We start from the raw sequence: 576,716 nt of genomic DNA on the forward strand, positions 1-576,716 counted from the left end.
AAGATGTGTCCAATCCAATTGGCCTCTCTACGAAGGATGGTGGCTAGAAGTGTCCTCTTTTCTTCTATCCGTTTTAAAGCATCTTCGTTTGGGTGTTAATTTATTATGTAGCCAAAATCCACTGGTGAACTCCTTACACCTAAACAATAAAAACGTCCATGTAAACATAGGGCGAAAATCACATTGTTTCAAAGTTATGAGATGCCGAAATCGAGAGAATTGTAACTTCGAGGCTGCGTAGCTCGAAAACTATGAGAGATATCAAAGGCGGTTAAAGAAATATTACAGTAACTAGTACACTCTCTATCTAAATACCTGTGATTCAAAGTTACAATTTTCTCGACTTTGTCATCTCATAACTTTGAAACAAAGCGTTTTTCGTCCTATTTCATAGGAACTTTTTTTTTTTTTTAGGTGTGAGGATTTCACCAATGGATTTTGGCTACATAATAAGTGAACATCCTGTATATATATTTATGTCTCTGCTTGGAGGCACCTCGACAACTTTTCTGTCGCCGTCGCTGCAGTGAGCGGACTCCCATAAGACTCATTGTATTTAGCCAGGGCGACAAGATAGTTGCCCGACAGAAAGTTGCCAGTGAGTGGTAGGCCTTACGATTGGGGGAGGAACAACGGTAACACAAGTGAAGTAAATGAGGGGAAATAGAGGAAATGAGATAAGGGAATGCTATGAACAACTGTAGGCAGTAAACGAATATCATACATCCAAGAGTTACCTATCTGCAAAAGCATAGACGTTCTTGTTCAGTGATCACCATTGGCTTTTATCAACACCAACTTTTCTGGTTTACTCCTTTTTCTCTCTGTGTAATTTGATGAGAATTGATGCAGTAGAGGGTGAAGTCGCAAAGTATTTAGTTGGAAATTACTAGTCTATACGAAAATAATTCCTTCTACGATCGACATGGTTATAAAAGCATTATGTAATAATAATTAATATGAAATTATATTAGCAAGTTAATGAACCTCAATATTTAAAATATTTATTCTTACCTGACGAATCAGATAATGTATTCACACATTCTTATTTTTAGTACCTCTTTGTCATGCTGCATTTATTTGTTATAGCCGCAACAGATGAAATGTGTTTTACAACTATACGCAACAAGTCTTTAAAAGGAAAAAAAAATTAAATCCTTCTTCGCAAATACTCTCGTGCTTGTTACATGACATTACTTGGAAAGTCACAAACAACACCTGTGAGTATGAAGTCACGTGATCACAAGTAGGAGCTGCTTGTCTCAACGAACTAGAGGAAGAATTGGTTATCCCAGCATCAGGATTGAATCAACAAATCTTATTATTAGCATTTCTAGTCGTAAGTATACATTTGATACTGTATTTTATGTAGTACTGTTTGACGTTGTTGTAAACTTCTGAGTAAGCAATTTAAGAGCCTTTTTCAGTATCAGTGATAGGCCTATATCATAATGAAACCACAGTTCATCGTGAAAGAGTTGCCAACTTTGGCAAATAAAATTACCGGTATCTTTCTCAAAATTCCCTATGATATAGGCAGGCGTCTAAGTGTGAAGTACCTCTTTTTGGACCCATCCATGGGAAGGAAATGTACTATCGTGAACAAAAGTGCATTAGCAACTGTATCGGAGTATCTACTGTACGTCTCATAGGTAGAGATTTGTGCGAATGCGAGTGCATCTATGGATATCTGCACCAATCAGGAGCAAAACTAGATGCTCGTATGCCCCTAGCAAACTTAGGCTGCTTCACCTCTTCTGTTTTCTACACGGGAGCTGCATGAATAACTACCAGTACATTTGAATTAAATTTGAATTTTTTTAAAATTCCTTTCAGGCTTCTGTGGCGTGAATGAGAAATATTGTTTTGCTTGGTGAACCTTTTTCCTTCAATCTTCAGAAAATCAACTTACATTATTATTATTATTATTATTATTATTATTATTATTATTATTATTATTATTATTATTATTATTATTATTATTATTATTATTATTATTATTATTATTATTATTATTATTATTATTATTATCCAAACTTTACTTTCTTTTAAGCCCCAAACGGAAATCTGACGGCAGAAAGTTTTAGACGGTATTGCTATTTTCACTGCTAGCTTCTCATTTTAAATAGTGTATATTCACAACGAAAGGAGACCCTGGTGCACCCCCTTAAATCCGGTCATATATATGGATTTATTAAAGGTATTTAGCGTCTACTCTCCTGCAACAGACCTCCTGTATATATACAGTGGTCGAAGTGAGGCGGTATGCGGTGATATGGCATACCGCCTCTGGTTTTTCAGTGATGAAGGCATACTGCCTCTGTTTTTTTAATGATCAAGACATACAGTTACAGGAGAGTAGATGGTAAATACCTTTAATAAATCCATTTTTATACACAGTAGTTGACGAATAGTTTTGCACGTAAAAGGATTTTATTTCTTATGTAGAAATAATTTCTAAGTTGACAACACCAACATTTTTGTTATCTTTTTCCTATCGTTTGGTTTTAAAATAAGGTGTCTTCAAAGAAGTTCATCTAGTTTGTATTTTGATGTGCCATATTGAATTGTTTCTTTTATATGTATGTGTGTGTGTGTTTTCTTGTCTTAATTCATATAAATGTCGTGTTTCGAGCGTGAGTGGATTTAGAGGTTGTATGCTGTGGGTGCGGAGTTTGGAATACCCCTCAGCCAAGTGGGGAGTCCGGGAGCTTTCCCACAGGAAATTGTTAATATAAAAACTCGTTTCTTTAGCATTTTCGTGTAATAATTCTCTATAATACAACATAAGAGGATACTTTTTTTTTTCAGAAAGTTGTTGGCGAGGGATCAAAGTCTCTCCATGCCCCCCTGTAACTAAAGAGAAGGTCTCCAGCAGGGGCGGACCCAGGGGGCGATCGGAGCAATCGCCTCTCTCTCCAGAAGAGGAAATTTTCTGATTTTATATATAAATAAAGCCCATCGCAGAGTTTAGAGCTCTTAAAAGTAGCTGTAAGTAGCAGTATTACAACCCCCACCAGAAGTCCATCCTGGATCCGCCCTTGCTCTGCAGTGGTTTTCAGTTATTATGTAAATAGAAATGCAATCTTTTAGAGAACATACCTTCACTGTATTTCAACATTTAGATAGCCGGTATGCCGAGTTAAAATCGTAATTAAACATACCGCTTCTGCTTTCTTTCCACTTCGAATACTTTATATGTATTCGAAGCAGCAATTAGATTGGGCAACAAGTAGCGAATTAGGCAATTTTTGAAGTGGGATCGATACTAAACTTTCAAATAGAGCGACACGCTACGTTTTGGGCTACTTTTAATTATCTGCAAGCTATAACTCTTAAGAATTTGCTACTTATTTATTTCATTATAACTATAAAATCACAAACTATTAATTTTATATAACTCAATAAAAGTCTTGTTTGTTGAGTATTCTTTTCACAACTTTTTAAAAAACAAAAATTGATGATTGACTTAATCCTATAATACCCCGCGTTACATATTTGTAACATTGGGATTTTACTTCTTTATATTGAATACAATGGTGTTTTGCTGCTAATGCCCACTGTGACACATCTGTAACAGTACGCTCAACACCACCTACTGGATTATTGCTGAACTTCTTGTCGTTTTGTCCTCCCAGAAGTACTTGAAAGCATATTTTTTTGATTCTATGATATCACACTCTGGGTATTATAGGGTTAAGGTTCATGATAAATTAAATAAAGATATGAGTATTGTCATTACGGAAGTTAGAGAAGAAATATTTAGACAGCTTCGAAATGTGGTATTGGAGGAAGATTGAAAAGATAAAGTAGACAGAAAGAACTACAAACAAAGATGTTATAAAACGGATAGGAGAGAAGAGGACACTTCTAGTCAGCATCTTTCGTAGGAAGGCCAATTGGACTGGACACATCTTGCGAAGAAATTGTCTTCTTCATACCGCCATAGAAGGAAAGATAGAAGAAAAGCGAGAAATAGGAAGAAGAAGAACACAATTGATAGATGATCTGAGAAACAGAAGAAAATGTTGGGAGTTAAAAGAGGAAGCAGAAGATCGAAAAACGTGGAAGAAACATTTCCAGACCTAAATCTAAATTAAAAAAAAAAAACTAGTCCAGGACCTGCCTAAAGGCACAATACTTAATAATAATAATATTTGCCGACGCACACAATCATAGTCATACGTCTTGCAAATAAAATCCGAAAAATAAACACACTGCTGAACAAGACTGCACTTCTTTAATATTATTATTATTAATTTGTTTTATTTTAAATTATTTTAAATTATTTGAATTATTTTAAAATGTGTTTTTTTTATATTAAATAAGTGCAGTCTTGTTCAGCAGTGTGTTTATTTTGCCGACGCAGTACACTGTAAGAAATCGTTGTGTTATTTCAACGACATGCCTATGTGTTAACACGATTATGTTAAAATATAACACAAACAAGTGCTTAGAACAACTCACTCTCCATTTGGAGTTGTGTGTCAAATGCCGGTACTTGAAATGACACACAACCTGTGTGTTAAATTAACACAAGTGTAGAATCTTCGGTGTTGTTTTCTGCGTGATTGCCAAATATGTTGGGGATCTAATTATAAAGGCTTATGAATTGAAGCTACAAACAAACACAGTAGAAAGAAATACTTAAACAAATCCAGGTATACCCAAAATTCCATCTCCCACATTTGATGCATGTATTGCTTCTTTTTCTAAGCGATTGCGTACTAGAAGCAACAAACACATCAACTTTTTTAGATGGCAACTGTGCCGATCATTTGAAAGTGAATATGGAAGAACTATAAAATAAAGTAAATACACAGTCGTCATTTTGTTATAAAATTACATGGCGAGCAGATTTTATCTTATCCCGAACGGTTATCGTCGAATATACGCGGCTTAAAGGAACACTCTGATTAGCCAAATTCAAAAGACCTCAACAATTTATCCCTCTACAAGCGACGTTTTCTTCATCGCCTCCGTGGCCAAGTCGGAAGAGCACGCGGCTAGTAATCGAAAAGTTGGTGGTTCGTGTCCTCCCCCGCCACTGCAGTATTTTCTTTACTCGTTTAAAGCGTTTTTTTTTTTTAGACAGCATAATGTAAACACATTACGCATATAAGGGATTTACCATATTTTGAGTGAGTAATTTGTGGTTCATTAGTAACGCTTATGGCACGGGTCAACATCGGTTGTGTGTTAAAGACATAATACACTCCCTGTGTTAAACGCCAACTCCGCGAGGTATGTGTTGAACTAACACCGCATAGTGGTAGTCACGCTAAAACCACTGCCTTGTGTTAAAATTGAGTTGAATTAACACAACCATTTTTACTGTGTAGGCTATCATAAGGCCTAACTATTATACTTGTGTCCTACTTTTTATTCATCAGAATCTGGTCATTCTAATTTTGTTCATAGGAAGTTTGGAGTATGATAAAGTGAAAAAAAAAGAAAAAGAAAAAAGGAAAGTAGCTGTTTTAAAACCAAAACTGTTAGTTTTTATTAGATATATGTAGGGCTATATATTTGTTTAGGATTGCCCCGAGGGTTGAAGTAATCCCAAATACGTTGTATGTTACATATATAGAAGATATACTCTGGCCCGTAGCTAGCCTGATTTATTAGGGGGTAGAAATGAAGACTGAGGAGACAATGACAAAGGCACCAAAGAACACAATAAAATTGTACATTTATGTAGTACTAGCAGCGTTCACCCCGCTTCGCTGCGGTCACCCCGGAACGCAATAAACGTTGTTACTTAGATAATTTTTACTTTTTCGCTTTCAAGTGATATGATAAAAACCATAGAAGATTGCAGTAAATGTTAACATTATATCGCCTGTCATTTATGTTAACCCGCCCCGCTTCGCTGCGGTCACCCCGGAACGCAATAAACTTTGTTACTTAGATAATTTTTACTTTTTCGCTTTCAAGTGATATGATAAAAACCATAGTAGATTGCAGTAAATGTTAACATTATATCGCCTGTCATTTATGTTAACCCGCCGAGTGACACGGTCATGCGGGTTGCATATAAATACGTTTATTTTTACCTATGATGAACTAACAAAGGATTTGTACGTTATGGACACTTGAATGGTCAATTATCTCAAGACACTGGTAATTAAAAATTAAAGTGATATGATAAAAACCATCTAGGGTCCAAATCCTAATAACCCCCCAAAAATGAAAGAAATTGGTTCAGCCGTATTAGCGTGATGAGGGAACAAAGGATTTGTGCGTTCTCTTTTATATATATAGATTTACAGAATCTGTATTTATTTTTGAATTATCGAAACCATAATTTTTTGTTTACTTAATACAATCTCATTGGGAGGTACTTTGTTTCATATTCATAATAATTAAATTGAAATATTTATTTTTTAAACATTAGAACAAACTTATATTACAACGATTTTAGATTATATCAATACAAAATAGAAGTATATGTTATATTCAAAATTTGCACTCAATTTTCTACCTTCCAAGATAAACCAGACAGTACAGTTAATTTATATTCACAACCAACCTTGTTAACTACGATCCTGTTGTTTGGAAGTGCACTTGGTATCCGTAGATGCTTGTCATGGTTGCAGTAATAGGGTACGATTTGAAATCCTTGAAATGGGTAAAGGCAATGGAACAAGTTTGGGGGATCTAGCAAGAAACATAATTTTACACAGAAGTGAGTGCAATTCGCAAAGTTGAATTTAATTTGCTAAATATAATTGCAAGAATTTCATTGATTTTGAGTCAGTTTGAAAATTCTCTTTAGAGTCATTTTTAGAGGGAGCAAAAATAATTTAGGGGCAGTGTCCCTTCTAGTCCCTTCCTGGCTACGGGCCTGGATATATTGTAATTTAAATATTTATGTATTTAATAAATATTATTTATCTAGGTTTATATATAATATAAACTCTGGTAAAGGCAGTAAAGAGGATCACGTGACGTAATTCCATGAATTACGTTTGGATAGAAAGCACTAGTCATTGTTATCTGTTAACATGTTAACGGAATAACTCTTTTAACGAAGATTACGGAGATAATCGCTCTATCTACCTTTGCAAAATAATAATAATAATAATAATAATAATAATAATAATAATAATAATAATAATAATAATAATAATAATAATCATAATCATAATCATCATCATCATCATCATCATCAAAAATTAGCTTAGAAGCGTGCAGGCACGTAGCCAAGGGGGTCCGATCCCCCCTCCCCCCTTTGAGGCCAGAAATGAGAAAGATTAAGGAATGATGAAACAAAATGAAATGAGTAAAAGAAGGATCAGCGTTAAAAATAAACTACAGGAAGCTTTTGGTTACTCTTTCTTATGAGGAGATTTGTATTACTTGTAGGGATGCGCACGAGTCGAGTCGAGTCGAGATTTAAGCCTGTCTCGACTCGACTCGAGAAAATGTTGTCTCGACTCGAAAATATGTTTCTGTCTCGACTCGTGTCTCGACTCGACAGTCTCTGTCTCGACTCGACTCGAATTCGAGTCGAGACAAAATGTAAGAGTTAAAATATACGAACATATCAGCCAGACCATTATGACTACCTACCTAATTGTCAGTATGTCGACTTTTGGCATGGATAAAAACGGCGACACGTCTTGGCATACACGCAATGATCCTTGATAGGTCGCTGGAGAGAGCTGACACCACATGTGCACACTCAGGTCACCTAATTCCCGTAAATTCCGGGAAGGGGGGCGATGCGTTCTGACGTCAAGTTCAATCACATCCCACAATAGACATCACTCAAATGTCCGGCTCCAATTTCAATAAAACTTTTTTTGCTGATAGAATGCATGTATGCATTACTTGTGATGACAAATTTTTGCCATGGTGCATGTTTTCTATTTTTTTTTTTTTTTTAATAACTTAAGAGTTGTGATGTGGTTATTAGATTACTACAGAAGTCCCTTACTACCCTTTGTAAACGGAGCGTTAATGAAGAAAAGTGAAGAACAACCATGTGGATACATATAATTCCTGGGGGGAAGTCGTATGGTAGGTATGACCTTGACGGCACCCATATTGAAATCCGCCATTTTGAATTAAGGTCAAGTTTTCAAAATGGGAATAGGGTAATATGATACATAATTTCGGGCTAGAATTAAATTAGGAAAACAATGGTGAGGTTAGTTTTAAGTTACACCCATTTGGGGGAAAGTTACAGGCATATTAATTGTTTTTACTTACTATGTGCGTAAGTCCCTTCTTACTTTCGTCTCAAGACCTGCAAATCGATCGCAACGGCAGAGCCCGGTTTCGCACTAATGTTTAGAAATCTTTAAACTCACTTGAGGCAATATTTGTGGATTATTGTATTGTATTTTGCCTTTAATTAAATTGAAATCCACTTCGTGATCTTGTGTAAAGTATCACTAAAAGAGAATTTCTGTTTTTATGGAGAACGTAAGCATAGCAATTATAAAAGGTGAGTAAGGTGCGTATGTATTTATAAGAAAGTTTACTTTACCAGTCTTTTGTGGTTCCGCCAACTTATTCTTTAGTTTTTTTTTTTCAAAATACTCATATCTCATAAATAAAAGAGCTATTATAAAATCTCTTACCACTATTCTTTAATACTTATAAACTTTTATTTATTATAAAAGCACTGGCGAGATATTTCTTATCGCCCACTAAAATTATGGTGGAGCTCCATCGTGGCTAACGGTTAGCATACTTGCCTTTGGTGTGGGAAACATGGGCTTGATTCCTGTTCATGTGGAGTTCATGTGGTTCGGATTCCACGGTAATCAGTAGGTCCACGTCTCACATAGCCTCGCTGCTGAACGGGACGTTAAACTCAGAATCAATTCAACTCAAAATTATGGTTTTGACTTTATTATGATGTCATTAGTTTAAACGCCCAACTACCCAGTAATTATAAACATTGACTACATTATAAAATTGTAATTTGTGACGACTAAAATATCAGAAATTAAAGATTATTCTTTGGGTTTGGAAAATTTTGAAAAACGTGAAAAACTGGTACTGCACCGATACAACACACCTTTTGGATTTGTCATTGTGTAAAGTGATACAAACTAAAGAAGAATTACAACTTTATGAAATTGTATTAGGACTTATTATTTAGAAATAAACACCAAATAAGTGTAATTGAATTGTTTACAAAACTAATCATGATGAGAAAACTCCTGAATACTATTATACAAACAATTATTATCTTTTGTTTAACACTGTAATGTAAAGATTAAATAGTCAGAGAAATAAATATAATAATAATTGTGTTTGAACATAATTCACGGTCGTTTTCTACAATCCTAAAACACGATGTCTAGTCTGTTCAGCATTGTTTATTAAAAGAAAACTTAAGAGTCTGACCTTAAATGTCTGTCCGACCAAATCTTCAAGCCTGATTATGGCCATTGGTGTCAATATGTTTTCCATACTAAAAGAATAAGCCTTCAATTTAATTATGATTTTATTGGTTTTTTAAAAAATGAAATGAAATCATTGAGTTTAACGTCCCAGGATTATGCCTGTTAAGCTAAGGGAGATAATGCTTAAAGTAAGTGAACGATGATGGAAGAATTGTTGGAATGAAATTGTGGGAGAAAACGGGAGTACCCCGAGAAAACCCACGAGAACGATGTTGTCCACTACAAAACTACTTTGCCGGGAATCGAACCACAGCCCCACGCACCAGAGGTAAGCGCTCTACCACTGAGCCATAGTGCTCCATCTAATTTGTTTAGATGATAAACTAAGTAGTAACAAAGACTATTTCAAAACCACTGGTTATTTACTAAGTAGTATTTTCTGTTCGCAAATATGATGTACGCAAATGTTACCACCAGGTCTGAAAGGGTTAAACATGCATTTCGCGGTCTGCAACCCGATTTGCAATAGTGATTCTGGACAAACATTCATCTACCAAGAGATAGAAACACGCAATGAACCCAGGAACATTGTCGAACTTGATCGTTTTGGTGTACAGGTGTTCTTGTGTGTGCGATTAAAAAAAGAAAGAAAGAAAAGAAATTGAGTTCATGGCTTCTATTGCTACTAGTGTCGCATTTAAAATAACATATAGTAAATAACTATTAGTCTTGTAATCTTTTCTTTAACTGTAAAAATTTGAACTACCCGGTAAGTTTGTCTAGGGCAATTAACAAGCACAGAGTAGGCCTAGTACATACCACATGCTTAGGAAAACTTTGATAAATAAAGCATTTCCACAGTCCATACAGGATATTTTGGTGCTTAAGAATGGTGCTCTGATTTGAGAAGCATTTCCTTTATTTAACTGTCATGAAATAAAAGACCAACTTTTCAGTCCGGAGAAGAAGTCGCCTACTTAAGCCTCCATAGAACTATAACTTCAAATCGATTTTCTTTAACGCAGCTAAGCTGTGCTTTAATCATGAGAGAGCAGAGCATGTGTTTTCTTACATCATACTCCCTCACATCTAAAAGACAATTTCAATAATCAGAAAGCTGTCTGGCCTAAAGTCCTAAACATGGAATGGTCTATAAACAGACTCTCCATCAAAAAGGCTAATTCTGTTACTTATAGGATTGAGTTGGTTGAATATAAGAAAATTCCTCTCACCAGAGAAGTGAATCGCCTTCAGCAGAATCTTCGTTTGAGGTTGGGTTCGCATCGACAACTAGTCCAGTATTCTTTAAGTTCACACTCAGTTAAATACAGTCAGACTGTGGTTTAAAAACAGTCTTTGAACCTCGTAAACAACCATCCTTCTTGCTCACAATTCAAATAAGGCTCTCACTCTAGAATACCTATGACTTGCTCCGTTACTATGGAAACCAGGTATTGCTAGCAATCTTAAATATACGTGGAAATGTCAATATCCATAAAAAGACACTGTCTCCCGTGAAAATGTTAGATGTTCCCTACTAAGAAATAACATAACAGTAATCTATTTCTCTATCCGGGGATTGACTTACATTGCCTTAACTAGAAACAAGTCGAACTGACTCAAAATAGTTCTGAATTCCACTCATATACTCAGAAATAACTTATTTCAACAGATATGCTGCCTGCTTCAAAGCTTGTTATAGAGAATACTGCTCCAACTCGAGTTGTGTATCTGATATACCCCAGGGAATCCATTTTTCTCGAAGCGAAACCCTTAAGTCAGGGTTGCCACTCTTGAGACAATCGATGATGCCAAACAGGGGCCTGAATTACCATATATTTTTCTAAATTATGCCAGATTCTTTACTAATCTTTCCACACTAGTTTTAAAGACCAACCACCACTTATTTTCATTAAGAGGAGCTAACTGTATTCATGTACTTGTCTTAAAAAAATAACATGACTTTCACAAACGATATATATATATATATATATATATATATATATATATATATATATATATATATATATATATTAAATTTTTGTTTAAAGGTATTTAAATGACTTAAATTTATATTTGTACGTTTTTAGTTCATATCCGTATCAAATACCAAGTTTATGATGAATCAACTACACAAAGTAGGATCCAAAAACGCCCATTGCAATTTGTTCCATCCTAAAGTCGTACCAGGAGCTGAAACATAAAGAGTGACATTTTCTTTTTAAAGATACTTTGTCCAGCTAAGTATTGTGAAGGTTTATGTCAGTAGAAGGAATTGCATTCCATTATACAAGCGCAATTTCACAACTTTATGTACACTTTACTAAATATTGAACACCCTTGTCCATATGATTAGCTTACGCGTCTTTGGTGCGGGAGACCTAGGTTCGATTTCCGATGGGAATTCTTGTGGTTTTGAACCCACGTTAATTTGTAAGTTCACGTCTCATATAGCCTTGATGTTGAAAGGGACACTAAACTCTAATCTAATACTAAATAGAAGTATTTAAAGAAAAATGATGATGCACCAAGATGACATGAATTTGGCTATCAAATCCATTTTGTGTTTTCAGTTATTTTCTAGTAGTATTTTTTCTAGGCATCCTTTCAAAAGACAGTGATGCAAATTTCGTAACTGCGAATTCCTGTTAGAAGCCATGAAACTATCCGATTAGATGCAAAATTTCCCGTCCACTAAAATAGATACCGTAAATTTAAAATATCTAACAATAAATAATTTTGAAAAATATCGCTTTCGAGGGAAAAAATGAAGTGAAATCTTTGAGTTTTACGTCCCACTGTTATGCCGGTTAGGCTAAAGGAGAGGGTTGATGATGAGAAATTAGTGAAATCGTGGAATGAAGAAAGTGGGAGGCACGGAAGAACCCCGAGGAAACCCACGCACACGGTGTTTGTCCACCACAAAGTTCACTTGGTGCGAGCTGGGATCGAAGCAGTGTCCCGAAGCACCAGAGGTGAACGATCTACCACTGAGCCACCGCGGCCTAGCTTTAGAGGGGCCATGACGTATAGTTGAACTCATTCTCGTAGTATGAAAGGCATTATTTATAATTATGCATGATAGGATCACAAACAAAATTTAAAAATATTATGTGCACTTTCTTTTAACAAATATTATATTGTCTTTTATGGTGTGGAAGGGAATGTTAGGTTAAAAAAACAGTCCTTGACACGATTCTTGTTGCTGCGCACTGCATGTTCCTTGCCACAGAAAAGATGCAGCGATAGGTAGGCTATTTTTCAATTGCTTTACATTAGCTTGATGTTTCAAATCTTTTGTGTGTTTCTGAAGTTCACTTTTACAACAAAAGAGCTCAATATTAACATGTGTTACATAGCTTTGGTTCGATTCTCAACACGGACTGTAACTACCCGTTAAATTGTGCATCCTAAAGGCACTCTTTGTTAAACCTCGCTTATCACCGCTCATCTTAATAATATATATAACTTCACCGCGAAGCAAATGTTGCATTTCTCACTTTCATCCTAACACAAAACAAAACTAACCACAGCTGTGACACGAAGGAGCTATTTCGAAAAGAAACAAGCTATGCTTCATAGAGATGTGTACCAAATGATAGAAGTATAAAGTATTGTTTTCTTTCCTGTTTATTGATATCAGTTGGTGTTCTTAATGAGTTTATTCATTAGTTCAGAAAGAGTATATATGGAATTTGGACATATGTTGTACGTATTTTCTTGAGAAATTGATGAGACCAGAAAAATTATAAGGACAGATGGAATAGGTTTAAGCTCATCTACGTGATTTTATCAAATATTCATTCTCCATAATGGTACCACACGGAAAACTTGGTATACTATAATCTTTGTCTCCCTCTGTTAGCTGTTTCGTATCATATATATCGGATGGTTTTGATATTTCTTCTGATCATTAAAATATAGCAATGGTACCTGTGTGGTGCAGACACGCAAAAGCACAAGATAACTTCCTATTTGTTTTGGAAACAACAAACCCATTTCACGTGTGCGAGAGAAATTGAGCACAGCAAGATCGGGTGTTTACTCACGGTCAGTTCGCAGCAGGAGTCCATGGTAAAAGATCTGGCTACTATCTCTTCATATTGATGTGAAAACACTCGCAAAACGCTACAAATACAAAAGACTGCGCTTCAAAGAAAGTTTAGACACAGATGTTTCAATTTTCTCTTAGCATCTTTCTTCAGCAAAAGAGTCGGTTCATTATATTCGAAAAAGGGAAGGGAGAAAGGGTGAATTTATATTTTATGGGGGGTAACATTGTAAGTAGTATAAACAATACATACCGCTTCCGACTCTGTACTGAAGCACTTCCTTTAGCGGATAATCACTAGATCTATCCTGACCCTCATCCCACCTCAAGTTGTAAAGTAGAAAGGGACAGAAGTATTCAACATGACTGCGCACTTGAGTTTCAGTTCACAATACTAAAACCAGTGAGCAAGTAAACAGTCTTTTGTAGGATCGTGTTTTACTTCTTGAATTTATTTTTGAACATTTCTGTGAATTCAACAACAGAACGCAGTAGAAATACGGACTAGTTTTTACTCCAACCATTACCTTCGCTCCAAACCAGGGATGTCACATTTATGATTTCGTACTAGATTTAGTGATTTTACTATTGAACTATTGATCTAGTACGTACTTTGGGTAAATAGGCACATTCTAGTGATTTTTTTTGCATTTTTTTCTGATGCAAACAAATGACAAGGAAATGGTTCTTAAAATAAAAGGAAGAAGTATATTGCAGTTCAAAACAAATGTAGAAACTTTAAATTATTTTTTCTTTTCCCTCTGACTGAATGAAACCCCTGCTGTGTAACGACCTGAGGTAAACAACGGCTATCTTTGGTCCTCTACCTCCTTTTGTTAGCCGACATGAGATGGATTACTTTTTTTTTTAAGAAAGTGAAGAAATAATTATCCAGTACATTTACGTTTTGTCAGGCACACAGGCGCAGTCTGTACTTGTTTCCTAACGAATTTTAGCAACATAACATAAATGAAACATATGTACTAGAAAATAGAGGTAGTACAAACGGACATTTTCATCTGTGACACATTTGATGAGAAATATAGTTAGATGTCACGTGCAAGCACTCTAAACATGTCCTATCCTTTAATTCTATTCGTATATTTATGTAGGTGAGACTGAGAAATCAAGAAACAATAATAACTGATTTTCTTCCAGGGGAAAAATCTAAATGTGAAGGGGTGTTACACTGGGACTTTAATTGCGTCCTTTGTAGAAGATTAACAAGTAATCGCAATTTTTTAATTTATCTTAGTTCTTAGGGAGAGGAAGATGGAAGCGAACCCTCGTAAGAACCTCTGCAAGAAAACATGAATACTATCCGCCACTGTTTGTTACATTACACAAAATAGTTATAAAATATTAAGTTTTAGTCAGGGTTTTTATTCTGCAGGAGAGGGGGGGATAGTAATACAAGGCGAACATTTTCTATTCTCAGAGTGTTGCAAATGATAGCATTTCCTCCATTATAACTTGGCCAAGCTAGTTGCATTATATATAAGGATTAAGTTAGCATAAAAAGCTTAAATTTCTATGGCAGTTTTACTCTGTAGCCATGTTTCTCATTTTCAGTCTACGGGACTCTGTGTCCGGAAATTTTCGATGGCTTCCAAGTCGAAAAATAAGTGTATCAAAGGCATATATATTATATGTATGGTTATATGAGGCACGGATCTACAGTTTAAAGTGGGATACCGGTAACAACCTCATGAGCTTCCACCGTAAATCGAACCAGAGTCTCGCGCGATCAAGGCGTATGTGTTAACCATACAGTCACGAGGAAATTCACATAAGCACACACACATATATATTGTTGAGTTGATTTTGACTTTACCGTCTCTTTCAGCAGCGAGGATATATGAAATGTAGATCTACTGATTAACGTGGAATCCGAACTACATGAGCTCGCACCGGGAAATGAACCCGAGTCTTCCACGACAAAGACGCGTACACTAGCCACGGAGTTCACACACACACACACACAGAGACAGAATCAGAGCCCTCACACACCAAGGGTGAAAGCTGTGCCACTGAGTCACAGCGGCCACGCGGCTAGGTCGAGTCCACTCTACGTTCATAGTTTCTTAGTACATAAATGTTACGATTATAAAATAGATTTTCCTTAATGAGCTGCATAAAAACAAAAGCTTTCGAAATGCATTAAACAATTAGCTCGATTTGAGTGTGAACTTAAAGTTATATCAGAGTGTAAATACGGATACGCACCAAAGCTCGAAAACTTAATACACTTTTTCTCCTATATAGTCAGCATGTATCAAGCAATCGTTCAGCTTTCATTTGAGAGGATGGAAATCGAAGGCTCCTGAACAACTATGTTACTAATGTGCGGAATTCATTTATCTTACAGTGAACTGCTTTGATGCCAAGTGGCCTAACTCCAAAATTGAAATTTTCCAGGAGTGAAAGTTAAAGTTCAATATCTCATGAACAATCCATATTTCTTTTATGTTGGGAACCAAAACCATAACTACTTTATGTAGTTCATTGTTTTATAATTTAGTGTTTACAAAAATCCTTTTAAAAAATACCTATTCACAGAAGTGAAAGGTACTTATCTGTACTAGTTCTTGGCATCCAAGCAGTTCATTTATTGTAATACTAGCTTAATATAGCCATTCTTCGCATGGGGGCTGTATTTGGAAGTCAACACCTGTGAACCCAGACAACACGTACCTGTACGGCACATGTGCACTTTCCATGCATAAGCCGTACATGTGCACATGTTCATTTGTGTGGATAATGCATACATACATAACCCGTGCTTAAGCCGTACATGTGAATTTGCGTGGATGAAGCACACATACAGAACCCGGCAAGCGCTCATGTACATTTGCGTGGATGAAGCACACGCACAAAACCCGTGATTAAGTCGTCCATGTGCACAAGTGCACTTGCATGGATGAAACACACATTTATATAACCCGTGCTTAAGCCGTTATGTGCACATGTGCATTTGCGTAGATGAAACACACGCACATAACCCGTGACTAAGAAGTGCAAGTGCACATGTGCATTTCCATGGATGAAACACACATTTATATAATCCGTGTATAAGCCGCTATATGCACATGTGCATTTGTGTGGATGCTGCACACGTACATAACCAGTGATTAAGAAGTGCATATAGACATGTGCACTTGCATGGATGAAGCACACATTCATATAACCCGTGCTTAAGCCGTTATGTGCACATGTGCATTTGCGTTGATGAAACACACGCACATAACCCGTGATTAGGAAGTGCACATGCACATGTGCATTTGCATGGATGAAACACACATTTATATAACCCGTGCATAAGCCGTGATATCCACATGTGCATTTGCGTGGATGAAGCACACGCACATAACCCATGATTAAGTCATGCATGTGCACATGTGCACTTGCATGGATGAAGCACACATTTATATAGCCCGTGCTTAAGCAGTTTCGTGCATATGTGCATTTGCGTAGAATAGGCACACGTACATAACCAGTGATTAGGAAGTGCCTGTGCACATGTGCATTAGCATGGATGAAGCACAGATTTATATAACCCGTACCTAAGCCGTTATGTGCACATGTGCATTTGCGTAGATGAAACACACGCACATAACCCGAGATTAAGAAGTGCACGGGCACATGTGCATTAGCATGGATGAAGCACACATTTATAGAACCCGTACCTAAGCCGTGATATCCACATGTGCATTTCTGTGGATGCTGCACACACACATAACCCGTGATTAAGAAGTACACGTGCACATGTGCATTTCCATGGATGAAAAACGCATTTATATAACACGTGCTTAAGCCGTTATATGCGCTTGTGCATTTGCATAGAGTAGGCACACGTACATAACCAATGATTAAGAAGTGCATGTACACATGTACACTTGCATGGATGAAGCACACATTTATATAACCCGTGCTTAAGCCGTTATGTGCACATGTGCATTTGCGTAGATGAAACACACGGATATAACCCGTGATTTAGAAGTGCACGTGCACATATACATTTGCATGGAAGAAAAACGCATTAATTCAACGTGTGCTTAAGCCGTTATGTGCACGTGCGCATTTGCGTAGATGAAACACACGCACATAACCCGTGATTTAGAAGTGCACACATGTGTATTTGCATGGATGAAACACACATTTATATAATCCGTGTATAAGCCGTTATATGCACATGTGCATTTGTGTGGATGCTGCACACGTACATAACCAGTGATTAAGAAGTGCATATAGACATGTGCACTTGCATGGATGAAGCACACATTCATATAACCCGTGCTTAAGCCGTTATGTGCACATGTGCATTTGCGTTGATGAAACACACGCACATAACCCGTGATTAGGAAGTGCACGTGCACATATACATTTGCATGGATGAAAAACGCATTAATTCAACGTGTGCTTAAGCCGTTATGTGTACGTGCGTATTTGCGTAGATGAAACACACGCACATAACCCGTGATTTAGAAGTGCACGTGCACATATACATTTGCATGGATGAAACACACATTTATATAACCCGTGCATAAGCCGTGATATGCACATGTGCATTTGCGTGAATGAAGCACATGCACATAACCCGTGATTAAGAAGTGCATATGCACATGTGCATTGTCAGGGATGAAGCACACATTTGTATAATTCGTGGTTAAGCCGTTATGTGCACATGTAGATTTGCTTAAATGAAGCACACGCACATAACCCGTGATTAAGAAGTGCACGTGCACATGTGCATTTGCATGGATGAAAAATGCATTAATATAACACGTACTTAAGCCGTTATGTGCATATGTGCATTTGCGTGGATGATGCACACGCACATAACCCGTGATTAAGAAGTGCACGTGCACATGTGCATTTGCATGGATGAAAAATGCATTAATATAACACGTACTTAAGCCGTTATGTGCATATGTGCATTTGCGTGGATGATGCACACGCACATAACCCGTGATTAAGAAGTGTATATGCACATGTGCATGAGCATGGATGAAGCACACATTTATATAACCTGTGCTTAAGCCGTTATGTACACATGTGCATTTGCGTGGATGAAGCACACATTTAAATAACCCGTTCTTAAGCCGTTGTGTGCACATGTGCATTTGCACAGCTACTGCACATGTGTATGACACATTCACAATACCGTGCAAGTGTATTTAGTTTCATTCTCTTAATATTTACAACATTAAATATGGCTATAATAGTATTTTTAATTGAAAGTTCAATTTTTAAAAAGTTATTATATTACTCATTCTAAATAAACAATATAATGTAACCTGCATTTTTCGAAAGCTTAAGTACATTCGAATAAATATTCAATCAGAAAAGTGTAAACACTATTAAAAGGCTCTCTCAGTAGCATAAAGAATTTGCAGTGTTCGCTTTGATGAAATAAATGACGTGAGAACCGGATAGACATGTGTCTGATTATATACATACAAAAAGATATGTAAATATAATAATCTTAATAAGATTATTATTGTTTGCATGTAAAATATTATTTTTCTCTATTCGTTATCAAATTAATTTTTATTTCGAATCGCGCATACGCACTGGTTGGAGCTGTGTTGTGTATTAGCCATGCGCGCTCATTTGTTTGTGTGGTCGGGTACGAGCTGTGGTGTGGTGGTGTTTGTTCCATGTTGTTGAAGGCGAAGAATTCAACATTGTATTATAATCAGGTGAGTGATGAAATTAATTTTAGTGTGAATTTGTAAAATTTAATAAAGCACCAGTTTAAACAATAAAACAAGCGTTAATGTTGCCGTATACACGCATCCTGTTTTTCACAAGCAGTATTTATTAGTTGACATTTTATGTTTTTGGAGGGGACAGATGAATAGAATAGAATATTTTTATTGTCGTTAAACAACATTTGTTGCAATAGACAACGTTAAGAGAGTATACAAAATATATACATTGAATATATAGGTATATAACTAGTCACTTTTTATTTTTTAATTCTTTCTCAAATTCTAAAACGCTATACACAGCTGTTTCAATGAGCCAAGATTTACAGTGTTTCTCAGTTTCTATTACACATACCACGAATTTCTGTAGGTAGAAGATTATACATCTTCATCGCAGTGTATTTATAACTCGTTTGTGTTTTACTTAACCTGAAATATGGTGTATCGAGGTCATCTCCGTATCTTGTGTTATAGCAATGAATTTTATTTCGGGTACTTGATATTTTCCAAGTTTTCTTTAATATACATGAGACAGCTATGGATATACATTGAAGGCACTGTCATGATTTGCATCTCTTTAAAGAAAGGTCTGCAAGAGTCATTATAACGTAGTCCCTTTAATATGCAATAAATTATGCATACATAACCCTACATTTATGAGGGTGAGGTGAGGTGATTTTGAGTTTAACGTCCCGTTCAGCAGCGAGGCTATATGAGACGTGGACCTACTGATTAACGTGGAATCCGAACCACATGAGCTCCCGCCGGGACTCGAACCCGGGTCTCCCACGCCAACCCTACATTTGAAAAGAGGTAGTGTTCCAAGGGCAGAACCTCCGTGATAATTTACAATCACAAGCAAGGTATGCTAGTATCATTACTAAATCCAGAATGGGAATTAGGGGTAATGGTTAAAATAGAACCTGATAGTATGCATGTATTTTTCTTAAGCCATCTTTTAAGAAAGGTATAAAGGCATTACTCGAGCAAACGGGTCTACCAAATTTACACGCATTTATTGCATTTTCCGGTTTCTTTTTGCAGAAAATGCACTAAATGAGGAGCTAGTGCATAAACCACGAACCAACTTGTCTAGGTGGCCACTAAAAAGCGCGAATGCTATCTAACCGAAACAGGGCAGGAGCGCAGCAGGAGGCCCGAGCGGAGCAAAGGGGTGCGTCCGTAGGGAGCAGGCGGGTCAGCAACAAGGGCATACGCATAAAAGGGGTTGGTGAAAACATACATAAAATATCTGCAATAATTTTTACCTTCAAAAACACTTATATAATAGTAGTAATTCTTAACTTCAAAATGGTTTCACTGCTTTCCCGCGTACAAATAGTCTGCTGCGAGGAGAAATTCTCGTCTGCTCTGAATTTTTACTTTTCTACATTTCGCACTGTTGATTGTAGGTTTCAACGTACCATGACGCTTAAAAAACTATAATACGACGCTCTTTATCACACAATTCTTCGTATTAAAATCGTATGCTTACATTACATCTATCGCAGTCGTCCATTGCTAACACGAACGGAACATTCCCGCCGTTTATTTTCACCTTCTTTGCATTCTTGTATTCTTCCGCTTCAGTAAATAGTTACATGTAAAATACGTTCACTACCATTGAAAATGTATTTCAATATGATACCCACTGACAGAAATTACTTATATTTACTCTCTGCTTCTTTTACGAAAAGTATTTCACCTCGTATTTTGCCTATAAATTTCGTTTTCGGTAGAACCGTCTGGTCGAGTGAGCCCATACAAGCATTTGAAGACCTTACTGCAACATGCAATATTTAAAAAGAATATCTGAATATAGCTCGAATTGATACAGGATATGGCTTAAGGGCAACTCTTTACTGTAAGTCACACATGTAACATCTCCACTGTGACTTACTTCACAAAATATAACTCTGCGAGGGAAGGGGGTTAGAAGACTTATGGTAACTCTTTACTTTGGGTCGCTAGTAGTAGGGCGGGTCAGAAGCCCCGCAGGGCTTGTTATGTTCTGTTCTCAAAATTAGTTGAAGAAATAGTAGTAGTAATAGTAGGGCGGGTTAGACGCGACTGAAGTCACTCTCACTAGCTTGGCTCAAACAATGGAGCACAATGATAAAAAAAAAAAAAGTTTGTTTAATATGAAATGTCTTACAAATTAGAAAGTATGTCTTCGTATATATTTTATTACGCTCTTGTAACTTTTAAAACAATAGACACGAAGCACTAAAATTTTGCACCCTTAAAATATCGGCAAGGAACAGAATTTGACATTCTAGCTAATACCACCGGACTAACAGTGTTACCAACGCAACATAAAGTTACATTTTTGATGTGGCACTACATCAGCTTATTATAAATTTCAAATCTACATACAAAATGAAAACATTCAATTCTGCATTTTTTTGTTCAGTGTTGCAAACTAAAGATGCTACGATGTCACAATAAATCCGAAAACATCCCAATTTTGGTGGTCTGTAGAACCGTAACAATGGAAGTGAAATGGGTGGGGCAGTGCACATCGGAAGTTCGTTACTGTAGAATTCTATGATCAGGATATGACGTCTTTCTAATAAACAAAAACAATTAAAAGGAATTAAAAATTTGACCATTTTCTAAGGGCTTTATTTCGAAAAAGTGTTGAGATAAGTATCGTTGATTATTTTATGCCGTTTGCAGCAATTTGATATATTAAACCGTTCCGGAGATATAATGATTGTTGTTAAATTTGACAATACATCTTAAAATGACGTAGTTGCAAGAGTTTTAAAATGAGCGTTGCTTGTCTTAGTTTCTTTGACACTTAACCAATAGTTTTTGGCAGCCGTTACTAACACAGGTTCTTGCGATTTCATGATTTTTAGCAGTATTGCCAACTTTAACATTATTTATGATATTTCCCGAACGATTAGAAATATACAATTGCTGTAAACGGCATTATGATCTTCAGATACTTTTGGAAAGAATCTACGTAATTAGATGTGATACTTATCTCAGCACTTTTTCGAAATAAAGCCCTTTGAAAGAAGTCAAATATTTAATTCCCTGTAACTTTGTTTCTGTTCATTAGAAATGTGCCATATCCTGATCGCAGTATTCTGCAGTAACGTACTTCCGACATGCATTGCCCCATCCGTTTCACTTGCGTTGTTACTATTGTGGGGGTTTCCATGGTGTTTTTTTTGTGACACTGTAGCGTCCTTAGTTTGCAACACTGAACAATAAGTACGGTATTGTGTGTTTTTATTTTGTATATGGGTTTGAAAATTGTAATTACCTGAGGTAGTGCTATTTGAAAAAAAAACTTTATGTTGGGTTGGTAACACTGTTAGACTGGTGGTATTAGCTAGTATGTCAAATTGTCACCCTGCCAGTATTTTAAGGGTGAAAAATTTCAGCGTTTCTTGTCTATTAGTTTAAAAGTTACAAGAGCTTAACAAGAAATGAACCACCCTATATCTACCTATCTACCAGGGAGTACAAATTAGTTCAGTTACAAAAGATGTCTCTGGCTGTTTCATAGTGACAGTTTCTTTCGGTGGTTTCAGAGAGGTTAGACATCTGTCAATACTTTTCAGTTTATAATGCTTTGTGTTTCATGCAAAATCCCGGTTTGTCACTGTGTTGAATATGGGAACTTCTGTGTTAACTGAGCAGCATTTGCGGGAGGTGTTAAGTTTTCTGCTTTAATTGAAAGAAAAGTGCAGCTGAAGCGCATCGAATGCTTGTAGAACTTTATGGTAACAATGGTCCAACTGATAAATCATGTAGGGATTGGTTTCGACGTTTCAAGAATGGTGATCTCAACGTTGAAGACAAGCCTCACTCTGGACAGCCATGACAAGTCGAATACAAATAATTAGAGGGATTACTCGATGAAGATCCGAGTCAAACGCAAGAGGAACTTGCAGAATCATTAGGAGTTACGCAACAAGTAGTTTCCGTATAACTGAAATCCATGGGAATGATTCAAAAGCAAGGCAGTTGAGTGCCTTATGAACTGAAACCGAGAGCCGTTGAAAGGCGATTTTTCAATTGTGATTCAAAGACAACAAAAAAAGGGTTCTTACATCGGATTGTTACTGGGGATTTTATATCGCATGTCAATCGCTGCCGTTGACCTCAACATCAATGCCAAAGCCAAATATTCATGGTTTCTAAGGTAATGCTGTCTATTTGGTGGGACCAAAAGGGTGTTGTCTACTATGAGCTGCTACAACCTGCGATTTCATTACGGATGATTGGTATAGGCTACAATTGATTCGTTTGAGCCACGCATTACGAGAAAAACGGCCGGAATACGAGCAATGACATGGACAAGTTATTCTTCTGCATGAGAATGCTAGGCCTCATGTCGCAAAAGTTGAGAAAACTTACTTAGAAACCTTCAAGTGGGATATTTTACCGCACCCGCCGTATTCCCCGGACATTACTCCTTCTGGTTACTGGTTGTTCCGACGGATGCAGCACGATTTGGCAGGTCACCGGTTTACTTCTTTCGCAGGAATCGAAAATTGGCTCCTAACTTCGATCCCTTAAAGGACGAGATTTTTTTTTTTTTTTTTTTTTTTTACATGGAAGGCGAGAATTGCCTGAGAGGTGGGAAAGGGTAGTAGCCAACGGTGGACAATACTTTGATTAATATGTTTACTCATTTTGTTTTGAAATAAATGCATTTTTGCCCCCCCCCCCAAAAAAAGGAAAAAAAGACCGAACTAATTTGTACTCCCAATATATAAAATATATTGGGAAAATGTATAGTATATTCTTTGGTGATTGTTAGATACATTGTTTTTTTCGTTCCCTAAATTTTATGTTCTGGTGAAATCATTAAATTTTGATGTTCAAACATTAAAAGGTATGGAATACCGTTAAATGTTCATGTATTGAACATGCACTTTTCAATATGACAGGGTATGAAAAATTGTTGAATGTCATCTTCCACGTATTGAACATGCCTTTGTCGTAACAATTTTGTATATCTAATACATTATTCTGTATTCTTCAGGATGTTGCAAGTTGACAAATTCTGTTGTTCAGCTGTTGGAAATGGTATCTGATCTCAATGAGAAGATAACAAGAATAGAAACAAAAGTATACTTCGTTCTTGGAGGAAAGTCTTCATCAGATGAAAACTGTGATGAAGGATTTGCAGTACTATCGGGTCTCCCACTTACAACAGATCCTAGTTTTAAAGAGTTCGATGCAAACATTGGGGACAATTCTAAATTTCAACGGAAATGTGTAAGTGTCTTTTAAAATTGTTTAAACTTATTATTTTAAAAAAAAAAATGTTTGTGCATAGTTACAACATTTAGATCTTCTGCTAGCTGTATCTAACCCATCCAAATATAAGAAATTGTTTCATGGCATATTCGTCACGGGATGTACACAAACCTGGACCCATAAAGTGGAGGTGATCTATATATCTGCGGAAAGCTTAGGTCAAGGTTTGATTAAAACCAATCACCAAAAATGGGGTAGTCTCACGCATTTCGTTAGGGGTCGCTACATAACTAATTTCGGTAAAAACCTATAATTGACATTTTGAAATGTTTCGCAGTATCTCTGGATGTCTACTTAAATAATGTTTTGATTGCTTATTATAGGTCGCCATTTCAAGGAATTTCGTGGATTTTTACCATTCTGTCCTGTCTAGAAGGATATGGAGCTTCTAGTAACTCAGAATTTCGATTGTCTTTCATTGACTTTCAGTGGAAATTCTGAAAGTTCCAGAAATTCTAGATAAGTTTTCAAATGTTATCAAATGGGTTTCTTTTTCTCACTTTTGATGTTCATATTTTAGGATTTAAGTTTACTAATGAATGTATAATTTCATATATATCAACATAGTCATATGTACATTTTTTCTAGCATCTGGAAAGAAATTATATCCTGAGTGTTCGGAGGAGCAAATCAGGGAAGCGATAAGCGATTGGCTGCACCACGCCAAAACAAGGAGGTCATGAAGGTACGTATCACCTCTGTTGGTTGGTTTTCATGTATTCCTAAGCCTTTATTTTAACATTTACATACAATTTTGCAGCAGTATTCAAAATAAGAACGGTTAACAAGTGGTCTCCAAGCTTTACATTCTCGCTATGATCTACATCAGAAGTCGGCAGCAGGGCGGACATTTTTGCATACTTCGGAGCTAGCGGGCAAGGAGGTGCGGAACTGTGCTTTTACCTTGAAGTATGTGCGAGTAGCTAATGGAGTGTAAAATGTGTTTGCTCTCGTAGGTAATTTATAAGCAGTAAAAAAAAAAAAAAAAAAAAAAATCTGACGCAGTCATTTTTTTAACTTTATTCTCTATAATTTATACGCACCTATTCTCAACGTGTATATTAACGCTCTCCAGTGGCGTTCTCATTTCCAAAGGCGACACTAGAACAAAACTGGGCGATTCGGGGGTGTTTGAGATTTCATGATCTTTAAAACTTTTTCCTTATTGTGGGAAAATGATTATGTATTTTACAAACTATTAGAAGTTTATAGACTTTTTAGTAAGTTATATATGACACAAACAAACTTTTTTCTTTTTTTTAAAGGTTAATATCGACGGAAAAGAGAGGAACATTTCATTTTTTTTTTTCGTCTTGTACAGTGTTCAACATAAATATCGGAACTCGACTACAGTCTTAAGATTTTATTTTATGCAACACATTTGAAATCAATGTTCTGCAGGTTGCTACATAATCAATCTAGCCTTAAACTAACGCCTGATAGGCAGGTAACCAGCGAAATATTGATTTCAAATGCATAAAATAAAGTATTGTACTATTATAGAGTTGCGATATTTATGTGGAACACTGTACCACCTGATGATAAAAAGAAATTGACTCATTGATAGTAAAAGAAATGTTTAAGTATCTTACTAGTATTGTTTAAATTCAAAATTTACATTATATTAGTTAAAAAAAAAACTTTACGTTAGGATTGCAACGCTGAGTTAGGAAGGAGGATAATCCGATTCCCCGTCATTGCACTATGCGATTGCAGGCACCCAGACAGAGAATATGGATTTTGCCGATCGCTTATCTAGGATATAGAATGTTTCTTTTTCTTACACAAATTTGCCACGTTGTTTTTGCATGTTTTTAAGCAGTACCTAGTCTTCCAGTGTCTCAGTATCTAGTAACATGACTTGAAATATGAATATCTAAATAAATTTATTAATAATGCTGTTGTACTTGATAGCATTAAGATTTATAAACTTGTTTCACTGTGAGTCATATAAGTCATGGGCAACTGACGGGAAGTCCGTCGGATCTGAACCCCCATAACTTTTAATTTGTATGAAAATGAATATAATTTCAAGAGCAGATACGTAACTTATTTGCATTTCATACTCTAAACCATCCTCGGACGCTCCCAGAGAGGAATACAGAGTGCACTACTGTATATACTTCTATCTTGCATAACGTGGTAGAGATCAGCCAGTTATATACAATTGATAATATGGAAAAGGCAACGTTTTTCATTGGTTGTTCATGCCACAGAAATAAATCTTTTTCAGCTTGCTTGCTTCTCAGAATATTGTTTCTTACTTTCAACCCACTTCCTCTAGCTTAGGTAACAGTAAAACTTCCATTTGTGCTAGATCGTTATGCGTTGCCTCACAGCTTTCGTCTTCATTTTGAACTTTTCAGAAGGCATTCGAAGTGTAGGATTCGATCATCCGTGAACATTCACCTCAATTTCTCTACCAAATTCACTTCTCATAGTTCTTACTGCATCCAGTCTTCAGTTTACTCTCATCCTTCACTGTCCGTACGAATGAGCACGGGTGAACAAGCGTGCTCATACATTTACTCCTGTTGTAGAAACTCAGTTTTACGTGTACTTAAACCCACACTTGTCAATGTCATTCAAGGTCAGTGCATTTAGTATCATTTACTCATGAGATATTCTACCCGTGTTTTCAACACACGTTTGCACAGGATTGCCACCTGTCGATAAAAAGTCAGCCTCGTTTTCAAATTGCTAATTTAAATACTCTTACTGGAATTGATTCAATACCCTAAGAAATCTTATTTCAGAGATGCTGATGGTGGTGATTTATTGAGCTTAAATGATAGTCTTTAGCTTTGTTTCTGGAGAAAATGGTATGGCATGTACAGGTATAATTTGGATGCAGCATATTTAAATACTTAATCTCAAACTATGCTAAGAATATTACTGTGATTTAGTTTAAATAGATTGATTTAGTATCTGCACTTACTGTATTACTTTTAAACCTTCTCTTTACAGGATGCAGAGGACTGAGGCCAAGGAATTATCGGAGAAAGTAAATTAAAAGAAAAAAACTACAACCATCTTGTAGATTACTTTTTATATTTAATAATAAATAAATGTATAGATATATATATATAATCAGTTGTTATCAATGTTGTAATACCTACTATTTCCATAAAATTACAGCGGAGTTGCACCAAGTTACGGTTAATAGAATATATAAACATTTTTGCACATGGATTTTTTTAAAATCTAATTTAACTTATGATTGAGTTTAGGCCACTTTGCTTTATCATGCATATATTTTAAATCTGAAATAGCTCCATGATGGCTTTTGATAAAATCATATTATGTAAAAGCTATGTTTACAAACCAAGCATTGTATTAAAAGAAAAAAATATATGCAAACTACAACTGTTTATAAGTTCAGAACCTAATTATTCAGGCAAGTATGAGTTTTTTCTTTCTTAATATTTTCAGTATCATATATAGGGCTCGGAAGTTAAAGACAGTTTTTCCCAAGTGCCCGAAGGTAAGGAACATCATAATATATGTTCATTTTGGGTCATTTTAGGCCAGGAAATGCTTAGTTTTAAGTCATATTTAGCTTATTGGTCCCCATTACCCTTCAAGTCTTAACAGCTGGTTTTGGTACTTGACCTTTTCTCAACTAGTTTTGCTGCCCACTCTCAATTAGAAACTCTTAAACATAGTTTTCTGTAGTAATCTAAATAAATTTCATTCATCTCTGACAATAGGAACCTTTAAATGACTGAAGCAGGTATAGTAGGTATGACCAGACAGTAGATGCTTGCCAAGATTGCCCTCCAAAGTAGTTCAAAATGAACAACAGCAGAAACAGGGCGATGAAAATGCAAATTAAAAGTTTTTTTTTTTTTTGTTTAGGCTTTTTAAATATATTTTTAGGTAAGGTCTTCAACTTCCAGGCGCTAATGGTACGATACTCAATATGCTGCATAGCAAAATGAAAAGTCTACAATAATATATGTGTAGGAACAAAGAAAAATATTGTCTAAATGCTCGTGACAGTGGTTTGTCAATATATACGCTACTGATAAACAGTTTCGACAGAGTACCATATTGTCTCGTCTTCAGGTGACGAGAATATGCTATAGCTGCTGTTTGAGGGGGGAGGGGATTGGAATCTAGAACTTTGAGATTACTGGCCTGGAACGTTAATAATGCAGTAGAGTAGTGCACGAGTCAGTAATTTTGGGTAAGTATATAATTGCTTTTTCGTTACATGTAACTCTAAGTTACTTTTCAAGAAGACGTTTACAATGTTGTATTTGAACTGCGTAAGGCACCAAATATATAAACTCCTTTTTTTGTTGCATCTCTAATATGCTTTTACATCATCTCTACACTACGAGGAAATCACCTGTGTCCTACATGAAAATCATCTGGGTACTGAATATAAATCATTTCTGTCCTACATGAAAATCCTTTGGGTACTGCGTGTAAATCACCTCCGTCCTACATGTAAATCACCTGCAATACCTGCATGCAATCTACATGTATATCTAATACGTGCTACGTGTAAATCAACTGTGCGGAAGGTGTAAATCACTTGTACAGAACGTGTGCATGGCACAGGTACTGCGCACGTGAAGATGTTGAATAGGACCTGTGACGCTTATGTGCATCACATGTACACGCGTGCATTTATACAGGTGATGCACATGTTGCATTCATACAATTGTGCATGTACTACGACGAATTCACCTGGCTACTGCGTGTAAATCAACTGTGTGGAAGGTGTAAATCACTTGTGCAGGACGTGTGCATGGCACAGGTATTGCGCACGTGCAGATGTTGAAATGGACCTGTGACGCTTATGTGCATCACATGTACACGCGTGCATTTATACAGGTGATGCACATGTTGCATTCATACAATTGTGCATGTACTACGACGAATTCACCTGGCTACTGCTTGTAAATCAAATGTGCGGAAGGTGTAAATCACTTGTGCAGAACGTGTGCATGGCACAGGTATTGCGCACGTGAAGATGTTGAACAGGACCTGTGACGCTTATGTGCATCACATGTACAGGCGTGCATTTATACAGATCATGCACATGTTGCATTGGTGCAATTGTACATTTACTACGTGTAAATCACCTCTGTCCTACATGTAAATCACATATGCACTACATGTATATCTAATACGTGCTACGTGTAAATCAACTGTGCGGAAGGTGTAAATCACTTGTACAGGACGTGTGCATGGCACAGGTACTGCGCACGTGAAGATGTTGAATAGGACCTGTGACGCTTGTGTGCCTCAAGTGTACAGGCGTGCATTTATACAGGTGATGCACGTGTTGCATTCGTACAATTGTTCATGTAATACGACGAAATCACCTGTGTACTACGTGTAAATCAACTGTGCGGAAAGTGTAAATCACATGTGCAGGACGTGTGCATGTTACAGGTATTGCGCACGTGAAGATGTTGAATAGGACCTGTGACGCTTATGTGCATCACATGTACAGGCGTGAATTTATACAGATGATGCACATGTTGCATCCGTGCAATTGTACATGTACTACGTGCAAATCACCTCTGTCCTACATGTAAATCACATGTGCACTACATGTATATCTAATACGTGCTACGTGTAAATCAACTGTGCGGAAGGTGTAAATCACTTGTGCAGGACGTATGCATGGCACAGGTACTGAGCACGTGAAGATGTTGAATAGGATCTGTGACGCTTGTGTGCCTCACATGTACAGGTGTGCATTTATACAGATTATGCACATGTTGCATTCGTGCAATTGTACATTTACTACATGTACATCACCTGTGTGCTACGTGTAAATCACCTCTGTTCTACATGTAAATCGAATACGAATACGTGCTACGTGTAAATCAACTGTGTGGAAGGTGTAAATCACTTCTGCAGGACGTGTGCACTGTACATGTACTGTGCACGTGAAGATGTTGAATAGGACCTGTGACGCTTATGTGCATCACATGTACAAACGTGCATTTATACAGGTGATGCACATATTGCATCCGTGCAATTGTACATGTACTACGTGTAAATCACCTGTGTGCTACGTGTAAATCACCTCTGTCCTACATGTAAATCACCTATGTGTTACGTGTAAATCCCGTCTTTCCTACATATAAATCATCTGGGTACTATGTGTAAATCACCTGTGTGCTACGTGTAAATCACCGCTGTCCTACATGTAAATCACCTGTGCACTACATGTAAAGCGAGTACGTGCTACTTGTAAATCACCTGCGCGGTAGGTGTATATCACTTGTGCAGGACGTGTACGTGTGCATTGCACATCTGCTGTGCACGTGAAGATGTTGAATAGGACTTGTGATGTATATGTGCATCACATGTACAGGCGTGCATTTATACAGATGATGCACATGTTGCATCCGTGCAATTGTACATGTACTATACGGATACTGTACGTGCACTGTGCTGTCTGGGAAAGTATCACCATCCATTTCAGCGACCGCGAAAACTATGGATTTGACACTAGTATCAATCAATATGGGCTATTTATACATGTCTCGGTATTCCTCACCTGCTGACACCCGGCCCGCATACAGTGGTAGCTGAATTTGCAAGTCATCGCTGATGGAAGTGTCACCATTGATCTCAACGACCGTGAAAACTATGGATTTGACACTAATGTCGATCAATTTGGATTACTTTTACTACATGTCTCGGTAAACGCCCCCCTGAAACCCCCCTGGTTCCAATTTTGACAAAAACGCTTCGTCTTAGACTGGGACCTGGACCAAGGTATCCGTGACCAAAATTTGGTAACTCTCGGTCAACTTGTCTGATCCCCAGGTCGGTCCCAGTAAACGTCCCCTCCGAGACCCCCCTAGTTCGAAATTTAAAAAAAAAACGCTTCGTCTTGATCTGGGGCCTGAACCAAGGTACCCGTAACCAAATTTTGGGAACTCCCGGTCCACTCGTCTGGTCCCCAGGTCGCACACGAACAGACAAACACACAAACAAACTCTTTATTTTATTTATATTAGATAAGATATACTATGTAAAATAGTCTCGTATCATAATATGTGATGTACAACAAATGTTACATTATATATTATCCGTAGCTCGTGATATGCTGCAACATATTAAGGGGGTGTCTACCCATCATTAGAGGCTTCAGAATCTCCATAAGGTAACATGTAAAATTTAATTCGTAAATATCTTACAAAATACTGCACCTAGAAACTTGCAATTTTCTATACGAATGCCAAAGAGCAATACAAAGGTGATGGTTATCTCAATTTTAAACTTAATGACTTAGATTAATTGTAATAATTACTTCCGTAATGACGAAATCACTATTTTAGGTAAAGATTCAAAGACCACTTTCATACTTCATAAATTACTACGGGTGACATTCTTTGAAGAACACATGCTGGGGAAGGATGCATTGTGGCAATTTGAACAGCGAAACTCATGTCTATCCCTACATTTTCATAATCATTTAGGCCTTGAGCAGTTTCCCTTACCACTCCCCGCCCCAGACGGCAACTACCGAATTTGCCTTTTCAGTGGAAACTGGAGTGACTCAAGTGTCAACAAAATACTTGGTAGAACAAAGATAATGATCTTTGAAACCTCAGTATCGAACATATGTTTCCAATTGCTTTTCTACATCTTTTTTTTTTTTTTTTTTTTTTTTTTCTTGAAACGGATGGATTCTTCTTCCAAGCAGTAGCTTTCACCTCTCTGCCACTCAAAACTATACAACGAAGAAAAGTCTAAATGTTTCTTATTTACCTATCTTTTGTTTTCTGGAAGGATAGGTTTCATTTCATTTTATATTATTTATCATAGAAAACAGACAGGGCGACGCTTCTGTGGTTAGAATGGATTAATTGTATGCAGGGGTGGCAAAAACCAAGTTTTCCTTGTTTGGTTTTTGAATAACTAGAATTTGGTTTACCTACTCCTTTATACATTTACCATACCCGTGTGTGCACGTGTGTAAAAAAAAGAAAGAAAAAGTAAAAGAAAAAACTAAAGAACTGCTTGATGGATCATCACCAAATTTGGTCAAAATATAGTCAAGAGTAAGGAATTTTATTTGTCATTAAAACCACCTACCCAAACCGGAAGTGATTTAAATAAACCATTTCTGGTTTGACCTTTGATCACCATAGATTGAAAACGGCAATATGTAGTGAGATCCGGTTTTCTGCTTCGTAAGAATATATTTAATCTCTATTATTAACTCTACTACAACCTACAATGGTTCAAATCAACTATAATTTCTGCTTTCAATAAATATTGATCTATATATAGCAAAAACGGTAAAAAATAGATGAAAACGGTTTCTTCCAATCGAGCAGCTCTCAAGCGTCTCAGGTGTACCTTTCATCTCCTCTTGTGGTCTTCAATTGAAACCTCGGTTTCAATAGTGATCTCCATAGAACAGGAATGAAGCGGGTTTTTGCTTTCTATTCAGCTTTCTAAAAATAACTACTATATTCTGTCTTCCAAAAGATGTGGAAATCAACTACTTCCGATTTTAACTTTAATGGCTATAGAATAAAAACTGTAATAGATAAGAAGCGGTTTTCTGCAATTAATTAGGCGTTCCAAGAATATACTTCGTCTCTTGTCTAATCTCTCTACTAAAACCGGAAGTGGTAGAAATCTACTACAATTTCCAGTTTCAATATTAATTGTGAAAATATCGTACCACAGACACCAAACTCCTTTGCGTGTTATACACTTGGCACTGCTACTTGTTTTTGAAGCATTTTCTTTATCTTTGGATAATCGTGGCCTCTATTTTTTAAACAGTAAAATAAATCAAACTCGAGGTCATATGTAAACTAGTTTTACAAATGATTTATCAGTAGAGCACAAATTATTTACTAGTCTGACCATTCATTACTGTTCAAGATTGAATAAGCCAAATCGAGTAGCATGTCTGAACAAAGGAGTGAGTTAGGGAAACTAATACATAAGATTATTTGCATGAATAAAACCTACTTTAGATTTGTAATAAGGGATAAGAAATCTTAAACATCTGAGAGGTTATTTGGTTCACACAGTTACAGTTAAGAAATTGATAAGAGAATAAGATAGATTGGGCTAGAACCTAAGTTGGGATAAAGCGGGAAGTATAAAACACATTTTTGTAATGAAAGTCTTGATTCTGAGCGAAAAGTTAGTTGACCTTTGACCTCGAGTTAGACCGGTTTGCGGTCACTTCTTAAGATTGAGACCGAGATCAGTCGAATTAGCACCCTCAAGTTGCAGTTATTCATTTTTTTTTAAAGAAGGGGCCATGGCTACAAAACTTTTAATTTATTTAGATTACATGTGGATAGACATAAGTTTTTTCTAGCCCGTTCTTATGTAACAGGGGGGTTATGGAGGACGGGACCTACAGTTTAAAGTGGGTTACAAACCATTACTCGGTTTGAATCGGAGAGAAATTGTCCTTTAGCTGGGCTCAAACCTGGGACCCCTGCCTGATTACAAAAGTGACAGTTCTACAGACTCATCCACTGAGAACACCTGATAAAGATATATTGTACTGATCTTGCATGTACTGTACTTGTGAATATTTTAAGAATCGCTTTACAAGAAGAGAAGTACAAAGTACAGAAGATATACTTTACTCCTCCAAGTTAGTTCACAGAGTCAAAAATTTAGCGACCTAATTTAATTTGCATATAAATATAAGAAGTGAATAAAGATATGAATCAATTCAGTTCACTCTGGTTCTGAACCATTTATATTATTTTATTGGTTTAAATCAATTGTTTGTTTAACATACACATACAAATTCTATGAACTTCAATAGGAAAATAATTTTGGATCTTTGGATAATTTTGGATAATTTTAGCACCAGTCGAGCTAAAACTCGACTCGACTCGAAAGTCGAGTCAAATTTAGAGTCGAGTCAAAGGTAATTTTCTCGAGTGGAGTTCCGAGCCGAGTCACTGTTTTTGACGTCGAGTTTCGAGTGAGTCGAGTTTGATAAATGGCTCGCTTGTTCAGCTCGTTTTAACTCGTTTTGAAATCATGGTCTGATTAGACTGGAAAGCGAAAGCCATGAGAAATGTAAGCAGTAGTGTGGAATACTTTTAGTGTTGCTCACGACAAGGAACATTACTCGTATCTCGTCGAGCCGTCGGTTGAGACGAGCCGTCGACTGGCACAATTGAGCTTTTGGCCCGAGCTTGCTCGGTTGAGATGAGCTATCGACTCGGCTCAGACGAGTCACCAACTCAGCTGAGATGAGCCATCGGTTCGAGCCAGCTCCGTTGAAACGAGTTCATCGCCTCGGTTCGACTCGGCTCAACTGAGCCGATTGCTCGAGTTGGCTCGGTTGGGTGAGCTGTTGGCTTGGCTCACTTCTCGGTTCGGCTCGATAGTGAATGAGCTATGAACCAAGCCGCTCGAGCCACTGACAACCCTAGACCCGAGCCGAGCAGTTTTGAACATGTTTGACCGGCGCCCTATAACTTTTAACAATTTTTGGCTCGAGCCTGAATACTTGCTTCTCCGGAACTCAAACCCAGATCCTCGTGAACAATGGCCTTGCCTCCTGAAGACTTCTCGGCGACCGAGATCGGAAGTCAACTAGTTTTTAGTATACAGGTACACCCCGCCTACTTTCTTGGTTATACATGATGTTATAATACTAATAATAATAATAATAATAATAATAATAATAATAATAATAATAATAATAATAATAATAATAATAATAATAATAATAATAATAAGTAGTAGTAGTAGTAGTATCATTGACCTATTATCTATGTTGGATACTTAAAAATAGTAATTGAAACTACACACGACTCGACTCGACTCGAAACTCGACCTGAATTCGAGTCGAGTTGGAGGAATTTTTTCGAGCCAAGAACTCGAGCCGAGCTAAAAAATGTCTGCTTCGAGTCGAGTCGAGTTTCAAAGAAAACTCACTCGTATCCATCCCTACAGTGGAATAGATATGAAGTTCGTGACCTGAGGTCTCGCTATGTATGTTCCCAGGGTGTTCGAAAACATCAAATTACTTAAGGAAATTAATCCTTACACGAGAACATAAAATGAAAGTTACGGGTCACCGTACTAAAAACATTCTCGCTTAAATTTCTTAGGTTAAATCATATTATGTTGCTGTCAAATACAACAAAACTTTAGGGCGTTTTCGGAAAACTCCAAAATATTGCTCGAGTTGTTGCTTTCTTGTACCGTTACGACCAATTTTCTGTGGACAATATATCTGAAATAACGCAACAGTGCACCATGGTTGGTCTATAGGCTTTTTCATGTTTTCGTCCGAGGATTCACATCCCGAAGTTATTTCCTGACACCATGTGTATATATTATATTTGCTTATTTTCGAGTAACAAGATCTAGAAATGTTCGAGGCCCTAGTTCCACTTATATTTATTACCATAATGAAAACTTTAAAAAATCGTTCACGTAGTCTAAATTATAGTGACATTACTATGTCCGTTCTTCATTAGCTTGGTTGGTTTGGTGGGTTTAGAGTTTAGTGCCCCTTTCTGTACCGATGTTATAAGAGATGTGAGCCTTCAGTGGAATCCGAGTCCTTAGTGGTCTGTTGATATTTCAAGGCTCTTCCGCCGGGTATCGAACCCGAGATCTGTGATCCAAAGGTGCGCGAGCTAGCCACTAGACAGACGAACGGGAAGGGTTATTGTATTTTTTAGAATGTTACCTATGTATGTTTATCCCTTTCCGGTACCCGGCTTTTTGGGCTATTTTTTAGGTTTTCAGTCAAGCAGCTACTGCATCGTCACTATTTATCCTAGGATCATGGTTCATACCTCATTCTCTTCAGAATGGAGATGGCTTTCAAATGGTACCACTTGCATGCTCATACCATATACCAGGAGCGGGAAAAATGATGTCAAAGGAAAAATATCGGAGGGAAATTTTTTCTCGCACTTTGGGCCCCTCTGGAGCGGCCCTGTGTGAACGTCGCCATCTAAAAAGAAATCTGGTAAATAGTACTTGGTATACTGAATGTGTGCGCCAAATTTCAAGTTTCTATCTTGAATACTAAGGGCGGGAGAAATTTTATCAGGAATTCCCACCATGCCCAAAATTACCGTAAAACGCCAAGATCTCAGGTAAAAAAATTTCCTGAGACATCCCTAATTACCCTAGGGTCATGTTTCGCCCATCATTCTCTTCAGCTTAGAACTGCCTTTCAGGCGGTATGACTCACGTGTCTCCATCATGTATCTAAGGCGGGAAAATTCCGAAAAAGGGATTTTTTGGGTCTAAATATCCTTTTTTCAACTTTTAGCTCCTCTGGACCCCCCTGTTTTAACGCAGAGATCTGAAAAAATCTGATAAATACTACTAGGTGGGCTGAATGTTTATGCACAATTCCAATTTTCCAGGTGCAAAAGTAAGCCCGCCAAAAAAATGTATACCGACAATGTCTCATATTCCCGCATACAGAGGGAAATTTTTAAACATTCCCTGAGACATCCCTAATTACCCTAGGATCATGGTTTGCACATCATTCTCTTTAGAATAGAACTGCCTTTCAGGCGGTACCATTCACTTGTCTCCATCATGTATCTAAGGCGGGAAAATCCCGTGAAAGGGATTTTTTTGGTAAAATTTCTCTTTTTCAAAGTTTAGCCCCTCTGTACCCCCCTGTTTTAACACAGAAGTACGAAAAAAATCTGGTAAATACTCCTCGGTGGACTGAATGTACGTGCACAGTTTCAATCTTCTACGTGCAAAAATAAGCCCGCAAAAAATAATACCGAAAATGTCCAAAATTCCCCTATACAGAAGTATATTTTGATAAAAATTTCCTGAGCCTTCCCTAATTACCCTAGGGTTATGTGTCGCACATCATTTTCTTCAGAATAAAACTGCCTTTCAGGCGGTACCATTCACTTGTCTCCATCGTGTATCTAAGACGGGAAAATCGTGAGGAAATGGATTTGTTGGTAAAAATATCTCTTTTTTCAACTTTTTGCCCCTCTGGATCCCCCCCCTGTTTTAACGCAGAAATCTGAAAAAAATCTGATAAATACTACTCGGTGAACTGAATGTTTGTGCAAAATTTCAATCTTCTACGTGGAAAAATAAGCCCGCCAAAAAATAATGAACATAGACCAGCCCCGCAATATTAAAAGAAAATATATATATTTTAGAATTATGACGTCATCACCTCCTATGTCTCGACGCAAGAAGGTGTGAAACCATACGTAAGGTCTTCTACAATGCCTCTGGACTTGAAAAACAAACAAAAAACAAAAACATACAAACAAAAAAAAAAAAAACGGACGAAAAAGCTCAAATAGGAGAGTTATAACGCAATGTACCATGAAACACCCCGTATGGTACAAATTGTACCATGGGATCCCCAAAGGGTTATTCCGGGAAAGTTGGTTCATCGGGTTCAATCCATCGTTTCAATCTGTTGAATTTAGCTTGAAGTAAAGTTGATTTTTTTTTATTACATCCAGAAAAATATGTGTTGAATAGCTAATGTTGCCAAAAAGTAGAAGTAACTACCTGTCACGAATTTAAAATCCCAGTTACTAGAGGGAATTCTGTAGTTTGTATCCATGCAAACGTCTCATACAAACTTAGTGCTGCAAAGGAAAGCTAAATTTCAACCATGATCTGTATCAAATTGTTGATTCTCCTCTTCAAAGTATATACTCTACCCTATTTTCTACTGTTGAGGCAGTGTTATTACAAAGAGTTGGAACGTACTAATATGAAATTAGTGGTTAGCAATAATTATCTAACTAGAGTTACTAGTAATGAAGAAATTGGCGTTCTCTACCTGATCTTTGCTTTCGCAGTATACATCATACAGCATGAAATCGCAAGAAGCAAATATTTCAAATTGTCTTGGGAGCAAATATTCTTTCTTTGTAACATTTACAGAAAATCTATCCGCTCTGCAGAAACGGAGGAAAGAAATGGGATGAGGGTGGCACCCCGCGGCGTTCTACCACACCCATTGGAAAAGGACTTAAGAGGGGGAGGGAAATACCTGCCTGTCAGCAGGACATCTGTTCGCGAAGATCACATTGGAACACACAACCTTCAATGTATAGTCCATTACAATGTTACTTTAAAAAGTTTATTACTCTTGATCTACGTCATTAAGCGTGAAATTGAAACAATCATTTCATTTCTATTGCTTTTCTGTATACATATGAAAAATTTTAAGTTGTTACGTACCATATTTCGTTAGATATTTATGAAGTAAAGTTTACATGTTATCTTATGGGGACTGAGAAACCAGTGGCAAAAGGTATAACATCGCCTTAAAGCCTCAAAATAGTTGGGCAAGCGAATAATCCAGAAGTTACGTAACCCTATTGCGTTCATGGGAACGAAATCACAATAATTATAACTATGCTAAATTACTATAGATTACCAACTGCTCATTCAGAGAATTTATGAAGTTCACTTTATCGCAATAGTTTTATACAAACTAGATTTAGACTACAGATAATAGTTTTATACAAACTAGATAATCAGTTATTATTATTATCATTATGTTTGCAGTACAACCTAATACAACGACATTAACTATTTGTTCTAATTAACTGAATTGAGCTGAAAATTAAATCTTGATCTTTAAAGATTAACTATTAATTTTATGCGTTCTGTACCTTTCTGAAGAAATAAAAGCTGGAATTGGTTTTAAGGCTGTTTCTGAGTGAATACTTTCTTCAAAATAATATTAAAAATTATAGAAAGATTTTCGAGACATTCGAGTCGAGTCGAGATTTTTAAGAGCCGTCTCGATTCGACTCGTGTCTCGACTCGAAAATTCGAGTCGAGAAATACGTTTGTCTCGACTCGTCTCGAATTTTACAAAGTGTGTCTCGACTCGAATCTCGACTCGAATTCGAGTCGAGTGAGTCGAGATTCGAGACATGTCTCGACTCGAGCGCATCCCTAATTACTTGAAATACATGGTGGCGAGGTGAGCGAGATATCCTTGAAGAGTCAGAGAATTTGAAATTTCTAGAAAAGTTAAGGAATTCTCAGTATTTCTGCTGCTAGTCAGGGAGATTTGAAGCTTCCGGAAGTATAGTACCGTTGTGTAACAGCGTGGACATTTGTATCATAATTTTTCGTCATCGCATGATTGCATTATCAAACATGTTATTTCAAAAACAATTTTCTACTGCTCCTTTAACCTGTCATTTGGAACAATAGAAACATTGTAATAGTTGGCAGAATAATAGAAACAAAAATTTATGTGGAAAGAAAATTCTGTTAACATTTGATTCAACAGAGAAAGGAACACAGACATGGGCGCCCGAAGAAAAATTTCTAGGGAGGGTTCAAATCCCTGGTTCCTATATTACGTTTGGTATTTTTATTTGTATTAAGAGTCTTCATCCCGGCGAAATTAAAATACCGCTAATTTTACAGTAATTATGTGATATCTTCAAATAGATAAAAGATAATCGAAATGTAGAACAAGAGCGCCCTAGACAATATTATTTTACATGAGATATCGTTATCACGACTTACTTATCTGCTTTCGATTTCGAGCCATTTTGAAAATCGGCATTTATTTTCGCGTTTCTAAACAGCTGAAAACTGAAAGCCACTAGGTGACTTGGGATAACGGTACGTCACGCAAAATAATATTGTCTAGGGCGCTCTTGTTCCATATTTCAATTATCTTTTATCTATTTCAAGATATCACATAATTACTGTAAAATTAGCGGTATTTTAATTTCGCCGGGATGAAGACTCTTAAGAAAATGTTAAGAAGTTTAATACATTTTTATGAACCAAGAGGGGGAGCTCAGGCCCCACCCTGCCCTCCCCTTCGGGTGCCCATGAACGCAGATATTCTAAAATATTTTACAATACATTATTGAGCATGTACTAGTGAATAAGCCCCTAGGTACTTTTTATAATAGTTGAGGTCATAATGAAAGAAAAATTGTTATATTTGAATGAACAGAGGAAGGACGTAAATATTGTAAAATGTTTTTCAACACGCTTTTTTTTATTATTTTACTCGAGATTTCTTCATAGTTTGTTATTAAAATACTTACTAACATGTACTCATTTTATTGTCCTAATAAACCAATATATGTTGATAGTAAAGAAGTTTAGATTGATCGAGCTCCTGGGCATTCAGAATTTAATGTCACGCCCCACCCACCCCCATCCCCGTTACGAAATCCTGGCTAAATGAACCAATATATGTTCCAGTAAAATAGTTTAGAATGATCGAGCCCCTGTGTGATGACCACAGTACTTCATGTCACGGACCCCCCCCCCTCACGAAATCCTGGATACGTACCTGCAAATATGGGATGTACACAAAGAAAAATCCGTTCTCCGGACAGTGGTATATTGTACAAATATACGGTATCCCCATGCTTACTATAGAAATCAGTGCAGAGCATACATTATCCGTATGCTACATAGGCACTGCCTTTAGATGTTATATCATGCCTTTGCAGGATGTCTGACATCTAACAGTTTTCCGTATATCACATGCATATACTTATGATACCTTCGTCAGATATATGTTATATACGTCCATTTGTATGTGAGATCCTGACCGCCTACATTGTTTCATACGGAAAGTACGTATATTTCGAACACTTATACAGAAAGTATTATAAAACATGCGTTTTCAGTTATACGTCTGCTGTACGTTGTCTTATTCTAATTCTATTCTAATTTTAATTTTTTATCTATTATTCTAATTTTTTAACAACCGGTTCACACACACACACACATATATATATATACGTATATGTATGTGTATGGGGAGAGAGAGAGAGAGAGAGAGTAGATGAATAAATATAGCTCTCTTAGTAAACAAACCATACAAGATACACAAAAGTAATTTTTATTGGATACCACAAGCGACAAGTAGGGACCTACACAGCACCCTAATACGAAGTGGTGTGACGAAATTAGGTAGCACTGTGAAAATCTTCAATAAGAATTATAATTATCCAAGATAGATTGTTGTCAAAAAGTATTAGAAAGGCCTTAATCTAGCAATGAACTGACAACTGTTGATATGCGTTTAAATATAAATAACCCTCACCAGTACACTCATGTGATCCCAGTTCTCATTCTTGATATCTGAGCTGATACTTTGTTCTGAGAGATCATATGTTTAACCCTGTAGCTGTAAGAATTTCAAAAAACAAAGGTAGTTAAATTTATTGCTCCTAGGTATAACTGGGTAAGATTTACTGTTACGTCTGGGTATAACAAACGGTTCTGCGAACTCGAATAATTTTAACACCCGGTTCTAGCGAGTCGGCTGAATAGCACCACTGGATATATGCTATAGATAACAACTACTAAAATGAAATGAAATCTTTGAGTTTTACGTCCCATGGTTATGCCGGTTAGGCTAAAGGAGACAGTGATGATGAGTAATGAATGAAATGGTGGAATGAAGAAAGTGGGATGAAACGGGAGAACCCCGAGAAAACCCACGCACACGGTGTTTGTCCATCACAAAGTTCACTTGGCGGGGGCTAGGATCGAACCTGGGACCCCAAGCACCAGAGGTGAACACTCTACCACTAAGCCACCGCGGCCCAAACAACTACTAAAGTCTCCGTTGTCCGGTGATACGTTAACGAGCTTACTCCATTAACGGACACGGTCGAGATAATTGCTCTAGTTATGTGTTGCATAAGACAATTCAAAATTCACTTAGATGTTCAAAATTTGGGATATATAGCGACCGTTAAAATCGCGATTATCCGTTAACGGATTTACTTTATTAACGAATTCAGTCGCGATAATCGCTCTAGCTCTCTGTTGCAAAAAATAAAATTCAAAATTCGCTTACATGTATGGATATGAGGCAGGGCCTAAAATTCAACGAAATCACAGCTCCACACTGGTAAAAATTTTATATAGTATAGAAAAGCTAGTTTAGTCAGCATTTGTTTAGACATATAATCAGTGTTCTGTCCAGTACATCATGTTTACCTGCGAAAAAAAAAAAAATTAGGAAAATTTTGGCATCCAGAGCAAACAAAATTAAAGGCACATTAGGATACATATTCAATTGTATTGTATTAAACCATAAAATACAGGAAACAAACCGTTAAGAAAAATAGTCACACTGGAAGAAAAAAGTAACTTTTTCTTACATAAGAATTTCACCGTCATTTTTCCGTGATCATCACACTGTCTCAGTCTGTTTTCTGCCGAGGTAAATACATCGTTATACCAGGGCTGTTCCTTTGACTTCCTACCAACTTCAAAACGCCTTTCCTTTCTGGCCAGCCATTTCATAACAGCAGGGGTTGGGCTAAAATCTTGCAACGGACTCATATTTATATTAAGGTGAAGGTAATTTTTCACAGTAGTGGGAGCTAAAGACAGTCTGTTATCTGTTTTCAATATGTTGTAGTCACAAGTCTTTCAACATCGGAAGAAGATAGTTTCGAAGTAACAGCTCGGGCTAGACTTGTTGACAGAGCATGAAATGACTGATTTCCACAGATTTTCATGAGAAGGCTTTTAGCGTCCAAACCTTTCAACATACTGCACGATGATGCCTCTCTATATTGCATTGCGAACTGCAAAAGATCTGTATCAAGACAAATAACTTTGTGGCATTCTCTTAGGGCATCATCAGTTACATCCTATTTCAAAACACGCAAAGGCTCCAAAGCAACAATACTGTCTTCATACAGCAAACGCTGACTAACAAAGTTAATTATGGAATCCAGGACTTCGTAGCGTACTACAGTAAAATCTCTTTTCTCACTGGGGGCGCGGTGGCTCAGTGGTAGAGCGTTCACCTCTGGTGCTTGGGGTCCCGGGTTCGATCCCAGCCCCCGCCAAGTGGACTTTGTGGTGGACAAACACCGTGCTCGTGGGTTTTCTCGGGGTTCTCCCGTTTCCTCCCACTTTCTTCACTCCACCGTTTCACTCATCATCACCGTCTCCTTTAGCCTAACCGTCATAACTGTGGGACGTAAAACTTAAAGATTTCATTTTCATTTTTTTCTTTTCTCACTGACATATTTGTTATGGGATTTATTGCGACGTGTGTTACGATGAAGTTGAATACCATATAATGAGTATTGTATTTCTCCGTTGACGTTCTCTTGCACACGTTCGTTTAAAAATGTTTTTCCCACCGAAACAGAGGTTTCTCTTTCATGCTCTCCAATTGTGCTATAGTTCTATTTTTATTTGTTATTATGTCCAAAAGAAACATTTCATCACTCTCAAACTTCTGCTGGCAGTTAATGAAAACATGTAGAGCGTCTGTCACAAGACACAGAAGATGAAGGCGATCTACTTCTATCCATTTACGCAGATGACCATTGGCTTCATTACATACATGGCTTTCCGTTTACAAGTGAAGACAGCTTGGATACCAATTTTTTAGGAGAGTAGTGAGCATACTGAATGAAAATTTTGTCCACCTGACGTCAAAATATTCTGGGTTGTGCAAAACTTCTGAGTTATTTTCTGAAGCTACCATCGTTAAACTTTCGTTCGCTGCCCTGAAGAGTGATAGAAAGCACACAGTCCAGATGCCGCTTATATGAGAGAGGAAACTTCTTGGACATTCTTGGTGACATCTTTCCATGCTAAATTAATGCAATGGGCAGCACACCAAATTTTCAACACAGGCAACGTTTCACCTGAAGCAACTCTTTCATCAGTTAACAATTTCCACATTCCTTTGTGTTCTCCTGTATTTATGTTTTCACTATCAGTAACTATCGAAGTCACTCTGGGAAACATTACTCTTTCTACTGATTTTCGTAACGCTGTGCTTCGGCTAAATTTTTGGCGTTATTGATGTATGTTATCTCTGGTAGTACATATTTCTATAACGGGTTCAAAGGATAGTGTAATTTTTATCTACAAAACAACACATTTATTATATCGGAAAAGTGTAATGTCCTATTGAAACAACAGATAAACGTGCAGTTAGTTGCATATTTTAAAACTATATGAATGCAACCGAAAACGTTTGAAAACTAAATATAGTTAAAACGTTCCTTCATCTCAAAATTGGCAATGGTTTTCTCTGCCATCTAGGAGACACCTATACGTATTAACTCTGGCTTAATGTCATATACTGGCAGTTATATGGAATTGAGTAGTATATGGAATTGCATAATGAATGTATTGAATCAGTAAGACTTAGTTTGACACACTAAACGCTTTTAAATGCATAATCCGAGAAAAGTAAGGTACTCACATTAATACCACTCCACACTTTAAGAATTATAGTTCCACACTCCTTTCCTACAGTTCCACAAAGTGTGGAGTAATCCACTCAATTTTAGGCCCTGATATGAGGTACAGAGGTTGTTCAGGCTACATTTGGCCAATTTCGACTTGCCTAAAAATTCAGAAGAATCCATGGCGTGAGGTCCGTAAGTGTTCGATGTATTCCCCTAGGTTCCTAACAATAGCCCGACAGCGCAATTTCCACTGTAATAGGGTTCTCTGAAGAACTGGGAGGGGAATTTTGTCCCATTCCCTTTGTACAGCTTTCCAAAGTCCTTCCACAGTTGTCACACGCCGTTTTCAAAAGACCACCTCAGTAATACAAATCCACAATAGTCCATAGGACTTGCATCTGGAGATTTAACAGGTACCTCATTGAAAGGTATCATCTGTATAACACTTGCCTCCTCCATCTACCTGTGGAATGCGAGGGACGATCGTGAGGTATGTGATGAGGCCTTGTCCATATGAATGCGCACCAGATTGGCGTCATTTCCGTACATTGTTGGAATCTCATGCTCGTAGATGGGCCGCACGATCTGCTCCTGAAAATTCTGCGAATTTATTTTGCAGTTCTTCGCCATCCTACGAATCTTCAGTTTACCTCGGTAACAGTAGCCAGTAACGACCATGAACCTTTTTGGGAAGGATTCTTTACAGACACGGACCCACCTTCTGAAGTTCTTGGCGCCTTTCTCTCGGTACATGATGGCTCTCGGTTTACCGTAGTCGGAAAGGTAAATCCATACTTCATCGAGCGTTACGACGTACATCCACCTTTGTTTTGCCAGATGCCGTTCGTACAGCCTCCGAGCGTTACACTTTCGTTCCTTTTGGTGGACATCCGTGAGAAGATGTCCGCAAGCTTGAATGACTTTTTCCAGCTTGATTTGATGGTGTAACGTCCGGCTCACAGTCCCCAAAGACACGTCAAGACGATTAGTCATACACCTTTGCGTTGGCGGATTTTCTTGCATTGCCATTTTGCGAAGTTTCCTCTGCATGGCGATGGTGGTCTTGGTGCATTCCCGCTTCCTAGGCAACTTCGTTGGTGATCCAAATGGTGGAGCTTCGTTGCCCTTGTACTTTTTAATAACATTTTTAATTCCACTTAAACTAATGTTGCAACCATTCTTCTTGCACTGTTTTCTAATGACAGAAACACTAAAGTGGACGTCATAAAGAGCCGCAACATAGCCTTCCCAAAACCGGTTTAGTTTGGGTGGCATTTTGGTCACAGAGCGGAAACCCACACATTTGGAAACAAATTTAACACAACACTCACAATAATGGTCCTGTTTTGTGCGTTATTGTCATCCGCACGGAAAAAGAACTCCGTTCCCAGGAAGCCACTGCACAACACTGCAGGACGCCACGAACCATGTCGGGTGAATCCATTCTGCCTGGGAGGGGGAAGAAACGAAATCGGCCAAACGTAGGCTGAACAACCTCTGTATAAATGGTCACCGTTAATGTCACTGTTATCCGTTAATCTGTAAACGAGTTTATGGCATTAACGAACTCAGCCTGAGATAATCGCTCTAGCTATCTTTCGCTAAATACTAAATTAAAAATGTTGCATCCGTTCAAGAGTTATCGTGCAGAGTAACGGACGGACGTACTAAGAACTAAATAACATAGATTTATTTGTGTGATTCTAATAAAGTATATATATATATATATATATATATATATATATATATATATATATATATATATATACACTTTATTAGAATATATATATATATATATATATATATATATATATATATATATATATATATATATATATATATATATATATATATATATATATATATATATATGATTCCATGTCAGAAGGGCCCGGACAAAAGGGCGAAGACAGAAAATCCCGAGTCAAAACGACCCGACGTCAAAAGGGCTAGATAGAAGTGGTCCCACGGCCAGATAGCCTGTAATCAAAGCAGTAGTGGAAATGAGGGATGCACGAGGAGATAGGGCCTAGGTCCTCTTAGTTAGTTGAAGGTTTTGTCCAACAGAAGGAAGAATATCAATGGTTATTAGTAACAAAAATAAAATTTGAATGGTAATCTTTATTTTGTTTGGTTGCTGTTTGTTCTGCAACAATCGCTATCGCTTAAGTCGGTTCACCATGAAAGTTTGCTTTCACCCGTGTCTCTCTGTGCTTGTATTCTCGAGACATGGCCCAATCAGACTTTATCTATTAGTTCTAAAATTCCCTTAGTTCCCTTAGTTCTAAAATTTCATTTCTGAGCCTGGATCAAAGTATAAAAGCACATATTAGTATGAAAAATATTCTGTTGAAAAGAAAAAGTATATGATGGTTTGGGTAATATAATATGTTCATTAGACGTTGGAGAGTTAGTGTGTGTTTTTAGATTCTGATAAAATATATATATCTTAACGTTCTTAAGACACATCTTCAACCAAGTACAAAAAATTGAGAATGAGGAGGGCTTCTAATTTTACCAAGATATTGATCCCAAGCAAAGTGTATGTTGTAAGGAAATGATTGTTTTAAAACTGCCCAAAAGTGCGTGAAACCCTACCCCACAGTAACGACTTTAACCCCATTGAGAATCTTTGGAACGAATTGCAACGTAAGGTTAATATGTACGAGTTACGGTGATACAAGGTTTGAGGGAAGCATTACGTACAGCGTGAAACAATATTTTCCCATACTATACCAGGAAAGTTGTAACAACCATGTCGAAATACTTAAAGGAAGTTATAAATCGTATGTTTGCTGTTAAATACTAACTGTATTAACTTGGAGGGATAATATAACTTTTTCATCTCAGAGACCCCAAAAAATGTGGATTCAGAACTAATATCGGTCATTTTTTATCATTTTTAAATATTTCTTTCTCCCCTTCCCCCACGTTGCGGGGATGAATTTGAATTTAAACAGGATCGAAAGTATCACCGTTCATCTAAGCGACTCAGAAAACTATAAATTCGACATTGATAGTGGCTATTTTCGATCATTTTTATATATATTTCTCACCCTCCCCCAAGTTGCGGGTCTGATTTTGGATTTAAACCGGATCGAAAATGTCTAATCCCGGAAACTATGGATTAGATACTAATATTAGTCATTTTTCGATCATTATTATATATAGCTCCCCCTCGCTCTCCTGCTGCATCCGAATTGTTACTATTTATCTCAGCTACTCCAAAAACTATGAATTCGACACTAATATTAGTTATTTTCGATCATTTTTAAATGTTTATCCCCCTCCTCTACGTTGTACCCTCGCCCTCCCTATCAGGGCTGAACTTGGATTGAAACAGCATCAGAAGTGTCACTGTTGCTCTCATCGACCCCGAAAACTATGGATTCAACACTAATATCGATCATTTTTGATTATTTTTAAATGTCTCTGCCCCTCCCCTAATAGCCTAAAGTAAAAGTGAATAGCCTAAAGTAATCGCTGCCCCTAAACTCATGTATGTTGAAAATTTGATTGAGATCGTTATAATGGTTCAAGAGTGATGAAGTCACAAAGGCAGTGATTTTTATTTTATTTTTTCCATATATCTTCCCCTCCTCTCTCCTACGTTAGCTTGTCAAAGTGAAACGAATAAAAACACCCAAGGCCCGATCCTCATATGTTTAAAAATTTGATTGAGATCGGTCGAATAGTTCGAGGGTTATTAAATTACAAAAATAGTCACTTTCAGTCTTATATAAATTGATTTTTACATATCTCCCCCTCTTCCTTCTCTCCTACGTTGCTCCGTCAAATTTAAAACATAAAAACGATTCCAGGCCTGAACCTCATCTATGCTGAAAATTTGATCAAGATCGGTCGAGTGGTTCAGGAGTTACTAACTTTTATTTATTTTGCCCTCTCCCCCATCCCTCCGTTCTACCATCAAGTGAATAGCCTAAAACCAGCCCAGCCTCGAATCTCATCCATGTTACAAATTTGATCGAGATCGATGGGGCAGTTCAGGAGATTTAGAGTCACAAACATTGTGATTTCCAATTTTTTATACTTATATATAGATGTGTGTGTGTGTCATTAGATTTTCACATAGAAACAAGTAGCCTATGTGCAGCAAAATTTGTATACAGATAGATAGAGATGCAAGGGCTCGGAAAAAACGGCTTTTTTGAAAAAAAAAACAGTTTTTTCTGCTTCGCTTTTTTGCTTGGGAAATTTTGGGCTTTTTTTCAAAATGATGCTTTAAATTGATAAAGCAAATTTTGTTTCGCTTCTCTATAATACAAATGTCATTTAATTAGTGGTTGGTGCTGATAATAATATAAAACCTCGAAAATATATTTCGAACAATTTTACTTCAACATATTTACATTATGAATTCCAGAGGATTAACCAATGTATATAATAAGAAGTTTTTAACTTCCTATATACAAAAGTAAGCAGAGTTGGCAAGAACCATGGTTGTTTTTGAAAATGCCAAAAACCCGTTTTGGGGGGATGATTAAACCAGGCTTTTTTGGTTTAAAGCAGGCTTTTTAGATTTAAACCAGGTTTTTTGATTTAGATATTTTGCTTTATGTGTTTATACTACATATTCACAGAAATAAGTTTGTTTCGCCTTGATGTTATTATGCAACAGAGGGGTTATGCTGGAAGAAGTCCCATAAGCTTAAAGAAGTCCGGTCAGTAAATGTCTTAAATTGAGAAGCTCCCGCCCTAGCCATCGGGAAAATCCCGTCATTACTTGAAATGTAAAACAATAACGGGAAAATCCTGTTATTGCTTTGCATGTAAAATTTAAAGGTCAACGTATCATACATAATCAGTACGCTAAAACTGAGGTATTAAATTACAAATTTAGTACGTAGATATCATTGAAAGTCCAATCCAAGCTAATGTTGGAAGCTACGTAGGCAATCGATAAATTTTGCCAATTTCTATCAATATATTTAAGCAATCTTGGCTTCTTTATAAAACAACAGGCATTTAGGCATGCAGAAATATACAATTTGGTTTCGTTTCGTATGTTTAGGCTTAACATCCTTACGTAATACCGAGGCTATCAAGGAGAAGACTTTCGCTTAAAGTGACATCCAAACCGCTACTTGGTTTACGCATGAAAGAAGGGTTGTGATTCGACCGAGAATTGAACATGGGACACCTTGATTAAAAGGTGAAAGGGAAATAAAACTAATGCAGGTGGTTTGATATGTGGAAACGTCACCATGAAGTTCACACGATTCGCATTTTTCGTTCTTTTTATTTTTTTGGTTTAAACCAGTTATTAAAAAAAAAGTTGGTGTAAACCAGCCAACCCTAAAAGTTAACACTTCTTTTAAAAAATACATAAATAACTAGCAAAATTGTATGTAGTATTTTTACTTCAAAATATTCCATACCCTCTTTTTGAAACAAAATAAAATTAAAATAAAACATAAGAGAAATATTAGGCTGCACATCTAGAGCGTTTGGTTCTGTATATTCTTGAAATTCTACAGTTAAGTTTTATATAACCACCATCACGGTTTACCCAATCCTCAAGTTTTCTTAATTTTTAACAAGAGGGATTCAACATATCATTACAGAACTCCCCCCGCCCCCCAAAAAGGACTACGGAATATATTTAAGTTAAGCTAAATACAACTGCACAACAAACATGACTGAGTGGTTAGCTTTTGCGCTTCTATCGGGAAGTCCGGGATTCAACCCAGCATTCGACCATTCTGACAAAGCTTTTCTTCATTCCATCTGTGAATGTAGAAATAGTGCGTGTACTGTGAGTTGGCCGACTTCCTTTCTTATTATTTTTAAATCGTTATTATTACTAATTACCAGCAGTGACGGTTTTGCGAAGGTTAGGGGGGCGGTCTTTTGGACTGAAGCCTGTTCTCCAAAGTTACCGAATGTTTGCAACAAACGAAATATTTATTATTTATGCCTTTACTCATAAACTTTAAGCTCCCTCCAAATAAAAATTACGAAAGTTTAGAAAAACTAAACATTAGTAAGAAAAACCCTTTCCAAAATAATTTTCTAAATCCGCTACTGATTATTTGTATAAATTGGTATTCAAGGTTGTGTCTGGAAAATTATTGCTAAATCACTGCACATCTACATAATAACAGAAATGTGGAAGTACGGTTTGACGGATATATTGAAAACGTCGCTTTGACGAATATATAGAAAAACGTAAGTTTAACTTTTGCGCTAGAAGCTAGAGTACTAAGCACTTAGAAATGAAACACGGATGACAAATTGAAATGATCTAGAGAAGAAAAAAAAAATGTCGATAGCTCAAAAGTTAAAATAAAGTTAAATAGTCTCTAAAATTGCCCTCAAATACTACATTCTTCATGTTAGCTTTAATTCGTATAACATGTGCTCCATCCATCTTGATGGTGAATTTCAGAGCGAAATATCGCATTTAGGTCACGGAATTCTTATCTAACTATAGAATATACTATAAGAAAGCTATTTAGATAGAAAAATCATGAAAAAGAAAAAAGCCAAAATTTCCAAAGTTCTCGTTTTTTTTCCCAAAAAGCCGGCTTTTTATGTGAAAAAAAACCATCGATTCAAAAAAGCCGGCTTTTTTGCATCTCTACAAATAGATGAGTACCAGATCTAATTTAGAACGAAACCCTTTTTTCTATTTTCGGTTTGAGGGGAATTGGATTTGGGGGTAAAAATGTATGCCAAAACGTATCTACTAGAGATGCAAAAAAGCCGGCTTTTTTGAATCGATGTTTTTTTTTACATAAAAAGCCGACTTTTTTGGGAAAAAACGAGAATTTTGGAAATTTTGGCTTTTTTCTTTTTCATGATTTTTCTATCTAAATAGCTTTCTTATAGTATATTCTATAGTTAGATAAGAATTCCGTGACCTAAATGCGATATTTCGCTCTGAAATTTACCATCAAGATGGATGGAGCACATGTTTTACGAATTAAAGCTAACATGAAGAATGTAGTATTTGAGGGCAATTTTAGAGACTATTTAACTTTATTTTAACTTTTGAGCTATCGACATTTTTTTTCTTCTCTAGATCATTTCAATTTGTCATCCGTGTTCCATTTCTAAGAGCTTAGTACTCTAGCTTCTAGCGCAAAAGTTAAACTTACATTTTTCTATATATTCGTCAAAGCGTACGTTTTCAATATATCCGTCAAACCGTACTTCCACATTTCTGTTATCATGTAGCTGTGCAGTGATTTAGCAATAATTTTCCAGACACAACTTTGAATACCAATTTATACAAATAATTAGTAGCGGATTTAGAAAAGTACTTTAGGAGGGGTTTCTCTGATTGTTTCGTTTTCTAAAAAGTCCTAATTTTATTTGGGAGGTGCTTGAAGTTTATGAGTACAGGCATAACTAATATTTCGTTTCATTTATATGTTTAGCAAAAATCTTCCGGATCATTTTATACTGAGAATCAGTGGCGGATTTAGAAAAGTATTTTGGGAGGGCTTTTTCTTACTAATTTTTAGTTTTTCTAAACATTCGTAATTTTTATTTGACGGGAGCTTAAAGTTTATGAGTAAAGGCATAAATAATAAATATTTCGTTTGTTGCAGACATTCCGTAACTTTGGAGAACAGGCTTCGGTCCAAAAGACCGCCCCCCTAACCTTCGCAAAACCGTCACTGCTGGTAATTAGTAATAATAACGATTTAAAAACAATAAGAAAGGAAGTCGGCCAACTCACAGTACACGCACTATTTCTACATTCACAGATGGAATGAAGAAAAGCTTTGTCAGAATGGTCGAATGCTGGGTTGAATCCCGGACTTCCCGATAGAAGCGCAAAAGCTAACCACTCAGTCATGTTTGTTGTGCAGTTGTATTTAGCTTAACTTAAATATATTCCGTAGTCCTTTTTGGGGGGCGGGGGGAGTTCTGTAATGATATGTTGAATCCCTCTTGTTAAAAATTAAGAAAACTTGAGGATTGGGTAAACCGTGATGGTGGTTATATAAAACTTAACTGTAGAATTTCAAGAATATACAGAACCAAACGCTCTAGATGTGCAGCCTAATATTTCTCTTATGTTTTATTTTAATTTTATTTTGTTTCAAAAAGAGGGTATGGAATATTTTGAAGTAAAAATACTACATACAATTTTGCTAGTTATTTATGTATTTTTTAAAAGAAGTGTTAACTTTTAGGGTTGGCTGGTTTACACCAACTTTTTTTTTTAATAACTGGTTTAAACCAAAAAAATAAAAAGAACGAAAAATGCGAATCGTGTGAACTTCATGGTGACGTTTCCACATATCAAACCACCTGCATTAGTTTTATTTCCCTTTCACCTTTTAATCAAGGTGTCCCATGTTCAATTCTCGGTCGAACCACAACCCTTCTTTCATGCGTAAACCAAGTAGCGGTCCGGATGTCACTTTAAGCGAAAGTCTTCTCCTTGATAGCCTCGGTATTACGTAAGGATGTTAAGCCTAAACATACGAAACGAAACCAAATTGTATATTTCTGCATGCCTAAATGCCTGTTGTTTTATAAAGAAGCCAAGATTGCTTAAATATATTGATAGAAATTGGCAAAATTTATCGATTGCCTACGTAGCTTCCAACATTAGCTTGGATTGGACTTTCAATGATATCTACGTACTAAATTTATAATTTAATACCTCAGCTTTAGCGTACTGATTATGTATGATACGTTGACCTTTAAATTTTACATGCAAAGCAATAACAGGATTTTCCCGTCATTGTTTTACATTTCAAGTAATGACGGGATTTTCCCGATGGCTAGGGCGGGAGCTTCTCAATTTAAGACATTTACTGACCGGACTTCTTTAAGCTTATGGGACTTCTTCCAGCATAACCCCGCTGTTGCATAATAACATCAAGGCGAAACAAACTTATTTCTGTGAATATGTAGTATAAACACATAAAGCAAAATATCTAAATCAAAAAACCTGGTTTAAATCTAAAAAGCCTGCTTTAAACCAAAAAAGCCTGGTTTAAACATCCCCCCAAAAACGGGTTTTTGGCATTTTCAAAAACAACCATGGTTCTTGCCAACTCTGCTTACTTTTGTATATAGGAAGTTAAAAACTTCTTATTATATACATTGGTTAATCCTCTGGAATTCATAATGTAAATATGTTGAAGTAAAATTTTCGAAATTCATGGTTTATTTTCGAGGTTTTATATTATTATCATCACCAACCACTAATTAAATGACTTTTTGTATTATAGAGAAGCGGAACAAAGTCTGCTTTATCAATTTAAAGCAGTATTTTGAAAAAAGCCCAAAATTTCCCAAGCAAAAAAGCGAAGCAGAAAAAAACGAGTTTTTTTTTTCAAAAAAGCCGGTTTTTTCCGAGCCCTTGCATCTCTAGTATCTACGTTTATAGCGGTTTCTAGCAACGCCTCCCATATATGCAACCCCCATTATCCAAATATTTTGCGGGCTTGCATAACAGAGAAGGCTAAATCCCGAGAATGGGGTAAAAGTTAGGGATGGCCAATTCCGGAATTTTTACTTTCCGGAATACGGAAAGTAAAATCGGAAAATTCCGGAATTCGGAAAAATTCCGGAATTCATAAAAATTCCGGATTTCGGAAATTTATTTTTTTTTCTTTTTGTAATCCTAAGAATTTTGTTCAAATGCAAACGAACAAATTTCCTTTTTGTAATCCTAAAAATGTATGATGCAAGTTAAGCTGAAACTTACATCCTAAAGTATACACTACTCAATCTTCCCATGGTTAATGAGATGTAGTCCAAAAGTACGATGTACTCCTAATATTTAATTTTTGTTTTACTGTGATATTGTCCAGAGGTAAGACATATATCACACTGAGATAAACAACTTGACATAATGAAGATATTATCATACGTAGTTTTCCAGAAAATCGTGAGAAACGAATTTTTATGAAGTTGAAATATGCGTCGCTTGTTGCCAGTGTGATGCAGTTGATAACTTTTTTGCTGGAATAGTATTATTATTATTATTATTAGTATTATTATTTTTATTATTATTATTATTATTATTATTATTATTATTATTATTATTATTATTATTATTATTATTATTATTATTATTAATCGTTTATGTACTGTAAAAGAAAAATATGAACCGTTAAGTGGTATATTTTATCTGTTGTTTTTTGATATCTTCTAACACTAATAACAAACTGGTTGTAAATACGCAATGATTATCAAGGACAATGGCATATTAATGTAAGGGCTACTCTGCAGACTAACAAAAAACAATAACAGATAAACAATAGTTGCAAAAAAAAAAGTAACTAACTTGGGCACGTCAGAATGTTCGCGAGAATATAGGGACGCATTGGGACTCTAGCAAAGAGCGTGGTGTTATTATTACTCAAAGGGCCGTACGATGGAGGCATTAACGTTAATGTTAATGGCACTAATGAGCACTTACTTGCTCTAACGGTTAACATCATTTTTGAGATGATTCTTAGAAGTAAACGTGTTGGCATGCAGTTAGAAGACTTATATCCATTATTTAAAAAGTACACGTTATCTGTGGAGTACTAACGATTTGCGTCACTATCGAACACTAACATAGCACTAGCGACTTTAAAGTCGAAATTGGAGTCTGACATAAGTGGCTTGTCAACTTCACGGAATTATATTTTCATTGAATGCGAGAATTTTGCGCCCGGGAATTTTGCGCCCTACCACAAAAATAGGAAAAAATGCGCTCGCAATATATTTGCACTGGGATGTTTGCGCCCTACCACAAAAATAGGAAAAAATGCGCTCGCAATATATTTGCACTGAGATGTTTGCGCCCTACCCCAAAAAGAGGGGAAAACGCGCCGGCTATATATTTGCACTGGGATGTTAGCGCCCTACAATTCAACTTATTTTTGTATTGTGTAAAGTAACTTCCATTCACACTTGAACTAGGCTTGCCTCTCATCGTCTCAGTGAGTTACTCCATCCGTTATAATATTCCGAACAAATGAAAAAAAATACAATTTTAGTTCACTAAAGGGCAATCCATACAAATACAATTTTTCATTATACTACAAAATTTACAATAAAAGTATAAATTACTGATATATAATTATTTATTCATATAATCAAAGAGTATAATTTAATCTACAAAAGGCTGTTTGCCTCTACCCAGATATCTCTGTTCACAATCCTTGCGAGTTGTTTGGCTTTTCAGGACACAAATATAGAAAAAAAGTGAATGTAAAATCAGTTCAGTAATATTATCAAGAAAACTATGTACAGTGTGTTTACTTGCTGGAATTACACTTCGAACACACAATTGCGTTCAGTCGTTCTTTCAGAAAAAATGTTCCGGGGGGGCACACTTAGTATTCCGGAGGGGGGTCACTGCTGGTACTATTATATTTATTATTATATTATAGACGTATTATTTTGGTCTCCTCCGAGGGGGCACTCTGAAAGCTCTGGGGAGGCCAGTGTTCCCCCAAAATCATCTCTGGAAGAAGCAGTGATTGCGTTGATCCTTTGTGTTCTTTTGGCTTATATTGAAGTTTATTCTCCCCTTATATAGCCACAATAAAAATAAATCACAAATGGCATGGTTGTGGGGGGAGGATTGTTTATGCTGTAATGTCAGCCCCTCCGAGCAAATGCGTAAGCTCGAATAGGTTCTTTTATTTCGCAGGGCTCAAACTTCCCGGTGGAGGTACATCGCAGGTGCAATTTTCCCTGTTCTTGAGGTGGGGCGCAAATTTCCCAGACGCAAAATTCTCGACACCGTTCGAATGACCTCGGAAGACTATATCTTTATCAATACTTTCTTATTTTTTTTTACTCGAGATTTCTTCATAGCTTCTTATTAAAATACTTACTAATATATCCTCATTTTATTGTCCTAACCGATCAATATGGGTATGTTGTCAGTAAAATATTTAGATTGATCGAGCCTCTGGTGTGTAACCACAGTATTTCATATCATCCCCCCATTAGAAATCTTGGCTAAACGAACCAATATATGTTGCCAATAAAATAGTTTAGAATGATTGAGCCCCTAGTAAATAACCACAGTATTTCGTGACAGACTCATATTCTAGCTATGTGCCTGACTCAGCTAATTCTCTACATTCTTTACCAAGCACACATTTTCTAAAGCGGAAAATGCTCTCTAAATACCTAAGCTCATTATTTTCAGCAGATGCACAAATTGGGTAACATTCTATCTACATGAATGTTATATATGTCGATTACTGGAAACCGCTTTTCGCTATCTATTACCATATTTACTATATAATGATTAACGTTAAAACCGGAAATGGTTGATTTGTACCGCTTCCGGTTTGAATATTACATTCATCAGGGAACTCGATTCTTAACTATTGACTCTGTACATCATGGCCAAAATTGATGGTAATCCATCAGATAGTTCTTGAGACTGTTTGTTTCACTGACGGACAGAATTAATATATGGCTATAGAGTTTTGATAAACTAAATTCGTTAATGAGTGATGATGGAACAAATATAAGAAAGGTAGGCCTTCCACCGGGAAACTTTTCGAACACAAAATTAGCCATCGAAAACCCACATGTCCTGGGTTAGAATACCATAGATGAAAACTCTACCACTGAGTCATCAATCACCCGCTTATTAGTTTTATTAATTATTATATTAATATAAATTAATGAATGTCTGCTTATGTTAATTATTGAACAATTACATTGTATACTTCGTAAAGTCAAAAATTATAAATTTGTATTTACTGTACATACAGTGAGCGCAGAAAGTGTTCGTACACTTATGCTATTGAAACGAGAATGAAACGAAAACGAAACAGAAAATTTAAGAAGTGTAATAATGAAGACTAAGCTTTATGAATATATCAATAAAGAACCACAAAGACAAGTTTAATGGTCAGAAAGTAAATAAATTCCGTAGAAAGTGTATATAGTAGACGCAAAAAGAGATCATACACCTGACGTACGAATACAAAACAAAGATACCACAACTAGGGTTTACTAGTATTCACCTGAGTATACACCTCTGTATAGCATGACGAATAACATAATGAGTTTAGTTGTGAATAGGAGTGAAAAAACTGCACGGTGGGCTGTTAAAATGGGAAGCAACCGAACAGAAACAAATGAGGAGACAAGAAAAGTAATTATTAAATTGCATAAGAAAGGTAAGTCTTTGAAAAATATGAGCTCCTCCGTGGCTAAGCGGTTAGCGTACGCGCCTTTGGCGTGGGAGACCCGGGTTCGATTCCCGGCGGGAGCTCATGTGGTTCGGATTCCACGTTAATCAGTAGGTCCACGTCTCATATAGCCTCGCTACTGAAAGGGACGCTAAACTAAAATCAACTCAACTCAACTCTTTGAAAAAGATAGCAAACCTTGCAGACAGGCCTCGTTCAACAGTACAAACAATAATTGCGATGTATAATGTTTCTATCACTGTGCGAAAAAAAAAGAAAAGAAAAAAGAACTGGAAGACCAAGAGTGTTGAGTGAACAAGATAAACGTTACATTATTAGGGAAAGAAAAAAGGTTCCGAAAAGTGGTGCTGTGCAATTGGCAACGGATCTGGAAACACGCGGTGTTAAAGTATCAGCCAGTACAGTGCGGAGTATTTGCAGGGTATCATGGTCGGATAGCCAGGAAAATGTTCTGGGTGAACAAGACAAATCGTATAAAGAGACTAAAGTTTGAAAAAGAGTATAAAGATAAGGGATCAGGCTTCTTTCTGGAATAGGGTCATATTTTCGGACGAAAGTAAATTTAGTCTTATCGAGTCCAATGGGAGGCGTATGGTATGGCGCAAGGTGAATACAGAGATGAATCCTCAAAATCTCGTCCCTAAAGTAAGACACGGAGGAGAGTCCGTGCTCGTCTGGGGTTGTATGAGTGCCTCAGGAGTGGGTCGTTCCACTTTATCGATGGAGTGATGATCCACAAAGTGTATATTAACATATTAAAGGAAAATCTCCATACTAGTGCGCAGAAAACAATTTATTGTTCAGCAAGACAACGACTCCGAACATACAGCGGAAAATACTCGATTGTGTCTACTCTATAATACCTTGAAACAGCTTCGCACTCCTCCCCAATCCCCAGACATGAACCCCATAGAACATCTATGGTCTGTTCTGGAGACAAGAATCAGAAGGCACAGCTTCTCTACTAAAGAAGGCCTGAAAAAAGCTATTCAAGAAGAATGGGACATAATCAGTCCCGAAGCTACAGAACTACGAACTACTACAGGTGAAATCAATGCCACGAAGACTACAGACAATCATTAACGCACAGGGTAATCTCACAAAATATTAAATAACGTAATATACTTTATAAGCATTAATTCAAGCATAAGTGTACGGTGACTTTTTGCGTTTACAAAAAAGGAATTTTCTCTTTTCTTCTGAACAAAACAGTTATTGTGTTTGTTTGGCCTTTCTCTTGTATATAGAAATAAAATGTATGAATGTGTAGTCTTAATTCTGGTTATATATATATTTTCCACCTCCCGTTCTCATGCTAGCTGTTTTCAATATAAAGTATGCACGGTGTACGAACACTTTCTGCGCTCACTGTAGGTATGTTGACAATAAGCGAATGTTATTAGAATATTTGTTGAGATTTCTTTTCCTTCACTGCCTTTCGCCTGGTTAAAAAGTAGTTTGCAGTGCTTTGGAGCAGCTGCAGGTGGGAACGCGATAATGTTTGAGACATGCCGGCGACTTTTTGGTGTGTGAAAATAAGACCTTCCTCATAAAGCAGTAAATAACTGCAGTAGCAATTGCCTACGTAAGTAATAAAGACATATCCAACTACAAGAAACTAATACAGTATATATATTCATTATTGTGTTTCTCTTTTAACAGCTACTAGCTAGGGATGGCCAATTCCAGAATTTTTACTTTCCGGAATTCGGAAAGTAAAATCGGAAAAATTCCGGACTTTTTTCCGAATGTCGGAATTTATCTTAATTCCGGAATTTTTCCGAAATCCGGATTTTTTCCGAATTCCGGATTTTTTCTGAATTCCGGAATTTTTCCGAAATCCGGAATTTTTCTGAATTCCGGATTTTTTCCGAATTCCGGATTTTTTCTGAATTCCGGAAAGTAAATTTTCCGATTCCGGAAAGTAAATTTTCCGATTCCGGAAAACAAAATTTCCGGAATCCGGATTCCGGAAAATTTTGGCCATCCCTAGGTAAAAGTATACTTTTCCTCTTTTAATGGATGTTCATAAAGACCCAACGACAGGTGTTTACAGTACAACTAGTATTTTATAAAACTTTAATAATGAGAAACATGAACAGACACATCTAATCTTTTTATTTATTTTAAAGGAAAGCTGATCATAGGCTAAGCTACTCTGATTTAGGGAATATAGAAATATGAATTTAAGTAAGATGTCATAAAAATGAAAACATAGCATTAGATCTAAGTCCAGAAGTCAAAATGTATTCATTAGCGTTTCATTTCCAAGAACTATAATCTTTTGAGTCCAATTCTTACCTGCCCTATTCGATTCCAGCATAATGATGAACTTTCTTCTGTCCGGCGTTGCCCAATAAGACGCTATTTTACTGTAGAGGTTTGAACTACTTTTTGAGTGCATTGCTGCTAGTGGCATTGCAGAGAATTAATGTTGAAATAGGGCATAAATAATATAGCCTGCTGTGTAATAATGTAGCATACAGAAGTAAACTTATCTTGGCCAAAATGTAGACCCAAAATTATAAATCAATCGGGCATATTCCAACGATCCATATTGTGTTCCTTCGTGGGCCGCCTGTCACCGTAATTTTGGAGTATTGTCGTCTTTGCCATTATCCGTCTGGAAAGTTAATTTTCCCACGCTTTCCAGGATGTCTATTTCCTTAACACACCTTTTTCAAGTTTTACATAATCAACTTTGTTGCTTTCATCCAGATATGGGTAGATTATTTTCGGAACAGCTATGACTTTTGGCGCAAAGCTAATGAGCGAGCCGGAACAAGGAAGGGGAGTGATGAGTTTCGCACAATAAAAACACTGTGGTCAATATGTGTGAGCTGTTAGCCAATCGCTTTCGCGCTGCTGTAGAAACGTCATGCTATGCGACTGGATTCAGAGGTGCACGTATGACTGATCACAGCTGTTCTGAAAATAATCTACCTATATGTAGGCTATGAAGGGATTTATTTCGGAAAATATCCTGTTTTTGTGGGGAGGTTCAAATTCAATATGAAGATAAATTATATTAAAATTTGTGGAATCATCACTAAAATTGGATTATATTTAAAGAAAAGCTGAGATTCTGGAAGAGACGGAAATTCGGATAGGTACACTCGCCTTGGTACACTCCTGCTGTCACGTGTCATCACTTCCCATACGTTGTCTGCAATAATTTGTCCACTATGGAGAAGGAGGGAGAAGGCGTGGATGGTGTGAGTGAGTGCTAGAATGTTCACTTCTACTGCAAGGACCTCTACTTTCGGTCCCAGTTGAAGTGGGTATGTGGTGGGAGAATACAATGTCCATGTTTTTTTGTCGGGGCATATTCCCATTTTCTCACATATCGTCATTGCGCTAATTCTTTCAAAATCATAAAATATGATAAATATGGCTCCTTTAACCCACAGGGTATGATCGTGAGACTGAAAATTGTATTTAATTTCATTTTCTCCACTACAATCATTCCCTTCTGAGGTTATTCAACCACGCACAACACACCAAATAATCTTTCGCCATCTTGTTCTGATCAAGATATCGATGTTGTTCTATAAATGAATTTTTGTTTCTTGCTGAGATTCCATACGTTATAAATAGGATCCATCTATCGTAACGGAATATTCGGGATCCCTCACTTCCTGTGCCGCCACTAGAAGATACTGAAGCATGCATTTTTGGATAGAGCAGATCACAAGTTTAAGACGATAACATATGCCGCCTCAGCTCAACGGTTAGTATTTTGGAGATATTTACCTTCAAAATTCATTTTAGCAGGCTTTAGCAGCCTGTAACGCTGAAACTAAGCGAGTCAGGGGAAATGTTTAGTTGCACTTTTTTTTCTGTGAGTAGATTCATCCCCCCAGCGTTGTCAACCGTGCACATTACCACCCTGTATATAGGGTGAACTTTTTATCTTGATACGCTCTAATTGATAAAAACGCTGAAATTTCCTACGAAGCAAAAATCCACAAGGTCACATTGTTTCATGTACTCTTCAATATCACCAGATCAACAATATTGCCAACCCAACATAGAGTTGTGTTTTTCAAATGGCACTACATCAGAATATTGCATATATCAAATCTACATAAAAAACTAAAACTTACAATACACATATGTTATGCAGTATTGAAAACTAAATATGCTTCAGTATCACAAACATAAAAGCAGGGATGAATTCAGGGGCTAGCCCGGGGAATCTTCCCCCGAAGAAAATTCATTCTCACCGGAGAAACTCTCAAAATCTCAATCGCAAAACCTAAAATTACTTCACCCAATTATTTGTTTTTCTTTCCGTGCACGTGCAGACGAAATCCTATCTCTCAATATACATATAGATAACGCAGACCCATTCAGTGGCGGCGATACTGGCTTCGGGGCCCCCCCGCAAAAACTCAACAAAAGGCCATGTGTTCCTCGAACTTCATTTACAATTTCTATATGCGTACTATTGTACCATTTTACATTGTTAACAGTATTACCACTATGATTACAACTACTATGAATATAATAATAATAATAATAATAATAATAATAATAATAATAATAATAATAATAATAATAATAATAATAATAATAATAATAATAATAATACAGTATAACCAGGGTTAACCGAAATAAAGTAGAGGGCTTATTTCGGATATATTTATTTGTTTGTTTGTTAAGTTATGGACATCTATTAACGGGCCTGTACTACAGTATTTTTTATTTATCTGAAATGTTTTGAAGATCAAATAACTTGAAAGCTCTTTTTGTAGGCTACACTTACGTTGTTTATCAAATTTAAGGAGCTCAATAGTCTAGTGGTTGGAGCGTTGAATTCATATCCCCGTAATCCAGGGTTTGATCCTCCGCTGGAGTACTCCAAATTTTTGGCATCTGCCAAGTGTCGTGAGGAAAACTGGGGAGTGATACGCCTGTTGGGAAAGGGTGACGTAATGGGCTGACCACCTGTTCGTCACTCAGGTGGTCGTAGGTCCACCAGTCGTTGACGCCGGCTCCGGACTTAAGGTCTGTTACGCCAGTGGTTCAGGTTTTAGTTTTTGTAAGTTAAATGAACATTTTTAGGACTACAGTACATCTATATGTAGTTAGTACTGTAATAGTTTATCTTTATAGCATATGGATTAGGCATAGTCTAGCGCGCCCTCGTCCTCTAGATTATTCCCGTGCAGTACAGTACATGTTTTTTTCGATTTACAATTTTGGATAATTCGGGTTTCGGTTATCCGGGATTATATTTTAACTACATTCCACACAGAGGAAAAATTAATATAGAATATTTTTTGTGTATCAGCGTAAAATATACTACTTTCATTGCCTAGAATAAAACGGAATGGAAACTTTTCTTCTTATCGTCACAGCGGAACACGCAACACACAAACACACACAATAAAACTAAGGAGGGGCATCACTATCACTATATTTTACTTGGAATGGAATAGAACACTACATTTTTAAGAACTGTTTACACGATAACCTTCGGTTCTTCAAAAGTAAGAATTTGTATATAATTTTATTCGTTTTTTTCCATGTTCGATTCTCAGAATGGCAAGCGCACGCAATCTACATTCTGTTACGGTGCTCCATAAATAATTCTTGATAATTTTTAATTTTGTAAAACTTCTGTCTGCTGCAGCGCAGTTGTGACAGGAAGTGTGAGGTACATCTGTAAGTCAGTAGTCAAATCCGGCAAACTACTCAAGAAGCAACTGTCTTCTTCAATCAACAAGTTGCAATGTCTCGAATTGTTTTCTTGGTAGATATTTCCAGCGAACACAATAATTTATTGAAATACGCGACAATTTATTGTAATACACGGTAATTGTAGTCTAAGATACACGATAACGAAAATATGGCATAATAGACTAATATAAATAATATTGTAAGGATTCCCACATTATAACAAAAGCACATGTATAACGACATGTGCCATTATTTACAAAAGCAGACGATACACTAAAGAGGAAGACACGAAGGAAACCGAAAGGAGATGGACCATACGAAAGGATCCCAAGGAGGACGAACCACCCGAAGAGGACAAATAAAAGAGGAACCACAGAGTAACCCGGCATCAGTTTGACCACTGACCGACTAACCATTACCTGCTCTGAGGTCGCACAGAACTAGGGGTACACCTTTCCTAAACCTTATGTCGCAGTGGATTATGGATCCTAACTACAACTAAAAACATCACGAGGCTGCCATGAGTTGAGGGGGTTTCCCATAAATCTTACCTATAACCTAGCAAGTGTTCTGAACGCTGCCATGAGATGAAGGGGCACCCGCAAAACACCAATCTCCTTCATCTGGTCAATTAGGAGAAAATACACTACTCTTTGAAAATTAAAGACACTGTATTTGGAAATTTTATAATAAAATTGGTGAAAGGGAAAAGACACGCCTGGACCGCTATTTCTCTCTACCTATTATACAAAACATTTAAATACAGAAATGTTACATGGAAAATGAGAAAATCGTAAAGATAACCTGACATTCATGTTCACACTCATTATTATTTACCTTATTATTTAATTTTAATGATTACTTCATTATTTAATTTAGTGAAACTGTTAGAATTAGTTACAGGCTGTGGAGAAACACTTTCAAAATGCATTAAAATTATAGGATAAATGACGTGTAAAAGGTGCCTTGGTGAGCATACTTTCTAGGGGCCCCCTGAGGTCCGGGGCCCACCCGCGCCGCGGGGTCTGCGGGGCCCTTATCGCCGCCACTGGACCCATTCTATATAAATATTAAACATGTAACATCTAAGATAGAATACCAAATAGTCAATAGAACCTGTGTTTCTTAACACTATGAACGAGTTTGACACAAGATAAAATTGTCAACTGTTGATGAAAGTTCTGTAATTTAGTAGGTACTATACTCTCGCCCTATATTATATATTAGTAGGTAGCACTAGCACAAATAGAGATAGGAAAGGAAAGATAGGGAAGATCCTTCGATCGCTCCATGTCAGCAGACTTCAGTTCTTGTAAATGAACAGTTCTTGCATTATTGAAATAGAACGTCCTAAATCCCATTTTCCGCATTGGAAGTAACAGACGTAAATGTGTTTTATGATTGTTAACGTAAACACACCATAAAATGGGGGGAACATTAGCACCCAGGGGTAACATTGGCATAGAGCAGGGTAAATTTGGCAACGCTGTTCTACAGCAAAATCATCTCTCTCTTTTTGGCTAGTTTTTCTTTAATCTGGTTTTCATGAATTCAACATTGAGCAATAATTAGACTAACATAGTACGTTCAAGCTGTTGCGAACAGCTCCTCAAATGAAAACCAATGTCACGCTTGTTCATGTCTCTGGAGTAAACATTCAGGCCCGGATTGGGTTTACTGTGTGAACTGTTTAAATTGGAGTGTGGCAATTGTATTCAGAACACTAAAGATCATGGGCGCTCGAAGGGGGATCCCGGATCCTCTGGCTCACGAAAGTGTATACATAATATAGCAAACCATGTATATTAAATACCAGAAATACCAGACGTAATATAGCAACCATGGAGATGCCCCCCTAGAAAATTTTCTTCGATCGCCACTGTTACAGATCCTTATTGTAAATGCCCAATGTACAATAGCGGTATCCCTAATTGAGAACTTCAAATTCTGTTATAATAATTCAACTCACTGTTTTTGAAATTTACTTCACTCAATTTTTGTAATCTAGTGATGTCTGTTTTCCTATACATAAATTGTACGATTAATGGTTAGAATAAATTAAAAATATAGTAAAATATTTTAAGAACGTTTTTAGGTGCCAATGCAGCCTCTGTTGAGTACAAATTTTCTAAAAACAAGCCTTATAAATGACTTGCCAAAGTTGTCCGTATACGGGGTAAAATTGGCACCAAAAATGAATATTTTTTTATGCAGGTACAAATTCGAATTCTGAAAAAGATGTTACAGATATTATAAGAAGGAGGTACAAATGTCATAGTGACTTTTTAAAATTAATCTTCAATAGTTTCTGAAATACCTGAAAAAAAAAAAAAAAACTTGCCAATGTTCCCCTATTTTACGGCACTTTTCTTTACGTAAATTGAAGTCAGTTAGAGGGCGAGATTCAGAGGGCGTCATTTAGAGAGATCAGGGAGGAACAGTTGTCCTCCCGGGGTTTGAGATTTATATAGATTTTATCAATAGAATAGTAGTATATCAGTAAAAGACTGCTATTGAAGGTGACGAAGATCCTACTGAAGATTTCGTAAACGAAGTTATTGATGTATATACAGCGAAGAAGCCAAGGCGAATATGCTTGGTTTAGAATCAAAAGTATGAGAAAGAACAAGAACTTTTTGTTAAAATATTTCTATGTGTGTTTGCGTACGACAATTAAAATATTTGAGTTATTTTAAATCTTCTTTTACAAAACTTCTACATTAATAACAAACAATAACTACTGTAAATAGGAAATAACAAAAGTAACTATTGTAAATAGCAATTAAAGTTTAGTCTAAAATACTTTTGCCAGGCTTTATAATTATTTGTTGTTTCAGATAAAATATTGTTTTTAATTACAATCTTACATTGAATAATTATCCACAATTAGTTTCAATATTAGGTAAGTTGTGCGTGTTTATTTATTTGCTTCTATTCTGAGGCTTGCATCGTAGTAGAAACTGCTTTGTAACGTTTGTGTACCTCCCACCTGTGTTTATATTACTAATATTCATTAGATAACATCAACAATGCTGCTTCCTTGCAAAAATACAGAAAATACCCCTCTCCCGAAGAGTTCACATCCCCCCTCCCGAGTGGAAATGTCTGAATTCAACACTGCATAAAAGACTTAGCAGGCTTCAACAGTAGTAATAACACAAGTAAAACGAACGGGGCAATGTACATTCATAGTATCTTAGTGTTAAATACTATGGTTAATACATAATATAGCATATTTCAATTAAGCAGGACCAAAGTTACAAAGAGTTGACAATTTGACTTTCTTCAAGGAAATTTATTTCGAAAACATACTTAAATAAGTAATAATATCAAATAGGCATAAAATCATAATGCCGTTTACAGCAATTTGATATCTCAAACCGTTCCTGAAATATGCAAAAAAAAAAAAAAAAAAAGTCAAAATTGCCATATTGCTTAAAGGCGTATTCGTGAAATTTTTTTAAAAATTATTGTTGCTATTCTTTGCTTCTATAACATCCCAACAATAGCTTTTGACAGAGGTCGAGGTGGTCCAGTGGTACCTCTGGTGCATGGGATCCCTGGTTCGATCCCACCTCGGGCCAAGTGGACTTTGTGGTGAAGAAACAAAGTGCGTGTGGATTTTCTCGGGGTTCTTCCGTTTCCTCCCACTTTCTTCATTCCACGATTAAATTCATTTCTCATCATCGTCGTTTCCTTTAGCCTAGCTGGCATATGCGTGGGACGTAAAACAAAGATTTCATTTCATTTCAATAGTTTTTGGCAGGTGTAATTACAAGTTCTCGGAATTATATATTTTGAGAATTGTTGTAAACTTTGTCAGTGTTTATCATATTTTGAGAATGGCTTGAGATATCAAATTGCTCTAATCGGTATTATGATCTGTACATCTATTGAAACCGTTTCTGTTATTCCATATGAGATATTTATGTAAGATTTTTTAAAAAATAAGGGCTGTTGAAAAACATCAAATTTTCAAACATGTAACTTATCCCTATTCATTCGATATCCATCATATGATCATAGTATTAGACACTAAAGTATTTAGATGTGTATGGACCCTCCCGTCTTACTTGCGTTATTGCTGCTGTAGAGATGTTGGGTTGGCAACACTGTTAATATGGTGGTATCGCAGAGTATATCAAACAATGTCCTCCTGTCGGTATTTACAGGTGCAAAACCTCAACTTTTTTCTGGTAATTTAAAAGTTACAAACGTGTATCACATTAAATGGTCCACCCTGTATATATAATTTTATTGCATTTTATAAGAGCATTACTTTTAGATTTTTTAAATGGTTATCTTTCTATTACGTTTAATATTCCAATATCGAATAGAATACTATAAGAAATATTTTTAAATGTGATGGTAAATGCTCTCATTGGAATATAAATCAATTTATCTTTCCACTTTCATGAAAGGGAAAGTAATAAAATGATGTTACGGATGCAATGATTTAAAATTTATGTGATCCTTTGTGCAATGTCTCTTTGAATAATAGTTAAACATTTTTATTAAGATAAACGAAAATAAAATTGTACAGAACACAACAGTTAACAAGTAATCATAATTCGTATAGAATATTTTATGACACTCTTCTCATGTGTATTTTTCTGCATATATTACAGTTAATTTATACGCAGCATATGTTTCTTACGTGAAGTAATATTTTAGACTGTGGAAAGAAGTAACGCATGCGTGTCAAGAACCTTGATAAGAAAACAAGTTATTTTCCTCTATCCTTGTATTTAAATTGACAATGCATTTCAGTTTCGTTGATTTATGTTGTAAACAACTCATTTTCAACTGAAAGTGGCTTCAATTCTAATGTCTTTGTTTGTTTAAATTCAGAGCATCAGAAGCAGTAGAAGTGAAAAGACGCGATGATGTGGACTGTGTTGTTTGTTACCTTATCCACAGTCGTTATCTGTACGTGTGGATTTATAGTTTGTCCCGAGAACGCATGTGAAGGTGTGAAGTGTGATCAAGGCATTACGAGAGAATCATGCAATGGAGAGTTTGATCCAAAAGGAGGATTTTGTGGCTGTTGTCCAACATGTGTCCGTTTCCTGGGTACGTATATTATCGAGATTAATGACCTTTACAGTTTGTACGATTATCGGTTAATATTCTACATATTCTACAACACATTCAGCAAGTACCATATGTATTTTCAAATGAAAAGAAGTAAATATTTGAATTAGTTGAGAAATTGGACCACGGTGGGAACTCAGCTCTTACAGTATTAAAAGCATGATATAATTTCCCGACTAAACTTTTGATTTATCACAGTCTATCGTTGAATTTAATTTATAAAAAGTCATACCCACAAAATTAGATCATATACAGTTATTCATGTTTTTATAAGCATTAATATAATCTTGAATTTATTACTATCTTCTATCTCTCTCTCACACACACACAATAATCATAAAACTTTTTTATTTAAAATGAACTGTGAGAAAAATTGTACGGCGAAACTCCAATTATCCGGAATAATGAGTCCTGACGAAATCCATAATTGGGCCAATTACCCACACTTGCTTATCTGATTACAATATTCAACACAACCTGCTTCTCACTTAAAAGTCCAGTTACAAATTCTAAAATAAAAGTGAATCCTTCAGATTTTCTTAGAATAAAGAACAGAGAAGTACAGTATCTCTAAACTTGGTGAAATACCGATTTAGAATTGTCCAAATATATATACTTATATTAAAATGTTACAATAGCGATTGAAAGCGACTGAGCTCCAACCTATAACTCTGGCTTTCAAATCTTTCATTTCCGGTTATGTGTGATTTCATGTTTAACAAAAACAAACATAACATTTTGAGTATGTGTATTTTAATGAAATTAGTTACTTGTAAATACATAATTTTCATAAAGTTTATGTTTTAAAATTATTGTTCAAAGCCTTTGTATTTTAATAAGCCTTCTCTAAAATCAACGCATGTGAATTATGCTTCCATCTTCCGAGTTCTTTTAAACTATATGTTGTGGACGTCTATGTTTGTGGTCAATAATTTCGACAATGAGATCTCGGAAACTACAGGCTCTAGAAAGATGACGTTTTCACTGATCGATTGCAAATTTCATGTAGATTGTCCGTCCAGTTCTAATTGAATATTTAAAAAACATAGCCACTATCTATTTATTACATTTTTACGGGTGCATTGGAAGTGTTGAAATTTAAAAAAAAAAAACATCACATCCTACGCATTATACATTCCAACACAACATTGTTGTATATAGGCGTTGTATATGTCTCAGGCGTTTGTTTCATGGCCAAATAATAATGGAAAAGGAAGCATAACCATTTCTCCAGTGTAAGATGAACCTTTATTTTTGGAGTGTTTTGCCCAATGAACTCCTATCACCACGGCATGGCGCGTCCTCAGGTTGTGGATCGAGGGGAAGGCCTCTAGATATAGAGGTTAGCTGCGAATATACTGAATAAGCAGTCGCGGACAGCCGACTAGGAGTGGTCCCCCAGCCTGGGGGTTTGGGTAAGACTAACAACCTCATCCTGTAATAAAAAAAAAAAAAAGCACTTCTTCAGAAATATTCACAAAAGCCTCGGACAAGAACTGATAACTTGGCACGACCTCAGCAAAAGAAAATGGACATGAGATTTGGAACAAGGAATATTAGAAGTCTTTATAGGGCAGGCGCGTTAAAATCCGTAACGTGTGAGTTAGAGAAATACAGGTACAGGATGCACCTAGTAGGAGTTCAGGAAGTTCGGTGAGATGGAAATGTATCTGTGAATTCCGGAAATTCTACGTTCTTTTACGGGGAAGGAAATAAAAATCACCAGTTAGGAACGGGGTTTTTAGTTCACAAACGAATATTACCAGCAATTAAACGGGTTGAATTTGTTACTGACAGACTTTCTTTTATTACTCTTAAGGGACGGTGGTGTGGTATTATTGTTTTAAATGTACATGCCCCAACTGAAAGTAAGGATGACGATATAAAAGACAATTTTTACGAAGAAGTGGAACGGATATTTGACCAACTCCCGCGATACCATATGAAAATTCTATTACGAGATTTCAATGCGAAGGTAGGACGAGAAGATATTTTCAAACCGATTATAGGGAACGAAAGTCTGCATAAGGAAAGTAATGACAACGGTGTTAGACTCGTGAACTTTCCAACATCCAAAAACCTAATCGTGAAGAGTACAAAATTCCCACATCGCGACGTTCATAAATACACTTGGACATCACCAGACGGAAAAACTAGCTCTGGAGTTTAGTTGGTAGCTAGCATGTGTGATTTCTGTTCACAAATCCTGGAATCGATTGAGTTGGGATGCCTACTTCGGATACAACCCAAGTAATTGCTCGGAGCCTCCCGTAAAAGATAGATCCCACGTTATATAGCCTCGATGCTGAAGAGAGGTGTTAAACTATAATTAATCAATCAAATCACAGAATCTTAATACAAGATTCCATTATACATAGAAAAACAGGAAAATTTTAATTGATGTAAAATGCACTAATCAACACAGGGAAGAATACATTTAATGATTCAGACCATATTAATTCGGTGCAATTAGGCCAAAAAAGGACATTCAAAAAAAAAAAAAAAACTGAAACCTTTTCTAAAATGATCATGATACTCTGATACTCTATTCAGCAATCAGAGAAAATCCCAAAAAATCCCGCTTTGGGTTTGGTCACTATGGCCACCATATTGGATAGCTCATTTCCAACGCTGAAAGTTTCCTTGGAAAGCATAGCGTTTACTTTCACTGGCTATAATACAGGTTGTAAACACAGATGAGATATAACTGTACCTCATTGAAGATATTTAATTAGTTGTTCTTACTCTGTGAAAATTAAGGAAATATACATTTTCCCGAAAGGAAAAAAAGGGGAATGCAACAAAATTTCTCAGAACAGAAGAGAAAAATTGCGTTTTCAGATGTTTATTACAACATTGTAGGGAGAAGAAACATAAAATAGGTGCAAAATTATTAGCTACACCAAAACATTAAAAATGCATAATATTAACATGTTGTGAAGCTGGGATTTTTAAAATTAGATTCATTTAATGCATTAAATTCCCTCTTGACCCATATTGTAAGATTTTCACCTCTGCATCCACAATTTTTGAATGAAGTTATTAGTGGATAGATATTTGCAGAGGCTTCAATATTCTCTACAAATTCCTGGATTTTGGCTTCTTTGGAGAAAGGAAGAACGGGAAATTTCCCATAATTTGAGGGAAATTTTAACATATATATATATATATATATATATATATATATATATATATATATATATATATATATATATATATATGTGTGTGTGTGTGTGTGTGTGTGTGTGTGTGGTGTACTCTTTGCATGTAGAGAGTGTGGTGTGCCATTAACAATGACATTAGCTATGTCACTTTATTTCTTGACATCGGAAAGATGTGTCCCATCTCAGCAAACACACTATGATGTGAGTATGTTTTGGAAATTCACTGGAGTGCTCAGCTTATTAAGTCTTGAGGAACGCCAGTAAATCCTTGTTTAACCTTCAGTTTCAGTTCAAGGATGTTTACTGGACGTATACCGTAGTCTTTGCTTTCGAGATGTACCCATAGATTCACTACACAGAGAAATCGCATATACTGAGTTGATTCTTGGAGGTCATATAATGTCATCGTTCTTATCAAATGCTTTCACAGCGAATACACGATCCACACATCTTCAATGCTTCATTATTACTAAATTATAAAGTCTTCTCAATGTTGTCTTATCAGCATCAAATAAATACCTGCCATAGCCTACAATGTTGTTAATCCTAGATTCAAAATTTCCCGTTTCTCTGCTAAAATCATTGGATGTATTCCAAAATCACGAATGTTAGTAACAATATTCTCATAAAGTCATTTCTACTTTTATCCACCATTCCTATCACTCAAATATTTTTACCTAAATTTTCCTAATTATTAACTAATTTCTGACTTTTCGACACCCTACACCTTTACATGTTGTTGCAAGTTATTTTTGTGAGAAAGTTGCTCATGTTCTTATATGTGATCTAAAATACAGTACATATTATAAAATAATGTGCTTTACGATAGGCTTAACTTGAATTGTTAGTTTCTGTAGGTACAATAGTATTTCTTACTCACTGAAGGATAATACTCAATGGTTTCAGAAGGAAGTGTTTTTCGTACTGATTCTTGAGGCTTCTTATCACATTGTAAAGCTACCAATTAAGGAGCGATACTGTTCTGTGTGGTGTGATTAGAAATATACACATATTCGCTTCAAGGATTTTAAAGCTTCATCTGATATATAACTATATCTATTTTTTCGAGATAGCTAGTTTTTCTATTATGGCATGAACTTTTGTACTGTATGTATAAGTTTATTATTTAAAAAAAGTTCAAGATAAGTCTTTAGAAAATATTAATTTCTTCGTATTTTCAGGTGAAGGCGATCCATGCTTTCTTCTAATGGGTTCACCTATAACCTCTAAATGCGGCGAAGGATTATCGTGTGAGAACAGCAAATGTGTTTATAAGTCTGACAATTCGAGTCTCCAGTGATTCTGATATTCTACCAGTGATCCAAAGTATTTAATTACAGTGTACCTTTCAAACATTCGATAGCTCGTACAAGATTAATAACCTTGTGCCTGTTATATCCATTATTTCTCGTTCTTGAGAGAATAATTGTGTTTATTTAGAGGTGCATTTCACCAGAGAAAGTTGAAAAGAGTAAGAGCTAGTGTGTTAAAACGTGAAAGTAATGAATATAGGTGAATATAGAAAGACATTCTTGCTTAGCTTATGTAAACTGTAAATTTATAATTACAAGATATCCCCACTTCAATCAATAACATGTTAAAAGCATTTCATCGAATTTAATTCAAACACCCTGGCAGCTCAGTTGTTTCCTCCAAATTCAGAATAAGTCGAATAGAGATTTTCTTTTGTTAAGTAGGTAGCGTTCTGGTTTATCGTGGGGGAGAACTGGATCCAATCACGGGTAAGAATGGAAGTAGTCCCCAGCTCAGCTTTGATGTACAATTTCGTGTCTGATATACCATAGATTTTGAAAACAAACTCGAACTACAAAGAAACCAAGTCTAAGGCTAATTTGGATGCTAGTTGTAATACTTCGTCAATGATGGCATTTTCCCCTCTCACTTCCGCATTGACGTTGTTCCGTGCACTTGAATTTATAATTAGAAGTTGTTCAATGCTTACCATCACATAGACAACAAACAGCCCAAAGGCAAAATTACTGTGCTTTGTGTGCGAGTAACATGTCCTGACTGTAATTTATATCACAATTAAAAACACAGTAAATAATATATATCACAATTAATAACACAGTAAATAATATTATACAACATATAAAACAGCAAATGTTAAACTTCTATCATGCTGCTAAGATATTTATTTTCGACTCTGTAAACTTAATAAAAATTAATAACCTTAATAATTTGAGACGCTCGATAATGTGTCGCAACTTTCATCTGGATTTCGCAAAGTAATTACAATATGTATGGAAATTGTTGACAAATACAGTAAGTTTAGTTGTAATTGAGTGCAGTTTCAGCAGGAAGAATCTTCAATGACTGCAGTGCGAAGTATCACTTCCTTTTCCTTTGCAAGTATCAGATAATTTACTACATATAACGTTCTTTAAATAAAAGTATGTATAAAAACAAATATTGTATATTCTTTATCTATATAGTTTTTCACTTAACATCCCTTCTCAACACCGAGATCATTCGAGTGTGTTTTTAAACATCAAATAAGTTCGTAGCTACACGAGATGATAGGCTTCCACAGACAACTTTGAAGTGTTCACTCACCTGTCAGGGTTCATCTTTTCAACACTGGCTGTGTTCTACCTTCTATATAACGATAAGCACTGCTGACAATCCCCGTCAGTGCAGCTTCCACTGGAGAAGACTTACGTAGTTTACGAGAAGAAAGGCGGTGTCTCAAAAGTCCAAAATACACAATAGTCCATTGAACTGTTATCGGAACTCCTCACTAGAATGTCGACGAAGGGAATAGACGAATGCCGATTCCAGCTTCCATCCGTCTGTAGAGTACCAGTCGTGATTTGGCAGTGTGGCTTACATCTTTTCTTGGTGCAATTTCACCCAGTTTCTGTTCGCCGAATACCGTATGGAGATTTCGTTCTTTTTAAATATTTGTATAAACGGTTCTTGATAATATACAATATTGATTTTTCACATTGGCAACGCGGCATAGTTTTAATTTTCTTGGTAACAAAATCGATACTTCTGTACATAATTGCTCGAACCTTTTCATAACCGGTCAGAAATATACACGCCTTAAGTACAGTTACTACAAATTTTCATCTACCTCCTGCCAGGTATATATTGTATAGCTTCCTGCAGTTAGTTTTCCTTAGCATGACACGGCTGCTTTCAAACGTGTGAATATTGCCTTACGGACTATCTTGAGACAATTTGCGAATAGCATGATGGATAGTTTGTTCGGATACATGGAGCTATGGCATGGATTCTCTGGCGTCGTCAATGTCTTAATTCCGCACAACACCGATGGTGCTAGCTTCACTGAAGTCCATTTCTGATGTGGCTTAGTCAGTGATACATAATCACCAGCCTGTCAAACTCTGCCATTCACTGAAGCGTTGAACAGCAAATCCGTGTTCGTGGCACCGTTTAGCACGTTCAAACAATTGAAATGTGCGTTAGAAAGTGCTTTAATGTAGCCTCCCAGAATCAATTAAATATCGGTGCCATTGGACTTGATACAGCACGACTACTTTGTTAGCAGATATATTACATCTACGGTCTCAATGGTGCAACTTCCATGTATCCGCACTTTGCCCTTTCTACTCTATCATATAGAAGTCCATTAGCCTCTGTATGGGAAAGGAATCTTGTCTAGTCCGACTTTCACAATAGCTTTACCATAGTATATGTATTTCTGTGATATCTTGGGAGCTATAGGGAAATGAAGAGGTTCCCGGATGCGGAATCTCCCAATCATAATGTCGAAGATAAATATACAAAATACAAATACGAAAACCAAATTTTAAATATTTTTTAGTTACATGAATTTTTGACATATATCCATAATCCAAATTGCTATGATGGACGATGCGCCTCAGTTTCAACGCTTTATAAGACTGCTGTAACATATTTCTAGTGAAGTACGTACCCAGTGCAAATTTTGCCAAGCACAAGCACAAAATTAATTGAAATAAAAATATTCATTAACATAAATGTGAGGTATTGTTAACCTAAATTTAAATATTGCTCTTCAAAATATCTCTAAATTTAATATGAATTCGTTGCTACCAGTGTTCACAGTTTAAGGGAAATCTCTCTAACGTAGGGAAATTTCATAGGTAAATTTAGCAATAAGGAAAAAAGGGAATTTTTCGATAAAACTTGAAAATCCAGAGATATTCTCCCACTGACTGACTGACCAATATAAATGCTTAGCTTAAAAAATTTTAAAAAAGCAAATCAATAAAACAATTGACATTTCCTTTTAATATAGCTAAATTAATCTTATCATATAACATCTGTCATAGTAGTTGGATACTCAACAAACTAGGGAAAATTTGGTAAGGGAAAATTTTGTCATTCAAGGGAAATTTTCTTAAGGAAATCTACGAACACTGGTTGCTGCGGAAGAAAGCAGTTGCATCATCTTGCGCTTGTGCCTCCATCAAACGAGTAAGCTTAAAGAGGAAGTAATACCATATTCATACGCTTCGTACTCTTCGAATTTATACATGTCACTTCGGAAATTGTGTAAATTACATGAAAATAACAGTGTCAATTTGATCTGAAACTCTGGCTACAAATGTGTTCAACATATGACTTCATGTATAATGTGAAATTTCAAAGTATATTACAAAATTGTAACAGAAAAAATATGAGAAAGAGAAATATTTATTAAACTTAGCTAAATTATTCAATATAAAAAGAGAACAACATACATTTGTTTCTGATTTAATTTAGAGTTGTTTGTAACAATTTAAGAAGAGATGTAATGTTAATTATAATTATTTTAAGTAAATTACACTAGTTAACAAAGGTTTTGTTACATAAAAGGAAATACCTCTTCTTAAAGGAACTTTTTGCGCTGAATTCGAATATGCACTCGGTTTTTCTCCATCACGTACGATTTTCCCGTAACAGAGGGATTTTCGGGAAAATCCCTAAAAAATCCCCTTTCGTTTATTTTACACCCCAAGATCTTGTCCCCTTGCATATACTAACATAGAAATTATACCTAAGTATACTTTGATTCATATTTAACAAACCCTCCAAGTTTAGTAATAATCGCTTTATTCTTTCTAGAGAAATAAATATGTTTGTATGTATACTGTGTGTACTGTTTATTGCACCTTATAGTAATGCTTTCAGATCTCTTAAGTTGAGGTAAAACGTTTTGCTTTATTACCACAAACACATATATAAAATATAATTTACAAGTGTGACAATTTACAATAAACAATAATACAAATGTACCAAAAGGTCATGAAAAGACAATCAAAACTATCACAATATATGAAACTTCCATTGGGTTACAAAAACGTACACTACTTCCTTCTTTTGTAAGAAATGTTGCATTCTCTAACAAGACCCCAACAATAGTCCCCCATCATTGAAGGATCCCATCGTCCCTGGTACCTTTTCTCCATTGCCATTATATCTTGGTGGAATCTTTCCCCCTGTTCGTCGCTGAGAGCACCTAGGTTAGCAGGAAAGAAGCTGAGGTGGGAGTGCAAAAAGTGGATTTTTAAAGACATCCTACAACCCAACTCTTTGTATTTCTGTATCATGTCCTGTACGATTTCTGTGTAACTCTCAGCTTTGTTATTGCCCAGAAAGTTGCGCACAACACACTTAAATGCTGTCCAGGCAGCTAGCTCAGCACTGTTTAACTTGCTGTCAAAGCTATCATCAAGCATTAATTTCCTAATTTGGGGACCAATAAACACTCCCGCTGAAATCTTAGCATCACTCAGGTTAGGGAACTTATCTCGCAGATACTTGAAACCTTCACCAGATGTGTCCATGGCTTTGACAAAGTTTTTCATAAGTCCTAACTTGATATGAAGTGGCGGTAGTAATATCTTATTAGGATCTACCAAAGGAGCGTATTTGACGTTGCATTCTCCAGGTACGTAATTCACTCTAGGTTCCCATTCCTTCACTTCATAATGTTTGTCATCAGCTCGGCTATCCCATAAACATAAAAAACATTGATACTTCGTGTAACCGCACTGCAGTCCTAATAAAATACCAACTACCTTGAGATCACAACATATTTGCCAACAATGGTCCTTGTAATTTATAAGATTTAGCAAAGTTGACATGGTGTCATAGGATTCCTTAATCTTCACTGAGTGCGCAAGTGGTATAGAAGGTTTTTTATTTCCATTATTTAAAAGGACAGCTTTAAGGCTGACCTTTGACGCGTCGATAAATAACCTCCATTCTTCTGGAACGTAAGGAATTCCTAGCTCCGCCATCAACCCATTTATATCCGTACATACGCACACATTATCTTGCATTGAGGAATAGCTTGAAAATTGAACATGCCTTTTCCTGTACACTGATATGTTCGTTTCTGCATCCAATAAGTTCCACTGCTGGAGATTTGATCCCAGAAGTTCCGCCTCTTGTTTTGTCAGGTGCAAATCACGGACTAGGTCATTAAGTTCACATTGCCGGATGAAATGTGGCTCGCGAACACAGTCAGGGATGAACGTTGGATCCTTGGATGTACATGTTGATGTCGATGGTTCATCAAGGTCATGATCATCATCAGAGTCTTTTGGCCATATCTCTTCCCAGTTGGTAGGGGGCTCGGGAAGTGGAAGTTCTTTTGCATTCTGTTACATTTGATAACAAATATTGATAACCATTTCATGAACAAAACGAAAAAACTTGGAGAATTGTATATATATGTATTAAGATATACATATATTGTACGTTTAAAAGAAATATACGTTGGAAGTACATTCTATTTTTATACACGTTTCTAATTTACAGAGAGCAATACAAGTGTGTTGTTGACTATTGTAAATATTCATTTTTATGTCTGTGTTTGTAGTAATAAAGCAAATCGTTTTTACCCCAACTCAGGAGATCTGAAAGCATTACTATCAGGTGCAATAAACAGTGCACACAGTATACATACAAATATATTTATTTCTCTAGAAAGAACAACGCGATTTTTACGAAACTTTTAGGGTTTATTAAATATAAATCAAGGTATACTTAGGTATAATTTCTATGTTACTATATGTAAGGGGACAGGAGCTAGGGGAATAAAATATCTGAAAAAGGGAAATTTTTGAGGGAATTTCCCGAAAATCCCTCTGTTACGGGAAAACTGTACGTGATGGAGAGAAACCGAGTGCATATTCGAATTCAGCGCAAAAAGTTCCTTTAAGATCAGGTGATTTTTCTCATGTAACAAACAAAAAGTTTAAATTTGTTAACTAGTGTTATTGATGTAAACATGATCTTCAACGTGGATAAAGTCACTGCTTTCGTAAATTTCTCTTCAGAAACTTCGTATTATCTTAGTTGTGGCATAATAGTATGTATCATGCTATTTGTTGAGGTAAACAACGCATTTTCTAATTAGAAGTTAATGCTTCCACATGTTCTAGTCTGATGTGGCGTGTTTAGGTTTGTTATTAGAAGAAAAGAAACCAAGAATTTTTGTCATGAAGAAAGAAAGATAATTGCTTGGAAAGTCCATTTAGCTAACTGATAAGATTTAATCTGTGAATAGACCATGAACAATACTAATGCATCAGATATGATTACAAAAACACCGTTTGTTTTGTGAATAGGAAATGTACTTTTTCTAATAAACTCTAAATTGCAACTAATACTAACAAAAAAAATACTAAATTGCATACTCCTATCAAATGTGTCATAGAATGCAGCAATTTGTTAATTCTGTAAGTGTACTTTTCCAATAAATCAGTTGTGTCTCCTAATCTGTGGTCCACGGACACCCAGGGAACCGCGTCTTTTTTTTTTTTTTTTTTTTCAAAAAGGAAAATATTTAATTATATTTGTATATGCGAACAGTAACTTGTTTCTTTACGAAAATAAAATTAATAGCACCTACAGTAATAAAATATGATTCAATAAATAATTCAATAAAATCTTACTCTGATCTTTAATATACTCCCTCACATTCATTCATTCAATGAGGTATTTCGTCTGTGGTTTAATTGGTGTCAGAAAAGACGCTTAAAACTAGGCTCTTATAAAGTGACCAGAATTTTAAATTTCAAAATAGTGACGCATATGAATCGAGGTGTCTGTCAACCTCTGATTCTCAGATTGCATTGGGTGCCAGCAATCGTTTAAGTTATAAAATATACAAGTAACACATTATAAAAGTTTAAAGCAGTGAAGAGCATTTAGAAGTTCTAGGCATGAACTAAAATGAAATGAAATGAACTGTTGTATTTTAATGTCCCATAGTTTTGCCCTTTAGGCTAGATGAGACGCATGATTAATGAAAGTGAATGTAAAATTAACTTTTGTGTTGTCTTCTTGGAATCGACCCCGAGACCACGTGCACCAAACTCACATCTGATAATCACTAGACCAGTGGGAAGGGCTGCATGTCCTTAACATTCCCAATGAGTATTATGAAAGATAACTTTGTATATCCAGTCATTTTAACGAGGGAATGTAGAATTGCTCTCATCATTTACATTTCACGTAACACTTGCAGGACACTATGCTCATTACTGCTTAAAACGGAACATTTAAGTGTCCCATTTGAGATTTAGATTCTTGCAACAGCAAGCAATAAGGTTATTTTCAAAGATTGGAGGAAAATATATACCAAGTTCCATTTAGACCGAATAACTTTTACAGCAATTATGGTGAAACAGGTAGACGGACGAACAGAGACAGAAATTCTGGTTGAATAAATTGGAAGCCACTTGCTATTTTCGTTTCAATTATATGTGTTATATTTAGTTTCGAATGTAAACTCCTTTCTATATTTTATTAATACAAAAAATCTAGAACACTCTAGCTTTTGATATAAAATCATACTTGTAGCCTTATATTATTACCTTAAAATACAATAAGAAAAATCTAACAGAATAAAACCAAATCAAAAACTGTAATACTACACTAAATAACTGTTCCTTCGACGAAAAGAAAAAAAGACAAAGTGTATTGAATAAAGATTCGAACACAGATCAGCTGAGTGGTAGGTAAGAATGTTATCCCCTACGCCATATACTGATGTTGCATTCCACTATAAACATTAAACATGCAAGTCATTTGTTTTTATCTTTCTGTTCTGTGAAACTTACCATATAACAGTTTTTTTTTTTTTTTTGTTTTCCCTGCTTATTACACTATTTGTGGTATGTATTGCGTAAACTGTATGTTTTGTTATCACTATGTTTTGTTACCAGAATCCACAGCTTTAAATGTTTTAATAAGACCAATTACATTATTAAGCGAGTTGATTTTCTCATATGTTCTACTCCAAAGATTTTTTCATATGTTCCATTGCTTTATGAAACTAAAAAATTATTATTATTATTATTATTATTATTATTATTATTATTATTATTATTATTAAGTATTCTGTCTTTCGGCAGGTAATGGGACTAAGGATTTTTTTTTCACTTTTAGATTTTGACCTGGAAATGTTTCTTCCACTTTTGTCGATCTTCAGCTTCCTCTTTTAACTCCCAATATTTTCTCCTATCTTTCAAATCATCGATCAGCTGTGTTCTTCTTCTTCCTATTCCTCGCTTCCCTTCCATCTTTCCTTCTATGGCGCTGTGAAGAAAACAATTTCTTCGCAAGATGTGTCCAATCCAATTGACCTTTCTACGAAGGATGGTGGCTAGAAGTGTTTTCTTCTCTCCTATCTGTTTTAAAACATCTTCGTTTGTTGCTCTCTCTGTCCATTCTATCTTCTCCATCTTCCTCCAACATCACATTTAGAAGCTCTTCAAATATTTCTTCTCTAACTTCCGTAATGTCCAAGTCTCTGAACCATACAATCCAATGCTCCATATATAGCACTTGACCAACTTCTTAAGTCCAATATTGAGACTGCTGGTTAAGAGTGATCTTTTCTTGTTGAATGCTTCTTTAGCTATGGCAATTCTTGACCTGATCTCTTTGGTGCAGTAAACGTCTCTCGACAAAATACTACCCAGATACTTGAATTTATCGACCTCTTCAAGTTCTCTTTGTTCTACTCTGATCCGTAAGGGCGTGTTTCCACGTGATATTCTCATGACTTTCGACTTTTCGATGTTAATTTCCATTCCATACAGTTTTCCAGTGTTAACTATTTTGTCATCATCTCCTGTAATCTTCTTCGGTTCTAGCTATAACAACCGTATCATCTGCATACCTAATCTTGTTAATGATCTGCTCTCCAATCTTGAAATCTCCAATTCAGATTAATGCTTCCTTCATTGAACATTCACTGTAAATGTTGAATAATTGGGGCGACAAACTACATTCTTGTCTGACTCCTCTTCCAATCTCCACACTATTAGTTTCTCCTTCATTCAAGCGCAACTTCACTCGTTGTCCTGTGTACAGGTTTTGAATGAGTCGTCGATTTCTCCAGTTGAATCCGATTTCTTTAAGTATTTTCAGAAGTTCCGTCCAATTGACTCTGTCGAAAGCTTTTCGCCAGTCGATGAAGCACAAACAAAACTCTTCCTTTACATCAAGAATTCTTTCTGATATAATTCTCATCAATCCAATAGCATCTTTAGTGCCTTTTCCTTTCCGGAATCCAAATTGATCTTCTTCTAACCTCTCGTCTATCTTTCTTTCCAGCCGCCTATTCAGTATGCGTGCAATGATCTTTCCAGTATGGGAAATCAGGGCAATGGTTCTGTGATCGCTGCACTTCTTTGCTTGCTTTTTCTTGGGCAATGCAATCATTGTAACATCAAGAAAATCCTTTGGCCATTCTCCACTCAGGTAGATCTTGTTAATAAGTGAAGTCAGTACTTTCATTGCGTTGTCTGCTAATCCCTTGAGCAAATCTACTGATATGTCGTCTTCTCCAGTGGCCTTTCTCCTTCGCATGTCTTTGATTGCTTGTACTACTTCACTTTTCAATATACTGAGTCCTTTTTCATCATCATCCACCTCTTCCTCTGCTTCGATCGCAATATCGTTGGGGCGGTTCTTCTGATCATACAGATCTTTTATGTATTCCTCCCAAATTCTAGGGAGTCTTTGATGGTCAGTGGGTTAAAAATATATCCAGCGAAAAATATGAACTTTCTTTTGTGAGAGATATTGCATGGGTAGTTTAGTTAGTACATAATATAATTATGTACGAGGGACGTTCCGAAAGAAAGTTTTGCCATTTTTCACATGGAAACTGTATTGCCAAACACGAATACACGATGGCATCATGAACTATATACCTTGCACTATTTTTTCGATATAATCGCCACCGACATTGAGATATTTGTCGTAGCATGCAATGAGTTTCAAGAAACCACTCGTGTAAAACTCCGGGCCCTACGATGCAAGGCATTGTCTCACAGCCTGCCCCACCTCAGCATTGTTTTGGAAGTGACGTCCCGAGAGTGCGGCTTTTAATGCGAAAAAAAGAAAGAAAAAAGAAAAGTGAAAGTACGATGGGGTCAAGATCGGGGCTATAGGCAGAGTGATTCAATCTCTCCCATCCTAAGCGACGAATCTGATCTTGTGTGAGCCTTTCCTGTGTGTGGTTTTGCATTGTCGTCCAAGAGCACAACACCTTCACTCAAAAGCCCTGGTCTCTTTCGTCGAATGGCGTGCCTGAATTTGGTAATGGTTTACAGTAGCATGTCACATTGATAGTCTCTTCATGGAGTAAATCAAGGAGAATCACACTCTCGCGTTCCAAAACACTGTGGCCATAACCTTTCCTGCTGAGGGTGACACTTTAGATTTTTTTGTCACTGGTTCTGGGAGATGCTTTCACGTCATTGAGGTGGTCTTGGTTTGTGGGCTAAAGTGGTGCACCTATGTCTCATCGACTGTGATGATTCTGAACAGGAACGCATTTCTCCCTCACGCGCAGGGGCGGATTAACGCTTTTGGGGCCCTAGAGCCGACTGCTTCAAATGGGCAATATGTTACGAATAATTCCAGCGTTATTAATAATACGATCTTAAGGCCATTATTGATTGAAAATAAGAATGCTGATGCTGTATTAGATTCTGCTTTGCAGATGTCAATAATTGGAAAGGATTTAGTTTCACCTAAGACTAAGATATTGAATATCGACACACGAATAAAAGGAATTAGTCAGAATTCTCTTTTGATAAACAAGACGGCAATTGTACGTTTCAAAATTAATGGGAGAACTTTTCTTCATGCTTTTCGCAATTTTAATTAAGTAAGTAATTTTTTCCAAGATATGTTGTTAGGGAATGACTTTTTAGTATCTGAGAGAGCACAGATTGATTTGAATAGGAACGTTTTATTGTTAAGGAGATTTGGAAAACCTCCTAGATTTGCTCTCAGTAATGACAGAGATTTCAAAGGAATTGTGACCACAAGCTAATAATTTGGTTTGCAATAGAGGCATGCGACTATGTGGGTGCTCCGGGGCTCCAGCACCCACACAAATGATCATGTGGGTGCGCCGCACCCACAAGATTTTGTTTGGACCCGGGTTTGAACCCGTTTCTCTTGAGTTTAAGTCAGCCGTGTTACCGACTGGACTAGGTCAGCCCCAACTTATCCTTATAGTAGCGGTACATTTTACTTTATCACGCAACAGGCCTTTATGACAGTGTTCATAAAAGATTTTAAGTAAAAATAATCAAACATCAAGACTTCCCTGAAAACATACAGATTAACACATCCCACCATTGATATGCACCCATATAAATTTTGGAAAGTCGGAGCTGTTGAATAGAAGCCCAAAATAGCTCACTCCTTCACAAAATAAGTATCGTGAAGACGCTGGTGGAGGAAGACTTAATTCTAGCGATACCGCGAGCGGGAAAAAATTAGCATGAGTCTGAAACCTATAATATAGTAAGTTGGTTCCTATATTTTAGTATTAAAGAGAGGGATCTTTGAAGGCTCCCGGAGCCTGGGCTCCATTGGCTCCGCTCTTAATCCGTTCCTGCTCACGCGTATCGCATCAAGTGATGGAGACTGATTCCCATTCTTGCACTCTTGCACAGTAATCCGGAGTCAAGTTTCCCGGAACACTTCTTGCAGATACTTTTCAGTAATCCAACACATCATGGAGATGGGCCTGAGCATGACCAATACGCAGTATGGACAACACATCTCACATCGTTATGCGCTTGTCCGCTAACACCTTGTCCTGTACTCTAGCAATGTTGGTTTTATTCATGGATGTGGTGGGACGCCCACTTCGACTTTCATCCTCCACTGAACATGCAACACCAGCAACCAACCATTTAATGAGACATGACCTCTTTACTCTACCATGGTCTATAGGCGTTCATGGATGACGGATGCACTAGTCCCACGTGCCCATTCATACCGAATAACAGCACACACTTCCAGGCGACCAGGTTGTCAGCACATGTCTGTCTGCCAACGTGATTTGTACTCGAATAACCTCGGGCATGCCGATCTGCTGCTACTCTCTCTTCTTCGGCGCTTTGCGAATGCCTCATTCCGTCTCCGCTCACGCTGCTTTCGTCGTTGAACGAGCAACGGGTGTTTTTTTTTTTTTTTTTATGGCGATTGTTTATTTCACCTGGTGTACCATCTTCTCATTCAAAACAAATGACGAAAATTACTTTCGGAACGTTCCTCGTACGAATAAAAAACAATAAATTCTACTGAAACCGGAGATTTCTCCCTCCTCTCCGAAGCGAAGGCTGTAATGACGTTGCTGCGCTCTACTGGGATACGATACGAAGCATATTAGGTATTTTCGTATTCACTTGCTAATTCGAAAAGATTACGTTGTAGATGAGTCTGAAACCTATAATATAGTAAGTTGGTTCCTATATTTTAGTATTAAAGAGAGGGATCTTTGAAGGCTCCCGGAGCCTGGGCTCCATTGGCTCCGCTCTTAATCCGTTCCTGCTCACGCGTATCGCATCAAGTGATGGAGACTGATTCCCATTCTTGCACTCTTGCACAGTAATCCGGAGTCAAGTTTCCCGGAACACGAATGCCTATGTATGTTTTATGGTACTTGTTACTAAAGGTTAGTTTTATGGTAATGATTATTAGGGTAGATTACAACATAGTCATATCACGTAGAAAATAGAGTCACTTGTGGAATATTTCTTTTCTTAAGCTCTTTGAAAATGAATATATTTTCTGAAGAATATACATATTTTGCACTTCTACTGGTTAATATTTCGTAGTCTATTACTTCAGACTGTTTCAATTTACTACTCCGATTACTGTGGTTTGCGTGAGTACTTCACGTATAGAGGGGTCGCGGTGGCTCAGTGGTAGAACGTTCACCTCTGGTGCATGGAGTTTTTGGTTCGATCCCAACTCGCGCCAAGTGAGCTTTGTAGTGGACAAACACCGTATGCGTGGATTTTCTCGAGGTTCTCCCGTTTCCTCCAATTTTCTGCATTTCACAATTGCCTTCATTTATCATCATCACCGTTTCCTTTAGCCTAGCCGGCATAACCGTGGGAAATAAAACTTATAGATTTCATTTCATTTCATTTTAGGTATACAAATCACATATAATCAGAGCAGTGAATCGGAACATTTAATCGTGTGTGGCATCAACTATAATTGTTGCACTTGTCGAAATCCTTTCGTCTTTAGCAATCAGTATTAAGGAACGTGAACAACATATTAACACAACGAGTTGCTTATAGCTGTAACTACACTTTGAATAAACTACAAAAATAATATTTATATGATAAGATTAACTTTGTCTCTTATGTAAGTTTATTGCAAATATTTACTACACTTTTTGTTATTGTTAAACAGAAAAATGTATCGGTGTCACGATAGCCGATTGTGGGAAAATTGTGTCTCCATTATAAACAGTATGTAGAATGCCAAATGAAATGAAATGAAATCTTTGAGTTTTACGTCCCACGGTTATGCCGGTTAGGCTAAAGAAGACGGTGATGATGAGTAATGAATGAAATGGTGGAATGAAGAAAGTGGGAGGAAACGGGAGAACCCCGAGAAAACCCATGCACACGGTGTTTGTCCACCAGAAAGTTCACTTGGCGGGGGCTGGGATCGAACCCGGAACCTCAAGCACCACTGAGCCACCGCGGCCCCCTAAATGTAATTAATTATATATTTACTTCACTGTGTATGTTATTCGAAAAACTTCAAACTATTTAGAAGTCTTAAACATACTTATTTCTTCTTATAGGTAAACTTATCTGTTGTTCGACTTTTCCCAATAACATCAAAACTACTGTTTTCTGAAATCTTTATTGCAAAAGGATTGCAGCGATCTTCTATTACACACTGTGAACTAATAACATCTTCTAAACATTGTACATCTTTCAAATGGTCAATATCACTGTCCGATATTGCATACAAAATTCATAGCTATATAGATTAATGTTATCCCTTGTCCAAGCTTTGCTTTTTAGTATATATACAGTAAATTTGATTTCAAATACTCACTGAGCAAAAAAAAAAAAAAAAAAAAAAAAAAGTTTATTATTTAAAAAAACATATTGATGAAGCCAAAGTGGATAGTTCGCGAAACTGTTACACGTTAGTAATTTTTACAATAAACGTTGTTCTGCTCACGTGCGTGTCCTGGGTTCAAACCCTGCTCCCGCCAAGTGAACTTTGTGGTGGACAAACACCGTGTGCGTGGGGTTTCTCGGGGTTCTCCCGTTTCCTCCCACTTTCTTCATTCCACCATTTCATTCATTTCTCATCAAAACCGTCTCCTTTAGCCTAACCGGCATAATCGTGGGACGTAAAACTCAAAGATTTCAGGTCGCGGTGGCTCAGTGGTAGAGCGTTCACCTCTGGTGCTTGGGGTCCCGGGTTCGATCCCAGCCCCCGCCAAGTGAACTTTGTGGTGGACAAACACCGTGTGCGTGGGTTTTCTCGGGGTTCTCCCGTTTCCTCCCACTTTATTCATTCCACCATTTCATTCATTACTCATCATCACCGTCTCCTTTAGCCTAACCGGCATAACCGTGGGACGTAAAACTCAAAGATTTCATTTCATTTCAAAGATTTCATTTCATTTTATTTTTGTTTTGCTCAGCGAGTAGTTTAAATCAATATTAATCAACATTAACGAGGTTAAACCCCAAAAATCGGCCGTTCAAAGTTAAACCTAGTTTATCCACCATTTGATCGAGACTTGACGTTGAATGTTTTCGCGCAACATTTTCACTGAACTTGGTTATGAACTTCGTTCAACAGTTGAACTTCGTTGATGCACACGGCCGATATTTAAGATGTAGAATGAACTTCAATTTAGTCGTATTTTTGGTTGCTAATAAACCAAATTTCCACACATAAGATAAACCTCAGCCCTAAAACTAAGTTTCAATGATTGATTTTAAACATTTGCTAGTATATAAATAACAATTGTTTGTGAAGATTTGAGACTTTTCAAGTGTGGCCCTTTTGAGAGGTTGAACATAGCTGATTTTCGAAAGATTGCAACATTTGAAGACCTATAACAAAATAATATAATGTAACTCTCAGGTATCAATTTTCCTTAGGGAGCAGTCTATATTATGAAACCTATATGTAGAAAGGAAATTAACTGAGAGTTTTATCTTTTTCTTTAAAATTTTTAATATAAAAAATGGCAATTTGCGTTTTGTAAATTTTTGTAATGTAGTAAGCTTAGAGTGCACTGGACACAAAATGTTGTACATTTATTTATTTATTTATTTATTTGAAATCAATATTTCCAAAAATAACGGAACTACTGCGTTCGCTGCAAACCTTTGTAAAGTGTGAAATAGCCATACGCACCTCTACAAAATGGCCCCTGACAAAAGAACTGAGCACCAGAAAGTGAATGAATGGCTGTTTTCGACTCTCTAAATGCAGTGCAACTTTGTATACAGAAATTATAAAATAATGCATTTTGTCAACAATTATCATTGGTGGATTTCATATGGATTTACCCAATCGCGAGTTCTAGTCCAATTTGTATTCTTTTTAAGTTATTATATTTTTTTATATTTCATGAATATGGAAATAATGGGTAAAAACGTTCAACTTTTGTCAATGCTGCAACATTAAAGTTTATTGTATTATTTTCCAAATCCATTAACAAACTTTCAAATGTTGTATCCTGACTTGGGAAGCTGGGCAACCAGAATTTTGTGGCATCACAACTTTTGAACAATAAGTGCCAGTGTAGTGAAACTGCTTCCCAGAAAAGACCCATCTGTGTAGATGTTTTAAGTATAAACCATAAGGAAGGAGTTTGACATTTGTCCTCACGAGGTTGGAAATATAAGAAAGTGATTTTTTATTCTATTTATTTATTTTTACGAAACATGAAAAATCCTGACTGAGTGGGAATATATTATTTTGAAACAAGAACGACATTGATACCAAGTGCAGACATCCCACGGTCTTATAATGGTATGCCATTAAAAACACATGTTTTTCCGACCTTATGGAATAATATGGTAACACTGACGACACCAGACGGTGTCAATATATATAATACTACCTAGCTATCCTACGGACAGATTGTTACAAACAAACAAGACACTTGCCAACAAGTGGGGAAATCACTGCCAAGGCAGCTAGACTATTATGTTTCCGTTGGTGTCAAGTGTTGTTCTCGTTTCAGAACGATACATTCCTTCCAAGTATACCCATTAACATTCCCATTTCTAAACAAACTATGTCACACTTGACTATAATTCGTGACTTTTCACGTTTCGTAAATTATTATTATTATTATTATTATTATTATTATTATTATTATTATTATTATTATTATTAATAGTAAACTTCACATGTTTCTGGTATTTTTGAGGACGAATAACGAACCCCCTCCCAATGGTTTGTATCTCAAAAATATCTACATTGACGGGGCTATCCTGAGTGCAGATTCATTTAATTCACACTCATTTTTCTAAAGTTCTGATGCTCCAAACTTTGGGTTGTGCGACTTTCTGGATACCCTGTACTATTATACAACTTGCCTTATTCATCTGACTTAACTGAAGAATGTTGCTTAATTCTATGACGTTGTGTGCTTTTTTTTTTTTTTTTTTTTGCAACGTAAAAAAAGAAATGTTAGTACAGTTCCTGTTTCCCTGTTAACTCCTCTCGCATTAAAATCACCTAATATTATGCAATTACGTCAAGTTATTATAAATATTATTTTGTTTTTTACAAATAAGAGACAATAATTTATTAAATTCTGTAATGGTGGGGTATTAAGATACTAATAGGATGTATTGTCAGGGTTTAAATATTCATTATTATCACACCTAGCCTATCGTGAAGGACATTTATCATCTTTCACAAGTATTTGCTTTTTTATTATAATAACGTACTCGCCTTCCTTAGTATTCTTCAAACTAATAACTTTCTAATAGTCATAATAATAATAATAGTAATAATATTAATAGTAATAAACAATAGTTTTCAATTGCAATACATTTTAGAATGTAGTGATATCCGATCAAAATCACAAATGTGAACAAATATGGCCAAATGGTTGTTTAACTAACAGTTTGTTCAACCAAAAAAATTCAATAGAAACCTAATTCACTTGAAAGTTACAGATATCAATTTGAAGATATTTGTTTCTTTTCTTCTCAATTTATTTCTAAGTTTTTTATCTTTCATATTCGTTCCTTAGGTCGTTATACTTTTAAAATAACAAAGTTTAATTTCGGGAGACTTACATTTATCGATCTATCCTAACGAACTATTCCTATAGAGTAACGAACATGATCGTTCATCATCATACAAATATCTCTTTCTTACAGTGGTCCCCAACCTTGTTTCCCATTCGTAACTTCTGCATCCTTCACGACCTTCGTAAATTCTTCCCGCTCAGTAGGTCATACTTGCTGTTTGTCTGACCCATTCTACGATTTCGGAAGCAGCATTGAATTCGCAAAATTTCAAATAATAATAATAATAATAATAATAATAATAATAATAATAATAATAATAATAATAATAATAATAATAATAATAATAATAATAATAATATTTGCTTTTTCTTCATAAGTTTCCGAAGTCCGTGTTGTACATTGGAATAGCATTTTGTACTCATTTCTAAAAAAAATTATTAAAAAATTAATTTGTATAATTATTTAGTTTTCAGCAACACTGAAATCTTGAATAGCAATACTACGACAGAAAAATTTCAACCATGCCCCGTCCATTTCTCGTTTGTTATTATTGCTGTAGAGGCGTCCAAAATTTGGATTTTTCTGATACTGTTGCATCCTTAGTTTGCAACATTGAATAATAAATTTGAAATTTCCGGTTAACAGGAAAATTTGAAATTTCTAATAACGTGACGTAATGTGATTTTAAAAAAATATTATTTTGTATTTAGTCGGCAACTCAAACAATGACCCTCTTTCGATGTCTATATCATGCATTTTCTACCTATTAATTTAAAAGTTATAATGGGGTATCAAGAAAAATGTTCCGCATATATATATATATGGCGAAAAGTATAGACCAACTTGGGTGCACAAATGCTTCCTTTCGGAATTATAAGCGGCCGAGAAACCTGAAAAAGGTGATCTTCAAAGGTCCTCAGCTTCAAAATTATGGGATCTATCGTAGTCGGGTCAAAACTTCACTTAGGAACTAATATGTGTCCTATCCAACACGTTTCAGAATCCTGCGGTACTTCCGCAATAGTTTTTATACAGGGAGTTGGTAAGTACTTCAGATTATATGCCCGTACACAAACTCCCTCTATAAAAATTGTTGCGTGAATACCTTAGGATTCTTAAGCATGGATATTTGGATAGCGCACATACCAGTTCCTAAGTGAAATCTTGACCCGACTTCGGTAGGTTCCGTAGTTTTGGAGCTGTGGACCTACGCTTTGATACTGAGGCCGAACTGCATGCCAGTGGTTGAAATCGCAGATGGCAGATTTCTACCGCGACGTTATTGAAAAACTTGTGCCACGGTATGATAAATGTCTTAATTTGCATGGCGATTATGTGTATAAATAGATTAAAAGTGTACCTTTCAAACGTAGCCTATATAATATGTTCATTCTGATCCATTTTTATTTCAAAACGTCTGTTACTTTCTGGACAGCCCTCGTAGTTTTGCTAAAGTTTTCTTTGTCCCTGTCAATAGTTTCCACGTATTAATATATGACGTAGCCTAAGAATAGATTATAGCAGACATACTCCTCACGTAAATTTATGGTCTACGGCACATCCTCGATCAAAACCATTGAATATATTGAAACAGTGAAACTAATCCATAAAATAAATTATTTCCAACAATAATTAATATAATAGAAACAACAATGAACAGATATTGTTTTAGGTATCAAAATCACCAAGCAACAGATGAGCGCAGGGAGTTTTTAATAGTGAACGTGTTTTTAAAAGGCGGAAACTAAATATGACTTCAAGCACATCTATTAATCTACGTAATTTAGAGATCCGACCTTCTGACACCTTGTTGGTCCGTCCTACGTCAGCACTTACGTCTTTGCATTCGAGTCTCACATGTGTCTGCATTCTGAAAAATCTATGACTCACATGGAAAATCTCAACAGATCAAGGAATGAATATGGAGTGCGGAATTCTTGTCGTCAACGTTGGTTTTCTAGTTGTACTCAGTGGCTACGACTGAGATTCCAAAGGGTCTTTCCTAGAGAAGGAGCAAGAAACACAAATGAAACAGCTTTGACAAAAGCAAATGATGATGCCCACATGCATTTGAAAGCTAATGCAGTGATGCCAGACCAGCTACAGTGTGATTTCTCACCAAATGACCTCCTGATGGCCAAATAACAAAGACAAATATGGAAGAAGATAATAACATTAATGAAATGGTCATTTATACATCAAGGTTTGTGCTCTACCTATCACTTGATGAGCATTAATGGAGAAATCATGTTGAAAAGAACGGGAAAGCTTTCCGTCTTACCATTCTTCTCGCTAGAACACTTTGATGGGCAAGGGATGACACCATATGTATTTTGTAATCATTTCCAAGTTTATCATGACTTTGCTTCAAACAGTATCGCCATATATGGAAAAGATTGGCGTGGTCAGCAGCATTTCTCACTGCTCTGTACTTTGGACTGGTGGTTAGGTGTGCAATAGTTGATTACGGACCAGTCGAGCTGTTTGCCTTTGTTGATTGGACAGTGATTGAACATCTTTTGGGTCCATCAACCCCATTACAAGAGAGAATTACGACATCTGCCATTATGCAGCTTTAATTCTTATTGTTGATTTGACTTCTTGAATGCTGTTTAGCTAAGAAGGAAAAGTGTTCAGGAACTGGAGACACATGCTTTATTATAAAGATTCAGTACACAAATTTGAGGAAAGGAGTTTTGAATTTCCAAGCGCTCCAGTAACTCAGCAGCAAAGGCAGTTGATTCCACGTTGTAGAAAATGGATTCGTAAGAGACGTACAAGACTGTTTGCTTTCTGGATTAGACGTAACAGAACACACAACCGATCAAAGAAAAAGGATGAATGAAACCTGGCATTGGATTCTTCAGAGCTGTTTATGAAGAAAAGAAAAAAAAAGAGGCTACTTCGAAGCATATTAGAATACATGATGTAGGCCTATATATCCTTAACATCATGTATTCTAATATGCTCCGAAGTAGCCTCCTTTTTTCCTCGAAGTAGCCATCTTCTTGGGTTTAAAAACGACAGAGAGAGACGCAGCAGGCATAAGGTTAGAAACCTAAGAGGAGGCCTACGGTATTTCAAAGTAAAGAAAAGGGAAAAAAAATGAAGTGTAATATGAAACAAGAAATATTACTTCGTATGTTTTCAGAGCTTAAATGTAGGGATGAAGAAATACAAATTCTGAGAGACAAGTTACGGAACTAGAACAAAAGTTGATGAGTCTAGAGAAGAAAAAGAAGAAAAGTAAGCACACTTAAGAAATGTATTGGGTTAGGCTAGTTGTTAGCTTTTGGTAGTTTTATCTTTTTTTCTTTCTTTTTTTCTTTTTTTTCTTTTTCTTTTTTTTTTTGGCAAACCCCTGGAGGATTTTAAGGTTTGTAAAGCAGTTTGATAATTATCGGACAAAGTGTTAGTTTTTAAAAGAGACAATTGAAGATCGTAATTATGTTTTGGATATTATGATAAAAAGGCCTTGTGTCCATTTTAAACACAAACTAAACCCAACTTTCTTACAAGGCTGTCTATAATCTTGATTATAAATTAACTAGAAATGTTGGGAGTAGTAGTCTGAAGAAGGAAGTGATATACTTCCGAAACTGTAACATTTCTAGTTAATTCATAATCAAGATTATAGACAGCCTTGTAAGAAGGTTGGGTTTAGTTTGTGTTTAATTATGTTTATGTATAATAGATTTGCGGTTGTAATGGAAGTTCGGTCGTATTGAGGAATTGAGTCTACGTGATTGAAATAATGGTTATAGTTGTTGTAAGAGTACATATAGTTGGAAACTAATATTAAAGATTGTGGTATTGTGATGAAGCATACCCATCACAATCTTTTCCATATATGGCGATACTGTTTGAAGCAAAGTCATGATAAACTTGGAAATGATTACAAAATACATATGGTGTCATCCCTTGCCCATCAAAGTGTTCTAGCGAGAAGAATAGTAAGACGGAAAGCTTTCCCGTTCTTTTCAACATGATTTCTCCATTAATGCTCATCAAGTGATAGGTAGAGCACAAACCTTGATGTATAAATGACCATTTCATTAATGTTATTATCTTCTTCCATATTTGTCTTTGTTATTTGGCCATCAGGAGGTCATTTGGTGAGAAATCACACTGTAGCTGGTCTGGCATCACTGCATTAGCTTTCAAATGCATGTGGGCATCATCATTTGCTTTTGTCAAAGCTGTTTCATTTGTGTTTCTTGCTCCTTCTCTAGGAAAGACCCTTTGGAATCTCAGTCGTAGCCACTGAGTACAACTAGAAAACCAACGTTGACGACAAGAATTCCGCACTCCATATTCATTCCTTGATCTGTTGAGATTTTCCATGTGAGTCATAGATTTTTCAGAATGCAGACACATGTGAGACTCGAATGCAAAGACGTAAGTGCTGACGTAGGACGGACCAACAAGGTGTCAGAAGGTCGGATCTCTAAATTACGTAGATTAATAGATGTGCTTGAAGTCATATTTAGTTTCCGCCTTTTAAAAACACGTTCACTATTAAAAACTCCCTGCGCTCATCTGTTGCTTGGTGATTTTGATACCTAAAACAATATCTGTTCATTGTTGTTTCTATTATATTAATTATTGTTGGAAATAATTTATTTTATGGATTAGTTTCACTGTTTCAATATATTCAATGGTTTTGATCGAGGATGTGCCGTAGACCATAAATTTACGTGAGGAGTATGTCTGCTATAATCTATTCTTAGGCTACGTCATATATTAATACGTGGAAACTATTGACAGGGACAAAGAAAACTTTAGCAAAACTACGAGGGCTGTCCAGAAAGTAACAGACGTTTTGAAATAAAAATGGATCAGAATGAACATATTATATAGGCTACGTTTGAAAGGTACACTTTTAATCTATTTATACACATAATCGCCATGCAAATTAAGACATTTATCATACCGTGGCACAAGTTTTTCAATAACGTCGCGGTAGAAATCTGCCATCTGCGATTTCAACCACTGGCATGCAGTTCGGCCTCAGTATCAAAGCGTAGGTCCACAGCTCCAAAACTACGGAACCTACCGAAGTCGGGTCAAGATTTCACTTAGGAACTGGTATGTGCGCTATCCAAATATCCATGCTTAAGAATCCTAAGGTATTCACGCAACAATTTTTATAGAGGGAGTTTGTGTACGGGCATATAATCTGAAGTACTTACCAACTCCCTGTATAAAAACTATTGCGGAAGTACCGCAGGATTCTGAAACGTGTTGGATAGGACACATATTAGTTCCTAAGTGAAGTTTTGACCCGACTACGATAGATCCCATAATTTTGAAGCTGAGGACCTTTGAAGATCACCTTTTTCAGGTTTCTCGGCCGCTTATAATTCCGAAAGGAAGCATTTGTGCACCCAAGTTGGTCTATACTTTTCGCCATATATATATATATGCGGAACATTTTTCTTGATACCCCATTATAACTTTTAAATTAATAGGTAGAAAATGCATGATATAGACATCGAAAGAGGGTCATTGTTTGAGTTGCCGACTAAATACAAAATAATATTTTTTTAAAATCACATTACGTCACGTTATTAGAAATTTCAAATTTTCCTGTTAACCGGAAATTTCAAATTTATTATTCAATGTTGCAAACTAAGGATGCAACAGTATCAGAAAAATCCAAATTTTGGACGCCTCTATAGCAATAATAACAAACGAGAAATGGACGGGGCATGGTTGAAATTTTTCTGTCGTAGTATTGCTATTCAAGATTTCAGTGTTGCTGAAAACTAAATAATTATACAAATTAATTTTTTAATAATTTTTTTTAGAAATGAGTACAAAATGCTATTCCAATGTACAACACGGACTTCGGAAACTTATGAAGAAAAAGCAAATATTATTATTATTATTATTATTATTATTATTATTATTATTATTATTATTTGAAATTTTGCGAATTCAATGCTGCTTCCGAAATCGTAGAATGGGTCAGACAAACAGCAAGTATGACCTACTGAGCGGGAAGAATTTACGAAGGTCGTGAAGGATGCAGAAGTTACGAATGGGAAACAAGGTTGGGGACCACTGTAAGAAAGAGATATTTGTATGATGATGAACGATCATGTTCGTTACTCTATAGGAATAGTTCGTTAGGATAGATCGATAAATGTAAGTCTCCCGAAATTAAACTTTGTTATTTTAAAAGTATAACGACCTAAGGAACGAATATGAAAGATAAAAAACTTAGAAATAAATTGAGAAGAAAAGAAACAAATATCTTCAAATTGATATCTCTGTAACTTTCAAGTGAATTAGATTTCTATTGAATTTTTTTGGTTGAACAAACTGTTAGTTAAACAACCATTTGGCCATATTTGTTCACATTTGTGATTTTGATCGGATATCACTACATTCTAAAATGTATTGCAATTGAAAACTATTGTTTATTACTATTAATATTATTACTATTATTATTATTATGACTATTAGAAAGTTATTAGTTTGAAGAATACTAAGGAAGGCGAGTACGTTATTATAATAAAAAAGCAAATACTTGTGAAAGATGATAAATGTCCTTCACGATAGGCTAGGTGTGATAATAATGAATATTTAAACCCTGACAATACATCCTATTAGTATCTTAATACCCCACCATTACAGAATTTAATAAATTATTGTCTCTTATTTGTAAAAAACAAAATAATATTTATAATAACTTGACGTAATTGCATAATATTAGGTGATTTTAATGCGAGAGGAGTTAACAGGGAAACAGGAACTGTACTAACATTTCTTTTTTTACGTTGCAAAAAAAAAAAAAAAAAGCACACAACGTCATAGAATTAAGCAACATTCTTCAGTTAAGTCAGATGAATAAGGCAAGTTGTATAATAGTACAGGGTATCCAGAAAGTCGCACAACCCAAAGTTTGGAGCATCAGAACTTTAGAAAAATGAGTGTGAATTAAATGAATCTGCACTCAGGATAGCCCCGTCAATGTAGATATTTTTGAGATACAAACCATTGGGAGGGGGTTCGTTATTCGTCCTCAAAAATACCAGAAACATGTGAAGTTTACTATTAATAATAATAATAATAATAATAATAATAATAATAATAATAATTACGAAACGTGAAAAGTCACGAATTATAGTCAAGTGTGACATAGTTTGTTTAGAAATGGGAATGTTAATGGGTATACTTGGAAGGAATGTATCGTTCTGAAACGAGAACAACACTTGACACCAACGGAAACATAATAGTCTAGCTGCCTTGGCAGTGATTTCCCCACTTGTTGGCAAGTGTCTTGTTTGTTTGTAACAATCTGTCCGTAGGATAGCTAGGTAGTATTATATATATTGACACCGTCTGGTGTCGTCAGTGTTACCATATTATTCCATAAGGTCGGAAAAACATGTGTTTTTAATGGCATACCATTATAAGACCGTGGGATGTCTGCACTTGGTATCAATGTCGTTCTTGTTTCAAAATAATATATTCCCACTCAGTCAGGATTTTTCATGTTTCGTAAAAATAAATAAATAGAATAAAAAATCACTTTCTTATATTTCCAACCTCGTGAGGACAAATGTCAAACTCCTTCCTTATGGTTTATACTTAAAACATCTACACAGATGGGTCTTTTCTGGGAAGCAGTTTCACTACACTGGCACTTATTGTTCAAAAGTTGTGATGCCACAAAATTCTGGTTGCCCAGCTTCCCAAGTCAGGATACAACATTTGAAAGTTTGTTAATGGATTTGGAAAATAATACAATAAACTTTAATGTTGCAGCATTGACAAAAGTTGAACGTTTTTACCCATTATTTCCATATTCATGAAATATAAAAAAATATAATAACTTAAAAAGAATACAAATTGGACTAGAACTCGCGATTGGGTAAATTCATATGAAATCCACCAATGATAATTGTTGACAAAATGCATTATTTTATAATTTCTGTATACAAAGTTGCACTGCATTTAGAGAGTCGAAAACAGCCATTCATTCACTTTCTGGTGCTCAGTTCTTTTGTCAGGGGCCATTTTGTAGAGGTGCGTATGGCTATTTCACACTTTACAAAGGTTTGCAGCGAACGCAGTAGTTCCGTTATTTTTGGAAATATTGATTTCAAATAAATAAATAAATAAATAAATGTACAACATTTTGTGTCCAGTGCACTCTAAGCTTACTACATTACAAAAATTTACAAAACGCAAATTGCCATTTTTTATATTAAAAATTTTAAAGAAAAAGATAAAACTCTCAGTTAATTTCCTTTCTACATATAGGTTTCATAATATAGACTGCTCCCTAAGGAAAATTGATACCTGAGAGTTACATTATATTATTTTGTTATAGGTCTTCAAATGTTGCAATCTTTCGAAAATCAGCTATGTTCAACCTCTCAAAAGGGCCACACTTGAAAAGTCTCAAATCTTCACAAACAATTGTTATTTATATACTAGCAAATGTTTAAAATCAATCATTGAAACTTAGTTTTAGGGCTGAGGTTTATCTTATGTGTGGAAATTTGGTTTATTAGCAACCAAAAATACGACTAAATTGAAGTTCATTCTACATCTTAAATATCGGCCGTGTGCATCAACGAAGTTCAACTGTTGAACGAAGTTCATAACCAAGTTCAGTGAAAATGTTGCGCGAAAACATTCAACGTCAAGTCTCGATCAAATGGTGGATAAACTAGGTTTAACTTTGAACGGCCGATTTTTGGGGTTTAACCTCGTTAATGTTGATTAATATTGATTTAAACTACTCGCTGAGCAAAACAAAAATAAAATGAAATGAAATCTTTGAAATGAAATGAAATCTTTGAGTTTTACGTCCCACGGTTATGCCGGTTAGGCTAAAGGAGACGGTGATGATGAGTAATGAATGAAATGGTGGAATGAATAAAGTGGGAGGAAACGGGAGAACCCCGAGAAAACCCACGCACACGGTGTTTGTCCACCACAAAGTTCACTTGGCGGGGGCTGGGATCGAACCCGGGACCCCAAGCTTCAGTAAGTGATCGAAAGAGAAGTTGAGTTCAGTTATGATGGAGAAAAGGTACTGTTTATAAATGAAGAAGCTAAGATTATCGTCCTAACTTGTGCGAGTAACATTAGGTATGAACAATGATAGCATTTACTGTGCATAGTCGTAGAGTATGTAATAAAACTAGCAGGTAGCTACATCATACTGTTTCTAATTATATATTCTAACTAGATTTAGGAAGGTTATTTAAGACATATATTGACAGGTTCCATATTATTAATAAGTGAATCGTGTAATTTTGCAAGGATGATATTGGAATGCAGTGTAATTAGTGTAAGGAAGTAGTTTACTCACATCGTTGTATTATACTAATAATATTGTAATTTAAGTTTATTGTATCGCACATATTATTGTAACAAGTATCCTACTATATGACCAGACGTTAACGACAGACCTCAATAAATTTACCAAAGCAAAACTTTACGACAATGGAGAAAATTATTCACTTTTTCAATTTTCAATTTTTCCCTAAAACTTGGCTAGTAGTGGGAAGTATGTATACTATATTATTATTATTATTATTATTATTATTATTATTATTATTATTAACATTAAGAATGTCATCATAAATGTTTGCTTTGTTTTATTTAGGTTCCCACCTAGAATATGGGCTTCAGAACCCTCAGTAGTTCCTCGAACGAAAATAGGGCGGACACAAACATTACAATTAATAATTTTATTCATTTGGTCCAGATATTTATCAGGTGATCTCTTCTTTGTTGAAGATACAATCAGAAACAAAATTGAAATTAAGATCAATTGCGAAAGGATACACACAAAAAGGAAGATTTAAAGAAACATAACACTATATTGAAGCAGTATGAAATGCTTAACCCTTATAGATTCCGGTTTTTAAGGTAAATTAGAGACTTTCAGTCAAGCGGCAAGTGACCTGCCAATAAAGGCAGAATACCTATGATGATGATGATGAAGTCAAGCGGCTACAGCATCATCCCTGTTTATCATAGGATCATGGTTCATACCTCGTTTTCTTTTTACAATAGAGCAACCTTTCAAACGGTACCATTCACATCTCCTTATCATGTCCCTGAGGCGGGAAATTTTTAGAGAAATCGGGATTTTTCTTTGAAAATATTTCTTTTTATTAAAAAAAATTGAGCCCCTCTGGACCCCAACTGTGTTAATGCAGAGACCTAAAACTCAACTGGAAAACACTAAGGGGTGTACTAAATGCCTGTACAAAATTTCAAGCTTTTATCTTGAACAGTCAGGGCGGGAAAACTATCAATAATCCCCACAATGCCCCAGATTACTGTAAAATACCTTGATCTCAGGCAGAACATTTCCTGAGACATCCCTATTTATCCTAGAATTACAGTCGCCCTTTATTATCTTCAGAATAAAACTGCCTTTCAAACGGACCTTTCACATGTCTCCATCATGTATCCGAGACGGGAAAATCGCGATTTTTTTTAAAACCACAAAATCCCTTTTATTTACCTTTTTGCCCCTCTGGATCCACCTTGTGCTAACGCAGAGATTCGGAAAAATCTAATAAATAGTACTCGGTGGACTGAATGTTTGTACAAAATTTCAATCTTCTAGGTGCGAAAGTAAGCCCGCCAAAAAATAATGAAAATAAGCCTAACAAAAATATTTTTTTAAAGTTATGACGCCATCACCTCCTATGTCTCGACGCAGGAAGGCGTGAAACCATACGTAACGTGTTCTACAGTGCCTCTCGACTTGAAAAAAAGTAAAAAGCTTTATTGGTTCTTTTTTAATCGAATAATGAAGACGATACTTTAGTACCTAAAAATAGGTTCTAGAACTCCAAAGAAATTCAGATTATGAGACAAGAAAATTTTAACATTTGGATTGTAAATTTGGAGGTATCATGACTTCTTGTATCTACTGACCAAATTATATTTAGTTAATTCACAATATAATATGAATTGTATTTCTAATTGCTGTTTCTATCCTAGTCTAAAGGAAAACCTTCTTTGCGCACAGATATTAAATCTACCATTGTGGCAACGTTGGGCAAAAATCTGTGTTTAGAAAGACCAAGAGATTTGTGCGCAATTCGGGATCTATAGTGTGCGCAATCCTGTTGCTCCCCGGAATAATAATATCATTATCATTATTATCTGCTGGAAAATTTCACGAATTTCCTTAAATTCATATCCCTCAATTTCTCCTGCTGCTTATTTAGAAGTTAATTATAATTGATTTTGTTCGTATTTGTGGACAATTATGGATGATTAGATTCCTCTCTGAAGGTTTAGTAACAGCGCACTGCGAGCTTATTGGCTGATGCCACACAACAATTCGGGTGACGCGGACTATAGCAATGAAGGCAAATATGCGAAAATACCCGCTTCTCTTAAATTATGAATTGGACTTTAATCCTTTACTACAGGATGGAGGAGAATGGACTATTTTCATATCCATTAGTAAAAACCTTATTAAATAGTGTAATTAATATATACTAATGAAAAAAGGAAACAACCGCTTTTTACAAACCAGATCCTCTATAGGTGCGAAGTCCATAACACACAAAAGTAAAAAAGTGACTGACTCGACCAGACCTCGAGCCCGGGACCTCCGGCATACCTTGCCGACGCGTTAATCACTACGCCACCCAATCCGCTTCAAAGAACAGCCACTCACACTCTCACTTTCGAGGTTGGAGGTCTTATTAACAAGTGCTGTTTCCTTCTTTCATTAATATATATAAAATCACAACCGTCCGGTCCAGTTAGTCTCTTTTTCAGTCTTTATGTGTTATAGTGTAATTAAATTGAGACTTACAGCCTTTTGTTTTTAAAAAATACATATATTTTTTTTTTCAGATTTTGTACAAAATTACTGAATATCACAGCACACCATGAATTATCAGTCTGAACCGCAAAACATTGTAATGAGAACCAAACAAAAACACATTTAATAAGAAACAAACGAAAACGGCATTTTGATCAAAAATACAGTTTCTGAGAACTTAAAACCATCTTTCTATTTCGGGATCTTGACAAATATCGTACGGTCGTTTCCAAAAAAGATTGAGGATCAATATGTCTTTCAAAAGTTGTACGGCTTTATTGGTAATTACTAGGGACACGAGTTTTTCGTACTAAGAATTTGAAAATTTCGCGTTTCGTTTTTCATATTTCGCGCTTTGTCGCATTTCCCAAATAAAGTTTCGCATTCTGCAACTCTTTTGGAGAAAAGATATTCCTTGACATTTTACAATTGTTCGTTTTATTAATAAATCACTACAGAAATAAACCCCTAATTACCTAAACACAAAATACATAAAATATTTCACTTAACATTTTCCTACTCATAGTAAGTTACTGATTTTCCTTCAATTTGATTTTAAAAAATGTAGTATTACTGAGATTTACAGTTTTGCTGACTTTTGAAAACACATAGGCACAAGTTACATTTAAGCATTAAACATAAGTATGTTACATGTTTCCATATTTTCCTCCTTCATTGATGTACGTTTGTCACTTATCACCAGTTCATGCCATAGGCTAGCTAATTAAAACGGTCCCTCCTCATCCAGCTGCAATATTGATAGCTAACGCGCAACATGTTCTCTATAGCCGTGCCCGAGTCACCCAAAATGTACCGTTCATGCCACGTTCTACTGTCCCGTCAGCGGAAAACTGGCGTTTTTAAATTAATGAAAACTTACTTTCAAGATTTCGCGTATTGTTAGAAATTTTGCGCAAACCTGCCCATTTCGCGTTTTATCGTGTAACGGAAACCAATGAAAATAGACATAAAATTTCATAAAAACATCAAGAAACCGAGAATTACTTAATTCTGACGCATTTCGTTTTATAGCGCATTGCGAAAATTTCGTGCTCCTACTAATTACTGTTGCAGAAAATCTAGACATAGGAGTGAATTCCTTGTCTCTTAAAGCTTTCCTTACAAAGCTATTTATCAACAAGTGCGAGCAAAATGGGTGTTCATGGTTTCTGGGTATGACAGCACCACTTAACGTTAGTTTGTTTCCTGACACTCTGTCTTCAGTTTAATGTGAAGTCGCCAGTAACGGCATGTGACAATAAAATGCTACGGATTTTTTTTTTAAGTTCCCATAATGTATGGTCTTGTTCAAGAAATATTGGCCACCCACATTGCTTCAGAAGGCCATATTCTAGCAACTGTACGTAGAAAATTAAAATACTTTGACTTTAAGTAAAAATCTCAACTGGCCAAGGACAAGCAATATCTGTCTGATTTGGCTTTCAAGGCGAGGTGAGTGACCAAGATATTTTGAACAAGAATGTACATACATACACAGAAAAAAACTGATTTGTTTAAGAAGTTGAACAATGACATTTTATTTCACATTGATCGAAAACAGTTCACATTCAAATGAATAATGTGAAAGATAGCAAAACACTTGAAACTAAAATAAATCTGCAGACACAAAATAATGAGAATAGACAGCTTTGTTATTAATATAACCACTCGCACATGACTATTGTAATGCACACAGGTCGGATAAAAAGTAGTGGCAACTGTTTTCACATCAGAGGGCAGCACTGCAGGAGTTCCGTAGCTGATAAGCGAATGCGGGGGCGATGAATTGTGGTTAGTCGTAACGACTGTGTATTGTTGTCAAAAGCAGCAGCGCCATAAAGCAAAAGAGAAAACTGAAGCACAATAAAAATATGTTTCGGAAAGACGAACAATGTGCGTGGATCAAGATTGAAGTGGCTCGTGGGCGCAGTCCACAACATGCTTTTAGAGACTTCGTGACGACTTTTCGCCAAAATGAAGAAACAGCTTCACGGGAAGCACTACGACAGAAGAGAAGTAATCATCCGTACCATACTGCGATCCCTGCTCGACATGGACAAAGATAGACACACTGACGATGTACGACGCCTTCCACACGCAAAATGAAATTAAAATGAAATCTTTCAGTTTATGTTTCATGGTTATGCTGACTAGGCTAAAGAAGATGGTGATGATGGGAAATGAAGGGAAAGTAGAATGAAGAAAGTGGGAGGAAACGGGAGAACCCCGAGAAAACCCACGCACATGGTGTTTGTCCACCACAAAGTTCACTTAGCGCGTGCTGGGATCGAACCAAGAATCCTATGAATCAGACATGAACTTTCTATCACTAAGCCAACGTGCTCCCTTCCTTCCACACGTGTAGTACAGGGACAGAGATGGAAGACGATTACATTGGAGGAATGTAACAGATGTTGTTCCATACAGCTAGCTACGAACTATAACAATGTTGCCATGACTTTTTATACTACCCTTGTAAAATGTATTGCAGTTTTGTAATTTTGAACCAAAATACCATAGGAAATGCGCCTCGCAGTATTATTGGAACTGATTTCACTTTTTTTTTTTTTTTTTTTTTAAATTTTTGAACTATTTAATAACATTTCAAATACTAACATAACCAAATTAACTTTGAATTCCTTATATCCACCTAATGGAAGAACTCTATTCAGATTACATATATTGAACAATTCACGTTATAACCCTGTTACAGCAACTGAGAAATTATGTCACATTTGCTTTAATTCGACTTCCGAAAGAAACTTGTGTCGTTCAGATTCCACGTTAAACTGTAGGTCCACGTGTCATATAGCCTTGCCACTGAGGGGGACCTTAAATTATAACAAAATGAAGAAAAAAGTATTAAAAACTAATGGCTTGAAACAAAAACAAAAACAAAACAAACAAAACAACTGCAGTCTAAAGGAAATAAAGGAGGTCTTCCAGCTGCGGATTGGGCTTCACGTGCAAAGACTGGCCAACTAAAAATGCAAGTTTGTGCGCATATTGGCAAGGTGCAGGAACACGTACGGTACCCTGCAAAGAAAGACATATATTAACAATCGCTGAAACAGATTTTATCACTGCATTTATTGAGATGTTTCAGATATTTTATTTAAAAATATAAATAAATGGTGTGATTTTAGAAATATTTTTATTCCAAATTTTCGAAATAATACTCTACTCTTCTCTAACTACCCAAGAAGTTCTGCAAATATATTTTTTAAATATCCAAGTGAGAGAACGCGGTGAGAGTCTGCCAGTTCGGAGGTCAGAGTTTTCTTTATTACATCATGTGTGAGATCTGTTTTTTGCTCATAAGTATTTTGCATAGAAGTTTATTACGTTACACAAGATATATATGAGTGAAAAAAAAACTTATTTCTAGTAAACCCCAATTCCTCCAAAAATGGGCCGGCTTCAGAAGATTGCGTCTTGTTTCTAGCCAGGGATGTATAGGTATCAAAGGAGTTTAAGGGATCTTTGGATGGGCAATATAGAAGTGTGCAAATAGGTCTTTCGGAGCTGCTTTGGAAGACCTATTTACACACACACTTCAAAAACTTTTATCATTTCAGTTTTCACAAACGTGTATACCGTTTCCTTGATTTTCCTTCCTGCTAAAATTGTATTTCGTGAAAAATGAAAGAATGGGTGTATTAGTGGACACTCGTGATAAGCCACAAGCGGTAGAAAATCTATTGAATCCGGCGCGTTATTCACAAATAGAAGATAGGCTCTGCTTATAATCTCAAGGTGAGGGCCACAGCGGTTCAGTGGTAGTGCTCATCTTTGGAGTACGGGGTTTCGGATTTGATCTCAGCTCTCACAAAGTAGGTTTTGTGGTGGACAAACACCATGTGCGTAGGTTTTTCTCGGAGTTCTCCCGTTTTCTCCCACTTTCTTGAGTTCTTCATTATCATCCGTTTCATTATAACCGTCTTCTTAACCTCGGACCATAATCGTGGGACGATAAACTAAAAACTAATAATCTCAAGGTGACAAGCATCTAGTATATACGCATCATTCAGGAAAGTTCCAGAGGTTCTGTGAAAGTTCAGATTAAGAATGCAACCCCTGTTATAGATTAATATTCATGTATTTGTATATATTTTTTATTACTAGAAGAAACGTCTTCCTCTTGATACTTTAACATCATAAGGAAGGATGTCATATGATGAGTTTGCTGCAGATGCTTTAACAACACGCTACTGAGGAACATTCCCATTGAAAATTTCAGCAATTACTTAATTCATATAACAAGATTTGTCAAAGTGAATACTGCGTATCCTATTTCATTTTTTAATGGACTATGGGATTTTTGTACATGAAAGGCGCTAATAAAGTTACAGAAAAACTTCATTATTAGAAGCCGTTCCAGAAGAGACTTACAAGTTAATCCAAAGAGTTGACTATAAACTTATTTAACTATCTTAAAATAAAAGCTGACCAAAGGAAACACTACTGTTTTAGTATTAATCTGCGTTACAATTTCGGCAACGTATTATTTCCTTCATCAAACACAGTATCAGATGAAACATTTAGCAACTAAAAATGTGTATTTAAAAGTAAATATTGATACAACGCAGTCTAATCAAGGCCGAATCGCGAGAGAAGGTAGTATTAAAGGGCAAAATTATTGAGTAAATTTAAATGTAGATATTACTTGTTTTCGGAGCGGAGACGTATCAGAAAAATTTGGGAAAGACATCGCGTCATCACTCCTACTTAATATACAATGTCTCAGATACTTACTGTGTCTGATGAAAGTAATAATATATTGACAAAATTGTAACAAAGAATTAATACAAGGGCTATTTTCTTATTTCAACAAGGAAGAACCACGTGAAATGACGAAGCAGAGACAAAACAAAATTATTTATTGGATGTTACCCACACCGAGAGACAGGCTCTGCGAAGTAGTGAGCCTTAAACTATATAATAGAGTCACTAAAATAACCATTAGATACACAATCGGCGCCAGTATCTATGTGATTCCATCTACTAGTGCGTTGCCGATTGAATAGATTTGTTTTCCACTTCTATGGCAAAAAGCAGTCGTTTGCTATTCGTTTCAATGTGTAAATGATGTTATCAAATAAAAATCAGAACAAGATTTCTAACTAGAGCTCCCTTAAAACATATCAACTATTTAAAAACTTAATATTATAACTAATGGGTTAAAAGAGCATCGTATTTACGGAACGTGAAATAATGCAATGTTTTTATAAATTCTCTCGGACAGGTATCTGAAAATGGAGTAAGAAAAGTTATGCACGTAAACACAAAGTACAAATGATCGACTTGATGTCTGGATATTGCATGTTCCCTACGCTTATAACGTGAATGTTTCACTCTAATCAACCTTGTCCATCGCATTTACCTGTTTAAGCTATTTACTCACTACACGTATCTGTTTAATCCGTTTATCATTGCATGTTCCCATTCATCTGTACATTGCCTGTATACTGCATGTAGGTGGGTTTACACTTTGCATGTTACAGGCAATGTGTCCAATTCTATTCCAATGTACTATACATGTGTCAGGACCTTGCATATGTGCATGACAAACTGGAGATTTGGTGCCTGAATATTACATGTTTCCTACAGCTGTAACATTAATGATTCACGCCAACCAACCTTGTTCACTGCATGCACCTGTTTAACCCATTTATTGGCAATCATGATCATTGCATTTTCCGTTTACCTGCACATTGTCTGTACATTGCATATAGGTGGGTTCACACTTCGCATATACACGGAGATAATACAGGCAATGTATTCAGTTGTAATCCCATGTATTACACATGTGTCAGGACCTTGCATAGCGAATGTCGAATTGGAGACTTGTGCCTGAATATTGCATGTCTCCTATGCCTATAACAGCGTTTCCCAACCCTTTTCTACTTGCGGCACACTACGGGTGCAACTTAAATTCTCGCGGCACACTCATAGATATTATTATTATTATGGTAATTTTTTTTTCTGTTATTACTTATCTTCTCACAGAGAAGAAAGCTCGAACACTGGTTTCTCCCCGTGGTAAATAATTATGCTTATTTTTCATTCTAATTTTATAATAGAAAACAATTGCAATGAAATATAAGACCCAGATTTTTAAAAATACTCTTTCTTTTTCGAAAACTGTATCCAACCTTTCACTAAGAACGAAGATCACTAAATAACGAAAGAACAAGCAAATCTTTTGTACTTTTAACTTTGCTTTTTTAACCACAAACCCGATCCATATCATTGCAATCACACAGGATGCAATGCGTCGAAGTCAAACCACAGCTTTTGAACAAGGTGTTGTTCTGTCATTCACGTGCGAGTGAGTGTTCTACGTACGTTCACTTGACGCGTACCGTACAAATGCTTCCATTTCTCGGTGTTAGTATGAACTTAACAGCTAACCATGAAAATGTGTACGAGCCGAAATACTGTCTGCTACACAGTAATGTATGTACGATAATATATTATAATTACAGTATTTTTTTCCACGGTAGAAATTAATAGTAATGTAAAATACAAATATATATATTTTTTCCTGTCTTGCAATTTGGTTGCTATAGAATTAATAATTTTGTTTCGATTTCCTCGGTTGGGAAACGTTGGCCTATAACGTGAATGTTTAGCTCCAATCCACCTTGTTCACCACACGTATCTGTTTAATCCATTTATTGACAATCATGATCATTGCATGTTCCCGTTCACCTGTACATTGCCTGTACACACTCGAAAATGATAAATGTAAAATAACATATTCTTCATTATGCGTTTTCCATGCTATACGCTAATACATGGTATTTACATGTAATGCGAATGTCACACATGTATATTACATGTTGATAAACAGGCACCTTCCTTGTACTTTTCATTCTTACTGTATTGCGAATGTTATTAGCAATCCATTCAAGGTACTTTACATGCACATATTCCCTCCATTTACTTGCATGTGAGTGACTAAATGTATATTGCATGTTTTTAGTTTAATGTATAGGCTCTGTACAACGTGTGTTTCCGTGCAAAATTTCCAACAGAAGTTTTAATACTTTTTCGACATGCATACCACCTGAAGACAATATGCCTGTAATATTTTCTTTACATGTGTTTTCGCCGAAACAGGCACCTGTATAATGTCTGTCAATATCTGACAGGTTTTACAGACAGTTCCATGTACAAAACATTGCATGTTACCTCAAAAATTTTCATAATAGTAACAATAGACTGAAAGCAGATTATTAGTATAATATATTGACACAAAAATATTACGTCCCGTTGAAATAACACAAAAATATTCACATTTTCCCTTAAGAGAAGTGCACAACCCGTGGTGGATCCGTCGCTGAGTTAACATTTCTTCATTTATGCGCAAAAGGATGGAAAGGGCGCAAAATATTACCCACTATAACATTTCGAGATATAAGCTAGTTTGTACTAACAATAGATTGAGAGCAGATTATTTGTCTATTGACACAAAAATACTTTAGATATCTCATACCGTTGAAATAACACAAAAATAGTTATCCCTTAAGGGGCTCTGCGATCCCTTCTAGATCCGCCACTGGAGTACGGAATCTTTACATCTCTTCATTCTTGCGCAAATGGATTCAAGGTTCACAGGGGTGCAAAATATTACATGCTGTAATAATTGAAGATATTAGCTTCTTTGTACTAGCAACAGAATGAAAGCAGATTAAATGATAAATATCTTCGCTTCAGAGGGATGCCCTCTTTTGCATTTGCCATTGCCCTTGGCTGCCCTCGTTGTGTACCAATTAGTTAAGACCTTCTTTCCCCTCTCTGCAGTAGTGCACACAGCCATCCTTATAAAGTTCCTGTCATAATTCTTATTCAATCAACGATGAATTGCAGCTGTGTTATGCCCTTCCACCTGAAGCAATCGAATTACATTATTAGTTCATACTTGGTAACGACATCGATTGCAGACGATACGTTTTCAAGGTGAAGATTGGGCCGGCTGCATTGAACATGATATTATATATTCATTGAAATATTATTATTATTTCGAAAAATACAACATATATTAAGTGTCACAATTTGTTGACAGTGATGCAAGAACAAGTTGCTGTCTGAAGTGATCACAGGCAATAAAATATTGAGTCCTGAAGGCAAGTTTAATCGATATCCAGGGTACATAAAGTTCCAGATCACGAAAAGTCCGACGTTTACGATATGTTGGGAAGATTGTTGCTGTTTTCCTCAGGACCATGTCTGGTGAAAATGGTTCTACTGTAGCAGAAAGAAGAATCATAGCAGTTTGGCACACAATAGTTTCCCCATTCCCAAGTTTCAAGGAATTGCGCAGACAATGACCAAAGGCAGAGATTCATGGAATCCTGCTTCACGATAACGCAAGCTAACAGGACTGAAAGGATTGGTTCAAAAGTTTTACTTTTAAGACTGGAGAAGTGTTTGCTGTAGGTGGTACTACGTTGAAAGATTGTAAAGTTTCGTAAGATTCCGACAATTACAAAATATAATCTAATGGCAAGATTTTGTTTCTATGCAGTGATCTTTGAGTTTTTAGGTCACAGAAAAACAGGGAAAACATATTGTAACGTTATATCGCACTGCTCGTACGAAATGAGATAAATCGAATTCGCAAACGTCGATATGATTCAAATTTCATTCAGAATTTGCAATTAAAAGAAAGAGTTGCAGCTGGTATTTCGTTCTGTATCCCACAATAGATCTAAGTTAAGAATCACAACTTTACAGGAGAGAAAAGATAACTATTTTATTTCATAGTTTTGAAAGATATAACTCAATGCTTCAATTAGCCGGATACACACGATATTTTACCAAATAATGAAACAATTGATACCAGATCACCTTCTCGTGTTAACCAAAAACACCCCAATTTTAGCATACAACGTATTGAGGGACACAGAACTATTTATTTCTGGTAGAATATATTTTTCTATAATCGTAGCGTATGACTTAGAGCGCTTATACGCAGTGATAAATTATATGCCATATTGATTCAGAATCTATCATGACCCGGTTTTCACCAAAATCTGACTTACTCCTACAGCATATGCAGTGATGATAAATCTAGCCTGCTATATGAAGCTTCCAACGGTAACCAAAAAACACATTTGCCAACATAACTACAGAATTTCAAATTCTCCTTGATAAAATGTAACTTATTTCATTCTACATATGTGTACCATGAAGATTCCACTTACACTCCAGTTGTAATACAGATGGGTCATTTTGTATGTCAATCTCTGCACCTTATCCGGATCCAAGCCGATGTTGTCACTCAATACATTATAAGATGTTGGGCTAACTGTACCTTGACGCACAGACTGCGATACCAAGAAGAAGTCGTATCTATAGATAAAGAAAACTAAACTGTAAACGTATTTACTGATTGAAACTTGTATACTAAATACGATAGAACGACGAAGTACAAAGATAGGCCTATTGTATTTAATCCGTAAATAAATATTTTTAATAATTTCTATCTAAATGAGAATAATAAATATTCCCTTGTGATATATCTTAGGTTAATTGACCATTGACTTAGTTATCCCCTCACCTGAATAATTTCAGGTCGCGACGCTAGATCAATGGCCACTAACAAACAAGTAATTCTCGATACAAATAGTGATTCGTTTTCTTTTTATAATCAAGTTGCTACGGTATATAATTAGTATGAGCAGGTTCCACCAACCAGATGAAAAGAAAATAGTACTGTGACTTTATATATTAAATAGAATGTTTCACAATAAATACTTTCAGATGGGGACAAATAGCCTTTGTGATGACGTCCCCATTACACACCTAAATCAATCAAATAATTGTAATTTTAATCGATTAATTCTGAATTAAGTTTTAATTTTACTTCTTTTCTTGTAAATATTATTAATTATAATGAACGTTTTTTTCCATCATCCTAATTTTAATTTTAATCCTTTAAATTAACTTTTCCAACTATGCAATACATATATTTCTTCAGTAATAATATTTGTAACGTATTATACTTATTTTTCTCTTCACTATTATTTTCATTAGTTTTTTCACAAAAATAATGTAACTTTCATTTTGTATTACCTCTCAGTACTATCATTCCTCTTATCACTTTTAATTTATATTGTTAATTTTCCTGCTTTTCATATACGAGGGGGTGCTGGTACGTTCTTAGCTTTGCCCCTTCCCCCTTCCGATATTTATAATGTTTGTTTTTATTTGAAAGCTACATGTGTCTATATGTTTGTGACGAAATATTAAAACATTGGTACTAAGGAAAGTTATTTTTTTTAGGTGAGTGCTTGAGATGGCAGGGCAGCCCAAAAGTTCAACGATGTTGAGAGTCGAGCGGTGATGAAGTTCCTCTTCCTCCAGGGGAAATCTGCAAAAACGATCCATGGTGAGATGCAACAAACATTGGGGGCCCATGCACCTTGTTATGCTACAGTGAAGAACTGGGTTGTGAAATTTAAGACAGGCCATTTTGGCACTGAAGATGACCCCCGCCCTGGGAGACCATCCATAGTGATTGTGCCAGAAATCATTGAACAGGTTCATGAAATGATTCTCGCAGACACACGAATTTCTGCTAAAAGTATAGCAGAGGACCTAGGTATATCCCATGAACGCGTTGGTGTCATTTGCACATGAACAAATTTTCTGCCAAATGGGTGCCGAAATGTTTGCAAGCCGATCAAAAGCGTGCAAGAGTGCTTGCTTCCAAAGAGGTTTTGAGCCATTTTGAGCAGGAAGGGATTAATTTTGTGGAACGTTTGGTCACGGAGGATAAAACATGGATATATTTATATGATCCAGAGACAAAGGAACAATCAAAAGAGTGGCGTCACAGTGGTTCACCGAGGCCAAAAAAGTTTCGTGTGCAAAAATCAAGTTCAAAGGTTCTTGCCAGTGATTTTTCGGATAAGGATGGGGTAATCTTTGTTGATTATCTAGAACAAGGTAACACCATAACCGGAACTTACTATGCATCATTACTGGAAAGGCTTCACTCAGAGCTGAAGCAAAAACGCCGTGGAAAGTTGCCCCGAAAAGTTGTCTACCTTCAAGACAACGCATCTCCTCATAAGAGCAATGTTGCGATGCAAAAATTGGCTAGCTTAGGATTTGAAAACTTGCACCATATTCACCTGACCTGGCCCCATCAGACTATCACCTATTCCCAAATTTAAAAAAACACTTGAAGGGGCGAAAATTCGCCACCATTTCTGAAGCAATTACAGCAGTAAACTCATGGTTTGACACCCAACCAAAAGAGTTTTATTTAGAGGGCCTAAATAAATTGCAGGCTCGAAGCAAAAAATTCATCTAATTGAAGGGAGAGTATGTTGAATAAATTCATTAAAAAAATTTAATTTTGTCTTATTTTTCTTAGTAAAGCTAAGAACTTATCAGTAACCCCTCGTATTATGTTTATATAAACTTCTTTTTAGTTATTATCTCTCTTCTTGTATTCTTAACGACTAACTTCTTCCATTATTTTTTCCCCACTAAACTCTTTCCACTTTTAACTTATTTAATGGTATCACGTAATTATGTGTTCTAATGTGGCGCCCAACTGGACGCTTCTCGGCCACTTGTTCGTCCTTAATATTCTTGTTCTTTCTACTATTCCGCCCTACCTGATGAAATACTTAGCGGAAGTATTTTCGATTAGCCTTCTTCAGCAGTGTGCGATAACGTTACTAGTTTTACGTTTTACTTATTTATATAGGGTGTTTTTCTTTTTTCAATGGGTGGATTTCATTCGGTCATAATATCTGTAAAAATTGTCTAATTTTAGTGCACTTTGTTGCAAATGACGCAGAAAGATGGAAAATTTTACGCCCCATTCGCTGTAGTAATGTCCGGTGTATGTGAGCAATGTGGTAACTGGAAAACCGCCACAATGGCGCATGGCGTATTTTTTCGATTTTTTTAACATGTGTATTTCATTTGGTTATAACATCTGTGAAAACTGTCCAATTTTAATGCATTTTGTTGCAAATGACGCACAAGGATGAAAATAATATGCAGGAAGGATGGTAATCACATATTTTTACAGCAGATGTTGAAAATTACCTCCATCTTCTCTTAGGCACAGTCGAATCCGTCGTTCCATGTTCACTGCAGTAGCCCGCAATGTATCTTGGATGATGTTTGCAACTTTTTTTATAATGTTAGCTAGCAAGTGCTCCAGTGTTCATAGGTTATCACGGTACACACGACCCTTCAGATAACCTCATAAGAAGTAATGTGGGGATTAAGATCAGGAGACTTAGAAATGATCCGATCATGAAAGCAACTATTGATCAGGGCCATACTTTCATGAGATGTGTGGCATGTGACTCCATCGTGCTGATAATAACCTTCTGTTAATTCAGTGTCATCCAGCTGTTGGACAAATTCATTGAAAATGTCCATAGAAAGTAGTATTCACTGTCCACTCGAAAAAAAAAAAAAAAAAAAAAAAAAAATCGGTTTCACTATTTGCGTTGCGGACACAGCACACTACACTCCAATTTTTAGGGCAAGGACTGCAATTCCTGAACAGCAGTTACTTTGTAAAGTTGTAATCGTGCTGTATACTGGGATAAACGCCAGTAGACTTTCTTGGTGACATCATAAGACAAGCCGCGATCAGCAGTACCTTCACATCGCTTACCTCTTTCATTAAGAAACGACCTAGTTGTTTCTAGCTTCTTTACCAGAGTTAATGTCGTGTCCCGTTAAGGTGCGCGTGCATCATATTCCCGCTGATATGCTCGTTGCGTGGCAATGATGGAATAAATTTTCCAGTATGTTTTCACTAAAAACACACGCTCTTCCGAAGTGTATGACATGGTGAACAATTCAGATCATAACACACAACAATACGGACGTTATATTTCAGTAAGAAAGTGGTCTAAACTGCTTATCGCGTCAGCCATAGCCAACGCGTTTCGTGATGACGTGTCTTGAATGTGAAAATGTTTGTCATTTACCGATGTTGCCAGGTGCTTTAACGTTTTAGGTCAGTCAGGACTTCCATCCTTTTCACTTTAAAGCGTTGAAATATTTTGGCGGTTTTCCGGTTATTACATTGCTTGCATACACCGAACACTAACACAACGAATGGTGCACAAAATTTAACCCTTCCTGCGTCATTTGCATTAAAATTGGACAATTTTTCAAATGTTATGACCGAATGAAATCCACCATACTTTAAATTTAAAAAAATGTATATCTATACAATATGACTATATAACAAATTTAACGGTAGTACTTTAAACTGCAGAAACACGAGAGGAATTCTTTTTTTTTTTTTTTTTTTTTTTAATTAACGATTTTAATTCAGATTCCCAATGTAATCTGAACATTTAATTAATATTTCTTAAACGAGTTATGTTTAAATATGTATTTTCTAAAATGCTTCGGGACGAATATTCGGACCCAAGAGGAACGGGAATGGGGAATGACGGAAACTTCATAATTTATACCATTGTTAGGGTCATCAAGTATACCGGGCTCAGGTGGACACGTCATGTAGTAGAATGGAAGAAAGGAGGGACGTTTTCAAAGTTTTGAGTAGAAATCTCATCGGAAGACGACCACTAGGAAGACCTAAAGGCAGATGGGAGAATAATACTACGATGGATCTCGTAGAAATGGGAATACAAAGTAGAAACTGACCCAGTTGGCTAAGAACAGAAGCCAAAGGAGAGATTTTTGAACGGCATTGAACCTCCGGATTCAATAGGCTATAGAGTGAGTGAAGTAGCTAAAATACTTTCTTTGCCCTTAGAAATGACACTGCCAATGTAATGAAAAGATCAATTTAATATATGGTACACAGTCAATTTAGTAGCGGTTCTTGAAGAAAATCACTCGCTAAAGATTCAAATTTTATCACTACAAGCTCATCAGGTAAGAACCTAATGTACTTTGGTAAGTTACTTTTAAAAATAAATAAAGTCATGCCCTTTAGACTGAGAGAGACGGATGATTAATGAAAGAATTATTGTAAAATTAACTTTTGTGCTCTCCCACTGGGAATCGAACCCTGGACCACATGCATCAAAGGCACATGCACTGGGCACTAGACCAGTGTGCAGGGCTGTCATTTTTTGTGAATAAGAATTAGTACATATTTAAGCTTCTTTTCTTTAGCTTGTAGCAATAATAGCTCAATTTTTACTAATAAGGTTTCCCTAAAAGGGGAAGGAAGAAAGCTGTCTGAGACCATTATGTGAGGTACCCTCTTGTCATTTGCCTGGTGTGAATGAGGAAACTCAGGAAAACCTCACTTAGGATGGCTAGCCTGAAAAAGTTTTTACACTTTTTCAATCGACTGTCCCCACTGGGAATCGAACTCGAGACTGCTCGCACCAAAGACGAAAGCATTAGCGACTGCGTTACATAGAGCCACAATTGAGAATCGAAATGTAGCAAGAAAATAGGAAACTTATTTCAAAGACTTTTTTCGAAATAGTCCCATGTACACCGACAACTTCTTTATATCAATGAATTATGTACAGTTTTATTTCAAGAGGAAAAGAAACACTCTAAGGAGGAACATACTTGAAACCAGAGTTTATTTTCCTGTGTGATCTCGGATCTGGATAAAAGTTTATACAACTTCATTTTATAAATTCGCCGTCCGGTCCGAACAGAACTGGAAGGCACTTACAGTTATTTTGAGACTAACATTCGCAAGATAAAAAAGAAACATACATGGCAAAATCATGTTACATTAAGCAGACTAATTATAATGATCTTCTGTTTCTGGAATATCCAAATAGGGAGAGATAAACCAACATACTGTCTACTAAGTAATAAAGCGAAATAATTCTTTATTTCCATATTTGTTGGAAACATTCTCTGAAAGAAAAAATCAGAGTAAAGTACAGATTTAGATAACTTAAATAAGAATTGAAAAACAAATACATAACAATTTTTCTTTCAATTAATTTAAGAATCAAAAGAAATTACTCTGAATCGCAAAGGAAGAATATTTGTAAAACAGGTAAAAGTAAATGAAATTAGAAGAAAATACTGACGTTAACGCTTTGAACTAGTAAATCTAATTTTGTTACCTGTTACTAATTTTGTTACTTTTTACTGGTATACCGAAAAAGCTAATTAGACTAATTAAAATATATTGAAATGAATCCCAAAGTAAAGTCCGGGCAGCAAAATTTTTGTCCACGAGCTTTCACGTTGAGAATGGCCTGAAACAAGGAGATGCGTTGTCGCCATTATTATTTAACTTTGTCCTGGAATATGCTATAAGGAAAATCAAAGATAGCAACCAGGTCCTAGCGTTAAATGATATTCCCCAGGTTATGGCGTAGCTGATGATGTAAATTTAATAGGGGATGATAGGAGAATAAATAGAAAGAAATGCAGAGGTCTTATTAAACGCTTGCATGGGCATGGGTTTAGAAGTAAATGCAGAGAAAACTAAATACATAGAAGTTCGTTGGGATTGTAATGCGGCAAGTATGGATGTGTTAAAATATTAAATAATACTTTTGATCAAGTGGATACTTTCACATATCTAGGATCAATATTAACAAACGAAAACCATATTCAGGAAGAAATTAAATGTCGACTAAAAGCAGGGAATTAGTGTTATTATTCAGTTCAAAATCTCTTTTCGTCGCGATTCTGTCGAGGAATTTGAAGCTTAAAATATATCAAACGATAATCATGACTGTTATTCTGTATGGTTGCGAAACATGGTCGCTTACTCTAAGGAAAGAACGTAGACTGAAAGTATTTGAAAACAAGATCCTGAGACTAATGGCGGTAACTTCATAACCAGGAACTACATAATTTATACAGTTTACGAAACACTGTTAGGGTCATCAAGTCTAGGAGGCTCAAGTGGACAGGTCATGTAGCAAGGATGGAAGAAAGTAGGAATGCTTTCAAAGACTTAACTGGAAGACCAATCGGGAAACGATTATTAGGAAGACATAAGCGCAGATGGGAAGACAATATTAAGATGGATGTCGCAGAAATAGGAATACAAAGTAAAAACTGGATCCAGCTGGCTAAGGATAGAAGTCAGTGGAAAGCTTTTGTGAATGCGGCATTGAACCTCCGTGTTCCATAGGCCATAGAGTTAGTTAGTTACTAGATTTTCAAATATTTTTTACTTTATTACATATTTTGTTGATGTTTTAAAACGTTGCTTAAGTTCTCGAAGATCTTTTTCATACATGATATGGCTGGAACATCCTTTTATAGTTCAAGAACTCCCTGCAGCAGGCACACTTTTAAGTTAATGTTGTGTGCAAAATTTGAAAAATGAAATGAAATCTTTGAGTTGTACGTCCCACGGTTATGCCGGTTAGGCTAAAGGAGACGGTGATGATGAGTAATGAATGAAATGGTGGAATGAAGAAAGTGGGAGGAAACGGGAGAACCCCGAGAAAACCCACGCACACGGTGTTTGTCCACCACAAAGTTCACTTGGCGGGGGCTGGGATCGAACCCGAGACCCCAAGCACCAGAGGTGAGCGCTCTACCACTGAGCCACCGCGGCCCCCCTGTGCAAAATTTGAATGGTAGCTTTTAGATTTCTGAAGTACTTAAACGATTTCCTCTTCAGTAAGTTGAATCTTTAAAAATATAATACGTGCTTCTTAATAAAATTTCGATATTGCAGACTACAGAATTACAAGCATCCTTCAAAGGGATGTATGCTGTATGAAGATTGTAGCTACTTCCATTACCACACCACTTCCGTAATCTTCAATTTTTCTTGCAACTTTTCAAAAAAAATTCAATTACAATTACAATCTTTAGATAACTTGCGTAGCTTAGAAAAAAAATGTCTTCAGAACTTCATGCAGAAAAGTAACTATGACGTCTACTGTTGAATATTACATACACACTAAAGTATATTATGTTACTCACTATTTTGGAATTTGAATCGAATACTTACACGAATAATCAATTGATTTCTTTGCCTTAAAGCTTAAAACGAAAAATAAATACAGCATTCAAAAATCAGTATAAAAATTACTACTGATTTCCCGAAGATATGGAATTCATTTCCAATTTCGCTGACATATCCAATTTATAACACTTTCAAATACTTACCAACTTCAGCAGTACTATAAAATAAATTCCAGTTATGCCAAAAATAATTCCGATCCACAACATACTTTTAGGGTGATGAAAGAACCCACAGACATTATATAATGAATGAACAGTCATGTCACATAATAGAAAACTAGTCGAATAGCTGTTATTTCTATAACATACAGTAGTCTCGAATCTCCAGTAGCTCTTCTCGCGACTCAGATTTCTCAAGCAATAGTCCGTTCTATAATATTTTCTTCAAGATTCAGTTCTTCTTGTAATATCCTTGTAAGGTTCTCAACGTCTACTCTAAAATTACAAGGATAAGACGCTTACTGTCTTTAATGGAAATTTTCCATCACAAACATTGATGCCACCAATTGTGATTTAAGAAAAAATAAAATAAACGTACGTAATTTTAATTGACTCTTCTTTATTTAAATTCGATTGAGACCTTGTTTTCAATACTTACTTCCCAGATCTTTTGATTTTTTCTAAATTTTATTTTATTTATTTTCTTTAAATGTAGAGGATGGCATTTATGGAGAGCAAGATTCAGAAGACTACGTCTCTAAATGCAGTTTCCAAGTTTTTTTATTAAGGGTGTCTGGAACACGCTCTCCCCAATTTAGAATCATCCATTAAATGGGTTAAACAGGACAGAGAAAGTGTTATCAAAGTGTAGTGAACAAACAGCTGCATATCTGAAGGACAAACTGCTGCCTCATCCAGATCCTTAACCTATGTAATTCCATACGGTGAAAGATTTGAAAGAAAGAGACCATAGTCACTCTCACACTTTATGCTCTTCGCTATTTCCTGAGTATTTATGTATTAAAGTTTAAAAAAAAAAAAAAAAAAAAAAAAAAAAAAAAAAAAAAGTAGATTTTAATTTTAATCAGCTCTTTTTGTACATGGTTTTAAAATTTTGTCTCAATAGTTGGAGAAATACAATGGCTCTTCAAGAAACACAGAGACTGAAGTATTTTCCCAACTGTTTATTGCTTAGTCTTTCTTGGGTACCCCTTGCATATAACAGGGAACCCAAATATATTGTCTTCTCTACCAATTGGTGAGCCACCCCAGTCGGACGACTTCCACACCGCTTTAAGAAGGCAATCACGAAGCAATCAGAAAACGCAGTTTCAAGACTTCTGTCATGAAGAAACAAATAGACCGATATATTTGACAGTGAACAGAAGGATTTCTTCAACACACACAATATTTGATGTTTAATTACAAGAGTTTTTACTTTACGTTGCTTGAAAATAGCCAAATCACCTAAAACTTTTCTTTACATGAAGCAAATTTTCTCTAGTAGTATAAGACAATGATAACGTATTATTTATTTAGAAACGAGGGAGCTATTTTCCATAGAACTGTCAATTTAAGGAAGAAAGTCTTTCATTTTCCCCTTTCTGATTCAGGGTTATAGACTTAAAAATGGAAAGTAAAGCTACCATTTGTACTCCATTGAAGTATGTCTGTCGTCTAGGAATCTTCGGCTGATTCGATAGATAAGGATCTTTAAGTTTGATAACATTGCTGCGACTGATAGCTATTCCTCGCAGGTTGTTGATGAGGAATAGTAAAAAGAGAATAACACATCTCGTTCTTAGATGTATAGATGGCTTGTCAATTAGGATTGTCAAATGACCGTTAAGTTACTGACAGGGAGTGAAATAATGTTATTATTCTGAATATGGCAGGTGGCCGGTACAGGCTTCTAACAGGTGGTACGTATGGCCTGTATTTTATTTTAATTTGATACTGTCAAAAAAAATTAAAATACTGATAGTAAGAATTTCAAGAAATTTATTACAGTACAAGAAAAATTCTATTTGTAAAAACATTGTTGACAATTTCGATTACTCGCACGTTTGTACAGTGATGAGTTCTGCATTCCACAGCGTCTATTATTTCTTTTCCGCTCTCGCTCATTTTTAACAGGTGTTTGATAGGGGAATATTTTCCTTCTTGGAAAACAGCCCTATCTCCCTCATCTATAGACCGGACCGAAAGATCACGTGTCATCCTATAGGCCTATTTCGCTCCTTTCAAACATATCCATCGTCTGCGAGAAAATTATCAAAGATAGACTTCTCAAATTTATCTCTCCCTATATTAAGACAGCCAAACACGGTTTCGTTTTCAAGAGCTCTTGTCTTACTAACCTAAGTAACATGCTTAATCATGCCATAAATAGTATCTCTAGCAATGCATAACTTGACACCATCTATTTTGATTTATCTAAAGCCTTCGATTCCATTAACCATCCTTATCTAATTTAGAAATCTCCAATAAATTCGGTATTCATGGGCCACTCTTATCCTTATTGACTAGCTACCTACAAGGTCATATCCAGAGAGTCATATTGGCGGGATCAATTTCTAACCCGCTGTCTGTAACATCCGGAGTAACACAAGGAAGTGTACCTGGTCCACTCTTATTTGTATTGTATATGGATGACCTGGCTAATGGCTTCAATTCAACCTCCAGCAGAATCTTGTTATTTGCAGACGACTGTAAAATCTTCAGAAAAGTGAACAGTACAGAATATTCCGAAAACGACATAGATAATTTTTCCTCTTGGTGTAAAATATGGCTCTTAAAAGTAAATCCCGATAAGAGTAGATCCATAACATTTTCCTTCAAGAAAAATATTGTACACACTTCATATAACATAAATGGTTCACCCATCACAAAGGTCATAAAAATCTTAAGAATTATTTTTGACACAAAACTAACTTTTACAAAACATATAAGCGCTATCACTAAACAATCGATGCGTCTTCTAGGACTTTTGTACAGATTGACAGAGATACAGAACCTCTCTTCCCTAGCAACTTTCTACAAGGCAATAATTTCTCCTAAGTTGAAATATTGTTTACCTATCTGGACAATGGCAGCTCCTACAAACCTATCCCGGCTAAACTCAGTTTTAAACTCCTTCTTAGCAATAGTACGTTTCAGAGTACCTCGCACACATGCGATGATAAAGCACAAACTGTTACGAGCACTAAATATTCAACTACCTGACACTCGTCATAAAATTAGTGATCCCAAATATCTCTACAAACTCACACATGGCCAGTTCAGATCCGAAACGTTACTCGCTGAATTGTATTTCCGAATTCTCATCAGACAAACACGTAACACACATCTTTTTCATATAGTACGACCTAGACTGTCAATAGTTCAACGCTCTCTGTTCTACAGGCTTCCTACAATATGAAATGAAATCTTTGAGTTTTACGTCCCACGATTATGCCGGTGAGGCTAAAGGAGACGGTGACGATGAGTAATGAATGAAATGGTGGCATGAAGAAACTGGGAGGAAACGGGAGAACCCCGAGGAAACCCATGCACACGGTGTTTGTCCACCACAAAGTTCACTTGGCGGGGGCTGGGATCGAACCCGGGACCCCAAGTACCAGAGGTGAACGCTCTACCATTGAGCCACCGCGGCCCCTACAGGCTTCCTAAGTTATTGAAACTGCATGTAGCTCTGTACTACGACGTCATTTTAATGGATAAATTCTAGTCAGCTATTGTCATCCTTTCTTGTTATTACTCGATATTGTTATTTATTATTATTATTATTATTATTATTATTATTATTATTATTATTATTATTATTATTATTATTATTATCTGAAGTTATCATCTCTTAGATTTGTTAGATATTCCAGTGTAAACTGGCGTTCAGCTGTATCTGGAATTATGTTTGTAAATAAATGAAATTATACGGTAATTACGTTATTCATACTTGTACGGTGTATGCTCAAAACATCTGCCGTACGAGAAAATATGACAGATTTAATACATAATTTACGTATATTTTACATTTAAAACGATTTTTTTAGGTAATAAAAGTGCGCTCTTAAGTTCCGAACTGACGACGAAATTTGTGACTGGGTCCGGTGATTTTATTTTTCCGACTTCGAAACAATCATCAGTACAGAATTTGGATAGCTTCGAAGGAAAAGATATCTTCAGAGCTTTATCTAAAAAAATAAGTATAATATCTGCTGTTGAATGTTTTATACATACTAAAATCTCGTTCGTTGCACTCGGTCATATTAGAATTCTTATACCAAAGCTGAATACCCAACTGCTTTGTTTGGAATCTTAAGGCTTACGCAGAAGGTAAGCACAAAAACAGTGAAAACTCAATATAAAATCAGTGTTGATATTTCAAAGATATGTGTAATGCACTCCTTCCACAGTACTACACAGTGTTGTTGACATTTAAATGAAGTTACTGTATGAACCTTTTAAGAACCGATAATGTTGCTGTCACCTTTATACGTCGACATAATAAGATGGTACATGGGATCCATTTTTCTCTGGCAGTACAACAAGTCGTTACAGTTCTTAGGTTAAGTTATTTCAATTGTGGGCTCGGTTTCTGCAACAGGACATTTCCTAACAGGAACTGAGCCAAAGTTTGGCACGGCATCAACGGAGTCGCCACCCTCACACATAACGGTTCGGGAAATCAATCAGAAGAAAACAGACTCTAGGCGACATGTGAAGCAACATCCTGGGAACTTATCCGATATATACATCATATGGAAAAAGAATATAGACTTGATATATATATTATAACTAAGTTTGCAATACTACCATCGACTGAAATTTCCTTTAACCTTTTGGAATTTAAGAACATTTAATGCATAAGTATAGAATATTACAACAACCAGAGGTAAGTATTTTTATTACATTGAATCTTTTGATAATAGATTTCTAGTAGTATATATGTTTCTTTGTTAGAGTTATTAGGTTAACTTCTTAGCTGAATACTTAGGTTAGGTTTCGTATAAAATATTTTATATGTAGATGTTTCTATGTATACATATACATATACACATACATATACATATACATATATATTCACTGTTCTCTTTCCTCTTTTCAGTTTCAGCGCAAGTACATTTACGTCGCTCGTTTAGGAAACAACATTATAACAGCGGGGTAAGTATTTATTTTTCAACTTTTCTACTCAATATATAATATATTTACATATTTTCTTATATTTCATTCATATCTTTTTTATATCATGTATAATTAACTTCTCTTTTATCTACTTTTTTCTTCTTACTACACTAACGTATAATATATTCTTTATTTATTCTTACAGATACGTTGAACCTCCGCTACAACCACTGATGTCAGTTTCCATACCACGACAAGCGCAGTTATTTCCAGAGAATCATTCATTTTATATTTTAAGCATTAAAAAACTTGGTTTGTCAGAATTCCATATTCCAAAAACGATATTTTAAATTGTTTTACGAAACCGCAATCTCAACTATCCATCTACCATGTGGTTAAGTTTTATATTATATAGTGAATTCATATTTTCTGAATATTCAAAACATAGGCAATGTAGCAAATATTGAAGTTTACTATGAAACATAAAATTCTGACTATTTTAATCATATTTTACTTTAAATCATCCTAAAATAACGGCAGATTGTAATAATAAGGGGAGAGAGAAGTGAAATCTCTCCTGAACAAACGTACAACTAACTATTCATAATTCTTTTCTCACCTTTAATAACTTCCGACATTTTTTTATCTTATCTCATTTATATTCAAATTATATTTTTCGTTTCGAAAAAATCATTTACTTTTTCTAAATTTATATCATATAGTGCGGACTTGAATCCTTGTCACCACTTTCTAAATATGTAATGCGCTGTGGTGTAGATTCGGAATAGTGGCGCATTACATATGAAATTCATTTCTATTTCTAATGCCTTGACGATTCTGTCAAGAATAAAATGTCATTACATTTACTAAGTATTCTTACCTCTCTGGTAATGTAATGCAGTCATCTACCACTGTGCCTGCTGGTGGGTTTTGTCTGTCATGGAAAAGCCTTGTGTTAATTCTCTTTGTTACAACAATAAAAGCCATTTTTACTAGGTCTGGACCGCCGTACATTTGGTTTAGACTTTGCTATTAAATTAAGAAAGGAAAAATGAGAATTTGGAATAACCAAAACAATCATTTTGTACATTTTATGATGAAATTTCAAATGTCTACACTGCAGAATTTCTCGAGTACTTTTAGTACATCAAATAACTTGTTCTAAAATATATTTATATTTTCCTGAGTTTAATGCTGTAACTTAAAGTGTGAAAGAAGCTTTTTATGCAAGTTTTAAAGTCAACTCAGGTACATATTACAAAGCATAATACCTATCATTTTTATAAATAGAAGTGAATAAAGAATATGTTTAAAGAAAAATTTCATTTTTTAGTACTTACATTCTATGGTACTCCCTTGAAAAGCATGTAACAAAAACATTTACACTATAATTTACAATTAGTCCCTCATTACAAACTTCCAATGCGCCGAATTACAGGCAAAGGATGCTATTTATCACACGGAGAAATTTAGAATACTTGTAGAAATACCTAATCACGGATATCTACGCGAAGTATCTAAGAAACCTACATATGTTACGTAGGGTCGACAGAAGTAGTTCTTTCTCAAATAATCCACCGTCCTTTGTTAAGAATTACATTAATATTACAATGATATTCAAGCATAGGATAGCTATACGTGCACTGCATGGTAATTGATGTATCCAAAATGTTATAGCTAATGCTGAAAGTATCACTTACAGTTAGTTTTCTAACAAATTAAAAATATCAAATATAAAACAGCATACTATAGAGGCGTCCTACATGCAGCTGCCAGGAGTACAGACTATAAAAGGACTCATCACACTTCAGAAAGCTATATCTTTTACATACATGTGCATAAAACCTTGGAGTAAACTTTAAACTACGTTTAAAAATACGAAGCTTTCATTTATCTTTCACGAATATTTAGTATGACCTTCACTGGTCTTAAATCTGCTTGTAGAGTACGTTTGTTTTATCTTGGCACACTTCCCGCCAGTGCACTAGGTTGGCTTTTAAAGTATTTTCTGCTAGCACTTACGTTAACGTTTTAATCCAATAAACGTCTTATTGATTTTGTCGTGTAGGTGACGTTAGTTGTCAGCTAGCTCATCAAATGAGGCCATTGCTATTTGACGGTTATTTGATGTTATTAGTTGGCATACGCGAACAAGTGTGTTACAGTGATTTGTGAGTGGTGTGGCATTATGCTGTGTTTCCTAGCGTATTATAACTATCAACTGAAATGTGGGGTGTCAACAATGCGTTGCAGAAAGTGTGCCAAGAAAGAACAAATGTACTCTACCAACATCGAATGCACTAGCTGTAGGAGGTGCAGTGCCATGCAGTCTACGAAAATCACGCTGCACAGTTATAACAACTGTTGAAACAGAAAAGGCAAACCCTTTCTGTTGTTTTGTTGTCACCATCTAGACTAGATGCATACTACGCACTCAACGAGTGAGATAGCTAGCTGCACCAGGAAGACTCCTACTGGTAACCTCGTGAACTGGCAATTTGCAATTGGAGCTAAGAAACGTTTCATTTCTAACTATATTTTAATATTTGCCATGGGGTTCTATTTTCACTCATGTAAACAATATAATCTTGTGATTTCGAATGATTCTTTCAGGAACACCAAACACAATCTACATCTTACCATATAAATGTTATTTTCTCAGTATTTTCGGAACAAGCAAACCAATCTGAAAGGGACTTCTGTTAAAATTACGTTCTCTATACGTCAGTGAAGACTATTTAGGTTAGTTTACTTATTTTGGAGTTATTAAAAGGAGATGAATCAATAAGACCCGATGGTGCAATGGATCAGACTCTTAGCACCAAGGGGTTAACTCAAATACTATCCAAAACATCAGTTTATCACATACATGGAACTGATCTCACTCTACAACTACCAACAGAATGCTTTACACCAATACTGGTTAGAACCTCGTAGGAATGAGAAATATCTATTTTAGTACTCAGATACATTGTTCTTGAAAATTTTACGTCAGTAATAATTTTAAATTCATCTTATATGTGATATGTAATGCCAAAGTTTACTGAATCAATCTAAGAAAAATCACAATAATTTAAAACTTAAAAATTTTACTCGCAAATATTAACCTACCATGCTTAAAATAAGGAAAACTACAAATATTCAAAAATATCTACGCAAATTTCAAGACTAAGCGAACTTCTTAGATATAAAACGGTAGGAGAGTCACAAAAAGATGATAACACACGATATTCCTACCCTGACCTAAGGAAACAAAGGTTCCTAACCTAGTCTGTTAATCTTGAGGTAAACCTAAGGTCGAAGAACACTACCAGGTTTCTTCAATTTTATTGTAACGCACAATACACTTATAACACTTTTTTTCAAAAAACACTGAACGAATTTAGAAACTTAAAACTAAATTTATCTGATTACATAATCCATAACATAATTGAAGATAAACCTTACGATTAAAACTTATATTTAATGGGATGAAATGGTACTATACTTTATCTTTATACACACGTTCTGCTTAATATTAATATAGGTGAAAGTATGCGTTATTTAAAAATGCAGATGAAGGACCACCAGAAAACTTTTTTTTTCTTCAAGTAATAACCTTGTTCCCATTATCGTTCTTTGTGTAAGAAATTCGAGCTTTCCTTTTCTTCAAAATTTCAATTGTATGGCAACAACAGCTAAATCTTCTCTTCCTCACGATAACACGAAAGAATATCTAATAATTTTATTGTGGAATAAAAAGAAAAATATTTTAAAGGATTACATAAAATGGACCGGAAAAAAGAAGAAAATGCACGATTCTTCAGTTTCACGAATGATTTGCTGAATTGCTAGAGTAATGTTTAACGAAAAACTCTTTTGGTTGAAAGATTAATAGTACCAGTGTAACTACAGCGGAAATATGGTTTTAAAAAGCCTTTTAAAAGTAGCCTTCTGTTCTACATATCTACTTTAAATCTTGTACAACCGTATTTACGATTCTTTTAGTTACCATGTTTCCCTTAATATTAGTTGGGTTGGGAACGGTTTCACTGTTCACTTAAGTATTATTGTTCACTTAAGTATTATTGTTCACTTAAAGGATAATATGATACGCTGCATACTAACCTTGAGAATTTCTACTTCATGTTGGAACACATATGGAATCTGCCCTTCTCCCACGCCATCACGATAAATTATTATTTTCTGTGGCAGCGTATTGTTTACTTCTCTGTACTTACGCACAGCCTCTGAAAACAAAACTCAGTATGAACTTAAATTACGCTTTCCATTAAAATGAAATGAAATAAAATATTAAGTTTTACGTAACACGGTTATGCCGGTTAGGCTAAAGGAGACGGTGATGATGAGAAATGAATGAAACGAATGAAGAAAGTGGGAGGAAACGGAAGAACCTCGAGAAAACCCACGAGCACGGTGTTTGTCCACCATTAAGTCCACACGGCGAGAGCTGGGATCGAACCAGAGACCCCAAGCACCGGACTAAAACAGGTCCGTGAACTTGGCCCCCCCCACTTTGAGCACTAACGATAAAATTAGTGTCAATCGTTAGTGCTTCTTAGTGCACCAAGCCCTAACGTTAGTGCTTAATTAGTGTAAGAGCTACAAGCAAAAAACCTTTGGGGGGCCAAGTTCACGCTGCCCCCCCACTTCAAGCACTAACGAAATAACTAGTGCCATTCGTTAGTGCATCGTTAGTGCTTCCTAGTGCACCAACCCGTGACGTTAGTGCTTCATTAGTGTAGGCTCTAGAGCCAAAACAATGGTACACGCTGCCCCCCCCACTTCAAGCAATAAGGAAAGGAATAGTGCCGTTCGTTAGTGCATCGTTAGTGCTTCAAGAAAATACTAAAAGTTTCGTTAGTGCTTCACTATTAGTGTAGATATAGCCAATGATAAGTCACGAAACTCCTATAAGAAATGCATGGGGAATTTTTCATTGCGTCAAATTACCGCCAAATTCCAAAGCACTATTGACCTCTTCTAGTGCAAACGTTAGTGCATCGTTAGCGCTTCTTACTGCAAAAACCGCTAACGTTAGTGCTTCATTAGTGTAGGAGTTATAAAGAAAAACATTTGGGGGGGCCAAGTTCACGCTGCCCCCCACTTCAAGCATTAACGATAAAATTAGTACCATTCGTTAGTGCATCTTTAGTGGTTCTAGAAAACACTTATAGTTTCGTTAGTGCTTAAATATTAGTGTGGTTATGACTTATTACATGTCACGAAACTCCCATAAGAAATGCATGGGGAATTTTTCATTGCGTCGAATTACCGCCGAATACAAAAGCACTAACGAATTCTTGTAGTGTAATCCTTAGTGCATCGTTAGTGCTTCTTAGTGCACCAACCCTAACATTAGTGCTTCATTAGTACAGGAACTACAAGTGAAAAACCCTTTGGGCCTAGCGTGAACTTGCCCCCCCCACTTTGAGCACTAACGAAAAGATTAGTGCCATTCGTTAGTATATCGTTAGTGCTTCCAGAAAATACTAATAGTTTCGTTAGTGCTTCATTATTAGTGTAGATATAGCCAATTGTAAGTCACGAAACTCCCATAAGAAATGCATGGGGAATTTTTCATTGCGTTAAATTACCGCCAAATTCAAAAGCACTAATGATCTGTTTTTGTGCAATCCTTAGTGCATCGTTAGTGCTTTTTAGTCCACCAACCCTAACGTTAGTGCTTCATTAGTGTAGGAACTACAAGTAAAAAAACCTTTGAGCCTAACATGAACTTGGCCCCCAGTTTGAGCACTAACGAAAAGGTTATTACCATTCGATAGTGCATCGTTAGTGCTTGTAGAAAATACTAATAGTTTCGTTAGTGCTTCACTATTAGTGTAGATATAGCCAATTATAAGTCACGAAGCTCCCATAAGAAATACATGGGGTATTTTTCATTGTGTTAAATTCCCGAACGTAATAGTAATCATTACACTAATATATTGTTATTAGTGCTTTTAAATTTGGTGAAAGAATTTTAGAGAGTGGAAAATGCTACGTGTCTAAATTTAGCCCCGCTCGCATCTCAAATATTAAAGAAACGTTTGACATGTTTAGTGCATCGTTAGTACCCATTAGTACACTAAACTCTAACGTTAGTGCTTTGATTCAACTCTATATTAGTGAACATTATTTGCAAGACTAAATTGAAATTTTTCTAATTCTACAATTATTGTCCTACAAAGGTGAGATAGACGTCAAAAGTTAGTGCATCCTTATTGCTTCCCGAAACACGAAGCATTAGTGTTAGAGCGATTATAGTTTAAGAGTTATAAGTGAATAACTCACTCTGTGCTAAATTTAATTTTAGCAAATTTTACAATAATTGCCTCACAAAGGTTGAATAAACGTCAAAGATGAGTACATCATTAGTGCTCCGAAAGACACTAAGCATTAATGTTACTGCTATCTTAGATTAGGGGTTAAAAATGAATAACTCGGGGGGTGGAGGGCTACTTTAGATCTTTAAATTTTGTACAATTTTACGCTAATTGTCTGACAAAAATGGACCAAACCAGCGTTTAGTCCTCCGCTGAATAAGCACTAATGCTAGTGTTATCATAATTTAAGTGTTATTAACGAATAACACGCACGAGCCTAAATTCAAATTTGTCGAATTTTACAATAATTGTCAATCCAAAGGTAGGATAATCGCTAAAGGATCGTGCTTTTTTAGTGCTTCAAACATACTAAGCACTGACGATAGTGCTATCACAGTTTAGGAGTTATCAGTGAATCACTCGGACGGAACTCAATTAAAATTTATCGAATTTTACAATAATTGTGTAAAAATTGAAAAACCTGTAGTTAGCCCCGCTCGAGTTATTTGGTAAAACTCCTAAACTGTGACGGCACTGCCGTTAAGTGATTAGTCTTTTATGAAGCACTAACAGTCACTAACCTTCGGCGGTTATCTTACCTTTGTGGGACAATTAGTGTGAAGTTCGAAAATTTAAATTCAATCCTATCCGGACTATTCATGAAAGCACTAACGAGAATTCTTAATGTTTTATAGCTCTAGCAATGCAGTAAGCGCTTGTGTTTGTCCTACTTTTTTGTTACAATTAGTGTAAAACTGTTTAAGTTGAAAAACCTAAAGTTAGACCGGGTTGAGTTTTCATTAATAAGTCCAAAAATATGATAGCACTAACGTTAGTACTTATTATTTTTTGAAGCGTTAAAGATGCTATCCTTTAAAGTTTGTCCTACCTTTGTGAGAAAATTAGTGTTTTTCGATACTTTTAAACTCAGTCTCGTCCGAGTTATTCATTAATAATTCCCAAACTACAATTTCACTAACGTTAGAGATTTTTGGAGTATTAACGCTGTACTAACCTTTGACGATTATTCCACCTTTGTGAGACAATTATTGTAAACTTCGATAAATTTAAATTTAGCCCGGAATGTGTTATTCACTTATAACTCCTAAACTATGACAGCAATCAGTGTTTAATAGGGCTCTATTAATGCACTACCCACTGGTGTTAGTCCCACTTTTGTGGCACAATTACTAAAAAAAATGTGTAAAAGTTGAAAAATCTAAAGTTAGCTCCGAACGAGTTATTCATTAATAACTACTAAAGTATGATAGTGCTATCGTTACAGTTTAGTGCACTAATGTGAAACTACTTAGCACTAACCATGTAAATAGTTTTGCTAGCACTTGAGAATCGTGCGGGGCTAAATTTAGACACAGCATTTTTCATTTTGTAAATTTCCCACATATTTAAAAGCACTAATAACCACATATAGTGTAATGGTTATAGTATAGTGTAGTGTTAGTACCTCTTATTGCAGAACTCCAAACATTAGTGCATCAACAGTATGGACGGTAGAAAATAAAACTTAAGGGGAGATAACTATACGCTAGCCAATAAAAGCATTCACGATGAGAAGCATTAATGTTCGGTCTTGGTGCACTAATGTTACACTGACTAATGGTGCACAGAGATCACTAGCAAGCGATAACGAAACACTAACGATGCCACTAGAAGAGACAACTACTGCATTTGAATTTCGTGAGAATTTGACCTAATGAAAAAATCCCCATGTTCTTCTTATGAGAGTTTCGTGACTTATAATTGCCTATATCTAACTAATAGTGAAGCACTAACGAAACAGTTAGTATTTTCCATAAGCATTAACAATGTAATAACGAATAGCACTAATATTTTCGTTAGTGCTCAAGCTGAGGGCCAAGCTCACGCTAGGCTCACAGGGTTTTTACTTGAAGTTCCTACACTAATGAAGCACTAATGTTATTGTTGGTGCACTAATAAGCACTAACGATTGCACTACAAGAAGTCATTAGTGCTTTCGAATTTGGCGGTAATTTAACGCAATGAAAAATTCCCCATGCATTTCCTCTGGGACTTTCGTGACTTACAATTGGCTATGTCTACACTAATAGTGAAGCACTAACGAAACTATTAGTATTTTCTGGAAGCACTAACGATATACTAACTAATGGCACTAATCTTTTCGTTAGTGCTCAAAGTGGGGGGGCCAAGTTCACGCTAGGCCCAAAGGATTTTTCACTTGTAGTTCCTACACTAATGAAGCACTAACGTTAGGGCTGGTGCACTAAGAAGTACTAACGATGCACTAAAAGAGATCATTAGTGCTTTTGAATTTGGCGGTAATTTAACGCAATGAAAAATTCCCCATGCATTTCTTATGGGAGTTTCGTGACTTACAATTGGCTATATCTACACTAATAATGAAGCACTAACGAAACTATTAGTATTTTCTGGAAGAACTAACGATATACTAACGAATCTTTTCGTTAGAGCTCAAAGTGGGGGGGGGGCCAAGTTCACGCTAGGCCCAAAGGGTTTTTCACTTGTAGTTCCTACACTAATGAAGCACTAACGTTAGGGTTGGTGCACTAAGAAGTACTAACGATGCACTAACGATTGCGCTAAAAGAGATCATTAGTGCTCTTGAATTTGGCGGTAATTTAACGCAATGAAAAATTCCCCATGCATTTCTTATGGGAGTTTCGTGACTTACAATTGGCTATATCTACACTAATAATGAAGCACTAACGAAACTATTAGTATTTTCTGGAAGCACTAACGATATACTAACGAATGGCACTAATCTTTTCGTTAGTGCTCAAAGTGGGGGGCCAAGTTCACGCTAGGCCCAAAGGGTTTTTCACTTGTAGTTCCTACACTAATGAAGCACTAACGTTAGGGTTGGTGCACTAAGAAGTACTAACGATGCACTAACGATTGCGCTAAAAGAGATCATTAGTGCTCTTGAATTTGGCGGTAATTTAACGCAATGAAAAATTCCCCATGCATTTCTTATGGGAGTTTCGTGACTTACAATTGGCTATATCTACATTAATAATGAAGCACTAACGAAACTATTAGTATTTTCTGGAAGCACTAACGATATACTAACGAATGGCACTAATCTTTTCGTTAGTGCTCCAAGTGGGGGGGGCAAGTTCACGCTAGGCCCAAAGTGTTTTTTACTTGTAGTTCCTGTACTAATGTTAGGGTTGGTGCACTAAGAAGCACTAACGATGCACTAAGGATTACACTACAAGAATTCATTAGTGCTTTTGTATTCGGCGGTAATTCGACGCTATGAAAAATTCCCCATGCATTTCTTATGGGAGTTTCGTGACTTATAATTGGCTATATCTACACTAATAGTGAAGCACTAACGAAACTTTTAGTATTTTCTTGAAGCACTAAAGATGCACTAACGAACGGCACTATTCCTTTCCTTATTGCTTGAAGTGGGGGGGGGGCAGCGTGTACCATTGTTTTGGCTCTAGAGCCTACACTAATGAAGCACTAACGATGCACTAACGAATGACACTAGTTATTTCGTTAGTGCTTGAAGTGGGGGGGCAGCGTGAACTTGGCCCCCCAAAGGTTTTTTGCTTGTAGCTCATACACTAATTAAGCACTAACGTTAGGGGTTGGTACACTAAGAAGCACTAACGATGCACTAACGATTGACACTAATTTTATCGTTAGTGCTCAAAGTGGGGGGGGCCAAGTTCACGGACGTGACTAAAACGCTCTACCACTGAGCCACCGGGTCCCCATTACGCTTTTAACATTGAAAACGTTTCATCCACTAGCGCATAGAAGAATTTCTAAACACTATATTGTACTTAGCTTGTTAACATTAGAACATTTTCAAATCTTTCGTGCAATTTAGTATATAAACGTACTAAAACTACCCAGCTGAAAACTTTAGGAAGTTTATTTTTTCACTGCTTTCGACATTAATAACAGTTTTGTTCATACGATTTTAATGATGAAACATTTCGTAAAGTCACACTCATGTAGTCAAAGCTCTGAATTTTATTCAGAATGTCTCTTTCGGTACTATATTATTATTTTCTTTGTTGTCCTTTCAAGTGCCCGGAGGAATGGTGGCTCAGTGGTAAAACGCTCATTTCTGATGCCACGGGTCCATGATTCGATCCTATTACATGTGAGTTTATGGTGACAACAGTGCATTTGTCGGTTTTCTTGAGATTCTCCCGCATTCTCATTCCATCTCTGCTCTCATTATCATCCACTTTCATTAACCATCCTTCTCCTTTATCCTAATCGTGGGATGTAAAATTATTGATTACATTTCATGTTTCTTTTGTGGAGTTACTTCCGTTCGTCGCAGCACAATGTGCAATGACGCAGCACACCGTTAAAGGAATCAAACTAAATTTTAAATTTGATTTTCTACGAATTGCTCGATTAATTTTGGTTAATGGAAATTTAAGAGAGTAATTTTCTGGAAAATGGTTTTGCTCATATTTTATATTTTATACGAGAAATATGCATGTCAGATAGCAGGTATCTTCTTGAAACTGCAGGTAGATTGGTTTTCTTATGATTGAGGGAAGGCCAAATTGAAGGGAGTCTGAAAATTATTTTGTAAGAAAGTACCGTGTCTGAAAATTCTGCCGAAAGGTGGATTCTAGCCCATTTACCCTAACGTGTCTAGGTGGAGCCACTAACCTACTTACGCAGGAGTACGTGGAAAGTTACTTTTGCTGTGGTTCAAAATGGAATATGACAAACTGGTAATTACGAGTTGGAGTACAAGAACTGATTGAAAATGAGGATGTCCCATATGCAAACACTGAGAAATTATGAATTCATTACACAGGTAGTCGTTTATACACGTCAATTAATATTCTTCTGACATAAAGCACTGCGACTTCCTACAGTCTTCAGAAGGACATAGGTTTCGTTAAGGCTATAATATTGAACTTATCCAAATATTTACGTATTAAATTTAAAATAATGTTTATACTTGTCTTTTTATTACTAAACGATTTATTTTGTAATGTGTCGTATAACATGAGGCAAACACTGGTACTTTTTAAGTTAGCACTTTCAAAAACACAGTAAAGGGAAGTTAGCTCTTCATAACTTTCTCCTAAATGCACGCAAATGGGCGGACATATAATAACTTGTTCATCAGTTCCAGCAGAAGAAACTACTGAGAGCAATAAACAAATCCAGAACGAAGCGACCAAGTCGATTAAGGCTAGCCCTCGGAAAGTTTGGGAGACGAAAGCGACAGTCAAAATACGAACAATCTTGGAAGAAATACGTGTGAAAATTTTCCAGTTGTATTCAGTAACTTTTAAATGTTAACGAGAAGAAACAAAGAATTACGAAATGATGTTATTATGGATGCTATTAACATGCAAGTGAGCTACTATCATTTCTTTCTTTCATAGTTCAAACACCTATTTCTGTGCAAGCATATTCCTGTCATATCATTGTGGAATATATATATATATATAGAAAAAACAATAAAGCTAATCCGTCAAATTAATGACATTAAACATTTCCGGTAGTTTCTGAGATTTGGAAGATGATTACACACTTCATAGACGGTATCCGCCATTTTTAATAAGTATCATCTAGCGACCAGAAAGTGTTACAAATATTTTTCTTTAATCAATATCTCATACTTTACATATTGGGTTTGAAAGTTATTTTTTTCTCACAAAGCTAATTCCCTCAAAATAATACAACATGAGCTTAGATACGTTTTAATATTTTCAATCGTTTTTGAAATCAAGGAGGTAGCTACAGAATCTATTGTTACTTAAGTAACAATTCTGTTTTTTAAAAAACGAAATCTTTCAGTTTTACGTCCCACGTTTATGCCGGCTAGGCTTAAAGGAGATGGTGATGATGAGAAATGAATTGAATGAATAAAGTGGGAGGAAACGGAAGAACCCCGAGAAAACTCACGCACATGGTTTTTGTCCACCACAAGTTCACTTGGCGCGAGCTGGGATCGAATCAGGAACTCCTACCACTGAGCTACCGTGACCCCTAAAAAGAAAGTTCTATATTATATATATTCATGAAGTACATGAACATAACACAAGATCATAGTCATTCTGCGAAGAATACTTAATATTGGGGCGTAAAATGGGAATCGAACCCTTGATTATAGGTTCTTCGTCTATCTAAATCTTAAATTGATTTCTCACAGAATGTTGCGAGAGATAGAAACAAACATGGATTGAAGAGAATAGGAAACTGATAATTGAGTGATAGAGTGATTTCATTACTCGTTCTTATAATGAGTATAAAGGCTGTGCTTGAGATACGAAGCAAAGAATCTGAAACTATCAGATAAGGTAATATGAAAAGGCACTTCCATTACCTAGGTATGATCCTTATGGTAGCTGTAGTAAACCTCGAAGACTCCGCCTCCTCTGTAGCTTATGTAACTCCTAAGGCGAATGGCAATTCTAGAACTGAAGTGTAGACTTGAAGTGTTGTGTCAAGTGAACGTTGGTGGTCCTTTTATATAAAAATGCGGAATGCAATCCGCATGCCTTTCATATTTCCTTGTCTGGGATTCCACGTGTATGTCTGATAGAATAAAATAAGTTTTGGGCTTATTGCAATAAAGAGGACTAGATCCTGGAAACAACCCTGACTTAATTCATTCAATTCAGACAGTTAATATTTTGTACCCAAGCCAGCCTTGAACTGTTTACATACATTTTTACAAGAATATTTACAATAATTTCGGTTTTTTTTTATATATATATATATAATGGTATACTACAATATATAAGGTATATACATGAGATTAAACAACATTTTCTGATAGTGCTTTCGTTAGTTTCCAAAGATTATACAATACAGTTTTTGACTTATGGTATCAAAACAATATGAAGTATTAAAAGTCCAAACTTAAAATTATTTAAGTTATTGATATGAAGAATTACAGTACAACAGATTAGTATCTGAATGAAAACATGAAATTTTTGAATAAATAAGACATCAACTTTATATTTGTAAATAATACGGAAAATGTTGTGTATATGATAAAAAGAAAAAAAATACGAAATATTGACATCGACATTCATAACTTAGTTAATAAAATATATACTGAAATATTTTATTATGGTATATGCTATTAGTAGTGTAATCAAAACCGGATTTAGATTTGATGAGACCATATGCCGTTAAAGGTATTGGGGCCCTTGAATATGACCAGTTATCCATTGTCAATGACAAACTGTCTGCACTGAAGTGTGAAGCTGCATACTACATGTTTCCATGAAGAATGTAGGCACCCAATGTGCAGAAATGAACAAACTAGTAATATTTTTGGGAGCAGGCTAGGAGGAGAGGCCCCATTACTTATATCATAGAAGCTTATACGATACAAAATACTGTTGACGTATAAGGTTTATTTTAATTGTACTTTATTTTATATTTTGAAAATGTACATCTAGTTTTTCAGTAGATTTTAAGACCTTTAGAGATTTAAGGGCTCCTACGCTATAGCTTTATTAGCTTCTATTATTATATTTATTACTGAGTGCAATCCAGTAAATGTATATGCAACTTTGGGAGGGAATATTGCAATAATTATGCCCGATATGTAGACGGTATTTTGTTCAAAAATTCCTCATGCTGCTACTGTAAATAAGACAAATCATGCCATTTCTTACTTGTTAGGTTGACTGAAAGTTCATTCGAAAGTTCTTCTCCGTTTGTATGTGCTGATACTGCTGAGAAATATCTGCTGCAGGATTTATCCAACGACGCGACCAATGCACCGAACGACCGCCTCTTTTCACTCGTATCATGGCACACATCGAATCCGACAACCATTAATCCCTGGAAAAAACAAAAAATATAAAATAAGCATGCAAAATTTTGTTTTCTATAATTTGCATTAAGATTTACAGTGATCATGAGCCAGCCAAAAACAATTGTAGATTTAAAAAAAAAAAAGAAAAAAAAGAAAAAGAAAAACAAGGTCAAAGAAAGTAGTAAATAATAAAATATTTTTAAATAAACACAATTTTTCAGAATTATTTATTATGATAAAAAGGCCTTGTGTCCATCTTAAACACAAACTAAATACAACTTTTTTACAAGGCTGTCTATAATCTTTATTATAAATTAATTAGAAATGTTACAGTTTCGGAAGTATATCACTTCCTTCTTCAGACTACTATTCCGAAACTGTAACATTTCTAATTAATTTATAATAAAGATTATAGACAGCCTTGTAAGAAAGTTGTATTTAGTTTGTGAGAATTATTTAGGTATGGAATTACAGTTGCTGAGTTGTGCTGTTATTAGAGAAATTTTAAGGTATTCTGCTGTAAATTGGTATGAAAATTGAAGAAAACCTGTCAAAATGATTATCCTGAGCCGGACTCGGACCCACATTACTTTCATATTCTCTAGTTGTCAAGTTAAACTTCCTTTGTAAACATAACGACTAATTTCATTGACTTCATTTAACTCAGCCACTTTGCAAAGACAAACCAGGCCTGAACATACAATTTATTTATCTATTTCACTCTATCATCAACGGAGAAAGACCATTCCATTTCAAGAGGAATTACATTGAATTCTACACCTAAAACACTTCACTTACAATTTAAATACAATTGCCTATGGAACCCGGAGGTTCAATGCCGCGTTCACAAAAACTCTCCATTAGCTTCTGCCCTTTGCCAACTGGACCCAGTTTCTATTTTGTATTCGTATTTCTGCGAGATCCATCTTAATATTGTCTACTCATCTGCGACTTGGTCTTCCTAATGGTCGTTTTCCGATTGGGCTTCCAGTTGAAACTTTGAAAGCATTCCTACTTTCTTCCAGCCTAGCTAGCTACATGACCTGCCCACCTGACCCTAACGATGTTCGGTAAACGATATAGCAGTTCCTCACTATGAAGTTTCCGCCATTCATCATCCCCGATTCTCTTGGATCCGAATATTCGTCTCAGGATCTTGTTCTCGAACACTCTCAGTCTAAGTTCTTCCCTCAGAGTAAACGACCAGGTTTCGCAACCATATAGAACAACAGGTATGATTATCGTTTTATATATTTTAAGTTTCAAATTCCTCGACAGAATTCGCGATGACAAAAAATTTGATTTGAAATCTACACAAATTTAAAAATACATAGCATTAATACGTACCTTTAAGTATTACAAAACATTTTTATAGGCTTTCCAAGCTAGCTTAAATACAATAAGTAAACATTTATAAAACGGGAGATGGAAATTCATAACACTGCATTGACATGTAAGGTATTGTTTGTGGAACACATTCTTGTTAGGACAAATTTTTAAAATCCTTATTTTTAAACGTTGGATAAACCAGAATTTTGTGCAATTCTATTGTTCGGAATTTGTAGCCAACATAGTTCTGCCTGTTTTCTCCTCTTTGCTAATTTAGTGCATTTCTGGTCGAATCATGATTTGTTCTTCTGTATTTCCGGGTGCTCCAATTTATCTTTTGCTAAAATTTTAATACTATCCCGAATTTTAACCCAAGTATCATCAACCATATTTCCGATACCGAATCTTCTAAAACCGAGGATCTATTCGACACCTCAATCGGATATTTCGCTCTCGCCTGACCCTCTTCTAATTTGTATAAGTTAATCCTCTCCGATTTTAAATGCAGTGTATTTCCTTTTTCAAACATAGTCTCTCTCTCTCTTATACCCGTTGCCACCAGGTAGTAATCAGTGTCACAGCCAGCTTTTCTAAACGACCGAATATCAATTATGTTAGATTATCTTCGTGATAAATTTAGTTATGTGTTTCATTAGATGAGGTGAAAGTATATTTATGAATGTAGCAATGTGGGAATTTTGTATTCTTCACAGTAATGTTTTTAAATGTTCCGAAGTTCATGAGTCTAAGCCGTTATCATTAATTTCCTTATGTAGACTTTCATTTCCTATAATCAGTCTGAAAATATCCTCTCTTCCTACCATCGCATTGAAATCCCCTAATAGAATTTTCACATGGAATCGTGGGAGGGTGTGTGTGTCAAATATATGTTCTACATCTTTGTAAAAACTCTTCTTTATATCATTATCTTTTATTTTCAGTTGGGGTATGTACATCAGGGGAAATTTTAAAAGTCAGAATCTTTAACAACAATTAACTACTACTACCAGCAACACTGTTTTCATATCATGCTTATTGTTCCTCCCCTCTTTTTTCAGCAGCCTAGCAGTATAACTCAGACACACAGAAGGACAAGAAGAGCTTTCTTGAGAGAAAACAGATAATATACTACACCACGTGCGTCTTACCAAGGGCTAATTCAATACACAAATAGATAAGGCAAACATGATAAGACAAAGGTAAGACAGATATCGCTATTACATCAGCATATACTACAGTATACCAAATATTGTAACTTACTGTTAGATTTAGGTTTTCATTATGTTTAAATGTCTTTTCTTCGCTATATTTATATAGTGTTAACGAAACTGTTTTGGTTTCAGGTGCCCATCGATCAAGCATGCATATATTAAAGAAGGTAATATCTGTATTAAGGAGTTTCTTCGTGGCTACGTGGTTAGCATACGCGCCTTTGGAGCAGGAGACCCGGGTTCAATTCCTAATGGAAGCTCATCTGATACGGATTCAATGTTAAGCTGTAGATCTATGACTCACATAGCCTTGGTGCTGCAGGGAAGTTAAACTTGAATCAACCAACCAACCTGCATTAGGATTTATGAAACATGACACAAGCTACAACATTTCTAGCATGTATGATCCTATAAAAAATATTACAACTTGAGCATTATTATTCATAGCAGGAATACAAATTAAAACATTTGGATGGCTCGCGTTCGTTTCCTTTATTATTATTATTTTAGTTTGTGTCTTGCGTTCTTATGCAGCACCGAAGTTATGAAGGACTAGACTTACTATTAACATGGCTCCGTACCACCACTGGGACTTAAATCAGATGTAGCTGAAGGGTGCACAAACCATCATGTAACATAAATTCCCATTATAGGCAGTTCCCAACTACACAATTTCTCCTCCAGGAGAACTGGAGTACAAGACCATTCCACCGGCCTCGGCAACAATCCAAGTTACCAAGTTAACAAAGATGTGATATTTGGTATGTCCGTTGTATGGTAGTTTAGTTTCAAGTTAAAGACCCTCAGAAAGCGAAGATACGAGATCTACTAAGACCAACTCGGAACCAGTAGTATGAAAAGTTTGCATACCATCACATCCTCAATTAGGAATCTTTCTACTCTACAGAGGTTAAGAGTTTTTTCCGAGGTCGCTTCTGTTTCATAGTTATTTGCTCACTGATTTTGACTTCGGGCCCGCTGCAAATTACCAGTCGATGTCAGGATTCAAATTTAGTTTTAGATCAATATTCAAGTATGAGAAGCCACGGAAAATTCTGATACATTAAAGATGTCCTAAACTTGAACCATTAACTTAAGACATCCATATGTTTCTAATTTTCTATTCTACCAATTATTACTCATTATGCACTTAGGCCCATAAATCTAGTTACTCCAGAAATCAAAAGTAGGTAAGTAATGGCTTAGTCGCAGATTAATAAATCTCTAGAATAAAGAACATTTTTTTAAACAAAAAAAGTGTATCATATTCAGTTATCTCAAATCAAAAATGGGATTTCCTCGAGAGAGAAAACTAGTTACAAGAAAGCTATTAACTTAGATTTTAGATTGTCATATGTCATCGTATCAAATTGATTTTGATGTTTAAGCTGTAATACGAGATCTAGTGCAGTGTCTTGTAAATATATTGGTAGAATTTCTTTTTTCTTAGCCGGTGACCATGCCTGCATTGCTGCCATATGGTCCAATAGCATAAAAAACCTGTCCAGATCCTCGTGCACGTGTCCCGCATACTTCGTTAAATGTGCCATATTAAAGGATAAATTCGATGCACCCTCTGTCATATTTGTATTATTTTCTCCTGATCTGTACGTCCGTTTACCTGACCTACTTTCCGACATAAATCGACTCAGGAAAGGTAAGAAGGGAGAGAGAGATTATGTCAAATTTAGTTGAATTATGATACTAACCTCGTCAGTGTTTAAATAAAAAGTTAAGAAAAAGAGCGCCCCGTACAAATACCCGGCGCCTCCACCATGTAATGTTTTGGTAGGGTCAAATGATAGACCGGGTGTCTTTTCCCCTTCACCAAGTTTTATTACAAAATATAATAAATACAATGTGTCTAACTCAATGTCTCTTCCTCAATGACCAAGTGAAGGAACATTAAATGTTTTGCCGGGTGCCCCTTCCACTCATGGCAGTTTCCAGAACACTTTGGCAGGTTGTAGGTTAGACTTGGATTATAAGTTTAAGATGGATCCCTAGCCCAGTGCGACATAGGGTAAGGAAGAGGTGCTCCTAGTTCACAGCGCCATAGGAAGGTAAAGGTTAGGCGATCAGTTGGTCGACTGATGCTGGGTCCCTCGGTGGTCCTCCTTTTATTTGTCCTCCTCGGGTCTTTCCGTGAGGTCCGTCTGCTTTCGGTGTTCTTCGGGGTCTTTCGTGTCGGCCTGTTGTCTGCTAGGATGTTTGTAATCATTAGTACGTGATGCGCTGACACGTGCGTCTGTTGTGAAGTGGGGATCCTTGTAATATTCACGTATATTTGGAAAAAATGAAATATTTAAGTTTTACGACCCACGGTTATGCTGGTTATGCTAAAGGAGGTGGTGATGATTAGAAACGAATGAAATGGTGGAATGAAGAAAGTGAGAGGAAACGGGAGAACCTACGCACATGGTGTTTGTTCACCACAAAGTTCACTTGGTGCAAGCTGAGATCGAACCAAGGACCCCATGCACCACAGGTGAACGCTCTACCACTGAGTCACCGCAGACCCTTCACGCATATTTGAATTGTCCATAATTGTCTTCAAGTAATAACTTGAATGTTTTAGTATTATCACCCACACGTCGTCCTGAATTCCAGTAAAGACTTTCGTTAACGTTACTCTACAACATTCTGCAGAATACAGGGAATGATGATTTACAACACGCTCCCACCCATGGAATCGAACAAAGGATCACTCACATTAGAGATACTACTACTCTTCGACTAGGCAACTCTGTCTCCACCTTTTGATCTCGGGTTTTATGGAGCGCAGGGTCATTATCGTGAAATAATCGCTGAATAGAAAATGAAGAAATTTTAGATTCATGGCGCCCCTATTGCGTTGGGAGTTTTCATGGTTCCCCAAAAGCAGATAACAGCCAAAAGCTATTTTTTTCATCGGCTGTTATTTTTTTTATAGATTTTCTCACTGGTCTAGTGACCAGCACGTGTGCCCTTGATGCACGATGCCCCGAGTTCAATTCTTGGTGGGAGAACAGCAAACACACTACTTATTCAGATTTCAACTTAAAGAGTAAGTTTTGTCTATATAACCTTTGCTGACAAAGACCCGAAATAGGAATCAATCCATTCGTGAGTGGAATTCCCCGTGCTCTCTGAGTCAGTTTCGGCGTCTCATTTCCGGTCTACCGATTTCTAGCACTTCCAGTCTTAGTAGACTAACATAGGTGGATATAGTGTATTTTCTTGAGACGCTGAGTAGATTCCAATAAACTGGTTGTCGCTATTACAGTTTGTCCTCTATGGCGATCAACGCTAAAACAGCAAACGGTTGATTTGTACTATTTTAGTTTGAACAGAGGTTAAATGGATGAGATGAGAATAATTATTGGTACCTGAATCGATTCCAAAATCCCATTTCGCGATATTTCTTACTGCTTTTGCTCCGATACATATCGACAGACTGACATGGCCGTTCTATAAGACTTCCGATACTTACGTATAGTATATTTTGGAAGCCTAAAAACTGTAATGTTTATTCCTTTTCGTTATATATGCAACGATCCATTGTACATTAAATTGTTTGACTAATGATAAAGCAAAGGAAAATATCAATTTTTGAATGTAGTGCCAGATTTAAAATGTTCGTATGTTCTTTAGAATAATTTTTGATACACTATTTCGTGACACTATAACTACAGCAATTTCGTTAATTATGAAAAATATTCCCCGTTCTACACTTTCCCGATTTGTAGATGCTCCTAATTTTAGAAAAGCAGTAACTAAATGTTCAACTACAAATTAAGAAAATGGTTGTAATATCTGCTAGTTTAACGATGAAAATACATGCATTTTCTAATTCAATGACCTGAAGTATCATGCAGACCTATCTGTTTGTAACATTGTGTTTGCTTGTGATTCGTTCTTTGTGTGTGCATCTACAAATTTAATGTGTTGAAAACAAGGGGGACAGGAGGGACAAACAAAGTATCCGAACAGAAGGAAAGTACTGGAAATGCAGTGTTGGTAGTAGCAATTACTTTTGTTCAGTAGATGTACTTAAAAGTAAATACGTTTATTATTTCTCCCAGGTATATTTAGAGCAACAATATCGCACCACCGACCCTTAGGAACAATAAAAGGAAGTCTATCATTAATCAATTCCACACGTTTAATTGCTTATAATAGTTTGTGAACGAAAAACTCTTGTTCCTAGTTAACAGTTTTGATTTCCTTCCCCATTTAAAAAGAGACTATTAATTATAGGCTTATTTCTTTTATTAATTCAACGAATAGTATATACAAATACATTAAATTTAGAAACCATTTGGCACATTTTTGTTAACTAAATAATGACTAATCTTACAGTGCCAATTTATTCCGGGGAAAATATTATTCGAAACTCGCTGCCCCTTTTATCCTCAGTCGCGCCAGGAACGAAAAACTATGAATACACCAAACTCACATATTTACGAGTCATTAATTAACATGAAATAAAACAAATAGACTTTCAGAATATTGCAATTACTAAATAACTGAAACACAGTTTGTAGGTTATGCACTATCAAATCATTACTTCACAGAGCCCATGTAGGTTTTATCATTTTATGACCCTATATTTACTATCAACTACTCCACCATCACGCCATTGAGTATGTGTCCTCATGTCCAAAATTATTGTCGCATGTCTATAAATATGTTGTTCTAGGAATATAATTTGATTACGAATTCTCCCCGTATTTCTTACAATGTTAGTAAGTGTATAATCGGCAAAGACATGTATGTGGCAAATTTCATGTCAAAAGAACAGTAAATAAGAACAGAAAACGAAAATAAAACTTTCTTGTCCATTTTTGCAACATTTTGTTTTACTCATTCTAATTTTCATACTTATAATTCTTTTACTATGAAATTTACCACAAATATACCTTTCCCGATTATACACATAGTATCAGTATTAAAAATACCCTGCAAAATCATTTTCAAATTATATTCTTACAAGAAGACAGTTATAGATATGTGACAATTATTTTGGACATGAGTGTACATAATGTGAATTAACAATTCAAACTTGATAAACCACAATTCAAGGTTACCTTAATCCAACTTTATTGAAGGAAGGAAGTAAAATCTAAGTAAAGTAATTTTTCAATTAGGGAAAATAAACAGACGCTCTTGAAGTACTTTTCTTTAGAAAAGTAAAGTACTTTAGAATACGAGTTCTGGGCATCCATGGATGTCCAACAGTAAGATTATGAATAATCATGGTATAAAGTTGATTTCGTTGGTATAAAATTATCTGTTAGTTTCAATAAATTTGCTAAGATTTAAGGCAAGTTATCAATCCCCGATCAATACAAGAAACACACAAAGTATAAACCTAATTTCTTAGTGTATATTTATAGACTACAAAAAATATTTAGTTAAGAATGGTATACATGCGGGACTATATGAAATTATGTATCAATGTGAAAACTGATTATATATTGGTATGACCAAGAGGAATATTGACTTTAGGATCAAGGAACTGAATCTCAGAATTCTATGATTTCAGATCTTTCCAAACATCTAAGGATGTCCAATCATAATAGTACGAAGCTTAAGATTAGGAAAATATATATTGAACGGAATGTTTGAATCTTTATTATTATACCTAGGTATAAGAATGAAGAAACTCAAGTTCAATTTAGTTTAAGATAACGTTGACAAGAATTGGGATTATATTATCATTCAGAAAATTTAAGATTCATTAAGTTTGAACTAACTTACTCATTCACACGTGATAGTAGACCCGTTGGTTAGTTATTGGGTTATAAAGTGGTAAATTTGCATGGGTTTATATTCTGTAAAGTAATGGTTTAATAGTGGATAAAAACTACAAATTGTGTTTCACTTATTTAATTATTCTAATATTTTGATAGCATGTTGGCCAACATATCATAGTTTATGTTTTATTTCATGTTAATTAAGAACCCATAAATACGTGAGTTTAGTGTATTAATTGTTTATCGTATTGGAATAACTGAGGATGGAAGCAGCAGCGGCTTTCAGAAATATTTTCACCCAAAAGACTAGTCATATTATTCAGTATATGAATATACAGGGGTTAGACAAAAAAATCTAAAACGTTTACAAAAGTGTGAAAATCATACCTAATATGGTATGGGGCCTCCTTTCGCGTCCAAAACAGCTTGGAGCCGACGTGGAATGGACGTATACAGCTCCTGAATCGTAGTGTGTGGAATTTTGTAACAATGTTCCTCCAAAACATTCTCCAGTTCCGTAAGGGATGCTAGTGGAGGGTAATGAGACCGAACACGCCTTTCTAACTCAAACCACAATGGCTCAATGATGTTCAAATCTGGTGATTGTGGGGCCCAGGGGAGGTGTGATAGCTCCTGGTCATGCTCCTCAAACCATGATTTCACCGTTTTTGAAGCGTGACAGAGTGCCAAATCATCTTGGTGGATGCCATCACCATCAGGGAACAATATTTGGGCCATGGGTAGAACCTGGTCCCCCAAAATGGCCTCATACGCCTTAGCATTCATCATTCCATGAAGGGCTATGATGGGACCTGTAGAAAACCACGATATCACTGCCCATAAAGTAACAGAACCATCCCCATGCTTTACAGTTGGGAGCAGACAGTCTGTACCATAGGCCTGCGACGGCGTTCTCCATACGTAAACACGACCGGTTGTTGGAAACAAGGTGAAGGTCGATTCATCCGACCACATTACGTGTTTCCACTGCTCACGAGTACACGCCTTGTAGTCCTTCCACCACTGGATACGCCTCTTCGCATTTACTGCTGGGCGACCAGGGGTTTGGTGATAGCGACTCTGCTATGAATTTTCATTTTATGAAGTTCCCGTCGCATTGTTTTCGATGAAAGCGGGTTCTGTAGGTCGGGATTAAGTTCAGACGTAATTTTCATTGCAGTGGTCTTCTTTTTAGGTGCTACAATGCGCTTTAATGCCCTCCGGTCCCTATGTGACAGGGTTGTGTTTCGACCACTGTTGTACTTTGCAGACATCGTTTGCCCATGAATTGTGTATGCCCTCGTAACACTGGACACAGTGCCTTTCGATAACTCCACAATGTTCGCCACTGTTGCCACCGAAGCTCCAACCAGACGGGCACCAACAATCATGCCTTTTTGGAAATCTATCACGTCGCACATTTTACCGCACCATTTTCACACCACGACACTCACAGGTGAACTGGTTACTGGTTACGAAAGAGGAAGGCCCACATGACACATTGAAAGCAAAAAAACGATCGGCAACCTCAACACGTGTTGTACAGTGGAGGGCCAAACTTACGTGTCCTGTATGAAGTGTTTTTAGATTTTTTTTTGTCCAACACCTGTATATCAAATGATAAGAGTTGTTTAATAAGTTGAAAATTTACACTTCACCAAAGTGTTGGGTTTTATCACATTATATCAACGAAACTAATGAGTTGGAATTTACTCAGAAAATTCATTTCCCTTTTCCCAACTTTTTTTTTAACTTCTTATGTCAGAATAACTACTGCCATAAACCAAATCATACTTCTTACCCTGCTGAAATAACTAATTGATAAATAAGTAAATAAAAACTCTCCCCAAACATTATTATTCCTGCCTTTGGCAATACCAACTAGATACGAGTAAGCTTCCCCCTGGTTATATATTTATACACCAATGGCTTACAAAACAATAAATCAGTACCAGTTTTCATACCACTATTTGAAATAAATAATAAATAAACTCCCTTCCAACACAATCATTTTTTTAAACAAACTTTCGTCATACGATAAGCACACTTATATATTTGAAAAATCAACATAAAGAAGGCATACATGTATTCGAATGCGTTAGGTGTTTTACACAGTTTAAATACACAATACTGGAACAAAACATTAATATGAGATATCTTAAATAACAAAAGTATTTTTCTTAATTATAGAGACAATTACATAATTAAATTTATATGTTAGAGCTCAGAAGTACAACAAGATACTGGATTCAAATCCTGTCACGCTGCTGTAGACGGAATTCCCACAAATAAAAAGGAAAATCCATATATTAATTTTATTCACACATAAACTACATAATACAGAAGCCTACTCCAACAACGGAAAACACAAAATAGATGAGTCGCAGAAAAATCTTACTAGGACATGTCCGACATCATAGATCCAAAGTTGTGGGAAAACTTAAAAACTATAGAGTAATTTACAGAATACTCCTCACTTTGAGGTTTCACACAGAATTGTATCCACAACACTTTACAAAAATTAATTTATGTTGGTAACATCAATTATTTTTTTAGTGTAAACTAATTATGAAATCCAGAATACATTTAACTATATTCTACGAGGATAAGTCAAAAATTATCCACAATGTAGTTATAACCTTTCTTACATTGTTCATACTGACCTCTGCCCTTGTTTATTTTATTGTTATGCTGTTGTGGTCATGGTAAGAAAGTTTGATCCTAATTCCTCCATTTGTCTTCGTTTTGTTGCAGATAGATCATAGCCGCTTCATTAGAAGTTTGCACAAAAGAGAAATAATGAGTAGTGATTTGGTTTTTGTGGTCAAAAGATGCATCAGGGGCCACAATCCATCTGAGACTTTCGGCTCAATACGGGAACGGTTTGTACGACCATTTTTTGAAGGTTTCAATCCATTCGTAGACACTCCGTAGTACCAAGACGCAGTTCCCATATTGAGCCGAAAGAGACTTTGACGGATTGCGGCCCCTGATATACCCTTCGGCCACAAAAACCGGACCACTGCTCGTTGTTCCTCTTTGGGGCAAACTTCTAATGAAGCGGCTATGATCTACCTGCAACAAAAGGAAGACAAATGAAGGAATTAGGATCAAACTTTCATAGCATAACCACAACAGCATAACAATAGAATAAACGAGGACAGAGGTTAGTATAAACAATGTAAGAAAAGTTATAGCTACATTGTGGATAACTTTTGAGTTACCCTTTTATAATACTCTCAAGGTAAGGGCCCTTACTGAATAATGTATATCTCTGGCTTGGATCTAAAAGGGCGAATGTCACTTTTTGGCAAAAATGAGAAGTTTGTCAAATTTTAACGCCTATAAATGGATATTTTCTTGTGCAAGAAAAGCAAATGAGAGTATGAATGGTATATATTCCAAATTATTTCGTGTTGATATTTACTCTTCTGCACAAGAAAACATAGACGTTAAGACTGAAAAGTATCTCATTTTTGCCAAAAAGTGACATTGACTTTTTTTAGACCAAGCCACATATATATATATAAGCAATGTACAATGAGAGAAGAAATAGAAATTGAGTCTTTACAATCTAACAATGTAATTCTTTAACAAAAAAGAAATAAAAAATAAAAATTTAAAAACTCTAGTGTAAAATAGAAACAGAAAAGCAGAATGAAAGAAACAATGAAATAGAATAAAGAAGAGAAAACAAAAAGAAAGTTCCTCTAGTTCACCGTAAAAAAAAAAAAAAAAAAAAAAAAAAATCCTAGTGCAAGTGACGGTACTGATAAAGATTGCCTCCAACATAAAAGCTTTTCCTTTCAGGAAAAGAAGAAGCAAATAGATGTAATACAATGGACTCAGCTAAAGTCTATGACAAAATTGGTCATGAAATAATATATAATAAGCTTATAAAATTTGGGTTATCCAAAACCTAATTCTGTTTTTTGTATCTTATTTACACTAGTTGTCCCCCCAAGCCTTTAGCTCGTCTGTTAAGAATGTGTAAACATTTCGCCTAGATGCTTATGCAAACTCCTAAACGATCTGTATGTTGCATACCATTGTAGAGATTAACGTAACGAACAGACGGAAATGTTTCTGCATTCTATATAGAACAGATATCAATATATGGATTTAAAACGAGAAATTACCTTTAAATTTTTGAGTTTATTTCGTGTTTCTCAGGATTCTAGTCTTGGTCCTTTACTGAGTTTACTTTTAATTAAAAATTTACCTGAAGTGCTACGCAATTCCAACTCGTTCCTATTTACAGATGATCTAAAATTTTATAAATCAATCCGAACTATAGTTGAGTTGCTTTTGAGTGTAACATCCCGTTCAGCAGCTAGGCTGTATGGGACGTGGACCTACTGATTAACGTGGGAATCGAACTACGAGCTCTGCCGGAAGTCGAACCCGGGTCTCCCACGCCAAAGGCGCGTACGCTAACCGCTTAGCCACGAATGAGCTCAATCTGAACTATACAAGAGAGTAACAGTTTACAAGAGACCTTGAACAAAATTATTGTCTGGTACGAAAATAATAAATTACACTTAATATAAGCCAGTTTAAAAGTATGACTTTTAACAGGAAAAATAAACTGAATAATTATATGTAGAGATCAATATCGTATATTGAAGCTGACACATTGATAACGAATTCTGCTATAATTTCTGATAGTAAATTAATGTTTAGTAATCATATGGTGATATTATTAATTCAGCTAACAGAGTTTTAACTATCATTTTACGAAATATCAAATTTTTAACAACCTTCTGTCATTATTACGCTATATTTAACTTCTATCAGAAGTAAGATGAAATATGCCTCCATAATTTGAAATCCCCATTTTAAGAAAAATATACAATTCACTGAGATGGTTATATATATATATATATATATATATATATATAGAGAGAGAGAGAGAGAGAGAGAGAGAGATTCTACAAAATATTCAGTTGGTATAACAACTTATTTATCACCCTCATCCTTGCATTCGTTATTCAACCTTAGTTATGTAAGGGAAAGAAGACTTTTACGTTCTCTTCTTGTTTTAAGAAATATATTGAAAAATAAAATTGACAATTCAGTATTGAAATATAGATACATATATGTAAATAGACACCTCTATTTATAAATTTTCCCCTTTATTGAAAAATGAAATGAAATATTCAAATATTCAATATTATTCATAAATATTCAATAGGTATTCCATAAATATTCAATAGGTACTCTCTAATGCTTAAAGGTATTTCTGGGATACTTATCATTTGCCAGTGTTGGATCTAATCCAATCATATTCTTCCGGTATATAAATTATATATATGAGAAATCTGAGTATGCTACATCGTATAATTAATGACTACAAACTGGTAAAATTGGTTAAGACTTTATGCAAAGGAAATATTTAAAGCTTAGTGCGAAAAAAGGTACTTACATTTAAAGGTATTTCTACACTCCAGGGGGAACCACCGATTTTACAATTCATCTGAATTGCAACTTTTGTTGCAATTGACATGACTCCCTTTGAAGCAAGATTTTTTGCCACAATAACCTGACTTGGCACTAGAGAAAACAAGGTAGAAGATTTAATTTTAAATGCGATATATATATATATATATATATATATATATATATATATATATATATATATATATATATATATATATACATATATATATATATATATATATACAGGGTGTTTCAGATAAAACGTCCAGTGCGTATAAATCCGAAACGGCTGAGAATAAAAAGATGAAACAAAAACTGAGATAGGAAAATGTCATAGGGATGTTGTGGGACTCCCAGGGCCCTCCTTCAAGGGGTCCCAGGGGCCAACTTCTAATTTTCAAATAGGAACACGTATTGAACCATACCTCATTCAATAGTACTTGAAAAACGAAACAACTTTTGTAGGAAACAATTTTCGATTTGGGCCACCGTTTTTAAATGGCCGCAAAAAGTGGGTCCTATATCAGAGAAAACGTCCAGTGCTTATAAATCCGAAATGGTTGAGAATAAAAAGATGAAACAAAAACTGAGATTGGAAAATGTCATAGGGCACATCACATGGTGTTGTTGTGGAGACCTCCAGGGCTCTCCTTCAAGGGGGCCCAGGGGCCAACTTCAAATTTTCAAATGGGAACACGTATTGAATCATACTTCATTCAATAGTACTTGAAAAACGAAATAACTTTTGTAGGAAACAATTTTCGATTTGGGCCATCGTTTTCAAAATGGCCGCAAAAAGTGAGTTCTGTATCAGATAAAACGTCCAGTGCTTATAGGCCTAAATCAGAAACGGCTGATAATAGAGAGATGAAACAAAAACTGAGACAGAAACGATGATAAAGCATATCAAGTGGTGTTGTTGTGGTGACCCTCAGGAAACTCAGTGAAGGGGGCCTAGGTGCCAACTTCAAACTGATACAGGACTTTTTGCGGCCATTTGAAAACGGTGCCCCAAATCGAAAATTGTTTCCTACAAAAGTTGTTTCGTATTTCAAGGACTACTGAATGAGGTATGATTCAATACATGTTCCCATTTGAAAATTTGAAGTTGACCCCTGGTCCCCCTTGAAGGAGGGCCCTGGAGGTCTCCACAACAACACCATGTGATGTGCCCTATGACATTTTCCAATCTCAGTTTTTGTTTCATCTTTTTATTCTCAACCATTTCGGATTTATAAGCACTGGACGTTTTCTCTGATATAGGACCCACTTTTTGCGGCCATTTAAAAACGGTGGCCCAAATCGAAAATTGTTTCCTACTAAAGTTGTTTCGTTTTTCAAGTACTATTGAATGAGGTATGGTTCAATACGTGTTCCTATTTGAAAATTAGAAGTTGGCCCCTGGGACCCCTTGAAGGAGGGCCCTGGGAGTCACCACAACATCCCTATGACATTTTCCTATCTCAGTTTTTGTTTCATCTTTTTATTCTCAGCCGTTTCGGATTTATAAGCACTGGACGTTTTATCTGAAACACCCTGTATATATATGCACAAAGAAATGTTCTTGTAGAATATACTGTTAGAAACGTTGCCTTAATGCCACACATGAAAAAATAAATTAATAGAAGTAACTGTAATATATATATACACACTTTTTTGGAATTTTACTGAGTAGTGTGATTGAGGACGTAAGGTTAAAGGATTTTTTAGGTTAATAAAAAGATAAAGGAATCTACGTAGAAATAAACGGATAATTTCAATTCAGTAAACGCTGCAATTTAAAATGTTAATGAATAGTTGGTGCGTCATAGTTTTCAAATTATATTATTAAAATAATGAAGTAGCAACAATTCCCAATGGTGGCATAATTTTATATGGTAATTTTGTCTATAAACTATCTTACACCTATATCAGGCATTAATAGTTCAGTATAGCTAGCATAATATTAGGCCAAACTGGGACATAATTGTTGAATTTCTGAAACTTTGCATACGGAGTCTTTAAGGTAAACCTAACAACATATTAAAAGTCCCCGCCTCTCCCACGTTTGCTTCATCCAATATGGCGGACAACCAAACATGGCTGTCAACATACTGATGGGATAGCATAATGTTGTGTTTTTCTTGCTTCTTGTTGCATTTACAGCAAAAGTATGTCTCAATTTCATGTCAGCTATATTAGACTGTTTGTATATTGTAATTTGTTAGTGCATTTTCTTTGATAGTGACTAATTTATGCTCATTTCTTCTCTTTAGGCATCAACTGGACTCCTGAAATGTTATGCACTTTGTACAAAACGCTAATATTTATTTTCCTCTGTACGTAGCATTTGGCCTACATGTAAGAAGCCTACAATAAGCATTAAAAGTATTTCGAATTTCAATGTACTTGAACTGGACTCTCTTTCTATTGGAAAGGCTCTTGATGTCTTGTGAACTTACTTCTTTTAAAAACTCGCATTCGTTCCCTGGATGAAGTGGGTTCATGCAGTCTACAGAGGAAAATAAAAAGGAGTTTTTCACTTCAATTATTTTTCCGGTATCATTTATAAAAATGTCTCCATCCAATCCAAGTATTTTGTGCAGTGCACTATGCTTTGCATTCCAGTTCTATGAAAATCGTAGGGCCGCGGTGGCTCAATGGTAGAGCGTTCACCTCTGGTGCTTGGGGTCCCGGGTTCGATCCCAGCCCCCGCCAAGTGAACTTTGTGGTGGACAATCACTGTGTGCGTGGGTTTTCTCGGGGTTCTCCCGTTTCCTCCCACTTTCTTTATTCCACCATTTCATTCATCATTCATCATCACCGTCTCCTTTAGCCTAACCGACATAACCGTGGGATGTAAAACTCAAAGATTTCATTTCATTTCTATTAAAATCGTGGTCACAATTGTTTTGTAACATTTGACCAACCTCTATATTTCAAAGCTTGCGAGATTCTTGAAATTTCTAAGCAAAATGGTGAGCTCTTGAATGTAATAATTAGGCTAAGATGGTTTCACCTCCTAATGTTCTATCTGGGAACCATAGGTTATATAATGTCTGGCAGTGGTGTTGAGGAATTGTGGAATATGCAATATCATCTATTCCCAAAATGTCAGGCCATTCATATGCAAGAGATCTTCGTGCACATAAGTTAACACAAACAACAGTCTTGAAAGTAGCAGCTCATGATATCCCCATAGATAAAACTCTGTCATCATCGTTCTAAGACCTTGGAATGGAAGTATTTATAGGAAATAATTTGCTATCTTCTGCAGTATCTTCTGAGGCATTGAAACAGATAATATCGTGCGTCTATTAGGAGCTGAACGCCTTGGCAACCGGAAGTCGCACTAATAAGCTCTGGCTTTAGTATCTTCATCAGGTAGATTTATGCATCTAAATGTGAGACCAGTGACTGGAACAGGCATTTATATTGTGTACATCAAATGTTACCTCATTTCCATGCTGCAGGTCACATAATTTATGCCAAATGTGCCCATTTATACTTGCAAGAATTGCTTCAACTGAAGAATATTCATCCTTTTCTGGTGGTGATTTCACAGTTCGTCGATCAAAAAGACAGTGGTCAGGTGTGTGGATTGACATGATCATTGAGTAGGTTTTAATGGAATCAATGAAGACTTCCGGAGGTCTTACATATGGACATAGTTTCAAAGAAAGCACTGTTGCGAGATAGTCAATGTGGCCATCATTTTGCTCTCCAGTGGCTGTCGCACTTGAAGTTTTTAGTGGTGTGAACAGTGTGAAATCAGATCATGTGGAAATGAGAGAATCTCGTACAGGACATGACAAAACAGCTGTTAGAAGTTTGAATATTGGCTGCTTGAACATTATCCATTTCAGACTGCAAGCAATAAACTCTTGTAAATTTCCAGTGGAATTGTCGGAGGTGATATTATCTACTGTGGTGTGGCAGTTGAATGTTATAACAAGGCTATGTCAGTTATGATAGGAAAAAATCGTCTTCACTATTCAATTGCATCGACGAGATAAAGTGATGCCACTATCAATAGCGACACATCCGAGGAGAGAACACTCCAGTGAATCAGTTGCAGCTCTTTAACCGAATGTTATGTCTCATAAGAACAAATGAATTACGCCAGTGTTTTTCCTTCACAAACACCTCCATCGCTGTTTGATGGCGGGTGTATGCGAAAATCCAACAAGGCTAGCATAATACTAGTTCTTGAAGCTAAAGTTTCATGTGAGACATCAGTGTCTTTGTTCTGCTTATGTTTGCGACGGCGGTCACTTATTCCATAAAGTTGTACGGTCATCTGGATGTATTTATTGTGATCTGTATGGAGTGTATGTTCAGTCTATACGAACATGTTATGAGAAAAGTAACAGTGGTCTCTGGTAGACACTCTCACAGGATGACTACCAAAGGCGAAGAGCGCAAACGAAGACAGCTAGGTGAAAAGTGTACTGACATTGTATTTTATGGGAGAATGATAGTAACTACAAACCATTCACAATTTTTGGCAAATGAACGTAACAAAACTCGAATCATTTCTGCTCCTTCCGATACCTTAGTGACAAACAGCATACACGTTATACAAGCGGATGCTGATGCAGATCGCATTATCGTCGAAACAGCTATGCAATTATGTAATAAATATTACAGTGAGGAAGTGTGTAGAGACTACACAGACTTACTCATTTTGCTTCTTGCAAGAGCACATGCGAACTCTAATATCATGTTCATAAAACCAGGAAGCAGTGGGCAGTGTGAAGGGTATTTAACATAAATAATATGCAGAAAAAAAAACAGATATATAAAACCCTTTTATTCCTCCATGCTGCTCCAGGTTGCGATACCACATCAGTACTGTTTGGAAAAAGAAAAAAAGATATTCTTTGCATTTCTAGAAAAAAAAAATCTCTACGTCAATTCGTTTCAGTGTTCGCACATCCAGGAAAATCGCCTGGAGAAACAGCATCTGCTGGAGAGAAATTCCTACTGCAGCTGTACGGTGCTCGCACTGATGATACGCTGACACTTGTCGTTAGTTCATGTGTAAGAAATGTGTAGTAAGTCAACGCCTGTCTTCAATCTTCAACCTTGCCACGCTTTCACCGACCACAGATGCAAGTAATCTCTTGTGTATCTATCATCAAGTACAGGCATGTTAGGGAACAATTTAAATCCAAATGAACGGTGATGGAAGACTGTGAATGGCAACTTCTTCCAGTTTCGTGCCTTCAGACTTACTCCAGACTTTCTCCTTATATTACTTTCTTGTGCATGTAAAACCGCTGAATGAATGTGTTGTTCATGTCGACGTCCAGGTCTTTTATGTTCAAGTTTATGTACTTACTGTCGTAGTAAGAAATTCCAATACCTACAATGACTCTGAAACGGAAATTCAGTTGATGAACTCTGTGATGAAACAAATGTGTTCAGAGGAGCCCGACATTAAACGATTCAGGTTATCTGCTCAATAAATGGAACATTTTTAATAACTCCATTTATTTAATTGCTTTTAAACACAGTTTTGCAAAATATTTTTTGTTTAAGATAATATTCCAAAATAATCGAAATATCTGAGCGGTCTAAGTGACAGACTATTATTGATAAGGTAAGGGGTTCGAGTCCTGGCGGAGCATGAGGTGTTTGTGAACTTTTTAAATAAAATTGCTGCAAAAAGACCCAGTAAGTTACATATGGAATTTCTAGTAACTAGAAAGGCCCATAAATATCATTGTTAATAGTCCAATCTAATCTATGGATACATTTACATGAGAGTAAATATATGTTATTTACTTCATTTTTCTTTATTTTGAGACAACTTCTGACCAAGGTGTACTTAAATAATATATTTCACTTCATGATAATCTTTGATGTATTTGCTGAGAGACACTATCACTATGCACTGAGAGAGACTCTCAGATACAACAATAGATAGAAAAACACAAAATTATATATCCCGTAAACATGGCTGGCCGCCATGTTGGATTGTCTGATATATTGGATGAAGCAAGAGTGGGAGAGGCCCACTATTTTAATATATTGTTATAAACATATTTTGGAGGCTCCGAGTGCAAGGTTTCAGAAACTCAATAATTATGTCCGGGTAAACCTCCCAGCTATACTCGGTTTTAAGTGTAGTTGGCAGCCATGTTGGATTATCCACCATATTGGATGAAGCAAGCGTCGGAGAGGCGAGGACTTTTAGTGTGTTGTTATGCATACCTTAGGGAGTCTGTGTGAAAAGTTTCAGAAATTCAACAATTATGTCCAGGTTCAACTCCTAGCTATACTGGACTATAAAACGTGCGCTCAAGTTTGCTGGCTAATGGACACTTTTATTCAAGCGTTGGAACTCAAACAATATAACATGTTCCAAACAAGAAAGGAAAGTAATCTAGATTGTTATCTCTTCTCATCAGCAACAGGGCATTGTACCACTTGAACTTTTATTCTCTTCAGATCAAGATTCTTTAAGGGTCAATCCATCTGAAGTGGTCCAAATATGTCGAAAATGGTTGCTCGACCATCTCAGAAAATTTTAGAAATTGGAGTGTGATGAACCTTGTGTATAAAAAAGTCAATAACATAATTCACGTTGTCGTATGTACAAGTGTTCCTGAATGGCGGCCATCTTTGTTGTCGGTGGAGTGCCAATTTTTGCATTTGCAAGCGTTTACGAAAACTACAGTTGCTGAGGACGTACGAGTCAGATGAACACCAAACAAAAACGAATGTTTAGAGGAGAGACTGAGATATACGGAGAACATATACTCTTACTTCTAAATAAATATGCAGGGTTGCAAACCAATACATGAAGTCACTAGAAAAAGTACAGAAAATTACACATTTAGAGGGGCTGTAATATGGAATGGCATAAAGTGGGAAGTTCATAAGTTTTGTGCTGAATACTATTGCATGTAAAGAGTCTGCAGAAATATGCACACCCGTGATACTACTGGCACCATAGATTTATGGGAGTCCGAAAGTTGAAGTTTGTGATTTTGATGCTATGTTTGGGGCGTAATATCTCAGGAGGGCAAAGTGCTAAAAATTACTGCTTAGGCCACAAAGTAATTCTGCATGTGAACAAACTATTGCAAAAAAATCATGGCTGATATTACATGGAGAAAAAATAAAAATAAAACATGGATAACATGGTAAAAACGCGAAGAAAGCATGTGCGTGACGATAGTCTTAGCCCGGAAGAATTTAAATGTTTTGATATGTTTCACGCTAGATCTCAAAAACTACGCATGGTTTAGCAATTAGGTCCGCTTTTGTTTGTGTTCAGTTGTGCAAAAGCTTGCGAGTGGCCTTTGTTCCGTCTTTCTAGCTCCATGATCATTGCCACATCTATCTGATACGGGAGTTAGCTCCCCCTTGCACCCACGACACCCATCATCGAACTGAACCGCGTATTAAGACACTTAATATATCAGCAAAGTATCACTGAATTCCAATCCCAGTTACGGAAGTTAATGTGTTCATAAGATTGCTTTACACCTATCAATCCTATCCTGCTGAAAATGGCGTATTTGTGGAAAATATTTAAAATGATTGTTGTTTCCCTTCTCTTCAATAGCTTTTAGTAGCTGTAATATTACAAGATCTCGCAATTGCAGGATTTAAGGAGTGTTGCAAACTTCAGAAATGTTTATCATATCTCTGGAACGGTTTAAGATATCGAAGCTGTAAACGACAAAATAGTTTACTTATCCATTACTCCCATACAAGTAAGTAAATATGAGATTTATCTCAGCATTTTTCGAAATAAAGACTTTCAAAAAATAAAATTTTTAAGCCCTGGTAATTTCGTTACTATTCATTCGAAACAAGTCATACGATGACCATGGTATCCAACACTAAAGTACTTTCGATGTGTGTTAGCCTGTGCATCTCCGATATGCTGTATTTGCGTCAGAGGCTTCGAAATTTGGGTGTTTGTGATACTATAACATCCTTAGTTTGCAACACTGAATAGTAAAAGTGATATCTTAAGTTTACGTTTGACACGTTGATTTGAAATTTATAATAATCTTGCGTAGTGTCATTCGCAAAAATATAACTTTGTATTGGGTTGGCAACACTATTTGTTGGGTCTTTATGTTTTAATACATACATAGATATCAACCTCCTCATACTTGCTTCGTGCAAAGTTTTGCTTTTCTCACTGTTGGTTTGTCCGTTATAGCGGATGGTCAAGATAAATTGTCCACCCTGTAGACGTGGCAATGATCATGGAGCTAGAAAGGTGGAACAAAGGCCACTCGCAAGCTTTTGCACAACTGAACACAAGTAAAAGCGGGCCTAATTGCTGAACCATGAGATCTAGCATGAAAAATATCAAAACATTTAAATTTTTCCGGGCTACGATCATCGTCACGCATGTGCTTTCTTCGCGTTTTTACAATGTCCTCACTTTTTTCTCCATGTAATATCAGTCCTGATTTTTTTTTTTTTTTTTTTTAACAATAGTTTATTCACATGCAGAACTATTTTATGGCCTAAGCAGCAATTGTTAGCACTTTGCCCTCCTGAGATATTACGTCGCAAACATGGAATCAAAATCACGAACTTCAACTTTCGGACCCCCATAAATCTACGGTGCCAGTAGTATCATAGGTGTAAATATTTCTTCAGACTCTTTAAATGCAATAGTATTCAGCACAAAACTTATACCCCCCCCCCCCCACTTTATGCCATTCCAAATTACAGCTTCTAAAAGTGTATTTTTTGTACTTCTTCTAGTGACTTCATGTATTGGTTTGCAACCCTGCATATTTATTTAGAAGTAAGAGTATATGTTCTCCGTATATCTCAATCTCTCCTCTAAACATTCGTTTTTGTTTGGTGTTCGTCTGATTCGTACGTCCTCAGCAACTGTAATTTTCGTGAACGCTTGCAAATGCAAAAAATGGCACTCCACCGACAACAAAGATGGCCGCCATTCAGGAACACTTGTATAAGTTTCGTCACACTCAACTTTTTATAATTTTCAGAGATGGTCGAGCAACCATTTCTGGACCACTTCGTATGAATCGACCCTTAAGTGTTTCCTCGCTCTCTCTTTCTTTAGTAAAAAAAAACGAAAACAGACGGGAAGTAAAACGAAGTTTCCCTCACCTCACGGAATGAAATGTACCGTATGTTAGACCTCTTTTCCTGGTTTTTGTGAAGACAAAGGTTCGGTAGACGACGCATCTGACAAGTTTTCTGATTTTCTTAAAAGTCTTGTGAATAATTTCGTGCCAGCGAAGTAATGAACAAGTCAGCCAAATTTTCAGCTTGGTTTGATGATGATATTAAAAGTAGGTAGTTAAAAACTAACAAAGTGCGTGGAAGCTCTGAAAAGATTTTCCAAGTAAATATACTTATCACGCTTTCGCGAACATTAGAAGACATTCAAAATATACTCTAAGGCAAAAGTCCAAATATTACATCCGAAACTATACAAAATTTGCGACGCTTGTTGTTGTTGATAAACTCTAGAAGGAAAACAGAGCACGTTCCATCTGCGATTATTTACAAAAATAGAACTGCAGTTGGCGATGCCAGATTTGATCTTTAGTTGTTCATTTGCTTCCCCCATACCACCCACCCCGTTCCGTCTGTCAAACCTGTTTACTCAGATCTCCTTTTATGCATTACCACCACACCACATGAAGTTCTATTTTATCTTATTTTCTTACTTGTTGATAGGGAATCATCTCCAGACAATACAAGTATATACAACACTATCGTTGATTACCCCCTTCGCTGGGTTGAAATAAAAACTGCACTACTCCTTATCACATCTTCGAAAACTATGGATTCGACACTAACATCAGTCATTTTCGATCATTTGTACATATCTCCCCCTCCTCCAAGTTGTGGGGCTGAATTTGGATTTAAACGGCATCAGAAGTGTCACTGTCCATCTCAGCGACCCCGGAAACTATGGATTCCACACTAATATTGGCCATTTTCCACAACTTTTATATATCACCCCCACCTCAAGCTGCGGTGATGAATGTAAATTTAAAGGCATCGGAAGTGTCACTGTTCATCTCAGCGATCCAGATAACACGGACTCGACACTAATATCGATCAATTTCAAACATTTTTAAATATCTCCCTCCTCATTCTCTCCTAAGTTGCACCATCAAAGTAAAATGATAAAAACACTTCCAGGCCCAAACTTCATCTATGTTCAAAATTTGATCGAGATCAGTCGGGTGGTTCACGAGTTATTAAGTCACAAAATAATCACTTTAATTTTTAGGTGTTTTTCTATACTTCCCCCTCCCCTTAAGTTGTACCATTAAAGTGAAATAATAAAAACCATCCTAGGCCCAAACCTCACCTATGGGAAAAATTTGATCGAAATTTGTCTCGGGGTTCAAGAGAGTTATTAGGTTTTATTTATTTTCGAATATATATATATATATCTACATCTATCTATCTATCTATCTATCTATACATACATATATTATATATATATATCCCTCCCTTACATTGCACCGTCAAAGTGAAATGATAAAAACACACTCAACCGCGAACCTCATCTATGTTGAAAATTTGATCGAGATCGGTGGGAAGTTATAAATATAGTCACTTTCATTTTTATATATATATAGATTTATTCGAAACACACTTGCCTCTTTGGTGTGTCCATTATCGCAGTCACTAATTATACGTTTTTCCGAAGATTTTTCACTTACATGGAAGAAAGTGAATATAACCACTAAACATAAATGTAAAAATACTAAAAAAAAAAAAAAGTCTTTTCATACAGGCTAATATTTATATTGTCACTTCTATCAATCATATGCGAAAACAATATCAAAGACAGATTTTCAAACCACTCATCTTCAAATTAATTCAGTAAGTGCAACATGATTTTCATTTTGATAGCTCTTGCTTAAAAACTTGTCAGTTCTACTTTCTCAGCACTGATTCGTACATCAAATAATACCCAATTTGACGTAATATATCTAGACATGAACAAAGCATTTGATTCCGTAAATCATTCACTGCTTTTGCATAAATTAGCAAACAAGTTCATTACATGACACATTATTAAAGCTCATTGCAGGCTATCTTTTTGATAGACAATAACGTGCATTCATTTGTGGTGATACTTCCACTTCACTATAAATTGATGTTCCACAAGGTAGTGTCCTTGGTTCCTTACTTTACCTCTTATTCATAGATGGCCTTTCCCCATAATCTTCAAACCACATGTAGTAACATTTTCGTACTTGCTGACGATTGCAAACTCTTCAAAGAAATCTCTACACAGCAAAATTCCATTAATCTTCAAAATTCTCACTTCTTACAAATCGTAATAAATGTACTTCTCTTATTTCTCTCAAGAAGAATCGTATTAAACAAGACTACACTGTTGGCAATATAACTGTTCAAAATGTACGGACGCATAATGATCTTAGTGTTATCTTTGATGACAAGCATTCTTTCAGTGAATATATTGCTACTGTTACCAAACAATAAATAAAATAAAATAAAATAAAATAAAATAAAAATAAAAAAATTAAATAAAAAATAATGAATGTTAGGAATGTTGTATAGATTTACAGAAATTCACAATCTGACAGCACTAACTACTTAGGCCTTGATTTTTCCTGTAGTAGAATACTGTACTGTTCGTCTATTTGCTCTATGGCTTGTCCCACACATCTTTCTAAGTTAGACTCTGTTTTCAACATTATTTTAGTCATTATTCGTCATAGCTCCAACGCTACATAGGTCAAGTAATGAAAGTTTCATGAGAACATTGAAAACAGCATCATACACTATTCGTCACCAAATAGCAAAAGGAAAGTGAAACTGTCATTCTCTACTTCACACACTTAATTTCAGACGAATCTGTTCTATGTTCCAAAACCTAGACTTCAACAGTCCGAAGAATGCTCATATACAAGCTTCCTACAGATTTAAACAACTTCCACTTATCTCTGAAAGAAGATTCCGATCCACGTTGTGCACAATTAAATTATAAATATGATTATATAAATATATGTACTTTTTTCCTATTATTATTATTATTATTATTATTATTATTATTATTATTATTATTATTATTATTATTATTATTATTATTATTATTATTATTATTATTATTACTGCATTGCTGTTGTTACAATTTCTTGAATTCTTTTTTCCAGCTCGTTTCAGTGTAAAATGGAACACGTGCTATATCTAGAACTATACATATAGATAAATAAACAAATGAATATTAATATGGAAGTGTAGTAAATTGTCTTTTTAAAATAAAATCATCAACGATGAAGTACGATAAATAAATACGAGCGCAGAAAATCGACGTATTTTGATTCATTAAAAATTTTGGGTGAATATTAGTGTAATGACGGACTGAAAGAAATTACATTCATTTACATTAATTAATCTGATATCTACTGAAATATTTAATAGGAGGGTTACAATAGCTACATTACCACATTATAATATTTTAAGTGTATTGCCTATATAAACTCTAGTGAAACAGGTCACTACAAAATTACATTTACGGAAACACAAGCGTGTGAAATTTGTGTATTTTACAAAAGGCACAACGCTGCAAGTGTGTTATTGGGAACGAAAAGAAGAAAGGACGCATAAATGCCAATTCAGAGTAGGCGAAACCACAATGATGATGTAGTGTGAATACAGTGCTCCTTCGCCTGCATTCAAGTGTGAAGGTGTTTGTTAGAAGTATTTTATTGTTCCGCGTTCGTAATGCTCGCTTGACATTATCATGGTTGAAACATGGCATTTAAACCTTTCTTTGATGTGAGAGGGACTGACTGAATGGAGAAACGCCACATCAGGTGTGAATATTTGGAGCCATGAATATCCCGAACTGTTGTGTCACACTTATGGAATCAATTTCAAGAGACAGGTGATGTGTGCTAGCACCTTGGCAAGATTGTGCAAGGGCCACAAACGCTGAAGATGATAAACAATCAATCGTATTTTGCAGGCGTCACTCCAATTTATTCCCACGTCATCCGGCTTTACAGCTTGCTGTAGATATAGGGAGGAATATGTGAAGACCTACTAAGCCTCAGGGTTTTCTGTGCAGTCTGTGTCACCTAACTCCAGGAGAAAGAAGACGCCGTCTGCCATGCGCGCGGACTGTGTGGGTGCTGGAGCACCCACACAAATACGCGGCGCGTCCACAGAATTTTTAGTTTGATAGAAACAAAATAAATATTTCTCACTTGGTATTATCAAAAAATAATACGCAATTAAAACATTGAGATAGAAATTAAATTTTTTAACCTCCAAAACATAATTGTTTGTTTCAAACGTGTTTGTGCAAAGGCAACCAAGCAACACATTCTCCCTTCCTTGCCTACCTCTGGTCTAATCAAAGGCAGTCACCAACTTAGGAGCCGACTACGTGGGTGCTCCGGGGCTCAAGCACACATTGGAGGTACTGAAGACCCATTGAATTCTTGAGTTCGAATTAACTATGAAATTACACTTTCATACGGTGAATAACAACAAAAAGGAACTATAATGCGTGTAATCCCACGTTGAATTTTAGACAGGGATGCATAATAATTTATCAATACCTAATTTAGACTCTTCAGGTTTACGGCATATCGAGGATCGAACGATATAACATTACAACGATAATAATAATCCGCGAATATAATTTTGTATAATTATTTCTTTAAAGATGTTGTTTTATTGGTGTTTGATGTTGTTAATTTATATTTTTTTAAATGTAAAATGCTTTACATAAATTACAATACAGGGGAATAGTTTTCTATTTTCATTCAAATCATCCTCAAATGTTTTAAAGGTTTAATTGTAATCCGTTTTAATAATTTTCTGTTTCCTTATTTTGACCAATATTGCTAAACACGTTTGAAATTCACAAACAAAATGTTTACCAATTTTTTTCAATATAAAGGCTACAAAATCGTGATAAAATAAATTAAAATATATATATATATTAAAAAAATGCCTTTGCAATTTAAAAATAATTTCACCGTTCATTTTATTTCAGCTGGTCCTGATAGTGTTTCTCGTCTCTCAGGAAGAATTTGGAAACCATTGGTCTATTGGATCTCCTTTAAAAAAGACACTAGTGCCGAAGACAGAACACCCACTGAGAAATTTAGAACTGGGCACCTATGCTATCTGTAACGGTATTTTCAACATCGTGACTCCATCCAGGTTGTTCAGTGATCGCACAATTCTGTTTACAGTGAATATTCATCTAGCGTGAGCGAATACAAGGAAAGGTAATATAGTGGCTGTGATTGCTCATGTGGTGTGGCATCATGATCGATGCCCGCATAAATCTGCGCATTATTGACATTGGTTCTTTGACTCTTGAAGTGAATTGGGCAATTTCGTGAAGCTGCCATTAAGAAATGTGGAGGTGATTTAAGGAGATATGCAGTAGAACGTCGTCCTCAGAATCATGCGTTCCTACCTACAAGAACGTCCTTCTACAACAGTTAAAAGTGTCTTTGTGAGAAGTATGTAGTTAGTTGTTCGCAGGTCTCATGAATAACCTTAAGTAAGAATCACTGCTGTGAAACCTGTATTACAGTTCGCGGTTATCACATCCTTTATTAAGTGCAGCAATTTGCGCCATAGGTAGTAGTCCGCACAAGCCCACGTGTTGTGACTTCCCTATGGTTCGCTGTTTCACTTAACAGTGTTCGGAACGTGCGGCATGTACAGTATTTGCAACAACAAAACAAAACAAAGAAACAAAAAAAGCAAGCTTTGTATTTTTAATTTTGCCTTAAATTCTACAGGACGATCACAAGACCTACATTATAATATATTAACGCATAGTGAAAATTCGTTAAACTTATTTCCTTGAAATTTTTGTAAACATTTTAAAGGGCTTCCTAAAATTCTACATTTTACATGAAGAAGATTGCAGTACCTATATTATTACACTACTCATACTTAATAAATGACATCTTTCTTAGTCCAATGATCATACTGCGATCATTCTAATAATTCCACTAATACTCAGTTTGTATTCCTTGAAGTTGATTCCGATATTTCTGAAATCGGTTCTTAAAATTCACCAATGTTCCCTTATTTCAAACGGTATTGACAAAAATTTCTATTTCCTCAATTAGATTCCATAATGATGAATACTTATGGCAAATTAACTTCTGGAACGAATGTTCCAAATTTCACAATTGTCTGTTCACGATTTACCTTGCATCGTTTGATCGAGAATGTTTCACAACTTTGAAGGATAGGATACAGTGGGCAGATTCGCCGAGCTTTAGCTGCTGGTAAATACATTTTCAGTCTTTCCAAATGACGGGATATGACTAAACAGGATATACCAGTACCTCTGATGGGAGTTATCGAGATAATCACCTGGCTAGGTAGAGGACCATCGATTAAAAATTCCAATTTAGTCTAATCAAATTAAAAAAAAAAATAAAACTAAGATAGAGAGCACGTCACAATTGGCTTTTATTTATTTATTTTTTTTTTTAATTTTAGCGATAATTATTATTGGACATATGTATGTATACATATATGACGAAACACTTTTGCAATATACGGACTTATCCTCCGAAATAGTCTTGGTTGTGTTTTCACTACTTCCATCTAAAAATCTGTTAGTTTCGCCCGCTGTTTTTCATCCTTCATCTGAACCAAGTTCCTGACGGGAATAATTTATTTAATTTAATATTTGCAAATTCTTCCTTGACTGTATCAGTTTTTCCTACATGAAGGAAAGTAATTATTTATAGATTGCAGTTCCTTAAAAAATTTCAGTAGTGGAGGTTGACAAGGCTATTGCCTCTGATTTCACCTTCATACTTTATTTTATCTCGAAGCTTTTATTTATTTATTTATTTATTTAATATACAACACAACAGGCTTAATGCCCAATTATAGTGTTGTGTACATACAGTAAATGTTACATACATAGAATTCTTAATTATTTCTTTAGAAAATTTCATTTCACATATGATCGGAACTTATTTTCTGATGAACTAAATACATTATCAAGCTTGTTTATTATGTCATTATATAACGTACACAGCCTCCACATAGAAGATTTACCTTGCTTCTGACTTTCACACAATAAAATGTCCCTGTATTCTCTGTTCTGGTTTTGCAAGTGGGAATGCGCAGTGATATTTTCGAGACCAACTCCATACAATCAATCTTATTACTTAATAACTTGTATAAGAATAACAAGTCCAACACCCATCACCTTTTTTCTAAAGTTTGAAAATTAAAGTTGTTTACTAGATCATTGTAGGAAAAATATTGGAGATAAAAACTTTTTTTTTTTTTTTTTTTTTTTTTTTGTATGTAAGCATTTTCAAGAATTTAGTTTGAATGCTTCCTATTTCTTTAGAATATTTTTATTATTGGGGGTCCATATAGTAGAACAATATTTTAATTTTGATGTAACGTATGTAAAATAAAGTATTGCTAACTTTGTCTCACTGAAAAAGTCTTGTCCTATTCTGTACATTAAACCTAAGTTTCCATATGCACTGTTTGTTAAGGGCACAAAGTTATACAATTTTTTACAGTTTGTTGTTGATGATAAGAAATCAAAATCACAACCAGTTATTTCAGGAATATTGAAATCCCCTATGCACAGAATGTTGCTACCTATTGGGCAATTAGTCTCAATAAATTGACAAAATTATTCATATATTACTAGACTTGATTCGGGAGGAATGTACACTGCACAAATGAATAATTTAAAACCGTGAATTACAAGCTTAACTAGAACACATTCAAAATATAAGTCATACAAATTAACAAAATATATGTTATGATTATAGTGTGTTGCTATTATTACACCCCTTCCCTTGCATTGATTAAACAATTCGAGATTTCTATCCTGGCCGAAGACTTTGTATCTATTATCAAAGAATTCTCTATCGAAATGATTTTCAGTTAAAGAACTTTTAGTTATGTGATTATAATATCATAGTTATTTGAAAGTATATTTGTATAAAAGTCTTGAGCTTTGGAACGCAAACCAAAAGTATTTTCATAAAACACCGAAAACATACTCATTTGCTTCTGAGACTTAACTTTCTGAGAAGAGGGTTCACGCACTTTATTTTCACAGAAACCGGGCCTCAAATTACACTCACTATTTCTTGGAATTTCACCTGGTAGAGGAATGCTACTTAGATTGCTACAGGTGTTCAATTGTTTTGTTCTACTTATATGTTGCAGTTCCTGAAAACACAATACGCATTGATTTCTGGTCGGTTTCCGCTTCACTGACGCAGAGGAGGAGGATTGGTTTCTGGAATTCTGCTGTTTTTCATGTTTAATGATAGGTGCCTCGGGGGATTTACCAGTACGTTTGGGTATTTCTCGCAATGCAGTAGAGGTTACGATCTCATTTGGTATTTCACGTTCCACACCTTGCCTTTCTTCTTTTTCTAACATTTCTGAAAGTATGTATTTTCTCCCGTCAATGTATAAATAACGGTAACTTAAATAGGAAAGTTTTCCTTGATTGCGAGCTTGTGACATATAACATCGAAGATTTTTTCTTTTATCTCGCACTGCAAATGAATAATCTTGTTCTACATAGATATTTGTTCCACGCAGCTTTTTCTTATTTTGTAGAACTGTTTCCTTTTCTTTATCACTTAAGAACTTGCGCGACACTTGCCTGTAAGTTTAATGCCGGCACGGTGACATCTCTGAATGTCCTCATCTGATAAGTCCAGCTGGAAACGATCCCGTAATAAATTACGCACTTTATTTTCATGTTGCTCCAAATTTCACTTTTCGGATTTTGTTTCACCCCAGAAATAATTAGCAATGTTGCGAATACTAAACCATAGGCATACAGCACGTTTGAATTTGTGGTTGTAGGTAGCACTTTTATTTTTGTCCTTCTTATTGCCGCACTGGCGAGCAAACCTATTCTGCATCTCCAGAGGGTTATTGAGATACCCATTCCACACTTGAATGCACCACGGAGATAAAGGAAATCACATCTGACTGCTTCCGCTCACTCACTCACTCCGCTCATTTGCGTTGTGTTTGGCGCTTTTATATGACTGCTGATTCTAAAATGAACTTATGGTCATGCAATCTACACTGATTTGCAAAACTAAAAAGGAAATTAAGTTGCATATGCTGTCACTTTCAAGCGGCATAGATAGGTGAAATTTGAACCATAAATGGAATGTGGTGCTACGATATGATACAGGAAATGGCACTTTTATACACAGACAAGAGAATGAGACTCATACTGCCTCCTTGACATTTCAGAAGGAGTGAAATGATCCTTAGAAAGTTCTGTGATCACTACGGACAGCGATGCGATGCTATTCCCATGCTACTCAAAAGGTCGGTAGAGTTTTTGTGGTATGAAGTTCCATTTCTCTAGAGCGCTGTTGACTACTACTGCATGATCTTTGGTACAATCAGCGGCAAAAAACCCGCAACATGAGGATGTAAGTTAATTGTGAAACTACGCCTAACAGCACAGGGAATGAGCATAACGCCTAAGTGGGACGAATCACACCAGGTAAAACCTCGGCCTCCTCCCGTGCACACTTATTTTGGAGCAAAAGACTTCGTCATTTCACAATAAACTTATATGCTCATGTTGCAGGTTTTTTGCCACGGATTGTACATAGGGATGTACTGCAAAATATCTCTCCACAACATCCCATATGTGTTCTATGGAATTCAAGTCAGGAGAACGGGCAGGCAATTCTATTTGCTAAATATTCTCTCATTCCATGGACTCCACTATCTGCGCTGTTCGATGCAGTCGTGCATTATCACCTATAAAAATGAAGTTGGGGCCGACTGCACCCTTGAAAAGGCGCAAATGGGGAAGGAGTACAGTGTCACAATAATGTTGACCTGCGAGTACTGCGTTAGAAAATCCATAGGACATAGGCTCATGCAAATTATGCCTCCCAGACAAGTACAACTGGACCACTAAACCGATGATGTTCGACAATGTTCCTGGGTTCACTGCGAGGTCTCACTTCTCGCCAGATGAGCCTATGTCCAGAACCACTACCTAGACCTGAATCTGCTTTCATCTGAGAAGAGAGCGTGACCCCACTCCTCGATGCAGTTCTGATGTTTTTGGCACTACGTCGCAAAGGTGACGTCAATTTGCGAGTGTCAACGAAACACAACGTAATCGCCGTGGGATACAGAGACCATTCTATGCACTCAACATGCCACTGTGAAGCGTGAGATTAGGCGTCTTGCAATCCTGTTACTGTGTCTGGAACTGCGCCCGCTGTTCGACATCGGTCGCTTCTTGCCTGTTGCACAATGTAGCGGTCGTCCGCTGCTGTAATTGACTGTGAGTGACCATCACATTTCCTTCGCATAGTATTGCCTGTAGCTCGGAACACTCTTCATGCACGTGAAACAATTTGTGGGCAATACCAAACTTCTAGACCACACTTGTCACACTTCATCCTTTCTTCAGTTCCACGATGATTCTTCTCCATGTGAAATCCGAATATTGTCTTCGGGATATGTTATGAGTAACACCGTCACAATGCATCTTATCAGCTCTCTGACACACACTGTCTCGTTCCTTTCACTCAACTGCTTTGTGTTGGGGAATCAGACCTATTCGGCGCTACAGTCACAATGACGTCACGCCATGCAATGTCTTAGGTTCCTGTGTATGTATGAGAGACCTCTGGCACCATGCTGTCACGCTTTCATTCATTTCCAAAGAATATAAACTATATTTTATGTTATTTTTACCTATTTCATCCTTAAGTTCTGCGCGCTACAGTAAACAGTAAGACATATTACATATTTGCCACATAATACAGTATCACAAGTCATAAATATAGTAAGATATGTTGAAAGAAGCAATTTATTTGTGAGAAAAAAATACGAACTGGAAAAATATTTCGGATAAATTTATGTACCTTTTCCTTAGAATCGGGATATGTAATAATAATAATTAAAAAAAATGGAGGTTCCCATTTAATTGTTGAAAGTTTCTTCTGAGGATGGAGGCGCGGGAGGCTAATTTTAGCACGACTAAACTATTCCTCCAAAATATTCTATGATATTTATGACGTGTAATACACTATTAAGTGAAGAAACATATGACGTGTGTTACTGTTTGTAGATTGTATGGGCAAGTTTATTTTAAAATCAGCAATCATATATGGACTTCAAACAACTGCGCAAATGATGTGCGTGCGTGGAATGCTTGAAGACGCAAACATTTTTTTCACATTTTGTCTCACGCAATTTAGAGGAAAATCAATGAAAAATTATTAGAGGTGAATTGTTTTCTCAAAAGTATTAACTTTTGATTTCTACTCCAGATATTTTGCAGTCTCAAGTTAAAAAAATAAAAAATTTACATCCTCCTGAAACCTGATGGTCGATATATCTACCACTAGAATTTCCCGCTGGAAAGAACTGAGGTATATAATTACGATATGAGTGATGTAGTACAAATACCACTAGAAAGATATATCAATGTAGATGTACTATTATGTACCTCATTCATATCCCTATTATGTACCTCAGTTCTTTCAAAGGGGGAACTCTAGTGATCGATAATATCGACTATCAGGTCAGGTCTTAAGAGAATATATATGCCAGGAATTGCCAAAAAATTAATTTACTTCACAATTTACATTCATTAACTCTTAAAATTGTCTTAAATACTAAATTAAGTAATAGGACCATTTCTATCATGCAATAATACATTTATATTATGAATATACATACACGAACTAGTATTATATTCATAATTAAATATACATGAACGTCCGCTAGGAAGGGGGGAGGGGGCAAGGTGGGCGGTGATCCTTCTATGGAATTGAAGTGAATCAATAATTTGAATTAAGTTTCCGGATATAAGCAATATTTTCAAAATTTAATTGTGCAATGTTTTCTTTATTTATTTACGTTCCCAACTTTGTTATAAAATTACCTATTACATGATACTAGGTAGTCAACAAAATACCAAAGGATTTGTCCTTTACTGAAATATATCGTGATTACTGGGATGGCACAATATAAATTAGGCCCTGGGCCCTGTGTTTTTTTTCTCTTTCCTGAGCTGAGCCTATTTGCCTAAAAACAACAAATGTATTAAAAATATATATATATTAAAAAACAAACTAAAAAATTAAAGTCTACAAACTTTGCCTCCTCCTGCGAAAAGTCCTGTAGAAGCCCATGAATATATATCAAAATAACGTCACAGAAGTAATGTTTAATGAAATTGTAGCACAATTCTGTCCATTTAAATATTTCAACAGTGCTTTAAATACTTGTATTATGTAGAACCTGTTGCCCAACAGACGCATAAGCTATTATAATATATACGTACATTTCTTTGCCCGTTGTAAGTACACTTTGTATCCTTTCAATTCTCCCTTTACGCGGTTCCACTTAATGGAATATTTTGCGGAGCTTTCAGTATATAAAAATCCATTCCATCAAGATTTGATTTGTTCTTCCTGAATATAACCTTCCCCGTGTTCGTTACAACTTCACACTTAAAACAAGTAACTGCAGTTTTAAAGTAATATTTTATAAATGAAAGACAAAACTGAATTCTGACACAGAACGTAAGACGAAAAACTGAAACAAACTCAGTACATCAGTTGCTGATAGATATAGTTATAATTGCTACAAACCGGAATTGACTGCACTGGTCACTTTTCGTCTTTCATTTTACAATCTTCGATTTTGACGAAACACTTTTCATTTTATATGGAATACTAACCCTTTATCTTTTTCTCTTTCTCTCCCTACGTAGCAAGTAAGACACTGATACCCATATTCAATATGTCAAAAAGAAATAATTGTCTGCGTACCCATACGTGAAAAGAAAATAATTTTAAAATTTCAAGGGATCTACCAACTCATAACTCATTTGAAATTACTAGTTGAAGTTCACTAGTAAATTATTTTTATCAAAATATGCGACTGAAGGGAATTACTCAGAATACATAATTTTGAATTAACATTTCAATTACATCCAGATGAAAACAGCTATACTCTTCTAATTAATAAGTAGATTTCATAATTTTCTGAAACCTTTTCATCACTAAAACATAGATTTCGCCAAGAAAAACGAACAACTGAACTCACTCAAATAAAGTAGACCTCTTAAAAGTGTAAAGATGCTCAACTGAAAAGCATGCAATATTTTGATTCTAAACCTATCAAAGATTCTACTATGTGGCGTTAGTACAGATTTGTGAAATAATAGACCAGGCAATTAAATAATAATAATAATAATAATAATAATAATAATAATAATAATAATAATAATAATAATAATAATAATAATAATAATAATAAGAAGAAGAAGAAGAAGAAGAAGAAGAAGAAGAAGAAGAAGAGACAGTGCGAAACGAATCAATTAACGAAATAGAAAAGGTAACTCTTACCTGCACGATCAATACAACATTTCTTCTTGATTGCATTATACCGATCAATTCTGTTGTTGCTAACAATACAGAAAATAAGCTGTGGATTCTTCGCGTTTATCACTGTTTCCAAAGCTTCAATGTAAGACCCAGGCCTATCATCTGGTATCTCTTTGCTGAAAAAGAGAATCCACAAATTAATATCTCAATCTACAGATATCTTTAAGTTATAAATTAAGTCAATGCAGAAAATTACGAATTCTATACAGTAAAGCTATAAACTGAAATAAGGTTAAGTCATGTCGATATATTTTAAGCAAAAACTTTACCAGCTCTTCGGGCCAGAAAGGGCAAATAATACATTTAAAATGCTACTACAGCTAACAACAAAGGAACATATTAAAAGGGCGTTTAGAGGAGCTGATTGTGACACTGATCACTACCTGGTAGCAGCGATAATAAGAGAGAGATTATCGTTGAATAAAGGAAGTATTCCTTGTCTAAAAACGGAGATTTAATTTAAATAAATTAGGAGAGAGTCAGGTACAAGAGATACCAGATTGAAGTTCCGAATAGATTCTCTGTTTCAAAAGATTTGGAGTACATTAGTGCTGAGGATAACTAACTAACTCTATGGCCTATGGAACCAGGAGGTTCAATGCCGCGTTCACAAAAGCTCTCCATTGACTTATGTCCTTAGCCAACTGGATCCAGTTTCTACTTTGTATTCCTATTTTTGCGAGGTCCATCCATCGTTCTCCCATCTGCGCCTAGGTCTTCCAAATGGTCGTTTTCCGATTGGTCTTCCAGTCAAGACTTTGAAAGCGTTTCTACTTTCTTCCATCCTTGCTACATGACCTGCCCGCCTAAGTCTCCTAGACTTGATGACCCTAACAATGTTTGGTAATTTGTTTGTGAGGATATTTGATTGAAATCAGAGGCAGTATTAAAATTTCAGCAAAAGGAAAACTGAGACACGTGGAAATACGTACGAACAAACCATGGTTCGACCAGAGATGCATTAAACTAGCAGAGAAGAGAAAACAGGCAAAATTACGTTGGCTATAAAATCCGAATGAAATAACTACACAAAATTTCGTAAACATCAAGAGGGGAAACTTCCAAAACTTTTAGAACAAAAAACGCGATTTTTTGAAAGCTAAAATTAAAGAGCTTGAAGATAATAGTAAAAACAAAAAAAAAAAAAAAAAAAAATCGGGACAAGTATAAGGGAATCAACGAATTTAAGAAAGGCTATCAACAGCGTGCTTATATATTAAAAAAGCTGACGGAACAATTCTCACTGATACAGACAGCATCTTAAATAAATGAAAAGATTTCTTTCACGATTTACTTAACACGCAGCCACAAACTAATGTGCGGGAAGGAAGGGAAATGCATACCGTATATTCCAGAACCTAACTGAATAGAAGTAGAAATCGCTAAAAAGAAATTAGAGACACAAATCTCGGGGTGTAGAAAAAATTCTAGCTGACTTAATTTTAGTTGGAGGCGAAAAATTATGGAACAAGATCCTTATCTGGAATAAGGAGGAATTGCCACAAGAGTGGAAAGAATCATTGTTCCAATTCACAAGAAAAGCGACAAAAATGACTGTAATAATTATCGAGGCATTTCCTTCTGTCAACATCCTATAAAATCCTCTCAAACATTCTATTAGCAAGATCAATCCCATACGCAACGAAATTATTGGAGATTATCAGTGCGGATTTAGACGAAATCGATCAACTATCGACCAAATATTTACCATTCGAGAAATACTGGAAAAAAAATGGGAATACGATACCTCAGTACATCAGCTATTTATTGATTTTAGATAGGCTTACGACTCGTAATCGGAAGAGAAACCTTGTACAACATTCTTACAGTATTTAAAATACCAAAAGAGCTAATTACTCGTAGATTACTTAAGATATGTTCAAATTAATCCCAAAGTAAAGTACCCGGTAGGAAATTTTTTGTCTACGAGTTTTCACATCGAGAATGGCCTGAAACCAAGGAGATTCGTTATCGCCATTACAATTTCATTTTGTCCTGGAGTACGCTATAAGGAAAATCAAAGATAGCGACCAGGACCTAGAGTTGAATTGTATTCACCAGGTTATGGCGTATGTTGATAATGTAAATTTAATAGGGGATGATAGGAGAAAAACAGAAAATGTAGGGACATAGTTTTAGAAGTAAATGCAGAGAAAACTAAATACATGGAAGTTCGTCGCGATCGTAATACGGCAAATTATGGCTGCGTTAAAATATTAAATAATACTTTTGATAAAGTGGATGCTTTCATGTATCTAGGATCAATATTAACAGACGAAAACCATATTGACGAAGAAATTAAATGTCGACTAAAAGCAGGGAATTTGTGTTATTATTCAGTTCAAAATCTTTTGTCGTCGCGAATTCTGTCGAGGAATTTGAAGCGTAATATATATATATATATATATATATATATATATATATATATATATATATATATATATATATATATATATATATATATAAATAAGCATGCCTGTGGTTTTGTATGGTTGCGAAACATGGTCGCTTACTCTGAAGGAAGAACGTAGACAAAGTATTTCAGAATAAAATCCTGCGACGAATATTCGGACCCAAGAGGAACGGGAATGGAGAATGGCGGAAACTTCATAACGAGTAACTACATAATTTATACGGTTTACCAAACATTGTTAGAGTCATCAAATCTATGAGGCCTAGGTGGGCAGCTCATGTAACAAGGATGGAAGAAAATGGAAACGCTTTCAAAGTCTTAACTGGAGGATCAATCCGAAAACAACTATTAGGAAGACCTAGACGCAGATGGCAGGACAAAGATGGATCTCGCAGAAATAGGAACACAAAGTAGAAACTGGATCAAGTTGGATAAGGATAGAAGTCAGTTTAGAGCTTTTGTGAACGTGGCATTGAAACTCGGATTTCATAGGCCATAGAGTTAGTTACCAGCTTCGGTGGTTGAAATTAAAACTTTAAATGCACAACTCTCTTATATGTATCTCCCTCCTTCCCAAGTTGTGTGGCTGAATTTGGATTTAAATGGCATCGGAAGTGTCACTGTTCATCTCAGAGACCTGAAAACTATCCGCTTTCTCCACCTGTTACGCTTTCTCCGACAGCGTCGAATTGACTGCAGTAATAAAAAATTCCAAGAAAATGGAGCAAATGACCAAGAAAATACTTGGTATGAACAATTTCAATGTTGTAACCTTAAACACCAGTAGACAAATTAATCAATACGAATGATGCCTGATAGTAAAATATCTGAGTCGATATTCAGTTTTAGCTTTCTTTTTATTAAACAAAGTATGTTGCTCAAGTCCCGTCAGTGTTTCCGAGGATCTTTTCACTTCTATCACCATCATATGAATTTTGGATATATAAAGGATTTGAAAGGTATGAAGAGTCTTTAGAATCTCAAATATATATATATATATATACGAGGATCATTCAATAAGTAAAGAGACAAAGTCTATATTTTTAACAGTAATTATTATTATTATTATTATTATTATTATTATTATTATTATTATTATTATTATTATTATTATTATTATTATTTTGTTTCAGGGGTATTAGCTGGCAACCTTGGGATATGCTCCGATATGCTGTTTCGTAATTTTATGTCAACATAACTTCAAAAATATCAATTCATCATGGCAAGTCCTCTAGAAGATTGCACCTTAGAAGAACAGCGCTCAGTCATTAGGTTTTTAGTCGCAGAAGGTGTAAAACCAAGTGAAATTTTTTTCTCGAATGTTGAGACAGTACGGTAACAGTTGTATGAACCGTGCGAATGTGTACAAGTGGGTTGATCGGTTTAAAAGTGGCCGAACAAGTGTAGGTGATGAACCCCGATGTGGACGTCCAGTTTAAGTTTCTGGTTCTTCGTTGGAATCGAGGATTGACGGACTTATTCGTGATAACAGAAGAATTACTGTTGAAATGATAGCTGAGGAAGTGCAAGTAAGTATTGGAACTGTTCACAATGTCATTAGGAACATTTTAAAGTACAGAAAAACGTGTGCCAGATGGGTTCCCAGACAGCTTACTGACGCTCATAAAGAATCAAGGCTTTCCATTTGTCAAGCCTTAACGCAACGAAGTTTGATTGAAGGAGACGCTTTTTTTGAAAGAATAGTGACTTGCGACGAGGCCTGGATCCATCACTACGACCCTGAAACCAAAAGGCAGAGTATGGAGTGGAAACACACTAGCTCTCCAGTTCGCAAAAAAATTAAAGGTTCAACCTTGCGCTGGTAAAGTGCTGCTGACCATTTTTTGGGACTCACAGGGTCCAATCTATTGCGATTTCCTTGAAGGTCAGCGAACTATCAATAGCCTATACTATTCTGAGATGCTAGAACACAAAGTTAAACTAGCTATCAGGAGCAAACGCCGTGGACTCTTGTCAAAGGAGTCATTCTTCAACACGATAACGCCCGCCCTCATACAGCCCAGCTGACCCGAAATAAGCTTCAAGAATTGGGTTGGGAGGTCTTACCTCATCCTGCCTACAGCCCAGACCTCGCCCCATCTGATTTTTACCTGTTTGGACCACTCAAAGACGCTCTACATGGAAAAAGATTTGCTAACAATGAGGAAGTTAAGGCAGCGGTGCAAAGGTGGCTTCGGGGTATATCGAAAGATTTCTTCGCCAAGGGAATTAGGAAGCTGCAAGAAAGATGGGACAAATGCATAACTGTAAAGGGTGATTATATTGAAAAATAGCCTTAGTTTTGAAAGATTGAAATACATCTTTATTGAGCTATAGCAATTTGTCTCTTTACTTATTGAATGCCCCTCGTATATTTAATTTCCAGTGTTCACATTGCACTTTACCATATCGTAAATTTCACTTTGCCATTTCTACGTAACTTCGGTTGCATTTATAGAGAGCTTACTAATTCAATGTCAGGTACTGGTATCTCTCACGTTGTATTGGACAAAGCGATATAAAAAGCTACTACCGTGTATATGTCTGTTCTATCAGGCCTTGTTTCCATAATGTCAAACTAAACACAACAGACTGAGCAAGTCTATGTGTCTAAAGGAGTGGAAGTCACAGAATGTTGAAATTGTTACGTGTTAATGTTTTTATATATTTTGATCACATAGCCTTACTCAGTAGTTTTATTTAGTTATATATATATATATATATATATATATATATATATATATATATATATATATATATATATATATATATATATATATATATATATATATTATGTGTGTGTGTGTGTGTGTATGTGTGTGTATGTATGTAATTTGTACTGTTTTCGACAAATCATTACATGTTGTTGTGTTCACACCTTGTAATTCGATTTTATTGGATGGATTGAGGAAGACCAACAGAAGTCATGTTAAGACATTTTATAACTCATGTCTCCCGAGTATATCAACATTTTAAAATGGTTGCATTCGCGATATCCACGGATCACTTCGTCTGGAACATTGATTAAATTAAGGAACTTTGATTTGATTAGGTGAAAGTAATATATTCTCTTCAAAATACGGTAGCAGACAATGACGCATTTCTGAACAGAACTATGGGTTGACTACGATTGCAACGTTCTATTTTTGAGTTTTAAGAATAACTATAAATCATAATCACTGCAATATTTATCTATTTGGCCAGAATGTCTTTACCTAAATACCCTAGATTACGTGACGCGCTGACATCATGAACACAAGGAACACATTCATGAAGAGGAAAGTTGCAAGATGTCTGGGATATTTTCTTTTTCCGTTTAAGGATCAATATAGCTAATGTTCGAAATACATCGTTATGTTAATTTTAGAAAAATATCACGATAAGCCTTCCTAAATAATAATAATAATAATAATAATAATAATAATAATAATAATAAATTATTATTGTGGTGGTGGTCTGTACCTTACCAGAGCTAATTTGTAACAAAAGCATATGCAATGTAATAAATTCCACGAAAATACATAAACTTGGGCTAATCGTAATACACAAGTAACAATGAAGAATATATCCTAAAAATGTAAAGTTTTAGCGCCTCCAATGTGTTACAGTGTATTATTTATCTCTCTCTCTCTCTCTCTCTCTCTCTCTCTCTCTCTCTCTCTCTCTCATATATATATATATATATATATATATATATATATATATATATAGGTTGGTGCTTATTTTTGACTTACGATTTTTTTAATCTCACTCCCTAAAATGGTTTTATATAAGGCCAAAGTAAGTCATAAGAAGAATTAGGTCAACTGAATAATATTAAATGTTGCCCTAAGCGATCTCAAGTTTTAAATGCATTCACAATATACGGTACAATAAGAGGCAAAGGCACCTTGTAAGTTCGGAAAGACAAATGTAAGTTAATAAACAGATATGAATGTAATAACTATTAAATGATTAGAGATAAGATGGAAATAACGCCAGACGTGTGTTTGTGATTAGAAGCACCCAATATATATATTTACAATCGAAAATTTCAAAAAGATAAAAGTATTTTTGCACAGATTTCCATTAGTCATTTCATTTTTATATAAAACTGGCGTGCAGTTATGAATATCAAAAACTGAAAATTCTGTTAGATTTCTGTAACTTGGTAAAATCAGAAAGTTACACAAGATTTAAAGCAATACTGCGTCTCTCTTTTAATATTATCTGTTGTTATGTACTAGAAAGAAGGCATTAAAATAATTTGGTATCACTCAGAAATAGAAATTACATTATATGTACCATCAACTTTGATAATCTGCTCAATTGTAATGCTTTAATATTGTTTTTCCTCCGAAATACAATTACTGTACATAAATGCAATTACTGCACATCCATTACCAATCACTATCAATTAACTGTTGGATTCAGTTTCGTTCTCCTTTCGTGTTCTTGAAAGGTCTCGACAACTTTCCATCTTTGCAATAATCGCCTGTATCTCTCGTGTTCATAATGGAGGACTAACCTATTTTTCTTTTTAATATTTATATTCATGTCCTGCAATACAATAAAGCGAAACATTCCACAATTTACAAGAATCGTAGGACGTTGAAGTAAAATAAATAAATAAATGAAATGACTTCCAGAAGGAACAGAAAAAATGTGTCGACGGGTCGACGGATCTTTTGAGTATTGAAGGAACTTGTTTATCGAAGTGGCAAGTCACAACAATAGTACGTCCAAGGGTAAAGATGGGCATACGTCTGTCTTGTCTTAGTTTTATTATGGCTCTTGCAGTTCTGTATATTACTGTTTCACCATGATCTTCAAAACAGGAGACCAGAACTTACTAAGTGCATCACATTTCGTTGGAATTATTAAGGTCTTTTAGAAAGCCTAGTTGCATAGACCTCTCCGAACTCGGGTTGGAGTGCCTTGAAATATTTGAATCCATAATGGTGGTTCAGATTCCACTTTAAACGTCTCACATAGCCTCGGCGCTGAAGAGGATGATCAACTTCAATCCAACCAACCATGAAGTTGTGTAGTAGCAAAATAGTGACACGCTCCAAGGAAACATCATCATCATGATCATCACCATAGGTATTCTGTCATTATTGACAGGTCACTTGCCGCAATTGAAAAGCTTCCATGCTCCACAGTCTTCCGTTAACCACTTCGTCTCCACGCACGAATTTTCTGTTTTGATATCGTCCATGAATTGTAGCCTCCTTCGCCCCCTCTCTCTCTCTCTTTCCTGCCACCATATCCTCTAGCACGTCCCTCATGATACAGTTTCTTCTTAGCCAATGTCCTAACCAGTTTCTCTTTCTCTTCTTAATAATATTTATAACTGTTCTTTTCTTTCCCATCTTCTCTAACACCCTCTCATTCGTTTTCCACTCGACCCAACAAACTCTCCAATCTTCTCCATACTCATATTTCGAAAGCATCTAGTTCTTTCTTATCATTTTTACGTAATGTCCATGTTTCTACTCCAAACAGCACAATACTCTTCACGAAACATTTTATGAATCTTTCTCAACTCTTTATTCAAAGTCCCACAAAAGAGACTTTTCTTCCTAATAAAGGTTTCTTTCGCCGCTCCTATCCTTGTTTTTATTTCACATAATAGTAAATAATTAGAACTGGAAAACTTGAATCTAAAGTGTAGCTGCAAGTAACATACTGAGGTAACATTACGTCAATTTTCTTAATTGATTAACTCAAATTTTATGTTTACTTTCAGCAACAAGGCTACATGAGAGAGGATCTATTGTTTCTAAACTTTTTATTGCCCAATTGCTTAGAAGAAACATCGCTTTCTATTGCGTTATACGCACGAATAACTTTCAGCGTTTCAGCGATCGTTTACTTGTCATTATTGCTTTCGTACAATATTCATATACTTGATTTTGTGAAATACTTGTTTAGGTAGTTATAGTCTTCATAAACAAGGGACAGTTGAATTCAGCTGTATAAGATTTATTCTGCGAATTCCACGGAAACTTACTTTGCTAGTAATTCCTTGCGAAACCATTTCTAATTACTGCCTCTGAGAAATATTCCTCATTACAATTGACCATATCACGGGCAATGTTGTTCACTAGCAACACATGATTAGCTATTTTGGGGCAATTTTACTTGGAAATAAACATTCTATATTTTGCACTCAAAATACAAAAATACTTCAAAAATACTTTGCAAATTACCCAATTATGGTCAGAAAGACGTGTTTCAGCCGTAAAAGCAAATTAGAACATCTTTATGGGAGTTTCTCAATGCTTGCTAATTGAAGAGTTAAAGTGATATCCAACATAATGCTCCGGTTTAAGTTGGAGGCTTTTTCTCCCCACTGGAGATCGAATCCAAGACAACTGATCTCGAACAGCCTGGCACTAAGACGAAGTGGCATCTTTGAATGGCATACATGGTCTTGCAAGGTGAAGAAGAACGTCAACGAGACGCAAATTCTGGAAGGCCATCATCGCCATATATATAAAGACTGTCACGTAAGTTTAGCAATGTAAAGGAGAAAATACCGACATTGACAACGAAAATGTTAGCGACAAAGGTGGAATTCTCACACAACCTTTGTGTCATGACACCCTAATAACGGTCTCTCACACAACTTTCAGTAGTTTTGAGAACTTTAGGTGCCTGTAATTTTGAAACTAGTTCACATATGAACCTAAAATATCAAAGTTTGTCATTTTAAAATGATACCAAGAACGGTACCAAATTTTATCACCAATCTGGCAAGATAAGATAGAATTTGTTTAGAAATTGTGTTATTTGACATGGAATACTACAGTTAATAGGTTGCTGAGAAATTTCTGTGGAAAGCTGTATACTTCTCTACCTTCCAATCTAGCTTTCTGATATACTTTATATTGGAATTGTGTATTATTGCGTATTAGTACAAAATGGAAACAGGGCCTTATAGAATAGTTAAATGATTATCCTTTCTTTCCCTCTTAATTTCTTTTACATGATGAAAGGTTTCGGCAATGGATGCTTATCTTTCAATACAGAATTTAAACTATTGAGGTAATTTACTATAAGTTTTGTGAATGCGTTGCAAAATAATCTAGGTGCAGTTTAGAAAATATAATTTTACAAAATGGGTGAATTGTCAAACACTGGAAGTATACGTCCACGACTTCCAATAATGATTCATAACAATCAAACTAAGCATTGTAAAAAGTTTACACTTAACAAAGATTTCCCTGTTGCTAGCATTGTTTGAGAGAGTCGTAGTACTTTTCGAAACAGTTTCCTCTGCGGAAAGAAACCTTGCAGAATGAACAGTTACCAGATTGTAAAAATAGAAAAAAAAGAAAAAAAAAGAAATAGGCCTATATCTACATTTCGCAATGACGACAGATCAAATTTAATACTGTGATAAACATCGATAATTAATAGCAGTAATAATAAATAATTCCTATTATATATAGTGAAAATCCGGGAATTCCAAATTTTAGTTGACTAAAGTGTATTAGCAGTATAATATCCCGCGTTAAGTCTGAGCAGTGTCGGACTTGGGAAAATATTCTGGAGGAACCTTTCTTAGGAATTCACTGGTATGAAGTGTTTGAACATAGACATAAACATTGTACATCATTACAAGGTTGCATGTGATTGCATATTTTGTTTTAGAAATCCTACTATTATGGTGATTCCTTTAGTTCGAAAGTTCTCCGTAAATCTGCTATTCAACTACTGACTGTATCACTGACCTTGGGTAAATTATGCTAGCCTTGAATTTGTATATACGTCAATGGGCACGCGTGAACCGATACATAGAAACAAGTGAAAGTATTTTTGTTCATGACGCCAGGAGTCACAAACTGTATGAAAAAATGTACAAAGAAGTTTTTCATTTCATAACAGGATAGGAAGTACACAAGAGGAAGTACAGAAGAGTAGACCCTGAGGAAGAGTAGACCCTACATCTACTCTTAAAAAGGTACGTTTGGTGATCCTAAGAATGAATATCGATTTGATTATTTTTATTAATACAATAATGTTTACTGAAGGCTAGCTTAAGATTTAAAAAAAAAAACAACTAATTTTCCATCAATAAGTCGTGGATCCCTTAGTGACCTCCTGTCGACCCCCAGTAGTCCGCGGACCACCTTTTGGGAACCCTGCTCTATACTATTCTAACCTCCAGAACGTGTGTCCTCTCCTTCCAATACCCCCACCGAGTCAAAAATCGAAACAACTGCTTCATACGCTATTACATCTGATGAAGATGTATGTGTGTACAACATTTCGTGGCTCTAGGTGACTATGCCACGTGGACATTTCTATGTGGAAAGCTGATGCCAAACACATACACCCACACACACATTATATATATATATATATTCATTATCATAGGATTCTTGTATTATTAGCAGGTCACTTGCCGCAACTGAGAAGCTTCCATGCTCCACAGTCTTCAGCTAACCTCTTCGTCTTCACGCACGATTTTTCTATTTTGATATCGTCCATTAATTGTAGTCTCCTTGCTCTCTCCCTCTCTTTCCTGCCACATTACTCTCTAGCACGCCCCTCATGATACAGTTCCTCTTAACCAATAGCCCGACCAGTTCCTCTTCTTCTCAATAATATCTAAAAGTGTTCTTTTCTCTTCCATCATTTCTAACACCCTCTCATTCGTTTTCCGCTCGTAATTCTTCCACTCGCTTTCCATCCTTCTCCACACTCACATTTCAAAAGCTTCCAATCGTTTTTATCCGTTTTTAGAGTAATGTCCATGTTTCTGCCCCATACAGCACAATACTTCACACGAAGCATTTTACGAGTCTTGTTCTCAACTCTTAATTCAAAGTCCTACAAAACAGAATTTCCTTCCTCCTAAAGGCTTCTATCGCCACTCGTATCCTTGCTCTTATTTTTCGTTCACACTTCATATCGTCATTACAGGGTTCCTAGTGAGCTGGGGAATCTGTTTCTCTGACTTCTCCTTGACCTTCTCTGACCTTGGCAGGAAATTCCCTGACTTTCATGACAGGTGTCGGATGACGTTTGCATATAAATAGGGAATAAATAACGGTGAATATTTATATATGAGAACATTTATTCTACGGAAACAAATAACAATCAATAGCTCATACGTATATTCCACTTACCACTCATAAAAATCTGAGCAACATTCCATACTGTGATCATTAATGGTTGGCTAAGCTGAAATCGGTGTACAATTAATATTGAAAAAATATATTTTACAAAATTTCCCTGACTTTCTTTGATTTCCAGTCCCCTTCCCTGAGTTTCCTTGACCTGTACCATTTTCCCTGTTTTCCCTGACCAGTAGGAACCCTTCACTAACATAACCCAGGTATCCTAGTCACCTGTTCCATATTCTCCCCTTCTATTTCTATGTTTGATACCAACCGCTCCGTTCCAATCACTATGGCTTTCAAAGCTGCAACTAATTAAAAAATTTTATTTCACTAACAATATACAGCATTTGCTTTTCTACAAAATGAAATTACAAGGAAAAGAAGGAAATACTAATCAAATGAATATTGGAGGAAACGGAGACTACCTAACAAAGCGCACAGATATGTTGCGTGATCCCCCTCACCATGAAACATTGCTACCCTGTGCACTAACTGAAAATTCTACCACACAAGAAATCGTATCCAACATTATGATTTCACTATTTTATATGCATTTCATGTGGCTGGTTGTTCCGTTTTGCGATTTCCAAGCTCAATAAGGTACTCATGAGCCAACCCTTTCATTGATTGGAATCGTCAGCGTCGAGGTTATTTGTCCTAATCACAGTACACACCAATGAACCGGACATTTTCAGAAAGATTTGGTAGAAGAGATGTATTGTATGTATATGCTTTGACATATTAGCGAAAATAAGCCCAACAAAAGTGCTAATAGGAAAAAAACTTTACAGAAAATATATCAAATAGAATCATATAAACAAAAATAAAATATAGTGCTAGACTTCATACAAAAAATAAATGTGATCTGATCCTATAGTACTAAAACAAAGTAAGACATCACAGGAAATATTCTAATTTTCAGTTTTCCCCTCTAATTTAAGTCTTAAATTTTCACCTTAAATTCATCTATATATGTATCCCATGAAACAATGTATAAGAATAACTTACAAGAATGGTTGAGAAATAACGAAACGCATAGAAGCAGATACTTTGATTAAGTTACTGACGAAGTCCTGCGATTCTCTTCTTTGGCGACTTGGAGTTATCACGACCCAGTTATTCAAGTCCGTAGAAATTAACATTGGGTTATCTGAAAAGAAGAAAGCATTTGAAGATTATAATAACCTGTCATCTCTTCTATTATTAGACTTTCAAACTACGCTATCAGAAGTTTCACAGAATAGCTATGTCTGTCTGTCAACAGATATCAGAATAAAAACGGTAAGAGATATCAAGAAGCGGTTTATTGGAAGGGGTTCAGTGTAGAGATGCAAAAAAGCCGGCTTTTTTGAATCGATGGTTTTTTTCACATAAAAAGCAGGCTTTTTTGGAAAAAAAACGAGAATTTTGGAAATTTTGGCTTTTTTCATTTTCATGATTTTTCTATCCAAATAGCTTTCTTATAGTATATTCTATAGTTAGATCAGATTTCCACGACCTGAATGCCATATTTAGCTCTGTAATTCACCATCAAGATGGATGGAGCACATATTTTACGAATTAAAGCTAACATGAAGAATGTAGTATTTGAGGGCAATTTTACAGGTTATTTAACTTTATTTTAACTTTTGAGTTATTGACATTTTTTTCCTTCTCTAGATCATTTTAGTTTGTCATCCGTGTTTCATTTCTAAGAGCTTAGTACTCCAGCTTCTAGCACGAAAGTTAAACTTACGTTTTTCTATATATCCGTCAAAGCATACGTTTTTCAATATGTCCGTCAAACCGTATTTGCACATTTCTGTTATACTGTAGTTGTGCAATGATTTAGCAATAATTTTCCAGATACAACCATGAATACCAATTTATACAAATAATCAATAGCGGATTTAGAAAAGTACTTTGGGAGGGGTTTCTCTGATTGTTTCGTTTTCTAAAAAGTCCTAATTTTATTTGGGAGGTGCTTGAAGTTTATAGGCATAACTAATATTTCGTTTCGTTTATATGTTTAGCAATAATCTTCCGGATATAACCTTGAAGATCATTTTATACTGAGAATCAGTGGCGAATTTAAAAAAGTGTTTTGGGAGGGGTTTTCTTACTACTGATGTTTAGTTTTTCTAAACATTCGTAATTTTTATTTGACGGGAGCTTAAAGTTTATGAGTAAAGACATAACTAATAGATATTTCGTTCGTTTTAGACATTCCACAACTTTGGAGAACAGGCTTCAGTCCGAAAGACCGATCCTCTAACCTTCGCAAAACCGTCACTGCTGATAATTAGTAATAATAACGATTTAAAAACAATAAGAAAGGAAGTCGGCCAACTCCTACACTCCTAGTCGGCCAGTACACTCACTATTTCTACATTCTCAGATGGAATGAAGGAAGGCTTTGTCAGAATGGTCGAATGCTGGGTTGAATCCCGGACTTCCCGATAGAAGCGCAAAAGCCAACCACTCAGTCACGTTTGTTGTGCAGTTGTATTTAGCTTAACTTAAATATATTCCGTAGTCTTTTTTTTTTCTTTTTTGTTCCGTAATGATATGTTGAATCCCTCTTGTTAAAAATTCAGAAAACTTGAGGACTGGGTAAACCATGATGGTGGTCAAGGGCGCCCATGTTGTGGTTTCCAAGGAGGGGAAGTATAAGCGACGTTTCAAAAATAGTTTCAAATTTTGCTGTAACTAATGTAAAAATCCTATTGGATTTTCAATATTCTGAAGTACATTTTCCTCTAGGGGGAACAAGCGCCCCCTTAACCCCCCTGATGGGCGCCCTTGATGGTGGTTATAAAAAACTTGACTGTAGAATTTCAAGAATATACAGAACCATGTGCAGCCTTTAATTGTATCATACAAATCTAAGTATTTCTCTTATGTTTTATTTTAATTTTATTTTGTTTCAAAAAGAGGGTATGGAATATTTTGAAGTAAAAATACTACATACAATTTTGCTAGTTATTTGTGTATTTTTTGAAAGAAGTTTTTACTCTTAGGGTTGGCTCGTTTACACCAGCTGTTTTTTTTTAAATAACTGGTTTAAACTAAAAAAAATAAAAGAACAAAAATGCGAATCGTGTGAACTTCATAGTGACGTTTCACATGTCAAACCATCTACATTAGTCTTATTTCCTTTTCACCTTTTAATCAAGGTGTCCATGTTCAATTGTCGGTCGAACCACAACCCTTCTTTCATGTGTAAACCAAGTACTCTTTCGGATGTCACTTTAAGCGAAAGTCTTCTCCTTGATAACCTCGGTATTACGTAAGGATGTTAAGCCTAAACATACAAAACGAAACCAAATTATATATTTCTGCATGCCTGTTGTTTTATAAAGAAGCGAAGGTTGCTTAAATATATTGATTAAAATTGGTAAAATTAATCGATTGCCTACTTAGCTTCCAACATTAGCTTGGATTGGACTTTCAATGATACCTACATACTAAATTTGTAATTTAATACCTCAGTTTTAGAAAAATAAACACACTGCTGAACAAGACTGCACTTATTTAATATAAAAACACATTTACACGTGACGTTTCGATCTTCTATCCAATATCCTCATCAGACGTACACTCACGTCTGATGAGGATCTTGGATAGAAGATCGAAACGCCACGTGTAAATGTGTTTTTATATTAAATAAGTGCAGTCTTGTTCAGCAGTGTGTTTATTTTTCTAATTTTATTCGCAAGACGTTGACTATGATTGTGTGTCACTCAGTTTTAGCGTACTGATTATAATACGTTGACCTTTAAATTTTACATGCAAATTAAATTTTACAGGATTTTCCCGTTATTGTTTTACATTTAAAAGAATGACGGGATTTTCCCGATGGCTAGGGCGGGAGTTTCTCAATTTAAGAAATTTACTGACCGGACTTCTTTAAGCTTATGGGACCTCTTCCAGCATAACCCCGTTGTTGAATAATAACACCAAGGCAAAACAAACTTATTTCTGTGAATATGTAATACAAATACATAAAGCAAAATATCTAAATCAAAAAAACCTGGTTTAAACCCCAAAAAAGCCTGGTTTAAACTGCCCCCCCAAAACGGGTTTTTGGCATTTTCAGAAACAACCATGGTTCTTGTCAACTCTGCTTACTTTTGTATATAGGAGGTTAAAATGTGTTTATTATATACATTGGTTAATCCTTTGGAATTCATAATGTAAAAATGTTGAAGTAAAATTGTTTAAAATATCTTTTCGAAATTCATGGTTTACTTTCGAGGTTTTATATTATTATCGGCATCAACCACTAATTAAATGACTTTCTGTGTTATAGAGAAGCGAAACAAAGTCTGCTTTATCGATTTAAAGCAGAATTTTGAAAAAAGCCCAAAATTTCCCAAGCAAAAAAGCAAAGCAGAAAAAACCGAGTTTTTTTCCAAAAAAGCCGGTTTTTTTCCGAGCCCTTGCATCTCTAGTTCAGTGTCCCAAGAAATAGGTTTAATTTCCTCCGTTAACTCTTTATGCAAACCGGAAGTGGATTGCTAAGAGGAAACTGTAATATGACCAGGGCAACTAATTCTTAAAATTTTATTTATTTGTTTGTCACAATCTTTTCATTTTTTCATTTATATGTTTTTCCTTGAAATTTTCCGGACGAGCGACATCTCAGCCCATAGTGCAATTAATGTCCAGTAAGATGGACAATAGAAACTGCTTTACATTTTTATTGCGAGTACATATTCATTGGTACCACTTCGTTCAAATTTGAGTCGCTAAACTGCATGAGTACGTTGGTTTTAGTCACAGGAGAAGCGTACTTGAACACGTGTTGTCGACAGCTGTTGCGAACGGAGTCGAGTTATTTAGACGCTGATCAGATTTTGGAACTTCTTCATGAGGAATCGGATTATAATTTTGAAATTAGAGATTGATCCCGAAAAGAAGATTGAAGACGTACAAGGTATGTTTTGTTTAATTCTTTTATTAAATACTAGTTGAAAAAAAAAAAATACTGCGAACTCGTAAAAATTACAAATATGCAATTTGTTTCGCTACATTGGTAAACATGTATGAAAATATGACGTCTCTTCTTGGAAACTAAAAATTATATAAACAGAGAGTAAGTTGTTATTTCTTCACAATAACAAGTTCACCTGAATATTTCCAAATAGAAAGAAATATGCAAAAGATTTTTCTAAAATTTAGAAAGAAATGGTCTCTTAAAGATATTAAAAAATAAATTAGAGGAAATTACTTCCCTGAAATTAATTTGAGGTAATACTGGAGCAGATTCCCAAAGAAAGTTGAAAATAACCCAAGCCCCAGTCTGTATAAAATTTTCCTGCCTTTGTAAGTTTAACTCAACCTTACTTTAAAGGATAGTATGTATCCCTGCACTGTAACACGTTGTTATTATTATTATTATTATGATGATAATGATGATGATGATGATAATGATGATGATGATGATAATGATGATGATGATAATGATAATGATGATAATGATAATGATGATAATGATAATGATGATGATGATAATGATGATGATGATAATGATAATGATGATGATGATGATGATGATGATAATGATAATGATGATGATGATAATAATAATAATAATAATAATAATAATAATAATAATAATAATAATAATAATAATAATAATAATAGCAGCCCTATCCCATCCTGTACTTAAAAGCAGACATAGTTAGATAATTGGATGAATCGCATTGAACTATTTATTTAATTTGAATTATTTTTTGAATAAAAGAAAATATATTTCATGTGACTTCAATGGCACACCTACCAAAAACTACAAATTTATTATTTTGATCTATAGTATTGAAACTGTGTGTCTGAGTTTTGAAGAAAAAAAAAGTTATTGTACCTCTTTAAAAGGCATGTTTACGTGAGAAGTTATAGTTCCAATATTCTTAAGATTACTTAAAAAGCTAACATGCAAAAAAAAAAATATCTAAAGGCTTACTTCTTAATTCACGTGTCCAGTCAGTTTGGGGTCCTGCAGGATACTTGATATAGTCTCCTTTCGCCATGCCTTGAACGATTTTTTCTTGAGGAAGGATACGTCCAGGGAACTCCAATAGACTATTACACAATTTTAAGTTCCAGTCCTTGAGATCATTTTGTATCTAAAAGTATAAGAAACATTTTAGTATTATCTCCAGAAATACTGGCCAAAGGCAAATCCTAAACTAATAAACAGAATATTCCTCGTAAACTGAATTTCCGGGTTTAACCGAATTCTCATAGAAAAAAACTACTTTATATATATTAAAAAAGCAAAGTGTTAAACAGAGCTCTAGTGTTAGACTCGTTAAAACGAGTCGGTAAAAAAAACTGAATATTTTTAAAAAAGAAAAAGAAATTAGATTAAATGGGACTAGTTATAATCTCGTTTAATAGTATCGCTAAAAAGCTACTTATATTTATATATACGGTTTAATCGAAGCACTATCGGTCTCATTAAATTTGGTTAAACGGAACGGGAGTGTACATATATAAGATGAGTGTTATGCATGAAATTATTCTAACGGTTACATAGAACAACAACGCTCTCACTTAAGTCATGTATACAACACGTAGGTATCAACAGAAGATAATACGAGCCTTTGACATGCGATGTGAAAGTCTACATCGTAACATAAAGGTCACGTCAACTATACTGATAACTACAACAACCCAAAATTATAAAAGAAGTAACAACACTTGAGACACAACCGTTGCTATCCTGGATATGATTTTGCTTATGTAAAGAGGTTCGTGTAAAACTAGTTTTAAAAGCGTGTGTGTGAGTGAGTGAGTGAGAGAAAGAAAGAGAGAGAGAGAGAGAGAGAAAGAGCACACACACACACACACACAACCGATCTCGATCAAATTTTCAACATAGATGAGGTTCGGGCCTGGGATAGTTTTCATCATTTCACTTTGACGGTTAACTTCGGGGAGGGGAGGGAGAGATATAAAAAATGATCGAAAATTACCGATATTAGTGTCGAATCCATGTCTTTTAAATACAAATTCAGCCCTGTAACTTTGGGGAAGGGAAGGAGGATATATATATATATATATATATATATATATATATATATATATAATCGAAAATGACCTATATTAGTGTCGAATCCATAGTTTTCAGGGTAGCTAAGACGAACAGTTTAAATACAAATTCAGTCCTTTATGTCCAAACTGAAATATATTCTACCCGTGAGAAGAACAGGTACTTTGTATATAGTCTGTAACAAAAAAATAACTGCACCACTTAACTCAATGCAAGAAATATATTTTTTGATGAGTCACAGCAAATAATACTATTCATATTAAACATTACATCTGTCCGAGGCCTTGGTTGGAATATATGTTAACAACTTACAAACTAATTTTTCACATAATGCCATAATTTATGTCTATATGTAGGTTGCTGCTTTTGAATAAAGTAACATTATTAACATATAACAAAATATGACATTACAATCATGATTATTATGAGCAAAACAATGTATCTGTACAAATGAAAGACCTAATGAATATTAAGATAAATAAAAAAAGTTTATTTTCTTATAAATGTGTCTCAGAACATCATATGCCATCCCTTAGCCACCTTCAGTGCTGCCAACCTCTGTGACATGTTGTACACCAATACTTGGCACACATCAACCTCTATTTCTTGGTACCATACGGCAACAATGGCTTAAATGAGCTCTGACCTGGTCTTAAAGGTTTTTCCCTAAAGTCCACCGGACATAAGATGCCACAAATTCTCAATGAGGTTCATATCAGGGGACCTCGGTGGCCACCATAACCGGCTAATGCCCATCTCAGAACACCACGTATTAACTACTCGTATTTTGTGACATGGAGCTTTTCGTCTTGGAAGATGTAGTCGTCTAAATTTTTACATGAAAAGTAATCTCTAGCAGTTGGCAATAAACTTTTCGACAGTATTGTGGCGTATTGTTCGGCAGAAGCGGTTCCAGCTCAAATTTCCAGTCTGCCCACACCTCTTGAGGTGAAATAACCCTACACCATAACATTTGCACTGAACCTTTGTGTTGCCAAAACACAATCACTCTTCAGTTCATCACCCTTCTTCATCCAGAGCCTGACACCGCTATCATTCCTAGGTAGCATAAATTTCTTTTCGTTTGAAAGCATTACGTGTTTCCTTTGGTCAACACCTCAGGTACCGTAAATGTCACAAAGCTATTTTTTCGCTTTGATGTGCTTTTTCGCAAGACAAGGCTTTTCCGTGGCCAGTTTTTGAAAATTTCTTCTTCCTTCAGTGCCCTGACAATGGTCATGTGGGACACAGTGACACCAACACTATCAGAAATAGTTCGAGCAATTTTTCTTGTGATGGAAGATTGATCGTTTAATGCTACTGCCTTTGTTTTCCGCACAACACGTGGACTTATTTTCGATTTTCTCCAACAATTTCTCCTCAAAGATGACGTGGCAAGGTTACTTTGCTTCCTAAGAATTCTTCCTACTGTTGTGTGATCCACACGAACTTTTGTAGCTATCTGCTGCTGCGAAAAGCCCGCTGATTTCAAAGCAAGTATCATATCCTTTGTTTACGTGGTGACGTATCGCTTATTAATTTACCCATGAAATATACAAGTTACAGTTACTGCACAAACTCGCTACAAAAATGCACAATATAACTCAGAAAACTCTTGGAAAACTATTTAACAACTGAATAAGTCTGGAGCAATGATTTTCCACACAATTTTCACCTGTAGACAGACTATATCCAATTAATAAGCATCAGTTATTTCCACAAAAATATCACAGCCACCTATTGGGAGAAAGCAGAATTAAAGACAGCGGTGAAAATAGTACTAAAAAGCATCAAGTAGCACCAAGCAACAATTTGAGACTCGACTTGACATTGTAGGGTACATAATTATTTTGACATCAAAATATATTCCAATATTTCTGTAAATTTCTTGACTGGTGTAGTTATTTTGTTACTATATATATATATATATATGGGTCGATTTCACGAAGTGGTATAATTTCATTCCTTCACCGATATATCCATTACATGGAAAAGGAAAGAAAAAGAAAACAACGTAAATAAGTACGCTTGTTTTCTTCTATCCAACCATTTATTTAATCCTGAATAGTTATTTTATGTAAGATTCATTTTTTAATGTTAAATATCATTTTCGTCATTTCGGCCACTGTCCCCGCGTCAATATAGTCACGAAAACTGTCAAAAAATGTATAACTAATATTCTTTTTTCGTTTCTTTGAACACTTGCGTCTCAAAATATTTGATAAATGCCTTTCCTTTACACTTATAAAATCCAGATTTACTTGTTTACGCAAGTGTAATGGAAGGAATAACGCAGTCCCCAGAAACTGGATTTAGGCGCCACCTGTTTGTAAAACTCATTATCAGTGCGACAACTAATCCCGCCAACCTGCGTTTCTTTGTTAGTTGTGAGGCTCAAGCTTTGCTGTCTAGACGTGAACTGCGATTTATCAGAAAAGGTAAGACATAAAAATATTATTGCGCTATTTAATGAGGAAAAAGGAAGGTTGTGTTTACCATCATCCCGGTCACGTGGCTTACAGTGAAATAAATGTTATCTAATTCTTCATGTTTATTTAATAAATTGGATATTTGAGCTCACAACGTGTTGAATATCTGATTTTATTGTTTTCTTTAATAATTTTATATTATTTCATGCACATAAGTGAAAACATCATATCGGTCACGGTCATTTCGGTCACGTGACTTAACCAATTACTGCGTGACCGAAATAATCATATATGACAGTCACGTGTTCGGAATGATAAACAACATAATATTAGGGAAAACTGTGTAATATTTTTTAAACTTTATAAGCTCGCAGATATTGAATACATGATTTATAAGTAATAAGGTACTTGGATGTAAACTGAAACACATTGCTGGACAAAATTTAATTAAAACACTGCTAAATATGAAATCGTGAAACAATAGCTGTAAAGGCCATTGACTGCATGCAGTGTCGGATTTACGAAGGAGGTTTTCGAGTTGAAGCTCCCCCTAAATTCCAGAATTTTTTTAAAAGGCTAACTGTTAGTTGTTCCAATGGCGATAAGCTTCAGGTTCCTCCAAAATTCTCGCATTTAAAAAACGAAGTATGCCTTCGAGAATCACCTCCCAAAATAGGTGTCTAAATCCGCTGCTCATTGCAAGGGAGACTCAAACATATATACATTGTATATATGAACTAGAACAAGTTTTCAAATACGTTTGAGTCTACGACAAATATTTTGGCAATTTAATTTAAAATATTTAAATTTTATTATGATACAGTTTTCCTTATTGCTACAAGTATTTTAAAAGTTTACTCACCTACATATCTATCGAACTGTTACTATCATTTTTTTCTTAGTTGTGTTACCGGATGTTAATTTTTTTTTTAAACCTGGTATGTACGTCAGATGTCTCCTTTAAAATACATTATTTCTTTTATACATTTTTGAATCCTATTCAACTGAGGATTTAGGGGTAGCTTTCTGTCTGCTTTGGAAACGTCGAACTAGATTACGAATGGCCAGCCATCCTGACTGAGGTACTTACTGGAGTTCCTCAGTCTCACCAGGCGATTGCCAGGATGATCTGGCCATCTGTAAGGTCAGGGCCGCGGCTTTCTACGTCACTGCCCATTCCTTATCTTGGCCTCGAGTTAGTTCTCTAAACGCATCTTTTTTTCATGACTTCATCTATGTCTTTCGTAACAAATGAGGCATCAAAGGTATTATTTTCGAATTATCTGGCATAAATAATACTTCTATGTGTAATTAGCAAAACTGCTTTTATTTTTGTATAGGAAAACACTACAGGTAAATGCTTTGTCAATATTTTTACAGGTTACATTTCGTCAAATTTGAAGATGGGTAAAGTGGAAGAGAAGGAGATGGAGAGAAAATCAACCAAGTACCGTCAGCAAAAACACTTAGCAGCGGAACGCCACAGAAGAAGAAGGGCAAGAATGACGGTGGAAGAATGGGAAAATAAGAGGAAGAAAGACAGAGAATTGTATCGTAGAAGAAAACGAGAAAACAAAATAAAATCAATTGATCAGCTAACTGTGAGGGAACAAAGGAAAAAGAGAAAAGAGTAGAGAACTGCTAGTAAAAAATACAGACAGAAGCGACGACAGTTGCATAACATAATGAACATCTCACCTCCCCAGTCAGACGAAGAAGTACAGCCTGCATCACATCAATCAACGCAGTGTAAACGAGGAAGAACTGCAGTTCATCGTAATCGTCCCAAAGCATACAAATTACTAAAAAAAAGCAAGAGAAGATAATAACTAGGCTGAAGAAGAAAGTGCAAAAGTACAAGAAGCGTCTTCATCGAGAAAAACACAAAAAAGCTCCAATGTCTCCCTCACCTTCTAAAAAGATAAATCAACTTGTAAAAGGCGTTAGAGTGTCGACACCCGTTAAAAGACAGTTGCTATTGGGTTACACTCTGGAGAAACAACTTGAACAGCAAGTGAAATATTTCGTTCCTCAAAGTAACAATAGACAAATAATAAGTTCAGCTATTGGAAACGAATTAATAAGAAAATACAGCCTTCAACGCCGGGTTCAAAAGATTTTTTCATACTGGTTAAATCCCATGCTGAAAGTCAGAGGTAAAAATATTATCTTAAACTACCAGCGCAAGAAAAGGTGTCACATTTCCGAATCAGTAAGGAACACAGTAGAGAGATTCTTTGAAAATGACAGTGTTAGTCGCATGACAGCAGAAAAAAAGGAGTTTGTTAAGAAACATACAATAACAAAACAAAGAATTCTACGCGACAATGTAAAAAACTTATTTACTCAATTTCGTAGTGAAAATTCAAATATAAATATTTCATATGCGAGTTTCTGGACGCTGAAACCATTCTGGGTTACACTACCACGATCTGAAGATAGGGAACCTTGTATGTGCGTAAAACATAGTAATATTGAGTTTGTAGTAGAAGCATTAAGGAAGGAGAAGGTAATTAAAGAAACCACACTAAATGAGGTGATTAATGCAACTGTTTGTTCAGCCGTAAATGAACAGTGTATGTTCAGTAAATGTCCTCAATGTCACCACAAGCAAGTCAAATATCAATACGAAGCTGACAAAGAAATTCAATACTCAAGATGGGAATACGTTACGGAAACGAAAATTATAAAAGGAACAACAAAGAAGATTAGAAAGGTAGTGAAACAAAAGAAATCATGTGCCATAAGTGGAAAAAAAATGACATTTTAAGTTTAACATCCCACGGTTATACCGGTTAGGCTAAAGGAGACGGTGATAATGAGAAATGGTGGAATGAAGAAAGTGGGAGGAAACGGGAGAACCCCGAGAAAACGCACGAGCACGGTGTTTGTCCACCACAAAGTCCACACGGCGCGAGCTGGGATCGAACCACGGACCCCAAGCACCGGAGATGAACGCTCTACCACTGAGCCACCGCGACTCCTGTGTCATAAGTGAACTAATTAAAATATTCGAAATAGACTTGATCGGTGTTAAAAACCATTTTTTCCAAATGAATCATCAAGCTAGAGTATTCAAAGCCCGTAAAATCAAATCTAAAAAAGAACGAACTTGTTTTACACGTGGACTTTGCAGAGAACTATGTAACTAAATATTCAGAAGAAATTCAAGCAACACATTACGGAGCATCAGGAAAACAAATTTCAATGCATACTGTGATATTATATTACGTATTAGAAGAGAACATTGTTTCTTCCAAATCATTTTGCACAGTTTCAGATATACTGGATCATCAAGCTCATGGCGTATGGGCTCACTTGAAGCATGTTTTGGCAATAATAGGAGATAACTTTCCTGAAACTAGTAGAATAGATTTTTTTCAGTGACAGTTCTTTTTCACAATATCGTAACAAAAATAATATTGCGTTAATGAAAAACATTATACCGACAATATTTCCGAAAGTTCACCAAATGTCATGGAATTATTCTGAGGTAGGACATGGGAAAGGAGCTGTTGATGGGGTTGGGGGATAGGTTAAACGTACTGCTGACAGTTTTGTGTTGCATGGAAATTATGTTTGTGATGCCAGGGATTTTGTTCGTCTGTTTAAAGAGTCAAGTGCAGTTGAAATTTTATATGTTCCAGATTCAAGCTTCCATGAAACTAAAAGTCTTCTGGCTGGAACTGATGCACCAGTAATTCCGTCTATTGCAAATGCTCATCTAATAGTGTGTACTGAAAAAACTCTCAGAATGCTTTTTGTGTCCACCACATGAAATATGTACCCACTATCATCTTGTAACTGTTCATGGTGTCCCTAAAAGGGGCAAGATACCTTACACGAAAAGCCTTAATATTTCAACTAAGAAACGCCTTCACGTTCATGAAGTTTACACTTCAGAATCTGATCCTGATGACGTAATTGTGAATGTGAAAAAACAGCTTTGTATTCCTGTTAAGAGGTTCACAAATGTAAATGTAGGTAATTGTGTTATTGTAGGATTTGATGTAAAAAGACAGGAAAGCAAGACTATTTGGGTATATGTACAAGTATTCCTGAAGATAATGATGTTGAGGTTCAATTCTTAAATCAAACACGTGAAGGAAGCTCTTTGTTTACCCTGAATGAGCAAACTGTTTCTTTCTTTGTAAGCATAAATCAAATAGTGGGCACTGTTCAAGAATGTAAAATTGAAAAAAAGAGGTAAACGAAGGTTTTTTAGAGTTCCAGAAGATGTGGTGAGAAATCTGTTGTAAAGCAGCTTTATGTACTTAGTAAAGACTTTTCATTTAGGTCCTTGAAAGGCTGTCGTATTTTAACACAACAATGTTTGTGAATTTTTCCAAAATTACTTAAGAATTTTGATTTCCCTCTGTTGTTCATACTAAGGTAAACTTTGTATGAGAGTAACATTTAAGTTTTATTTTAAATATATCTCCTGAAAAATATTTATTGAAAAGTGGTACAAATCTACCAGTTTCCTATATTTGAAATATTACAAACTTTTAAGATAATTTTATCTACATGAAACTGAACTAAGATTAAAAATGATTTTGTTTTAAAGAAAAGTGCTTAGAATGTGTTTCTCAATCTTATGCTATGTAAAAATATGCGTTATCTAAAACAATAACTACTTTTTGGAAGTATATTAAAACGTTATTGGTATAATGTATTACTCTTATTATTGCTGTTATTCTTATATAATTCTACATGTATTACGAAAAATAGGTATTGCTGTAATGGTGTTCAAGTTAACGTATTGCTCTGGCTTCCGTTTGAAAAAAAAAAAAAAAAAAAAAAAAATCTAATAAAATGTTAAGTTGATACATGTTTATTTGTCTGAAGTTCCAAATATCCATTTGGTCACAACATCGTCATTTCGGTCACACTGTTCTCTCTTCGGTCACGAGTGATAAAAAGTCTGTAGATACCGTAAAAATTAATTTTTTAATGTTAAAGTCTTGTGATTGTATGGAAATAAATCTATGTTTTACTTCAATGGTATTATATAAATGAAAAGCTAAAGATTTTAAAATATATTCGAAACTATGTGTATGCCAAAATAGTAAAAATAACAAATGATGAAATGTTAATATATTATTTAGCTTACAAATTTCAATTTAATTTATCTTAATCTTATATGAAAGTTTTTAAAATAAGGAGCGTCGAGTGAGCTTGATTCTGTCTATTTGAAACATTAATTTCAGGTTTTAAAAATTCATTAAAAACGTGACCAAATGACGTACAGCAACACTTTCAATTAGTTATTTTATCATAACTAATTGTATAATACATTTAAAGTATATGTATAATAAAGCACAATTTTAAATAATTGAGTTTCGTTTCATATTTGTGAAACTACGGTAAACTTCCAAACTATGTGACTTCAATAGTGACTCTAGAAGTAGTAGGTCTTTAACTTTCGGCTGCAACAGAGGGATGATGTCAGAGATAGGACCTGTTCATCGGATGCTAAATCCATATTACAAACAGTTTCTTGCTATCTCCTACAATTATTACTATACAGAAATCAGTATTAAAAACGGAAGTTCTACTATTTCTTCCTTCTTCCTGCTTTAGTAGAATAAAACTGCGACTAAATCTATTCTTTTGGGTATTGAATCTCTATAAAAGTCCTTTGTCGCCTCCTATTACTTTTTTCTTTTATTGGAATCAATATTAAAGCCAGAAGTAATACTTGATTTCTACCATTACCGGTTGCAATAGAGTAGTAAAGTTGGAGATGAAACCTATTCTTACGCTACTGAATCCATGCTCCTCGCTGTCTATTACTATTTCTTACTATGATCATTAGCGTTGAAAAAGGAAATCGCAGGTTTCCAACTACTTCCAGCTTGAATGAGGTAAGGATAAAGGGTCCGGGGCATAAAGGTTGAGGTAAAACTTATTCCTGGAACGCTGAAACCCTATTAGTAGGCCTAGTCACTTATATTTTACTGATTTTGCTTTATGGAGATCAATATTGAAACCGATAGTAGTACAGGGTGGCGCAGGAAAACAGGAAAATTTTAATTGACGTAGAAGCACTAATCAACACAAGAGTATGTCATTAACACTGACATTAACTATCACTTACATGTCACTTTATTTCTTGAAGACGACATCGGAAAGATGTGTTCCTTCTCGGCACACCATTATTATACGAGTATGCTTTGGAAATTCGCTGGAACACCCAGTGTATTACGCCTTGAGGAACGTCAGTGGGTTCCTCTTTAACCCTCAATTTCAGTTCAATGATGTTTGCAGGACGTGTACTATTTTCTTTGCTTTCGAGATGTCCCCATAGATTCACTACAGAGAGAAATCGGAGGCTACAAAATAGCATCCCTCTTATCAAATGCTTTCACAGCGAACACACGTTACGCGTGACTTCAATGCTTCACTATCATTAAATGGCAAAGTCTTCTCAGTGCTATCTTATCGGTCCCAAACAATTACCAGACACAAAGTATTGCTAATTCTACATAGAAAATTATTCTGATTAAGAATAATTACGAATCGATTAAGAAAATGTTTGTCGATAATCTTTTACCGTTTTTGTTCTATAGCGATTAACAGGTTTCTATCACTTTTGGTTTGACTTGAGGGTTATTGAAGCAGATTGTACCTATTCTTGGGGCGCTGAATCGACTCCAATAAAATGCTTCTCGATATCTTTTACCTTTTTAAAACAGTAGTAGTAGTAGTACTAAAAGAGTAGTAGTAAATTTCTACCGGTTTTAGTGCAGTAGTACCGATGGAGATGTTATCTCTTCTTGAGACGCTGAATAGATTGCAAAGAAAACTCCTTGTCACTATATGTTACCGTTTTCGTCCTAAAGCAGGTCACTTGCTGCATACTCCACAGTCTTCCGTTAACCTCTTCGTCTTCACGTACGATTTTCCTGTTTTGATGTCGTTTATTAATTGTAGTCTACTCCGTCCCCTCCCTCTCTTTCTTGCCATCAAACCCTCTACCACGCACAGTGGTTCAATTGCCACATCTAGCTGGACAAAATTCATAACCAAAGAAAACACAGCAAAGCACGTACAAAACCATGCACAGAGCGACAAGAAGCGGTAAGCAGTCACATATTCTCACTGGAAGAACTATTGTTGTGTTCAGTAGTATGATCAGCTGAAATGTATGCTTGACACGTGGGAGGATCTTGTAACAATAGACGTATTTCTTCGGGAAGATGTTCACTGTGTTTGAGTGTGAATTTGCTAAGGCTTGTTATGCAGGGATCCGACGCGACGTGATTAACATGTGCATTAAATCTTCTATGTTGTTGTGACGAGAACTCTTCCTGGCATGATGTTCGCGGAACCTTCGACAGTCTTTATTCCGAGCTTCTTGTGCCTCTTCGGAAAGCTGTCCAATAGGAACCAGCGCAGATTCGACGATGTCCTTACCATGTATCAATAATATATGCCCAGATTCCGGTATGTAATACCAGTTATACAGATCCACATATAATCGTGCAGTTTGTAGAGAATACACACCAAATGCGTCACAGTTAATTGCATAACCACTAGCAATGATACGTAAGAGATCTGCAAATCGTTTAATCAACTCTTCATTGATGACAGTAATGGACGCTGATAATGATGGATTCAAGAAAAACTTGCGGGCAATATTACCTCATTGCTTGTTCCGTAGACTGGTTTCTGAAGTAATTTCTTTCGTTGATCAACATTTGGTTGATCCCTCTTTCTCACTTGCCAGGTTTTGATGTCCAGTCTATATGCAATGTGCAACAGACACTCAAAGCATCTTATCCAGGAGTGCAGACTTGACAGCCCGAATTCAAATGATGTTGTGTCAGGTGGTAGTGCTGTAGTTTTGTCGTTCATTTGCTTTGAAGATGCACCACAGATAATATCGTCGATATGATTGTTTTGTGATATCACTACAGACCTTCCCATCTACCATTGTCAGCATTAATCTGTGTTTCACTACTATTTGCTGATCATTATAAGTGATAGTTGTTGGTGAGAGAGCTTGTATTTGCTGCTGTATCTTTGTAACTTCTGAACGTGTTAATTCTGCTGTTTCCTTCATGAACAGTAGCTTGATTGGCCGACAATAGCGTATTGACAATGGCCGTGGATTATGTCAGAGCGTCTCTTAACCATATTGTAATTTTAGAGACACTAACGAAATAAACAAATATGTATCGTCATGTATATCTTCTTCTGTATCTGAACTATACCATTGTTTGTATGCGCTCTGACCTGACGCGCCATCACAAACCCCATTTGAAGAACATGGTCATTTCTACTCCCTGATTGATCTCTCGCAGCATAGTACTGTTGCTGGTGATCAACCGCTCGATAGTATGATCAAGTAACGCTTGCAGCTGCACTGCCGCATATACGTCTGTGATAATATCGGCTGGGTAACACGCTTTCTTTGCCTCTAACAGTTTATGGTATGACGGATAGATACTTGCATTGTGAACTTTTGCCTGGTTACGAACTAAGTGATATTGTTTCTTTGTCAATGTCACGTCAACATATAATGCTAATGCCTCATTGTTTGTAATTTTAATTGGTACTGTTGTCTCTGGGCTCTTGTACGCCTTTTTGATTCGCGATACCCTCCTGAGTGACACATCAATCTCTTTCACAATATAAGAAGCATCACGTTTTTCTTTTGCACGTAAACCCATGTACGCTGCATACACCAACTCTTCAGCCGTCGATGTTGTACTAACGACTGCAACCGTCTTCTTTTTGTTTTCTCACTTGCTTCTTCAAACAGTTTTCTTGGACGCCCTACAGGTGTTCTCGGTGTCACACCTATACTAAATGATCCTGGTCGTCGTAATGCCGCTGCATTCCATATGTTTGCAGGAAACTCCACTGTACTGTCGAGCCACTTACCATATTTGGTTACAAAGTTATTCATTGCACGATGACATTTTTGCCATTTCTCTTTGACATGTATACAAAAACTATCTGTAACCTTTCTGACGCACTCTGCTACATCCTCATCACAGTTTTGTAACCTTAATTTGTCTATTACACAGGTGTAAACACTATTGGTTCTCTTGCAGCTATTGGGTTCACCTCTCCAGGCGTCGAAGAAGACTCGTTGTGCCAGCGTACCCTCCACTTTTGAAAGTACAAGAAGCAACAATTATGCAAACATATGCACGTCATAGTTATTATGCACACATTACAATCATTACTCTACACATCTATATTCATTAGAAGCTGGAGACTGGTGGAGAATTGTTTCTACGCGTCAATTCATTATACCTATTCCTAAGTACAGTGTACGTTCTTATTCGCTAGTGTTTCCCATCACGCCATAGCTCACCCATAAACCCACGGCACTCCTCATTCATGTCACATGCACGTCATACCTTCGTCTATAGTTGCCACACTATATTCCTGGCATTGACCAACAGCTGTCTGTGTTACATGCTGCAGCCGTAAGGTCTAGCACCGAAACTTTCGATCAGCTGATTCTACATTGCATACAATTCATCTTGTTCGTCGGACCCGACATACTTCCCTATGTGTAATTGGGCACCTTACTGGTCTTTTCCCACCACTTGGGACCTTGCCCCAGGAACTCCGATCGTTTTCTCACTATTTCTCAGAACTCACTTTTTTACATTTTGTCCAGCTAGATGCGGTAATTGAACCACTGTGCCACGTCCCGAATGATACAGTTCCTACTTAGCCAATGTCTCAACTAGTTTCTCTTTCTATTCTTAATAATATTTGAAATTGTTCTTTTTCGTCTACCATTTCTAAGACCCTTTCATTCATTTTCTGTTCGACCTAACTAATTCTCTCCATTCTTCTTCACACCTACATTTCGAAAGCCTCCAACCGTTTTTCATCACTTTTGCGTAATGTCCATGTTTCTGATCCATACAGTACATTACTCTACACGAAGGATTTTATGAGTTTTTTCTCAACTCTATTCAAGGTCCCACAAAATAGTATTTTCTTCTCCCCTAAAGGCTTCTTTCGCCATTCCTATCCTTGTTTTTATTCTTATAATATATACAGACAATAGACAACGTCAAATGCAGTTATACAAGTGAATTATTTTTTTCTTAACTTATACCAATTTAACATAGGATACAGCAACTAACTAATCATACACTTTGCTTTTGCTAATCAATCATACATAGACGGAGTGACGGAAGGACACAGCCGTTCTTGTGCGTTTCCAATACTCACGCGGTTATTGTGTATTTAATTTATACATAGCATAGTTTGGAAGTCTAAATCAACACAAAGCCAATAACATACAAAATGAAGTTTTTTCTTTCTTTCTTCTGACGTGTTGGGAGATGACTTCAAGCACAGATCAAACTCAATGCCGTCTTTCCACTAGTAAAGTAATACATCTTCATTAAATGCCACCTCTCCCTCTCTTAATCGGTGATGTTTTGCTTTATGGTATATACAGGCCTCCCAGCAGGACATTGAAAAACTATAGGACAGTTCGGTTTATACAATGAAGCCTCCCTTCACCTCAATAGGCAACTGGAGACAAGATTTAGTTTAATACAGAATAAGAGTATATATAACTTTTTAAACTTACCAGACCTGCTGTATTGTTTTGAAAAAAAAAGAAAAGAAAAGAAAGAAACCGACTGAAATAAACGACTTGATTTATTGATTAAGAGAAAAATTCTTGTGGTTCGAGTTGCCTATGCCTTTCCCTCGATCTACCACTATTATACATTTTTACTTTTACATTTTAAAGGTACAATAATGAACTACCTAGGTAGTACACGTGTTACTTTTGCGACACCATTGTTGTGGCATTTTTCAAGCCTTTTGTTCCAGCCTCAATCAGTGCTTGTGCAGCTGACACGTCATCCATGAGCCGATGCTTTATTGTTTTCTGAAGCCGAATGTTTCCCCACTGAATTAAAATTTTTCAACTTTATGAACTTCAACACACGTGTTTCCTCCACTCCTTTTTTTGGCACTCACTCTTGTCTTTTCCGCTGTGATCTTATGCTCACTTTCTTGCTGTTCTAATCTCTGTCCATATCTTCACGATATTTCTTATGCGCTTCTTTGTAGTACATTAACATTTCTTTAGTGATATTAACTTCATTTACATTTTTACCCACTGTTTTTAATCATTCATAGCCCATTGATGGTTTCTTTATTCAGTCCTTGTCTCTTCAGTCCGTGTTCTTATTTGTCGAGAAATCACATTAAACAGATGCCTACCCAGTGAAGGTGTTAACACTGCTTCCACAAGTTTAGTAATTGTTGGACATCTTGGTTTCCTTGTGTTATTTTCGAGCAGCATTAATTTGTTCCAATACAATCAACAAAAAAGTCATCGCATATGCTCTGATCACTCATATAAATTCGCTACTCGTCTACGGCTTTGTCAATTTCCTGACTGGTCAACACCTAAATCACACAAGACGCTAATCGTTTCTAAGATGACAATATCTTATCTTGCTCTTCCTTTGCATGTCTAACAGCAGGGTGCAAAATCTGGCTATGTTTCAAAATCCAGTTGTTTAGCGGCAGCCTTTGTTGAAGGTAACTTGTTACTTTTATGAAGAATTTCTTTGCATTTAATGTGAATAACTGTTGTTGCACCTTATCGACTTCTTTCGATGACAACCGTGCGCCTTCATCACCGACATCAATTTTGTTATCTGGCAGTAGATTTTCTCTTCTTTCACTTTTATATTTACAAGATCAGAAGTTCTTTCATTGTACGGATCAAATACTACAACTCTTGTCATTATTCTTTGAATTCACCATGCAAAATGTAGATAAGTGGTTCCTGTTTTTACATAATCACAAGAAATTTATCTACACTCATAAGAAAATTTAAGTATGCAAATGTAACAGGAAATCTCAAGTTCTTACGGATTCTCTTGTAGCATTCTGAAATTTGATTTTGCTTGGGAAGGAAATTAAAGAAATATTCTGTCAGTGATGACATCAGAGAGACAATTTTAAAACAACCAGGATTTTCACAATTTTTTTGCTTTCTATGACTCTTCCAGGGCGTTTCTACGACACACTTTTATTTCCAGGTTTTCCAGGACGCGTGAGAACCCTGCATATTATGTACAGCAATATTGCAAGGCTGGTGAATACCAACACACCTTCATACCTAGCCAATACTGCTGCACATGCAATGCTGAAAGAAAATGCTAACACAGCTTGCGTTATAAGAAACTGGAGCATGGCAAGGTACCTCAGCTAAGCTTCATTGGGGAAGAATAAAGCAAATAGAAAACAAAGAAAGAATAAAAGAAAAAGAGTGGACATGGGAGGATAGGAAAAAGCAAATAAAAAAAATAATGAAGATTAGTTACTAAATCCCTCAGAAAAAAATACTACGACACATTTAGCAAATTACTAATATGTAGCAATTTAAATCACTGGAACTGCTTTTGGTTTGTATTTTTAATAATTCAATCACTGAAAAATATAGGAAATATAAGGCAAGACTAAAATATAGGACAAATATACACAAATTTCCAAAATATAGGAAAAATAGGAACACAAGACAGCTGGGAGCCCTGTATATAGCTGTAATTTCTAACGAACTGGTGTAACAAGATCTCTACAGTTTTGTTAGTTTCAATTTCCTTGACTTTCCTTTTTGCCATAACTCGTCTTCATGTTCTCTCTTTTCAGGTTAATTTTAATATTACAATTTAATGTTTACTTACAAAGTAAGAAACATGTAAATCTTTCTACAAATGTTTATATCATATTTTAAGTCTTGTTTCAATTTCTATTGTTTGAAATCACCTGCTTCATGGACTATAATAATGTACGTAATCCACGTATACTGGCATTATAATTACATGTTCAGATATATTAACAACTCAGCTGGTAGAAACCACTTACGCAATCATCATTTAAAATTTTAAACGCTACTTTACGGGACATGGGCTTAGAAGTAAATGCAGAAAAAACTAAATACTTGGACATTTGCCGGGATCGTAATACTGCAAATTATTTATGTATGTATTAAAATATCAAATAATACTTTCGACAAACTGGATACTTTCAAATATCTAGGATTAATATTTAAAAAAAAAAAAAAAAAAAAAAAATCCATGAAGAAATTAAATGTCGACTTGAAATCGGGGAATTCGTGTTATTGTTCAATTCAAAATCACTTGTCGTCGCGAATTCTGTTGAGAATTTGAAGCTTAAAATATATAAAACGATAATCATACCGTTGTGCTGTATGGTTGCAAAACATGGTCGCTTACTTTAAAGGAAGAACGCAGATTGAACGTATTTGAGAACAAGATCCTGCGACGAAATATCGACCCAAGAGGAACAGGAGTGGGCAATGATGGAAACTTCATAACGAAGAACTGAATATTTATACTGTTTACCAACATGTTAGGGTCATCACGTCTAGGAGGCTCAGGTAGGCAGGTCATGTAGCCAAAATAGAAGAAAGTAAAAAATGATTTTAAAATTTTAACAGAAAATCTATTCGGAAAATGACCATTAAAAAGACTACGCGCACATGCGAGGACATTATTAAGATTGATCTCAAAGAAATACGAATACAAAGTAGGAACTGGATCCAGTTAGCTAAGAACAGAAGTCAATGGAGAGCTTTCGTGAACGCGGCATTGAATATCCGGGTTCCATAAGCCATATAGTTAGTTAGTTAGACTTCTTTAATATTGATGTCTAATTCCACGGAATGTGCTAGTTGTTTTATAAAACTGAAGCACATACAAAGAAATTTTACTTATCATTAATTTTCTGTCGCACTTCTTGTTCACCTCATGATTGTCCCCAGTACTTGTTTCCCGAGGCTGAGCCAATTCCAGCATTTACGGCCTAGGTGAAAAAAGAAAACTTTCTACATCCACTGAGGAATTAATACGGATCGCTGGATTGGCTGGTAGATCTCTACTGACTGAGCTACAGATCAGCCTATCCCGATTTATCTAGTAACCTAAAAATAATATTTTTTTAAATATGTATTTTTTACCTACTAGAAGCCTACTATAGTCTATTATTTTTTTAAATATGCATTTTCTACCTACTAGAAGCCCACTATAGTCTATGTTCAGTTTCTTTAGTCTTAAGATGTATACTTGGCAAATTTCTTGACTTTTCATGGCTATTTATGTGCTTTCTGACTTTCCCTCACCAAATGTTTTTTCTCTGACTTTCTAGGTCTGAGAAACCCTGTGTAATAATTTCGTTTTGTCAGTATTTGCAGATGGAGAAAGTGACTGATGACTAGACTGTCATTCTTAATCACTCCTTTCTTATTACTGCAGTGTATATTTATATAACTTTAAATTATGTACAATATTACTTTACCATCACAAAAAATACCAACATTTAATATTGATAAGCAAAATTTGATGTCAATTTATTAATATGAAAAAGGGTTGTGCATAAATAGACAGAAAATAAAATATTGAAAACAATATTAGCGTTCCATTATTTGTCAAAACCAAATTTAAAATGAAGCACCATTTGCAAAAAATAAATAAATAAATAAATAAAATAAATAATAATAATAATAATAATAATAATAATAATAATAATAATAATAATAATAATAATAATAATAATAATAATAATAAATAAAAAACAAATAAATAAAATATAAACACAAAACATTAAGCATAATGTGGCTTGCTCTATTAATAAGTAACATTTTCTTTTATATATGCTAAGTTCGAAAAAAAGTTTACAAACTCATAGTCATTTTATTTCGCACTAGAAACATAATAACATTCTTATTAACACAAATAACTTGACAAAATTTTAGTTCAATAAAGCATCACAATCATCAAAAAAGTCGAATGGAGCCCGGAGTGTCTTTTGTCATTTGATTTATAGCATATCTCCCGCACTGACAAATACGAAGGGAACACTTATCTCCTGGACTTCGGAAGCTAAATGTAAACATTTCATATACAGTAGAGTCAGATTATCCGAGCTAATGTGGACCGAGTGTAACTCGGATAAGCAAAAACTCGATTAACACAGATGAATACATAGATAAATTATACAGTATTTATTATTGTTGTTTATTGATTATTTCTCTTTATTATTTATTATTCCTGTATTTATTATTTTTATTGGATATACAGCACAGTCCACAAAGAATTAGCCATAATACAGTAAATAAAATGCAGAATTAATTAATACTGATATGTACAAGTAAAACACAATACAAATAAGGTACTGTTTAGCATACACACATATATTTTTTTAAAAAAGTATTTCATAGTCTTCTGCTTCATTAAACTGCCTTGTTTTTTGCGCAGACGTTGCAGTATCATAATGTCAGCTGGTGCCGTGTCATCTCACTGTTCGACGTAGTGCCTTCTCGATCACGCTCAAACCATCCGTGTGACTGATTATTTCAACGTTTACCATTCCATTGTCATTTTCGTTATCCGAATTGTTATCATGTGTGACTACATTTGCAATGGCCGTAGGCAGTTCATACTATTCATTATCTTGCATCCAATCACCTACATCTTAATTTTTTTACTTTAAAGATATCTACTAATTGTACATCATTTGAAGATCCTTGAGTTTGTGCCATACTTGTGTTATTATTTGGTGAAATATGTTTCCAGCTTTTCAGGATAATAGATTATTTCACATCATCCCAAGATTGCTGAAACAAAAGCCTGCAGACTGCCTATCTTTGTAACTAGACTAGTTTTTAAAATATTTTTTTGTTTGGATCAAGCTCACGTAGCATGGAACCTCGGTTAATCGGGACTTAACTATATCTGTAGTATACAGATACAAATGTATAATGTATAGTACAAATGTATATATACAGGCTGCACACTTCTCTTGATCCGTCTTTGTAACTTTTAAACTTATAAACAAAAAACGCTGAAACTTTGTACAATGCAAATATTGATAGGGGGACATTGACATACTCTTCAATACCACCAGATTAACAGTCTTGCCAATCCAACATGGTTTCATTTTTTTAAATGGCACTGCGTCAGGTTATTACATATTTCCAATCTACATGTTCAACGGAAACATACAATATTAATTTGTTATTCAATGTTGTAAACTAAAATACAGGGGATTGAAAATTCGATTTTTTTTTGAAAGACTTTATTTCGAGAAACTGCCTTAATAAGTATGTAATCTAATTACATAGATGGCTTTCCATAGATGTGAAGATCATAATGCCGTTTACAACTTGATATCTCAAATCGTTCTGGAGATATGGTAAATAGTGGTAAAGTTTGCAACACTGTTTCAAATTATGAAATCCCGAGACTTGTTGAAATTACACCTACCATAAAGCAATGTTGTAATGTCATAGGAGCAAAGTAAATCAAAAAGTGTTTTAAAAAGTTCCTACAAATATGCCATTTTAAGCAATATATCAAATTTACCATTTCTTTTCATATCTTCTTATATGATTTGAAATACCAAATTGCCGTAAACGGCATTATGATCTTTATGTCTATTGAAAATCATCTACGTAATTGGAAGCCATACTTACTAAAAACCTTTTCGAAATCCTTTGAAAACAGCAGGCACGTAGCCAAGGGGGGGGGGTCCGGACCCCCCCCCCCTTCGAGACCAGAAATAAAAAATTAAGGAAGAATGAAACAAAATTAAATGAAAAAAATAAGGATCAGAGTTAAAAATAAACTACAGGAAGCTTTTGGTTACTCTTTCTTATGAGGAGATTTGTATTACTTGTAATACATGGTGGCAAGGTGAGCGGGATATCCTGGAAGAGTCAGGGAATTTGAAATTTCTAGAAAAGTTACCGATTTTTCAGAATTTCTAGTCAGGGAAATTTCAAGCATAGTGCCGTTCTATAACAGTGTGGACATTTTTTATCATATTTTTTTGTCATCGCATCTTTGCAGTATCAAACATGTTATTTCAAATACAATTTTCTACTGCACCTTTAACCTGTCATTTGAAACAGACAGTAGTTGACGAAATAATAAAAACAAAAATTTATGTGGAAAGAAAGTTCTGTTAACATTTGATTCAACAGAGAAAGGAACGCAGATATTGGGCGATTATCTGGCAAGTGGTCCATTGTCAGTAAATTTTCAAAATTAATTTGAAACTATGATGTTTATGTTTTTCTATTAAGAAATAGTGTAACTATTTACTGACACTTTTAAAATCTTTTTGCAAAATATATTTACTAGGTTTTGACCACATAAACTTTATCTGTTCTACACCATGTTCAATGCTGTCCACATATCCCAATTTTCAAACTAAATTCTAAATCTGTAATTATGTGAACAACAGCAAAAAATATGAAGTGGACCTCTGGCAAAAATTTGACAATTTTGTTTTAATTAATGTTTTATTCTGGTAAACAAAAATCGTAGTTTTCTCATGTCATGTTTTGCTGTCCCGTGCGTAACGAAAAACATGAATTTTTCTTCTTTCCTTTGTAATTATAGAAGATAAAGTATTGAAGTTTTTGCTCCAAAGTAGAATTATTATTAGCTTGTTAGTGGTACTTATTAAATTTGTTTATTATTCTCCTTATTTATTTCATGAGGTACATAAATGTTGTCCCGTGCGTAACGTTACGCACGGGACATTTACAGATTTATGCAAGGAGGTGAATAAAATTAAGTTATTAAGATTTTAATACGTGTTTATTGTTACTAAGATTAATCAATGAAGAATAAACTTTTATATTAACTCCAAGAAACATGAATTTGTTGAGAGAAACTAAACCAAATATAACTACTAAAAACGTCTACGTTAAGTTACAGAAACATGAGGCTTAAAAATAAATTATCATGATAAATCACAATTTTTCTTTTCATTAGAAAAGTAGGTATCTAAGTTGGTTTGACAGTCTTGTAGGGGGCGAATGGATTCGCTTCAAAACTCTTTAGTTCTGTACAAAAACGGCTATTGTTCTGGAACTTTATACTATATTCTTTCACCCTTTATCAGCAAATTAGATGCTTGAAGTATATTTAAAACTTCATCAAATGAGACATCTTTTTTTTTTTTCCATCAAAACTAAACTTTGTACAACTGTTGTTCATGTATTTCAGATTTGTTACTTACTCTAATGTCCCCATCTTCTCCTACATCACTTTCAGACACACATACATACCGATATTTAATCCTATTTCTGGAAGAACCACAATCAAATTTCACTAGGAGAAATACATCTGCTCTAATATTGTCCATTCTGAGCCCGACAGTTGGAGGGTTCGAATATCTTTATGAACATAGTCTTCAAAGTTGTATTCTGAATTAATGTCGCTCTTATCACTTGATGAATATATCATTTTGTACACTGGCACTTTTCGTTTTCCTTTAACCAATCTAACTTGAATTACCTTGTTCTTCTTCACATTTAAGTGTTTTCCTCTTCTAAATGGTCAACAACGAAACAATGCGGAATGAGTTTCGCAAAAGGAACGTGAGAGGAAAAGAGTCAATCTTTTAATTCGCCTATAACGCTGCATCCTCACTTTATTTTTCTGTCTCACCTTGTTTCTATGTTTAAGTCTAAATTTTCTAGCCCTTTCAGCGCCACTCATTGCTTTTGTTGATCGATTCAGTTAATCACTGACAATATTATTTGGTCTAGGAATTAATTCGTGCGGTTGGTACGCACACATTGAAGCTGTAGTACAAACACAAAATACATAAATACCTTAAGAAAAATATTGTCCATCGCTAGCCACCACTTTCGCCCATCTGTCAGGCAATGTACGGATTCCGTGGCGAAAGAAGTCCTCATCCTTGGAAGCGATCCAGTCAGAGACCCATGTTTCGATATCTTCTGAAGAAGTAAACCGCTGTCCAATCAAATCGTTGTTCATGCAATCGAACAAGTAGTAGTCCGAAGGAGCAACGTCTGGTGAATACGGCGGGTGGGGTAAAACTTCCCATCCGACATTTTCTAAATAGGTTTTGACCGGTTTTGCGACATGTGGGCGAGCGTTATCATGTTGAATAATAAGTTTATCATGTCTGTTCTCCCATTCTGGTCGTGTTCTGTGCCAGAGCTTGCTTCAAACGCATTAATTGTCGTCGATAACGTTCTCCATTCATAGTTTCACCCGGTTGCAGCAGCTCATAGTAAACCACACCTTTCATATCCCACCATATGCACAGCATAACCTTTGCACAGTGAATATCTCGTTTTGGTTGTGATGGACCTGGTTCACCTGGTTTCACCCAGGCCTTTTTTCGTTTAGGGTTCTCGTAATGGATCACTTCTCATCACCCATAATAATTCGATGCAGAAACCCCTTTCTGCTCTGTCGTTGAAGCAGCAATTCGCAAATGGTTTTTCGTCTTTCAACGTCTCTGTCTTTCAATTCATGTGGAACCCAATGTGACATATTTTGAATCATTCCCATGGCTTTCAAGCGTTTGGAGACTGTTGTTTGATCAACGCCTAATGCTGCTGCAAGTTGTTCCTGCGTTTGACACGAATCCTGCTCGAGCAATGCTGTCAATTCTTCGTCTTGAAATTTTTTTGGCTGTCCAGCTCGCTCTTGGTCTGCCAAGCCAAAATCACCACTTCTAAACCGTGCAAACCACTTCTGACACGTTCGCTCAGCTAGAGCATGGTCACCATACACTTCCACCAAAATACGATGACTTTCAGTCGCACTTTTCTGCATGTTAAAGTAATGCAGCAGGACATCCCGCAAAAACACTTTATCAGGCACAAATTGCGCCATGTTCACTTAACTACAAACTGGTGTTGTTGACGCTTTAATCCACTGCCCTATACTACGAACGATACGCGATGACAGGGGTTTGCAACACATGTGTGGATACACGGAACTGTGGGACGCTCCGTTCGTTGCGCCATCTCTTGTCCACCCGCACGAATTAATTCCTAGACCAAATACTTGGAACAGAGTTAACTTGCCTGTAATCCATATTACTTACTTTAAAAAAAACTCACATTAAAGTAAATCTTCACTGTGAAGTAACAATCAATAATACCAAATAACCAAAACACAACTGTTTCCCTTCAATTCACTTTCCCGCATTTCACCTGACAATAGCAGCGTTCAAAATTCTCAACGTTTAGCAGGTAGCACAGAGGATCAAGCAGCTCAACAGTTGTACAACATTATGTGGTTTGAACACCACCAATCAGCACTCAGACAAATACCCCAAAGACATGGTAATAGCACAAAGCGAGTTGCCTAGCAAAGTTCGACTTTGATACTTTGGAATGTAATTTAATTTATTTAAATTAAATTATGGATGCAATTTTTTATGCTTGTTAATGTCCAAATGTTAATGTTAAAATATCAATCTCTTTAGTAAAGATATTGGATAATAATAGTCTGAGAACAACCAAACAATTGAATGGTTACTTTTCTGTCCCGTGCGTAACGGCGAGCCAAAAAAAGAAAACATAATCTGACGCCAATTAAATTCTATTTTCCAATTTAAAACATAATGTACAGTAAGGAGAATGAATGTAGAACATAAGTGATGGCATATAAAATGAAAATACTGCTATAAATCGCAGAGAATGTCTAATGAATTTGAAGTTGTCAAATGAGCTTTTCGTGTGAGTCCCGTGCGTAACGCTTAATTTTGTCTTATAACTTAAATTTGCAATTGTTTTGAGTGTTTCATTTTATTTAATTATGCACTCATAGTTTTCTCCCTAATTTTGACATACTTTTTATTTTATTTGAAAATACATTTTTGTATAAAAAACAGTTTTTGGGTACAAATGTCCCGTGCGTAACGCTGAGAATCGCCCTATTGTAAAACATTTTACAAGACATTATTGAGTATGTACGTTTTATAATAGTGAATATGTACTTTTTATAATAGTTGAGGTCATAATGAAATGAAAATTGTTATATTTGAATAAACAGAGGAAGGACGTAAATATTGTATAATATTTTTCAATATATTTTTTTATTAATATTTTACTCGAGATTTCTTCATAGTTTGTTATTGAAATACTTACCAACATATCCTCATTTTATTGTCCTAATAAACCAATATATGTTGATAGTAAAGTAGTTTAGATTAATCGAGCTCCTGGGCATTCAGACTTTCATGTGTGTGTCCCCCCCCCCGTTACGAAATCCTGGCTAAACGAACCAATATATATTCCAGTAAAATAGTTTAGAATGACCGAGCTCCTGGTATGATAGCCACAGTATTTCATATCACGGACCCCCCTTCCTTCACGAAATCCTGGCTACGTGCCTGAAAACAGTCGAATTTTCAATTCCTTGTAACTTCGTTTCTATTTATTGGAAATACGTGATGATGATGACTATACCTAGGTAGTATTCTTCACTAAGGTACTTTGGATGGGTGATACCCTGTCCGTGATACTTGTGTAATTACTGTTATAGAACCCTTCAAAATTTGGTTGTTTTTCCATGTTCGTATTACTGAAGCGTCCTTAGTTTCTAACACTGCATAAGTGTGGAAATGTACGTTTTCAACTAACATGTAGACTTGAAATACTTAACCTGACGTAGTGCCATTTGAAGAAATAAAACTATGTTGGGTTGGCAACACTGTTAATCTGGTAGTTCAAAAGTGTGTCAAATAATGTCCCCCCTGTCGATATTTGCATAGTACGAATTTTCAGCGTTTTGTGACTATTAATTTAAAAGTTGCAAGGGCATATCGAGATAAATGGTCCACTAATTATCATTAAACACTGGAATCTCGTACCAAGCAAATATTGGCAGGAGGCATTGTTTGACATACTCTTCAATACCACCAGATTAACAGTGTTGGCAAATCAACATCATAAAGTTTTATATTTTCAAATGGCACTGCGTCAGGTTATTAAATATTTCAAATCTACATGTTAAACGAAAATTTACAATATTAAATTTGTTACTCAGTTTTTACAATCTAAGGATGCCATATTATCACAAACATCCAACTTTTGGTGGCTTCTGTAGCAATAATAACAAAAGGCAGAAAGTAGAGACAATGTACACTCATGTCCAAAATTATTGTCGCATGTCTATAAATATATTGTTGTAGGAATATAATTTCAGCTCTGCTTCAGTCATCCGATAACTCAGAAGATAACGCCAGACTCCTAGCTACATCATCTCCAGAAAAAGGCGCTTGGCTCCATGCTATCCCGTCACCTTCTTTAGGATTACATCTTCCCAATGACAGTTTTCGAATTGCCAGTGCACTGCGTTTGGGAGCAGATGTTTGCGAGCAACACAGATGTCCTGCCTGTAGAAGTGTCGTAGACAAGAAGGGCCTTCATGGACTCTCCTGTTCCAATAGTGCGGGCAGACATTCACGCCACTCCAGCGTGAACGACATTATCATGGGGGCACTAATTTCAGCAGGCGTTCCTTCTACATGTGAACCGTTGGGATGCAGTCGTGCAGACGGCAAGAGGCCAGTGGTATGACCCTAATACCGTGGAAGAAAGGAAAAGCACTTCTATGGGATTTTACTTGTTCCGACACCTTCGCCCCTTCAAATCTACATTCTTCCTCAGCACAAGCTGGCAACGTGGCTGCTCACCGGGAAACAGAAAAACGCAAGAAGTACAGCAATTTACTCGACAAATATAATTTTGTCGCTATAGCTATCGAATCGGGTGGTTCATGGGGTCCCGAAGGCCTTAACTTTATAAAAGAAGTTTGTCACCGCATTTAAATGTCGTCAGGAGACGCTAGAGCAACCTCTTTTCTACTACAACGCATCAGTATGGCAGTACAAAGAGGTAAGGTTGCATCAGTTTTGGGAACGCTACCCTCTGGTAAGGAACTGGAGGAGATCTTTTGTCTGTAATCTCGGCGAAAGTTTGAAAATGCTGTTACAAAGCTTATCACAATAACGTATATTAGTAAATTGCGTTTGCTCCTTACAAATCATGTTTAAATTTCATTGTTGTTATTGTTATAAAATATTAATATAAAATGAAGCATTAAAATGCAATTGTAGAGATAAAAAAAAATTGATAAGGAATTCGCCCGGTATTTCTTATAATGTTAGTATCTGTATAATCGGCAAAGACATGTATGTGGCAAATTTCATGTCAAAAGAGCAGTAAATAAGAACAATGAAACGAAAATAAAATTTTCTTGTCAATTTAGCAACATTTTGTTTTACTCATTCTAATTTTCGTATTTATAATTCTTTTCCTATGAAATTTACCACAAATATACCTGTAGTATCAGTATTAAAAGTACCCTTCAAAATCACTATCAAATTATATTCTTACAAGAAGACAGTTATAGATATGCGACGATCATTTTGGACGTGAGTGTACATCCAAAGTACTTCAGTGTCTAATTATAATCATGATATGATGGTTTTCGAATGAATAGGAAGCAAGGTACAAGGGATTGAGCCAATTGCATTGATGGCTTTCAATAGGTGTGAAGCTCATAATGTCGTCTATAGCAAATTGATATCTCAAATCGTTCTGGATATATGGCAAATAGTGGTAAAGTTTGCAACACTGTTTAAAATTATGAAATCCCGGTAACTTGGAATTATACTTACTAAACAGGATTGTTGTAATGTCATAGGAGCAAAGTAAATCAAAAAGTATTTTTTTACGTCATAGGAGCAAAGTAAATCAAAAAGTATTTTTTTTAGTTCCACAAGTACGCTATTCTAAGCAACATATCAATTTTTTTCCCATTTCTTCTCATATCTTCGGAAACGTTTGAAATATCAAATTGCTGTAAATAGCACTCAGGATGGCCAAAAAAAAAAAAAAAAATCGTGAAAGTATTCCCTGACTTTTCTCGGTTTTCGAAAATTTTCCTGATATATACAGTAATTAGCCATACCGACTTTCCCATGTTGATAGAAAAACGAGACAAAAAAAAAAAAAAAAAAAAAAAAAAAAAAGATGATACATAAGTAACATATTTTTCCCTAATCAACTCGAAAAATGAATAATATGAACACAATTACAACGTATCTTATTATGAAACTACAAAACACTTATCTGATTAAATTCCTGTACAAAGAAAGAAACTGAACATCTTCCTTAAATCTTGTTCTGTAACTGCAGCCTAATGACGGAAATTCCATCACATCAAAGGAAAAGTCATTAAGAACTCACCGAAAAAGGGTGGACATGTATGTACATAAAACTGCCTACGGCATAGTAACAATATATCTTTAGAGAAAAAAAATCAATATTGTTATGTACATCATTTCGTTATCCCAAACATTTATTTCCTCATCCATATTGCGTATAACTTGGACTATTTTACTCTTCTAAACTTCAGACTGAATGAATTGCTTCCTCCTTATCTTCAGCTTCGGTTTGTTTCTTTTCTTTCTCCTCCCGTCCTTGATTTGTTGCTGCTGTAAAACGTGTACGGGTGTTTCGTGCATGAATCCTGGATTTCCTTGTGTATACTTTCTTAAGGCCATCTGAAAAAGCTACTGAATCGTAAACAAGGCCGAGTTCTAGTTCAGTATGTTCTTTTGAATCATCTGCTACATATTGTGCATTGATTGAAAATCCTCTTTCTAGAGTTGGATTTTCATGAGAGAAAATCAAGAGCATTTTAACACCTTAAAAATAATTTCAAAACCTTTACTTCGAGAAACTGCTTACAAATTGCACGGCTGGTTTTCAATAGATGTGAAGACCACAATGGCGTTTATAGCAATTCGAAATCTTCAACCGTTCTGGAGATATGCCAAAAATTGTTAAAATCTGCAAGACTGCCTAAAATTATATAATTCCGAAAACTTATTGTAATTACACCTACTGGAAGTATTACTGTAATGTTATAGAAGCAAAGCAAATCAAAAATTGTTTTAAAAACTTCCCACAAATATGCCGTTTTAGGCAACGTTTCAAATTTAACATTTCTTTCATGACTCCCGAATGATTTGAGAGATCAAATCGCTGAAACCAGCATCAAGATCTCTATTATCTATTGAAAACCATATAGATAATTCGATGTGATAGTTATCTGAACACTTCGAAATAGTCCTTTTAAAACAGTCAAATTTTCAATTCCTTTTAAATTTGTTTCTATTTGTTCGAAATACGACACATTATGACCGTAGTATTCAACATTAAGGCACACTGGATGTCCATTACCCGGCCGTCTCACTTGCGTTATTACTATTGTCGAACCCTCCAAAATTTGGTTGCTTCCGATATTTGTAATACTGCAGCGTCCTTAGTTTGCACCACTGTGTGAAAAGTGTGGTATTGAAAGTGTGGTTTTCGTTTGATATGCAGATTTGAAATATGTAATAACCTGACAGAGTGTCATTTGAAAAAATACAACTTTTATATTGAGTTGCCCACATTGTTAACCTTGTGGTATCATAGAGTATACCAAAGAATGTCCCCTTGTCGCTATTTGCATGGTACGTACAAAATTTCAGGGTTTTTTGTTCATTAGTTTAAAAGTTACAAGGGAGTATCAACATCAATGAAATGAAGTCTTTACGTGTCACGTCGCACGCTTATGCCAGCTAGGCTAAAGGAGATGGTGGTGATGAGAAATGAATGAATGAAACAGTGGAATGAAGCAAGTGGGAGGAAATGACATGAGAAAATCCACGCACACGATCCACCTCAAAGCTCATTTGGCGCAATCTGGGATCGAACCAACGACCTCATGCGCCAGAGGTGAACGCTCTACCACTGAGCCATCGATGCCCCATATCAACGTAAATGGTCCACTGTATATCCAGTAACTATTCTTCAATATTTATGTTCATTTATTCTTGAAATGATCCTAACAAAATAAAGCTGTATGTATGTACTGTACATATTTCATCTTTCATTGAAACTGGAAATGTTAATATTAATTCTGCTTAAAAATGTCTTTTTTGATGTTTTTGTCTTTTTGACCAATTTTATAAAAAAAAAAAAAAAAAAAAATTACCGCGTAAGCTGAACTCAAAAAGGTAATTAATATATTATTGTAGTCCGGTTTGATACATAAAATGTAAAATCCTAAGTTTTATGTACATGTAACAAATAATAGATGCGCGCATACATACTTACATTCCTTTTAATTGGGTGTGTATATGTGCTTCTGAAACCTACCTAAATGAATAAGGGAAAGCCCGAAATCTATACCTACTACTATTCTTTAATCCTAAATTACAAAATTCGTAATCCCACACACAAGATATGGTAAGGATTATTACGGAAGGAATATATTTAGATCATACATGTATGTATATATATATGTTTTCATTTTGCAAACCATTTTTTTTATGACCTGAAGTGAACTGAGGTGTAGTTGAGTGAAGTGGAATGAAATATTTCAAATGGTAAATAACGTGTGTAAATAATTATGCCTAAGATTTTTTTTATTTTACCTGTTATTTCCAAATGAAATGAAATGGAAATTTGTAACGTTTTCCATTTATGTTCTTTAGCTAAAGAAGACAGGTGATTAATTAATAATTATCTAGGAATTGGTGGAATGAACATGTGGGAGGAAACAAGAGAACCCTGACGATGTTGACCACCCGTTTAACGACCTTGCTGTATTTATTAAGATTATAAAATTTAAATAGCATCCCATATCGTATGTGTTTCCGATTCCAAATCAGATGCTTCTTCGTTCGTTAAGATATAATTACTTCTATGTTTAATATCAGAATATTTCGAACATTTATCTTGAATTATGCTTTTAAAATATAGAACTCAATGGTTGCGATTCTTCACGGAATTTGAGGATTTTTTTTTTTCTTCATACCAATGACTCAGCGTGGAGTAGATACTTCTGTTTCATTAAGTCTAGTTTGCTTCAAACTAATATGCGCGAGTTCCATTATCACTCAATCAATAAACAATGAAGTACACGTGTGCCGAACATCGTATGCTTGTGAAGATCAAATTTTGCTGCTGTCTTCTCTGCCTACTACAATCTGCGAATAAGGATAACTCTTTTCTTTCCGTGAATCACAGTGTAAGATAAAACACAACGGCAACAGCCTAAAAACAGAGAATTCTTATTACTTTAGAATAATTGGTAAAACTTACTGTGATTGGTTTCTCGTTATAATTCTTATGTTCTCTGGCCAATGACCAACTCTAAATCGAACGACAAACAAAATCAACTCGACAACGAACAAGCAAACGAAATGTTGAAAAATTTCAACGAAACAGCTCTCACAAATGACTGATCTTTTATCTCTATTAGAAACGGAAGATTATTTGTGAAGAACAGAGTATGAAAGGTTATAAGCCTAATATCACAATTGTTTCATCCATTATTAGTGATAATTAAAACACTACTGTATGATTAGGCAATATGGCTTATCTTCCTTTTTTTTTTTTTTTTTTTTCCTAACTGCTACGGCTTCTCGTATTATTAGAAATGACTATCAGTGGACATCTGTAAGCAAGGATTATTCACTAACATATGAAAATTTAATTCACATGTTCGAGTACGAGAATTATTATCACTCGCCTATTAAATGAAGCAAATAACCATAAAGAAAATAATCTGAAACTTCTCAACATCTTTTTATTATGTGCGTGACAAATATCGAACAGTGCACATAAAAGAAAATAGTAAACGTAACGTCTCATATACAGTAATAATGGCTGAAAGTAGGTTAATTTTAATAGCAGCTATTACAAATTAACCTGCCATCTTACACAATACCTTAAAAGATTACTGCAGAAAGTCATTCCTCATCTTACTTACAGTAGGTTCCTCTTGTAAGCGCCGATTAAATCGAATTAGCTTATCAATCCGAGTACTAGGTTCCACTCTGGTATGATTTGCCAAAGCCCTCATCAAGTTCCTGTCATTTCTAGAAGAAGAAGAAACCACAAAATAGATTTGATGCTCAGTTAACATCTACAATACGGGAAATTGTGTTGCAAACTTCTATAAAGGTAATTCATGGGAGCACGATGGCTCAGTGGTAGAGCGCTCATCTCTGGTGCGAGTGGTCAATGTTTCTATCCCAGGTCTTGTGAGTTCGTGGTGGCACAACATTGTGTTCGTGGTTTTTTTCAAAATTCTACCCTTTCCTCCCAAATTCTCATTTCACTAATTCTTTCATAATCATTCGCTTTCAGTAATTATCCACCTCTATAGCATAACAGTCATCCTCATGGGACCTTAGCTAAACATTTCTTCTTGTGTTATTTTTAAATGTACTGTATTTAGTTTTCTTTAATCATGCTTAGCAAACCGTAATTCTTTTTCTCATTTTCAATATACTCGCACAATGGAAAGTGTATATAAGGCCATAATTGATCTGAAAAAATACCTAATTCTCAGAGGAAGTCGTAAAACATTTAATTATACTGACAATAGTTTCAAATCACTTCAAATTACATAACTAAAGTCTAATTATTTTGTTTAAGTTCTGAAAGTCGTAGAAAAGAGGGATTCTAAAAGAAATATTTGTTGTAAGTTCGAACTAACAATAATAGAGCGTATGGAATACTTACAAGATGAGAGAAATGTTCACCAAATTGTATTCCTAGAGGCAGCAAAGAACTACCCGATATTTCGGATACATACAGGAGTATCCTTTAACGAGGAACATAGAAGCTTAATACATGTTAAGCAGAAAGTTCTTTAATTTCTTGTACTATCAATATCAGTGAAACACTTTAAAATTTCTATAACGTATTATCAGAATAGTCATCTGTTTTAATACAGAACCTTTTATTTGGGATTATACGTAAGTACACTTGCAAAACTAATACTTATACTCAATAAATAATTTACTTTTATTTTCCATATGTATGCAAATAACCTCCTTAGTAGTAATCTTAAAGTGTCTTCAGCCTCCTACACGAAACCAGTATGGAGCCTATACGATAATCAAACCTATACGAGGTAGCCAGATCCTATTACCAAACTTAGTGATTTTGTATTCTCAAAAATGGACAAATTCAATAAAAACAAATTCGCAACTATTGACACTGTAAATAGCTAAGTAATAAAGTTACATGCACAGGGTGTCCCATAAAGAACGCAATTTTTGAAATGCCAGCCATTTCTGTTCTAGTAAGTTGGCAGCACTGAACGCTACACGATTTTCATTTGTTGCCTTTGTAGTTAGTAGTCACGAAGCGCTGAATAGAGGAGGAGTTCCATGGAGTTCGCGAACAGTCTCTACACAACATTCACCACATTAAGTTTTCACTATGACAACACGGTGTTCTGACGTGAAGCTCTCTATTCCTACCCGTTCAGAAAACAGATGACGATCATACGCTATTCGGCGATACGTGAATAACAACCACAAAGACGTCAATTGAAAATCGCGTAACATTCAGTGTTCCCAACTTACTAGAAAGAAATAGCTGGTATTTCAAAAGCTGCGTACTTTGTGGGACACCCTTATGATATTTTAATACCTACTACTAGAAGTGTCTAATTACATCAATACAAGGGTGTCCTATAAAGAACGCCATTTTTTTTAAAAGTAAGTGCCACTTCTGTTCTAGTAAGTTGGCAGCACTGAACTTGTACGATTTTCATCTGGTTAGCAGTTACGGAGCGCCGGATAGCGCACGATTGTTATCGCCAAACATTCACCAGCCTCTGCTCAACATTCACTATAACAACATGCCGTTCCGTCTTGAAGCTTTCCATTCCTACCCGAACAGAAAACAGTGAACATGAGCTATTCGGCGCTCCGTGACTAACAACCACGAAGACAACAGATAAAAATCGTGTAAAGTTCAGTGCTGCCAACTTATTAGAACAAAAATCGTGGGCATTTCAAAAGCTGCCTTCTTTATGGAACACCATCAAGACCCAAGACTAGCTAGATCAATTTTTGTTAATTAGATCGTTAATAATGGGATATAAGCTCATTCTCTATTTAAACTCCACTTGTCGCATCGAGTTTTAGACATTTTATCCGACTGTAATAAGCCTCAAAAACAATTCTTCCAATCGCTGATGTTGCACGATGGAAAACCTTTTACATAATATTCGGCTTTTTATCATCTTGTGACTTTCTTAAATGATCCTACAGCCTAGTGTTAATATTCATTTTAGTCAAACCATTTTAGAGGCGTTCAGGCATAATCCAGCAGATGGTAGTGTCACACCATCGGCCGCTCAACTAAGTGTATGAGCCAATTGTCCGAACCTGCGGTTCCTCTCGTACTGAGTAGGTTTACTATGGCAAAGATCGCGCATTAGTAGGGTACAACTAGTTTTACCTTACTGATGAGCGATCATTGCCACAGTAATCAAACCATTTTAGTCAAAGTGCCTAAACAAAAGCAAAAACCTTCGTAAATGCCGCTAGCGGAGTAGTATCCATTCCTTATCTAAATCCTCTTTTTAAGTATTGAATATTTACGATATACAATCAGCTAGCGCATAAAGTATGACAAAATATCGAGAAGTAACTTATATCTTAAATAAATCGTGGTAGTTGCCAATACTTTCTAAATATTCCAGATAGTAATATCTACCTCATTTCTTCAGTGAGTCCTGTAAGTCTGCATAATTCAGGAACCAAATAAATAAATTCTGGCATTCCGGCTCGTCGTTCACGTGCCTTAGTTCTTGACACCAGCAATGGTTGTTGCATTTCTCTAATTCTTAGGTTATATTTCTGAAAGAAAAAAGAAAGCCTATTATTACGATATATTTTCAAATATTATGTTCATATTTGCTCTCCACTCTTTCTTCTCCCAAAGTCTGGTTTGGTACTCTACGTATGAGGTGCATATTTTTAATCCCTCCATTCAAGCGGTCTTTTCGGAAGACGTGAAAAACTTTTCTTCATATACAATAGTTTAAACAAGAGATTTTCAATCACTTCATATTGTGTCATACTAATTGTAATTCAAAATTTTACTGCACATCTATAAAAATTTAACTTTCTTTTTCTTTTCTTTTTAAATATCCACTGTAAAGTTACTTTCCACTATTCGAATTGAATTTTCTTCTGAGAGAGAAGGATAAATTTCACCCATATACTGAGCCAGCCATCACTTACACACGTATATATATTAGCTGAAATCCACGTTCTCCGCACATTGCAAAATATCTTAAAAGAAATTATTGAAACAAATAAAGAATCATTTCTTTCATAATAATGATTTCATAACAATCATTTCTTTTATCATAATAATGATTGAAAAATAAATAAATAAATAATAAATAAATAAATAAATAAATAAATAAATAAATAATAGCAACACTTTTATCTTCTGTCATGTAAGCCTGCATAATATATATGTATTGTTGGTGGCATACAGGCAAGACATTCTTAAAAACAGATATCCCTAAATTTTGACCCCTGGCAACCGCCCCTTGAGCTGAAAATTTAAAAAAAAAAGAGATTTCGTACTCGATTAAATCTAGTAAAGATGTGTCTGTGTACAAAAAAAAATAATTGACTCTAGGTGACTATTTTCTATGCGAAAAGCTGGTGCCAGATATACACATTATTTTATTACGTATGTGCTTCTCCATAAAACTAGACCATTCATTTGAGTGAGTTGTGACAAGGCGTACAAAAGTGCTTTTTCAGGAATTTTAGACCTAAACATTTGACGATCTTTCATCTCCTTCTACGCTCTAACTTTCTCCTGGCAAAAGGAATGTCTTTTTTGCATGAATAGGCAAATATTTCAAGAAACGAAGTATGTAATCCTAACGATTACAAAAAATTGAGAAGCGAAATGTTTTATAAATTGTTTTCACCCACACAAAAGTTTTTCTTTTTTCTACACAAAATAAGAGTTCTCTGTTCTTCATAACCATTCGAAAAAATTCTAGAGAAAAAAATATTTATGCATTTTTGTAAGGGGACAATCTCTGGCATTCCCCTAACCTGTTAATTTCCACACTGTTACTTTATATTTTTGATCATGAAGAAACATTACCTACGGTATTGAAACTGACTATAATAACGAAAAATAGCTATTGTTTTGAAATATATGAAATAAAATTTTGTTTTTTATAAAGCTTCTAAATTTCTCCCGGCATACCAATGATTCCATCAGGGCACATTAATGTGCCGGGGCCAACAGTCTATAAAACAAACAAACAAACAAAAAAAGCTTCAATTGTCTTAATTACCAGTAAAATAGTCTTCTATTTGTTTTTAAAGACTAATTTGTTACCCTACAGGATATTTGTACGAACAGGGGTTTTCACTTTTCGAAAAATACTTGAAAGTGGAGTGTCTTTCTTCTAGCAAACGATTAGCTGCCGATCGGAATAGGCAACCTGAGTATTTTTACTTCTTGTTGTAATAGGTATTCAATTCCTGGTCAAAACTGTTTTTATAAGCAGAAGTTTTAAACATGCCGATTTTCTACAGGCTCATTACGTGCAAATGTATGGGAGCTGTTAAGATGCGAAAGAGAATAGGTGCTACTTGGAGAATTTTACCAAGAGAACACTGTTTCTTGAAACAAAGCAAAACAAAGACACTTCCTTTACAATCGTTTAATAGAGAAAACTGTATTCTTCGTAACCGTAAGAATACTGAATTGGGAAACTAAAAACACTATTCATTGTATTCAGTCACAAATAGTTTATCTCATATGTTAAAGAAATCTTATGTTTCTGCTTTAAAATCACTGAAATATTTTATGAATTTTGTGATTTCTTCTAGATATTGTTGCTCACTAACGATCACCGCAAAGGAGGAATATTTATCTTTCAAGCTCATGTGGAATACATAATGATGTTTTAAAATAAGAATAGTATTAATTTAGTACTAAAACTTCTTGCAAAATTTACTTTTTCTAAAATTCAATATTCCTGGGAAACGTTCTCTTTAATGCTTTTCCTTCGAAGTGTGAAAATGTTTTTAACTTTTTTTCTTCTTATAAACATATTTGTGATTATAGTTAACAGTTTTAGTATTTTTTTTCGTTTTGTTAGGAAATCTAAGATATCCCGAAATGATACTGTTCCACGATACATTTTCAGTGTTGCCAGTTTTATTCTAACGTTGCCACATCGATTATATCGCTATTCTTCGTTTTAGAGTACACAGTCATTCTTGATGTTGTGTGTATCATCTGTAATATTGTCATATCTAATAACAATGTGATAGGGACAGTGTGAGTAATTCAGTACAATGCTATATAATGCCATAATTCATCTAAATATATATATATATATATATATATATATATATATATATATATATATATATATATATATATATATATGTAATTCTCAGAAGTCATAAACACTTAATTACACTGACAGTATTTTCAAATCACTCCAATTATATGACTATATAATGTAACTATTTTCTTTGATTTCTGAAAGACGTAGAAAAGTCAGAGGCTAGAGGGAAAAAATATATTTTTCTTAAGTTCAAAGAGCAGGTTAATTTGAATCATTTTAGTTTTTCTATAAAAACAGAGCTGCTGAAACTCGTTATTATATATTTTAAATATATTAGGATCGATAGTAAAAAGTTATCTTTGTCATTGTTTTCATTTACATTCCCATTTTTTTCTTAGAAAGAGTAGAATTGGATCAAAATCTCATTTTGAGTGGTGAAAGCGCTAATCATCAGCATAAGAAAATATGTTTCATTTGTTCATAGCTTACTAATTTTTTTTTTTCAACATATTTGCATCAGAAAGGCTTTCAATACTAGCTTATAACAATAGAGCTGAAGACGATTTTTTTCATCTGAACTAAAAAGGAAGTTTAAATATAGTTTTCATGTCGGGTTAATTTGCTGAAAAAAAATTTTACATTAAACTGTAATCTGTACTGGTATTTCGTAAAAATGCTAATTTGAGATGTTCTAGCTTTATGGTTGTTTATACCTACGTCGTTTTCACCGCGGTAAAAATAGTACTACTTTTTGGCCACCAGGTGCTCATTATTATTATTATTATTATTATTCGAAATACTAGTGCCTCTGAAGAAGTTTATAGCGTTCACTTCGAAACTGGTGAAACAGAAGAGCTTATACAGAAATCAATATATGCAGATAGCAAGAGGAGTTGAGATAGGGAGGGAATTTCAAATTGTTTTTCTGCCCTCAAAGCATGTAGTTAGGGTTTACTTGTAGAATGCTGACCACAAGTGCGATAGAATACTCTGCTTTGACGAGCAGCAAACTTATTTGTTTTCTGTGATAGTTTGGGGCAATTCCCAAGTGCAAGACTGCTACTCATCACAAAATATTATCGTTCCCGAATGTGTATTAGTCGTAAAGAGCAATGTACTTCTAATAATCGACTTAACTGGGATTAGTGTGTCTGTCTATTGCATGACCATTTTCATAAAATTTATCCGATTTAATGAAACTTGGCATACGCTTCAGTGAAAATTATTCATATTGATATAATAGATTTTTTTTAAAAGAATCTCTATTACTACAGATCTTCGTAGAGAGTATAGTCTTCTATGCAGTCAAGAGCGTATTCAAGATCGAACTCTTTAAATGCATTACAGACGATTTCTCTCAAATCTCTACAAATCCACTGCAATTAGAAGCAAAACCACTGACTTGGCAACAATAAATCTGCACGATGGCGGAAACTTACCTGTGACGTCTTTTGACGATACTTTTTGAAACTTTTCGTATTGACTTCATAAACGGTGAAGTCTACTTCATCAGCCACGTTAACGATATCAATTCTAAAAAAGGGGCTTTTTGGACCAGAAAACGTCGGTTTACAATCGGGTAAATAAAGTAGTACCATAAAATTTCATCATCTATTAGAAAATAGCCGAGATATTTTATTTACTTAGATTTTTATGTTTTGAATTTCATCATATTGCTTCCAACAATGATATAATACATTTGGCTACGAAGAGTGTGTTACGAAAAGAAAATCTTTGAAAATCCGTAACTTCATCGTCCTGAAATAATTGGAACATAGTTTTACATTGTAAACTTACTCCAATGTTGAGATAGTTTCATTCCATTTAGCAACAATGAGCTGCTTCTAACAATGGTCATTTACAAATTATCGGAATTCTGCACAATCAGTTCCCTAGATTATTTTTATAATGGGTAGTAATATGAATTTTAGATGCTTTATGATCGGAAACAAACGAGTTATAATTTGATTGTTTGATAAACAATAGCAACCTACAATAATGGTAGAAACATAATGGAAAACTGATACATAACATTCTCTAAATGTTGTTGCGCATATTACGAATATAGCCGACCAGAAGGCGTACGTCCAGTAGGATGATGCGTGGTTAGTACATCGGCTTCCAATCGTAGTATTTATGGATTGCTACACTGAGGTCATTGCCTCCTAACTCAATGCATCAACGTTTTCCAATTGCCTCACAACACTGAATTGACTACATACACGAAAGGCACACCTACTCGCCATTCACCTATGCGGAACCACGTGGCTAAGATCGATGAATTTCACAAATCACCGAGAATAAATTTAAAATAGAATTTAAATATTTTTTGCTTACCTGTCTGTAATACTCGACATACGAGATCTCTTCTCCCGTTCTGAATTTGAATTTTGAGCTTGGATCTAATTTAAAGTCAACATCATCGATTCTGTACGTTCTGTTATTATAATCTGTCAATACAACAGCTCCAAGTATTTTTTGAGTAAAAATACGCTGTAAACAAAGAAATCAAACATTACCCAGTTGATCGACAACTCTATCCGCTAAATCACAGACACACAATATATTATCTAAATATCAATATTACACACAAGTCATAAAAAATTACTCCTATGCATTAATTACGTAAATTCTTCAAAAATAAATTAAAAGAAACAAGTTTCGTGGACTGGCGGGCCACAAACCCAGATCTCCCACGTGCCCAGTAGATGCTGTATCAATTAAGTTACGAGCGACACGACGGGTAGATATTTATATGTTGTTGTGTTCCTACTGGATGTGCGTTACTGTTAGAAAAAAATCTAACGACAATAGATATAATCACCTCTATCAGACTAGCAACGAACGGCATAAAATTCTTTTAACGCCACAAAACACTCTTTTTTTTTTTTTTTAATTTTTCAAAAAACTACACATGAGGATTTACACTCAAGCATGTTGTTTAGTCCAGCTCGACATTTCTTATCTTTACGCAATATTATAGATAAACAAAAATTAAAAGTTCAAGAGTTAACCACGAAGTGAGGCTATTTCTCATTAGTCATACTGTATACTTCCCTCTTACTAGCCTCCTAATAAAAAAAACTTGATTAATGTGTACTTCAATATCAGTTCCATCTTAATAGATAGCGTTACTGAACAGCATCAATTTTCAAGTTTACAAAAAATACGTTTCTCTCGATTTTCTGCAAAACTACACCCACATAATTTTATTCAGTTCAATATGATCTATTGAGTGATATATATCTCAACTTTTGACTTTTTTCGTTAATGGTAGTAATACTGTAGAATATGGACTGTCACTGTATTTGATTCACTGCTCTACAATCATTTTGCTGTTTGAAAACTATTGACGTTTTCTTAATGTTTTCGACCCAAGAAATAATTTAAAAAAAAAAAATGTAGTTAGTTTTGCTCTACCACGAACAGTTTTCTTAAAATAGAGGGGAGAGGAAAATAGATGTATAAATATATATTTCGGAAGTAGTACTGATTATAATTACAAATATAAAAATATACTTTCGATGCCATATCCTTCTGACTATCTTTGAATTTGTAATAAAAAACGTGCAGTTACTTATTCTGCTAACATTGAAAAAATATGTACAGTATTTGGTAGCACTGAATGATATCACAACGCGTTACAAGTTGGGAACGTAATAACAGCGCTATGTAAGCTGTGGTTGCGAGAACTAGGGGCGCCGTATGTTTTGTTGTTATGTCTGTTGTACTGTTTGTTGTTGAATCAAAATGGAACGAAGGAAGTGTCAGAACAATCCTGATTATTTCTGCTATATCTGTGGCAGTTATTTAGTGTCGAAACAGACAAAAATTACATAGTTTGTGAAACGTGCATATTACTCCTATTTCGGAATAAAGTTAGGGGATCAAGATAAATCATTTGCGCCACACTCAGTATGTAAAGTATGAGTCGAAGATCTAAGAAACTGGACAAAAGTTAAAAAGAAATCTCTATCAATACTAATGGTGATTCGGAATACCAATAATATGGCGTGAAGCAAATCATTATAGTAATGACTACTATTTCTGTTTGTGTGAGGTTAAAGGTTTTACCGCTAAAAACAAATGAAGCCTTCCATATCCTAACTTGCCATCTGCATTACGACCTGTACCACATTGTCCTGGTATTCCTGTACCTAACCACCGCAAGAACTACTGCCTACAAATTCTGCTTCTAGTAGCACCGAAGCAGAACTAGATTCTCATTGATTCCAACTAGAGAAGTTTGAAAGGTGTGCTTCTTCACAACAGCAACCAACAACCCTCTGTACCCATTGCTCATTCTGTACATTTAAAGGAACACTTACGAAAATATAGAAATGCTTTTGAAAAACATCAAATACGAGGATCATCAGTGGTTATTATGCGGCGATCTAAAGGCGATATATATGCTTCTTGGACAGCAGCAAGGGTACATCAATTATCCATACCATATTTGCGAATCGGGCAGCAGAGAAAGCGTTCAACACTGGACTCAAACTGATTGGCCTGTCAGGGAAAGCCGCAATATAGGAAGTAAAATGTGAAAAACGTCTGCTCGTAGACTTCAAAAATCATATTACCACCTTTGCATATTAAATTGGGTCCAATGAAACAATTTGTCAAAGCTCTGAATAAAGATGGGCAGTGCTTCCAGTTATCTAGTGACAAAATTTCCAGAACTTTCAAGTTCTAAGTTAAAAGAAGGAATATTTATTGGTCCTCAGATCAGAAAGTTGTTTAAGGACTCCGACTTTGAACAATGTATGACAAGTGTCGAAAGGGAAGCATGCAGTGCATTCAGGGACGTGTATCATAATTTCCTCGGGAACAACAAACACGAAAATTACAAGTACATTGTGTACAAAATGAGTCTTAAGATTCATTTTCTGTATTCACATTTAGACAGTTTTCCTTCTAACTTGGGTGATTTACGTGAAGAACATGGTGAAAGATTTCACCAGAACATCAAAGCAATTGAATGCCGCTATCAGCGACGTTGGAGTACAACAATGCTGGCGGATTATTGTCAGACGTTAGTATGTGAAGATTCACGAACTACTCACAAAAGGAAGTCTAGTTTTAGGAGTTCCAAGTGAAAAGGCAGAGACAAAAATGAGAAAAGTTGTTTATCAATGACCTTAATAATGTAGAATGTCGATCTTCAGATTAGTTATTAAGGAAAATAGTGTTCCTTTGTTAGAAATATATAATCATATTGTTACTCTATATTAGTAGCGTTGCTGTGTAAATAGCACAATTTACGCAATCATGTTTTACGATTTGTGAAAAAACCTGACGAGATGGAGAAAAACTAATTTCATTTTCGTAATTAGCAACCTCAAATTATATAAAATCATATGTCAATTCAAAAACAGTTTCCAAAAAGTTTCATTTTCTCAAGCGGTGTTATAAGTGGGTGATTTAGAAAATAATGCCTCCAAGCCCACTACCTGGCCAATAGTGCTGCACACATTCTGAACTGTTTATCATTAATGCACTGACGTTTAAACTATAGAATGCCACTTGTTTTACCAATCTCTTATCGTTCCAGAGTAATGGAGCAATCCATGCCATCCAGTGGTGACGTCCCGTTAAAACAGAGAGCTATCATTAAATTTCTGACTGCTGAAGGTTGTCCACCCAGGAACATTCATCGCCGGTGATGAGTCGTGGATCAATTACGACCCGGAAATGAAGCGTCAGTCGATGGAATACCACCACACGTCTTCTTCTTCACCAAAAAAATTCAAGATTGTCATATATGTTGGCAAAGTGTTGACACACTGTTTCATCCTGCCTATAGTCCGGATCTTGCGCCCTGCGACTTTTAGCTCTTGCCCAAACTTAAGATTCACCTTAAGGGCCAACGCTACATTGTGACGCGGAGGTGTACTCAGCAGTTCAGTAATGGCGTCGCCAGCAACCACCACAATTCTTCGCTGATGGGATGAGAAACCTTGTTTGGCGTTGGTGCAAGTGTGTTGCCCGTAATGGGGATTATGTTGAAAAACGATGCCAACATTTGTAGCTAACATTGTAAGCTGTCCACTCATACTTGTATCGGTGCTGTCAAACACAAATAAAGGTATCACCTTGAAGGCATTATTTTCTGAATCACTCATGTACATACAAAGTAGCACTGATGGCTAGAAAGTAGAGCTGTGAGCTACATCACTGTAGACAATTGTACAGTTGTTTTTACGAATACACAAAATCTGATTTTGATAAAATTGTCCTACTATTGAAGAATCACACGAACAGCAGAACACTAAATGATAGTTCTTAATACCATGCCTGTATATTAAGATACATTGATAATCTAAACAATTATAAACTGCCTACCGCGTCTGTTTCAGAAGTGTATACAAGAGAAAATTAACACTCAGTTCTCAAATTAATATTTTAGTGGTAATATTTTAAGAAACACCGATTCTCTTCTTTAGACTAATGAGTGTAACATCTTTTTCTTACATCTTGAAGTAAAAAAAAAAAAAAAAAAAAAAAAACCACTGTAGGTCACTTGCAAAAAGCTATGTGAAAACTTGAAAAACACACAAAAAGAGAAATGCTAAATTCTCCTTTGTATAGTTTGTAATTTTTATGTTATGCTAGCATGTGATTACACCATTCATATAACCACCAGAGCATCTACAGTTCGAACAAGTACACCAAAGAAAAAATCCGATTATGCAAACATACACACAGTAAAAATATATAAAATGTTATCGACGGAATTACACATTAAAAGGAAACAGAACCTGTATTATCGCTATTTGTAGAAGTCAAAGAAACTTCTTATAACATAGTCGCGAACTTCTTATAGACTGACAAGAATAATTTGATCACTCGGTTAGTTAAATTTTTAACTAAATATAATCCAATAAACTTGACATAGTCAAATAACGAAACCAATATCTAGAAATGATTCATTCTCGGTTAATTGTTGTAAATAAACGCCAACAGGGCGTTGAATTAGTTTCTAAGTTCCAGAAATTTAGCATCTCAGAGTCACTGCTGTCCAGCTATATTAAGTATTTACATTTGCACATAATTTTATTTTATGGTGAATATTTGTATGTATTTTGAAAATCAATTAAATAAGTACTGACTCTAAAATGATTTTTGTTATCAGGTGCCCCAACCTTTATTAAAATTTCTATTCTCCGTATTTAATCGTGGATTTTTTTACTTCTAATAAAAAATAAAAATAAAATAAAATAATTTCGATGCTCTACTCACTGCTAAACTGGTAACACGTAGGTAGGATTTTTGAAACCCTTAATATGAGAGTAAAAGTAAATTAAATCCTCACTCCAGAAATTGTGCTGAACTTCACTTCTTGAGGAAAAAAAAAAAAAAAAACGTTAAAATGGATAGAGCTTTCAATATTTGAAGGTTTATATGTATTTTTCCTGTTCGTGAAGACGTTGACAGAATGTTGTAAATAACATTAATTCATTTGTTTACCTGTTGATGTGGAAATGATGAATATAAATTAGCAAAACTGGGAACAATTTAAACTTAACGCAGATTTGTCTTTTCAGGTTCATTCAAAGTTGGCGAATAATAGGAAAGTGGCCAGCGCTTGTGTAAGAGAAGTTAGTTTTTAAACGAGTTAAATCGATCATTACCGCATTTGGTTCATCTTGAGGAGATTGATAATTATATGGAACTATAGTTGGGTATAGAGATCTAAAAGTTAAGAGCGGCTTTTATAGTACAACGAAGTAAAGTACTACTAGGTAAGTACCGTATCATATTCACTTAGTAATCCTGCAATATTAACAGCATTTAACGAGAAAAAATGTAAAAAGTTAAGACATATACCAATAGATAGATTTCACTGAGCTGAACAAAATGTCTAGTGTCAGTGCAAAAACTCATGTATAGTTCTCTAGGAAACGGAAAAACTTTTATTTTTGTAATCTAAAAATTGATGCTGTACGATAATCGTATAACCTATTCAGGTGAAGCCGATATCATCTATCTTTTCAATATGACTGGCAAGACAATACACAGCACAGTTAATGAGATATAGCCCAAAATTACGATTAACTCTTGAACTTAAATATAATGTTGTCCAAAGATAACACATACAAGTCTGGTCACCAAATCTACAAGTATGAATATATATATATATATATGAATGTGACTATGTTTGTGACTTCATACCTCTTGAACCACCCGACTGATCTCCAAATTTTCAACACAGATCAAATTTGGGCCTGGTATGTTTTTTTTTATCATTTCACTTTGACTGTGCAGCGTAGGAAAAGGGCCGATATATATATATATATATATATATATATATATATATATATATATATATATATATATATATATATATATATATATATATATATATATATATATATAAAATAAAATTTACTAACTCTTGAACTACCCGACCGATCTCGATCAAATTTTTAATATAGATGAGGTACGGGCCTGGGATGGTTTTCATCTATTTACTTTGACGGTACAACATAGAGGGAGATATTTAGAAATGATCGAAAATTACCGATATGAGTGTCGAATCAGTTTCCGGGGTCGATGAGATGAACAGCGGCACTTCCGATGATTTTTCAATCTAAATTCAGCTCCGCAACTTGGGAGAGGGGGCAGGAGACATATACAAAAATGATCGGAAATAACCGATATTAGTGTCGAATCTATAGTTTTCAAGGGTCGCTGAGACGAACAGTGATACTTCCGATGCCGTTTACATCTAAATTCACCCCTTTATATCCAAAATGAAAGATATTCTCTCTGTGTGAAAAATGAGTATTCTGCTAGTATAATAATAAAAATGATAAATACACGTGCATTAAAAATTCTTCACAATTCCTACGTCGATACATTTTTGGCAGCAGGATTTCCAATCTACTAAGATATCCTGGAAAGTCTGTTCAGCAAGTGCGTTTAAAACCATTTCACAAGCTGCTTTCACGTCGTCAATTATTCTGTAACAATATCCTTTCATGGGGATTGGGTGGGGGATTTTAAACACGAAAACAAAAAAGAAGACTGTGGAAGCCAAGGATGGTTGCAGACTTGACGAGTTTCACACAGAAACTTGATCGCGCATCTTTGTTTCAGTGAGCGCTGCATCGCAACTTGTACAAGAGACAAAACAGAAGTTTACGAAATCGGCTGTCCTTCACCTGCGAGAGCTCGGAGACAACTGTGCAAGCACTCAATCGGTAGTTGACTTACACCACCATCGATCCCGGCAAATAGGGCGAAAAAAACGAATTTTTATGGCGCTAAAAGGTATGTGGTTTGTTACCAACAGTAACTGAGTTCTTATTCTCCTGATGTAGACTGTATTTATTCTTGTTTGTGTCGTCTTCTATCGATATCACACACACTCTAAATAGTCACATAAATACATATACTATGAGGGTGTATCAAAAAGTAATGCCTTCTTCGCTATGATTTTGTTTCTATTATAACTACTGAACTATCTACGCATGATACTATAGAAATAACCTTACTCTACTAATGTAGTCTTTTCTTTTTCAGACTGACTGATTAGAACCATGGATCTGAAGCTAAAAGACAGAATCATCATTGAATTTCTGGCAAAAGAAGATTGTCTACCTAAGGAAATCCATAATTGCTTGGAAACTGTTTATGGGAACACTGTAATGGACATCAACAATGTGCGGTGTTAGGTGAGCAAGTTTAGAAACGACGAAACAAAAATTGCAGATCAACTGAGAAGCGGCCGGTTGATAACCAATCACAGACGCAAATCGAGAACGCGCTGATGAATTGATTCGAGGAGACAAGCGTCTTACAGTTCGGAAATGTTGCTGATGCATTGAACGTCTCGTATGGCTTTTATTTATTTATTTATTTATTTATTTATTTGCCTGTTTTGCATACAAATGAGAGTATTCTCGAGCACGCATACAGTTGTCAAAATTACAAAATAATTACATATATGGTATAAAAAAACTTACAGATAAAGTAATACATACATAACTATGACTTTTATAAGCTTATACAATCATAATATAATTAAAAGAAAAAAACATTTATACATTATCTTCAAAAAACTCATTTACCGAGTAGTAACATTTATCTACTAAGAGCTCGTGAAGATCCGATTTGTCCAAGGAATAACTGCCGACTTGGGATATCACAAAATCACAGATTAAATGACTTTGATGAAGTTAAACCAACTTTCAAGTCATGGGTCAAATGATGTGAAATCTTTCAGTTTTACGTCCCATGATTATGCCGGCTAGGCTAACGGAGAGGTGATGATTAAAATGAATGCAATGGTGAAACAGGGTGTCTACTAAAATTCCAAAATGAAATTTCGTGACCTTTTCTTTACCAAATCAAAATTTCCTAACATTTTCAAGAGTGAATTTGCGTGCGAATTAGGCCGAATTTTCATCCATGCGATAGAAACGTACTTTGCTTGCGATTTGGTAGCGTCTAAAGCCAGCCATAGACATTTTTGGTGGTAAATTTTGACGTTTCACAGAACAAAATTTTCCAATCTGTACTTACATTTATACAGTTAAAAAAAAAAAATAGTGATCCAAAAGCTAAATTTCGTGACTTTTTCGTAACTTTCATGACCGTTTTCTGATTTCGTGACTTTTCGTGACATTCGTGACCGATAGACACCCGTGAAATGAATAAAGTGGCAGGAAACTGGAGAACCCCGAGAAAACCCACGAACACGATGTTTGTCCACCACAAAGCCCACTTGGTACGAGAAGAGATCGAACCAGAGACCCAGCACCAGAGGTGAACACTCTACCACTGAGCCACCGTGCACCCCGAAGTCATAGGTCAAGAAGCAAACCTCTATTTTTTTTTTTTTTTTTTTTTTTTTCAAAATCGTTTCGACGACTGGGTTCGACGATGGAGCAAATGTATTCAAAATCATGGAGATTACATTGAACGGTATTTTTCTGTAGAGGACACAGGCTACGATCTGTAATACGTTATATGTTCATTAATACATTTTTTACGCCACAGGGGCATTTACTTTCTTGATTCACCCTCGTGCTTGTAAAGTCCATTTCCCATTTATTCCCAACCTGTATAAACAGTTCCTATACTTGGGAACATGTACTCTATACTAATTAAACATTTAATTACCTGATAGTCTTGTTGTTTATCTCGAATACATTCTTTCAGAAGGTCAATAACAGTATCATTTCTCATGACTTTATGAGTAATCTCAGCACACATCAGGATAGAAGACTCATGCTGGCGAATACTGGTGACGTATCCTGGCCACAGTTCAAGGCGAAACTCTCTTACTTCAACTTTGGCATGGGCATCGAAAAAATTTCTTCCTACTAACTGGAGATCTAGATGTCCTAAACATTTTCTCATCAGAATATTAAAAAACTGTAAATAATGGTAATCACCAACAGCAACATCTCCCACCAGTTTTATTTTAATTTTTACAGGAGTATCTCCTTCTCTAGAAGAAAGTAGTTCCATTGGCTGTAAAAATAAACAGAAAAACTCAAATAACAGCTATATCCTGAGAAATCTCTTATTTAGTATTCTGACGCAAGTCTGCAACCAGTATACGAGTATCATGACATTAAGCTTACGTACTAACTACAAGTATTGAAAAGTTGAATCTATGTATCTTGCGCCACGGACGGAAACAACCCGAACCTATAAGCTAACATAAAAGCTGCATTCTGATCATAGAAAAAGAGATCTTTTGTTAAAATTATTATTTTCGGTAAGGCTTAGCTTTTTCAAACTACTGACATTATTGCTGGCAACGTCTCTTCTCTTAGGAATATTTATCTACAATTCTTTTTACGTATATTCTTTCGCAATCCTGTGTAATAATGATAATAATTATTAAGTATTCTGCCTGTTGGCAGGTCCTGAGACTAATGAGAATTGTTTTTAATTTGTTTCTTAGGTTCGGATCTGGGAATGTTCCCTCCTCGTTTCTGGACCTTCAGCTTCCTCGTTTAATTCCCAATATTTCCTTCTGCTTTTAAATCATCGATCAGTTGTGTTGTTCTTCATCCTACTCCTCACTTTCATCTTTCTTCTATGGCGTTAGAAAGAAGAATTTTTCTTCTCAAGATGTGTCCAATCCAATTAGCCATCCTGCGAAGGATGCTGGCTAAAAGTATCATCTTCTCACCTATCCGTTTTAAAACATCTTCGTTTGTCACAATCTCTGTTCATTTTATCTACTCCATCTTCCTCCAACACCACTTCTCAAAGGTCTCTAAATATTTCTTCTCTAACTTTGTACTATCCAAATCTCCGAACCATACAATGCAATACTCCATCTATATAGCACTTGACTAGGTCTTCCATAGTCGAATGTTAAGTCTGGTACCTAGGTAGTTAGGAGTGATCTTTTCTTGCTGAATGAGCCTCTTTGGCTACTGTAGTTCTTCACCTGATCTCTTTGGTGTAGTAAGCGTCTCTCGTCAAAAGATTTCCAAATATTTGAACTGCTCGGCCAATTCAAGTTCTCTGTTCTATTCGGATCCGTAAGGGAGTGTTTCCACGGGATCCTCTCGTGACTTTCGATTTTACGATGTTGATGTCCATTTCGTATTATTGCCAATGTCAACTATTTTATCCATTATCTCCTGTAGTGCTTCTTCGGTTCTAGTTATAACCGTGTTATCCGCATACCTAACCTTGTTAATAATCTCCCCTCCAATCTTGAAATCTCCAACTCCCATTAATGTTTCCTTCATTAAACATTCAGTGTGAATGTTGAATAATTGGGGTGAGATAGTACATCCCTGTTTGACTCCTCTTCCAATCTCCTCACTATTAGTTTCTACTTCATTCAAGCGCAACTTCACTCGTTGCTCTATTACAGGTTGCGAATGAGTTATCTGTCTTTCCAGCTGACCCCAATTCCTTTAACCCTTTCGGACTCAGGTCATTTTTGGCGTTTTTCTACATTTTCAGTTAGTGACTTATTGCTCAAAACTATTGACCTGAATGATATGGTTGAGCCCCCCTTTTTGTACAAAAAAAAAAAAAAAGAAGAAGAAGAAGGATGTTGCTATTTTTTGGTGAAAATTACAATACAATGTTGACGGAAATGTGGGTGAAAATTTCAAAAAAATCCCTAACAAAATTTCAAGATTTTCTGTAGCTGGCACTACTGTTGCCACATGGTTCCAAGTCACCTACAAAAATGCTATGGTGTGCTGACAAGGTACAGTGAAAACCTGAAATCGCTGGCTGCCATACAAAGAGAAAAAAAAATCAGTCATCATACACATGAAATTTTGACACTTTTCACGCCTCAGAAACAAAAATTAGCAGATATGCAGGGTCGTCAGCATCCCTAATTGTCCTATTCAAACTTTTTATGGTGCGCTGTGTAGGCTACAGAGGAGGCTTTCAGATAGTGATACGTTTGTTCCAATCTAGTTAACAAGAGGGAAAAGTGTAATATTTTCCGAATTTTTCACCTAAAATCGGGAATTAATTTTTTCGTGGCTGGAAACACTGCTACCAGACAGAGACAAACTATCTTAAAATAAATCTTGGTACCCCACTAAGTATGTCATTTAAAAAATCTCATTCTATTTTTAAAAAAATCACAATTATCATTCCACTTAGAGAATAAGGTTTACTATGAAACTCAACTGTACTTCCTCTAATTATCCAAGTAAAACTTTCCATGGTGCGTTGTGTAGATCAAAGACGAGGCTTTCAGATACTGGTACATTTGTACATTTGTTCCCAGGTAGCCAACAAGAGGGACATGTAGCTAACAGGAAAGAAAAAGGGATACTTTTCGAATTTTTTCCCCGAAATAGTGAATTAAAGTTTTCTGTGGCTGGAAGCACTGCTACCAGACAGATGCAGACTATTTTAAAATAAACTTTGGTACACCACTAGTATATCCGACAAGTATTATGTCGATATCTAAGAAACGAAGCTTGTAGTTAAAAAGAATAGATTATGGTAAACAGAATAGTAAGTTAAAAAAAAAAAAAAAAAAATCAAGGTTTCGCGAAATTCGAATTTTTCGTGCGCTCCCTAATAACCCAATTGTAACAATCTATTTTGATTTTGTTCGAGTGGTGTAAGTTTATTTGCGTTCGTACATATATGTACGGATTTATAAAAACAAATTTCGAAAATTTCTAGATTTTCTACCCAAAATAGGGAAATTTTAATTTCCCTAGTTGCCAACACTGTGCGCAGGCCCGTCGAAGTGATGTCAACAATTAGGTATCCATCCGAGGTATCTGCTTGTGAAGTCGTAAGGAGATCTCTACAACGAAGGAAGCTACAGGGAAAAAAATCAGAATTCGAAAATTTTCGAATTTTAAACTTTAGGCTGAAATTTGACACCCAGAAGAAAAAGAAACTAATACGATAAACTATGGTCCAACTATATTTAGCCAAAAATATTATCCCGGTATTTTAATTAGTGTCCACACAATAGCGGATTTAAAAAGTGACAACCGTGTGTGCCACTTTGGCCACTTGGGTCCGAATGGGTTCAAAAGGGTTAAGTATTTTCAAAAGTTTGGTCCCATTGACATGATCGAAAGGTGTTTGCTAGTCGATGAAGCAGAAACCCAACTTTTCCTTTATGTTGAGAGCTTCTGATATACTTCTTATCAAGCCGAGAACATCTCTGGTTCCTTCTCCTTTCCGGAACCGAAAATGGTTCCAATAGACAGCATCGGCTTATTTAAACCTATAATAATTCCTACTTTTGAGCTAATGTCTTTTGGTTTCCGAACCTTGTACATATTTTCATTTGTCAGTGAAAGTCCAAAATAAAGAACTTCAAAAGCATAGTATGTTCGTTGGACGCTTAAGATGCAAGTGGCATTCATAACAATTGACAATAGCACCAGTCACGTATGTTTCTTGTAATCAGGACTCTCTTCTCTACGAATTATTGAAATGCAATTGTAATATTACAGCATAATTCTTCCTTATCTAATCCATTCCAGAAAATTACTAATATAAAATAAATTATTCTTTATGATATTGATGTAAGGTGCCACATTTCGCGATAAACATACCAAGTTATCGTCTTGACTCTCGTTTTGCATTTTCTTTTGTATTAAACTTGTATTAAATTACGTTGTATCATTACAACATGTATTTTAATGGAAGACCATATATGTGATGCAGTGGCGGCTAATGTTAGTGTTGCAGCGTTGCGCAACGACCAAAGTATTTCAAGAAAAAAATATTATTATCAATAGTAGTAAAGAACAGAAAAATACTTTTTAATACACGCATATATACGTTTTAAATAACATATTTTTTTACTTCTGTAACTTTCCGTTTCGTTAATCCATTTTAAAAAGCGAAAAATAATTCGTCACAGAGTCTCTAATTTATAATGTGTTGCAGCGAGCATACAACGACCAGATTCCTTCAGCGCGGGAATTGGAGCGAATGTTAAGTCTCCTTTCCCCTATCTCAGAAGTTAAAAGGACTGGTCGTTGCAGTGCTTCTGCAACACAGCACGGTTTCCAGTGAACGAGAAGGTTTCTCGCGCTAAATAAGATTTCTAAATTTTATTTCACTAGCAATTAACAAATTGTTAGTTTGTTTTTATGCATTCTGGAATTTGTTTTTATGCATTCATATTTTTAAATTACAGGACCATACTGAAGCAAATCAATATAATGACAATTAAAAAAGTGATTGCAGAATTACAAAATAAGAAAGAAAATATCTAGTAGAACAGAAAACAAATGAAAGTAGACCCGCATTTACAAGTTAATTCTTAGCTTATATTGATAAAGCTAAAGGCTTCTTCCACAGTAATTTGTGATTAAAATATTAATAAGTCAGTATGTAAAATCGCCCCCTCTTTCTGTGGTATAGCCTAGTATTTTACTATATACATATTTCTTTTATAAAATAAGTATATTTTATACTCTTGATAATTAACACATAAAACTGTATGATGGGGAACACCACATTAAATTTGGGACTAGTTAGCAATGTTCAGGGGCGTAACCACGAGGAGGGTCCACCGGATCCGGACCTCCCAAAAATTTCGAAACTTGACTAACATTTGTAGACTTTCCTAACGAACTATACTTGTTTAACAGAGAAACGATTGATGTAGGCTAAATATTTTATTTTACGCCTCATCATGTACTCTCTCTTTTCTTAAAACAATAGTTCTATCTATATAGGTGACAGTTATTACTTATAGTCTTTTCGGATGCAGAATAAGAAAGGTATATATTGCATAGACGTATCGAACCTCTCTGGAACCTTGCTCAGAAGAAATGAACAAGATAAATGCTTTGAGCCCAATACGGACGGTACAAACTGCCTTATCAAAGCCTGTCTGACTGATTTCAACACACTTCCGCGGCATGGATATCCAAATATGGCTCCCAGAAAGTCATTACAAAGATCATGCCTGAGTTTCATTAACAACATGCCAAGTCTGGTTTCAACGCTTGTAACACTACTCTTATGTAAGGTGTCACAGAAGCTGCACAGCACAATCAACTGTTCACTGTTCAATCCCGTGAACACTACTAACTGTTCTTCAGGAATTTCTGCGAGGTTTACCTTCATGTGCACAGGCACAGTTGACGTATCTTCAACGTTGAGATCCGATCCCTAACTACCCATTTCTGGTTGTTTCTGCACACTTCTCACATAAGAACTTGCCTTTATGTAACATGTTGTACATAGTACTGTTGACGGACCGAAGCACTGGAATGACTTACCTTTGCTCCCACGCATGTAACTAATCGCTTGTAAGAAGTCACTTCCACACACCGGGCGCTTTCTTTGCCCTCTAAACCATAGTTTGCACACGGAACATTGCCGCTGTTTATCCGTGCTTCCACCGGAAGCCATTTGTCACACACGTCACCAAATTGTTTTGAAATGAATAATATGGCTTTCGCATTACACGTTTCCACATTGGTGAAACCTACCAGAAAATAACACCAAATAGTTACAACCACAAAGTTCGCTTAAATGTCGCGCGAAACAGAACAACAAAAGTCACTGAACAAGAGTATGCAGGAATTGCAACTTCTTGCAAGAACAATGAAGTAGGCACAACACACGAATCGATCACCACCTACTTGCAGTCACTAAAACGGGTAAGCTACTACAGAAATCAACACCTCCACAATGACGCTTCTACTGTACTTCCCTCGACTAAGGCGGCCTCGCAACAGACAGATAGCGAATATGAAGCGAATATTTGCATATACACAACCTTAAACGTCCGGATCGGTCAAACAGAACATAATGCCACTGATGTTTTCAACTATTATTTGCCCCTTACCCTGCTGTACATCACAATATGACAATGGTCTTATTTGTCACAATATGTCCCCGGTGGATGAATGGATAAGCTCTTAGCCTTGTACTCAAGAAATTTCAGGTTCGATTCCAGGTGGGGACAGAGGAATTCCGAATCCCTTGTTCAACTGTAGGTTCCATCCTTCGGACGTCATCATCTCATGGCAGGCAATGGCAAACCATCGTGGGTTCACCTTGCCCAGGAATCTTCGGGTCACAGCCCTGCCTTCGAGAGGAACACCACATCATCTTGATCTGAATTTCGGAAGCGCTGATGGTACGTAATACAATTCCCAGCCATCAAATACTCACCCATACAGTCTATTAAGCTACCAGATGGTGCCCAATTTCAACACCCTGTATCAGCCAAAGGAAACGTAACACCATTTTCGTTTCTACCTATTATTTGTCCCGTACTCTGATGCACATCATATGTGAAAATCATTGATCTCAGACTTGTGGACGGTACCTACAAAAATCCGAATATAACATGTAGTTTCCCATATACTCCATTATAAACATTTGCGGTATTTCGGCTCTACTTTCTTGAAATCGTTATCAGTGTCGTCGAAATATTTTTTTCCTGAGGAGTTGCCTTTATATCTATAGGAATACAGCAAAAAAGCGAGGCAAATAGAACTTTTATTTTTGACGAGAACTTACACAGGGTCCTTTACAGAATGTTTTATGGCAGTAATGTTGTTTGCACTAGATACATTTCCCCAATTTATTTCAAATTTTCCTGGATAAACTGTGAATAAAGTGTGTTCAATGGACATTTTTTATAACACTAATCTCTGTTACGAACTCTCTTCAGTCAACGCTGAAGAGGAATTCGGATCACTGTCAGGGACTTAGTTTGCTAAAATGAATCGTTCGCAATAATCTAGAAAAAAAATATTTAGTGAATCTACAAAGCTTCTGAAATTAATATTAACTGTACCTATGGCGTCAGCAAAAGCCGAAAAATATTTTTCTACATGTAAAAGAATTGACACTTTCAAGGAATTGAATGTCCCAAGAAAGGTTGTCACCATTGGTTATGCCTTCCATCGAAAAAGACCTGACAATAAGAATACCAGAGTTCAACCAGTATGTATTAGACAGATTTGCTCCAATCAAAGAGAAGAGAATGAACTTACTAATTAAGATGATTAATCGGATAAAATGTTCTGGATTTTTAATTTTTTTAATTTTTTAGAAACAATTTTATTTAATTTCACATGTCACACAGCATTTTCATCTAAAGTTATGCTGATTAGTCAATGAGTCCACTTTATATCTTCTGTCTCTTATCGTTCGTACTGCAACACCCGAAACCACAATCCACCGGCCGCCACTGATGTGATGTAGATAAATGTACAAGCAAACCGAATAAATTCTCGTCTAAACAAATGATGATCTTATAATTTGAGAGAAATTGAACTACAAATCAGGTTAGGACAGAGTGAGAAATTATAATGCCACTTATTCAGCAAAGAGTATTTAATGCTGAATCTTAAGCAAATACGACAGGCCCCAAAAAATCTGTCATTCAATGAAAAGGGGAAACATGTGGCATTCATTCAAGTCTGCCTGATCCTATCAAAATATGTTTCCTATGCTTAGTGAAGAAAGAAAGAATGATGAGAAACTGTAAAACACCAACTTGAGAGTGAAATTTCTATTATACATTTATATTCCCTAAGAGACATATTTGCCTTGGAAAAACATTTACCGTATCTATTGGTAAATGCAGAATCAGTACGATAACACACTATACGTACTTTTGCTGACTCTTACCATTTTGTAGACGTGTCATGGGATTCATTTGTACCTAATTGTTTCTCTGATGCCTTCCTTTGTCACGTTTTTCACCCTGTTAACTCTTTACCCTTAATTTACTCCATGAACCAAGGAAGTTTGCAGTGAAGCAAACTAAAATATTTTTGCTTTACTATAAGCTTCAAATTGCGAGAACCAACTAAAGGTACGTAAAAATGGAAAAATATGCTTCTGTGACATTAGCTAAACTAGACATGAATAAACGCACTCAAAAAAAAAAAAAAAAAAAAAAAACTATTAAATCTATGTAACAGTGCGTTTTCATAATTACAACACTACAAGTGTAATATGTCACTGAAAAACACTACAGAAAGACAGTTTCTCATATTTTTCTCTATTCTTTAAGTTTTCTTTTCTCTCTATTTCTTCCCCTCCCTATCTGATGAACGTTTTCGTGAAAGTCCTGACTGACTGACACTGATCAACGCCTACGCCAAATTGCTTAAGATAGAAAATTGAAATTTGAACAGTGCATAAGAAACATTTCTAGGAAATCGAGGCAAAAAAGGAAGGGAGATGAAGGTTGCAATTATTATAATAAGATGTCCATATTTCAGAATTCTTTGAGATTACAGAGAGAAAACTTCGTATCTCAACTTTTCCTTTAAAATATTTAAACACGTGCTTCAACGTTTTTTGATATTTTATCTAGACGAGAATAAGTGGGAAGACAACGAAAAGGGGTAATAATTATTATATGATGTGAATATGTTGGCATCCCTTAAGTAGGGAGCTATGAAAATCGGTATTTGGACTTTTCATTCTAAAAATAATTAAAATGTGTTTTCAGGTCTTTTATATTTGACCCAGTGCAGAGACAGGTGTGGGTTGCAATTATTATAACAAGATGTTTGTATCTCGGAATCCTTTAATATTAGACATAAAATTCAGTATTTGAATTTTTCATTTAAAATTTTTCATGTGTTTAAGCGTTTTTATTGTACTTGATCTAGAAGGGAATAAAAGGGAGTGGAGACTTTCACTAAGATGACCACACGAGGTAATGGAATTTCGTAAGAGAATTCGAGTTCAGATGTATTCTACATCAAAGACACAGGATGAGGAACGCGAGTGGTGCACGAAACTTAAGGACGAAAGTTGGTTTCAGATACTGTGTGAAATAGATTGGTGATATTTGAACTATACATAAAAAGTAGTGCTACAAAATGAAATCTTTCAGTTTAACGTTTCACGGTTATGCCCTTCTTAGGCTAAGGGAGTTGATGATTAAGGCAAATGAATGATGATGAATGCCGGACCGGGAATCGAACCAGGGACTCCACGTACCAGGTAAGCGCTCAACCACTGAGCCACCATGCCCTTCAAAAAGTAGGGCTACAGTATGATACAGGAAACAACGGAAACACGTGATTAAAAGGAGAAAAATGGCACTTTCATAGTGAGGCAATAATTCACACTGAAAGCACTGCGACTCGTAACTACCACGCCCTAACAGTATAGAATGTGTAAAATGGTCCTTAAAAGGGCGTGTGATCATGATGGACAGTCATGCAATGCTCTGCAACGTGTTCCCATCTACTCACAAAGTTAGTAATGAATTATGCTATGGAGTTGCATTATTCTACAAGTGATGTTGACAACTACTGCATGATCTGGTTCTTCGTGCATGTGTACGTGCTGCTAGACGTTTCTTCATAGCATTCCAAACGTGCTCCTTAGCATTCAAGTCGTGGGAACCCAGTCCACTCGCCGAATACCTTCTCGTTCTGCGAGCTCTATTGCTCAATGCGGTCGTGAATTACCATCAATAAAAAAACAAGTTGGGACCGAGTGCACCTCTGAAAAGACGCACGTGGAGAAGGAGTACAGTGTCACAATAACGTTGACCTATGAGTGTACGCGTTCAAAAATTGGGAGGTCGGTATGCCCCACACAACACTGGGCCATCAAAATGATCATGTTCGACAATGTTCCTAGGGTCCATTCTCTTGCCAGGTGATTGTACTTCTAAATCACTATCAGAAAGAATCTGCTTTCATCAGAGAAGAAAACGCAATCCCACTCCTCCACGGTCCAGTTCTGATGTTCTTGGTACAACGGCAAACAGTGCAGCCGATATGCCGACCTTTCATTCACTTCCATCAACTACGAAATGTTTCACGGTACTTTACCTATCTCGTCTTTAAAGTTTTTCACACCAGTATACACAGTAATTATCAAAAGTCTGAGGAGAATTAAAAAAAAATGTATGCATACAAAACCCAGTTTGTTGCACTTGCTCTGTAAAATAAACATCCTTGCTTATATAAAGAAATTAAAGAACATCATCTTGTTTCCACTGAGACAAGTTTATGGAGGTGTTTGCATTCAATGAAATGCCGATCCTTAGCGTTTATAAGAGCTTTACAAATTCCGCGCATTTGTTTGATTAATTTATCCAACTTTTGTGAACGTATGCAACTTCAGTAACTTTGAAGAGCTTTCCAAAGATCTTCAGTGTTCGTCTGCATCTATTTACGGGGTGTTCTGTAAAATTTATCTTACAAGAGCTCGTCAGGTAACAAATCCGTTGACTGTGGCGACTGTTTCATTTGTTGGTGATGTAAGAGTCTTTTTTGCATTGCAGATAATTACTGCATAACTTGGAACAATGTTTGAGTTGGTAATCCTGTTGTGGTACGAAGTTACTGCCCCAAATCTGAGTTCTTGATAGCATTCCAAGTCTCACTTAAATGTTGAGAAAGACATTTTTGTCCATTATTCCGTTAATTTGAAATTATCAACTTGGTAGTCTGTAAAGCATTCCCAAACACTGAAGCTATCTTCGGGACGACAATACACAAACTTCCAGCACTGGAAGGTGAAAAGTTGGAATTTAGATTAGTCAGCCCAGAATGCTCTCTTCCATTGTTCATCGACCATTTTTTAAGAGTATTTTTTGTAATGTTTCCCGCTTGAAGGAGTGGTTTTCTACCGCAATCATATTCCTAAGATCATAGATCTGAAGGCGCTGGCCACCGTTCTATTTGATACCGATTGGAAATGTCCCTTCCATAATTCTATTGGTTCTTCTGGACCGGTTAATGTCTATTTAATGTGCTTGCTTTTCTACTGAAGTTGTTACTTTTGGACATTCATTGGGATTCTGTGACCGATTTTTCGCAGAAAATGGAACTCTTTCTCTCTGAGTTTCCCACTTAACACATTCCTCATTTTACAGTACTTGCATGTTCTTTACACTATTCAACTGGTATACGCAAATGAAAACATGAAATAATATGTCACAGATTTGCATCCAATTTTGCCCAAATTACAATTGAATAGGGCACACACAACTATTCGTTGAAGTAAAGAGACAACTACTGACAAGGGTTCATACACACATCACTTGGTATCGTTGAAATGATGTACCATCAAACAAAGCACGACGTTAGTTCTGTTCATTAGTTATCTAACATTATTTATTGCCAAGCAGCTTTCCTCAATAAATTTGTCTCGATAAGATAATGAATTTTCACATGCTTATGTGAACAACGTTGTTCATTTCCAAAAACCAGTCTACTAAACATAGTTTTGTCTGGACATAACATCTTTTATTTGGAAAATTCTATAAAACTAATAGTTTGCTCAGACTTTTGACCATGAGTGTATGTATACAGGAAGCAAAAAATGTGATGCCATTGTGATGATGGAGAAACAATGTTTCAGAGAAAAACTGAGTGAGCTCTTTACGAAACTTATCAGCTGACAGGCGACAAGACGGTGTGTGAAGAAACTAAAGAAAAAGTGGAAGTATCATTGATGAAAGAAGGCTATAAAAGAGACATAAATGAAAAGGTGGGACACCAGGGCTTCCCGAAAATTCAAAAGGAAGAAGTTGAACTAAGATCAGTGTTGGATTCCAGAACCAATATTTTTAAACCGCTGGAGAACGAGATTTAAAAAGAGAGAAGGCGCAACAAGAGAGTAGTAGGGTGAGAAATTCGATGGAACTAAGAAGAAGGTTGGAGGAAGGAGGACAGATTAAAGCTAAAACTATAATGTTTAGTGTTGATGTGAAAGCTATGTTCCCAAGTTTAGGAGGAAAGAACACAGTGAAGGTCATAAAAGAGAAGACGAAAGATAGGATTAATGGCTAGAGTCGGGAAGAGCTAAAAGAGTCCTTAAGAGATACGAGGATAAACAGTTACTGTATCATAGGTGATAAGTTATTTAGAATTAAGGAGAGGCTGAGCACAGGCTCAAAGTTGCCTGCATAGATATGTTGATGACTGCATAGGTGTATGCAAGGGAACAAAAAGCCAACTGGACAAATTTGTTAAAGAAATTGAAGATTGGGAGGGGAGGCATAGAACTGGAGCTGCAAGTAGAAAAGGAAGAGGCTATAGTGTAGTTAGACATGAAGATAAGGAAAAAGGACGGGAGGATATCAGAAAAGTTGGCGTCGAGAAACTTCTATAATGCTAGGAGTGAGGTGGACTACTCGACGAAAAGAAACTTCATTAGCAACATGAAAGAGAGGATTAAGTAGGTAAACGGTGAGGAAGGACGAGTACAGAAGAGAGATCAAGAAAGGAGAAATAAACGAGGAGTAGGAAGATCGGATAGAAATAAAGGGGAAGAAAAGGACAAGATAATATGCTGGAGAATAGAGAATTTAAAGGGAAGATACGAAAATAATTAAAAGAACGCCAAAGAAAATGAGAGGTATCTCGACGTAATGGGAAGGAACCAAAAGGTTACTGGAAATAGGGAGGTAGTACGGGAGGTAGAGGAGAGAAAAGGAGGGAAAATCATGAAAAAGAAGCGAGTAATTTATAGAATCCAGTACAATGAGTGTTTGAGAGAGAGTGCTATATTGGAGAAACAGTAAAAAATTTAAATGAACGAATTAAACAATACAAGGACGACGTAAGGTTAGAAAGATATGAAATATAGCCTACAAACATATGAGTGACACGTGGTATGCAGTTAATGAGGTGAAAGTACTAGGCCAAGAAAAAAGAAAGATGATCAAGAAATAGAAAGAGACGAGATTCATTGAAATAGAAAGTGATGAACTGGAAATCAGGTATTAAAACTGATAAATGGTGCAATAGGTTATAAAGAAGCCTTAAGATAAAAGTTTAATTGTTAGCTTTGTTTTGCAAATTCAGCATTGTTTGTGATTTCTTTGTTATTAAGTGTGTGTACAGGTGGGTAAACAGTCCCTTTCCCCAAAACAAGTACGGAACGAAATGAAATAAGCGACCTATTAGCCTTCTTTTTTTCTTCTAGAACTGCGCTACTAGGTTCCAGAACTTGGAAATAACCCCCGTTACGAAAACACCACACTTTGGCATTGTTGTGAGGGATTTCTTGGATCAACATTTCGATGAATAGATTGGTCGTCGTGGTACGACAGATTGGCTACTCCGTTCGTGTAACTTCATACCATGGAACTTCCTCATGTGGATATTGTCAAAGACAAGGTGTTTTCCGGGCAACCGCAGGATTTGGATCACCTGTAACAGGTAATTCAACAATCATTCGAGAGATTGAATGTCAATCCTTGGTTGTGTCATGATATTTGCAAATCAGTGCTGAAGAGATATACATACACATTGTGCACTGAACAAGGTGGGAGACAGTTTGAACAGTATTTGTAAGTGCAATAAAGATTGTTAAGTCAACCCGCTTCTTTTATTTTATTTCCTCATATTTTGGGGAAAGCGATCTTGTCCCTACTCTGTATATACAGTCTCAGCACGGAGGAAGGGAATTTAGCAATTTTTGCATCAGTTTTGGTTTGTTTGTGAATGCTGTCAGTTACTAATCTGGTTACAGGAAGGCATTAGCTGTGTCGTAGTATTTAATCTGCAATTAATTCTCGTGTATCGCTGATGAAGCCAAAGCGTTTAGTTGGAAAAAACTGTTACACGATATCAGTTTTATAATAAAAAATCTATTGCTTTGCTCAGCAATTAGTTGATTAATTATGTTGCAATATGCAAAGCTGGTATAATCAAGAATATTACAATGTGTCAGTATAGTATCAGGGTATCCCAGGAAGAAAGGGAAATATTTTGGGAAATGAGAGTACGGGTCATTACAAGCAAAAAAGTTTACACGAATTATATTTCGAGACATCGATAAATTGAAAGAAAGACAAGTCTCATAATTCCAGTAATAATGAAATTATTTCTATCATTTAAAAGCATGTAGACAAGGAAGAAAATACGCTTTTAAAAGATATAATGTTACTTACATTCAAGTACCCCTTTATTATATATTTTTTTAAAAAAAGAAATCCGATTTTCAAAATTCCAAATTTTTACCTTTACATTTGGATAGGGAACCCTAAAAGTTTAAAAACCAATGAGATTAAATGAGCAATATCACTACCCAATGTACGCTATAATACATTGCGTAAATGTCCAAATTTGTGCACGGTTGTATTGCAAATGTGAAGGTAGCAATATGACTACTACCATCGTAGATACAGCATCGAGAATGAAAACATCAAATACCAAAATTCGAAGGATTGTTTCATCTCAAAGAGTATAATAATGTGAAGCATATGAAGTAGTATATGTGTTACATATGTTGGAAATCAAGTAATTTTGTGATCAATATTATTGTGATAACTCAATCAAGTTTCAATTCTAAAGGGCTATTATGCACCAATACATAAGCTCATTCAATCAAAGAATGTTCCTTGATTGCCAACAGACGGCCGTGCTAAGAAGAATCTATCAATTAGTGTTCGATCTAATAGCTAATGAAGAATAAGAAATTAATACAATTACAAAATGAAACACATTTTATGAACGGAGGCTTATTATAGTCAACAAACACTTTAAGATTATGTTACGTTTTGCATTTTGTATTGAACATCTGCAGCAATCTTACGAACTCCAAAGAATATACTATTGAACGGAAAGTGAATTAGTATTATAGTACGTACAGGAAGAGAAAGAGTATGTGAAGTGACAGTGCGAAGTAATAAAGAGGTTAATTATTCAAGTAAATAAATTTTAAGTGACAATGTGGGATGCTAACAAACTGAGTTAAATGTTATATGACATAAAAGCAGCTCGAAGTGTTACGAAATGCCGCACTTGTATACAAATGCCAAATATACGGACATATTCGTTGTCTATAGTTCAACGTGTGCAGTAGAATATAGACGACGGTATACTGAGCGCAGTACATCTGATCGGCATGTATTCATGTATGTATACAGTGTTGCGTAAAAGTGGCCTGCTTCCAAATGCACAGTTGTCATCTGAACGACCATGGTAGTTGTCATGGGACGAGGAAAAATGTTCTTTAAATTAAAAAAAAAAAAAAAAAATTAAAAAAACAACTACAACCTGCATCCGCAAAACTGCCACAAGTGGACGTATAACATGATTGGCTACTGCTCGAAGGTTTATATGCAATGGAGGGGACGGTGAGCTGCGTGAGGAACTTTGTCGGTGGGTGCGGGCAAACAGACATTAACTTTCATACATTTTATTTACGGACGGAACTAACTTCACCGGAAGAGGCGTGAACACCCGAAACGCACATCAATGGATGCAACAAAATCTGCACTCAATTTACAAATTCCAGGAACGTTTTGCGGTGAACGTGTGGTGCAGGGTTCTGTAAGATTTAATTACTGGCTTCGTTGTGTTCCTGGACGAATGGCGAGCAGAACTACCTGATTTTCTGAAGCACGATTTTTGACTGCAATTAGACGTTCACCCAGCTACACGAATAGGGATGATTTTTCAACATGACAAGGCATCCTGTCATTATACTCACAACACTGCACAACATCTCAACAACATGGAGACATTTAGAAAATTCACTGTGATGATATTCTCAGTGGACCCTTACAAATATTTTATCGTTAAGTGTCTTTGCGCTGAAGACCCGGGTGCAATTCCCACTGTTTACATATTGTTCTTGAAATGAAATGAAATCTTTGAGTTTTACGTCCCACGGTTATGCCAGCTAGGCTGATGGAGGCTGTGATGATAAGAGATGAATGAAATGGTGGAATGCGGAAGTGGGAGGAAACGGAAGAACCCCGAGGAAATCCACGCACACGGTGTTTGGCTACCACAAAGTTCACTTGGCGGGACCAGGGTTTGAAACCGGGACCCTATGCAACAGAGGTGAACGCTCTACCACTGAGCCATCGCAGTCCTAAGTATAGTTTTGTATGATGGTAACATTCATTACTCGAACAGTCTATCAAAAATAAAGTGCATAATGTTATGAACTCTGTTATTCATGATTTTTTTTTACTGTTATGTATTCATTTTGGGTTATCAAGCTGCTGCAGATATCCAACAAAAATGCTATTCATTACATGGTATATATTTTGCACAATATCGCAAAGCTACATTTAGTGAGTTTTATTATTATTATTATTTTTATTATTATTATTTGCTTTCTCAATACTTGCATTCTTTGTGGTGTGTCGCCGATGGTAAGTCTTATTGCTACATAAATTTGAGCACTTACCCGTTGTATTATAGCGTACATTGGGTACTGATATTGCTCATTTACTCTCATTACTAAGTTATCGGGGTTCGATAACAAACACGAAGGTATAAAAATTTTGAATTTTGAAATTCAACTTGAATGTAACTAATGCTATACCTTTCGAAAGTCTATTTTCTTCCCTGCTTGATGCTTATAGATGATAGGAATATCTTCATCATTATCTGAGATATGGGGATACAACCTACATGTATGTAATAACTTGGTCTTTCGATATATCGATATCTCGAAAACGAAGTCAAATCGATTGTGCTTCATGTAGACTAATTTGTTTGTAATGACTGATACTATCATTTCCCGAAATATTCTCCTTTTCTCCTGGGACAGAGCTCCGTCGTGGCAAATCAGTTAGCGTACGCGCCTTTGGCGTGGGAGACCCGGGTTCGATTCCTGACAGGAACTCATGTGGTTCGGATTCCACGTTAATCAGTAGGTCTACGTCCCATATAGCCTCGTTGCTGAACGGGAATTCAAAATCAACTAAACTCAACTCCTCCTGGGACACTACATGTATTACCAAGAGTACATTTTTTTCGAACACTGGTGCATACAAAAGCGTCTCAAAAGTTCCGTTTCTATTCCGATCAGTCACACTCCGGGACCAAATGACAGAAATATGGCGGTTCCTTGCAAAAATGCAGTACAACTCACGAATTTGTGTTTCAGTATCACTAACTCTCAATACTGTTCCGTTTTATTTCAGATTGATTAAAGGAACGAAAATTATTACATCACAAAGAGTTATTTGTGTTGTGGCAAGTATAGATAAAGTTGCCAATACCTGCAAAGAAGTCTCGGTTTGATTCCCGTGTGGAGGTAATTAGTTAGAATTCTACATTAAACTACTATCTATATCCTGCTGTAGCCTCAATGCTGAAATGGAACTTTAAACCCCAATGGGACAAACTGACACCAGCACATTTAGCTCAATATTCTACATTTTTACTTTCAATCAGATTATAAAATTTATTCAATTGGTTTTAAGAAACTGATTTTTAAGTAGATAATACTGCTGACAACTCCATTTTTAAATTACGTATATTATCACCGTAAATTTTAAAATCTCGCGCACTGCCTCCCAGAAAAAACAAAAGAATAAATAAATCAATAAATGCCTCGCATGAACTACTCTTTATATGAACATGCACATTATGGATGGAAGTACATACATCTCGATCCAATCGATGGGACGTATACATCATACTTCCATCAAATATATATCCTCCAATATTTTCCTTGTGATTTCGAAGTAAAGCTTTCCTTACAGCTGTTCTATCTTCTTCAGGTGTAAAATCCACACGATACTGATATAAACACCAGTCAGTACTTGAGAGCAACTGAAAATAGTTCGATGATAGTTGTATCGGTCGCCCTGACACACCTGCAAAGAAATAATTAATTAACATTATTTGCTGTATAGTGTATTTGAAAACAATGATAGGAACATTCACATTTATGTAAATAACTAAACTAATAATATGTTTCTTATGTAAGAACGCTTCGAAAATAACCAGTACGAATTTAAAGTTGGTACACAAGTAGGTGTACGTAGGACCAGTGATGTTGGAGGGGCGAGGGGGTGGGCGGTGGTCTCAGGTGGCTTCATCTGCTCCCCCAGACATGTTATATTGTAATGTAGATCAAGTAATGTAGAACTACAGTGCGTTCAAGAAGTGAATCCGCAATGCATTACGGCAAAGAGATGCATAGAAACACTTCACTATGTTGAAAATGGTTTATCTTACAGGTAATAGAAATTGAAACAAATATTTGTGCAAATAGTATAGGATGTTCGCAGAGCTCACCAGAGCCATCTGATAGTTCATATGTACTTTTGGGCAATGAGTCACGTGTGCGGTTCCTTGATAGTTACTTCAGCGGAAGAGGTTCGTCAGGGAACGTCAAATCGTGTGTATAGAGCGGTATAATTGCGAACATATCCGACTTCAAAAGAAGGCAGATCGTAGGGGCGCGACCAGCAGATGCATCTGTGTCCAAAACTGCAACACCTTTTGACGTGTCATGAGCTACAGTATCCAGGTGATGTGTGCATATGAACAGCAAGGACGGACCATATTCAGAAGGAGCAACTGAAGGGAAAAACGGAAGTTGTCTGAAAGTGTCAGAACAATGACTAGGATTGTTGCACGAAAATGAAAAATCACCGTATCAGCAATCACCGCAGAAGTGAATACACACCTCACAGACCCTGTTTTCACGAAAACAGTCCGTCGATACCTTCATAAGACCAACATCCATAGCAGGGTTGCAATAGCGAAGCCTTTCATCAGTAGCACAAATGCAGCAAAGCGTGTTCGTCTGGAGAAGTCCCTCTGATGCTGTTTAGTACCCACAGTCAAACATGGAGGCGGATCCGTGATGGTTTGGGGTGCAATATCGTGGCAGGCTTTGGCAATATTAATTGTTCTAGAAGGTAATGTCACTGCCAAATATTACAGGAACATTTTGTAGAACTATTTACACCCTATGATTCGAACACTCTTCCCGGACGGCGGTGCAGTGTTCCAGGGATGATAACTGCCCCATTCACACTGCTAAACTTGTCACAGAGTGGTTGGATGAGCACTACAGTGAGACTAAACATCTGCGACGGCCCGCTCAATCGCCGGATCTCAATGTTGAGCCTGTATGGGGTCTGTTGGAGGATCGAGCGAGGAAACGTCTTCCTCCATCACGTGCAAGTGCTGAACTTGTCACTGCACTTGAAGAGGAATGTCTGAAAATCCCTTTGCAAACGGTGCAGGACCTCGATTAATCCTTCCCAAATCATGTTGCTGCTGTACTGGCCACCAAGGCGTCCCAACACCTTATTAAATACAAAATGTGACTTTCTACCGAGTGTTCCAGTTTCAATGTCCACTGCTTGCAGCTTGAGGGCACTGATCAATCCTCGTACACACTTTTGCGAGCACTCAAAGTAAAGATTGGTGATCTACAAATTGTATGTACCTTATATATAATAGCATTCCTCAGTATTGTAATAGTTTAAGGTCGATTCAAATACTACTGAACCACGATGACTTGAGTTTCTCACATTCTCTCTACTTTACACCCGCACGAAACACGTGTTCAACCAACAGAACACTTGTTGCTCCATTATTATCATAACATACACCTGTATTACTCGATACTCAACAAAACTCGAACCGACCTTTGAGCACAACACCTGGTTACAATGTAACGCAAACCGTCTTTCTTGTGCACTATATGTCTCCATCAAGTCGAAAGTTAAATTTCGTTCTTGTCTGTCTCGGACATTCGCACAACATAATATACACATGCAAAAGAGTGAATGTTTCAATGCATTTTTCACAATAACAGTCACGTCACTGCACTGCACTACACTACACTGCAGAGCGCAAGCACTGTATTATTTTTGCTATAAAAAAAAAAAAATAAAAAAATACAAAAGCAGCTCCTAAAATTTGAAGTTTCTGTGCTTCTCCGCTTGCTTCCAGTGCCGGATTGGCCATGTTGGCTACTTGGCGATTGCCAAGGGCCTGAGGCCAGAGGGACCCCGCAATAGGGTGGAGCGTTTTGCACTTTTGTTGGAAATTCGATGACGGCTAGTGAAAAAAAGGTGCCATTAGTGGCACCGATCTTACTGATTTTTTTATTTTATTTTATTTATTTATTTATTTATTTTATTTTATTTTTTGGACAACCCCTTACCCTGCCCCATCGGACTTAAGTTTTTAAGTGTTTGGTTAGGCAAGACGAACAGCACCAATGACAGAAAAGCTACTTGTGGTCGTTTTTAGAGTTACCTAATGGCTATAATACAATTATTTTATTAAAAGAAACTTGTAGCAATGCCAGTAAATAATTTTAAAAGGTTTATGAGTCAAAGTACAGCCATATTAGCTCAGCTGTTGGAATTAATGTCCAGATTTTGTTTGGAATGCCACGTTAACGATGATTATAGGCATAGCCCTTGATATAACACGATTTTCTTTGCGCAACTCTTCAATTATTTTGCTCTGTACGCAACATAACCCAGAACTCACCACGGGGAGGTGGTTGCACATCGAGTTCCGCCCACCACCCACCCAGTAGGCATACGTTGACATTTGACCTTAGGTCACGTAGTCTTTCTTGGTCTCGAAGAGGGGCATTCTTGTTCTAGACTTCAGTTTGGCTCTAACGTAGATATCTCTTGCGTTCTGGCCGCACTTTTTCGACGCTGCCTCGGACACCAGCTTCACTGTGCGTTCCACAGCTTGACTATGGCAAGGGAATGTTGTTGTTAGAGTAGCTGAAGTTCGGATGTTTTCTTCAAGCTGCTGATCCGTTATGATTCGTGTGATTGGCGGCTCTGTTAGACATTTAGGAAAATTAATCATGTCGTAGTAATTTTCAGCTGTAAAGTTTAATTTCGGAACAATGAAGTCACGTGGGCGGCTTGATCTCGGAGTCTTCTAGCTGCAGCACTTTTTTATCCTTCTCCAGCCTAAAGTTCCAATATGCGATTTTTCATATGCTGCCATCGCTATCAGCAGGTTTTCATGATGAGCGTAGTATCCGTTTGTTTGTAGAACAGAATGAACTATGTGTTGTAGATTTTCTGGCAGAAAACGTGATAGCTTAACTATGCTAAACAGATGCATGGCGCCCATTTCGCACGAAGGATTTCGCCGTATTGAAAATCAGACGGGAGCATATACTTTAACAATGTACTGGCAAAGTAGATACAAACTTGAACTAGGTTTATCAGTACTGATGTAGTGGCGAAGCATCCTACAGGCCAATGTAAGCCATCGTGAATGTGATAATGATCCTGGTTTTCTGTTTGCTAGATCGGTAGTACACATTCCTGTAGCAACTGCCTTACAAATTTCAAAGAGATAATTATGGTCGCTGCTTAAACCATCTGTTTTTTCCATTTCAGACACCCGTTCAACAGGATGGGTGTAAAGGAGACGATCGGTGAACGTTCACAATCCTTTAATTTCTTTCCGATGGGGACGGAAAAAGCGTTGGGTCCGGTCGTACCACCATCCAATTCGGTAACCAGGTGTCGAAATGCCAACTCGTTGGTATGAAGAAGGCAAATGAAATGCTGCAGTTCCTTTCCTAGGGATCTTTGTATCTAACTTATCCCATCCTGTGTTCGTGGCTTCACCATCACTGCCGACTGCCTCAAGACTTGACACGTCGTACTGGTTCTTCTCTAAAAGCTCCAATATTGAGTCGGCAATATCCTTGCCAGTGCCTGACTTAGGTGTGGCATGACCCAAGTATTCTGAACCGGGCTCCGATAGAACTGTAATATACTTTTCTGTAACCTCTCGTCTTCGTAGTTTGCTGTTAATTTTTTCTTGCACAAGAGTTGCATCATTTTTTCCGTCGAAGTAGCTATTTGTAATCGCACGGCCTAGGTGAGCCTTTTCTTTCTGGATCTTCTCACCCAGTTTTATCTTTTCCTCTTCGTACCTTAGATCTGTCAGCAACAAGATTTTTGTCCTCTGGCGTTATGAGTCTCGCATCCTGAAGTACGGCAGAAGCGATCAAAGCAACCTGTCCGTCTGAAGCTCCAGTTCTAAACGCTGCCTCCGCTGTATTTTGAAGACAGATGCGCTTTCGGCTATGTTTCCTTCTTGGTCGCGCCTGCTTCCCGATTCAACAGCTTCGCTGGATTCCCCTGACGACGCCAGTATCTTACCTGTGCCTATGCCTAATCCCACTGGACTTGCTTCAACACTTCCGGCGTCTTTCTTGGTTGTCTGCCCCTTAGACCTGCTCACTTTACGGGAAAACATCTTTGACATATTTGCTTGTTCGGACGTCAATGTTACCAATGTTCATTTTCCGTAATGTTTTCTGGTTCAAAAGAAACTTGAATTCTCGTTTCGGAATCTTGCGTGTCCTCTCACAGTTGCAATCTTCGGCGGCTTTACATTTGCAAGACGCAATATCAAAAAGAGACATTTCCGCGTGTGCAACAAAATCTGCACGAAGTGTTGCTTCTTGTCCTTGTAGACTGAAATGTTTTTCCTTGGTGCAACACTTATTACAAAATGTTTTCAGCACATCAAAAACTCTCTTTTCTGAAACCACAGGAATGCTTGCTTTAAGCCAAATATGTACAACTCTTTGTCCAACTAGTTTACAAATGTCAGTCACTGGTAATTTAGTTACACTTTCGTCACGATTTAAACCACTTCGAAACCAATGATAATGTCGCATAACGTCAGCGTACGTGAGTAACTGCACTTCACTCATTTCACTTGGAGTGCCAAATAAGCCTTGTTTCACACTTTCCCACGTTGGTCTGCTATGAGGCTTTTTCTTCATCTTGCTTTCCATTGCTTCCGAACTTGGAAACCAAAGTATACAAAATATCTCTGAATCTTATCGCACTAAGACTGTAACTTTAGGCACAATGCACAAACTCTCTGTCTTAACAGAAACAGTAGCGAACTAAAACCGTTAAAGCTTAAGCTGCAATAAACTGGCCTGTTGGATTGGTTGGCCGAAGTAGGGAATATTCATACCACCGCCGAACTTCGAGCGAGAATATTCTAGTAACGTAAGCGTAGGTTCTGGAGCCAACGAGGCGAGCCGGACGTTGCGACGACGCTCGAAGAGCGTGGCCAAAGTAAGCAGCCACGAAGTTGTATAGCCTGCCGCTAGATGGCATTTGCTGTCGGTGTACATAACAAGCGAAGAGTTGCCAAAAAGAAATCGTGTTATATTAAGAGCTTTGCCTATAATCATCGTTAACGTGGCATTCCAAACAAAATCTGGACATCAATTCCAACAACTGAGCTAATATAGCTGTACTTTGACTCACAAACATTTTAAAATTATTTACTGGCATTGCTACAAGTTTCTTTTAATAAAATAATTGTATTATAGCCATCAGTTAACTCTAAAAGCGACCACAAGTAGCTTTTCTGTCATTCTGTGCTTGTTGCCTAACCAAACACTTAAAAACTTTCAGTCCGTTGAGGCAGGATAAGGGGTTGTCCAAAAAAAAAAAAATAAATAAATAAATAAATTAAAAATTCAGTAAGATCGGTGCCACTAATGGCACCTTTTCCGCACTAGCCGTCATCGAATTTCCAACAAAAGTGCAAAACGCTCCACCCTACCCCGCAAGGATTACGAGGTCTTGGTCGATCACACATGCTTTCTTGAGTCTTCCTACTAAAAAGATTGCGAAAGCCAAAGTTCTTTCCGAAAGAAGTGTTCTCGGGCCCTTCTTGCTCATATCAGTACGGTCCCGTGAGCTAGTAAAACTTCGTACTTAGTAAAGGCCTCCTCTAGTCCGTAACGGTCCCTTGCGCTTATTCGCTTTCAGCTGTCCTCTCATGTATTTCACATTTATTCAATACAGGAAATATGATCTTGTCACTTATCATGTTTTGCAACTGACATGTTAAGTTTGTTTATATATATATATATATATATATATATATATATTGGGCCTTTCAGAACCCGAGTCAAGGGCCCTCAACTTGGCCAGTCCGACATTGCTTGCTTACTCCCTCTTCCCCATATAAGTTCAGCTGGTGTCGTCACTGCGTTTAACATTCCGATTACGTAATATAATGTGTTTAAAAAAAATTAATATTCGCCTTTCCAGCACATGTAATCATCCCAACTCTTCGAGCAGATAGCAAGTCGTACAGATCCTAAATGTGTGTAATGTATAGCATCCCACGCGATTATCGTTGTCGGTGAGATCTTACTTTAACCGTCCGGAGAAGTCGGTTTTTATTTATCAATGTGTATGTTGGAAGTATGTAGATTTAAATGCTAATTTTTGTATATTGTAAATCTTATCACTCTTCCTCCATTTACTTCGTGTAAGTATTTCTTACTAGAATATTTCTTATTGTTTTACCTTTACCTTGACTCCACATATAATTATTTTCATGCTATAGGTTGAAAAGTAATCGAGAAAACGTGTTCCACTTCCTTTTTGAAAACTGTCTTACGTTAGTGCAGTCTTCAATTTCCTTCGTAAGCGCCTGAACATCTATGTCAACCTATTGTCCTTTCAATTGATGTACGACATTATAAAGTACCTAGCATAAGCCGTTTCTAAATTAAGATGTTGGTTTCCCGCAAAAAACCATGAACTATCCTATAGCGAGGCTATCACTTTCGGTCCAACTAACTTCTTAAAGCGTCACAATGCCTTCCTCTACATTTTTTAGTTTCACTCAGCACCTAATTCCCTTCCACTTAGTACGGACCTCTCACTTAGTTTCTTTTTAAATCTGATCTTTACATCTCTTGTAGTTCCGATTACGAAATCACAGAAATGTTTCACCTCCGGGATATTTTAATGTAAGAAAATCCATTTGATTTTTGTCATACAAATTCATTCTCAATTCTACATCGAATTCCTAATCTTAAGAAGAAGGGAAACGCCGTACTTTCTATTCATAACTAACTACGAAAATGGTATTATAAATTTCCGTTGCTTTCCACACCACAGTGTTCTAACCTTCAGTCACTGACTACGCTAAAATTAACGTCAACTTGCTGTATCAATTAAAATGATTTCGCAAACTTGTCTACTAGAAAAACGGCTATCTTCTTCCACTTCTTCTAGTAGTAATTTACTGCCGAAATTTCTCTGTAGCATGCAATCCTCCCCATCCGACACACAGAAGTGCCATCGTAAAAGCGATGTCTATAGGAGGGGCCTGAATTTTACACTTTTTGGTGACAGAGGATGTTTATAAAGTCTGAATGTATTTTTATTTATTTATTCCATGTGACCTGTACATGATAAAGTTTAAATCATTCTTCTTTGTAGATGAAACGGTTGACGCAAGAGAAATGACCATCAAATTCGGAAGACGCACCCAGGAGAGTTAATAATACAAAGTGTGGTTGCAAGTCTACTAAATCTCCTGAAGATTATAACCACTGAAACGGCTGCAATGAATCCTCATATTTTCTTAAGAGAATTCAAACAATACTTAAAATACAATGAGACTGTTGGGAAACATGTAGATCACGTTTTACATTTACCACTTCTCTTATGGTAAAGCTATCGAACCAACAAGCATTAATTAGGACAGCCTTTGATTAACTTATTTTCCTCCTTATTTTTCCCTATTATTATTATTATTATTATTATTATTATTATTATTCAGTTTTTCAAATTTGAATCAACAAGAAGAGTACACGCATATTTACATTTGTTTCAAAGCATCAACATGTCATCCCTTTCCTTCGTATAACATTTCAGAGCAGTTTCATATTTGCATTAAAACAATATTTTTGAAACAATTCTGATTTTCACTTATACAACAGGAGAACAGGAGGGGAAGTATATTTACTCGTACTTCCATTTCAGTTAAGAAAATCAAATTATAGATCACACTCGACTCGAGGGACTGAAACTGTATTGTATTGTATTGTATTATATATATATATATATATATGGTGATCAGAAAAATGGAAACACCTGTAGTTGGCAACACGTCAGATGTATGGGTTGGCAGTGGTGTCGTGGCGCCCGCAGCGCTGGACCGCTGGTGGTGGTGTGTTAGGTCGGTCTCCATACTACGTTAGGCGCAGTGGAACAGCAGTGTTCAGTGGCTTCAGCAGACGGAGGTAGTGTAAAATGGGAGACCTCTCAGATTTTCAAAAAGGGCAAATTGTTGGTGCGCGGTTATGTGGAGTGAGTGTGACGGCAGTGGCTACTGTGTTAGGTGTGTCGCGTGGGACAGTGTCGAAAGTGATAACGGCCTACACAACACACGGGAAAACCACACCGGGGAAGCGGAACAGTGGGCGGAAGAAAATCATGAGTGACAGGTCAAGCCGGGTATTAAAGCGCATTGTCACGCAGAACCGTCGTGCCACTGCGGAGCAAGTGACGGAGGAACTCAATCAGCACCTCCCCCACCCTGTTTCGACAATCACAGTCCGCCGCGAATTACATGACATGAACTTACGGGGTCTTGTTGCACGGGCCAAACCGCTCATCAGGGACCATAACGCTTTCGCACGCCGCAAATGGTGCCGACCATGCAACTTGGACCGTTGAGGACTGGAAACGTGTGATATGGTCGGATGAGTCATCCTTCAGCCTATTCCCAACCACGGGCCGTGTTTGTGTGTGGAGAACGCCCAGAGAAGCTTATGATCTGCAGTATCTCCGCCCAACTGTGAAACATGGCGGCGGCTCGGTGATGCTGTGGGCCGCCATATCATGGTTTTCATTGGGTCCTGTGGTCACACTTAGCGGACGAATCACTGCCAACGATTATGTCGCAATTTTAGGAGACCACTTGCATCCTATGGTCCGTATGTTGTTCCCGGACAATGACGCCATCTTCCACGATGATAATGCACCCATTCACACAGCTGGCGTTGTTGCAGCGGGTTTGAGGAATATCGGGATGAAGTTCAACACCTCCCCTGGCCCGCCCAATCCCCAGATCTCAACATAATTGAACATCTGTGGTCCGTCTTGGAAACACGACTCCGGCGACGATTTCCATCTCCATCCTCTCTCACAGAACTGGCCGATACCCTGCACGAGGAATGGTGTAAAATTCCACTTGCTACCATTCACGACCTCTATGCCTCCATCCACGTCGCATCAAGGCTGTTATGAAGGCGAAAGATGGGCCGACACTATATTAATCTGGTAAGTTGCAATTTTGTTCAGATGTTTCCATTTTTCTGATCACTAGTAATACCTTTAAACGCAAGGTAAAGAAATTACTACAGAAACACTATTTCACTTTGTTCTAATTTCAAATAAGAACTATAAACGTTCTTAGTTCTTACCTAGAATTAGAAAAAAGTCCTGTTATTACTAAAAATTCTTGATTATGTATTATTGCAGTTGAAGTTGACACTAATTTTTACATAAGACAAACGATCCCCGAATACCAGGGTGTCTACTGAGTTTCATTTTCAAAATTCCAGTATGTTTCCAGTATATTCAGTATAACTATCAGCAAAATTCCAGTACCTAATATAATGATTTTTTTAAAGTTGTTTAGAAATAATCACTCTTGATGACTTCAGGTTTGTAATTATTTCACCATTAAAAGAATATTTTATATTTAGTAAATTTATTTAGCCTTGATTTTTTTTTAAACACAATGATTTTTTAACATTTTTAAAGGGCCTCCCAAACCCCCTCACAGCCCTCCACTCCACCCATTGCTTTAAATGTCTAATTACAAAATGTATACAATTCTTTCTTTGTAAAAAATTACAACCTCAATTGATACAAAATTGTTCCTAAGACTAATAAAACAAGTACAAAAAAATATTGTTGACAAATTACCAGTTTTATGATTTTTCCAGTATGTGGACCAAAATTCTAGTATATTTCCAGTATCAAAATTAAATTCCAGTATAATTCAAGTATTTCCAGTATCAGTAGACATCCTGAATACTCATAATGGCATTTCAGAAGGGTGAATTTCACAATGTAAATGTATTTATTTCATAAATACCTTTTATTTAACAACATGCAAAACAGTACACTTCAAAAGGCGTTCTCAGCTTACAGCTGTAACACCTTTTCTTATAGATCATTATTAATTACAAGAGTGTAAATTATGCGATAGACCATACTTCCTTTTTCTTACTTTTTTTTTCCTGTTGACTATATGGCATGAGCTCTGAAGATAAATTCATGCTAAACAGCGATCATAAAAATATATCAGAATATATTTGGACTTTTTTCAAAGTAAATAATTTCGTTTTTAAAAGTACCTTTTTTGGAATGTATTCTGTCAGGTCTTGTTCTTAAAATTTCCATTCGTTCTGGTAACTGCTTTCGACCACGAATGGCTCCACGACTACCAGAAACATCTCCTCCAGGTCCAGGCGGTGGCCTTTCTAAAAATAAATAAATAAATAATAAAAATATTACTATTTGCAACACAAATCAGTAATGTGCTGTGAACCAAGTACCATTTAGTCTAGTCTATTTTTTTTTTTTTTTTTTAAGTAATCATTTAACGAAAAGAACATTCATGATACATAATCTTATTGACTTAGTAACATTGGGTATTCGTGCACTGCGACTATCTTGTATTGGGTAATAGTGAGAATATCTGAGATTGTGTAAGATGGAGGAGACTTTTCTGATTTTAAAGGAGGGCAAATTGTGGGTTCACGGTTAGTTGAAGCAAATGATCCAAGACCAGGTGTTAGGTATATTAAGGCCAACATTATCCAATGTGATGATGACATGCAAAACTTGTAACAAGACATCAGGAAAGAGGAACAATGTAGGTAAGAGAGATGTCAAAGATTGAAAGGATTTTCATCGAAAAAAAAAAAAAAAAAAAAAAAAGTAGAAATAATGTAGCAAAACTGATTGCAGAATTTAATCAGCATTTAGAACGAGCTATTTCTATGTTCATAGTCAGACGAGAGATGCATAATCAAAACATTCAGCTGGGTTGCAATTTTGAAAGTTTCATCACTCTGTCAACATATCAGCGTTACGAAACATTTTGCTAAGAACATAAAACATGAACTACCGATGGTTACAAGCAAATAATATGGTCGGATTAATCATTTTTCTACTTGTTCCCAATAACAAGCAAGATTTATTTGTGGCGAACACCCAAACAGGCGTATGTTCCGCTCTGGCTACTACCTGTTCTTAAACATGGCAGTTTTGTGTTGGTACGGGCAGAAATTTCATGGTATTCCGTTAGTTCCATTAATATTTTCAAAGGCTGAACTACTGCCACTAAGATGATAGTATCCTATGGGACAGATATTATTTCCTAATAACGACATACTCTTCAAAGATTATAATCTGCAAATATACAAAGGGGTTTCAATTATTTTGAAACTATCAGTCCCTTATCATGGATATATCTGTCTTATATATATATTTTTTCTAAAAGTAGTGATTTAGTTAGCATTTCAAAATCTAAACCTATCTCCTTGTAATGATAGGCGTACAACTCTCATAAAGGAACTAATAAAGTAAGGACTTCTTTACGCCCGAGTTACTAAGCAAGCCAGTACGGAATGGATCGAACTAGTTTCAAACTTGTACAAACCTTTGGACATACGAGTGATCCTAGTAACGATCCACCGTGAAAATCCACTTGGGACTTGGTACACCGACAATCTATGTCTTACTCGTAACTGAGCATCTATCTCCCGTTTCCTCCCACATTCCCATTCCATCCATTATTTCATAGACATTATTAACTGTCTCCTTTAGGTTATAACCGTAGGAAGCAAACTACAAATTTGAATTCAATAATTTAGAGGACAAAAATTCAGTGATGGATCGAATAATAGACAGGATTAGGAGTTAGATTTCTAGGCTTCACGTTTTGAGGGATGACGCACAGTAGGGCCGAACACCCGTTTTGCGGACAAAATTCTCGATAATAGTGTAATGTTGGTAGAAGAAATAGACGATGGTGTGCTCCCTTGTATGTTGTGGTGGTGTATCAAATGAAACAATTTCCGGAACGTTACGACTGACTGCACTCAAGATGTCGCGAGGTATCTTCTCAAGCAGAACATGAAATTGAGCTGTGTGAACTTCTGATGCATACAATGGATGATGCTAGTCAGAAATATCTATCTATCTATCTATCTATCTATCTATATATATATATATATATATATATATATATATATATATATATATATATATATATATATAAGTACAATTTGAGGAAGTCACTCTGCAAAATATTGTAGAATAAGTAAATCATAGAGAAATAACATATACAAAAAAGTGTGCTAAACACAATATTGTGTTATTTTATATCTTAATTATAATACAAAGAAACGGTATATTTATATGAGTGTTTTCATAAGTCCATGACTTGAAAATTACAAAACTTAAATTGCAGTCTTCAAAAACGATTTTTGTATATTTTAAAAGTGAAAAAACAACTTGCTTTATCCATGTCGGGAAAAGGCTGTTCATTCTATTAACAACGGTGTAAAAATCTATATATTATTCTTATATGTATAACACACTTTAGAAATAATTTACAGGAGGAACTGAAAAGACAAGTGTTTTTCAAAGAAAATCTAAATCAATAATCCTGTAGCTTCAGTACTTAGAGGAAGATGTTTCTTCTTTAGTTCGGGCCTCAGAAAAGTTATGTATGGGTCTGACGACTCGAGGATTTTATGGAACGCATCTTTATTGGTGGCTGTACGGGAACATTTTCTTGTATGGTGAAGCCTGTAATCCTTATAATCTTTATGAAGAGTTTCTTGCGCTTCCTCTGAAAGTAACCCGATAGGCAGAGCTGCAGCTTGTATTATTTCGGCCCCATGTATCAATACTTTGTGCACTGTAGAAGGCATATAGTACCACGGGTATAACTGTATAGCTAATTTAGCCGTTTCTGCTGTGTACAATCTAAATGTATCTGAATCAATTGCAGAGTTGCTGTTAATTACCTCCAGTATTATACCAAGCCGGCAAATCAAGTTTTCGTCTATGTGTGTAATCTCTGCTGTTAGAGAAAAATGTCGGAAGAATATCCTGGAGGTATTTCCGGTATTTGTCGAACCATAACCCTGTTTTACGACATCAACTTTAATCCCGAGCTCATTCATAAATCGTTGTTGGATGCGTCTCTTTGCAGCTTCTTTGATTGGGAGAGTATCTTTCGTAGTCCTCCACGACTTGAATTGTTGATTGTAGCTTAGATGTAGTACATATTTCATGAACTTGATTCGAGCATGAAGAGGTGAAATCCCAAGCTGCAGTACTTTTTCATTAGATTGCTTCAGTTCAAGTTTCGATAAATCGTTCATCTCCGATGGGCGAGCCCCACAAATGAAGCAGTTACTTGCTGCAGATGTCTCACTAATATGTTGAGCAACTTTTCCGTCCAACATTGTCAAATGTAAAACATGTTTTACAGTGATACAGTTGAGCCCTAGGTTCAATCGTGTTTCTTGCAAGTTCTTGATTTCCCTTTCAACCCTCAATTTCTCATTTTTTATTATTTCAGGTGTCTCTTTTATGAATTAATACCTGAGTGATCGACAGTGTCGCGTCGAGGAAGGTCGAGGATTATCCCAAATTGATTTATCTTCATTCCCAGGTAGGGTTATTTGTAAAGGCACAATAGAAGTCATAAATAAATTAGCATCTGATCTCGCGTCACTTTCACTTGCAAACCGTTGAGAGAACTCGTTCTGGCCAGACGAGCCATCAAAGCCCCATTTTGTATGCATTGTCAGTGCCTGGCAGTTCAACTTTTCTAATTCCTTCTCATTTATTGTTTTTAGGATCCTTTCGGCTGTATGATTAAGTAAACTTTGGAGCGGGACTTCTGCGGAGGTCTCGGTAATTTTGATATCATTAGGGTGACATCATTCTTTGCGCGCTGGATTTTTTTTATAGCTGGGGAAAATATTGAACCCTTTTTCTTTTGTGGCAGCTCTGATTACCTCGTATTGATATTTGGAAAGCTTAGCCTGTGTAAAGATTGATAATGCAAAATCAGCACTGAAACTTTCCGATGTGTTTCCTGAATACGACGAAGCAGCAGCATCTATTACGCTTTGGGAATGTGATGCTCTTAGATCGTGAACTTTACGTCTTTTACTTCTCTCACAACAATCTTCAAAACACTTTTTAGGCCTTCCAACAGGATTGGAAGACTTCGGCGAATGAGCATCATCAATGGGGAAACTAATCACAAATTCACCATTCATCCACTCGCGATACTTCTTGCGAAAATATGTTTTACTATGATTAACTATTTTTAGTTTTTGTACATAATGCGTCAAAAATCTTTTCTTTATTTCATTACAAATTCGAGAAAGTTTATCTTCATGCATGTGCTGATATCTTTCGCGAATAAAACACTCCACTGATCCACCTGTAAGTAGCACTTTACAAAGTTCGGCATATTTTACTGCTTCTTCCATTATACGAAAAGAGCACACACTCTCACTGAAACAACTACTGTAACTACTGAATAGAAACTCCATGATAGCCAATTGACTTTATAGTACTCGCTGCACACGGCCCTATTTATACCTCCTACTATGTTGCTCCGCGGGAACTGGGTTTTCTCAAAGCAGTCAGCCAGCTTACAACGGTGCTATGGCTACATTTTGCGGCATATTGTGATGCAATTTACAGAGAAAGTAGTTTACTACAGTAGTTTCATGAAAACGTTTTAATTAGAGCGGAGTTCAGCGGAGCTTTTTTTATAAGCCTAGACATGTGTGCAATTCCTTGAAAAATTCATTATTTTGCTCAAATTACCCCTTCTATGTAACTTTTTTTTGGCGAACCAATTGTTTGTCGCATGCTTGCCTGCATTCACATCAGTCACGTTAGGGCAGCTATTTTTTCCCCCATAAAGCAAAACTGTATTTTACCTCTCAATAAACCTACGTAAACTCAGCAACTTCAACATTGTTGAGTTTTAAATACAATTTACTAATTGCAAAAGAATGCTAATTGCAAAATCATTATCACAATCGGATTCCTCGCTTCATTTACTATAGAAAACGTATAGATTATCGCCCAAATTGTCACTTTCATGACATTCCATTTTGTCCGCCTTGGCCCCACTGTGTGACGTCCGTCGGCGAGCACACAATCCGGAGAAAGGGAAGGAAGAAAGGATGGGGGAAGGAAGAAAGCAACCTGGGACCTATAAGTTAGGTACCACCCCGGTATTTGCCTGGTGTGAATGAGGAAAACCCAGGAAAACCTCATTCAGGGTGGCTGTCCTGAAAAAGCGTTTTACACTTTTTCCACCGAGTGGTCCCACCGGGAATCGAACCCGAGGCCGCTCGCATCGAAGGCGGGAGCGTTAGTGACTACGCTACGCGGGGCCACACAGACAGGAAGTGGTTTGTGTCAGAATAATGGGAGAGTTTAATATCATCCTATCCTATTTAAATATAACACCATTGTACATGGATATCTCACTCACAGTTAGGTGCTCTTAAAGAATTTTAAGCAAATGTCCATAACTTCACAAACCCAGCGTTTAGCTCCTAGTCTAACTATATTACCTCGTCCTAATAACGAACTATGTCATATTTGAAAATAATTAGTGAAACCTGTCAACTTGACCACCTGCTTATCTTGGCCTAGTTCGTCTTGAACCTGCATTTTCCCATAAGACATTCGTTACTTACTACTCTATAAGTTGGCCATCTGTCTGTCTATCTTGGAAGTTGGCCACACTGAAGCAATGTTTATCCTATGATGATAATGATAAATTTACCTGCATATCTTGGCCACGCAAAATAACGTTTTGTTATTTTTCTTAACTCTTTCGAATTCCCATATGAGAGGCAGATGTTCTGTATTTGTGACTGGAGAAAAGAAGCAAAGATTCCCGCGATTTGCTCTTCGAGGTCAATGGCCAGAAGACTACCCTGATAAAGGGGTGGTGAAGGAAGGTGTGAATAAGAAAAAGCACGTACAGGAATTTAGGAAATGGTTGTACGTATTTGTTTACCCTGTCTGTTTTGGTAAAACCATTAGCTATATCAGCTCTTTTCATCAGTGGGGAGCTTTAGTAATTCCGGAAAATTTTCAAGGTTAAAACTAACCATCTCAATTGTCAAATATTGGCACCTGTCGGCTTGTCAAAAGATAGCGGAGTTTTTGAAATATGAATTCCCTCAAGATTTTCTCAAAACATCTTTTGCTCCGAGGGAAACACTTCTAGCTCATTAACAAGAGGTAGTTAACTACAATATTAGAATATGCATATCTGCTAAAAAGAATAAAAGAAATACGTCTAGAATGAACCACCATTCAGTAACAACTGAAAAGAAGTCATATAAATTGCATATGAACTTCTCAATTTATAACTTAGCTTTTCTTGTTTTCAATCTGAATAACTCAGTGTGCTATAATATCAATTTCAATAAACTGCGTACATACGCTTCTATTTCATGGTTGTTTGTGTTATTGTGTTTTCAATCCGAATAATCCAATGTACCAGACTAGTTTTCAGGAAGAGAAAGGTATCCATGTATATTAAACATTAATATTTTTTAGTACTGTATATTTTTATGATTACACTATATGCATTATTTATAAGTAGCTGTCGTGCCACTGCTTATTAAAATTTTATAATCAAGTAATACTAGAAATCCTATTCTTAAAATACACTAATCATACTTGTTTTCTGTAAGTTGACCACCTGTCTAAGTTGGCCACTTTTCGATGGAACCGATGAGGGCCAACATAGACAGGTTTCACTGTACTATATTCCACTCAAGAGCATTGTCATGGACACTAATGACACAAGATTATGGATAGATGGAAAGATTTATTCAAAAAGTCAAGTAAAAAAAATGGTAATGTAACACTTCTAATGGGCTACAGTTAATTAATATTGTAAAACTCGCATATTCCTTACACCTAAATTATAAATTGAAGTGTATATTATATATATATATATATATATATATATATATATATATATATATATATATATATATATATATAAATCAAATTTATAATTTAAAGTGTTTAATAAATTGTGTAGTTATTTTCAAGTGATGTAAAATTAAATATAAAAATACAAGCTTTATGAATTCTTCCAAAATCATATAATACACAATATAACGTGACGGTATAAATTTATCTCTCAAGGCATGAAAATATAATTAACTTGTACTTTCTATTTTAGCATATTTAAATTAATACTAATACAATTCAAAAATATTCATATTATTGAGCCTATCGGCACTAGCGACACAATTAGAATTTGTCCTTAGCATATATTGCCCAAATGTTCTGACGCGAACTTTGTTCTTCGAAACGTTTAGTCCAGTGGCTATATCGTTCGCCTGTATTGGTGTCTCTGAACTAACGCCGAGACTAACACCCTCAAATACTAAAAAAATCAGTCAAAAGCAAGACTGGCAGAATAGATTCAGTCGAGCTTAATTTTGCTTTTTGCTTATAATTTTATAATTTTTTAAAAATAATTTTTGGGAACATTTTCGTACAAGGATTGCTTTCTATAATTTCCACTTATTAATCATTCAATTTTAGTCAAGGGCGAAAGGAAAAATATAATAAATGCGAAAAATCGTGAACTACACAATAAGCATAGGTGTACATGTATATAGGATATGTGTACATAGAGATGTTTTCCCAAACAAAGTAAGTTAGTTTGTAAAATATCCTCTATATATATCGGATCGAAAAGAAGGCCTCTAGATATAGAGGTCAGCTGCGAATATACTGAATAAGCAGTCGTGGACAGACAACAAAGAGTGGTCCTCCAGCTTGGGGGTTTGGGTAAGGCTAACAACCTCATCCTGTAATAATATTTTTTTTTTTTTTTTTTTTTTTTTAAGCCCTTGTTCAGAAACATTCACAAAAGCCTCGGACAAGGACTGATAACTTGGCACGACGTCAGCAAAAGAAAATGGACATAAGATTTTGAACATGGAATATTACAAGTCTTTATAGGGCAGGCGCGTTAAAATCCGTAACGAGTGAGTTAAAGAAATACAATATGGATCTGTGAATTCCGGAAATTTTACGTTCTTTTACGGGAAAGGAAACAAAAATCACCAATTAGGAACAGGGGTTTTCGTTCACAAACGAATATTACCAGCAATTAAGCGGGTTGAGTTTATTACTGACAGACTTTCTTTTATTACCCTTAAGAGTGATATTATTGTTTTAAATGTACATGCCCAAACAGAAGATAAGGATGACGATATAAAAGACAGTTTTTACGAAGAAGTGGAACAGATATTTGGCCAACTCCCGCGATATCATATGAAAATTCAATTTGGGGATTTCAATGCGAAGGTAGAACGAGAGGACATTTTCAAACCGATTACAGGGAACAAAAGTCCGCATAAGGAAAGTAATGACAGTGTCAGACTCGTGAACTTTGCAACATCCAAAAACCAAATCGTGAAGAGTACAAAATTCCCACATCGCGACGTTCATAAATACACTTGGACCTCACCAGATTGAAAATCACATAATTAAATTGATCATGTTTTAGTAGATAGAAGAAGGTATTCTAGCATAATTGATGTCCGGTCGTTTAGAGGGGCTGATTGTGACACTGACCACTACCTGATAGCAGCGATAATAAGAGAGATTATCGTTGAATAAAGGAAATATTCAATGTCCGAAAACGGAGAGATTTAATTTTAAAAAATTAGATGAGAGCCAGGTAAGAGAGGAATACCCAGATTGAACTTTCGAATAGATTCTCGGCTTTAAAAGATTCGGAGTGTACTAGTGTTGAGGATACTTGGATTGAAATTAGAGACAGCACTAAAATTTCAGTCAAAGGAAAATTGGGACACGCGAAAATATATAGGAACAAACCATGGTTCGACCAGGAATGCACTGAACTAGCAGAGAAGAGAAAACAGGCAAAATTACGATGGCTACAAAATCTGAATGAAGTACCTATACAAAATTTCGTAGACATCAGGCGGAAAACTTCCAAAACTTTTCGAAAAAAAAAAGCGATTTTTGAAAGCTTAAATTAAGGAACTTGAAGATAATAGTAAATATAGAAACATTCAAGACATAAGGGGATCAACGAATTTAAGAAAGGCTATCAACCTCGTGCTTATATATTAAAGAAAGCTGACGGAACAGTTCTCACTGATACAGATAGCATCTTAAATAGATTGAAAGATTTCTTTGACGATTTGTTGAACATGCAGCCAAAAATTGATGTGCGTGGAGAAAAGGAGATACACACCGCAGAACCGTATATTCTAGAACCCAACCAAATAGAAGTAGAAACCGCTATAAAGAAATTAAAGAAATACAAATCTCCGAGTGTAGACGATATTCCGGCTGAGATAATTTTAGCTGGAGGCGAAAAATTGTAAAACAAGATATACATACTTATTCTAATTATCTGGAACAAGGAAGAATTGCTACAAGAGTGGAAAGAATCAATCATTGTTCCAATTCACAAGAAAGGCGACAAAATTGACTGTAATAATTATGGAGGAATTTCTCTTCTGTCAACATCCTATAAAATCCTTGGAAGAATTCTACTAGGAAGATTGACCCCATACGCAGATGAAATTATTGGAGATTATCAGTGCAGATTTAGATGAAATCGATCAACTATCGACCAAATATTTACCATTCGACAAATATTCGAAAAGAAATGGGAATACAATACCCGGTACATCAACTATTAATTGATTTTAGAAAGGCAAACGACTCGGTCAGGAGAGAAACATTATACAACGTTCTTACAGAACTCAGAATACCGAGAAAGCTAATTAGATTAATTAAGATATGTTTGAATGAATCCCAAAGTAAAGTCCAGGTAGGAAAATTTTTATCCACGATCTTTCACGTGGAAAATGACCTGAAACAAGAAGATGCGTTGTCGCCATTATTATTCAACTTTGTTCTGGAATACGCTATAAGGAAAATTAAAGGTAACAACCAGGGCCTAGAGTTGAACGGTATTCACCAGGTTATGACATATGCTGATGTAAATTCAATAGGGGATGATAGGAGAACAATAGAAAGAAATGCAGAGATCTTATTAAACGCTTGCAGGGACATGGGTTTAGAAGTAAATGTAGAGAAAACTTAATAACTGGAATTGCGTCGCATCCATAATACGGCAAATTGTGGATGCGTTAAAATATTAAATTATACTTTTGATAAAGTGGATACTTTCAAATATCTAGGATCAATATAACAGATGAAAATAATATTCACGAAGAAATTAAGTCGACTAAAGGCAGAGAATTCGTGTTATTCAGTTCAAAATCTCTTGTCGCGAATTCTGTCGAGGAATTTGAAGCTTAAAATGTATAAAACGAGAATCATACCTCTTGTTCTGTATGGTTTCGAAACACGGTCGCTTACTCTGAGGGAAAAACAGACAAAGTATCTGAGAACAAGATCCTGAGACGAATATTCAGACCCAAGAGGAACGGGAATGGTGGAACTACATAATTTATACGGCTTACCTAACATCGTTAGGGTCATTAAGTCTAGGAGGCTCAGGTGGGCAGATCATGTCGCCAGGATGGAAGAAAGTATGACTTTCAAAACCTTAACTGGAAGATCAACCGGAAAACGATCATTAGGAAGACCTAGGCGCACATGGGAGGACAATATTAAGATGGATCTCGCAGAAATAGGAATAGAAAGTAGGAACTGGATCCATTTGGCTAAGGATAGAAGTCAGTGGAGAGTTTTTTTTATGTAGTTCATACGGATTAATATGTATTCAGAATTCTCTTGCTTTTTTATTGTTTCTTTTGATGAAAGGTTCGTCTTCGCTATTTTTCAACTGCAATATACTGCAGTTTTTTTTTAAGTAATTCATATTGCAGATGCGAGCATGGTCTTTCTATGGTTAATCTTTTTTATATATATATAAGTTCCTATTGACTAATTACCTTAATCCTCGTGTTCGTTTACTATTCACGTTTTACTTATAGCCGATAATATATTAATTTTTTATTAATATCTTATACTTTTCTTTACAGATACCTTTTATCAAACGGCAGCTACTCGACGTGTAGTAATTATTCTGCTCATAGAATCTTAGACAGTCAATGAGTATGGAGAAGCTATTTAGTGTAAGTTGAGTGTTTGCTTTATAACAAGCTACTTACTATTTTATACAAGGTCAATATGCATTAAACTCATACAAAGTACTATTGCTTGTTTGCTTATCTTCTAGCTCAATATGAAGAGGTACCTTATTATTAAAATGCGTATCTGTTGCCAGAAGAAATGTACATCGATTCGGTAGGTATCGACGCATTGATTGTAATACATAATTTATAAATAAGTGATCTCAAACTCTATATATCCATAATTTCAATATTGGGTCATAATCATTTCAATATTCAATTCTGATATGTAGAGGGAGAAATTTGTAACGGTAGCGCTGGCAACATTGCCTGTCATAAGATGTAGAGTAGTCTGTGTGTGTAATTAGCTTATAGTCAGTCACTGGTAGTTAAGCTTTGTAATAAATATATCTTAACACAGTTAACGTGTTAATTACTATTCAGAGAGGCCTAAAGTATAATAAGAAAGACTAAAGGCTACGACACATGGCGCAGTCGTGAAAATACGCCAGTATTCAGGTGGACGTTAAGTTCCTATTAATAATATAGCTGTTCTGTGGCGAGTAAGTGGTTTTCAAAACACTGCGAAAATGGAATCTGCACGCATACCAGAAGAATTAAAATTGGAGGGAAATATCCAAGCTTCGTGGAGACGTTTTAAGCAAAGTTTCACTATATACATGAAGGTTGCAGGACATAGTGCTAAGTCGGATAACGTAAAGGTTGCTATATTACTCAATGTAATAGGTGAGGAAGCAGTTGAACTTTTTAATACTTTCAATTTGACTGATGAACAACGTAACAATTACGACCAAGTACAAGTAAACAAATGCAGGTGGGAACAGAAAAATAAAAATAAGGCACGTAGAAGTGATAGTACTTCACAGTTAGTATATTTATGTAAAAAGTGTAACACGTCGCACAGTAAAGCAAGTTGTCCGGCGTTTGGTAAGCAGTGTAGGAAGTGCAAGGCCTATAACCATTTTGCAGTGGGGTGCAAAATTAAGATCAAGCGAGTGCAACATAACCAAATTCAGTCGGAAGATGAAGACTGATTTGTTAGTGATATCGTCTGCCCAGGTTTGTTCAGTTACACAAGTGGGAGAAGTGCGTGAATGGACTGAAATAGTAAAAATTCAAGATCAAAACGTTAAGCTCAAGCTTGATACGGGAGCGGAAGCTAATATTCTTCCGTTACAGGTTTCCAAGCAAATTGACTCAAAAGCACAATATAGGCCTACAAATGTGATGTTGGAAGTTTATGGTGGTACAAAAATAAAACCGCTGGGTATTGTAAATCTCTGTTGTACTCACAAAAATATACAAGCGAACATAGATTTTCTTTTAAATAAAGATAACAATAACGCATGCAAACAGTTATTAGGTCTGGATGGTTGTGTGAAATTAGAGTTAATAGAACGTGTGTCAATAAACCCCGTAAATGTAAACAAAGATGAATTATTAAGGCACAACAATGATGTATTTCAAGGTAAATATTCTGGTAAATTGCATATTACGGTTGACGAAAAGGTACAACCTATAACTAGACCTCCCAGAAGGATACCGTTGACAATCCAGCCAAAATTAAAAGATGCGTTAAATAAGTTGGAAAAAGAAAAAATGATTTGTAAAGAGGAAAACCCTATTGGCTGGATTAGTAATTTCGTCATTGTAGAGAAACAAGATGGCTCACTAAGACTGCTTAGATCCGAAACACCTAAATAAAGCGTTGAAAAGAAATTATTCTTTGCTTCCAACAGAAGAGGAAGTTAGTGCAAGGTTAAGTAATAAAAATGTATTTAGTGTTCTGGATTGGAAAGATGGGTTCTAGCATGCAAAATTAGCTGAGAGCTCAAGCAAATTATGTACGTTCAGTACTCCTTTTGGATGCTGGAGATTTTTAAGATTACCATTTGGTTTATCAGTTGGCCCGGAAATATTTCAGAAGCTCAATATGAATTATTTTGGTGACATTCCAGGTGTTGCCATATATTCTGATGATTTGTTAATTGCAGCAAACTCAGAGGAGGAATATGATAAAATAATGGAGCAAGTACTAGATAGAGCTAGGCAGCTTAATGTCAAATTTAATCCTAAAAAACTTGTGACATACTTAGGGTATATTTTTAATAAGCAAGGTATGAAACCTAACAACGATTTCGTTAAAGCTATCACAGAGTTGAGTATTCCATCCAATAAGAAAGAGATGCAAAGGGTGTTAGGCATGATTACGTATTTAAGTAGGTTTATTCCTCAATATTCAACTATCAGAGCTCACACCAAAGTATTTAATGAATTAAAATGATTGTATCAACTGCTCCGGTTTTGCGTACCTTTGGCCCAAAGAAAGAAATAGTAATACAATGTGATTCATCAAGTCAAGGGCTAGGCTGTTGCCTAATGCAAGATGGCCACTCGGTAGCGTTTAGTTCACGTAGCCTTACTCAAGTAGAGAAATCATATGCTCAAACTGAAAAAGAATTGTTGAGTATAGTGCACGCTATTGTAAAGAAAAATGTATCAGATATACTATCAAGTAGGTTACAAAGAATGTGTCTTAGATTGTTAAGGTATGATATTTCATTGAAATATGTACCGGGTAAACTAATGTACATTGCTGATTTGTTGTCTCGTGTTTTTTTTTTGCATGAAACGGGTGAGTCAGATAATTTTATTACAGAGGTAATACACAGTTTAGCTGCTAATGTACAAGCTACTGAGTCAAAGAAAAAAACTGATAATTGAAGAAACAAAAAAGGACCCTGTTTTGTGTAAAATTATGAAACTGTATTATGAAGGTTGGCCTGAAGATACAAAACAGCTCGATGAGTCAGTCAGGTTTTACCACAAATTACGGCATGAGATTGTAGTAGAGGATGGTATTGCCTTTTTAAATCAAAAGATGATTGTTTCTACAACGTTGAGAAAAAGATATTCTTAATCAGTTACATCAGAGACATTTTGGTGTACAAAAGACAAAACCTACAGCCAGGCAAGTGGTATATTGGCCTGGATTATCAACTGATATTGAAACCATGGTTCTGAAATGCCGAATTTATGAAAAATACAGAGTATCAAATTGTAAAGAACCACTGAAATCGCATGAAATTCCGAGTTTACCTTTTGAGAAGATATGTCTAGATATTTTAGAATATGGTAGTAAATCATTTCTTGTGTTAATGGATTACTATTGTAAATGGTTGGAATTGTCACCGTTAAATTCAAAATCCTCAGGTGAAGTGATAGAAAAACTCAAAACAATTTTTACGACGCATGGAATTCCAGCTATTATTGTGTATGATAATGTTCCTTTTGGGTCAAGAGAATGTAAACAATTTGCTAAAGAGAGGGGTTTTCAGATTGTTAACAGTAGTCCTAGATATCCGAAATCAAATGGTCTTGCGGAAAATTCGGTAGGCATAGCAAAAAGAATTCTTAAAAAGTGTAACGATGAAGGAAAATAATATTATTTAGCTTTACTTGAGTATAGGAATTCTCCTATATTAGGCAGTGAGCTTTCACCGGCCCAAATTCTGAGCCGCACACTTAAAACAAAGTTGCCTATACACAAGGTGGTATTAAAACCGAAAGTACAAGAGAATGTAGGTACATTCTAGGAGAAAAACAAAACAAAGACAAAAGGTATTATGATAGACAATCAAAACAATTGGTAGAATTAAAGCCTGGGGAAAACTGTCTGATACAAACAGGTCAAACTTGGACTCCAGGTCAAATCGTAAGCGTACATGCAAATACCAGATCTTTCGTTGTTAAAGATATTAATAACAGAGTTCTCAGAAGAAACAGAATTCATCTAAGAAAATCATACAATGAACCTGAATTTATAATGGTACAGGATGATAATTGTAAACAGAAAATGTTACACATGATGATTCACGAAGTAATGTTAACAGCGAAGTAGTGTCTGATAGAAGGATCACAGGTAATAATGTTCCAGGTAGTGACACAGTAACAATGCAAGATAATGTAAATGAAACTGACACAGGAGTTCGTAGATCTAAAAGATTAACAAGAAAACCAGTTTGGTTGAATGATTTTTTGTTTGTTTCAAAAGAGGAAGTTGTAACGGTAGGGCTGACAACATTGCCTGTCATAAGATGTAGAGTAGTCTGTGTGTGTAATCAGCTTGTAGTCAGTCACCGGTAGTTAAGTTTTGTAATATATCTTAACACAGTTAACGTGTTAATTATTATTCAGAGAGGCCTAAAGTATAATAAGAAAGACTAAAGGCTACAACACAAAATTAACCCCTTGAAAGAAGCTTTATTTTTTACTCTGTCATTGTGTTATAATGAGTTTCTTCAATGAATAACCAAAATTCAAGCCTGATCTTCATTAGATTGATATTAATTCCTGAATTCACCAAACAGTAACTTTCTTGACATGTGTATCAAATTACACAAGACTTACATAAACTTGGGTGATTCAGGTCCGGCAGCCAACGTGTTAATGTCTTCTATCAACTGATAGGAGATATTTTTATAAAGTAATTAGATATGACTTCTTGGACCTTACACTGCTGTGAAACGTCTTCGACAAAATTCTCACAATCCTTGAAGTTTTCATTACAAAACATTCATTTTCAAATTGCTTTTACGGAATTGTTCTGAAGTACAGGATAAAAGTTGCTTTGCTTTGTCATTTTATATGTAGTAAGTGATTCATTTTTACGGCAAACTAAATACCAATAGAAATAAAATTTTGAATTATGGAGCATAATTATCAGAATAATGGACGGAGTTCACAAAGAGCCATAATGAAGCATTATGTGTTTTCTCGAGGTTCTGCTTCCTCCAACGATTGTTTCATACTTAACTTTTGTAAATCGTACGTCTCTATTAGTCTAAACGGCATAGCCGTGGAAATTAAATTAAAATTTTCAACTAATTTTTCTTTCCATAATCTGGGATCGAACAAGATCCTTGCGTCAGTAGCAAGAGCAAGAACATTGAACATTTCTCCCTCTCATGTATGATTCAGGAGAGTGTATTTGGGCCCCTGCTATTTATCCTGGACCTCTACTCACTTATCAGCGAATCCTAGTGATCTTTTACTAGGATTCGAAATATCGTACGGAAGTTTGAAATATCGTACGGAAACAGAAATATCGTTTTTCCATGACACGATGACCCTTTAGAAAGACATAAATTACCTTATAGGTTGGTATGAAATGAGGTGTTTGAAACTTAACAGTATTACCATTAACTCTAACTCTCTCTATGGCCTATGGAACCGGGAGGTTCAATGCCGCGTTCACAAAAGCTCTCCACTGACTTCTATTCTTACCAAACTGGATCTAGTTTCTACTTTGTATTTCTATTTCTGCGAGATCCATCTTAATATTGTCCTCCCATCTGCACCTAGGTTTTCCTAATGGTCGTTTTCCGATTGGTCTCCCACTCAAGACTTTGAAAGTATTTCTACTTTCTTCCATTATAGCTACATGACCTGCCCGCCTAAGTCTCCTAGACTTGACGACTCTAACAATGTTGGGTAAACCGTATAAATTATGTAGTTCCTCGTTATGAAGTTTCCGCCATTCCCCATTCCCGTTCCCCTTGGTTTCGAATATTCGTCTCAGGATCTTGTTCTCAAATACTTTCAGTCTATGTTCTTCCCTCAGAGTGAGCGACCATGTTTCGCATCATACAGAACAACAGGCACGATTATCGTTTTATATATTTTAAGCTTCAAATTTCTCGACAGAATTCGCGACAACAAGAGCTTTTGAACTGATTAGTAACACGATTTTCCACGACATTTAATTTCTTCGTGAATATCGTTTTCGTCTGTTACTATTGATCCTAGATATTTGAAAGTATCCACTTTATCAAAAGTATAATTTAATATTTTAACGCATCCATAATTTGCCGTATTATGGATGCGACGCACTTCCAGTTATTGAGTTTTCTCTACATTTACTTCTAAACCCATGTCCCTGCAAGCGTTTAATAAGATCTCTGCATTTCTTTCTATTGTTCTCCTATCATCCCCTATTGAATTTACATCAGCATATGTCAACCTGGTGAATACCGTTCAACTCTAGGCCCTGGTTGTTACCTTTAATTTTCCTTATAGCGTATTCCAGAACAAAGTTGAATAATAATGGCGACAAGGCACCTCCTTGTTTCAAGCCATTTTCGACGTGAAAGCTCGTGGCCAAAAAATTTCCTACCCGGACTTTACTTTGGGATTCGTTTAAACATACCTTAATTAATCTAATTAGCTCTTTCGGTATTCCAAATTCTGTAAGAACGTTGTATAATGTTTCTCTCCTGACCGAGTCGTTTGCCTTTCTAAAATCAATTAATAGTTGATGTCCCGGAGTATTGTATTCCCACTTCTTTTCGAATATTTGGCGAATGGTAAATATTTGGTCGATGGTTGATTGATTTCGTCTAAATCCGCACTGATAATCTCCAATAATGTCATCTGCGTATGGGGTCAATCTTCCTAATAGAATTCTTCCAAGGATTTTATAGGATGTTGACAGAAGAGAAATTCCTCCATAATTATTACAGTCAATTTTGTCGCCTTTCTTGTGAATTGGAACAATGATTGATTCTTTCCACTCTTGTGGCAATTCTTCCTTGTTGTAGATAAGGAGAATAAGTATGTATATCTTGTTTTACAATTTTTCGCCTCCAGCTAAAATTATCTCAGCCGGAATTTCGTCTACACTCGGAGATTTGTATTTCTTTAATTTCTTTATAGCGGTTTCTACTTTTACTCGGTTGGGTTCTAGAATATATGGTTCTGCGGTGTGTATCTATCTCCCTTTCTCCACGCATATTAGTTTTTGGCTGCGTGTTAAGCAAATCGTTAAAGAAATCTTTCCATCTATTTAAGATGCTATCTGTATCAGTGAGAACTGTTCCGTCAGCTTTCTTTAATATATAAGCATAAGGTTGATAGCCAGACAGTATTACCATTACTCTGAAAAAGTCTCCTGTTCTCTTCGAATATTATATTAAGTTTCCCTATAACACATTTTGTTAGTCATAACGGTCTTGGTGTCATCTTTGACTCGAAACTCACGTTCTCTGACCACACCTCCTCAATACTTAAGAAATCAATGCATATATTGGAGCTCCTTTCCCGATTTACTGAACTACGCACTGTGGCATCATTAGCATCATTCTATAAAACACGAATTGCACCCAAGATCGAATACTGCTCTCCCGTATGGACCATGGCTGCACCTACACGTTTCTCTAGACTTGATTCTATTTTCAATTTTTTTATTGCTAAAGGACCTTTCGTGTTCCCGCACTTCAAATATTACCTATGGAGGAACTCTTGCGATATCTTATTATGCAGATCCCAGGAGTACCGAGAGATAACTCTGACCTGAAATTTCTTCATGAAATTGTTAATGGAAACTTAAGATCGGAAACCCTACTTTAAGAACTATCCTTACGTGTTCTTTCCCGCAAAATCCGTAATACCTACCTATTCCATTTTGCACGCCCTACGTTGGCAATTATACAGTGATCTCTTTTCACAGACTACCGAACTATTATAATTATCTAACAACTGAGATGGACTTTTTTTTTTTTTTTTTTTTTTTTTTTTTTTTTTTTTTTTTTTTTTTAGCTACTCGGTGTTTGATAGAACAATAAAACGCCAAATAATATTACTTTTATACTCTTTGTTGACACTACTATTGTTATGGTTACTGATACTTTCTTTCGATTCTTTGTTTTTTTTTTTTCTCCTATTTGTTATCATTTCCCTGTGCAAAATGGCAATATTATGCTGTATTTAAGAATTTGTTCAATAAATAAATAAAACTTATAATACTTTTTTTTTTAAATTTACCTGAAATCTGCATACGTTGTATCCTTCCGGCAAGTCCATTACCCACCACAGCTTGTTGATCTCCTACAACTCCAGTATTATGGATAGATCTCCCACTAACAGGAGGTTGAGACTGAAATCAAATATATTTTTCATTGTAGTTAATAAAAACAGGCTGATGAAATCCCTTTTACATTTATTTAATGGGTTTCTATCAGGGTTGGCTGGTTTAAACCAGCTGGGTTTTTTCAAAAAAAACCAACTGGTTTAAACCAATAATAATAATAATAATAATAATAATAATAATAATAATAATAATAATAATAATAATAATAATAATAATAATAATAATAATAATAATAATAATAAGAAGAAGAAGAAGAAGAAGAAGAAGAAGAAGAAGGAAAATGCTTAAAATCGTGTGAACTTCATGGTGACGTTTCCACATATCAAACCATCCGCATTACGTTTATCTACTTTTAATCAAGGGGTCCCGCGTTCAATTCTCGGTCGAACCACAACTCATCTTTCAAGTGTAAACCAAGTAGCGATTCGAGGTGTCCCTCTAAGCAAAAGTCTTCTCCGTGATAACCTTGGTATTTCATAAGGATGTTAAGCCTAAACATACGAAATGAAACCAATTTATATATTTCTACTTGAATGAATGCCTGTTGTTTTATAAAGAAGCCAAGGTTGCTTAAATATAATGATAGAAATTGACAAAATTTATCAACTGCCTACGTAGCTTCTAACATCAGCTTGGATTTGACTTGGTTTTTATTTTATTGAATGATATCTACATACCAAGTTTGTAATTTAATACCTCAGTTTTGGCGTAGTGATTATGATACGTTGACCTTAAAATTTTAGATACAAATACATTTAAAGTAATAGCAGGATTTTCCCAATGGCTAAGGCGGGAGTTACCCGATTTGTATATAATTCTGCATAATATTTTTACTTGTATAACTGTTTATCTTTTTGTCCTTCTGAAATGACTCTTGACAATTATATTAACAAGTAGGCCTATGTAAAGATCAGTACAACGTATTTTTATCAGGAATCCTTCATGAGTGAGTCGGCAATAGCATTCGTGACCAATTAGTCCCAGTTTCGTGTCCAAATGGACAATTTCTTTTGGATGTAAGCAGAGAAATTGTTTGGATTCCGTTTTAAGCTTATGTGACCCCTTCCAGCATAACCTTGTTGTTGCATAATAAGACCAAGGCGAAACAAGCTAATTTCTGTTTATATCTAATATAAATACATAGAGTAAATTATTTAAACAAAAAAAAAAACTGATTTAAACAAAAAAAAACTTTTTTTTTTTTCAATAAAAACCATGGTTTTTGCCAACCCTGGTTTCTACACTTTATATGTACAGGAATTTAGAAACTTTACTACATGAAGAGTAACATTTTCTCAAACTGTTTTCAATATATATATATATATATATATATATATATATATATATAATCAAAGCTGCTCAAAACGGTTTCCAACCCAAAAGTCAACTGAGACGGCAATATTTAATTATCTCAATTGTATTCGGGATTCATTAGACGACAGGAAAAAGTGTACTGGCATTTTTCTAGACTTAACTAAGGCATTCGACCTTGTTTCGCATCAAATACTCCTCGAAAAACTAAACAATATTGGTGTAAGAGGAGTTGTATATAAATTGTTCCAAAGCTATTTAGAAGATAGAAATCAAGCCGTACTAATTGATTACACGGATCAGCGGGGTATTAGTTCCAAATATATCTCTGACATCAAACCAATAAAATGCGGGGTGCCACAAGGCTCAATTTTAGGCCCTACTCTCTTTATAATTTTCATCAATGAGCTTCCAGCTTACATAAAAACAGCCAAACCAACCATGTTTGCTGACGATACAAGTCTAGTCATTACTGAATACACTGACAGTAAAATTAAAGTTAGTATCGAACAAACAATAGAATTAAACTCATGGCTTGAAAATAATAAATTAAATTGAATACCGATAAAACTACAGTAATAAACTTTCATCACTCTCGAAATACAAATGTAAATAATCCAATCATATCTATTAAAAATAAATTCATAGATAACGTTAAAGCAACGAAATTTCTAGGACTCTGGGTAAGTGATACACTAACGTGGGATAGGCACGTATCTGTACTCCAAAAGAAACTTTGTAAAGTGCACTATGCCTTAAAAAGTGTGAAAACATCATTCAACATATCAGCATTAAAAAGTAATTTATCATAGTCAGTTTGAGAGTCTACTTACGTATGGAATAGTACACTGGGGAAACGCAGCAGAAAGTAAGACAATTTTTAAGATTCAAAAAAGGGTACTGAGAACAATGAAAGGTACAAAATCAAGAGTATCATGCAAAAAAATATTTCGTGAGCTTAAAATTCTCCCAATGCCTTGCCTTTATATATTACGAACGGCAATCTTTATAATAAAACACTTGAAACCGTCTCTTAAATGCTACAGTGACATTCATACATACAATACCAGAAACAAAAGCGATCTTGCAATTCCCATTCATAATACAGCACTTTACCAAAAAGGTCCAAAATATACAGGAATACACATTTATAACAGTTTACCCATCAACATAAGAAACTCAAAATCTGATCACCTTTTTTAAACAAAGACTAATAAAATACCTACAAGGGTACTGTTTTTATACTGTCACGGAATTTTAAGAACATGCTCAAGCTAGAAACTTGTAGTTGTATGAATCAATAGGAAGGTATTTATTTTATAATTACATAAGTAGTCATACTTATTTATACATTATTATAATCAAATATCTTCAATACGTGTTTCCTAAATACTAAATGAAGATAGCATAATGTAAAGAAAAAAACTACAGATTATCGCACTATGAATAAAACCAGGTAAATGAATAGATAAGGCAGTGGTGCCCACCCCCCCTCATGTTCATGACGCACCCCCCCTCAATTGTCTATCCGTAGGTGTTCTTCCATGAAAAAATAACTTTTCGATTAATTTTTACACCCTCTCAAACATATTTATATAGATTTTTAACCCCCCCCAAATATTTCAATGACGCAGTTTGCGTCATAGCCCCCCCCTTGTGGGCACCCCTGGATAAGGTGTGGTATTTTTATGCATATATATGCATCTAATGTAGACTAATGTGATGTAAGACAAAATCTAATTGTAAGACTAATGTGATGTATAAGGAACTATAGTTTATTATATAGACAATAATAGGATTTGACATGTTCTATACCGCATGTACAAATGTACAATACTGTGGTCTCTTGAAATAAATAAATAAGCTTATCTTTTATCTTTTCTGCTCCTCTGTCTAGAATTTGGATTGATTTTTATTCAGTAATTGTCAATGATTTCAGTAATTTCTTCATACAATCTGCAAGTAAGATGTATTTGCGTACAAACAGTAAAACAAACGCTAGAGCAGATCATCAAAGATAAGCTGGAAATGGCTGATTAATTATTATCAAGGAAATAAGTAGAAGTAACCTCGTTTTTAGAAACAATCCACAATTCGATATATAAATTTTGTTAGATTTTGACATTATAGGATATTGCAGTGAGAAATAATGTGTAATATTTGTAACAATAATCATCAATAGCCGTGATCCGTGACATGATTCTGTAATCCAAATCTATTGGAGGCAAAATAGTGTGATGGGGAACGGTCTATCTTGTCGGCATTAATTTTGTCTGATGGTCTGTTCACCCACCAAATACATTGGATTGAAGTCCAGATCATGGTTCAGAACCTACATTACGAGGTAGGCTATTCGTATACTAGGCTATATCATTCAACTTTCATAATTGGTGTTGCATAAGGACTGTAAAACACGAAACACTCATATCAATAATAATAATAATAATAATAATAATAATAATAATAATAATAATAATAATAATAATAATAATAATAATAATAATAATAATAATAATAATAATAATAATAATAATAATAATAATAATAATAATAATAATAATAATAATAATAATAATAATAATAATAATAATAATAATAATAATAATAATAATAATAATAATAATAATAATAATAATAATAATAATAATAATAATAATAATAATAATAATAATAATAATAATAATAATAATAATAATAATAATAATAATAATAATAATAATAATAATAATAATAATAATAATAATAATAATAATAATAATAATAATAATAATAATAATAATAATAATAATAATAATAATAATAATAATAATAATAATAATAATAATAATAATAATAATAATAATAATAATAATAATAATAATAATAATAATAATACTGTTGTATGAACTACGAGATGATGTTGAAACTTTCCTGGCTTTGCCCAAAAAGAGTCGAGGTACAGGGATGAAATTAGACAGTTATTCAACATATTTCCCCTGGGACTGATGCGCTTGATACAGCGATAATGCAGCTTTTCTAATCCTTACAAATAAATGTTCTTTTGGTTAGGCCTAAAATCAAGTTTTCGTAGCATGTTGGACCTCAGAGATATTCTCTCAAAATGTTGTCCGCTGAGGTGTTTCTTCAAGTTTGAGAACAAATAATAATCAGAAAGCGCCAATTAGGTGAATAGAGGAATGGTGAATCAACTGGAATCTCAGTGTTCAATTTTGCAGCCACAACGTGCGACAGTGAGCTAGACTGTTGTTGGGGAATGAGAATCCCTTTGGACAAATTTCGCGGCGTTCCCTCTTCCGGTGATATTAAGAATTCCGATGTAGGTAGTCCACCAACAAAAGTCTTTCTTTGTCCCAGAAAATTGAAATCATGACCTTCTCTGTTGATTTTATGAAACCTTTTGGTGCGGAGCACCACCACCACCATATTAATTGATCATTGGTGAGTGGCACCACCATATTAATTGATCATTGGTCTCTGGATCATACGTATGGACCTGGTTTCATCGTCAGTTCACTAATCAGGAAACAAGTTGGAGCACTAGCCTAAAAAATGGGCCTTGGTTCCTTTGTTTCGACTGTTCAGACATTTCGGCACCACTTTGCTGCGTAAAACTTCCGTGCCTAGTATGTATATATAAACGCCCTGGCCAAATGACTTGTCTCATAGCAGCCGGGTTGAATGAACGTGCACATGCTAGTGCTGCGTATACATGAATCATAACATAAAATCGTAAGTTGATAGAATGATTGTACAAACACAGTGTAGAACATTTATCATTTTTATAAAGATACGCAAGTCTTACGCCATATACTCCAATGATAAATATGGTTTGAGTGTTATATCATTCCCTTCATGAACTTCTCGTTACACTTAAGGATTCTAGTAACTTCTAGATGAAATTAAGACAAGTGAATGTTGTTTCACAGTTGAAACTATGTAATACTTCCAAACCATCCGAATACAATACTTAAAACTTCGAAGAAGTCGGATGCATCTACAGCTACTGGATGTAATCCACAATGTTATTGTGCTTTTGTTATAATTATGAAGGTTTATTTCCTGGTCTGCACAATTCCAATTGCTTGTTTCTTAAAGTCATTGCGAATTCATTAGTTAATAAAAGAATCATATGTGCTCATTTAAAACCTACTTAGGGAATCTGTAGGACAAACGTAATATTTTAATATGGATAATTATTATCAACCGCTAACCACTTCTCTATATATTAGCAGTTTTGCAACCGTTTCCTCGTATACAAAATTCTTAGGTATTATGTTTTAATGTTAAAAAAAAAAGAAAGAAAGAAAGAAAGAAAAGAAAAAGAAAAAGACCTCTAGAAATAACACAAAAGGGAAAATGTGGCAACAACAGATCTGTCACCCTCACTGACTTTCCTTTGATCAGCCATAAATAAGCCCCAAAAAAGAACATGTTCCTGAGTCCATATATATATAACATTTCTCGCTATTCCTTAGTTTTTGTTCAGTGGCGAAATGTTGATTACCACAAATCAACCAAAAATCATTAATTTGGATCATTTCCAGTTTGAATAGAGAATTAAGGGAGGGTATATAATCTATTCTTGGGACGCTGAATAGATTGCAAAAGAAGTGCTTCTCTATATCTTTTCCAGTTCTTGCTCTATGAAAATCAGTATTGAAAACAGAAGTACTATAGATTGAACTACTTCCCGTTTCGATAGTGTGTTGCAGGTTGTGATTGCAGAAAAATGTTCCTCGCTGTCTATTACTATTTTTGTTCTATGGCGATAAATATTGAAACCCGAAATGATTATTTTTAATTACTTCTGGTTTGAATAGAAGGTTAATGGAGAAAACAGGACCTGTTTCTGGGGTGCTGAATCGATTGCAAAATCCGCATCTCGATATCTCCTATTGTTTTGGCTGTGATAACTGACGACAGACGAACGGACGGACAAACCCGTTCTGTAAGACTTCCGACACTTATGCATAGCATAGTTTGAAAATCTAAAAAATCAGGTCAAATTTTGTATGTGAATTTACAAAATGAAACGAGACGAGGACATCTTTTTCGACAATCGAAACTAGAAAAAAAATCTTTGAGAAGAGAAACGAGATGTGACTTACAAAATTTAGATAAGAAAACCCTATTTCTCGTGTCGACTCGTGAACACCTCTATATCAGACGTATTTCTTATTATATTGGTAATAGTATTTGAACCGTGTTACACAATAGGATTCAGTGTTTATTAAAATTGGAGAGTGCGTCTATTACAGTACGTTCCTTAGGTTTTGCTACAGTCAGTAGTTACTATTTATATAACACTTATATTCTATTGCTATAGTATTTAATCAGTGTTCAAGGGAGACGTTTATGCTTATTATGTTATATTGCTCTAGTTTCCAGGAAAATGTTTACTTTATCTGAGTTACGGGAAAGTAAAAGAAAAGTGTTTTGTGAATTACAAAAAAATACCGAAAAAAAGGAAGAAGGAAAAATAGTCACTGACCATCCCTTTCTTACATAAGGCAACGTCGTACAAGCATTGATGGATCGGTTTTGCCAACGGGAGAGTTGTCCGCTGACGTTATTTCGGTGCTGTTTTACGTTTTTTTTTTTTTGGGGGGGGGGGGAGGGAGGGACCATGCCTTTGAGTTTCTGGAACTGTATAAGAGGATATAATGAACAGAATATACAATTGAACCACATTGAGCCTTCGCAGGATGGTATTCACAAAAGCAATAGATGATTTAAAAATAGGCCAGATTGTCACTATGAAACAATATGTAAGGGAAGTGTCGGACACAGCTTGAGAATTAAAAATATCAAATGAGAAGCGTTTCAAGATTGTATAATGCCTACATGATGGAGGGAAAACAAGTGCTTCAACATCCTGTGGCCATCGACCCAAAGCCCTGTCGAATTGTGATCGTCGTTTAAAGAAAATGCTGAAGGCAAATCGTGAAACTTGACGTATAACAACGTTTCAGCTCACGAAGGCATTTAATGAGAACCGAGGTACAGCAATTTCCGAACATATAGTGCGACGGGAACTAAATCCTGTAGGGCTTGGAAATCGCCGCCTCACACGCAAACCGTATTTGATCACGATAAAAGAAAAGCGACACCCCGTCAAGACTACTGTCAATGGGATATGGAAATATTATAGAAACAGGTGGTGTGGAACGATGAGAGCAATTTATACTGTTAACAACAGATAGGAGATGACGAGTGCGATGGGAAGAGCAAGCTGCTCTTCACCCAGATTGCATTGATCCTGTTGTGCAAGATGATGGCGGTGGTGTGCTTGTCTGGGGAGCGTTTGGTTGGAATGGTATGGGACAGTTTGTTACCTCAAAACGTCACAGAAATATCGAAGAGTATCTGGAACATCTGAAGAGTGTTGTTAAGTCCTTAATGGAAGACTGTTTTCCGGATGGTGATGGGATCTACCAGGACAACAACGCGACACTACATCGGTCCAAGGCTATTAACAGTGGTTTACGAGCAGTTGGCTGTTTGGACATCTGGACTGGCCTGCAAAAAGCCCTGACATGGGCTCAATTGAAAACCTGTGAGATGAGTTGAAAACAGAAGCCTACGCCTTCTTGACCGGTTGCCTAGGAATTTAACAGAACTGGACGCAGCTCTTCCCTAGGCAGAATAGGGCAATATCTCCCTCGATAAATGCCATGACCTTATTGCATGACTTCCAAGACGTGTGGAAGCTGTATTCTGACCAAAGGGTGTTCATATATAGATAGATAGATAGCTTAAACTGATCTTTGATAACAAGTACATACATATCTCAAAGATCAAATTATGGACAGTATCGCAAGTTGCCAGGTCTGTTGAAATTCGAGGGTCGCCAAACCTTCAACGTGAAATGGCCAGTCTTGAAATGAGCTATACAGACTGTGATAGTGCTGTAGGAAGGATACTGCTTCCCTATGTTTTCGACATCTCAGCGTGAATGTCCTTCGCGGACTTGCTCTAGAGAAAACAAAAATTTCATGACGGTTCTATATTTTAAAGCAGTGAAACTTCCTCGAATCTCCATTATCATTGCTTCAAGCCGTATAATATTATATACATTCATTACCGTACGTAAGATATTAAGCTTTTATACGAACCTTCGAAGGTTTCATCTGGATGGAGAGGACAAAGTCAGGAATTTTTCAGCACGCCTCGCATTTCTTCCGAAATCAGTATTTAAAACTATAGTTATGCGCAGATAACACAGAACTATTGCGAATAGTAAATTATGAAACCGTTACTACATCTTTTTACCACAAAATCTGGTTACAGTATATTACTAGTGCAAAAATATGTGTATATTAGAAGTCAACTATAAAAAAATTAAAGCACGCCATTAATTAAGAAACTCAACATTATATAAACAGACAACCAAAAAACAAATATTATATATATACCAATCAGAAACAGGCCGAGATGATTTTTGAGTATGGAGAAGCACATGGAATTTGGTAGGCAGGCAGCTCGATTATACAACGATTGATATCCCAATAGACGCCAACCGCATCATACAACATTTGCAACGCTGTTTCGTCGTTTGTGTGAGGCCGAAACGTTTCACCCTGCCATGTATGACACGGGAAGACCACGTGAGGAACGCACTGTGCATGCCGAAGAACGTATTTTATATGTGCTCGATGACCCGAGTGTAAGTTCCAGGGAGCTTGTCCGTCAGCATAATGTCAGTCATAAAATAGTGTTGTCGATCCTTCATGCCAACAATTTTACCCCTCTCACCAGGGGATTTTCCTCCCAGGCTGGACTTTTGCAATCAGGTTTTCCATTTGGTGGCAACAACTGTCGGTTTTCTCTCCTCCATTTTGTTCACAGATGAAGCCCAATTTGGAAGGGATGATATCAAGAATTTTCATAATAGTCATCTGTGGTCTGTGGATAATCCACACAGAATGGTACAGGCCCGCCACCAGTTTCGTATCAACGTTTGGGCAGGGATTCTGGGTGACCATCTCATTGGACCAGTTGTTCTTCCACAACGACTCACTGGGCCTATCTATTTGAACTTCTTGCGCGAGATACTTCCTACACTTCTGGAGGATGTGCCGTTGGTCTTAGGACAACGTATGTGGTATATGCACGATGGTGCCCCGGCGCAGTTCTGTCGCCCCGTGCGTGATTATTTGAACACTGTTTTCCCGGGCAAGTGGATCGGCCGGATAGTCCTGTAATCGCCTGCGCGGTTGCCGGATTAAAACCCTCTGGATTTCTATTTATGGGGGCATCTCAAAACTGTTGCTTATGCTACTCCGGTACCTGATATCCAAATGTTGGAACAACGCGTCCGAGCTGCTTGTGACGCTTTGCGGGAAGAACCAGACACGTTTCGACGTGTGCGCCGGTCTGTGCGACGACGTCTCAATGCCTGTGTTCAGAGTGGTGGACGTCATTTTGAGCATCTTCTTTAGTGTTGCCACAGGTAAGACTGTTGTAAGACTTCTGAAACCTTCAGCGTCAATCTTTGTGTTACTTATTCATCACGGACACCAGTACGAGATGTAGTGTATCATCCTTGAAAATACAGTCCATATTTGCCTGTTCGCATGCTTACTTTTGTCCATGTCTTCCATGCCTCAGTTGCCTACTCGGTAGGGCCTACAGCGATTCTCGGCCCTGCAATGTCTGCGTACTCTGCTTGTTGCGGAACCGCTGCACCAACACCCATGTCCGGCGGTGTTCCCTTGAATTGGTCCCCGACGCTGCAATGGGGAATCCCCACTTTTCCAGCTCTCACCCCACAGTCCGTACGTAAGCCATACGTAACACGTCATAGTACATAGGTCTGTTGCACTTTTCACTGCCCCTACCACGTCTGCTGTGCGGAATCCCCTTCTTCCTGTATGGACTCCCATTGCGCAGTTCCATCTGCTCCATTCTGTTTGCACCATCAGTTCCCTTCAGTATGATTTTCTTTCTCATTTTGTGGACCGACGTCACTATCTCAATTCGTTCGGGAGATATTCTACTTTACCCACGGTGTGTGGGCGATCTTTTGCTCGGTTCCTGCTGGAACACGCCGCCTCTTTCGACTTCTGTTAATGACTTGTTTCCTTGTTTCTAGTTGTGGAGTCAGCTCCTGAAGTGTATTCACCCACACGTCATATCCACAACTTCATTGTTGGTCACCATCAGTACCTGGTGGTTATGCAACCACACATACCTAATATGACGTGTCCATCAATTCGTCTCTGAGATCTCGACATGGTTACAACTAATTATGATTACCAGGTGGAAAACCTATCCATTCACGCCTATTTTGACGTATCTTTACCTGACAGTTTCTCCGGGAGTCCATACGCTCATTTGGGGAATCCCCTGTGCACTGATTTCACGATTTCGACATACCCATCTTTGAATAGAGCAAGTTTCGTTCCTTTGAGGTGACCATGAAGCCTTACCTCTATCATTCGAAATAGAGAAGATATAGCGCTCTAAAGTGTATTTTGCCACGTTTTCGGCATCATGTAGCTCCGAAACTGTGTCCTAGAGAAAATTGCAAAGGGACTTTTTTTCTTGTTTCGGTGTCGGGAATCACCTCCCGAATTTTCTCGATGGAGTTCCCTACCACTCACTCACTCTCTCACTCTCTCTCTCTCTCTCTCTCTCTCTCTCTCTCTCTCTCTCTCTATATATATATATATATATATATATATATATATATATATATATATATATATATATATATACAGTATATCATTTTATTTCATTTATTTGCCTGCTTCATTAGCTTACAAAGCATGAGAAATTCTCATGTAAGCATTACAGTTGTCAGAAAGAAAAAAAAAATACAATATTGTCAAGTACCAGAGGTATACATCATGCATCTTTCTAAAATACAAAACCACATAATAGATATATTAAATATAAACACATGACAATTTACATTATAATTAGGTAACTGTTTGTACCACACCAGGCATGTACTCACGAGTAAGTATCTGTTACCAACTCTTCACTTAATGAGCCATTTAAATATTCTTTAATGGTGTAATAGCACTTTTCAGCGAGTAGATTATATAACGTCTTACCAAGAATGGAAACATTGGTCATATTTTTCAAGTACAGAGGAAGTTGATTATACAATCTGACACAATTCATGTACACGGTTTTGCTTATATTAGCATATTTTTGATGCATCACAAGTATGTCACTACCTTGTCTTGTATTATGGCTATGAACATTTTTGTTAAAGATAAAAAGATGCTTGTTTTTCACAGTAAAAAGAATAGATTTATAGATGTATAAGCTGGGGAGTGTTAAAATTTTTGCTTCTATGAAAAAGTTTTTACATGTCGATTTTGTGGGTAATCCAAAAATTATTCTAATCGATTTCTTTTGCAATTGGAAGGTGCTCAAACTATTTTCAGCAGATCCCCAGTGTATTATGCCGAAGTTAATTAATGAATTAAACTTGGCGTAGTAAAAGCTAAGAAGTGCTTCTCTCGACACAGTACCTTGAAGTTTGTATAAGGCAAAAACACACGTTACTTAGTTTCTTGTTTAAAGTGGAGATATGAGCAGACCTTGAAAGATCGTCACGTATGATTACACCTAAAAGCTTTGTCGTGCAAGAATATTGGAGCAAGTTAGAAGATATTTTTATTCCAGGTGATGTACGCGGTTTTCTTGGAAAATGAATCGATTTATAATTTACCTATTCGCTATTAACCATTTTACTAATTTGTCCGTAAAAAAGTCACATTTCTTCTCAACTTCTTCAATTGATTTTACTGATATTATCATACTGATGTCATCAGCATATAGAATACATTTTGCTGGATACATATATTCTAACAAGTCATTTATAGATACCAGGAAGAGAATAGGACCCAAAATGGAACCTTGAGGAACACCTCTGATTACAGTTGATAAAGACGAACAAGTTGCTTGAAACCCATCTGTAGCTAATTTTGATATTTGTACCGCTGAGAAACCAGTTGTTAGCTACTCCTCTAATACAATAAACATACAACTTGCTTAAAAGAATAGCATGATCAATTGTATCAAAAGCTTTGGATAAATCGATGAATAGGCCAACAATATACTTACTGTTTATTAATTCAAGAGTTATATTGAACATGTAATCAAACAAGGCTGTTTCAATACTTTTCTTATTTTGGAAGCCATGTTGCGATGGTGATAGTAAGTTACATGACTTCAAAAAATTGCAGAGTCGTGACTTCATCACATACTCAAAAATTTTTGAAAACGTGGAAAGAATGGAGACTGGGCGATAATTTCTTACATCATGCATACTGCCCTTTTTATGGAGAGGAAATACTTTTGCAACTTTTAACACTGATGGAAAATATACTTTCTCAAGAGATAGGTTTACTAAATAACAGATGATTTACAATGAAAGGAAAACAAAATTTGGTAACAGTCACTGAAACCATCAAAACCTGAAGATCCCGAATTAGATATCATACTCAATATTTTCCATAACTCCTCTACTGTCGCTGGAATTAAAAACAAAGTATGTGAATGCATTGGAATTTTCATCAAATCATCCTAACTCGCTTGAATGGGGTTAGGTGATGGTATACTATCTAGAAAATAATCATTGAAGAAATGGAGCTACTTGATAGTAATTTAGCTGTTTTAATTACTCTTCTGTATATTTTCCTGTACTTATATATATTAGAGAGAGAGTGAGAGAGATATACAGCTAATGTAATATTCTTCCTTATGTAGGAGTAAGTTTAATGCCTATTAAACAACTCTAGATCATGAACAGTGTTATTGATTGAAAATATGTGATTATTTTGTGCAGTAAATAAAAATGTTTCAAAATATAAAGTGATATTAAAACTTTATTTTAAATGTTAATATCATTGCTTCCGCGTATGTCAATGTCAACAATAAGGATGGGAGATATCCGTAGAATTCCAAATCCAAAATTGTTTTGTGCTCAAGATACCTGTTGATATTTTGCTGAGTTCGAAAAAATGCGTTTATTCATTCCTCATACTAAGGTGCAATATTATTACATTACCAAAAAACAACCACTCACTTTTGAAAAGCTTGTCTATACTCTTACCTATAAGCATAAATAAATCAAATAGAAATTATTCCTCTGTAGTTTTATTTATATCTATTTAAGTATAATAATACTGAATTGTCCTATGTACAGTTGTAAATTATATAGTTTTAAATAAAAAGATAGATGGCTGAGATATTTCAAACGAGACTTAAATATTAAATTCAAATTTTTTGTTGTTTAATTTGAGTCATTTTGTCTGCACGACACGTTTATAAAATATGAACTTACGAATTGTTGCTGTGCTGACGACAAGCCAGGAGAAGGACTCTGCTCATCACCGCCAGGACGAGAAGGACCTGGAAGGCCACGAGACCGCCCTCTTGCACGGCCTCTAGCACGAGTAGTTGGTTCCATTCTGAAACTGAAACAAAGAATATATACGGTATTCATTAGAAATGAATTCAAATACAATGCTAACAACTATTAATTTCTCAACACTTGGAGGATGATAATGGTAAGAAATATTTTTAAACTTGTGAGTAAATTGGAAAAGGAAGTTGGGCATTCTCCTGTAATGCAATGCAATGCCACATACAAGCAAGCCTCCCCTGTCATATGCAAGTATATTTCCTAACTTCAACTACTTCATACTATTCTGTGATTCGATTTCAATCATTTCACTATATAACTCAATTTCGATGAAGATGACGCTTACCATCTTCCCCCGAAACGTTCAATATAAGTAAGGAATTATAAACTTCCTGATCTATATTATAAAATTGAAAGTGAATATGTTTGTAACTTAATGCTTGAACCACCTGACCGATCTCGATCAAATTTTCAACATAGATGAGGTTCGGGCCTGGGATGCTCCACGTTGACAGTGCAACGTAGGGAAAAGATATATATATATATAATAAAAATGAAAGTGCCTTTTTATGAATTCATCACTCTTAAACCACTCCACCGATCTCTATCAAATTTTCAACGTAGGTGAGGTTCGTACCTAGCATGGCTTTTATCATATCACTTTGACGGTGCAACTTACAGAACGAGAAGAAGGGAAGATATTTAAAAATGATCGATACTGGTGTCGAACCTTTAGTTTTCGGGATCGCTGAGATGAACAGTTACACTTCCGATCCCGTTTAAATCATAATTCAGCTCCGCAACTTAGGGGAAGGGGAAGGAGGAGATATATAAAAATGATCGAAAATGACCAATATCAATGTCGAATCCATAGTTTTCGGGGTTGCTGAGATGAACAGTAACACTTCTGATACCATGCCCCGCAACATGGGGGAGGAAGGTATATAAAATAATCGAAAATGACCGGCATTAGTGCCGAATCCATAGTTTTTGAGGTCACTAAGATGAACAGTGACACTTCCGATGTCGTTTAAATCCAAATTCGGGCACACAGCATGGGGAAGGAGGGGGAAAGAATAAAAAAATGATCGAAAATAACATATCAGAAAGCGCTTTAGTAATAGTAAAAAGTGACTGACTAACGGAACATATTACTATTTTCCTTAATTTAACCCAGCAAAGCGAGTAATCGATGTTAGTGTATTACAAAGAAGGAAACTTCGTTCAAGTAACATGGATCCTGAGAAGCAAATTAGTTCAGATTTTTACATAGAACAGGTAAATAAAACATATTTCTTTTACATTTTTCACAGAAATGACAAATACATGTTATTGATTCCTTGAAAAGAGGCAGGTTGGAAAGGAAAAACAGCAAAGATAAAGTGGATTGGTACTCCATTGAATTAGCGTGTTTTCGATAAACTAAATAAATGTTTTAAATATATTATTTTTAACTTCACTGCCGTTGCCTCGATATTACAAAAAATAATCTTACAGGTTTACAGAGTTATTTCGCCGATCCCATAATATCATCAAGTGTTAAATGTAAGGAGTCATACATGGGAATGACAACAAAGAGAAAAGTAAAATAAGAATATCAAAAATATTCACAGACTTGAAGTCAAAATGTCTACGTGACTCATTATCGAATACAGAATCTTTGGTTTGGAGTGGTTGTACTGGGAAGGAAAAGGTAAGCATAGGTAACAATATCCTTGCATGTACCAATCACATGTTATAGTTGGGTGAAGTACACTAGTTGCTGGGAGGGTTTGTAAGTTTTACCGCGTTAAGGCTATTAGTGTTCTAGACAGGTCTTTTTCTTAAACCAATGCTTAGAGTTATCAGACATCAGTATTTTGTACGGACAGTTCGTATTTTAAGGCTTATGTCCGAGTCCGTATCGCACTTTCAAAAACGGGTTTTCGACTCGGAAAATAGATTAATTAGTTACTATTTCCTTACTATTTCACCTATTACACACTTATCACGGAAAATAGTAGAGTTTCGTACTCTTTGCTTTTAAAGATGTACGAAAGATCAGGAAATTTGTGGTCTCTACGAGAAAACCAGCAGTCTGTGGGGTGAGTTTACAGACGGTGCAGAGATTGTGAACCAGGAGAAAAAGTCTCTTAGTGAAACTGAAAAAACGTTATTTCGATTCACGGGCAAGAAGTCTTGTTTTGAAAAGCCAATCACAGATATCAATTTGAAGCCCCTTAGCTTCGATGAATGTCTTGTTTAAAGTATTTGAAAACATAACATGTAATGAACCAACTATCATTAAAGTTTAAGAAAATTAAAAAGTCAATATCTTGTGCATTATATATATATATATATATATATATATATATATATATATATATATATATATATAAAACAGATTAGTCCACTTATATTAACTTTCAGGATACTAATTCAATTACCGTGTAGTTTTATTGTTTATTTATTTATAGGGTCAGTGAGAGTAATTATGAAACACTGCCTATGAAGGGTAATTATCAGACACCCCTTCCTGATCTTCAACCACTGTACATAAATACAAATTAAGAGCACAGGCATTTTGTAACATTTTCACAAAGTCTACATTGTTAAGTTTCAGTTTACAAAAGTTTGGATGTACCAATTTTTTAAACAAATTCATTCAAAAAAAAAAAAAAAGTTTTGAAATTTGAAATCCTATCATTAACTTTTCTAACTACTCGTGCAGTAATATCATTATTGTGAAACCAATGGGTGTTGATGGAAGCCTCGTAGGTCTGCAGTTACAGGTTAAGTTGAATTTGTCCCTTCGGCTTTTGTTTCAGATTTACGAATTTTGTTGTTGTTGTATCTCATTTTGTTTTATGAGACGCATGCTAGATTAATGTATTTGAGATGTATTTGAGAAATAATTGGATTCTATCTCTGTATCCTAGTATGTTAAGTTTCAAAAAAGCTGTATTCTGTAGATTAGGTAGTTCTATAATCTTGTTTCTTAGTAACTTTCAAAGTTGTAGACCTACATTATTTTGTTGAAAATAGCCTAGGATGCATATCAATATAATAAAACATAAAGACATAGAAGTAGCCTAAGTTGTTTTTTAATGAACAGTCTAGAACTTGGTCTAAATTTGTTTCATAAGCCTGTTTTATAACCCGAAACTATCTAATATAGGCTATTAGCATATAGGCCTATTATAGTCAACTCACAAAAATGTCAGAATAACGTCAGTAACTATTTCCACTGTCTTTCTCAGTTACTTTCTTGTAACTCAGCCAAATATTTATATATCTTTATCTAATAAACACAAAATAACTATGACTCCTTTGTCTCACAATTGGACTCCTTCATACCTCAATATCACACACAGAAAGCTGGGGACAACAGGTGAATCATAATTACCCAGCCAGTGTCTCATAATTCTCCTTTTAGAGGGAAATTTCTTGGCAGCAAATTGTTACTCTAGTGGCACCATAAACTGCTGCCTAGGTTAACTGCTTTCAAAACTAATGTAAGCTAAGTAGCGTGAAAAAGTTGTGAAATCTGTCTTATAATTACCCTCACTATATATCTGGGCATTATCGGCATCTATGGCCTTAAGCCCGTCACGTATGGGGGATGACGTCGGGCGAGCACACTGTCCGGGGAAGTATGGGAAGGAAGGAAGCGGCGGCCTGGGACCCATGTTCGGTGCTATCCCAGCATTTGCCTGGTGTAAATAACGGATACTCAGAAAAAAATAAACTCCCTCAGTCTGGCTGGTCTGAAAAAACTGTTAAACTTTCGACTGAGTCTTCCCTCCGGAAATCGAACACGGGACTGCTCGCACCAAAGGCGAGAGTATCAGTAACTACACTATTATCGAGTTACTGAAAGGTGGCCTCTGACAGATAGCTGCACATGTTGTAAACAAAACGAGAGGGAGAATTGTTCGCCAATCACAGCGATATTCTTTCACGGTTTTTCTAGGCAACGAAGGTCACTGACCGCGCTGTTGCCAGTAGTTCAGACGATATGTTAAATTGTCTTAAGTTTGTCGCCAGAGCTGCTATCTGTGTCACTGAGCCTCTGGCAACAGCGCCTCTAATACTCCACGTGCTCTACCCAACTGTCAGAAACCACCTTTCCTTGCACAGATAGTAGGAGGGCCCACCCGTATAGTTTTAATTGTAATCTTATTACGTACAGATATACTGTAATAAGTAGTTCTGCTACAATTAAATGATTTGAGCAGTTTCTGATGAAACTAAGTGCTCAGAAATCTGGCAACCCTATTAATACTAGTTGTTCCCACAAGCCGTCAGTTTGTCTGCTAATTGCCTGTACACTACCGCCAACTATTAGGCTGACTGAACTATTAGGAATTAACATGACAGACTATGCTCAACAGACATGGTGTCTTCATATTGCACGCCCGCATGTCATTTAAAGAGCGACACAAACTCTCCATCCACCACAGTATTCTCACGATGTCTCTTCCATAGATTAATACTTCATCCATTTCGAGCATTTCTTGGAGATATCTCTGATAACAGGACGGTGCAACGTTCGGCTGCGACTTCTTTGCATTGCAGACTACTTTCTTCATCATCGAATCCAATCGTTGATTGAGCGACGACAAAAGTGTGATTGCAGCCGATAACCAAGTAATTTCTTCTTCGTCTTTAAACATGATAATGTCAGTCAGAATTTCTGTTACACACCAACCTACCACATCGAATATTGTTTTCTCCACCTACTATTCGCATCATGTACTCACTTACTTTCCTTAAATCAGCTATTTTTTTCTATTCTTTTCATATGTTGAAAGCCTCTAGTCTTTTTCATTGCTTTTGCCCCGTGCTGTACAATATTTAAAGCAACACATTTGATAATTTTTTTTTCCTAACTCTTGAACCAAAGACACGAAATAACAGTTTTCTTCTTCCGAAATGCTTGTCTAACCGTTTCTAGGTACAGAAAAGCAGACACCTATTGTATTTCTCCCTCTTTATTCTATTTCTATATTTGATATATACAACTTCGATAAAATCTCTATCACGTTTGTTTCTCAAACGTTTATTGTCATCCCATATTTTTTACAACTTTTACTTAAGTATTCTAATATCAAAAATTTTCTGTTCAGATTTCGCGTTAAGTCATACCATCTGCAATCTGTATACACTTAATATTTCTATTCGTATCGAAATGCCATCTTCCATATGTAGACCAAATAACGTTGTCAGAGATAATATCCCTGACGATTCTTCCTTGCAATTACGTTCTTCTCTGGTATTAATTATCACATTCTAACAGTTACTTGTTCGTTCATTCATAAAAATCTTCAGTCCTCCATTCATATCCAAATCATCTTTAGAACTCTCATAACCATTTTCTTAGTTCACTCTGTCAAAACCCTTTTCCAAATAAAGAAACACTCATACATTTCTTTATCTTTCAGCCTTCATTGTAATTTTCTTTCTCTGAAAAATCAAGAACACTACATATCGTTCAAGTTCAATCGAATGTATCCGGTCTGGATTAAACAGTTCTTGATTTCCTAGTTTTGATTCCCAAGTTGTGGTTATTAAACGTTGAGTGTGGACTTTGTGAAATTTTCGTAAATCAATTTTAACAATTCTCAATTTCTTGGTTCCTGAGCTGTGGGTTATTGAGTATGGACTTTATGGAATTTTCGTAAATCAATTTTAATAAATATTACGTTTTAAAAGTTCATGAGGAATGTTTCTTTACGCAACTTGGAAGCTTTAACTATTTCTATAAACTTTTCACTGACTTTCTTAATAAATAAATATTCCCCCTCCTCACCTCCCCTAAATCCAAACTTCCTCCTCACCTTTTTTATTTCCTTTTCAAGAAAAAGTTTTTTGTTTAGTATTCAAGATAACTGTACCTACGGCGATGTGCTACTAAGGACTCTGTAGTTTTTACATATTTCTGGGTTCGCTTTTTTAAACAATAGTATCACTGTTGTCAAGGAATTTATTAAAAACTCTCCCCGACTAGTTAAAAACATATACTACAAAATAAGAATAATTTTCTCTTTCCATTTGCCCTTATATTTTTATAATTTAAATTAGTACTTTATCTATTTCGATTCTTTTTTTATTATTATTTTTTTATTATTATTTCCCTTGAGATATATATAATCAATATTTCAAACATAAAAAAGCGAAAAGTATAATATCTAATCTCCACATATTATATAAATATGCTATTTTAACTCGGCATCTTGATGTGCCAAGTAATAATGTGTCATAATAACTGAAGAATTATTTCTGATAAATTACTTTCACTACTTGGGTAAGTTTCTAGTAAAAATATTTCCCTTTCATACAGGGTTCTCTTATTTCGCGAGCACGATTTCCCTGACTTCTCCAGATTTCTCAGCTCACGATTTACAGATTACCAGATCTATATATAATGTAAAAAAGTTACTGCTTTTACCGACCAGAGCTCTTCTCATCTACTATGAATGTACAAGTGTGTGTGTGTATCTATCTATCTATCTATCTATATATATATATATATATATATATATATATATCGGGTGTTCTAAAAATGGCGCCCACGGACCACAGAGGACTATTCTACAGGTCAAAATAACGCGAATATGATGGAATGCCACCTGGGGCCTCCTTCAGTCGTTACGGGGAATCAAAATGTCATTATGTGGCAACATTGCATATTAACTTGGAAAAATTAGCATTGCTCCTAGAATCCATCAAACAGTTACATCAATTGTTAAGGTAATAAGCGATGCTAGTGTCAACGTCTACTAACTATCATCTGGCAAGAATCGATGTATTTGATGGATTGATAAATCTAATCTATGGTTCTTTATGTGCGACGTTGCCACATAGTGTATTTCGCGTCTTCAGACGAGAACCCGAACGGTGTATACAGATATATATATTTTTTGGTTTATTTTGACTTGTAGAACAAATATATATACAGAGAGAGAGAGAGAGAGAGAGAGAAAGTTTTATAAAGTAATATATTTGATTTTATAAAATATCCCCCAACAAACAGCCGAGTAAGACAGAAAGAGAGATGGGTTCTGAGAAATCAAAATCTGTATTTAAAATTCCTTGATTTTTGCAGGTTTATCCAGCTTTTCATAAAATTCCCTCACTTTTCCAGGATCGGCTAAGTCAAATTCCCTGACTTTTCTAGGTTTTCCAGATAATGATTTATTCCTATACTGCAGATTTTATAAGATATCTATTCTTATGCGACATTTATCTTTTTATTTAAAAAAACAATTTTAGGGCATACCTTCCTTTCTAATAACTCACCCAATTTTATACGAATGCATTCGAAAATTTGGTGTTTTGTAATACTATATTGAACGGCAGCTAAATTGAAAATACATAGGGCGAGTTTTTTTAAAATCCAACATGGAAATAGTCAACTATTTCGAACACACAAAATTATGAAAAATATTTATTACTATGAGTTACAAATTTTTAAATATAAAAATACAAACAACTACGAGTGCTCAGTCAGATTTTTTCTGCAGAGTATTGACAACTACCAAAGCATGCAAGAGCATATATGTCGAATGTCATAGTAGACGACACCATTAACTTTAGCCTATTACTACGGAGATGTTTCAAAAGAATTTTAAATTATTTAATTACATTTAGTGACGAAGTAATTGGAAGAGCTTAAAGTGGCTAGAAACAGGAGTCATTCACAAGAAAAGAAAGGAAAAAAGAAAAGTAAGAAAGAAAGAAAGAAATGCACTGAAGCAGTGTTTGTTCGCCTCCAGTTCTAAATAGCGAAAGATCGAACCTCTACTACTCAAATCACGTACACAGTTCCCGGACACAAGCAGAGAATGATAACATACGTTCCCTAACACGACCTACGCTTTCAATTTCTTGAAGTAGTCTGACAGACAAGTATCAAGTGGTGTCGGATCTAGATTTATGGAAGACTACTCAACTGATCCTCATGGGTCAATGCAATTATCTGAAAATCGCACGTCTAAACATTACTTGTTTCTGTACTACACTGTAATGTGACCCTGCGTCGTCTTATAAGTATACACGAAGCAAAATGAGAGACGAAGTGATACTTGGAGAAAACGCGCTATCCTGTTGCCACATCATGCGTTTTCCGCTGAAGCGTCCACGTAACTCTAACGAAATGGTATTTATAGAAGCTGCTTCTGTGGAATATTCAAAAAGCGGTAACAACAGGATAACAGGTCTTCTCTAAATGTAAATTAGTATCTAATTTTCCTCCGAGTATAGATTGAGAAATTTCCCTCTGGAAACAAGGTTCATGAAAATACTTCCTGGACCACCTCCTCCTCCATATGTATATATTCAACTAAAAGGAGACCATATGCTTCTATCATTCCATATGCCACACAAACCCCAGGCATACGTCACTTTGATCCTTGTGGTGGCTAGTAAAATGGATTTTGTTTATTCAACTCCCTTTTGCCGTAAAAAAAATTGCATCGTTCCTGAGAAGAATGTAAACAAATGTAGGATTATTGATGCAGAACGCACTTGTAGAACTTAATTCTCCATTCGGGATTATTTACACTTAATGATCACAACTGCTGCTCCTTATATGCATGTCTTATTTCTTTTCAGAGGTTTCAGGGATAACTTTAAGAAACCGTTGCCTGGATGTTACAAGCTTGCTCATTTGTCGATGTCCTTAGTGGCTTGCTGCAAAATTTGTATACATCTTGAATTTCCGGGTTCGCTTTCCTACGTAACTGCGTAATATTCAATTGATCTAAATTCTTGAGAGACTTTCTCGTAACTGCAGTCCCCAACAAGCATGAGAACTGAAATGCGTTTCATAACAATTTAATAACAAGACCCAAACTGCTGTGATACCTGCACAAATAAATATATAAAGTAAACAAAACATTAAAAAAAAGAAGAAAAATTACTTCCGGTAATGCCAAACTTATGACTACCCGATACTCTAATATGGGTTACAATATGTGTTAGAAGATAAGTTAGGTTGTTAGGCAACGGAAATTGAACTTCTATTGAATGTTTGGAGCAATATCAATTTTTAAAATAACAGGCAGCTTTACTAAAGAAACGAGTTCTTGTTGAATATAGTCCTATAATTAATTTACATATTACTAAATTGGTATCATGTTAAATTATTTCAACCCTCTTGGAGTCTTTACTAGTACTTCTTCTCCCGCTCATATAGTTATTCACGTGGAGGACATTCTTGAACCACCAAAATTAAGATGATGAAGAAAATTTGTCTTGTTTGTCAAACTTCACACATCTTCACTTTAAGACTTGCATTCTTGAAAAAAGAATGAAAAAAGAGCGATATAAATATTTAGAATTATAAGCATCCAAGTGGTATAAATGTTGTTTACAAAGCATACCACTAATAACGGTAGAAAAAACTTGTGCAAATGTTAAAACACATACCGTACATTCTTCCAACGATATTCATAGAAATGATTCTACTCGTATTTACAAGAATATTTTTCATTTTTTCTGCATTCACGATCTCCTCGCAGAAATAATTAACAACTTCTCTGTGAAAATTTTTATACGTACTATTCTTTGTTAAATACTGGAAAGTTGAAAGCTTCCATGCTCTTTAGCATAATCGCTAAATATCAAATGTTCTGCTGTTAGAACAGTCTGTGCTTACAAAAGAATGCTGTTTGTGCTCCAAGACAAAATAGAGTTTGAGCAAAATGAAGAACCAGTAACAAAATGCAAAAATGTATTGTAATGTTACGGATGCAAAATAAAATTTTATTTAATACAATACAATATTCTTTTAGGATACCTGGTATCCTAAACATGAAAATCTTAACGTGTTAGGCAAGTTACTTCACATTAAAGTAAAATTTTGAAGTCTTTTTCTTGAAACTTATGCGGTTCATCCTATATATCAGTGGCGTCATTTTATGCAGTTCACAAGAGCACGTGAACTACCAAATATTGTGCGTAGTTTATTATTCCATAAGATATTTAATAATATTTAGAGAATTATATTATTACTCTGTTCCTTTCTTTTCTTTCCTGTAATATTACTGTCACCAGAAGTTTTCTTTAAATTTTAAATAGACTCTCCGCTCGCTTTCCCCCTAGCATATATGCATCCCATCATTACACCACGTTCACAACAAGGCAGCGAACGTCATACGCGACTCTTTCTGTAGTACAGAAGAGAAGCGGGGACAGCGGAGGGAAGAAACTGCGGTCTCCCAATGTTCAGATGATGATTTGAACGTGCAGTACTGACAACTGTTGATGATTCCAGTAATGTGACAGCTTTAAACAGAATCAAAGAAAAACTTCTGCAATTGAAAACAGATTATACTAATATATATAGGCCTAACTCATTTTCTCAATCAGTTCTCTGCATTTCTTTGTGTCTCAATTTCTTATAATAAAAACTAAATTAACGAGACAAACAAAATTACGGCTTTCCGAGGTCGTACTGAGGGGAATGGAAGGTTTAGAACTCTTGCCTAGAGTTAAGTTAATGCACAGTAAAATTAAGTTTTTTCTTAAATTTTATTTATTTATTTATTTTTTAATAGGTATAATCTACGATTTTTCTTCCGGGTACGGTTTCCTTCCTGAATAAACATAATGTACTTTGTAACATTGCTGTAATGTAAAACCTTAACCTTTATGTAAGAACTTTTTTTTTGTAACTTTTTCAGTTCGAAGATTGAACTTGATGCACTGAGACGTAATTCTCTCAATGTATTTCCAAATGAAAACTTACTGCGTGGTGGTATACTAGTTGATTTGTAAGTGTTTGCTAGTATTTATTTCTTTCTCTTAGGTTCGATATCTATTGCTAGAATTTTTGGGATATACATTCGACCGTTTTCAAAAATGTATCTTATACCCACTCCTATAGTTCTATTACATTCCTAAATTAAAGCTCAAATTATATGTTGAGCTATACAAATATTAGGTATATATATACCGTATACTCCCAATATACCCTCCATTACATCCTTGACAGATTCGTAATATTAGGTTTTCTTAAAATAATCTCTGAATGTTAGAGAGTCTAAGACTATTATAATTATATAGGCGCATGAGAGGATGATTTAGATTAACAAAGAATTGGCTACTTTCCAATGAATTCTCCCTTGGAAAGCCTAAGCACTTTGTTAATGTGAGTTTAAGACCAGTTTGACATGGAAGCATTTTTCGGAAAATTTCTTGTAACAAAAAACTTATTACCATCTCTGCTGATTTTGGAAGACATGCCGAAGATTACTCAGTGCATGCCAATACGCATCTGCTCTAATTGTTCGTCCTGGTTTCAAGAATTCCACAAGAATCACACCCTGTTGATCCCAAAACGCGACTGCTGTGATTTTGTGAACTGATGGTGTGTTTGAATTTCTTCGCATCAGGAGAACCAGAGTACCGCCATTGCGTTGGCTGCTGTTTCGACTCCCTAGTGGTGTATGATATCCAGGTTTCATCCCCGTCACTATATGAGAAAAGAGACCATTCCTATCCTCTCTTCCAGTGGTCAAAAAAAAAAAAAAAAAAATGATGTGCAGATGTCATTCTTTGCTTTTTGTGATCGTCTGTTAGCATTTTTGGCACCCATCTTGCACATAGTGTGCTAAAATAGCTTATCAGTCACAAGCAGAAGCACTGTTATCGCAGACACTTGTGGCAACTCTGGCGAGTTTAGTTATTGTGAACACGCAATTGAATCGCACTTTCTCGTTAATGCGTTCCACTAGATCGTCCGTCTGAATTAGTAATGGGCACAAAAATCGGTTTTCTTCAAAACCGGTTCCAGTTTTTCCAAAATTTGTTCTATTTCTGACCGAATAGTGTTTTGTTGTTCTCCGGAAACCGATTAGGTTTCCACAGAATAGATTTGTGTTTTCCAAAAGTTTTCACCAAAACCAGTTTCGATGAAACCCGAAACCGGTTTCGGTGAAAAACCCCAACCGGTTTTGGAGAAAACCGAAATGTCGGTTTTTCTAGAAACCGATTTCCGGTTTTTATATAAACCGATTTTGCCCACCCCTGGTCTGAATACTAGGATTTCCGTTACGCTCATCGTCATGAACATCGCCCTTCCTGAAACTCTGCACCATTGCCTGATCTTCCCTTCAGTCACAACTGTCGGTCCGTAAATGGTACACAATTCCCGATGGATGTAAGCTGTATTCTGTCTTTTGGCGTTCAGAAATGGTGTGATAGATCTCATTTCACATTTGGCGGGATTTTGTATTACGGCAGCATTTTACTTTACTGCTACTCGCACGTACATAGCTCCAATCGCACGATTCTATCTCTGTTGCAAGCACAGATACTACGAAAGTTTTGAGATACGCATCGTTGTGGCACAGTATATGAATTCCAACAATTGCGTTCGGTAGTGGTATCCTGAGCGAAGAAACGAAGCAAGTTTCAACTCGCCTCGCTTAGTGGCGTGGCCGTATCGCCTTCACTTGTTTGTTGATGTGAGCAGTATTCGGCTGTCTAGAATGGAGCTTGAAAGGGAACATTTTCAGGCAATGATCCTTTACGTTTTCAAAAGTGGTTTGAACGAGACACAAAGCCTTGACCGTTTGCAGGGGGCATTTGGGGACCTTGCTCCTTCCCGTGCTACAAATTTTCGGAGATTTGGTGAATTCAGAAGAGGACGGACATTGCTTAAAGATGAAGAGAGAGCTGGACGTCCGGCAACAGATGTGTCAGATGAAAACATTGCCGCTGTGGAACAAATGATTCGAGAAAATCCTCGAACAACTTTCAAGGACATTGAATCTACAGTGAACATTGGATCGCCAGCAGTAACATAAATTCTTCATGATCATCTTTGCCTCAGTAAGGTTTCATCTCACTGGGTGCCTCACACTTTGACTGAACAGCAGAACCGCATGCGTGTGGAATGGTGTGAAATGTTTGCAAGATTTGATGGAGGCAATTCTCGACGCGTCTCTGACATTGTTACTGGGGATGAGACTTGGATCTATCAATTTCACCATGAAAATAAACGCCAGTCTACAGTTTGGATCTTTCCAGACGAAATCCACTCACGAAAGTGAAGCGACCGCCAAGTGTGGGGGAAGAAGATGGTCGCAACTTTCTTCTCCAAATCTGGTCATGTTGCAACTGTTCCACTTGAACAAAGGACTGTTACTGCTCAGTGGTACACCACTGTTTGCCTAACATAAGTGTTCCAGAAGCTTCGGGAACGGCGTCCAGGAACTGGATTGCGCGGGATCCTACTTCATCATGACAACGCGTCCGCACACACGGCCAACATCACAATTCAGTTTTAGAATCTACGGAGGTCAAACTTATGACTCATCAGCCGTATAGCCCTGACCTGGCTCCGTGTGATTTTTTTCTGTTCCCCAAGATCAAAGATCGCATGTGTGGGAAGAGATTTTGCAGCCCTAAAGAAGCTGCAGTGGCTTACGAGGATGAACTTTCAACACTTGAAGAAAAAAGACTGGCAACACTGCTTCCAAAAGTGGTTTTCGAGGATGCAAAAGTGTGTACAGTGTAATGGTGAATACTGTGAGAAAATGTAAGTGTTAAATTGATTTTAAGTATGTAAGTTATTTCACATCTCAAAACTTTCGTAGCGACCCTCGTAAAGCATGCTCGGCAAATTTTTACTTTGACTCCAACTGTGACTTCAACCGATTCATGTGATCCGGTTCCCGGAGCAGTTTAGGAATCATTTCTAAACTGCTCCCGGAACCGGATCACATGAATCAATTACAATTACTAACACAGTGAAAGTAATGTACGATGTTAAGAATTATACTATAAGTACAAGGGCCACAATGTTACTATACGAAGTTAAGAATTATACTATACGTACAAGGGCCACAATGTTACTAAACATCAATTCAGGTGAAGCGGTGACTATGAATTTTGGGATCTAAATGGGGGGCTACCGCCCCCCAACCCCCCCCCCTCAAGTACCATAAAAACATCCAAAATAATAATAAATAATCACACCACTACTATAAAGCTAAGATAAGAAGGGAAAAATTTTTTAAAAAAAACACTCGTCTCTAATCATAAATCAGTGCATGACAAAGAAAAAAAAAATTACATCTCAACAAGACAATAGGACAAGCAGCAGCAAACCAAATACTTTGCCTAATACTCAAATGCAAAACAAATCAAGAATAAAAACAATATGAATTAAAAAAAGAAAACACTCACCATTTCGCCATAGGAGAAATCTCATGAATAATGAACTCATAACTGCTGATTCCACACACGAAAAAATAAGATACCAAGAACACATGCACAATACTCAACGTTACTGAAAAATGTTCCTTTCCGCACACACGTCGTTTTATTAAACCGAGCACACTTGCTATTATTACAAACAAGAAACCAATAAACGTCCACTTTTAGAATACGTCGAAAATATCTTCAGTTTAGACCACAACTATGATAGGTTTTCTCTAACTCAATTCAACCAATTCAATTACGCGCTCCCGCATGCCACAAACAGCAGCACACACATACATGCACACAGAACATGTGACTACTAACCAACTACCATATGACTACACAGACACCTAGTGGGGAAAATATGAACTAAGCCGTCACACCAAAGGCACGAACAGTTCTAACAAGTGACTCACGCACAAACAGTTCCAAGAAGTAACTGAACCTATAAGAACCGATTAAAGTCACAGTTGGAGTCAAAGTAAAGACTTACCGCATGCTCAACTTTATCAGTGTTGCGAACCCTGGTAAAACATTACCAGCACTTTCTAAGACAGGCGCTTCGTAATTCGATGTAAAACTTATCTAAACACTTTTTCTAGATAAAGTCCATTGAAATACATCGTATGATGAGAGTAGCATTCGAATTGAAGTACTCTGGATATACATTATCCTGCCTGTCTAACTTTTGTTATTACTGTTGTACAACACCTCAAAATTTGGTTGTTTTTCGATATTTGTGATATTATAGTGTGCTTAGTTTGCAACACTGCATAATAAATGTGGTATTGTATACTTTTCTTTTATGTGTATATTTCAAATACGTAATAACCTGATGTAGTGCCAGTTGAAAAAAGTTGAGTTGGCAACACTACTACCATACTATAAAACTTCAGCATGTTCTGTCTATGAGTTTAAAAGTTACAAGGTCGTATCAAGATAAGTGGTCTACCCTGTATATTGGATAGCGTGCGCGCAGGTACACGTAGTTCTGGATTCGATTCTCCCTAGTGGGAGACCCGGGTTCGATTCCCGGTGGGAGCTCATGTGGTTCGGATTCCACGTTAAACAGTAGGTCCACGTCTCATATAGCCTCGCTGCTGAAAGGGACGCTAAACTAAAATCAACTCAAATCAACTCGATTCTCCCTACCGATAGTTTCGATTCTACTTTAAACTGTAGGTTTACGTCTTATATAATGTGGCTACTGATTAATTTGATCTGCTTTTTAGTTTAACGTCCCTTTCAGCTGCGAGACTATTTAAGACGTGGACCTACAACTTAACGTGGAATCCGAACTACATGAGCTCCCTCCGGGAATCGAACCAGTGTCTCCTGCGCCAAAGGCGCGTAACACGATAACAACGCGACTTACACAATATAAAGACACAGTTAGCACATCATGATTTTTGATAGTCCAGAGTTTAAGCAATTGATAGGTTTACCAGACGTACACCCATTTTTCGGTGGGGAACAATGTAAAGATGGATTTATCTGATCAAGTGACATGTTTTCACTGATTGATAGTAAAATTCTTATGATCGCTGTGTTACTGCAATTTCGTTTTGACATTCACTGGATGCTTGGTGACTGCAACTCTGCAACAAACATTCATTTTGTGAAATTCTTACCTCAATGTGTTCGTGAAAACTGAGATCTCTTAAGTGGTGAGTCGGCTCTGCGGTCACTTCCATGGCAGCTGTTCTCTTTATTGTGGAGAAAGTCGCTTTGCTTTTTTCCGCTATGGTTACACGAAAGAAGTTTTCCCACTGTGTGTGAATGATATTTGACAGAGTAGCTCGCAATGACCTCAGAACATGTTCCAACTAGGCAGAGACCAACCATCTACTCTCGTTGAAAGTTTGTGCAGAAAGATATAAATACGCTCAAACACATTACCAAGCCACTTACGGAATGAATAACTGATTATGGTTTGATAGGGGCGTCAACAGCGAGGCAATTTGTCTCCATCATGATACGGCCGATGACCGATACATACTGTTTAAAACACGGTTTAAAAAAAATCACGTTTTTTTTCAATAAAATAATTATTGGTGATTTTCTTATTTAAAACACTTGTACTTGACTTTTAAAATGTAGTATAATTTAAATGATATTCCTTTTTTAAAATCTGTAAACTACATAGCTTTTATTATTATTATTTATTTATTTATTTAATGTGACTACTACGGGCATACTTGCTCTTCGGACGGGGAGAATAAGGTTTATGCAATAAATCATGTCTGAAGGTAAAGAAATGAGTGAAATACATAAATAAGTAAAAGAACGCCGATCCCACTTTCGGGATCATCTGCTGCGTCACTTCTTTCCTAAGGTTGGGCTCATGCGTCATCGAGACTGTCACCAATTAGCTTAGTGATCCCGAAAACTAAGAGTTCGACACTGATACATCATTTCGGATATTATTCCTCCACCCCGCCATGATGATCGGCGATAAACTTAGATCTGAACGAAATCGGAAGCGTTACTACTGGTATTCATCCCAGTGATCCCGAAAACTGAATTTGACACCAAAATGCGACATTCTAGGTATTTACCATCTCCTTTTATTTTTTTAAAATTTTTTAAAGGCAAATCGTCATCAACTTTTTCCAAATCAAAAAAAATATAGCAACAAAGTGCTCAGGATGGAAGAAGGTTCTGAATCTGGCTTTCAAGATTATCATGACTGTCACTAGTGGAATGGAAAAAGCTAAAGCCATACTCAAGTTTGCTCACAAGAGAGTGTGACACCGAATACCACACCAGTAGCTTTTTCACCATGTGTCAAACAGCTTACGCACAAACACAACTCGTGAGAGCAATAAGTCTGTGCTTCGTGACATTCATTGCGGAATTCCCTGGTTTTAAGATCGGAAGAACCAGAGTCTCATGCAGTTAAGGGAGGAAAGCCTCCTCTTCCAAAATACGATTGAACACCTGCAATAATGCGAACTGAGTATCGCAAGAGACATTAGGCAACATAATCGTGACATATACAATCAATCCCTGAGCAGTATTGGACAGCTCACGTAAGGCAGAGTAGAATTCGAAAGCTGCGAAGGTTACGTTGTAATTTCTGAATTAGCGCTACAGAAACTTATCTCGATATGAGTACGAAAATGAAAGTGATTTACTCCGACTGAATAATGTGCAGAGTTAGAGATGAAAAGTGTCAGCCCAACATATATATATAATTGACTCTCTCTCATACGTTGGGTTAGTCTCGACAATCCTGTTTTGTAATAGAACGAGCACGCTGGAACAGTTTGGCGAACACGACGCAAAACAGTAGTCATAGTGGTTCGACTAAGAATGGTAACAAAATCTTTCCAACCTTTGTGCTTCGAAGATTTTACTAAGCATTTAAAACGGGCACGAAGAATACGAAAATGTTTAAAATTCTCGTCCGTTGGTTGTCTATTATTAGGAGCAGCAAGAATACACCAATGAGCCAGGATAGCCTCATGAATTTCCAAAAACCACAACGGAACTCGCCGTTGTGAACCATTTCCTCCGCGTTCTGGTACGAACCATAGGCAGCATCGATGAGTCTGCTCAAATGTCTATAGCAGCACATATGGGTAAGTTCTGAGGTACCACTCATTGATAAATTGATAACAGGTAACAGTTAAGGGCCATTCCACGCGAAAGTGAGCCTAAACCCAAATTTTCGAAAACTGTTAGAATCAATGCATTTTTACGTATATATGAAGTAAATATAACGAAATTTACTTTTTCACAAAGAAAAACTTATTTATTCTTAGAATTCACGTAAAATTTTAAGTCTGAATTGTGAATTTGTAACATGTCAGCTGGGAGGAAAATTTTTATTCTTGTTATCGGTAACATTTTACGGTATATTGTGCATGTTTGGCTGAAGTAACTTCGAGCTATTCAAGATGCTTCTTTTTGCTACAAGCTGCAGTTGAAATAGTGTTTACAGGATAAAAATTGTTTAAAATATCATAAAAGATATAAACGTCAACTTGAGTGTCCTGCCCGTGACAGAAAACTACCAAAAGTTATTGTACTGAAATACTAAATTTGTGAATGTGGTTCGTACTTAGTAGAAGTAACAATTTTCACGTGTACTTCACATTTACCAAATTTTGGACTAATGCTAACAATATATTTCGATTTATTTCAATTTGAAAACTTGTCCTGCCCGTGACAGTGGGCATGCCACTGGTGGGATAGTTTGTGTACATTGGTTATTTACGATAGAAAATTATTCCATGTGTACTAAAATAGTTTTCTAAGCATGAACATTATTTACTTAAATAGAGGATTAGGTATTACTGTCAGTATGATGTTTTAACGTAAAATAAATGTCATATAAATATTATCATTAGTGTCACCTTTCTGTTCGTTTCAAGGGAGCAGTAGATGGGTTGAAGTACGTACAAAACGGCCAGTATGGAACTTTGTGAAACAAAACAAAGTAATTGTAGAATGTGCTGCTAATTTCGTAGCAGCTTTAAACTCTTCGTTTCAAAATATATCTGTTTTACTACTATCATCAGCAGAAATTGAAAAAAAAAAAGACGTTTTCAATAAAAGACGGGAAAATGCTCTTGTCAATTGAATGTCCCCAATCAAAACAGTTATTCCTGCAATTTGACAGTGAAAATTTGGTAGTTCGTCGAACTTTTAAATTAGAGCTTCATCCGTATAAAATCTTTAAATTTCTAACAGACTTTTATTCAGATTCTGAAAATGGTGACTCCAAAAGCCATGAAGGTATCCTGAGGGACGACTTACAAGGCTTGTGCATGTTAACAAGGCTTGTGTTAGACCAGCTGTTGAAGATATAACACAATAAACATTTTTGTTGATGGAATTTTTCTCTAGTGGACAGAAAAAGAAAACATAGACATGCAACTATCGCACAAAGCCCAGTAGAAGAGGAAGAAGAAGTCAAGGAAATTCGTATGAAGACCGTAAGCGATTGCGGTAAAATTTTCAAGACTGGTGAAGATGTGTCTTACGTGCATTTCGATCAAATAATACCTTTGATACCAGCAGTGCTGTGCCCCGAGGGGAGGGGGGGCGAGCTTAGTTACGGCCCCGGGCGTCAAAGTAAGGGTGCGCAAAATTCAGGAGGAAAAAATAATATATATATATAAAATGGAAGGAAAACAGTATTAAAAAGTGCTCAAAATCAAGGAAAAGCAGAGTTTATTTTTGAAAATTTTCTTACGCATCGCGCCAACCATGGTGACGCTTTGCGGCTGGGCTGTCGATCTCACTCATATTTACGGGGGCGCCGTCGCGACGCGTCGTATACTCTCGCCCCGGGCGCTAATTTTCCACGGCACGGGCACTGGATACCAGCACCTATTTTATATACTGTTAGACAGTGTTTTGTACGAATTTCCCTACAAGGTGGGTGTAAATGGGCAAATAAAACCATTTCCTAAAGTGTAGGTGGTGAGAAATAAGTGTACGGCATATTATTATTTTTATGTGGTAAAAGCGAGCCTCAACTGAAGTAAATATAATTATTTATGTAAAATGCTATAACAAAACAGCAGAAATTAACTTATTTTCCATTTTATTTCATTTTTGAAATCGTTCTTATTGAGATGTTGTGTGTTGATTCACACGGTGTCCTGCCCGTGACACAGTAAAGTTTAGTTTATTCATTAAATAAATATTTGGCAAATTTCTATTATGTGAAGTTTGTTTAAAAATTTCATGATTTATACATTTCCGTTTAAATAAAAACATTTTGAGCTAAGAATTCACAGAGTTTTGTAACATTCACTTGGTGTGTCGAAAGTCACTTCTCTTTTTTGTCCCCACCCGTGACAGACATTTAGGAATTAATATTTTCTACTCTAAACAGAAAAAAATACTGAAAACATCAGCTACATATACTCCTAAGTCTGTGTTGCTCATATATCATACAATTAGCAGAATTTATGTTGTACTTTTAGAAATATACATCTTTAAAGCATCAAAAATGTAGTGTAAATGTCCTGCCCGTGAGATGGAATGGCCCTTAAGCTGAGTCCATCCTAGAACAGATTTAAGAAAAGAAAAAAAAATCTGCAACACGTAGCGTGCTATGGCGATAGCAACTCAAGAGTTGATTTTTCGCTGCTGTTCATATTATTTCTTCAGTTTCTTTTCTGTTCTCACACATGAACTTATTCTTATGAGATAATGAAACTGCCTCCGAGGGGTTGGGTATTTCCAGCGATTGAACACATGCGATCTCAACTTCTCTTCCTAAGTAATGAATTTCACCTTTAAGTTTTTTCCAAATTATTAAACCATTAAACTCGAGCTGAACGTAAATTTCCACATTGCAAAGGTGCAGATTGAGTATTATCCTTGCATATGATAATTGTTGGCGCATTGTATTTCCGTTTAATGAAGTTCCTACTGCTGTAAATTAAACAGAACTCTGACAAAGTTATCTATTTCGTTAAGGGAAATAATTTTATACGTTGTATTAAGTCAGTAAATCAACAGCCCACATTGAATCAACTCTCATACTATAGTTACACGCTACAATCTTCTAGAACCCGTGTGCTAGATACGTCACCTATAATTCTAAGGATAACATCTCATATTTTTTTTTTTTTTTTCCATATTTTTACCGAAGCTACAAAAACGCCTGATCAGATTTTATAATTGGTCACAAATGTAACTACAGAAACCATATCTGATACATAACAAAAATTACATAACCTATACTTACTTTAATGAGAACTCCTCAGACACTTCTGCTTTTTACCTTTCTTTCTCCGACTTATCCCCTTCTTCTTCTTCTTTTGAATAATTTAATTGCCTAGTCAAGAAAACACAATTTGGATAGTTCTAGATATGAAGTATTAATGAAACTGTTACTTGTAAAAGCATTAGAAGTAGATATGAAAGTAATCTTTGTCAAATTGTCATCCATGTAGAGTTGTAGAGTTTTAAGGTAACTGTAAAAGAAATTAGGCACGTTTCGGGCAGTCCAGGCATTTAAAAAAAAATTCAATTTGCTCGTACATATATTATTCTTTTTCTTCTTCGTGTCAATTAATGCCCTTACACCAAAAGCATTTGGGCAATTGAATAGAAAAACAATGCGGAGTTAAAAAAAATGTCGTAAAATTAAAACTTCGAAATATATTAACACGTGTGAACTGCTTTACAGAAGTAGTAATAGAGATTAAAAAAAAAATGGCTAAGCGTCTTACAAGATCCACTAACCACCACATCTTGTCGCGAACTCAAGACAAGAAATGAATTACTAATTTAGAAAGTTTTGCTCACAGAAAGTCCCAATCAGTGTTGCAAGGTCGAAGAGGCAACGTATATGTAAGTCTATTGGTAGGTCTTAGTCCGCGCCTCCATTCCTTCCGAATGAGAATGCGAATGCAAATTTCCCAGCACGTGTACTAATAAATAAGTTGGAGTGCCTCGACTGGTTCCGACCTGCGAATTGCGAAAACCGACGAAAAGATGCGAATGCGAACGATCCCAACATGCTGGGATTGTTCGTCCGAATTCGTGCGAATGGAGAGTCGTCTGCAGACGAATTGAGCTCTACGTGAGAAAAAAGGTTTGTTTTGCGTACAAGCAGACGACATTGCGAGGTGCGAAGATAAAAAATAATAATAATAATAATAAAAATAAAGATGGAAATATATGTTGATGCTTTAATAAATTGTGTTTTTGATAAAGTTCCATTGTGGAACCAAGCTCATCCAGATTACCACACACGACACGTCGTGAACAAATTATGGGCAGATGTAAGGAAGGAACTTGAAGTGGTATTTTTCTTTGTTTTGTCTTTAAAATATAAAGATTTAATTAATACACGAACTGCAACATTTTATGCAATTTATATTTCCTTTTTGTTCCTCAAATAACGATTTTACGAATACATGTAATTATTAACAAATGTGTTTGAAATAGCAAAAACGGGTTTCTTTACTAGTAGAGAAATTTTTCTTAGAATGTAGGTTGATTCTGTAATCTCTAATTTTATTTAGTTAATTTGTTTTAAAGTAAAAATAGTAGCGGTGACCACGTTAGCATAATAATAACGGGAGCGATATTCACTCTATTTTGCAGACAAAGGAAATTAATAGATATTATTATGATTTAGGCTCTCAAGAATATAAGGTACGACTTTTCAAGCAAAATATTTCACATTGAAGCTTTGAATGAGACATTGCAGTTTTACTCGCATTCGTAAAACTTCGGATGCAGTAGAGGAACATGAATTCCCAGTTCGCATTCGCAATCGCATTCGGAAGCATACGATTGCGAATACTATTGCAAATGCAATTGCGAATGCGATTGCGATTGCGAATTTCCCAACATGTGTAAATAAATTGGAGTACCTCGACTAGTTCCGACCTGCGAATTTCGAAAACGGACGAAAAGATACGAATGCGAACGATCCCAACATGCTGGGAAATAGTTCGTCCAAATTCGTGCGAATGGAGAGTCGTCTGCAGAATAATTGAGCGCTACGTGAGAGAAGAAAGTTTATTTTGCGTGAAAGCAGACGACGTTGCGAGGTGCGGAGATAAAATAAATAAATAGACAAATAAAAAAAAAGATGGAAATAGATGTTGATGCTTTAATAAATTGTATTTTTGATAAAGTTCCATTATGGAACCAAGCTCATCCAGATTACCACACACAACATGTCGTGAACAAATTATGGGCAGATGTAAGCAAGGAACTTTGAGTGGAAGACATGTATATTTACTTTTGTTTTGTCTTTAAAATATGAAGATTTAATAAATACATGAAGCGCAACATTTTGTTCAATTTCGTTTTTGCTCCTCAAATAATAATACGCTGCTGAAGTCGTCTGCTGTGAATTTTACTGGGCGCAGCCATATTGGTTACAAACAATCTGATGCTAAGGTTGTTGCTAAGGCAGTTTCAATGGCGTTGTATGTGGCAGCTGTGAGTCTTGTGAAAGACGAACTTAAAATTATGAAAAAAAAAGGCTACAGGTTCACGAATAGCAGTGAATATATTTACTCTATGCGTATAGGAAGCCTATATTTATCATAATATGAAATAAAATTACTCTGCATTTTAATTCCTTCAATCGCCTATAACTTGCTGGACAACAAGTGAGTGAGAATCCCAACCATGTATATGAGCGCCCCTTAATAATAATTTTAGATTGAGTTTAATTAAAATTATTGAAAATTGTTATGCTATATACTTCCGTCATATTGTTTGTTTAGCTTCAGTGAACATGTTTAATATGGAAGAAACTTGTTTATAAAATTAGTGATCAGATATTCCGAACAAAGAAATACAGTGCTAGAATAATCAATGCATTCTAAAGCTTACAATTACGAATACATAATCTCAGAAACTTAGCATCTTCCTGGAAATAATTTGCTAATTTATTCTTCATTCTTTTGTTAGCGGGTGTCCATTCTTTGCTTGGCACTGGTGAAGTTGAAATGCGTCACCAGAAATAATTACATAATTTAAAAGGTATAACTCTCTAACTATCCTATATAATGTCCTAGTGTTATCTGAAATATTTTCTTTGCGTCTACCACAACGACGTACAGATTTGTAACATGGTAGCATACACACGTATTAAAATTCATAAGGAGAACACGTGCCAATTTACGCTGGGTGGTCACTTCACGTAACACTACATCTATGATGATTAAGGGCAGCTTGAAGCTCGAGCGCATGTAAGGATGCATCTGTAGGGAGCAGGCGGATCAGTGAAGTTGGGTATGCGTGAAAGAAAGACAGGTACGAAAAGCGTACACTAGCCAGGGCTAGTAGTCACTACAAGTAGATTTGCATTTCAATTTCTTAGTAACCATGGCACATTTTCAACGCTGTTTCTATGTTCTCCCTCTACATAAATAATTTTCTTACACAGAAGTATTTTTGTAGATTAGACAAATTTCACACAAAAAATTTCAAATAATAATTCCGTATTTTTCATGCGTACTTAGCGTAGATCGATAGGATGGAGCAATTATATTTTATGTCAAATGGGATGAGACAAATTAACAAGTCCGGTTTAAACTTTAGTATATTGCCTGTACTATACTCTTACCAAAATTCATATGCGGTAAGGTACGGTTAGGTTAGGTTGTGATTACTTAAATGTGGTTGTCTTACATATGTATATGTGTAATGCCGATTTAAAAATTTTAAAATCATCCATTGCCTGCAAATCTCAATTGCACAGGGGCGGATTAAAGAGAGGGGCGAGGGGGGCGATCGCCCCCCCCCCAAGAGCCCTCCAAAATATTAAAATTACACACATTGCTGCTTGTAGCTTACCGCCACACGAACGAAATTTTGGAATCGTTCTTGCATTATTTCAAAAGAGGGTTAATTCTTTAAATTCTACTTAAAAACTGTGTCTGTCCAGCATGCCGCGTTTACGCTAACGATAACTCGTCATAATATTAGATAAATTTCAGGAAAAAGGACGATTTTACTTGAGGCCATAACATCAGGAAAACTATCCATGGCTGGTTCTTTCCCATGAGAAGGTTTTTTTTTTTTTTTTTTAATATTGCTCATTTTTTGCAACGGGTTTGGTTGGGGGCTATCGATTAAACATGCCTCTCCAAACTCTTCTGACTAAACCTTTGAAGAAATTCGCTACTTTCTACGGTATTTTAGAAACTCATAACAAGGCATAATAGTAAATTAACGCTGTTGAGGTCGGAAAAACGTTTCTGAAAAACTACTGGGAACCAGTGAAACCAGTCGAGAATCAAATCAACTCGTCAAGAACACAAGTAATCCTAAATCGCGACAAACTGAAATTAATGTTGTAGAATGTGATATTCCTTGGAAGGCAAGGCATTGCTTTTCAAGGCCACAGGGAAGATGCTTGTGCGGATAATTGGACCTCAGATGGTGACGGTGTAGAAACTAAGTTCAACGAGGGCAATTTTCGAGAATTGGGCAAATTTAGAATGACTTGTGGTAACGATGTCTTAAAGCATCATTGGAAGAAAGCATCGAAAAGGGCAATTTTTGCCAATAAAACCACACAAAATGCCCTCATTGAGGGTTGTGAATGAGAAATCACGTCTATAATATTGTCAATCGAGTGCGGGAGGGTCAGTTTTATTCTACTATGTTTGATGAGACTACGGACGTTTCGCACACATCTCAGCTGTCTTTGATTATAAGGTACGAATACATGGGTGAAATAAGAGAAGACTGCTTCAGTTTCATTGATCCTCGATCAGCAGAGCTGAAACGTGAGGACATTGGTTCGAGCTCGGAATCCGAAGACGCAGAATCGCCCGAACTCTCACTGGCTGGAGGGAAAATTGGAAAAATTGCTCTATCTTTGCTACGAGACTTTTCACTCGATCAAAAAAACTGCGTTGGTATTGGTACAGATGGTTGCGCCGTCATGACCTCTCAAAGTCGCGGGGCAGTGCAGGAGATCCAGAAGGAGGCTTCAAATGCGCTGTACTGTTCATATTGCAATCACAGCCTCAACTTGTCCATCTTCAGGTCATCGTCATTATAGTGCGTGAGGAAATGTCTGGGAACAATGAAAGAGATCATTGTGTTTTCCACCGCATCGTCAAAACGTAATACTGTCCTTAAGCTTACGCTTGATGGCCAATTGGAGACATTTTGTGAAACGAGATGGGTTGAACGGGACAACATGGTGTTACAATTTCACTTGAAATTAAAAAAAAAATAGTGAGGCTCTACAGTGTGTTCCAAGTGACCCAAGTTAGATACCGCCAAAGCACGGTCATTTTCTTCTGCCATGCATGACAGCGAGTTTATCGTAACTATTACTTGTCTTCAGGATGTTCGCACGATAACTCTCTCCATCGACTTTTGCAGAAGACAGATTTAGACATGAACGCAGCATCAGATGTCATTCAGGACACTATCGCAGCATTAAACAAGAAGCGTTCAAACAGCAAAGAAGAATTCAAGGCAATTTTCGAAGCAATATCCAGAATGGCTGCCAGTGTCGACGACGTGCAGATTCGAACTCCTCATCTCACCCAAAGACAAACACATAGTACTCACTTCAGGGCAGATGACACGACATCTTACTACTGAAGAACTGTCTACATTCCGTTGATAGAGTCGGTCGTAGAAGACCTCAAAATGCGTCTTGCGCCGGAATTTTTAAACGTATATGGACTCAACATTCTATACCCAACACGTGCAACTGACAAAACTCTGAGCAACACCTCCGCGTTCTAAAACTATCGGACTTTACAAAACTATCGGAACTGAAGAAAAAATGCTGTTTCCCCTCCTTAGTTCTGAATTTGCAATCTGTATTTCTAAATGGAAGAGAATTAAAGAGGAAGGTGAAACTCCATCACGGACTGCGTTGGAAACCTTGGCCACCAGTGACGAAGATCTTCGCGTGACTATTCGAAAACTGCTGTGCATACTTGTAACCCTGCATTCGAGTGTGGCCAGTGCAGAACGATCTTAATCCACATTGCACCGATTGAAAACGTGGTTGCGATCTCGTTCTGGCGAAAAGCGGCTGAATGGAAAAAATGAAAATGAAATTTTTGAGTTTTACGTCCCATGGTTATGCGGGCTAGGCTAAAGGAGACGGTGCTGATGAGCAACGAGTGAAATGGTGGAATGGATAAAGTAGGAGGACGCACTTCTGAATGTCACAGGAACATTGTCGTAGATCAAGACAATATTATATCGACAGATACGCCTTGGGTGGTATTCACAAAAAACGAGTTTTGAGTTGTAACTTGTCGTAAGTTCTTTTGTCCTTTTGTCTAATTCATTTTACTAAAATACAGAAACATTATGAGCGTTCTAAGAAATGTTCAACCTGATATTTTTCTAGCGAAATATTTAGTAAAGCATAGCCACGACCAGGCCTGTAGACAGAATATCGTTTAGGGGGAGGGGGCATTGTGGTGAAAATTCCGTAGCAATTATATCTTTTACCCTGTTTTCCTGAATCCGTTTTACCTTTCTTTTTTGGGGGGGGGGGTAATTTATGCGAACATATTTCACTCCAAACAAAGAGCCCCCCCCCAAGACGTTTGGTTTAATCCGCCAGTGCAATTGCATCAAGAGTTTAAAATTTTTACACATATATGTGATCACAAAGGTAAAATTGTTATCGAACTTACGCTGTGTGAGGATCGGAAAGAGCGGAGGCAGGCGAGTATCACACTCCATGCTGGAGCAGGCACTGTTCGAATCACTTTAAACGTGTGATTCAATTATCAGTTTACTAAGAAACGATTTTTCAGTGTTCTGGGTATTAATTAGTGCTGTCGAAATCGGTTTTTGAAAAAAGTGAAATTTCATAAAACCGAAATGTCGGTTTTGAAAACCGCTTTTGCGGTTTCGGTTTTGAAAACCGCATTTGCGGTTTCGGTTTTGAAAACCGCATTTGCGGTTTCGGTTTCGAAAACCGCATTTGCGGTTTCGGGTTTGAAAACCGCATTTGCGGTTTCGGTTTTGAAAACCGCATTTGCGGTTTCGGTTTTGAAAACCGCAAATGTCTCAAAAATTCTACAGCACTAATATCAAGTAACGACGAGAAAACAGCGAAGAATCTTTCCCCACACCGGCTTACAGTTGCCAGATGGAGGGAAATTTCCCTCGGCGGCGTAGGGAAAAATGATCAAAATTTGTAGAAGGAAAAGAAGGTATTTTTTCTTAAAATGTCCTAAAGTGTAGGGAAATTCTATACTTTTACAATTGGCAGAATAAAAAAATATATATATAAGTTGCAATTTCTCAAAGAGGCACGGCTATCTTTATTGGGAAGTAAAAAGATACAGAATAAAATATGATCGGTGTTTCCGTCTAGTATAAACTATTGCAGGTGTCTGGGACTTGCGATAAGAAGCCAGTCGACACATGCAAAACCACAACATTCACATTTATCGGAGTAGCAACAAATGAACAATAAAATTGTGTATTGCGATGGAGATTTTTTCTTTTTTTCTCTCTCTCTCTCTCTCTTTCTTTATATTAAGAAAGGGAGGTGGTGCCTTTTTGTTAACAAAAGAAAGAGTGGCAGTACTATTTTTAAAAATATGGGGAAATATGGGTGGCACGCGAAAAAAACTTCCGGGAGTATTACTCTCCCAAACGGGTCGTAAAAGATTATAAAAATTGCGTTGTTTGTTTTCAGCTTGTTCCTTATTTGAGAAAATAGTCGATTTGAACTTTAACATATGTGTTGAGCAATAGATTTTTGTAAGAAAAGAAAGAAAAGGAAAAAAATCTCGTTCCCATATTAAAAAAGAGAATCCTATAGATGTACGGGCATATTCCCTAAGATTTGCGTCAACACAACGCACCTTTTGCTGTTTAGTGTCGAATAATAATTAGTATAGCAGTTCAGTGGCGGAGCCAAGGAGGGCCTAGGGGGGCCAGGCCCCCTTGCTCTCAAATTCTTGGCCCCCCTAGTTGCCCCCCAACACAGAGTGATACTGCTATACAGTGTGCGAATTAGATAATCTATATTGGGGGGGGGATAAAATTAGGCCAAAGGACATAGTCTGAAGGTGTCATATATGTGTATATATATATATATATATATATATATATATATATATATATATATATATATATATATATATATATGTGTGTGTGTGTGTGTGTGTGTGTGACATCTGTAATAAATAAGAGATTTATTAATTTAATAAATCTACCGACAATAACTATGCACATATAAATTGTCTGACACACACACACCCCACTAAACCTTTCTCAACGTGTTTTAATGTTGTACTCACTCTTGTCCCCGAAGCTCTCTAAGGTTTATTTAGTTAATAATTTGGCTCGAGCGATAGCCATGATCACAAGCATATGTTAAGTTTTCCTTTCATATTGAAAGCTTCCACTTTGCATTAATACATACAGGTTGCGAAAAGAAACCTACTTCAGTCTTGTGAAAACCACTAAAATATCAGTTAAACCGGACATTTTTTTTAAAGAAAATCTAGATGTTAGCCTATCAAATAAGAAATGGATTGTTGCTGGTCCCGATTTCTCACATCAAGGTCAAATCGAAGGCCAAATATTTAAAATATCTCAATTCAAATTTCGAGCTTGTGCTTCTACTTCCCCCTAAAGCTGTGCTCATCACGACCTTTTTTCTCCAAATATCGATTCCGTGATAGGCACGGAAAGTCAACACTTAAAAATTACTTTACTGTTAGGTTGAAGATGAGTTGATTCATTATGGGCTACGTTATTCAAATAAAGTAAAACATTACACTGAAGTTTTTCAGACAACATTAATTGCGTGGACAGCAAACTGTACAGCGAAAAGATGGAAAAATGAAGGGTTGGTTAACTTAAAAAAAAAAAAAAAAAAACCCGCTCCAGTTGAAATGCTTATACAGACACGGACAATGATACGGAGAACCAGTCGTATTAACAAATGCTGAAACAAATCTGGAATTATTCGCTTATTAACCTAAAAATCACCTTCATTAACATGTCTGCTCACTAGGAGCGTATCCCCCAGCGTGTACGTTAACATATACTTACGAGAGAATACCTATATCTCAGATTTTGAGTACAGTTTCAAAAGTTCATTTCCGTAAACTGTAAAAGCAGTGATTACTATGCTAATTATCACAAATTAAATGCAACTTTTGAGTTGCATATACACAATCTACTAGGGAATGAAGACCATGTGCTAACAAAGAATAGACTGGAAAATGAAATAACATGTTATAACAAAAATTAAAATAAGATGATAATCGATACAAATATAGAGAATGGATAAGACATATCCGAACTTCGCCAAGTATGGTAGAAGAAGCTATAGGCCTTATGCAGAGTCGTTTTGACGCATGATTAGATTCATACTAAAGAGTTCGACTAGCATATGTTTCATGCAGTAGTCAGACTTTTAGTATAACGCTAATTATACGTCAAAACGACTCTGCATAAGGCGGTATTTGTTTACTTCTTCTTGGCCAACCGCTAAGAACATTTATAAATCTATATGTGGCTTTGTTATACGCAATTAGTACATTCAAATTCACAAACGATGACGAACTGAAGGGTACGAAGGTACAGTTGCAAGTAACAACCGTAGTCATAATAATATAGTTCTACTAAACAACGTTGAAAATAGTGGGTAATTAGGTGGTAAGTAGAAATGACCAAAACTGAACAGTTTACATCGATCATTTCGAAATACAGCTAGAAGATTAAATTTACAAGAAATAGCAAAAATCAGTGAAATTTGGAGTTATACTAAGCATAGTTTGAGGGGGAAAGCGAGCATCCCCGGTGGGGATACTTCAGCTGACTTCTTTGGGGGGGAAGAAAATGTGATTGAGGGGAAAATCCCCCTCATCCCCCCCCCCGGTAATTCGCACCCTGCTGCTATAGGTCGACAAACGATGAGTTGATAGTGGCCACAAGTGAAACTACTACCGAAACATCTCTCGACAACAGTTACCAACTGCAGAATAACGTATGTTGCAATAGTCTGCGTTCCCAGTAAAAAGCTCCAGGTTCGTTTTTGTTTGTAATACAGCAAGATCTAATTTGAAATCTGTAAGGTGCGTGCACTGACCTCACCATCTGAACGTTCCTTTTAACCTCTGTACCTTATCTGGTTATGTTCTTTGTTTTCGGCAAAGAATCAGTAAAAATCAAAACCAGTCGGCGTTCTCATTCGCTTCGATGTTGAAAGTCATACTAAAATAGATTCTTACTTACAAATAGTATGCACTGCAGTAAAACATTACACTTGTGTTGGACGAAAGAAGTCTTTGTCCACTAAGTAATTAATTTCCATTGATTATGGCGACATAGAACAAATGCATAGCATCCATTAAATAATTTGGTATTATTATTATTATTATCAAATCATATCGAGTCGTCTTGTTTAATATACAGTAAAAGAAGATAGCAGAAGTGTTTATTAATTATGTTATTGTTTCTGTTGTTTGAATCCCAATCGTTCGAGAAAATTAAGATATTAAATACTATCAACACCTACTATTTGCTGCTGATACGGTTCTCCTTCTCGACTACCTTCTGGTCTTGTCTCTAGTACGTCTAGTTTCCTAACGCTCTTGACCGTTGGCCACTAAGTAGAAACTTTCTGCTGCGATGTTAACAAGCGACACTAGCGATCTCGAAGGAAAACGGAGTCAGTGCTTTGTGGACCTATACTACTAACTAAAGCCTGGGGAAATGATAGTAACAAAAATCAATGATTCTTTATAAATAAATCGTTCAGAAGTATTTTCTTTTAAACGATTTTAACTTTAGCTTAATCCCAAAACTGCTACTTGTAGAGAAATTCCGAAGTTTATCACAGAACTGGTACTACAATCTCCTGATTACCAACTATCAGGTAAGATACCGAGATTATATAACTTGGTCGCAGCAGTAATGATATTTTGTGTAAAAGTGATAGTTATTCCTGTGACCAGGTTGTATCATCCCGTTATCTGATGTTTAGTAATCAGAGATATATCAGGAGTATGTGGAACTGGTCAACAGATATTTCATTCCGTACGTTCAGTCAGTGAATACCAATTTTTGTCAGAGATTTATATTCGTTAACATATGCATTTCTGAGAAAATTACATGATAGGAATTATGCAGAACAGTAAATCAGTGATGATATGAATTTTCAACAAGATATACTAATTAATGCTCCTTCTTTAAATCTAATCTCAAAACTAACAATATTAATTTAGCATCGTCTACAGGATAGTAGAGTTAAGTTATTTCAACTACATTTGAACTTTAAGTCTTTGAAACATCCGAGACTCAGAGGATAGAAATGAGGAAAATGAGTCGATAGGGCCATAAAAATTTCGCTAGTGACACCGAGGAAGAATCTTGGTAATCTCTTCAGTCGAATGTTTATCCACGAGGGATCGATCACACCACCTTCAGAATCTTAAGCTGATGTTCTACCGCTGAGTTTTGGCCATTCGGTGTGGGTGTGAAGTGTTGGTGTATTTGAATTCACGTCAAATTCTAAATAATAGTGAAGGTAAACAAAGGAAAGAAAGAAAAGAAAGGCCACGTATACTTCTTTTGCTGTAAGGAGTTCCGATTGAAATGTCTGTTCGAACACTGTTTGATATTAGAGAAAGAAAAACATATTTCCTCTTTTTGCTTCAAAGAGTATTCACTTCATCATTTTAATAAAGTAAAGGCACATTCATTACTCAGTTTTAGAGCTCAAGGGTAAAAGTAACCAAAAATAATTGAACTACGGCCAGACCAAAACAAGATGCTAAAACCGGAGAAGTTGCCCCGTGTGCCAGCAAACTAATCTGTGTGTTTATTGGTGTAAATGCAGATGAAGGGGATGCTAATCGCAAAATTTTGCCCTGGGCACAAAATGTCTAGTTTCGTCACTGATTAGGCTACTATATTTTTAGAGCGTGAAATCGGGACATTTTTCTGAAATATTAAGAATACATGATAATTATTGGCAGTTTACTTTAAAGTGAAACTTAGCTCCAAGAGCAAGGCTTAAATTTAAAATAGGCTGGAACGGCAAATCAGTCTTCAGTTCCTGTTTCTGTGCGACCCCGTCCGACTTCCGGTTCAGGTGGAGAAAGAATAAATGCGGAAAAGTTCTAACCCTTCCTTCTCGACCCCTAGAAGGTGCAAGTTAACAATGTAGGTGTCATAGGATGTAGTACACTATAGCTAACCAACACGACCATCTTGGTTACTCTGGGCCTAACATAAACCCATTTATTTTCGGTTGCAAAGAAACTGAGTACAAGATTTCATCCAGTAATTCTACTCGACATAATCTTCAAGATTGTCATCTTAATGATGATCATAATAAAAATGTCTGAAACACAAGTTCTTTTTACACCAAGCACATACAATAAAAGTAGCTACATCACAAGTGAAACATTCACCTGTAATTTAATCGAAGCAGAAATTTTTGGGAGTGATGAATGCCCCAGCATCGCCAACGTCGAAGCCAGCCTTTGTCCAAGCCGATCGATTCATTTCACGAAATCTAGGAGAGCACAGTTGATGATGTATTAAAGATTGCCGTTTCATTATTTGATTCCGCTGTTTCAAATCAATGTCAGGCTCGTCGCACAAGATGTGGTCCTCGATGTATCGTTGGAAAACTTTACGTTGACGGAAGTGGCGAACATCAAGCGACTGTCCTTCGTCCGTACATCCTTTGGGAACTTGTTGGATGTCACCAGTCATTTCAGTCGGAAACATGCTATCAATGTCCGCGTATGGCTTCCACGAGTTGATGATCAGACACGACACTCGATCTCGAGGTGCTGCGTTGGGGTAAACATCTTTGCACCACTTCTCCAGGAGCTCCTTGGTCATTTTCCCGTACTTTGAGGCGACAACGTAAAGATTTGCAAATGTTGCGAGGGGTGGTCTTGGATTGGCAGGAATTTTGCCAGATGTTTTCTTGAGAACGATGAATAACATTGGATGTACAGTTCCATTAGCACACAGAATCGGTTGAATTGTGTAACTGTGCTTTGTAGAATCAACGTTTTGGGCACCGACTTTGATGTGCCGTGAACCTTTGATTGCCAAAGTACGCCCTGTGTGCATTTCCAGTTGAAAACCAGACTGATCCATGCTGAAAACGCTATCGACACTGTACCGCTCGATCTTGCCATTAACCCGCACTCGGAATGCTTCTAATTCCTCAGTTCGTTTAGGTTCTTTGACCAACTTTGAACGTGTGATGATTTTCGTGATTTTACGTGATGTCAAGTCGTAGGTGCGCTTGAATCTTTGAATCCAGCGGTCGCTTTTTTTGAAATTCGGAATACTACAGAGTTCTTTCGTTCTTGCATTTGCCCAGTACTTCATTCAAGTGTCATGGATGATTTCTCGATTGTCTCTGGCTTTAATGAACTTGTCATAAATATGCTCGTAAACGAAATAGGGTCATTTGCTCAACTGTCTATTTCCTCAAGTCTCTAAACAAGAGTCATTTTCTACAGTGGTTATCTTTTCTCTTAATCTGGTGATCATCAACCGAAACAGAAGGGACACCTGCTGCATTCTTAGCAAATACCAGAAAGGGGATGGGTGGTTTCGCTGCAGGTTATGAAATATCTCCGATAGACAGGGTTGCAGAGTGTCAGATAAAATTGTGTTGCTTTTAAAAATATGGTAAACTAAGCATAGTTGAAACTAGTTCAACTGAAAAAGAAGCATAAACTAATGGCAGATGTTATTTTAAATATTATAATCCTAAAAAATGTTCAAAAAGCAAATTCAAAATAGTTGTTGTTAAGGAAGCTTGTCCTTCTTCCTCACCTGAATTCGTTCTCTCGAAGGGTGGCTCAGTGGTAGAGCGTTGACCTCTGGCGCTTGAGGTCCCGGGTTCGATCCCAGCCCCCGCCAAGTGAACTTTGTGGTGGACAAACATCGTGTGCGTGGGTTTCCTCGGGGTTCTCCCGTTTCCTCCCACTTTCTTCATTCCACCATTTCATTCATTACTCATCATCAACGTCTCCTTTAGCCTAACCGGCATAAGCGTGGGACGTAAAACCCAAAAATTTCATTTCGTTCTCGCGAAGGAAATTGTTCTTCGCCCTCGCTCTCGTACTGAAGACTTGTCATCACCCTCGTTCACCCTCGCCCTCGCGAAGGGAGTTGTACATCCCCCTCGTGTTGGTTATTTCTCCTCGCGCACCCTCGCCATCGCTGTCGAAACTAGGGATAGCCATATCCGGATAATTTTTAAATTCGGATATTGGATAGAAACTTATCCGGATTTCAATATCCGGATGACGAATAACGGATAATATCCGGATAACGGATGACGAATATCCGGATGACGGATAATACCCGGATAATGGATTTGTCCGGATGATGGATAAAATTCAGATAACGGATAATATCTGGATAATAGAACATTCGGACAGCTGATAATATCCGGATGACGGATAAAGGATAATATCCGGATAACGTATATGGTTTTAAAAAGATCATATAGGAGAGGGACATATCAGTCTATTCTGCTCATGGAGTTATTAAAAGATGATTATCGGGCAGTGATTTTTACCTTTGAAAGGTATTGCTTCTTAAAATGTTTCCTAGTAACTTCTAATTTTCTTATGATGTTGTTGTGGAGCACGGTGGCTCAGTGGTAGAGCCCTTCCTCTGATGCATGGGGTCCTTATTGTTTCGATCCCCGGCCAAGTAGGTACTCAGGGTACTCCCGTTTCGTTCCACTTTTCATTCCACCAATTCTTCTATTATCATTCACTTGCTTTAAGCATCGTCTCCCTTAGCCTAACGAGCATAATCGTGCGACGTTAACTCACAGATTTCATTTAACTTTTTCTTATGTTGTTCTCAGATTTTGACAAATAAAATGGGAAAGTATCCCGCATCTGGCATGTTCCGCACGAGTATACTATATATAGTTTTATTTTAAGTAAACTTTTAAAACTTGTATCTTCCTACTCAATCAACATTTGTGTGTGGCCGTTCAACCCCGTAAACCTTATCCAAGTGTTATGAAATTTCGTATCTTTCTCCAACTTTCCGTAACAACCCCATTTTTGGGTCTACATTCCCCGGTAATAAGAATTTTAAAATTAGTAAAATCCATTCCACTCCAGTATAAAATATGTAAAATTTATTCGATTTTGATAAAACATTGTATCAAGTATTTTAGGGCGTCAACATAATTCTGATTGGTTTATTGCAAAGACAAGTGGATAAAATTTAAAGTAGGTAATCTCCCCTCAAATTTCGAAGCTTTCTCATTTAAATTATATGATAAAAAATTTCTAATAATTCTCGCCAAATTCTTGTAATTATGACAAATGACAAAGGATTCTGTTCTGATGCAGTATGGCGCATATTTTCCTTGATGCTTATCAGTCATCCCACTATTTGAGGTTGAAGTCGGTCAAAAATATGAGTAAACTCCTAAATTAAATTAAAAATATGTTTCACAATAATTTTCATTTAAAAACAATACAATTTCACTTTGAAGAAATATGGCACATACACTATTCCTTTAAGGTTGTTTAATGATTCCCATTTCATGAAGTTAAATTTAATAACGAATAACGGGATATTTTATACTGAAACATGTTCCACGAGAACTTTCGTAAAATATTCGATTTTGATGGACTATGGATTATGTTTCTGGGGCTTTAAATTCATCCTGAATGCATGTTTTTATAAAAATCAGTGAAGAATAATGCAGTACTTCTCCCCGCGATCTATACCTATGTATTATTATATAAAAACTGGAAATTGGTGACTTCTCTATCCAGGGCTCGGAACTTCCCGAACAGCAGGCTGCAAGGCGACTAGATAGAAATGCGAGTATATTAGATATCTTCTATTTAACATTTGTATTTCTAATTTTACCTGCCAGTAGTTTTTTTTTTTTTAATTTTTTATGGGGGAATAACAAAGAACAGTTTGAGACCATAAATGCAAAGAGGCAGCTTAATGATTTAATGTTTATTAACGTGAATGGTCCATCATAAAAGGATTTAGAACCATAAAGAACAGTGGACAACTAGTGTGTCAGTATTCTATGGGCATAAAATACACATTGCTATTTTGTGGAGCTTCACTTATAGGTACCCTATTGCCTTCAATTGCAATTATGTCAAGTCGTTAAAAACGCAAGGGAGGAAGGCTGTTTAACACATACGTCGAAAAGAGTATCAGTAGTAGGGACCCCGTTATATTGAGCCGAGTCAGCAAAAATTTTTGTGACGTCATAGGTCAAAGGTCAATGACCTTGGCCCTGGGTCAATGACCTAGGGGTACCTAGGACCACCCCCTCTAAATTTTGGCAGGGGTACCTTGGCCCACCCCCTAAATTTTGGCAGGGGTACATAGGACCACCCCCCTTAAATTTTGGAAATTGCCAAATCTAAAAATTTGGTATGGTAGCCTAGGACCATAGTATGTACCTCTATCAGTATTGGGTGTCTATGTCGTTCCCTTTTATGGGTAAAAAATTGCCAAAAATTCAAATTTCGGGGTTTTTTGACCTAATTTATCCCCTTTGATGAGGTGTTATTACCCTATATAGTTATATGGGCGTATACAGGGGTCCATTACCTTTCATAACATATAGGTATATTAATGCACCCCTTTAAATTTTTGGGAGGGGTACTTTGGCCCACCCCTTAAATTTTGGAAATTGCCCAATTTAAACATTTGGTATTATAGTACCGGATCCTAACATGTATTATGATAAATTTGGGTGGTCCACCTCGTTCCCTTCTAGGGGTACAAAATTGTCAAAATATAAACGTAAGCAATACGTTATACCACGTGTTTGGTTTTTGGTCGATTTTATCCCCTTTGATGAGGTGTTATTATCCTATATAGTTATATGGGCGTATACAGGGGTCCATTACCTTTCATAAGACATGGGTATATTAATGCACCCCTTGAAAAATTTGGGAGGGGTACCTTGGTCCACCCCTTAAATTTTGGAAATTGCCCAATTTAAACATTTGGTATTATAGTACTGGACCCTAACATGTATTATGATAAATTTGGGTGGTCCACCTCGTTCCCTTCTAGGGGTACAAAATTGTCAAAATATAAACGTAAGCATTACGTTATACCACGTGTTTGGTTTTTGGTCGATTTTATCCCCTTTGATGAGGTGTTATTACCCTATATAGTTATATGGGCGTATACAGGGGTCCATTACCTTTCATAAGACATGGGTATATTAATGCACCCCTTGAAAAATTTGGGAGGGGTACCTTGGCCCACCCCTTAAATTTTGGAAATTGCCCAATTTAAACATTTGGTATTATAGTACTGGACCCTAACATGTATTATGATAAATTTGGGTGGTCCACCTCGTTCCCTTCTAGGGGTACAAAATTGTCAAAATATAAACGTAAGCATTACGTTATACCACGTGTTTGGTTTTTGGTCGATTTTATCCCCTTTGATGAGGTGTTATTACCCTATATAGTTATATGGGCGTATACAGGGGTCCATTACCTTTCATAAGACATGGGTATATTAATGCACCCCTTGAAAAATTTGGGAGGGGTACCTTGGCCCACCCCTTAAATTTTGGAAATTGCCCAATTTAAACATTTGGTATTATAGTACTGGACCCTAACATGTATTATGATAAATTTGGGTGGTCCACCTCGTTCCCTTCTAGGGGTACAAAATTGTCAAAATATAAACGTAAGCATTACGTTGTACCACGTGTTTGGTCTTTTGGCCCAATTTATCCTCTTGGATGAGGGCCTATTACCTTATATGGTTATATGGTTATGTATAGGGGTCTATTCCCTATCATAAGACATAGGTACATTTGTGCACCGGGAGGGATACTTTGGCCCACCCCTTAAATTTTGGAAATTGCCCAATTTAAACATTTGGTATTATAGTACTGGACCCTAACATGTATTATGATAAATTTGGGTGGTCCACCTCGTTCCCTTCTAGGGGTACAAAATTGTCAAAATATAAACGTAAGCAATACGTAGTACCACGTGTTTGGTTTTTTTTGTCGATTTTATTTCCTTTGATGAGGTGTTATTATCCTATATAGTTATATGGTCATATATAGGAGTCCATTACATTTCATAAGATATGGGTATGTTTGTACACTCCTTTAAAAATTTGGGAGGGGTACTTTGGCCCACCCCTTAAATTTTGGAAATTGCCCAATTTAAACATTTGGTATTATAGTACTGGACCCTAACATGTATTATGATAAATTTGGGTGGTCCACCTCGTTCCCTTCTAGGGGTACAAAATTGCCAAAATATAAACGTAAGCATTACGTTGTACCACGTGTTTGGTTTTTGACCTAATTTATTCCTTTGGATGAGGTCCTATTACCTTATATGGTAATGTATAGGTGTTCATTCCCTATCATAAGACATAGGTACATTGATGCACCCCGGGAGGGGATTCGGTATCATAGTACATGACTCAACATGTATTATGATAAATTTGGGTGGTCCACATCGTTCTCTTTTAGGGGTACAAAATTGCTAAAATATAAACATAAGCAATATGTTGTACCATGTGTTTGGTTTTTGGCCCAATTTCTCCCCTTTGAGGAGGTTCTATTACCTTATATGGTTATATGGTCATGTATATAGGTTCATTTCCTATCATAAGATATGGGTACATTGATGCATCCTTTAAAAATTTGGGAGGGGTATCTTGGCTCATCCACTCGGTTTTAGAAATTGTTTAATATAAGCATTTGGTATCATAGTACAGGTCTCCAATATGTACCACTATAAATTTGGATGGTCCACATCGTTCCCTTTTCATAGGTAAAGAACTACCAAAAATCACATTTCGGAGGTTATTGACCTCTATTTAGCATGTTATATGGTTTATTACCTTTATATGTTTATGTTCCCTTTTAAATTTGGGAATTATCAAATAACAAAATTCGGTAAACGTTTTCTAAGCCCCATTGTAGATGTTGATGTTCCTCTTATGGCCAAATATTCAAAATTTAAATGTTATTGACCGGCTTTATTATTGAATAAGTACAGGATTTATTACTTTTTCATAAGACACAGGTGTATTTGTGTACCAATCTTAAATTTTGGAAGGGGTACATTTCTTATTGTCGTATCAATAATTGGTAATTGGATAGTATTTCATTCATTGGGTAAATCATTAGGATCACGTGATCGGTTATTGACCTATGATGGGATTAGGAGTCCAGGACATTGGTACATTGAAACTTTGTAGGATAATTTGATAATGCGTCATTGGTTTTGATTATTCCCGCCAAATATAAACGTAAGCAAGACGTTGTACCACGTGATTGTTCTTGATGAGGTAGTGTACAGGGATTCATTTCCTTTGTTGTGGTACTTCTTAAGTTTGAGTACACACACACAGTTCTAGAAAACAGTTGGTTCTACTCAGGTAAACAATTGACGGACATTATTGACCTTATTGAACATATAATGATATGATTAACTCTAAGACTTAGGTATATCAAGAGAAGTATTCTTTAAATTTGGGAATGGTGATAAACAGAATTTTAACATAAGGTGTGAAATTTGAAACAATACATTGAACTTTAGTCACAGCTCATAGTCTAAGATCATTGGTGGTGATTGATTTGAAATCTGATAGCTAACCTTATTGAATCTTATGATTCATAGACGAAAGGCAATACATGCTACAACAGTTTAAAATTTAATCATAAGGTGATGTAATCTGACACTAGCAAAGTTATTGTTAATGCAATTTGATTGGATGATCACTATCTTTCCTGCAATCTGATTGGTTGATCACTATCTTTCGTGCAATCTGATAGGTTGATGAGTTTTAAATCTTTTTCTGCATTCAGTTTTGTTTTAACATTTAAAAAATTTGAAAGTTTGGTTTGACATTTTTTCGTTTCCAAATTTTTCGTTTAAATTTTTTTGTTTCGAAATTTTTGTTTGTTTCAAGATTTTGTTTGAAACTTTTCGTTTGAAATTTTTGTTTGAAAAATTTTTGTTCGAAAATTTTGTTTAAAATTTTTTGTTTGAAATTTTTCGTTTCCAAATTTTTTGTTTGAAATTTTTTGTTTCAAAATTTTGTTTGAAATTTTTTCGCTTCAAAATTTTGTTTGAATTTTTTTCGTTTGAAATTTTTTGTTTGAATTTTTTTTTTCGTTTCAAAATTTTGTTTCAAAGATTTTTGTTCTAAATTTTTGTTTTCAAAGTTTGAGTTGACATTTTTAAAAGTTTGTGCACCCATTAGTAAAGAACTGGAACTGTTTAGAACAAAAACCTTTGACAACATTGTGGTGCAATAGTACACGTCAGAACCTGGGGTTGTACTTGAAATGAAAAAACACAATTCATTGAAATGGATCATTTTATTACACTCCACATACATCCATACCAGATAGTGGTTCTGGATATTGTCGATACAATGTATTTTGAACTTCTTGCACTAGTTTGTCTTTAGCATATAATTTTAATTCCAGTTGAAGTCTTTTAAGGTCTAATGCAATATCAATTGGTGGAAACTCAATGTCCATTTGATCACAAATAAACTGTTTATCAATACAGTTATGCACCCAAGAACGATGTTGACAACCATCACAATATCTAGATGCATGTTGTACAATATGCATAACACATTTTTCAAAATAGTACTTTTTCAGGAATATACTAGTTTTGTTGCACACTTCCACTGCATGTTTCACACACTGAAATACGCTGATGAATTTGTTCCATTCCGTTTGTGTTAGATACACCATATTGCGAGGGACATGAAATGTACTCTTTTTACGTAACAGCACCATCTTCTCTTCGAGGACTGTACGCAGCACCACTTCATGATTTGAGCCTAATGATTTGACTATGGTCACATTTAGCTCATCATTCATTTGGTCGATTCGTGCCATTCTTCACAGGTCAGTTGTACACCAAATTGTTCTGCTTTGCCCAATCGAATCACAGGTTCAAATGTTTTAGCACTGATACCAATCATCACATGTTTTGTTTATTGGATAATAGCTTGCGAAGATGAACTCTTTATCGTTAGAAGTACACATCTTTCCTCCTGAAAAGCACTTGCTCAAATGATTTCGTGGGATGACAGTGTATTTGCTGGTTTATAGTTATTGCTGACGTCATTGGTAAGGAATGTGCTGACATTTGAATTCATGATTTCATCACAGTTGCTGACGTCATGCCGACCAACCAAATTCATACAACTACGGCTGACGTCATTGGAAAGAAATGTGCTGATTCATGATTTCATCACAATGGCTGACGAATCTGGCTGTGTACTAAATTCAAGTTGATGACTTCGACCCAAGAATCCTTTGTAACATAAAGATACAGATCCAGTATTTAAGAAACACAGCAGTTCTTCTTGTTTTGATGCTTCCATGGGTAAATATCTTGCTGGTAAAATTATATTCTTATCATTTTCAAGCTTCACTACGATTCTTAATCCAAACTTTGTAGGGATCATTTGGCTAGCTAAGATTCTATAAGGTACATTCTGTTGTAAATCGGTAATTTTGGTAAATGATTTCATCACATCACGCGTGTTTAGAAACTGCAGACAAGTAGCCATGATGACGTTATCATGAATACTAACTCGAACGATACTTATATATGATGCAAAACTGATGACGTTGCATGATCATGTTCTGACGTGCACCACAATGTTGCCAGAGGTTCTAAACAGTTCCAGTTCTTTACTAATGAGTGCACAAACTTTTAAAATGTCAAACAAAAATTTCAAAAAAAATTTCAAACAAAAATTTTCAAAAAAATTTGAAACAAAATTTTCCAAACAAAACTGTTCAAACAAAAATTTTTTAAACAGAAAAAAATTTTGGAAACGAAAAATTTCAAACGAAAAAATTTTAAACAAAAAAATTTTGAAAAAAAATTTACAAACAAAAAAATTTCAAACAAAATTTTCAAACAAAAATTTTTTCAAACAAAAATTTCAAACGAAAAGTTTCAAACAAAAAATTTCAAGCAAAAAAATTTCAAACTAAAAAAATTTTACGTTTCACGGTTAACCGTCAAACTTTATTCGGTTTTTAACTATTCGATTAACAAATAAACGGTTTTGATCATATTTATCAGTGAGTGCAAAATGTTGAACGAAACCAAGATTTTTAAATGTTAAACAAAACTTAAAACTGAATACAGCAAAGATTTGAAAATCATCAACCAATCAGATTGCACGAAAGATAGTGATCAACCAATCAGATTGCAGGAAAGATAGTGATCATCCAATCAAATTGCATTAACAATAACTTTGCTAGTGTCAGATTACATCACCTTATGATTAAATTTTAAACTGTTGTAGCATGTATTGCCTTTCGTCTATGAATCATAAGATTCAATAAGGTTAGCTATCAGATTTCAAATCAATCACCACCAATGATCTTAGACTATGAGCTGTGACTAAAGTTCAATGTATTGTTTCAAATTTCACACCTTATGTTAAAATTCTGTTTATCACCATTCCCAAATTTAAAGAATACTTCTCTTGATATACCTAAGTCTTAGAGTTAATCATATCATTATATGTTCAATAAGGTCAATAATGTCCGTCAATTGTTTACCTGAGTAGAACCAACTGTTTTCTAGAACTGTGTGTGTGTACTCAAACTTAAGAAGTACCACAACAAAGGAAATGAATCCCTGTACACTACCTCATCAAGAACAATCACGTGGTACAACGTCTTGCTTACGTTTATATTTGGCGGGAATAATCAAAACCAATGACGCATTATCAAATTATCCTACAAAGTTTCAATGTACCAATGTCCTGGACTCCTAATCCCATCATAGGTCAATAACCGATCACGTGATCCTAATGATTTACCCAATGAATGAAATACTATCCAATTACCAATTATTGATACGACAATGAGAAATGTACCCCTTCCAAAATTTAAGATTGGTACACAAATACACCTGTGTCTTATGAAAAAGTAATAAATCCTGTACTTATTCAATAATAAAGCCGGTCAATAACATTTAAATTTTGAATATTTGGCCATAAGAGGAACATCAACATCTACAATGGGGCTTAGAAAACGTTTACCGAATTTTGTTATTTGATAATTCCCAAATTTAAAAGGGAACATAAACATATAAAGGTAATAAACCATATAACATGCTAAATAGAGGTCAATAACCTCCGAAATGTGATTTTTGGTAGTTCTTTACCTATGAAAAGGGAACGATGTGGACCATCCAAATTTATAGTGGTACATATTGGAGACCTGTACTATGATACCAAATGCTTATATTAAACAATTTCTAAAACCGAGTGGATGAGCCAAGATACCCCTCCCAAATTTTTAAAGGATGCATCAATGTACCCATATCTTATGATAGGAAATGAACCTATATACATGACCATATAACCATATAAGGTAATAGAACCTCCTCAAAGGGGAGAAATTGGGCCAAAAACCAAACACATGGTACAACATATTGCTTATGTTTATATTTTAGCAATTTTGTACCCCTAAAAGAGAACGATGTGGACCACCCAAATTTATCATAATACATGTTGAGTCATGTACTATGATACCGAATCCCCTCCCGGGGTGCATCAATGTACCTATGTCTTATGATAGGGAATGAACACCTATACATTACCATATAAGGTAATAGGACCTCATCCAAAGGAATAAATTAGGTCAAAAACCAAACACGTGGTACAACGTAATGCTTACGTTTATATTTTGGCAATTTTGTACCCCTAGAAGGGAACGAGGTGGACCACCCAAATTTATCATAATACATGTTAGGGTCCAGTACTATAATACCAAATGTTTAAATTGGGCAATTTCCAAAATTTAAGGGGTGGGCCAAAGTACCCCTCCCAAATTTTTAAAGGAGTGTACAAACATACCCATATCTTATGAAATGTAATGGACTCCTATATATGACCATATAACTATATAGGATAATAACACCTCATCAAAGGAAATAAAATCGACAAAAAAAACCAAACACGTGGTACTACGTATTGCTTACGTTTATATTTTGACAATTTTGTACCCCTAGAAGGGAACGAGGTGGACCACCCAAATTTATCATAATACATGTTAGGGTCCAGTACTATAATACCAAATGTTTAAATTGGGCAATTTCCAAAATTTAAGGGGTGGGCCAAAGTATCCCTCCCGGTGCACAAATGTACCTATGTCTTATGATAGGGAATAGACCCCTATACATAACCATATAACCATATAAGGTAATAGGCCCTCATCCAAGAGGATAAATTGGGCCAAAAGACCAAACACGTGGTACAACGTAATGCTTACGTTTATATTTTGACAATTTTGTACCCCTAGAAGGGAACGTGGTGGACCACCCAAATTTATCATAATACATGTTAGGGTCCAGTACTATAATACCAAATGTTTAAATTGGGCAATTTCCAAAATTTAAGGGGTGGGCCAAGGTACCCCTCCCAAATTTTTCAAGGGGTGCATTAATATACCCATGTCTTATGAAAGGTAATGGACCCCTGTATACGCCCATATAACTATATAGGGTAATAACACCTCATCAAAGGGGATAAAATCGACCAAAAAACCAAACACGTGGTATAACGTAATGCTTACGTTTATATTTTGACAATTTTGTACCCCTAGAAGGGAACGAGGTGGACCACCCAAATTTATCATAATACATGTTAGGGTGCAGTACTATAATACCAAATGTTTAAATTGGGCAATTTCCAAAATTTAAGGGGTGGGCCAAGGTACCCCTCCCAAATTTTTCAAGGGGTGCATTAATATACCCATGTCTTATGAAAGGTAATGGACCCCTGTATACGCCCATATAACTATATAGGGTAATAACACCTCATCAAAGGGGATAAAATCGACCAAAAACCAAACACGTGGTATAACGTAATGCTTACGTTTATATTTTGACAATTTTGTACCCCTAGAAGGGAACGAGGTGGACCACCCAAATTTATCATAATACATGTTAGGGTCCAGTACTATAATACCAAATGTTTAAATTGGGCAATTTCCAAAATTTAAGGGGTGGGCCAAGGTACCCCTCCCAAATTTTTCAAGGGGTGCATTAATATACCCATGTCTTATGAAAGGTAATGGACCCCTGTATACGCCCATATAACTATATAGGATAATAACACCTCATCAAAGGGGATAAAATCGACCAAAAACCAAACACGTGGTATAACGTATTGCTTACGTTTATATTTTGACAATTTTGTACCCCTAGAAGGGAACGAGGTGGACCACCCAAATTTATCATAATACATGTTAGGATCCGGTACTATAATACCAAATGTTTAAATTGGGCAATTTCCAAAATTTAAGGGGTGGGCCAAAGTACCCCTCCCAAAAATTTAAAGGGGTGCATTAATATACCCATATGTTATGAAAGGTAATGGACCCCTGTATACGCCCATATAACTATATAGGGTAATAACACCTCATCAAAGGGGATAAATTAGGTCAAAAAACCCCGAAATTTAAATTTTTGGCAATTTTTTACCCATAAAAGGGAACGACATAGACACCCAATACTGATAGAGGTACATACTATGGTCCTAGGCTACCATACCAAATTTTTAGATTTGGCAATTTCCAAAATTTAAGGGGGGTGGTCCTATGTACCCCTGCCAAAATTTAGGGGGTGGGCCAAGGTACCCCTGCCAAAATTTAGAGGGGGTGGTCCTAGGTACCCCTAGGTCATTGACCCAGGGCCAAGGTCATTGACCTTTGACCTATGACGTCACAAAAATTTTTGCTGACTCGGCTCAATATAACGGGGTCCCTACTACTGTATCCTATTAGACCCCTAATTTTAGGAAGATGAAACCAACTCTTTATTGAAGATATGTGGGCACATAGCGAAGGTGTTCGAAAATTCCAAGGGGGAACGGTGGCTCAGTATTAGAGCACTTATCTCTGGTGCGTGGGGTCCACGAGTTTTCTCGAGGTGCTCCCGTTTCCTCCAATATTCTCATTCTACCAATATTTTTATCATCATTTGCTGTAATCACTGGCGTCTCTGGCATGTAAATTTGGGGGGGACATAAAAAAGCTATTTAAATGGTACTAATAACCCAAGCTATGTATTATCTTTGATTCCATTTGTTACCTTCACGGACCCCCTGAGAACTCCGAACTCTGGTATAATCGTTTCACAGCCTGAATATTATATTCCAAATACGGTCGTTAGTAAATAAATTAAATTAGAATAAAATATGGAATATTTTGTACTTCAAAATATTGGGGGGACGCGTCCCCCTCGGACCCCCCGCTAGAAACGCCCATGGCTGTAATTATCAGCCTCCCTTGGCCTAAAAGGCATAACCGTGGGCCATTAAACTAAAAAAAGATTTTCAAAAATCCCACTTATAAGGGAGAAAGGGACAATTTTTTACAATGTTTCTCAATCAATATAAATAAAATCAAGAGTTTGTTTGTGTGTTTGTCTGTCTGTGCCGCCTGGGGACCAGACGAGTGCACCGAGAGTTACCAAAATTTGGTCACGGGTACCTTGGTCCAGGTCCCAGATCAAGACTAAGCGCTTTTTTCACATTTCGGAACAGGGGGGTCTCAGGAGGCGTTTACCGGGACCGGCCTGAGGACCGGGTAAGTTGACCGAGAGTTACGAAATTCTGGTCACGGATACCTTGGTCCAGGCCCCACACCAAGACGAAGCGTTTTTGTTAAAATTCGAACCAGGGGTCTCAGGGGGGCGCTTACAGGGACATGTAAAAGTAATCCAAAATGACCTATATTAGTGTCAAATCCATACTTTTCGCGGTCGCTGAAATGAATGGTGGTACTCCCACAGGCGTTGACGTCCAAATACAGCCCCCATGCGAAGAATGGGTATATTCAGCTAGTATAAAAAATAAAATCGACGATGTCTGTCTCACCATCGCTGGAAACGAACGAATCGTTTCAAATGGATTTGTAAAGCCAGGCTTTAGCTAGGTACTTATCTTGTCACTTTCATGAATTACATACCCTAAGGGAGAGAGGGAGTTAAAAAGGTACACCAAAAATAGAGCCTCTGGTGTGAGGGAGATGAAACTCTATATAAAACTCATTAAAAATAAGTGGTCGTGTGTCCAAAAGTATTCTAAAATTCAGCTTCTAAGGGGATGGAGGAGGGGAGCAATTTTTACGTTCTCAGCGTTGGGCGACATATGAGCTCCTTACTAAATAGTTTTTGATGATTTCGGATCATTTTCAGAAATTCCGTTTCTGAAAGAGGCAACTGGACAATTTCTAAAACGTTCGAACTTCCCTTTTTATATATATAAAATGGCGAGAGTAAGGAAACGTTAGAATAGTTTAAAACGAAATTTTGTACAATCCGCGGCAAAAAACCTGCAACATGAGCATATAAGTTTATTGTGAAATGACGAAGTCCTTTGCTCCAAAATAAGTGCACGGGAGGAGGCCGAGGTTTATCCTGGCGTGATTCGTTCCACTTAGACGTTATGTTCATTCCCTGTGCTGTTAGGCGTAGTTTCACGACAAACTTACATCCTCATGTTGCAAGTTTTTTGCCGCGGATTGTACATAGTTATACATAGTACGTAAGTCGGCCTATGATTTTACCAGTTTCCTTTCATTGAAATGCGCATGCTAGAGGAGGAAAGGCGTTTACATTTTTCGCAAAGAATAATGACTGCACAGTCTGAAATGCTTTTCTCTACATAATCTCCACTTGGGCTACGCTGTTTTTTTCTACTGTGATTCAAATGCGTAGCATAAGGGGAAAATGGAAGTATGCATTTTTCATAGAACTACTCTTCTCGTCCGAAGAAAACGTATTTTGGTTAGTATAAATGTATACTGTAAATAAATTATACAATATGGTTTAATTGAATACATTTTAGCAGTCTATCAGAAGGGATTAATTGCTATTGCTCATAAAAGGTACGGTACTTTTCAAGTTCTCAATTGTTCCTAAATTATGTCTTTGACCACACACTTAAAAAGGAATTCTTTTATTACCAGGAATGTATTTGAGTAACTTAGTTCGTTCTTATTACTCGCAACAGCTTCAATCACAATAGACCAGTGGTAGAGTGCTCCCTTCGCGTTCGTGGGGTCCTTGCTTCATGGACAAATTCTGTGTGGGTGGATTTTCTCGGGGTTCCTCGTTTCCTCTTATCTTCTTGATTGTAGAATTTTCTTTATTCTCATCATCACTGTCTCTTGTAACCTCAGAGCATTATCATGGAACGTAAAACGATAAATTTTATTTCGCAACAAGTTGCTAGCATTTCTCGTGATAAGATTTGTGACATGTAGTAGCGCAGACGTTGACCTTGATCTAGACATAAATTACTTTCTGTTATTCTAAAACTAATTGGCACTGATAAACGTTTCTCTAAAGATTAGATCTATGTAGGGGTCCAACTTGGTCTAATCTCATTAAACCCCAAGCTCACGACACATCAATCCGAGATCACGCTCACATCGTTTAGACATCACGCTCACTCGACCTGACCCTGCATCACCAATCTGATGCTCCCTCCATGTCACTTCACAAAAATCCGACTTCAAGTCCAATTAACCTCATGGTCACATATTCACTGGAAATCGAGCTTCTCAAACTCAATATCATACCTTCAAGTTTCAGTGAGGATGGTAATGAGCTATATTGTTTCAAATCGATTCAGAATTCCAAGAATGGATTCCATCTCTAAATTGCTCTACTACAAATGAAAGTGATAAAATTCACCACCACTTCCGTTTTCAGTATTGTTCTTCATAAAACACAAACTGTAATAGATAGTTATTTGAGGTGGATTCATAGACCTAAGAGATGTCGTCTCGAATTTCAAGTTTCATCTCTGATTGTCATAGTGTAAAATTGGCACTTGGTAATTAGGTAAATGGTGAGAAGCAATTTTGAAATATGGATTCAGATGGCAAGAAAATGTTCCATCTATTACTTATTGCAACTGGAAGTGATGAAAATTTCCTATGTTCAGTTTCAATATCAATCTTCATAGAGCAATAACGGTAAGAGACAGCTAATTGGCCTTTTTTGCGGAATTCACATCAGAAGTGGTGGGGATCTACTACCATTTGCACTTTAAATCTTGATCTCTATAGACCAAAAACAGTACGAAATAGCGAGAAATTGCCTTTCGATATGAATTCACCCTCCTAAGAATAAGTTTAACTTCGACCGTTATCCCTATGTTCAAACTGGAAGTGTTGGGTATTACGGTTTCTGGTTTTAACGCGGGTCGCCATAGTGAGTATTGTATTTTGCAATACTACTTCATATTTAGAACAAACGAGACAGATGTGGAACCTTCGAAAGCACCAGTTTGCCCTGACATGCTATTCTATTGTTCTAGAGAGGTCAATGTCCGTGCAGATAAAAGAGTAGAAATGGTGGAATGTGCAGGTGATTTTATATTTTCCTTGTGTTTTGGAGTGACAATGTATGAATATATTGGCGTGTTTCTTAAACAGACAGTTTCTGGAAAATTCCCATGACAGTACCAATAAACCTTGGTAGTAACTAATAGTTCAAACTCCCAATATACCGCAAGACTAGGATGTAATCACTAAACTTGAAGGAAGTCGGATGATTCAAATATAACAAAAAGGCTTTTAAAATACATCTACACACAAAGAACTCACTCAAGGTGGCTGGCCTGAAAAGTGTTACGTCTTTTCGATCGCGTGTCCCCAAGGGAATCGAATCTCGGACTACTGCAACAAAGTTGAGCAATTATCACTTCTTTTTAAAAGTTGACTGATTAACCGAACATTCCTCAGTAACTTTATTTCTTTAATTACCATTATTGTATCTAATTTCACTTTTTACCACTATTTTTCATTGAACGCAACAGGGACATGAATACTCATATGTCGAAGGCAGACAGTTAACATTCCAATAATGCATTCTCATCAGAAATCAAACCCAAGACTATGTGTACCTTCACTAGCGACCGCGGTCCTATTTTCTACCGCAAAAATGTTCCATACCGAGTCATAAATATGCTTATTTATGAAAAGAACGTTTATAAAAGCTACGGCTTCTCACTCCTAGACAGGACCTAAAATTCAACGAAATCACAGCTCCACACTGGTAGAAATTTTATATAGTATAGAAAAACTAGTTTAGTCAGCATTTGTTTAGACCTTTCAACATACTGCACGATGATGCCTCTCTATATTGCATTGCGAACTGCAGAAGATCTGTATAACTATGTGGCATTCTCTTAGGGCATCATCAGCTACATACTCTTGCAAAACACGCAAAGGCTCCAAAGCAACAATACTGTCTTCATACAGCAAACGCTGACTAACAAAGTTAATTATGGAATCCAGGACTTCGTAGCGTACTACAGTAAAATCTCTTTTCTCACTGACGTATTTGTTATGGAATTTATTGCGACGTGTGTTACGATGAAGTTGAATACCATGTAATGAGTACTGTATTTCTCTGTTGACGTTCTCTTGCACACGTTCGTTTAAAAACGTTTTTTCCCACCCGCCTAACAGAGGTTTTTCTTTCATACACTCCAATTGTGCTATAGTTCTATTTTGATTTGTTATTATGTTCAAAAGAAACATTTTATCACTCTCAAACTTCTGCTGGCAGTTCTTGAAAACATATAGAGCGTCTGTCACAGAAGATGAAGGCGATTACTTCTATCCATTTACGCAGATGACCATTGGCTTCATTACATCCATGGCTTTCCGTTTGCATTTAAAGGCAGCTTGGATACCATTTTTTAGGAGAGTAGTGAGCATATTGAATGAAAATTCTGTCCACCTGACGTCAAAATATTCTGGGTAGTGCAAAACTTCTAAGTTATTTCCTGAAGCTACCACCGTTAAACCTTTCGTTCGCTGCCCTGTAGAGTGATGGAAAGTACACAGTCCAGATGCTGCTTGTATGACAGATGAAACATCTTGGACATTCTTGGTGACATCTTTCCATGCTAAATTAATGCGATGGGCAGCACATCAAAGTTTCGACAGAGGCAACGTTTCACCTGAAGCACTCTTTCATCAATTAACAATTTCCACATCCCTTTGTGTTCTCCTGTATTAATGTTTTCACTATCAGTAACTATCAAAGTCACTCTGGGAAACATTACCTCTTTCTACTGATTTTCGTAACGTTGTGCTTCGGCTAAATTTTTGGCGGTTATTGATATACGGTGTAGGTTATCTCTAGTAGTACATATTTCTATAACGGGTTGTAAGAATCGTGTAATTTTTATCTACAAAACAACACATTTCATTATATCGGAAAAGTGTAATGTCCTATTGAAACAACATATAAATGTGCAGTTAGTTGCATATTTTAAAACTATATGAATGCAACCGAAAACGTTTGAAAACTAAATATAGTTAAAAAAAAATTCCTACACCTCAAAATTGGCAATGGTTTCCCCTGCTATCTAGGAGACACCTATACGTATTAACTCTGGCTTAATGTCATATACTGGCAGTTATATGGAATTGAGTAACCCCCATTGCATAATGAAAGTATTGAATCATTAAGACTTAGTTTGACACACTAAACGCGTTTAAATGCATAATCCGAGAAAAGTAAGGTACTCACATTAATACCACTCCACACTTTAAGAATTATAGTTCCACACTCCTTTTCTACAGTTCCACAAAGTGTGGAGTACTCCACTCAATTTTAGGCCCTGCTCCCAGATGACATCAAAATGTCCCAATTCAATCCAAAAATTGTAAACCAAGCACCGCCCATAACGTTTCTTTCACTTGGAAGATTTCATTTAGCGATAAGACGACACCAGCCCACCACTCGCTGGAATTACTCGCTCTCGCTATAGCCCTTTCGCGATGTACCCACCCGCACGATTGTGCTGGTACCAACTACAATCACTAATAATTGTACATTTTTTTGTTGCATTTTATTTCTTCGGCCGGGGACGGCTCACTAAAATTTTGCGGGTTACATGAGTCGTTCAGATGCATCAATCCCATACGTGTCCTGTATGAAGTGTTTTTAGATTTTTTGTCCACCCCTGTATATTATATAAATAGAAATACCTTTCATAACGCGATTTCTATTATTAAATGACATATTTACGAATATATACAGTGGCTCAATAGGGAAGTCGGACATATACATATTCACACATTCCAAGAGAGAATAGACATTCCAAGAGTATGCTTCAGAGAACAAAATATATATTTCAATTACTTTATATTATTTACTTATGGAAAATAGAAATATTATTAACAAAACTCAATTTCATGACTATAAAAAATACAAAAAAGTGAAAATACAGCTAAAATCCATGTCAAAAAAGAACTCGGACAGGTAGCACCACTCTCTTTCTTTTTGGGCTTAATAAGGAAATTTCCAAGAGTTTGTCTACTTGACAGTTTCAGGTGTCCAAGTGAAACGAGTTGAAGCCACACTGCTCATGCGTAGGTAAAACTGTGTGTTTAAAATTCAAAATGGGAAGTCAACTTGGGCAAACTTATTTAGCAATAAGAGAACTTATTTTAAAATATTATAAAGAGGGAAAATCAGTTTGTGATACTGTAGAAATAGTAAATAGGTCACACTCCAAAGTTTATGACATTATTAGATGTTTTAAATCAACAAAATCACTGGAAAATAAACCAAAAAGTGGTAGACCTAGAGTGTTTTCAAAATCAGATGAGCGATGGATTGTACTACAGGTTAATAAAAACTCCAAGATAAGTGTCCTAAACTGGCCAAAGAACTATCAGAACATCTTAATAAAAGTGTGCATCCCCTAAACGATAAGATTGGTTTTAAGAAGAAGCAATTTACATGGAAGAGTAGCCCGTAGAAAACCATTCGTGAGCAAGTGCAATAGACAAAAGAGATTTAGTTTTGCAAAAACTTACAAAATAAAGATTTTTCGTTTAGGAGTATTGTGTTATTCGCGGACTAAAGCAAATTTAATTTGTTCCGCTTAGATGATCAATGTTACATCTGGCGAAAACCTAATGAAGAATTCCGACAGCGTAATCTACAATCCACTGTGAAAAATGGAGATAGCTGAATAATGGTTTGAAGCTGTATGTCCGGTGCTCGTCCAGGTAAACTGTGTGTAATCGATGGAATTATGAACCAAACGAAGTATTTAAACATTCTGAAGCAAAATTTGGTACAAAGTGCTGAAACATTGGGAACAACAGAGAACTTCCAGTACTATCAGGATAACGATCCCAACCACAAAGCACTCAATGTGCGCTTGTAACTCCTGTATAATTATCCGCATGTGCTGGAAACACTTCGGCAATCTCCTGATATTAACTTTATTGAGCACTTATGGGCTCATTTGGAAAACCAGTTAAAATATCATACTATTAGAACAAAGGAAGACTTGTGATCAGCACTTTAGACTGGATGGTCAAAAAATTATCGTTCCTTCAGCACAAAACTTGTAAAATTGATGCCCGGAAGATTGAAAGCAATCGTGAAAAATAAAGGATTGACAACAAAATATTAAAAATATCTAATAACAGTCTAAAAAAATTTTGTTAGAAATAAAGTGTCCGAGTTCTTTTTTGACATGGATTTACGTCATGTTTTCATTTTGGTATTTTTTATAGTCATCAAATTAAGTTTTGTCATTGATGTTTCTATTTTTCAGAAGGAAATAATATAGAGTAATTAAAATATATTTTTTGTTCTCTGAAGAATACTCTTGGAAAGTTTATTCTTCCTTGCAATGTGTAAGTATGTATATGTCCGACTTCTTTATTGAGCCACTATATGTTTGTCAATTGGTGTTGCTAACAAGACAGGAAATAAAATTTTCTCGTCTTCTCTTCTCGTCTCGAGAACCATTCTAGAACTATTGTCTCGTCTCGATTCTCGAAATTTTTTTCTCTGGTCTCGATTCTCTTTTCTTGTTTTGTAATTTGTGTAGAAAATTTATGCTCCGTTGGTTTCTTAATATAATAAATAAAGACTTGATGAAAATCCTTCCGCGGCGCGAGAACTCCTTGAAGAGTAAATGTAACAACATTTACATATATTTATTATTACAGTATATTGTATAGTGACTTGCTTATCTTCAAACTTTTATTAATGCTTTTCATTTTGTTCGTATAATCACTCCACGAATTTATAGTTTTTATATTACGAATTGTGTAACAATAAAACATTGTTGGAGACCTAAAACTTGGACGAACTATTATAGCCCACGAGACTACAGAAAATATTCGTCTCGTCTCAAATTTGGAACTACTACTCGTCACGACATTCGTCTCATTTTCGAAACGAAACAAAATATTTTCTTTCGTGGGCAACACTATTGCCTATTTAATTTTTTAAAGTGATCAGATTGAGGCAGTAAATAGCATGTATAAGTGAAAATACTGTATAAGTCGGGCCATGAATTGACTTGGTTGCGAAATGACGATATTATTTAAACTCAAAGAAAAGGGACAAAATGACTCAGTGGCAGACTATTGGAAGGGATCTCTGGTTACCAGATCATGTTATCTTCTCTGGTTAATTTCGTATCCACGGATTATATCAAAATTTTCCGTTTTTTATTCCATTAAATCACTTCATAATCATTCACTTTCATTAATAATGTTTTACGGTACAGGCTATATGGCATAACAGTGAGTTGTAAACAGATACCGTATATTTCATTTTTCACTTACAATTGATTAAATATATATTTTTGTTTCCTTTTTCCCTACAACTTTTGTGTTTAAAATGCACACACGCACAATAATATATATTTCTGTAACTTATTATCTTATATTTCTCGTTATAAACAAATTGAATTTAATAATCAATTGTTAAAACCCGAACAACGCTCTCTCTATAGTCACCAATAATAAACTTCCAGATAATCAATAATAATCTTATTCGTCGCGCAAATCTCTGTTATCCGTAATTTAGATATCATTCATTATCCGGATATAATTCGTTATTTGCCATTAGGGTATCAACCGTCATCCGGACATTATCCGTAATTCGGATATTATCCGTTTCCTCAGAAACGGATACCGGATAATTTGGCCATCCCTAATCGACACTTGTCCTCGCCCTCGCAACTTGTTCTCGCTCTTGTATTGAGTTGGCCCTCGCCCTCGTGTTGGGAATTTCTCCTTGCCGTCGCACACCCTCGCTCTCGCTGTCGAAGCTTGTCCTCGCGTCATTGTGGGCGAGGGAATTTGAGGGTGAGGATGCCCTCGCGAGGGTGAATATCTCTGTCTCCTACCATTACGTCGACTGCGCTGTTGCCAAACCTACAATTTTCAGGGACTTGGAAAAATTCGGGCGTGCAAATATATCTTGGAGAAGTGTACAATTTGTCTACGAAACGGAATGTTAAACACTGGTGCAAACAAGTATTAACTTCTGGGCAAGAGCTCATGTGGTTTGGATCGCACGTTAAGCTGTAAGTCCAAGCCTCATATAGCTTCGTTGAAACAGACGCTAAAAATCAAATCAAAAATCACAAAATAAAAATTGTATTAAGTATACGTAAATACAAAATTCGTGTTGCACGATTTTTTCGTAATGGCTGATTATTCCGTGATAGCACTTTACTCCGTAATTTTTTTTCTTTTGTCCGTTGTCTGTTGAATTAAAAGTTGCTTGGAATTTATTCGCCGCCAGAATCATCTGCACAACCATTACACACGAAGGTACCGGTAGTCATTGTACACATTTAAGCACAACTAATGGTACCAAACGTCACAAAATTCGTACTCAATTTATTCGGAAGTTACTTTTCTCTACATCTTCATAAAGGGTCTTTCCGGGTAAGATAGTGAAATCCATTTCGAAACAGAAACACCAAATATATCGCCATGTGCTTCCATTTCAACCAACTCTTGCAGAGCAGTTACACACAGATCGCGGTAGAGAGCGCCACTGTGTGCGGCCACTGAAGCAAGCACTGATAGATACGAGGAACCGACGCGAAGTATGTTTAACTTTACAAGAGAAAGCACTGTAACGGATATATATTTGGTGTTTCTATTCCGAAATGGACACAATCGAAGCATCGAAAGAACGACAGAAGCAGAAGGGACGCAAGAGAAAGGAAAATTGTGAACTTTGGCAAAGAATTGTTTGAAGAGGCCCTCACCGTGAGGGCCCTAAAATGGTGGAAAAACTGTGAAAAACGTTTGTTTTCAGTTTTATTTCTTTTTGACAATGTTGCTATCACTTTCAGGCCCCGGAAAATAATATGTTGTACCTAAGGGTATAACAAGGTTTTTAACCAAAAAATCAGGGAAGTGTCCCCCTCCAAAAGTTTTTTCTACAATTTTTTGAAATTTTCAACACGCAAAAACAAAGAAAATACGCATCGATAGTTTTCAAAAAAAATTGCTCGTATAGTATCTACAATCTATGAAACTTTCAAAATTTTTGGACCACCCCCACCAAAATTTAAAAATATTCAATTTTGAGAGTGTATGATACGATAATTCGGTAAGGGGAGGGGGGTCAAATTTTTTTTGGAGGTAGTTTTAGGTCAAGGGTAACCTTTTGGATCAATAGCAACTCAATTTGGATCAAGGGCCGAATTCACTATCTTACTAGGAAAGACCCTTTGTCCTATAGATCCACAAAAGCAATCTTCCTTTTGTTTTTTCCTGGATTTAATTTTTACACAGGACAAGTAGGCAGGGAACATCGTAGCTTGTGGCATCAGAATTTGAGAAAGAAAAAGTGGCAAAACTGAGCAAATTACCTTAGCTTTTGACCCTCCATTTTTTATTTTCTATTTTCAAGATGTTCTGCATCTTTCGAGATCTGCAAGAACGCTGCTTTGGCAATTGTTTTTATCTCCTGTAGGCTTTGTCTGCGCGATGGCATTCATGAAACAAAATTAACGAACGACACAATTAACTTCTATGCATGAAAACAGCAATTAGTGACTATTAGATGAAGAACTAGAAAAATGTGACAAATAGTTCAGAGAATTCATTTCGTAAGATCTGTTCCACTGTAATCAAATTTTAGCTTGCACTGGCTTTGTCGAGGGCAATGCTTCCACATGGATGAATGCCCACGCAGCTGGCAATGCCGACAACCTAATAGATTTGTACAGTTTAGCTAGTGAGTGAGTGACATGGCACTGTGTATTCGTGTTTGGAGTTTTGTAATTTCAATTTTTTTTCTGTTACAGTTTATTTATTGTCTCGTCTTACAAACAACTTCAAAGCAGTTTAAGTCCTTGTTCGGAGTAGTTAATTCCCTTTATTAAATACAATATAAAACGTGGGATATCTGGAAAGTATCGACTTCCCCCTCTAAATAGCAATCATCAAATGTAGTATGGAAAATTTGAACATCCAATTTCCACCTCTCTCTTTGATTGTATCTTGTTGCAACCTACTAATGTATTTTATTACATTATAGCATTGGGGACGTCCACATTGTCAGCCTAAGTCAACGGTACGTGGGCCAAGGGAAATTATTAATGAGCACCCTTGTATATCAATCGGTAGATCACCATGGCTTAACAAAATGACGTTTAAACGTGAGCAGTCCTCATGTGTAGTTTTCGAGAAAACTAATCTATATAGCGTTAGAACTTGCTAATTAGGTGCAGTTCAGTTTTAACTACTGGAATAGATTTATGTACTGTGTATAAAAAACAGACACTGCTAAATAGCCTTTTGTGCCTATTGTTTGATTTCTCCAAATAGTGACATACACTCCGAGCACGGACGCACATACTCTATAAACTCTGCATTAACCTTTACACGCCCGCCAGGGATTTTAACAAAATTGTAGACTCTCACGCTGGGGATTCTGGTGATCTCCCCAAATTATTACAGGGTCATAATTCACACACCATTGGAAAGCTTATAGAGCACATTTCAACGAGGTAACATTCGTGCAATTCCAGCCATATTCGTAGAAACAAACAAACAATAAATAAATAAATAAATAACTTTGCAGGGTCCTGGCAATTCTTGCAGCCATTTTAGGTTGACAAAATTATGCTAATGTGTAGGCCAGACAGTGACAATAATAGAGAAAAATTATTGCCATTTTTGCAATACAAAGCGAGATAAATCCTGCTGAACCAGCAAAACTTGCCACCCCCAAAAAAAAAAAAAAAAAAAAAACACCCTCCCCATCTCGGCCGTGGTACCCTAACATACAGTGCATACTATTGGAAAGCTTCATATCTCAGGAATACATTGGTACCAAATAATCTTTTTGGCTCAATTAGAGGCTAAGCTATTAATGTTTGTCGTAAAAATAAATTTACGTCAAAAAACAAACTCCAAAAATTGGCCAACTTTGCTCCGTCCATATAAGCAAAAAGTACACATTTAGGATATTTCATGTAGTGGCCTACTTTACTGCTTCACATATTTTTTTATGAGAGTATTCCCAAGGGGAGATACCTCTAAAATCCTGTTAAAAATTAAAAAAAAAAAAAAAAAAAAAAAACTTTACAACCCTTCCCTCGTGGGTACAACCACATACATAAAGTGCACACCGGCGGAAAGCTGAATTCTTCAGGAAAACATTGGTATCAAAATCATCTTTCTACCTTAATTACTGGGCTGAGCTATTGAGGTTTAAATCCGCCACGCAGCAGTTGCGTCAATGGGTGTTTAAAGGTTAAAATCGAGCGCCTTTTTTTCAGAGTTTTCGACTCTTCTGCTGCTAAAAGAAAAAATGTTTAGTATTAAAATTCCTGGTTTGTATTCATTAAACCTTATTCTCTTGCGAAGAACTGGCAATTCTGCTTGTTTGTTTATAAATTACACACAACTATTTGAAGTTGCGTTTAACAATATTTTACCTTAGTGCGTACCCTCTATAGTCTAATACTTGTTAATACAATGGGATTTCCTGCAACAAAGTAGACTTAAAATATAACGCTATTTGATATTTCAAAGTGTTCTCTCGGAAACAATTTAATTTCGAGATTTTATTCGCAATTTTACCTATGATTTTCTGAATGTATGTGGAACTGCTACTCCTCATGCGTGCTGAAGCTAACCTGTGTAGTTTCGGTACGTAAATATACGGCGTACGAGCACCTTTTTTAATTTGAACGTCTTAAAAAGGGGTTGACGAGGAACTTCGAAAATACTAAATAGTAAAAATGTAGCTTTTATTAATTTTTTTCCTTTTTTTCTCTAGAAAAAGAGTTGCGAATCTTTGTTCCTTTTTGAAATCAATTAATTGTATTCAATGACGAGAAATATTTGTGCCCCCTTCTGACTCTCGCTTGCTGGCACGTCGTTGTGTCTTCCTTTTTTCATTTCTTTTTCGCACGGTAATATAAACTACGAGGGCAAGTCAAAAATTATCTACACTCTTCATTCTACGGTTTATTTACTATGCACATCATTTTTCTACGTAATCTCCCTCCTTATCAATGCACTTGGCTCAACGGTCAACGAGTTTACGTATTCCTTCCAAATAAAAGGTTTTCGTTTGGTCGTGAAGCCACTTTTGCACGTCTAAATCTGAGGCAAGTCGGCGACCACGAAAAACATCCTTGAGTGGCCCGAACAAGTGAGTCAGATGGAGCTAGGCCAGGGCTGTAGGGAGGGTGTTTTAATACCTCAAATTTCAGCTTGTTGATAGTTTCAATAGTGTGATGAGCCGTGCGTGGCCGTGCCTTGTCATGCAACAACAAAACTTTCTTCGACAACAAACCTCGGCGTTTGATGCGAAGTGACGGCTTCAGGTTCTTTTCCAATATTTCACTATAACTAGCACCGTTGATCGTCTTTCCCTTTTCCATGAACTCTGCCATTTTGAGCCCCTGTGAATCCCAAAACACAGTTAACATAACCTTCCCTGCAGATGGCTCAGTCTTGAATTTTTTTCTTCGTCGGAGATCCAGGGTGTTTCCACTGCATACTCTGGCGCTTTGATTCTGGCTCATAGTGATAAACCCATGTTTCATCGCCGGTGACTATTCTGCTTAAAAATGCATCACCGTTGTAGAAGCGAGTAAGTATTGACAGACCCTAACACGAGTGAGCTTGTGTTCTGCAGTAAGCTTTCTTGGTACCCACTGTGCACAGACTTTATGAAAACCGAGCTCGTCGTGGATGATTTGATGGGCAGAGCCATGACTGATGTTCAAAGAAGCTGCTACCTCATCGATAGTGATTCGCCTATTCGCCAGAACCATCTCTCGAGCTTGCTGAATGTTGTGAAGGTTGATGGCCGTCCTACTCCCTCTTCATGCGTTACACTTGTTTGACCACTTTTAAGCTTCTCGAGCCACAAAAACAGTTTTACGTGATAGTGCACTTCTCCCAAATTGCGATGATAGTCTGACCCTTTGACACCCTCCGACCAGAAGAATTTGATCACTGCTCATTATTCCTCATTGGTGCAAACTTCCAATAGAGTAGTCATTATATATCTGCAACAGAAGGAAGAAAAATGGAAGAATTAAGATCACACTTTCACAGCATTATCACAACAGTATAACAATAAAATATGCAAGGACAGAAGACAAAGTGCGCAATGTAAGAAAAGTTATGACAAAACAGTAGATGATTTTTGACTCGCCCTCGTATAAAGGCTCTGAACCGACCATTTTTTTCCTTCCTCAAAAGACTGACTTCCCACAACGAAATAATCCCAACAAATTTATCTGTCGTCGAAGTTCAATGCCCGTGAGAGATGGAAGTTGAGGGTGGGATTCCTGAGAAAGCAATAAGGCAAAAGTGGACGGTAATCAAAAAGAATCTCTCTCACATGTACACTCATGTCCAAAATGATTGTCGCATATGTAGAGATGTAAATGAGCGAACTTTTCAGGCGAACTTTCGTTTTCGAATTTTTCATAAGCAACTTTTCTCGAACTTTCGCTTGTTTTTATTTACTAATTAGCGACACTCATTTTTATAATAACCAGTGTTGGGTAAGTTACTTGTAAAAATGTAACGCGTTACAAGTTACTTTACTTTCTCTTAAAATGTAACGCGTTACTTGCCTCAAAAAAGTAACTGTTACTTTACTTCGAAAGTTACGCGTTACTTTTAGGTCCGAAACTTTGAATATGTGAAAAAACCTTATTACTTCAGTTTTCCGTACTACTATTACTACCGTTATTATTATTATTATTGCACGTTCTGAATCGATTTAAGTAAATGCAAGGACAAATTTTTACTTGACAGCTATATGAACATTTTAATGTAATGCAACATTGACTAAAATGCCATAGGCCTACTGCGTTACTCGCAGGGATGGGCACGAGTGAATTCGAGCAAGTTTTCTTTGAAACTCGAGTCGACTACAAAAAGACATCTTTGAGCTCGACACGAGAACTCGGCTTGAAAAATTTCCTCCAACTCGACTCGAATTCGAGTCGAGTAGAGCCAAATCTGGTGTGTAGTTTTGAGGGTCTAGGTTTAGTATTTGGGCTCGAGCCAAACATTGTTAAAAGTTATAGGGCACAGGTCAAATATCTTCAAGACTGCTCGGCCCAGGTTTAGAATTGTCAACGATTCGAACAGATCAGCTCACAACTCATCCACTATCAACCCAAACCGAGAAGTGAGCCGAGCCAACAGCTCACCCAACCGAGTTGGCTAGAGCCCTTTGCTCAGTTGAGTCGAACCGAGCAGATGGCTCATCCCAACCAAGCCAGCTCGAGCCGATGGTTCACCCCCAAGCGAGCCGGCTCGAGCCATCGGCTCAGTTAAGTCAAGCCGAGCTAAGCTTGTTATAAAAAATCTCTTGTAGTCTCGCTATCGAGACGAGACGAGATGCGAGCAGTGTCCCCTCTCGTGAGCAACACTAAAAGTATTCCATATTACTGCTTAACTTACATTACTCATGGCTTTCGCTTTCCAGTGTAATCAGGTCATGCTTTCAAAACGAGTTAAAACGAGCGAGCCATTTATCAAACTCTACTCGACGCCAAAAACAGTGAATCGGCTCGGAACTCGACTCGAGAATATTACTTTTGGCTCGACTCGAAACTCGACTTGGATTCGAGTCGAGTTTTAGCTTGACTCGTGCCCATCCCTATGCGTTAGAAAAAATGGTTGCTTATTATTCTGCTAAACTAATTATATAATAATAACAATGTTGCTATGTAAAATTAAAAATACAGAATATAGAGAAACATTACACTACAACTGTCAAAATGAGAACACATCAACTGGGGGTGAATCAAAACTTGCCAATAACTCTAAAATCGATACATGCCTTTTAAAGCTAGTTGTTCCAAACTCTATAATCAACGGGACTTTAGTATATGCAAACTGATCTAAAAGAACTCTAATATTACATACCATCAACATTACATCAATAAAGAAGGCCTGCTCATCAGAACACAGTTTATTTATATTAACCCCTTACTGAATGCCGTTAATTATGGTACCCTAGTTGTTGATAAATATTTCCCGCCGGGGCGCCACTTTACTTTTAAATTCTGTTCACCATCATCTTCAACTTTTAAGAAAAATATTCTTTCAAATGTTCGAACGATAAAATATTTTCGTTCTCCATCTTTATAAAAACAACACCAATCAAAGTAAAATAGATTACCAGTACCATTGCACTCGTAGTTCACTCACTGGTTGTATTGATTTGGAGCTGTCAAAATCTAAGACAAAGTCTTTCAGGTGCTTGCAATCAGTACACGTTATTTCCCTGAGGCTGTCCTTATCTTCCAAAAAACAGCAAGTGGCACTATGTTTTGTTATATAAATAAACAAATCAAATTATATCTATGAATGTATTTGCAAGCCTACCAACATAAAGTTAGGAAGATGGAACGGGAAAATGCACACCGAGATTTCCCGTTCCGCCTTACATTAAGATGAAAAGTGATAACAAGTTTTACATGCAAATTTCATTGCTAGAGATCATAAGGCGAAACAGGAAAAGGCGAACAGTGCAGGAATCGTCGGTCACTGACATCGTTCATGCTCCATTGTTCCTGAGAAATTCACTCACAGGAAAGAAACATTTGTTTGCGAAAAAAAATACATATATTGTAGTTACTCATCCGAAATGTAACGCGAAAAAAGTAACGCAAACTTGGTACGTTACTTAAAAATTTGTAACGCGTTACCGTTACAGTTACTTTGGAAAAAATGTAACGCGTTACTAGGAAACGTTACTTAAAAAGTAACGCGTTACTTGCGTTACGTTACTTCCCAAGACTGATAATAACTTAGTTTGAACATTGTGTGATGACTGTGAGCTAGCTATGTGTTATACAGTATAGTTATTTGCACCATAATGATACAAGATGGACTAATACACATTGACATTATACATGATATGGATTAACACGTAAAACACATTATTGTAACTGAATCAGTGCTTTCCACAAAGAAAAAAATATTAAAATAAAATGGTTAATTTTGTATTGGTATGCGTGAGATAAAAAAGAATTGCAAATGACTGCGTTTCGCTCGCTGTCTTCCGTATAGTGACGGGCCGACACACGTCTGCAGGCTTCAGCTAAATAAAAATTTTGGACTTTAAACTCGGCAGAGTGACTCTGTATGTTACGGAGAATTCCCTTTGCTCCAGTCCAGTTATTAAGGTAAGTTAAATATTTATAATTATTTGTTAGTATTTTAGTTCCAAAATCACATCTAGAAAAGCTGGTGTAACAGAGGCAAACAAGGAAAAACCTCAGTCAGGATGGTAAATTGGTAACCACCGTGGTTTGAACCCGGGATCTTCCTATTGTTAAGCCAATGTTCTGCCACTGAACCACGTTTAATAAAACTTAATTTTCACTGATTTACAGATTTCTGATGAAGACTATTTTTTTTATGATATAGACAAACACAAACGTCCATGTCCATTGCGAGCTTCGAACTCCGAATCCTTTCGACGGCGATACAAAGAATTGGTTCGCTATACTGCCGTTTCGGCTTCATTATTTTTATTTAACTTTAAAGTTGAATTAAAAATATTCTTTAAGGTACTTGGGTATAGTACTGGAAACGGGAGATATAAGGGTTTAGGAAGAAATCGGTCCTGGCTTTATTCAAGGTACCATCACAGCATTTTTCTGGTGTGACACAGGGAAGCCAGAGAAACCTGTCAGGATGGTCGCCACCGTAATTTGAGGTCGTGACCTTGCTATTGAGAAAGCAACGTTTAACACTGAGCCATTTTTTAAAAATTTAATTTCCACTGATTTACTGATTTCTTATCAACACGCAATGTTGAACGATCGCAAAGACAAACAGAAACATCCACGACCATTGCGGCACTCGAACCTGTAAACCTTTGAACGGCGGCCCAGAACCTTAGTCCACTCGACCACCGTTTGGAGTTCATTATTTTCAGTTAAAATTCATTGGCAAAGTTCGGAATACGAGAAGGACAAGATTTTAGGAAGAAATCTGCCATGGCCTCGTTCAAGGTAACCCCCCCCCCCGAAAGTATACAAGTACCTTCCCTTGTTCAAAATGTTCCATGGGTATACACGTAATGGCCCCCACATGGTTAACATGGTCGCTCAGGTTTTTGACTGGCAGTTGATATTGAGCTAAAGATGTCTACTGTATGGGTCAAATTTATTACATTTCGCACTTGGCTACCGACATCAGACGCGAGATGTGTTTCTTTCATTTTTGGCTGTTGGCACTCTACTACTAGTAATCTTCTTTCTTGTCACCGAAGAAACCGAAATATGTTCTCCGAAAGCGGAAGGGAAGTTCTTTATCTTCCAATTGGTTTGCTTCTTTCTTTGTTTTCTGTCTGATGAAAAGAAAAACAACACACTCCACTATTTTTGTAAAAATAGGTATTTTCAATAGAAAACCTGAACAGAATAGTTTTCGGAACTAACTAATCCGTCAAAATTTCTGTTTTCTACGTGTCTTTCCGCTAGTCTCTCACGAAATCGTTTCTAGTCAGTGGAGGAGACACTGCGCGTTCCAACAACTGTCAGTTATAAAATTTGAGCGACTGCCCGATTTTGTATGCTTAATATTCTGTACCAAAATTCTCAATATTATTATTTTCGTTGTTAATAATAATAATATAATAAATGCGAATTTATCTAAGATCATGTCTGCTAATCTCCATGCAAAAATACATATAAGAGATGGTTCATGTCAAAAATAATTTTCGACACTGATAAAGATGACATTTATCAAAATTTCATGAGATATGGGACTGTCTTAAAATATTTTACAGAGAAACTATGATGACATTGTAATGGCAACGACAGTAGTATTAAGAATCGGCAAATAATTTATTGATGTAACAAGTAGTAACATTATGAAACTCTTTCCTCATAGGCTGTCAACACCAAGTAACCAAGATGCCAAATAAGAAGCATGATGTCTGGCGTCATTTTACAAAAATGAAGAAAAATTGATTGAAAAGGTTTATATGGGCGCGTCGACATCGAGGTCTTTTGCACCCTTCTCTGACAGGAAAAATGAAGTACCCAAGAACAAAAAAGCATAGTATCACAGATATAATAAAGTAAAAGCAAAGTCTGGAGTACGTAAAAGGTGTTCGGTCATTTATGAATTAAAATGTCATAGCATTCAAGAAATGTGCAAAATCGATACACAAACACAAGGACGGGTTAGTACACAACAGCATGTTAATCTTCTCTGCCGGGGCAGCTCGGCAATAGGTGCACACACGTGGGGCAGCCCATAATTAGTAATGAATATGACAGTGCAGTAAAGAAGATAAAAGCAAGGAAATACTATGACAAGCATAAAACCACCATGAAAAAACACAAACGGTAGGTAAAAGCAGAAATAAATTAATTAAAAGAAATGTGAGAAATGCACTCACAGATCACGCAAGACGTGCAAAAGCTGCAAGTAGGTGAAAACTTGCTGGATTATCTGGACATCGTCTCCAAGCAAGGTAGACAGATCAGCTGGTAAGCCAAGGCGGGCTCGCTCAGGAGCAAGAAGAACACATTCCACAAGAAGGTGGCGGATGGTCAGGAATGCACCACACTGGGTGCAGGAAGGCGGGTTCTGACGACGTAACAGGTAGCCATGGGTCAGATGGCTGTGCCCGATACGTAATCGTGCCAATCGTCGTTCTTCCAGTCTTGAAGGACGAGAACTCGTGGCCCAAACACCAAGTCGCGGCTTGACAGCATGCAATTTATTTTGAAGGTGCTCATCCCAGTTTGTCTGCCAGCGCTGAAGAAGACGGTTGATTATAGGGCGAATATCAGAGCTGGGGAGCGGTGACGGATACTCAGGTCCTGTAAGGGCAGCTTCTTTGGCAACACGGTCAGCACGCTCGTTCCCTGGAATACCAGCATGGCCAGGCACCCAACAAAATTGGACATCGCAACCTGCAAGTCGTAAGGAATGGCAAGAGAGTAGAATTTGCTGAACTATAGGGTGCACAGTTGACACATCCGTGAGACTATGTAAAGCGCTGCTGGAGTCAGAGCACAGGAGAACATGTCGGAGATGGCGTCGACGAATATAATGCAGAGTCTCCAGAATAGCAACCAATTCAGCAGTGAACACAGTGGAAGTAGGATGGAGCTTCAAGCCAGCGCTATGATCATCCGTGACGAAGGCACAGCCAACAGAATCTTCATGCTTCGAACCATCCGTGTAGAAGACAGCGTAGGTACGGTACGCATCCAGAAAAGAGAACTCCTCCTGACAAAATTGTTGATTGCTGGTAACAGACTTCTTAAATTGCATTAGATGAAAGCTGACAACTGGTGGAAGAACTGTCCATGGAGGAATGGGCAGGAGGCCCAATGGATAGATGGCAGGGACATCGAGTCCAAGAGAAGCCTCAAGGTCTATAGCACGAATGCCAAAAGGCCGGGTAGCAGTAGGTCGTGCTTGATATCTGTCATAGCGAGCACCAGCCTCAAGGGCAAAGGCCGAAGGATGGTCAGGTACGGCACGGATATGAAGTTTATGTTTATCTTTTATGATGGTAACTTTGTTTTGTGGATGTCAACTTAAAGTTTTCCGTTTTGTTAATTTTATGTATAATGATGCAAAACTCGAGATTTCTGCTGTAACTTTGGTTTGTGATGCAAACTGCAAGTTTACTGCCGCAAACTTATTTCTGTATGATGCGAAAATCTAATATATGCTGCAAACTTATTGCTTTATGATGTAAACTTTGTTTGTGCGTGTTAACTTAAAATTTGATATATTTTAATTTACTGCCAAAGCTTCATTAGCTACAACCAAAATAGTAAAAGTTGCGTTACGTTTCAGAAGCTTATCGCTTCAAACAATCTTATACAAAATGTGAAATGTTTAAAAACTTCCCTTTGTACAAAAGCAACAGTAAAAATTAAAAGTTAACGTTTTCAAAACAACAATGACAATTTGACCGAAAAATCAGATAAATAATTATAACAATTACTTTCATTGCACTTTCTTTCTTGTTCGTTCTTCTCTTCCTAATATTCTTTTCCATTCCACATTTATCATCAATCCACAGTTCCAATCCGTCACTGTATCACCTTCTTTAATCTTTCTTGCATCTCTCCATTTCTTTATAAGCTCTCTATTTTCTTGTTCAAGAATATTAGCTCTTTCCCAATCAATTTCATGTCCTGTTTCACATATTTGAAGTGAAGGAGTACAAAGATAATGCAAGATTGAAAAGAGGCAAGAATGCAATTTTTAAACATGTGTTAGAAACGACATGAAATTGATTGAGAAGGAGCTATTATTCTTGAACAAGAATATTTTCTTTTATGATATAAGCTTTTTGTGCTCAAGTTGTCTGCTGTCAACTTTATGATTTAAACTTTGGTTTTGCTGTGAAGGTTTAAGGTTTTGCTGTGAAGTCTGTGTTTTACATTTTATTATGCAAACTTTGTTTTGTGCATATCACCTTTGTGTTTCATGATGTAAATTCAAGGTTTATCTTGTAAACTATGTATTTTATACTGGAAATTTCAAGTTTTGTGTTTTATTATGTAAAATTCAACTTTTCTGATGCAAACTTAGCAGTTTACTTCATAAAACACTAAATTTGCTGTTTTTCCTGTAACGTTTTTACTTTATCTTTTATGACAAACTTGTTTGTGCAAGTCCAATTTAAGTTTTCGGTTGTCAGCATCATGTAAAATTGAAGGTTTCTACCGAAAACATACTGTTCTATGATATAGACTTGGAATTTGAAATACATACTTGTAACACTCCGTAACGTCTTTTTTTTTTTTTGGGGGGGGGGGGGGGAGTGAAAATTATGTATTATTAGAAAGAGAAAAAACAAATAAATTTACTTCGATTTTTAATATAGCCATGTTATATACCAAAATGGTTGTAATTTTACAGGGATTTTTTAATGGGCAATTTAAAAAAAATGAGCCCAACTTTTCATGAAATTTTCCAACACTACGCATATGCATAACTGTCTTGTAAGAATATAATTTGATAATGATTTTGCAGGGTACTTTTAATACTGATACTATGTGTATAATCGGGAAATGTATACTTGTGGTAAATTTCATAGGAAAAGAATTATAAATACAAATATTAGAGCGAGTAAAACAAAATGTTGCTAAAAGGACAAAGTTTTATTTTCATTTTATTGTTCTTTTGACATGAAATTGGCCACATACATGTCTTTACCGATTATACACATACTAACATAAGAAATACCGGGCGAATTCGTTATCAAATTATGTTCCTACAACAACATATTTATAGACATGCGACAATAATTCTGGACATGAGTGTACATACACACACACATACTATAATTTATATATATATATATATATATATATATATATATATATATATATATATATATATATATATATATATATATATATCTCGGGTGTTCTAAAAATGGCGCTCACGGACCACAGAGCACTATTCTACAGGCCAAAATAAAGTGAAAATGTTTCACAATGTGCCAACGTCGCAGATTAACTTGGAGCCATTAGCATTACTCCACGAATACAACAAGTAGTTGAATCTATTGCTACCTTATAAGTGATGCTATTGTCAATCAATATCGACTTTAGTTGCCAACTAGAAAAAATTGATATAACTATTTGATAGATTGGTAGATCTAAAGCAGGGACGCAAATAATCAACACAATTTTACTCTCCGAAGAAAAAAGCTACTAGCCCACATTCCACAATAGAAATTATTTACTTACCTTCGGTATATCAAATACTCGCCTGCACCGATGAACCACTCGCCCCAGGCGGATGCTTATTTACATTCCTGATCTAAAGTATGGTTCTTTATTTGCAACGTTGCCACATAGTGCAATTTGTGTCTCCAGACTAGGACTCAAAAGGTATACAGACATTTTTTGCTTTATTTTGACTTGTAGAATAATGCTCAGTTGTCCATAGGCGCCATTTTAGAACACCCTATATATATATATATATATATATATATATATATATATATATAAAGGGTAAGGGGAAAAACTAGGAATGTCTATGTGTGCTTTGTCCTATTTGTTGGTGACTCTTGGTACTATTTGACAGTATATGCCATGCATGCGTTTAAGTAAAACAGGGCAAAAGATTTGACTACCCTATTCTTTTTAGCGCGGTTTAAAATATAAAAACGCAGTTTTCTCGTTAATGCACTTTTCTGACATTCTTTCTTTTTTTCCCTTACCCTTCATATATATATATACACACACACACACACGACATGGGTACACGAAGGCAAAGAAACTCTCTACCAATAGGTAAGATTTCTCAGAAATAGAAATAAAGATTCAGACAGTAAATGGAAACGTGCATTCAAGATGCAGAAATACTTGAAAATTTCCATTCAAGTATCTATACAAGCCAGCCAGAACCTTTCTATCTCAACTTTGCCCCTTATGGCGCTGCTGTCGGTATGTGATTTCCCGTACCTCCTTCGAAAGAGCAGGGACAATTGTTGCGGCCGAGGTCTTAATTGTTAGATGCGGAAGCGTTGCCACAATGAATTATATCACGGACTTCACTGAGCACTGTCTTGTTAGCTATTCTAAGTAGCCTACGATCGTCACTCGTCAAGACCAAACGACTGAATGACAACTTGGCAACTCAGCGGAGGCCATTCACTTCTTTTCCGTAAGCAAAGGGAGGGTTTCCTCCGTCAGCGGGTGGCGGGGTGGGGCCGAAGTATAGTTCGCATAATTTCCGAGGGCACAGGTGGAATAGACGAGTCTTTTGTTTTGGCCACGGGTGAAGTCCAAACTACCCTTTCCTCCTACCATTTTCACCATTTAGAATTAGACTTGTCCCAGGAAGTGTATCCTACAGAAGAACAGCAGAGATGTTCGTGAAACAATTGTATTGTTTCTTTTTATTCTAATGAAAAATGCAATTAAACTTTGGCAAAAAACTTAAGATGACAATCGATGTTTAAAGCACCTTAAGTAGTTCGTTACAAGATTGCAGTGATATGCTACTGGACATTATTATTAATGCCCTGAAAGATATGCAACTTTTTAAGCATTATGAACATGAGACGTCCAACGTACCAGCACCTTTATTTTTAGGGGAAAAAACTATATAAAAACAGTAACATAAGGAATTACAGAAGGTTGTTCCGTTTACATCGAAAAATGTTGAATAGTACTAACCTTACAAGAATCATGATCACTGATTGTGTTTTATTGGATTCCAGCACTGTGGACTATCGCCTGATATCGAAATGTTTATTGGGCCAACCTTCGCAAAATACGGGCAAAGGGATTAGGTTTATCCCAACTACAAACTTTCTAGAGACATGTGAGAGGGATTGCGAAAGTTAATATTAAAGTTTTTTCAGAAAAATGAACAGTAGAAATCCATTCAACTGGCATCAGGAATCGTTACAGAAATAAAACTATTCCTAATTCCAGCTGTTTTCTGACTATTAAAAAAACAAATACAACGAAGTCTCGTCCATATGGATACTCGCTTGGTTGGTGATCGCACCGTGTAATTGCAGGAAGTCAATCAAAGATATGAGTTTTATAATTGATTTCGGAAGTATCTTGTACTCACTTTCATGCTTTTGTATACCAATAACTTCAGCGTTTAACTGAAACCTGTAACAAATCCACACGGGAAACTTCCCGGGAAGGCGAACAGTTGCAGTAGCCCTTGACATCCTTATACGGTCTCAGAGTAGGAATGACCACCAGTAGTTAGATGAAAGTATGCTTAATTCATTCATACGACTGTTCTCGTTCTGCACTCTGGCGTGGATACAGATGGTGTAGGCGGTCTTACGGACGTACCTCAGCCGGAATCACTTTATGAAAAGACTGCATTCGAAGTTTAAGATTCCAAATTGAATAGCTGGCCCGTGAGTGTTCTTTTCCTTGGAACCCTCTTTCCTGGCAGACTGTTTCGACAGGGACTTCTGCTTTAGATATAGCTTTCGCAGTAGTCACCCTGAATGCAAATCCATTCTCTAGACATTGTTTTACTATGCATATAATACACGCATGGAAAAAGCCATGACATTCTTGCAAGTAACTGTTTAATTCAAGCAACTCACTCACCTACAGCTTCAAACACTAGTGCTTACAGACACTTCGTTCTAGTCATTCCCCAGATGGAACTGATATTCCATAAAAATAACGAATTATTTAACATCTTTAATAGATTTATTGCCTTGAAATTTACTTTATACAGTGAAAGATAAGGAAGAATGGCACATTTTTACTTCAACTAATACGAAATTGGAAACTTACAGTCTTTTCATTTTTATTAAGTACTCCTGAGATTCTATATAAACTGATAAAAAAAATACTGATTCAGTAAAAAGCATTCACATTTTCTGTATTATTTTTCAAGGCAGACATATATGTTTTGCTATATAATGTATTCTATAGAAACAAAAAACAAAAAAGAAAACAATGATTATACATAATTGGCACTAAACTGTGCTACAGAATATCAATTTATCACAAGCATGACTATATAAACACTGTGATAACGAAAAATGGAAAAAACTTTGTACGATTAGGTATATATGTATATATATGAAAAACTTCAAAGCATATGGTAAATATATACTTTCAAAAATGCAAACAGTATTTCAGTAATTTAAGTATTGTACAGTAGTGTTGAAAAAATACATATATTTCAGAAACTCTATGCGCAGGCATAACTGCAGAAAACCTGGTCTTACATTCGTTGTCTCTCAACACTTTCTTACCAAAAGATGTCAGCAGCAAAAGTGGGTATTTCACTTCCTAGACATTTCACATAACACTTGAACCAATTTACTAACTGGAATAGTTTTCGGTACTATAAAGAATTATATTCTCTATACATCAAAGAAAATGCTCGTTCGTAAGCTTTAAAAAAGTTTTGCCGCTCACTATACCAACAACATGGGAGATAATGAAGTTTTTTGAACACAAGTTTTTAATTGTTTCCCCTTTCTTTTCGCTTCACTGTGAAGCCAACAGAAGTGGAATGTGACAATAATACTTGAATTAATAAAAAAGCAGTCACACTTTTCTATCACACACACTCAAACACACACTCTTGTTTCAAAGTTGAGCAATGAGATTTTAGTTAATTCATCAGTCGTCCAGTGGCGTTTATTTCAAAACAACGTTCTCAATATTAGGTAATATTCGTAACACTGATGTAGTAGCGTTTACTTCAACCATCGAAGTACAAAATACGGGTGGTACTTTTAGTTGGGATTTGGCAATTTTTTTTTTCCCTTCCTTTATACCTACAGGTGAAGGTAGATAATCAGGACTATATATTTTGAGATTAAGAACAACAGTTCAATGCTCGCTACTTAAATCTTCATTGACAAAGATTGCTTTTTTATTAATTCAACCCCCTCATACTTAACAATCGCAATATACATCTTGTAGTTCTACACTTTAAAATAAAACAATCAAAATACTAAAACTCTTCTAGAAATGTCATGATATATCATCGGTAATCAATAGCTGCCGAAATAAGCCATCTAGAAACAAAGCTAAATTAATGTTCATGAAATCTTTCCTGCAACTACCATTGCGACTGACTGACTACTGTTATCTTTGATCCATTTGGTAACACTAACGTAGACAAAACAACCTTGCATTTCCTTGAAAAACAAAAAACTGCGTACAGGATATTCCTTTTCGACTTCTTACCTACATATTAAAGAATTCATGTTACAATCCTATTATTTCACATGAAATATTCTACCATTTCCAACAATAACAGTTTCTACGTGTAACAACCTCTTGAAACCTTGAACATTTCATTTAAAACTAGACTTGTACTTCAGGAACATTAAGTCTTTGCAGTCTAGAGGAAATAAAGGAGGTCCTCCAGCTGCGGATTAGGCTTCACGTGCAAAGCCTGACCAACCAAAAATGCAAGTTTATGAGCATACTGACACGGGGCAGGCACACGCACAGTACCCTGCAAAAACAGACATTTAGATTAATGCTAAAACCAAATTTGTTCTTGAGAATGTTGACAAGTCCTTAATACTAACAAGCGTGACACACACAACGCTAATTTTCCTACAGTTCTCATTAAAATAGGTTTAGAAAGTTTACATGTATGAATTAAAATTGCAGATACCAGTTTACTCCTATTTCATTATCCCGAGTAAACTAATTATCTAAAGTTGAACACTACATCATGTATTAGCAATTCTAATATGGAATTAAGCATCCACATTTTTTGAATGGAGTGTATGCATAAATATGTTTGTTAATATTTACTTGTTCCGTGATGGTATCAGAGGGGCTGAATTAAGGATGTTATAAAATAGAGGATCTGCCCTTACAACAAAATCTTGAAGCCATACGTCAGAGTTTCGCCACCTCTACTCTGCCCACTCCGCCCAATAAGATCGCAATGTTTTGAGCCAACAATCATGGCGGACGATCCTTTTTTTTTTGTTTGTTTGTTTTTGTTTCACTGATTTAAGATACAGTGGATGAAGGATGAAGATACATATGGGCAGATCCTCTATTTTATAACATCCTTGGGTTGAATCCTATGTTGAACCTACGCTTCACGTTAGCTTCCTGAAGAAAAACTACAATTACAAGGAAGAGAGATGCAGCAAACATGGACCTTGAAATTATTTTACAGTAACAAAGTTGTTGCCATTGATGGGAAAATAAGATTTTCTTTTGTAGAAGTGTAATGAGATTTCAGGATTAACTGCAATATTCATATTACATGGTCTTACCTAATTTACATAGCATTTCATTTTCTATAAATGCAGATAAATACGATCCTTTTGTGATTCTCTAGCAAACTTTAGCAAGATACTAAAGTATGTAGCCTATGTTGCTAAAGGCTGTCCAGAAAGTAATAGAAGTTTTGAAATAAAAAGTAACAGAATGAACAAACCAAACTGCATTATATACATTTGAAAGGAACACTCGTCATACAAATTAAGGCACTTATACCGTGGAAAAAGTTTTTCAATTCGTCGCGGTAGAAATCTGCCGCTTGTGATTTCAACCACTGGCTAACACCGGCATGCAGTTCAGCGTTCGTATGAAAGCGTTGCGTAGCGAGCCATATCTTCATCGCTTGGAAGAGGTGATAATCGCTCGGTGCTAAATCCGGGCTGTATGGTGGTGATCGAACACCACCTATCGCAAATCATCCAAGAGTTCTCGGGCATTTTTAAAATCAATGTACAATCCGCGGCAAAAAACCTGCAACATGAGGATGTAAGTTTATTGTGAAACTATGCCCAGCAACACAAGGAATGAACATAACGTCTAAGTGGAACGAATCACGCCAGGATAAACCTCGGCCTCCTCCCGTGCACACTTATTTTAGAGCAAAAGACTTCGTCATTTTACAATAAACTTATATGTTCATGTTGCAGGTTTTTTGCCGCGGATTGTACCATTGCCTCACTCGGCCTTCACTCTCTACTCCACGTCCATGCACTTCACACAGTTGGTGATGGATTTCAACTGCCTTGTTTTTTTTTTTACCAACAAAAACCTAATCACAGAACGTACTTCACAAGAGGCGGGATTTTTTTTATTGCAGCGCACATTGTAACGCGTCGCAGAAAGCAAAGAAAGAACGTCACAGTCCTGATGCTATCACAGCTGGATGCGTACTGAGTTCTGACACCCAGATGGTGACTAGTCCCGCCTACTGCCACGATAGGCCAAAACGTCTGGGACTTTCTGGACAACCCTTGAAATTTTTAGTTTTTAAAAATCAGATTCTCAAAATATCCGGATGACGAAGTACAAAAAGTAGTACGCAAGTGACACCAAAATCAAGGTCATAACAAAAGCTAAAGTATTTAATGACTTTTTCACCTTTCTACCTAAATTCTAATGAAATTTATGAGTGGTTTTGTGATTGCACGTATGTGGAAAATTGCGCTTCTTTCAGAAGGAAAATCAATGTTCAATGTATAAACACCAACATGTCTTTCTTACCTCAGGTGGTACTTAACAACCCAGTTGCATAAGAGAATTTTCACTGGTTCACTTGACATGGAAAGACCCATATAGAAAGACCTCAAGCAATTAAAAGGACGAAAAAAAAAAAAAATGTGCAGTGAAAAGGATTTATAAGGTGGCGCCTCATATTATTCACTGTTGTGGAAAGCATAATTAGAAGAGTAAAAGAACGAAAAGATAAAAGTATGTTTATATTAGAACACAAAGATTCGGAAAGAAAAAAAATGATTTACAACTAAATACTTGTACCAACAAAACGAACTGATAAAATTGAGAGGTAAACCATTGAAGACAGCATGAACTTTATGTATGAGTTTAGAAGTAACGACAGATGACAATACTACTACGAAACTACAAAAAGCATAAAAAGAACGCCTTAATCGAAACCTGCCTACACAAGCCAAAATGATACAACATGTAATTCACATAACCGTAACAGCTCCGCAGCGGAAAATAGAACAGTGAAAACAATCAAATTTTAGGAAAATGTACAGGAGATCAAATTAAATCGGAAATCGAATAAAGCAAAGCACGCCCACAAAAACGAATCCATAGGCTATGCTGTTACGAACATTTAGAATAGAATAAAAATTCTAGCCTGGTTCCTGCAATGGAATCTAGTCAAAAACTATTGCAGAACAGATGGCAAAATCAATAAGAGGCTGTAACAAACGGAACAAAATTAAGGAAGTCTACATTATTATTTATTCCACACAACTTAATAGATCAAAACTTTTCCTCCCCAATCACGCACTAATTTAAAAAAAAAAAAAAAAAAAAAATCTTCCTTATGCTGTGTAGGCTAAAGGAGACTGATAAGAATGGAAGAAACGGGAAAACTCCGAAAAAGACCACGCACATGGTGTTGTCCATTACAAAGCCCACTTGGATCTAATTGGGATCAAACCAGGAACCCCAGGCACCAGAAGTGAACGCTCTACCATTGCGCCACCGCGTTCTCTTCACTCTAGCTCGGAGTTAGTCAACTAGATAAAGGTGTTCTTCCCATCAATTCCAACACAGATTATTATAATAAATATATATCTGAAGTTAGCGAGAATTGTAATATTGACAATAGCATATACACATTTTTCAACACTAGTGACACTGCATTCGAAGCAAGCAACTTTATTAAGCATTGCCATTAATAACATTACTGAAGGAAATTAAAACTGAAGGTTGGGATAAATTGGTCCCGTTGCTCTTGAGTGGGCATTTTAGGGTTGACAAAGTATACGCAATATTTCATGGAAAGATTTAAAAACGTTATTGAAATGCTTGTCAACAACGGGAAGATTTGGGGACGCATGCCAAATCGAACTAACTACACTTTCGGCAAACTTGCGAGTGGCATTTTGTGACAGTTGTACCATGCCAAAATGAGCGAAGTTACTGTGACAACTGAAAATTCAGTTCTTAACACTTAGTTTGTTTATTTTTTTTTTTTAAAATGAAACCCCCAATTCACCTTCTTCCCTCAGCAATTTTATACGAAATTTTCTCTTTCGCGAACCACGTTTATAAATTGGGACCAGAATGTAAATTCACGCTTATTACCGAAACATCCCAACTACAAACAGTGGAGACAGAGCATAGAGTCGCATTCCACTGAAGTCGAAGACAAATTCTCGTAGAACATTATTCTAAACTGGGGTGTATATATACTAGCCTTTGGTATCCAGACTTCGTCCTTAGATCCCTAAAAATTTGCTCAGCCTACCGTCTCTTAACACATATTTCAGCCATTGCTTCTGTTTCTCGCATGGCATTATTCTTTGCGAAAAATTAAGCAGCTTTCATCCTTACAATACGCATTTCAAACAAACTTAATGGACAGACACATAGGTCGGGTGAAGTGCCGTGTTCAAAAATTAATTTCAAATGGTTCATTACCTCTTCTGCTGATGGTGAGCCTGATAATCTCGAAGTCAATTTTAAATATCTTGAGAAAAAGTAGAAATTGCCCCTCTTCTCCCGTTTAAAGCGGAATTTCGGGAAACGCTGTGGCATATGTCCACTTGTTTTGAATAAGAAGTTTATATAGTAAATTTCATATCCACTATCTTAAGGAGTTTCGAGATACAGACACTAACAATTGCAGAGCCCATTCTTTTTTTTCCTTTCTAAGGAAAAAAAATACCTTAAAAAGTTTTTAATTACTTTGTACGAATAACTAAATGTGTGTATATATATATATATATATATATATATATATATATATATATATATATATATATATATATATATTACATACATATACATTTTTAATGGAAACTTGATTGCCATCCCCCCTCCACCAAATTTCCAAAAATTCTATAGTGTATTCCTTCTATACATGGGCAGTTCGGCAAATTCTTTGAACTTCCCCTGCTGGATTTTACAACAGTATCTCTTCCTCCTTCCCATCGCTCTTTTGACCTCATTTGCGGGGTTGCAATGTCGCAGCACCCACTGTGTCTCGTGTCTCTTACTCTCTCTCCCAATACAATCGCTAATGTAAAACAGATGTCAGGCCTCCACATTTTGCTATAATCGAGTATAATATATAAGAAACTATGTATATTGAACAGCAATCTTCTAATCACTGACTGAAAGGACAGCGTTTAGAACTGTGGCAACTAAGTACTCCATGTGGACTTGACGAGCGGTTGTCAAATGCTGGAAATGCGGGTTCTGGTTGGCCATTTAGTTATCGGGGGTGTTTTCCACAAGTTCCCATGGACGATGACTTATTTATGGCACTTTCTCCCACACGTAGAAAGCGGCATCCTTTATATACAAACTGCACACGTATAGATGGAATACACAATACCTTAGTGGCACCTTACATCACAAATCCCATTCACTGTCAAAATTTCAAATTTCTAGCTCAAGCGGTTTGACCTAGGCGCTAATCAGTCAGCTATTCACTCAGGACGACATATATATATATAGTATCTCCGAATTTCGGAAAGGTATACATCAAATTTGATACATAGACTTCCCATTTCGAATAATTAGAATCTGTTTTGCCGTTTTTAGACATTTTCCCTAAAAGAGAGGAAAGATCATTCCCATTCCCCCTCCCAATGAATTTTAAAAAAATCCTTAGCGGTAACTTACGTCACGACAACTATGCACTGTCAAAACTTCAAGTTTCTAGCTTCGATGGGTTGGTCTTGGCGTTGACCAGTCAGTTCCTTAGGATTTCTTATATATAGAGAGATTTATAAGTACACTACAGTATCTCTAATCTCCACGACTCAGAACAATCTGGAATCTTAGTAACGAACGTGTGTGTTACTTCTGGTTATTCAGCTTTAAAATATGACCACAATCAAATCTTTTAAAGAATAAAATTATACGTAGTTATTGCTGGTAGCAAAGGTCGATAATGGCTAAAAGGAATACGAATGCCTTCCCAACGACATTAAGTACGAGCAAATTGGGAGTGAAAATTTAAATTTTGTAATACTGTTACCTTGCAGAAAGTTTCCCCTTCCTGGCAAGATTAAACTTTTTCCTTTTGCAATAGAAAACGGGGAAAGTATGGATGTTTTAAATGCATTTCTGCTTACGTGGAATGAATAGTAGGCACCATCTACTAGGAAGCCAGTTTACTTTTATTAATTTTCACATATCATTTACACAGTATCATTAATTTTCTTCGGCTTCTCTACATACTTGAAAAAGGTACAAATATTTTTCAGTTTCTCCTCTACTACTTTCCAGTTTTTAAGAATCTTGAATTAAGTAATGGCCATTTATGTGTACTACTACTACTACTACTATGTGGAAAATTATCAACACCGTTATCAGAGAAGTTAGAAGTAAAAATCTATAGAAGGCTAGTCTCCTGAAGCTGGTCGCTAAGTACAGACGAAGATTTTTGGAAAGAAATTAAGAAGAGCAATATGTATCAATGAACAATTCACTGAATCCAACTTTGCAAGCAACTGAAATAAACTGCTAATGTTAAGATTCCGACAATATTTCCTCAGTTTCTCTTCGTTGGCTTTAAAAACTAACTACTCCACCAATGAAGAGCCACGTAACATCAAGAAATTTGACTGGATAACCATATTGGAACTCGAATTACTTAATTTGGCAAAATAAATAAATAAATAAAAACTTCCAAGAAGAATGAATACTAATTCGGAATCACCACATTACCACGGTCAAGAGAAGCTTGTAAGGCCAATAAATTAACTACATTTATCATTGTAAGAAAAAGGATAGTCACATGCGTCACAACCTGCTGATATGCCGCAAATTGTTCACATAATAGATATGATGTTTTACTTGCCCACAAACTAAATATCTCACTTTAATATGGCAATTAGTGACTTCAACAAACCATTATATAGAAAGATCACTGAAGAAGGTGATAATATTCACCAAAAGCAATTTTGGTTCTTTTAAAAAAGATAACATTAGCATCTTTAACTTAATAGCATGCATCAATTATATACTGTGATTACTTTTGTCAAAATTCAATATTATGGTAGTTCTACTTACGCTCCAGTTGTAATACAAGTGGGTCATCTTGTATGTTAGACGCTGGACCTTATCAGGATCTAAGCCAATGTTGTCCGCTAACACATTGTATGATGTTGGACTAACTGTGCCCTGACGGACCGACTGTGATACCAAGTAGAAGTCGTACCTACGAGATAAAAATGATAAAATGTATCGAAGTGAATAAATAATAAATGATTATAAAACTATTTTCGCATTCGCTTTATCATGTCAACTCTTGTAATAAAACATTTTATGACAACTTAGCAAGAATCGTGCAAAATTAATATTTTTGTTTAAAATTTTACGGAATTAAAAATGAAACGCTTGCAATCCTTGCAGATTTTCATTACATGTGGCTTCCTTATTCCCGTAGTTCTTAAGCTGTTTCAAAACACGATCTTTCCCTTCAGTTTTAAAAGATGTTATTTGTTCAAATGTTTTATCCAAACGTATTTTCTATTTCATTTATCTAATGTACCTGTGTAAACCACAAAGAGGAATAAAATAGTCAACTCGATACGATAGAACGGACAGTTAGAAATTTAACCAGTTTCTCTATTGTCTGAATCAGTGTAATCTGTTGCTTACGAAGAGTATATCTTCTCTATTTGCATTTGTTGCTTCTTTAGGTGATACTTTTCTTGAAAAGTTTTGTGACGTCACAATATGGTGCTTTATCTTTCTCTGCGTCCCATTCACACTTTTTTTTCTCCTTATGCAGAGAAATTTTTACTCAGACTGCAAACTAGCACTAACCTAAATATATAAGAAAGGTTTAAGCTACAACCATCATTACTACAACATGAAAAGAAAAAAGTTTTATAAATACGTTGCTAAGAGACATTTCAACGTATCAGATACTGAATTCAGCCAAGTAATACATCCAATCATAATTGAACTCGCTTGCTACACGAACTTGTTCTGGAAAAAGATTTTAAACTCCTACTATAATGGAATCAATCTTAAAGTTAGTTTGTTTCCTGATGAAGACAGGGTTCTTGTCTGCTATTGCTTGAAGCAGTTTTACATACCTAACATATATGTCAGTCAGCCACTCAAGGCGATCGATTTTCATCTTTTTACTCAAAAGAACAAATTATACAAAGGTATAAAACTGATATTCGCATACGCAATCTCTAACTGTTGAGAATACCAATGTGAGTAGTAGCTATCCTTACCTCTCTGGCAATGTGACACAGTCATCTGCCACTGTCCCCGGTGGTGGATTTTGTTTATCCATGAAAAGCCTGGTGTTAATTCTCTTAGTTACAACAATAAATGCCATCTTTACGATTCCTGGGCCTCCGTACATTTGGTTTAGACTTTGCTATTAAAGAAAACAATGAAAAATTGACAAAATAATCCTTCAATGAAGAAGCTTTAAATAAAATATACACTACAGAATTTTTGAGATAAAAGAGCTATCAAACAGTTTTACTATGGAGCATAACGCTGAAAACCCTAATTAAATTTTAATTATCAGAACTGAATTCATATTTCAAGTAATTTAAAGAAAAATTCTGGAACACTAACAAAGAACCTCCACGACTTCCAGATGAATTTGTACACGGAAATGCACTCAGTATTTTTAAAGAAATATTTCATTACGTAAGTACTCACATTCTATGTACTATCCTTCAGAAGCATGTGAAAAGAAAATTTTTAGTTTGTAACATTTAAATATGGCTGACAAGTTGGTTTCTGGAATAATTAAAACGCCATGAATACTGATTGTTCGGAGACAATTCATAATGACTGCGGATAGATTTAAACCGCCTGCCTAACTTGCAGATCTTACATGTTAGCTACGTGAAACTTTTCCTGTTCCACATAATACAGTCTTATTCAAGTAATCCAGGAATGTACACATTTATCTAACGATTCTAAAGCAACTGTATGACAATTAATACTTAAATCGCCAAGTATATTGTTATATACAGAGGGGTCAAAAAAAGTACTCACTATTTGCTAGTGACAAATTTCACCTTACGTGACAATTTTTGGCACAGAGAGGGCTATGGTATGTGTTCGAAATGACTATTAGCAACTTCTATAATGCTCATGGTGCTAAACTGCACACCGAACTACGGCTGTTAGTATCTGGCGTAATGGCAGCAAGACTTACGATTTTTTCACGTAGCTCGTCGCTTGTTTTTTTTTTGTTGACACACAACATTCTTGACGGTTTCCTAGAGGTCAGAGGTATCATAATCAGGAGACCGAAATGGGTACGCAACAGTCTAACAACCTATCCCATCCGGGTAGACTCACGACAACCTAACATCTCGATGGTTATGAGGTGGGATTTAGTTTTGTTGCACGTAAAAAAAAAAAAAAAAAAAAAAAAAAAAAAAAAAAACACTATACAGATTTGGATGGCAGGTAAAATCTTTGCCTGAGGTATATTAAGATATACCTCACCAGTCACGATACCTTCGAAGAAGGGACCAATTACACCACACCACAAACCCCTGGTAGATTCACGGCTCTTTTCACATCAGCGTTAGAATTTTCACGAGTAGAGGGAACAACTGTGGCGGTTCGCAGTACCGTTAAGTTTAAATTGCGCCTCGTCAGTCTACACTAACCACTGCAAACTCCGTATCCCCCCCCCCCCCCATGTGCTGAAACAATTCAGAAGTACTCCATCCTTATTCATCGCGTGTAGCGGTCTCGAAATGTACACTTTCCACTTTGCTCTCTTCAGCATGCGTCTTACACTTGACCGCCTCATCCAACTTTCGCGCGCTCCCTAGTTCATTGATTTTCGCGGTGATCTACTGTAACATCACAGCACTGGAGCCCGTTAACTTGCTGTTCGTGGTAGGCCGGATTCTTCCCTGTGCACATCTTAAACTGTTCCGTCGACCTCGAATTTATCGCAAATGCGGACAACTGTTCCGACGTGTTGGTAGCGGTGTTCCGAATAATCTCTGCCAATGCCGTTTTATCTCTTGAATATTCTCTTACTTCCAATATTTTAGTACAGCCTTGTGTTCAACAGACGATAAATGACCTTCAAGCATTGTTGTTACTCTACTGTCTTCCGCTGTTAGGTAATATGATTGGCTCGTTCCACTATGAACTATCCGCGCATGAGCAGCATGAAGTGCCAGCTATACCTACCGTGACAAATTTAATATCTTACACTACACTACGCATTAGACTCGTGAATGTAAATCTTTATGTTTAGAAATTATTTAATTACGAACAGTGAGTACATTTTTTTGGACCTCTCTATTACAGAATGGATCATTTATCTTGATAGGCCCTGGTTATTTTTGAACTAATGAACAAAAAAACTCTGAAATTTTGAATCTTTCAAATATCGGCAGCGGGATATTATTAAGCATACTTTGTCATACACAAGGTTCACAGCGTTAAAGTTGCATTTTTTTCAAACGGCACTACGTAGGTTATTACATATTTCAATCTACATGTTTAATGAAATCTTATGTTATATTTATTATTCAGTATTACAAACTAAAGAGCTACAGTATCACAAACATCCTAATTTTCATGGCCTTCACAGCAGTAACATCGTAAATGAAACAAGGCAATACACATCCAAACACTTCAGTGTCTAATATTATGATTATGATATAACTGATTTCAAACGAATACGATCAGTTACAAGAGATTGAAAATTTGACCCCCCCCCCCCCCCTCAAAAGCCATTATTTCGAAAAATTGCTTAGGTAATTACCTCACCCAATTCCATAAATGAGTTTTCAATAGATGTGAAGTTAATGTCGTTCACATAATTTGATATCTCAAACCATTCTTGAGATATTGTGAAAACTTAAATTTTGCAACACTGCTTAAAATTGTGTAATAGTTTGATTACACCTACTAAAAAGGATTATTGGAATGTTACAGAAGCAAAGTAAATAGATTTTTAAAAAAGTTTCCATATACGCTATTTTAAACAATTTATCGAATTTTACCTTTTATATATAATCTCCCGAATGGTTTGAGATATCAAATTGTTGCAAACAGCATTATAATCTTCATGTCTATTGAAAAACACACGTAATTGGATTAAATACTTATCTAAACACTTTGTCGAAATAAAGTTCTCTGAAAAAAGTCAAATTTTTAACTCGAGAGTTACTTCTACTTGTTCGAAATACATCATATGACGACCGTAGTATTCAACATGAAGGCACTTTAGATGTATGTTATCCCGTCCGTTTCACTAGCTTTATTACAGCGTCCTTGGTTTGTAACACTGACAAGTGTAGTGTTTTAAGTTTTCGTTTTACACGTAGATTTGAAATATAAGAACCTGACGTAATACAATTTGAAAAAATACAACTTTATATTGAGTTGGCAACACTTAACCTTGTGGTATAGAGTATGTCAAACAATGCCTCCGTGCCGATATTTGTATGGTACAAAATTTTAGTTTCTGTCCATTAGTTTAAAAGTTACAGGACGTATCAAGATATACGGACCACCATATTATATCTACGGTAAAAATTAGGCAGTACTTGAGTGAGTACAGATTAATATTAGTTATGGATCATATTCAATGATATGATCCATAACTAATATCAATATCTGTACTCACTCAAGTACTGCCTAATTTTTACTGTAGATATACCAGTAACCGGCTTGCCGCTTTCTTTAGTACTACTACTTTACGAATTTTACAGGCTTGAAAGATCACATTTCCGGTAACATTTCTAACTGCATAATAACTTAACAAAACTATCTTGTTATTCTGAATTTACTTCTTTACTTTCGAAAGAAATGATGTAATGATCCTAATTTTCTTGTGTGTTACTTCCTCTTTAGTGGGTTGAAAAACAGGAAGAGAGCTGTTAATCTGTATGTTTGATTTATCTGAAATAAGTGTATCGCCATACTTCTTAATCACTTCCGTGTGCTTTGATTCATTAATTACGCCCAAGCTCCGCCGCACTATTTGTAGTTGGGAGTCGGCAAATTGGGAGCGGGGCTTGAACGTAATAAGTGAAGCAAAGCATGCGGAAACTGGCGCTCATCCCTCAGTTCGATATCTATTCAGAACTCAAAAAGTGGAGAACACGAAAAAATTAGGATTGTGTTACAATTAACCCACCAGTTTTTTTAAAAGTAAAAAAGAAAATTCGAAGTGAGAGCTTTATTCAATAGCCAGGAACGTTACCAGTAATTTGGCTCTTGAAGTTAAGTAAAATTTCATTAAAAAGTCCTCCTGAAAAAAGCAACAAGCCGGTCACAAATGTTTAAAGTGAAGATTAACAGACGAGTGCTCAACTGACTACAAACGTAATTAATAAAAAATGAAAAGGAGCAGCCAACCAGAAATATTTTTGACGTAACAAGGATAAGTATGCCAGATTTACTTTTTGTTACATACGAAGCCACAAAACAATATCTCGAACTTATTTTATTAAATTCAGAACAAATAAACTAATCTGTTTAAGAAACTAAACAGTGAATATTAAGTGTAAAAAGTGCGAGACTGACATTTCTATTAAGAATTTTCATTAAATTCGCATCTATAGCGGATATGGTGTAAGAAAACTGTTTATTCCTCCATTTTCTCACAATAATATAGGTAAAGTTTTATTAAAAATTACCCCTTTCTCTACGTCAGTGAAAACAACTCCCATATTCAACCATGTCTTAGTTATACGCACTCAGGATGCGAAACCGATAAAATCTTACTCAACCTCTGAAGATAAATAAATGTATTTTCAATAATTTGGCTGAAACAACTACCTTGAAAATCGGATTACATATGGAAAAGAGATGGGGGGAAAATAGATTTTAAAAGTGTACTGTAAAAATTATATCCATATGAATAGCTTTGTGAAATCGGTGGTCAGATTCCACGTTTACAGTTATTGTGCTAAATTTTACATTCTTTGGCTTGCTCCTGGATTATGGTCAGTGCACCTGACAAAAGCACCGGATTCAAACTCCGGTCGTAGTTCGGAGCCGACATTCATAGTGGCTTCCGTCGTTAAGTCGCGGTGGCTCAGTGGTGGAGTGCTCACATCTGGTGCGTGAGGTCAATGGTTCGATTCCAGCCCCAAGTGGGAAAAGACCACGTACATGGATTTCTCGGGAGTTCTCCCGTTTCTTCCCACTTTCGTCACTCCATCAGTATCATACATCTCAGCACAGCCTTCTTTCGCTTCAGTGCAGAACAGCAGGACGTTAAAAAAAAAAAAAAAAGAAAGAAAAATATTGTCTAACCGGAAATGATTTCTAACCGGTAAGTTTATAAAATAGTTCTATCGGGATTTACAATTTTCACTGTCCACTCTCCCCTCTAACCTTCAAAACAACTTCATCCTACTAAACTGATTATTATGCCTGTATACAGGAACTCTTATCCCTTTAGTTGGTCATGATGTATGTAGGAAAACTAATGCCAATACAAAAGCCTCTTTCCTACTAGGTGTTGCCAGAGCCGTATATGCAAATCGAAAGAAATGTCGGTACAGTTTTTACAGGATTTACTGTTTTCGGTTTGTTGTAACGTAACGAAAGCACGTAATATAACATGTGTAACGTAATATTGTAGTGTTTGGCGTAGACTCAAAAGACTTATTAGCGAAATAAAGAGTTCAGAAAGTTACATGTCGGTTGGATAGTTCCATAATAGTGACAATGTCTACTGTCTGCCAAGTTGATTCTATATCTATCTCAATGTCAGTAAAGTAGTAATATATATCTACACAAATACTCTATGTTTATTCTCAAACAACCTTATTCGAAGGAACAAAAAGGAACATGAAGTGTGATATACGCTAAAGACTCTTTCTATAAGAGAACAATACTAAGTAGTAAGAACAGTATTATGACCTAAGCGTTGCACACTAAAATATCCAGAAAAGGAGTCCAAATTAGAGGGATACGGATTTGGTAGAGACATGTACCCTCTAATACTGTGTTTCGTACTGTAAACATTATACAGGATTTTAGAACAGCCAATGACATTCTATATCGTACATGTCTCGCGTAAACTTATACTATACATGTACTTACTTGTATTGAAGTGCATGGAAACTTTCATGGAAACATCAAAATAATGATCCCACCTTCACCATGCTTTTTCTTTCCTCGATGTTTAACATCCACGTTTATGTATCGACGCTAAGGAAATTGCAATGATGAACGAAATGGTAAAAGGAACAGCGAAAAACGAAAACCCAGAGAAAACTCACGCATTAATCCTCTATCACAAAACATTTAGCGCGAGGTTAAATCGAACCATGTTCCCCGCGTACCCTTTACTGTGCAGTAGTAAACAGAACTCAGTTTACATTTGGGATTCACACTGTATATACTCAAAACTAATATTAAGAACTGGTGGGAATTACGCTGTACCCACCATAAATTAATTTGCCGTCTGTCGAAATTTTACATAAATATATGTAAAGACTAAGAAAAAAAATAGTTAGTTTTTCAACTTGCTCTCCGTTCACGTTTTCAACTGATTTTTTTTCTGCTATCGGAAAGAAATTTCAACTAGTTCTGGTACACGATTACAGGCACTGTTCAAGTTCTTCCAAACATTCCTTCATGGGTGAGTTTTGTGTGTGACAACTTCAGAATTGTTCTCTTTACTTTCTTTGTTTTGAGACAAATGTTAATTTTCGATGTTAACATCAACGTTACTGAATCATTTAGTGCATCAGTAACCGTCTCTACACTAACTAACTTTCCATCTCAACAAGGAGGGGGGGGGGGGGGGAAGAATTGTCCACACTTCTCAGAAATATATGTCTAATGTACAGATAGCGACTTCTCCGGGTTGTAGGGGCTTAAGTAGGAGTTTCTTCGGTTCCGAGAAAATGTCCTATTTGGAGGTATGTGTCAACTTAAAAAGGTTATAATACACACGAAAAAACCTAAGATTGACTTAGCATCTACTCCCACTTTTTGGAATAAGCTCAATACAGTTTCCACTTTCCAAACTAACCTTATTCTCTGAGCAACATAATTTACATTAATTCATTAGAATCACAAAATTATATTATTTGGAGCACGTTTCCAAAATTAACGTTATACTGAAACATCTTTCAATACAGGAGTTTAACGAAAGACCACTGAGAATTGCCTTATTTTACTATGTACTTTAACAAGAAAACTATCGCGCGGTAAGTATTGACGCGACACACCACAAAATAAAAGAATACTTAGCGGATAGTCAGTATTTTGTTGAACCTCCTTTTCTTTTGCATGCTTTCAGTCGTTCTGGAACACTCAAGGCGAGATTTTGGAGGATAGCAAGTGGTAAATTGTTCCAAACCTCCCTGATGGTAGCTTCCAGCAGAGGCAATGTAGAGATATCCATACCATGTAAACGTCTCTTCATGATAGATCATAAATTTTCTATGGGGTTTAAGTTAGGACTGCCCTGACCAAACTTCAAAAAGTGGGTCACAAGCATCTTTAAGCCAAGATACCACACTTTTGGTTCCTGTCTACTTTTGGCTGTATAACAAGGAGCTCCATCTTGCATAAAAAGCTCTCCACTTTTTTGCAAAGGACTATTCCAATACATTGTTTAATAGCTCAAAATAGACAAACTGATTCATTGTCTGGTTTCTAGAAAGAATAAACTCTCCTATACCACCATAACTAAAAGAAACAAAGATCACGATACTGGCAAGGTGTTTTACAGACGGACAGGTATACTGAGGAAGGGTTGGATCACCACAAAGTAGACGGAACATTCGCTTGCAGCCAGTGCCACTAACACAAAATATGGCCTCATCAGTCCACAACACTTTTTCCAGCTACACTTAAAAAAAAAAGAGTCCTTTCTTACGATGATTCTCTGTAAAACGGGTTTCCAGCGAGCTCTGTAACTTTGTAGGGCTAAGTCGTCATGAATTTCTCCTGCACCGTCCGAAAGGACACATTAGCAAGCAATGCAGGGTTCTTTTATTTTAGTTCCCTAGCAGTTAAAGAAGGTTGCTTCTGCAGCTGTATTTTCAAGATTTTTAGCGTTCTTTGAGACCCTAGGCCTACCAGACTTTGGTCTTGGACGGGGCATTTTGACTTCTTTGTCCTTAAAGCCTTTCACCAAATGTTGTACTGTTCTCAGCTTCAGACTGTTTGCCTTATGGATATCTTTAGATTTTTTTACCAGCTTTAAACAGACCAATCACCGTCTCAGTTTCATCAGGCTTCAGCTTGTAGTAAGGCATCTTGTCACAAAGAAATGAGATCACAACACATACAGAGCAGCAACAAAATTACACGAAATACCAGGAGTACATGCATATGCCAAGTAATCCTGTTGACACACCAAAGCAAGTTGAACCTTGTTCCTCCACAGTAAGCAACACGACAAATGAGTGTTTCCTGCCAGCGAGCGACACTACTTATTAGTGGTATCATTACGGAGATACGTAGATGGTGTGTAAAATGGCGAAAAATATTGACACTAAGCTTTAGGTGTCAATACTTTCTGCGCGAACTGTATATATATATATATATATATATATATATATATATATATATATATTTTGCAAACATGTAGTTTAGAATCTTTAATCTAATTAGAGATATGCTTTCCAATGATACACAAGCAGGAGTAATATAAATACTACACTAACCTTAAGAATTTCTACTTCATGTTGGAACACATACGGAATCTGACCTTCTCCCGCACCATCACGGTAAATAATGATCCTCTGAGGCAATGCATTGTTTAGATCCCTGTATTTATGTAAGGCTTCTGAAAAGAAAAATGTAAGAACAAGAATAATAATGTAAAAACAAATACAGCATATTTTATCATCAAATTACAGAAAACCTGCTCAAAAACACAAAATTAAACATACGAGGGTCACTACGAAACTTTTCAGATGTGAAATAACATACATACTTAAAATCAATTTAACAATTACATTTTCTCAAAGTATTCACCATTACATTGTACACACTTTTGCATCCTCGAAAACCACTTTTGGAAGCAGTGTTGCCAGTCTTTTTTCTTCAAGTGTTGAAAGTTCATTCTCGTAAGCCACTGCAGCTTCTTTAGGGCTGCAAAATCTCTTCCCACGCATGCGATCTTTGATCTTTGGGAACAGAAAAAAATCACATGGAGCCAGGTCAGGGCTATACGGCGGATGAGTCATAAGTTTGACCTCCGTAGATTCTAAAACTGAATTGTGGTGTTGGCCGTGTGTGCGGACGCGTTGTCATTATGAAGCAGGATCCCACGCAATCCAGTTCCTGGACGCCGTTCCCGAAACTTCTGGAACACTTATGTTAGGCAAACAGTGGTGTATCACTGAGCAGTAACAGTCCTTTGTCCTTCAAGTGGAACAGTTGCAACATGGCCAGATTTGAAGAAGAAAGTCGCGACCATCATCTTCTCCACACTTCGCGGTCGCTTCACTTTCGTGGGTGGATTTTCGTCTGGAAAGATCTAAACTGTAGACTGGCTTTTTATTTTCAGGGTCAAATTGATAAATCCAAGTCTCATCACCAGTAACAATGTCAGAGACGCGTCGAGAATTGCCTCCATCAAATCTTGCAAACATTTCTTCACACCATTCCACACGCATGCGCTTCTGCTGTTCAGTCAGTGTGAGGCACCCAACGAGATGAAACCTTCCTGAGCCGAAGATGACCATGAAGAATTTTTGTTACTGCAGACGATCCAATGTTCACTGTAGATTCAATGTTCTTGAAAGTTGTTCGAGGATTTTCTCGAATCATTTGTTCCACAGCGGCAATGTTTTCATCTGACACAGCTGTTGCCGGACGACCAGTTCTCTCTTCATCTTTAAGCGATGTCCGGCCTCTTCTGAATTCAAGCCACCGAAAAATTGTAGCAAGCACGGGAAGGAGCAAAGTCCCCAAATGCCCCCTGCAAACGGTCAAGGCTTTGTGTCTCGTTCAAACCATTTTTGAAATCGTAAAGGATCATTGCCCGAAGATGTTTCCTTTCGAGCTCCATTCTAGACAGCCGAATACTGCTCACATCAACAAACAAGTAAAGGCGATACGGAAACGCCAATAAGCGAGGCGAGTTGAAACTTGCTTCGCTTCTTTGCTCTGGATACCACTACCGAACGCAGTTTTTGGAATTCAAATACTGCCACAACAATGCGTATCTCAGAACTTTCGTAGTGACCCTCGTATTCCCTTAAATTTTAATCTGTACCGTTAGTCATATGATGAAAGTTTTGTTCCACATGAAAGTAAAAAAGTTAGTGAGAAACTCAACGAAAAAGAATGGATGTACACATGTCCAGAATGGTTGTCGCATATTTATAACTGTCTTCTTGTAAGAATACAATTTGATAATGATTTTGCAGGGCACTTTTAATACTGATACTATATGTATAATCGGGAAATGTATGTGGTACATTTCATAGGGAATGAATTATAAATACGAAAATTAAATTGAGTAAAACAAAATGTTGCTAAATGGACAAGAAAGTTTTGTTTTCGTTTTATTGTTATTTAATGCTCTTGACATGAAATTTGTCCCATACATGTCTTTGCCGATTATACACATACTAACATTTAAGAAATACCGGGCGAAAGCGTTATCAAATTATATTCTTACAACAACATATTTATAGACATGCGACAATAATTTTGGACATGAATGTACATAAAACTGGCTGTTCTATATTAACATCTCTGTGGAAAAAATAAATATGTAGTTCATTCCTCCAAACGCTTTATTTCGACATCAATCTAGGGCATGTATTCAATTATTTTTTCATCTTACTAGCTTTAAGCTCATTCAGAATGATCTTAATTTTCCGTTGAGTTGATTTTGAATTTCACGTCCCTTTCAGAAGTGAGGTTATATGAAACGGGACCTACTGTTGAAGTGAAAAAATCTGAGTTTTACGTCCCACGTTTATGCCGGTTAGGCTAAAGGAGACTGTGATTATGAGGAATGAATGAAATGGTGGAATGAAGAAAGTGGGAGAACCCCGAGAAAACCAAAGCACACGGTGTTTGTCACTGTTGAAGTGGAATCAACCACATGAGCTCCCGCCGGGAACCGAACCCGGGTCTCTCACGCCAAAGGCGCGTACGCTAACAGCTTAGTCATGAAGGAGCTGTCTTAATTTTCCGGTCTTCAGCTTCTTTTTGTTCCTTTTCGTTTCCTCTCGTTGATTTGTTGCCTCTACAAAGAGAACGAGCATTTCGTGAATAATGAATCAATTTCCTTAAGGATAGTTTTTCCTTCACAAGAAGCTATTGTATAGTACAGAAGTGTAAGTCTGCGTGCTTTTTCTTAAAGACAGTAGGTGTAGCAAAGTAACTCACCCACAACTTCCTATATCATGTATTACAGGGCCATTTGGCGATGTCTTGATATTTGAAAGTATGCAGACAAATTTTTTCACTGGATTCATCCATTGAAACTCATAAGATCTCTTTGAAAGTAAAGGGTCAGAAGCTGTAGAATTCCCTAAAAAGGTTTATGTCAAGTAATGTGCGAACACTCCCTTTTTCGATACTTTACAATTGCACATTTATTTCCCCTTTTAACAACTGAATTAATTCACTTGTCAAGTTCGGTGATGACAAGCCATAAACGAAAGTGTATTTTGTGACGCTGAAGCTGCATTTTCCTGGCAATCTCATTGTCCGGGAACATAAGTTCGAATACTACACCATTGTAATCCTTCCTTTTTTTTTCTGGGAATCCTTGTAAACTACTTTGTTTCGTCCTTAAATTCGTATCTACTCGCATCGCAGAATACACATTTTAGCATGTAACTTCACCAAAAGCTCTTACATTCTGTAAAATGAGATACTTCAAGTCCAAAGGTACTGGCTTGTTTTCTTGAGTCAGAAAGATACGAATTAGCAGTGTTAAAAAAAAAAAAAATAAAAAAAAAAAATAAATAAATAAATAAATAAATAAAAAATAAAAAAACGGACTTCTATTGTCTTCTTTGCTTGTCAACACACATTAAGTAACTACTTAGAAATGCGTAACAGGGTCACTTTCGGTTTCATCACCAGGATGAGTGAGACAGTATGGATGTCTTGACTATTTGCTGGAACTGAGTGGTCATACGTGAAAGGAAGGAAAGAATAAAGAATGTGCCGTAGCGTTTTGTAACTATATAGCATTCCAAACTTACGACATTTAAAAAAAACTGCGCGAATTACATATCTAAACTTATTACAATATTTTTATCTTGTATAAATAATTTTCGCTACAACACATACATTATTTATAAACTAATACGAGAACTCATTAATACGTAACGTAGGTTTTTTCACACTATGATATACTACTGATCTAGGACACTACATGTGAAAACTGAAAGAAGTACTCGGAAACCCGCACTATAGTCTGTAGTTGTTTGACCAGGCATACTTCGAGTGGCAGAAGTGTGAACAGTGGCGGATCTAGCCTGAGGCCGGGGGCCTAAGCCCCCAGTTTTTTGAGTTACAAATATAAGCTATTATTTATATATTATTTTTGAAAGTATGATGTACCTATCAGTCTGGGTTCTGGATGGGCCCCCTTCTAGATTCGGCACTGAACGTGAACTACTCAAAGATTGTGCGTGTGTTATAGTAATCTATTCGTGAGGAGCTGAGAAATTTGATCTATTTTCTATAGACAAAAGGACAAAATCAGAGTGAAATGTAACGGGGAATGGTGTATGGAGATGACTGTAGGGACCGTAGCACAATCTCCAGATGATGCAAATTCTTTGAAAACGAGAGTGAATCTTTCGGATTTGCCACGGTGCTGAGTGTCCTGTTATATGAAACCAACAGAAAGACACGGTTAATTCATATTTGAATATTGCCTAACTTGTTCAAAGTACGATACAACAAATTTTCGGCAGCAAAAATTCCAATTAAGTCAAATCGGTTAAACGCAGATGGACTTCCGAAACAGGAATTGTTATGAACAGGGTATTTTGAAATTTATGTCACGACAGGACATGTGTTGGAATACTTGAGGACTGTTGAACAGCTTTTGTAATATGAGCCTTTTCTTGGTGTTGGCCTATTACACTTTCTTCTACATAAATTGTGTTACTTATTGATCCACATCCGTACTTCTATAATTAGTTACTATATTAGGAGAGCTTACACTATAGTTTATATAATTTGTTTCAAAATACTTTTATTTTCTGTACGTGCGCCACTTTTCAACCGAACAGCTGGTGGACAATTTCACTATATATCGTGAAATGTAGATTTATAACCCCTTGATGAAAAAAAGCCAAGAATTTTTTTATTTATTATTATTATTATTATTATACTGAAGCTGATACTGGAACGCGAATTGGTTGTTAAGATTATGAATACGAATGACCTCTTGGAAGTGTGTTTCAGCACACATACAACGGGTAGTTAGCGTCTCAATAGTCTTATAAACGTATATAAGTGGCTCTACACAAGTGACGTAACGGACGCGAAGATTGAGCAGGTCTAAGTTTCTATTATTATTGTTCTTATTCCCAGTGGATGTCACAAAATGTGCCTTTCATAGTCGGAATCGAAGTAAGTGTGAATGTTATCCTTAGTTCTCATTTCCTTTCTCTACTACAGTTCCTTCCTTGCTAATTTTTCATATACCTTTGAGGAGGAAAAAAAAAAAAAAATCTAAACCATTGCTTTACGGACCCCACGACATTTTCATCAGTGCACACATGAAAAGTTAGGCTCGTGTTTCTATTTCTGTGTATTATTTAGGGACAAAGTCCTATTGGTTATTTTCAAGTATTAGCAAATGAAGGAAACAGCCAATTTTAACACTAACTCCCCTATAACTGCGAATGCAGTCTGTAATACTTTAAACTAGTCAACGAATTCATGCAAAATTATTCTCCTTTAGACTGTGATATGTAATGATTCTCTATTTCTTACTTGTTAAATTTACAGAAAGTTCATTTGAAAGTTCTTCTCCATTGGTGTGTGGGGACACAGCAGAAAAGTATCTGCTGCAGGACTTATCCAATGACGCAACCAACGCACCAAATGATCTTCCTTTCTCGTTGGTATCATGACACACATCAAATCCAACAACCATTAAGCCCTGGAAAATGGTAAATACTATGTTATTATAGTATCAGATGAAAACAATATTTTTAAAATAAACATTTATTTTGTTAGATTAAATTATAGTTGCATAATTAGAGGCATCATTTTACTGATAACTATGATTGGCATGAAAATAAAGAGTAAGACTTCAACATTTTCCTATCGACTCATCGCACTGGGTTTAACGATGTCCACGAAGAATACAAAATCGAAACTAAGCGTAAAAGGGTTAAATCCTAGACTACTTGAATTCTATTTGTTTAGGTTTACTATACTGTTTATCTGAAATTTTGTTAATGATCAAATCTAGTTCCACAATTACCGAATTTGCAACAACGATATGGTGAAATACACTTAAGCGACTTGTCGAATGGAGTAATGACTAAAGAAATATGCCAAACTAAGTACTGTAACAATGACCTATTAGAGAAAGTATTCAAATTTAAGCTTTAGAAGTACTAAATAAACGTATTTTCATATACATGTTGAGGCTTTCTTTTTTCCATCATGGAACAGCCACTAATGAATGCAGTCTTGTACGTTCCCGTAATTAAAAGACTACATTATCAAATAATTTGACAGTTCCTTCAGATTCATGCATTTCCGCATTGAACATGAAAATTTAACTATAGTCCTTCACTTCCTGCTTTCTCCTAAATCAAGGAAGTTTTACTTAAAAATCAGCGAATGATAAAATTTCTCGAAGCAACTAGCGAAGCATGTGTTTGTAATAAACTCACTAAGTGTGGTAATAAATTCACTAAGTGTGGTAATAAACTCACTAAGTGTGGTTTACACGTATCTGGTATAAAAATGTAATACTTAAATTTTCTTATAAATCCAAGTTGCCCTCTTAATTCACCAGCTTCTCCATGGGTCTGCCACAATAAATTTGCCCTCGATTCTTCTGGGTAGAATTTCCAGAATTACGCAGATCAATGAAATGCCCGTACTCTCGATGAAAAAGGTTTTGTGATTGTGTCCAACGGCTGAAATCAAATCTTAATACAACCAGATAGTATTTCTTGCTTTCACAACGTCTTTCCGAAGGAATTTCAAATTTCAGGGAAAAGAGAGAAAATATATTTTCGTATATTAACACTCCCAGTGAAACAAACTTCATCTGCTTCTGTCCGACAGTTTACAAGAAACGTGTTCGGTCCTTTAAAGTAAAATGTTAGTTTAGTGTGCATCGTGAAGACTACATGTATCTTATTTGCGTACCTTATATGAAGTGGATGAAAAACTTTCCTTTCCAATTTCATTTCTGGTAAGAGCCCTTCTTAGGGTTATATATCGCGAAGCTAGTGATCTTGGGCTCATATGCTAGCCATAAATTACAAACTAAAATCATTATAGTACGTAAATGGGTACCGTTTTCCTACTGCTGCTTGTTCATGTACTATTCCCCACAGCTTATGTTTTACAGAGTTCCCAATAAATTCACGGCTTTTTCAGCTTCCATAATCCTAATTGTTTCAATTTCACGGTAAGTTTATAACAACAAGCTTTACTGACCGCACAATGAAAATAACAACCTGGTTCAGGGTCAACGCGTGGGCGGAACACAAGGCGCGGCGCAGCGTCTGGTAACTTGCAGTGGAATAATTTAACTCTCCCTCTTAGTCTTACGAGGTTAACTACGTACACGAAACGGGAGAACTCAAAAATTAGAATTAATTTCTTTCTTTTTTTTTTTTCCTGGTAAGTTTTCTGTTAATCTGAAAATTTTCTAGATTTTCAAGGTTTGATTACGAAATTCACGGGTTATTCCAGGTTTTTCACGATACAAAACTTACAACTTATTCACCTTTAGATGGGCACCCTGTTTTGTATTACAAATGAAGTGGTTGAAGTAATCTGGAAAATATCGCTCATAAATAAGCGGACAGTAGAATTGGCGAAATACAGTAAAAAATAATACTTCTTGATGCACCACACAGGTAACATTTGCTGTTTTATATGAATTATACATACATTGATGTATTAAAACCAGTCTGTCCGACAGTAAATCTTAGTGGACTATAAAGCAGGACATAATTGAGTCTTACTTCCAACACTTGTTTCTGGAGAAATCTATTATAAATTACAATATTTGTATAGCCAACAATATACTGAAAAGAAAGAAACAAGTTCCATATAATCGAAGTTTATGACTGTCAACTTACAAAAACGCTTAATGCGAATGATACGAAATTACTTACACTGAGAGGTATTTCTACACTCCATGGTGCACCACCGATCTTACAATTCATCTGAATGGCAACTTTCGTTGCAATCGACATGACTCCCTTCGATGCAAGATTTCTGGCAACAATAACTTGCGTTGGAACTAAAAATAAAATAAATTAATTTAATCACATTGCAAGTGAGGGGTACCGTTCGGTAAGTTAGAACACAAGGGACTAAATAAAAGAATTCCACACAAAAGATCATCCTGCATATGAATTCGTTTCTGCACTTTCAATAATTGGTACGTTACATTCTTGATATTTTACCAATCTTTTGAATCTAAAATTTTTAACTCAAGTGATTATATTCACATTTTATTCTGAAGAAAGAAAGAACTTCGTACCATTATCAATTTGACTTACCTGCCCGATTGACGCAACACTTCTTTTTAATAGCGCTGTAGCGATCCAGCCGGTTGTTGGAGACTACGCACATTATCATCTGGGGATTTCTTCTGCTGATCACGTTCTCCAGAGCATCTACGTAAGTACCAGCTCTATCATCAGGTATATCAAAGCTTAAAAAAGTTAATAGAAGATGAAGAACGCAAGTATTTTGAATTTTACATACATATTTATGATATAAAATAGCTACGGTGTAACTTTCTATATACACTAGTTTGACTAGAGATGTTTCACTAAACTATTCAAACTTAGCTAGACAGCTGAAAAAGTATGTAAATGTGGAACACTCCACAGTAACTTCTTTAACTAAATGACTACGCCCCCTTGACTCGTAACTTGTACCTTATTTTCTGATTTACTCATACGCTACATTTCATTTAAGTAGTGAGAAGTGGTAACTATTTCATTCACAGGAAGGATAAAGATTTGGTTATCTACTTTTTTTCTCCACAGGAAGAGAAGAGCCTTGACAATGATTCAATTTAACAATTTCAAGACGTCACTAAAGTAACACAGAGCGTATGAGAAAATCAAAAATTCGAAGTACAAGGGAAAACTATACTTATTTGAAGTTTATAAAAGTAGTTCATCTTGCTAAACTCAAAATCCCTCCACCCAAAGCTGTTTATACCGGTTTCAAGCGAATGATCCACTTTTTTTCTAATATTAGTCTTCCAGAAAACTGTTCGGATGAAGGAAGTATAATTTTCCTTCTTGAAACTCAAATTTGAAAACTTGATATAGTATTGCTACTATTAACTACGCATTATGTAACTTTAATGCAATTAAAGAATGAAATACAAATATATTCTTAGTAATATTTAAATCAAGGTTCGCTAGTTTAAACCAAAATAAAACAAAAATGTCATAAATCGTATAAACTTCCTGACATTTCCTATCTCAAAACCATATAGATCATACATCATAAACCCAGGAAACATGAATGTAAGTGACTTATTGAAATCACAAAAATTTTCTGCATATCGTATGAATGATTCAGTGAGGTGAACTCAAATATTAGTATCCTTATTCACTTCTTTTACTGACATGAAAACTGAATTACGTAGTTGTGTTTGACTTGGTGAACTAACTTGGACTAAATTCTGAATTGCAGTACTTATGTAGTGATTTCACTTTTGCTATTGTGTATCTTTTTGTTTTGAAGTGACCTTTAAAATATTAAGAAGTATGCATGATAAGTACAGTGCATTCCTATCAGGTATAATACATGTGTAAGTCGATAGACCTTAGAAGTTGCCTTTGCAAGGGTCCTGCATTCGAGTCCAAGCGGAAGAAAATTTCGAGCGGACGCAGACCGAGTACTGGTTTGGATCCCACTTTAAGTATTACGGTTGCCAGATTTTGAAGAGAAAAACGGGAAAATATTTATTTACGTATTGTTTGCTCATAGTGGTAAGATCGACCATCACATTATTCTCTTTTATGAAAAACCTTCTATCGTCGAACTTTTGCTATCTCAATGGGAATTACTTAGGGGGAAAAACTATGTCCACTAATACATAGAGATGTCCTCAGGCTTTTACTGTGAATTTCTTCGTATTGTAGTTCACTGACTTTTTCCGGGTAAATACAAAAACCCGATATATATTTAAACGATAAGCCTTGATAGCAGTGAACACGGAATCCTTTGGTGCGATGTCGGAAGTATTAAGGACCGTCAGCAGCACTGTTTCTCGTACTCGGGAAAACGTATGGTGCGAGGTTTTCTTTGACTCTTGTGTGTTAAGAAATCGTGATATATATATTGTGACGAAATACATATCACACGTTATTCCGAACTCAAAGAAACATGGAGCTGTCCTCTGAAGCACTGAATGTCCATTGGTGTCAGGGTTTACTTCTTGCCTCCTTTGGACCCTTCTTGAAATCACGGTATAGCTGAAAACTCTATTGAAAACATATCGGAGAATATTTTCAGAATGTCAGAATGTTTTAACATACGAATCAACAATTACTGAACTTGAGATACTCACTATCATTAATAAATCATTACAAATGTGTAAGTAAGTATTGGATTATAAGAACAAAATGGAAATTACATTTTGGTATCTGTAGACATAAGCGGCTATTCAATGAGTTAAAACAATCCATACGTTGATGTGAACGTAAACTCGTAAGTGCTTCCGAACTAAACCTTTTATCGAAGTACATTACAATGAAATGAAAAAGCCTCAAATACGAGTAACCCTATCAGAAAATCATTTCATTTGTGTGATAAGCTACCTTCACTTAACCCAGAATAGGAAAGTAGGATAAGAAAAACTAAAACGTGGGAACGAAAAATAAATAAAAAAACGTGTGTGTCGAAATGAATTTAACATTGCTTCGTTGATCCACCGATGTGATTCCACTGCACAAACTAGAAGCTGAAGATAATGTGCACGGCTGAAGAACTTAAGTTGATTACGCATCGTCGGTTGATTACACGAGTCTGAAGTTGCCAAATATAAATCATTCAACCACGTCTAGAAGTTAAAATTTTCACTTTTTAAGGTGTTTAAAACTTCATTCTTAGCAAATCTAAATTCCCTGATTCGCAGCAAAATTCCCTAAGTTCTCTCAAATTCTGACATTTGCCAGTCTTTCCTGTTTTTTCGCCACCCTGCCTTTTGTGATTGGTGACAATGATCGGGATGTTGTGTTATTGCAACTTCACTGCCAAAGTAACTGGAATTGGACTCCTTATTGAAGTAAACTCCTACTATACTGAACAATATTCTGGCAGTTTGTACCTAAAGTAATGTACTTTGTCACTGGAGTTTGACATGATCTTTTAGTCTATACCCTAAAATGTACTCCGTTCGCCAATGACTATGTAAATGTGTACGTGTGCTCGATAACATTAAGAACACCTCCAAAATCTAGTGAATTAAAGGACTTTCTTTGTTAATTGTTGTATGCTCTTAGGGGGTACTAACGTTAAGTTTTTCTCGAGAAATTTCGATCGACTTTTTGTTTTCGATATTAATGTTACTAAAAAGTTTAAAAATACTACACACTATTCGATCAAACACAATTAATCATCATTTCATATATAAAAACAGCGGAATAAAAACTACTTTGGATACAAATAACAACTGAAACCTTTCATCGATATATTGCATACCATAGTTAAATATTTACGCAGTAGAAAAACTCATCTAAGAAATAACATTCATGTGCACTTATTCCCTCCCCAAATCAGTCTAACCCTTCTTGTTACCTGTGCATTGACAATGCTATCAGTAGAGATAGAAAAAATTCGGCGACTAAATATTGTTACATTAACAGAAAAAATCACTTTCAGTTTAATTTAACGAGTTTTTCAACCGGTTCACATCACTTATGGACTTTCCGTTTAGCCTGCTATATTGGTAAATGAATTCGCTGATCGGTAGATAAATACTGTTCCAATAGAGACCAACCACTCAGAATATTCAAGATGCATATAAAACAATATTTCACTTAATCTGAACGTAGAATGAAAAAACTTACTAGTCTGGTTGTGTTATTTGGAAACTCATTCCACCAGCAGCTTTAATCAAAGATGACACAAAGCCCTGAGCATCCCTCTTGTTTCGAGATGGTGTTATAACTACCCAATTATCCAAACCGCATAGAGACAGCATTGGGTTACCTGTAAAAATTCAAGTATGCCAATATTATTTACATTACATTGATGAAAGCATACATTATATAATTTCTTTACTACTAGTTTCCTTGTATATTGTTTAAAATAAAAACTCTAGAAATGGAAGATTTTAATTAGTAAAGCTACACTTTAAAACAGCAGCGACGGCGTACACGATAACATTCTATTTACCAAACGAACCGCCATGATGCAGTGAAATTTATTTGAAGTTTTCTGTTCGTTCTAAATTCTGTCATTCTCTTTCTGTAAAATTGCCAAGTGGGGGAGCAAAGGCAGCCGAAATGTAGTAGTGCAGTTTCACATGTAGTACCGTGACAGTACAAAATAAGATGTTCTATGGAAATCTATAAATAGCATTAAAAACTAAGCGAAGAATATTAACACCAGTACTAAATTTTATCTATGACAATATTCAACATTTTCTTTTCCGCTCCGACTCATGTCCAATAAGCATAACAGACCACTACTTTCTTCACTCGTTTCCTATTCTCCGTGACTTCATGGACCATTTCACATCATTTGCTCATGTTCTGTGTCGCATCTCGAAGTTTTTCTCTAGATTAGGTTCAATTCCATAAATCCATCTTTTCTGCTGTCTTTTTTCTTCAATTCTTCAGTCATATTTAATAATTTTCCAATGAATCAATCATGTTATCCTAGTTATCTGACCAAAGTACGAATTTGTCAACTTCCTAACTTCAATAGTTTGCTTTTCAGAGTGCAGTAAGGTTTTACTTCCTCCAGTTCTTCCAGTTTTGAATTTTGTCCTCTTTGCAGTTCATAGTACACAACACTTCTCCAGCTCCATAATTCAAAGGTGTCAATCTTTGTTTACCCTCCATGTCCAACTCTCATTCATACATTACTACTAGAGAAACCACAGTCTTTACTACAAGAAGGGTTATTTTTTGTTAAGGCATGTCGTAGCCTTCCTCACACGAAGTAAAGATCTTTTCATTTGCTGGACTCAAACTTATGGAATGAAGTAGAAAGCTAAAATGCCGGACAGAACTTCCATACAGTTAGACTCCAGAGGTTACATGTGATCAGGATGCAAATTCGTACTTCAAAATGTGAACGCTCTATGAGACAAATACCAAATGATTGAGCAGAAACATATCGGCACTTCCTTTATTAGCGTCAACTCTATGTATTTGTACAAATAATATGTTTTCTAATTAAGGGTTTAACTAATCTAGTGAGAATTAGATTGATATTTAATGGGGACGTCAGCATCGAGGCTAATCAATGACAAGTAATAGTATTTAAAAAAAAGTCAAATTACCAGACACTGGTAGGCATTATCAGCAAGCAAGAATTGGCAGTTTAAGCTGAAACAGATGAGCGTTCGTAAAGGCTTCAGACTCAAGAACGTGTAACGAATAAATGGTAAGCGGCCAGGAAAACTCGCACCGCACTGGTTTGCTGTTGGGGAACTGTGAATCTACCGAGAATCAAAAGAATCTGAGACATGTGACCACGCCGCCAGCAAAGGTTAGATTCAGCGGAAGTAATCAGTTTAAAAGAAAAATATATTCCCCACATGTGTGTATCACTGAATACCAAGTCATCCTCTTGTTTGCGTAATATAGTTGAACAAGTTTTATTGTAACAAAAGAAACACTGACCAAAGCTTAAAACCCACTGTTTTTTAAATTATAATAAGTAACTGATTCTGATATCTAACATATCCTTCTTCAGACACTATCAAACAAATGAAAATACAGACACATATGTAGTATTATGACAAATTTTAAATTCTTGTAACAGACATATATACAGTCATTCTTATAAATTTTTATTCTATTTGCTGAGGCCTTCAGCCAATCCCGTAAGTCTCCTTGTTCACTTTCCAACTAATCACGTTCCGCCATTTTTCGTTCTTATAAGGGCCTTTTTTTTATTTTCTTCTTGTCTACGCTATCCAAACTTCCTTGGCGTAATTCATTAATAGGTAGGCTCCCTGTCCAGTTCATCAGTTTCTCTCTTCCTACCTTCTTTATCCAATCTGCTTCTTTCCACTTCCTTATTATCATTTTCTCCATCTCCAATACTTCCGTCTTATCCGAAACAGTTGCTTATTATAATTTAAAATACAGTGGGTTTTAAGCTTCGGTCAGTGTTTCTTTTGTTAAAATAATCAATCCAAAGCCATGGATAGTCTTGCTAACGTTTTATTGAAGTAAATTTTTTTCAACGGGTGCGAACTAGCTTTTACTACCAAGTCTTCTACCAAATATTTCGATGATAAAAAAAAAAAAAAAAAAAAAAAAAAATCGATATTATATATATATATATATATATATATATATATATATATATTAATCTGAAATTCCCAGATTTTACCAGGTTATTTTTAATTTTTCATTAAGTTCCAAGAGTTTTTCTAGTAAGTTGAATTCCTTGACTTCTGGGTTTCCAGGTCGGTAGGCACCATGGAGGAATGGAAGCCAATTTGCAGGAATGGAAGTATATAGGTTTCAAATATCGAACGACGATGATTTTGATTGGATTACATTGACTAGTAAACTTCGTTCTTTACTCTAAAGCTATTATATATTGAGAAATATAAACCTCTTACAAAACTCTGGTCCTATAATAGAATTACCTTGAAGGGACAGGGTGGTAAGTTGGAGTTTAGCGTCCTTTTTCACCCAGGCTATGAGGCAAAATTCAAAATCCGAACCACTGGAATGAGTTCCAATTTAAAGGCTCTCCCAACGGGAATAGAAACTGGAACCTATGCACCGACAACGCATCCGTGCTAACTACACCAGAGGCAATGGCTAGTGTGAGGAAAGACATGCTATGAGGGTTGATCTCGCAGGATTGTCACCGGATTCAAGCGCCGGTTGTGCTTTGAAGTCCACTTCAATAGTAGGTAGCTTCCTTCATAATTTCGGTGTCGTGTAAGGACGCAAAACAAGAACATTTAAGAAGTAAACAAGATACAGGGGACTACTTTTTATATCTGAAATGATTGATATGAATGGTGCTCACTTCAAATTTAATATGCTGTATATACGAGGAAACTTGGTAACTCACTAAACCTAGTTAACTGTGTTTTTAAACATCCTTACAATCTGTGTATGCACTACCATTGTTCTGTGCTTAGCCAAGATTCAAACGTGTACAATGACTCCTGCATATACGATCTTCGGCGATTACATACATATTTTAATCTGACAATTACCTGATCACTACCCTGTATTGTGACAATGTGGATGGGGAATATAGTATTGAAGGTAGACTAAACACACACATCACAAATTACAATTGCCGAATCAACTCACTTCTTAGTTCTCTGGTCCAATCAGCTTGGGGTCCAGACTCGGATTTTATGTTTCTTCCATGTACTATCTTTTCCTGAGGTAGAACTCGACCCGTAAACTGGACAAGATCATTGCTTAATTGCAAATTCCATTCCTTCAAATCATCTTGAATCTGAAACAAAACCAGTATTCATTAATATTACGAACTACCAAGGTAAAAGATAAAAACCGGATTATATTGAGAAAAATTAGATTCAGTACGCGTAAAAGGCTAAACAATTACCCAAAACTCCCTTCGAAGCTCATTTCCTCTATTACGACTCCTCATCGAGAAGTGATCGCGAGTAAAGCAATATTTTCCAGCGTATTTGTCAGAGTTAACACCTGAACCGAGAGTGCGTCATGTTTGACCCAATTTGTACTTTTATCCTTTCGTATGGCTCACATTTGACTAATACCGCGATGGAATGTTAAGAGTTTTGTTCACTTGGATAAACTAAAATCAGTTCGTTTCCTCAGTGTCTAAGATAATTTAAGATTATACAAGGTGTAAGGAAAGTTGCACAACTCGAACTTCGGACTATCAGAACTTTTGAACCATAAGTGCAAATGAAATGAAACTATCCACGAAAGGTCTGTCTGTGTAGATATTTGAGAAATCACGGGGAGGACTAGACACTGCCACAAATGCAAGAAACAGACAAAGGTAAGTTTTTTATTAATTATTATTTCATCTTTTATTTTTTACGAAAATTGAAAAATCACGAACTGAACGCAGTTGTGATATTTCTGGACAAATGGGAATATTAATTAGTAAGTTGGATGGAAGTTATCATTCAAAAACTACACATTGGTATCAGACGTCCCCACAATCATAACAGCGTATAGTAAAACACAGCTGTTTTTTTTTTTTTCTCCGGCATTATGGAGTCATATGGCAACGCTGACGGTACTAGATGGTATCAACAAACGTGGCTAGCCGTCAATTATCCTAAGGATATACTTACTAACAAACCAGGAACTTGTAAATCATTGAAAAGAAGTAATAAATCTACCTATCCCTGATCATGATCTCAATAATTTACACGTTATTTGTAACCCAGTTTATTACTGTTTGCTTTGGTCAGAGTTTGTTTATAATTGAATTAATGATATTAAAAATAAATAAGTTTTACGTCCTACAAGTATTCCCTGTAGGCTAAAAGATGAATGATGAAAAGGGAGGAAGGAAACTGAAGACTCCGAGAAAACCAATGGACATTATGTTCACAAACACATTGCCTAGGGACGAATCAGGAACACCTCGCATCAGAGATGAGCTCTATCACTGAGGCAACGTGACCCCTTAATGGGCTGACAATTTGTTAATATAGTTGAAAGCAATACACCGTTAAAGTAAAAACAAGATTAAATTATAAGTTTCAAGTCTACTGTGACGAATTACTTTCCTCTGCTTAAATCAGTAGTTTACATTACTTTTTTTTTTTTTTTTTTTTTTTTTTTAGTTGGACTGCTAAGTTCGCTGGTGCTGTTTCGATTATTGTATATTGAACACAATGGGTGTACACTTATTGACAGTATTCGAAAGTATACATACACAAAATTCACGAATCTTCTGCATGCTAAATTATTTTGCTCAAAATATTGTTTTACATGTACATTAAATATGAGTATTGTACGACTTCGGACAGTATTATATAATATACATTCTTCTAAATAAGCAATATACGTAATAGATTCACACGCTGTGATGATTCAAAAAATACTAGAAGCCGCAAGCGTCATTTTCCTATTCGGAACATAAAACTCCCCAATAACAATATTGGGGCATCTCAAAGTCCCAGAACGAAATTAATAATTTGATAATATGCAACATGTTTGGTATCCAAGATAGAACCCTGCCTTTATATATTAACGCACGAAATTTTATCGGATTGACTTTTTTTGGGGGGTGGAGTAAATATAATGAACGCGTATTCCAGTTTGAGGTGTACACTCATGTCCAAAATTATTGTCGCATGTCTATAAATATGTAGTTGTAGAAATATAATTTGATAAAGAAGTCGCCTGGTATTTCTTATAATGTTAGTATGTGTATAATCGGCAAAGACATGTATGTGGCAAATTTCATGGCAAAAGAGCAATAAATAAGAATAAAACTAAAATAAAACTTTCTTGTCCATTTAGCGACATTTTGTTTTACTCATTCTAATTTTCGTATTTATAATTCTTTTCCTATGAAATTTACCACAAATATACGTTTCCCGATTATACACATAGGGTCAATATTAAAAGTACTCTGCAAAATCATTATCAAATTATATTCTTACAAGAAGTCAGTTACAGATATGCGACAATCATTTTGGACATGAGTGTACGTATGTAGCATAAGAATTTTAAGCACATTCGTGTTCTTAATTCACTTCCAAGTATCACTAAAAATACGAAATTTCTGTTAGCCTTATTTGCAATTCGATTCGGATGAATATCGAACGAGATTTGATCTTGTCGACTTCAATGTTAGTTGTAAGGCCTACTTCCAGTTACATGCAATGATGCTCAAATTTCAAATAATTTATTTTCCTGTACATTAAACTGTTCTCTTAATATTTGATTGTTAACTTATTAATTTTGCACCATTTATAATGAACATTGATGACACATCTCCCAAGTAGACCTTGATAGAAGATATGCAGTATATTAACTCCCTCCATTAACTTCTCACGTCGGTGGTTAACATTTAAAGGAGACCAACTGAAAAACAGCAATGCATGTACCTGTAATTAAGGAAATATCATAATTAATACGCTGTTTATTTCAAAATAATTTAACTTACTGCTTTCTCACGACGCAGTCTTTCGTTGAATCTCAGAAGTTTCTGTATTCGAGCATCAGGTCCAACTCTGGTATAATTAGCCAGCTCTCTCATAAGTGAAAAGTTGGCCCTGGAATGAAAGACTTCACTTGTGTACTAATTTGCAATCACATTGTGAATTCAGTATCAAAAATAACTAAAAATACAAAATGTATTTGAAAGGGATGATTTCTGTAAAGGAAACCTGTAATTGCGCACGATGTGGAAGTAAAGTACCATTTTGTTGCGAAGCTTGAAAGTAACTATTCGCCGTTTCGAGACCACAAGAACTAGTACTAAAACAGGGTTTCTACAGTTTCTGATTAAAAAGACTTTTCCTTAACTCTTCATGAAATTCTTGTGAAGTCAGATCTATCTCCCCTACAGCACACCTTTCTTCAATGTGACAAGTTTTCTTATTATTTTGTACTGACCGCTTTTGTTTTCATATAAAATGTCATTGTCTTTAGTTTTTCAAAAAGACAACTGTACAATCACACATCTCTAAATATAAAATACAGTATGACCAAACCTCATAAAAATTGAGAACAGCAGTTTATTTGAATTAAAAGTAAACTAAAACGCACTGAAATTTAACTCAAGGAAGCCCTTTTCTTCAATTCGGTATAAACTACTTCTTTCAATCACTTTTCTGTTTCAGATGTATCTTCCGTTGCTCGAAATTTCTCAATTGTGAGTTCAACATTCTCTTCTTACCTTCCTTTTTGTTATGCTCACTTCTCTTCCCCCTGCTGTTGCAACTACTCTATATAGCGTCTCCTGAACCTTTCACGCAAAGCATCATCCTAGTAATTTGTACTTGTTCAATACTTCCCTCTGCTTCTTGTACCTGGTTATGAATATGCCTTTGTGCTACAAAGTATTTTCATGCACATTTTCCATTAGGAATGATCTTTGAATGAAAATCCTGCTTTGACCGTTGCATTTCCATGCGAGAATGATAGCTTAATCGTGACTTTAACACATGTTAGTGTTCTCCGGTACTAGCAAGAAACTTAGTGAAAGCAGCATCAAAACTTTAATTCGTTACAACTATGGAAGATTATTTGAAGTTCTGCTGTGATTAGACTGGAATAACAGTTTTCAGCAAGGACATCAACTAGATGTATTAACTTCTTTTGACCTACATAGGTTGGATGCTGAATTACTGAGAATCTAACGAAAGCAGCAACCCTTTAACTAGTTTGTACTTTAAAGAACTTCTCTGTGGAAAAAGGCAATCATAAAAATTAGGATCCTCCTTTGGCATGACAATGTAAAGTTTGCTTTCCTACATTGCTTTCATTTACAGTTCATACGTATAACGATAGTGTGTCCTTTAAGAACCTGCCTTACTAAAAATAACAAAAATTTACAATTTTTCTTTTGCTTGTTTTTCATAAGTGAAAGGACATAATAAAATGCAACTTACCACAATCATAGATAAAGTTGTATTACAACAGAAAATATGAACCTAAAGAATTTTCAGTGTTGTCATCCATAGAAATTAGTGTTGCGAAAATAACAATTTCCCTAAAATCTAAGTTTAGGCAGCGACTAAAGGAATGAACTCAACTGCATTTGATTACGTATCATGTTTTGGTTTCCTGTGAACTACTTTTTAAATAATAGTTGTATTTAGTTTGTAATAAACAAAATAGTTTTAACATACAGTTATTAAAACTAAATAATAATGCTATTTAAAGGTAGTTCACAGCAAACCAAAACAACACAATACGTAACCAAGTGCAATTGAGATCATTCCTCTAGTCGCTGCCTTAACTTAGATTTTAAGGAAATTGTTATTCTGGCAACACTATAATTTCTATGGATGGCAACACTGAAAATTCTTCAGGTTCATATTTTCTGTTGTACAACATTATCTATGATTGTGCTTAAGTTGCATATCATTATCTCCTTTCACTTATGAATAAACAAGCAAAATAAATATGGTAAATTTTGTATTTTTAGTAAGTCAGGCTCTTAAGGGACTAGATTAATAGTGAGATTACGTGTAAAGAATTTTGAAGTTACGTTAAAGATATTTCTAGACCCTTTAAATGTCCTCCATTTATCAAAACTAAACCATCCGACGAAATTTCGAAATTTTCCACTGCCTTTCAATCTGTTTTCCTGGCATTACCTGACTTGACATCTTTTAATTTCCCTGAATTTTAAGTTTGTAGGAACCTTCTCAAAGTGTAGGACTAACGAGCCAAGAAGAAAGAAACGAACACATTAGGTTAGAGAACTTTTCGGTAATTTCCCACAATCTATTGTTTACACAATGAGCATCTTACTGCAAAGGACTTACGTATATGGACGCCATATCACATTATGAACTTTTCTCTTGTTAGAAATATAGAACTCTACATGGGCATATGGTTAGCATACGTTTTGGCACGTGAGATCCGGGGTCGATTATCGGTGGGAGCTTATGTCGTTCAGACCCCGGGTTAAGCTGTAAGTCTCAATTTCTGAATCAACCAATTGTTACAAATACTCAGGTCGATAGAACTATTTCATTTTAGAGTTGTGTGTATTTTTCATTTCATCCACTACTTATCTACGTTACTTCGGAGGCTTAGAGTTTAATAGCAAGTACGAGCAAATTTTCTGATGTGCTTTTCCCTATCATTTTTAGAATAACTAAAATTCACATCAAAACTGTGAAAATGTTAAAATTGTTGCTGAATTTCCATTACTAGAATGTATGTCAATTTAATGTTTATTGTTAATGCACTCTCGCTAAATATCAACTTGACGGATGTGTAAAGCTTGATACAATCATTCAACATTTTTACTATTTTATTGTTACTGATAGGAACTCCGAGACAACTGACGAAATATAGGCATCAAACTGGTTCGGAAAGGAAAAATACACACGATTCTTAAATTTCTACAGAAAATAGTTATTTATACGAAAACTTACCGCATTTCATCCGTCAATCCAGTCATCCTACACAATTCAGGAACCAAGTACACCAGTTCGGGCATTCCAGCTCGTCTCTCTCTCGCTTTCGCCTTTGATACCAGCATTGGCTGATCTTTTTGGTCGATCCTCAGTTGATATTTCTAGAATTAATTCACATATTGAACTCTAACATATTTAATGAAAATTCCTACATCAGAAGCAGCGCACACTATGATTCAAGTAAAATCCCACCAGCTTAAAACTCAAAACCAAAGGTACTGCGGAAGAAAAATTGGAATTAAGGAGCGTTCTTCGCATAGACCAATCCTTCTGATTATTATATTAATCGTATCTAGTTTTAACAATACTAATATTACGTACAAGGCGTGCTGGTGACCTATGTCTACTCTTGAACTTATCAATATTTCATGCGTAAATCTCGAACACCTTTCATGGGGATGCTGTAAGCTAAATTCTTACAATGTTAGTGCTGGCTATTCACATATTATATATAGTACTTGGGCAGAACTCGTCACTTGTCAATTTAACCTATAGTCTTCAAACGGTGACAAGATAATCTATGGCAATGTAATGCATTTCCTATGTATCATACGGCCCAATGTGCACTTACGAATCAATATGAAATATGAAGATTAGTGTTGTGTTAAATTAATGTGTTCTATACGTTCAATTAGGTTTATCTAGTTTCCCTAATCATTGGTTCATTAGTGACATTCAGAAGATTTTTGTTACAGTGACTCCACCATCTATACTAAAGGCATCGACTTTTGAACTGGAAGCGTGGCCAAAATCAGTTTCATATTCAGGTCGATTAATTCTTAATGACTGTCTTAATTCTTTCTGGAAGTTCTTAATGACTACCAATTAATCAAAGCTGGATTGGTAATTTGACTTTCTCCTTCTAATGAGTGATTAAACCTTGTACAGAACTCTAGTACTTCGTTCGCTGTACTATTTCTGCATGTGTTTTGCACTGCTGTGGTCTTTTCAACTGATGGTGTAGCTTGACGGGTGAACTACACACAATACATACAAGGTATTTACTGAGTTTTTTTCATTGAGCCACCATGTATTATTTCTCTTATCTGCAAAAATTTTATTCATATTCTTCTCTTATCCTCCGTAAACAATGCTTGACAGGAGACATGGAAGATGACATGTGCATTCTCCAGAAATTAAGAATCAAAGATATTAACATTCTCTTTAAGCATTCATTTAAAGTTTAAACCAGTGATGGGAGCACATTTTTAAGAGGAAACCAAAGGAAACAGTAAAAAGTTTAGGAGAGGTTATATGATTTATTAAAAACACTGTAATTTACCTTTTACAAAATTCTTGTAATGAACGCTATTAACGATTGGAGTTCCTCATAATATGGTTCGGACTGTGGTGTATTGACTCAGTAGTAAAGTTCAATGCCCGTCTGCTAGTATTCTTATAATGTAACTTTCGAAATAGTTTTATTCTTTCCAGTCGCCAGATTCAGTCATACTACGAAGCGGATAGAATTTTCCAGAGGGCCGCATCTGGCTCGCGGGTTACACAAGATTTATTCTAACGATTTTCACGATTCAATATAAAGAAAACTCACCTACTAGGTCTCCCATTTGGACCTGTAAGGTAACAAACAATACTACAACGGTATCAAAATACTACTCAGGGACAGTGTTCCAACCTTTCTTGACTTACACTTTCTTGAACATCCGAGACTAACTTCATTTGATTTTTTTTAACACAATATTAATTTCAGAGAGACGAACCAAAAATGTTAGACATTAAAACTACGGAAGTATTTTCGACATACGTATACTATAGTTTCGATCACAACAAAACTATCACGAAGTTCTCACTATAGTACTAATTTTTTCAATCTACAATCTTGACAGTTCCTGCCAACTCGGGTAATATTTCTCGCATCTGCGGATTAGACGGAAGTTCCACATGCATGCAAAACTGTTCCCTTAATACACGAAAATCATGCCTGAAGTCGACAAGGAAAGGCTCATGTAGTTTTAAAATCACGATGCCTTTTGGTACAATCATTTGATAGTACTTCAGTCCATTCAAAACTACATTTGACATTCAAGGAACTATTACTATTTGACCAGCATTGAGACGAGTTGCCTCCGTGAACTCTTTATTTGATGCGTCATTATATTGTATACTTCAAACGAATTTTGAATCGTTGTTTACAACGGATTTGTTTTAAAGATAAATCAAAAAATATTCTTGTCAAACTGGTTGATATTATATTCTAATATTTTCTGTACTGATTAATACTACATGTAAATTCACGAAAAAGGAACTACAGTACTCAAGTACTTACAGTTCTGTAGTAATCGACGTATGATATCTCTTCTCCCGATTTCAACTTGAATTTAGAAGCTGGTGTAACTTGGAAATCAACATCATCAATGCGATAAGTTCTGTTGTTGTAGTCCGTCAGTACGACCATTCCCAGTACTGCCTGCACAAATATTCGCTGAAACAGAAATATATATTAATATACATGTTGAATGGATGACAGAAGAAAGACAATATCTATAGTTTTGAAGATGTTACGATGCGTGAAGTGGCAATGTGGATGTTTGTAACGCCTGGACTTGTTTGTATCGCTAGGTGATCAACTAGTACGTCAAGCGGGGTAGGACGGAGGCTTGTGTTGAAGCGGACAGATTGGTCATACAAAATAGAGAACCTCTAAATTTCAGATGCCACACTGTAATACTACATCAGATTGCTCAAGTGCATCTAATGTGTCCAGATATTACGTGTCTCGAGGAACTGGGTCGAAGGTTGTGATAGGCTACTTAGCCCATGGCAAAACATCGGCGAAGAAGTCGAAGGAAGAAAAGCTTCAGACAGGGATTACCGAACATTAGTAAGAACTATCACCAACATCCGTAAGGTGAAGCAGGCAGAGGTGAATTCACAACTCAATCAGCACCTGGAACAACCTATTGCAACACTCATAATCTGAACATACACAGTTGGGTTGTAATTTCCGAATACTAATCACCGCCAACAATACTTTAGAACGAAGATTTTGATACCGAGTTATGCGAAGTTGACCACCGATGAACGGCAACATGTAGTATGGTCCGATAACTCCTTTTTACCTTGTTTTCAACAAGTGGCCGTGTTTATGTGCAGTGGACGCCAACAGCAACTTATGCTCCCAACCGTCAAAAATGGTGGCGGCTCTAATTTCGCTCACAGAACGCATTGCTGCCACTGGCTATAAACATTTTAGGTATCCACGTGCATCTTACAGTTGATATTTGAGAACAATGAAGCAATTTTCCAAGATAATGCGCCAACATTCTTGGAGTTATTGAGATGTGGTATTACGAAAAATCAGAACTATAAACACTTCTCTGACCTATCCACTCGCAACACCTCAGAATCATTACACACTTGTCTGTTCTGAAGCTTTGGAGCATATATATTCTTCCGTCCTCGATGACGGAACTGGGGGGTACATTGCCCAAGGGGAATGGTACAATGTTCCTCTGGAAGCTATTTGACATGCTTCAATTGTAATGTGTAGTGTAGAAATGGACATAGATTTTCAAAGAGCGAATTTGTCGATGAACGGTTAGTTGGAGGAAATGTATTAAAAACTGTCGATACACCTAACACAATGGCAGTGTCCAATGTAATGCTATAAAATTCATGAAGCAGTGATCGGAAACGAAGCATATGTGATATTGCCGAACACTAGCAAGGATTTTAAGCAGCTTAGAACTAACGCAATTCAATGACTACAAAACTTAAATCAGCATCTGGAATGATCTACTTCTACATTTAGTCCGAAGAAATGTTCGCCAGCAGGTGTTGCAGAATCCCAGTGAAACTACAAGTAGTCTGTAACAGCAAACTGAAGTGTCGCGATCAACGTTTCGGCGCATCCTAAATTACCTTAACTGAAGTCATGCAAGATCATGACTTTGCAGGAGCTGAAGCTCAGATCATGCTAGATATTTTCAGTACTGAACATGGCTACTGCAGAAATTAAAAGTAGGTTCTCGGTTTGAACCTTTCCATGACGACCGAAATGTGGTTCTACCTAAAAAGTTATGTTAATTAGCAAAATATACGATACTGGTGTGTCGAAAACACGACAAACATGTACATGTATGGATTGAAGTGTGCTGCGGTGCGTCAAGGACGAAAATCCGTGGATTTACTCCTTCGGAAACAACTTGGCGCGTTACATTGCAGACATCCTCGAGTTCTTAGTGGATCAACTGACGTCAGACTAACGACGCGACTCCTTTATAGTGCGCTCTGTTTAAACATCTCAAGTTGAAACAGATGACAATAGAGTAGCTAGAGTTGTGAAGCAGTTGCAGTTGTTTTGTTCGAATCAAAATTATACAGCAATTACGAGTCAGTACTCTAGAAATTGTCATGTTTGGATGACTTTCGGATGAATTTGGATACTTCAGAGTAAAATAATCTAAGGATGTTACAATAGTCTATTTTCTCTGATGAAAATTCAAATCTAGAAAAAGGATTTGAATTTTCGATACTTATCTATTGTATATTTACTTTTCAATAAAGTACATTAATTACTGATTAGCAAAATTACGTACCTTGTAGTCCCTTTCATTTTTTTGATAAATTTCTGTTAGAAGACTAAGCACAGTGTCTTGGCGCATCACCTTGTGTGAAATCTCAGAGCACATGAGAATTGAGCTTTCGTGCTGACGGATAGATGTTATGTACCCTGGCCAAAGCTCCAATTTGAACTGGGTGATTTCTATCTTGGCTTGAGCATCGAAGAAATTTCTCCCAACTAACTGCAAGTTCAGGTGTCCCAAGCATTTTCTCATTATGATATTGAAGAACTGAATATAATGGTGATCACCTGTCTTGAGATCTCCTACCAGCTTTATGGTGATCCTTATGTTTTCATCATCTGAACGTCTTCGTGAAAATACTTCCATCGGCTGAAATACAACCAAATTATTACAAGTCAATAGAAAAGTAAATTGTTTGACTATATGATCTTGATCTTAGTTAAAACTACATCTATCTATCTAAAGACTAACTAGGACAGTGAACACTACTGTCTTATTCAGAAGTGTAATGCACTCTCACCAGAACGGAAAATTTACTACTTTTTTTTTTCTTTCTTAATGTATTGAGTATTTTATATTCTTAACACGGAATTCATAGAAATGTATTAAAGGCAGTTGTCGATTGATCCTAAGTTCACTGCCAGTTGAAACTAACCTCAACTCCAGATTAATCTATATTACATTTACAACATGAACGAAAATGCACTAAGACAACATAGAGAGATTTAGAAGCTTCCTTCATACACGGAATTTACTACTACCTCGACGGTAATAATTATCTACGAAGGTCTCTTATAACAAATTAGTGTAACCAGACTGTACAGAAAGCGGTCCTTCCTGTAGTCAAATTAGCAAGTTCCTACTGGTACAATACCTTTAGATAATTTCAAGCATGGTTAGTGGCGAACACTTGGAATATGGAAAAAGTTATAACCACCAATTTTCTGTTTGTGAAAATTTTAACGCCAGAAACGTAAACGTGAAATAAAATTTATGCCACATTTGACCATATAGGAGTTACAATCGCAGAATCCTGCAACACCTCTCATCCTGATAAATCATAATGGTGTATCCTCCACTTGATGCAATGTAGGGCCAATATACGTCGACCCATCGAATGGAACGGGTCGAATGTATTCACAAAGAAATGGCCGGCCACGCTGCTGACAAACCTTATAACACGTTTCAATGTAAACTTATCAGGCCAGAAAAGGAAGTGTCATTGCTTCAGAATATACGTATTCCTGTCCAATTTAGGTAAGGGCAGATATAAGCCACCCGACATGTAAGCACTTTGTGACCAATAATTCGTAATGCCAATTTACTTTCTCACGCTGGAAGGACCTCCGATTTTTAACTTGGTCGTATCCAAATTTTGTTTACCTTTATGGTTAGTATATAATTTTGACAAGGATTCATATTTTCGGCCTGTCACAGATCCAATGTTGAATTTTGACACGGTAAAATGAGTTAAATTTAACCCTTCTTATCCCGAATTAATTTTTTGTTTTTCATAAATTGTGTTTAAGTACTTCTTTAACAACATAAAAACACAAAAAATAACGTTTTTCGTTTGTTACCTTGTTCATTTCGCTGGAAGGGGGTGTTGCACGGGGCTATTCCACTGTTATATTATATTATGGAAATTCAAGATTAGAAGTGAATATATTATGGCGACCGTCGTACAAATGATAGTTCAATACGTGACAGAATGGAAATCATAAATAAATAAATAAATATAAAAAAACACTACGCACAAGCCAATCTTAATTGAAGGGACCCTTCTCCCACGCACATTCATTTCTTATTCTCTGGAATCAGAACTATGTGATCTCTTCCATCTTAATTCACCAGATACTCTGCAAGACAATTATCACTGTGATGAAAAGGGTCGACCAATCCCTTTCCTCTGTTCCAAAAGTTGAAATGTAATACATAGCCAACTCCCTTCTAAATGACAATTGCAACTCAATCCTTCCACTAGATTCTTAGAACTCACGCTTTGTGGATGCTGACATCAATCATCTAGGAAAACAATGGCCAATATCATTTTTTATTTTAATGCTGATGAGGTAGAGAGAGAAGTATTCGTCTACTCTATCCATTCCACCTATAAACTTATACTGTGAAATAACTGCAAGTTGGGATATTGTAATGAATTTCTTTTCCGCTTGTGAAAACTTCTTTACTGTACATACAGGTTTAGGTCCATGAGAAGTAGAAGCAACTGTGACGATTCCATTATCTATCCATCTTGTGACACACATGCTCCATGTTCAGAACAATCATGGTATCCTCATCTAGCTGCTCCTGATTTCAAATTTTGTTATCCGTGAACTCGCAGCCTGACGGGACATGGTTGTTTCTCGCTATTCCTGTGCCGAAATAACCACACTCACGCAAGTAAACGAATAAGTTCTCGGAAGTAAATAAATTGTCGAAGTGGAAACTACATGGAAAATGAATTACGTTCTCCGGAAAGTAGTCATTCTTACTAATGGAACTGAAACTTTGTTAAAAGCCTTTTCAGTTTCCAGGTTCGTTTCAAAGAATTTCCCTCAGTATACCACACAATTGAAACTTACTGTGTTTACACACCACACTTTGTAACCAAATCTAATTGGTTTCCCTTTGATACATTACTCGTAGCTGTGGTGTCCATAATATTTCACCATGCTGTCATCAAAATTAATTCCTCAACTGGTACAAAATGTCTCAAAAGAATTTTTCGAAGGCAACATATAATGGAACGAATCCTCCACAATTTATCATTTCTGTCAACACTGTTGTCATTACAATGCAAGGAGCGCACTACTTGTTAGAAACAATTTCGTCTCATGCCTAAATTCCGAATGAGTTCATTCCCCATGTCCCTCTGAATCAACCATTAAGTTCCACAAACTATGTAAAGTATGGTAGTGCAATAGCACCATGTTGCCACTTTGCAACAGTAACTTTTACATGTTTACTGTTCCGCCGTTTGCACAAATATGGCACAATTATTACATTAACTTTCAAGTATTAAAAGTAAAATAGTACGGATATTATGAGAAAACAATTAGAATGTTAAAGATACTTAAAACTCGCAAACTGCTCATATATGGCGTTGTTTTCATACAATGAAACAGAAGATGTGGTACAGCGCCGCTAACAACGTTTGGGTGGTGACATATTAGCAACTACGCGCATCCATCTGTTTTTCACTATTGCTGAGTCAAATTTTTGAGCAGATACTTCGTGTTGGTTTTCTGTTTCCATATGGCATCACGGAGATAAAATGGGTTAAGCTGCTGTGTCGAAATTAAGTCGCAAAATAAAATTTTAGGGATCCGGTTATGACGTTGACCACTGATGTTAAAAAGGGAACGTACAAAGTGAGTCACCAAAGAGTAGATTAGATCCAGAGAGATGTGTGTCAATACCAACAATGTAAACTGTGCTGAATCAGCAAGCTGTAGTGCCGCAATTACTACTACTGTTATCTTACGCATCGAGGTAACATTGTTGATAATGCTGTTAAGTCTCACCAGCGCGCAATCTTCACTGGGTACGGTTTGCTTTCCTCTCCATTGCTTCTACACGTGTATGTCGTTGTCATGGCGGCAAGCCCCGTACACGTGTGAATACTGAGTAACAAGAAGCCGCTATCCCTTAACCCTTTTAGATTCTTCGGCACTAACACTGTACGACGCTTATCAATTACTACGCTAGAATTTAGATTATTATTCTTATTATTTTGTTTTGTCTCAGATCTAAAGGGTACAACGTAATAACTGAATGCATTTTACGCTCTTTGCATTAGATGATATTGCGTAATGTCATCTCAAGTTTGGTCTCCAAACGAAGCCATGTGTTTTGGAGTAGAATAGCAATATTTCTCTAATTAGCAAACATTCGAAGGAAAATAAAAATTTCAAGTTATACATCGGTATTTTAGGTCCACAGTTCATCCTTACATTGGGAAATGAACTATAGTTTTCAACCTTTCCTCCTCTCTCCTTCACTTACAATCAATTTTATTTCCGCAGTTACTGTTTGTGAGCAAAAGGTCGAGTGTGTTGTTTAAGAGGTTTGTTGTATTATTTATTAGCGAATGGTAACTAATGGTGTAATATAAGTGTATTGCGTGGTATATTAAAAGCATAACAGCACTGTAGCTGGGCGTTTCCAATAGTACCGCATCTAATTATGCTAACTCAAAACAAGTTTTTTTTTTTTTTCCTCGTAACTATTCTAGATATTGTAGTGAAGTCTGACATTTATATTAGCGACAGACTACAGTATTTTTCAAGGCAGATTATATTCTGGTACCTGTAGCCAAGGCCGCTCCAGAGGGTGCCGCATTTGGAAAACAATCCTTTTAAAAGGGAAAGCAATATTTTACCTCAATATTTCCTTCTCTCGTGCATCATATACACATGCGCACGTTATACTGAAGCAGCTTTTTTTTTACTGTGAAGAATGACGTATGAACCGTGATAGTAGGATAAGCAGAACCTATTTAAATTCAATATTTAAAGGACAAGATTCTAAAAAGGATCAATCTACCTTGTCGACCCGTTCAAACGCAAGTGCCGCAGTATTCCTCAAGGAAATATACTTAACTCTGATACCACACATGAAACTACTACTATGCACCAATACTTACATCAGGATGGATTCTATGCGATGTATATAACATCTGTCCATCGAAGATATATCCCCCTCCTATTTTATCCTTTTGATCCCTCAAAAGAGACTTTCTCACAGCAGTCCTATCTTCAGCAGGTGCAAAGTCAACGTGATATTGATACAGGCACCAATCTGTGGCAGTTAAGATCTGGAAGTAATTTGCTGTGAGCTTCACTGGCCTCCCACTAGTACCTAAAAATGAAGCGCTCTTGTCAGCATTATTGTTATACAGATAATCAAATTTCTTCGCACTTTATTTATTTAAAGGAAATTTTTTTACAGCATAGTCATTACACAAGAATCACCTACACATTTGATCACCATGGAAAAATCCAGCGAGAAAGCATAGCGGAAATAAAAAAGATCTACACTTCTTGAAACATCCTTGGTATTGCATTTCGATTTTGCAGAGAACTGGTATGTTGTTTTTCCAGATGAAATCCAAAGTAATCATTGGCACAATTCACAGATATCTATATTTACGTGTGTAGTGTACTTCAATGGCAACACAAAAAGTTATGCGATAGTGAGCAATGACTTGCAACATGATAGTGCTCATGCACTTTGTGCAATCAAACTGATACATCAAGATGTTAATGAAATCACCGACTCATACAATGAAATGCTCATAATTTATATTTCAGATGGAGCGGCTTCTCATTTTAAAAACAGGCTCCAGCTGTATGAGCTTGAAAAACATTTCCAAGACGATTCAATCAAGAGAAGATGGATCTTCTCGGCAACGGGACACGGAAAAAGTGCATGCGACGGTATAGGTGGGCTCTGCAAACATTACGCAACAACGTTTAATCTTCGAAATAACCCGGTAAGAGCTATAAGGGATGCAGAATCGTTTGTCAACACCGTTTCGGAACTTATCAAAGGCACAAGGCTCTTATTATTAAGTGCACGTACTATTCAAGATTTCAGAAATCAAAAATCACAAGAGTGGGCCAATGTTAAACCTGTGATTGGTATTCAGTCTAGACACTTTTCGCAGGTCGACAATACAGGCACATTCATGGCAAGAAGCACAAAACATGTACTTGAAAAAAATTCAAGTAGCTAACAGTTCCAAAAGAATATATTATACTCTGAATGACCTTCAAATTGGAGATTTTGTTGCTTGCGTCTATGATAAGCAGTGGTGAGTGGGTCAAGGAGTTTCACTCTCACAGGAATTTCGCGATATTACAGTGTCTATGATTCCTCATGGACCTGCAACTTCCTTTAAATGGCCAGCTGAAAACGATGAGTGTAACGTTAATTTGAAAGATGTTCTTCTAAAACTCACTTCGCCGTCTCCTACTTGTGCCTCAGCACGCTATCACTAATTTCCAAGGAAGTGATGCTGGTACAAGACCTCTTTGCTCCAACATGACTTACAGAGAGAGAAGCCAGTATGTAATAATTAACTATGCTATTGATTAATTTTTCATGTTATTTATACATACCACAAAATTATTTAAATCTACCACTATTTGTAACATGTTAAATTCCATATATATATATATATATATATATATATATATATATATATATATATATATATATATATATATATATATATATATATATATATATATTCTAGTGTACATTTATATAAGAATATTGCATCATTGCACTTTTCGATTTACTTCTTCAAACGATGAAAATTAAAAAAGAAAAAGAACTACCACTCCAAGCGCGGTTGCATACCCGACCCCTGTGCAACAAAATATTTTAAAAATTTACGAAAAATTTAATACACAAATCTCCCATTTCTTTTTGCAGGATTCACATAGGGAACAATGAAAGATCGTTCAGGCAGATTTTCAGATTTTTTAAGAATGGCCTTTTGGAGAAAATCCGTCCTAATTTCAGGCGAAAATGACGTTTTATCATGCTTTCACTCACGTTTTCTCACCCATGTGCCATCGTAGATGCGAAACAAAATTATCTATAGGGATCCCAGAAGGAGTATTATATTGTGTCATAATAATACGGTTCTTTTTTTAATCCTTCATACGGAAAATAAATGTCAAAATTCTTGCATTTTACTTTTTTACTAAGTTTTCCGGTGTTTACTAAATACTCTTGTTGGACTGTAATTCGAGTTTTTTTTATATCAGAACGACAAATGTAATCTGAGCACTTCTAAATTAAAAACATCCAATTGTCACAAGTAGTTACTGAATTATGTGTCTTTCAAGATTTTGCTCATCCACTTTCTTATTAAAAATAGTGATTTTCGTCCGAATTTCATTAGCCCATAACTAGAAGACATTTTTTTCTGGGAAACCTCTTTGCAGGTTTCATATCTCCAACAGGGTTACCAAATATATTTTTTTCAAAAAAATCAGAGAGAGTCCCCTAGTCAATTTTGCATATACTTGCCTGAATTGAGATGGAACGGGCCACGGATATGTATTTATTTTTGTAAATTCTTTGGGCCTGAAATACTTAAACCGAAAGAAATTACGAATTTATGTTCACAGACTAAATTGCTAGGCATTTACCATAGCTGATCTAAACTTACTTGTTACTGCTCTTCAAATTTGAGTACACAAGTCTGGTCAAAAGCTGTTCGTCAAAACATGTACGAAAAACGCTAGTGGTTAGAAATGATGTACAAAAATAATCTAGAATTGCTGTGAAACACTAATGTCGATTGAACTTACACCACAATTGTTGTACTTTGTTTCTTGCAGAGAGGAAAGGAAGACAAGTGTTGCTGTTCTGGTCCTACACAAGGCGGACACCCTTCAACTGAACCTTACACAGATTAGTTTATCGTACCATATAGCAAAATAATGAAGTCGTCTGTCGAGGATGAGCCTCGAACTAGTGGACCTGCCTCCGCTAGGTGTCAAAGCAAGGCAAAAATCACTCGAAATCCGGTCCGCAAAACAAACTCATGGCCCTGCAAATCAGGATTTAAAAAAAAAAAAAAAAAAAAAAACGGATATTTTTTTTTATTATTATTATTTATTTATTTATTTCAATGTCTTCGGGGTAAAAATGTTAAAATATGTTTTACATTTCATAATTGTCATTGTCAGCACTTGCAACAATTTTCTATTCAAATGGCTTGAAAAAATGCCCGCCGTTTTGAAATTTTATATTGGATAACCGAAAAAATCTATACAGTAAATTTAGAATGTCTTGTGCTCCAATCCTCAAAAATTCAACTTAAAAAAAGTCAAAAAATTGCTGATAGCACTGATACCCGCATTTTAAAATTTTATGCCGCCAAAATATATACAACTAATTTAATCTCTCGTGCTTCTACTTGGAAAATTTTAACTTGAAATACCGAAAACTGCCCTTTGTAGCGTTGATATCCGCTATTTTGAAGAAAGAAAAAAAAAAGCGCCATTTTGTAATTTTACGTTGGTATGCCGAAAAAATCTATACAGAAAATTTAGAGTGTCTCCAGTTTGTATCCTGAAATTTAAAATACCAAAGGTTGAACACTGTGTGGTACAGGTACACAAGCGAACAAATGTAGATCGAGTCATCCCAGGAGCCTGTGACGTTCGCCAAATATGAATACCAAATAGCTATATTAATTTAAGCCATAATTCATCAAAATGTCTTATATGAAATAAATATTTTTCAACGTAAAGTAAATTGCTTTATTGTTGAAGTTCACTTTCGATGCTTTGTGCGTGCAATTACGGGAATTTCTCGAGCACTTGTTGCAAGACGGTTCTTTCCCGAAAATTAATTTGAAACAATTAACAAAGATAGGCCTATAAATCATATTTTATAAAGTAAATATTTCAAAGTGTCATAAATGAAATTAAATATCTTCCAGCGTAAAATAAATAATTTTATCGTTGAAGTATTCACTTCCGATGTCTTGTGGGTTCAATTGCGGGAATTTCCCGATCACTTCTTTCACGACGGGTTTTCCTTGAAAATGCAGCTTGCTTTACTGTACATCGAAACTTAAATTAATACTAAAGTTTGAATTCAGCACTTAAAATAGTAAGCGTTACGTAATCTTGGGAGCTCCGAGCATTAAGGTTAATTTTGACGAGAATTTTTACGCTATTGCTGGTGTTGATTCTACAGAATGCACTGAGGAAAAAAATGTAGGTGGCGTACTTAAAAAGATAGGTTACATGCGTAATTCCTGTAGGTTTTGGACTTAACATACAGCAGACGCATAACTGAAAACCCATGTTTTATAATACTTTCTGTATAAGTGTTTCATCTATACGTACTTTCTGTATGGAACAATATAGGTGGTCAGGATCTCGCATACAAATGGACGTATAAAACTTATAGCTGACGAAGGTAACGTAAGTATATGCATGTGATATACAGAAAACTAATATGTTAGACATCCTGCAACGGCATGATGTAACACCTAAGGGCAGTGCCTATGTAGCATACGGATAACGTATCCTCCGTACTGATTTCTATAGTAAGCAAGAGGATACCATATAGTTTTATAATATACCGCTGTCCGGAGAGCGGATTTTTCTGTGTGCTTATTTGATGGTTGCAACAAATGACTGAGCTGAACTGTCATTGGAAAACTAAATTTTACTGAATACTTTTGTTACCGTGAAAGGTAAGAAATAATACTAATAGTTTTACTAATGTATTTACATATTTACTGTTAGCACCGGCACCTATGATCTTAAACCTGTCAACGTATGAGAAATAACGTTCCTCGGCGGCACCGAGTCAGGAAGCACACTATTCACGGGAAGTATTTTCTAAAATACAAAATTGTTTATTTTACTTCAAATAGGCTATAAGCATAATCCACACATTAATTTGTTCTATTATTATCTCAAGCTGAGTTTTTTAAAATTCATTCATTCAGTGCATTCAGAACTTCATAAAGGTCTTGTGTTGAATGTTGTTGACTACCGTAACATGAAAGCATATAATTCGCCCAAAGGAAGTTCAAAATCTGATAAAAATAACTTTCAATGTGATCACCTTAGTTATACCAATAATATACTAAAAGAAAGGTCAAAAACCCAGCTGGATTTTTTCAGGTGGGTCCAACCCGAAAAAACCCGCTGAGTTTTTTTTCGGGCTGGGTCCACTTGGGCAAACCCTACTGCAAATGAACATGTCGCTATCATCAATGAAAAGGGAGATCAGTGAAGACCTAGGACTGCAGGACAGGGTAGTAGTTAAATTAGCGCTTGATAAGAATGCGATGTGGGATATGTAAGTTACTCCTGCAGCAGTACGCAGATAAGTATTGACAATTTTGTTTACAGATGAGAAAAATTTTAGTTTAACATCTCAGATATAATAAAATATATGCTACAACCAGTACTGCATCATGTAGCAAGTTCCATAAATCCAGTGAGGCTATCACCCTCCATCAGTAATAGTTTGGCTGGGAGTATCGTACCTGGGTCCTACTAACGTCCACTTTTGCCAAAAATATGTAAACGGGGTCATAGTGTATCAAGAGGACACTCTTGATAAGGCGGTTAAACACCTTGTCACTACTATAATCAGAAGTTCTGAGTGTTCAAACGGGACAACAACAGCCCACAAGGCGAAGACTATGCACGAGTGGTTTAGTCGCAACAAAACTGCGTCCATCACCACCGAAAAATGGCCCTCGTCCAGTAGTTAAGAAAACAAGATCTGGTCCTACTTGGACAAGTGTGTGCTTAACATCACATGATTACGAAGTTTGCTACAATGAAATCAGTAGCTGACACACGAATGTAATGCGTGCTGTCACTGATGATGGGTCGCACCGTTTTTGAATAACTTATGTACCCATTGATTCTAAACTTACCCATATACAATCATGTCCAAAATTATTGTCGCATGTCTATAAATATGTTGTAGGAATATAAATCATATTCACGAAGAAATTAAATGTCGACTAAAAGCAGGGAATTCGTGTTACTATTCGGTTCAAAATCTCATGTCGCGAATTCTGTCAAGGAATTTGAAGCTTAAAATATATAAAACTATAATGCATGTTGTTCTGTATGGTTGCGAAACATGGTCGCTTACTCAAGAGGGAAGAACATAGACTGAAAGTAGTTGAGAACAAGATCCTGAGATCCAATATTCGGACCCAAGAAGAATGGGAATGGCGGAAACTTCATAACGAGGAAATACATAATTTATACGGTTAACCCAGCATTGTTAGGGTCGTCAAGTCAAGGAGGCTTAGGTGGGCAGGTCATGTAGCTACAATGGAAGAAAGTAGAAACGCTTTCAAAGTCTTGACTGGAAGACCAATCGGAAAACGACCATTAGGAAGACGTAGGTGCAAATGGGAGGACAATATTATGATGGATATCGCAGAGATAGGAATACAATGTAGAAACTGGATGCAGTTAGCTAAGGATAGAAGTCAGTGGAGAGCTTTTGTGAACGCGGCATTGAACCTCCGGGTTCCATAGGCCATAGAGTTAGTTAGGAATATAAATTGATAACGAATTCGCTCAGTATTTCTTATAAGGTTAGTGTGTATATAATCGGCAAAGACATGTATGTGGAAAATTTCATGTGAAAATAGCAGTAAATAAGAATAAAACTAAAATAAAACTTTCTTGTCCATTCAGCAACATTTTGTTTCAGTCATTCTAATTTTCGTGTTTATAATTCTTTTCCTATGAAATTTACCACAAATATACATTTCCCGATTATACACATAGTAACAGTATTAAAAGTACCTTGCAAAAATTATCAAATTATATTCTTACATAAAGACAGATATGCGACAATCATTCTGGACATGAGTGTACATACTGCATTACCTTCTTTCCACATTTCGTTTCATTTTTCTGGTCTGCTAAACTTAAGACAGAACTTTTGACCAGACAGTACATAACGTTTTGCAACATACTTATATTGCAGTTCTGAAACTGCCACCGATTAAGCTATGGTTGGTGTCAGTATTTTCTTATTTCCCTACCAAAATAGTGTTTTCTTTGGCCAAAGATGGCATTGGAATGCATTTTTTCTTAATCGCAGTTTCCAACTTTCACCCTAAAGGATTATCGTTTCGAAGGGGAGAAGTGTCCTCACTGCGCGAAGAGGATTCGTCGCGAGAAACAGAAGTGAGCAGAGAAGATGGACAGTGCACGGGTGGCCTTGTGCACTGCGTAAAATTAACATTTCAATATAGACAATCTAATTTCTCATTATGCACCTTGCAATACAACAATTGGTTATCAAGAACAATCAGCGTACATGTTTACTCGGCATTCAAGAGCGGTAGTGCAAGACAATGTGCACGTATCACATCCATTTCGTGTTTGAATTAGAAAACAAGCAAGCGATCAAGTGTAACAATAGATTCAAGTTACATATTTAGTTAATTTTATTATTCTACAATTAATATTCATATATTTCTCAAATTGAAGGGTAAGGGGAAAAAAACAAGGAATGGCCATGTATGTGCTTTTTCGAGTGCTTTGTCTTATCTGTTGGCTACTCGGCTACTCTTGGTACTATTTGACTGTATACCATGCATACGGAGATGTAAAAATGTCCATGTAAAAAGGGGCCAAATATGTAACTAACCTTTTCTTCTTACGCGGTTTTCAATATTAAATCGCAGTTTTCACACCGAAAATGCAGTTTTGTGACATTCCTTTTTTCCCCTTACCCTTCCAATTGATCTATAGCTGTTACTCAACGTATTATGTATATAATAAATTAAATACGATTATTATTCGAATCGCGTATCCGTGGAAGACCCTCAATGGAAATACAATTCAGTTTATAACTAAACAGTGGTCCTCCAATTAGCGCAACAATCACACATACCAAACAGACTGAATGTGCCCCATTTTCACGAATCCGTTATAAATGCTTTCGCTGTTAGCACCGATTTTCAACAACAGTTATACCTTGTTTCATTAGAAACACTGAAGCTACAACGTTAGAGCTGGTAACTGATCATATTGTTCCAAAGCAGACCAACTACACACTAACATCATTAACACCCAATTAACCCCTTCAGTGTGGGTAGCGAGTTAACTCGTGTCTTCAAAACTCACCTCCTGTGCGGATGGCGTATATATACGCTTTCATTTTCCTTTGGCTATTTTGTATTGCGTATGGCGAATATTCTTGCCCATAGTATGAGTAATGTTTTTGCCGACAATATTTAGCGAGTTTGCGCTCACCTAGGAACCCCAAGAGACCACACAGAAAAATTGGGCTTAATCTGTTGAGGAATTCTCAAATTTTGTGTAACCTAACCATATGATGATGATAACCATAAATACGACAATGACAAGTTATAGTAGCTAATTAGCAGCAACAAAGATCATAATGCCGAAAATTTCATTGTGATTGCTTGAGAGGTTCAAAAGTTATTAAAAGGTAACAAATTCTAAAGTTTAAAAAAAAAAAAAAAAAAAAAAAACCCACCTACTACACTTTTTACAGCGGTTCGAATCTGAAAATTACGCACTGAAGGGGTTAAGTATCAGTTACAAGGGTGGATCAATAACGCACAACTATTAATGTAGAAATGTAATAGATAACGAAAGAATACGGGGCGTCTACTAAAATTCTAAAATGAAATTCCGTGACCTTTTCTTTCGAAAACCATAAAATTTAGTAACATTTTCCAGAGCAAATTTGGGTACGAATTGGGCCAAATTTTCATGCATGATATAAGCGTGCTTTGCTTGAGATTTGGTAGTGTCTAAAGCCGACCGTAGAAACTTTTGGTGGTGAATTTTGACGTTTTATACAATAATATTTTCCAGTTTATACTTATATTTGTACAGATGGAAAAAAATCGTGACCCAAAAGCAAAATTTCTTGACTTTCATGGCCGTTTTCTGATTTTGTGACTTTTCCATGACTTTCGTGATCGGTAGACACCCTGGAATATATACAACGAAGACTCACATCAAAGCTACTTTTCAACATAATCGCTGAGTCAACACATTTCTCCCATCGTGGCCACCCCCAAAATACACTGTTCCTTTGGGAAAATAGCCATAGGTGCACAAATTATTTGACTGGTTGAAATTCGTTAGGACTGGTGCTAGGTTTTTTATATTGTACCAGATGCGAAGAAATAGCTAAAAGAAATATCCTCCCTGGGGGTGTGGCTAAACGACTTCTACTGCGTCATTCAAGAGTTCTAGAGCATGAATACGAAAAGGTATATTTGCGTTGGGTCGTGCCTGATAATGTTGGCAGTACCCTTCAGCTTCAAGTGTACAAGATGAAAGATGGTAAGACATTGACTTCAGATGAGCAAAATTTTAGAGCATTACCCGTTACCTGAGTTGAGTGAAAGAGTCCGTTAAAGTTTAAACATACAAACTGGGAATAGGACTGGTACGGAATACACCAGTCATCAAACGTATGCCAAGATTGTGAACTGGTTCATTTCGCGTAATGTGCTGTCTGGTGGATCCATATATAACCTATCCATAGTCCAAGCGAAGGCTACTAAAGTTATGGGACCATGTTCCATACTTCTTGAGATACTTTCAGCAGTATCGTAAACAGCGATATTTTATATCCTGCAGGTGGACTGCCCAAAAGAGCCTGTGATGAAACTAAAGGCCAAGAAGTCGGATGATAACAAATAAGGAGTGTACGACCTAGATAAAAATCTAGAGGATATGTACAGTGACGTAAATGACAAAAATAGATAGTCTTGAGGGAAAGCCAAATCCAGTGGTCGTTTATCAGTGTAGAAGCATCTCCAGAGTTTTACCTGTTTAGCAGGAGCATGAAAATCAAAAAAGCAACAGTAAGTAAGTCATCCACATACAACATCCTATGAACGCCAAATAGTATCTGTGTAATAGCCATTCACGCAAGAGCAGTTACATTTGACACAAGTGGAACGACATTGTTTTGCAGAAAACGGTAGGAGAGAATGGATCCTACTAGGATTCGCAGATAGAAGTAAATACATCCGAAAACACTTGACGAAAAAAGCCCATTTGGCCTCATATTCCACAAATATTGTCCATTATACCGGCTTTGCTTATTATATACTGTAAGTAATAAACTGAGCAAAGGAACGAATTCTATTCATAGACAGTTAAATGGTCCGCACACTAGAGTAGCACCCGTTCACATAGTTCATGTATTTTTGAGTTTAAAAAACTAAAACCAAATAGACATTACGAATGAAATTTGCTCCAACTAATTTATCACTTCTAATATTACTCATTTCGCTTCTAAGCAGTGCACCTAACGTTCTACTCACCTTTCTTTGAATCTATCTGTTCTGGTTTAGTTCGAATTATTTCAGTTGGTATTGGTCGCCTTCCTCGCATGGCCCCACGCCCGGAAACAGGTACATCACCACCGCCTCCTACTGGGCCTGAAACATTGAAAAGAAGCCTAAGAGTATATTCACTACCCTATCTTCCTTACATGTGATTTCTATTAATGCTTTACAGAGTTCTTCGTAATCTGGACCTATTGCTTTCTACAGATGTTAAAATAATGCCCTCTGATATGTCACGTATTTCAATAATGAAAGGTAAGGTCCGACATTAGTATTTTTTGTAACTAGAACTAATTTTTAGTTACAGGAGTAAGTACCGCTGTGTTAAAAGCTTCTATCAAGATTGTAGTCTTAAATTACAAAATAAAACAAACAAAAATAAAGGAAATAAATAACCCTACTACACTTTTAGAAGTATTTCAATTACTAATACTTCTACTACTACTACTACTACTACTACTATTCTACTATTACTTTTAATATTCCACATTCGTTTCAATAACGTAATTCCCCACTTAAATTCAGGCTTTCCAATGCTAATGGAAAAAATATAGGAAATCATGGCGAAAAAATATAGGAGGTTTTGTGAAGCTGTGAGAAAGGAACATTTCAATTATCCAATAGGTAGAAATTAAATTTAAAAAAAAAAAATACATGGAATTTACACCAATTGTTACATGAACACACATTCTACTCTAAATATAACTAAATGGGTAATTATCTCGTTGCAAAATTTTATACGAGTTTCTTTGTGTTTTCGTACGTAGCTCATCATTACTAAGGCAACGACATAAGGACACTGTAAAAAGGATCTGCATCAGAAAATCAGTGTTTGTAAGTATAAGTCTCCAAGATGTGAATATTGCAAGATCCTTTTCAATAATACACGTAAGTTGTAAAAATCAATAAAAAATTCATTTAAAAAATCACAAAACACATGATACAAAGAGTTGGTTTGTTAAGTATCTAAATACACAATTGCACACAGAACTGATACGCCTAAATAAATTATTTATAGGTCTTCAAAATCACTACTCCATAGAACTTTTTAATAAATATGACGAAACTAGTTTATTTCTTATTCCATTTTGTAGGTGTATGAACTTTGCGTTAACTGTATACTGTTTGATGTAATTATTTTTAGGCAATAAACAGGAAAGGACGAAACAAGTCTTCTCCATTCAACCATTTAACCACCCTACTGTGGAAACAGACTCTCCAACCACCCACACTATCTCCTAATGTTATTTTCACAAGTGGAAGTAGCAATGTCACAAAAATAGATAGTTTCGTTAAAATGTAGGAAAGATAGGAGTTTATAGGAAGAGACGCAAATATAAAGTAAAAAATAGGAAATATAGGAACTTTGGAAAGCCTGTAAATTTTACATATCTAAATTTCTCAACACTCACTATTAAGTATTTGTCAATCAAGAACATTTGCCATCGAAGGATTGACGCTTTTTGTGAAAGAAATGAAATCTTTAAGTTTTACGTCCCACGGTTATGCTAGTTAGGCTAAAGGAGACGGTGATAATGAGAGATGAGTGAAAGGGTGGAATGAAGAAAGTGGGAGGAAACGGGAGAACCCCGAGAAACCCCACGAGCACGATGTTTGTCCACCACAAAGTTCACTTGGCGGGGGCTGGGATCGAACCCGGGACCCCAAGCACCAGAGGTGAACGCTCTACCACTGAGCCACCGCGCCCCCCACTTTTTGTGAAAGAATTTAGGACAAAATCATACCCAGAGACCCCGAATGTAAGATGTACAAAAACTAGTTTCAGGGTTACTAAAATTCCAAAATGAAATTTCGTGACTTTTTCGTGACCTTTTCTTTACCAAATCATAAAATTTCCTAACGTTTGCAAGAGCGAATTAGGTCGAATTTTCATCCATGCGATAGAAACGTACTTTGCTTGCGATTTGGTAGCGTTTAAAGCTGACCACAGACATTTTTGGTGGTGAATTTTGACGTTTTATAGAACAAAATTTTCCAATCTGTACTTACATTTGTACAGTTAAAAAAAATCGTGACCCAAAAGCTAAATTTCGTGACTTTCATGACCGTTTTCTGATTTCGTGACATTCGTGACCGATAGACACCCTGAGTTTCTTTCTACCAAGTCTCACGAAAAATAAGCCCAACCCTGCCCGCAAGGCGTACCAAGCACAAGTGCAATGTACTTGATGTGATAATCTTCCTACAGGCGATTGAGTAATTTTCCTGATCACCTCAATAAAGGATAAGTTGTCACACTATATCACGAAGAGAACAAAATAAAACCTTCCCTCTTCCTTTGACGTTTCAAGTTTGAACAACCAAAAAAGAAAGTTTCGAAACTTCGTTTTTTTTTTCACTCCCATAAAAGGAAGGAAATTATGTAATACTTATTTCACTATGAACGAAATAATTCATTCACTCTGTTCTACTTCGTATCTCGTTAACTTTAGTTTTGAAACCTTTTCGGAACAAAAATTTTCACGACACTTTCGAAACGAGAAATCATCTCATCTCATCTCGTTGTCAGCACTGGCGAAAATCATGAAGTTTGTCTTGATGTCGGGATTGGAAGTGCCTATTCCTGCCATAACATAGATACGACTCAATCATGAACTCATTGAGTTACAAGGTCAATGGTTCTTCTAGGTCACACCATGTGTGTTGAACATAGTATACGTAGATATTCTAAAGTTCTTACATTCCATTCTACTTTCTCTATCCAGTACTCCCAGAATTCACTTTCTTCACTAATGCACGAAGCTTTCCTTTAGCGTTCGATGCATATTTGTAAGATATATTAAACTAAAGGTTCCATTTCATTTCAAAGCAATATAGCACTAATCCAGTCTGTTGTATTCAGTGTTTCCCTTACGTATACTTCCAGACCCCCACGAGTTTGCCAACAGCTCAATCCGGAACTCAGATTAATTAAATTGTGATCAGTCACTAGTGCAGCCCCTCACATTTTTATTTGTCCCCCACCCACAATTTTCTGGAAGAAAGCTGCTTCGTATTCCAAAATCACTTTTCATTGTTCACACTGAATTCAGTTTCAGTGCTTGAGCACTGATAGAACTTGTGGGTAGAACAAATTTTTAATAATTTAATTCACTATAACAAGACAACAAGACAACTACTAGTAAGAGAACTGTAAACAACCATATATGAATTCTTTTACATGTTTTCCTATTTTCCTCAACACAAGGATTGTTTCCCCTATCTGAAACTTCTAAGCTTGAAAACTATTACTTTCCAGAAATCACTGGATTGTTTGGAGCATACTACACTGCAGGTCTTTCGATAGACCTAAATCACGTAGACAGGGTTGGGAGTATATTTCTTATGTAACTTGGGCGACAATTCTTTCTTTAGTTTCTGTGATGCACTAGAGCGCTGATCATACTAACTGGGACCGGACTCGATCCAGATAAAATTAGGATAATCGGGAAAAAGGAAAAAAGCTATGAATGTTATACTGTAGTAAAGTAGAAAAAATCATCACTGTAGTAAAATACTGCACTGTAATACATAGATAATTTTACAAACCATACGAAATATGTAGTGGTGTATAACAAAAAAACAGTAGTATGGTATGTAGGCAATGTTTGGAATCGCTAGCTAGCGCCCACATTCGCACCGTTATATACTGTCCGCAAACATCACTAACGAATTATTAGTGTTCCCGGCAACTTTACGATTTTTCGCAACAATTTTTTATTTTTTTATATTTTTGCTCTGAAATCGATCCAGAGAACATATTTAACTACCATGCGAAATATCTAAATTGATAACAAATAGCAATTAATGTCTTTACCACTAATCTGCATTCTCTGCATTCTTCCAGAGAGTTCATCTCCAGAGGCGCCAGGATCCGGTCGCGCTCCAACTCTGTGTGTAGCACGCCCACTTACAGGAGCTGACGGAGCAGGCTGAAATCAAATCAAAGGTTATGGATTAGTTTTCCTTCTATAAAAACAGTTTTAATAGATCTGGTACGTAACTGCTAGGTGTATCAGACTAGGGACATTCAAATATTACATGTGCTACAATACAATTATGTACCATAACAAGATGTACTTTACTAATATCATTATACAACCAAGCGGCAACACGCGAAGAAGGAAACAAGAACTAAGAATCAGTGTCATTAAAGTTTAAACATACCGTCCTGTACCGCCCTTCTATTATCCATATGAATCATTCGAACTGTTGCAATGTCAAACTTACGGCAGTATTAGAAAAGATTAGTACTGAAGACTTAGAAAAGGAATTCTACCGTCAAGATAAAAATCTATAGTGCTTTTAGTTTCCACGATTACTGGCTGTTCAAAATTATGGACACTTGTCAACTACAATCCACTGGTACGGGAAGTGACCGGAAGCAGTGATTAGAACACCATGGTAAGACACAGATCAGGTTCGAGTAACAGAGCAGTAGCACTTCTGTAATCCTACAAATATTGTAGGACTAGAAAGGTAATTCTTCACGCAATGCAAATGTCTATTTGCACACACTCTTGCTGTATCAGTGATTCGATAGATTACTCAGCTCCTAAAGAATAAATGAAGTACTTCTCCCTTTGAGTAAACGAAGCTCTTATACGATGCTTCCTTCATAAGCGAAATCCGATAATGTTCAAGTACACATTTTCACCAAGGTTTATAAACAAAAACGCACAAGACTGAAAGTGTCAAACAATGATCCGAAACTAATTCGCTTAATGAAATTTTCATTAAAACACCATTCACACGAGGTTTATCAAACGAATTTGCTTTAAAATCAGAGCTCACATGTAGGCTCTTTCCACGCATATGCATTTTCCACTGATACTTTACAAGCATTGGATAATAGAATTAACTTTTTTCGATTTATTTTTGCCTGTACAGTACATATATTTTTAAAATACTGTTATTTTAATTGATTAGGTTCTATTCGTCTGAGATACCTCAACATTTCAGCTTACCCTTGCATGCTACTAAGTTACTGACTCTTCAAGTACCTTTCTAGTATGAAATACAGAAATCACCGCTGGCTTTTTCGGGCTGGGCCCACTTGGGCAAACCCTGCTGAAGGGTCACATGTGTGATGATGCTGTACGTATTTTAAAAATACTCTTTTGTAATGGTTTCTTTTAAGGAAGTATGATAATGTACGTGCGTGTTCATCACGCAGTGAGAGCCTGGATTACTAAGTCCAATTTCGAAGTCTGTATGACAGGTCTCCACGTGCGTCCACGTGTCGACCTAAACTCATGTGATGGTTTGATCTTTGTGCTTACGATTGTTTTATGTTGTAGTTACAATACAAGGCTTGGCACATTCCGGGAGAATTCACGTACTATTATTAACATCACGGTCTTTTTTGCATACATATCTCCGTATACCATTCGTATATTCTTGTATTTTATTGTATCTGGTGTTTTATAAACTAAAGTGGAACTTCAATAATTCTATTCAAGGAACAGTAACACTTTGTTATTATTTGTTGTGGAACTTGTAAAACTTTTGTTTTTTCGTAACTTCTACCAAAGTGAGATTCTACTTTATTTGAAGAAAAAGAACCTGCGCTAGACACAACGTCAATCATACAACAGAACTCTTTCTCGTTAACGCTAAACCCGATGGCAGAACTTTGTCTTTCTGCTATGAGCTTTTGTAAGTCAAATTTTCTGCAGGAATTCCAAAATAAAACAAAGTATTTTGAACTATACGAGCACAAAAAAGCACGTTTCACGTTTCAGCTGCATAGAACTTCCGTCGAAATCCCGACTGGCAAGTCAAATTGTCTAATCAATTCTGCAAAGTCCCAAACACGCACTTGCCCGCCAAACAGCAGAAACTAAAATTTGATTAGAAGATGGATGGATTACAATATACCTCGAAGTCCGATAATGTCCAGATCGAGTCCTCACATTTTCCCATTAGGTAACTCAATTACATAAATGTTATAATCTTCATGACATGTCACTTTCGTTTTGTAAAGAAAATAGAAAATAACATCAATAGTCACTTTCAGCAGAACAAACACTTATGATTGTTAAAAATCCACTTTACGCGACGTATTAAAAAAAAAAGTAAGTTCAAACTATATTTATGCGAGTCGTCCGTGCATTGAAGACATCTACATATAGCAGGCGTGTTTTTATACTTTTCTGTTGGAGTTTTTTTTTTTTTTTTTTTTTTTTTTCCTCTGGCAATTTTTCTGCACAGGCGCGACAAATTTTCTGCGATCACATCACAGATCGCGACATGTTCTGCTATGGGGACGCTAAATATGGTTGTATTATATTACCATAACCTTTATCACTATGTAACTATGATCATTTCAACTATTGACCGTAAAAATAACTTTTTGAGCCGTAAATGAAATATACACCGAAATTGAAGGACGTTGCGGGAGAGAAAGGTACTGAGAAGTCGCATCACCTGTTGCGAAAAAACACCATCCGGAATCTGAGACCGTGCCACACTTACGAAGGGTTAATACATCTCTTCATCGAATATTTAATGGCGTGTGGGGCTCAAAATGTGACTAAAAACAAACATGCACGCACTGAAATTACACAATTACCTTTAAAAAAAGATACCAAGTTTAATACCCCATGAATATGTACTAAGTGTATGGGATACTTATGATAATGGCGGAATGACAAAAGTGGAAGAAAATAGGAAAACCCTGAGAAAACTCATGAACAGTTTTTATCCACCTCAGGACCAACTTGGCGGGAACTGGAATTGAAGCAGGGATCCAACTTGCCAGAGATGAAGTTCTCCCATGAGACACCTGTGGCCTCTTTAAACCCTACCATTCACAGATACGACAAATACAAATTTGTCATAACGGAAGATAGCTCGTAGCATATCGTTTGGAGGTGTTGCTGCTATCTGCGGGTCAATTCTGGGAACTTATCAAATCACAGTTACAAGGTAAGTAGATAAGACTTGGCTATAACTCAAACTAATGGATTTTAAGCGATATGTGGTTACAAAGGGAACTACGCAGCATAATCAGCATACAGGTACAAAGACTAGTGTTAAATTCTCAGTCCATCAACACATTTTTCATTGAATTTCATTGAGCTTGCACTTGAACAAGATATGGACTTAAAAAAACTTCTATTTATGAACAAGAACACTTTCCTACTATATTTGTCATCTTTTTAACCTGCACTTCAAATTGTCCAAACATTTTCAAATTATCAAATAAACTGAAAGAAAAATTCCCAATTGCTATGATAATTTCTCCAATTTCCACCAACATCAAAAATCCAGCACTCATTCTGGCATGGGAGAAGACAATTGATTATTTCAACTAATTCAACTTCTCATAATTACCATACTGAAGAGCGATTAACGCTTGGGGCACTTACTTGTTGAGCCTGAAACCCTGGCGGCCCTTGCTCTTGACGCCTCTGCTGCTGAGCCTGAAAACCAGGGGGTGCTCTAGTTTGCTCCTGTCGCGGAGGTCCTCCGCCTGGTCGCTGGCCAGTAGGTGGTTGTTGTCCGCGAGATCGGGCCCTCGCGCGTCCACGCGCACGTGAAGAAGGTTGATTATCCATACTTCACTGGAAAGTAAAAATACAGTATATAACCAAAATAAAAAAAATACTGAAAATCCACACTTAAATACATTTTCGATTTAGAGATTCTATCACATTGAATTAATGCACAATACGTACAAGTCCTGCTACGTTAGGAAATTGAACCAGCCGAAATATGAAAAGTTAACTGGATACATCTCTAGCAAAGGCTAGTCAAGACTTTACTTACCGTTATATTACTTGGTATTAAAAATAACTTCCGAACTGACTGATGACGTGCGAAAGAGAATTAGTGACGTTTATTTTCCATTTGAACTATAACATTACAAATGGCTACAATATGTATCAATAAAATACTAATTTATATACAAATAACGTACCCACTGATTCGCATAAAATCAATCCCTGCATTCTACTTAAATTGTACACGTGAAAATAAACTTATATAGATTTTTGAGTAGTTAATGACCTCATCAATATATCAACCACTCCCTTTACTAGAATTTCCGAAGGATAGAATCTTCTAGGTCATTCCGATTTTTGCTTTTTTTTAATTATTATTATTATTTAGCTAATTTGTAGTTATTTGTGGAAAAACACGATCTAAACTGTAGGTCTTCGTTGAGCGTGCAATGTCATTTAAAAGATTAAAAAAGAAAAAAAAAATATTTGCCGTTTTGGAGTTCAATTTGACGAAATGCTCACCGAGAGTAAAACTAAGAAAGTTACGCCTGAAAATTGATGGGGGTTAACGTAACTTGGCCTGCGCCAATACAGACATGTTGAGCGCGCACAACAGTCAGGTCTCCAGTGTTAAACTGAGGTACCGAAGCAGCTCGTTGATAGTTATTTGCTGTATGAAAGTACAAGAATAAGAGATTGGCTGCGTTATACTACAGAGGTCTTTTCATCGGTCAGTGTAAAATTCATAACGAGCGTGCCAGAAAGATAATAGTCTACAGAAAATAAGCAAAAACAAAAGAACAAGGATAAAAATAGCAATACAGTGCTACGAGGCAAAGGTTAAAAAAAAAAAAAAAAAAAAAAAAAAAAAAAAAAAAAACAACGAGTTCGTATCGAAAATTAAAGAAATCGCATACATACCGGTACTGTTATTTGTTACTAGGAACTAAGAATGCGTTAATAGTGACAATAGACAGGGAACAAACATATGCGAGAAAGTTTGAAGTATAAACACTACGCCAATTAAAATGCACGTAGGGCATAGACAAAGAAAAATCTTTGAAGATCGTTGAGTGGTCATCTCCAGATGGATTTTGTTTGCTTTTATGCATCTCTGTTAAACTCGGTAGGGGCTTCTTTCAACAATACAGCTCAAATTTGACGTGTTATAGTGTATATAAGTAAGACTATTCATGGCTTTGGATTGATTATTTTAACAAAAGAGACACTTTGATTATTTTAACAAAAGAGACACTGACCAAAGCTTAAACCCACTTTATTTTAAATTATAATTTGTAACTTCATTTATTTTGTATTTTCATTTATTTTCGATAGTGTCTGAAGAAGGATATGCTAGATATCCGAAACAGTTACAAATTATAATTTAAAATAAAGTGGGTTTAAGCTTTGGTCAGTGTCTCTTTTGTATATAAGTGTACATTTCAAAGGTTAATGCATATTTTAGTGCTTCTGTAAATTTTATATAGATGTATGTTTATAGGACACAATAAATACAGTTTTGGTTTGCATTTTTAATGCATTTGTGTGTATGCAGCAGGGTGGCTTCTTGCGTGGGAGGATGAAAGAATGCCTAGTTTATGGAGGACCAACATTATTAGCAACCGATCAGCAGAGCAAAAAGACAATTGCCAAGGTTTTAAGACAAATCTGATGCTAGAAACCAATTGTAAGATCGTCTCAATCCATCAATTCAGAAACAAGAGACGAGGAATGCTGCTCAGTAAAAGCTTAGCTTTAGTTGAAGTTTAGTACGAGCTCCAATCAGTTATGGGTAAACACGGATGCCCTGTAGAAAGGAAATTGATGGATGCTTGTCAGAAACTTCGACAGCAAAAATATTGAAGCAATGGAAAAACATTCAGGTCAGATTTTACTACACTTGCTTCTGTCTACAAATATTGTCGAAGTGTTACTGTTTATGTTGGGGAAACATTTTCTGAGTATAAACGTTACAAACTGACACAAACACACACACACACACACACACACAAAAAAAAAAAAAAAAAAAGAGAGAGAGAGAGAGAGAGAGAGAGAGAAGCATCTCGTGATATACTGTAAGACCGATTATGGGAAGGAGAAAATCCTTAAAAACGTTTTTTTTTTTTTTTTCATGTACAATGAAAGCTTGTATATAAATAAGCTTGTAATAAGCTGTACTCTAAAATACAGTTGTAAAGAAAAGCTAGAAATCGCGTTCTCATATCACTGTGTTCATTTTGATCTCTCAATCTGCGTGTTTTAAAAAGTTAGAAGTAGACCGATTCCATTTCAAATCGTCCAGGCAAACCACAATTGGTCCCCATCATAGTCTCAGATTTTATTTATTTTTTATATATGGGATCTACATGCAATATTGTTACACCCATATTTTTTCTTTTCGCTGAAAAAATTTTTCTTCGATATACAGCCTTCCAAAATGGCTGCCCTTTTCTCGGATTGCTCGAAAAACTGAAAAACATGTCAAATTTTAAAAAAATTATTGTAGAGAAACGAGTGTACTTAGTAACATAATCGCAATAGCAGGAAGAGTATAAAGTTGTATGTTTCGGTGGAGGGCCAAAATTCGTCTATTGGTCCAATAGGAATCGTGCAATTCACTCGCAATGTTGCCAACTTTGGTGAAATTTTTGCTAACTTCACTTTTTTCTGCCCTCACGAGCAATATCAACCATCTGCTTCTAGCATCGAAATCTACTCCATAACCTCTCTTGAAAACGTAATGGACTTACGTTTCTGATTATTACATCCCACGTTATAGCATGATGAAAAGATGAAAATTTCATTAAGACGCCATGTTTGGACGCTATTTTCTCAAAAAACCCACCTTTTAAAAGTCTGAATTTTTACATGTATTGGAGAAGTACGTAAGTATTTAATATCCGTTAACCGTTCTTGCGGCTGCAGCCCCTAACGTTCGCAATTAATTATTGCAATTTCGATTTTTGTACTTCAAGTGAAAATATTTCCTATAAGCATTTAGATCCTATACACAAGGCAAATTGAAAGGGTGCAAACAGTTGAATTTTTACTGAAGAACAATATTACCATGACAGGAACTTTGAGAACAAAAAACCTGACATTCCCTCAATGATGGAAACTGCAAAAGGAAGAGTTCCTAAAGAAAGACAGGAAACGCTTGCTAAAAATATGTAATCACATTTATAAATACAAAAGTAAAAATAACAATGAATAAATAAGTACTGTTAAAATAAACACGTCATTTATGATTATTTACCTTAAATATATTTTTAGACACCCAAAGAACTTAATTTGAGTCACCTTAGACACTAAAATATTGAGAAATATAAAAGAAAGCATGAGGTCCTTAAAGGACCTCAACTTGGTAATCTACGTTGGTAATTTGGGCTTGGTATATTAAGGGTTAAGCAGACTTGCCCAAATCATCTTTAGTTTCACAAAAGTTTTCAAGGAATCCACGGTATTCCTCTTTTGTCAACCTACACAGTCATATACTGAACTGCTCTCTCTGCAACATTTTCTGACAACCGATTGCTGGAATGAAGGATCTGAATACAGGTTTTCATTCGCTCCTGAGCCAAATATTGCGCCTTCAAAATAACTTCTGGATCAGGAGATGGCACGTCACGAACAAGGGAATAATTTAAAGGGCTGCGCTTCAAGATCTTTTTGATTGTTGCCACTAGAAATCGTTGACACTGCAAAGAAAATTCCGCTTTCTGCCGATCAGAAACTCCACATTTAGCTAATTCTTTTCTTGCTCCAAGTCCAACATCGACATCTTTGTACCTCAACAAAATGTCTTAATTTTCCAAATCCAATGAAAGAAATTTGATTCACACTTTTTAATAGTATCTGCTTTCACACATCGACTAAGTTTTTAACAAGGTTGGTGTGTTGTACAAGAACTGTACCATAAGTTTCGAGGACTGAAGTGCTCTTAAAAATTCCTCTAGTTCTGTTGCCAAGGTCTTGAAGAACGCCAATTTTGCTGACCTTAACAAATCGTCAACTGCTCTCTTGACATGTTTCACTGATACACTGCTCGAAATGTCAGCTAAATTCAAGCACTTCTTTACGTGGGGTAATACTTCTAATGCCATTTCTGCGCACTGTGCATTTTCTACCCAGCGTACCTGACAAAATTTGAGGAAATATGGTAGTCCCAGAGGATGCAAGTGTCCTCGTCGTGCTGGACTATCTCTAAACAAATATTAAAACCCCTTTAAAAAACTATTAACATTCAACTTTGCAGCTCCATGACCTGTTTGAAATGCACAATGAACCACATGATCCTAAATCTAATAACTGTGGATCTGTAGAATCAATCTGAATTTTTTCTTTTCGATTTGACAAATTTCCAGTTCACAGGTCTGTCCATACTGACTTACAAAATCTTCAGAGGCACTCCTTCCTTAAACTTAGATAAGAGATTTTCACCTGTAGCAAGGTTCAAAAAACTGACGCAAGGTATCTCGTAGAATGTTCTTTGTATCGTTCCAAAACCTCACATGAATGTCCATCTGCCCTTTTGGGCTATCTTATTTGACGCTTCATCAAAGCACACTACAATATCCTGATACGTTTACTGCATCCACAACACTGTCTCTAAAGTATGGTGTGAGGCCGTAACAAATAACATTACTACACTTCAAAGGGCCTATGCTAAAATTCTGTGCAATTACACTATGTGAGAACATATTTTTACAGGAATTGTACGATCCTCTGTTCACTGCAAGTCTCACTGTCCACAATATTTCTGCAGATGTCACTTCATCTTTTTCAACTAAGCCTTTTATAGATGGTTGTTTTAATTATTCTGTTGACTTCTACGATGGTTGCTTACCTTTGTTTTTGAACTGGCTTAAACATATCCACAACACCTTTTTGATTTTCTACTATAGTGTAACTCCCCAGTCTTTCCCTGTGTATTGGTCCTTTTGCATGGCTTTTAATTGCCTGTACTCCCATATTACTCAATGAAAAACTTTTAGAGCATATCCCGCAAAACGCACTACGCACATCCACTTTAACCTCCTTCAACCAAGGCGCCCACTCAAGATATAATGTTGGATATAACCACTGATAATTAAACACTGATCTTTGGTCAGAAATCTCTATAAACCAAAGTTAATATACCTGCAAAGCGATGAAAATTAAGCAGCGAACTTAAACAGCTAAACAATTCTGCCCCTCCAAAGCCAAAAGTCCAACATAGATATTTTTATAAAAAGGCCTTGTGTCCATCTTAAACATAAATTAAACGTAACTTTCTTACAAGGCTGTCTGTATTCTTTATTATAAATTAACGAGAAATGTAACAGTTTCGGAAGTATATCACTTCCTTCTTCAGACTACTATTTCAACGGAAATAGTAGTCTGATTCCGAATTCCGAACCAGGGACCCCAAGCACCGGAGGTGAACGCTCTACCACTGAGCCACCGCGCCCCCTCGCTCGCTATCAAGTCGAACAGGATGGTGTAATAACTACCTCGAAACTGTTACATGCAACAGCGTACTGTTCATTCACTAATTACAAGATTCCCAGCCAATGTCAGAATTTTTTTGTTTTTCGCCTTTCGAAAAAGTTGATATTGATAGCAGAAATGGAACGGAATTAAAATACGGGATATTTCCCTGTCCCGACTAAATTTACGGGGACGCGGGACACGCGCTCAAAAACGGAACTGTCCCGTTTTTTTTTTTTTTTTTTTTTACGGGACGTATGGCAGGCTTAAGAGTCTTCATCCCGACGAAATTAAAATACCGCTAATTTTACAGTAATTATGTGATATTTTCAAATAGATAAAAGATAATCGAAATGTGGAACAAGAGCGCCCTAGACAATATTATTTTACATGAGAAACCGTTATCACGACTCGCTTATCTGCTTTCGATTTCGAGCCATTTTGAAAACCGGCATTTATTTTCGCGTTTCGAAACAGCTGAAAACGGAAAGCCAGTAGATGACTTGTGATAACGGTACCTCACGCAAAATAATATTGTCTAGGGCTCTTGTTCCATATTTCAATTATCTTTTATCTATTTGAAGATATCACAATTACTGTAAAATTAGCGGTATTTTAATTTCGCCGGAATGAAGACTCATTAGCGTAAAATAAATATTTTTGTTGTTGTCATTTCCGATCCTTACGCGTTTAATTCGGGAATTTCCCGAGCACTTGTTTCACGGCGTGTACATCAAAACTTCCACTAGTACGGAAATTTGAACTCAGCACTTGCAATAGTAAGCGTTACATAGTCTTCGGAACCCCGAGCATACAGAATACTTATTTTAAGAGTAGCAACAAATGACTTAACTAAACTGTTATTGTTGGAAAACCACATTTTAGTTGAAGAAACTTGTGTTTTCGACACCTATGACCTTAAACCCGTCAAACGTATGAGTGATAATGTTCCTCGGTGTCGCCAAGTCGACGAGCACACTACTCACAGAAAATATTTTCTGAAGTACAAAATTGCTTATTTTACTTCAAATAGGATAAAAGCATAACACATACATTAATTTGTTCTATAACTATCTCAAGCTAAGGTTTTTACTTCATTTAGTGCATTCAGAACTCTATAAAGGTCTTATGCTGAGTGTTGTTGTATACCTTAACGTGAAAGCCTCTAATTCACCCAAAGAAAGGCTAAAATCTGATAATCACAATATGATCACCTTACTTATACCAATAATATACTAACAAATAGGTCAAAAACCCAGGTGGGTTTTTTCAGGTGGGTCCAACCCAAAAAACCCACCGGGTTCTTTCGGGCTGGGCCCAACTGGGAAAACCCTGGTAGCAATGCAACAAAAATATACGAGGTATCTTTTAAATGTAAGAAATACATGAGTATAGGAAGAGACGCAAATATATAGGAAAAAATAGGAGCACTGGAAAGCCTGAACTGGGGTCAATGAGAGGCATACAGTATTTTATGTTTGAATAGACAGCACTATAAAAAGATGTAAACATGCATTTCTTGAAGGATTAACCACTGGTTGTAAACCACCGTCAAAAAAGGAGGAAGGCTGATTGTTCAACACGGACGTGAAGAAAGATTTGTGCAGAATTAATATTTCGAGCAAAAAACGGACATGGGGATTATCAAGAGATGTCAGTAGTAGGTCCAAGGCTTGGTCTGCATCTTTTTCCGGAACTACGCCCAAATGGTGTAATCGTAATGGACAACGTACTATACGTTATCGTTGAAAAGATTCCGAATCCCAAATCAAAAATTGAGGAAATTAAACAATAGTCGGGAGACAAAGCAGAGACGAACTCTAAAGAGAGAACTCCCAACATATACTCGCAAATGCTGAAATGCGATCTGCCGAACATCGAAGAAAGTTAAACACAAGTATATAGGCCTACAATATAAAGTAGATAAAGTGGCTTGAGGCGGAACACAAACTTCTAAGATTGCCATCAAGACATTGCAAAGGATACGTAGCCGTTAAAAATAAAATGAAACGAAAATGAAATTAAGTTTTACGTCCCACGTTTATGCCGGTTGGGCTAAAGGAGACGGTGATGAGAATGAATGAAATGGTGGAACGAACGAAGTGGGAGGGAACTAGACAACCCCGAGGAGAAAAAAAAAAAAAAACGGTTAATCCAATGTTCTCGGGATTGCTGCCAGAGTGAAAACTGCTCTGCTGTGTTTCCGTTACCATGCAGCGGTATCATCTTCAAAGCTATGTGTTGGGGTGTGCTGGTCGTACAATTTATATTGTAGTCTTAATTGCTATGTTTCTATTGGTGGTGGTTGTTATTGGCCAATGGCGTGCTGATTTTGCCGCTGGAAACTGTTCTCTGGATGATGGTTCTTTTCGTACTGAACTTTAATTGAAATTCGCAAATTCAACTATATTTACTACACCGCACACTGACTTCAGATAAACACTATATACACTGTGGTTGCTGGCTACCTTATGGACTAATCCGTGCTTAACGGGTTAGACTTTCATTTAAAAATCTATCTCTATGCAGATGGGCAGGTCTCGCAGTAAGAACGTAATGAATAAAAGTAGAAAAAAAAAGTTTTAACGCAGTCCACAACGCTGGACACAGCTCAACCTTTATATTAAAAAAAAAAAAAAATTGCCCCCTCATATATCAACCATGCTAATAACATCACATCGATGGCAATGACAAAGTACATCTTTGAGATATAAATGGCGTTACACAAAGACTGTTATACCAAACTGACATTTCTTACACATTTAGGTTAGGTTAGAGCGTTCCATTTCTTTCTGCAAAGCAAGCACTAAATGTGGAGATCCATTACTACTTGCAAACTGTCTTTAGGAGGGTTCAGTGTAGCGTGAACGTACAGCATAAAAACTAATCTTCATAAAATACGAACCAACTTTTGCTAGCTGCTGGTGACAACTAAACAGCACAAACGCTATCTAACAATCATGGCAAGAGCGCAGTAGGGGGCCCAAGTGGAAGCGAGGGGGTGTGTCTCAAGGGACCAGACGCGTTAGCGACTGAGGGTTTATACACAAATAAGAATAGCACACTTATATATAGATGTTTCACTAACAAAAAATTCATTCCGCGTAAACTTTACAATACATGGTCCAGTGTATCCCACATCGAACAGTAGTTCTTGTTTCAATCCTGATGACAGAAGTTTTTTTCTTCCTTTATGTGGTTAAATATCGTCGAAATATATGACGTATAGAACAGGCATGCATTCTTGCCTGTGACGTACAGGGCCTAGTGGAGCGCGGTGCGTGTGTTACACCACCTGTTGCTTTAGTTGTCAAATACGAGTGTTCTGACACTCTAACCCTCGCTCGGCAATACTACTTATTGACAGGATATCACCGCCTTGCCCAAAGTAAAGAGTTACCATTTTCTTTATGATCATTACAATTTTTGAAGAGTTTGCCCCGGCCTCCACTTGTTAATTGGGTTATAGCCGGAGCGTGTTTTGTAAACTTTAGCTGCGGGGGACACTTTCTAATACACGTGCCTTTGGAAAGGATGTTATCTATAGCATTAAATTAGAGCTGGAGCGAGTTTTGTAAAATGCAATCCCGGGGAATAAACTTTATAATAAACGCTCCAGTTAACCTTCGGTATGTATCAGAAAGCATGTGTAGTTTACATTTATCCTCTTGCTCCTTATATATACATATATTCTTCCTAAAATAAGTTAATATGCTAGAGAATGTTTTTGCTTTAAATATACCGGGGTGTTTCTTTGGTCGAAAATAGTCCCAATGCGCAAGGAAACTGCCTACATCACGTTATAACTGGAGCGGATTCGGTAAAATTCACCCTTCATCTCAGTAAGTCGTGCACTGACAGTAATTACTTACATTTACACTCATCCCTTCACGAAAAATTTTTCACATCGTATTTTGCCCATAAACTTTCTACTTGGTAGAACTGTCTGCTCGAAAGAACCCATAAAATAAAGATACAAATTCACATTTTGTAAAAATGTGATGCTAATAAGATGCATCTCCGCGCTCCCCTCCAATGACTGTTAGACAGCACTCGTTCTATTTAGTGACCACGCACCATAAGTCTGGTAGTGTCTTTTTCATAATATGCAGAACATTTATAGGAAACAATATGCCCTTCACTCGCTCAACTGTTTTGTGAAGTAGACCCTAACTCTGGAGATATTATATTTGCCAGATTGGGGAAGAAACTAAAATATACCTAAAATCTCCACAAACTGCACTCTTACTATAATTCTTAAGGTGTAAATACAATACTTAAAGTGTCCTGAAGTGAATCTGCACAAAACAACGGAAGTCCACGCCCCAAAACTGATTAAGACACAAGCGTGTATTTACTAACAAAACCTGTACATACTCAATGAAATTATGTAGGATCCGTACAATAAACGAGCACCTCTTCTATTATTAGATATTGCATTTAAAAACACACTACAATGGGCAAATTAAAGACTTCTCCAAATTCTTCCGTACATTTCATATGTGGATCCGTAGAGTAAAAACTGCATGTTATTTTAACGTCAATAATCAGACTAAAAATTTGTTTAGAACCCTTACAATAATGAAGTCATTTAGCCTTGACCGCAGAAACAATTTTCGTACACCTTTTACTGTTTTGCTGAATAATGCACACCTCAATACATCATGAATGAAAACAGACTTCGCTTTCTTTATAGGAGAGCGCACTAAATGAATTTTGTGCCTACTTGGTAATTGTTCAAAATATTACGAATGTAACTCTCTTTATCTAAAAGTACTGAGCTGCATGCTTGAATTAAACTAAGCGCATAAATTTACTTCTCACCTGTTGAGTCTAGCTTTTCTCACCACGTGGTTTTGTATCAAAATTTCAGCACGATGATTGTTTATACAACAAACTCAGAAACTTCCATAAAAAAATCAAAGAAACATACACACAAGGGATATAGGTTTGATACATAATTTTAAAGTTCACATTTAAATATATAACTATATATTTTTATAATGTAACCCCGTACTATTTCCTATAACTCACCACTGACAGCACAGCAACCCCTCCGATTTGGTAACCCTACACAACCTATAAATCTTCTTTGTGTGTCGAGCGGCAAGCGGTTGCGATATTCGATGTTTGAATGGTAACAGTGTTGACAAGTCACAACATTTAGGTACTAATATGGAAAGAATCTAGCTATCATTGATAAAAATTTTAAAAAAAAAAGAAAATATTATAGCTTAACATAAAGATAAGACGCAATAATAGCAATTATATCACGAAAATTGAGATTACTTCATTATTTACATTGTGGCTTCAACAGAAACCCATAGACAGAATTAAGAGCATAGGTTGCGCAAACAAAAAATTATTGGGTGGGGGAACATAACTAACTAACTAACTAACTCTATGGCCTATGGAACCCGGAGGTTCAGTGCCGCGTTCACAAAAGCTCTCCACTGACTTCTATCCTTAGCTAATTGGATCCAGTTTCTACTTTGTATTCCTATCTCTGCGAGATCCATCTTAATATTATCCTCCCATCTGCGCTTAGGTCTTCCTAATGGTCGTTTTCCTATAGGTCTACCAGTCAAGACTTTGAAAGCGTTTCTCCTTTCTTCCATTCTAGCTACATGACCTGCCCACCTAAGCCTCCTAGACTTGACGACCCTAACAATGTTGGGTAAACCGTATAAACTATGTAGTTCCTCGTTATGAAGCTTCTGCCATTCCCCATTCTCGTTCCTCTTGGGTCCGAATATTCTTCTCAGGATCCTGTTCTCAAATACTTTCAGTCTATGTTCTTCCCTCAGAGTAAGCGACCATGTTTCGCAACCATACAGAACAACAGGCATGATTATCGTTTTATATATTTTAAGCTTCAAATTCCTCGACAGAATTCGCGACGACAAGAGATTTTGAACCGAATAGTAACACGAATTCCCTGCTTTTAGTCGACATTTAATTTCTTCGTGAATATGATTTTCGTCTGTTAATATTGATCCTAAATATTTGAAAGCATCCACTTTATCAAAAGTATTATTTAATATTTTAACGCCTCCACAATTTGCCGTATTACGGTCCCGACGCACTTCCATGTATTTAGTTTTCTCTGCATTTACTTCTAAACCCATGTCCCTGCAAGCGTTTAATAATATCTCTGCATTTATTTCTACTGTTCTCCTATCATCCCCTATTAAATTTACATCATCAGCATATGCCATAACCTGGTGAATGCCGTTCAACTCTAGGCCCTGGTTGCTATCTTTGATTTTCCTTATGGCGTATTCCAGCACAAAGTTAAATAATAATGGCGACAACGCATCTCCTTGTTTCAGGCCATTTTCGACGTGGAAGCTCGTGGACAAAAATTTTCCTACCCGGACTTTACTTTGGGATTCACTTAAACATATCTTAATTAATCTAATTAGCTTTCTCGGTATTCCAAGGTCTGTAAGAACGTTGTATAATGTTTCTCTCCTAACCGAGTCGTAAGCCTTTCTAAAATCAATAAATAGTTGATGTACCGGGGTATTGTATTCCCACTTCTTTTCGAGTATTTGGCGAATGGTAAATATTTGGTCGATAGTTGATCGATTTCGTCTAAATCCGCACTGATAATCTCCAATAATTTCATCTGCGTATGGGGTCAATCTTGCTAACAGAATATTTGAAAGGATTTTATAGGATGTTGACAGAAGAGAAATGCCTCGATAATTGTTACAGTCAGTTTTGTCGCCTTTCTTGTGAATTGGAACAATGATTGACTCTTTCCACTCTTGTGGCAATTCTTCCTTGTTCCAGATAAGGAGAATGAGTTTGTGTATCTTGTTCCACAATTTTTCGCCTCCAGCTAAAATTAACTCCGGAATTTCATCTACACCCGGAGATTTGTGTTTCTTTAATTTCTTTATAGCGGCTTCCACTTCTGTTCGATTGGGTTCTGGAATATACGGTTCTGCGGTGTGTATCTCCTTTTCTCCACGCACATTAGTTTTTGGCTGCGTGTTCAGCAAATCGTCAAAGAAATCTTTCCATCTATTTAAGAGGCTATCCGTATCAGTGAGAACTGTTCCGTCAGATTTCTTTAATATATAAGCACGAGGTTGATAGCCTTTCTTAAATTCGCTGATCCCCTTATACATGTCCCGAATATTTTTATTTTTACTATTATCTTCAAGTTCCTTAATTTTAGCTTTCAAAAAATCCCCTTTCTTTGTTCTAAAAGTTTTGGAAGTTTCCCGCCTGATATCTGCGAAATTTTGTGTAGTTATTTCATTCGGATTTTGTAGCCACCGTAATTTTGCCTGTTTTCTCTTCTCTACTAGTTTAATGCATTCTTGGTCGAACCATGGTTTGTTCCTACGTATTTCCGCGTGTCCCAGTTTTTCTATTGCTGAACTTTTAATGCTATCTCTAATTTCAATCCAAGTATCCTCAACACTAGTGCACTCCGAGTCTTCTAAAACCGAGAATCTATTCGAAACTTCAATCTGGTATTCCTCTCTTACCTGGCTCTCTTCTAATTTCTTTAAATTAAATCTCTCCGTTTTCGGACATTGAGTATTACCTTTATTCAACGATAATCTCTCCCGTATTATCGCTGCTACCAGGTAGTGATCAGTGTCACAATCAGCCCCTCTAAACGACCGGACGTCAATTATGCTAGATTGTCTTCTTCTATCTACTAAAACGTGATCAATTTGATTATGTGTTTTTCCGTCTGGTGATGTCCAAGTGTATTTATGAACTTCGCGATGTGGGAATTTTGTACTCTTCACGATTAGACTTTTGGATGTTGCAAAGTTCACGAGTCTAACACCGTTGTCATTACTTTCCTTATGCAAACTTTCGTTTCCTATGATCGGTTTGAAAATATCCTCTCGTCCTACCTTCGCATTGAAATCCCCTAATAGAATCTTCATATGGTATCGCGGGAGTTGGTCAAATATCCGTTCCACTTCTTCGTAAAAACTATATTTTATATCGTCACCCTTATCTTCAGTTGGAGCATGTACATTTAAAACAATAATATCACACCACCGTCCCTTAAGAGTAATAAAAGAAAGTCTGTCAGTAACAAATTCAACCCGTTTAATTGCTGGTAATATTCGTTTGTGAACGAAAAACCCTGTTCCTAACTGGTGATTTTTATTTCCTTCCCCGTAAAAGAACGTAAAATTTCCGGAATTCTCAGATCCATTTCCTTCCCACCTAACTTCCTGAACTCCTACTAAGTCCATCCTGTATTTCTCTAACTCACTCGTTACAGATTTTAACGCGCCTGCCCTATAAAGACTTCTAATATTCCATGTTCCAAATCTCATGTCCATTTTCTTTTGCTGATGTCGTGCCAAGTTATCAGTCCTTGTCCGAGGCTTTTGTGAATGTTTCTGAACAAGTACCTTTTTTTACAGGATGAGGGTGTTAGCCTTACCCAAACCCCCAAGCTGGAGGACCACTCCTAGTCGTCTGTCCGCGACTGCTTATTCAGTATATTCGCAGCTAACCTCTATATCTAGAGGCCTTCTCCTCGATCTGCAACCTGAGGACGCGCCATGCCGTGGTGACAGGAACCCACGTTACACGTGGGAACAAAGGGGAACATAACGTAAACTAAAGAATGGTAAATTTCAGACCTGCAAATAATATGTACGGCGTCCCCCAATTCCTAAAAAAAAAATCTATGAGCTAAGATAGGCAGAGGGACGGCGTAACGTCATACCGCTCCCTACCGTCCCCCTACCTTTTCAGATCTAGTTTTACCCCTGGTGGGAATAAGAGCGCCGATCCTGGGGGGCGAGGGGGACTGGGACCCCATCATTTTATTTATAAACATACAATATTTGGCTTAATTTGAATGCAATTTACCTTAAAATCCTCATATACATGCCTTCTGCATCTGAATGGGCCCCCCAAATTTACAGAGAAATCGGCGCCCTTGAGTGGGAATATTCACTCCCGCAACAACAAGAAGTCAGGACAGGGTTGTAGTAGGAACCGAAGAGAAAGGAGCACATTTACTTGAAGTCAATTGGACATATTTTAATTTAAACTTCAGGTTTTAATGATAATTCGGAAAGCGAGCGAGAGTACTGCCCAAAGAAAAATTTCCAGCTTGCAACGAAGTGAAAATATGAAATAAAAAATTATAATATGAATGATAGTGCTTAGATCCAGACCCCCTAAAGAGAGGCAAGAGGATAGAGACTATCAAAGTTTGTTATGAGTATTAAGTATCGCAAACTAAAATGCAAATTTTGCGTAAACTGAATGCAAAATCTGCATTTTAATTTGAGACAAAAGCATTATAGTTTTAATTTATTTTTGCATATCTTGTGTTGCGTTACACTCCGCAATTTGTGTGCAAGCTAGTACAAAATAAGCCCATGATTGCAAATATCGGGGTTGGAGGCAAGGGCGTCGATCCTGGGGTTCGCCAGGACCCCCAATGCACATGTGAGCCCCATGTACAGTCGCGGCCACCGATAAGCGTCCCTTACCCATAGCCTTCGTAAGAAATAGCCCCTTCCGCAAGTCACCACAAAGTGTTTCCTGTACGTGCTGAGGGACAAGGTTGTCACATTTTTTTCTTGAAAATGTCTGGACACCATGGACCTTATGCAGAGTCGTTCTGAAGTGTGATTAATGCCATACTAAAGAGTTCGACTTACATATGTTTCATGGAGTAGCCAGGCCTTAGGTATATCACTAATCAAATATCAAAACGACTCTGCATAATGCGGCACATGTTCTTTATTCTAGAGAAAGCCATTGAGAAAACCGTAGTAGAAACGTATTGACTTGTGAATTATGTAATAAAAAGTTATCTAAAAAAATAATAAATGATCGAGTGCCAACAACATAATTCAAATAGGGCGAAAATACCAATATTAAACACGAATTATTTATGAGTTTTTAAAAAGATATATTTATATACACTATTATATTTTTTAAAAAATAAAAAAAGATTATATCTAAAGTGCTTTACTCATCAATACCTTACTCAAACTATTATAAATAGAAACAGTGGCGTAGGGAAGGGGGGCCCGGAGGGGCCGGGCCCCCCCAAAGAGGTCCCAAAATGTATTTTGGTAGTTTGATGTTTGTAATTTTTAATATATTTTTATGTTTATATATTTTTTGTTTGTAATTTTTCTATATGTACCTATAACAGCACTTGCCCCCCCCCCAAACACACATCCTGGCTACGCTACTGAATAGAAACATGGATTTGTACAGAATATTCCTTTGTCAAAAGGCAAGGGCTTATAAAATAATTTTAAAAATATATGTCCTATAGGAGAGCGAAAGAGAGGTTTTTTTTTTTTTTTTTTTTTTTTTACTAAAAATAAAATATATCATAAATTCTTGAAGTTAAGAAGATGGAACTAAGAGATAAATTCTTCATTAAAATTAACCGAAAACACGTTTCAACGATTGCGAAAACTTCGCTCCTATAGGAGAAAAGAGGGGTTTGTATTAATATTCAAATTTCCGATTATTTGTTTAGAAAATGTCGAATGTGAGAATTCGCTTAAGAAGGCGTAAAATTCAGCACATACACTTATTTAAAAATTACAGGCCGCGACCTTCGGATTTTCTTCTTTTTTAAATTCCGTTCCTAAGAAGGGGAAATGGGTTCAATTTTTTAATATTATAATTTTACTTTTATTAAAGAAATATCCTCAGGTAATTAGAAACAAAGATTAGTGCAAAATGTCAGCAAAATTGCAAATTTGATTAGCACTCTGTTGATAAATCTGTCAGTACCGAAAGTTAAAAATAAAATTGAAAACAAGCTGTTGAGAATGATATCTGTAAATACTTTTGTATTGAAATCAATGTAATTCAATTGAGTGCAAATATCTTACATGAAAACGTATCCTAAGGTTAGTGACATGGGCTGGGTATATGGCTTCATCATTGAAGCCACTAAACTGGTGATATTAAATAAATGTTGTTTAGAATTATTTTATATTATTCCGATATGTGATCTCGTTTTATTAAAGTAAGGTCACTGATTTTGGGACGAGCAAAAACGATTTAACTCAGCCTTGACTAGTGTTGTCCACGAGACGAGACGTCTTGTTAAGTTTGAAGAAGTTTCGTCTTGTCTGTATTCTCAAATAATTCTTTATCCTCTTTTTCGAAAATTTTCTAGCTTTTTAAAGTAATTTTATATCCTTGACTTTTGAAAGTAATGTACGTCAATTTTGCACTTAGTAATAAGAAAATTAAATACTTAATGGAGATATGTGTTGAATAATTAACATTAATTAAAAAAGATACATATCGCCCGGATTTCTTAACCAATGTTCATATCGAAACCAGACCCTAGCTAGAGGTAGCTACGGGTAACCAGGGTTTGAGCCCCTTTCGACCACCTTCAGTCTCCTGAAACTTTCATGTTTTGTTTCCTCTGCTTTGCTTCACTTTCAAGTACACGATTCTTTTATTTGTTCCTTTGACTTCTCTGGCAGAAGGACCAGGTTGCTTATCATCTGGTACCGCCGAAAGAAATTAGATACTACCAATCAGCGATAAAATACGTAGACATCACCAGCATACTACAATCTCTTCGAACAAGATCTCAAGGGAAAGTAGAGAACTAAAACTTACCAACTGACAACTGTGAAAAACATTATGGTCATAAACAATAAATTGAAGCGTTCTATAAGAAATGAAATTTTTTGAGAAAGCATTCCAAGCTAAGATTTTCACTTCCTTCTCTTCGTTTCTTTAATTTTCAAAACAATACAAAAAAAGTTTTAACTTTTAACTTCTTTTTGTGTTGTGACTCAATCGTGGATGAAGACGTAAGACATACTGTCTTTCTTTTCTTTTTTTTATATAAACTTAAAGAAAATCATGATTAAATTTACAAATATATGATTCATTTTATTATGGCTTGCAAAAATCGGAAAACTATAAAGGGAAAAAAGGAAAATCACCCTACTACCTGTCTTAAGTTGTAAACTATAGCGCCAAAAGTTAGGCTCTTGCAGAATTGAGAATAAATATTTACCTTTTAAGTGCGTAAAATTTTCCTCTTCCATACTTTCCTTTCCTTTAAAAAAATGTCATCATGAAGAAAATAGAATCCGTTTTTAAAAAAAATGAAATTCTTCGTTAGTTCATTCTTCCTACAGATCTTTTATGGGCAATAAATAAACATATCACTTTATCGAAAAGTTTCGAATATTAACATAATGCAAGTTGGTTCTGCTGTTCCCATATGACAATCTGGAATGGAAATCTTCAAAACAGAGAGAAACATGTTCATTCAGTTTAGAAATCTGGCATCATTGAGTCCTTCGCGACCTCCAGTTTGCGGTTGCTAAGCTACAGGGGTTGGAGGACGACCCGCTCGGGAGAGTAATACTCCCGGAAGTACGTTTTTTCGCTCGCTACTCTAGCCAGCTGTTTTACGCGCTATCCTAGCCAGTTGTTTTAAGTTGGTCACAAAATTTATATCATGGAGTACAAGGGAAACAAAACGAGCCCTGCGAGGCTTCTAACCCGTTCCTACTACTACTACTACTACTTATCTGCACAGAAGTAAATAAATCACTTTTTTGAGTATTATTTTCATATTATTTTAATTTAAAAAGTGTTATAAAAATGTAAAAAAAAATCCTCGACCTGGGTTTGCCCGCCAACTCACGCCAAAACAGATTTTTATTACTAGCATATAGCGTTAGCCCACTCGGCCACGAAGACCGACAACAGCAATCGTTTGATTTTTGCTATTTGAATGCAACGTGGCAAGAAATGGATAACGCCAACCAATAAAAACTGTGCTTTTCGTTCCTACTTCTGGGAGCATTACTCTCCTGAACTAGTCCTGTTAGAGGAAAGTCTTTCCTTTTCCAGGGAAAATTGTCGCTTATCCATGGCCCCGAGATTATTATTATGAATATGTATTTTTATTGCTAAGTGTATTGTTACACATTTAGTGTATGTATTTTTTACGAATATACAATATTTGGCATAATTTGAAGTCAATTTGTCTGAAAATCCTCATGTATACCTTCTTAGACCCTTGTCTGCAACCAAACACACAAATGAATGGGCCCTCAAAAGGTACAGAGAAATCAGCGCCATGGTTGAATGTAATTTCCCAATTAATATTTTTGCAAGAAAATTCCTCCGACTTTATCTTACTACAGTTTAAAGTCACATTACTATTAGAACTTGCAAAATAATTATTTTTATGTAACAGTAATTTACATCGGCGCAAATCTGTCTTCAACATTGGGGGGGACGGGTAAGACGTTCCCATATTATATATATATATATATCCTAACTATATAAAAAACTACATGAGCTGACATAAATTATTGAGCACTTCCTGTAGGGCTGCAACGATTAAATTTGGCATGATTGTAGCTTTCCGGAACTAACCCACAGGAAAATTGCTAAAAGTGAATATTTTTAATTTTAGAGGGTCTAAGGAAGGGGTGAAGAATTTCCCTATGTTATTTAAATGAGCCTCTATTTGTACCTATAATCTCATGTTTTAGGTACTTAGAATTGGAACAAAAACTTGAAATTCGGTATGCTGCTACGTTTTCGCTAGCGTTATCTAAGTGAGTCATCAGAAATAAAAATTTCCAAACGTAGGGTGGTTTTATGGGGAACTGAAAAATCTTTCCCATGTTATTTATATGGGACATCTTTTACACCTCAAAATGTTTAGACACCTCCGGCAGGATTAGAGTGATGAAATTTTGGCATAATTGTAGCCTTCCAGGACTAACCGACAGGAAAATTGCCGAAAGTGAATATTTTTAAATTTTTAGGGGTCTAAAGGGGGATGAAAAAATTCCCATGCTATTTAAATGGGCGTTTTCTTGGGATACAAAATCTCATATTTTAGATAGTTGAAATAGGAAAAGAGAAAACGATAGAATTGTGGGGTCAAGAGGTGCGAGGCCGTAGGCTGAGCAAAGACAGTGTGTGGGGGCGAATCCCTCGAATGGGCAGATTCAGGAAATATGAAGAGCAAGTTCACGAAATTCACTGTTGATGCAAAGGCCAATACAAAGAAATGCGAGGCCGTAGGCTGAGTAGACTAGGAAGTCTGGGGGCGAAGCATCCAACTAGCCAAAGACTAGTGTATATATAAGCGATGTTCAAAATATTTATGAAGTTGAAAAACAATGCTGTGAAGGATCAGGTGAGCAGAATTGTCTTCAGTGGCGCATTTAGAAGGCTATCGGGCTCAAGCTCCCCCCGAAATAAATGTTAGTTTTTTCGCATTCCACGTACAACAATAATCCTTCTTACCATTTCTAAAAATGTCATTGACTTAACATTTTCTTATGCTCTTTGTTCAGAAATAATACTGTATTTGTCAAATTTTATTCCATGTAAGAACTGCGTTCTTTAGTTCTTTCTTTCGTCCTTTCTACTTTTCTGTTTCTTTTTCTTGACGTTACTTTCTTTCATTTCGCCTATCATACTTTATCGACCGTTGTCAGCTGTGATTCAATTCGGCCGTCATCAGTAACATCAAAATTAAAAGGAGTTGATAAGCGAAACTGGTGTTCCACACAAACTTGCGCGGATATTAACATGACAGGACTTTATTTATTATAACAAAGGAAAAATTATACCGTTTAGTTATTTTTAAAAGAAGGAAATGTTTGAATTAAAGAAAATCAAAACGGGTGAATAATTAGCCCGGGAAATTAGGAAGGCCAAGAGGATGCTTCGTTTTCCTTGTATGAATAGAATAAAGGGTTATATTTACTCCTAAATTTTTGTATCATATCATATAGGATTTATCAGTCTGCAATTCTTGCCATTATAACTTCAATTTATGCATAAATTAAAATATATTTAATTCTCAAACTCAGGTGGGCAATTGCCCACTTTTTTCTTGAAACAAAATTCTAAATACACCATTGGTTGTCTTCAGCATTGGGAGGTGGGCAGATTTGAGGCTTATTCTAGAGGAAGGAAAGGGAAGATGAAACTCATATTACGGTAGATGAATCTGATCAACTGTTATAGAGTATATTGTATATTAGGCGATGTAGATGCAGTAGTAGTACATATCAGTAACACAAATCACTGCCGTGAGCACATTCTGAAATCTAAAAACATGCATATTTATAATTGGTAATTTTCTAATTAGACATCCACAAAGATCCATGTTAAAATTGTTTTATTATAATACAACTATATAAATAATGACTTCCCCAAAACTATGAAGAAAGAATATCAATTATGTATAATGCAACAATACTCTTTGAGCAAAATGGTGATAATCTCAATAGCATTACAGGAATCGTTACAGAAAGCTGACGTATGTCATATACTCTTTAGTTAACAGGTGTAACCTTAAGATTATGGAGAAAATATTCCACCAATTGAATTCTTTTCTTTGCTTCCAATGCATCCTCTCTCAAAAGAAAAATTGGGACACGCGGAAATACCTAGGAACAAACCATGGTTCGAACTAGCAGAGAAGAGAAAACAGGCAAAATTACGTTGGCTGCAAAATCCGAATGAAACTTTTAGAACAAAGAAACGGGATACAGATTATTTATAGATTACATTAAAATATATTGCGGAGGTACGACACGTATTACATGTAAGAACATGTGTTCCGAACTGCACATGCACACACATTCAAATTCAATCATGTATTCGTATTGGACAATAAGCTAGCGTATGTAATGAAACATGTTAATTCAACAACAAAATTAAATACGCCCACTAAAGAAAACATGTGTCAATTGAGCATCGTATAAGATAATTTCTCAACCAATATTGGTAACACTCGTGTGTTTACAATATCAGTTCATAATGCACTGAGGAATGTACTGAGGAGGAAACACTAAATAATGCACTGAAAACTGTACTCTTTCCTACTCTTGTAAGCTGGAACATATTGTGGTTGTATTGTCCCTTTTTCCACCTGACATGTGAGAACCGACCCCCTAACAATCTTTTGCTCTCTGGCGTGGGAGGCCCGGGTTCGATTCCCGGCGGGAGCTCATGTGGTTCGGATTCCACGTTAATCAGTAGGTCCCAGGGTTTGCCCAAGTGGGCCCAGCCCGAAAAAACCCACCGGGTTTTTTCGGGTTGGACCCACCTGAAAAAAAACCACCTTAAAACCCACCTGGGTTTTTGAGCTTTTTGTTAATATATTATTGCTACAACTAAGTTGATCACATTGAAAGTGATTTTTATCAAATTTTTGGACTTTCCTCAGGCGAATTAAGTGCTTTCACGTTAAGGTATACAACAACATTCTACATAAGACCTTTATAAAGTTCTGAATGCACTGAATAAATGAAAAAACCTTACCTTAGCTTGAGATAATTATATAACAAATTAATGTATTGATTATGCTTATAGCCTATTTGAAAACAATGCAATTTTATATTTTAGAAAACACTTTCCGTAAATTGTGTGCTCACCGACTCGGCTATGCCGAGGGATGTTATCCCTCATAGGGGAGACCGGGGCACATTTTCACAATTTTCACGTTTTATTTTCTTGTGATGCTCGTGTAAGGCCGAAAATTATAATGTTTAGTATACACATACTTTATTATCTTGTGCACAGCATATATTTCTCTGTCCAATGTAACTCGCTCTGAACTGGACTTATGTACTATGTTTTATGATCAATACAGTTGTGATAATGTACCCCATATGCGGGGTAAGTTGTCACAATATATGGGGCAAATTGTCACATGTTATTCTTGTGGCACTTTCCAGAAATTAGTAGATATTATTAATGCAACTATTACTAATGCAAAAAGACTGTAAATGTTACCAGCATTAAATACTTAGCGTCTGAAAGAGAATCAAAACATAATTAAATGAAAGGGGAAACTATATTAGTTAAATAGGAAAGAAAGTAGGAGGACCTGTAGCTTATATTTTCTCAACCTAAAAGATTTATTGTTACATCAAGCTTTGTAGGAAAACCAAAACTGCCATGAAAACAGAACTAACTTATAGCTAAGGAATCAAAACTACAAACTAAAAGGTCATAACAAAATGACGAAATTATCAAGTCATAGCCTACATCTCCAATAGGCCAACACAAAATTAGCCTATTGCATTTAAGTTGTTTCTGATTGTAGTTTATGAACTGCAAAGAATTTCTCTGATAGGACTACTGTATAGCTAGAAGAGGAGTAAATATTATTACGAAGTTTAGTTGCGTTTTCTTAGTACGCACCGCAAACTAGTTTGAAAATGTTTATCCTTTTGCTTCTATAAAGTACCATACCTGGAGGTCATCGTCAGAGTCACAGTTAATATACACGTATAACAAGTTCTGCTTCCCTCAGTTTTCGTAGGCCGATTCCGTACATCGAATGCACTGAATCCACTTATCGCTACATGTACTTGCACTGTATGGATCGCCATAAACTAAACAAATGTATCGTCGTCCTCTGAGGAAGAATCGTCATCTTCTTTGGACCTTCGTTGACATTGTTTGTAGGTGCAAAACTATTTGCTTGGGGAATTCATATAGCAAGATCACCATGTCTTTTCAGAAATACCGGATACCAGTCTGGGCCAGCAATGGCCTTTTCATTCCACGACTCTAGGCATTTCAATGTTAGCGCTTTTGCATAGTTGTAAGCCAAATCGCGAACCTCTTTTGTAGTGAGTCCAAATTATATGTGCGAAGCTTGTTTTGGTATGATACTAGTAATTCTTCCTAGTATTACGAAGAGTAACCTAATATAAATGAGCATTGGCCGAACTGTAGTTCGCCATCTGTAACACGTGCACAAAATCTTGCCAATGTTCTGTAGTGGATATGAAATTCTTTAGCAGCTTTAGGCCTACGTATTGATATGGGGTTGTTATTTCTTTTCATAGCTCTTGCTACAACCAGTAGATCTTCCATTAGTGGTGCTTTCCTCTCTGTCTTTCTTTTGTATATTCTCACTGTCTGCGAAACAGAGATAACCCTATCGTTTGTATTATACAGAACACACAGTGGGACACATTGCCACAGTGACAACATGCCCCACGCGTCGCCATTACTCTTTTTACCAAACGACAAGATTAGGTGCATTCAAAGTAGCACATTATGAAATTCTATTTGTAACCTACATAACACAAACAAAAATATTTGTTTCTACCGCTTTCACGAACACACAAAACAGCAATTTCAGGACTCGGAAAATTTACATTCCGGCACTGAAAACAAAGTTCAACTGACGCAGCACCGTTGTTGCCGCGTATCTCCAATCGAGTACAGTTAGTAGTGACATCTAGTAAGTAAACAAGAAAGCAGCACCGGCGCACTAATGTTTTCGCTTTTTTCAGAATTGCTACTGTGACAGCATGCCCCTTGTGACAATGTGCCCCGGTCTCCCCTACGTTTGACGAGTTTAAAGCCATATGTGCCGGTACTACCAGTAAATATGTAGTGCATTAGTAAAACTATTAGTATTATTTCTTACCTTTGATGGTAGCACAAGTATTCTTCAGTAAAATTTAGTTGTCCAACAATAACAGTTTAATTCAGTTATTTGTTGGTACTCTTCAAATAAGCGTTCTTTAGAATCAACACCAACAATAGCGTAAACATTCTTGTTAAATTTAAGAAGCTTAATGCTGAGAGTTCCGAAAACTACGTAACACTTACTTCAAGTGCTGAATTCAAACTTCCGTACTAGTGGAAGTTTCAATATACGGTAAAGAAAGCTGCATTTTCGAGGGAAAAAAAGTCGCGAAAGAAATGCTCGGGAAATTCCCGCAATTGAACGCACAAAGCATCGGAACTGAATACTTCAACAATAAAACTATTTTATTTTACGCTGGAAGATAAAATATGAATTATATCTTTGTTAATTGTTTTAAATTAATTTTCTGGAAAGAAACGTCTTGCAACAAATGCTCGGGAATTTCACCTAATTGAACGCACAAAATATCGAAAGTGACCTTCAAATAAAACCATTTATTTTACGCTGTTAAATTAATATATTTGGTGTTCATATTTGGCAAACGTCAGTGAGGCTTCTGGGATGATTCGATCGTCTGCCTGTACCACACATACTACAAGGTAGCACCTTCGATGTTTTAAGTTTAAATTTTCAGGGTACAAACACGAGACACACTAAATTTCCTGTACAGATTTTGGCGGCATACCAACGTACAATTTCAAAATGGTGGCTTTAAAAATATATAGCGGGTATCCACGCTACAAAGTGCAATTTTCGGTCTTTTAAGTTGAAATTTTTAGAATATAAGCACGAGACACTCTAAATTAGCTGTATATATTTTGGCGGCGATCCAACGTAAAATTTCAAAATGGCGGCCATTTTTTCAAAACAGCAGTGAATAGAAAATTGTTGCAAGTTGTGACAATGATAATCTTGAAACATAAATCACATTTTAACACTTTTACCCCAAAGACATTGAAATATTTCGAAAAAACCCAATTAAACCCGAAAATACCCGGAAAAACCCACATGGGCCCAGGTGGGTTGGGCTTTTTAAAAAAAACGGGTTTTTTCAAACCCTGGTAAGTCCACGTCTCATATAGCCTCGCTTCTGAAAGGAACGTTAAACTCAAATTCAACTCAACTCAATCTTTTGCTCTCAGAAGGACCTAACTTAAAACATACTATCAATATATTCCTAACATTCAATTAGGGTCTTTTTATGTGAAGAAAAATCATAGTGCAAGTAAGCGTCGTAAAAGCAAACAGAAGTGATGCAATCAAAACATCCTCCTGTAACTGCATTTGTATCGGTTGTGACCTAAGGTATCATATTCTATACCTTTACTATTCGTTACTATTATGATGTAATAACTTACATGAAATCTCATAGAAACACATTGTATTTCTTGTATGGCTATAGACTCTTCACATGTGTTCTTCCAACGTTTTCTGCCATTCTTATGCCCCTTGCGGGGCTCACAAATTCACCCCCTAACAAACAGTAAGTGTCCCGTCTCCAACAGAACAATTTTCGATCACAGAGCGCACGTCTTATATATAAATTGTGTATAAATTTCTCATCATACGAACCTTCTCATTTTTACAATTGGTTGGTAACACTGACAAACTGAGATCCTTGAGAGAGGAATACGTCCACAGTATATTTTCTCTAGTGACGAATGATGTTTATGCCACGTTACATGGATATGCGTCCAGTGGTAGAGAAACTATTTACCACTTTATATTTACAATTCGTTGGCAACACTGACCAAATGGATACGTCTGAGTGCAAAGTGATATTACCAAACCCTTGCCGGAGACACGTTCTAGCAGCGGCCAAAAAGGAACATAATGGGCTCAGATGCTTACGTGTTATGGGTTGTAACATTCATTTTTATTTCTGTCGAATATATCATACAGAGGGTCAGAAACACCAACAAACTGGAGCCTTGTAAGGTGAAGTTGTGGGTTTGCCCGTGATTTGAAAACGATTTCGTACTTCTCATGGCAAGAGCTTTCAGACGATATATAGGTTTTATCCAGGTACCTGGTCCCGATATGGAATCATTCCTAGTGTGAAAGGTTAGGGTAAAGGTTTTAAGACATTCTATATGGTACATCATCCGGCTAATAGGTCATTGAGTGTAGATATTGTGTGTGAATTACAGTCAATATTTATAAAATCAAGTTTACACCGTTGAATGCTTATGCCTGACATTCAATAGGCGAGTGCAAGAGTACTTGCACAGAATTACTGCTCTTTGTATCCTGAAGTGCCAATGGCTCATTAAAGGTGTCCACTGTTAAGTCGCACAGTAGAGATGCATAGAATGTTACCGCGACGCACTGGGCAACACCTAGACAGAAATTGTAGTCCAAGCCGATCTTTCTTGCAATACGGCGACCTGCAATGCAGCCAGGGTGAGCCACTATTGCCCACAATGTGAATGGATGAATATGGAACAATCGGTTGTAATAGGAAAGTCCACTTTGCAGTGTTCCTCTAGCACGTTAAGTCTAACATTTTGGGTTATGAGGAACATCTTCAAGGAAGAGAATATAGTTGTGAAGTGAGTATAACGAGGTGGTATTTACTAATGACAATCGTTGTCTGTGATAGAATGAATGAATGGTCTTTACACGTAGACCGTTACGTTGGCTGCCCTCAGGAACAAGAACAATACCTCGTTGTAAACTTCATGGAACACAAATTCCAATGAGCTAACTTTTGTGCCTCCCGTGTCGAACCCGTAGAAGAGGAAGAAGAATATTTTTTTTAAATTAGAAATCTTTTGTATTTGGAAATTTGTGAGAGGATCGCAACAATGTTGCTTGTTGTACGCAGGAAAAATATGTTTTACCTGTATGTCAGATGTTGTACGCCAAGGGCGAAAGTTCAATACCAAGCGAGAAAAAAATCCGAACGTGTTTTCTACGAGAATCATCCTGTATTTTTCGAAATATTTTGGTCGTTGGTAGCCCTAGTGATGCCCCTAATTGCCACAGATATATAATCCAAACTTCATTGGAAAGCTTATGGAATACAGATTCCAACGACATAATTTTTGTGCCCCGGTGCCCAACCCGTAGGTGGGACTAGGGCAACTCTGTTATTTGTCGTACGCAAGAAAAAAGTTGTCACGTATACGGCAGACATCACTAGTTTTTATGTTCATTTATCTTTATTGATACGACTTTTTATGCTTCTAGCTCCTTTGGAGGAAAACTAAACCATCCAACTTTTCCCTCTGTCCTAACACTATGGGAACCCGATGTGGATGAAATGCACACCGATGGAATGTTGTGTCCTTCCTGAAGAGACACATCTAAATTATATCTCTCTAGGTTAATTAGGAGCCGAGCCACGGAAGTTTAAACTGAATAAGACGCTTTGTTATCCTGAAAAGGTTAAAGACTAAGACTAATGTATCATAAATTTGGAATATCTTAGACCTTACCTTTCGAATTTCTCTGGTCATTTTGTTTCACCCCATTTTTCTTCAGGGTTGCGCGCATTCAACACACAGCGCAACCCACCATCCTTTGTTCTGTATACTTCTAGTACGATAGCCTGCTAGTTCTTAGGATCTTAGCACCAGCGAAATATAGTGGAAGATTGCTTGTCATATGTGCTTTGGCAATGATCCTCACCTTCAACGCCTAGATATAAAAAGAGAAAGAAAAAGAAAAGAAGAAAAAACATATTTCGCAGAAACTTTCGGCATGTCTTAGCGAGAATAGATGCTTGTCTGACCGATTGGAATGTTTTACACGTCCTATTAAATATGGATATTATGTATATTTATCTTTGAACATTGCATAGCATGTCCATTTCCCATACATCCTGATTACTGAAGAGGGACGGTAAACTTTAATATTAACAAAGAACCGTAATAAATGCCCCTAAGTATTGTAGAATTAAAAATCTATTTACTTTCTATAGGCGATTTAAGCTGGATCGCTAGTCACCATTAGGGTAAAACTTTCTCAATAGATGGCAGAGCGCATTGCGACACATGCGATGTTGCCACATGAGTTACGGATAGAAAAGTGATCAGATACGATCACATTTTATACATGATTTACTACGAAGAGAAATGAGAGCTTTTATTTCCATTTTACTCAATATTGCGTGCTTTAAAATGTGAATTAATTATATTCTTGGATCAAAAGTGATTTTTTCAACTCATAAAACGTTATGCGTATATTTCTCTCAAACTAGATGTCTTTAGGGCGCAGATTAAGAAATCGTATACTAATACAAAATCATTACATAAATTTCATCTTTTGGACAAAACAGACTCTCAGTACACTCAAAAATGGTATTTTATAAGCATAGTTGCCATCCTTGGTGTAGCTCTACATTAAAGGCTTAATTTTCATGGTTAAAATTCCAGCGTTTTCTGGTAAAATTGCAAGTCAATTTGTATTTAGAGGAAAATTATATCATTTTTATGGTAATAGTTTCTCAGAAAATGGCAGTGAAACGTTATACATTTATTTATAATTAGATGTCTCTACGGTGCAGATTAAGAATATGTGTACAAATACAAAATCATTACTTGAGTACATAAGACAAAACAGATTCTTAGTACGTTCAAAAATGGTATTTTATAAGCGAAGTTGCAATCCCCGGAGCTGCTTTAGTTTAGGGGCTTAAATATCATAGCTAATATTCTAGCGTTTTCTGGGCAAAATACGGTTTAAACTGCGTTAAATGAAAACTGTTACCAATTTCTACTAGGTTGCTTACTTACACAGGCAGATTTGTTTCACAATCCGGGTGGAATGAGGAATCTGAGACTTATAGGGCCTTATGCAGAGTCGTTTTGACGTATGGTTTGCGTCATACTAAAAGCCTGATTACTGCAGGAAACGTTTTAGTCGAAGGCTTTAGTATGGCACTAATCACGCATCAGAACAACTCTGTATAAGGCCCGTAGTGAGTAAAGCTATACGATTAGCACGGGTGTTAGGGTACCGAAGGCGTTATTTGAAATTCTCTAGTTTAATATTCCACGATTATATTCCAAATCTAAAAGAAGCAGTGATGTTGACTATCGAAATGGTGGACTGAAGGAAGTGGGAAAACACCGAGAAAATCCACGCACACTACGTGTCCTACATAAAGTCATCCTGGCGAGAAGTGCGATCGAACCAGCGATCTCGTATGCCAGAGGTGATCTATCTACCGAGCTATTTACAGCTAATTTTATTAAAATCTACTAGTATATTTAACCTACTTCATTTCTCCAAGTGTTTTGCAAGTACTTGTTTTTGCATCTTGATTGCTGTACTTCATATAACACATGATCTTCTACAATAACAAGCTCAGGTATGCATTCTCTAATTCTTGTTTATAGTGGCATATTTTCAAAACAGTTTCACGCTATATTTCAGTATGGTCCACACTTCATACTATGGATACCTGAAGGTAATAACAGTTCCGAACAAGAATACTTTTATCCAGAAACACGCACAGGATTTTTGCAAGGTCGGGGAAGGGGCAAAAGCCCGACATACATTGATGCGCATAACGCTTAATGCAAAACAATTATTATTGAGGTATATTACATAACTTTGTGGACTACATTAAATAGGCCTGGGTGTAATCAAATATAATGTACCTTGATGTGTGTTTCTGGATAAAAGCGTTTTAAAACAACCAAACACCTTTCGAAGATGCGTGTATAATGTTACAGATTGAACTGTGACTTACGCCAATGATTGTAGTTACTTCATTCTGTCACTCTGCATTGCCCCTTATCACACTTTCAATTTACATAGAGCAAAGATGGCAAGCGATAACAAGAAATTATTTGTTGGTATAGATTCAGCGTCAAAGGCATGGGTTCCATCTCCGCTCCTTATTCTTATGTTGAAACCGCAAGTGGTAAACGTATCATTTACGGTCTGAATATTGGATCAATAAGAGCTAGACATAGAGCACTCAATTCTGGTGGGCTTTAGAGTGGACAAACCATATGTGTGGGTTTCCACCGGGTCCCTCCCTTCCTTTCATTCAACCATTTCATTCGTTGTCATCACAATGTCCTTTCCGTCGGAGCACAATGATAGGACGTTACAGAAAAAAAGGCATTCAGGTTTCTCGATTATGCCATGTAGGCTAAACGAGAGGTGATGATAAGAAAGAATGAAATGGTAGAATGAGAAAAGTAGGAGCACACTGGAAACCCCAAGAAAACCCACACACATATAAAGCCCACCTGGCCAGTAAGTACGCCTGAAATTTTTACTTGGGGGGTGTTCAAAGTAAAAGGGGGGTGCTCTCAATAGTGATATACATTTTAAACAAACTCAAAGAAAATAGTATATTTTGTTATGCAACTATTAGCAAGAGTAACTGGTTCCATGTTCCTCTCTCCCTCGCAGCTTTCGTTTATGGAGCTCAATCTGCTTAAAAAAAAAAAAAAAAACTTTGTAAGAGATTAATTTTTGTACCCCCAACACGAATAGGAAACTAAGTTCAAAGATTTCATATTAATACAAAGAGAAAACCAAGTTCAAATTCGTTATTGTCTCCTGCTAAATAACAAACCAATAAAAAAAATTGTTTCACCTGATCCTGAGTTATGATATTCCCCATCTCCATACTTGAGCAAGTTGTATTCCACACTCAATAGAAATATCATTTCGTCTTAATTTAAAGACTGTTTCTTGAAGAAACTACAGGAACATTTGGGCACTTTTAGCAGTCTCACTATTTACACTAACTATAACGTTAGTTTTTTACTAAATCTTGCAACTTTTCAATTTGATTATCTTACATATACCTATTTTCCACACTATATTGTCACATTTTTCCTTATTGAGGAGGAGGTAGGTGAATGACCGCTCAAGACGTAGCCAATTTCAGTCATCTGCATCTGTTCATCAATCTCTTTACTCGGTAACGACCGCGGAGCCCAGGAGGGTAGGTATGAGTGGGCAGGGGCGTAAATAAGGGCCCCGCAGACCCCGCCTTGCGGGGGGCCCAAACCATCAGAGGGTCCCCAAATCGTGAACTGGGACGTAGAGAAGGGGCCCCACTCCACGCTGTTGCGGGGTGGCCCCCAAACCTTTAGTTATGCCACTGTGAGTGGGTCTATTTTGTTATTTGTTTTGATCGTATTTTGAAGTGAAATAAATAAATAAGAATATTGCCTTCTTTCCTAAACGCTAAACCTTTTTTAACGCGATGTAATAAATAACCTATATGATACTGATTGACACAATTGGATTTGGGGGAGTATTCCTTTTCCATCTAGGGGTGTGTGTAAAGAAATTTGGGAGGATGTTAAGGGGTGTTGGGGGGTGTAGATTACTCCCTGCATCTGGCAAAGCTGAGAACGAACCAGAAACATTACGTACAAAATGTCAATGCTCTACCACGGAGCCACTGCAGCTCCGGAGTAGAAAAATGATGTGCATTTCTACAGGAGTCGTTGCGTTTCTGAACTGAAGCTATACACTTTCTTTTCTCTATAGGGAAAAAAAATTCAAGCTGTAGGGTTAATGATTTTTTTTTTTTAAATACTAACTAGGGAAGGTCGCGGGGTGTTACTCTGGCTTCGTATCGGTATTATGCTCAGTCGACGCCTTTTTACATATGAAACAATTAGGCAACCAGAGAAATCCTCAATCGCAAGCGTATTCGAATTATGAGCGTTAAAAGTTCAAAATTGAACAGATTTTGCAGAAAGTTTGAACTACCATTTCTTGAGATAAACGCTTCAGTTTTAGTAGCAGGTGATTTTCTTGGGCGCCCAACACAGTGGTAAGATCAAAAGTACGCATTTTGCAAGATAAGGGCAATTATTTGGAAGAGGGTGAAGGCTTCTGGCGTCTTACATCTTGCCAATTGCTTCCCATTTGGTATACTGGACCAATAGGCTAATAAAATGTATTTGCTACCCCTATTCGACTGTAGTGTCATTCAAATATCACTTTCCTGTGTGGCCACCTTCAAATTGAACAATAACATTAGTCTCGGAAACGCTTTGCCAGGCGTGCAAAATTCAATGAAGAACGTCGTGTACGATGATCTATATTGTAGTGTTCTTCCCCCTTCTGTAGCTAGGAGTGAGACCAATATTTTCTCAAAACGCTGTCACCAATATGTTGTTTTATCCGGATCAGTTGTTCAGCAAAAAAAAAAAAAAAGAGCACTGAGGCGCACAACAACACCGTATCACATATGGAAAACGAAAATCAGGTTATTGTCAAAATGAAGTTAAATCAAATAAATTATCCACTACAGGCTGGCATTGACAGTGAATACAAATATTAATTTATACCACCGGCATTTCATTTGTGGTTAATCATACGTAAATGGCTATCCAAAGAGCTCACGCAGTGCCAGAGAGGCCTACCGCGGAACAAACCTGAGCGGTACTCCGACCCTGTCGGCCTATGCTTATGCATCGCAGAACACGTTGTTCTAATACATCATCACTAGCCATGTGCTTAGTTTTCAGTGAATTGGAATGCCGATTATGGGAAAATATTGGTCCAACTCCAAGGAATATTCTAAGACATTCAACGACAAACTAGACCGAAAAATTAAAAAAAAAAAAAATAAAATAAAATGGTTAAGGGGAATGTGCGCTCAAAGTTGTGAACAGGTGGTTTTTATTCTCGAGAAAACCGGTTTTGCACACATCATCGCTAGCCGATTGTTTGTTTTTTGGTCCCATTTTTCGCGGAATACCGTAAAATATTGCCTGAAGTTTGGTCACTATTTTCAAACAATCGTCATTAAAATCCGTTGAAAAAAAATAGTTAGTGGTGAAATATTGAAACACTGTCTTCCACAATGGGATTTCTCGGGGTACTTCCGTTTACTCCATTCATCTCATTCCATCTATTCTTCCATCATCATTCACTTGCCTTAATCATCGTCTTCCTTTGCCTAAAGGACATAATCGTTGGATTGAAATATTTCATTTGTTCCATAATACACAAAGGCCGGCTGGGTTGGGCCGTTCACGTTAGTTCCGTTGCAAAGCGTTTCGAAGACATATGTCATTGTTCAATGTTAAGGTGGCCACACAGAAAAGTGACATTCAAATGACAATAGAGTAGAATAGGAGTGGCAAATAAATTTTATTAGCCTACTGACCCGGTGTGCCAAACAGTTGGCAATTTGCAAGTTGTAAAACGCCATTACCCTTCAAGCTTCAACCTCTCCCTAATAAGTTCCCTTATCTTGCAAAATGCGTACATTTTGACCTCATCATTCTGTCGAGCACTCAAGAAAAGACCCCAGTACCAAAAATGAAGCGTATATCTCAAAAAATGATTACTTCAAACTTTTTCAGAACTGTTCAATTTTGAACTTTTAACGTTCATAATTCGAACACGCTTGCAATTGAGGATTTCTCCGGTTGCCTAATAGTTTCATATGTAAAATGGAGTCGACTGAGCATAGAATCAATATGAAGTCAGAGTAACACCCTACGATCTTCCCTAGTAAGCGAAATGAATTAGTATTTTCCACTAACGGGTTTAGGCAACTACTCGTGTGCATATGAAATCTCAAAAAGATAAATAAATTATTTTCAAGAAGATGTAATATTTTACCTAAGCAAATTAAGTTTCAGTAATAAATAAATAAATAAATGAATAAATAGAAGAAAAAAGAAAGGAAGAACACATATTACGCATTTAACGTTCAAAATGACCGTCAAAATAAACTATGTTACGCGTGTGTTTAATATTAACATGGCAACAAACAGTTAAAAATTGAAAAGCGCTTAGCTGTTTCTTAAAATTATTCTCCCTTTCTCTCCGCTTCCTTTGGTTCTTCGACTTTCTTACTTTGAGTTGGATTCTTTTTTCTTTTATATGATTCCTCCCGTTTCCCCATTTTAAACTTTTATTAATTATAATAGTTTTGTCACAATTCACAGGTTCCGCTTCTGGACTTAAAACGCTTACAAGGAATTGCCCTACTACTGTGACTGCAACAGCACACATACAAGTTTGGCAACGTAGCATTATGGCGTCCTGCGCAAGCATGAGATTTAGCCGCTAAAACTATTTCCTTAAACTTAGAATAATATTTGGATAAAATGTAAAGCATAACACAAAAAACGGTCATATAATATCCATATTCCGTATAGAGATAACTACTTGTAAATTAATTTATGCTTATAAGTAAAAATTTCATAAAACTGAGCACAGGAGTAGTAAGATCTAACAGCAAGCGCCATCTTGCGTACTCATCTTAAAAATCATCAAGTTTTCCTCTTATATGTTACTTTTTTAGATAACAGAATGCATAAGCACAGGAAATAGTATCTTATGTTATAGCTAACACATAACTCTATTTTATAGTGCAATACTTATAATATGTGCCATTTCCTTACGCATTGGTTAAGGCAATGAACTAATGCTTATATTGACTTCCGGATAGTGATCCACCTTAAGAACTAAGAATTCTTGCCTTACCTTGTGGATTATTTGATGGTATTTGTGTATTTTCCTCATTCTGTGACTCAAAGAACTTCCTCATCCTACTACAATGATTTTCCTTGTAATTTTCGTTTTCTGCACCTTTTTTAAAGAAAAAAAGTATCTGATTCAATTTATTCTATCATAAATTTCCATATTAGAAACACAAAAATTCACAATACAGAATAAGCAAGAAATCTACTTACACAAGTACAGCGATTAGTTACACCTTTTTCTCCCCTTGATTAGCAAGAACCCACTGCATATCAGTTTAAGTCAGGGGATCACAAAAATATGCGTTTCTCTTTCAAGACATGAGTTTCCAGTGTCATGTCTTTCGAAACCACAATATAGTAAAAACATAGCTTAAACCTAAATTCACACAGCAGAATGTTTGTTAGTATAGGGCATGCAGATGTTGTCTGAAGACCTTAATATATCCTCCAGAGAGCAGGCTGTTCCTAGTTTCTTCACACGGAAAAATGCTTTTACTTTGAATGTTATTTAACAATTTGATGAATAGTGATTCCTCCACTAAAAATTCACGGATCTGATCCAAACTTGATGCAGTAGAAGAACATGATAACAGAATGCGGTACGGTCCCCAATGCAATACACGTAGAGGGTTCCAAACATGCTACACAGAGTGTCCAAAAACAACGTAGGCAACACCCATTTTCATACAAAGTGCAAACATTCCAAGTGGTGAGATAAGCAGCTGTTGTTCGCTAAAAATGCTGAAAGATTCTCCGAAGTATTGTGACCTTATGCTTTCTCTACACCTCGACATTGCGGGTGAAGATCATTGCCATAATACATATGACAAGCAATGATCCACTATATCTTGCCGGTGCTAAGGTCGAAAGAACTAGCATGCTTTGGTAGTAGACGTATAGAAAATAGGCCATGTGGGATTTCACTGTTAATGTGGAATACGCACAATCCTATTGGAAGATGGGGCGAACCAAAATGTTCAAAATAAAGTCGAAGGGTAAGGTTTAAGATATTCCAAGTCTACGATACACTGGTCTTAGTCCCTCGAATTAAGGTTAGAGACCAGTAAAATATTAGCTAATGATCCGCTCACATTTATGTGTAGAAACCATCCATTCATTCTGTCCGAGACACATATGATCATGTCCTCGACACGTAAATAATGATCGAAAATGTTCCTCAGAACGACAAAGGGTTAGAGGTAACGTGCGAGAGGAACGCTGTAAAGTAGATCTTCCTTTAACAATCGACTTTTCCATGTTCATCCATTCACATTTTGAGCAATCATGGACCACTCTGGCTCCATTGAAGGATGCAATGCTACGAGAAAGTTCGGCTCGAACTAAACTTTGTGACTATGTGCTGCCGAGTGAGTCGCGGAGAGATTCTATTCACATCTATTGTGCGAGTTAAACAACTATCTCCAATTGTGAGCAGTTTTGATGAACCATTGATACTTCAGGACACTACCAGCATTAATTCTGTGAAACTACCACCCAGGCTCTTGAAGCTATGCGTTGCACGGTCAGGTACAGGCATTTCCTGGTGTTGTCTTGTTATTGTAAGTATTGACTGTAATTCAGACACAACTGATTGACACTTAGAAACTACAGTAATTGTCCTGTTAACATGATGATGCGTTATACAGATACAGAGTCCCCCAGAGAAATGTATACAGTCTTTGTCATCATCTATCAGAATATTGGCATTCACAATTGTTCTGAAATTTAAATATGTTGTAGTATGGTTTTTCGCCCAATTGATATTGGCATCATCACTTGTTTTCAGCTTTAGTACGGGTTATGTTGTAGTACGGGTTATCGTTCAATAGATGTTGGTGCTCTCAGGACGGTTAGGGGGATAAGAAAATGGCATGAGCTCGCTTGACATTCGAGAAGCCTAAATACGTTTTTGTTGTCGAATTTCGCGTCGTGTACGAGTAACAGGAGTGCCAACATGGAATCGAAACTCGAAATGTTACAATTGTAATACAATAGAAAGATGTGTACATCAATGCACTATACAAGAGGGCTTTTTGTCTAATTTTGATGTGATGAATCACCTCCCGCAGTATGTGCACATCTTTCTGTTCCATTCCAATTGAAACGATTCGACAATATACAAGAGAATTTTTTGTATTCGTTTGATGTCACTAATCACCTCCCAGAGGTTGTGTACATCTTTCTGGTTCACCCTGTATATTCCCCGTTCTACACTTTCCTAATTTCTGGATTCTCTAAACTTTAGTCTGATTATGTAGCCATGAAGAAAACAACTATTTTATCTTCAACTATGAATTAAAATATCGGTTGTAATGTCTGATGATTCTTCTTATATATAAGTGTCTTTGTGAAGATTTTTTCAAGATTGTCTGGAGTTATCTGTTCAACGGCACACTGTATCGATCGTCGAAGTTCTTCAAGTGTTACTGAAGGAGTTTTATAAACTTGTTGCTTAAGAAAGCCCCATAGAAAGAAGTCGCATGGGGTTAGATTAGGACTTCCAGCTGGCCACTCAACATCAGAAACTATACTTATTAAACGGTTTCCAAACCTTCCTCTTGAAATTTGCAATGTTGCCCTAGTACGATGTGCTGGAGCACCATCCTGTTGAAACGACATATCATTGTGTGGTTCAAGATTTAAGGGATCAAGTTCATGGAAAAGAAATTCTCGCAACATATTTTGGTATGTAAGTTGATTAACGTTTCCTTCGAAGAAAAACGCCCTATTACACCAGTTGCTGTTCGTCCCATCCACACCATAATACCCCTTTGATCTGCACAGCGTTCAATTCTTTCCGCCGGTGGACTGGGTCCCAAGAACCGTTCATGTGACGAAGACACTGTTCCATAAAAAAAAAGCTTCATCTGACATTATAAGTTGAAATAAAAATATGGGATTTTCATTTAATTTGTCTATCAACCAGTTACAAAATAAAATTCTGGCACCGAAATAATCATCATGTAACTTATTTACAATCTTCATACTGTACGCCTTAACCTCAAGCACACGCAATATCCTACTCAGCGAACTTCTTTTAACGTTGGATGCAACACTCCGGCGACGGATTGATTTTCTTGGTGAACTAAGCACAGAACGAACCACTTTGCGTTTAGTATCCTCGGTAGAGATCCTTACAGGTGGCCCTGCCTTTCGTTGTCGCTGAGAAATATGTTCCTTGCTAAAACAGTTATTCCGAAACTGTTTGCAAAGATGAAGAATTTGGGTATTGCTTATTTTCACACCCCGCCGTGCAAACGCCTTTCTCCGCGTTTTTGTAACCTAATATCCACTGTGATTTACACAATTACACATACACACACACACACTTCCAAACACGTAGGTCTATGAGTATAGGGAAAATAAGAAATACAACAGCTTTTATTTTCTTACACACTCACAAGACAAAATATTCCCAAACACTCAAGATTCACAAACTCGTTTAATTTTAAGCTCAACTCCACACTTCACTGCCTCACTGTCTCTGTCCTACCAGGTTATCATTCTAGCAACACCAAACCACTCTTGTGAACGAAACAGACTGATTATTGACGTGAGTTCAAAACATAAACAGGTCGTGTTTATGCTTGAGTCACGAAAGGGTATAAATAATCGATAAGAGTGCGTCTCTTCCTACATATGGGGAAGCAATTTATTTCCAGTGGAATTATTTTTATTTTCTCAATTTCCTGGCTAAGCATCAAGGAAATATTAAGGCTGCCATATTTATTTTTCATGAGAATACGGGACATCTTTGTTCTTCCCTCAAACTTCACAACACAATGCATTGCTTGGAAACAGTTTATTTTCAGTGCATTATCCTTTTTTATATAAATACAAAGAAATAACTAACAATCTGTAGTACAGTATGTTCTCAGGATTTTTTATTTTTATTTTTATTTTATTTTATTTTATTTTATTTTATTTTATTTTATTATTATTTTATTATTATTTTTTTTTGGAGAACTCCTGAGTGATTTGCATTTACATGTGATATTTTCATTGGAAAATGTTACCCAAATAATATGTTTTTTTTAGAATCTAGACGAAAGAAAATCCTGAACCCACTATGCTCTAGAGTGTCCTTCACACAATAATGCGCATTCTATAATGACTTCCTAAAATTAAGTATTCTTGTTATTTAAAAGAAAAGATTTCCGAGAGCCCAAATACATATTCTTAATTTTATATACCATACCAACTAAATTAGTTCTCAAACATTGCCGTCTCATACTTGCCAATATACGAACTATAAACTTCCTATTTCGTGACCTTTGACCTTTTATGACACTGTTGACCATTAATTATGCATGTATTCCATGCCCGCCTTTTTGCATGTATTCTGTGGCAGGTCAAATCACTTTTTAAACGTCACACTTTCATATTTGCTAACACAAACTATCATGTTTTAACTGTGTGACCTTTGACCTTTTATGACATTGTAAACCTTTTTGTAAGCCCATGCACTCCCGTGGAAGGACCTTTATCCATGTGTTTTATGCAAGCTCCAATTATTCTTTCTAACGTCACAGTTTCATACTTGTGAACACATCAAACATGACATTTTAACTCAGTGACCTTTGACCTTTTATGACATTGTCGAGCTTTTTGCTATGCCCATACACACCAAGTGGAAAAACCTTTATGCATATTTTCTATGGCAGCTCACATCCTTATTTCCAACATCACAGTTTCATACTTGCTGATACATCAAACATGAAATTTTAACTGCGTGACCTTTGACCTTTAAGGACGTTCTTGATCTTTTTCCTGTGCCCATACACATCCATTGGAAGGACCTTTATGTATGTATTCTATGGCACGTCAAATCACTTTTCAAACCTCGCCGTTCCACATTTTCTAACACATCAAACGTGATATCTTAACTACGTGACCTTTGACCTTTTATGACATTGTTGACTTTTTCCTATGCCCATATACACCAATTCGAAGGACCTTTATGCATGTGTTCCATGGTAGCTCAAATCATTTTTCAAACGTCACAGTTTCATAGTTGCTAACACATCAAACATGAAATTTTAACTGCGTGACCTTTGACCTCTTTTAATGACCTTTTCCCTATGCCCATACACACTCGTTGGAAGGATCTTTATGTATGTGTTCTATGGCATTTCAAAGCATTATTTCCAATGTCACAGTTTCTTATTTGTTAACACATCAAATATGACATTTTAACTACGTGACCTTTGACCTCTGATGATATTGCTGACCTCTTCGTTTTGCTAAAAAGGATGTTCAGTAGATCCTTTGTGCATATGTGTTTTTAACATTATCTTCAACTGAATTAGTTGTGTACAATAAGCTGTTGAAAAGGGAACTTTTTCTTCAAGGGTCATAGATGACCTGCTAGAGGTCACCGGGTCACGATTGCCCAAATTTCTCGTTATCACGTTGTTTCGGATCAGAATTTATGCCGATATACCAATTTCTGCTACCGGAGATGGATATTCAAAAAAATGGCATGTGAGACAACTATTTAACATTGAAATCCCATAAGGAAAAAATCGCATTTTGACCTTTGACCCTGTAACTCCGCAAACAATAATACCCGGGATCTCGTTTTGCTATCAAACAAATCTTCTGACCTTCCTCTAAAATGCCTGCAAATTTCACAGTTGTAGCTTTTACCAGTTCTGAGTACTATGAAATTAAAGTTTACACACGAATTATGGGACAGTCTGTATATATATATATATATATATATATATATATATATATATATATATATATATATATATATATATATATATATATATATATATAAACACTTTTAACCTCTTAACTGCTAATGACAATTTAACTCGTCATGAGAATTTCTCTTGAATTTGCAGTCAGACGACTACGTTCGTCATAATGAGATTCGTATTGGGCGTGATGAATTAATACGTATCGTATTGGGCACGGAATGTGAAACTCAAAATTTTCATTTCATTTCATAATATGTATTTTAAACAAATATTCCCCATTCAGATGCAACTTTCTCACTCGGACGGAAACTCTCCAGTTAGCAGGTTAATAATCGCTCTATGAACGAGCAAGAAAAATCTGCAGAAGCAGCGTTTCGTGTGTATTGGACGTTTTACTGAAAAAATCTAAAAAATGTAATAAAAATGTCAGGGATGCCCAACGTTGTTTTGAACTCGTGTGGCAACTTGAGCAGTTGGACATCATTTTGCGGGCCATAAAGAAAAATAATAAAAGTAATGTTCTTTACAAAATCCATTTTATATACTAGTCAATGATTTTTAAAAGTTATATACCAAAAACTAAAGTTATATACTGTAGTTGTAAATATACTCTAAGTCATTAATATGAATGTTGTTGAAAGTTGTTAATATGAATTTAAAATTTACTCCTTTTGCGTATGAAACAACTTTGAAAATATCCTTATTCTTTAACGTTTATATTATTCATGACAGACAATATCAATATAAGCGTTATTTATTTCAAAACTATCTTAGCTTTACTGGGGTGCAAAAGCCAGTTTCCGGTTGTGTACATTACTTTTTTCATTTTCACAATTCACAAACAAAAAACGTCTATACAAAATGACTTAATAAATAGAAAATATGTACAAAACTTATGTTTGAGTGCGCAGGTCACCGGCCAACTGTTAGACGTATCTGCTCTCGACATTTTGATTACACCCAAAATCGAGGAGACTGGATAAAACACTAATCAAGACAATCTACAATGTATATTAGTGTCTCGTGAAATAATATAATTATTAGGGCAACCCAAAAGCATAAATATCATAAAAAGCACTACAGCAATTTACACATATGGTTGGCACCTTGAACATGGTTGTGCTTGTCTAAGGGTCCAGAATAAACTAATTTTAAAAGTATAATAAAGCATAATTTTAGAAAATAAAACATAAAGCATAATTTAAAATATACAGCACAATTCTTGGAAAATTCTGTTTAACTGCAAGTTTAACATGCTGTATTAATATTTTGGAAACCAATATTTACAATGCAAAATCATTGAGAACAGTGAAGCAATGAAGGGTTTATTTTTATTTCTGTAAACTTTTCGGTGTAATCCTTTGATGTGGAAAAAAGAGAAAGGGAAAGAAGAAAATTTCCCACCAAAAATGAATAGTACACAAGAACTCCACACTATATTGTTATATGTATATACAACGAATTTAGCGCCATACTGTATATTGTTCCTAATGCACGTTAGTCACGGTTCTCTCGATATTATTTACGTGAATATAACGAATATGCGATGAACACACAACACTGACTTCCTACTCATACTGCTAAACAAGAGTTGAATATCTTCGGGTATTTTTCTGATTTTGTCATACGTAGTTCATACATAAAGGATTTGCTGCACCAGTCAGATTGGGGGCTCTATTGTAACGTATTCGTGATGGTTATATTTGTATGCCATTCGTTGGTTTGATCGAAATATTTCTTCTTAACATGTCATCCCGTAGCAACTTTCGTGAAGATAACATGAGTGGGTGACATTTTTTTTATTTAGAGAAATCTCCTGGTGAATGATTTGGATGGTGTCACTCACTGGTGCATGGTGTGTAGACATGATGACATCATCAAAATGGAGGACATCTCGATTCAAGAAACAAGCATTATCTCTGTTGTTTATGGACCTATTTTCTTTTTCCACAGCTCATTTTAAAGGAAATTAAATTCTCAACAATATATTATGTAAGTACTTGCTCTAAAACTAAAGGTATAGAAGGGTACAGAAGTTATTTAATAATTTGACGAATTACTGAACAATTATTTAGTAAATATGTTATGAGTTATAACAAAAGGAAATCGCAGAAAAATACTTGAGATATATGTAATATGTTTGTATGATGGAATCTCGTTCAATTGCAGTGCAGCCAAATAAACATTATTTTCGTTGTTCATCGGCCTACTCTTTTTCTACGGCCTGAAGAGTTCTCATGTATATGGCACTACGTGCTATTCGCACATTTATAGATGCATCTGGCAGTGGCGGCTCGTGCTTTGAATTTTAGGTAGTACACAATACAGGGTGGCCCAAAAGTAGGTATATACCCCTGCATTGATCAAGTATAACATTCTAGTTTATGGGTTTATTTGCTCCGGCTCTTCTGAGCTTAAGATATAAGTAAAATACATTAAGAATAAATAAAGAAACTAAGTCTATCTGATGGATAACAATAAGAAATGATATTAAATGCAATAAGCTGATCAGTACGGTACTGTATACCTACTTTTGGACCACTCATGACCTCGTATTTTTCATTATTATTAATATTATTATAAATAATAGTAATAGAGCACAGGCTATAGGTTAGTGGCGATTCATGACCCAAAGATTTAGTAATGAGAAAAGTACTAAGTATTTCTCAATTAATAAATAGAAAATTTAGTGTAAAGAAAATAAAAATATTTACCCTACTTGTAGAGAAAATCCGTTCTTCTTTCTTTGCTTCTGGCAAACTTTTCAATAACTTTGTTATTAAAGTCCTTGATTCCCATAATAAAGTCTCTTTCAATTGATAGCATTGCAAGAGCAGATAACCGTTCCTGAGACATCGAATTTCTCAGAAATGTTTTCACACGTTTCAATGTGCTAAAGCAACGTTCTGCTTCTGATGTTGTCATTGGAATTGTAACGATAATTTTTAGAAGTTTTTCACATTCACTAAACGTTGATGACAAATTATTTTCGCAAATGAAATCTAATAAACAGAGAGCACCAGACATTGCTCTGAACTCTTGCATACCGTAAATTACACCAAGTTCCGTTCGAAGTTTTTTCAGATCTAAGCAAGGATGCGCGTCACATGTCGCTTGCAACTGTTCGTCAGGGAAATGTGTGTTGTACTTCAAAAAGTTGTTGGGGGTAACCAGAGAGGCTGCAGTAAGGTGTCCACTGAAGCTAAATCTGTTTTTGGCCTGGCAAACAATAACATCACACACCTCTTTCGCTTCTCTTTTCCACGCGGAAATGTATTTTCTCCTTTTCTCAGGTGGTTCATATTCAACGTCACCAATATTCTCTCGGACTTCCAATATCTTTCGCTCAAAAGACTGGAGAATCTCTCTGACGTAAACAGCATCAATGTCTCGTTTCTGCAATTGATTGTATAAGATGTCGACGTGAGGCATTATAGAATGAAAAAATGACAGCCAAAAGTTGAAACTTTCCCTTTGTAAAGTTTCAATATGACGGGATGCTTGGTCGATGGTACTATTATTCAAGTCTGTATTTTGGATTGTTTCGAAGCACCTAATCAGCTCTTCTCTATATTCATAAACAGTGTTCACACTCCGCAAATTAAAATTCCATCTCGTTGGAACAGATCGTGGCAACCGCTTTCTTACTATGTCGTCCAATATAGATGTCCGCTGTGGAGAATTTGAAAAGAAAGTACAAATACCCTGTAGATTTGCAAAGAAAATCTTGACGTTTCTATTAGTCGACGCTGCATTTAACATAATCAAATTGAGTTGATGAGCATGACAGTGAACGTAAGCAGCACTTGGATAATCTTTTTTCACAATAGCCTGTACACCACCAGAAGAACCACTCATTACTGCAGCACCGTCGTATGTTTGTGATATCAACTTCTCTTTATTATTTACCACGTGGAGACCAACTTCTTCAATAATACAAGAAGCCAAAGTTCGAGCGTCGTGTTTAGAGGGAGTGACGAAGTTCCAAAATCGTTCCACTGGTTTGCCATTGACAATGTACCTGTAGACAATCACCATTTGAAATACGTTAGCTACGTCACTTGTTTCATCTGCTATGACAGATAAAAATTCCGCCTCTCTTATTTCCTGAGCGATTTCTTCATGGCATACTTCAAGCATGCAGTGGAGAAGCTCATTTTGTATAATTTTTGAGGTACCCTTAAAAACTGTTGCGCTTTCTAAATGACTTTTGAGAGCGCTGTCAAGTTCAGCACTAAAATTAATTAATCCACGAAATACGCCTGGATTTGAAGAAGAGTCTGTTTCATTATGCCCTCTTAAAGCCAGTTCGAAGGCGCCACAAAACCGAATGCAATTGATAATTATATTGAGCACGTACCTGTTTTGCGTCACTTTTTGATTGTGGTTCTGAATGGACAGCCTATAACCAGCATCCAGTTGAGCAGCAATATTCACATTTCCCAACACAGTTAGATTAAGAACGTGTTTTATATGGGCTGACGAATTTTCATGTTTTTTTATTTTGTCGTGCAGATGCTGGATATCCACAACACCTTTTTTACTCCACGCATCTTCCCCTGCCCCGAACAACAAACACGGAAAACAAAACAAAGCATTTTTAATTTCACATCCACATAACCACTTATGCTGTTCGTACAAATTTGGATTAAACTTCCTTGTAAATGTTCGTTTCGCACTTCTTATTACTTGTGTTATATTGAGAGTCGGAGTCGGCCTTCCGATGTTTTTCACAAGTAGCTTTGCTTCTAAACTTCTTTTTGAAAACGGCTCATTTAACAGAGACGTTACAGAATTCATTGTTACTTCACGTATATCAGGGACAGACATAATTATGCAATCACAGCAATCATGTTCCAATGAACAACAAAGACCGGTACACGCACGCACACACACATACACAAACACACAACACTACGAACAGATTCGACAATTCGATCTCACTAGCAGCTTCGTGAACATACTCCCGTCCGACTCTAAATAAAAGATTTTTTCCAGTGTGATTTATTTTGCGTTAAAAGAAACCATCGAAATACTCCCCCTCAAAGACCTTTTAGTAAGAGGGGTGTTAGCCCTTATTTAAGCAGCCAAAGGCGTGGGTGCTAGTAGGCGGAAGGGGGAAGTAAAAAAGGACAAGGGTTTCGTTCCGTATGTTCTACATTGTTTCTGCGAGGACATTGGTTAGTTGAGGGCTTGCAGTCCGCTTTAAAATCTCATCCCCTCCTCCAATTAACGCTCTTTTTTTGCTCTCCAAAAAGGAAAATATTCTGTCTATGCTGCCAAATTTCTACAGATACAAGTGTATTAAATATTGACACCCTGAATCTATCTTCACTCTTCACGGGGTCGCCTTTACTATCTTCATAGCTGCCTTTATCTTACTTGGTTGACAGAACCAACCAATAGTTATGACCACTTGGCAATCTCGCATTTAGGCAAGGCACAAGTTTTTTTTTTTTTCCTCTATGCGACTTGGAGGAGCGGACTATTCCCCTTCAGGCGAGAACCGTGTCAACCAATATTGCAGGGGGAGGGATGGTGGAGAATTTCCCGTTCCAAAGCGTTTCGTTTTGGAAAAGTTGTGTTTGTTGGTAGAATTGTTTGTAAACGATCTGCAAACATAGTAGATCCTTATGAGGCACCATAAGAATCCTTGCACCTCGCAACCCCCGCAGTAGCCACGCTGGGGAGCTTGTCAAACTCGCAAGCAGAAAGCTATTAGCCAACCCCATTTGAAACGCACTTCTTTAAGGAAAGATTATGTTGACAATAAAACGAAAAGTGATTTAGCACAAACAAAAATTGAAAATATTGGAAGGAGGTTTGTACAAACATGCAAACATTAAGAGAAACCGCCGCTGGCATCTGGCACAGGGGCGTCATTTCAGACTTCGCTTGAGGGGGGCAAGAGCACCACCGACAAAAGACTTTCACGTTTTGTACTAGTATAGTAGTAGACAATTGATTAAAGTATATGCATTCCTCAAACTCTTGGGGGGGGGCAATTGCCCCCTCCTGCCCCCCCTAAATGACGCCCCTGATCTGGCATTCCAGAGATGTTGGAAGTCTAGTGTAGTGTGAATACTGTGCAACAGATTATATCGGACAAACATGTTAGACGAGTAGACTAGACACAAGCGTACTCTTATCGTTTTGCTTACTTTTATCTGAAGATGTTTATGAAGAAGTATCCATGCCCAGAGATTATCAAGCACGTTAAAGAGTTAAGGCAAGTACTGGGATAATAGATTTATTAAATACAGGGTTTTCATAAAGTCTGGACTGATTTAATTTGCTTATAATTTTCATAAAAATGCTCATAATGAAATCAAATAAAGTGCAAACGGTAGCGGAAGGATTAAATTTTTAGTTGGCAACACTGTTAGATAAGCGGCAACTCTGAACACGTTGAGAGAGGGAGAGGGAGGGCAAGGCCAATTCTGGTGTGTCGAAAGTTCACCAAAGAGTTTAAAAAGCCGGCACCGACTGAGAGTGCAATCCGAAAGTGGCATGCTAAGTTCTTGGAGACAGGAAGCGTCCTGAACCGTACTCGAAGTGGGAGGCTGCCAACATCGCCTGCAACAGTGAGCAGGGTAAGGGAAAGCATCATCAACAGCCCACAGAAGTCGATTCCTAGACGGTCCTACGCGAATGTGTGGACGTAAATGGCGCCCAGTTGGAGGTGTGGCGGTGAATGAACTGAGCTGGTGCAGATTACAGGTAAAAATTTAATCCTTCCGCTACCGTTTGCACTTTATTTGATTTCAATATGAGCATTTTTATGTAAATTATAAGCGAATTAAATCCGTCCATACTTTATGAAAACCCTGTATTGTTCGAAGAAGCAATTTATGTGGAAAAAATTAAGAAATTCGATAGCATTCAATAACAAAACAACACAACATTTAAATTGGTACAAGCATACAGGACCATAGTCGAACATTTGTTAGGGTTAATATCAGTGGCGTATTTAAGGGGAAGACTTCCGGGCTTAAGAACCCCCGAAATCTTACTTACTATAGTAAAGTATATGAAATATCTTGCAGAATTTTCACATTTTCAAGCAAATCCCCCCCCCCCCGAAAGTTAGCAAAGCTTCCCCCGAAACAAAATCGTAAATACGCCACTGGTTAATATGATAAATAAGAATTCATGACTGGGAAGAACACCTTAGATGTATAGAATCAATCGAACTCCCCCCTTTTTTTTGGCTTACATGAAACGATTGGTACTTACGAGTTATCAGCTGTCCCGATATAACTTTTTAACTATGACAGTACAATGATTCTATCTTCCAGGAGAAGTAAGGTGATTGAGATTTTAAAATCTACACACCAAACAGTAGTCTCAGAACAAAATCAACTCCAATCGCAGGTTCGGCTGATAAAAGATCGTTTCCAGTTGTAGTCGTAGATGGTATATTGCAGAACGTCAATCACTTAACATAAGTAAAGGCAAAGATATCAAAAACTGCGAAGATCTGGCAGAAGTATTCATGAAAAATATTAAAACGAAGTACTGGAACTACGATGAGGATAATCTGTTTTTGACATTTATCAACAAAACTCCATAAAGACTACTACAAGGCAAAAAAGAAGTAATACAACTATACCTACTCAATGCAAAATCACTGACACCACAAACATAGTAAATGTCAAGATGCAGAAAATACTTTCGCATGATTGTACAAAAAATGAACTAACATAATACTTGGACCAGAAAACGCTTTACTGTAGAAAGACGAAGAGGAAAAGTTTTTTAGTTTCATGGTGTTCAGAAGATTCTTCTACGCATTGCTCATTGGATCCATCTACGTAGCAGTCAAGAAGAGTCAGATATGAAAATAATTCTCCATTCTGTCGGAAAAAAAGACAAGGGTGATAAATTGTTTATTTTTGCACAAAATATAGATATTTTGGTCGGTTGTCATATTTTGTGCCCAGTTCAAAAGACAATTTCGATTGGAGATGTATTCAATGCACGAGACAGTCTTGGGAAGTAACGTAACGCAAGTAACGCGTTACTTGTAACCCGTTACTTTTTAAGTAACGTTTCCTAGTAACGCGTTACATTTTTTTCCAAATTAACTATAACGGTAACGCGTTACAAATTTTTAAGTAACGTACCTAGTTTGCGTTAATTTTTTTCGCGTTACATTTCGGATGAGTAACCACAATATATGTATATTTCTTTAGGAAACAAATGTTTCTTTCCTGTAAGTGAATTTCTCAGAATAGAACAATGGAGCATGAACGATGTCGGTGACCGACGATTCCTACACTGTTCGCCTTTTCCCGTTTCGTCTTATGATCTCTAGCAATGAAATTTGCATGTAAAACCTGTTATCACTTTTCATCTTAATGCAAGGCGGAACGGGAAATCTCGATGTGCATTTTCCCGTTTCGCCTTACGAACTTTATGTTGGTAGGCTTGCAAATACATTCATAGATACAATTTGATTTGTTTATTTATATAACAAAATATAGTGCCACTTGCTGTTTTTTTGGAAAATGAGGACAGCCTCAGGGAAATAACGTGTACTGATTGCAAGTACCTGGAAGATTTTCTTAGATTTTGACAGCTCCAAATCAATACATTCAGTGAGTGAACTACGAGTGCAGTGGTACTGGTAGTATATTTTACTTTGATTTGTATTGTTTTTATAAAGATGGAGAACGAAAATATTTTATCATTCGAACATTTGAAAGAATACTTTTTTTTTTTTTTTAAGCTGAAGATGATAGTGAACAGAATATAAAAGTAAAGTGGTGCCCCGGCCGGAAATATTTATCAGTAACTAGGGTGCCATAATTAACGACATACAGTAAGGGGTTAATATGAATAATCTGTGTTTTGATGAGCAAGCCTACTTTATTGATGTAATGTTGATGGTATGTAATATTAGAGTTCTTTTAGATCAATTTGCGTATCCTAAAGTCCGGTTGATTACAAAGTTTGGAACAACTAGCTTTAAAAAGCATGTATCGATTTTAGAGTTATTGGCAAGTTTTGATTTACTCCAGTTCATGTGTTCTCATTTTGTCAGTTGTAGTGTAATGTTTCTCTATATTCTGTGTTTTTAATTTTACATAGCAACATTGCTATTGTTATATAATTAGTTTAGCAGAATAATAATAAGCAACCATTTTTTTCTAACGCTTAGGGATGGGCACGAGTCAAGCTAAACCTCGACTCGAATCCAACTCGAGTTTCGAGTCGAGTCAAAAGTAATATTCTCGAGTCGAGTTCCGAGCCGATTCACTGTTTTTGGCGTCGAGTTCTAGTCGAGTCGAGTTTGATAAATGGCTCGCTCGTTTTAACTCGTTTTGAAATCATGACCTGATTACACTGGAAAGCGAAAGCCATGAGAAATGTAAGCTAAGCAGTAATATGGAATACTTTTAGTGTTGCTCACGAGAGGGGACACTGCTCGCATCTTGTCTCGTCTCGATAGCGAGACTACAAGAGATTTTTTTATAACAAGCTTAGCTCGGCTCGGCTTAACTGAGCCGATGGCTCGAGCCGTCTAGCTTGGGGTGAACTATCGGCTCGAGCTGGCTTGGTTGGGATGAGTCAGCTGCTCGGTTCGGTTCAACTGAGCCAAGGGCTCTAGCAGAGTCGGTTGGGTGAGCTGTTGGCTCGGCTCACTTCTCGGTTTGGGTCGATAGTGAATGAGCTGTGAGCCGAGCTGCTCGAGTCGTTGACAATTCTAAACCCGTGTGGAGCAGTTTTGAAGATATTTGGCCAGTGCCCTATAACATTTAACAAAGTTTGGCTCGAGCCCGAATAGTCAACCTAGACCCTCAACCCAAATTCAGAAGCTTGTGAACAATGTCCTTGACTCCTAGACTTCACGACTACCGAGGTTGGCAATCAATTACTTTTTTAGTATTCAGATATAAACCGCCTATCTTTCATATTTATACATAGTGTCGTTATAATAATAATAATAATAATAATAATAATAATAATAATAATAATAATAATAATAATAATAATAATAATAATAATAATAATAATAATAATAATAATAATAAAATAATAATAATAATAATAATAATAATAATAATAATAATAATAATAATAATAATAATAATAATAATAATAAGAAGAAGAAGAAGAAGAAGAAGAAGAAGAAGAAGAAGAAGTTGTAGTAACAGTAGTTGATAATAATTATATTGTCTATGTAAGATGCTTGAAGAGAGTACTCGAAACTATACACCAGATTTGGCTCGATTCGGCTCGAAACTCTACCCGAATTCGAGTCAAGTTGGAGGAAATTTTTCAAGCCGAGTTCTCGGGTCGTGCTCAAAGATGTCTGTTTCTAGTCGAATCGAGTTTCAAAGAAAACTTGCTCGAACTCACTCGTGCCCATCCCTACGAGTAACGCAGTATGGGATTTTAGTGAATGTTACATTGCATTAAAATGTTCATATAGCTGTCAAGTAAAAATTTGTCCTTGCATTTACATAAATCGATTCAGAACGTGCAATAATAATAATAATAATAATAATAATAATAATAATAATAATAATAATAATAATAATAATAATAATAATAATAATAATAATAATAGTGGTAGTAATAGTAGTACGGAAAACTGAAGCAATAAGATTTTTTTCACATATCCAAAGTTTCGGACCTTAAAGTAACTCGTTAGTAACGCGTTACTTTCGAAGTAAAGTAACGGTTACTTTTTTGAGACAAGTAACGTGTTTGTAATGCGTTACATTTTAAGAGATACTTGTAACGCGTTACATTTTTAGAAGTAACTTACGCAACACTGGCTCGAGGTGCATTAAAAGCTTCTGCACTCCCAGCATTTCATTCGCTTTCCGGATGTAATAGCAGAGATATTTTGTTAGTAAAAGGGAAAATTTCATATTGGAAAGTTTTCTGTTTTGCATCACATGATATGCTATCAGAACTTGGTTCACTACGGAATCAAGATTTTATTCCTGATAAAGTGATGATAGCCTTAGAAATTTCATCTGCCAAATCTCCCAACCAAAATCAAATATTTGCATTCTTCAATATTTGCGATGGTATATCTTCCCGAATAAACAGACAAGTTGGGAAAAGTTACCAAGCGTTCATTTATACCTGCCATGAAAAGAATTAATTATCAACTTATGATTTGAAATCAAGACTGTAATTATCAACAACAAAAATTCAGATTAATGTAACTGCATTATGTTAATTATTTTTATCTTTCATTCATGTAAAAACCTATAGTTGATCTCGCCTTCTTCTAAAAAAGTACTATCTTTCATTTTCCATTTGTACAATATATATATAAAGGTAACCAAGAAGGCCCTTTCGCTTTTTCACCCATCGCGGTAGAACTAGGTGGGCCGTGAAGCGAAGAAGGTATCAAGTGCATTTTGCACCTCTACTAGCGATTTGAACTGGTGTCCTCTCAAGTGATTGCCCAAGGAATGGAACAGGTGATAATCGGACGGTGCAATGTCCGGGAGTACGGCGGATGCAATAGTGTTTCCCATCCAAGACATAGAATGGTGTCCCGGGTCACTCTAGCCACATGGGGCTTAGCATTGTCCTGTAACAGGAGGAACTCTTTGCAATTCAGAAGTGCTGGCTCCAGAATTTTGAGTGTTTCTTGGAGACGGATCAACAATACACAGTTGCGTTGGTGCTCTGACCAGCTGGTAGCAGTTCCCGATGCACAGATGACGCGAGCATTCCACCAAACACACAGTAGGACCTTCTTCTGTGCAGTGCTGGTTTCGGCTGTTTTGGAACCGGTTCATGGGATGCAAACCAACGATGACGGCGCCGTGGAGCTTCGTACAGGACCGACTTCTCATCACATGTCAACACCTTGTCCAGAAATGGCTCCTTCCTCAGACGAGACAGCAAAGAAACACAGACGTGTGCTCGCGTTGCCTTCTGGTCCGGAGTTAAATTATGTGGGACTTATCGACCTAACTTGTAGTGCTTCTCAAGTTGATGGAGGTGCTGACATAAGGTTTATCAACTCACACTGAATTGTAGTCCCAAGTCCTCACATATCTTACCGCTGTTCGCTTCAATTGCCGCCTGAAGATCTTCATTTTGTGCATGTGTTGGACTTCCGAGACGTGGTGCGTCTTCGAGTGTTTCCTCATCGTCCTTAAACTTGTTAAACCACCGCTGCACTCTCCACGTAGTCACGACACCCTCACCAAAGGCCCGGCCTATCTTCCGCCCCGCTGCAGCGGCGTGACCCCAGTTTGAACTCGTACAGTATACATTCCCATATAAAGCACTGTGGAGGTTCCATGTTTACAGTGTCCTTACGCAAGTTCACGGTGTAACTGTCACAACCAGGGAGTGTGTTTTATACACCTACACCAACAACTGGCCTTCGCCTTATCTCCATTTGCATTCAACTCACGGTGAGAGGGCGAATTGATAATAGACCTCACGGTGAGAGGGCGAATTGAAAATATATATATACAGTATATGCTTTTACTGTTTGTTCCAGTAACTCATTTTACAAATAATATTACAACCTCGTTCCAAAATAACTGCAAGGAAATTTATTTAACTTGCAAATAAGATATTAAGAAAAAAGAGTAGGCTGATGGACAACAAAGATAATGTTTATTTGGCTCTCATTGTCACTACCATTGACCGAGATTCCATCATACAAACATATTAGATATCATATTTTAGGTATTTTTCTGCGATTTCCTTTTGTTACTCGTATATCTCATAAAACAACGAAAATAATTTTTATTTCTTGAATCGAGTTGTCCGCCATTTTGATGATGTCATTATGTCTATACACCATGCACCAGTGAGTGACACCATCCAAATCATTTACCAGAAGGCTTCTCTAAATTAAAAAAGAAAGTCACTCACTCATGTTATCTTCACTAAAGCCGCCACGGGATGACATGTTAAGAAGTAAAATTTTACTCGTGACTGCCATTTTGATGACGTAATGAATGTATTATATGTCATATCTCCATTATTTATTAACCAATTTTCTTCGTTAATAGCTCATTTTAAAGGTAAGTAATTTTCCATAAAAATTTTTATGTAAGTGTTTTCTCTAAAGTTAACGGTTTCGGAGTTATTTTTGTTTATTTCATAAATAATTGTTCAATAATTCATTAAATTATTAAATAACTCCTAAACCTTTAGTTTTAGAAGAAATACTTACATGACAGTTTTTATGGAAAATTTAATTTCCTTCAAAATGAGCTATGGGAAAAGAAAATCGGCCCATAAACAACGGAGATAATGCTTGCTTTTTTTAAGCGAGCTGTCAGGCATTTTGATGACATCATCATGTCTACACGCCACGCACCAGTGAGTGACACCATCGAAATTATTCACCAGAAGGCTCCTCAAAATTAAAAAAATTACCCTCTCATCTTATCTTCACGAAAGCTGCCACGGGATGACATGTGCTCCCCTACTAATATTTATATACACTCATTTTAACGCTAGCAGCCATATTGGATTACAAATGGTACTCTTTGAGTTTTGTGGATATCTACTACTTACCATAAACGTAAATACCACGTTTCGCTTCTGCAACACCAGTAGTTAGAGCTGGACATGCGTTCGATACATAGTGCGGCATTTTGAACTGAAAATGTCGCGTTTTTGAACATTTCGTATCTTTTGGTCACCTATTGATCAACATTCATGCCAAATTTGGTTTTCCTAGCTTCTGCAGTTTGGTATGCCTATCCTTTCGATATAGGTTTTAAGCGGCCATCTTGGATTCAAAGTGGCCATAGATTTTCTAGTAAGTTCTTGTTTACATTTTGACACAGGGTTGTCGTACAAAGTCGAGACTTGTTCCATCTTCTTCCATTTAATAACAACTTTCAAACGATGTGCTACTTAACCTCTCTTGGCATTTGAAACTTTTTAGCTGGACCCCACCTGGGACCCTGAGGGGGACCTGGGACAAAACGTTTTAACTTAAATCGGTATATTTTGAAAATAATACCACACTTCCTTTCCTGTTTTCATATTTGTCTCATCGTTTCCGATTTATTGGGGTGGCCATGAACTTTTCAATTAAGTTTTTGTTTACATTTTGGCTCGCCGCCATTTTGCACAGGGTTGTCGTAGATAGTCCAGATTTGCTCGTTTTCTTTCATTTTCTAACAGTTTTCAAACGATGTGCTACTTAATCCCCCTTGCCGTTTGGAAATTTTGAGTTGGACCCCATCTGGGACTCTGCGAGGGACCCTGGGGTAATTTTTTTTTTATCCCAAAGAGTATGTCCTTGAAAATGATGATATATGTGTTTTCCATTTCCATTTCCGAATTTTCCATTTACCAAACCGTTTCCCAACGAATGACTCGATTCAAACTATTCTGCCAGTATTTTTTTTTTTGGTAGCTTTTACATTACAAAATATGTTGTAACTCATGACATTCCACCTGGTGGCACGTAATAAGCTTGGGATTCGTCTAGTTATAACATAAAGGATGCAAACACAATTGTCTCCTTCAGATCTCAGCGGAGCACCTTCGTGACCCTCTCTTGTGACAATATTGTGAAATAACCATGCTTCTAGCTTATTTTTCTCGTGTTTTATTTTTCTGTGATTTCTTATTGTGGTTATTGCTTTACTTTGGAAGTTGGTTTTATGAATGGGAACTACCTTGAAAGGATTAATTTTATGAACCTCTTCTAATTTTAGGTTTCCACTGTGCAAAGCACTAGATCGCTTCTAAATGGAATTTACAACTATAACTGTCTAGTATGATGTTCTGGTACTATTGTGCAGAACTGTTTGAGGACACTAACCGCAATAATTTTTAAAATCACATTATTATTATTATTATTATTATTATTATTATTATTATTATTATTATTATTATTATTATTATTATTATTATTATTATTATTATTATTATTATTATTATTATTAAAGGTTGTAACAGCTGTTGCTAAATTTTCTTCCGCGAATTCCTGGATCACCACAAATTATTTCCGCTGGGCGTCCATCTGAAATCATCACTTGCTACAAACTGGCAATTTGGTCTTGGTCCGTCTTGGCTAGGGCCAAATTAACCCACATGAAGGCCCGGGGCTAGAAAAAATGTGTGATCCCTGCTGAATTCGCCTAATACATTTCTGTGAAAGTACAGTAGAAAGTTAAGGAAACGCACGTAGTTCTGCGATATCAATCACGCCATGCATTATATGATAGTATACCTAATGAAACTTTCCCCAAATGCATAACAAACACAAAAAGTTAAGTTACCCTATCATATAAATGTAATAAATAAAAAATAACAATGATTGCATGTTGTATGATTCCTTTTTTATACAGTCAGTTGAGATTTTGATCAGAGTGGAGGCCCCCGTCTACCTAGAAGCTTAGGTCTACAGCCCCCTTGTTAATCCGGCCATGCTATGGATTGTTGTACCAGAGTTTAAACGGCGGACAAACATCTTGGCATTTGAAGGCGGCGCTCCAAGTTTCTTTTAAATGCTGCTAGGAAATGAGAGTCCAGCGATATTGCCACGTTTATTTTGTACACATCCACGTCTATCCTCTGCCACCTGATCGCTCTGTAGTTCGTCTGTTTAGCCATAGCCACACCCCTTAGCACTCGGCAACATCGCGTCAGAGCTAGCGTTTTATTCGTTTAGCTGAAATGCCAAGATGTTTGTCACAGGCTTTAGTTTCCTTTTTAACTTTACGTTGAACCAAAAGGGAAAAAACCCATTCTGTCAATCAACTGACTGATGTAAAGAGACCAAATATTGATCTGATGCCAAAACTTATTTTTGCATTTATTTATTATTATCTTATGTTCTTGGTACCTAATTAGCCGAATCCGTGAGCAGAGTTGGTAACTTACCATTCCAAACACACGAAGGATTAATCCCACAGAGACATTTCGGGAACTGCATATACGAGATTTGATAAAAAAAAAAAAAAAAAAAAAGTGCTGGATTTTATAGCACATATTCATTACTTCTTTCTCCTACGCAATATTATTAACGTTGTTTCTATACGTGTCGTTTGCGTGTGCGAAATATGAATTAGTGCGTTGTACTGTTTTGAAATTTAGAAAAACTGAAAATCAAAATGAAATCTTTCAGTTTTTAACCTCCCGCGATTACACTATTTAGGCTAAGGGAGACAAATAATTAAAGCAAGTGGAAGATAATGGAATAATTGGTGGAATGAGAATGTCAGAGGTAACGGGAGTACTCCAATAGAAACCCACCAACACGTTGTTGTCCAATACAAACCGAGGATCGAACCAAGGACCCTACGCATCAGCGGTAATCTCTCTACCACTGAGCTAGCGTGCTCACCTTTTGAAATTTAGAGTGTACAAAAATGTAACAGAGAGAAACTTCACAGGTAAGCAGTATCGAAGTTCGGGATTTAAGGATAAAAAGTCAGGAAATGGTGTTTCAAGTATATGCGTTTTTTTTTCTAATGTGCATCGGTCGAAAATCGACATTTCCAAATGCTAAGAACTAACAGCTCAAGTGTGTGGAATTAGCACGAGAACTGTATCAAGAATTTGCTGTAAAGCCAAGAAGTCACCTGGATTCGACTCATTATTTGAGTCGCAAAGGAAGCACATTAAAGAAATAAAACATTGGCAAATCTTGATGATGGTCAGACAGGGGCGTCATTTAGGGGGAAATGGGGGCAATTGCTCCCCCCTGAGTTTGAGATTTATATAGATTTTATCAATAAAATAGTAGTAAACCAACGAAAAACGAGAAAATTTTACTTATATCAAGGGGTCTTGCTCCCTTCCCCCCAAGCAAAATTTGAAATGACGTTCCTGTGGTCAGAAAGACATTATTCGTAGAAGCGTGCTTCAGTTTCCGCGACTTCCCCTCTGCAAGGAAAATAACGCTTGTTTTGAGAGATAAAATACATCTGTAACGTCTATGCTGAGGCTTCTTACAGAGAGAGAGTAGCTAAACAGCTTGGTTTTCACTACCGTAAATAGTGCTCTCAAACGGGTCAGGTCGGGTCGGCTCGGGTCGGGTTAGGTCAACTCGGGTCGGGTTAGGTCAACTCAGGTCGGGTTGTCGGGTTGGGTCAGTCGGGTCAGTTCACTTTGGTCAACTGAGTTTAGGTTGAGCTTAAATTCGGCTGGAGTCGAAAGCTGCTGTTTTTTACTAGCTGCCTAATTAAAAATAGCAATTTTCAATTGATTTTATAGAAACCATAAATCTATTTTGAATACTTGCAGCTAGTGTTTTTATGGTAAATGCTTATTTTTGTACTTGTGTGTACTTCAATTTTTAAATGTGGAAGATTGATTTTACCAATCGACTGTAATATTAATATCTACGCCAATATGCAGTCTGGATTTAGAACAAAACTAGAAGTTGTTTAAGCAAGGCCAAAAGAAAGATTGGATATGGACGACCAAGCCCAAGCAGGGCCGTGGTGGCTCAGTGGTAGAGAATTAATCTCTGGTGCATGGTGTCCATGGTTCGATCCCAGTTTGTGCTAAGTGGGCTTTGTGGTGGAGAAACGCCGTGTAGTGGGTTTTCTCGGGGTTCTCCTGTTCCCTCTCACTTTCTTCATTCCACCATTTCATTCATTTCTCATGGTCACCATATCCCTTAGCCTCGGTGCAGAATCGAGGGACCTTAAACTGAATTATTTATTTCACCAAGCCCAAGGACATCGATACAAGAACAAGATAAAGATTGGATATGCAAGACGAAGTGCATAGTAACCTTGCTCTTGGCCTTGTTTTGGTGATCACCAAGTAGCGATGAGCATATTTTCTTGCTTTCCGTATAGTATGAAAGACCATAATCAAAATCACACTTCGTCTTCATTTGTACCGATGAGGCGAGCATTCTTGGCTCTTGTATAGCATGAAAGACCACCAAGACTACGAAATGCAGGACCAAGACTTGACTGCAAGACAGAATAAGACGCAGTATTGATGACCAAGACCCAGGGTGCGAATTGTTTGAATTTTATTTGTTGGACTGAAAGTGATGAAATAAAATTAGTACTTTATAATTAATTATCATACTGCATTTTTAAATTTTAAATTACAAAATTCATATTATGTATCTTCTTACGTGCAACTATATATACTGTAAAATACGTAGAGATGCAAGGGCTCGGAAAAAACCGGCTTTTTTGAAAAAAAAAAAAAACGTTTTTTTTCTGGTTCGCTTTTTTGCTTGGGAAATTTTGGGCTTTTTTCAAAATTCTGCTTTAAATTGATAAAGCAGACTTTGTTTCACTTCTCTATAACACAAAAAATCATTTAATTAATGGTTGATGCTGATAATAATATAAAACCTCGAAAATAAACTATGAATTTCGAAAAGATATTTCAAACAATTTTTCTTCAACATATTTACATTATGAATTCCAAAGGATTAACCAATGTATATAATAAGAATTTTTTAACCTCCTATATACAAAAGTAAGCAGGGTTGGTAAGAACCATGGTTGTTTTTGAAAATGCCAAAAAACCGTTTTTTGGGGGAAGTTAAACCAGTTTTTTTTGTTTAAACCAGGTTTTTTGATTTAGATATTTTGCTTTATGTATTTATAATACATATTCACAGAAATAAGTTTGTTTCGCCTTGGTGTTATTATACAACAACGGGGTTATGCTGGAAGAGGTCCCATAAGCTTAAAGAAGTCTGGTCAGTAAATATCTTAAATTGAGGAACTCCCGCCGTAGCCATCGGGAAAATCCCGTCATTACTTTAAATGTAAAACAATAACGGGAAAATTCTGTTATTGCTTTGCATGTAAAATTTAACGTCAATGTATCATAATCAGTACGTTGAAACTGAGGTATTAAATTAAAAATTTAGTATGCAGATATCATTGAAAGTCCAATCGAAGCTAATGTTGGAAGCTACGTAGGCAATCGATAAATTTTGCCAATTTCTATCAATATATTTAAGCAACCATGGCTTCTTTATAAAACAGCAGGCATTCAGGCATGCAGAAATATACAATTTGGTTTCATTTCGTATATTTAGGCTTAACATCTTTACGTAATACCGAGGATATCAAGGAGAATACTTTCGCTTAAAGTGACATAAGGACTGCTACTTGGTTTACGCATGAAACAAGGGTCGCGGTTCGACCGAGAATTGAACATGGGACACCTTGATTAAAAAGTGAAAAGGAAATAAAACTAATGCAGATGGTTTGATATGTGGAAACGTCACCATGAAGTTCACACGATTCGAATTTTTCGTTCGTTTTTTTGTCTGTTTTTGTTTGTTTAAACCAGTTATTTAAAAAATAAAAAAGCTGGTGTAAACCAGACAACCCTAAAAGTAAACACTTCTTTAAAAATAATACATAAATAACTAGCAAAATTCTATGTAGCATTTTTCCTTCAAAATATTCCAAACCCTCTTTTTGAAACAAAATAAAACTAAAATAAAACATAAGAGAAATACTTAGATTTATATGATACACTTAAAGGCTGAGCATCTAGAGCTTTGTATTCTGTATATTCTTGAAATTCTACAGTTAAGTTTTATATAACCACTATCACGGTTTATCCAATCCTCAAGTTTCCTGAGTTTTTAACAAGAGGGATTCAACATATCATTACGGAACTTCCCCCCCCCCAAAAAAAAAGGACTACGTAATATATTTAAGTGAAGCTAAATACAACTGCACAACAAACATGACTGAGTGGTTAGCTTCTATCGGGAAGTCCGGGATTCAACCCGGCATTCGACCATTCTGACAAAGCTTTTCTTTATTCCATCTGTGAATGTAGAAATAGTGCCTGTACTGTGAGTTGGCCGACTTCCTTTCTTACTGTTTTTAAATCGTTATTATTACTAATTACCAGCAGTGGCGGTTTTGCGAGGGTTAGGGGGGCGGTCTTTCGGACTGAAGCCTGTTCTCCAAAGTTACGGAATGTCTAAAACAAACGAAATATCTATTAGTTATGCCTTTACTCATAAACTTTAAGCTCCCGTCAAATAAAAATTACGAATGTTTAGAAAAACGAAACATTAGTAAGAAAAACCCCTCCCAAAATACTTTTCTAAATCCGCCACTGATTCTCAGTATAAAATGATCTTCAAGGTTGTATCCGGAAGATTATTGCTAAACATATAAACGAAACGAAATATTAGCTATGTCTGTACTCATAAACTTCAAGCACCTCCCAAATGAAATTAGGACTTTTTAGAAAACGAAACAATCAGAGAAACCCCTCCCAAAGTACTTTTCTAAATCCGCTATTGATTATTTGTATAAATTGGTATTCAAGGTTGTATCCGGAAAATTATTGCTAAACCGTTGCACAGCTATACTATAACAGAAATGTGGAAGTATGGTTTGACGGATATATTGAAAAACATAAGTTTAACTTTTGCGCTAGAAGCTAGAGTACTAAAAGCTAGAGTAAGCTCTTAGAAATGAAACACGGATGACAAACTAAAATGATCTAGAGAAGAAAAAATGTTGATAACTCAAAAGTTAAAATAAAGTTAAATAGCCTCTAAAATTGCCCTCAAATACTACATTCTTCATGTTAGCTTTAATTCGTAAAACATGTGCTCCATCCATCTTGATGGTGAATTTCAGAGTGAAATATGGCATTTAGGTCATGGAATTCTTATCTAACTATAGAATATACTATAAGAAAGCTATTAAGATAGAAAAATCATGAAAATGAAAAAAGCCAAAATTTCCAAAATTCTCGTTTTTTCCCAAAAAAGCCGGCTTTTTATGTGAAAAAACCATCGATTCAAAAAAGCCGGCTTTTTTGCATCTCTAAAAATACGTTTTAATTACCGAGAAAGAAAAATCAAAGTGGCACGGGTCCCGGAATCATAAGAACCTATTTTGGAATGAAAGTTGAAGGGTTGGAAAAAATCACAGGTGTTGTCCTGTTTCCTCAACCCTTATCATTGTAGTTAAACGATTTCCTTTTGTCTCCGCCAAGAGACTCTTGCTACTCCCTTCCGAGAAGAGCCCCTGCCGTCCGAGCCGGAGAGAACACTGACCTTGAAGAAAAATTTCGTCACAGAACTAAAGCAAGAAAAAAAATTCCCACGTCGGACATTGGTATCAGTTATAAAAAGAAATAACCAAACCTCTAAAGTGCCAAATATTCATTAAGATGCATATACAAATCCCCCGCTTGATCTAGCTAGTGGTTCACGTGTAAGACTTCGGTACACGTGGTCCGGGTTTAATTCCCAATGGGAGTGCATTTTGGCGTTCACCCAGTGTCGTGATCATAGTGCTCTCAAACGGGTCTGGTTGTCGGGTCGGGTCAGCTTGGGTCGGATTGTCGGGTCAGGCTACTCGGTTCGGGTTGTCGGTTCGGGTCAGTCGGGCCGGGTTATTCGGGTCGGGTTATTCGGGTCGGGTCAGTCAATTCGGGTCACGGGTCGGGTCGGGTTGGTCTTCAACCCGACCCGACCCGACCCGTTGAGAGCCCTAAAATACTAAGGATGGTCTGAGGATGATCTCATGAAACTTGAGAACATATTGACATCGAGGGCAGTATTGTTATTTTGGGTAACTGTGGCTCAGTGGTAGAGCCTCTCGTTCTCTCTCTCGCCACTCACCTCTGATGTATGTGGTCCTGGTTCGTTCCTAGCTCTTGAAGTGGGCTTCGTGGCGGACAAACAGCGTGCTTGGGTGGATTTTCTCGGTGTTCTCTCATTTCCCCATTTTCTTCATTCCATCATCTTCCATTACATTATCGTCTTCCTTAGGCTTGGTAAATAATCGTGAGACATTAAACTAAAAAATACATTAATTGAACGTATCGGCGCTATGCCCTGCCGGTTAAAGCAGAGAAATAATAATAAAAATTAATGATGGTCGAAGAAATAGTGTAATTAAAATAATGGGAAGAAATGGAAAAATCCCGATAAACTTTCGAACACGTTTCCACCACAAACTTCTAAAGACTTTAATTGAATCAAAGACGCTAATCATCAGAGGTGAGTGCCTAATCATTGGGCGACCATACATGACCGTACATTCAGTATGTACAGTATATTTCATGAATTGGTTACAACACGTAATTGTTTCCTTGTTGCGAGACTTCCTTTGTCTCGGAATTAAAAAAAAAATAGCAGGGCATTGCTCTTCGGGTTTGCGGGGTCTTAATTTTGATTTTCGGATGGATGTGAATGGAGTTATAAACGACGTACCTAGCCAATAATATCAAGTATATTTACATTCATTTGCTTATCATGTGAACATTCGAACCAAACGAAGTATAGTATTCATACCACATTTGTAACACAAAGGAGTATTATTAATCAGATATATACATTAATGATCCAATAGTTGAGTTGAGTTCACATTGAGCTTAACGTTCCTTTCAGCAGTGACGCTATATGAGACGGGACCTACTGATTAACATGGAATCCGAACCACATGAGCTCTCGCCGGAAATCGAACACATGTTTCCCACGCCATTGATCCTATAAGTGTCAACGTTTTGCATTGTTACGACATACTGGGTGCTGTTAGTGAGATCGTACCTTTGACACATACAATATGCACGGTATCCGGTCAAAACAATGCATGGACAAAAACCGCGCAAGGGCAAAAACCGCGCATGCAAATACCGCGTGGACAAAAACCGAGCAATGACAAAATCCGTGCATGCAAATACCGCGTGGACAAAAACCGCACAATGACAAAAACCGCGTGGACAAAAACAGCGCATGAACAAAAACCGCGCAAGGACAAAACAGCGCATGCAAATACCGCGTGGATAAAAACAGCGCATGAAGAAAACCGCGCAAGGACAAAAAAAGCGCATGCAAATACTGCGTGAACGAAAATAGACAACTGCCATGGACAAAAACCATAGATGCTCATTTGCACTAACCTCTCTCGCACTCGAGCTCACTCCTTTCAACTGGGCTCGAGCTGACCCAGGCTTGCGATCACTTACCTCAATTGGGCTCGCGTTTCCGACCATTTCCCTCGACTGTTCTCGCAATTACTCGCGCTCGCGCTCGCGTTCATCTCTCTCGACTGGGCTCGTACTCACTCGGGCTTGCATTCACACGATCGGGTCAAGATAGAAATTAGGTTGATAACCACTGCCACAGACTTTACAATTTTTATAGACATCCTTAGGGAAGAGGAGTCAGGAACAATTACAGCATAAGTCCCGTAAGTTTGACAACCCAAATGTCTTTACTGCGTTTCAGGTGGCATAATGGACAGGCACTCTTCCTAGTTAAATCGGTATAAAAACAAAAAGAGTGCATGGACAAAAACCACGCAAGGATAAAAATAGCACATGCAAATACCGCGTGAGCGAAAACAGCCCATGGACAAAAACCACAGATGAACATTTTGTACTAGGCTCGCTGGCGCTCGAGCTCACTTCTTTCAACTGGGCTTGCGCTGACAGGTTTGAGATCACTTACCTCAATGGGGCTGGCGCTTCCGACCACTTTCCTCGACTGTTTTCACAATCACTCAAGCTCGCGGTCAATGTGGCTCGCGCTCACCTCTCTTGGCTGGGCTCGTACTTACTCGGACTTACTCTCACACGAGCGGGTCAAGATAGGAATTAGGTTGAGAACCACTACCACGGAGTGTTTACAATTTTTATAGATATCCTTAGCGAGAGGAGTCAGGAACAATTACATCAGAAAAAGAGAGAAATTTTATTTTATTTATTTAAAGAAAGAAGAAAATTTAATATAGTGTGTGTATCCAATATATTAAATCATATACTTAAAAAATACATAAACATATTAAATTAAAAAATAACAATATACAGAATATTATTGGAATAAAGTAAAAGAATAAGGAAAAGTAAACTGCTACAGAAATTAGCAAGTCAACTTTCCTACTTGTACGTGCTATTGATTCTCCAAAGGAAATCGGACTTCCTAGATTTCCTTTATTAATAGAGTTTAACGTACCCGGCATTCAGAGATGACAGGACTTCAGACTTCCAGAAATCATGTCTATCTTCCGGAGTCTGGCAGATTAATTCAGTGCACTTATTTCTATATTGCAAAAATTTTTGAATTTCTTGTATAAAGAATAAAGAAAAGATAGAAAAGGCTCACATAATCAAAAGCTTGTGTGTGAGCCTGATTCCAGTATTTTATTTACTCATTTAATTTCTTACCGAAACATATAAGGTTTATAATTGTTACCTTTAGTTAATAATAGTTTTTTAAAAATACTTTCGGATTATTTTAACCACTGTAAAATTAACCTTTTATATACTTTGAAATTACTTTCCTCTTTGATTCGGAGTGGGATAGATCATCGGAGCTGTGTAATATGTTTGATATTGAATTATAGATTTACTCGTTGCTTTAGTTTCTAAAGTTTTGTTTGTCATGTTTCTGGTTATCCACATGTTTTATTCCGTCCCATTTGTTTCTATTCTTTTTAACATATGTTAATATCTTCTGCAAATATAATTTTGAACACTGAAAATTGGTCATAGAGTCTATCTAGTCTAGGGTTGCCAAACTTTGTAAACAAAAAACCGGGACATCAATCTCAGGATATACAGGGTGATTCACAAAATCCGTAACAGGACCTTAACTTAGGTCCTAGTGTACAGAAATCTTTGAAAAAATACCAAAGTACATATGCTGAATTCGTATGGTGATATTTCTGAAATCGGGAGTTTCTCAGGAATTCCTCTATGGGGGAACAAGTTCAAAATTTTAAATGGAAAAAGGGATTTATTTTGCCCCTATTGAAACAACCACTAAATTTTGAACAACTTTGAGAGGAAACACTTTGTTATGTCTCTTTCCGTTTGAGAGCTACAGGAGCTCATTAATACTTAAATGCGAGGATAGTAAATAATTGTTTGAAACTAAAGCGAAATATGAAAGTGAGCATGAGGAAACAACCGGTGCAATTTTCGAAAACAGTGGTTTCTCGTGGATACCTCTATTCGGGGCGGCCAACTTCAAAATGTCATATAGAAACAGGAGGTAGATTTTGCTTGCGTTGAAAGAAGAACTAGATATTGGACACTTTCATAGGAATAGTTCATGACAGTTGGTACCGTATGGATACTACAGAAGCTGAGTTGTTGGGGAAAAATATGATGAGATACGATTTACGACGCCACATTGGAGTGGAATTTGTTACTTCATATTGCAAAATATCTTGAAAAACAAGCATCGGACGAAAAAAAACTGTACGAAATAAAAAGTTAATATTTTGCAGGGAGAAATTTACGTATGCTAAAATTAACCTCTGCTTCCCCACTTAGGGGCGAAACTGAAAACTGATATGGGAACTCAATCATTTTAATTGCAGATTCGGATTATAAGGGGAAAATACGTAAATTTTCTCCGAAACAGTGTTTCGAACTCGACAGGTGGTGGTGTAATCAGTTAAATATAGGTTCACTAAGGTATCTTTAATTAAGTTTGGTAGATAGGAGTTTAGTGTCTTTCTCAGCACCGAGGCTACGTAAAATTCATACGGACTATTTAACGTGGAATTCAAACCACTGTAATATGTTAAAATCAGGGCTGGATTAACCTATCTGTATTGTTGCGCACGAGATGAGTCGAGACAGGATTTTTCTGACAAAATTCGAGTCGAGACACGGCTCTTCCAATAGAGAAATATACATTTTTCGAGTAGAGACATCACTTTTACAGCGCATTTTCGAGACGAGACAGCCACAAATCTTGTCTCGTGCGCATCCCTACCTATCTGGAGGCCCGGAGCTAGAAAAAATAGGTGGGCCCTGCCGGCTTCACCTAATACATTTCTGTGAAAGTACACTCATGTCCAAAATGATTTTCGCATATCTATAACTGTCTTCTTGTAAGAATATAATTTGATAATGATTTTGTAGGGTACTTTTAATACTGATACTACTGTATAATCGGGAAATGTATATTTGTGGTAAATTTCCTAGGAAGAGAATTATAAATACGGAAATTAGAATGAGTAAAATAAAATGTTGCTAAATGGAAAAGAAAGTTTTATTGTTATTTAGTGCTCTTTTGACATGAAATTTGCCACATACATGTCTGCTGGTTATACACATACTAACATTGTAAGAAAAACCGGGCGAATTTGTTATCAAATTATATTTCTACAACATGTTTATAGACATGCGACATAATTTTGTACATGAGTGTACAGTAGGAAAGTTAAGGGAATATGTTTCATATTTTTGGTCATATTGTATTTTATGATGATGATTGTATCTTCATGATTCTTTCAGGATAACCGGTTGAAATTTTGATCAGAGTGGAATAACATGTCCACATGTAGGTCCGGAGCTATAGTCCCCTAAGTTCTCCTTAATCCGACCCTGGTTCAATTGTCAATATTTACACACACAGAATCGAACATTTTATATGTAGATTACCTTATTTGTAAATTGCAAATTTTACTTGAAATAAATTTAATTTATAATTATATAATATGAAAACAACAACATAATACACGTTGCACTGTCATTTAAGTCAAACATAAAACTATCATTTTTGGTATGCAAAAATAGCCGCCCCACAGAAATGTCTCTGTCTCTCCTTTGCCCCCTAAGAAATTAAAGTTGGCGTCGTCGCTGTTGTAAAATTGTGCCTCAGAAGACAGCAGACAGGACGAAATAGTTTAAATGCGGTTAACATGCAGCGACTGAGACCAGTAGGTATTTCCATTGTTTACTAAAGTTCCAGCAATGAAGCGGTTCTTCGCTAGCAATTGAAGTAGTAATTAAAAATAACTAGTAATTAAAGCCCGTCACTAGAAAAAAAAATACATTCTTTTTTCTATTGAAAGTAATATTCAAGAAATTATTGCCATAACATATGATTCCCCTTGAATATTTTTAAAAATCCATTTTTCCCCTCTGGAAGCTAGACAACTTATAGGACGAAAGAATGGATGTGAATTTCAAACTCCTGGTTGTTTGTTTAGTAAAATTAATTGGCTACACAAATCTTCCGAAAACCTTCCGTGTTTAGCTGAGACATACTATTTCTTGCACGTTAATTTTTTCAATCTGAAGAACCAAAACCGGGACAAACAGGCATCCCGAAAGCCTTTTTCGGAACAGTTAATTCTATCATTGAAAACCGGGACTGTCCCGGAAAACCGGAACGTCTGGCAACTTTAATCTAGTCTATTGTCAAGTGCTTTTTTTTAAAAAAAATATTCTTACAATATTATTTTATTGAACCATCAAAGGTTTTAAATGAGTATGGTAAGCAGCACCCCAAATTAGTATACCATATTAAGTATACTATTTACAAAATCATAATATACAGTACGTAATATTTTTATGCTTACAATGTATTGTAATTGAACAAATTTATATAATAATTTTCATATAGAAGTACCTTAAGTTTGACAACCCAAATATCTTTACTGTGGTTCAGGTTGCATAATTGACAAGCACTCTTCCCAGCTAAATAGGTATAAGCACAAAAACAGCGCATTAACAAAAACCGCGCAAGCACAAAAACAGCGCATGAGCAAAAACCGCGCAAGGACAAAAACTGCGCATGCAAATACCACGTGAGCGAAAACAGCCCATGGACAAAAATCACAGATGAACATTTTACACTAAGCTCGCTGGCGCTGGAGCTCATTCTTTTCAACTGGGCTCGTACTCACTCCCGCTCGCGATCACTTACCTCAATTCGGCTCGCGCTTCCGACCATTTCCCTCGACTGTTCTCGCAATCACTAGCGACTTCTCTCAACTGTGCTCGTAATCACTCGGGCTTGTACTCACACGAGCGGGTCGAGATAGGAATTATGTTGGGAACCACTTTTATTTTATTTTTTTAAAGAAAAACGAATATGTATGTATTGGATGTATCCAACATATTAAAGAATATACATAAAATATATGAACATACTAAATTATAAAAAATAACAATATACAAAATATTAATGGAATAAAATAAAAGTATAAGGGAAAATTAACTGCTACTGAAATTAACAAGTCAAATTTTCTACTTGTAAGTGTTATTACTCCTCCAAAGGAAATCGGACTTCCTAGATTCCCTTTCTTGACAGAGTTTAACGTAACCGGTATTTATAGATGACAGGACTTTGGACTTTCAGAAATCATGTCTACCTTCCGGTGTCGGAGAGATTAATTCAATGCACTTATTTCTATATTGCGAAATTTTTGTATTTCTTATGCAAAGAATAAAGAAAAGATAGAAAATGGCTCACATAAGCAAATGCTTGTGTGTGAGCCTGATTCTCATGTTTTATTTATTTATTTCCTTACCGTAACATATGAGGTATAATTCTTACTTTCAGCTAACAATAGTTTTTAAGTACTTTTTGATTCTTTTAATCACTATAAAATTAACCTTTTATATACTTTTATATACACGCTAGCCAAACGTACCATCAAGTACTGTTATATGAAGGTTCAATTATATCACATTGCACAGCACAGTGTTGTCTGGAATATCGTATATTATGTAATGCATTGATTCTTTGTACATCATTTTGTATATTTCGGTTAACTTTTTATCTATGACAGGTTGAGGATATTTCTTTTAATGTTTTGCATGTCTAATTTATTTTATGTTCTTTGGTTTGTCATTTAATTTACATTTTTATATTATGTATGTCCGTTTATAACTTAATACAACTTTGTGTATTGGAAATTGTAAGTGGACAGATTGTCTGTTTCCTGATAGTAACACTCGAAATTATCCAAAATGAGGAAATGAAAACTTTGAAATTACTTTCCTCTTTGATTCGGAGTTGGAGTTTGTTATAGATCTTCGGAGTTCTGTAGTATGTTTGATATTGAGTTATAGATTTACTCGTTGCTTTAATTTCTAAATTTTTGTTTGTCATATTTCTGATTATATACATGTTTTATTACGTCCCATTTGTTACTATCCTTTTTAACATTAATATATTCTGCAAATATAATTTTGAAAGTGTTAACACTGAAAATTGGTCATAGAGTCTATCTAGTCTACTTTCAAGTCCCTTTTTTAAACATATTCTTACAATATTATTTTGCTGAACAATCAAAGGTTTTGAATGAGTAGGGTAAGCAGCACCCCAAATTAATATACCATATTTAAGTATACTATTTACAAGAGCATAATATACATTACGTAATATTTTTATGCTTACAATGTTTCGTAATTGAACAAATTTATATAATAATTTTCTTAATATATGGCAATATGTGTAATGTAAGACTATTTTAGATGCTTATCAATAAATATACCTAAGTGTTTTACTTTGGTTTCACTAATAAGAGGAGTACAGTTAGATTTTTCAGTATTTTGACAATAATACAATTTTAGTGACATGTTTTCCGGTCGTCCTGTTAACGGTGGCAAAAACCAGTTATATACCTGTTATTTCAGCATTTACCTAGGTAATACTACCTGATGATTATCAAGCCATTGTTTTACTTTCTTCACTTCTGCTTCAGTTTTCTTGAATACATCTGTTCATGTTTTACCAGTAAATATAAGAGATGTGTCATCAGCAAATGATTGTATATGCCCGTCAATTTTTAAATTACACAAATCATTTATATAAATTAAAAGTAATATTGGACCTAATAAAGTTCCTTGTGGAGTCCTTGTTTTACATATGAGTAATTGCTTTGAAATTTACCTATTTGGACGGCCTGTCTTTCAAATAACTGCTAAACCAAGATAGAGATATAACCCTTACTTCACATCTTGCTAGTTTATTTAAGAAAATTTTGTGCCGAATGCTTTAGCTTGGTGTAGGAAAACTGCAATTACTTTTTCAGCTTATCAACATTTTTACAAACAATCTCTGTTAAATTGTACATCGCATCTGATGTACTTTTAACTTTTTGAAATCCATATTGATTTGAAGAAAATAATTTATTTTGTTCAAGAAAATTAACTAATCTTCTCTTCATACATTTTTCTAGCATTTTAGCACCGTTACTGAGGATTGATATAAGTATAGTTATTAGGGTCAGACTTTGAGCCTTTTTTATATATAGTTTTTATTACAGCAGTCTTAAAATCATCAGGAAATATACCTGTTTCTAAACTTAGATTAAAGATATAGTGCAAAGGTTTTAATATATTTGATTTCGTATGTTTCAATACACTTGCTGATAATCTATATATACGAGATGTTGTTTTGGATGATAATTCATTTATGAAGCGTTCAATTTCCTGTTCAGTGATTGGAGTGAAAAATATGGAGTTCATTACTTTAGTTTGGGAATTCAAATTAAAATTTATTTTTTAATCAACCTCTTTGTTAACTATCTTTTGTTTTCCACCACTGGGAAAATGGTCTTAAAACTTTCAACTATTAACATTGGATCACGTTCATACGTTACATTTTTATTTTTATTGTTAATACGTGAATTACTTATACAATTTTTCATAATTTGGATGAAATTCGAAGTGGCACTATTAACACAATTACTCTGTATCACCTGATTCCAGTTACATTTTTTTCAATCCTTCATTTAATAAAGTATAATCTATAATTATTGTTTCATATGACATTTTCCCCTCTTTTGCATTGTAATGAGAACATTTATACTAGTGACAAAGTGGTCAGTTATACTTGTTTGCAGCACAGCTGTGTGACATTCAGTGGACTTCGGTGCTTTAAAAAATGTGATCAATACAAGTCATACTCTTACTTTGTCTTACAAGTCAATTTCCACAGACTGTTCACAATTCTTATACACGTTCTTAGGAAAGATGATTCAGGAACAATTACAGCAGAAGTCAACAAAGTTAAGCAGAAGTCAGCTTACGTTTGACAACCCAAACGTCTTTACTGTGTTTCAGGTTGCATAATTGACAGGCACTCTCCCTAGTTAAATAGATATAGGACAAAAACCGCGCAAGGACAAAAACAGCGCATGGACAAAAATAGCGCATGCAAATACAGCGGGGACAAAAATCGTAGATGAACGTTTTGCACTAGGCTCACTTGCGCTCGAGCACACTTCTTTCAACTGGGCTCGCGCTCACTGAGGCTCGAGATCACTTACCTCAATTGGGCTCGTACTTACTCGAGCTTGCACACACTCCCTCAACCGGGCTCGAGCTCGCGATCACTTCTCTGAACTGGGATCGCGATCACTTCCCCAAACTGGACTCGCTCTCATACGGACTCGCACTCAATTCTCTTGAGTGGGCTCGCGCTCCCTCGAGCTTGTGCTCACTAATCCTAAGTGAGCTCGAGTTCACTAGGATTCACCCTCACTTGGGCTTGCGCTCACAAATCCTAAGTGGGCTCGTGTTCACTAGAAATCGCGCTCACTTCTCTCAACTGAGCTCTCACTCACTTGGGCTCGTGCTCACTTCCCTCAACCGGACTCGAGGTCGCGGTCACTTCTCTCAATTAGACTCGCGATCATTTTCCCAAACTGGGCATGCGATCACACGGGCTCTAACTCAATTCCCTTGAATGGGGTTGCGCTCACTAATTCTAAGTGAGCTCGAGTTCACTGGAACTCGCTTTGACTTCTCTCGACTGAGCTCGCGCTAGTGATTACCTCTCTCAACTGGATTCGTGCTCACTCGGGCTCGCAATCACTTAACCAAACTGGCCTCGCGCTCGCACGTACCTCTCTTGACTGGCCTCACTCTCACTCGGACTCGCGCTTACGCATATAATTGAGGCTCGGGCTCGCGCTCAGCTATTGAACCCGAGCCCAGCTGAGCACGAGTGTGCTCGTGAGCCCGAACTCGTGAGTTTGGACACATATGACAAAAACAGCGCATGCATCGCCCGTAATGCACATCCTTTCCCAAAGCAAACGTTGTACAATTCTTGATATATCAATAAATAGTATTGCGTTTATATTTTTTATATTGTGTTCTCTTTATAGGTCAAGTCATCGATTCGGTTTTGTATATACATAGCGTATTGGTATACAACCTTTCCCTTCATATCTATTCCGTCTATCAAAACGAAGCTTGGTACACTCATTTTTAACCCCTGTAGTATTTTTCAAGATACATTTGGATTGTATGCTTTTATCTGGGCCCACTCCAGAGGGGGCAAATTTGATGGGAGGTATTTTTGGAGGGAATTTTTTCCAATTTCCCGTCTTCAAATACGTTATGGGCGCCAATACATAGCACCTCTAGAGAACTTGTTTCATGTTAAAGAGAATGAATTTCCAATGAACAGTGTTGATGCAATATCTTTTTCACTGCGAGTCTACAATTTTTTTTTTTTTTTTTTAATGCTAACAGGATTAATGAGCTCCAGGGACTTATTCCATCGTCTATGGCACCTAACGTTTAGTGAATGAGCATATTTTTGTTATGTTTATCGAATGGTCTAGGTTTGATTCGGATGTCCGGATGACACGTTCATAATTGTTCCTTGTGAGATTCGCATGTCATTTGAATACGGCAGTGCGGATACTGGATTGTGCTTCCGTTCCGACACATTTTTTCATTAAAGATATTTATAAATTTACTATTTACATAAAACACACTTTCCGACACCGTTTTCGACACACACACACACACACACTCTCTCTCTCTCTCTCTCTCTCTCTCGATATATCCAGAGTTCGTATCCGGTTTTAACCGGGGATATACCGAGTGCAAGCATACAGTTTATTTCTGGGACATGCGGAATACCAACGTTCCTGGAGAAGTCCTCCGCCCCAGAAAGATTCACAGCCACTCTTCCATTCATTCAGCTACACTATTATAAACATCATTCCTATTTCGGTGTTTCTCCGTTTTGTTTACAATTTTAATCATTTCTCCTAGTATATTATTCTCTTCTTACTTCTGATTAGTCATTTGTTATTTTCCTTAATATCCTATATAGTTCTCCTCATTAGCTATAATTTCGTTTGTTTCTTTACTTTTTATTTGATATCTTCCCTCTGGCCGTTCTTCCAGTAATGGACACCTTAATACGTGATGTTCTGGTGTGCCTATTTCTTCGCATTGACATCTTGGATGCTCTATTTGTCCCATTTTGCGTAACGCGTGACTAGCAAGTAACACTTCCCAAGTCTATCACTCCGATTTTAATAAAATTTGGCAGCTAGATACTACACATGAAATAAACGAATACGAGTTTTTTTTATTTTCTGCGGAAAAATGGTTTCAGGGGCAAAAGCTGCACCCAAAATTTTGAAATTTGACGCCCAAAAGGCAAAAAGAAGTGGACCGAAGTGAATGAAATTGAGCACAGATATTTTAGACGTAAGACGAGGGAATGCGTGTTTCGTATTTTCTAACAAGAAAAAAACTGTTCGGTGGACGGAGGAGTTGGGTATCAGAAGGATTGCACCGAACCGAATGAAATGTGTGCGTAAAAATTGTATAGGTAAAATAAGGCCTTTCGTGTTTCACAAGTGTCTTCATCCGATTTCTTCAAATTTGACAGATCAACATTAAGCATAAACAGTATAGCGTACTTTATAGTATTTCAGGAGGCGCCTTTAACCCTTACAAGGTTTTTCCGCATAAACAAAAACACGTGTCGATTTATTTCCTCCTTGCTGTTGATGTGTCAAATTTGAATCAAATCGGATAGAGACATTTGAGAAAGAAGAAAGGCCTTATTTTACACATATAATATCTACACACGATTTCATTTGCTTCGGTCCACTTCTCCCTGCAATGTTACGGTAATATTTATTTTTTCTGGAGGGGCCTTGGCCCCAACACTGTTTTTTTCGCACAAATTAAAACACGCTTCGTTTGTTTTGCAAATCGTCTCTACACGAAGTTTCGTTGCAATTCTCCATATCTTTAGAAACTTCTGACGTATACTTATTTGCACTTTTGATATTTTCTAATCAACGGTTTAGAAGGTCCGAGCCCCACTCATTCGTTTCTTCCAGAAATATACGAAACATATGTTGCCTCATTTAACGTCTACAATATCTGTGCACAATTTCATTCACTTTAGTGCGCCTCATATTGCCTTTCGGTCGTCAAATTTCAAAGTTTTGTATGGGGGCTTTTGCCCCCTTAAACCGTTTTTTCTCGTAAAATAAAAAACGCATTTGTTTATTTTTGCTTATTGTTCTTACACAAAGTTTCGTTGCAATTCTTCATGTCCTTTACACATCTGACAAACTTAGTCTTGACAAACAAAGTTATTAGCACTTTTGATATTTCGTGATCAAAGGTTTGGAGGGGTCCGTGCCACATCTAACCATTTTTTTCAGGGAAATACGAATCACATATTCTCTCATTCTACAATAACTGTGCACAATTTCGTTCACTTCGGTCCACTTCTTTTTGCCTCTCGAACATCAGCTTCCCAAATATTTTGTTGGGGCTTTTGCCCCATAAAACCGTTTTTCCGCAGAAAATTAAAAAAGTACGTATTCGTTTGCTTTATTTGTAGTATTTATCTGCCAAATATTTTCAAAATCCTAGTGTTACAATTGGGAAGTGTTACTTGTTAATATAGTCCTGACTGGCAGGAATCAGCAGTAAATGAACTCTATAGTAAAGGCTGAAATACTGCAAGTCAGCGCGATCCAGCCAAGAGTCGGGTTCAGCGCAAGAGCTAGTGTACTTTGCTAGATTAGTCTCACAACTATTCCCTTAATGTTTGCTTTGGGAAAGGGTGTGCATTGCGGGCCATGCATACGCTGCTTTTGTCATAGGTGTCCAAACTAGCGAGTCCGACGCTCGTGAGTTCGGCACTGGCGCTCAGTCGTGCTCCGGCTGAATAATTGAGCACGAGCCTGAGTGAGCCCGAGCATTAATGAAATAAGTAAGCGCGAGTCAGACTGAGCTTGAGCCCAGTCGAGATAAATGAATGCTAGACCGAATGAGGGCGAGCCTAGTTGTGAGAAGTGATCGCGAGCCTCAGTGAGCGCAAGCTCAGTTGAAAGAATTGAGCGCGAGTCCGATCCTCTTCTCGTCTCCAGCATTTATTTCTCTTTTCTTTTCACAATACACCTGATATTGTCTCATTGAACTTCTTACTGAATTTATCATACCTCTTGCAATTATTAATCCTGATGATCTACCTATTCTCATCACAGAATCATATATGATCCGTTGAGCCACCAGAGATTTTTCTTGTAAGTTGTCAACAATGAGAATTTTATTTATTATGAAACCACTTTCAAAAAATGCGTTTCCGTGAAAGAAGATAAAACACAATTTCATAACTGACCATAAGTCAACGAAGTTCTTTCCATTTCCTAAGACTAAGAAAAAACTCATCAAGTCCAATACCATCTCTGTCATTGGCTATGAATTCATTCGAGTGTTCCTTAAATTCTTCAGTCTGAGCTTTCACTGTGAGCTGGAGATACTATTTCTTCGCGTTTTCAGCCACTTATCCAGATATCCTCATGACACCATGCAATTCTTCTAGAACAGCGTCTACCCTTTTGAGCAAATATGCCACGATGCAGTTAGATGTGTTTCTCACAGAAAATTAGTTTCAACAACTATATCAGAGAACACTGACTCCCTCAATATCATCATTGAGAACACCACATTTTGCATCCAGTAACAGTAAAGAAATCAACGCTATCTCATAAATTCAGTAATTGAACAATGGACCTAAATCGATTTTTCCCTGACTTTCCCTGACCAATCTGCCATTTCCCTGACTTCACCTGATTCATTTTTACTCCCCTGACCCTTTTCTGATTTTCATTTATTTTCCAGAATGTGGACACCCTGGTAAAGTTTTCGTATGCATTACTGTTTCACAGAAAAAAAAAATGGTGCCATATAATATTTACCACTGCGTGAGTACGTATTGGTTATTTGTCTTTCCGTGGAGTTAAGAAAGCTACAGAAATTGCGTTTTAATTGCAATTCAAAGCAATTAATATTGCAATTTCATATTTCTTTAAATATCATATCATATGCTTGCAGTACTGACTGTGTTTCATTTTTTCGAGCTCCTTCGTGGCTAAGCGGTTAGCGTACGCGCCTTTGGCGTGGGAGACCCGGGTTCAATTCCCGGCGGGAGCTCATGTGGTTCGGATTCCACGTTAATCAGTAGGTCCACGTCTCATATAGCCTCGCTGCTGAAAGGGACGCTAAACTAAAATCAATCAATCAATGTATTTCATTTTCTAAGAGTAAAATAATTCATTTAATGCGATGTGTGGAATTAAAAGTATAAGTTGTTCAGTAACTCCCAGTTTCAATATAACTTCTGCAAAACAAGCGTCATTATTTATTACTATGATTAATATTGTCCCTTCTATTTATTTGTTTTGCAAATTTATTAATTAATCTGATCACACAATTTTCCAGACAGAATTTTAAGATGTTCATGAGCAAGAACTCAAATCTCTTCTTACACTTTTGTTGTTTAAGAGTATAAAGTGCTAGTACCTACCTGTATTTCTCTTATGAATTTACTTAAAATAAAAATACGATATACGGTATTTTAAGTGAAAAAAGGTAGTATCCTATTAGTTATACAACCTTTCATCAGTGTTAGAAACAACCAGGAAATCTAACATTGATATACAATTGTTCACATCATGTCTTGCCCCCCCCCCACTTTTAACTTCCAACCGCCGCCACTGATCATTATTTAGAATTTTATATTCTTATCAGGTGAAACGATTTAATTTTCCCCCTTAAATCAGAATTCTGTGGAGGGATTTATTATATTTAGCTTAGTGTCAAAGTGTAGGGATATGCAAATATAGAAATCTCGATTTAGGTTGGTTATTGTAATAAGAAAAGTCAGTGTTATGTTGGTAGTAATCAAGATGATCATAACTAAGCAAATTCCTTTTCTTCCCGCCATATATTGAGCGTGAGAAAGTCACGTATTGTCCTCTCTTCTTATGTCGTAATCTCATCATTCGTGCTGTTTCTTTAGCCACGTAAAAATTATTTATCATTGCGATTAGCACGTTAAAATATTTATTTTATTGCAGGGTTTATTTCTTATCTATTAGCTTTTTTTTTTTCAAAAAATATATTTATACATCATTTTTATCCTCTTTGCATATGATGATCTTGTCAAAGGTTGGTGATTCATTTGCTATTTTTAGTTTTTTTTTAATTAGTGGTAGTACAAGGGGGTATCCAAAAGTTCCAGGACTGAATCTGTAAAATGAAAGTTTACCTTTGAAGTTAAATTCCTCCATCACCTACAAAGTACTCCCCTTTAGCATTAATACAGCGGTCCCAGCGTTTCTGCCGTGCTTGGAAGCATTTCTGGAAGTTTTTTTTTTTTTTTTTTTGAATAGTCAAGTACCCGCTGCGATTCTTCTTGAATTTCTGGAATGGTGTCGAATCTTCGCCCCTTCATCCGAAGCTTCAGCTTGGGGAAAAGAAAAAAGTCATAGGGGGCCAGGTCTGGTGAGTATGGGGATGGGGAACCACTGTCATGTTGCTCTTAGCCAAAAATTGTACCACTTTAAAGGACCGGTGTGCAGGTGCATTGTCGTGGTGGTGAATGAGGTTACCGTTATGCCATTTCTGTGGCCTTTTGAGACTCACATTTTCACACAACCTTCTTAGGACATCACAGTTGAAGTCTGCATTGACCGTGCTTCCATGTGGGACACATTCCCGGTGTGCGATCCCCTCTTGGTCAAAGAAACAAATAAGCATCGTCTTCAATTTGCTCTTTTCCATGCGTGCTTTCTATTTTTTGGGGGTCTTAAAGACCCATAGTGTTGCCACGAGACAAGACGAGACTTCAGGCTGTCTCGTCTCGTCTCGTGCAAAACATGTCTCATCTCGTGTCTCGTCTCGAAAAAATGTGGTCGTCCCGTCTCGTGTCTCGTCTCGAGAGGTTCTGTCCCGTTTCGTCTCGTCTCGTTTGTCGTAAAAAATATAGCAGCATACCATGGGAACGAAAGTAAAATGTAGCAGGCTGCACCATGCTAATCAAGATACAACTAAGTTTCAAGTATTACCCAGAACACACAAGACAAGAAATGTCACGGTAGCTACACCGTGAAGCCTTCACCTCTGGTGTATGTGGTAGTCGGTTCGATCTCGGTTAGTGCCATGTGAGCTTTGTGGTGGACAAACATCGAATGTGTGGGGGGACCGCGGTGGCTCAGTAGTAGAGCGTTCACCTCTGGTGCTTGGGGTCTCGGATTCGATCCCAGCCGCCGCCAAGTGAACTTTGTGGTGGACAAACACCGTGGGCGTAGGTTTTCTCGGGGTTCTCCCGTTTCCTCCCACTTTCTTCATTCCACCATTTCATTCATTACTCATCATCACTGTCTCCTTTAGCCTAACCGGCATAATCGTGGGACGTAAAACTCAAAGATTTCATTTCATTTTTCGAATGTGTGTGTTTTCTCGAAGATTTCTAGTATCCTACCACTTTCTTCATTCCACTAATTTTCCCATCATCATCCATTCGGCCAAAGTTGCCTATAGGTCTTAAAAATAAATTCAAATAAGCTTACAAGGCAAGGACAAATGGTTTACAAGATAATATATCTCTGCTGTTAGTTGTCTGAGGCCTCTCGACCCTGACTTCTTTTTTTTTTTTTTTTCATTCTGAAACATTGAAATTTGTTTCACCAGTTTCAATACACGAATATACAGTAAATTGCTCATAGGTACGTCGAAGATGAAGACACTAATGTCAAATAATGTTTACACGACAAGCAAAGTTCGATGTAAAGGTGTCACCATCCCCGTCACTATCGTATACTATCAGCCCACTTGCTTTATAGTGTCTGTATATATATATATATATATATATATATATATATATATATATATATATATATATATACAGTGGCGGATCCAGGATATGATCAAGGGAGGGGCTAAGCCATAGTTTGCCGTTTTATCCAGTGTAAAGCAGGATTGAAGTCCATTTTATCCAGTGTAAACCTGAGCTTCAAGGGAGGGGGGCTATAGCCCCTTAGCCCTCCCTTGGATCCGCCCTTGTATATATATATATATATATATATATATATATATATATATATCAGTGCTCTCAACGGGTCGGGTCGGGTCGGGTTGAAGACCGACCCGACCCGACCCGAATTGACTGACCCGAACCGTGATCCGACCTGATTGACCCGACCCGAATAACCCGACCCGAGCTGACCCGACTGACCCGACCCGAGTAGCCTGACCCGACAACCCGACCCGAGTTGACCCAACCCGACCCCTTTGAGAGCACTATGGTCACGACACTGGGTGAACGTCAAAATGCACTCACATTGGGAATTAAACCCGGACCACGTGTCTTGGCAATCTTTCATGCTATACAAGAGCCAAGAGTGCTCGCCTCATCGGTACAAATAAAGACCAAGTGTGATTTTGATTATGGTGTTTCATACTATACGGAAAGCAAGAAAATACGCTCATCGCTACTTGGTGATCACCAAAACAAGGCCAAGAGCAAGATTACTATGCACTTCGTCTGGCATATCCAATCTTTATCTTGTTCTTGTATCGGTGTCCTTGGGCTTGGTGAAATAAAATGAAATATTCATTTTAAGATCCCTCGATTCTGCACCGAGGCTAAGGGATATGGTGACCATGAGAAATGAATGAAATGGTGGAATGAAGAAAGTGGGAGGAAACAGGAGAACCCGAGAAAACCCACTACACGGCGTTTTTCCACCACAAAGCCAACTTAGCACAAGCTGGGATCGAACCATGGACACCATCAATGGCGGAGCCAAGGGGGGCCAGGCCCCCTTGCTCAAATTCTTGGCCCCCCTAGTGCCCCCCACACACAGATGATGCTATTATAGGTCGACAAACGGTGATTTACCAGTGGCTACAAGTGAAACTACTTCCAAAACATCTCTCGACAACAAAGTTACGAACTGCAGAATACCGTTGCATTCAGAATAAAATAGCTCCACTCGTTTTAGTTTGTAGTACGGAAAGATCTAATTCACGGAAATCTGTGGGATGCTTGCATTGACCTCACCACCTGGACATTCATTTTAACCTCTGTCCATTATCTAGTTATCTCCTTTGTTTTTGACAAACAACCAGAAAAATAGAAAATCAGTCGGCATTATCATTCGCTTAAATATTGAAAGTCATACTAAAATATGATATGCATACTTTACTGCACTGCAGTAAAACATTACACTTGTGTTGGACGAAAAAAGTCTTCGTACACTAAGTAATTGATTTCCATTGATTATTGCAACATAGAACAAATGCATAGCATCCATTAAATAATTTGGTATTATTATTATTATTATTATTATTATTATTATTATTATTATTATTATTATTATTATTATTATTATTATTATTATTATGAGTTTATCTACCAAACAACTATTTATTGATTAATAAAAATGATTAATCAATTATATTTAGTTACGTATGGTAGATGACTTTAGATTATATTATTTACTGGCCGACAGTATCCCACGCTGTCGTATCTGTGCATAAGAGGTAAGTTCTAATCTTTTCTTTGTAGAAGTTAAGTAAAAGAACCTGTTTTACCTCGAAATGCTTAATTACAATTTTATTTACACAAAGACAATTCTAACATACAAGATGATATTAACGTGCTATTTGCATATACGAGTTACTTGTCACAAAAACTAATTACGCTAGGAAACTAAAACTATGCTTTCTTAGCTAACTTTTACAAGTCATAGCAATTGAAACTCACATGAGTATATGGTAACCTCTCACCCGAAGTCCAAGATTAATCTCTTTGCACATGGCTTAAAAAAAAAAAAAAAAAAAGTCTCTGTTGCCTCCGTTTTCACTCTCCCCCTCTGCCAGCCTGAATCCCCATTATATTACCAAATGTTATCAATCTTTAATTTCAAATTAAGTGCTTCATGATTTTTTTTTCAATTATAAAGTCTCATTAGTTTCTATCATCGTTGTCCCTTAGGACAAGTTATTATAACAAAGGAAAAACATATTAATGGTTCATCTTGATTACTTTTCAAGGCTTTTTCTTATAATTCACTTAAGCACTATCACTTTTTTTTTTTTTTTTTTTTTTACAAATTATCATATCCATTTATTCCTTTTTTTTTCCATAAAATCTGTTTTCAACACATTATATTATCATGCTGTATTAAAACAAATCTGGAACTTCTGATATTTATTTGCTTCCATCATTCCATCCGGAAAATTAGTGTGATCTGTACACGAGGGAATGCTATCGGGCTGTTAAAATTAAGATTACAGGTGTCATGCTACAACTTTGAGTTTTGCCTTATCTCAAGTAGATGCAGACATGTCAGAAGGTTTGATCCTTGTAGATACACTAGTTCAAACGCTGTCCAAGATGAGGTCTGGTAAATATGACTCTCAACGAACAATATTCGAACAAATTTATCAAGAATGTTTGGAGATGTGCAAAGAAAATGGTCTCGAATTCCAGAGCCGGAAACAAATAGAATATAGGGGTTCCTCGTGGAAACGAACTAGGCACCCGCCATCGAAATATCACAAATTCATTTTGGATGAATCTTTTCCTTCATTCGATGCAGAAAACGAATTTTCTAAAGATAATGAATCTATCAAGAGACATTTTTCTACCTACTATTGATAGACAATCACTGATATGGAAAACCGCTTTGTATCATGTTGCAAAATCATCAGATCAATCACCACTCTACATCCAAAAAGTAAAAACTTTTTTAAATTACAACATTGTCGAGCCTATAACCCAGCATTATGGAGTGATCTGCAAACATTAAAGTGAGAACTCAAAATCCTCCCAAACATATTAATAGAGCAACCCAAAAGCATAAAAAGCATATAAAGCATAACAGCAATTTACACATATGATTGGTACCTTGAACATGATTGTGATTGTCTAAGGGTCCAGAAGAAACTAGTTTTAAAAGCATAATTTTAGAAAATAAAGTATAAAGCATAATTTAAAATATATAGCACAATTCTTGGAAAATTCTCTTTCACTGAAAGTTTAACATACTGTTTTAATATTTTTTAAAACCAATATTTACAATGCAAAAGCTTATTTTCATTTCTTTAAACTTTTCGGTGTAATCCTTTGATGTGGAGAAAAGAAAAAAGTATAAGAAGAAATTTTTCCGCCAACAATGAATAGTACGTAAGAACTCCATACTATATTGTTATGTTTACTTTTTGAACTTATGCACTTTCTGTACTTTTTGGTGGCATCTTTTACTTTCCCTTTCTGTATATATGTACCTGTAAGGCGCAAACAAATGATATCGGATATCTAGCATATCCGAAACAGTTACAAATTATAATTTAAAATAAAGTGGGTTTTAAGCTTTGGTCAGTGTCTCTTTTGTGAAAATTGCTATTTTTAATTAGGCAGCTAGTGAAAAACAGCAGCTTTCGATTCCAGCCGTGTTTAAGCTCAACCTAAACTCAGTCGACCAAAGTGAACTGACCCGACCCGACAACCCGACCCGAGTTGACCTGACCCGACCCGACCCGTGAGAGCACTAATATATATATATATATATATATATATATATATATATATATATATATATATATATATATATATATATATATATATATATATATATATATAGAGAGAGAGAGAGAGAGAGAGAGAGAGAGAGAGAGATGGAAAGATATATAGATAAATAGAGAGATAGATATGTGTGTACACTTTGATTTCATATATTCCAGCCTTTAGGTTTCACAGTGTTAACCCATACCAATCCAAAAACTACTTTTCATTTTAGCATGTTTAGATTTGTTGCAATTATTTTTTTTTTTAAAAAAAAGCTCGGAACCAAATAATTTTATTGAGTAATGGAAAATATTTGATTGAAATTTTATTTTACTGTACAGTAAGCTCTTCTTAAAGTGCCATAGTAATGGGAGCTGAACGACACATCGGACCAAAGAATGCTTGGGGCCAGTCTTCACCTCCATGGTTCAAATCTGTTCCCATAACCGCGGTGTGTGTGCTACTATGTGGTGGTTGCCCCGTTTGTATAACAAACTCATGACTACACCCAGATTAGCTAGTAGTCTAAAGAAAAAAGTTGATTTTTGGGTGGCCATTTTGGATTAAAGTTTCTTATATTTTTCGTGATCTATTCGCAATCATATAACGTATATCTTCATACCAAGCCGAGCGGTCTGTGGCGATAGACCATCGGCTTGAAGGCCCCCGGTTGAGTCCCGGAAGGGTCATGTGTATGGATTTTAACAGCATTTGTTTTTTCGTATTGTGTCAGGGGGCGAAATCGTACGGGATAAAAGGATTTCAGTCTGAAAAAATTGGAGAAAATATCCCCCCAGGATACTTTCATGGGAGCAAGGAATTAGTAAAAATATAGGATATACATTTTATAGCAGGTTTAAAAATATGGTTTGGGTATCCTATTTCTTTTCTGTTAATTATGTTCTTCAATGTTCGAATTTTGATCATTCTCATGATATTTTCTGCTTTCAACGGAGTTCCATGAATATTATACCAAATGTTCTTTACACTCTGTAAGAAACTATTTCTGAAGATAATTCAGGTCCTAATGAATATTATTCACTAGGAAAGGGAAGTATTCCCCTCCTCTCAGCGTGGAAGCAGAGGGCAATTTCACACTCTGGTCAGATCAAACATTTCCGCGTAACAAAACGAAGGTCTCCCTGTAAAACCTCTTCACCTAAAGTGTTATTGTTAGTATCATAAATTTGTTGAAAACAAACAATTTGAAGCGTTCGTCGATAACATCTTTGCTTTCTTTGTCCTTCGCCCGCCTTCCAAACGAAGAGATAAATTTTACAACATGACTGCTGTATAATAATGAGCGATTGGTAAAATGGTAAAAGTGTGCTTTTATGTGTATGTATGTATGTGTGTGTGTGAGAGAGAGAGAGAGAAAGACCAAATTTTAGTTGCAAGATGACATACTTCAATTGCCGTTTTCGGTTCATATAGCAAAAAGAATACCGCCACCAGAGAATAAAGACAAGTGTAGTCTGTTCTGTTCTCTTCCGCCATCTCAGCCAGAACTTTCAACTACAGCCTGTAATGAGTGTAGACCTTACCCAGTTTTCAAATTAAATAGATGGTGGTGGCAGTTCGGTTTCTTGACCTGGCAAAAATCTTCCCTGTCTTTGATTTTGTTTGTCATCATTCCAGCCAGAAATGAAAAAAAAATGAGAATTCCTCAGTTTACAGCAAAGGGAATTGGGGACAAGACATTAAGGATGATATTCCTGGAAGCTCATGTATCACGATTGTTTCATTCAATAGACAGAGGACACTTTTCTATGAAGGTTTTTCAACATGTTTTCTCACAAAGGGGATTTTCCTTTTGCAATCTATATGACCACTGGCAATTTCAATCTTGGCCATTCTCGCCAGCGTTTTCATTTTCGAGACACGAGACGAGACATTTCAGGAGACGTCCCGTCCAGTCTCATGTCTCGTCTCGTTTCCGAGACGGGACAAGTTGTCTGTCTCGTCTCGTATCTCGTCTAAAAGGATTCTGTCCCGTCTCGTGGCAACACTAGAGACCCAGGACTCTTCCATTGAGAAGACTGCAGTTTAGTTTCTGCGTAGTAAGCATAAAAGATGCTCTTATCGCCTGTAATGACATTTCACCCGATGCTACACAGAATTTGATGTACACCCTTTGTTCTTCAACTTCCGCCATACCGCCGAGATGAAGAAAAATCGCAGACGGCACATACACGAAAACACGTGCAACATTCAAACGCTCCCACTTCAAACCAAGCAAGGGGACTCTCGGGATAGCTTTTCTGCTCTCATTTTTCCCAGGATACTTTGCGGTCGGTGACGTCACGTGGAGGTATCGCGGTATTTTTCAAAATAAATGAAATTATGCACAAACAATAACACTACTGTTTCAAGATGGGGAAAAGTTATTTTACTTATGCAGTAGCTCATTCTAATAACATAGAAAGCAATACAAATGAAATAATATTCCATCGATTCCCTAAAAATGATGAACTTCGAAAAAGATTGATTTTCCGCTGTAAGTGAAAGAACACTTTTAATGTGGATAACGCACTAATATGTTCTGCTCACTTTTCACCAGACGATTATCAAAGAGTTTGAAAAAACGAGCTTCTAAGTTTCCTGCGAAAGCAGTGTTTAAGATCTGACGCTGCTCCTTAATTATTGATACCAAACTGGCATGGGGAAAAATAAACTAGACACTAGTCAAGTTGAAAAACAGGTGTGTAACAACAATAATTAATTTTACTTTTATGACATTTGTTTCTGAGAGCCTGAAGCTTAAGGAGTTTATGTACGTAAAGCGAAGTGGAAGGGGGTACCAACGAGAATATAAATGTAGACTCTCATATATTCTTTAGTTTAAATGATATTCGTAAGTTTTGTTAAGTACCTGAAACATTATTCTAGCAAAGTGCTCAAAGTGCACTTTGAGCAGAACTTTCATAGGAACCTATTACGAACCGAACCGAACCTAACTTTACCTAATCTTACCTAATCTAATCTTGTTTAACCGAACCGTACCTGTTACGTACAAATTACATTGATTTTATTCCTTCTCGAATGCCACATCGTGTGACAAAATCATTTTTACTGATCAAAGTGTACTCTTACCATATTCTTATAATTGAAGGGCTGGCCGAGAGAGGGGGCTAAGCCACAAAAACTAAATTCCGATAAATCGAAGGGCAAAGTGTAGGACAAATAACTGCAAATTTTTTCCTATGAAGGTGGTTCTTTTATGTATGTATACCACTCTATAGATATCTGTGCAACTTATAACCAGTAATACATAATGTAAAATGTGTTACATAGTGTAAAATGTGTTATAAACAAATATTAGTAATGTAAAGGAAGTATTTTGCAGTCACGATTTCTGACAATTTGGTTAATACACACTAAATACAACGGGTTAGGTTAGATTTCTAACCTGACCTAACTTAACCTAATCTAATCAAATTAGGTTAGGTTAGATTCGGTTATATTAGGTTAGGGTAGATTAGACGTCTAACATAACCTAACCTATCCTAACACAATCTAACCTAATTTGTTATTACATACTCGGAATCTCTGAAATTTTTAATGTTTGCTTTATGTATTTTACTACCTGAAATGTTCTTATAGAGAGGATTGGTTTATGGAAAGTATTTGAACTCCTTCCACCCTTAGAATTCACGTTTCAATGAAAGTGCAACGACAAAAATCCATAATGCCACCCCTTCCCAACGCCCAAAGAGGATGAATTTGGTTTTAAACGGTATCGGAATGGTCACTACTCATTTCAGTGACCCTGAAAATTATGGACTGGACACCAATTTCGGCTATTTTTGATTATCTGGCACATCCACCCTATCTCCTCTCATCCCGAGAGAAAAAATGATAAGATCCTAAGTTAGGCCTGGCTGCATTAAAGTACCAAAAATCGTTAAAGTTGGTCGAGGAGGATTTAGCCATCAAACATGTTACAATGAATAGAAAATGCCCCTCTTCCCCTTAAAACGGAAATTTTCAAAAACAATGGAACATGTTTTTCTTTAAGCTTAATGAGTTTATATACCGAGTTTCATCTTTCTAACTTGATAGGTTCGTGAGATACTGTAGTTTAGGTACAAATTTTGAACCCCTTCTACCCCCTTAGGATTCGCTTTTTAATCAAAGTAATAAGGGCCAGGTCAACTCATGTACGGTACTAAAAATTATAAAAATCGATCCAAAGCTCTAGAATGAATTAGCGAGTAAACACTATATTCATTTTTATTTATATAGATAATTAATAATTATTGACGGTATTTATATATTTATTAAATTATATCGTCTCATCTGTTTGTAGAAAAAGCTTATTATTTATATTTGGAAAGACAAGGAAGTTCATAATTATGTTTTGAATCCAGTTTTACGAATAAAGCGCGAAGTGTAACAAGCAGGCAATCGAAAGAAATGTTCACTGATACCTCCACATGACGTCACGGACAGGGAGCCAATCAGAACGCTAATCGCGAACTGGGGCTACCTGTTATTTTATATACCTTGAAACCAAGCTACTTGGCACACTGACACCACCGCAACACATCCTAGCGGGAAATTCGTGAAATACAAGCGATTTGCATGTTATGAGCAGTGTCCAGGAAGTTTTGGGTACATCCTTGTAGTGTACCAGGGGCGGATCCAGGACCGACTTCTGGGGGGGCGGTGGGTTGTCATACTGCTACTTTTAAGGGCTCCAAACTTTGGGATGGGTTTTATTTATATATGTAAAATAAGAAAGTTTCCTCTTCTGGGGGGGGGAGGGCGATCCCCCCCCTGTAGTGTACACTCTGAATTTTATTTTAAAGACACTAGGCCTTATGCAGAGTCGTTTTGACGTATCAGGGTGTCTACTGAGTTTTAATTTCAAAATTCCAGTACCTAATACAATGATTTTTTTTTAAAGTTCTTTAGGAATAATCACACTCTTGATGACTTCAGGTTTCTAATTTCTTTTAGCATCAAATGAATATTTTATTTTTAATAAATTTAGTTAGCCTTGATTTATTTGAAATACAAATGATTAGGTATATGTAGCTGCTCATGAAAGCGCTGAAATCTTTACACAAGTAATGTGCCACATCCATACCAAGCATCATTAAAACTGGTCCTCAGTTTCCCATCATTGGGCATACTTTTACTGACTTTACTGACAGTTTGCAGCCTGTACACTGTACTTGAAGCATTTCATATAATATAATGCATCCATTATTATTATACGTGAGGCATTTAAAAAGAAGTGGAAACTGAAAACAGTATTAGTAGAAAGGGAAGTTAGTGACTATCTGCAACCCCAAGAGAGATGGCGTCACTTCTTAACGCCGGATCATTAGGAAAAATCACAACTTATTATTTCAGTAACTGTACTGTATTACGTAAGTATTGTTCTATAAAATCACTTTTTTCATGATCTGAAGCTCAATTTTACTACTTTCTTTTGATCAACAACCTCAATTCATGACTTTCATGGATCGTAGACACCCTGCTCGGAGACCTGATAAAGTGAGCCAAGAGCATTATTTGTATTATATAAATGTATTATTCAGGTATATTATAACTCATATAAATAATTGTGTATTATTCTATTCTAGTTATAATGCAAGATTGTTATTCTCTGGCATGTAAAATTTGGGGGGGGGGGGGACATCAAAGAAAGTAGTTGAAATGTTACTACCTAGCCCAACCTGTTTATTATCTTGGATTCCCTTTGTGACCTTACTGCTTACCTTCACGGACCCCTTAAGTATATCAATAACTCTTGTTATAATCGTTTCACAGCCTGAATATTATATTCCAAATAATAATTATTATTTATATGATATTCTGTCGTTAGTAAATAAATTAGATTAGAATAAAATATTGAATATTTTGTACTTAAAATATTGGGGGGACGCGTCCCCCTCATCCCCCCGTCAGAGACGCCCATGTTCTCTGGACTTTTGGAGTTCAAAAATACAGGGTAGATTATAAATAATAATAATTATAGCTCTGATTTTTATGTGCTAAAAAGCTGCAAAATATTTATTTTTGTGTGCTAAAAATGAAAAAATATGTGTTAAGAATTAAAAAAAATATTTAACAAAAAATAATAAGGAAAAGTACGGGAAAACGCCCCACATAAGAAAAATAAACACTGGTGCTTACTAATAGCTCCTATTCATCAGATATCGAAATTCCATCGGCATTGCAATGAGTAACTAACATGTTTTCCAAATTGTCTATCGTAAAGCTAAGCCTATTGTCACAGAAAAGAAACGTTCTACATCACTTGATGTTAACCACGCGTATTGGAAAAGGGACATATAACGAATATTCACTCCAACTTCACCTGTGTTTTGGCCTTCCAATACTTCTGATAGTTTACATAGGGTTTTATACCCAATGTTTTTCTGAAGCAAATCCTTATTCTTTTTCTTACGACTTCAGCTTTCGAAGCAGAAAGAACATTCAGCTTTCTTTCAACGCACTCTACTTCTTTAACCGAAGTACTCAATAAATCTCCCGTAGCTTCTAGTTTCTTTATAGAATGAGTCAATCATCTGGGTTTAGTTTAGCTACTACAGATACAAACGCTTCATACTTCACCAAGCGATTACGGGTGTTGGTTGAAGTGAAAGATCGGGATTTGTTTCTGTGAAAAGTTCGATTGTAGTTGGCAATTTCACAATTTTTTCCCCATTTGACACTAACTTGTCCACTTCAGGATAAAGTGTTCGGATTTTTTTTTCTTCACACAGTTAACATAGGACGTGCACGACATGTCATGTAAATCATATTAGGGTAGCATACAGAAAGAGCATCACCAATTTTCCTCATATAAGGAGCACTTTCAGCCAGAAAAAGCAAAACATTGTCATATTTCAAACCATTCGGCCACAAAATGTGCGAAGATTCATTGAACAGCATGGCAATTGCCACGTGATTCGTAACTGAAAGTTCTTTAGAGGCCAGCAAGAAATATTGTTTGGAAAATATTGCATCATTTTTCATTACACCTACTATAACATTTACTACTTTTCTAACACTAACAGAATCACTTTGTTTCATCAATGTTCGTCCATTTTTTTTTTCGTTTCCACATACGGACCTAATGTGTGTTGATGTTTCTTCATAGCACTTAGGTAGCTAGCTTTCCGAAGCATTGATTCATCTGGAGGACTTAGGTTTGTATATTTGGTAAGAAATTTCGGAGCCCGGGATTGTTTACCTTATTCAGGGCTATGTCAGCAGAAACGAACGCTTTACATAAATCTAAATAGTACTGTGCATTTGTTGTGACGCTGGAAGATTAGGGTGCAGTAGGTATTCCGATGAGAACTTGTCACGATGATACATGTGACGAGCAGCGATATGTTTACTACCTGGTAAGTGTTGCACTACCTGGGAACGTTCATCTGCATTTACATGTTTCGAACACGGTTGACAAAATAAGATTTTACAGTCCGTGCTATAAATGTTTTTAAATTCCAGTACATAGTTTTCTGAACGTTCACGCACACTGGATTTCACTTTGGGCATCGTCAATTCACAGATCCAAAAATATGAACTACTCCACTGTACGACAACGACTCAATTAACAAGAGTCTCAGAAGTTGTCTCTGTATATAAGGCAATAGTGTCAAATGTCTAGACTGAAACGCGATAATGTTACGAAGGAAAGAGACGTTTGGCATCAAAAAGCTTCCAGTAAAAGAATGACAATCAGGGTGGGATTTTGAAGCCGAACTGGAAGGCCTAGTATCACCGCGACTGACAAATCACGTGATGGTGAAGGCAATGATAACGCACTGCAACGAAACCAGTCTCCTTCTTTAGTAATATAAAATATAGTGCTGTGCCTACGATTACCTCCCCTTCACCTACGGTCAATTTTGGCTTCAAAGTACAAAGCGCTCCTTTAGAAGCTCTTTATTTGGCACAAGTTATCCCAGCGCTGATAAACAGAATTTATGACGACGCTGTTTCTGCAGGTGGGAAAACGCTTGTAACTACGATGGATAGATTTATGTAGCCTATTCTTTTCCCGATGTTAAGTTCTTTTGAAAGCAAGAGCAATTCATTGTGAAATTTAGCATCAAATAAGGGAAAATTATTAAAAATATGTATTTATTACAAAACTGTCTAAAATATTTATTTACATAACTTTTTTCAGAAAATGTTTTTTGTGAAATAAAATTTGTAATTTACACTTGCAGACTCTTAATTAGGATAAACTTTGTTTTGGGTGTGTAAGTGTTTGAAAAAAAAGTTTTTACATACAAATCCGGACGTTAATGATATTTGTATATTTCATAATTTTTCCAGTATATGGATCAAAATTCCAGTATATTTCCAGTATTTCAAGTATTTCCAGTATCAGTAGACACCCTGCGTATGATTAGTCATATTAAAGGCCTGACTACTGCAGGAAACATATGTAAGTCAAGTGATAGAGCGTTCACATCTGGTGCATGGGGTCCACTGTATTCAAACCCTGCTCCCGCCAAGTGAACTTTATGGTGGACGAACAATGTGTGCGTGGGTTTCCTCGGGGTTTTCCCGTTTCCTGTCAATTTCTTCATTCCACCATTTCATTCATTATTTCCATCATCATCTCCTTTAGCCTAGCCGGCATAACCATGGAACGTAAAACTCAAAGATTTCATTTCATTTTTTCATGTTCGTCAGACTTTAATATGGCACTGATCACGCGTCAGAACGGCCCATAAGGCCCATTATGTCATTAGTGACCTATTGATTTTATTCAAGTGCAAGTTTCGCATATTCTGATGCGTGGTTTTCGAAGTTTCTCAATTATGAGTTGTTTAGTGCAGGTTACTCGCTTGTTGACCTTACATACTCTTAAAGCACCCTAGTATTCATTTTAATTGTTTGTATTGTTTAAAAGATCTTGATCCATTAGTAAGTTATATGTATGATTACCCTTTTGCGAAAGGGTTCTAGTGCACCTCCGATTTGCCGTTGATTCATTCCGCTCGAGTTAAGTCCATTCTCTACTATGCAGTATATTATATATATATATATATATAAATCAAGCACTTCCCACATTTGTTTTGCTAGTCATGGTCTGCGCACATAGTTACGTTGTTCATTGAAGTTATTTTGGCGATCGGTTTTCCGCCCTACTTGCTAGCATTGGTTTTGTTCATTTTGAAAAGATATTGTTCTAAGATAATAAAGAGAGTAAAAGACACACTAAGAGAATAAAGATGTATAGGCACTATAGTATAGTACCATACGATAAAAGAAAGTATAGACACTAGAATATATAGTAATTATTACTCAGTAATAAGAAAGTGCCTTAGTTGAGTACAAAATAAGACTAGATAAGCTTCAAGAGTTATGGAGCTGTAAAAGATTTTGCTATAAAAGAGCCTATATTTTGTGGAATTTGTTTAGTGCTTGAAGAAACATTTGGTAATTCGCAAGGGTATGCTTTTAAATTAGAGTGATTTACTTTGAGTTTTGTTAAGGCCACGCACTCCTTTAAACCACAGTTTTAATTTATTATTATTTTGTTAATATTCATGAGGTCTTATGTCCCTTTTGTTTTCTTTATTTTTCTTCTATGAATATTTGCTTTATTTTGTTCTGTAAATATTTCCATCCTATTAAGTACACAGGGCTGCAAATGAAAACTATCTAAAACTTGTTTTCGTTTTGATAGTGAATTTAATAGTTCTTGGCTCGCTGATTCCGAAAATGAATTTCATTTTCTCATCACCCTAGGTTTTTCCGCAAACTGACTTTAAAAATCCAACCATACCGCAAATTTTATATGTACATATTATATATTTGAACAGAAAACGAAGGAACTATAGAGATGTCTGCTCTGAAATATTTATAAATTTATATGTAAATGTGAATGAACATGAATACATTCATCTACAAACCTATTTTCATTCTTAGATCTACATATACACACACAACTCTACATCTGATGAATATGTAAAACAAATACCAGGGTTCCCACTCTTTCCCAAAACAATTTCCAGGAAGTTTCCAGGACAAATCACCAATTTTCCAGGACTTCGGCACAGCAAGGTATAACAGGATTGTAACTGCACGTTCGAAACTCTCAACAGTAAAATGAAAAGTACAGTAGCTTATGCAGTGAATATTAATGCAAGCACAGTATTAATACACAAAGCACAGCATAATGTGCTGCTTTTTATTTGGCGGCCTCCCAACTCCCCAAGGCACCCGATCCACCCACATCCAGCACATGTATTTTCATTCTTTCTACATTTTAATTGTGCACCAAAAAAATTTACAAACAACAAAAATCTATTTTTCGTACATGGCATCTTCACTGCGTGACAGTGTGATAGATATAATTTAGAGGGGGGGGGGAGGAATTATATTACAAGTTTTTCAACTGAGTATGGAGTTGTGTGATTTCCTCAACTATAGATAGATATCTATAGACAAATAGCATCCATAGGAAATTTTACTGAAGAATAAGAAAATAAGACTGATTATAGAGGATTTATACTGGTACAAAGCTCAGTTTCTGGAGGATAGTGCTAGTGAAGACAGTATCCAAGAATGGATTGACACACTAGTGGATGAAAGACAAAGAGAAGTTCTCCTAGCCAACATCCTGTAGGGAGAAAGAAAGCCCACCAACCATCCACACATGCAGGATCATGACTAATTATTATGCAGCACAAACACAGGAATGGTAAACAAAAATAGCAATCAATAGAATCTTTATTATAATTATGAAAAATCTGACATTCAGTATTTCTGTAAATTTTAAGGACAGAAATGCATTTTCAAGGACATTTCCAGGTTTTCCAGGACGAGTGGGAACACTGAAATGCTTTTCTGTTGTTTTCACACGCTTTTTTCTGTAAACTTTGGTGAATTTCTTATACTTTGCTTCTGCTGTTCGTCTGTTTATGCTTCAGCAATAGTCCGCCATGATGCTAACACACCACCTACCCTGGTATATATGTTCCATATTTCTCATATTCTGGTAAAATTTCTAAGCTATTTTGTTAGTCTACAACAAAATTATCATATACACAGTGCAATATTATCGTTCAATTTCCACCCTGACTAACAAAAATGCAGAGACAAAGAGCCAGACCTATAGAGAATTCGTAAGGATCTAAGGTATTTTTTTTTTTTAGACAGTCTCTAGAAGGCAGTCCCACTTTTTGTGACCAGAACTGTAATTACGGAAAACCCTATAGTGAGAACATATATTTATTCCAGTAATGACCGGGTAGTGCACTATTACCTGGTCAATAATTTGTTTCTGATATCTATTTACAGATATTAAAAATTCATAAATTCTTCTGTAAGAGAGACTTAGTAGAATTCATCCAATCACACAGACCCAATCGAAAACTGATTTCTTCTAACACCCTCTTGTAGAATAATTTATGAACACACTGTTATATGTAAATAGACATTAGAAATAAATTTCTGACCAGGTAATATTATATTACCCGGTAATTAATGGAGTAAGTGTATGTACAGGGTTTTTTCGTTATGGTACTTATATACTGTTACTAAAAAGCTCTTATGTAATTTTACTGAAGTATAGCATCAGAGCATGTGATCAACTCTGTGTGTAAAATGATATAAGCTTATTCAACAATTCTGATGATCAGCACTCGAGAAATGTGCTCGAAATATTAATGATAATTTGAAGAATTATGATCGTCCGTAGAATACTTTAAGATTAGTACAGAAAGAAAGAAAAGGTAAGTCTCTTCCGATTCATTATTAATAATTTCATGTCTTTAAATTTCTAAGCCAATCTGAGAAAAAAAAATATATAATTACATAGATCAAAGAATGAGCAACATAATGATATTCGTATATAACATACTGTATATTAACTTTTATATTATACCAAATAAATAAATAATAAAAACAAATCATCATATGGAATAACACACGAAGTTAGTTATTGTTTATTGATTTATTTATATGGATTATGCAATTGTTGCTTCGCGCTTTGTGCTGTGTTGTGGCTAAGGACAAGGACCTAAGAGATGCCATATACAACCAACACAAAACTGCTTGTAGCCTTGCCTAACCTCAGAAACATAAGGTAATATGGTATGATTCAAGAAAAAAACAATCTAGCTTTCAGCTTTTATTAAAATAAAGTAATAAATTTATTGTTACTTTTATATCACTTACATTCCAGCTGTATTACAATTATTACTATTATTTAAACATAGGCTTTCTGGAATGTGAAATTAGGCTCCCTAAGTTATTTCTGTTATTAATATGATTGCATTATAAAGATGAAAAGAAAGTAGATTAAAGAAAAATTATAATACATACTGTAACTTTTAAATACTAGGTAGGAAATAAACAATATACATCTTCAGTCCTTCGGAGGTTATTATAATGCCGTTTATAGTCAAATAACATACGTAGCTTTACAAGATCTTGATTTCTCTAATTCGCCTAATTTTCCTGTTCAAAAACGAAAATCTCAAAAAACACCTGCTATACACGCTGAGCAATTTACTCAATAGTTACGACAAAGATAACTGTTTTGATACATTATGTCTGCACTGTTTTCACACTCTCAAATTTGATATTATTGTACAAAAGAACACAAAACAAAACCTAAGGGAAAAAAAAAGTGAAAATAACAGCTGTAAAGCTACATCGGAAAAATGTTTCTGCTTCAACATTTCACAATATAACAACGGTAAGTATCCTTACTGTATATGCGACATGATTTCTTGCTATAATAAGGCAATATTTTCTTTGTTACAGCCAGCGTTGAATTAAAAACAGCACCTATGAAATCACGTTGTTTTCATCGCTAGTTATCAACATTTTATAAGGAAGAAATCTATAAATATATATATAAAATACATATGGGGTTATGTTCAATGGAAAGGGTCAAAAAGGGAATAGGTACATTTCTTCAACACTTTGTGCAGTATTGAAAGAGGATAATTTGACAAATACTTCTATCCACACATCACCATTCTCACAAATTCCTCATAGTTTACATTTCCTTGAGAGTCCTCCTGACCTGATAATAGTTGCTCAACTTCTTCGTCTGTCAGCTTCTCACCTGCCAAAATCCAAATATAAGGCATTAGTTGTAAATAAGTTAGTAGTAAATAGAATGATAGGTTAAACATCTTACATTATGTTACAACAGACAATGGTTAAGTTCTCTGTCTGAATTTCACATACATAAATACGCGGAGTGCCACTTCATAAATATTTGCACGCCGATTCCAAATACGTAGTTTGTTTTTATTAACGGATTATAAGTCAAAATATTCGCGAGATAGCGTCGCAGTAACTATGTGCTGGTAATTTTTGAATGAGTTAATGTAGAATATTTTCAATGTAATTTTATTAATAATGGAAGGGATCCCAGTATCCGTATACACTCAGTCACTCCAATGATTTAATTTATTAAAAATTCTACTTTACGGTATAATAGAAAAACTGATCTATAACATTGAGAGTGATTCATCTCCAGACGATGCATACTGAACTTTTGTTTATGAATACCAGAGTTGTCACAATGAAAGTTGTTTGGGTGCTAATTTCTCAAGATGTTGGTTAACAGCATTGTCTCCTTGGTTCATGACACAAAAGGGCTGCTCGGTAATTTAACTGTTGTAAATGAGCGATAATACGCTCTGTGGAATGTACAAAATGACACTACATAAAAGGAATATACAGTATTATAGCAGGTCGATTCACTTGTAGTTAACGTTCATTTACAATACCGAAGCTATAAAAGACGTGGAGATACATCTCAAAGTGAGATCCAAAGCATATGTGCTCGCACCAGGAATCAAATTCAGATCTCCCACTTCGAAGGCGCATTAACTTACAGTCCTTGTTACAGGTAAGCCCACTACTGATTTTTCAATTTTTCCAACTGAACAACGTTGTATATATACGAAAATGCGTTGTGGTGTTTACATCGAGAAACATCGCGGTAAGCTGCTTGGTAACATACGGACAATTAATGAAAGAAAAGAACTAACGTCATGTTTTGTTTGATGATGCATCGTTTCAACGACACCTACGGTGTTTGTGTGAACCTTTATCAGCAGTTGTCTCTTTACTACAACGAACAAGTGTTTGCGGTACTCAATTTTGTGATATAGATAAAATTAGGTGGGGATATGTGACAATTCTAACTCACATGCTATTATACTATTTTGATTCACGTGAACCAATAGTATGAAGAACATGAAAATGCTATAAAATACAGAAGAGAAATTATTAACCTAGTACTGAAACACGTGTTCAAGTAGTTATTTTGAGAGAAGAGACATTTTCTGAGAAAAATCACTCAGTAGTTGAACACGTGCGAAGCAGTGCATCATACACCTGAAAGACACGCACAAACTGGTGTAAATATTACACGGAAATGAGCCTTCAGATTTATGGTCGGAGGTTGGATTGGCTAAAGAAACCATTCCGAACGTGTAATGCATATAGTAAAACACGGAGAAGGCAGAGTCATTTCAGGGATGTTCTACAACCAAATAAGTTGATAATTTCGTACGAATTAACGGAATAATGGACAAAACGAGTTTTATATACTTTCAGTGAAGCATGGAATTCCATTGAAAACAGACTTTGGGCAGTAACTATGTAATACAATATTACAAGCCAAAGATTCTTCCAAGTTATGTAGCAATTATCTGCAAAGCAAAGAAGACAAAAAAGTCACCACAATCACCGGATTTGTCATTCATCGAGCCCTTGTAAGATGAACTTATCAGAGCAGTTCGTAAATAAATGCCATCGAATACTGAAGGTCTTTAAAAGGCTCTTCAAAGCTGCTGGAGTTGTATAGTTTCGCAGAAGTAGGATGAATTGATCAAGTAAATGCCTGGAATTTGTAATGCTCTTATGGGTACGGGTCAGCATTTCGATGAAAGCGAAAATACCCAATAATTTTGTGTCAATGGAAACAGGATCACATATTTTCGTCTCCTTATATGAACAACGATGTTTATTTTATAAAACCAGTCCAACAAACAGGGTTTGTATGGATACAAAATCTTTTGTTTAGAAAATTCTGAAAAATCAGCAGTGCGCTGAGACTTTTGACAATGACTATAACCATGTGGGAGTCTTGCGTAAGAATCAGAATCACACTTGAATTCGCTTTATAATGTAAGTATAATGCTACTTCTATCACGTAAAATACTCACACCATGACCAAATATTTTACTTGGATTGTATGTTACTTAAAGGTTCAGTCCGGCAAAGGCAACCGACTAAACAGTGAATAGAGCCTCATGTCGAGCCCTTTGTGCTCAAGGTGCTAACGCGGTCGTGGTCCGGAATTCAATCACTGGTGCGGTTTTGCCTCGGATACAAATTCCACTAGTTCTTTGGGTTCAACACTAAGCAGTACCTCTCTTATACACTAAAAACGGACATTAAATTCAAAGCGATCAATTGATCTTGCCCCTTCGCCACGATCGTTTTCACTATCGTCACATTTGTTTCTGAACATCTTTAACCTACAGAATAACCTTTGCACGTAGAACTCACCAAAGCAAACAATAAAGATATTGGACAATCACATGACGTTTTCTAACAACTCACCTAGAAATACAGAAATCTGGCTATGCATACTCTGTTTTCTGTCTTCTTGCAAGGAATTAGCCAATACTTTGGGAGCGAAAAAGTTCTCTCAGAGTACTAGTTCGACAGCCATGTATAATACTAAACTACTCCACATGTCTTCAATGTGTTTTATGCAAATTACCACAATCTCTGAAATTGTTTCTTTTTCTGTTAAGGAAGGTACGCAAGTTGAACTGAATGCTGCTCATATATGGGATTTAAACTCGAGACCACGATCACAATACGCAAATCTCTAAAAGCAAACCACTTATCAAATGCGCCGCGGACTTACCTAGAGTTGTTAACAGATGCCGAAGTTCTGCAGACGAGATGTATCCATTGCCATCCTTGTCAAAATGACGAAGACCTTCAATGAAATCATCTGCTGTATCGGTGCTTTTATTCTTTGAAATTGCCTGATAGATTGGCAGGAACACTTCGAAACTTATTCGTTCATCTGCAAAAGAAGTCATACTGTCAAACAGCATTTCAAAATTATATTATTTACAATGTATAATAAACAAACAAGAAGTGAAGACGCTAATAACGTGGGTGGAAAAGGCACGAAGTAAAAACTTGACTCGAAAGCTTCTAAAGCTAGAACCACCACAGTTTATACAAATAATTTACCGCTGTAGCAAAATACTTCAACAAGGATTACAAAGGTAGGTATAATGTTAGTAGAAAGCAGGAAGAACCTAGTTTTCAGTTCCTTATAACAGAGCGTCGAAATGGCGAAAATACCACCACATGTAGACTTAAATGAACGATGAAATGTTGCTCAGTCTTTTACTAGATGGTGGTATTAAAACAATATGAAACTAGTATTTGTTGGCTATCAAAATGATTACTAAATTTTCGTAACTTTTACTTAAATTACCAATTTTCTAAACCATGCGCGCCGACTGCGTGCGTGCTCAAGCACCAACAAAGATTCTTAGTTTGGACTCAGGTTTGAACCAGTTTCTATTGCGTTTAAGACAGCCGTGTTACCGGCTAGGCTAGGGCAGCCCCAACTTATCTTTATAGTACCGGTATATTTTACTTTATCACAGCATAGCCTTTTATGACAGTGTTCATACGGTTTTAAGTAAATAAAATCAAATATCGAGACTTCCCTGAAAACGGGGTTGGCAAAAACGATGGTTTTTATTTAAAAAAAAAAAAAAAAAAAACTTTTTTTGGTTTAAACTTTTTTTTTGTTTAAATAATTTGCTCTATGTATTTATACTACATATGAAAAGAAATAAGTTCGTTTCGCCGTAGTGTTATTATGCAACAACGAGGTTATGCTGGGAGGGGTCTCATAAGCTTAAAGTGGAATTCAAGCAGCTTCTCGGTTTACATCCGAGAGAAATTGTTCTCCATGTGGACTCGAAACCGGAATTAATTGGCCACAAATGCGATGAACCTGCCGACTCACTCATTCACACCCTGATAAAAATACGTTGTACTGATCTTTACATATTTCTTAATATAATTGTCAAGAGTTATTTCAGAAGGACAAAAAGATAAACAGTTGCACAATTGAAACCATTATACAGAATTATATATAAATCGGGTAACTCCCTCCTAGCCTTTGTGAAAAATCCTGTTATTACTTTAAATGTAAAGCAATAATGAAAAATCCCGTTATTGCTTGACATGTAAAATTTTATGGTCAACGGTCACCTCAACCATGGGTTAGTGGGCAACATGGAAAATTTAAAACTTTTCTCTCACTTGGGAGAGCTGTTTTATACTTTGATAAGGCGTCTTCTTCGAAACTACATCTAGATATTCTACTTTTGGTCTTCCTGGTTTTCCTTCTGCCTTTCCTCTATCAGCACAGTGATCCAATCGGAGTTTCGAATAAGATGGCCAAGCATGCTGTTTCTTCTTTTTCCTAATATCTTCATGAACTGTCGCCCTTCATTAGCTTCCTTTAGTACGTCTTCATTCCTTTTCCTTTCGGTTCATGATATGCGCAGCATTCTGCGCCAACACCACATTTCAAATGCTTCCAGCTTGGATATTTCAGCTTTTCTCAATGCCCATATGTCTGATCCATACAGCGCCACGCTCCATACCAGTGTCTTAATAAATCATTTACGAACGTCCAGCGACACATTTCTCGATATTAGCAGTCCTCTTTTCCTATTGAATGCTTGTTTAGCCTGTGCTATTCTGTAACTTACGACTTCACTTCTTCCGTCCGAGGATATTAGATTTTCTATATAGGGGAACGTCTTAACATCTTCGATTTTCTCTCCATCTAGCCACATGTTTGCCCCTTCCTGTCTTGCTCTTGTGCACTTTATCACCTTCGTTTTCTTCTTATTTATCTTCAATTTACTTTTTTTTTTTTTGGTCGTTCTGTGCTTCCTATATGTTTTCATCGTTCCCCGCTATCAATGCTATGTCATCAGCAAACCTTATTGTGCTGAAAACCTGATAATTTACTTTTACGCCTTTCTTGTTACTATCCAAGAATTCTTTCATAGCCTCTTCTATATAGACGTTGAATAGGAGAGGTGAAAGTTCACATCCTTGCCTCACTCCTTTACTTATTCTTGCTTCCTTCTGAACTCTTCCTATAACAGCTGTCTGGTTCCTATAAAGTTGGTATATTATTCTGTCTCTGTACTCTACTCTCAGCTTCTTCAATGCTCTGAACATATTCCAATCTATGTTGTCAAAAGCTTTCTACAGATATAGAGAAAGCTACGTTGTCAAAAGCTTTCTCTATATCTACAAATGCTATCACAATTGGTTTGTTTATTCTGATGTGCTGTTCCATGATCAACCGTAGACTCAGTATTGCTTTCTTTGTTCCTCTTCCTCCTAAATCCAAACTGGTCCTCCGATAACCGTTCATCGATCCTCCCCTCTATTCGTTGTGCGATAATTTTGCACAGTATTTTTGATGCATGGGAAAGCAAACTGTGTTCTTCGCATTTCCGTGCGCCTTTCCTCTTCGGGATAGGTACCAATATGCTTTTCTCGAAGTCTCTTGGTATTTTTCCCGAGATGTACATTTCATTAATAAGATTATATAGTTTCTCTGTTGCTGTTCCGAGATTCTTAATCACTTCCATTGGTATTTGATCTATTCCTGGGGCTTTACCATGTTGCATTTCCTCCAAAGCATTGTCAAATTCGCACTGTAAAATTGATGGTCCTAATTCATTTTTATCGACGTCTTCTTCCTTCTCTCTCTCTTCTTCGTTCACTTTGTCTCCTTTGTTGAGTTCTTCAATATATTCCTTCCATCTTCTTGTTATCTGCTCCTATTCTATTAGCGTTGTTCCGTCCTTGTCTATGATAATGTCTGTGCGTTCCTTTTTCTCACCGAATTGTTTTCTGACCTTTTTATATCCCATTTCTGTATTGCCTTTGACTAGATTTTCCTCAATTTCTTTGCATAAATTGTTTATCCAGTTTTCTCTGGCCGCCTTTACTTCTCTGTTAATGTGATTTCTGCACCTTCTGTATTTCTCTTCTTTGTTACCTTGAACTGTCTTCTTTGCTCATCATTTCCAATATTTCTGCTGCTATCCAGGGCTTATATTGGGTTCTTGTTTCTCATCCTATGTGCTCGTCGGCAGCTTTTGTAATCCCTGCTTTCATTGATTCCAATTTCCGACGCCTGCTAAAGCTACAGTAGACGTCTCTTTGTCGCATTTGCAAATTCCCTTTTCATGTTTTCATCTCTTCTTAGTTCGAATGTGTTCCATCTTTTGTTTGGTGCTACCATTCGTTTCCTCATTAGTCGGAGTTCGCTCTTCATCAAAACTAAATTATGGTCTGAATCAATATCTGCTCCTGGGTAACTTACTGTTCTTCACTTAATTTCTAAATGCTTGTCGGACCAGTATATAGTCTATTTGATATCTTTCTTTGTCTACTGGTCTTGTCCATGTGTATCTTCTTAGTGGTTGTTCGAAGAGTGCGTTTGTTACAGTCAGATTATGACTTTTGCAGAACACAATTAATCGTGTACCTCTCGCATTCCTTTCTCCTAGGCCGAAATTCCCAGTTACATTTTCTTCTTTGCCTTTGCCGACTACTGCGTTCCAGTCACTCATGTTGATTGTCCTGGTCTTCAACTTTTATCAATACTACTTCTATTTGCTCATAGATTTCTTCTACTTCCTCATCTGTGTAGCTTGATGTAGGCATATATACTTGGATTATCGTCATATTTTTCGGTTCGGTTGCTATCTTCAACATTGTTATCCTTTCATCCTATTTCCAACTGCCTATAACTTTGTCCTATCATCTTATTCAAGACAAAACCGACTCCTGCTGTACCGTTTACAGCTCCTGAGTAGATCATTCTGAAGTCTCAGCTCCACATCAGGCCATCTAACTTCGCTGATTCCCAAGATATCTATCTTCATGCGTTCCATTTCTTTTTCCAGGTTTTCCAGTTGTTAACACTGTAACAGCGATCGCACATTCCAGGTTTCTATTCTGCTGGGGTTTCGTTTGATGACGACCGAGGAGGCCCTGTTGTGTTTCCCTCCACTGCTTGGGACGACTCTGTATAACAGTAGTGTCGTATTCCCTAATATTACATTCTCTTATTTCTCTTTCGTTGTTGTTTTCTAGGGACTGAGTAAAGTGGTAGTGTCCCAGATCCTTCCACTTCGCAGTGAAACAGCCATAGAGGACGTCCTGTCCCTGCCTGTTTTTGTCCACATCTGAGCCTTGCCGATGTCAATCATCTTCAGCCTCAGTGTGGTAATGTAGAGCTGCTGCCCACTACCATAATATCTCTTCTCCTGATTCCTACCCCTAAAGACTTGCCCGGCATGGGAAGCCCTCTGATAGCGAAGCTATTTCCGGCATAGCTCTTGGGATCATTAGAGTACACAAGCCCCCCCCCCCCCCCCCAGCGCGGCAAAGGCAATAAATTTTGCCAATTTCTATCAATATATTTAAGCAACCTTGTCTTCTTTATAAAACAACAGGCATACAATTTGGTTTCGTTTCGTGTGTTTAGGCTTAACATCCTTATGTAATACCGAGATAAGAAGACTACTTTCGCTTAAAGTGACATCCGAACTGCATTTTGGTTTACAGTTGAAAGGAGGGTTGTGGTACGACCGAGAATTGAACATGGGACGCCTTGATTAAAAGGTGAAAAAGTTCATACGATTTAAAGAATCTTTCTTTGCTTTAAACCAGTGGTTTCTTTTGCAGAAAAAAAAAGCTGGTTTAAACCAGCTAACCCTGCTGAAAACAATACGCCCCGCCATGGATATTTGATTATCCAGAAGTGGGAATATTATGTCTGGTATCTCTTGTTTCTCCTTGTTGTATGGATGAAGTATAAATTGGAGAAGTATATTTCACATCTGGTGATACGTGGAATCCAAGGCGTGTTGAAATAGTATTTTCGTAGAAACTGCTTTAAGCAAAAGTTGGAACGAACATGTACACTGGGAAACGGTGCAATTCCCTGTTTTTGTTGTTACCTTTTTTTTCCTGGTTATTGGTTATTAAATTTACTTACGTAACCTAATCTCTAATTGAGTCTCCACCACATTTGAAGCTAAGTTCAAAGAGAAACGAAAACAGGATAATCGTTTGCCAGAAAATGTCGCACTTCAACACTAACTGCAAGAATGAAAGATCTGCTTGTAAGAGATCGTCCATTAAAATTTTCAGAACGATGGTCATATTGTATCAAAGTTTCATCTTAATGTGACAGATACAATTTTACGGAGATAACATCTCAATCGCATTTTGAATAACGCTTGGATTTTCTAAGCGAACAAAACATATTTATAATAAACACTGTGGAACATAAGAGAGCTACGCATCTAGAAAGAAGATCTTTGAAAAATAACATACTCCGTAAAAATTTCCCATATGCCACTTAGACGTACCATAACGCTCTATTCTATCAAATACATAATTAATCAAGAGTCAATGTCAAAGTTCTTTTTTCATTGTACCTCTACATTCATTTTTAACAAACTTCTACAAATTATGCAGGAACATCAAATTTGGCCCTGGATGAACTCAAAGTGGATACACTTTCTTGACTTGTGACCTTTGCTGATTATGTAAGTTTCGCAACAGACATACATCCTATCTGTTTATTTTCCCAAAATAAAATATCTACATATACTCAAATAACAAAATGAAATATCGAAGTCAGTGATGGCTGAGCCTTAAACAGTACGTAATTTTCTACTGTAAAGTTGTACACTGATTTATCTAGACGTGAATAAATACTATACAAGGGAAATTTTCGTAACTTCTTTGTCCCATTGATTACGTGAAGCCATATTTATATAAATTAGTAACAGCGACACATATCTATAATACATGGAACAGAAACAGGTACATACACATATTTAGTTTATTAACTCAACATAGATTTCAATGAAATCTGTACCGATGTCTACCTGAATGGTTATATAATCTACTCATCATGAGGCTTGAGATTCGCCGAATTAGATCAATAACACTAAACGCACAGCATGATGTGTGAAAAGGAAAGGTCAATTCACCTCATGATTACATTGGTAACTTTTGTTGTAACGTTATTCGGCTTCCTCATAATACGAATATATTACTGATCTGCATTAATTTTCGAAATTCTACCAGAAGGGTGAAAGACGTGGGATCCTTCTTGTCATATAACATGAATTTGTATGCTTACAAAACACTCAAAATGGCAGATAAAGGGGCAAGGGAACTCTGTTTTGAGCAGCTGGAATGGAGAACAGTCTTGTGAGCTAGTAACTAAGAACAAATACCAATGAAAGTAACCGAGTCGGTAAGAAATAAAGGTAATGTAATAATGTTAAAAAATAGAAGCTACGGTTATCCAAATAATAAAAACATCTGTAGTTTGCAATACTTAAGATGCGTGAGGTGGAACAGGATATGTGCAGCGTCAGGCCGTTGTTAACGGTGTGTTATGATGGTTGTCTGTAGCATGTCAGGCTGAGAAGAACATTTGTTGAAGGTGGAGACAGTGATGATCAAATAAGTTATGAGTTTCAAACAGATCAAATTGTGAGTGCGCAGTTAGTTTGAGCAAGTATACGTAATGTTATCTGTTTTGTGTGTGCCACGAAGAACAGATCCAAGTTAATAATGGTCTCCAGAACGCAGGAAAAAAATCATCGCTGAAGAAAAAAAGTCTCAGTGGCAAAAACTACCGAGTATTGAAGGGAAAAGCGAATGCGGTAGTCCGACGTGAGTTCTGTAATATGAACATTCGTGGTCGAGTTGCAATTTGCAACCTGCAGATTAGTGCCAAGAACACTTCAGCGTGAAGAAAATGATGTCAAGAACATATAAAGTGAATCCATGGTGAATGGAGACGCGTAGTATTCTTTCACCTAATCTCTATCAGGCCATGCTTACGATCGGAAATCGCTCTTCCTTGGAAGAGCATGGCGGTGGCTCAACTACGTTCTGGGACGCAGTTTCGTAATATTTCTTGGATTCTGTTATTGCGCGCACACAACAACAATGAGTTGTAAGAACCAGCAACCTACCAAAGATTAAAAGGCTTGTAAAAAAACAGATGCATGAAGAGCTTTACAATATTTTTCTTTAATTGTATCTCATGAGCACTACATATTTCGATCATTAATTACAGAATTAAGATATTTAGACATTTCGATAAAAGTTTCTCATTTTAACTGAAAAAAATAGAAAAAAAAGAATAAAATAACAGGACTAAGAATAAAATAATAACTACTATTAGTACATTTGCATCACAAAGAACGAAAAAGAACACTAGTGAACAGAATAAAAGCGTAAACCTCTGTGTATCGTATTTACCGACTGCGGCCAAGTTCAGAGAAGAGTAAATGATTTTCACGTGTTTATAAGTTCATAAATTTCTACGTCTCCACTTATAATGGAAACGGTGTGATAAAAGTTAAAGAATGACATGTCGATAAATTCGTCACGACCTGAGGAATGACCAGTGGATGATCTTACGTAAAATTAGGCAAGCCGGGCGCTATGCGCCATATTTGTGACAGTTCCGTGAAACTTTTATATGTAGTATCAAAATAAATTCAGAGACAAGATTCCACATAACATGGTAATTCTGAAGTTTGTGAACAGATATGACAAGTGTTTAAATGAAGGTGATGATCATGCAGAGAAGTGAAAGAATATATGTGTTTTAGGAAGAAATACATGTAGAAACATCTCCTGTTTAAATCACTTATTCCTTTCTAAAAGAAGATCGTACATTCACCTTACCCGTCATATACAATATCATTCGTCACACATGTTACCAAATACTGCAGGATGTCTCGTTTTATCCTTGTCCTAAATTAAAATAAAAGCTAGGGCATTCTTTATATACAGAAAACCAATATCAACTTTCACAACTTAAAAATGGACTCATTATAAATGAATAGAAAAACAAACGTTTTCTTAGAAATAATGTTCTTCTAACTTCTGAAAATTTAATTCTAAGTCGAAAATTTTGCATATATTCAGAGGTGCTTTCGTTTCCGGTGCTTTTTGTTTTCTTCAATGTTAAATTTTTAATTCACTGTCCTATTATGATAAATTTAAAATGAACTGATATTATGAATCAATACCTATAGAAGTATTATAATTACATGGGCGCCTGGGGGGATATTCAAAATTAACAAAAAATTGGCTACTTACCAATGAATTCTCTCTTGAAAAATTTAAAGGTTTTCACGTTTCGGAACTCTCAGCTGGTTCCTTCCTCAGTGGTAAGGTAAAAAGGATTAAAACAGAAAGGGGAGAAAAAAGGAGTAAAACCAGGAATACATACCACTATATAAAAGTAAGGAACAAAAAAGATCCTGAGAAGAACAGAGACACTAAAGAATGAATGATTTAAAAAAAAAATAAATAAATAAAAAATAAAAAATAAAAAAAAAATAAAATAAAAAAAAGAACCTGGTGTCTATGTTAGGCCACTATCGTCAGATCCAAAGTATGCATCAAAGGTAGGTACCCAAGTTCGATCAATGTTGTCAGTATCAAGGTTCAATGCAAGTTTGTATTTATGAATAAAGAACGATTTTGGGGAGAAAGTTTACAAAAACATCTCACTGGATTTAAAAGCTATTTTGTCGATCCATTAAACAAAGCAAATATTTACCGCGTCCATTGCGAATGTAATTCCTCATACATTGACCAAACTAAACGTAATATTAATACGTGTATGAAGGAACATGTTAGACAATCAAAAAAGTCACAAGAAGGGATGTCGGGTTTAGCGCTTCATATAAAACAACATTCACATAATATAAAACAGGTTAAGCAGCAAAATCAAAAAAACAACGGGAAATTAAAGAATCGTTCTTTATATATAAATACAAACTTGCATTGAACCTTGATACTGACAACATTGATCGAACTTGGGTACCTACCTTCGATGCATACTTTGGATCTGGCAATAATTGCCTAACATAGACACCACGTTCATTTTTTTGTTCAGTTCATTCTTTTTTTCACTCTGCTATGTTCTTCTCAGGATTCTTTTTGTTCGTTATTTTTATATAGTGGTATGTATTCCTGGGTTTACTCCTTTTTTCTCCTTTCCGTTTTAATCCTTTTTACCTTGCCACTGAGGAAGGAACCAGCGGAGAGTTCCGAAACGTCAAAACCTTTAAATTTTTCAAGAGAGGATTCATTGGTAAGTAGCCAATTTTTTATTAACCTATAGAAGTACTTCACGTAACCTGAAGCCAACGACTGCATATTAGCAACATCAGTGTCTAGTAGCGATTCATGTGTTGTGTTCTGTTGATAAAAGGCTGCTGATAGTACAACTAGGCCTGCAAGCACTAATAACGTTTTGCCTTATAGCCAAACAAAGGTGGAAGGAAGGTGGGCATAGAAGCAGTAACACGTCCCATAATTTGCAACACCAACGTCAGATAGAGAAAACCTTTGGGAGCGTTACAAGCTATTCAACAACATATTTTGGGCTTCGAAAGCTTGAAAAAGTGTAAATTAAACGAAGTATAGGAGTAAAGTACCAGAAAGTGGATAATCACCTGGTTTATGCTGCTGTGTGAATTTCTTGACATCTGATTCCGTAGGATTCTGTCCAAGTGCCCTCAGCGCATCGCCGATCTGCGTTACCTGTATTTTTCCATCACCACGGTTATCAAACAACTGGAAAGCTTCCTGGAACTCTGCAGAAAGAGAAGCAAGTAAGATTAACACATTAAATCTGCACCAAGCCGTGAGATTCACAGTTGACAGCTGCAACAAGAACAACAGACGTAACAATTAACTTTCTTAACCGAGAAAAGAGAGTGAGGATGGTTGGTTACTTCCATCCAGCATTATGAAACAAAGTAATGTTGATTCAAACCATGAGCTTCTTTTTAAAAATATACCAAAATACAGTCTCAACTCTCTCGAAAAGCAACGTGTAAATATTACAGCACTTGTCCAATGAGATTTGGCGCAGTCGAATTGCACGGACACGATCTCTATATCTTATTTAAGTACCATTAGTTTGTGGAAGTTTTAAACTGCACCTCTTAGAAATGTTTAGCCACATAAGTTACCATACTTCGCAACGTACGCACGCTGAATCTATATACATTTATGAGAAACTACACTTTATTCGGGATAAACAGTCCCCACATTTAGTCACATTTCACGAATTCCGTTAAGGTATCTTATATTGATCAAAACCATAACATTTTCGAATGAGACAGTCTGTCACTTCTTTAGGAACAAACAATGGCTTAAATCGTTTTACAGAATGTCTACTAAAATTCCAAAATGAAATTTCGTAACCTTTTCTTTACCAAACCGTAAAATTTAGTAATATTCTCTTGAGCAAATTTGAGTGCGAATTACGCCAAATTTTCATGCATGCGATAGAAGCGTGCGTTGCTTGTGTTTTGGTAGCGTCTAAAGCCGACCATAGACATTTTTGATGGTAGATTTTGACGTTTTATAGAACAAACTTTTCCAGTCTGTACTTATATGTGTATACTATTTAAAAAATTGTGACCCAAAAGCTAAATTTCGTGACTTTTTCTTGACCGATAGACACCCTGTTTTAACAACAGGATCTTCACTTTTTCTTTCTGGTCAACAGTAGTAATTATGAATATTCCTTAGATATAGATACCTATGGGTGTCTACCTTTTCCAATAATATACATTATAGATTGCTCTTATTATTTTTCTATGAAACCATTATATGTAGCCTTAATGTTATTGCACTAACTAAATTTACAACTAACCTTTTAACTGTTTTTTCTTTCTTTTCTTTAAAGATTTCTTACCAATGAATACTTCTTTCCCAGTACTTCGTCTTTATTACTTCATAGAAAATTCAGTTAAAGCACTGTGATAATTTAGCCAAGTCAAATTATTTTTCTATTTTTGTATCCGTAAATAAACATCAAATTTAAATTAATGTAATTTAAAACTTATTTGTATCTAATCAATAAACATATATTATCGATTTTTTTGCTATTTTCTTCGTTTCATTTTGTTCATATAATTGGTAATCATACCGTAGCAATCTCTATTAAGATATCCTTTATCAGTGTTCAGTATTGGGTTTTCATCATCTTACGAAATGAATGACAGGCAAGTGGTTCGAGGTATTACAATATGTTTCATTTGTTCAATACGTAATATTTATATTCAGTTTACTAAAATACAAATATTAGCTGAAGATACTGCTTATTCGCCAAACTTTTCTTTACATTCATAAATCTTAACATTCCTAACATTATCTATACATTCTCATATTAAAAGAAATTAGTACACCTTATTTAAGTTTACAGCAAATAGACAAAACTAAGTACTATATATAGACGGCAACGAAAGCTGAAATACTAAAATAAAATTGAGTTCTAAAAATCTGAAAACTTGCCTCTTAACGCAATGAAAACCATATTACAAGATCAAAATAGATTTTGTTTTACGACATTTAATAAAGGTTACGAAGAAAGAAAAGATATATTTTTAAAAATCTTAAGGGAGGAGGAAAAATATCTTTTACAACAAACTGAATTTTATATAATAATTTAAGGGGGAAAACAACCAGTCTAAACTTATTTTTACACACCAGATCCTATGTGGGTTCAAACTAAACAACACACAGAGTGAAAAAGTGAATGACAGGACCGAGACTCGAACTCGGTCCAGGGAGTTAAAGTGAATCCGATTTTATAAAAAGCTTTTGAACAATTTCAGTACTTGAATTGTTCTTTAACCCTTTGGGGATCCTGGCATTTTGGACTATTTTTTAGACTTTCAGTCAAGCAGCTACTGCATCGTCACTATTTATCCTAGGATCATGGTTCATACCTCATTCTCTTCAGAATAGAGCTGGCTTTCAAATGGTACCACTTGCATACCCATACCATATACCAGGAGAGGGAAAATTGATGTCGAAGGGAAAATTTTGAGGGGATTTTTTTTTTGTCCAACTTTGGGCCCCACTGCCCCCTTCCTGTGTGAACGTAGAAACCTCCAAAAAATCTGATAAACAGTACTTGGTAAACTAAATGTGTGTACCAAATTTCAAGTTTCTATCTTGAATAGTAAGGGCGGGAGAAATTTTATCAAAAATTCCCACAATGCCCCAAATTACCACAAAACACTATGATCTCAGGGAAAAAATTTCCTGAGACATCCCTAATTACCCTAGGGACATGTGTCGCCCATATTCTGTTCTGAATAGAACTGCCTTTCAGGCGGTACCATTCACATGTCTCCATCATGTATCTAAGGCGGGAAATTCCAGAAAAAAGGGATTTTTTGGTTTAAATTTCCCTTTTTTCAACTTTTAGTTCCTCTGGACCCCCCCCCCCCCTGGTTTAACGCAGAAATCTGAAAAATATCTGTTAAATGCTACTCGGTGGACTGAATGTTTGTGCACAATTTCAATCTTCTAGGTGCAAAAGTAAGCCCGCCAAAAAAAAAATATATATACCCACCATGTCCCATTTTTCCCTACATAGAAGTATATTTTTCAAAAAATCCCTGAGACGTCCCTAATTACCCTAGGATAATGATTCGACCGTCATTCTCTTCAGAATGGAACTGCCTTTCAGACGGTATGACTCACGTGTCCCCATCATGTATGTGAGGCGGGAAAATCCTGAAAAACGGGATTTTTTGGGTAAAAATATCCCTTTTTTCACCCCTTTGCCCCTCTGGTCCCCCCCCCCTGTTTTAGCACTGACATCGGAACAAAAAATCTGGTAAATACTACTCGGTGGACTGTATGTTTGTGCAAAATTTCAATCTTCTACGTGAAAAAAGAAGCCCGCCAAAAAATAATGAACATAGGGTTCATAAGGGAAAATTTCTATTTCAAAATTATGACGTCATCACCTCCTATGTCTGGACGCAGGACGGTCTGAAACCATACGTAATGTCTTCTACAATGTCTCTGGACTTCGAGAGAAGAAGAAGAAAAAAAACCGGACGAAAAAGCTCAAATAGAAGAGAAATAACGCAATGTACGATGAAAAATGCGTATCGTACAAAATGTACGATAAGATCCCCAAAGGGTTAAAGAATTATACATGTACTGTAAGAATCTGGCACTGTAAAGGAGCAACGCCAATCTTATTTGAGGTACCTAGGTTTTCAACTTTTCATGTTCTAGGAGCTTGCGCAACAGCCATATCCTCATTATAAAGGTCGAATCGGAACAACTTTGACCTCCTAGTAGTGCCTATAGGTGAGATCATGAGTTCACGAACAAAGACTCCACTTATTAATCGCAGTATCCAATTTAAAATTGGAGTATATTATAGTACTTCATTTATTGGTGTGAATTTGTGATTTAGAAAGGAGGTAGGAGACCGTTGTAAGGATTCAATTTCGGAATGTGAGATAAGCATGCCACCACCTATTTCCCCAACTGGTGAAAAAAAACTGCAGTATTCATAAGAAAATCCTAATACAAATGAAATCCTGTTGTCGAAGTAATCGTCTCAATAAGAGAACGACGAAAACGGACTAGATTAAAATGATGCCAAAATCCGAGATCTTGAAACATAGGAATAAGAGATAATATTAAACACAAAGTCACTTATACTTTGGGTATTAATAAATAAAATAAAATTAAAAAATGTCACTGTGGAAACATGAAAATATTAACAAAAACTCTCTACCGAAAGGTGTAACTACATATTATATATATATATATATATATATATATATATATATATATATATATATATATATATATATATATATATATATATATATATATATATACCCTCCATTCCAAAAGAAACCGAACTTTTGAAAACAAATAGTACCACTAGTGCCATCTGTTGTAACATTTTACCGGTAGATGGCGTAGTCCCTCATTGACAACTGGTATAAATGTCATGACATTTGGATGCACGGCAACAAAGTTATTACGTTTCAACTGTCAGTGTGTTGTGTACATCGGTCGGAAAATGAGTTTCAAACAACGAGCTGCAATTGAGTTTTGTGTTAAACTGGGTAAAACTTTTAGTGAAACGCACCAAATGCTACAAAATGCATATGGTGATGAGTGTCTATCCCGTACGCAAGTTTACGAGTGGTTCAGGCGATTCAAATCGGGTAGAGAGACGCTGGATGATGATGAAAGATCAGGCCGTCCCAGAACCGGATTATCGGAAGAAAACATCGAAAAAGTGCGTGAATTCATCAAACATAACAAAAAATCGTCGGTGAAAGTTATTGAAATGGAATTAGGCATTCCTCAAACAACCGCATACCGCATTTTGACCAAAGTTTTGGGCCTTAAGAAGGTTAATTCGCGGTTTGTACCACACAAACTCACCGAAGACAAAAAAGTTGATCGAATTGCGCATTGCAAAGACATCGTTAAAAGTGCTCGGCAGGATCGAAACTTCTTGAAATCGATTGTAACTGGTGACGAGACGTGGTGTTTTGAATATGAGCCCGAAACAAAGCGGCAAAGTGCTGAATGGAGAGCGCCGGATGAAGGCACACCCAAAAATGTCGCTTGGTGAAGTCAAAAGTTAAGGTGATGCTGATTTGTTTTTACGATTCAAAAGGAATTATCCACAAAGAATTTGTTCAGCCCGGCCAGACAGTCACTGAAGAGTTTTACTTGGGCGTCATGAAGCGTTTGCTGGCAAGAATTCGTCGTATTCGGCCCGAATATCGCGAAATCGGCAGTTGGACTCTTTTGGACGATAATGCACCATCACATCGTTCGCGACTTGTAACTGAATTTTTGGTCAAAAATCACATTATTGCCCTATCACCAGATCTCGCTCCGTGCGATTTCTATCTGTTCCCGAAACTGCATTTGGCGATGAAAGGAAAGTGGCACGCATCGATTGATGCCATTGAGAAGGCGACGACCGCCGTCCTAAAGACCATTCCAATAAAGGACATGGAGAAGTCGTTTGACAACTTGTTGGAGCGTGCAAATATGTGTATCGATGCAGAAGGGGAATACACTGATTAATAAAAATGATTTGTTCCAAAATGTACATTGCTTTTTTGTTTTTTTAAAACGTTCGGTTTCTTTTGGAATGGAGGGGGTGTATATATATATATATATATATATATATATATATATATATATATATATATACACGAAAGTATTAGCCTAGATTAAATGCGATTTCTCGTCGTTAAGCCGGAGATCTGGGTTTAGATCTCGGTCCAATTGTGCATTTTCTCACTCCCTGTATATCACATACGCACTAATAAAGAATTCGTATGATCTAAAATCTGTTACTTTTTAGTTTATAAAATATAAACCTATCAACTTCAAACACAGGGAATAGTGTTTTCTTTGTGCATTTAGAAAATCATCAGAGAAGTGAAAAATTAAATCATGTGAAATAATTCTGAAGCCTTTCACGGCTAAATTGCTAGTTTAGTTTCGATGCACGGTGGAGGTGCTTGCCTCGAATGAAACACGCATAGTGCTTGGGATATCACTTTCGGCAGTTGGTTTCAGCTCATATCATACCGGTGATGAAAGGAGACGTTATATAATAAGTTAAAGCAGAATCAACATACTGCAGTAACGTGATAATAAACCCGTCGAAGAAAAAAATTAAGTACTGTCATCAAGCGCGTTTTTAACAGTTTAGCAACGTAACTTCATTTTTGGTATACGATATGTGGTTATGAACAAAATAACCAACCAGTTATGAATTGGTATTAAATATATATATATATATATATATATATATATATATATATATATATTCCGCGAATCAGACACCCTGAATAGAGGATTTTTATTCCATTCCTCGTTCACATCTTTCTGGAGTCCACTCACATTTCTCATAAGTCTCAGAGCTATTTTAAGCAGCCCAAATAAATTAAAAAAACACTGGACTTGCATCTGGGCACTTAATAGGGGTCTCGTTGTAAGGTATGGCCTGCATTCGAGTAGTCTCATTCATATCCTGGTTGAATGTGAGAGAATCTTGAGGTGTATGATTAAGCTCTATCTTGACTGCTTTTTGGTGGTTTCTGCTCGTAAATCGCTTCAGGATTTCGTCCTGGTAGTACTATGACTTGATTTTCCAGTTCTTTACCTTGCGAACCTTCAGTTTGCCTAGGTGGTAGTAGTCGGTATCCACAATGAACCTTATGGAAAGCCTTCCTGCATACTCGGGCTCACTTCGTAGTGTTATCGCGCCTTTGTCTCTGTACGATGGTTCTTCGTTTGTCCCAATCGAAAAGAAACTCATGCCTCAACCAGTAATAGTGACGTATTGCCACCTTTTCAAAATTCAGTCGTTGATACAAGATGCAGTTGATAATTCTCAAATACACATTTAGACGATTCGCCATTTCTTTTTATGAGTTGGGGGATTCTCTTGCCTGGCTATTCTGAAATTTTCGCTTCCACGTTGGTGGTGGCTTATTGCATGGCTGTATTCTTGTTCTTTTTGTTCGAGAACCGAATGCTGGGTAAACTGAATTCTAATACTTGCCGATTACATATTTGACTAAAGTCAAGCTAATGTTTCAAGCCTTACACTTACACGGCTTCCTGATCACTGAAACACTTACACTTTGTGTTGTAAAATGCTGCAACATAATTCTCATAAAACCGACTGTTCTGGCGGCATTTTCGCTCCTGCAAGAGAAGCTAACATACTCACAAATCAGATATTACACTGGCAGACGGACCTGACCAACGCTGGGTGAGTATTCTGCGCGCAGCAGTAAGGAATTCACGATAGGTCAAATATATATGAAGCAGCCTTCTGTAACAACCAGCATAGTAAAACTTGCACTCAACCTTGAGGAGGTACTCCGAACTTGCGTATTTTACATTCACTCTCGACACTGGTACCAGAAAGAGAACCTGGAACATTTTTACTTCAAAGCAAGCACATAATGGAGTGGAGATTGTGGAAGACATACAAAATGATATACTAGACCCGTAATTAACTATGTCGGTCCTGGTGTCTCCCACAGGGAACATAAAATATGACGACATTATTATTGCTTTAAACAATATTACAACTTTATACTACAATATTATTACAACTTTAAAATCAGACCGGTAACATAGAAAACTTTTTACAGGGGATAATCATAAATGGATCATCCCTTGTAAACAGTTTTCAATGTTGCCAGTCGGATTTTAAAGTTGTAAAGCAATAATAATGTCGTCATATTTTATGTCCCCTGTGGGGGACGCCAGGACTGACATGGTTAAGCAAGAATGTGGTAACAGTTCAAAAATAATAATTTTTCTGCGGGTAATAGTTCGTTGGACTTATCAAGATGATGAGTGATCAAAAAACAAAAAGCAACGCGGTAGACTACATCGTAAACAATCCATGTGTAAACACATTTTCAATCACTTAGCTTCGCGTGTCCTGGGAATCCTATCTGGATGGTTACTTACTTAGAATTTCGCCCACTAATCTGTTGACGTGACAGAAGAAGGTAACTAGTAGTTAATCTTAATTTCTTATCAGACTTTATGGTAAGATGCTATAGTGAGAAACTTAGCAAGGAGCGCTAACCACTTTTATGCATCAGTATATCCGGTGGGAGAAACAACTTCTGACAGAATTAACAAAAACTCAAAATAGAGTACTCCTAATGTTAAGTAATATTCTTAATTTTCTTAGTTACAAATATTAAGAGATTGTTACGATCATCATTCGATGCAGTCCAGGGAAATATATATTCTAATTTTTATTACTCCCAAGGAGTTATCCTTTACGTAATTTGGGGAGGGAGCAACCTATAATCCAAAGTGATAAATTACATTTTGCATCTGTACAGCATTGGCAACAGATCACAAGCTGGTATTAAAATGACAATAAATTGGAATTGTTCACCTACGTATTTGAAAACAGAGTGGCTTACCTTTAACGATAAACGAGAGGAAAAAAGTTCAAATTTCGATCTATACATTCAAGAAGCTAAAACAATTTCTACGAATCTCGAAAAATATGTATCCAAACGTGTGGAATACCACCCTTCACCTGTACATTATCATGGATAGTTCAGAATGGTATCAAATGTCAGATGTCAAAACTTACAGCAGGAACATCTAAGCAAATCAAGAAATCTTTTTCGAACTATTTCGTATACACAATTACAGACATATTCTCTTCGGTATGAAATATCGTGAAAACGGAATCTTAAACAGGAACTTTCACAATACTAGATACGATTTTATTTCGCATATGTTTATGAACAAATCTTAAATAAATAGTAAATGATTGCTAAGTACGAAAAACATATTTTAACGATGTAAAAACTAAAGCGTAAGGACTTTCAAGATTCTTCACAGATTGGCTAAAAAAGACTCAGACTATTAATGCAAATAAAAATATTCAAGCCTTAGAAGAGGAGGGAAGCATTAACGTGAAAATATAGTCTAATATTCAAACAAACTAATTAGCGACAAAAACAACCAAAAGCAGATTTAGAATACTGTTTAAGTTTAGTTTCTTTTAAACGCATCGAGGTTAAAATATCAAACTGTTCTAACGTAGGCTCGAAGCATCGGAATGCGTTCAATACTTTTCAAGCGGGAATCCAACCTGGGATCATATGCACAGAAGTTGTCTTTCTAAGTTTAAAGTCTCATGATTATGCACTGTGGCGATGTTGATAAATGACAATGGTGGAATGACGAATGTGGGAAGAAACGTAAGAACCCCCTTACCCAAAAAACGCGCACACACAGCCCGTTTGACAGGGGTTGAGATAGAAATGAAATCTGAGTTTTACATCCCACGGTTATGCCGGCTAGGCAAAGGAGACGGTGGTGAGAAATGAATGAAATATTGGAATGAAGAAAGTGGGAGAAAACGGAAGAACCCCAAGAAAACCCACTCACACGGTGTTTGTTCACGACAAAGTTCACTTGACGTGAGCTGGGATCGAACCAAGGACCCCATGCACGCTCTACCACTGACCCACCGCGGCCAGGGCTCAGATCGAATTAGGAATTCAATGTGTCAGAGGTGTGCGCTCTACCATTTAAGTCATGGCGGTCCGTTCACCGAAGATGCATGAGACAGTCACTAGACAACGGAGAGCGCTTTCTACGTTTTCTTTGACTATCAATTTCGTAACTTGATTTGAATTATAATACATAATCTTACAATGCAAATGCAGTTTAAAAAATAAATAATACATTTTTATTCAGCATTTAGACACCTCTATAAGTGATAGAAGTATTGTCTTAATCTGTATGAAAGATTTTTGTCATTGAGACTAAGTCGTTGAGATCCTATTTAAGAGTCAACTCAGTAATATGAAAAGAAAAATCACATATATATTGCAACTTAAGTACAGCAATATGGCATCCTGTACTAAGAATAAAAATGTCTATCTCACATGCACATACTTCTATGTCTTGCGGTTAGAGACAGTTCTAGATAACTTATTCTAAAGTAGGTAGGTCCATCTGACAAAACATACTGTAACGAAAACATGAACTATCAATTTACAAAAATAATTTCATTCATGAAAATCAAAACGTCAATTCTGTTGGTGAAACTAAGATTTTTGTAATACCTTAAGGAGAAAAAAACTAGTTGAGAAGGCTTCAAGAGCATTACCAGAACGAACTTCAAAAGAACTGTTGTCTACGGCAAATTGTTTTTATATATATAAACCAAAGATGGTACGCTATTTGTCTCTTATAACTAGAGGAAGAATAATTGCATATGGAAAGCTGGAATGTCTAAAAAGCAAGTTTCTCGAACCATGAGCCTGGACGTTAAAACAGTAAGATAATGAACGACTTTAAACAGAAGGGGAACAGGGATTACAAACTACAGCGAAACTGAGTAGACAGCAACTGGCAATGGAAGATGAAAATGTTTCGATTAACGCAGCAAACTCGTAAACAACTTTAGGTCTGGAATGCAGTACAGGAACATGTAACTCTCCTGATATTATTTGTTCTGTTTTGGAGGTGAAACTAACAGATGCACATACACATGCTCACTTAGAAAAATGAAATGGAATCTTTGAGTTTTACGTCCCACGCTTATGCCGGTTAGGCTAAAGGAGACGGCGATGATGAGCATTGAATGAAATGGTGGAATGAAGAAAGTGGGAGGAAACGGGAGAACCCCGAGAAAACCCACGCACACTATGTCCGTCCACCAAAAGTTCACTTGGCGGGGGCTGGGATTGAAACCGGGACCCCAAGCACCAGAGGTGAACGCTCTACTACTGAGCCACCGCGGCCCCACACGCTCACTTAGAGTTAGCAAGAACGCACATCAATAATCCACAAGACTTCTGGAACCGTGTAATCGGAAGTGATGAGAAAGTGTTTAGTTTATACGAAGGAGGAACCCTTTTAAAACTTTCTACGGTATCTTGGGTTACACATGCTCAAAACTGAAAAATTCGCAAAACAATATCTCTTTGACTTACTGTTCCCGAGGTATGACTCCTTAAATCTCCCGAAATCCGAACTTTCTTGGCCAATATTTGAGGAACGGTCGCCAGTTGGCCAATGGCCACCGGTTACTATTGGTACCAAAATGTTCATCATCCTCTTAGGCACTGATCAACGGATATGATTTCTATGGTTCCTGAGATATGGCTCAGTAAATCCCTCGAAATGGGAACGTTTTTAGCCAATCTCGGGAAAGGTAAAAGTGACTAGAAAAACTCCATAACTTTCTCAGACAGTTTTTCATGCTCTATCGAATGCAGAGCTCAAAACTAAAAAATTCGCAAATAAACACAGACACAGACATAAAGAAGTCACTAACGAACTTACCAAGTTCGTCGAAAACACTAATTTCGTTGGTCATTAGGATAATGACCATTTTCCTCAGAAAATGTCATTCGTAATTTCCTAACTTTTGGTACTCTTTAAACTACAGTATAATGGCATTTAAGGTAATTAGAAAGGTAAAACAGTTGACATACAACTCATACAAAATTAGTTGACATACAAAAGTAGTTTCTGAGAAGCAATCACCTTGATATAAACTACAAAAGAGGACCAATGCCTGGTCGATTAACAGCATCAGCAATAGGTAAAGTATGACGTTTAAAAGCTTAGTCTATTTGAATACCATGATTTTGGGAACTCTTCAAAGGGACAGCATAATTAGCATACTTAAATATTCAGGTTATTTTCACTCATTGATTAGGCCTATTACTGTAGTGTTGAGTAAGTAATTGTCTATTAAACCGTTAAGCTTACATACTGTATTAGATGTCGAACTCAACACTATTAACTGTCAAAAGCTGAATGTTTACTTTATTATTAGAAAAATTCATCGGCAATACTAACTTTCTATATATGCTAATTACTTTGTAAATCACTTGTTCCGTTAATAAAATATTGTCATTCGTGACAATTAGAGATTGTAACCTCTACTCTTTAATTTCATTCACTCTGAGATTAGCTCTTGCTTTAATTCTATCGTTGTCGCATCCAGTTACGAGTACAGATGAATAGAATTGGATTGGATCGTAGGTTGCTCCCTTTCCTAACTACGTAAAGGCATGCCAACATCAGACATTAGGGTGTAAAGAGGCAATTAGTACATATTGAAAAATGACAATTCCACATGACGGAAATGATACATCGATTTTTCACTTTTATAACACCGTATGTTGAGGAAAGAGTTACGTCTGGTAAATGTACGAAGAACCTAAGAAATAGAAGAACAGTTACATACTTAACACTGTACTGAGAGTGTCAATCTAACTGCAGTGCATGTATTAATGAAAGCAACTAACCGAACCAAAGCTACTGTTCTTCCGCGCAATCCTTATCTACGCCTAAACCTACCGTCGCTCACGCGCCTGCTTCCCACCAATGCATTCCGCGCAAACGTCCCACTTTACCTTGCTTGAACTCTATTTATATTGTTATTGCATTTGTATATTGTTGTGGTCAATTAAGTTTTTTTCCCTTTCTTTTAATTTTTATGGCACATGTCCGGACGCAATTCGTAAAACGATAAAGCTCTCCTAAAATGAATCTGCAATGAGGAATAAAACTTCTTTCCTCAAAAACATTAACGTAGTGACAGTGAATTTACTAAATTATTTTTAAACAACAACATGCTGGTCCCACTCTGAGGTATAAAGGGCTTACATAAACTTTAGACTCGTAAATATGCACAATCTATTCAGTGTGGCTAGTATTGTATTTATCACTATCCCATTCGAAATCGATCGCCGGTTGTTAAGGCTGTATCGCCGGACCAATTTTAGGCAATTCATCGGGTGAATTGGAGAATTCATTTTTCTCTTTGAGGAAGAGTAAGTGATAGTCAGGTGAGGTAAATAGTTGTAGTTAAGAAAATAGTTGCTATCGGTTGTTTTAGTTATCGTAAGCGGCATTATATATGAAGGCTGATGGGACTATTTGGTGGAGAGAAGCACTTATTTACTGGTGGGAAGGGGTGTAGAAATGGGCCGTAAATTAAAGGATTGTCACATATCGTGTTTCAGAGTTATACATAAATAACGAGAGACAGGTGTTGAAATTGTGTGAAACACATGGTTTACTAAACAAGCGAAGAGTTGTCGTAAGTATGGAAACTAAAGAAACAAGCAAAGAAAAAAAAAAACCAACCTAATTCATTACTTTTTGATATTTTTTTGGATGGCATTTAGTATCTCCCCCAAAGCTGTGCAACACATAAGCCATGCATTTTATGACATATAAATTGTATATCCATCATAGTGTACCCGTAGAACCACTGCTGCTGACGTGCCTGTTCCCTACGGACGCATTCCCTCGCTGCCGCTCAGCCCCCTTCCTGCGCTCCTGCCCTGGCTCTCAACATTCGTGCTTTTCAGTGGCCAACTAGCAGAAGTTGGTTCAGTTTTATATACTGTAACTTTTATCCCATACCTCCACACTTAATTTCGAACAATAATTACTATCAAGTGAGAGAGCATCACAACATGATTATTTGGGGAAGAAACTAAATAATAGGCCTACTTTTTTTTTTCGATTTTCATGTGGCCTAGCGATACAACACTAATGACGAATTTGAAAACGGCAAACGGAACATTTATCTGCACTGATCAAAATTGTCTAACGAAAGCTGTAACCCACTTGTGCTACTGCCTAACAGGAATCTTATTCCGAAGTTCGGCCTCTATCTTCTTTTCACATATTGCATTACTCTTTATTATTGATAATCACAACATATACAAGCAAAAATAAATAAATAAAAATAGAGGCAATGTCAAAACAGCAAAGCAATTTCAGCTATTCAAAACTACACTGCAGCTTTCCACATACATTCGGTAAGTTATGTTCCTTTATACCTCAGATTGTATAAACTATTTTTTATTGGTTATAAACTAGCAATAAGCAAATACTATACCCGTAAAAGAAAATTAACTCGAATTTCCAGTATCAACCATGCATCTACTGCGGAATACATGTCAATCTCAGCATTCTATGTAATTCCGACATTTGACTAAGCATAATACCACACCCGGTACTTCTTATCGCTAGAACGTGAGAATTCCTGCATTGAGCAATTAGAAATGGTTACGAAAAACAATGAAATCACCAAATATATTTTAAATGCGTAATATGCTAATAATATCTTACGTTAAACCAGAAACATCGCTTCGAGTACATTAATAGTGTAAGAATATACTAATTGATTTAAAATCAGTTGGCTTGAAACAAAAGTGATGAGTATCGAGCAGTATCATTTACGAATTTGTACTCTTACCTTCGATCGAGTCTAATAACTTAGCTCTTTCATACATTGTAACGATTGATACGCACACCTGTTAGTGAAGAAACTATTTGAGTATAACTCGCAACACTTTCGGTGCTATACTACGAGCAAAAGTATTTCCAAATAAGGTTAACTTTCCCCTGGGCGTGTCTATAGCTTTACTCATCGCACCTGACCTAATTCACAACACCTTACTCAACTATGACACTTACCGGCCAGCTGGTCTTCTGTAAACGATGCCTGAAAGAAAAAGAAATTCAATTAGTAACAAAATCATACAAAATTGATGAAAATTGAGAAAATTTTCTAACAGAGCAAAATCTTCCTGCACCTACCATTTCCTAACGTACAGTTTCTTACGTCAGTTGGCGACAGATGTGAAAAATATGCGTAGAGCTAAGAAAGCTCCCTCTGGTGGCCAAATTAAAGATATAACAAAATATAAGCGAATGGCGTGCTACCGTTGTGAATTGCCGGTACGTTCACTTGCGCAGCTACGGAACTTACAAAAAAAGAAAAAGTTTCAATCATCTATTTTAATATTAAATCTTAGAGAAGGAAATGAGTATTTTTTGCGTATAAAATAAATTCTCCTTCTCAGCACGGAGAAATCTTAAGAAGACAAGCGCAGTCAATCATATCTAAAAGCGTTCATTTACTCGACACTCATTGAATGTCTCTTAAATATAAATGTATTATATTATTTTTATTGTGTTTTTCTAATTTAAAAAATAACACCATCACAATACCACATCGAAAAGTTCACATGGTATACACGATTTTCGTTTCGATTCGACGTCTGGTAGAGATCTATGGAAAGTCTATATCTACTGTCAATCACACACACACAAAAAAAAAGCACTAGTGAAAACAAATGAAGATGTTTCCTGATATGCATTGTGGATTGTAAGGTCACTTGATGTATATAGCTTAGGATTTTCTTTTAATGTTCAAATGTGTACTACAGTAGCAACACATACGCATTAGAATAGTATTAGAAGAACAAGAATAGTACTAATATTAAAATATAAGTTTTCAAAATGGTGCTATTTTTTGTGCTTGACTGTACTTGCGTATGTCAACAACCGAAAAAATAGAGGCAATCAGGAACATCATTCCGTAACGGTTTGCGTCAATACAACGTAAAATTTGCATTTGGTTTGTGATAATCGTTACCACATACTACTTTTTTGATATGACGCCGGTAACCAGTCTTCGAAGTGGAAGAAAGCAGAGGCGGTATGTTTTATTACGATGATAACTCGACATACCGGCTATCTAAATGTTAAAGTACAGTGAGGGTATGTTGCCTAAAAGATTGCATTCCTATTTAATATAATGACCGAAAACCACTGGGGAACTTCTCTTTAGTTACGGGGGTGGGCATGAAGAAACTTTGATCCTTCGCCAACAACTTTCTGAAAAAAATATCTCTTTCATGTTGTATTATAGAGAATTATACACGAAAATGCTCAAAAACGTAGTTTCTATACTAACAATTAACTGCAGGAAAGCTCAAAGCAAACATTTATACAGTGGCGAAGGGTGATAGTTTCAAAAGGGTAGGCCCAATGTTATAATAATAATAATAATAATAATAATAATAATAATAATAATAATAATAATAATAATAATAATAATAATAATAATAATAATAATACCTGCATTACCTATATCATCTTGTATACAATACAGATCTTCCCGTTTTTCTTCTCATCAAATATGTCTATTACATTCTTCTTGCCTAATATCCCTCAGAGTTCATTTCTGTAGCGATTGAAGCTTACGCAGTAAGTCTGTACTTACTCATTATACTCCTTCGGAATTTTAAAATTTTCTTCAGGGCACCCGTATTCTTGTTTCACATGGTGTTGTAGTAACTGAAACACTAAATCTCACATGTGACAAGCGAAAACATCCTAGGCAGGCCGGTAGCAAGGCCAAAAATGTAGGGGGGGGGGCGATCCATCCACATTATAGTTCATCATCATATCATAGTTCATTTGCAAACCTACCGTGAAAAATTTACGGGCCAGGCCCCCTAGACCCTCCTGGATACGGGCCTGATTCTAGGTACACTTCTTGCAGACCATTTCATGAGATGTATTGAAGTAAATTAATAGGTCTAAGATACTGATTTTCGTCGTAAAAGATTATTGTCAGTTCATTCCGTAGCTGATTACCGTTGAATGTGGGATACGGTTTAAGAAGATTCTCTAATTTCTTCCTAAGCAAATCACTATTGTAATCCTGAAAACTGTTCACAGTCAAGTAGTTCTACAGATCCTAAAGGAAATAAATCAGGAAAATTTGTTTCCATCTGAACTTCAAGTATATCCAAAATTTCCAGGGTCTTTTAAGCTTTGCTTTTCCTTACCACCCAACTGCAACGAACTAATATTTACAAATTATCCACAGTTTCTTCTGAACGCAATCAATGTTAGCATGACTCCTTTGTAACTAAGCGTGACATATCGGAAGTATATCTTCTTTTACAAAATATGAAACAATTTATCGATAGATATAAATCGCCTCATGCAGAGTCGCTCTGACCCGTTATTAGTGTCATACTAAAGAGTTCGACTAACATGTGTTTCCCGCAGTAGTCAGGCTTTTAGTATGCCGCTCATCATATGTCAAAACGACTCTGCATAAGGCCTAAATATTTTACTACAGAAACACAAGAAAACAAATTCACATGAATTTAACGGAATTATAGACCATCGACAGCACTTATTCAATCCAGATCTCAGTTTTATAATGAAATTCACTTATGTGTCTCATAGCTGATCTTAATTCGCTGTAATGCAATTTAATTGCTTCAATTGAGTGTGATCGGGTGGGGAAGATGGACTATCACATTTTCTGCGCTTCACTGCTGTTTCGTCTACTTACTAAAGCAAACTCTGCTTGTAAAATTTCGTTTTAATTATATTATTCAAAACACACGACAGGCATTCAGTTGTCATTTTGTATGTCACTTGATTCTCCTTTAAAAACAGAATCATACTTTTTTTTTTTCATACACTGCTCTTTATATGTTAACAACTCCAAATAATTTTTTGGACAAATGCATGCAGAACTCTCTTGCCCTCTATTTGTTCTATTTTCAACAGAAGCGTTGGTCTTCTTTCCTTAATAACACATTAATTTTCAAAAGACCACTGACATAGAGGATTCTTTAATAGAAATTATATTATGTTCATTTTGTTATACGTATTACGTTGCGTTAGAGTCCGCAAAATTATGCAAGTTGGTACGGAATGGGGCCCACGTTTACTTGGTTTTTATTTGTTTGACATATCGAATCGAAATTGAAGGTTTCGAGAGAAACGCTTAATGTAGAAACGAAAGTCGATAAACGCTGAGGCCGGTCTCTTTCGCAGGTTATTACCAACACGTTCTCTCGCGGGATTTTCTGAGAAGCTTGGCGGTAGTTCTACTGCCGCGTGAGACACTGTACGGTGAGCCTCTCAGTAGTGGTGCTAACTACGATTTCTTTATCGAACAATAAAATATTTTTCAACAGAAAATTATCATACATTCTGTGCAAGGAAATGAATTAATTATAAATTCTAATTTCTGAAAGTAAATGGGTAGGCCGGGCCTCAGGGCCTCTTACCACCCTTCGCCACTGCATTTATATGAATTATGACAAGAAAATACCCACATACATACGGAAGAAACAATTCGAGATGGCACATCAAAATATAAACTAGATGAATTTTTAAAAGAAAAGTCAGGAAGTAAGATAACAAAAATGTCCGAGTCGGACACCTTAGAAATTATTTCTACATAAGAAATAAAATCTTTTACGTGCAAAGCTATTCATCAATTACTGTGTATCTGAGCAAAAACACCACAGGTGCAAAAAATGCAGCCAAGTTCGGCAGTCTCAAAAAGTCTTTCTTCACAAAACTTGGCTGCCATGAACTACCGTGTTGATAAAATGGATTTATTAAAGGTATTTAGCGTCTACTCTTCCGTGACGGGATGTCTTGATCACTAAAAAAACAGATGTGGTATGCCTTCATCACTCTAAAACCAGAGGCGGTTTGACATACCACCACATACTGTCTCACTTCGACCACTACCAGTGATACTAATTTTGCGTTCTAAAAATATCTATCCTCTGCGAACTTCTCTCAAAGACGATCTTCACACACATTCTGGGTTCCGTTATACCCTTAATTCCGTATGTCTTCAGAAGATTAGCGAGAACAATGCAATGTCCTAACGGACATATTCGTGCAGGGGCGCAGGAACCGGGGGGCTAGGGGGCAGTTGTCCCTCCTGAAATTTTCAAAGGGGGAAGATACTCGTTTTCCCCCTCACTCTCAGATTGTAAAAACATCAGACAACACTGATTATATGAACTAAGTTTTGGTTTTTATAGTAATGTAAAAAAAAAAAAAAAAACATCTATTCCAGATTCATCTTTCTCTTTGAAACAAGGGACCGGGCACTTTTTCTGCCCCCATGTTAGACAGAAAGATTAGGAAAAAGAATTGAAAATTCTCTTCATTTTCATTGGTGTACATTATCAAAACACTGTAAATTATTTTAAAATTGTTGTTTAAGTAATCGTAAGTCTGCAATATGAAACGAGTCGTCGAGCGAGATTTTAAAATTTAAAAAATATAACAGTTTAAACGAGTAACAGGACATTTAGGGCCTAAATACATTTTCCATAAAGTTAAATTAAAGTTCTTACAAACAATATGCAGAGTGCAGTAAGTTTTACAGTGAGGAAGAAAAATGTAAAAGGTAGGGTTAATAATTCAGAGTAAATGAAAAATGAGAACTCAATTCTCGTTCCGTTCGTTTAACCCTTTCACTACCATTTTTTTAGGAATGAGAAACATTAATATATGGCTACTTTAAGTTGGTTTCAAACTTATAAATATATATATATAAACATTTTCCACCGTTTCGTTTTTTGACATGGGAAGGCTGGGACATTATGTACCCCTCTGATATTTTTACGTGGGACCTATATGTCCCAGTGGTATTGACATGAATGATCATCTTGTATTTTTAATTATGAAACGTATATTGTCAGAAAAACAATTGGGTCGTATTTATGATTACAAATATTTTACATTTCGGCATCCTTTTCCAAATTGCAGTACATGCAACCACTGCTTTATCACTAGTACATTGTACCTCATTTTTATCTGTTCCATTATCACTTTCATTGTTCACTTCTACTTCCACTACTGTCTGTTTGATAATATTAATAAGAATTCTGTGAACCATTAGCAGGCTTCTCTTAAACAGTGGAACATCGATTCATAACAATAAAATGTGGTAAATTACCAGGGGTCCTCTGAGAATGCATCGTGGGACACATATGTCCCAGTGGTAATGAAAGGGTTAAGATATGAGTGCAGAAACAGAACACCTGTTTCAGCTCTTTTTTCAGACCAAGTTTGTAGACAAGAATAAGGAAGACAGTCAATGCTTATAATAACTAGTAATGTTAGATATTTAGCTCGCAGTGGTCAAGCAATCAGTGGACATTTGCATAGCACGGATAATTTAATGTCATTCCTGGATGAAAGAAAAATGGATGTGCCTGTTCTCAATTAATGGATTAATCGACAGGATAACTGGCTTAGTGCTGCTTGAAAGAATGGAATTTTAAAGATTATGGGACATGCAATATAGAGAGACTTAGTATCAGAAGTTAAAGAGCATCCATTTTATGCAATCATAGCCGACTCCACGACTGATATTTCAAAGAAAGAACAGTTGTCTCTGTGTGTGCTGTATTGACTCTGATTCATCAAACCCAACAAAATATTATGGAAATGATCACCCTACATGGCACAAAATCGGAAACAGAATTCACGATCGAAGATATTCTAACGAACCCTAACCTGAATGCAGAAAATATGCGCGAACAGTGTCATGATGGTGCAGCTAATACATTGATTGCAATAATCATGCATTAGATCTTCCATTCAAGGAAGTAGCACGAAAATGCGAACCCTTGTGTGACGTGCGGGCCATAGTGAAAGACGTTTCTGTAACAATAATTTGATTTGATTGGTTAATAATAATAATAATAATAATAATAATAATAATATAATGAAGCTTTAAACAGTTCGTGAGAGTGAAATTTACATCTATAAGAGGCATCTTAGTTTATATCCTTAGATTAATTAATTCCGTGTCAGTTTTGTGCTGGATTTTGGGCTGGTGCAGAAATTTTCAACCACTGAAATCAGAATTAAAAACATATAAAATTGTAAAATTTGTACTGCTCACAATGACTGTAAGTACAAATTTTACCATTTTATATACTGGTACATATTTTTAATTGTATTGGACATGGTCACACGGACACTATTAAAGAATCTTAAAACTACTTAAATCACTTGGAAATGAATAAATTATATTTTTACAAATCCAGTTCTGGTGTTGCGGTACACAGTAATACTAGAAATTGCTATTTAGAACTACAAACTTTGTAGCACTTTGTAGTAGAAAGTAATTTGTACATTATAAAACAGGCTACACAATTAAAAAAAAATAAGAAAACATATTTTTTTCTACCTACTTGACTTCGTACCAGAAATGGAAAAATGGAATTTTCACTAAAGACTTCATAAAATTTATATAGAAAATTCAATTACACTGATTATCCAGAGTTATTTGTATTTTTTTTACTACACTTAATTCAGTATATCCAGTTTGTTATTACATTCACCTCTCTTTCTAATCTCATTATATTCGCTTCACTTCACAATAATAAAGTTCGACACAATTAATAAGAAATAATTCAAGTTAATATTGAATTTTAAGTGCTATTTTGTAATTTAAATAATTGGTTATAATACGCATAATATTTTCACTTACGTAATTCTACATTTATTTCTTTTCAAAATTGATCAATAGTATATTTTCTTTCGCTTGTCTTTGATAAGAATTCTCTTGCAATGGTGTTTAAATCTAAGTCTGGTCGCTACACATATGCAAAACAGCAGATGATCCAATCTTTCCTGCATCATGGATGTCCTCAAATATGTTTTTAGATGACGCAAATAGCTGAATGATGTTTCGCAAATGCTTAAGAAGCTGGCATAGTGAGAACGAAAGTCCCTAGACAAACAACTTGGTCGAGAAGGCTGCGAACAGTTGGGGTTTCAGCGCTAATAGTTTTTAATATTCTGGTGCGACTCAGTCGTCATCAAAGTAGGTAGAAGCAGCCTGAGCTGAGCTCATAATCTATCTAGGTTAAAATCCGACGAGTGAACTCCCAATTCCTGCTTGAAATATTTTCTTCAGCGAGGCCCACCAACACATATAGCTCCTTCAGAAAGTATCTTCTAGAGTTTTATGAGTTGTTTGAGACCTGGCTGATTGAAACGACGCTGAACTTCATTCAACAAATAGTCACTGATTTCGAAGTAAATTTTTGGAAGATCTGATACAAGTTCTAGGGTAGATACTATAGAAGGATTATCAGTTTGCTCCAACCTAATTGGTGTTCTCTTTGATCTTGATGAAGTGAGCAATTTTAAGTGTAGTATGTCTGCATTTTCTTTTGCTTCCTTATAGATGTTTTCAAATGCACTTCCCGTTCTTAGGTTTCACAGAGTATCCTCTAGAATTGCTGTTGCTTTTTTTTTTTTTTTAAGCTCTAGAAGCAGAATCTTCAGAATTTTGAAGCACTTTTGCCAGTTGCTCGCAAGGTACAAAAGCACGTATACTGACTATCAGAAAAAATATCATTCCGAATTTGTTCATTCTTTTTAAATACCCTTTTAGAATTACTTTTTGATCATCATTTGGACTACTTGTATTGCTGATGATTTTTTCCCAACGTGATTTGAATTCGTTTGTAGTAGATTGAAATCTGATTAGAGATTTTCGCCTTACACGCCAGCGAGTAGTACAAACAGGCAGCAAATGTTTGGATTACTTTCGTTGATAGTTTTACAGGGTTCAAGAACAATGTCGGCGTGCGTATGTTGTCCATCGTTTTGCAGAATCCAGGTTGATATCGACTTCTCGCGGTTTTTCTGTTATTTATTAGTCTGTTTTCGTATATGTTCCTCTTTCGAAATCATAATTACTATTGCTTCCGTGTATTTTATATAATTGTTCCTTTATAAAAGTTGATATTTCATAAAACTTTATAAAATTATAGGGACTAATGCAGAGTCGCGTTGTGGTGTGACTAGCGTCATACTAAAGGTGTGACTACTGCAGGAAATATGTTAGTTGAACTCTTTAGTATCGCACTAATCGCTTGTCAGAACGACTCTGTATATGGCCCATAACTTCTACGCTGATTGTCATAAAACGGCAAGTGTTGCGTTGACGTTAACCTTTACAGAATGTGGCTGTCAAATACTTTCTTTTGCACCGACAAGTCTGCTAGTTGAATTTCAAATACAATCTGAATAGCAAGAGGTGCGTCCTCCTGTAGTGTGAAAACAGTGGACATCGGTACGACGCGTTTTTGTTTTCATGGTGCTGCAACGCTCCGGATAATTGTTGTATCGTGTTTTCAATTACCATCACAAACTAAAACAATGAGTGGAGGAATGTTGTATGGTGGTGATGAGATAGGTGCACTTGTGTTTGATCCAGGGCACTATTCTTTGAGAGTTGGGTATGCTCAGGAAGATACACCAAAAGCTGAAATTCCATCTGTCATAGGAGTGGTAGAGGAGGCGAATCAAGTGGCCGCTACTCAAGAAGGGCTTGAGGAAGAAAAGAAGCCGGATACTTCGAATGTTACTGCAAAGCATTTTATTGATATCACTACTCTTCATGTGGCACGAAAAAATATGGAAGTAGTAAATTATATGAAAGATGGAATGATCGAAGACTGGGATTTATTTGAAAAAGTATTAGATTATACGTACGCAAAATGCATCCAGTCCGAGTCGGAGTTTCATCCAGTTTTAATGTCAGAAGCTCCTTGGAATATACGATCGAAAAGAGAACAGTTGATTGAGTTAATGTTTGAAAAGTACAATGTGCCGGCATTTTTTCTTGTAAAAAATGCAGTTCTTGCAGCTTTCGCGAACGGTCGTGCAACGGGTATAGTTGTTGATAGTGGCGCTACTCATACCACGGCAGTTCCCGTACAGGATGGTTATGTTCTTTCGCAGGCGATTGTGAAATCTCCTTTGGGTGGCGATTACATCAGTATGCAGTGTAAACAATATTTGCAGGAAAATGACATTGAAGTGATTCCTTCTTATATGGTGGCGTCGAAAGAAATAGTGAAGGAACGCGAGAAGGCAAAATGGACAAAAAAGAAAAACATTCCTGAAGTGACAACAAGTTGGCATAACTACATGGTGAAGAAGGTTATTCAAGATTTTCAGGCAAGTGTGTTACAAGTATCAGAAACTCCGTATGATGAAAAGACAGTAAACAGTATACCAACAGTTCATTATGAATTTCCAAATGGCTATCATCAGGATTTTGGGTGTGAAAGATTCAAGATTCCTGAAGCACTGTTCGACCCGAGTATTGTTAAAGGTGTTGGGAATACAATGCTGGGAGTCGGGCACATTGTTACAACCAGTGTTGGAATGTGTGATGTTGATGTAAGGCCAAGTTTATACGGAAGTGTCATTATTACAGGTGGGAATTCGTTTCTACAAGGCTTTCCTGAGCGTCTCAACCGAGACTTATCAGTAAAAATTCCATCAAGTATGCGGTTAAAAATGATAAGCGCTAATGGTTGTGCTGAGCGTAGATTTGGTGCTTGGATTGGAGGTTCCATTTTAGCTTCGATTGGAACATTCCAGCAAATGTGGATTTCCAGTCAGGAATATAACGAAGGAGGGAAGGCACAGATTGAGAGAAAATGCCCTTGAACTATTTGCAATTTTGACAGGTTTCTTTGTATATTCATACAATGAAATTACTATTGTTTGTGTATTGTGTCATTTTCAGAGATGTAATCTGTGTTCAGAAGTTTACATGATAATGGGAAATCGAGAAATCTTTTTACCTATATTTGCAAGATAAACAAGTAATTATGTAAACCAGTATACTACTGTTTTAGAAATGTTACTCAGCGTGATTACGAGGTACAAAGTATAGTTTAGAATAAATCATGTGAATTTTGTACGCTTAATCGAAGTTCATGAATTGATATTTTATTTACTATTCAGTCCTCGTATTTTGTTAAAAGTGAGTGTCACTAGAAAGTGAGAAACCTAAAGCTTATCAACGTATATTGGAGTGTGGTTTATTAAGTGAGATCCTTTATTGGTTGAGCAACAAGAAAGCTTTTGACTTCCCAAGTATTGAGGAGTGAGCTGTCTTTTTTCAGTGGGATATATAAATACGCTTTAATTGTGATTGCAACATTACCTTTTTAGACATATGCCTATCATATGTTATCTGTAAATGTCTGTGTGAATGATCCAAATATTCTCGTCATTTCCGCTCTCAGCCTAAGTGCAAGGTTCCAAGACTGGTATATTGGGCTCCAAACAATACGTTTGCTAAGTTGGGAAAACGTGGGCTAATGTTTCACTTCGTGGATGGTATTTAGTATCTCCCCCAAATCCATCGACGGCTCCGGAGTCGGTACTGTCACTTATAGAGTGAGCCGTTGTAAACGATTACTGAAATCAAAGTTAACACCTAACCTAACATAATTAAATAACGAGTCGTAATCACTTCCAAGTGAGCCAGTCACTAAGTGATTTGGGGACAAACTAAATAATATATTTCCCCCAAATCACTTGGTAGTGACTCTGGCTCAAATACCGGCTCCGGAGCCGTCGAATATTATTTGCATTCTTCTGTGCACTTTCGTTTTAGTCGGACTAAGTGTATGTAAGTGCCAGGGTTGGCAAAAACCATGGTTTCTATTGAAAAAATCAAAAAACCAGGTTTTTTTGGTTTAAATAATTTGCTCTATGTATTTATCTCGCATATGGACAAAAATAAGTTTGTTTCGCCTTGGTGTTATTATACAACAATCGGGTTCCGCTGGAAGGGGTTACATAAGCTTAAAGCGAAATTCAAACCACTTCTCGGCTTACATCCGAGAGAAATTTTCCTCTATTTGAACTCGAAACCAGGATTAGCTGGCGATACGTCTGTCGACTCACTCACGAAGGACTCCTGATAAAAATGTAACGATTTATTTCGCTTTCTTCCTTTCCTCAGAATTTGGCCTAGGTTGAATATTCTCCTGGGTACTGAAGGTACTCCAGGCTATCCAACCGTAACTTAAATTATATTTGCACAACGAAAAAAAAAACTTAAGTTAAAATATAAAAGAGAAATAAAATAACATCTGCAATAATGAAGAAAGGAAGATTTAAAAAAAAAAAAATAAAATTAAATTAAACTATACTTCGAATCAGGATCCTTCTCCTGTTGAGACCACCGCGAGAAGCACTGTAACTGTTGATAATATCTATAAAGTTTAATTCTTTCGTTTTGAAGACCACTTGCCAATATTGTTAATCGAGCTTATAACTAAGGGATATTCAGATCTCATAACACAATGACGACTACTTCGGACAGTACAAACTAAATTTATTGTTAGAACAGAAAGAAAAAAAAATAAAACTACAATGACAGAGCTCTCCTTCCCGCACGGAGAGGAAAAGACTGAAATACATTGCAAGTGGAAAGAAAAAAAAAAAGTATAATTAGGTTGAAAATTTAGTTCCAAATTATGTTCCTAATTCCAAATTTTGTCTTCACCAAACCTACCTTTACGACAATATCTACGCGAACAGAACATTTACTTTAATGCACCTCTTAAGTTTCCAAAAAAAATTTTAGTTCAGGTTATATTTAGTTTCATACAATATAAACTCTGTTTCGTCGATCCGATTCTTAGTGCAAGTACATTTTTTTGCATTTTGGAAATTTAGAAATACATAGTACAAAATTACAAGTTCTGTTTATATCGGGTTGACCAAAAAAAAAAAAAAAAAAAAACACACAATGGTATGTGATTGTTTTATACTGTAATTTTGTAAGTGGTAGAAGATATTCCTTATGTTAAGATAGGTATAAATTCGTTGTCATGTCTCATTGTGTATTTTTTTTCCTTTCATTGTTAGTGTATTTTCATGTCATGTTGTCATATTGATTTTTTTTTCCTTTTTTTTCCTTTTCTTTCTTCCATTAGTAGTGTATTTCCATTCCCGTGTACTTTTATTTTTTTTTTTTTTTGGTTAGGTATAGTCTTATGTCATATTACTCGTGTATGTGATGTTGATGTCTTGCAGATGATTTCATTGACTGAATCTTAGGTGTAATTTTATGTCGTGCGGGTTAATGTGAATTGTCGGTGGAACCTGAAGATTTTTTTTATATAGTTTAAGAAGTTTTTTTTTTCTTTTTCTCTTAGCTAATATCCTTGTAGGTATAGGTTAGGGTCAGGATGTCATTTTTTTTTCTTTTCATTGGTAAGGCTTGTTAAATGTTATGTCGTGTTTGTTTTGTACCTGACCTTCATTGACGATTTAGGTAAGAGTTAGCTTTGGTGTCGTGTGAACTCGAATTAAATAATTGGGAATCAAGATGGAAAAATAAATTATCTCGATCGAGATAACTTATTTTTCTTCGGTGGGCCCCGAAGATGAGACGGTCCCTTTCCGCTCATGTATAATTGTTTATATTAGTATGAGATCGTTGGGATCTGAGGACCCAAAATGGCGCCCTTCGAGTTCGATCCAAAGCCACATCAAGTGTTCGTTTATAGTCCTCGCTGTGCGCGAATGTGCTGCCACCAAGTGAGAAAAGCTAGAATAAAAACAAACAAATATCAAGTATTTTTTTAAGAAGAGAAAATTTAAAATTTCAAACTAGATTTATTCAAGTAAGTAGTTGTAATTTAAATATTTTTACTTTAATCGTAATTATTTTACCACATTTAATAGGTGGATAAGCATGTTAAAATTTTAAAAAAATCTCCCGGTAGTAAATCTACCAATTGAAAAATAAGGGGGGCGAAGTGAAGCTATCCTCGCCGGTAGGGGATAGCGTCCTTTTTTTCCGCATCATCATGAAGTGGTGAGAGCGTCTTAGCCAACTCAGGGAGAAATTTCTGACAAAATCCACTTAACCGCAGTGTAATATGTAAGTCAAACTTATTAGTGAAACCAAAACCGGTTGGTGGGAGAAAACCTGAAGGACAGCTATGGATTGAGTGTAATAATTCGATCAACTACGACAAAATTGACAACTCCCTCTTGCATGGTGAGGATGCACGTGCTTCACCCATAATGGATTAGTTCGCAGTGGATAAGGTTTGAACGTTAGTTTCCAGGATTACAAGGTAACATCAATGTTTTTTTTTTTATTTATAATGCGGCTGGAGTAAATCTAGAAGATAAATTGTAAATCCGGAAGGGCCATGTGACTCGGAAGATTCCAGGCGTAGGGGAAGTGACTGCTGCCGTCTAAATTTAGTTTCGGACGAATTGGCTGATGTTTTATAAACCGTGACAAACCTTAAAAATTGGAACTATGAACTAAATTCTCGGTTTTCGAAAATTTATATTTTTTTATATATATATATATCAGATAAAAAGGGGGGAGCAAAGATAAATTAATATATACGCCTGCTTATTGTAAATTGTTTCTACAATGATAAAAATAACATTATATGAGTTTCGTTAGAGTAATGGAATTTAGAAACATGATTGTTTAAAGTAAATCTTTCCGGTCAAGCATGGGTCCCCAGTCGCCTGGGTGATAGAATTCGTCCTTCCTCTCCCTTCATTTCCACTTCCACTTGTCTCTGTTGGAACTTCAAATATCAAAAATCTACGCTTAGCTTAGCACCTCTCCATATCAAATCTTCGTTCAAATCTCTTCCGTTTTGAGTGAATTTATTTCTTTGTTTGTTAGTTATAGTAGTTAGGTTAGTTTTAGTATTGTTAACTATTGTGTACCAAAATCTGAAATTGGCTCTGTTGTTTGTGGTTAATAGGACCCTTCTAGTAAACTTTAAATATGGGATTATAAACCGGGGGTGATGTTTAGAACGTTCACTGCTTTCTCTCTCTATCCTGCTGGCATGTTGTTAACATAAATGCTTGTGATAATGGAATTACCTGAAGCTTGTCCGCTCACCCTGTAACTTAAAGAAATTTTTGGCAGATACGATCAGTAGTTAAAAATTTGTGCTACACAAAAGTGACACTAGAGAAGTTGCGATTTAATGAGCCATGGGCAAAGAAATAGTTAAATATATGAAGAAAGTGTGTATTTAGAGACGTGTTGCGCCTGAGATAGACAGGTTGCCCGCTCGAAGGCAGATAATATTTTATTTCTTCAGTGCGTTTATGTAGGCCCGGCCATTCTCTATCTCCACCGCTGCCACTTTCGTAGGGTGTTCAGCCATTAGGAAAACTGTTGGGTGAAAATTGTATTCAGTTTGTGAACCGATTTAATAAGTATGCCGTAAACCTTTGTAATAGTTATTTTGTATTCCTGATGTATGTCAGCAGGCGAAAGAAATGTTACCCCCCCCCCTTCCTTTCGAATGATGTAATAGTGTTTAAAAACAATTGTAAAATTTAATACTAAATTGTGACGAAATTGAGTTCAGGCAACATAACAATTTTTTTTTTTTTTTTGGTCAACCCGATATAAACAGAACTTGTAATTTTGTACTATGTAATTCTAAATTTCCAAAATGCAAAAAAATGTACTTGCACTAAGAATCGGATTGACGAAACAGAGTTTATATTGTATGAAACTAAATATAACCTGAACTAAAATTTTTTTTGGAAACTTAAGAGGTGCATTAAAGTAAATGTTCTGTTCGCGTAGATATTGTCGTAAAGGTAGGTTTGGTGAAGACAAAATTTGGAATTAGGAACATAATTTGGAACTAAATTTTCAACCTAATTATACTTTTTTTTTTTTCTTTCCACTTGCAATGTATTTCAGTCTTTTCCTCTCCGTGCGGGAAGGAGAGCTCTGTCATTGTAGTTTTATTTTTTTTTCTTTCTGTTCTAACAATAAATTTAGTTTGTACTGTCCGAAGTAGTCGTCATTGTGTTATGAGATCTGAATATCCCTTAGTTATAAGCCGGATTAACAATATTGGCAAGTGGTCTTCAGAACGAAAGAATTAAACTTTATGGATATTATCAATAGTTACAGTGTTTCTCGCAGTGGTCTCAACAGAAGAAAAGATCCTGATTCGAAGTATAGTTTAATTTTATTTTATTTATTTATTTTTTTTTAAATCTTCCTTTCTTCATTATTGCAGATGTTATTTTATTTCTCTTTTATATTTTAACTTAAGTTTTTTTTTTTTTTCGTTGTGCAAATATAATTTAAGTTACGGTTGGATAGCCTGGAGTACCTTCAGTACCCAGGAGAATATTCAACCTAGGCCAAATTCTGAGGAAAGGAAGAAAGCGAAATAAATCGTTACAAAAATACATTGTACTGATCTTTACATACTTGTTAATATACCGGTAATTGTCAAGAGCCATTTCACAAGGACAAAAAAAAAAAAAATAATAAGTAAAAAATAAACAGTTGCACAAGTGAAACCATTATACAGAATTACATATGGACAATTTCAAAATACTGCAGAGTGCAAAAGAACTAATTTAGTCCAAGTTAGTTTACTTCAACTTTTAGTAGTCCAAGTTAAAGAAATACAACGATTTAATTTGCATATCAGTAAGAAAAGTGAATAAGGAAAGGAATTATTTGAATCCACTTTGGTTCTGACCCACTTATACATAAATAGATACCAAATATACTTCTGATTTCAATAAATGCCTCTGTTGGGGTTTTGTATGACCCTCTCCACCTCCCCGCCCCCAAGTACGGCACTTCGATGTATTTTACCAACAGTAAACATTATTAGATCGGAACAATATTTAGAATTTTTCTTTGATTGCAATTGCATAACAATAATAAACTATAAAAAAAATCACAAAAGAATCATTCATAAAGTTATAAAAAGAACAAAAGTTGCTTTTGTAGCATAATCTCTTTGAGTACTGAATGGGGAATTTAGGTCTGAATATAATACGAATAATATATGGGAGTGAAACGCGATGACCCACAAATGTGTGTTCATCAAGATTTTACAATCACTTATACTTTTACGAACATTTTTTTGTTTTTTGGTTTAAACCAGTTGGTTTTTTTGAAAAGACCTGCTGGTTTAAACCAGCCAACCCTGGTAAGTGCTAAGAATTACTCTGCAAAAGACACTAACCATGTTAGGTGGCCATAAAAGACACTGTTGTTATGTGATGGTCAGGAGTGCAGCAGGGGCCCGATAGGTTTCGTCAGCGACAGTAGATGTACACATAAACGA

The 576,716-nt window shown here is 36.1% G+C and overlaps 6 protein-coding genes and 1 long non-coding RNA gene across 11 annotated transcripts; 3 read left to right on the plus strand and 4 right to left on the minus strand.

The window, feature by feature from the left end:
* The first annotated feature begins 1,188 nt into the window (after nucleotides 1–1,188).
* LOC145668062 (fungal protease inhibitor-1-like) lies at nucleotides 1,189–79,623 on the plus strand. Its single transcript, XM_081735560.1, has 3 exons — nucleotides 1,189–1,339; nucleotides 68,299–68,520; nucleotides 72,887–79,623. Exons 2-3 carry the CDS (start codon nucleotides 68,331–68,333, stop codon nucleotides 73,003–73,005), a joined length of 309 nt encoding a protein of 102 aa, XP_081591686.1. The 5' UTR covers nucleotides 1,189–1,339; nucleotides 68,299–68,330; the 3' UTR covers nucleotides 73,006–79,623.
* On the plus strand, nucleotides 19,019–27,500 carry LOC145669148 (uncharacterized). The gene is made up of 4 exons (XR_014128147.1): nucleotides 19,019–19,118; nucleotides 24,136–24,371; nucleotides 25,002–25,098; nucleotides 27,381–27,500. It is a non-coding gene; the product is annotated as an uncharacterized LOC145669148 (long non-coding RNA).
* A 22,458-nt stretch (nucleotides 79,624–102,081) lies between the features above and the next one.
* Nucleotides 102,082–321,764, minus strand: LOC145668063 (piwi-like protein Siwi). Of its 3 annotated transcripts, XM_081735561.1 has the most exons (18): nucleotides 321,104–321,763; nucleotides 300,118–300,250; nucleotides 286,397–286,508; nucleotides 267,728–267,853; nucleotides 257,170–257,381; nucleotides 239,501–239,854; nucleotides 230,708–230,863; nucleotides 225,745–225,887; nucleotides 222,995–223,103; nucleotides 191,827–191,989; nucleotides 186,891–187,032; nucleotides 174,315–174,469; nucleotides 151,919–152,046; nucleotides 138,073–138,241; nucleotides 128,202–128,323; nucleotides 124,975–125,123; nucleotides 111,299–111,446; nucleotides 102,082–105,122 (listed from the first exon to the last, which is right to left on the minus strand). In XM_081735561.1, exons 2-18 carry the CDS (start codon nucleotides 300,241–300,243, stop codon nucleotides 105,006–105,008), a joined length of 2,631 nt encoding a protein of 876 aa, XP_081591687.1. In that variant the 5' UTR covers nucleotides 300,244–300,250; nucleotides 321,104–321,763; the 3' UTR covers nucleotides 102,082–105,005. The 3 variants fall into 3 exon arrangements, with proteins under 3 accessions (XP_081591687.1, XP_081591688.1, XP_081591689.1); XM_081735562.1 differs by lacking the exon at nucleotides 111,299–111,446 and having other exon boundaries at nucleotides 321,104–321,764; XM_081735563.1 differs by lacking the exon at nucleotides 239,501–239,854.
* A 51,691-nt stretch (nucleotides 321,765–373,455) lies between these two features.
* LOC145668064 (piwi-like protein Siwi) lies at nucleotides 373,456–448,905 on the minus strand. 2 transcript variants are annotated; one of them, XM_081735564.1, is made up of 18 exons: nucleotides 448,756–448,905; nucleotides 437,899–438,093; nucleotides 434,343–434,457; nucleotides 430,502–430,618; nucleotides 420,299–420,513; nucleotides 415,663–416,019; nucleotides 413,391–413,546; nucleotides 411,062–411,204; nucleotides 408,112–408,220; nucleotides 405,297–405,447; nucleotides 401,847–401,988; nucleotides 398,310–398,464; nucleotides 397,920–398,047; nucleotides 395,542–395,710; nucleotides 390,279–390,400; nucleotides 381,870–382,018; nucleotides 380,689–380,836; nucleotides 373,456–374,155 (listed from the first exon to the last, which is right to left on the minus strand). In XM_081735564.1, the coding sequence occupies exons 2-18, from the start codon at nucleotides 438,085–438,087 to the stop codon at nucleotides 374,039–374,041; spliced, it is 2,682 nt and encodes an 893-aa protein (XP_081591690.1). In that variant the 5' UTR covers nucleotides 438,088–438,093; nucleotides 448,756–448,905; the 3' UTR covers nucleotides 373,456–374,038. The 2 variants fall into 2 exon arrangements, with proteins under 2 accessions (XP_081591690.1, XP_081591691.1); XM_081735565.1 differs by lacking the exon at nucleotides 448,756–448,905 and adding an exon at nucleotides 448,546–448,743.
* Nucleotides 448,906–481,025: 32,120 nt separating this feature from the next.
* LOC145667538 (zinc finger MYM-type protein 1-like) lies at nucleotides 481,026–482,450 on the minus strand. The gene has a single exon (XM_081735012.1). It carries the CDS (start codon nucleotides 482,448–482,450, stop codon nucleotides 481,026–481,028), a length of 1,425 nt encoding a protein of 474 aa, XP_081591138.1.
* A 50,293-nt stretch (nucleotides 482,451–532,743) lies between these two features.
* Mlc-c (Myosin light chain cytoplasmic) lies at nucleotides 532,744–560,874 on the minus strand. 2 transcript variants are annotated; one of them, XM_081735567.1, is made up of 5 exons: nucleotides 560,746–560,874; nucleotides 560,623–560,650; nucleotides 546,252–546,392; nucleotides 536,534–536,698; nucleotides 532,744–533,701 (listed from the first exon to the last, which is right to left on the minus strand). In XM_081735567.1, the coding sequence occupies exons 1-5, from the start codon at nucleotides 560,746–560,748 to the stop codon at nucleotides 533,595–533,597; spliced, it is 444 nt and encodes a 147-aa protein (XP_081591693.1). In that variant the 5' UTR covers nucleotides 560,749–560,874; the 3' UTR covers nucleotides 532,744–533,594. The 2 variants fall into 2 exon arrangements, with proteins under 2 accessions (XP_081591693.1, XP_081591692.1); XM_081735566.1 differs by lacking the exons at nucleotides 560,623–560,650; nucleotides 560,746–560,874 and adding an exon at nucleotides 560,402–560,558.
* Nucleotides 560,875–568,857: 7,983 nt separating this feature from the next.
* Nucleotides 568,858–570,521, plus strand: Bap55 (Brahma associated protein 55kD). The gene has a single exon (XM_081735569.1). The coding sequence runs from the start codon at nucleotides 568,957–568,959 to the stop codon at nucleotides 570,256–570,258; it is 1,302 nt and encodes a 433-aa protein (XP_081591695.1). The 5' UTR covers nucleotides 568,858–568,956; the 3' UTR covers nucleotides 570,259–570,521.
* The last annotated feature ends 6,195 nt before the right edge of the window (nucleotides 570,522–576,716 follow it).

This window comes from Thermobia domestica, chromosome 13 (assembly GCF_964235325.1).
Source record: "Thermobia domestica chromosome 13, izTheDome1.hap1.1, whole genome shotgun sequence".
NCBI classification, from domain to species: domain Eukaryota; kingdom Metazoa; phylum Arthropoda; class Insecta; order Zygentoma; family Lepismatidae; genus Thermobia; species Thermobia domestica.

Coding starts and splice junctions, on each gene's coding strand:
- LOC145668064 (XM_081735564.1), bottom strand. CDS start 438,087: ATGGATAATCAACCTTCTTCACGTGCGCGTGGACGCGCGAGGGCCCGA. Junction 420,514..430,501: donor ACAGATAGATTCAAAGAAAG/GTGAGTAGAACG, acceptor CTTCATTTTTAG/GTACTAGTGGGAGGCCAGTG. Junction 382,019..390,278: donor ATGAAGTAGAAATTCTTAAG/GTTAGTGTAGTA, acceptor TTTCTTTAATAG/CAAAGTCTAAACCAAATGTA.
- LOC145668062 (XM_081735560.1), top strand. CDS start 68,331: ATGATGTGGACTGTGTTGTTTGTTACCTTATCCACAGTCGTTATCTGT. Junction 68,521..72,886: donor AACATGTGTCCGTTTCCTGG/GTACGTATATTA, acceptor TCGTATTTTCAG/GTGAAGGCGATCCATGCTTT.
- LOC145667538 (XM_081735012.1), bottom strand. CDS start 482,450: ATGCTTGAAGTATGCCATGAAGAAATCGCTCAGGAAATAAGAGAGGCG.
- Bap55 (XM_081735569.1), top strand. CDS start 568,957: ATGAGTGGAGGAATGTTGTATGGTGGTGATGAGATAGGTGCACTTGTG.
- LOC145668063 (XM_081735561.1), bottom strand. CDS start 300,243: ATGGAACCAACTACTCGTGCTAGAGGCCGTGCAAGAGGGCGGTCTCGT. Junction 174,470..186,890: donor GTTATTTCTCAACCATTCTT/GTAAGTTATTCT, acceptor TCTCTTTTTCAG/CAAAGAGATACCAGATGATA. Junction 128,324..138,072: donor ACTTTCAGTCAACCTAACAA/GTAAGAAATGGC, acceptor TTTTGTTTTCAG/AGGCTGTGCGTAAGTACAGA.
- Mlc-c (XM_081735566.1), bottom strand. CDS start 560,438: ATGTATGAAAGAGCTAAGTTATTAGACTCGATCGAAG. Junction 536,699..546,251: donor CACACAGCAGCATAAACCAG/GTGATTATCCAC, acceptor CTTCTTTTGCAG/ATGAACGAATAAGTTTCGAA. Junction 533,702..536,533: donor GCATCTGTTAACAACTCTAG/GTAAGTCCGCGG, acceptor GGATTTTGGCAG/GTGAGAAGCTGACAGACGAA.